At 52.3% G+C, this 576716-nt stretch overlaps 6 protein-coding genes across 13 annotated transcripts; 4 read left to right on the top strand and 2 right to left on the bottom strand.

Annotated features, from left to right (window-relative positions):
* Positions 1 to 211715: 211715 nt before the first annotated feature.
* LOC140390587 (uncharacterized) lies at positions 211716 to 304737 on the bottom strand. 3 transcript variants are annotated; one of them, XM_072475790.1, is made up of 11 exons: positions 304469 to 304737; positions 285788 to 285934; positions 280932 to 281264; positions 274131 to 274397; positions 269747 to 269860; positions 269550 to 269651; positions 267977 to 268105; positions 253857 to 253937; positions 253446 to 253553; positions 245651 to 245743; positions 211716 to 212003 (listed from the first exon to the last, which is right to left on the bottom strand). In XM_072475790.1, the coding sequence occupies exons 1-10, from the start codon at positions 304650 to 304652 to the stop codon at positions 245670 to 245672; spliced, it is 1539 nt and encodes a 512-aa protein (XP_072331891.1). In that variant the 5' UTR covers positions 304653 to 304737; the 3' UTR covers positions 211716 to 212003; positions 245651 to 245669. The 3 variants fall into 3 exon arrangements, with proteins under 3 accessions (XP_072331891.1, XP_072331892.1, XP_072331893.1); XM_072475791.1 differs by lacking the exon at positions 253446 to 253553; XM_072475792.1 differs by lacking the exon at positions 269747 to 269860.
* LOC140390588 (heme-binding protein 2-like) lies at positions 281030 to 349339 on the top strand. 2 transcript variants are annotated; one of them, XM_072475795.1, is made up of 7 exons: positions 281030 to 281178; positions 328850 to 328955; positions 333731 to 333809; positions 337098 to 337209; positions 338471 to 338604; positions 340986 to 341143; positions 346813 to 349339. In XM_072475795.1, exons 2-7 carry the CDS (start codon positions 328897 to 328899, stop codon positions 346955 to 346957), a joined length of 687 nt encoding a protein of 228 aa, XP_072331896.1. In that variant the 5' UTR covers positions 281030 to 281178; positions 328850 to 328896; the 3' UTR covers positions 346958 to 349339. The 2 variants fall into 2 exon arrangements, with proteins under 2 accessions (XP_072331896.1, XP_072331894.1); XM_072475793.1 differs by lacking the exon at positions 281030 to 281178 and adding an exon at positions 326654 to 326819.
* Positions 349340 to 352041: 2702 nt separating this feature from the next.
* Positions 352042 to 395284, top strand: LOC140390585 (tapasin-like). Its single transcript, XM_072475789.1, has 9 exons — positions 352042 to 352298; positions 357202 to 357414; positions 367514 to 367786; positions 370026 to 370367; positions 371976 to 372302; positions 373108 to 373209; positions 383607 to 383644; positions 384849 to 384900; positions 393551 to 395284. The coding sequence occupies exons 1-8, from the start codon at positions 352238 to 352240 to the stop codon at positions 384861 to 384863; spliced, it is 1371 nt and encodes a 456-aa protein (XP_072331890.1). The 5' UTR covers positions 352042 to 352237; the 3' UTR covers positions 384864 to 384900; positions 393551 to 395284.
* Positions 395285 to 398414: 3130 nt separating this feature from the next.
* On the bottom strand, positions 398415 to 407734 carry gpank1 (G patch domain and ankyrin repeats 1). 2 transcript variants are annotated; one of them, XM_072475787.1, is made up of 3 exons: positions 407604 to 407734; positions 402775 to 403432; positions 398415 to 401327 (listed from the first exon to the last, which is right to left on the bottom strand). In XM_072475787.1, exons 2-3 carry the CDS (start codon positions 403350 to 403352, stop codon positions 400874 to 400876), a joined length of 1032 nt encoding a protein of 343 aa, XP_072331888.1. In that variant the 5' UTR covers positions 403353 to 403432; positions 407604 to 407734; the 3' UTR covers positions 398415 to 400873. The 2 variants fall into 2 exon arrangements, with proteins under 2 accessions (XP_072331888.1, XP_072331889.1); XM_072475788.1 differs by having other exon boundaries at positions 407609 to 407671.
* Positions 407734 to 455275, top strand: vps52 (VPS52 subunit of GARP complex). 2 transcript variants are annotated; one of them, XM_072475784.1, is made up of 20 exons: positions 407734 to 407831; positions 409488 to 409575; positions 413149 to 413201; positions 414615 to 414690; positions 415763 to 415830; positions 417648 to 417823; positions 423892 to 424042; positions 429153 to 429253; positions 430882 to 431014; positions 431252 to 431309; positions 433331 to 433464; positions 440196 to 440351; positions 443012 to 443130; positions 444107 to 444230; positions 444958 to 445053; positions 445533 to 445640; positions 447562 to 447627; positions 447762 to 447873; positions 449823 to 449941; positions 454709 to 455275. In XM_072475784.1, the coding sequence occupies exons 1-20, from the start codon at positions 407787 to 407789 to the stop codon at positions 454853 to 454855; spliced, it is 2130 nt and encodes a 709-aa protein (XP_072331885.1). In that variant the 5' UTR covers positions 407734 to 407786; the 3' UTR covers positions 454856 to 455275. The 2 variants fall into 2 exon arrangements, with proteins under 2 accessions (XP_072331885.1, XP_072331887.1); XM_072475786.1 differs by lacking the exons at positions 407734 to 407831; positions 409488 to 409575; positions 413149 to 413201; positions 414615 to 414690; positions 415763 to 415830 and adding an exon at positions 414709 to 414768.
* A 27622-nt stretch (positions 455276 to 482897) lies between these two features.
* LOC140390582 (uncharacterized) lies at positions 482898 to 572958 on the top strand. Of its 3 annotated transcripts, XM_072475781.1 has the most exons (11): positions 482898 to 483166; positions 497419 to 497565; positions 508990 to 509319; positions 514974 to 515240; positions 519566 to 519679; positions 519775 to 519876; positions 524304 to 524432; positions 534859 to 534939; positions 535243 to 535350; positions 566300 to 566392; positions 572572 to 572958. In XM_072475781.1, the coding sequence occupies exons 1-10, from the start codon at positions 482983 to 482985 to the stop codon at positions 566371 to 566373; spliced, it is 1536 nt and encodes a 511-aa protein (XP_072331882.1). In that variant the 5' UTR covers positions 482898 to 482982; the 3' UTR covers positions 566374 to 566392; positions 572572 to 572958. The 3 variants fall into 3 exon arrangements, with proteins under 3 accessions (XP_072331882.1, XP_072331884.1, XP_072331883.1); XM_072475783.1 differs by lacking the exon at positions 519566 to 519679; XM_072475782.1 differs by lacking the exon at positions 535243 to 535350.
* The last annotated feature ends 3758 nt before the right edge of the window (positions 572959 to 576716 follow it).

The raw sequence follows: 576716 nt of genomic DNA, 5'->3' as shown, positions 1-576716 counted from the left end.
ATCTACAACTTTCCCACTGCCCCTCCCTCCTCATTGCCCTGTGTTAATCTACAACTTTCCCACTGCCCCTCTCTCTCCTCATTGCCCTGTGTCAATCTACAACTTTCCCACTGCCCTCTCCTCTCCCCATTGCCCTGTGTCAATCCCAAAACTTTCCCACTGCCCCCTCTCTCCTCATTGCCCTGTGTCAATCTACAACTTTCCCACTGCCCCTCTCTCCTCATTGCCCTGTGTTAATCTACAACTTTCCCACTGCCCCTCTCTCTCCCCATTGCCCCGTGTCAATCTACAACTTTCCCGCTGCCCTCTCTCTCCCCATTGCCCTGACTCAATCTACAACTTTCCCACTGCCCCCCTCTCTCCTCATTGCCCTGTGTCAATCTACAACTTTCCCACTGCCCCTCTCTCTCCCCATTGCCCTGTGTCAATCCACCAACTTTCCCACTGCCCTCTCTCTCCTCATTGCCCTGTGTCAATCCCACAACTTTCCCACTGCCCCTCTCTCTCCCCATTGCCCCGTGTCAATCTACAACTTTCCCATGCCCCTCTCTCTCCCCATTGCCCCGTGTCAATCTACAACTTTCCCACTGCCCCTCTCTCTCTTCATTGCCCTGTGTCAATCTACAACTTTCCCACTGCCCCCTCTCTCTCCCCATTGCCCTGTGTCAATCCCACAACTTTTCCACTGCCCTCTCTCGCCTCATTGCCCTGTGTCAATCTACAACTTTCCCACTGCCCCTCTCTCTCCTCATTGCCCTGTGTCAATCCCACAACTTTCCCACTGCCCTCTCTCTCTCCCCATTGCCCTGTGTCAATCTACAACTTTCCCACTGCCCCTCTCTCTCCTCATTGCCCTGTGTCAATCTACAACTTTCCCACTGCCCCTCTCTCTCCTCATTGCCCTGTGTCAATCTACAACTTTCCCACTGCCCCTCTCTCTCCTCATTGCCCTGTGTCAATCCCACAACTTTCCCACTGCCCTCTCTCTCCTCATTGCCCTGTGTCAATCTACAACTTTCCCACTGCCCCTCTCTCTCCTCATTGCCCTGTGTCAATCCCACAACTTTCCCACTGCCCTCTCTCTCTCCCCATTGCCCTGTGTCAATCCCACAACTTTCCCACTGCCCCCCTCGCTCCTCATTGCCCTGTGTCAATCTACAACTTTCCCACTGCCCCTCTCCCTCCTCATTGCCCTGTGTCAATCTACAACTTTCCCACTGCCCCTCTCACTCCTCATTGCCCTGTGTCAATCTACAACTTTCCCACTGCCCCCCTCTCTCCCCATTGCCCTGTGTCAATCCCACAACTTTCCCACTGCCCCTCTCTCTCCCCATTGCCCTGTGTCAATCTACAACTTTCCCACTGCCTCTCTCTCCTCATTGCCCTGTGTCAATCTACAACTTTCCCACTGCCCCCCTCTCTCCTCATTGCCCTGTGTCAATCTACAACTTTCCCACTGCCCCCTCTCTCCTCATTGCCCTGTGTCAATCCCACAACTTTCCCACTGCCCCCTCTCTCCTCATTGCACTGTGTCAATCTACAACTTTCCCAGTGCCCCTCCCTCCTCATTGCCCTGTGTTAATCTACAACTTTCCCACTGCCCCTCTCTCTCCTCATTGCCCTGTGTCAATCTACAACTTTCCCACTGCCCCCTCTCTCCTCATTGCCCTGTGTCAATCCCACAACTTTCCCACTGCCCCCTCTCTCTCCTCATTGCCCTGTGTCAATCTACAACTTTCCCACTGCCCCCCTCTCTCCTCATTGCCCTGTGTCAATCTACAACTTTCCCACTGCCCCCTCTCTCCTCATTGCCCTGTGTCAATCCCACAACTTTCCCACTGCCCCCTCTCTCCTCATTGCCCTGTGTCAATCTACAACTTTCCCACTGCCCCTCCCTCCTCATTGCCCTGTGTTAATCTACAACTTTCCCACTGCCCCTCTCTCTCCTCATTGCCCTGTGTCAATCTACAACTTTCCCACTGCCCTCTCCTCTCCCCATTGCCCTGTGTCAATCCCACAACTTTCCCACTGCCCCCTCTCTCCTCATTGCCCTGTGTCAATCTACAACTTTCCCACTGCCCCTCTCTCCTCATTGCCCTGTGTTAATCTACAACTTTCCCACTGCCCCTCTCTCTCCCCATTGCCCCGTGTCAATCTACAACTTTCCCGCTGCCCTCTCTCTCCCCATTGCCCTGACTCAATCTACAACTTTCCCACTGCCCCCCTCTCTCCTCATTGCCCTGTGTCAATCTACAACTTTCCCACTGCCCCTCTCTCTCCCCATTGCCCTGTGTCAATCCCATAACTTTCCCACTGCCCTCTCTCTCCTCATTGCCCTGTGTCAATCCCACAACTTTCCCACTGCCCCTCTCTCTCCCCATTGCCCCGTGTCAATCTACAACTTTCCCACTGCCCCTCTCTCTCCCCATTGCCCCGTGTCAATCTACAACTTTCCCAATGCCCTCTCCTCATTGCCCCGTGTCAATCTACAACTTTCCCACTGCCCCTCTCTCTCTTCATTGCCCTGTGTCAATCTACAACTTTCCCACTGCCCCCCTCTCTCCTCATTGCCCTGTGTCAATCCCACAACTTTCCCACTGCCCTCTCTCTCTCCTCATTGCCCCCTGTCAATTCCACAACTTTCCCACTGCCCTCTCTCCTCATTGCCCTGTGTCAATCCCACAACTTACCCACTGCCCCCTCTCTCTCCTCATTGCCCTGAGTCAATCTACAACTTTCCCACTGCCCCTCTCTCTCCTCATTGCCCTGTGTCAATCCCACAACTTTCCCACTGCCCCCTCTCTCTCCTCATTGCCCTGTGTCAATCTACAACTTTCCCACTGCCCCCCTCTCTCCTCATTGCCCTGTGTCAATCTACAACTTTCCCACTGCCCCTCTCTCTCCTCATTGCCCTGTGTCAATCCCACACCTTTCCCACTGCCCCTCTCTCTCCTCATTGCCCTGTGTCAATCTACAACTTTCCCACTGCCCCTCCCTCCTCATTGCCCTGTGTTATTCTACAACTTTCCCACTGCCCCTCTCTCTCCTCATTGCCCTGTGTCAATCTACAACTTTCCCACTGCCCTCTCCTCTCCCCATTGCCCTGTGTCAATCCCACAACTTTCCCACTGCCCCCTCTCTCCTCATTGCCCTGTGTCAATCTACAACTTTCCCACTGCCCCTCTCTCCTCATTGCCCTGTGTTAATCTACAACTTTCCCACTGCCCCTCTCTCTCCCCATTGCCCCGTGTCAATCTACAACTTTCCCGCTGCCCTCTCTCTCCCCATTGCCCTGACTCAATCTACAACTTTCCCACTGCCCCCCTCTCTCCTCATTGCCCTGTGTCAATCTACAACTTTCCCACTGCCCCTCTCTCTCCCCATTGCCCTGTGTCAATCCCACAACTTTCCCACTGCCCTCTCTCTCCTCATTGCCCTGTGTCAATCCCACAACTTTCCCACTGCCCCTCTCTCTCCCCATTGCCCCGTGTCAATCTACAACTTTCCCACTGCCCCTCTCTCTCCCCATTGCCCCGTGTCAATCTACAACTTTCCCACTGCCCTCTCCTCATTGCCCCGTGTCAATTTACAACTTTCCCACTGCCCCTCTCTCTCTTCATTGCCCTGTGTCAATCTACAACTTTCCCACTGCCCCCTCTCTCTCCCCATTGCCCTGTGTCAATCCCACAACTTTTCCCCTGCCCTCTCTCGCCTCATTGCCCTGTGTCAATCTACAACTTTCCCACTGCCCCTCTCTCTCCTCATTGCCCTGTGTCAATCCCACAACTTTCCCACTGCCCTCTCTCTCTCCCCATTGCCCTGTGTCAATCCCACAACTTTTCCACTGCCCTCTCTCTCTCCTCATTGCCCTGTGTCAATCTACAACTTTCCCACTGCCCCTCTCTCTCCTCATTGCCCTGTGTCAATCTACAACTTTCCCACTGCCCCTCTCTCTCCTCATTGCCCTGTGTCAATCTACAACTTTCCCACTGCCCCTCTCTCTCCTCATTGCCCTGTGTCAATCCCACAACTTTCCCACTGCCCTCTCTCTCCTCATTGCCCTGTGTCAATCTACAACTTTCCCACTGCCCCTCTCTCTCCTCATTGCCCTGTGTCAATCCCACAACTTTCCCACTGCCCTCTCTCTCTCCCCATTGCCCTGTGTCAATCCCACAACTTTCCCACTGCCCCCCTCGCTCCTCATTGCCCTGTGTCAATCTACAACTTTCCCACTGCCCCTCTCTCTCCTCATTGCCCTGTGTCAATCTAAAACTTTCCCACTGCCCCTCTCTCTCCTCATTGCCCTGTGTCAATCTACAACTTTCCCACTGCCCCCCTCTCTCCCCATTGCCCTGTGTCAATCCCACAACTTTCCCACTGCCCCTCTCTCTCCCCATTGCCCTGTGTCAATCTACAACTTTCCCACTGCCTCTCTCTCCTCATTGCCCTGTGTCAATCTACAACTTTCCCACTGCCCCCCTCTCTCCTCATTGCCCTGTGTCAATCTACAACTTTCCCACTGCCCCCTCTCTCCTCATTGCCCTGTGTCAATCCCACAACTTTCCCACTGCCCCCTCTCTCCTCATTGCCCTGTGTCAATCTACAACTTTCCCACTGCCCCTCCCTCCTCATTGCCCTGTGTTAATCTACAACTTTCCCACTGCCCCTCTCTCTCCTCATTGCCCTGTGTCAATCTACAACTTTCCCACTGCCCCCTCTCTCCTCATTGCCCTGTGTCAATCCCACAACTTTCCCACTGCCCCCTCTCTCTCCTCATTGCCCTGTGTCAATCTACAACTTTCCCACTGCCCCCCTCTCTCCTCATTGCCCTGTGTCAATCTACAACTTTCCCACTGCCCCCTCTTTCCTCATTGCCCTGTGTCAATCCCACAACTTTCCCACTGCCGCCCTCTCTCCTCATTGCCCTGTGTCAATCTACAACTTTCCCACTGCCCCTCTCTCTCCTCATTGCCCTGTGTCAATCTACAACTTTCCCACTGCCCCTCTCTCTCCTCATTGCCCTGTGTCAATCTACAACTTTCCCACTGCCCCCCTCTCTCCCCATTGCCCTGTGTCAATCCCACAACTTTCCCACTGCCCCTCTCTCTCCCCATTGCCCTGTGTCAATCTACAACTTTCCCACTGCTTCTCTCTCCTCATTGCCCTGTGTCAATCTACAACTTTCCCACTGCCCCCCTCTCTCCTCATTGCCCTGTGTCAATCTACAACTTTCCCACTGCCCCCTCTCTCCTCATTGCCCTGTGTCAATCCCACAACTTTCCCACTGCCCCCTCTCTCCTCATTGCCCTGTGTCAATCTACAACTTTCCCAGTGCCCCTCCCTCCTCATTGCCCTGTGTTAATCTACAACTTTCCCACTGCCCCTCTCTCTCCTCATTGCCCTGTGTCAATCTACAACTTTCCCACTGCCCCCTCTCTCCTCATTGCCCTGTGTCAATCCCACAACTTTCCCACTGCCCCCTCTCTCTCCTCATTGCCCTGTGTCAATCTACAACTTTCCCACTGCCCCCCTCTCTCCTCATTGCCCTGTGTCAATCTACAACTTTCCCACTGCCCCCTCTCTCCTCATTGCCCTGTGTCAATCCCACAATTTTCCCACTGCCCCCTCTCTCCTCATTGCCCTGTGTCAATCTACAACTTTCCCACTGCCCCTCCCTCCTCATTGCCCTGTGTTAATCTACAACTTTCCCACTGCCCCTCTCTCTCCTCATTGCCCTGTGTCAATCTACAACTTTCCCACTGCCCTCTCCTCTCCCCATTGCCCTGTGTCAATCCCACAACTTTCCCACTGCCCCCTCTCTCCTCATTGCCCTGTGTCAATCTACAACTTTCCCACTGCCCCTCTCTCCTCATTGCCCTGTGTTAATCTACAACTTTCCCACAGCCCCTCTCTCTCCCCATTGCCCCGTGTCAATCTACAACTTTCCCGCTGCCCTCTCCTCTCCCCATTGCCCTGTGTCAATCCCACAACTTTCCCACTGCCCCCTCTCTCCTCATTGCCCTGTGTCAATCTACAACTTTCCCACTGCCCCTCTCTCCTCATTGCCCTGTGTTAATCTACAACTTTCCCACAGCCCCTCTCTCTCCCCATTGCCCCGTGTCAATCTACAACTTTCCCACTGCCCCTCTCTCCTCATTGCCCTGTGTTAATCTACAACTTTCCCACTGCTTCTCTCTCCTCATTGCCCTGTGTCAATCTACAACTTTCCCACTGCCCCCCTCTCTCCTCATTGCCCTGTGTCAATCTACAACTTTCCCACTGCCCCCTCTCTCCTCATTGCCCTGTGTCAATCCCACAACTTTCCCACTGCCCCCTCTCTCCTCATTGCCCTGTGTCAATCTACAACTTTCCCAGTGCCCCTCCCTCCTCATTGCCCTGTGTTAATCTACAACTTTCCCACTGCCCCTCTCTCTCCTCATTGCCCTGTGTCAATCTACAACTTTCCCACTGCCCCCTCTCTCCTCATTGCCCTGTGTCAATCCCACAACTTTCCCACTGCCCCCTCTCTCTCCTCATTGCCCTGTGTCAATCTACAACTTTCCCACTGCCCCCCTCTCTCCTCATTGCCCTGTGTCAATCTACAACTTTCCAACTGCCACCTCTCTCCTCATTGCCCTGTGTCAATCCCACAATTTTCCCACTGCCCCCTCTCTCCTCATTGCCCTGTGTCAATCTACAACTTTCCCACTGCCCCTCCCTCCTCATTGCCCTGTGTTAATCTACAACTTTCCCACTGCCCCTCTCTCTCCTCATTGCCCTGTGTCAATCTACAACTTTCCCACTGCCCTCTCCTCTCCCCATTGCCCTGTGTCAATCCCACAACTTTCCCACTGCCCCCTCTCTCCTCATTGCCCTGTGTCAATCTACAACTTTCCCACTGCCCCTCTCTCCTCATTGCCCTGTGTTAATCTACAACTTTCCCACAGCCCCTCTCTCTCCCCATTGCCCCGTGTCAATCTACAACTTTCCCGCTGCCCTCTCTCTCCCCATTGCCCTGACTCAATCTACAACTTTCCCACTGCCCCCCTCTCTCCTCATTGCCCTGTGTCAATCTACAACTTTCCCACTGCCCCTCTCTCTCCCCATTGCCCTGTGTCAATCCCATAACTTTCCCCCTGCCCTCTCTCTCCTCATTGCCCTGTGTCAATCCCACAACTTTCCCACTGCCCCTCTCTCTCCCCATTGCCCCGTGTCAATCTACAACTTTCCCACTGCCCCTCTCTCTCCCCATTGCCCCGTGTCAATCTACAACTTTCCCACTGCCCTCTCCTCATTGCCCCGTGTCAATCTACAACTTTCCCACTGCCCCTCTCTCTCTTCATTGCCCTGTGTCAATCTACAACTTTCCCACTGCCCCCCTCTCTCCTCATTGCCCTGTGTCAATCCCACAACTTTCCCACTGCCCTCTCTCTCTCCTCATTGCCCCCTGTCAATCCCACAACTTTCCCACTGCCCTCTCTCCTCATTGCCCTGTGTCAATCCCACAACTTACCCACTGCCCCCTCTCTCTCCTCATTGCCCTGAGTCAATCTACAACTTTCCCACTGCCCCTCTCTCTCCTCATTGCCCTGTGTCAATCCCACAACTTTCCCACTGCCCCCTCTCTCTCCTCATTGCCCTGTGTCAATCTACAACTTTCCCTCTGCCCCCCTCTCTCCTCATTGCCCTGTGTCAATCTACAACTTTCCCACTGCCCCTCTCTCTCCTCATTGCCCTGTGTCAATCCCACACCTTTCCCACTGCCCCTCTCTCTCCTCATTGCCCTGTGTCAATCTACAACTTTCCCGCTGCCCCTCCCTCCTCATTGCCCTGTGTTATTCTACAACTTTCCCACTGCCCCTCTCTCTCCTCATTGCCCTGTGTCAATCTACAACTTTCCCACTGCCCTCTCCTCTCCCCATTGCCCTGTGTCAATCCCACAACTTTCCCACTGCCCCCTCTCTCCTCATTGCCCTGTGTCAATCTACAACTTTCCCACTGCCCCTCTCTCCTCATTGCCCTGTGTTAATCTACAACTTTCCCACTGCCCCTCTCTCTCCCCATTGCCCCGTGTCAATCTACAACTTTCCCGCTGCCCTCTCTCTCCCCATTGCCCTGACTCAATCTACAACTTTCCCACTGCCCCCCTCTCTCCTCATTGCCCTGTGTCAATCTACAACTTTCCCACTGCCCCTCTCTCTCCCCATTGCCCTGTGTCAATCCCACAACTTTCCCACTGCCCTCTCTCTCCTCATTGCCCTGTGTCAATCCCACAACTTTCCCACTGCCCCTCTCTCTCCCCATTGCCCCGTGTCAATCTACAACTTTCCCACTGCCCCTCTCTCTCCCCATTGCCCCGTGTCAATCTACAACTTTCCCACTGCCCTCTCCTCATTGCCCCGTGTCAATTTACAACTTTCCCACTGCCCCTCTCTCTCTTCATTGCCCTGTGTCAATCTACAACTTTCCCACTGCCCCCTCTCTCTCCCCATTGCCCTGTGTCAATCCCACAACTTTTCCCCTGCCCTCTCTCGCCTCATTGCCCTGTGTCAATCTACAACTTTCCCACTGCCCCTCTCTCTCCTCATTGCCCTGTGTCAATCCCACAACTTTCCCACTGCCCTCTCTCTCTCCCCATTGCCCTGTGTCAATCCCACAACTTTTCCACTGCCCTCTCTCTCTCCTCATTGCCCTGTGTCAATCTACAACTTTCCCACTGCCCCTCTCTCTCCTCATTGCCCTGTGTCAATCTACAACTTTCCCACTGCCCCTCTCTCTCCTCATTGCCCTGTGTCAATCTACAACTTTCCCACTGCCCCTCTCTCTCCTCATTGCCCTGTGTCAATCCCACAACTTTCCCACTGCCCTCTCTCTCCTCATTGCCCTGTGTCAATCTACAACTTTCCCACTGCCCCTCTCTCTCCTCATTGCCCTGTGTCAATCCCACAACTTTCCCACTGCCCTCTCTCTCTCCCCATTGCCCTGTGTCAATCCCACAACTTTCCCACTGCCCCCCTCTCTCCTCATTGCCCTGTGTCAATCTCCAACTTTCCCACTGCCCCTCTCTCTCCTCATTGCCCTGTGTCAATCTACAACTTTCCCACTGCCCCTCTCTCTCCTCATTGCCCTGTGTCAATCTACAACTTTCCCACTGCCCCCCTCTCTCCCCATTGCCCTGTGTCAATCCCACAACTTTCCCACTGCCCCTCTCTCTCCCCATTGCCCTGTGTCAATCTACAACTTTCCCACTGCCTCTCTCTCCTCATTGCCCTGTGTCAATCTACAACTTTCCCACTGCCCCCTCTCTCCTCATTGCCCTGTGTCAATCCCACAACTTTCCCACTGCCCCCTCTCTCCTCATTGCCCTGTGTCAATCTACAACTTTCCCACTGCCCCTCTCTCCTCATTGCCCTGTGTTAATCTACAACTTTCCCACTGCCCCTCTCTCTCCTCATTGCCCTGTGTCAATCTACAACTTTCCCACTGCCCCCTCTCTCCTCATTGCCCTGTGTCAATTCCACAACTTTCCCACTGCCCCCTCTCTCTCCTCATTGCCCTGTGTCAATCTACAACTTTCCCACTGCCCCCTCTCTCCTCATTGCCCTGTGTCAATCCCACAACTTTCCCACTGCCCCCTCTCTCCTCATTGCCCTGTGTCAATCTACAACTTTCCCACTGCCCCTCTCTCCTCATTGCCCTGTGTTAATCTACAACTTTCCCACTGCCCCTCTCTCTCCTCATTGCCCTGTGTCAATCTACAACTTTCCCACTGCCCCCTCTCTCCTCATTGCCCTGTGTCAATCCCACAACTTTCCCACTGCCCCCTCTCTCTCCTCATTGCCCTGTGTCAATCTACAACTTTCCCACTGCCCCCTCTCTCTCCTCATTGCCCTGTGTCAATCTACAACTTTCCCACTGCCCCCCTCTCTCCTCATTGCCCTGTGTCAATCTACAACTTTCCCACTGCCCCCTCTCTCCTCATTGCCTGTGTCAATCCCACAACTTTCCCACTGCCCCCTCTCTCCTCATTGCCCTGTGTCAATCTACAACTTTCCCACTGCCCCTCCCTCCTCATTGCCCTGTGTTAATCTACAACTTTCCCACTGCCCCTCTCTCTCCTCATTGCCCTGTGTCAATCTACAACTTTCACACTGCCCTCTCCTCTCCCCATTGCCCTGTGTCAATCCCACAACTTTCCCACTGCCCCCTCTCTCCTCATTGCCCTGTGTCAATCTACAACTTTCCCACTGCCCCTCTCTCCTCATTGCCCTGTGTTAATCTACAACTTTCCCACTGCCCCTCTCTCTCCCCATTGCCCCGTGTCAATCTACAACTTTCCCGCTGCCCTCTCTCTCCCCATTGCCCTGACTCAATCTACAACTTTCCCACTGCCCCCCTCTCTCCTCATTGCCCTGTGTCAATCTACAACTTTCCCACTGCCCCCTCTCTCTCCCCATTGCCCTGACTCAATCTACAACTTTCCCACTGCCCCCCTCTCTCCTCATTGCCCTGTGTCAATCTACAACTTTCCCACTGCCCCCTCTCTCTCCTCATTGCCCCGTGTCAATCTACAACTTTCCCGCTGCCCTCTCTCTCCCCATTGCCCTGACTCAATCTACAACTTTCCCACTGCCCCCCTCTCTCCTCATTGCCCTGTGTCAATCTACAACTTTCCCACTGCCCCTCTCTCTCCTCATTGCCCTGTGTCAATCTACAACTTTCCCACTGCCCCTCTCTCTCCTCATTGCCCTGTGTCAATCCCACAACTTTCCCACTGCCCTCTCTCTCCTCATTGCCCTGTGTCAATCTACAACTTTCCCACTGCCCCTCTCTCTCCTCATTGCCCTGTGTCAATCCCACAACTTTCCCACTGCCCTCTCTCTCTCCCCATTGCCCTGTGTCAATCCCACAACTTTCCCACTGCCCCCCTCTCTCCTCATTGCCCTGTGTCAATCTCCAACTTTCCCACTGCCCCTCTCTCTCCTCATTGCCCTGTGTCAATCTACAACTTTCCCACTGCCCCTCTCTCTCCTCATTGCCCTGTGTCAATCTACAACTTTCCCACTGCCCCCCTCTCTCCCCATTGCCCTGTGTCAATCCCACAACTTTCCCACTGCCCCTCTCTCTCCCCATTGCCCTGTGTCAATCTACAACTTTCCCACTGCCTCTCTCTCCTCATTGCCCTGTGTCAATCTACAACTTTCCCACTGCCCCCTCTCTCCTCATTGCCCTGTGTCAATCCCACAACTTTCCCACTGCCCCCTCTCTCCTCATTGCCCTGTGTCAATCTACAACTTTCCCACTGCCCCTCTCTCCTCATTGCCCTGTGTTAATCTACAACTTTCCCACTGCCCCTCTCTCTCCTCATTGCCCTGTGTCAATCTACAACTTTCCCACTGCCCCCTCTCTCCTCATTGCCCTGTGTCAATTCCACAACTTTCCCACTGCCCCCTCTCTCTCCTCATTGCCCTGTGTCAATCTACAACTTTCCCACTGCCCCCTCTCTCCTCATTGCCCTGTGTCAATCCCACAACTTTCCCACTGCCCCCTCTCTCCTCATTGCCCTGTGTCAATCTACAACTTTCCCACTGCCCCTCTCTCCTCATTGCCCTGTGTTAATCTACAACTTTCCCACTGCCCCTCTCTCTCCTCATTGCCCTGTGTCAATCTACAACTTTCCCACTGCCCCCTCTCTCCTCATTGCCCTGTGTCAATCCCACAACTTTCCCACTGCCCCCTCTCTCTCCTCATTGCCCTGTGTCAATCTACAACTTTCCCACTGCCCCCTCTCTCTCCTCATTGCCCTGTGTCAATCTACAACTTTCCCACTGCCCCCCTCTCTCCTCATTGCCCTGTGTCAATCTACAACTTTCCCACTGCCCCCTCTCTCCTCATTGCCTGTGTCAATCCCACAACTTTCCCACTGCCCCCTCTCTCCTCATTGCCCTGTGTCAATCTACAACTTTCCCACTGCCCCTCCCTCCTCATTGCCCTGTGTTAATCTACAACTTTCCCACTGCCCCTCTCTCTCCTCATTGCCCTGTGTCAATCTACAACTTTCACACTGCCCTCTCCTCTCCCCATTGCCCTGTGTCAATCCCACAACTTTCCCACTGCCCCCTCTCTCCTCATTGCCCTGTGTCAATCTACAACTTTCCCACTGCCCCTCTCTCCTCATTGCCCTGTGTTAATCTACAACTTTCCCACTGCCCCTCTCTCTCCCCATTGCCCCGTGTCAATCTACAACTTTCCCGCTGCCCTCTCTCTCCCCATTGCCCTGACTCAATCTACAACTTTCCCACTGCCCCCCTCTCTCCTCATTGCCCTGTGTCAATCTACAACTTTCCCACTGCCCCCTCTCTCTCCCCATTGCCCTGACTCAATCTACAACTTTCCCACTGCCCCCCTCTCTCCTCATTGCCCTGTGTCAATCTACAACTTTCCCACTGCCCCCTCTCTCTCCTCATTGCCCCGTGTCAATCTACAACTTTCCCGCTGCCCTCTCTCTCCCCATTGCCCTGACTCAATCTACAACTTTCCCACTGCCCCCCTCTCTCCTCATTGCCCTGTGTCAATCTACAACTTTCCCACTGCCCCTCTCTCTCCCCATTGCCCTGTGTCAATCCCACAACTTTCCCACTGCCCTCTCTCTCCTCATTGCCCTGTGTCAATCCCACAACTTTCCCACTGCCCCTCTCTCTCCCCATTGCCTCGTGTCAATCTACAACTTTCCCACTGCCCCTCTCTCTCCCCATTGCCCCGTGTCAATCTACAACTTTCCCACTGCCCTCTCCTCATTGCCCCGTGTCAATCTACAACTTTCCCACTGCCCCTCTCTCTCTTCATTGCCCTGTGTCAATCTAGAACTTTCCCACTGCCCCCTCTCTCTCCCCATTGCCCTGTGTCAATCCCACAACTTTTCCACTGCCCTCTCTCTCCTCATTGCCCTGTGTCAATCTACAACTTTCCCACTGCCCCTCTCTCTCCTCATTGCCCTGTGTCAATCCCACAACTTTCCCACTGCCCTCTCTCTCTCCCCATTGCCCTGTGTCAATCCCACAACTTTTCCACTGCCCCCCTCTCTCCTCATTGCCCTGTGTCAATCTACAACTTTCCCACTGCCCCTCTCTCTCCTCATTGCCCTGTGTCAATCTACAACTTTCCCACTGCCCCTCTCTCTCCTCATTGCCCTGTGTCAATCCCACAACTTTCCCACTGCCCTCTCTCTCCTCATTGCCCTGTGTCAATCTACAACTTTCCCACTGCCCCTCTCTCTCCTCATTGCCCTGTGTCAATCCCACAACTTTCCCACTGCCCTCTCTCTCTCCCCATTGCCCTGTGTCAATCCCACAACTTTCCCACTGCCCCTCTCTCTCATTGCCCTGTGTCAATCTACAACTTTCCCACTGCCCCTCTCTCTCATTGCCCTGTGTCAATCCCACAACTTTCCCACTGCCCCCTCTCTCTCCCCATTGCCCTGTGTCAGTCCCACAACTTTCCCACTGCCCTCTCTCTCCTCATTGCCCTGTGTCAATCTACAACTTTCCCACTGCCCCCTCTCTCCTCATTGCCCTGTGTCAATCCCACAACTTTCCCACTGCCCCCCTCTCTCCTCATTGCCCCGTGTCAATCCCACAACTTTCCCACTGCCCTCTCTCTCCTCATTGCCCTGTGTCAATCCCACAACTTTCCCACTGCCCCTCTCTCTCCTCATTGCCCTGTGTCAATCCCACAACTTTCCCACTGCCCTCTCTCTCTCCCCATTGCCCTGTGTCAATCCCACAACTTTCCCACTGCCCCTCTCTCTCATTGCCCTGTGTCAATCTACAACTTTCCCACTGCCCTCTCTCTCCTCATTGCCCTGTGTCAATCTACAACTTTCCCACTGCCCCCTCTCTCCTCATTGCCCTGTGTCAATCCCACAACTTTCCCACTGCCCCCCTCTCTCCTCATTGCCCCGTGTCAATCCCACAACTTTCCCACTGCCCTCTCTCTCCTCATTGCCCTGTGTCAATCCCACAACTTTCCCACTGCCCCTCTCTCTCCTCATTGCCCTGTGTCAATCCCACAACTTTCCCACTGCCCTCTCTCTCTCCCCATTGCCCTGTGTCAATCCCACAACTTTCCCACTGCCCCTCTCTCTCATTGCCCTGTGTCAATCTACAACTTTCCCACTGCCCCTCTCTCTCTCATTGCCCTGTGTCAATCCCACAACTTTCCCACTGCCCCCTCTCTCTCCCCATTGCCCTGTGTCAGTCCCACAACTTTCCCACTGCCCTCTCTCTCCTCATTGCCCTGTGTCAATCTACAACTTTCCCACTGCCCCCTCTCTCCTCATTGCCCTGTGTCAATCCCACAACTTTCCCACTGCCCCCCTCTCTCCTCATTGCCCCGTGTCAATCCCACAACTTTCCCACTGCCCTCTCTCTCCTCATTGCCCTGTGTCAATCCCACAACTTTCCCACTGCCCTCTCTCTCCTCATTGCCCTGTGTCAATCCCACAACTTTCCCACTGCCCCCCTCTCTCCTCATTGCCCTGTGTCAATCTACAACTTTCCCACTGTCCCCCTCTCTCCTCATTGCCCTGTGTCAATCTACAACTTTCCCACTGCCCTCTCTCTCCCCATTGCCCTGTGTCAATCTACAACTTACCCACTGCCCCTCTCTCTCTCATTGCCCTGTGTCAATCTACAACTTTCCCACTGCCCCTCTCTCCTCATTGCCCTGTGTCAATCCCACAACTTTCCCACTGCCCTCTCTCTCTCCCCATTGCCCTGTGTCAATCCCACAACTTTCCCACTGCCCCTCTCTCTCATTGCCCTGTGTCAATCTACAACTTTCCCACTGCCCTCTCTCTCCTCATTGCCCTGTGTCAATCTACAACTTTCCCACTGCCCCCTCTCTCCTCATTGCCCTGTGTCAATCCCACAACTTTCCCACTGCCCCCCTCTCTCCTCATTGCCCCGTGTCAATCCCACAACTTTCCCACTGCCCTCTCTCTCCTCATTGCCCTGTGTCAATCCCACAACTTTCCCACTGCCCCTCTCTCTCCTCATTGCCCTGTGTCAATCCCACAACTTTCCCACTGCCCTCTCTCTCTCCCCATTGCCCTGTGTCAATCCCACAACTTTCCCACTGCCCCTCTCTCTCATTGCCCTGTGTCAATCTACAACTTTCCCACTGCCCCTCTCTCTCTCATTGCCCTGTGTCAATCCCACAACTTTCCCACTGCCCCCTCTCTCTCCCCATTGCCCTGTGTCAGTCCCACAACTTTCCCACTGCCCTCTCTCTCCTCATTGCCCTGTGTCAATCTACAACTTTCCCACTGCCCCCTCTCTCCTCATTGCCCTGTGTCAATCCCACAACTTTCCCACTGCCCCTCTCTCTCCCCATTGCCCTGTGTCAATCCCACAACTTACCCACTGCCCCTCTCTCTCCTCATTGCCCTGTGTCAATCTACAACTTTCCCACTGCCCCTCTCTCTCCTCATTGCCCTGTGTCAATCCCACAACTTTCCCACTGCCCCCTCTCTCTCCTCATTGCCCTGTGTCAATCTACAACTTTCCCACTGCCCCCCTCTCTCCTCATTGCCCTGTGTCAATCTACAACTTTCCCACTGCCCCCTCTCTCCTCATTGCCCTGTGTCAATCCCACAACTTTCCCACTGCCCCCTCTCTCCTCATTGCCCTGTGTCAATCTACAACTTTCCCACTGCCCCTCCCTCCTCATTGCCCTGTGTTAATCTACAACTTTCCCACTGCCCCTCTCTCTCCTCATTGCCCTGTGTCAATCTACAACTTTCCCACTGCCCTCTCCTCTCCCCATTGCCCTGTGTCAATCCCACAACTTTCCCACTGCCCCCTCTCTCCTCATTGCCCTGTGTCAATCTACAACTTTCCCACTGCCCCTCTCTCCTCATTGCCCTGTGTTAATCTACAACTTTCCCACTGCCCCTCTCTCTCCCCATTGCCCCGTGTCAATCTACAACTTTCCCGCTGCCCTCTCTCTCCCCATTGCCCTGACTCAATCTACAACTTTCCCACTGCCCCCCTCTCTCCTCATTGCCCTGTGTCAATCTACAACTTTCCCACTGCCCCTCTCTCTCCCCATTGCCCCGTGTCAATCTACAACTTTCCCGCTGCCCTCTCTCTCCCCATTGCCCTGACTCAATCTACAACTTTCCCACTGCCCCCCTCTCTCCTCATTGCCCTGTGTCAATCTACAACTTTCACACTGCCCCCTCTCTCTCCCCATTGCCCTGACTCAATCTACAACTTTCCCACTGCCCCCCTCTCTCCTCATTGCCCTGTGTCAATCTACAACTTTCCCACTGCCCCCTCTCTCTCCTCATTGCCCCGTGTCAATCTACAACTTTCCCGCTGCCCTCTCTCTCCCCATTGCCCTGACTCAATCTACAACTTTCCCACTGCCCCCCTCTCTCCTCATTGCCCTGTGTCAATCTACAACTTTCCCACTGCCCCTCTCTCTCCCCATTGCCCTGTGTCAATCCCACAACTTTCCCACTGCCCTCTCTCTCCTCATTGCCCTGTGTCAATCCCACAACTTTCCCACTGCCCCTCTCTCTCCCCATTGCCCCGTGTCAATCTACAACTTTCCCACTGCCCCTCTCTCTCCCCATTGCCCCGTGTCAATCTACAACTTTCCCACTGCCCTCTCCTCATTGCCCCGTGTCAATCTACAACTTTCCCACTGCCCCTCTCTCTCTTCATTGCCCTGTGTCAATCTACAACTTTCCCACTGCCCCCTCTCTCTCCCCATTGCCCTGTGTCAATCCCACAACTTTTCCACTGCCCTCTCTCTCCTCATTGCCCTGTGTCAATCTACAACTTTCCCACTGCCCCTCTCTCTCCTCATTGCCCTGTGTCAATCCCACAACTTTCCCACTGCCCTCTCTCTCTCCCCATTGCCCTGTGTCAATCCCACAACTTTTCCACTGCCCCCCTCTCTCCTCATTGCCCTGTGTCAATCTACAACTTTCCCACTGCCCCTCTCTCTCCTCATTGCCCTGTGTCAATCTACAACTTTCCCACTGCCCCTCTCTCTCCTCATTGCCCTGTGTCAATCCCACAACTTTCCCACTGCCCTCTCTCTCCTCATTGCCCTGTGTCAATCTACAACTTTCCCACTGCCCCTCTCTCTCCTCATTGCCCTGTGTCAATCCCACAACTTTCCCACTGCCCTCTCTCTCTCCCCATTGCCCTGTGTCAATCCCACAACTTTCCCACTGCCCCTCTCTCTCATTGCCCTGTGTCAATCTACAACTTTCCCACTGCCCCTCTCTCTCTCATTGCCCTGTGTCAATCCCACAACTTTCCCACTGCCCCCTCTCTCTCCCCATTGCCCTGTGTCAGTCCCACAACTTTCCCACTGCCCTCTCTCTCCTCATTGCCCTGTGTCAATCTACAACTTTCCCACTGCCCCCTCTCTCCTCATTGCCCTGTGTCAATCCCACAACTTTCCCACTGCCCCCCTCTCTCCTCATTGCCCCGTGTCAATCCCACAACTTTCCCACTGCCCTCTCTCTCCTCATTGCCCTGTGTCAATCCCACAACTTTCCCACTGCCCCTCTCTCTCCTCATTGCCCTGTGTCAATCCCACAACTTTCCCACTGCCCTCTCTCTCTCCCCATTGCCCTGTGTCAATCCCACAACTTTCCCACTGCCCCTCTCTCTCATTGCCCTGTGTCAATCTACAACTTTCCCACTGCCCTCTCTCTCCTCATTGCCCTGTGTCAATCTACAACTTTCCCACTGCCCCCTCTCTCCTCATTGCCCTGTGTCAATCCCACAACTTTCCCACTGCCCCCCTCTCTCCTCATTGCCCCGTGTCAATCCCACAACTTTCCCACTGCCCTCTCTCTCCTCATTGCCCTGTGTCAATCCCACAACTTTCCCACTGCCCCTCTCTCTCCTCATTGCCCTGTGTCAATCCCACAACTTTCCCACTGCCCTCTCTCTCTCCCCATTGCCCTGTGTCAATCCCACAACTTTCCCACTGCCCCTCTCTCTCATTGCCCTGTGTCAATCTACAACTTTCCCACTGCCCCTCTCTCTCTCATTGCCCTGTGTCAATCCCACAACTTTCCCACTGCCCCCTCTCTCTCCCCATTGCCCTGTGTCAGTCCCACAACTTTCCCACTGCCCTCTCTCTCCTCATTGCCCTGTGTCAATCTACAACTTTCCCACTGCCCCCTCTCTCCTCATTGCCCTGTGTCAATCCCACAACTTTCCCACTGCCCCCCTCTCTCCTCATTGCCCCGTGTCAATCCCACAACTTTCCCACTGCCCTCTCTCTCCTCATTGCCCTGTGTCAATCCCACAACTTTCCCACTGCCCTCTCTCTCCTCATTGCCCTGTGTCAATCTACAACTTACCCACTGCCCCTCTCTCTCTCATTGCCCTGTGTCAATCTACAACTTTCCCACTGCCCCTCTCTCCTCATTGCCCTGTGTCAATCCCACAACTTTCCCACTGCCCTCTCTCTCTCCCCATTGCCCTGTGTCAATCCCACAACTTTCCCACTGCCCCTCTCTCTCATTGCCCTGTGTCAATCTACAACTTTCCCACTGCCCTCTCTCTCCCCATTGCCCTGTGTCAATCTACAACTTTCCCACTGCCCCCCTCTCTCCTCATTGCCCCGTGTCAATCCCACAACTTTCCCACTGCCCTCTCTCTCCTCATTGCCCTGTGTCAATCCCACAACTTTCCCACTGCCCCTCTCTCTCCTCATTGCCCTGTGTCAATCCCACAACTTTCCCACTGCCCTCTCTCTCTCCCCATTGCCCTGTGTCAATCCCACAACTTTCCCACTGCCCCTCTCTCTCATTGCCCTGTGTCAATCTACAACTTTCCCACTGCCCCTCTCTCTCTCATTGCCCTGTGTCAATCCCACAACTTTCCCACTGCCCCCTCTCTCTCCCCATTGCCCTGTGTCAGTCCCACAACTTTCCCACTGCCCTCTCTCTCCTCATTGCCCTGTGTCAATCTACAACTTTCCCACTGCCCCTCTCTCTCCTCATTGCCCTGTGTCAATCCCACAACTTTCCCACTGCCCCTCTCTCTCCTCATTGCCCTGTGTCAATCTACAACTTACCCACTGCCCCTCTCTCTCTCATTGCCCTGTGTCAATCGCACAACTTACCCACTGCCCCTCTCTCTCTCATTGCCCTGTGTCAATCTCACAAATGTTTCCACGGAAACCACCACAAATCCCCCGCACGTCGCCTCAGAAATGGAGAGTCTGCCCTCTCATTTCTGGAGTCGGCATTATCCTAAGGTTCACTCCAAAGCCTTGTGCAGAGCTTGGCCTATGAGGGAGCACTTACACGCAGCCTGGGCTCTGTACTAAACCTATCAGGCAGATTAAAGATTTTTAGACAGTAATCAGGAAAAACCAATGTGTAAAAAGAGACCAACATGAAACAGGGCGCAGTCTGATGAAACAATGAACAACCAAAAATGTGCTGAACAAAATGAGAGACTTGACATTTGAACAGAGCTGTAAGATACGGAATGGTGTGCCAGGTAAACAACAACAAAATGTGAATGGAAGATGGAAAGATTTGAAGGAAGGAGAATGGTGTAAGGGAGGAAATTGGAATAGGAATTGGAATAGGACAAGCCCAAATAAAACAATTGACACTTGTGTATCTGGGATCGAACACTGCCCATATTACCCCAGCTGGAGTAATTTGGGAAACAATTTGGTACGTGTAGGCTTAAAAATGAAAACAGCAATTAAAATTGTGATCAGTCCGTTTCAATGGTCTTGCACCAGTTTAACCTGGATTCTGAACAATTGCTACTTATTTGTGTCAGTTGCAGGAGAAACGAAAGCAGCTGCGTTGCTCTGAAAATTGGGAATTTTTAAATGACGTCAAAACTTATGTTGCAATAAAATCGCTCAACGGAAAGAAATAAAATGGATCCAAATTGGCTACATATTTGAGAAAATTAAATGACAGAGCCCGGAGAAACAAATCAAAATACCAAATTATTACCGAGCAGTGAGACCTTCGGTCACACATCTCTGACTGGACATGGGTCACTGATGTCAGCATATGGATGATCCATGGTCTCCATGGGACAAATACTACAAGATAGAACATAGAACATTACAGCGCAGTACAGGCCCTTTGGCCCTCGATGTTGCGCCGACCTGTGAAACCACTCTAAAGCCCATCTACACTATTCCCTTATCGTCCATATGTCTATCCAATGACCATTTGAATGCCCTTAGTGTTGGCGAGTCCACTACTGTTGTAGGCAGGGCATTCCACGCCCTTACTACTCTCTGAGTAAAGAACCTACCTCTGACATCTGTCCTATATCGATCTCCCCTCAATTTAAAGCTATGTCCCCTCGTGCTAGACATCACCATCCGAGGAAAAAGGCTCTCACTGTCCACCCTATCCAATCCTCTGATCATCTTGTATGCCTCAATTAAGTCACCTCTTAACCTTCTTCTCTCTAATGGAAACAGCCTCAAGTCCCTCAGCCTTTCCTCATAAGATCTTTCCTCCATACCAGGCAACATTCTGGTAAATCTCCTCTGCACCCGCTCCAAAGCCTCCACATCCTTCCTATAATGCGGTGACCAGAACTGTACGCAATACTCCAAATGCGGCCGCACCTGAGTTTTGTACAGCTGCAACATGACCTCATGGCTCCGAAACTCAATCCCTCTACCAATAAAAGCTCACACACCGTACGCCTTCTTAAGGTGGATTTGTTAAGGGTCTCGAAAGACAGCAGCGCCCAACGAGGAACCCATTACATGCTGAATGACGATAGCTTAAATCTTTTTTTCATAGCAGCTTGATTTTTATGACAAACAATACAGCAAACAATTGTGCATTGGAAATCGATAATTGTCATGTACGATATTAACAACTGTAATGTATATGTATGAGACAAGGACCTCAGGAAAACTTAGCGTTAAAGGCGGTCCAATTAAGATGGGGAGTATGTTAGATTTCTGTAGTTTATTTGTTACGAAGGACGTCTGTGATGCTGACTTGCACAGTGGCTGATTGAGGGGCAATAAAACCATTCGAGTAAGGACAGCAGTGGATGCTGTCAAACCATGAATTATTCTAAAGAACAAGTGACATCTATGAATATCATTGATAAGCTTACAACAGCACAGAATTTGTTAAGAGTTAATTAGGGCTTGAGAAAAGAACTGGACATGTCACATCACAGCACAGACCAGTGTTGCCAATCGCCATCGGAGTCGCCAATAATGTTGCCAATTAATAATGATGCTCTTGAGAGTCGCCAGGTATCAAATGATACCACCACAAGGCTTTCCCGGATATCGATCAAAGGACCAGACAACCAGTTAGTCAGTTCAAGTTCAAAGATGGTTTATTTGCACACAAGGATTATTTCGACATGCAACACAAAACACTACAAGTTGAACTACACCTAACAACTACAATAACCTGTACTTAACTTCAGGGCAACCGGCCCTATGCAGATGGGCAAGGCCTTTGTCCGGATCTCGCGTGGCTCGGTGGAAGACGTGGCTCTGTTTCTGCACAGTTTCTGCTAGGCCTTTTCTCATTAGAGCGGAGAAGGATGAGGGGCGACTTGATAGAGGTTTATAAGATGATCAGGGGAATAGATAGAGTAGACAGTCAGAGACTTTTTCCCCGGGTGGAACAAACCATTACAAGGGGACATAAATTTAAGGTGAAAGGTGGAAGATATAGGAGGGATATCAGAGGTAGGTTCTTTACCCAGAGAGTAGTGGGGGCATGGAATGCACTGCCTGTGGAAGTAGTTGAGTCGGAAACATTAGGGACCTTCAAGCAGCTATTGGATAGGTACATGGATTACGGTCAAATGATATAGTGTAGATTTATTTGTTCTTAAGGGCAGCACGGTAGCCTTGTGGATAGCACAATTGCTTCACAGCTCCAGGGTCCCAGGTTCGATTCCGGCTTGGGTCACTGTCTGTGCGGAGTCTGCACATCCTCCCTGTGTCTGCGTGGGTTTCCTCCGGGTGCTCCAGTTTCCTCCCACAGTCCAAAGATGTGCAGGGTAGGTGGATTGGCCATGATAAATTGCCCTTAGTGTCCAAAATTGCCCTTAGTGTTGGGTGGAGGTGTTGACTTTGGGTAGGGTGCTCTTTCCAAGAGCTGGTGCAGACTCAATGGGCCGAATGGCCTCCTTCTGCACTGTAAATTCAATGATAATCTATGATTAATCTAGGACAAAGGTTCGGCACAACATCGTGGGCCGAAGGGCCTGTTCTGTGCTGTATTTTCTATGTATTCGATGTGCCGCTCCTTGTAATAGAAACAGCGTTTCAAGTACTATTGCCTGGATATGTGGTAAATGTTATAAGGGGAAATATACGCTTCATGTTTTACTGGCGATGTTAACAGAAGAAAGGGATCGGGGGAAACTTGGAAGTCAGTTACAATCGCATGTACATCAAGGTGGTCCAGGCATACATGGTTCAGAGACCTGTTAGTCATCTATGAGAGAAAGGACTAGAAGCGGGGTCGATGACACCTTTTAAACTGATGAAGCAAGGGAATCAGTATCTGTACATGATATAGTAATTTACGATTCCAATGAGAAACGGAAAGCAATTTGGATGCAGACGGAATGGGACACTCGACTGCCAGTTACAGACAAACAATCTTTTTGGTTACTGATGGATTGAGTGACTTACTGATCCTGAGGGACATGAGGAAGCGTCTACGGTGCTTCTGCCACAAGGAGGCAAAATGGTTTGGAGGTGGTGGGACACACAGATACAGCTATTGTGTTACCTTTCTGGACAGCTGCCGCTATAGTTCACGGTGAGTGGAATTAGGAATTAAAACGTCTGTCGGCACTGGTACGGGAAATAGATGAATTTACACATTGATTGCGGGGTGCGTGCAGCAGGGCAGCGCAGTGGGTTAGCACTGCTGCCTCACGGCGTCGAGGTCCCAGGTTCGATCCCGGCTCTGGGTCACTGTCCGTGAGGAGTTTGCACATTCTCCCCGTGTCTGCGTGGGTTTCGCCCCCACAACCCAAAGATGTGCAGGGCAGGTGGATTGGCCACGCTAAATTGCCCCTTAATTGGGAAAAATGAATTGGGTACTCTAAATTTATTTTTTTAAAATTCGGGGTGCAACTTAAAATCAGGACATTTACATGCAGACAACAAAATTAGGGATATAAGATAGTACAAAAGGATTGGAGGGAAAATAATTAAAAGAATTAGGCCATGTTTCAAAATGCCAAGATGGGGTGTAAAGGAATGTGGGGAAATATGAGATTTGAACCATGGAAGTCTGGTAAAACCTGAGATTTTAAATGTAAAGGGAAAATCCCATGAAGGGTTACCAGCAAGACAAGAAGGGTGAAATACAAAAAGCGTGGTCCGCTTAAACCAGCTTGAGACAACATCTTTCCAGTTAAAGAAATTGTAGCAAATTTTAAGTTTTAGTCACATATATAGTTGTGGTTACAAATGTAACAAAGGTTTTTAGTTACAAATATAATAAGTTTATACTTTATTTTACACTTAATAGTTTACACTTTTTTAGAAGTTAAAACCAACTTTAGAAATTAAAACCTTTTAGCAAGTGCAAAGAACAAAGAAATGTACAGCACAGGAACAGGCCCTTCGGCCCTCCAAGCCCGTGCCGACCATGCTGCCCGACTAAACTACAATCTTCTACACTTCCTGGGTCCGTATCCCTCTATTCCCATCCTATTCATGTATTTGTCAAGATGCCCCTTAAACGTCACTATCGTCTCTGCTTCCACCACCTCCTCCGGCACCCACTACCCTCTGTGTAAAAGAACTTGCCTCGTACATCTCCTCTAAATCTTGCCCCTTGCACCTTAAACCTATGCCCCCTAGTAATTGACCCCTCTACCCTGGGGAAAAGCCTCTGACTATCCACTCTGTCTATGCCCCTCATAATTTTGTCGACCTCTATCAGGTCGCCCCTCAACCTCCGTCGTTCCAGTGAGAACAAACCGAATTTATTCAACCTCTCGTCGAATAAGAAGGGTCAAGATTTATGTCCCAATTAGGTAACAATAAAGTGCATGTGTGAAATATTGACACCAGTTGAATGCAGAGATTCAGAGGGAACTGCTTCACTGAACACAAGTTATCGTCAAACATTGGGGCTGGGATGATAAGGCTGGGGTTTGCTGTCAAAACATTTGCTGATGAGGCAGGAACCAAATATATTACCTGTCAATCAATTTTAGATAGTACAAGGGCTAAAGATAATTAGGGTCCGGCAAATTTAAAAAATTGTGTCAGGCATAATTAGAACTAGATGCACTCTGGTCCCTAAAGTCACTTTCCAGCAAATGAACGTCTTGGTTGCTAGAAGGGCAATATATATCAAATATATATCGCTTGTCAGGGAAAGGAGTTACTTTCAATAATGTCACGTCACCAGTTTGGTTGCTGGAAGGGCAATATAAAATGAAATGAAAATCGCTTATTGTCACAAGTCGGCTTCAAATGAAGTTACTGTGAAAAGCCCCTAGTCGCCACATTCCGGCGCCTGTTCGGGGAGGCTGGTACGGGAATATATACCCTGAATCGCGAGCAGCCAACACACTCAGCTTGCATGGGAATGAAAGCAACACAAAAATCGAGCAGAACAGCAAATGAACCAGGAGAAAACCAACAACTGGGGAAGAGAGATTGTCAAGGAAGATCCGGAGGGTCTGATCAGGGGGAATCCAGAAGCGAGGGGCGCGATGCTCCACCCCCGCGCCGAAGTGGCCGCGCCGTCGTGAACGCCGTCGAGGTTCACGACGGCGCGAAACGGCCCCGGTCCCGACCGATTCAGGCCCTGAGAATGGGCCAGTATCGGGGCCGCGCCATCTACCCGCGCCAGGCCTTGTCGCCCGTGTAAAAGCGGCGCCGCATAGATGACGCAGCCGGCGCCGCATAACGGACGTCATCCGCGCATGCGCGGTTGCCGTCCTGTCCAAATCCGCCCCGCAAGAAGATGGGGGACGGATCTTGCGGGGCCGCGGAAGGAAGGAGGTCCTCCTTCAGAGAGGACGGCCCGACGATCGGTGGGCACCGATCGCGGGCCACGCCACATTCCAGGTGAAGCCCGGTGCAGGATGCCCCCTCGCCCCCCCACAGGCCGCCCCCCCCCCAGCGTTCACGCACCACCCACGACGGCAGCGACCAGGTGTGGACGGCGCCGGGGGGAACCCGCCGTTTTGGCCTGGCCACTCGGCCCATCCGGGCCTCAGAATCGCGAGGGTGCCGGAGAATCGCCATTTTGGGTGTCTCCGGCGATTCTCCGGCCCGCGGACCGCGGAACTCGACCGGGCCGTTCCCGCCGCTTGGGAGAATCGCGGGAGGGCGTCGGACCGGCGTCCCCGGAAATTTTGGCGGCCCAGGCGATTCTCCCAACCGGCGTGGGAGTGGAGAATCGCGCCCATGGTCTTTTTTACTTTTGTAAAGACAGTGATGTTATCTTTTTCAAGCAAAATAAAGTAAAGCTAAAAATTAACAGTAACCTGAACCAGTGGTTATTGCAAAGTCTACTTTACTTTCGCAGCAAAGCAGGACCCAGATATAGGTTATACCGGGAATAACTTGAAACACTATTTTGACCTGAATGGCACCTACTTAAGTCTGCATAGGAGTCAGGGAGTGAGAATCCCTGTTCACCATTTAGAATTCTTATTGACCCTCTTTGGAAAAGGAGGAATTCTAAGAATAGTGGTGATTTAACATCACCTGTTAGCTTTTTTTAAAATTTAGAGTACCCAATTATATTTTTTCCAATTAAGGACCAATTTAGCGAGTCCAATCCACTTACCTTGTGTATCTTTTGGGTTGTGGGGGTGAAACCCCCACAAGTGTTGGGCACAGTGGATAAGTGGGGCTTGTTCAAGGATCAGCTACTGCGTGTTCTTGATAAGTATGTACCGGTCAGACAGGGAGGAAGGCGTCGAGCGAGGGAACCGTGGTTTACCAGGGAAGTGGAATCTCTTGTTAAGAGGAAGAAGGAGGCCTATGTGAAGATGAAGTGTGAAGTTTCGGTTGGGGCGATGGATAGTTACAAGGTAGCGAGGAAGGATCTAAAGAGAGAGCTAAGACGAGCAAGGAGGGGACATGAGAAGTATTTGGCAGGAAGGATCAAGGAAAACCCAAAAGCTTTCTATAGGTATGTCAGGAATAAGCGAATGACTAGGGAAAGAGTAGGACCAGTCAAGGACAGGGATGGGAAATTGTGTGTGGAGTCTGAAGAGATAGGCGAGATACTAAATGAATATTTTTCGTCAGTATTCACTCAGGAAAAAGATAATGTTGTGGAGGAGAATGCTGAGCCCCAGGCTAATAGAATAGATGGCATTGAGGTACGTAGGGAAGAGGTGTTGGCAATTCTGGACAGGCTGAAAATAGATAAGTCCCTGGGACCTGATGGGATTTATCCTAGGATTCTATGGGAGGCCAGGGAAGAGATTGCTGGACCTTTGGCTTTGATTTTTATGTCATCATTGGCTACAGGAATAGTGCCAGAGGACTGGAGGACAGCAAATGTGGTCCCTTTGTTCAAAAAGGGGAGCAGAGACAACCCCGGCAACTATAGACCGGTGAGCCTCACGTCTGTAGTGGGTAAAGTCTTGGAGAGGATTATAAGGGACAAGATTTATAATCATCTAGATAGGAATAATATGATCAGGGATAGTCAGCATGGCTTTGTGAAGGGTAGGTCATGCCTCACAAACCTTATTGAGTTCTTTGAGAAGGTGACTGAACAGGTAGACGAGGGTAGAGCAGTTGATGTGGTGTATATGGATTTCAGCAAAGCGTTTGATAAGGTTCCCCACGGTAGGCTATTGCAAAAAATACGGAGGCTGGGGATTGAGGGTGATTTAGAGATGTGGATCAGAAATTGGCTAGCTGAAAGAAGACAGAGGGTGGTGGTTGATGGGAAATGTTCAGAATGGAGTACAGTCACAAGTGGAGTACCACAAGGATCTGTTCTGGGGCCGTTGCTGTTTGTCATTTTTATCAATGACCTAGAGGAAGGCGCAGAAGGGTGGGTGAGTAAATTTGCAGACGATACTAAAGTTGGTGGTGTTGTCGATAGTGTGGAAGGATGTAGCAGGTTACAGAGGGATATAGATAAGCTGCAGAGCTGGGCTGAGAGGTGGCAAATGGAGTTTAATGTAGAGAAGTGTGAGGTGATTCACTTTGGAAGGAATAACAGGAATGCGGAATATTTGGCTAATGGTAAAGTTCTTGAAAGTGTGGCTGAGCAGAGGGATCTAGGTGTCCATGTACATAGATCCCTGAAAGTTGCCACCCAGGTTGATAGGGTTGTGAAGAAGGCCTATGGAGTGTTGGCCTTTATTGGTAGAGGGATTGAGTTCCGGAGTCGGGAGGTCATGTTGCAGCTGTACAGAACTCTGGTCCGGCCGCATTTGGAGTATTGCGTACAGTTCTGGTCACCGCATTATAGGAAGGACGTGGAGGCTTTGGAGCGGGTGCAGAGGAGATTTACCAGGATGTTGCCTGGTATGGAGGGAAAATCTTATGAGGAAAGGCTGACGGACTTGAGGTTGTTTTCGTTGGAGAGAAGAAGGTTAAGAGGAGACTTAATAGAGGCATACAAAATGATCAGGGGGTTGGATAGGGTGGACAGTGAGAGCCTTCTCCCGCGGATGGATATGGCTGGCACGAGGGGACATAACTTTAAACTGAGGGGTAATAGATATAGGACAGAGGTCAGAGGTAGGTTCTTTACGCAAAGAGTAGTGAGGCCGTGGAATGCCCTACCTGCTACAGTAGTGAACTCGCCAACATTGCGGGCATTTAAAAGTTTATTGGATAAACATATGGATGATAATGGCATAGTGTAGGTTAGATGGCTTTTGTTTCGGTGCAACATCGTGGGCCGAAGGGCCTGTACTGCGCTGTATTGTTCTATGTTCTATGTTCTATGGCACGAGGAGAATGTGCAAACTCCACATGGACAGTGACCCGGGACCGGGATTGAACCTGGGTCCTCGGCACCATGAGGCAGCAGTGCTAACCACTGCGCCACTGGCGCCTTGTGCTTCCTCTTAGATAACCAATCATCTTTCCATGCAATGTCCCCCCTACACTATGAAATCTTATTTTATGGAGCAACCTTTGACGTGGCACGTTAGTGAAGGCCTTTAGGAAATCTCAGTACAGCCCATCTACAGATTCCCCTCCATCCACATCGTTTCTTACTTTCTCAAAGAACTTCAATTAAATTTGTCAAGCCCTGTTTCCCTTTCAGGAGACCATGTGACTCTGCCTGATCGGGTTATGATTCTCTAACTATTTTGCTATAACCTGCTTAATAATGGATTCTAGCGTGTTCCTTATTACCGATGTTATGCCAAGTGGCCTATTGATTCCTGCTATCTGTTCCCCCCTCCCCCTCTTGAACAGAGGTGTCACATTAGCTGTTTTCCAATCTCCTCCAATCTCGGAAGATTACACCCAATCTTCCAACTCTGCAGCCATTTATTTTAGACCTTATTATGCAGGCCATCTGGTCTAGTCGACACAAACAACCAGGAAAGTACCTTGAATCAGGGCAATATCAATTGCTGCAAACAATCCCTTCCATGGAAACACGATTGCGGTTAGTCTGGTTAACATGACCCCAACTGAGGAGCCAGAAACCCATCAGAGCTTATCAGGCCTGAGCTGAGAGAGCAAGGAGCTGTCGGCCAGTTTAACGGGTCGATAACGTTGCAGAATCAATCCCCTGCTTGCTGAGGCCTGCTGAAATATTCGGCCACGTAATCTTTCAGCCGCCTCGCCTCCCCAGCGTTTGGATCCGCTTCCCAGTCCCGCTTTAAATCCTGGAATACGAAGATCCCCGAGCAGCATTGGCATAAAGTGGGCTGTTCCCACTTTACAGATTGTTCAACCGCTTGGGCGTCGTCCACACCGTCGATTATAGCAATGAGGTTTGGTCGTCCTGTGAACATTAAGTCAGACGTTAGAATCCCCTCAGCATCCCCCCCCCCCCTGGCGCAGCACATCTGTTTTCAGACTCGTGTTAGCCGGCAGTCATTTCTGTGGATACCTGAGGTTATTCATGGAGGCCCCGCCTTCTCAACCTTGTCCCTCGCCTGAGGTGTGGTGACCCTCAGGTTAAACCATCACCAGTCAGCTCCCCCCCCCCCCCCCCCCCCGTCAAAGGGGAAAGCAGCCTCTGATCACCTGGGACTGTGGCGACGTTACCTGTGGACAGATATCTGCTTGTCCGTTACTCTGACAGAGAATGTTAACCCATCTGAAAACAAACGGGACAAAACCTAGGACCTGACTCCTCCCTCTGCAACTGGATCCTCGACTTTCTGACCCATCGACCCCAATCAGTAAGAATAAACAACTGCACCTCCCCACGATAGTCCTCAATACCGGCGCCCCGCAAGGCTGCGTACTTAGCCCCCTACTCTACTCCCTGTACACACACGACTGCGTGGCAAAACTTGGCTCCAACCCCATCGACAGGTTTGCTGACGACACGACCGTAGTCTCGATCTCGAATAACGATGAGTCAGAATACAGGCGGGAGATAGAGAACCTAGTGGAGTGGTAGAACGATACAGCGCAGTACAGGCCCTTCGGCCCACGATGTTGCACCGAAACAAAAGCCATCTAACCTACACTATGCCATTATCATCCATATGTTTATCCAATAAACTTTTAAATGCCCTCAATGTTGGCGAGTTCACTACTGTTGCAGGTAGGGCATTCCACGACCTCACCACTCTTTGCGTAAAGAACCTACCTCTGACCTCTGTCCTATATCTATTACCCCTCAGTTTAAGGCTATGTCCCCTCGTGCCACCCATTTCCATCCGCGGGAGAAGACTCTCACTGTCCACCCTATCTAACCCCCTGATCATTTTGTATGGCTCTATTAAGTTTCCTCTTAACCTTCTTCTCTCTAACGAAAACAACCTCAAGTCCATCAGCCTTTCCTCATAAGATTTTCCCTCCATACCAGGCAACATTCTGGTAAATCTCCTCTGCACCCGCTCCAAAGCTTCCATGTCCTTCCTATAATGCGGTGACCAGAACTGTACGCAATACTCCAAATGCGGCCGTACCAGAGTTCTGTACAGCTGCAACATGACCTCCCGACTCCGGAACTCAATCCCTCTACCAATAAAGGCCAACACTCCATAGGCCTTCTTCACAACCCTATCAACCTGGGTGGCAACTTTCAGGGATCTATGTACATGGACACCTAGATCCCTCTGCTCATCCACACTTTCAAGAACTTTACCATTAGCCAAATATTCCGCATTCCTGTTATTCCTTCCAAAGTGAATCACCTCACACTTCTCTACATTAAACTCCATTTGCCACCTCTCAGGCCAGCTCTGCAGCTTGTCTATGTCCCTCTGTAACCTGCAACATTTTTCCGCACTGTCGACAACATCTCTGACTTTAGTGTCGCCTGCAAATTTACTCACCCACCCTTCTGCGCCTTCCTCTAGGTCATTGATAAAAATGATAAACAGCAACGGCCCCAGAACAGATCCTTGTGGTACGCCACTTGTAACTGAACTCCATTCTGAATATTTCCCATCAACCACCACCCTCTGTCTTCTTTCAGCTAGCCAATTTCTGATCCACATCTCTAAATCACCCTCAATCCCCAGCCTCCGTATTTTCTGCAATAGCCTACCGTGGGGAACCTTATCAAACGCTTTACTGAAATCCATATACACCACATCAACTGCTCTACCCTCGTCTACCTGTTCAGTCACCTTCTCAAAGAACTCGATAAGGTTTGTGAGGCATGACCTACCCTTCACAAAGCCATGCTGACTATCCCTGATCATATTATTCCCATCTAGATGATTATAAATCTTGTCTCTTATAATCCCCTCCAAGACTTTACCCACAACAGGCGTGAGGCTCACCGGTCTATAGTTGCCGGGGTTGTCTCTGCTCCCCTTTTTGAACAAAGGGACCACATTTGCTATCCTCCAGTCCTCTGGCACTAATCCTGTAGCCAATGATGACATAAAAATCAAAGCCAAAGGTCCAGCAATCTCTTCCCTGGCCTCCCAGAGAATCCTAGGATAAATCCCATCAGGTCCCGGGGACTTATCTATTTTCAGCCTGTCCAGAATTGCCAACACCTCTTCCCTACGTACCTCAATGCCATCTATTCTATTAGCCTTGGTCTCAGCATTCTCCTCCACAACATTATCTTTTTCCTGAGTGAATACTGACGAAAAATATTCATTTAGTATCTCGCCTATCTCTTCAGACTCCACACACAACTTCCCATCCCAGTCCTTGACTGGCCCGACTCTTACCCTAGTCATTCTTTTATTCCTGACATACCTATAGAAAGCTTTTGGGTTTTCCTTGATCCTACCTGCCAAATACTTCTCATGTCCCCTCCTTGCTCGTCTTAGCTCTCTCCTTAGATCCTTCCTCGCTACCTTGTAACTATCAAGCGCCCCAACTGAAACTTCACACCTCATCTTCACATAGGCCTCCCTCTTCCTCTTAACAAGAGATTCCACTTCTTTGGTAAACCACGGTTCCCTCGCTCGACGCCTTCCTCCCTGCCTGACCGGTACATACTTATCAAGAACACGCAGTAGCTGTTCCTTGAACAAACTCCACTTATCCAGTGTGCCCAACACTTGCAGTCTACTTCTCCAACCTATCCCCCCCCAAGTCATGTCTAATGGCATCATAATTGCCCTTCCCCCAGCTATAACTCTTGCCCTGCGGGGTATACTTATCCCTTTCCATCATTAACGTAAACGTCACCGAATTGTGGTCACTGTCCCCAAAGTGCTCTCCTACCTCCAAATCCAACACCTGGCCTGGTTCATTACCCAAAACCAAATCCAACGTGGCCTCGCCTCTTGTTGGCCTGTCAACATATTGTGTCAGGAAACCCTCCTGCACACACTGTACAAAAAACAACCCATCTAATGTACTCAAACGATATCTTTTCCAGTCAATATTTGGAAAGTTAAAGTCTCCCATAATAACTACCCTGTTACTTTCGCTCTTATCCAGAATCACCTTCGCCATCCTTTCCTCTACATCCCTAGAACTATTTGGAGGCCTATAGAAAACTCCCAACAGGGTGACCTCTCCTTTCCTGTTTCTAACCTCAGCCCATACTACCTCGGAAGAAGAGTCCCCATCTAGCATCCTCTCCGCCACCGTAATACTGTTCTTGACTAGCAGCGCCACACCTCCCCCTCTTTTGCCTCCTTCTCTGAGCTTACTAAAACACCTAAACCCCGGAACCTGCAACATCCATTCCTGTCCCTGCTCTATCCATGTCTCCGAAATGGCCACAACATCGAAGTCCCAGGTACCAACCCATGCTGCCAGTTCCCCTACCTTGTTTCGTATACACCTGGCATTGAAGTAGACACACTTCAAACCACCTACCTGAACACTGGCCCCCTCCTGCGAAGTCAAATCTGTGCTCCTGACCTCTATACTCTCATTCTCCCGTACCCTAAAACTACAATCCAGGGTCCCATGCCCCTGCTGCATTAGCTTAAACCCCCCCAAAGAGCACTAACAAATCTCCCCCCCAGGATATTTGTGCCCCTCAGGTTCAGATGTAGACCATCCTGTCTGTAGAGGTCCCACCTTCCCCAGAAAGAGCCCCAGTTATCCAGAAATCTGAATCCCTCCCGCCTGCACCATCCCTGTAGCCACGTGTTTAATTGCTCTCTCTCCCTATTCCTCATCTCATTATCACGTGGCACGGGCAACAACCCAGAGATAACAACTCTGTTTCTTCTCGTTCTGAGCTTCCATCCTAGTTCCCTGAAAGCCTGCCTGACATCCTTGTCCCCTTTCCTACCTATGTCATTAGTGCCAATGTGGACCACGACTTGGGGCTGCTCCCCCTCCCCCTTAAGGACCCGGAAAACACGATCCGAGACATCACGTACCCTTGCACCTGGGAGGCAACATACCAAACGTGAGTCTCTCTCGCGCCCACAAAATCTCCTATCTGTGCCCCTGACTATCGAGTCCCCAATTACTAATGCTCTGCCCCTCTCCCCCCTTCCCTTCTGAGCAACAGGGACAGACTCCGTGCCAGAGGCCCGTACCCCATGGCTTACCCCTGGTAGTGACAACAATCTCTCCCTCAATGCCAGCAAAACTAAAGAGCTGGTAATTGACTTCAGGAAGCAAAGTACTGTCCACACCCCTGTCAGCATCAACGGGGCCGAGGTGGAGATGGTTCGCAGTTTCAAATTCCTAGGGGTGCACATGTCCAAAAATCTGTCCTGGTCCACCCACGTCGACGCTACCACCAAGAAAGCACAACAGCGCCTATACTTCCTCAGGAAACTAAGGAAATTCGGCATGTCCACATTGACACTTACCAACTTTTACAGATGCACCACAGAAAGCATCCTATCGGGCTGCATCACAGCCTGGTATGGCAACTGCTCGGCCCAGGACCGCAAGAAACTTCAGAGAGTCGTGAACACCGCCCAGTCCATCGCACGAACCTGCCTCCCATCCATTGACTCCATCTACACCTCCCGCTGCCTGGGGAAAGCGGGCAGCATAATCAAAGATCCCTCCCACCCGGCTTACTCACTCTTCCAACTTCTTCCATCGGGCAGGAGATACAGAAGTCTGAGAACACGCACGAACAGACTCAAAAACAGCTTCTTCCCCACTGTCACCAGACTCCTAAACGACCCTCTTGTGGACTGACCTGACCTCTCCACACATCTTCTCTACGGAGTAGCACCACACTCCTGGAAGCTTCACCCGATGCCTGTGTCTCTGTATTTACAATGTGTATTTATCATACTCCGAGGTTTTTTATGTATGGAGCGATCAGTCTGAGCTGTACACAGAACAATACTTTTCACTGCACCTCGGTACACGTGACAATAAGCAAATCTCAAGCTGCATTGAAATGGACTCCGAGCGGCAGGCGTCTTCTCCACATTCTCCTGACATTGAGTTTACACTTTCTGCAATCGAGGCCAGATATTTGTTTATTTTCAATTGCGATTAGGAGCAAATCCCACCTACCGACTTTCGATGTCATGTATTGCAGATAAAGGTGGTGGAGAGAGTCAGGCGTGTCGGTCCGCTTGAACTTGTCCAGGGTGCTGCTGTGGTAAAGGACGTACAAGGTGTCGGCCTTCCGAATGCAGAGGCACCACAGATAATAGAGGCAGGGGAGAAGCCAGAGGCAGGGCAGGCACCACAGGCAGTGCGGGCACAGCGGGCAGGGCTGTGACCCTGAGGCGACCAGGCCCACCAGGCACCAGAGGCAGCAGAGCCAGGGCACGGCGCACAGAAGGAAGAGCCCGGCCTCTTGGGCACAGCGCATCAGCAGCCTGCTGGAGTCTCCGCTGTCCGGAGCATCCCGCTGGAAACGGTAGGATTGGAAACGCTGGCACAGCGCTCCGCTCAGGCACAGGGCCCACCGCCCGAGGGCCCAGCCCCACAGCCTGCTGCGGGTGAAGTAAGTCTGCTCATAATGCAACTGCAGACCCCCGTCCGTTTGCAAATACGTCAAACGCTCCTCAACCTGCCACCTGTCTGCCAGGGATCTGACCCGCAGCCAGCCCCGGACTGCCGGCTGGGACTCCACACTCGACCCCATCCGGCTGCCTGGTGCCGGGAAACTGAGCTGGCAAGTCCAATTCTGGATTTATAGAGTAAACTGGGGAGGGCCCTCCCACCCTCCCTCCCTCCCTCCCTCCCAGGTAACACCCACCTGGCAACACCCACCTGGCAACACCCACCCTCGCCACTCAGTGGCGGCTCAAATCCCAGCCCAGCGGGTCAGTGCTTTCACCTGCATCGATTTCAGCCTGAAATTACACCTCTCGTGTGTGTATATTACAGCTATTGTGTGTGCAAATTACAGCCCCTGTGTGTGTATATTACAGCCCCTGTGTGTATATTACAGCCCCTGTGTGTGTATATTACAGCTATTGTGTGTGGTATATGACAGTCCTTGAATGTGGTACATTACAGCCCCTGTGTGCAGTATATTAGAGCCCCTGTGTGCAGTATATTACAGCCCCTGCGTGCAGTATATTAGAGCCCCTGTGTGCAGTATATTAGAGCCCCTGTGTGCAGTATATTACAGCCCCTGTGTGCAGTATATTAGAGCCCCTGTGTGTGGTATATTACATATAATTTAGAGTACCTAATTCATTTATTCCAATTAAGGGGCAATTTAGCGTGGCCAATCCACCTACCCTGCACATCTTTGGGTTGTGGGGGTGAAACCCACGCAGACACGGGGAGAATGTGCAAACTCCACACGGACAGTGACCCAGAGCCGGGATCGAACCTGGGACCTCGGCGCCGTGAGGCAGCAGTGCTAACCCACTGCGCCACCGTGCTGCCCTAACAGTGCAGGGTACTAAGAAGGTTTAAAAGAGTTGGAGAGAAGTAGAGATATCCTGTGGATTGTGGAAGAAAGCAAGACTGTGGCTATTTAAGTTGCAGCAATGACATTGATCGGACAGGAGGCGGAGCACATTTGTCACGAAAATAGGGGCAATGATGGAGAGAGAATGATCGACGTTTCAGAGGTTGAATTGTTATTAACCTTCCTTATCACGTTCTGCCAATAAGGTGTGACGCCTTTCAGCGAGTCTCGTCAGAGGTGACTATGCGATTGCTAATCTAATGCCCCAGGTTCATTGTTTAACTTACCACGAGGTTCCTATCAACAGGAATGTGACCTGTGCTGTTCTAAGTGTAGGTGGAACAAGGTTAACAGTCCTTGTGGTTAAATACCTCCCAGTAACTTCTTATTGGGCTGGGATGTGTCAGAGGAAACACAATTGTGAGAAACATCGCTCACTTCTCACACAATCGACTTGAGTACAATGGGAATTTTCTTTCAGGCTTATATTAACTCCATTTTGCCGGGCCTTGTACTTATCCCGATATTGAAGCGAAAATAACCCATATATTATTGAGCGTATATTTATCTCTGTATTGATCTCATACTTACCTTATAGAGTCCACAATTATGTTTATAATAAACTTATATTGATGCTGAATACTTAAGTCTTACATCGATTGTACATTTATGCCACATTGTCCCATTGCCCGTCAAATGCGCATTAGATATATTTTTTAAGGTATTGGAGTGTATGTGAAGTTGTGCACTTTGGTAGGAAGAATAAAGGAGCTGAATATTATTATAAATGGAGAGAGATTGCAGAAAGCTGCAGCACTGAGGGATTGGGGGGGTCCTCGTGTATAAATCACAAAAGGCTAGCACGCAGGTTCAGCAGGTCATCGGGAAGGTAAATGGAACGTTGGTCTTTATTTCAATGGGAATGGAGAACAAAAATAGGGTTGTCCTGCTCAAACTATACAAGGCACGAGTTAGACCTCACCCAGAATACGGTGACCAGTTTGGGTCCCCTTATCTAAACTGCCCTTACTGGCATTGGAGGCAAGTCTCGAGAAGGTTCACTTGGTTGATCCCGGGTGTAGACGTGAAAATATTCACACACAGGCCTTTGAATGAGTAAAGAAGCAGTTTATTATATCAGAGCCCTGGGACAAAGACCTGCGGCTCCGCAGCCTCAGGCAGCATTCTTTCTCACTTGAGCTAAGGTTCACATTGTGTTAATATACAGATTCAAAGGGCAGAGTTAGCCCGTACTCGTATTTACATAGAGCCAACTTTACTTGCATCGCAATTCATTCCATGCAACTAGTCACGTCTCCAGTCTCTCAGTCCATGCCATAAACGGTTATTAGTTCGTAACCTGGGAGCCTCTTCCTGTTGTTGCTAATTTCTCAGCTTGTAGCTTGCCGGGCAGTTACAGATGATTTAAGACATGCAGACCTTGGGCAAAGTTTGTCCATGGTCCATTGTCCTGAAGTATGTACCTGGTGGCGAGTCATTTGTTTTGCACAGAGGGCTGCTATTTTCAGTAGAAGACACAGAGAATACCTCGAGCGGCAGGGTTAGATATCTTTTTGCAACGTAGTTAAAAATTAGCTATTATTGTAAAAAGCAGAATTTCCCACAACCATATAATGTGAAACACAGACGGCAGCACGGTAGCACAGTAGGTTAGCACTGTTGCTTCACAGCTCCAGGGTCCCAGGTTCGATTCTCCGCTGGGTCACTGTCTGTGCGGAGTCTGCACATCCTCCCCGTGTGTGCGTGGGTTTCCTCCGGGTGCTCCGGTTTCCTCCCACAGCCCAAAGATGTACAGGTTAGGTGGATTGGCCGTGATAAATTGTCCCTTAGTATCCAGGGATGTACAGGTTAGGTGGATTGGCCGTGATAAATTGTCCCTTAGTGTCCAGGGATGTACAGGTTAGGTGGATTGGCCACGTTAAATTGTCCCTTAGTATCCAGGGATGTACAGGTTAGGTGGATTGGCCGTGATAAATTGTCCCTTAGTGTCCAGGGATGTGCAGGTTAGGTGGATTGGCCGTGTTAAATTGTCCCTTAGTGTCCAGGGATGTACAGGTTAGGTGGATTGGCCGTGGTAAATTGTCCCTTAGTGTCCAGGGATGTACAGGTTAGGTGGATTGGCCGTGGTAAATTGTCCCTTAGTGTCCAGGGATGTGCAGGTTAGGTGGATTGGCTGTGATAAATTGTCCCTTAGTGTCCAGGGATGTACAGGTTAGGTGGATTGACCGTGATAAATTGTCCCTTACTGTCCAGGGGTGTACAGGTTAGGTGGATTGGCCGTGTTAAATTGTCCCTTAGTGTCCAGGGATGTACAGGTTAGGTGGATTGGCCGTGTTAAATTGTCCCTTAGTGTCCAGGGATGTACAGGTTAGGTGGATTGACCATGATAAATTGTCCCTTAGTGTCCAGGGATGTACAGGTTAGGTGGATTGGCTGTGATAAATTGTCCCTTAGTGTCCAGGGATGTGCAGGTTAGGTGGATTGGCCATGTTAATTGTCCCTTAGTGTCCAGGGATGTACAGGTTAGGTGGATTGGCCGTGTTAAATTGTCCCTTAGTGTCCAGGGATGTACAGGTTAGGTGGATTGGCCGTGATAAATTGTCCCTTAGTGTCCAGGGATGTACAGTTTAGGTGGATTGGCCGTGTTAAATTGTCCCTTAGTGTCCAGGGGTGTACAGGTGAGGTGGATTGGCCATGTTAAATTGTCCCTTAGTGTCCAGGGATGTACAGGTTAGGTGGATTGGCCGTGTTAAATTGTCCCTTAGTGTCCAGGGATGTACAGGTTAGGTGGATTGACCGTGATAAATTGTCCCTTAGTGTCCAGGGATGTACAGGTTAGGTGGATTGGCTGTGATAAATTGTCCCTTAGTGTCCAGGGATGTGCAGGTTAGGTGGATTGGCCGTGATAAATTGTCCCTTAGTGTCCAGGGATGTACAGGTTAGGTGGATTGGCCGTGATAAATTGTCCCTTAGTGTCCAGGGATGTGCAGGTTAGGTGGATTGGCCGTGTTAAATTGTCTCCTTAGTGTCCAGGGATGTACAGGTTGGGTGGATTGACCGTGTTAAATTGTCCCTTAGTGTCCAGGGATGTACAGGTTAGGTGGATTGGCCGTGATAAATTGTCCCTTAGTGTCCAGGGATGTGCAGGTTAGGTGGATTGGCCGTGATAAATTGTCCCTTAGTGTCCAGGGATGTACAGGTTAGGTGGATTGGCCGTGTTAAATTGTCCCTTAGTGTCCAGGGATGTACAGGTTAGGTGGATTGACCGTGATAAATTGTCCCTTAGTGTCCAGGGATGTACAGGTCAGGTGGATTGGCTGTGATAAATTGTCCCTTAGTGTCCAGGGATGTACAGGTTAGGTGGATTGGTCGTGATAAATTGTCCCTTAGTGTCCAGGGATGTACAGGTTAGGTGGATTGGCCGTGATAAATTATCCCTTAGTGTCCAGGGATGTACAGGTTAGGTGGATTGGCCGTGATAAATTATCCCTTAGTGTCCAGGGATGTACAGGTTAGGTGGATTGGCCGTGATAAATTGTCCCTTAGTGTCCAGGGATGTACAGGTTAGGTGGATTGGCCGTGATAAATTGTCCCTTAGTGTCCAGGGATGTACAGGTTAGGTGGATTGGCCGTGATAAATTGTCCCTTAGTGTCCAGGGATGTGCAGGTTAGGTGGATTGGACAAGCTAAATTGCCCTTAGTGTCCAAAATTGCCCTTAGTGTTGGGTGGGGTTACTGGGTTATGGGGATAGGGTGGGGGTGTGGACCTTGGGTAGGGTGCTCTTTCCAAGAGCCGGTGCAGACTCGATGGGCCGAATGGCCTCCTTGTGCAATGTAAATTCTATGATTCTATGACAGACGTTTCCCACCTATGCCGGGAATGGAGGGAGTCTATGAGGTGAGGTTGAGTAGGTTGGGTCTGTACTCATTGGAGTTTAGAAGAATGCGAGGGGACCTTATTGAGACATATCGGTTTCTCAGGGGGTTTGACAGGGGAGACACTGAGAGGATTTCCTCTTGTGGGAGGGTCTAGGACCAGAGGGCACAATCTCAGAGTCAGGGGGTCGTCCATTTGAGACGGAGATGAGGAGGAATTTCCTCTCTCAGAGGGGAGTGAATGTGTGGAATTCTTTCCCGCAGAGAGCTGTCGAGGCCGGGTCGTTAGGTATGTTCAAGGCCGAGAGAGACAGATTGTTAATCAGTCAGGGAATCGAGGGTGATGGGGAGAAGCCGGGAAAGTGGAGTTGAGGATTATCACATCAGATCGGTCACGATCTCACTGACTGGCGGAGCAGACTCGATGGGCCGAATGGCTGAATTCTGCTCCTACTTCTTTTTAAAAAATATTTTTATTGAGGCAATATGTACATCAAACACAACCATACCAAAAAGCAAGCAAACAGGGAAACAAATAACAAAAGAAAATAAATATCTTGGCAAAGGCCAAGACATCGGCCTCTCTCACCCCCAGGACTCCCACATCTTCTGACGCTCCAAAGATCGCCACCTCTGGATTCGGCACCGCCGTCACCTTCAGGACCTCCGACATAATGGCGCCAAACCTCCACCAGAATTCCCCCAGCTTCGGTCAGGCCCAAAACATGAGGACATGGTCCGCGGGCCGAGCCACTCATCGCTCACACCCATCCTCCACTCCTTCGAAAAAACTTGCTCATCCTGGCCACGATCAAGTGCGCCCTGTGGACCACCTTACACTGTCGCCACGTTACACTGTCGCCACCTTACACTGTGGACCACCTTACACTGTGTACCACCTTACACTGTGGACCACCTTACACTGTGGACCACCTTACACTGTGGACCACCTTACACTGTGGACCACCTTACACTGTCGCCACGTTACACTGTCGCCACCTTACACTGTGGACCACCTTACACTGTGTACCACCTTACACTGTGGACCACCTTACACTGTGGACCACCTTACACTGTGGACCACCTTACACTGTCGCCACCTTACACTGTCGCCACCTTACACTGTCGCCACCTTACACTGTGGACCACCTTACACTGTGGGCCACCTTACACTGTCGCCACCTTACACTGTGGACCACCTTACACTGTGGGCCACCTTACACTGTCGCCACCTTACACTGTGGACCACCTTACACTGTGGATCACCTTACACTGTGGACCACCTTACACTGTCGCCACCTTACACTGTGGATCACCTTACACTGTCGCCACGTTACACTGTCGCCACCTTACACTGTGGACCACCTTACACTGTCGCCACCTTACACTGTGGACCACCTTACACTGTCGCCACCTTACACTGTGGACCACCTTACACTGTGGACCACTTTACACTGTCGCCACCTTACATTGTGGACCACCTTACACTGTGTACCACCTTACACTGTGGGCCACCTTACACTGTGCATCACCTTACACTGTGGACCACCTTACACTGTCGCCACCTTACACTGTGGACCACCTTACACTGTCGCCACGTTACACTGTGGACCACCTTACACTGTGGACCACCTTACACTGTGGACCACCTTACACTGTCGCCACCTTACACTGTGGACCACCTTACACTGTGGATCACCTTACACTGTGGACCACCTTACACTGTCGCCACCTTACACTGTGGACCACCTTACACTGTCGCCACCTTACACTGTGGACCACCTTACACTGTGGACCACCTTACACTGTGGACCACCTTACACTGTGGATCACCTTACACTGTCGCCACCTTACACTGTCGCCACCTTAGACTGTGGACCACCTTACACTGTGGGCCACCTTACACTGTGGACCACCTTACACTGTGGGCCACCTTACACTGTCGCCACCTTACACTGTGGACCACCTTACACTGTGGACCACCTTACACTGTGGACCACCTTACACTGTGGGCCACCTTACACTGTGGACTACCTTACACTGTGGACCACCTTACACTGTCGCCACCTTACACTGTGGACCACCTTACACTGTCGCCACCTTACACTGTGGACCACCTTACACTGTCGCCACCTTACACTGTCGCCACCTTACACTGTGGACCACCTTACACTGTGGATCACCTTACACTGTGGACCACCTTACACTGTCGCCACCTTACACTGTGGACCACCTTACACTGTCGCCACCTTACACTGTGGACCACCTTACACTGTGGACCACCTTACACTGTGGACCACCTTACACTGTGGACCACCTTACACTGTCGCCACCTTACACTGTGGGCCACCTTACACTGTGGATCACCTTACACTGTGGACCACCTTACACTGTCGCCACCTTACACTGTGGACCACCTTACACTGTCGCCACCTTACACTGTGGACCACCTTACACTGTGGGCCACCTTACACTGTCGCCACCTTACACTGTGGGCCACCTTACACTGTGGATCACCTTACACTGTGGACCACCTTACACTGTCGCCACCTTACACTGTGGGCCACCTTACACTGTGGGCCACCTTACACTGTGGACCACCTTACACTGTGGGCCACCTTACACTGTCGCCACCTTACACTGTGGACCACCTTACACTGTGGACCACCTTACACTGTGGACCACCTTACACTGTGGGCCACCTTACACTGTCGCCACCTTACACTGTGGACCACCTTACACTGTGGACCACCTTACACTGTGGACCACCTTACACTGTGGATCACCTTACACTGTGGGCCACCTTACACTGTGGACCACCTTACACTGTGGGCCACCTTACACTGTCGCCACCTTACACTGTGGGCCACCTTACACTGTGGACCACCTTACACTGTGGACCACCTTACACTGTGGACCACCTTACACTGTCGCCACCTTACACTTTCGCCACCTTACACTGTGGACCACCTTACACTGTCGCCACCTTACACTGTGGACCACCTTACACTGTCGCCACCCTACACTGTCGCCACCTTACACTGTGGACCACCTTACACTGTGGATCACCTTACACTGTGGACCACCTTACACTGTCGCCACCTTACACTGTGGACCACCTTACACTGTCGCCACCTTAAACTGTGGACCACCTTACACTGTCGCCACCTTACACTGTGGACCACCTTACACTGTGGGCCACCTTACACTGTCGCCACCTTACACTGTGGACCACCTTACACTGTGGACCACCTTACACTGTGGACCACCTTACACTGTCGCCACCTTACACTGTGGACCACCTTACACTGTGGACCACCTTACACTGTGGGCCACCTTACACTGTGGACCACCTTACACTGTGGACCACCTTACACTGTGGGCCACCTTACACTGTCGCCACCTTACACTGTGGACCACCTTACACTGTGGACCACCTTACACTGTGGGCCACCTTACACTGTCGCCACCTTACACTGTGGACCACCTTACACTGTGGACCACCTTACACTGTGGGCCACCTTACACTGTGGACCACCTTACACTGTGGACCACCTTACACTGTGGACCACCTTACACTGTGGACCACCTTACACTGTCGCCACCTTACACTGTGGACCACCTTACACTGTGGACCACCTTACACTGTGGACCACCTTACACTGTCGCCACCATACACTGTGGACCACCTTACACTGTGGACCACCTTACACTGTGGACCACCTTACACTGTGGATCACCTTACACTGTGGACCACCTTACACTGTGGGCCACCTTACACTGTGGATCACCTTACACTGTCGCCACCTTACACTGTGGACCACCTTACACTGTCGCCACCTTACACTGTGGACCACCTTACACTGTCGCCACCTTACACTGTGGACCACCTTACACTGTCGCCACCTTACACTGTCGCCACCTTACACTGTCGCCACCTTACACTGTGGACCACCTTACACTGTGGGCCACCTTACACTGTGGACCACCTTACACTGTGGACCACCTTACACTGTGGACCCCCTTACACTGTCGCCACCTTACACTGCGGACCACCTTACACTGTCGCCACCTTACACTGTGGACCACCTTACACTGTGGACCACCTTACACTGTGGACCACCTTACACTGTGGACCACCTTACACTGTCGCCACCTTACACTGTCGCCACCTTACACTGTGGACCACCTTACACTGTGGACCACCTTACACTGTGGACCACCTTACACTGTCGCCACCATACACTGTGGACCACCTTACACTGTGGACCACCTTACACTGTGGATCACCTTACACTGTGGACCACCTTACACTGTGGGCCACCTTACACTGTGGACCACCTTACACTGTGGACCACCTTACACTGTCGCCACCTTACACTGTCGCCACCTTACACTGTCGCCACCTTACACTGTGGACCACCTTACACTGTGGGCCACCTTACACTGTGGACCACCTTACACTGTGGACGACCTTACACTGTGGACCACGTTACACTGTGGACCACCTTACACTGTGGACCACCTTACACTGTGGGCCACCTTACAGTGTGGGCCACCTTACACTGTGGATCACCTTACACTGTGGATCACCTTACACTGTGGGCCACCTTACACTGTGGACCACCTTACACTGTGGACCACCTTACACTGTGGACCACCTTACACTGTGGACCACCTTACACTGTGGACCACGTTACACTGTCGCCACCTTACACTGTGGACCACTTTACACTGTGGACCACCTTACACTGTGGACCACGTTACACTGTCGCCACCTTACACTGTCGCCACCTTTCACTGTGGATCACCTTACACTGTGGGCCACCTTACACTGTCGCCACCTTACACTGTCGCCACCTTACACTGTGGACCACCTTACACTGTGGACCACCTAACACTGTGGGCCACCTTACACTGTGGACCACCTTACACTGTGGATCACCTTACACTGTGGACCACCTTACACTGTGGGCCACCTTACACTGTGGGCCACCTTACACTGTGGATCACCTTACACTGTGGACCACCTTACACTGTGGGCCACCTTACACTGTGGGCCACCTTACACTGTGGATCACCTTACACTGTGGACCACCTTACACTGTGGACCACGTTACACTGTGGACCACCTTACACTGTGGACCACCTTACACTGTGGACCACCTTACACTGTGGATCACCTTACACTGTGGACCACCTTACACTGTGGACCACCTTACACTGTGGACCACCTTACACTGTCGCCACCTTACACTGTGGACCACCTTACACTGTGGACCACCTTACACTGTGGATCACCTTACACTGTGGACCACCTTACACTGTGGACCACGTTACACTGTGGACCACCTTACACTGTGGACCACGTTACACTGTGGACCACCTTACACTGTGGACCACCTTACACTGTGGACCACCTTACACTGTGGACCACCTTAAACTGTGGACCACCTTACACTGTGGACCACCTTACACTGTGGATCACCTTACACTGTGGATCACCTTACACTGTGGACCACCTTACACTGTGGACCACCTTACACTGTGGACCACCTTACACTGTGGACCACCTTACACTGTGGACCACCTTACACTGTGGACCACCTTACATTGTGGGCCACCTTACACTGTGGACCACCTTAAACTGTGGACCACCTTACACTGTGGACCACCTTACACTGTGGACCACCTTACACTGTCGCCACGTTACACTGTGGATCACCTTACACTGTGGATCACCTTACACTGTGGACCACCTTACACTGTGGACCACCTTACACTGTGGATCACCTTACACTGTGGACCACCTTACACTGTGGACCACTTTACACTGTCGCCACGTTACACTGTGGATCACCTTACACTGTGGATCACCTTACACTGTGGACCACCTTACACTGTGGACCACCTTACACTGTGGATCACCTTACACTGTGGATCACCTTACACTGTGGACCACCTTACACTGTGGACCACCTTACACTGTGGATCACCTTACACTGTGGACCACCTTACACTGTCGCCACCTTACACTGTGGACCACCTTACACTGTGGATCACCTGTGGACCACCTTACACTGTCGCCACGTTACACTGTGGACCACCTTACACTGTGGATCACCTTACACTGTGGACCACCTTACACTGTGGACCACCTTACACTGTGGACCACCTTACGCTGTGGACCACCTTACACTGTGGATCACCTTACACTGTGGACCACCTTACACTGTCGCCACCTTACACTGTGGACCACCTTACACTGTGGATCACCTGTGGACCACCTTACACTGTCGCCACGTTACACTGTGGACCACCTTACACTGTGGACCACCTTACACTGTGGACCACCTTACGCTGTGGACCACCTTACACTGTGGATCACCTGTGGACCACCTTACACTGTCGCCACGTTACACTGTGGACCACCTTACACTGTGGATCACCTTACACTGTGGACCACCTTACACTGTCGCCACCTTACACTGTGGACCACCTTACACTGTCGCCACCTTACACAGTGGACCACCTTACACTGTCGCCACCTTACACTGTGGATCACCTTACACTGTGGACCACCTTACACTGTCGCCACCTTACACTGTGGACCACCTTACACTGTCGCCACCTTACACTGTGGATCACCTTACACTGTGGACCACCTTACACTGTGGACCACCTTACACTGTCGCCACCTGACACTGTGGGCCACCTTACGCTGTCGCCACCTTACAATGTGGACCACCTTACACTGTGGATCACCTTACACTGTCGCCACCTTACACTGTGGGCCACCTTACACTGTGGACCACCTTACACTGTCGCCACCTTACACTGTGGACCACCTTACACTGTGGATCACCTTACACTGTGGACCACCTTACACTGTCGCCACCTTACACTGTGGACCACCTTACACTGTGGACCAACTTACACTGTGGATCACCTTACACTGTGGACCACGTTACACTGTGGACCACCTTACACTGTGGATCACCTTACACTGTGGACCACGTTACACTGTCGCCACCTTACACTGTGGACCACCTTACACTGTGGACCAACTTACACTGTGGATCACCTTACACTGTGGACCACGTTACACTGTGGACCACCTTACACTGTGGATCACCTTACACTGTGGACCACCTTACACTGTCGCCACCTTACACTGTGGACCACCTTACACTGTGGACCAACTTACACTGTGGATCACCTTACACTGTGGACCACGTTACACTGTGGACCACCTTACACTGTGGACCACCTTACACTGTCGCCACCTTACACTGTGGATCACCTTACACTGTCGCCACCTTACACTGTGGACCACCTTACACTGTCGCCACGTTACACTGTGGACCACGTTACACTGTGGACCTACTTACACTGTCGCCACCTTACACTGTGGATCACCTTACACTGTGGACCACCTTACACTGTGGACCACCTTACACTGTCGCCACCTTACACTGTGGACCACCTTACACTGTGGACCACCTTACACTGTCGCCACCTTACACTGTGGACCACCTGACACTGTGGACCGCCTTACACTGTCGCCACCTTACACTGTGGACCACCTTACACTGTGGACCACCTTACATTGTGGACCACCTTACACTGTGGACCACCTTACATTGTGGACCACCTTACACTGTGGACCACCTTACACTGTGGACCACGTTACACTGTGGACCACCTTACACTGTCGCCACCTTACACTATCGCCACCTTACACTGTGGACCACCTTACGCTGTGGACCACCTTACATTGTGGACCACGTTACACTGTGGACCACCTTACACTGTGGACCACCTTACACTGTCGCCACCTTACACTGTGGACCACGTTACACTGTGGACCACCTTACACTGTGGACCAGCTTACACTGTGGACCACCTTACACTGTGGACCACCTTACACTGTGGACCACCTTACACGGTGGACCACCTTACACTGTGGACCACCTTACATTGTGGACCACGTTACACTGTGGACCACCTTACACTGTGGACCACCTTACACTGTGGATCACGTTACACTGTCGCCACTTACACTGTGGATCACCTTACACTGTGGACCACCTTACACTGTGGACCACCTTACACTGTCGCCACCTTACACTGTGGACCACCTTACACTGTCGCCACCTTACACTGTGGATCACCTTACACTGTGGACCACCTTACGCTGTGGATCACCTTACACTGTGGACCACCTTACACTGTCGCCACCTTACACTGTGGATCACCTTACACTGTGGATCACCTTACACTGTGGACCACCTTACACTGTTGCCACCTGACACTGTGGACCACCTTACACTGTCGCCACCTTACACTGTGGACCACCTTACACTGTGGACCACGTTACACTGTGGACCACCTTACGCTGTCGCCACCTTACACTGTCGCCACCTTACACTGTGGATCACCTTACACTGTGGACCACCTTACACTGTCGCCACCTTACACTGTGGACCACCTTACACTGTGGACCACGTTACACTGTGGACCACCTTACACTGTCGCCACCTTACACTGTGGATCACCTTACACTGTGGACCACCTTACACTGTGGACCACCTTACACTGTGGACCACGTTACACTGTGGACCACCTTACACTGTGGACCACCTTACACTGTCGCCACCTTACACTGTGGACCACCTTACACTGTGGACCACCTTACACTGTGGACCACGTTACACTGTGGACCACCTTACACTGTGGACCACCTTACACTGTCGCCACCTTACACTGTGGGCCACCTTACACTGTGGACCACCTTACACTGTGGACCACCTTACACTGTCGCCACCTTACACTGTCGCCACCTTACACTGTGGACCACCTTACACTGTGGACCACGTTACACTGTGGACCACCTTACGCTGTCGCCACCTTACACTGTCGCCACCTTACACTGTGGATCACCTTACACTGTGGACCACCTTACACTGTCGCCACCTTACACTGTGGACCACCTTACACTGTGGACCACGTTACACTGTGGACCACCTTACACTGTCGCCACCTTACACTGTGGATCACCTTACACTGTGGACCACCTTACACTGTGGACCACCTTACACTGTGGACCACGTTACACTGTGGACCACCTTACACTGTGGACCACCTTACACTGTCGCCACCTTACACTGTGGACCACCTTACACTGTGGACCACCTTACACTGTGGACCACGTTACACTGTGGACCACCTTACACTGTGGACCACCTTACACTGTCGCTACCTTACACTGTGGGCCACCTTACACTGTGGACCACCTTACACTGTGGACCACCTTACACTGTGGACCACGTTACACTGTGGACCACCTTACACTGTGGACCACCTTACACTGTCGCCACCTTACACTGTGGGCCACCTTACACTGTGGATCACCTTACACTGTGGACCACCTTACGCTGTGGACCACCTTACACTGTCGCCACCTTACACTGTGGATCACCTTACACTGTGGACCACCTTACGCTGTGGATCACCTTACACTGTGGACCACCTTACACTGTGGATCACCTTACACTGTGGACCACCTTACACTGTGGATCACCTTACACTGTGGACCACCTTACACTGTCGCCACCTTACACTGTGGACCACCTTACACTGTGGACCACCTTACACTGTCGCCACCTTACACTGTCGCCACCTTACACTGTGGATCACCTTACACTGTGGACCACCTTACACTGTGGACCACCTTACGCTGTCGCCATCTTACACTGTCGCCACCTTACACTGTGGATCACCTTACACTGTGGACCACCTTACGCTGTGGACCACCTTACACTGTGGACCACCTTACACTGTCGCCACCTTACACTGTCGCCACCTTACACTGTCGCCACCTTACACTGTGGACCACCTTACACTGTCGCCACCTTACACTGTGGACCACCTTACACTGTCGCCACGTTACACTGTCGCCATCTTACACTGTCGCCACCTTACACTGTGGATCACCTTACACTGTGGACCACCTTACACTGTGGACCACCTTACACTGTGGACCACCTTACACTGTCGCCACCTTACACTGTCGCCACCTTACCCTGTCACCACCTTACACTGTGGATCACCTTACACTGTGGGCCACCTTACACTGTGGACCACCTTACACTGTGGACCACCTTACACTGTGGACCACCTTACACTGTCGCCACCTTACACTGTGGACCTCCTTACACTGTGGACCACCTTACACTGTGGATCACCTTACACTGTGGACCACCTTACACTGTGGATCACCTTACACTGTGGACCACCTTACACTGTGGACCACCTTACACTGTGGACCACCTTACACTGTGGATCACCTTACACTGTGGGCCACCTTACACTGTCGCCACCTTACACTGTGGGCCACCTTAAACTGTGGGCCACCTTACACTGTGGGCCACCTTACACTGTGGACCACCTTACACTGTGGACCACCTTACACTGTCGCCACCTTACACTGTGGACCACCTTACACTGTCGCCACCTTACACTGTCGCCACCTTACACTGTGGACCACCTTACACTGTGGACCACCTTACACTGTCGCCACGTTACACTGTGGACCACCTTACACTGTGGACCACCTTACACTGTGGGCCACCTTACACTGTGGACCACCTTACACTGTCGCCACCTTACACTGTGGATCACCTTACACTGTGGACCACCTTACACTGTCGCCACCTTACACTGTGGACCACCTTACACTGTGGACCACCTTACACTGTGGACCACGTTACACTGTGGACCACCTTACACTGTGGACCACCTTACACTGTGGGCCACCTTACACTGTGGACCACCTTACACTGTGGACCACCTTACACTGTGGACCACGTTACACTGTGGACCACCTTACACTGTGGACCACCTTACACTGTCGCCACCTTACACTGTGGGCCACCTTACACTGTGGATCACCTTACACTGTGGACCACCTTACGCTGTGGACCACCTTACACTGTCGCCACCTTACACTGTGGATCACCTTACACTGTGGACCACCTTACGCTGTGGATCACCTTACACTGTGGACCACCTTACACTGTGGATCACCTTACACTGTCGCCACCTTACACTGTGGACCACCTTACAGTGTCGCCACCTTACACTGTGGATCACCTTACACTGTGGACCACCTTACACTGTGGATCACCTTACACTGTGGACCACCTTACACTGTGGACCACCTTACACTGTGGGCCACCTTACACTGTCGCCACCTTACACTGTGGGCCACCTTAAACTGTGGGCCACCTTACACTGTGGACCACCTTACACTGTGGATCACCTTACACTGTGGACCACCTTACACTGTCGCCACCTTACACTGTGGGCCACCTTAAACTGTGGGCCACCTTACACTGTGGACCACCTTACACTGTGGACCACCTTACACTGTCGCCACCTTACACTGTGGACCACCTTACACTGTCGCCACCTTACACTGTGGACCACCTTACACTGTGGACCACCTTACACTGTGGACCACCTTACACTGTGGACCACCTTACACTGTGGATCACCTTACACTGTGGGCCACCTTACACTGTCGCCACCTTACACTGTGGGCCACCTTAAACTGTGGGCCACCTTACACTGTGGGCCACCTTACACTGTGGACCACCTTACACTGTGGACCACCTTACACTGTCGCCACCTTACACTGTGGACCACCTTACACTGTCGCCACCTTACACTGTCGCCACCTTACACTGTGGACCACCTTACACTGTGGACCACCTTACACTGTCGCCACGTTACACTGTGGACCACCTTACACTGTGGACCACCTTACACTGTGGGCCACCTTACACTGTGGACCACCTTACACTGTCGCCACCTTACACTGTGGATCACCTTACACTGTGGACCACCTTACACTGTCGCCACCTTACACTGTGGACCACCTTACACTGTGGACCACCTTACACTGTGGACCACCTTACACTGTGGACCACCTTACATTGTCGCCACGTTACACGGTGGACCACCTTACACTGTGGACCACCTTACACTGTGGATCACTTTACATTTTGGATCACCTTACACTGTGGACCACCTTACACTGTGGACCACCTTACACTGTGGATCACTTTACACTGTGGACCACCTTACACAGTGGACCACCTTACACTGTCGCCACCTTACACTGTGGATCACCTTACACTGTGGACCACCTTACACTGTGGATCACCTTACACTGTGGACCACCTTACACTGTGGACCACCTTACACTGTCGCCACCTTACACTGTGGGCCACCTTACACTGTGGGCCACCTTACACTGTGGGCCACCTTACACTGTGGATCACCTTACACTGTGGACCACCTTACACTGTGGACCACGTTACACTGTGGACCACCTTACACTGTGGATCACCTTACACTGTGGACCACCTTACACTGTGGACCACCTTACACTGTGGATCACCTTACACTGTCGCCACGTTACACGGTGGACCACCTTACACTGTGGACCACCTTACGCTGTGGACCACCTTACACTGTGGATCACCTGTGGACCACCTTACACTGTCGCCACGTTACACTGTGGACCACCTTACACTGTGGATCACCTTACACTGTGGACCACCTTACACTGTCGCCACCTTACACTGTGGACCACCTTACACTGTCGCCACCTTACACAGTAGACCACCATACACTGTCGCCACCTTACACTGTGGATCACCTTACACTGTCGCCACGTTACACGGTGGACCACCTTACACTGTGGACCACCTTACGCTGTGGACCACCTTACACTGTGGATCACCTGTGGACCACCTGACACTGTCGCCACGTTACACTGTGGACCACCTTACACTGTGGATCACCTTACACTGTGGACCACCTTACACTGTCGCCACCTTACACTGTGGACCACCTTACACTGTCGCCACCTTACACAGTGGACCACCTTACACTGTCGCCACCTTACACTGTGGACCACCTTACACTGTCGCCACCTTACACTGTGGATCACCTTACACTGTGGACCACCTTACACTGTCGCCACCATACACTGTGGACCACCTTACACTGTGGATCACCTTACACTGTCGCCACCATACACTGTGGACCACCTTACACTGTGGACCACCTTACACTGTGGACCACCTGTGGACCACCTTACACTGTGGACCACCTTACACTGTGGATCACCTTACACTGTGGGCCACCTTACACTGTCGCCACCATACACTGTGGACCACCTTACACTGTGGACCGCCTTACACTGTGGACCACCTTACACTGTGGGCCACCTTACACTGTGGACCACCTTACACTGTGGACCACCTTACACTGTGGACCACCTTACACTGTCGCCACCTTACACTGTGGACCACCTTACACTGTGGATCACCTTACACTGTCGCCACCTTACACTGTGGACCACCTTACACTGTGGACCACCTAACACTGTGGGCCACCTTACACTGTGGACCACCTTACACTGTCGCCACCTTACACTGTCGCCACCTTACACTGTCGCCACCTTACACTGTGGACCACCTTACACTGTGGACCACCTTACACTGTGGATCACCTTACACTGTCGCCACCTTACACTGTGGATCACCTTACACTGTGGACCACCTTACACTGTGGATCACCTTACACTGTGGACCACCTTACACTGTGGACCACCTTACACTGTCGCCACCTTACACTGTGGACCACCTTACACTGTGGACCACCTTACACTGTGGATCACCTTACACTGTCGCCACCTTACACTGTGGATCACCTTACACTGTGGACCACCTTACACTGTGGATCACCTTACACTGTGGACCACCTTACACTGTGGACCACCTTACACTGTCGCCACCTTACACTGTGGACCACCTTACACTGTGGACCACCTTACACTGTGGACCACCTTACGCTGTGGATCACCTTACACTGTGGACCACCTTACACTGTGGATCACCTTACACTGTGGACCACCTTACACTGTGGACCACCTTACACTGTCGCCACCTTACACTGTGGACCACCTTACACTGTGGACCACCTTACACTGTGGACCACCTTACGCTGTGGATCACCTTACACTGTGGACCACCTTACACTGTCGCCACCTTACACTGTGGATCACCTTACACTGTGGATCACCTTACACTGTCGCCACCTTACACTGTGGACCACCTTACACTGTCGCCACCTTACACTGTGGATCACCTTACACTGTGGACCACCTTACACTGTGGATCACCTTACACTGTGGATCACCTTACACTGTGGGCCACCTTACACTGTGGATCACCTTACACTGTGGACCACCTTACGCTGTGGATCACCTTACACTGTGGACCACCTTACACTGTCGCCACCTTACACTGTCGCCACCTTACACTGTGGATCACCTTACACTGTCGCCACCTTACACTGTCGCCACCTTACACTGTGGACCACCTTACACTGTCGCCACCTTACACTGTGGACCACCTTACACTGTGGACCACGTTACACTGTGGACCACCTTACGCTGTCGCCACCTTACACTGTCGCCACCTTACACTGTGGACCACCTTACACTGTCGCCACCTTACACTGTGGACCACCTTACACTGTGGACCACGTTACACTGTGGACCACCTTACACTGTCGCCACCTTACACTGTGGATCACCTTACACTGTGGACCACCTTACACTGTGGACCACCTTACACTGTGGACCACGTTACACTGTGGACCACCTTACACTGTGGACCACCTTACACTGTCGCCACCTTACACTGTGGACCACCTTACACTGTGGACCACCTTACACTGTGGACCACCTTACACTGTGGACCACGTTACACTGTGGACCACCTTACACTGTCGCCACCTTACACTGTGGGCCACCTTACACTGTGGACCACCTTACACTGTGGACCACCTTACACTGTGGACCACGTTACACTGTGGACCACCTTACACTGTCGCCACCTTACACTGTGGGCCACCTTACACTGTGGATCACCTTACACTGTGGACCACCTTACGCTGTGGACCACCTTACACTGTCGCCACCTTACACTGTGGATCACCTTACACTGTGGACCACGTTACACTGTGGACCACCTTACACTGTCGCCACCTTACACTGTGGACCACCTTACACTGTGGATCACCTTACACTGTGGACCACCTTACACTGTGGATCACCTTACACTGTGGACCACCTTACACTGTCGCCACCTTACACTGTGGACCACCTTACACTGTGGACTACCTTACACTGTCGCCACCTTACACTGTCGCCACCTTACACTGTCGCCACCTTACACTGTGGATCACCTTACACTGTGGACCACCTTACGCTGTGGACCACCTTACACTGTCGCCACCTTACACTGTGGATCACCTTACACTGTGGACCACCTTACACTGTGGACCACCTTACACTGTGGACCACCTTACACTGTCGCCACCTTACACTGTCGCCACCTTACCCTGTCACCACCTTACACTGTGGATCACCTTACACTGTGGACCACCTTACACTGTCGCCACCTTACACTGTGGACCACCTTACACTGTGGGCCACCTTACACTGTGGACCACCTTACACTGTGGACCACCTTACACTGTGGACCACCTTACACTGTGGATCACCTTACACTGTGGACCACCTTACACTGTGGGCCACCTTACACTGTGGAACACCTTACACTGTGGGCCACCTTACACTGTGGACCACCTTACACTGTGGACCACCTTACACTGTCGCCACCTTACACTGTGGACCTCCTTACACTGTGGACCACCTTACACTGTGGATCACCTTACACTGTGGACCACCTTACACTGTGGATCATCTTACACTGTGGACCACCTTACACAGTGGACCACCTTACACTGTCGCCACCTTACACTGTGGATCACCTTACACTGTGGACCACCTTACACTGTGGACCACCTTACGCTGTGGATCACCTTACACTGTGGACCACCTTACACTGTCGCCACCTTACACTGTGGATCACCTTACACTGTGGATCACCTTACACTGTGGACCACCTTACACTGTCGCCACCTTACACTGTGGACCACCTTACACTGTCGCCACCTTACACTGTGGACCACCTTACACTGTGGACCACGTTACACTGTGGACCACCTTACGCTGTCGCCACCTTACACTGTCGCCACCTTACACTGTGGATCACCTTACACTGTGGACCACCTTACACTGTCGCCACCTTACACTGTGGACCACCTTACACTGTGGACCACGTTACACTGTGGACCACCTTACACTGTCGCCACCTTACACTGTGGATCACCTTACACTGTGGACCACCTTACACTGTGGACCACCTTACACTGTGGACCACGTTACACTGTGGACCACCTTACACTGTGGACCACCTTACACTGTCGCCACCTTACACTGTGGACCACCTTACACTGTGGACCACCTTACACTGTGGACCACCTTACACTGTGGACCACGTTACACTGTGGACCACCTTACACTGTCGCCACCTTACACTGTGGGCCACCTTACACTGTGGACCACCTTACACTGTGGACCACCTTACACTGTGGACCACGTTACACTGTGGACCACCTTACACTGTGGACCACCTTACACTGTCGCCACCTTACACTGTGGATCACCTTACACTGTGGACCACCTTACGCTGTGGACCACCTTACACTGTCGCCACCTTACACTGTGGATCACCTTACACTGTGGACCACCTTACGCTGTGGATCACCTTACACTGTGGACCACCTTACACTGTGGACCACCTTACACTGTGGACCACCTTACACTGTGGATCACCTTACACTGTGGACCACCTTACACTGTGGATCACCTTACACTGTGGACCACCTTACACTGTGGATCACCTTACACTGTCGCCACCTTACACTGTGGATCACCTTACACTGTGGACTACCTTACACTGTCGCCACCTTACACTGTCGCCACCTTACACTGTCGCCACCTTACACTGTGGATCACCTTACACTGTGGACCACCTTACGCTGTGGACCACCTTACACTGTCGCCACCTTACACTGTGGATCACCTTACACTGTGGACCACCTTACACTGTGGACCACCTTACACTGTGGACCACCTTACACTGTCGCCACCTTACACTGTCGCCACCTTACCCTGTCACCACCTTACACTGTGGATCACCTTACACTGTGGACCACCTTACACTGTCGCCACCTTACACTGTGGACCACCTTACACTGTGGGCCACCTTACACTGTGGACCACCTTACACTGTGGACCACCTTACACTGTGGACCACCTTACACTGTCGCCACCTTACACTGTGGACCTCCTTACACTGTGGACCACCTTACACTGTGGATCACCTTACACTGTGGACCACCTTACACTGTGGATCACCTTACACTGTGGACCACCTTACACTGTGGACCACCTTACACTGTGGACCACCTTACACTGTGGATCACCTTACACTGTGGGCCACCTTACACTGTCGCCACCTTACACTGTGGGCCACCTTAAACTGTGGGCCACCTTACACTGTGGGCCACCTTACACTGTGGACCACCTTACACTGTGGACCACCTTACACTGTCGCCACCTTACACTGTGGACCACCTTACACTGTCGCCACCTTACACTGTCGCCACCTTACACTGTGGACCACCTTACACTGTGGACCACCTTACACTGTCGCCACGTTACACTGTGGACCACCTTACACTGTGGACCACCTTACACTGTGGGCCACCTTACACTGTGGACCACCTTACACTGTCGCCACCTTACACTGTGGATCACCTTACACTGTGGACCACGTTACACTGTCGCCACCTTACACTGTGGACCACCTTACACTGTGGACCACCTTACACTGTGGACCACCTTACACTGTGGACCACCTTACACTGTGGACCACCTTACATTGTCGCCACGTTACACGGTGGACCACCTTACACTGTGGACCACCTTACACTGTGGATCACTTTACATTTTGGATCACCTTACACTGTGGACCACCTTACACTGTGGACCACCTTACACTGTGGATCACTTTACATTGTGGATCACCTTACACTGTGGACCACCTTACACTGTGGATCACTTTACACTGTCGCCACCTTACACTGTCGCCACCTTACCCTGTCACCACCTTACACTGTGGGCCACCTTACACTGTGGACCACCTTACACTGTGGACCACCTTACACTGTCGCCACCTTACACTGTGGACCACCTTACACTGTCGCCACCTTACACTGTGGACCTCCTTACACTGTGGAACACCTTACACTGTGGGCCACCTTACACTGTGGACCACCTTACACTGTGGACCACCTTACACTGTCGCCACCTTACACTGTGGACCTCCTTACACTGTGGACCACCTTACACTGTGGATCACCTTACACTGTGGACCACCTTACACTGTGGATCATCTTACACTGTGGACCACCTTACACAGTGGACCACCTTACACTGTCGCCACCTTACACTGTGGATCACCTTACACTGTGGACCACCTTACACTGTGGATCACCTTACACTGTGGACCACCTTACACTGTGGACCACCTTACACTGTCGCCACCTTACACTGTGGGCCACCTTACACTGTGGGCCACCTTACACTGTGGATCACCTTACACTGTGGACCACCTTACACTGTGGACCACGTTACACTGTGGACCACCTTACACTGTGGATCACCTTACACTGTGGACCACCTTACACTGTGGACCACCTTACACTGTGGATCACCTTACACTGTCGCCACGTTACACGGTGGACCACCTTACACTGTGGACCACCTTACGCTGTGGACCACCTTACACTGTGGATCACCTGTGGACCACCTTACACTGTCGCCACGTTACACTGTGGACCACCTTACACTGTGGATCACCTTACACTGTGGACCACCTTACACTGCCGCCACCTTACACTGTGGACCACCTTACACTGTCGCCACCTTACACAGTGGACCACCTTACACTGTCGCCACCTTACACTGTGGACCACCTTACACTGTGGACCACCTTACGCTGTGGACCACCTTACACTGTGGATCACCTGTGGACCACCTTACACTGTCGCCACGTTACACTGTGGACCACCTTACACTGTGGATCACCTTACACTGTGGACCACCTTACACTGTCGCCACCTTACACTGTGGACCACCTTACACTGTCGCCACCTTACACAGTGGACCACCTTACACTGTCGCCACCTTACACTGTGGACCACCTTACACTGTCGCCACCTTACACTGTGGATCACCTTACACTGTGGACCACCTTACACTGTCGCCACCATACACTGTGGACCACCTTACACTGTGGATCACCTTACACTGTCGCCACCATACACTGTGGACCACCTTACACTGTGGACCACCTTACACTGTGGACCACCTGTGGACCACCTTACACTGTGGACCACCTTACACTGTGGATCACCTTACACTGTGGGCCACCTTACACTGTCGCCACCATACACTGTGGACCACCTTACACTGTGGACCGCCTTACACTGTGGACCACCTTACACTGTGGGCCACCTTACACTGTGGACCACCTTACACTGTGGACCACCTTACACTGTGGACCACCTTACACTGTGGACCACCTTACACTGTCGCCACCTTACACTGTGGACCACCTTACACTGTGGATCACCTTACACTGTCGCCACCTTACACTGTGGACCACCTTACACTGTGGACCACCTTACACTGTGGGCCACCTTACACTGTGGACCACCTTACACTGTGGATCACCTTACACCGACGACACCTTACACTGTCGCCACCTTACACTGTGGACCACCTTACACTGTCGCCACCATACACTGTGGACCACCTTACACTGTGGACCACCTTACACTGTGGACCACCTTACACTGTGGACCACCTTACACTGTCGCCACCTTACACTGTGGATCACCTTACACTGTGGACGACCTTACACTGTGGATCACCTTACACTGTGGACCACCTTACACTGTGGACCACCTTACACTGTCGCCACCTTACACTGTGGATCACCTTACACTGTGGACGACCTTACACTGTGGATCACCTTACACGGTCGCCACCTTACACTGTGGACCACCTTACACTGTCGCCACCTTACACTGTGGATCACCTTACACTGTCGCCACCTTACACTGTCGCCACCTTACACTGTCGCCACCTTACACTGTGGACCACCTTACACTGTGGACCACCTTACGCTGTGGATCACCTTACACTGTGGACCACCTTACACTGTGGATCACCTTACACTGTGGACCACCTTACACTGTCGCCACCTTACACTGTGGACCATCTTACACTGTCGCCACGTTACACTGTGGACCACCTTACACTGTGGACCACCTTACACTGTGGATCACCTTACACTGTCGCCACCTTACACTGTGGACCACCTTACACTGTGGACCACCTTACACTGTCGCCACCATACACTGTGGACCACCTTACACTGTGGACCACCGTACACTGTGGATCACCTTACACTGTCGCCACCATACACTGTGGACCACCTTACACTGTGGACCGCCTTACACTGTGGACCACCTTACACTGTCGCCACCTTACACTGTCGCCACCTTACACTGTGGACCACCTTACACTGTGGACCACCTTACACTGTGGATCACCTTACACTGTGGACCACCTTACACTGTGGATCACCTTACACTGTGGACCACCTTACACTGTCGCCACCTTACACTGTGGACCACCTTACACTGTCGCCACCTTACACAGTGGACCACCTTACACTGTCGCCACCTTACACTGTGGATCACCTTACACTGTGGACCACCTTACACTGTCGCCACCTTACACTGTGGACCACCTTACACTGTCGCCACCTTACACTGTGGATCACCTTACACTGTGGACCACCTTACACTGTGGACCACCTTACACTGTCGCCACCTTACACTGTGGGCCACCTTACACTGTCGCCACCTTACAATGTGGACCACCTTACACTGTGGATCACCTTACACTGTGGACCACCTTACACTGTCGCCACCTTACACTGTGGACCACCTTACACTGTGGACCAACTTACACTGTGGATCACCTTACACTGTGGACCACGTTACACTGTGGACCACCTTACACTGTGGATCACCTTACACTGTGGACCACGTTACACTGTGGACCACCTTACACTGTCGCCACGTTACACTGTCGCCACCTTACACTGTGGACCACGTTACACTGTGGACCTACTTACACTGTCGCCACCTTACACTGTGGATCACCTTACACTGTGGACCACCTTACACTGTGGACCACCTTACACTGTCGCCACCTTACACTGTGGACCACCTGACACTGTGGACCACCTTACACTGTCGCCACCTTACACTGTGGACCACCTTACACTGTGGACCACCTTACATTGTGGACCACCTTACACTGTGGACCACCTTACACTGTGGACCACGTTACACTGTGGACCACCTTACACTGTCGCCACCTTACACTGTCGCCACCTTACACTGTGGACCACCTTACGCTGTGGACCACCTTACATTGTGGACCACGTTACACTGTGGACCACCTTACACTGTGGACCACCTTACACTGTCGCCACCTTACACTGTGGACCACGTTACACTGTGGACCACCTTACACTGTGGACCACCTTACACTGTGGACCACCTTACACGGTGGACCACCTTACACTGTGGACCACCTTACACTGTGGACCACGTTACACTGTGGACCACCTTACACTGTGGACCACCTTACACTGTGGATCACGTTACACTGTCGCCACCTTACACTGTGGATCACCTTACACTGTGGACCACCTTACACTGTGGACCACCTTACACTGTCGCCACCTTACACTGTGGACCACCTTACACTGTCGCCACCTTACACTGTGGATCACCTTACACTGTGGACCACCTTACGCTGTGGATCACCTTACACTGTGGACCACCTTACACTGTCGCCACCTTACACTGTGGATCACCTTACACTGTGGATCACCTTACACTGTGGACCACCTTACACTGTCGCCACCTTACACTGTGGACCACCTTACACTGTCGCCACCTTACACTGTGGACCACCTTACACTGTGGACCACGTTACACTGTGGACCACCTTACGCTGTCGCCACCTTACACTGTCGCCACCTTACACTGTGGATCACCTTACACTGTGGACCACCTTACACTGTCGCCACCTTACACTGTGGACCACCTTACACTGTGGACCACGTTACACTGTGGACCACCTTACACTGTCGCCACCTTACACTGTGGACCACCTTACACTGTGGACCACCTTACACTGTGGACCACGTTACACTGTGGACCACCTTACACTGTGGACCACCTTACACTGTCGCCACCTTACACTGTGGACCACCTTACACTGTGGACCACCTTACACTGTGGACCACCTTACACTGTGGACCACGTTACACTGTGGACCACCTTACACTGTGGACCACCTTACACTGTCGCCACCTTACACTGTGGGCCACCTTACACTGTGGACCACCTTACACTGTGGACCACCTTACACTGTGGACCACCTTACACTGTGGACCACGTTACACTGTGGACCACCTTACACTGTGGACCACCTTACACTGTCGCCACCTTACACTGTGGGCCACCTTACACTGTGGACCACCTTACACTGTGGACCACCTTACACTGTGGACCACCTTACACTGTCGCCACCTTACACTGTGGGCCACCTTACACTGTGGATCACCTTACACTGTGGACCACCTTACGCTGTGGATCACCTTACACTGTGGACCACCTTACACTGTGGATCACCTTACACTGTGGACCACCTTACACTGTGGATCACCTTACACTGTGGACCACCTTACACTGTCGCTACCTTACACTGTGGACCACCTTACACTGTGGACCACCTTACACTGTCGCCACCTTACACTGTGGATCACCTTACACTGTGGACCACCTTACACTGTGGACCACCTTACGCTGTCGCCACCTTACACTGTCGCCACCTTACACTGTGGATCACCTTACACTGTGGACCACCTTACGCTGTGGACCACCTTACACTGTCGCCACCTTACACTGTGGATCACCTTACACTGTGGACCACCTTACACTGTGGACCACCTTACACTGTGGACCACCTTACACTGTCGCCACCTTACACTGTCGCCACCTTACCCTGTCACCACCTTACACTGTGGATCACCTTACACTGTGGACCACCTTACACTGTCGCCACCTTACACTGTGGACCACCTTACACTGTGGGCCACCTTACACTGTGGACCACCTTACACTGTGGACCACCTTACACTGTGGACCACCTTACACTGTGGACCACCTTACACTGTCGCCACCTTACACTGTGGACCTCCTTACACTGTGGACCACCTTACACTGTGGACCACCTTACACTGTGGGCCACCTTACACTGTGGACCACCTTACACTGTGGACCACCTTACACTGTGGACCACCTTACACTGTCGCCACCTTACACTGTGGACCACCTTACACTGTGGATCACCTTACACTGTCGCCACCTTACACTGTGGACCACCTTACACTGTGGACCACCTTACACTGTGGGCCACCTTACACTGTGGACCACCTTACACTGTGGATCACCTTACACTGTCGCCACCTTACACTGTCGCCACCTTACACTGTGGACCACCTTACACTGTCGCCACCATACACTGTGGACCACCTTACACTGTGGACCACCTTACACTGTGGATCACCTTACACTGTCGCCACCATACACTGTGGACCACCTTACACTGTGGACCACCTTACACTGTGGCCACCTTACACTGTGGATCACCTTACACTGTGGACCACCTTACACTGTGGATCACCTTACACTGTGGACCACCTTACACTGTGGATCACCTTACACTGTCGCCACCTTACACTGTCGCCACGTTACACTGTGGACCACCTTACACTGTGGACCACCTTACACTGTGGATCACCTTACACTGTCGCCACCTTACACTGTGGACCACCTTACACTGTGGACCACCTTACACTGTCGCCACCATACACTGTGGACCACCTTACACTGTGGACCACCTTACACTGTGGATCACCTTACACTGTCGCCACCATACACTGTGGACCACCTTACACTGTGGACCGCCTTACACTGTGGACCACCTTACACTGTCGCCACCTTACACTGTCGCCACCTTACACTGTGGACCACCTTACACTGTGGACCACCTTACACTGTGGACCACCTTACACTGTCGCCACCTTACACTGTCGCCACCTTACACTGTGGACCACCTTACACTGTGGACCACCTTACACTGTGGATCACCTTACACTGTGGACCACCTTACACTGTCGCCACCTTACACTGTCGCCACCTTACACTGTGGACCACCTTACACTGTGGATCACCTTACACTGTGGACCACCTTACACTGTGGACCACCTTACACTGTCGCCACCTTACACTGTCGCCACCTTACACTGTGGACCACCTTACACTGTGGACCACCTTACACTGTGGATCACCTTACACTGTGGACCACCTTACACTGTCGCCACCTTACACTGTCGCCACCTTACACTGTGGACCACCTTACACTGTGGATCACCTTACACTGTGGACCACCTTACACTGTCGCCACCTTACACTGTCGCCACCTTACACTGTGGACCACCTTACACTGTCGCCACCTTACACTGTGGACCACCTTACACTGTGGACCGCCTTACACTGTGGATCACCTTACACTGTGGACCACCTTACACTGTGGACCACCTTACACTGTCGCCACGTTACACTGTGGATCACCTTACACTGTGGACCACCTTACACTGTCGCCACGTTACACTGTGGATCACCTTACACTGTGGATCACCTTACACTGTGGACTACCTTACACTGTGGATCACCTTACACTGTGGACCACCTTACACTGTGGACCACCTTACACTGTGGACCACCTTACACTGTGGATCACCTTACACTGTGGACCACCTTACACTGTGGACCGCCTTACACTGTGGATCACCTTACACTGTGGACCACCTTACACTGTCGCCACCTTACACTGTGGACCACCTTACACTGTCGCCACCTTACACTGTCGCCACGTTACACTGTGGACCACCTTACACTGTGGACCACCTTACACTGTCGCCCCCTTACACTGTCGCCACCTTACACTGTGGGCCACCTTACACTGTGGACCACCTTACACTGTGGACCACCTTACACTGTGGACCACCTTACACTGTGGATCACCTTACAATGTGGACCACCTTACACTGTGGATCACCTTACACTGTGGACCACCTTACACTGTGGATCACCTTACACTGTGGATCACCATACACTGTGGACCACCTTACACTGTGGGCCACCTTACACTGTGGGCCACCTTACACTGTGGACCACCTTACACTGTGGGCCACCTTACACTGTGGACCACCTTACGCTGTGGACCACCTTACACTGTGGGCCACGTTACACTGTGGACCACCTTACACTGTGGACCACCTTACACTGTCGCCACCTTACACTGTGGACCACCTTACACTGTGGATCACCTTACACTGTCGCCACCTTACACTGTGGACCACCTTACACTGTGGACCACCTTACACTGTGGGCCACCTTACACTGTGGACCACCTTACACTGTGGACCACCTTACACTGTCGCCACCTTACACTGTGGACCACCTTACACTGTGGATCACCTTACACTGTCGCCACCTTACACTGTGGACCACCTTACACTGTGGACCACCTTACACTGTGGGCCACCTTACACTGTGGACCACCTTACACTGTGGGCCACCTTACACTGTGGACCACCTTACACTGTGGACCACCTTACACTGTCGCCACCTTACACTGTGGACCACCTTACACTGTGGATCACCTTACACTGTGGATCACCTTACACTGTGGATCACCTTACACTGTCGCCACCTTACACTGTGGACCACCTTACACTGTGGGCCACCTTACACTGTGGACCACCTTACACTGTGGACCACCTTACACTGTGGATCACCTTACACTGTGGACCACCTTACACTGTCGCCACCTTACACTGTGGGCCACCTTACACTGTGGACCACCTTACACTGTCGCCACCTTACACTGTGGGCCACCTTACACTGTGGATCACCTTACACTGTGGACCACCTTACACTGTGGACCACCTTACACTGTGGATCACCTTACAATGTGGACCACCTTACACTGTGGATCACCTTACACTGTGGACCACCTTACACTGTGGATCACCTTACACTGTGGATCACCTTACACTGTGGGCCACCTTACACTGTGGACCACCTTACACTGTGGACCACCTTACACTGTGGGCCACGTTACACTGTGGGCCACCTTACACTGTGGACCACCTTACACTGTGGGCCACCTTACACTGTGGGCCACCTTACACTGTGGATCACCTTACACTGTGGACCACCTTACACTGTGGACCACCTTACACTGTGGGCCACGTTACACTGTGGGCCACCTTACACTGTGGACCACCTTACACTGTGGGCCACCTTACACTGTGGGCCACCTTACACTGTGGACCACCTTACACTGTGGGCCACCTTACACTGTGGATCACCTTACACTGTGGGCCACCTTACACTGTGGGCCACCTTACACTGTGGACCACCTTACACTGTGGACCACCTTACACTGTGGGCCACCTTACACTGTGGGCCACCTTACACTGTGGGCCACCTTACACTGTGGGCCACCTTACACTGTGGACCACCTTACACTGTGGACCACCTTACACTGTGGGCCACGTTACACTGTGGACCACCTTACACTGTCGCCACCTTACACTGTGGGCCACCTTACACTGTCGCCACCTTACACTGTGGACCACCTTACACTGTGGTTCACCTTACACTGTGGACCACCTTACACTGTCGCCACCTTACACTGTGGATCTCCTTACACTGTGGACCACCTTACACTGTGGACCACCTTACACTGTCGCCACCTTACACTGTGGACCACCTTACACTGTGGATCACCTTACACTGTCGCCACCTTACACTGTGGACCACCTTACACTGTCGCCACCTTACACTGTGGACCACCTTACACTGTCGCCACCATACACTGTGGACCACCTTACACTGTGGACCACCTTACACTGTGGACCACCTTACACTGTGGACCACCTTACACTGTGGACCACCTTACACTGTCGCCACCTTACACTGTGGACCACCTTACACTGTGGATCACCTTACACTGTCGCCACCTTACACTGTGGACCACCTTACACTGTCGCCACCTTACACTGTGGACCACCTTACACTGTCGCCACCATACACTGTGGACCACCTTACACTGTGGACCACCTTACACTGTGGACCACCTTACACTGTGGATCACCTTACACTGTCGCCACCTTACACTGTGGATCACCTTACACTGTCGCCACCTTACACTGTGGACCACCTTACACTGTGGATCACCTTACACTGTCGCCACCTTACACTGTGGACCACCTTACACTGTCGCCACCTTACACTGTGGACCACCTTACACTGTCGCCACCATACACTGTGGACCACCTTACACTGTGGACCACCTTACACTGTGGACCACCTTACACTGTGGATCACCTTACACTGTCGCCACCTTACACTGTGGACCACCTTACACTGTCGCCACCATACACTGTGGACCACCTTACACTGTCGCCACCTTACACTGTGGACCACCTTACACTGTGGACCACCTTACACTGTGGATCACCTTACACTGTGGACCACCTTACACTGTCGCCACCTTACACTGTGGACCACCTTACACTGTCGCCACCTTACACTGTGGATCACCTTACACTGTCGCCACCTTACACTGTGGACCACCTTACACTGTGGACCACCTTACACTGTCGCCACCATACACTGTGGACCACCTTACACTGTGGACCACCTTACACTGTGGACCACCTTACACTGTGGACCACCTTACACTGTCGCCACCTTACACTGTGGATCACCTTACACTGTCGCCACCTTACACTGTGGACCACCTTACACTGTCGCCACCATACACTGTGGACCACCTTACACTGTCGCCACCTTACACTGTGGACCACCTTACACTGTGGACCACCTTACACTGTGGATCACCTTACACTGTGGACCACCTTACACTGTCGCCACCTTACACTGTGGACCACCTTACACTGTGGACCACCTTACACTGTGGATCACCTTACACTGTCGCCACCATACACTGTGGACCACCTTACATTGTGGACCACCTTACACTGTCGCCACCTTACACTGTGGATCACCTTACACTGTGGACCACCTTACACTGTGGATCACCTTACACTGTGGACCACCTTACACTGTCGCCACCTTACACTGTCGCCACGTTACACTGTGGACCACCTTACACTGTGGACCACCTTACACTGTGGATCACCTTACACTGTCGCCACCTTACACTGTGGACCACCTTACACTGTGGACCACCTTACACTGTCGCCACCATACACTGTGGACCACCTTACACTGTGGACCACCTTACACTGTGGATCACCTTACACTGTCGCCACCATACACTGTGGACCACCTTACACTGTGGACCGCCTTACACTGTGGACCACCTTACACTGTCGCCACCTTACACTGTCGCCACCTTACACTGTGGACCACCTTACACTGTGGACCACGTTACACTGTGGATCACCTTACACTGTGGACCACCTTACACTGTGGATCACCTTACACTGTGGACCACCTTACACTGTGGACCGCCTTACACTGTGGACCACCTTACAGTGTGGACCACCTTACACTGTGGATCACCTTACACTGTGGACCACCTTACACTGTGGATCACCTTACACTGTGGACCACCTTACACTGTGGACCACCTTACACTGTCGCCACCTTACACTGTCGCCACGTTACACTGTGGACCACCTTACACTGTGGACCACCTTACACTGTCGCCACCTTACACTGTGGATCACCTTACACTGTCGCCACCTTACACTGTGGACCACCTTACACTGTGGGCCACCTTACACTGTGGACCACCTTACACTGTGGACCACCTTACACTGTCGCCACCTTACACTGTGGACCACCTTACACTGTGGACCACCTTACGCTGTGGATCACCTTACACTGTGGATCACCTTACACTGTGGATCACCTTACACTGTGGATCACCTTATACTGTCGCCACCTTACACTGTGGACCACCTTACACTGTGGACCACCTTACACTGTGGATCACCTTACACTGTGGATCACCTTACACTGTGGATCACCTTACACTGTGGATCACCATACACTGTGGACCACCTTACACTGTGGATCACCTTACACTGTGGATCACCTTACACTGTGGACCACCTTACACTGTGGATCACCTTACACTGTGGATCACCATACACTGTGGACCACCCTACACTGTGGGCCACCTTACACTGTGGGCCACCTTACACTGTGGGCCACCTTACACTGTGGACCACCTTACACTGTCGCCACCTTACACTGTGGACCACCTTACACTGTGGGCCACCTTACACTGTGGACCACCCTACACTGTGGGCCACCTTACACTGTGGGCCACCTTACACTGTGGACCACCTTACGCTGTGGACCACCTTACACTGTGGGCCACCTTACACTGTGGGCCACCTTACACTGTGGACCACCTTACACTGTGGATCAACTTACACTGTGGACCACCTTACACTGTGGACCACCTTACACTGTGGATCACCTTACACTGTCGCCACCTTACACTGTGGACCACCTTACACTGTCGCCACCTTACACTGTGGGCCACCTTACACTGTGGGCCACCTTACACTGTGGACCACCCTACACTGTGGGCCACCTTACACTGTGGGCCACCTTACACTGTGGACCACCTTATGCTGTGGACCACCTTACACTGTGGGCCACCTTACACTGTGGGCCACCTTACACTGTGGACCACCTTACACTGTGGATCAACTTACACTGTGGACCACCTTACACTGTGGACCACCTTACACTGTGGATCACCTTACACTGTCGCCACCTTACACTGTGGACCACCTTACACTGTCGCCACCTTACACTGTGGATCACCTTACACTGTGGATCACCTTACACTGTGGATCACCTTACACTGTGGACCACCTTACACTGTGGACCACCTTACACTGTGGATCACCTTACACTGTGGATCACCTTACACTGTGGATCACCTTACACTGTCGCCACCTTACACTGTGGGCCACCTTACACTGTGGATCACCTTACACTGTGGATCACCTTACACTGTGGACCACGTTACACTGTGGACCACCTTACACTGTGGATCACCTTACACTGTGGACCACCTTACACTGTGGATCACCTTACACTGTCGCCACCTTACACTGTGGATCACCTTACACTGTGGACCACCTTACACTGTGGACCACCTTACACTGTGGACCACCTTACACTGAGGATCACCTTACACTGTCGCCACCTTACACTGTGGATCACCTTACACTGTGGACCACCTTACACTGTGGATCACCTTACACTGTCGCCACCTTACACTGTGGATCACCTTACACTGTGGACCACCTTACACTGTGGACCGCCTTACACTGTGGACCACCTTACACTGTGGATCACCTTACACTATGGATCACCTTACACTGTCGCCACCTTACACTGTGGGCCACCTTACACTGTGGATCACCTTACACTGTGGATCACCTTACACTGTGGATCACCTTACACTGTCGCCACCTTACACTGTGGACCACCTTACACGGTGGACCGCCTTACACTGTGGACCACCTTACACTGTGGATCACCTTACACTGTCGCCACCTTACACTGTGGACCACCTTACACTGTGGACCACCTTACACTGTGGACCACCTTACACGGTGGACCGCCTTACACTGTGGACCACCTTACACTGTGGATCACCTTACACTGTCGCCACCTTACACTGTGGACCACCTTACACTGTGGATCACCTTACACTGTCGCCACCTTACACTGTGGATCACCTTACACTGTGGACCACCTTACACTGTGGATCACCTTACACTGTGGATCACCTTACACTGTCGCCACCTTACACTGTGGGCCACCTTACACTGTGGACCACCTTACACTGTGGACCGCCTTACACTGTGGACCGCCTTACACTGTGGACCACCTTACACTGTGGATCACCTTACACTGTCGCCACCTTACACTGTGGACCACCTTACACTGTGGACCACCTTACACTGTGGACCGCCTTACACTGTGGATCACCTTACACTGTGGACCACCTTACACTGTGGACCACCTTACACTGTTGGCCACCTTACACTGTCGCCACGTTACACTGTGGACCACCTTACACTGTGGACCGCCTTACACTGTGGATCACCTTACACTGTGGACCACCTTACACTGTGGACCACCTTACACTGTGGATCACCTTACACTGTGGACCACCTTACACTGTGGATCACCTTACACTGTGGATCACCTTACGCTGTGTACCACGTTACACTGTCGCCACCTTACACTGTGGGCCACCTTACACTGTGGACCACCTTACACTGTGGATCACCTTACACTGTGGACCACCTTATACTGTGCGCCACCTTACACTGTGGACCACCTTACACTGTGGATCACCTTACACTGTGGACCACCTTACACTGTGGACCACCTTACACTGTGGATCACCTTACACTGTGGACCACCTTACACTGTGGATCACCTTACACTGTGGACCACCTTACACTGTGGACCACCTTACACTGTGGATCACCTTACACTGTGGACCACCTTACACTGTGGACTACCTTACACTGTGGATCACCTTACACTGTGGACCACCTTACACTGTGGATCACCTTACACTGTGGATCACCTTACACTGTCGCCACCTTACACTGTGGATCACCTTACACTGTGGACCACCTTACACTGTGGACCACGTTACACTGTGGGCCACCTTACACTGTGGACCACCTTACACAGTCGCCACCTTACACTGTGGACCACCATACACTGTGGACCACGTTACACTGTGGACCACCTTACACTGTGGACCACCTTACACTGTGGACCACGTTACACTGTGGATCACCTTACACTGTGGACCACCTTACACTGTGGATCACCTTACACTGTGGACCACCTTACACTGTGGACCACCTTACACTGTCGCCACCTTACACTTTCGCCACCTTACACTGTGGACCACCTTACACTGTGGACCACCTTACACTGTCGCCACCTTACACTGTGGACCACCTTACACTGTGGATCACCTTTCACTGTGGACCACCTTACACTGTCGCCACCTTACACTGTGGACCACCTTACACTGTGGACCACCTTACACTGTCGCCACCATACACTGTGGACCACCTTACACTGTGGACCACCTTACACTGTGGATCACCTTACGCTGTGGACCACCTTACACTGTGGATCACCTTACACTGTGGATCACCTTACACTGTGGACCACCTTACACTGTGGACCACCTTACACTGTCGCCACCTTACACTTTCGCCACCTTACACTGTGGACCACCTTACACTGTCGCCACCTTACACTGTGGACCACCTTACACTGTGGATCACCTTACACTGTCGCCACCTTACACTGTGGACCACCTTACACTGTGGACCACCTTACACTGTGGGCCACCTTACACTGTGGACCACCTTACACTGTGGATCACCTTACACTGTCGCCACCTTACACTGTCGCCACCTTACACTGTGGACCACCTTACACTGTCGCCACCATACACTGTGGACCACCTTACACTGTGGACCACCTTACACTGTGGATCACCTTACACTGTCGCCACCATACACTGTGGACCACCTTACACTGTGGACCACCTTACACTGTCGCCACCTTACACTGTGGATCACCTTACACTGTGGACCACCTTACACTGTGGATCACCTTACACTGTGGACCACCTTACACTGTCGCCACCTTACACTGTCGCCACGTTACACTGTGGACCACCTTACACTGTGGACCACCTTACACTGTGGATCACCTTACACTGTCGCCACCTTACACTGTGGACCACCTTACACTGTGGACCACCTTACACTGTCGCCACCATACACTGTGGACCACCTTACACTGTGGACCACCTTACACTGTGGATCACCTTACACTGTCGCCACCATACACTGTGGACCACCTTACACTGTGGACCGCCTTACACTGTGGACCACCTTACACTGTCGCCACCTTACACTGTCGCCACCTTACACTGTGGACCACCTTACACTGTGGACCACCTTACACTGTGGATCACCTTACACTGTGGACCACCTTACACTGTGGACCACCTTACACTGTGGACCACCTTACACTGTCGCCATCTTACACTGTCGCCACGTTACACTGTGGACCACCTTACACTGTGGACCACCTTACACTGTCGCCACCTTACACTGTGGATCACCTTACACTGTCGCCACCTTACACTGTCGCCACCTTACACTGTGGACCACCTTACACTGTGGACCACCTTACACTGTGGACCGCCTTACACTGTGGATCACCTTACACTGTGGACCACCTTACACTGTGGACCACCTTACACTGTCGCCACCTTACACTGTCGCCACGTTACACTGTGGACCACCTTACACTGTGGACCACCTTACACTGTCGCCACCTTACACTGTGGATCACCTTACACTGTCGCCCCCTTACACTGTCGCCACCTTACACTGTGGACCACCTTACACTGTGGGCCACCTTACACTGTGGACCACCTTACACTGTGGACCACCTTACACTGTGGACCACCTACAACTGTGGATCACCTTACACTGTGGACCACCTTACACTGTGGATCACCTTACACTGTGGACCACCTTACACTGTGGATCACCTTACACTGTGGGCCACCTTACACTGTGGATCACCTTACACTGTGGACCACCTTACACTGTGGATCACCATACACTGTGGACCACCTTACACTGTGGGCCACCTTACACTGTGGGCCACCTTACACTGTGGGCCACCTTACACTGTGGACCACCTTACACTGTGGATCACCTTACACTGTGGGCCACCTTACACTGTGGACCACCTTACACTGTGGGCCACCTTACACTGTGGACCACCTTACGCTGTGGACCACCTTACACTGTGGACCACCTTACACTGTGGACCACCTTACACTGTGGATCACCTTACACTGTCGCCACCTTACACTGTGGACCACCTTACACTGTGGATCACCTTACACTGTGGACCACCTTACACTGTCGCCACCTTACACTGTGGATCACCTTACACTGTGGATCACCTTACACTGTCGCCACCTTACACTGTGGGCCACCTTACACTGTGGACCACCTTACACTGTGGATCACCTTACACTGTCGCCACCTTACACTGTGGATCACCTTACACTGTGGACCACCTTACGCTGTCGCCACCTTACACTGTCGCCACCTTACACTGTGGACCACCTTACACTGTGGATCACCTTACACTGTGGACCACCTTACACTGTGGACCACCTTACACTGTCGACCACCTTACACTGTGGATCACCTTACACTGTGGACCACCTTACACTGTGGACCACCTTACACTGTCGCCACCTTACACTGTGGATCACCTTACACTGTGGATCACCTTACACTGTGGATCACCTTACACTGTCGCCACCTTACACTGTGGGCCACCTTACACTGTGGATCACATTACACTGTGGATCACATTACACTGTCGCCACCTTACACTGTCGCCACCTTACACTGTCGCCACCTTACACTGTCGCCACCTTACACTGTGGACCACCTTACACTGTCGCCACCTTACGCTGTCGCCACCTTACACTGTGGACCACCTTACACTGTGGACCACCTTACACTGTGGATCACCTTACACTGTGGCCCACCTTACACTGTCGCCACCTTACACTGTGGACCACCTTACACTGTCGCCACCTTACGCTGTCGCCACCTTACACTGTGGATCACCTTACACTGTGGATCACCTTACACTGTGGATCACCTTACACTGTGGATCACATTACACTGTCGCCACCTTACACTGTCGCCACCTTACACTGTGGATCACCTTACACTGTGGATCACATTACACTGTCGCCACCTTACACTGTCGCCACCTTACACTGTCGCCACCTTACACTGTCGCCACCTTACACTGTGGACCACCTTACACTGTCGCCACCTTACGCTGTCGCCACCTTACACTGTGGACCACCTTACACTGTGGATCACCTTACACTGTGGATCACCTTACACTGTGGATCACCTTACACTGTCGCCACCTTACACTGTGGGCCACCTTACACTGTGGACCACCTTACACTGTGGACCGCCTTACACTGTGGACCACCTTACACTGTGGACCACCTTACACTGTGGATCACCTTACACTGTGGATCACCTTACACTGTGGATCACCTTACACTGTCGCCACCTTACACTGTGGGCCACCTTACACTGTCGCCACCTTACACTGTGGATCACCTTACACTGTGGATCACCTTACACTGTGGATCACCTTACACTGTGGATCACCTTACACTGTGGACCACCTTACACTGTGGACCACCTTACACTGTGGATCACCTTACACTGTGGACCACGTTACACTGTGGGCCACCTTACACTGTGGATCACCTTACACTGTGGATCACCTTACACTGTCGCCACCTTACACTGTGGGCCACCTTACACTGTGGACCACCTTACACTGTGGACCACCTTACACTGTGGATCACCTTACACTGTCGCCACCTTACACTGTGGATCACCTTACACTGTGGATCACCTTACACTGTGGATCACCTTACACTGTCGCCACCTTACACTGTCGCCACCTTACACTGTGGACCACCTTACACTGTGGACCGCCTTACACTGTGGACCACCTTACACTGTGGATCACCTTACACTGTCGCCACCTTACACTGTGGATCACCTTACACTGTGGACCACCTTACACTGTGGATCACCTTACACTGTCGCCACCTTACACTGTGGATCACCTTACACTGTTGACCACCTTACACTGTGGATCACCTTACACTGTGGATCACCTTACACTGTGGATCACATTACACTGTCGCCACCTTACACTGTGGACCACCTTACACTGTGGACCACCTTACACTGTGGACCACCTTACACTGTGGACCGCCTTACACTGTGGACCACCTTACACTGTGGATCACCTTACACTGTCGCCACCTTACACTGTGGACCACCTTACACTGTGGACCACCTTACACTGTGGACCGCCTTACACTGTGGATCACCTTACACTGTGGACCACCTTACACTGTGGACCACCTTACACTGTTGGCCACCTTACACTGTCGCCACGTTACACTGTGGACCACCTTACACTGTGGACCGCCTTACACTGTGGATCACCTTACACTGTGGACCACCTTACACTGTGGACCACCTTACACTGTGGATCACCTTACACTGTCGCCACCTTACACTGTGGACCACCTTACACTGTCGCCACCTTACACTGTGGGCCACCTTACACTGTGGACCACCTTACACTGTGGATCACCTTACACTGTGGACCACCTTACACTGGGGACCACCTTACACTGTGGATCACCTTACACTGTGGATCACCTTACACTGTGGACCACCTTACACTGTGGACCACCTTACACTGTGGACCACCTTACACTGTGGACCACCTTACACTGTGGACCACCTTACACTGTGGATCACCTTACACTGTGGACCACCTTACACTGTGGATCACCTTACACTGTGGACCACCTTACACTGTGGACCACCTTACACTGTGGACCACCTTACACTGTGGACCACCTTACACTGTGGACCACCTTACACTGTGGATCACCTTACACTGTGGATCACCTTACACTGTGGGCCACCTTACACTGTGGGCCACCTTACACTGTGGACCACCTTACACTGTGGATCACCTTACACTGTGGACCACCTTACACTGTGGACCACCTTACACTGTGGACCACCTTACACTGTGGACCACCTTACACTGTGGACCACCTTACACTGTGGATCACCTTACACTGTGGACCACCTTACACTGTGGATCACCTTACACTGTCGCCACCTTACACTGTGGGCCACCTTACACTGTGGACCACCTTACACTGTGGATCACCTTACACTGTCGCCACCTTACACTGTGGACCACCTTACACTGTGGACCACCTTACACTGTGGACCGCCTTACACTGTGGATCACCTTACACTGTGGACCACCTTACACTGTGGACCACCTTACACTGTTGGCCACCTTACACTGTCGCCACGTTACACTGTGGACCACCTTACACTGTGGACCGCCTTACACTGTGGATCACCTTACACTGTGGACCACCTTACACTGTGGACCACCTTACACTGTGGATCACCTTACACTGTCGCCACCTTACACTGTGGACCACCTTACACTGTCGCCACCTTACACTGTGGTTCACCTTACGCTGTGTACCACCTTACACTGTGGGCCACCTTACACTGTGGACCACCTTACACTGTGGATCACCTTACACTGTGGACCACCTTACACTGTGGACCACCTTACACTGTGGACCACCTTACACTGTGGACCACCTTACACTGTGGATCACCTTACACTGTGGACCACCTTACACTGTGGGCCACCTTACACTGTGGACCACCTTACACTGTGGATCACCTTACACTGTGGACCACCTTACACTGTGGACCACCTTATACTGTGGACCACCTTACACTGTCGCCACCTTACACTGTGCGCCACCTTACACTGTGGATCACCTTACACTGTGGACCACCTTACACTGTGGACCACCTTACACTGTGGATCACCTTACACTGTGGACCACCTTACACTGTGGACCACCTTACACTGTGGATCACCTTACACTGTGGATCACCTTACACTGTGGACCACCTTACACTGTGGATCACCTTACACTGTGGACCACCTTACACTGTGGATCACCTTACACTGTGGACCACCTTACACTGTGGATCACCTTACACTGTGGACCACCTTACACTGTGGATCACCTTACACTGTGGATCACCTTACACTGTGGATCACATTACACTGTGGACCACCTTAAACTGTGGACCACCTTACACTGTGGATCACCTTACACTGTGGATCACCTTACACTGTGGACCACCTTACACTGTGGATCACCTTACACTGTGGACCACCTTAAACTGTGGACCACCTTACACTGTGGATCACCTTACACTGTGGATCACCTTACACTGTGGACCACCTTACGCTGTGGATCACCTTACACTGTGGACCACCTTACACTGTGGATCACCTTACACTGTGGATCACCTTACACTGTGGACCACCTTACACTGTGGACTACCTTACACTGTGGATCACCTTACACTGTGGACCACCTTACACTGTGGATCACCTTACACTGTGGATCACCTTACACTGTGGATCACCTTACATTGTGGACCACCTTACACTGTCGCCACCTTACACTGTGGATCACCTTACATTGTGGACCACCTTACACTGTGGACCACCTTACACTGTGGACCACCTTACACTGTGGACCACCTTACACTGTGGACCACCTTACACTGTGGATCACCTTACACTGTCGCCACCTTACACTGTGGATCACCTTACATTGTGGACCACCTTACACTGTGGACCACCTTACACTGTGGACCGCCTTACACTGTGGATCACCTTACACTGTGGATCACCTTACACTGTCGCCACCTTACACTGTGGATCACCTTACACTGTGGATCACCTTACACTGTCGCCACCTTACACTGTGGACCACCTTACACTGTGGATCACCTTACACTGTGGACCACCTTACACTGTGGACCACCTTACACTGTGGACTACCTTACACTGTGGATCACCTTACACTGTGGACTACCTTACACTGTGGATCACCTTACACTGTGGACCACGTTACACTGTGGGCCACCTTACACTGTGGATCACCTTACACTGTGGATCACCTTACGCTGTGGACCACCTTACACTGTGGATCACCTGTGGACCACCTTACACTGTGGACCACCTTACACTGTCGCCACCTTACACTGTGGATCACCTTACACTGTGGACCACCTTACACTGTCGCCACCTTACACTGTGGACCACCTTACACTGTCGCCACCTTACACTGTGGATCACCTTACACTGTGGACCACCTTACACTGTGGACCACCTTACACTGTGGACCACCTTACACTGTCGCCACCTTACACTGTGGATCACCTTACACTGTGGACCACCTTACACTGTCGCCACCTTACACTGTGGACCACCTTACACTGTCGCCACCTTACACTGTGGACCACCTTACACTGTGGACCACCTTACACTGTGGACCACGTTACACTGTGGACCACCTTACACTGTGGATCACCTTACACTGTGGACCATCTTACACTGTCGCCACCTTACACTGTGGACCACCTTACACTGTCGCCACCTTACACTGTCGCCACCTTACACTGTGGACCACCTTACACTGTGGACCACCTTACACTGTGGACCACGTTACACTGTGGACCACCTTACACTGTGGACCACGTTACACTGTGGACCACCTTACACTGTGGACCACCTTACACTGTGGACCACCTTACACTGTCGCCACCTTACACTGTCGCCACCTTACACTGTGGACCACCTTACACTGTCGCCACCTTATACTGTCGCCACCTTACACTGTGGACCACCTTACACTGTGGATCACCTTACACTGTCGCCACCTTACACTGTCGCCACCTTACACTGTCGCCACCTTACACTGTGGACCACCTTACACTGTGGACCACCTTACACTGTGGATCACCTTACACTGTCGCCACCTTACACTGTCGCCCCCTTACACTGTCGCCACCTTACACTGTGGACCACCTTACACTGTGGACCACCTGACACTGTGGATCACCTTACACTGTGGGCCACCTTACACTGTCGCCACCTTACACTGTGGACCACCTTACACTGTGGATCACCTTACACTGTGGACCACCTTACACTGTCGCCACCTTACACTGTGGACCACCTTACACTGTGGACCACCTTACACTGTGGATCACCTTACACTGTCGCCACCTTACACTGTGGGCCACCTTACACTGTGGATCACCTTACACTGTGGACCACGTTACACTGTGGACCACCTTACACTGTGGACCACCTTACACTGTGGACCACCTTACACTGTCGCCACCTTACACTGTGGACCACCTGACACTGTCGCCACCTTACACTGTGGGCCACCTTACACTGTGGACCACCTTACACTGTCGCCACCTTACACTGTGGACCACCTTACACTGTGGACCTACTTACACTGTCGCCACCTTACACTGTGGATCACCTTACACTGTGGACCACGTTACACTGTGGACCACCTTACACTGTCGCCACCTTACACTGTGGACCACCTGACACTGTGGACCACCTTACACTGTCGCCACCTTACACTGTGGACCACCTTACACTGTGGACCACCTTACATTGTGGACCACCTTACACTGTGGACCACCTTACACTGTGGACCACGTTACACTGTGGACCACCTTACACTGTCGCCACCTTACACTGTCGCCACCTTACACTGTGGACCACCTTACGCTGTGGACCACCTTACATTGTGGACCACGTTACACTGTGGACCACCTTACACTGTGGACCACCTTACACTGTCGCCACCTTACACTGTGGACCACGTTACACTGTGGACCACCTTACACTGTGGACCACCTTACACTGTGGACCACCTTACATTGTGGACCACCTTACATTGTGGACCACGTTACACTGTGGACCACCTTACACTGTGGACCACCTTACACTGTGGATCACGTTACACTGTCGCCACCTTACACTGTGGACCAGCTTACACTGTGGACCACCTTACACTGTGGACCACCTTACACTGTGGACCACCTTACACTGTGGACCACCTTACACTGTGGACCACCTTACATTGTGGACCACGTTACACTGTGGACCACCTTACACTGTGGACCACCTTACACTGTGGATCACGTTACACTGTCGCCACCTTACACTGTGGACCACCTTACACTGTGGACCACCTTACACTGTCGCCACCTTACACTGTGGACCACCTTACACTGTCGCCACCTTACACTGTGGATCACCTTACACTGTGGACCACCTTACGCTGTGGACCACCTTACACTGTCGCCACCTTACACTGTGGACCACCTTACACTGTCGCCACCTTACACTGTGGACCACCTTACACTGTGGACCACGTTACACTGTGGACCACCTTACGCTGTCGCCACCTTACACTGTCGCCACCTTACACTGTGGATCACCTTACACTGTGGACCACCTTACACTGTCGCCACCTTACACTGTGGACCACCTTACACTGTGGACCACGTTACACTGTGGACCACCTTACGCTGTCGCCACCTTACACTGTCGCCACCTTACACTGTGGACCACCTTACACTGTGGACCACCTTACACTGTGGACCACGTTACACTGTGGACCACCTTACACTGTCGCCACCTTACACTGTGGGCCACCTTACACTGTGGATCACCTTACACTGTGGACCACCTTACGCTGTGGACCACCTTACACTGTCGCCACCTTACACTGTGGATCACCTTACACTGTGGACCACCTTACACTGTGGACCACCTTACACTGTGGATCACCTTACACTGTCGCCACCTTACACTGTGGACCACCTTACACTGTGGATCACCTTACACTGTGGACCACCTTACACTGTGGATCACCTTACACTGTGGACCACCTTACACTGTCGCCACCTTACACTGTGGATCACCTTACACTGTGGATCACCTTACACTGTGGGCCACCTTACACTGTGGACCACCTTACACTGTGGATCACCTTACACTGTGGATCACCTTACACTGTCGCCACCTTACACTGTCGCCACCTTACACTGTGGATCACCTTACACTGTGGACCACCTTACACTGTGGATCACCTTACACTGTCGCCACCTTACACTGTGGATCACCTTACACTGTGGACCACCTTACACTGTGGATCACCTTACACTGTGGATCACCTTACACTGTCGCCACCTTACACTGTCGCCACCTTACACTGTGGATCACCTTACACTGTGGACCACCTTACACTGTCGCCACCTTACACTGTGGATCACCTTACACTGTGGACCACCTTACACTGTCGCCACCTTACACTGTGGATCACCTTACACTGTGGACCACCTTACACTGTGGACCACCTTACACTGTGGACCACCTTACACTGTGGACCACCTTACACTGTGGATCACCTTACACTGTCGCCACCTTACACTGTCGCCACCTTACACTGTGGATCACCTTACACTGTGGACCACCTTACACTGTGGATCACCTTACACTGTCGCCACCTTACACTGTGGATCACCTTACACTGTGGACCACCTTACACTGTGGATCACCTTACACTGTGGATCACCTTACACTGTCGCCACCTTACACTGTGGGCCACCTTACACTGTGGACCACCTTACACTGTGGACCGCCTTACACTGTGGACCACCTTACACTGTGGATCACCTTACACTGTGGGCCACCTTACACTGTGGACCACCTTACACTGTGGGCCACCTTACACTGTGGATCACCTTACACTGTCGCCACCTTACACTGTGGGCCACCTTACACTGTGGACCACCTTACACTGTGGACCACCTTACACTGTGGACCACCTTACACTGTGCGCCACCTTACACTGTGGATCACCTTACACTGTCGCCACCTTACACTGTGGACCACCTTACACTGTGGACCACCTTACACTGTGGACCACCTTACACTGTGGACCACCTTACACTGTGGACCACCTTACACTGTGCGCCACCTTACACTGTGGATCACCTTACACTGTCGCCACCTTACACTGTGGACCACCTTACACTGTGGACCACCTTACACTGTGGGCCACCTTACACTGTGGATCACCTTACACTGTCGCCACCTTACACTGTGGACCACCTTACACTGTGGACCACCTTACACTGTGGACCACCTTACACTGTGGACCACCTTACACTGTCGCCACCTTACACTGTGGATCACCTTACACTGTGGACCACCTTACACTGTGGATCACCTTACACTGTGGATCACCTTACACTGTGGATCACCTTACACTGTCGCCACCTTACACTGTGGGCCACCTTACACTGTGGACCACCTTACACTGTGGATCACCTTACACTGTCGCCACCTTACACTGTGGATCACCTTACACTGTGGACCACCTTACACTGTGGATCACCTTACACTGTCGCCACCTTACACTGTGGACCACCTTACACTGTGGATCACGTTACACTGTCGCCACCTTACACTGTGGACCACCTTACACTGTGGACCACCTTACACTGTCGCCACCTTACACTGTGGACCACCTTACACTGTCGCCACCTTACACTGTGGATCACCTTACACTGTGGACCACCTTACGCTGTGGACCACCTCACACTGTCGCCACCTTACACTGTGGACCACCTTACACTGTGGACCACCTTACGCTGTGGACCACCTCACACTGTCGCCACCTTACACTGTGGACCACCTTACACTGTGGACCACCTTACACTGTGGACCGCCTTACACTGTGGATCACCTTACACTGTCGCCACCTTACACTGTGGACCACCTTACACTGTGGATCACGTTACACTGTCGCCACCTTACACTGTGGACCACCTTACACTGTGGACCACCTTACACTGTCGCCACCTTACACTGTGGACCACCTTACACTGTCGCCACCTTACACTGTGGATCACCTTACACTGTGGACCACCTTACGCTGTGGACCACCTCACACTGTCGCCACCTTACACTGTGGACCACCTTACACTGTCGCCACCTTACACTGTGGACCACCTTACACTGTGGACCACGTTACACTGTGGACCACCTTACGCTGTCGCCACCTTACACTGTCGCCACCTTACACTGTGGATCACCTTACACTGTGGACCACCTTACACTGTCGCCACCTTACACTGTGGACCACCTTACACTGTGGACCACGTTACACTGTGGACCACCTTACGCTGTCGCCACCTTACACTGTCGCCACCTTACACTGTGGATCACCTTACACTGTGGACCACCTTACACTGTGGACCACCTTACACTGTGGACCACGTTACACTGTGGACCACCTTACACTGTCGCCACCTTACACTGTGGGCCACCTTACACTGTGGATCACCTTACACTGTGGACCACCTTACGCTGTGGACCACCTTACACTGTCGCCACCTTACACTGTGGATCACCTTACACTGTGGACCACCTTACGCTGTGGATCACCTTACACTGTGGACCACCTTACACTGTCGCCACCTTACACTGTGGACCACCTTACACAGTGGACCACCTTACACTGTCGCCACCTTACACTGTCGCCACCTTACACTGTGGATCACCTTACACTGTCGCCACCTTACACTGTGGACCACCTTATACTGTGGACCACCTTACGCTGTGGACCACCTTACACTGTGGACCACCTTACACTGTGGACCACCTTACACTGTGGACCACCTTACGCTGTCGCCACCTTACACTGTCGCCACCTTACACTGTGGATCACCTTACACTGTGGACCACCTTACGCTGTGGACCACCTTACACTGTCGCCACCTTACACTGTGGATCACCTTACACTGTGGACCACCTTACACTGTGGACCACCTTACACTGTGGACCACCTTACACTGTCGCCACCTTACACTGTCGCCACCTTACACTGTGGATCACCTTACACTGTGGACCACCTTACACTGTGGACCACCTTACGCTGTCGCCACCTTACACTGTCGCCACCTTACACTGTGGATCACCTTACACTGTGGACCACCTTACGCTGTGGACCACCTTACACTGTGGACCACCTTACACTGTCGCCACCTTACACTGTGGATCACCTTACACTGTGGACCACCTTACGCTGTGGACCACCTTAAACTGTGGACCACCTTACACTGTCGCCACCTTACACTGTCGCCACCTTACACTGTGGATCACCTTACACTGTGGACCACCTTACACTGTGGACCACCTTACACTGTCGCCACCTTACACTGTGGACCACCTTACACTGTCGCCACCTTACACTGTGGACCACCTTACACTGTGGACCACCTTACACTGTGGACCACCTTACACTGTCGCCACCTTACACTGTGGGCCACCTTACACTGTGGACCACCTTACGCTGTGGACCACCTTACACTGTGGACCACCTTACACTGTGGACCACCTTACACTGTGGACCACCTTACACTGTCGCCACCTTACACTGTCGCCACCTTACACTGTGGACCACCTTACACTGTGGACCACCTTACACTGTCGCCACCTTACACTGTCGCCACCTTACACTGTGGACCACCTTACACTGTGGACCACCTTACACTGTGGACCACCTTACACTGTCGCCACCTTACACTGTGGATCACCTTACACTGTGGGCCACCTTACACTGTCGCCACCTTACACTGTGGACCACCTTACACTGTGGACCACCTTACACTGTGGACCACCTTACACTGTCGCCACCTTACACTGTAGATCACCTTACACTGTGGACCACCTTACGCTGTGGACCACCTTACACTGTCGCCACCTTACACTGTGGATCACCTTACACTGTGGACCACCTTACACTGTGGACCACCTTACACTGTCGCCACCTTACACTGTCGCCACGTTACACTGTCGCCACCTTACACTGTCGCCACCTTACACTGTGGACCACGTTACACTGTGGACCACCTTACGCTGTCGCCACCTTACACTGTCGCCACCTTACACTGTGGACCACCTTACACTGTGGACCACCTTACACTGTGGACCACCTTACACTGTCGCCACCTTACACTGTGGATCACCTTACACTGTGGACCACCTTACACTGTCGCCACCTTACACTGTGGACCACCTTACACTGTGGACCACGTTACACTGTGGACCACCTTACACTGCGGATCACCTTACACTGTCGCCACCTTACACTGTGGACCACCTTACACTGTGGACCACCTTACGCTGTCGCCACCTTACACTGTCGCCACCTTACACTGTGGATCACCTTACACTGTGGACCACCTTACACTGTGGACCACCTTACACTGTGGACCACGTTACACTGTGGACCACCTTACACTGTCGCCACCTTACACTGTGGGCCACCTTACACTGTGGATCACCTTACACTGTGGACCACCTTACGCTGTGGACCACCTTACACTGTGGACCACCTTACACTGTCGCCACCTTACACTGTGGACCACCTTACGCTGTGGATCACCTTACACTGTGGACCACCTTACACTGTGGATCACCTTACACTGTGGACCACCTTACACTGTCGCCACCTTACACTGTGGACCACCTTACACTGTGGACCACCTTACACTGTCGCCACCTTACACTGTCGCCACCTTACACTGTGGATCACCTTACACTGTCGCCACCTTACACTGTGGACCACCTTACACTGTGGACCACCTTACGCTGTGGACCACCTTACACTGTGGACCACCTTACACTGTCGCCACCTTACACTGAGGATCACCTTACACTGTGGATCACCTTACGCTGTGGACCACCTTACACTGTCGCCACCTTACACTGTGGATCACCTTACACTGTGGACCACCTTACACTGTGGACCACCTTACACTGTGGACCACCTTACACTGTCGCCACCTTACACTGTCGCCACCTTACACTGTGGATCACCTTACACTGTGGACCACCTTACACTGTGGACCACCTTACGCTGTCGCCACCTTACACTGTCGCCACCTTACACTGTGGATCACCTTACACTGTGGACCACCTTACGCTGTGGACCACCTTACACTGTGGACCACCTTACACTGTGGACCACCTTACACTGTCGCCACCTTACACTGTGGATCACCTTACACTGTGGACCACCTTACACTGTCGCCACCTTACACTGTCGCCACCTTACACTGTGGATCACCTTACACTGTGGACCACCTTACACTGTGGACCACCTTACGCTGTGGACCACCTTAAACTGTGGACCACCTTACACTGTCGCCACCTTACACTGTGGATCACCTTACACTGTGGACCACCTTACACTGTGGACCACCTTACGCTGTGGACCACCTTACACTGTGGGCCACCTTACACTGTCGCCACCTTACACTGTCGCCACCTTACACTGTGGATCACCTTACACTGTGGACCACCTTACACTGTGGACCACCTTACACTGTCGCCACCTTACACTGTGGACCACCTTACACTGTGGACCACCTTACACTGTGGACCACCTTACACTGTGGACCACCTTACACTGTCGCCACCTTACACTGTGGGCCACCTTACACTGTGGACCACCTTACGCTGTGGACCACCTTACACTGTGGACCGCCTTACACTGTGGACCACCTTACACTGTGGACCACCTTACACTGTCGCCACCTTACACTGTCGCCACCTTACACTGTGGACCACCTTACACTGTGGACCACCTTACACTGTCGCCACCTTACACTGTCGCCACCTTACACTGTGGACCACCTTACACTGTGGACCACCTTACACTGTGGATCACCTTACACTGTGGACCACCTTACACTGTGGACCACCTTACACTGTCGCCACCTTACACTGTCGCCACGTTACACTGTCGCCACCTTACACTGTCGCCACCTTACACTGTGGACCACGTTACACTGTGGACCACCTTACGCTGTCGCCACCTTACACTGTCGCCACCTTACACTGTGGATCACCTTACACTGTGGACCACCTTACACTGTCGCCAGCTTACACTGTGGACCACCTTACACTGTGGACCACGTTACACTGTGGACCACCTTACGCTGTCGCCACCTTACACTGTCGCCACCTTACACTGTGGACCACCTTACACTGTGGACCACCTTACACTGTCGCCACCTTACACTGTGGATCACCTTACACTGTGGACCACCTTACACTGTGGACCACCTTACACTGTGGACCACGTTACACTGTGGACCACCTTACACTGTCGCCACCTTACACTGTGGGCCACCTTACACTGTGGATCACCTTACACTGTGGATCACCTTACACTGTGGACCACCTTACACTGTCGCCACCTTACGCTGTGGGCCACCTTACACTGTGGATCACCTTACACTGTGGACCACGTTACACTGTGGACCACCTTACACTGTCGCCACCTTACACTGTGGGCCACCTTACACTGTGGATCACCTTACACTGTGGATCACCTTACACTGTGGACCACCTTACACTGTCGCCACCTTACACTGTGGGCCACCTTACACTGTGGATCACCTTACACTGTGGATCACCTTACACTGTGGGCCACCTTACGCTGTCGCCACCTTACACTGTCGCCACCTTACACTGTGGATCACCTTACACTGTGGATCACCTTACACTGTGGACCACCTTACACTGTCGCCACCTTACACTGTGGATCACCTTACACTGTGGATCACCTTACACTGTGGACCACCTTACACTGTCGCCACCTTACGCTGTGGACCACCTTACACTGTCGCCACCTTACACTGTGGACCACCTTACACTGTGGACCACCTTACACTGTGGACCACCTTACACTGTCGCCACCTTACACTGTGGACCACCTTACACTGTGGACCACCTTACACTGTGGACCACCTTACACTGTGGACCACCTTACACTGTCGCCACCTTACACTGTGGACCACCTTACACTGTGGATCACCTTACACTGTGGACCACCTTACACTGTCGCCACCTTACACTGTCGCCACCTTACACTGTGGATCACCTTACACTGTGGATCACCTTACACTGTGGACCACCTTACACTGTCGCCACCTTACACTGTGGACCACCTTACACTGTGGACCACCTTACACTGTCGCCACCTTACACTGTCGCCACCTTACACTGTGGATCACCTTACACTGTCGCCACCTTACACTGTGGACCACCTTACACTGTGGACCACCTTACGCTGTGGACCACCTTACACTGTGGACCACCTTACACTGTGGCCCACCTTACACTGTGGACCACCTTACACTGTGGACCACCTTACGCTGTCGCCACCTTACACTGTCGCCACCTTACACTGTGGATCACCTTACACTGTGGACCACCTTACACTGTGGACCACCTTACACTGTGGACCACCTTACACTGTCGCCACCTTACACTGTGGATCACCTTACACTGTGGACCACCTTACACTGTGGACCACCTTACACTGTGGACCACCTTACACTGTCGCCACCTTACACTGTGGATCACCTTACACTGTGGACCACCTTACACTGTGGACCACCTTACGCTGTCGCCACCTTACACTGTCGCCACCTTACACTGTGGATCACCTTACACTGTGGACCACCTTACGCTGTGGACCACCTTACACTGTGGACCACCTTACACTGTGGACCACCTTACACTGTCGCCACCTTACACTGTGGATCACCTTACACTGTGGACCACCTTACGCTGTGGACCACCTTAAACTGTGGACCACCTTACACTGTCGCCACCTTACACTGTCGCCACCTTACACTGTGGATCACCTTACACTGTGGACCACCTTACACTGTGGACCACCTTACACTGTCGCCACCTTACACTGTGGACCACCTTACACTGTGGACCACCTTACACTGTCGCCACCTTACACTGTGGGCCACCTTACACTGTGGACCACCTTACGCTGTGGACCACCTTACACTGTGGACCACCTTACACTGTGGACCACCTTACACTGTGGACCACCTTACACTGTCGCCACCTTACACTGTCGCCACCTTACACTGTGGACCACCTTACACTGTGGACCACCTTACACTGTCGCCACCTTACACTGTCGCCACCTTACACTGTGGACCACCTTACACTGTGGACCACCTTACACTGTGGACCACCTTACACTGTCGCCACCTTACACTGTGGATCACCTTACACTGTGGGCCACCTTACACTGTCGCCACCTTACACTGTGGACCACCTTACACTGTGGACCACCTTACACTGTGGACCACCTTACACTGTGGACCACCTTACACTGTCGCCACCTTACACTGTGGATCACCTTACACTGTGGACCACCTTACGCTGTGGACCACCTTACACTGTCGCCACCTTACACTGTGGATCACCTTACACTGTGGACCACCTTACACTGTGGACCACCTTACACTGTCGCCACCTTACACTGTCGCCACGTTACACTGTCGCCACCTTACACTGTCGCCACCTTACACTGTGGACCACCTTACGCTGTGGACCACCTTACACTGTCGCCACCTTACACTGTGGATCACCTTACACTGTGGACCACCTTACACTGTGGACCACCTTACACTGTCGCCACCTTACACTGTCGCCACGTTACACTGTCGCCACCTTACACTGTCGCCACCTTACACTGTCGCCACCTTACACTGTCGCCACCTTACACTGTGGATCACCTTACAATGTGGACCACCTTACACTGTGGATCACTTTACGCTGTGGACCACCTTACACTGTCGCCACCTTACACTGTGGATCACCTTACACTGTGGACCACCTTACGCTGTGGACCACCTTACACTGTGGACCACCTTACACTGTGGACCACCTTACACTGTCGCCACCTTACACTGTCGCCACCTTACACTGTGGACCACCTTACACTGTGGACCACATTACACTGTCGCCACCTTACACTGTGGACCTCCTTACACTGTGGACCACCTTACACTGTCGCCACCTTACACTGTCGCCACCTTACACTGTCGCCACCTTACACTGTGGATCACCTTACACTGTGGACCACCTTACGCTGTGGACCACCTTACGCTGTGGACCACCTTACACTGTCGCCACCTTACACTGTGGATCACCTTACGCTGTGGACCACCTTACACTGTCGCCACCTTACACTGTGGATCACCTTACACTGTGGACCACCTTACACTGTGTACCACCTTACACTGTGGATCACTTTACACTGTGGATCACCTTACACTCTGGACCACCTTACACTGTGGATCACTTTACACTGTGGACCACCTTACACTGTCGCCACCTTACACTGTCGCCACCTTACACTGTGGACCATCTTACACTGTCGCCACCTTACACTGTGGACCACCTTACACTGTCGCCACCTTACACTGTGGACCACCTTACACTGTGGACCACCTTACAGTGTGGACCACCTTACACTGTCGCCACCTTACACTGTGGACCACCTTACACTGTGGACCACCTTACACTGTCGCCACCTTACACTGTGGACCACCTTACACTGTGGACCACCTTACACTGTGGACCACCTTACACTGTCGCCACCTTACACTGTGGACCACCTTACACTGTGGACCACCTTACACTGTGGACCACCTTACACTGTCGCCACCTTACACTGTCGCCACCTTACACTGTGGACCACCTTACACTGTGGACCACATTACACTGTCGCCACCTTACACTGTGGACCTCCTTACACTGTCGCCACGTTACACTGTCGCCACCTTACACTGTCGCCACCTTACACTGTGGACCACCTTACACTGTGGACCACCTTACACTGTGGACCACCTTACACTGTCGCCACCTTACACTGTGGGCCACCTTACACTGTCGCCACCTTACACTCTGGATCACCTTACACTGTGGGCCACCTTACACTGTGGACCACCTTACACTGTGGACCACCTTACACTGTCGCCACGTTACACTGTGGACCACCTTACACTGTGGACCACCTTACACTGTGGACCACCTTACACTGTCGCCACCTTACACTGTCGCCACCTTACACTGTCGCCACCTTACACTGTGGATCACCTTACACTGTGGACCACCTTACGCTGTGGACCACCTTACGCTGTGGACCACCTTACACTGTCGCCACCTTACACTGTGGATCACCTTACACTGTGGACCACCTTACGCTGTGGACCACCTTACACTGTGGACCACCTTACACTGTCGCCACCTTACACTGTGGATCACCTTACACTGTGGACCACCTTACACTGTGCACCACCTTACACTGTCGCCACCTGACACTGTGGGCCACCTTACACTGTGGACCACCTTACACTGTCGCCACCTTACACTGTGGATCACCTTACACTGTGGACCACCTTACACTGTCGCCACCTTACACTGTCGCCACCTTACACTGTGGATCACCTTACACTGTGGACCACCTTACGCTGTGGACCACCTTACACTGTCGCCACCTTACACTGTGGATCACCTTACACTGTGGACCACCTTACACTGTGGACCACCTTACACTGTGGACCACCTTACACTGTCGCCACCTTACACTGTCGCCACCTTACACTGTGGATCACCTTACACTGTGGACCACCTTACACTGTGGACCACCTTACGCTGTCGCCACCTTACACTGTCGCCACCTTACACTGTGGATCACCTTACACTGTGGACCACCTTACGCTGTGGACCACCTTACACTGTGGACCACCTTACACTGTGGACCACCTTACACTGTCGCCACCTTACACTGTGGATCACCTTACACTGTGGACCACCTTACGCTGTGGACCACCTTAAACTGTGGACCACCTTACACTGTCGCCACCTTACACTGTCGCCACCTTACACTGTGGATCACCTTACACTGTGGACCACCTTACACTGTGGACCACCTTACACTGTCGCCACCTTACACTGTGGACCACCTTACACTGTCGCCACCTTACACTGTGGACCACCTTACACTGTGGACCACCTTACACTGTGGACCACCGTACACTGTCGCCACCTTACACTGTGGGCCACCTTACACTGTGGACCACCTTACGCTGTGGACCACCTTACACTGTGGACCACCTTACACTGTGGACCACCTTACACTGTGGACCACCTTACACTGTCGCCACCTTACACTGTCGCCACCTTCCACTGTGGACCACCTTACACTGTGGACCACCTTACACTGTCGCCACCTTACACTGTCGCCACCTTACACTGTGGACCACCTTACACTGTGGACCACCTTACACTGTGGACCACCTTACACTGTCGCCACCTTACACTGTGGATCACCTTACACTGTGGGCCACCTTACACTGTCGCCACCTTACACTGTGGACCACCTTACACTGTGGACCACCTTACACTGTGGACCACCTTACACTGTCGCCACCTTACACTGTAGATCACCTTACACTGTGGACCACCTTACGCTGTGGACCACCTTACACTGTCGCCACCTTACACTGTGGATCACCTTACACTGTGGACCACCTTACACTGTGGACCACCTTACACTGTCGCCACCTTACACTGTCGCCACGTTACACTGTCGCCACCTTACACTGTCGCCACCTTACACTGTGGACCACGTTACACTGTGGACCACCTTACGCTGTCGCCACCTTACACTGTCGCCACCTTACACTGTGGATCACCTTCCACTGTGGACCACCTTACACTGTCGCCACCTTACACTGTGGACCACCTTACACTGTGGACCACGTTACACTGTGGACCACCTTACGCTGTCGCCACCTTACACTGTCGCCACCTTACACTGTGGATCACCTTACACTGTGGACCACCTTACACTGTGGACCACCTTACACTGTGGACCACGTTACACTGTGGACCACCTTACACTGTCGCCACCTTACACTGTGGGCCACCTTACACTGTGGATCACCTTACACTGTGGACCACCTTACGCTGTGGACCACCTTACACTGTCGCCACCTTACACTGTCGCCACCTTACACTGTGGGCCACCTTACACTGTGGATCACCTTACACTGTGGGCCACCTTACACTGTGGACCACCTTACACTGTGGATCACCTTACACTGTGGACCACCTTACGCTGTGGATCACCTTACACTGTGGACCACCTTACACTGTGGACCACCTTACACTGTCGCCACCTTACACTGTGGACCACCTTACACTGTGGACCACCTTACACTGTCGCCACCTTACACTGTCGCCACCTTACACTGTGGATCACCTTACACTGTCGCCACCTTACACTGTGGACCACCTTACACTGTGGACCACCTTACACTGTGGGCCACCTTACACTGTGGACCACCTTACACAGTGGACCACCTTACGCTGTCGCCACCTTACACTGTCGCCACCTTACACTGTGGATCACCTTACACTGTGGATCACCTTACGCTGTGGACCACCTTACACTGTCGCCACCTTACACTGTGGATCACCTTACACTGTGGACCACCTTACACTGTGGACCACCTTACACTGTGGACCACCTTACACTGTCGCCACCTTACACTGTGGATCACCTTACACTGTGGACCACCTTACACTGTGGACCACCTTACGCTGTCGCCACCTTACACTGTCGCCACCTTACACTGTGGATCACCTTACACTGTGGACCACCTTACGCTGTGGACCACCTTACACTGTGGACCACCTTACACTGTGGACCACCTTACACTGTCGCCACCTTACACTGTGGATCACCTTACACTGTGGACCACCTTACGCTGTGGACCACCTTAAACTGTGGACCACCTTACACTGTCGCCACCTTACACTGTGGATCACCTTACACTGTGGACCACCTTACACTGTGGACCACCTTACACTGTCGCCACCTTACACTGTGGACCACCTTACACTGTGGACCACCTTACACTGTGGACCACCTTACACTGTGGACCACCTTACACTGTCGCCACCTTACACTGTGGGCCACCTTACACTGTGGACCACCTTACGCTGTGGACCACCTTACACTGTGGACCGCCTTACACTGTGGACCACCTTACACTGTGGACCACCTTACACTGTCGCCACCTTACACTGTCGCCACCTTACACTGTGGACCACCTTACACTGTGGACCACCTTACACTGTCGCCACCTTACACTGTCGCCACCTTACACTGTGGACCACCTTACACTGTGGACCACCTTACACTGTGGACCACCTTACACTGTGGATCACCTTACACTGTGGACCACCTTACACTGTGGACCACCTTACACTGTCGCCACCTTACACTGTCGCCACGTTACACTGTCGCCACCTTACACTGTCGCCACCTTACACTGTGGACCACGTTACACTGTGGACCACCTTACGCTGTCGCCACCTTACACTGTCGCCACCTTACACTGTGGATCACCTTACACTGTGGACCACCTTACACTGTCGCCACCTTACACTGTGGACCACCTTACACTGTGGACCACGTTACACTGTGGACCACCTTACGCTGTCGCCACCTTACACTGTCGCCACCTTACACTGTGGATCACCTTACACTGTGGACCACCTTACACTGTGGACCACCTTACACTGTGGACCACGTTACACTGTGGACCACCTTACACTGTCGCCACCTTACACTGTGGGCCACCTTACACTGTGGATCACCTTACACTGTGGACCACCTTACGCTGTGGACCACCTTACACTGTGGACCACCTTACGCTGTGGATCACCTTACACTGTGGACCACCTTACACTGTGGACCACCTTACACTGTCGCCACCTTACACTGTGGACCACCTTACACTGTGGACCACCTTACACTGTCGCCACCTTACACTGTCGCCACCTTACACTGTGGATCACCTTACACTGTCGCCACCTTACACTGTGGACCACCTTACACTGTGGACCACCTTACACTGTGGACCACCTTACACTGTGGACCACCTTACACTGTGGACCACCTTACGCTGTCGCCACCTTACACTGTCGCCACCTTACACTGTGGATCACCTTACACTGTGGACCACCTTACGCTGTGGACCACCTTACACTGTGGACCACCTTACACTGTGGCCCACCTTACACTGTGGACCACCTTACACTGTGGACCACCTTACGCTGTCGCCACCTTACACTGTCTTCACCTTACACTGTGGATCACCTTACACTGTGGACCACCTTACACTGTGGACCACCTTACACTGTGGACCACCTTACACTGTCGCCACCTTACACTGTCGCCACCTTACACTGTGGATCACCTTACACTGTGGACCACCTTACACTGTGGACCACCTTACGCTGTCGCCACCTTACACTGTCGCCACCTTACACTGTGGATCACCTTACACTGTGGACCACCTTACGCTGTGGACCACCTTACACTGTGGACCACCTTACACTGTGGACCACCTTACACTGTCGCCACCTTACACTGTGGATCACCTTACACTGTGGACCACCTTACGCTGTGGACCACCTTAAACTGTGGACCACCTTACACTGTCGCCACCTTACACTGTCGCCACCTTACACTGTGGATCACCTTACACTGTGGACCACCTTACACTGTGGACCACCTTACACTGTCGCCACCTTACACTGTGGACCACCTTACACTGTGGACCACCTTACACTGTGGACCACCTTACACTGTGGACCACCTTACACTGTCACCACCTTACACTGTGGGCCACCTTACACTGTGGACCACCTTACGCTGTGGACCACCTTACACTGTGGACCACCTTACACTGTGGACCACCTTACACTGTGGACCACCTTACACTGTCGCCACCTTACACTGTCGCCACCTTACACTGTGGACCACCTTACACTGTGGACCACCTTACACTGTCGCCACCTTACACTGTCGCCACCTTACACTGTGGACCACCTTACACTGTGGACCACCTTACACTGTGGACCACCTTACACTGTCGCCACCTTACACTGTGGATCACCTTACACTGTGGGCCACCTTACACTGTCGCCACCTTACACTGTGGACCACCTTACACTGTGGACCACCTTACACTGTGGACCACCTTACACTGTGGACCACCTTACACTGTCGCCACCTTACACTGTGGATCACCTTACACTGTGGACCACCTTACGCTGTGGACCACCTTACACTGTCGCCACCTTACACTGTGGATCACCTTACACTGTGGACCACCTTACACTGTGGACCACCTTACACTGTCGCCACCTTACACTGTCGCCACGTTACACTGTCGCCACCTTACACTGTCGCCACCTTACACTGTGGACCACCTTACGCTGTGGACCACCTTACACTGTCGCCACCTTACACTGTGGATCACCTTACACTGTGGACCACCTTACACTGTGGACCACCTTACACTGTCGCCACCTTACACTGTCGCCACGTTACACTGTCGCCACCTTACACTGTCGCCACCTTACACTGTCGCCACCTTACACTGTCGCCACCTTACACTGTGGATCACCTTACAATGTGGACCACCTTACACTGTGGATCACTTTACGCTGTGGACCACCTTACACTGTCGCCACCTTACACTGTGGATCACCTTACACTGTGGACCACCTTACGCTGTGGACCACCTTACACTGTGCGCCACCTTACACTGTGGATCACCTTACACTGTGGACCACCTTACACTGTCGCCACCTTACTTTGTGGATCACCTTACATTGTGGACCACGTTACACTGTGGACCACCTTACACTGTGGACCACCTTACACTGTGGACCACCTTACACTGTGGACCACCTTACACTGTGGATCACTTTACACTGTGGATCACCTTACACTGTGGACCACCTTACACTGTGGATCACTTTACACACTGGACCACCTTACACTGTCGCCACCTTACACTGTCGCCACCTTACACTGTGGACCATCTTACACTGTCGCCACCTTACACTGTGGACCACCTTACACTGTCGCCACCTTACACTGTGGACCACCTTACACTGTGGACCACCTTACAGTGTGGACCACCTTACACTGTCGCCACCTTACACTGTGGACCACCTTACACTGTGGACCACCTTACACTGTCGCCACCTTACACTGTGGACCACCTTACACTGTGGACCACCTTACACTGTGGACCACCTTACACTGTCGCCACCTTACACTGTGGACCACCTTACACTGTGGACCACCTTACACTGTGGACCACCTTACACTGTCGCCACCTTACACTGTCGCCACCTTACACTGTGGACCACCTTACACTGTGGACCACATTACACTGTCGCCACCTTACACTGTGGACCTCCTTACACTGTCGCCACGTTACACTGTCGCCACCTTACACTGTCGCCACCTTACACTGTGGACCACCTTACACTCTGGATCACCTTACACTGTGGACCACCTTACACTGTCGCCACCTTACACTGTGGACCACCTTACACTGTCGCCACGTTACACTGTGGACCACCTTACACTGTGGACCACCTTACACTGTGGACCACCTTACACTGTCGCCACCTTACACTGTCGCCACCTTACACTGTCGCCACCTTACACTGTGGATCACCTTACACTGTGGACCACCTTACGCTGTGGACCACCTTACGCTGTGGACCACCTTACACTGTCGCCACCTTACACTGTGGATCACCTTACACTGTGGACCACCTTACGCTGTGGACCACCTTACACTGTGGACCACCTTACACTGTCGCCACCTTACACTGTCGCCACCTTACACTGTGGATCACCTTACACTGTGGACCACCTTACACTGTGCACCACCTTACACTGTCGCCACCTTACACTGTCGCCACCTTACACTGTCGCCACCTTACACTGTGGACCTCCTTACACTGTGGATCACCTTACGCTGTGGATCACCTTACACTGTCGCCACCTTACACTGTGGACCACCTTACACTGTGGACCACCTTACACTGTCGCCACCTTACACTGTCGCCACCTTACACTGTGGACCACCTTACACTGTCGCCACCTTACACTGTGGATCACCTTACGCTGTGGACCACCTTACACTGTCGCCACCTTACACTGTGGACCACCTTACACTGTGGACCACCTTACACTGTGGATCACCTTACACTGTCGCCACCTTACACTGTGGACCACCTTACACTGTCGCCACCTTACACTGTGGACCACGTTACACTGTGGATCACCTTACACTGTGGACCACCTTACGCTGTGGACCACCTTACACTGTGGACCACCTTACACTGTGGATCAGCTTACACTGTGGACCACGTTACACTGTGGATCACCTTACACTGTCGCCACCTTACGCTGTGGACCACCTTACGCTGTGGACCACCTTACACTGTGCGCCACCTTACACTGTGGATCACCTTACACTGTGGACCACCTTACACTGTCGCCACCTTACACTGTGGATCACCTTACATTGTGGACCACCTTACACTGTGGACCACCTTACACTGTGGACCACCTTACACTGTGGACCACCTTACACTGTGGATCACTTTACACTGTGGATCACCTTACACTGTGGACCACCTTACACTGTGGATCACTTTACACTGTGGACCGCCTTACACTGTCGCCACCTTACACTGTCGCCACCTTACACTGTCGCCACCTTACCCTGTCACCACCTTACACTGTGGATCACCTTACACTGTGGACCACCTTACACTGTCGCCACCTTACACTGTGGACCACCTTACACTGTGGATCACCTTACACTGTGGACCACCTTACGCTGTGGACCACCTTACACTGTCGCCACCTTACACTGTGGACCATCTTACACTGTCGCCACCTTACACTGTGGACCACCTTACACTGTCGCCACCTTACACTGTGGACCACCTTACACTGTGGACCACCTTACACTGTCGCCACCTTACACTGTGGACCATCTTACACTGTCGCCACCTTACACTGTGGACCACCTTACACTGTGGACCACCTTACACTGTCGCCACCTTACACTGTGGACCACCTTACACTGTGGACCACCTTACACTGTCGCCACCTTACACTGTGGACCACCTTACACTGTGGACCACCTTACACTGTGGACCACCTTACACTGTCGCCACCTTACACTGTGGACCACCTTACACTGTGGACCACCTTACACTGTGGATCACCTTACACTGTCGCCACCTTACACTGTGGACCACCTTACACTGTGGACCACCTTACACTGTGGACCACCTTACACTGTCGCCACCTTACACTGTCGCCACCTTACACTGAGGACCACGTTACACTGTGGGCCACCTTACACTGTCGCCACCTTACACTGTGGACCACCTTACACTGTCGCCACCTTACACTGTGGACCACCTTACACTGTCGCCACGTTACACTGTGGACCACCTTACACTGTGGGCCACCTTACACTGTGGACCACCTTACACTGTCGCCACCTTACACTGTGGACCACCTTACACTGTGGATCACCTTACGCTGTGGACCACCTTACACTGTCGCCACCTTACACTGTGGACCACCTTACACTGTCGCCACCTTACACTGTGGACCACCTTACACTGTGGACCACCTTACACTGTGGACCACCTTACACTGTCGCCACCTTACACTGTGGACCACCTTACACTGTGGACCACCTTACACTGTCGCCACCTTACACTGTGGACCACCTTACACTGTGGACCACCTTACACTGTGGACCACCTTACACTGTCGCCACCTTACACTGTGGACCACCTTACACTGTGGACCACCTTACACTGTGGATCACCTTACACTGTCGCCACCTTACACTGTGGACCACCTTACACTGTGGATCACCTTACACTGTCGCCACCTTACACTGTGGGCCACCTTACACTGTGGACCACCTTACACTGTGGACCACATTACACTGTCGCCACCTTACACTGTGGGCCACCTTCCACTGTCGCCACCTTACACTGTGGACCACCTTACACTGTCGCCACCTTACACTGTGGACCACCTTACACTGTCGCCACGTTACACTGTGGACCACCTTACACTGTGGACCACCTTACACTGTGGACCACCTTACACTGTCGCCACCTTACACTGTGGGCCACCTTACACTGTCGCCACCTTACACTGTGGACCACCTTACACTGTCGCCACCTTACACTGTGGATCACCTTACACTGTGGGCCACCTTACACTGTGGACCACCTTACACTGTGGACCACCTTACACTGTCGCCACGTTACACTGTGGACCACCTTACACTGTGGACCACTTTACACTGTGGACCACCTTACACTGTCGCCACCTTACACTGTGGGCCACCTTACACTGTCGCCACCTTACACTGTGGATCACCTTACACTGTGGGCCACCTTACACTGTGGACCACCTTACACTGTGGACCACCTTACACTGTGGACCACCTTACACTGTCGCCACCTTACACTGTGGATCACCTTACACTGTGGACCACCTTACACTGTGGGCCACCTGTGGGCCACCTTACACTGTGGACCACCTTACACTGTGGACCACCTTACACTGTGGACCACCTTACACTGTCGCCACCTTACACTGTGGACCACCTTACACTGTGGGCCACCTTACACTGTGGACCACCTTACACTGTGGACCACCTTACACTGTGGGCCACCTTACACTGTGGACCACCTTACACTGTGGACCACCTTACAGTGTCGCCACCTTACACTGTGGACCTCCTTACACTGTGGACCACCTTACAGTGTCGCCACCTTACACTGTGGACCACCTTACACTGTGGACCACCTTACACTGTGGACCACCTTACACTGTGGACCACCTTACACTGTCGCCACCTTACACTGTCGCCACCTTACACTGTCGCCACCTTACACTGTGGATCACCTTACACTGTGGATCACCTTACACTGTGGATCACATTACACTGTCGCCACCTTACACTGTGGACCACCTTACACTGTCGCCACCTTACACTGTGGACCACCTTACACTGTGGACCACCTTACACTGTGGACCACCTTACACTGTCGCCACCTTACACTGTGGACCACCTTACACTGTGGACCACCTTACACTGTGGACCACCTTACACTGTGGATCACCTTACACTGTGGGCCACCTTACACTGTCGCCACCTTACACTGTCGCCACCTTACACTGTGGACCACCTTACACTGTCGCCACCTTACACTGTGGACCACCTTACACTGTGGGCCACCTTACACTGTCGCCACCTTACACTGTGGATCACCTTACACTGTCGCCACCTTACACTGTGGGCCACCTTACACTGTGGCCCACCTTACACTGTGGACCACCTTACACTGTCGCCACCTTACACTGTCGCCACCTTACACTGTGGACCACCTTACACTGTCGCCACCTTACACTGTGGATCACCTTACACTGTGGGCCACCTTACACTGTGGGCCACCTTACACTGTGGACCACCTTACATTGTGGACCACCTTACACTGTGGACCACCTTACACTGTCGCCACCTTACACTGTGGACCACCTTACACTGTGGCCCACCTTACACTGTGGACCACCTTACACTGTCGCCACCTTACACTGTGGATCACCATACACTGTGGACCACGTTACACTGTGGGCCACCTTACACTGTCGCCACCTTACACTGTCGCCACCTTACACTGTCGCCACCTTACACTGTGGACCACCTTACACTGTGGACCACGTTACACTGTGGGCCACCTTACACTGTCGCCACCTTACACTGTCGCCACCTTACACTGTGGACCACCTTACACTGTCGCCACCTTACACTGTCGCCACCTTACACTGTGGACCACCTTACACTGTCGCCACCTTACACTGTGGACCACCTTACACTGTCGCCACCTTACACTGTGGACCACCTTACACTGTCGCCACCTTACACTGTGGATCACATTACACTGTCGCCACCTTACACTGTGGACCACCTTACACTGTGGACCACCTTACACTGTGGACCACCTTACACTGTGGACCACCTTACACTGTCGCCACCTTACACTGTCGCCACCTTACACTGTGGACCACCTTACACTGTGGACCACCTTACACTGTGGACCACCTTACACTGTGGACCACCTTACACTGTCGCCACCTTACACTGTCGCCACCTTACACTGTGGACCACCTTACACTGTCGCCACCTTACACTGTGGACCACCTTACACTGTCGCCACCTTACACTGTGGCCCACCTTACACTGTGGACCACCTTACACTGTGGATCACCTTACACTGTCGCCACCTTACACTGTGGACCACCTTACACTGTGGACCACCTTACACTGTCGCCACCTTACACTGTCGCCACCTTACACTGTGGACCACCTTACACTGTCGCCACCTTACACTGTGGACCACCTTACACTGTCGCCACCTTACACTGTCGCCACCTTACACTGTGGACCACCTTACACTGTGGATCACCTTACACTGTCGCCACCTTACACTGTGGACCACCTTACACTGTGGACCACCTTACACTGTCGCCACCTTACACTGTCGCCACCTTACACTGTGGACCACCTTACACTGTGGATCACCTTACACTGTCGCCACCTTACACTGTGGACCACCGTACACTGTGGACCACCTTACACTGTGGACCACCTTACACTGTGGACCACCTTACACTGTGGACCACCTTACACTGTCGCCACCTTACACTGTCGCCACCTTACACTGTGGACCACCTTACACTGTGGCCCACCTTACACTGTCGCCACCTTACACTGTGGACCACCTTACACTGTGGATCACCTTACACTGTCGCCACCTTACACTGTGGACCTCCTTACACTGTCGCCACCTTACACTGTCGCCACCTTACACTGTGGACCACCTTACACTGTGGACCACCTTACACTGTGCACCACCTTACACTGTGGACCACCTTACACTGTGCACCACCTTACACTGTCGCCACCTTACACTGTGGACCACCTTACACTGTCGCCACCTTACACTGTGGCCCACCTTACACTGTCGCCACCTTACACTGTGGATCACCTTACACTGTGGACCACCTTACACTGTGGACCACCTTACACTGTCGCCACCTTACACTGTGGACCACCTTACACTGTGGACCACCTTACACTGTGGACCACCTTACACTGTCGCCACCTTACACTGTGGCCCACCTTACACTGTGGACCACCTTACACTGTCGCCACCTTACACTGTGGACCACCTTACACTGAGGACCACCTTACACTGTCGCCACCTTACACTGTGGACCACCTTACACTGTCGCCACCTTACACTGTGGACCACCTTACACTGTGGACCACCTTACACTGTCGCCACCTTACACTGTGGACCACCTTACACTGTGGACCACCTTACACTGTGGACCACCTTACACTGTCGCCACGTTACACTGTCGCCACCTTACACTGTGGACCACATTACACTGTGGACCACCTTACACTGTGGGCCACCTTACACTGTCGCCACCTTACACTGTGGACCACCTTACACTGTGGACCACCTTACACTGTCGCCACCTTACACTGTGGACCACCTTACACTGTGGACCACCTTACACTGTCGCCACCTTACACTGTCGCCACCTTACACTGAGGACCACGTTACACTGTGGGCCACCTTACACTGTCGCCACCTTACACTGTGGACCACCTTACACTGTCGCCACCTTACACTGTGGACCACCTAACACTGTCGCCACGTTACACTGTGGACCACCTTACACTGTGGGCCACCTTACACTGTGGACCACCTTACACTGTCGCCACCTTACACTGTGGACCACCTTACACTGTGGATCACCTTACGCTGTGGACCACCTTACACTGTCGCCACCTTACACTGTGGACCACCTTACACTGTCGCCACCTTACACTGTGGACCACCTTACACTGTGGACCACCTTACACTGTGGACCACCTTACACTGTCGCCACCTTACACTGTGGACCACCTTACACTGTGGACCACCTTACACTGTCGCCACCTTACACTGTGGACCACCTTACACTGTGGACCACCTTACACTGTGGACCACCTTACACTGTGGATCACCTTACACTGTCGCCACCTTACACTGTGGACCACCTTACACTGTGGATCACCTTACACTGTCGCCACCTTACACTGTGGGCCACCTTTCACTGTGGACCACCTTACACTGTGGACCACATTACACTGTCGCCACCTTACACTGTGGGCCACCTTACACTGTCGCCACCTTACACTGTGGACCACCTTACACTGTCGCCACCTTACACTGTGGACCACCTTACACTGTCGCCACGTTACACTGTGGACCACCTTACACTGTGGACCACCTTACACTGTGGACCACCTTACACTGTCGCCACCTTACACTGTGGGCCACCTTACACTGTCGCCACCTTACACTGTGGATCACCTTACACTGTGGGCCACCTTACACTGTGGACCACCTTACACTGTGGACCACCTTACACTGTCGCCACGTTACACTGTGGACCACCTTACACTGTGGACCACTTTACACTGTGGACCACCTTACACTGTCGCCACCTTACACTGTGGGCCACCTTACACTGTCGCCACCTTACACTGTGGGCCACCTTACACTGTGGACCACCTTACACTGTGGACCACCTTACACTGTCGCCACCTTACACTGTGGACCACCTTACACTGTCGCCACCTTACACTGTGGACCACCTTACACTGTGGGCCACCTGTGGGCCACCTTACACTGTGGACCACCTTACACTGTGGACCACCTTACACTGTGGACCACCTTACACTGTCGCCACCTTACACTGTGGACCACCTTACACTGTGGACCACCTTACACTGTGGACCACCTTACACTGTCGCCACCTTACACTGTGGACCACCTTACACTGTGGGCCACCTTACACTGTGGACCACCTTACACTGTGGACCACCTTACACTGTGGGCCACCTTACACTGTGGACCACCTTACACTGTGGACCACCTTACAGTGTCGCCACCTTACACTGTGGACCTCCTTACACTGTGGACCACCTTACAGTGTCGCCACCTTACACTGTGGACCACCTTACACTGTGGACCACCTTACACTGTGGACCACCTTACACTGTGGACCACCTTCCACTGTCGCCACCTTACACTGTCGCCACCTTACACTGTCGCCACCTTACACTGTGGATCACCTTACACTGTGGATCACCTTACACTGTGGATCACCTTACACTGTCGCCACCTTACACTGTGGACCACCTTACACTGTCGCCACCTTACACTGTGGCCCACCTTACACTGTGGACCACCTTACACTGTGGACCACCTTACACTGTGGACCACCTTACACTGTGGACCACCTTACACTGTGGATCACCTTACACTGTGGGCCACCTTACACTGTCGCCACCTTACACTGTCGCCACCTTACACTGTGGACCACCTTACACTGTCGCCACCTTACACTGTGGACCACCTTACACTGTGGGCCACCTTACACTGTCGCCACCTTACACTGTGGACCACCTTACACTGTCGCCACCTTACACTGTGGGCCACCTTACACTGTGGCCCACCTTACACTGTGGACCACCTTACACTGTCGCCACCTTACACTGTCGCCACCTTACACTGTGGACCACCTTACACTGTCGCCACCTTACACTGTGGATCACCTTACACTGTGGGCCACCTTACACTGTGGGCCACCTTACACTGTGGACCACCTTACATTGTGGACCACCTTACACTGTGGACCACCTTACACTGTCGCCACCTTACACTGTGGACCACCTTACACTGTGGCCCACCTTACACTGTGGACCACCTTACACTGTCGCCACCTTACACTGTGGATCACCATACACTGTGGACCACGTTACACTGTGGGCCACCTTACACTGTCGCCACCTTACACTGTCGCCACCTTACACTGTCGCCACCTTACACTGTGGACCACCTTACACTGTGGACCACGTTACACTGTGGGCCACCTTACACTGTCGCCACCTTACACTGTCGCCACCTTACACTGTGGACCACCTTACACTGTCGCCACCTTACACTGTCGCCACCTTACACTGTGGACCACCTTACACTGTCGCCACCTTACACTGTGGACCACCTTACACTGTCGCCACCTTACACTGTGGACCACCTTACACTGTCGCCACCTTACACTGTGGATCACATTACACTGTCGCCACCTTACACTGTGGACCACCTTACACTGTGGACCACCTTACACTGTGGACCACCTTACACTGTGGACCACCTTACACTGTCGCCACCTTACACTGTCGCCACCTTACACTGTGGACCACCTTACACTGTGGACCACCTTACACTGTGGACCACCTTACACTGTGGACCACCTTACACTGTCGCCACCTTACACTGTCGCCACCTTACACTGTGGACCACCTTACACTGTCGCCACCTTACACTGTGGACCACCTTACACTGTCGCCACCTTACACTGTGGCCCACCTTACACTGTGGACCACCTTACACTGTGGATCACCTTACACTGTCGCCACCTTACACTGTGGACCACCTTACACTGTGGACCACCTTACACTGTCGCCACCTTACACTGTCGCCACCTTACACTGTGGACCACCTTACACTGTCGCCACCTTACACTGTGGACCACCTTACACTGTCGCCACCTTACACTGTCGCCACCTTACACTGTGGACCACCTTACACTGTGGATCACCTTACACTGTCGCCACCTTACACTGTGGACCACCTTACACTGTGGACCACCTTACACTGTCGCCACCTTACACTGTCGCCACCTTACACTGTGGACCACCTTACACTGTGGATCACCTTACACTGTCGCCACCTTACACTGTGGACCACCTTACACTGTGGACCACCTTACACTGTGGACCACCTTACACTGTGGACCACCTTACACTGTCGCCACCTTACACTGTCGCCACCTTACACTGTGGACCACCTTACACTGTGGCCCACCTTACACTGTCGCCACCTTACACTGTGGACCACCTTACACTGTGGATCACCTTACACTGTCGCCACCTTACACTGTGGACCTCCTTACACTGTCGCCACCTTACACTGTCGCCACCTTACACTGTGGACCACCTTACACTGTGGACCACCTTACACTGTGCACCACCTTACACTGTGGACCACCTTACACTGTGCACCACCTTACACTGTCGCCACCTTACACTGTGGACCACCTTACACTGTCGCCACCTTACACTGTGGCCCACCTTACACTGTCGCCACCTTACACTGTGGATCACCTTACACTGTGGACCACCTTACACTGTGGACCACCTTACACTGTCGCCACCTTACACTGTGGACCACCTTACACTGTGGACCACCTTACACTGTGGACCACCTTACACTGTCGCCACCTTACACTGTGGCCCACCTTACACTGTGGACCACCTTACACTGTCGCCACCTTACACTGTGGACCACCTTACACTGAGGACCACCTTACACTGTCGCCACCTTACACTGTGGACCACCTTACACTGTCGCCACCTTACACTGTGGACCACCTTACACTGTGGACCACCTTACACTGTCGCCACCTTACACTGTGGACCACCTTACACTGTGGACCACCTTACACTGTGGACCACCTTACACTGTCGCCACGTTACACTGTCGCCACCTTACACTGTGGACCACATGACACTGTGGACCACCTTACACTGTGGGCCACCTTACACTGTGGACCACCTTACACTGTGGGCCACCTTACACTGTGGACCACCTTACACTGTGGACCACCTTACAGTGTCGCCACCTTACACTGTGGACCTCCTTACACTGTGGACCACCTTACAGTGTCGCCACCTTACACTGTGGACCACCTTACACTGTGGACCACCTTACACTGTGGACCACCTTACACTGTGGACCACCTTCCACTGTCGCCACCTTACACTGTCGCCACCTTACACTGTCGCCACCTTACACTGTGGATCACCTTACACTGTGGATCACCTTACACTGTGGATCACCTTACACTGTCGCCACCTTACACTGTGGACCACCTTACACTGTCGCCACCTTACACTGTGGCCCACCTTACACTGTGGACCACCTTACACTGTGGACCACCTTACACTGTGGACCACCTTACACTGTGGACCACCTTACACTGTGGACCACCTTACACTGTGGATCACCTTACACTGTGGGCCACCTTACACTGTCGCCACCTTACACTGTCGCCACCTTACACTGTGGACCACCTTACACTGTCGCCACCTTACACTGTGGACCACCTTACACTGTGGGCCACCTTACACTGTCGCCACCTTACACTGTGGACCACCTTACACTGTCGCCACCTTACACTGTGGGCCACCTTACACTGTGGCCCACCTTACACTGTGGACCACCTTACACTGTCGCCACCTTACACTGTCGCCACCTTACACTGTGGACCACCTTACACTGTCGCCACCTTACACTGTGGATCACCTTACACTGTGGGCCACCTTACACTGTGGGCCACCTTACACTGTGGACCACCTTACATTGTGGACCACCTTACACTGTGGACCACCTTACACTGTCGCCACCTTACACTGTGGACCACCTTACACTGTGGCCCACCTTACACTGTGGACCACCTTACACTGTCGCCACCTTACACTGTGGATCACCATACACTGTGGACCACGTTACACTGTGGGCCACCTTACACTGTCGCCACATTACACTGTCGCCACCTTACACTGTCGCCACCTTACACTGTGGACCACCTTACACTGTGGACCACGTTACACTGTGGGCCACCTTACACTGTCGCCACCTTACACTGTCGCCACCTTACACTGTGGACCACCTTACACTGTCGCCACCTTACACTGTCGCCACCTTACACTGTGGACCACCTTACACTGTCGCCACCTTACACTGTGGACCACCTTACACTGTCGCCACCTTACACTGTGGACCACCTTACACTGTCGCCACCTTACACTGTGGATCACATTACACTGTCGCCACCTTACACTGTGGACCACCTTACACTGTGGACCACCTTACACTGTGGACCACCTTACACTGTGGACCACCTTACACTGTCGCCACCTTACACTGTCGCCACCTTACACTGTGGACCACCTTACACTGTGGACCACCTTACACTGTGGACCACCTTACACTGTGGACCACCTTACACTGTCGCCACCTTACACTGTCGCCACCTTACACTGTGGACCACCTTACACTGTCGCCACCTTACACTGTGGACCACCTTACACTGTCGCCACCTTACACTGTGGCCCACCTTACACTGTGGACCACCTTACACTGTGGATCACCTTACACTGTCGCCACCTTACACTGTGGACCACCTTACACTGTGGACCACCTTACACTGTCGCCACCTTACACTGTCGCCACCTTACACTGTGGACCACCTTACACTGTCGCCACCTTACACTGTGGACCACCTTACACTGTCGCCACCTTACACTGTCGCCACCTTACACTGTGGACCACCTTACACTGTGGATCACCTTACACTGTCGCCACCTTACACTGTGGACCACCTTACACTGTGGACCACCTTACACTGTCGCCACCTTACACTGTCGCCACCTTACACTGTGGACCACCTTACACTGTGGATCACCTTACACTGTCGCCACCTTACACTGTGGACCACCTTACACTGTGGACCACCTTACACTGTGGACCACCTTACACTGTGGACCACCTTACACTGTCGCCACCTTACACTGTCGCCACCTTACACTGTGGACCACCTTACACTGTGGCCCACCTTACACTGTCGCCACCTTACACTGTGGACCACCTTACACTGTGGATCACCTTACACTGTCGCCACCTTACACTGTGGACCTCCTTACACTGTCGCCACCTTACACTGTCGCCACCTTACACTGTGGACCACCTTACACTGTGGACCACCTTACACTGTGCACCACCTTACACTGTGGACCACCTTACACTGTGCACCACCTTACACTGTCGCCACCTTACACTGTGGACCACCTTACACTGTCGCCACCTTACACTGTGGCCCACCTTACACTGTCGCCACCTTACACTGTGGATCACCTTACACTGTGGACCACCTTACACTGTGGACCACCTTACACTGTCGCCACCTTACACTGTGGACCACCTTACACTGTGGACCACCTTACACTGTGGACCACCTTACACTGTCGCCACCTTACACTGTGGCCCACCTTACACTGTGGACCACCTTACACTGTCGCCACCTTACACTGTGGACCACCTTACACTGAGGACCACCTTACACTGTCGCCACCTTACACTGTGGACCACCTTACACTGTCGCCACCTTACACTGTGGACCACCTTACACTGTGGACCACCTTACACTGTCGCCACCTTACACTGTGGACCACCTTACACTGTGGACCACCTTACACTGTGGACCACCTTACACTGTCGCCACGTTACACTGTCGCCACCTTACACTGTGGACCACATGACACTGTGGACCACCTTACACTGTGGGCCACCTTACACTGTGGACCACCTTACACTGTGGGCCACCTTACACTGTCGCCACCTTACACTGTGGATCACCTTACACTGTCGCCACCTTACACTGTGGACCACCTTACACTGTGGACCACCTTACACTGTGGACCACCTTACACTGTGGACCACGTTACACTGTGGACCACCTTACACTGTGGACCAGCTTACACTGTGGACCACCTTACACTGTGGACCACCTTACACTGTGGGCCACCTTACACTGTCGCCACCTTACACTGTGGACCACCTTACACTGTCGCCACCTTACACTGTGGACCACCTTACACTGTCGCCACCTTACACTGTGGACCACGTTACACTGTGGACCACCTTACACTGTGGACCAGCTTACACTGTGGACCACCTTACACTGTGGACCACCTTACACTGTGGACCAGCTTACACTGTGGACCACCTTACACTGTGGATCACCTTACACTGTGGACCACCTTACACTGTCGCCACCTTACACTGTGGACCACCTTACACTGTCGCCACCTTACACTGTGGACCACCTTACACTGGGGACCACCTTACACTTTGGACCACCTTACACTGTGGATCACCTTACACTGTGGGCCACCTTACACTGTGGACCACCTTACACTGTGGACCACCTTACACTGTGGATCACCTTACACTGTGGACCACCTTACACTGTCGCCACCTTACACTGTGGACCACCTTACACTGTCGCCACCTTACACTGTGGACCACCTTACACTGGGGACCACCTTACACTGTGGACCACCTTACACTGGGGACCACCTTACACTGTGGATCACCTTACACTGTCGCCACCTTACACTGTGGACCACCTTACACTGTGGATCACCTTACACTGTGGATCACCTTACACTGTGGACCACCTTACACTGTCGCCACCTTACACTGTCGCCACCTTACACTGTGGACCACCTTACACTGTCGCCACCTTACACTGTCGCCACCTTACACTGTGGACCACGTTACACTGTGGACCACCTTACACTAGCGCCACCTTACACTGTGGATCACCTTACACTGTCGCCACCTTACACTGTGGATCACCTTACACTGTGGGCCACCTTACAGTGTGGATCACCTTACACTGTGGACCACCTTACACTGTGGACCACCTTACACTGTGGACCACCTTACACTGTGGACCACCTTACACTGTCGCCACCTTACACTGTGGACCACCTTACACTGTGGACCACCTTACACTGTCGCCACCTTACACTGTGGACCACCTTACACTGTCGCCACCTTACACTGTGGACCACCTTACACTGTCGCCACCTTACACTGTGGACCACCTTACACTGTCGCCACCTGACACTGTGGGCCACCTTACACTGTGGACCACCTTACACTGTGGGCCACCTTACACTGTGGACCACCTTACACTGTCGCCACCTTACACTGTCGCCACCTTACACTGTCGCCACCTTACACTGTGGGCCACCATACACTGTGGACCACCTTACACTGTCGCCACCTTACACTGTCGCCACCTTACACTGTCGCCACCTTACACTGTGGATCACCTTACACTGTGGGCCACCTTACACTGTGGATCACCTTACACTGTGGGCCACCTTACACTGTGGATCACCTTACAGTGTCGCCACCTTACACTGTGGACCTCCTTACACTGTGGACCACCTTACAGTGTCGCCACCTTACACTGTGGACCACCTTACACTGTGGACCACCTTACACTGTGGACCACATTACACTGTGGACCACCTTCCACTGTCGCCACCTTACACTGTCGCCACCTTACACTGTCGCCACCTTACACTGTGGATCACCTTACACTGTGGATCACCTTACACTGTGGATCACCTTACACTGTCGCCACCTTACACTGTGGACCACCTTACACTGTCGCCACCTTACACTGTGGCCCACCTTACACTGTGGACCACCTTACACTGTGGACCACCTTACACTGTGGACCACCTTACACTGTGGACCACCTTACACTGTGGACCACCTTACACTGTGGACCACCTTACACTGTGGATCACCTTACACTGTGGGCCACCTTACACTGTCGCCACCTTACACTGTCGCCACCTTACACTGTGGACCACCTTACACTGTCGCCACCTTACACTGTGGACCACCTTACACTGTGGGCCACCTTTCACTGTCGCCACCTTACACTGTGGACCACCTTACACTGTCGCCACCTTACACTGTGGGCCACCTTACACTGTGGCCCACCTTACACTGTGGACCACCTTACACTGTCGCCACCTTACACTGTCGCCACCTTACACTGTGGACCACCTTACACTGTCGCCACCTTACACTGTGGATCACCTTACACTGTGGGCCACCTTACACTGTGGGCCACCTTACACTGTGGACCACCTTACATTGTGGACCACCTTACACTGTGGACCACCTTACACTGTCGCCACCTTACACTGTGGACCACCTTACACTGTGGCCCACCTTACACTGTGGACCACCTTACACTGTCGCCACCTTACACTGTGGATCACCATACACTGTGGACCACGTTACACTGTGGGCCACCTTACACTGTCGCCACCTTACACTGTCGCCACCTTACACTGTCGCCACCTTACACTGTGGACCACCTTACACTGTGGACCACGTTACACTGTGGGCCACCTTACACTGTCGCCACCTTACACTGTCGCCACCTTACACTGTGGACCACCTTACACTGTCGCCACCTTACACTGTCGCCACCTTACACTGTGGACCACCTTACACTGTCGCCACCTTACACTGTGGACCACCTTACACTGTCGCCACCTTACACTGTGGACCACCTTACACTGTCGCCACCTTACACTGTGGATCACATTACACTGTCGCCACCTTACACTGTGGACCACCTTACACTGTGGACCACCTTACACTGTGGACCACCTTACACTGTGGACCACCTTACACTGTCGCCACCTTACACTGTCGCCACCTTACACTGTGGACCACCTTACACTGTGGACCACCTTACACTGTGGACCACCTTACACTGTGGACCACCTTACACTGTCGCCACCTTACACTGTCGCCACCTTACACTGTGGACCACCTTACACTGTCGCCACCTTACACTGTGGACCACCTTACACTGTCGCCACCTTACACTGTGGCCCACCTTACACTGTGGACCACCTTACACTGTGGATCACCTTACACTGTCGCCACCTTACACTGTGGACCACCTTACACTGTGGACCACCTTACACTGTCGCCACCTTACACTGTCGCCACCTTACACTGTGGACCACCTTACACTGTCGCCACCTTACACTGTGGACCACCTTACACTGTCGCCACCTTACACTGTCGCCACCTTACACTGTGGACCACCTTACACTGTGGATCACCTTACACTGTCGCCACCTTACACTGTGGACCACCTTACACTGTGGACCACCTTACACTGTCGCCACCTTACACTGTCGCCACCTTACACTGTGGACCACCTTACACTGTGGATCACCTTACACTGTCGCCACCTTACACTGTGGACCACCTTACACTGTGGACCACCTTACACTGTGGACCACCTTACACTGTGGACCACCTTACACTGTCGCCACCTTACACTGTCGCCACCTTACACTGTGGACCACCTTACACTGTGGCCCACCTTACACTGTCGCCACCTTACACTGTGGACCACCTTACACTGTGGATCACCTTACACTGTCGCCACCTTACACTGTGGACCTCCTTACACTGTCGCCACCTTACACTGTCGCCACCTTACACTGTGGACCACCTTACACTGTGGACCACCTTACACTGTGCACCACCTTACACTGTGGACCACCTTACACTGTGCACCACCTTACACTGTCGCCACCTTACACTGTGGACCACCTTACACTGTCGCCACCTTACACTGTGGCCCACCTTACACTGTCGCCACCTTACACTGTGGATCACCTTACACTGTGGACCACCTTACACTGTGGACCACCTTACACTGTCGCCACCTTACACTGTGGACCACCTTACACTGTGGACCACCTTACACTGTGGACCACCTTACACTGTCGCCACCTTACACTGTGGCCCACCTTACACTGTGGACCACCTTACACTGTCGCCACCTTACACTGTGGACCACCTTACACTGAGGACCACCTTACACTGTCGCCACCTTACACTGTGGACCACCTTACACTGTCGCCACCTTACACTGTGGACCACCTTACACTGTGGACCACCTTACACTGTCGCCACCTTACACTGTGGACCACCTTACACTGTGGACCACCTTACACTGTGGACCACCTTACACTGTCGCCACGTTACACTGTCGCCACCTTACACTGTGGACCACATGACACTGTGGACCACCTTACACTGTGGGCCACCTTACACTGTGGACCACCTTACACTGTGGGCCACCTTACACTGTCGCCACCTTACACTGTGGATCACCTTACACTGTCGCCACCTTACACTGTGGACCACCTTACACTGTGGACCACCTTACACTGTGGACCACCTTACACTGTGGACCACGTTACACTGTGGACCACCTTACACTGTGGACCAGCTTACACTGTGGACCACCTTACACTGTGGACCACCTTACACTGTGGGCCACCTTACACTGTCGCCACCTTACACTGTGGACCACCTTACACTGTCGCCACCTTACACTGTGGACCACCTTACACTGTCGCCACCTTACACTGTGGACCACGTTACACTGTGGACCACCTTACACTGTGGACCAGCTTACACTGTGGACCACCTTACACTGTGGACCACCTTACACTGTGGACCAGCTTACACTGTGGACCACCTTACACTGTGGATCACCTTACACTGTGGACCACCTTACACTGTCGCCACCTTACACTGTGGACCACCTTACACTGTCGCCACCTTACACTGTGGACCACCTTACACTGGGGACCACCTTACACTTTGGACCACCTTACACTGTGGATCACCTTACACTGTGGGCCACCTTACACTGTGGACCACCTTACACTGTGGACCACCTTACACTGTGGATCACCTTACACTGTGGACCACCTTACACTGTCGCCACCTTACACTGTGGACCACCTTACACTGTCGCCACCTTACACTGTGGACCACCTTACACTGGGGACCACCTTACACTGTGGACCACCTTACACTGGGGACCACCTTACACTGTGGATCACCTTACACTGTCGCCACCTTACACTGTGGACCACCTTACACTGTGGATCACCTTACACTGTGGATCACCTTACACTGTGGACCACCTTACACTGTCGCCACCTTACACTGTCGCCACCTTACACTGTGGACCACCTTACACTGTCGCCACCTTACACTGTCGCCACCTTACACTGTGGACCACGTTACACTGTGGACCACCTTACACTAGCGCCACCTTACACTGTGGATCACCTTACACTGTCGCCACCTTACACTGTGGATCACCTTACACTGTGGGCCACCTTACAGTGTGGATCACCTTACACTGTGGACCACCTTACACTGTGGACCACCTTACACTGTGGACCACCTTACACTGTGGACCACCTTACACTGTCGCCACCTTACACTGTGGACCACCTTACACTGTGGACCACCTTACACTGTCGCCACCTTACACTGTGGACCACCTTACACTGTCGCCACCTTACACTGTGGACCACCTTACACTGTCGCCACCTTACACTGTGGACCACCTTACACTGTCGCCACCTGACACTGTGGGCCACCTTACACTGTGGACCACCTTACACTGTGGGCCACCTTACACTGTGGACCACCTTACACTGTCGCCACCTTACACTGTCGCCACCTTACACTGTCGCCACCTTACACTGTGGGCCACCATACACTGTGGACCACCTTACACTGTCGCCACCTTACACTGTCGCCACCTTACACTGTCGCCACCTTACACTGTGGATCACCTTACACTGTGGGCCACCTTACACTGTGGATCACCTTACACTGTGGGCCACCTTACACTGTGGATCACCTTACACTGTCGCCACCTTACACTGTGGACCACCTTACACTGTGGACCACCTTACACTGTCGCCACCTTACACTGTCGCCACCTTACACTGTGGGCCACCTTACACTGTCGCCACCTTACACTGTCGCCACCTTACACTGTGGATCACCTTACACTGTGGACCACCTTACACTGTGGACCACCTTACACTGTGGACCACCTTACACTGTCGCCACCTTACACTGTCGCCACCTTACGCTGTGGATCACCTTACACTGTCGCCACCTTACACTGTCGCCACCTTACACTGTGGGCCACCTTACAGTGTGGATCACCTTACACTGTGGACCACCTTACACTGTGGACCACCTTACACTGTCGCCACCTTACACTGTGGATCACCTTACACTGTGGACCACCTTACACTGTGGACCACCTTACACTGTCGCCACCTTACACTGTGGACCACCTTACACTGTGGACCACCTTACACTGTCGCCACCTTACACTGAGGATCACCTTACACTGTGGACCACCTTACACTGTGGACCACCTTACACTGTGGATCACCTTACACTGTGGACCACCTTACACTGTGGACCACCTTACACTGTCGCCACCTTACACTGAGGATCACCTTACACTGTGGACCACCTTACACTGTGGACCACCTTACACTGTCGCCACCTTACACTGTGGACCACCTTACACTGTGGACCACCTTACACTGTCGCCACCTTACACTGTGGACCACCTTACACTGTCGCCACCTTACACTGTGGACCACCTTACACTGTCGCCACATTACACTGTGGACCACCTTACACTGTCGCCACCTTACACTGTGGGCCACCTTACACTGTGGACCACCTTACACTGTGGGCCACCTTACACTGTGGACCACCTTACACTGTCGCCACCTTACACTGTCGCCACCTTACACTGTCGCCACCTTACACTGTGGGCCACCATACACTGTGGACCACCTTACACTGTCGCCACCTTACACTGTCGCCACCTTACACTGTCGCCACCTTACACTGTGGATCACCTTACACTGTGGGCCACCTTACACTGTGGATCACCTTACACTGTGGACCACCTTACACTGTGGATCACCTTACACTGTCGCCACCTTACACTGTGGACCACCTTACACTGTGGACCACCTTACACTGTCGCCACCTTACACTGTCGCCACCTTACACTGTGGACCACCTTACACTGTCGCCACCTTACACTGTGGATCACCTTACACTGTGGACCACCTTACGCTGTGGACCACCTTACACTGTGGACCACCTTACACTGTGGATCACCTTACACTGTGGACCACCTTACACTGTCGCCACCTTACACTGTGGCCCACCTTACACCGTGGACCACCTTACACTGTGGATCACCTTACACTGTCGCCACCTTACACTGTGGACCACCTTACACTGTGGACCACCTTACACTGTCGCCACCTTACACTGTCGCCACCTTACACTGTGGACCACCTTACACTGTCGCCACCTTACACTGTGGACCACCTTACACTGTCGCCACCTTACACTGTCGCCACCTTACACTGTGGACCACCTTACACTGTGGATCACCTTACACTGTCGCCACCTTACACTGTGGACCACCTTACACTGTGGACCACCTTACACTGTCGCCACCTTACACTGTCGCCACCTTACACTGTGGACCACCTTACACTGTGGATCACCTTACACTGTCGCCACCTTACACTGTGGACCACCTTACACTGTGGACCACCTTACACTGTGGACCACCTTACACTGTGGACCACCTTACACTGTCGCCACCTTACACTGTCGCCACCTTACACTGTGGCCCACCTTACACTGTCGCCACCTTACACTGTGGACCACCTTACACTGTGGATCACCTTACACTGTCGCCACCTTACACTGTGGACATCCTTACACTGTCGCCACCTTACACTGTCGCCACCTTACACTGTGGACCACCTTACACTGTGGACCACCTTACACTGTGCACCACCTTACACTGTGGACCACCTTACACTGTGCACCACCTTACACTGTCGCCACCTTACACTGTGGACCACCTTACACTGTCGCCACCTTACACTGTGGCCCACCTTACACTGTCGCCACCTTACACTGTGGATCACCTTACACTGTGGACCACCTTACACTGTGGACCACCTTACACTGTGGACCACCTTACACTGTGGACCACCTTACACTGTGGACCACCTTACACTGTCGCCACCTTACACTGTGGCCCACCTTACACTGTGGACCACCTTACACTGTCGCCACCTTACACTGTGGACCACCTTACACTGAGGACCACCTTACACTGTCGCCACCTTACACTGTGGACCACCTTACACTGTCGCCACCTTACACTGTGGACCACCTTACACTGTGGACCACCTTACACTGTCGCCACCTTACACTGTGGACCACCTTACACTGTCGCCACCTTACACTGTGGACCACCTTACACTGTGGACCACCTTACACTGTCGCCACGTTACACTGTCGCCACCTTACACTGTGGACCACATTACACTGTGGACCACCTTACACTGTGGGCCACCTTACACTGTGGACCACCTTACACTGTGGGCCACCTTACACTGTCGCCACCTTACACTGTGGATCACCTTACACTGTCGCCACCTTACACTGTGGACCACCTTACACTGTGGACCACCTTACACTGTGGACCACCTTACACTGTGGACCACGTTACACTGTGGACCACCTTACACTGTGGACCAGCTTACACTGTGGACCACCTTACACTGTGGACCACCTTACACTGTGGGCCACCTTACACTGTCGCCACCTTACACTGTGGACCAACTTACACTGTCGCCACCTTACACTGTGGACCACCTTACACTGTCGCCACCTTACACTGTGGACCACGTTACACTGTGGACCACCTTACACTGTGGACCAGCTTACACTGTGGACCACCTTACACTGTGGACCACCTTACACTGTGGACCAGCTTACACTGTGGACCACCTTACACTGTGGATCACCTTACACTGTGGACCACCTTACACTGTCGCCACCTTACACTGTGGACCACCTTACACTGTCGCCACCTTACACTGTCGCCACCTTACACTGTGGACCACCTTACACTGTCGCCACCTTACACTGTGGACCACCTTACACTGTCGCCACCTTACACTGTGGACCACCTTACACTGGGGACCACCTTACACTGTGGACCACCTTACACTGTGGATCACCTTACACTGTCGCCACCTTACACTGTGGACCACCTTACACTGTGGATCACCTTACACTGTCGCCACCTTACACTGTGGATCACCTTACACTGTGGATCACCTTACACTGTGGACCACCTTACACTGTCGCCACCTTACACTGTCGCCACCTTACACTGTGGACCACCTTACACTGTCGCCACCTTACACTGTCGCCACCTTACACTGTGGACCACGTTACACTGTGGACCACCTTACACTGTCGCCACCTTACACTGTGGATCACCTTACACTGTCGCCACCTTACACTGTGGATCACCTTACACTGTCGCCACCTTACACTGTCGCCACCTTACACTGTGGGCCACCTTACAGTGTGGATCACCTTACACTGTGGACCACCTTACACTGTGGACCACCTTACACTGTGGACCACCTTACACTGTCGCCACCTTACACTGTGGACCACCTTACACTGTGGACCACCTTACACTGTCGCCACCTTACACTGTGGACCACCTTACACTGTCGCCACCTTACACTGTGGACCACCTTACACTGTCGCCACCTTACACTGTGGGCCACCTTACACTGTGGACCACCTTACACTGTGGGCCACCTTACACTGTGGACCACCTTACACTGTCGCCACCTTACACTGTCGCCACCTTACACTGTCGCCACCTTACACTGTGGGCCACCATACACTGTGGACCACCTTACACTGTCGCCACCTTACACTGTCGCCACCTTACACTGTCGCCACCTTACACTGTGGATCACCTTACACTGTGGGCCACCTTACACTGTGGATCACCTTACACTGTGGGCCACCTTACACTGTGGATCACCTTACACTGTCGCCACCTTACACTGTGGACCACCTTACACTGTGGATCACCTTACACTGTGGACCACCTTACACTGTGGATCACCTTACACTGTCGCCACCTTACACTGTGGACCACCTTACACTGTGGACCACCTTACACTGTCGCCACCTTACACTGTCGCCACCTTACACTGTGGGCCACCTTACACTGTCGCCACCTTACACTGTCGCCACCTTACACTGAGGATCACCTTACACTGTGGACCACCTTACACTGTGGACCACCTTACACTGTGGATCACCTTACACTGTCGCCACCTTACACTGTCGCCACCTTACACTGTGGGCCACCTTACAGTGTGGATCACCTTACACTGTGGACCACCTTACACTGTGGACCACCTTACACTGTGGACCACCTTACACTGTGGACCACCTTACACTGTCGCCACCTTACACTGTGGACCACCTTACACTGTGGACCACCTTACACTGTCGCCACCTTACACTGTGGACCACCTTACACTGTCGCCACCTTACACTGTGGACCACCTTACACTGTCGCCACATTACACTGTGGACCACCTTACACTGTCGCCACCTTACACTGTGGGCCACCTTACACTGTGGACCACCTTACACTGTGGGCCACCTTACACTGTGGACCACCTTACACTGTCGCCACCTTACACTGTCGCCACCTTACACTGTCGCCACCTTACACTGTGGGCCACCATACACTGTGGACCACCTTACACTGTCGCCACCTTACACTGTCGCCACCTTACACTGTCGCCACCTTACACTGTGGATCACCTTACACTGTGGGCCACCTTACACTGTGGATCACCTTACACTGTGGACCACCTTACACTGTGGATCACCTTACACTGTCGCCACCTTAAACTGTGGACCACCTTACACTGTGGACCACCTTACACTGTCGCCACCTTACACTGTCGCCACCTTACACTGTGGACCACCTTACACTGTCGCCACCTTACACTGTGGACCACCTTACACTGTCGCCACCTTACACTGTGGCCCACCTTACACCGTGGACCACCTTACACTGTGGATCACCTTACACTGTCGCCACCTTACACTGTGGACCACCTTACACTGTGGACCACCTTACACTGTCGCCACCTTACACTGTCGCCACCTTACACTGTGGACCACCTTACACTGTCGCCACCTTACACTGTGGACCACCTTACACTGTCGCCACCTTACACTGTCGCCACCTTACACTGTGGACCACCTTACACTGTGGATCACCTTACACTGTCGCCACCTTACACTGTGGACCACCTTACACTGTGGACCACCTTACACTGTCGCCACCTTCCACTGTCGCCACCTTACACTGTGGACCACCTTACACTGTGGATCACCTTACACTGTCGCCACCTTACACTGTGGACCACCTTACACTGTGGACCACCTTACACTGTGGACCACCTTACACTGTGGACCACCTTACACTGTCGCCACCTTACACTGTCGCCACCTTACACTGTGGCCCACCTTACACTGTCGCCACCTTACACTGTGGACCACCTTACACTGTGGATCACCTTACACTGTCGCCACCTTACACTGTGGACATCCTTACACTGTCGCCACCTTACACTGTCGCCACCTTACACTGTGGACCACCTTACACTGTGGACCACCTTACACTGTGCACCACCTTACACTGTGGACCACCTTACACTGTGCACCACCTTACACTGTCGCCACCTTACACTGTGGACCACCTTACACTGTCGCCACCTTACACTGTGGCCCACCTTACACTGTCGCCACCTTACACTGTGGATCACCTTACACTGTGGACCACCTTACACTGTGGACCACCTTACACTGTCGCCACCTTACACTGTGGACCACCTTACACTGTGGACCACCTTACACTGTCGCCACCTTACACTGTGGACCACCTTACACTGAGGACCACCTTACACTGTCGCCACCTTACACTGTGGACCACCTTACACTGTCGCCACCTTACACTGTGGACCACCTTACACTGTGGACCACCTTACACTGTCGCCACCTTACACTGTGGACCACCTTACACTGTGGACCACCTTACACTGTGGACCACCTTACACTGTCGCCACGTTACACTGTCGCCACCTTACACTGTGGACCACATTACACTGTGGACCACCTTACACTGTGGGCCACCTTACACTGTGGACCACCTTACACTGTGGGCCACCTTACACTGTCGCCACCTTACACTGTGGATCACCTTACACTGTCGCCACCTTACACTGTGGACCACCTTACACTGTGGACCACCTTACACTGTGGACCACCTTACACTGTGGACCACGTTACACTGTGGACCACCTTACACTGTGGACCAGCTTACACTGTGGACCACCTTACACTGTGGACCACCTTACACTGTGGGCCACCTTACACTGTCGCCACCTTACACTGTGGACCAACTTACACTGTCGCCACCTTACACTGTGGACCACCTTACACTGTCGCCACCTTACACTGTGGACCACGTTACACTGTGGACCACCTTACACTGTGGACCAGCTTACACTGTGGACCACCTTACACTGTGGACCACCTTACACTGTGGACCAGCTTACACTGTGGACCACCTTACACTGTGGATCACCTTACACTGTGGACCACCTTACACTGTCGCCACCTTACACTGTGGACCACCTTACACTGTCGCCACCTTACACTGTGGACCACCTTACACTGGGGACCACCTTACACTGTGGACCACCTTACACTGTGGATCACCTTACACTGTGGGCCGCCTTACACTGTGGACCACCTTACACTGTGGACCACCTTACACTGTGGATCACCTTACACTGTGGACCACCTTACACTGTCGCCACCTTACACTGTGGACCACCTTACACTGTCGCCACCTTACACTGTGGACCACCTTACACTGGGGACCACCTTACACTGTGGACCACCTTACACTGTGGATCACCTTACACTGTCGCCACCTTACACTGTGGACCACCTTACACTGTGGATCACCTTACACTGTGGATCACCTTACACTGTGGACCACCTTACACTGTCGCCACCTTACACTGTCGCCACCTTACACTGTGGACCACCTTACACTGTCGCCACCTTACACTGTCGCCACCTTACACTGTGGACCACGTTACACTGTGGACCACCTTACACTGTCGCCACCTTACACTGTGGATCACCTTACACTGTCGCCACCTTACACTGTGGATCACCTTACACTGTCGCCACCTTACACTGTCGCCACCTTACACTGTGGGCCACCTTACAGTGTGGATCACCTTACACTGTGGACCACCTTACACTGTGGACCACCTTACACTGTGGACCACCTTACACTGTGGACCACCTTACACTGTCGCCACCTTACACTGTGGACCACCTTACACTGTGGACCACCTTACACTGTCGCCACCTTACACTGTGGACCACCTTACACTGTCGCCACCTTACACTGTGGACCACCTTACACTGTCGCCACCTTACACTGTGGACCACCTTACACTGTCGCCACCTTACACTGTGGGCCACCTTACACTGTGGACCACCTTACACTGTGGGCCACCTTACACTGTGGACCACCTTACACTGTCGCCACCTTACACTGTCGCCACCTTACACTGTCGCCACCTTACACTGTGGGCCACCATACACTGTGGACCACCTTACACTGTCGCCACCTTACACTGTCGCCACCTTACACTGTCGCCACCTTACACTGTGGATCACCTTACACTGTGGGCCACCTTACACTGTGGATCACCTTACACTGTGGGCCACCTTACACTGTGGATCACCTGACACTGTCGCCACCTTACACTGTGGACCACCTTACACTGTGGACCACCTTACACTGTCGCCACCTTACACTGTCGCCACCTTACACTGTGGGCCACCTTACACTGTCGCCACCTTACACTGTCGCCACCTTACACTGTGGATCACCTTACACTGTGGACCACCTTACACTGTGGACCACCTTACACTGTGGACCACCTTACACTGTCGCCACCTTACACTGTCGCCACCTTACACTGTGGATCACCTTACACTGTGGATCACCTTACACTGTCGCCACCTTACACTGTCACCACCTTACACTGTGGGCCACCTTACAGTGTGGATCACCTTACACTGTGGACCACCTTACACTGTGGACCACCTTACACTGTGGACCACCTTACACTGTGGACCACCTTACACTGTCGCCACCTTACACTGTGGACCACCTTACACTGTGGACCACCTTACACTGTCGCCACCTTACACTGTGGACCACCTTACACTGTCGCCACCTTACACTGTGGACCACCTTACACTGTCGCCACCTTACACTGTGGACCACCTTACACTGTCGCCACCTTACACTGTGGGCCACCTTACACTGTGGACCACCTTACACTGTGGGCCACCTTACACTGTGGACCACCTTACACTGTCGCCACCTTACACTGTCGCCACCTTACACTGTCGCCACCTTACACTGTGGGCCACCATACACTGTGGACCACCTTACACTGTCGCCACCTTACACTGTCGCCACCTTACACTGTCGCCACCTTACACTGTGGATCACCTTACACTGTGGGCCACCTTACACTGTGGATCACCTTACACTGTCGCCACCTTACACTGTGGACCACCTTACACTGTGGATCACCTTACACTGTGGACCACCTTACACTGTGGACCACCTTACACTGTGGACCACCTTACACTGTGGACCACCTTACACTGTCGCCACCTTACACTGTCGCCACCTTACACTGTGGGCCACCTTACACTGTCGCCACCTTACACTGTCGCCACCTTACACTGTGGATCACCTTACACTGTGGACCACCTTACACTGTGGACCACCTTACACTGTGCGACACCTTACACTGTGGACCACCTTACACTGTCGCCACCTTACACTGTGGGCCACCTTACACTGTGGATCACCTTACACTGTGGATCACCTTACACTGTCGCCACCTTACACTGTGGACCACCTTACACTGTCGCCACCTTACACTGTCGCCACCTTACACTGTCGTCACCTTACACTGTCGCCACCTTACACTGTGGACCACCTTACACTGTGGACCACCTTACACTGTGGGCCACCTTACACTGTGGGCCACCTTACACTGTCGCCACCTTACACTGTGGATCACCTTACACTGTGGGCCACCTTACACTGTGGGCCACCTTACACTGTGGACCACCTTACACTGTGGGCCACCTTACACTGTCGCCACCTTACACTGTGGACCACCTTACACTGTCGCCACCTTACACTGTGGATCACCTTACACTGTGGATCACCTTACGCTGTGGACCACCTTACAATGTGGACCACGTTACACTGTGGATCACCTTACACTGTGGGCCACCTTACACTGTCGCCACCTTACACTGTCGCCACCTTACACTGTGGGCCACCTTACACTGTGGACCACCTTACACTGTGGACCACCTGACACTGTGGACCACCTTACACTGTCGCCACCTTACACTGTGGACCACCTTACACTGTGGACCACCTTACACTGTCGCCACCTTACACTGTGGACCACCTTACACTGTGGGCCACCTTACACTGTCGCCACCTTACACTGTGGACCACCTTACACTGTGGACCACCTTACACTGTGGACCACCTTACACTGTGGACCACCTTACACTGTGGATCACCTTACACTGTGGACCACCTTACACTGTGGATCACCTTACACTGTGGACCACCATACACTGTCGCCACCTTACACTGTCGCCACCTTACACTGTGGACCACCTTACACTGTCGCCACCTTACACTGTGGATCACCTTACACTGTGGACCACCTTACAGTGTGGATCACCTTACACTGTGGACCACCTTACACTGTGGATCACCTTACACTGTGGACCACCTTACACTGTCGCCACCTTACACTGTGGATAACCTTACACTGTGGGCCACCTTACACTGTGGGCCACCTTACACTGTCGCCACCTTACACTGTGGATCACCTTACACTGTGGGCCACCTTACACTGTGGATCACCTTACACTGTGGATCACCTTACACTGTCGCCACCTTACACTGTGGACCACCTTACACTGTGGACCACCTTACACTGTGGGCCACCTTACACTGTGGACCACCTTACACTGTGGACCACCTTACACTGTGGACCACCTTACACTGTCGCCACCTTACACTGTGGACCACCTTACACTGTGGACCACCTTACACTGTCGCCACCTTACACTGTGGACCACCTTACACTGTCGCCACCTTACACTGTGGACCACCTTACACTGTCGCCACCTTACACTGTGGACCACCTTACACTGTCGCCACCTTACACTGTGGGCCACCTTACACTGTGGACCACCTTACACTGTGGGCCACCTTACACTGTGGACCACCTTACACTGTCGCCACCTTACACTGTCGCCACCTTACACTGTCGCCACCTTACACTGTGGGCCACCATACACTGTGGACCACCTTACACTGTCGCCACCTTACACTGTCGCCACCTTACACTGTCGCCACCTTACACTGTGGATCACCTTACACTGTGGGCCACCTTACACTGTGGATCACCTTACACTGTCGCCACCTTACACTGTGGACCACCTTACACTGTGGACCACCTTACACTGTCGCCACCTTACACTGTCGCCACCTTACACTGTGGGCCACCTTACACTGTCGCCACCTTACACTGTCGCCACCTTACACTGTGGATCACCTTACACTGTGGACCACCTTACACTGTGGACCACCTTACACTGTGGACCACCTTACACTGTCGCCACCTTACACTGTCGCCACCTTACACTGTGGATCACCTTACACTGTGGACCACCTTACACTGTGGACCACCTTACACTGTCGCCACCTTACACTGTGGACCACCTTACACTGTCGCCACCTTACACTGTGGATCACCTTACACTGTGGACCACCTTACACTGTGGACCACCTTACACTGTCGCCACCTTACACTGTGGACCACCTTACACTGTCGCCACCTTACACTGTCGCCACCTTACACTGTGGACCACCTTACACTGTGGACCACCTTACACTGTCGCCACCTTACACTGTGGATCACCTTACACTGTGGGCCACCTTACACTGTCGCCACCTTACACTGTGGACCACCTTACACTGTCGCCACCTTACACTGTCGCCACCTTACACTGTGGATCACCTTACACTGTGGACCACCTTACACTGTGGACCACCTTACACTGTGGACCGCCTTACACTGTGGATCACCTTACACTGTGGACCACCTTACACTGTCGCCACCTTACACTGTGGATCACCTTACACTGTGGGCCACCTTACACTGTGGGCCACCTTACACTGTCGCCACCTTACACTGTGGACCACCTTACACTGTGGACCACCTTACACTGTGGGCCACCTTACACTGTCGCCACCTTACACTGTGGACCACCTTACACTGTGGGCCACCTTACACTGTCGCCACCTTACACTGTGGACCACCTTACACTGTCGCCACCTTACACTGTGGACCACCTTACACTGTCGCCACCTTACACTGTGGACCACCTTACACTGTGGACCACCTTACACTGTCGCCACCTTACACTGTGGATCACCTTACACAGTCGCCACCTTACACTGTGGACCACCTTACACTGTGGATCACCTTACACTGTGGATCACCTTACACTGTGGGCCACCTTACACTGTCGCCACCTTACACTGTCGCCACCTTACACTGTGGGCCACCTTACACTGTGGATCACCTTACACTGTGGACCACCTTACACTGTGGACCACCTTACACTGTGGACCACCTTACACTGTGGACCACCTTACACTGTGGACCACCTTACACTGTGGACCACCTTACACTGTGGGCCACCTTACACTGTGGACCACCTTACACTGTCGCCACCTTACACTGAGGATCACCTTACACTGTGGACCACCTTACACTGTGGACCACCTTACACTGTCGCCACCTTACACTGTGGGCCACCTTACACTGTCGCCACCTTACACTGTGGACCACCTTACACTGTGGACCACCTTACACTGTGGACCACCTTACACTGTCGCCACCTTACACTGTGGGCCACCTTACACTGTCGCCACCTTACACTGTGGACCACCTTACACTGTGGACCACCTTACACTGTGGACCACCTTACACTGTCGCCACCTTACACTGTGGACCACCTTACACTGTGGATCACCTTACACTGTGGACCACCTTACACTGTCGCCACCTTACACTGTGGATCACCTTACACTGTGGATCACCTTACACTGTCGCCACCTTACACTGTCGCCACCTTACACTGTCGCCACCTTACACTGTGGATCACCTTACACTGTGGACCACCTTACACTGTGGACCACCTTACACTGTGGATCACCTTACACTGTGGATCACCTTACACTGTGGACCACCTTACACTGTGGATCACCTTACACTGTGGATCACCTTACACTGTGGACCACCTTACGCTGTGGACCACCTTACACTGTGGATCACCTTACACTGTGGACCACCTTACACTGTGGACCACCTTCCACTGTGGACCACCTTACACTGTGGATCACCTTACACTGTGGACCACCTTACACTGTGGATCACCTTACACTGTGGATCACCTTACACTGTGGACCACCTTACACTGTGGACCACGTTACACTGTGGACCACCTTACACTGTGGACCACCTTACGCTGTGGACCACCTTACACTGTCGCCACCTTACACTGTGGACCACCTTACACTGTGGACCACCTTACACTGTCGCCACCTTACACTGTGGACCACCTTACACTGTGGACCACCTTACACTGTGGACCACCTTACACTGTGGACCACCTTACACTGTCGCCACCTTACACTGTCGCCACCTTACACTGTGGATAACCTTACACTGTGGGCCACCTTACACTGTGGATCACCTTACACTGTGGACCACCTTACACTGTGGATAACCTTACACTGTGGGCCACCTTACACTGTGGACCACCTTACACTGTGGACCACCTTACACTGTCGCCACCTTACACTGTGGGCCACCTTACACTGTCGCCACCTTACACTGTGGACCACCTTACACTGTCGCCACCTTACACTGTGGGCCACCTTACACTGTGGACCACCTTACACTGTCGCCACCTTACACTGTGGACCACCTTACACTGTGGACCACCTTACACTGTCGCCACCTTACACTGTGGACCACCTTACACTGTCGCCACCTTACACTGTGGGCCACCTTACACTGTCGCCACCTTACACTGTGGACCACCTTACACTGTCGCCACCTTACACTGTGGGCCACCTTACACTGTCGCCACCTTACACTGTGGATCACCTTACACTGTGGTCCACCTTACACTGTGGATCACCTTACACTGTGGATCACCTTACACTGTCGCCACCTTACACTGTGGACCACCTTACACTGTGGACCACCTTACACTGTCGCCACCTTACACTGTGGACCACCTTACACTGTCGCCACCTTACACTGTGGGCCACCTTACACTGTCGCCACCTTACACTGTGGATCACCTTACACTGTGGATCACCTTACACTGTGGACCACGTTACACTGTCGCCACCTTACACTGTGGATCACCTTACACTGTGGACCACCTTACACTGTGGGCCACCTTACACTGTGGACCACCTTACACTGTGGACCACCTTACACTGTCGCCACCTTACACTGTCGCCACCTTACATTGTGGACCACCTTACACTGTGGATCACCTTACACTGTGGACCACCTTACACTGTCGCCACCTTACACTGTGGACCACCTTACGCTGTGGACCACCTTACACTGTGGACCACCTTACGCTGTGGACCACCTTACACTGTGGACCACCTTACACTGTCGCCACCGTACACTGTCGCCACCTTACATTGTGGACCACCTTACACTGTGGATCACCTTACACTGTGGACCACCTTACACTGTCGCCACCTTACACTGTGGACCACCTTACACTGTCGCCACCTTACACTGTCGCCACCTTACACTGTGGACCACCTTACACTGTGGATCACCTTACACTGTCGCCACCTTACTGTAAGGTTTTCGGGCAATTCGGCCTTTTTGGACTGCCCAAGGATAAAACCCAGAGACTGTAAACTGACTTTTCAGCCAAGAGAACGTAACCAGATTTCCCAGCAGGCTTGATCCGCTGAGCTGAGTAGGGGCATAGGTATTTACAAACCCCCCCCTAGGAGCTACAAGGAAGAAGGAGCCAGACAACGAGATAAGATTAAAACACAGACAAAGGGGCACGGGAATACACAGGGGGCCTGCCTGCAAGCAGGACAATGGGATGGTCATAGCCCCATGCAGATGTAAATGACTTTGCCTCCACCAGAGCAGAATCCAATCAACACCCCATCAACATAGCAGCTATCTCCGGAGCAGATGGAAGACTTTGAAAATCTTCAAGGGAGCTCAACCTCGTTATATCAAAAAAACAGACTGGAGGCGGACCTAGGGGAGGTACTCCCATCTCGACAGGTCTGACCGGCTCAAAGGGGGCAGGACCAGCGGGAACTTTAAACCTTATGGATTCAATGCAAAAGGGGCTGGCCGAACACAGGAAAAAGCCAGGTAAAACAATATAAAAGGGGCTGTGTTTCGATTGAGGCTCTCTTGGCTCGACCTCTCCACCTTTGACTTGACCTCTGCAGCCTGTGACTGTAAGTACCCTGCAGCAGCTTGCGAAACTCCCTTGACTTTGATAGTGGTTGAGGCTTTGGGGAAGGGGACTTGATTTGTGTTCTGTGTCATTGCTAAAACTGTGTAACAATAAGATTTTTCGTTGTGTCCGTTATAGTACTTTCTGAATAGACTTAGTTTGTGTTAGAGTTTAAGATTTTATTATAATTTCTTCTGTTTGATGATTTTGACCTGGGTTTTGCAATAAACCTTGATTTGCTGATAATTGGAGTCGTTTAAATTATTCAATCCCTCACCAGCGATCTCTGACCAAGTCATTGTTAAGATATTCCTCACCTTAATTCCGGGTTCAAGAATCTAGGGTCATCTTGAGCGATTCACTCAGGACAGGCTGCTGGTTAGGTAATAAACAGCAGTGTCCTATTCTCTCTCTTGGGAAAGCTACTCCAGCGAAGTAGGAACCGGGTGGGTGTTGCACCACCGGCAAGAGAGAGAATCACCTGGGCATTGGTGGGGGTCTGGATATCTGTGTGATATAAGCCTCAGGCTTCCGGTTAGGGATAAACGGCAGGCTTGATTCAGTGCTCTCTCCCGCGGAGGTGTCCCAGTGCGGCATCCCCTGGCCTCTGAAGTTTCAGTGCCAGCTGGAGAGAGACACACACAGATACTCAAACCCCAGATATCGGCCCAGTAGTGGAGTAGCAGAGATGGCACCCTCTACAATACACTGTGGACCACCTTACACTGTGGACCACCTTACACTGTGGATCACCTTACACTGTGGACCACCTTACACTGTGGATCACCTTACGCTGTGGACCACCTTACACTGTGGACCACCTTACACTGTGGGCCACCTTACACTGTGGACCACCTTACACTGTGGACCACCTTACACTGTCGCCACCTTACACTGTCGCCACCTTACACTGTCGCCACCTTACACTGTGGACCACCTTACACTGTGGACCACCTTACACTGTCGCCACCTTACACTGTGGATCACCTTACACTGTGGACCACCTTACACTGTGGACCACCTTACACTGTGGATCACCTTACGCTGTGGACCACCTTACACTGTGGATCACCTTACACTGTGGACCACCTTACACTGTGGATCACCTTACACTGTGGACCACCTTACACTGTGGATCACCTTACACTGTGGACCACCTTACACTGTCGCCACCTTACACTGTCGCCACCTTACACTGTCGCCACCTTACACTGTCGCCACCTTACACTGTGGACCACCTTACACTGTGGACCACCTTACACTGTGGATCACCTTACACTGTCGCCACCTTACACTGTCGCCACCTTACACTGTGGATCACCTTACACTGTGGACCACCTTACACTGTGGATCACCTTACGCTGTGGACCACCTTACACTGTGGATCACCTTACACTGTCGCCACCTTACACTGTGGACCACGTTACGCTGTCGCCACCTTACACTGTGGACCACCTTACACTGTGGACCACCTTACACTGTGGACCACCTTACACTGTGGACCACCTTACACTGTCGCCACCTTACACTGTCGCCACCTTACACTGTGGACCACCTTACACTGTGGACCACCTTACACTGTCGCCACCATACACTGTGGACCACCTTACACTGTGGACCACCTTACACTGTGGACCACCTTACGCTGTTGCCACCTTACACTGTGGATCACCTTACACTGTGGACCACCTTACACTGTGGACCACCTTACACTGTGGACCACCTTACACTGTGGACCACCTTACGCTGTGGACCACCTTACACTGTGGATCACCTTACACTGTGGACCACCTTACACTGTGGACCACCTTACACTGTTGCCACCTTACACTGTGGACCACCTTACACTGTGGACCACCTTACGCTGTTGCCACCTTACACTGTGGACCACCGTACACTGTCGCCACCTTACACTGTGGATCACCTTACACTGTGGACCACCTTACACTGTGGATCACCTTACACTGTCGCCACCTTACACTGTGGATCACCTTACACTGTGGACCACCTTACGCTGTGGACCACCTTACACTGTGGATCACCTTACACTGTGGACCACCTTACACTGTGGACCACCTTACACTGTGGACCACCTTACACTGTGGACCACCTTACACTGTGGACCACCTTACACTGTGGACCACCTTACACTGTGGACCACCTTACACTGTGGACCACCTTACACTGTGGATCACCTTACGCTGTGGACCACCTTACACTGTGGACCACCTTACACTGTGGACCACCTTACACTGTGGACCACCTTACACTGTGGACCACCTTACACTGTGGACCACCTTACACTGTGGACCACCTTACACTGTGGACCACCTTACACTGTCGCCACCTTACACTGTGGACCACCTTACACTGTGGACCACCTTACACTGTGGACCACCTTACACTGTCGCCACCTTACACTGTCGCCACCTTACACTGTGGACCACCTTACACTGTGGACCACCTTACACTGTGGACCACCTTACACTGTCGCCACCTTACACTGTGGACCACCTTACACTGTGGACCACCTTACACTGTGGATCACCTTACACTGTGGACCACCTTACACTGTCGCCACCTTACACTGTGGACCACCTTACACTGTGGATCACCTTACACTGTGGATCACCTTACACTGTGGATCACCTTACACTGTCGCCACCTTACACTGAGGATCACCTTACACTGTGGATCACCTTACACTGTCGCCACCTTACACTGTGGATCACCTTACACTGTGGGCCACCTTACACTGTGGACCACCTTACACTGTGGGCCACCTTACACTGTGGACCACCTTACACTTTGGACCACCTTACACTTTGGACCACCTTACACTGTGGACCACCTTACACTGTGGACCACCTTACACTGTGGGCCACCTGTGGACCACCTTACACTGTGGATCACCTTACACTGTGGACCACCTTACACTGTGGACCACCTTACACTGTCGCCACCTTACACTGTCGCCACCTTACACTGTGGACCACCTTACACTGTGGACCACCTTACACTGTGGACCACCTGTGGATCACCTTACACTGTGGGCCACCTGTGGACCACCTTACACTGTCGCCACCTTACACTGTGGACCACCTTACACTGTGGACCACCTTACACTGTGGACCACCTGTGGATCACCTTACACTGTGGGCCACCTGTGGACCACCTTACACTGTGGACCACCTTACACTGTGGACCACCTTACACTGTCGACCACCTGTGGGCCACCTTACACTGTCGACCACCTGTGGGCCACCTTACACTGTGGGCCACCTTACACCATGGGCCACCTGTGGACCACCTTACACTGTGGACCACCTTACACTGTGGACCACCTTACACTGTGGACCACCTGTGGGCCACCTTACACTGTGGACCACCTTACACTGTGGACCACCTTACACTGTGGACCACCTTACACCGTGGACCACCTTACACTGTGGGCCACCTGTGGACCACCTTACACTGTGGACCACCTTACACTGTGGACCACCTTACACTGTGGACCACCTTACACTGTGGACCACCTTACACTGTCGACCACCTGTGGGCCACCTTACACTGTGGGCCACCTTACACCATGGGCCACCTGTGGACCACCTTACACTGTGGACCACCTTACACTGTGGACCACCTTACACTGTGGACCACCTTACCCTGTGGACCACCTTACACTGTGGACCACCTGTGGGCCACCTTACACTGTGGACCACCTTACACTGTGGACCACCTTACACTGTGGACCACCTTACACTGTGGACCACCTTACACTGTGGACCACCTGTGGGCCACCTTACACTGTGGACCACCTTACACTGTGGACCATCTTACACTGTGGACCACCTTACACCGTGGACCACCTTACACTGTGGGCCACCTTACACTGTGGACCACCTTACACTGTGGACCACCTTACACTGTGGACCACCTTACACTGTGGACCACCTGTGGACCACCTTACACTGTGGACCACCTTACACTGTGGACCACCTTACACTGTCGCCACCTTACACTGTGGACCTCCTTACACTGTGGACCACCTGTGGGCCACCTTACACTGTGGACCACCTGTGGGCCACCTTACACTGTGGACCACCTGTGGGCCACCTTACACTGTGGGCCACCTTACACTGTGGGCCACCTGTGGACCACCTTACACTGTGGACCACCTGTGGACCACCTTACACTGTGGACCACCTGTGGGCCACCTTACACTGTGGACCACCTTACACTGTGGACCACCTTACACTGTGGACCACCTGTGGGCCACCTTACACTGCGGGCCACCTTACACTGTGGACCACCTTACACTGTCGCCACCTTACACTGTGGACCACCTTACACTGTGGACCACCTTACACTGTCGCCACCTTACACTGTCGCCACCTTACACTGTGGATCACCTTACACTGTGGACCACCTGTGGACCACCTTACACTGTGGACCACCTTGCACTGTGGACCTCCTTACACTGTCGCCACCTTACACTGTCGCCACCTTACACTGTGGATCACCTTACACTGTGGACCACCTTACACTGTGGACCACCTTACACTGTGGACCACCTGTGGGCCACCTTACACTGTGGGCCACCTTACACCATGGGCCACCTGTGGACCACCTTACACTGTGGACCACCTTACACTGTGGACCACCTTACACTGTGGACCACCTTACACCGTGGACCACCTGTGGGCCACCTTACACTGTGGACCACCTGTGGGCCACCTTACACTGTGGACCACCTTACACCGTGGACCACCTGTGGGCCACCTTACACTGTGGACCACCTTACACTGTGGACCACCTTACACTGTGGACCACATGTGGGCCACCTTACACTGTGCACCACCTTACACTGTGGACCTCCTTACACTGTGGGCCACCTTACACTGTGGACCACCTTACACTGTGGACCACCTTACACTGTGGACCACCTGTGGGCCACCTTACACTGTGGGCCACCTTACACTGTGGGCCACCTGTGGACCACCTTACACTGTGGACCACCTTACACTGTGGACCACCTTACACTGTGGACCACCTGTGGACCACCTTACACTGTGGACCACCTTACACTGTGGACCTCCTTACACTGTGGACCACCTGTGGGCCACCTTACACTGTGGACCACCTTACACTGTGGACCACCTGTGGGCCACCTTACACTGTGGGCCACCTTACACTGTGGACCACCTGTGGACCACCTTACACTGTGGACCTCCTTACACTGTGGACCACCTGTGGGCCACCTTACACTGTGGACCACCTTACACTGTGGACCACCTTACACTGTGGACCACCTTACACTGTGGGCCACCTTACACTGTGGGCCAACTGTGGACCACCTTACACTGTGGACCACCTTACACTGTGGACCACTGTATCCATCTGGGATGGCCACTTCCAGAATACAAAATGGACGTTTGCAAAGATTGCAGGGAACAATGGACAACGCTAAGAAAGCAGGCACAGAGTCTGTACGTGTATTGGACCGCAGCTCCCAGACGAGACTGAAACTGTAGGTCCATTAGCATATTGATGGCCCATCTCCGGGAACAAAGATACTCAATAACCGGTCTGGCCCCAGAGCTCGCGGCGCCAGTTCCCCAAACCGAAAGCACAAACAAAGCCAGGCCAACGGCCACCGGGGACACGCCTCTCACCGAGGAGAGACCCGTCCACCAGCTGCACCACAAACAAGTCCAAGGTCAACGCTCGCTACCAGACAGACGACCTTAGCTGTTTCCCCTTCACCACTTCGACCCCAGCAGCCTCAGAACCGAACAACGGCCATTGTTCCTCTGACTGAGTGGGCGCCCGAAGCTAAGTATAGGCTTTAGCAGTAGTGATAGTTTAGTCTGTAGTATTTCGTGCATGAGTAGATATTGCTGTGTGTGTAAATAAATAGTATTGACTTTGAACGGTATAGAGAGATACCTGGCGACTCTAAAGCAAACGTAATTGGAATTAAGGAAGGCGACCATATTGACCGCCATGTTCATAACCAAATAAAGAGCAACACCCCCTTACACTGATTAAGGCGAAGCCTAGCGCACGACGAGGATGCATTTACCCTCCTCAGAGCCTCCACACACAGCACAGCCTCCAATTAGCTCGCCAACTCTTCCTCTCACTTACCCTTACACTGTGCAGAGTGACCCCACTGTAATTGACTGTGCAGTGACCCCACTGTAATTCACTGTGCAGAGTGACCCCACTGTAATTCACTGTGCAGAGTGACCCCACTGTAATTCACTGTGCAGAGTGACCCCGCTGTAATTCACTGTGCGGAGTGACCCCGCTGTAATTCACTGTGCAGAGTGACCCCACTGTAATTCACTGTGCAGAGTGACCCCGCTGTAATTCACTGTGCGGTGACCCCACTGTAATTCACTGTGCAGAGTGACCCCACTGTAATTCACTGTGCAGAGTGACCCCACTGTAATTCACTATGCAGAGTGACCCCGCTGTAATTCACTGTGCAGTGACCCCACTGTAATTCACTGTGCAGTGACCCCACTGTAATTCACTGCGCGGAGTGACCCCGCTGTAATTCACTGTGCAGTGATCCCACTGTAATTCACAGTGCAGTGACCCACTGTAATTCACTGTGTAGAGCGACCCCACTGTAATTCACTGTGTAGAGTGACCCCACTGTAATTCACTGTGCAGAGTGACCCCACTGTAATTCACCATGCTGAGTGACCCCACTGTAATTCACTGTGCCGAGTGACCCCACTGTAATTCACGGTGCAGAGTGACTCCACTGTAATTCACTGTGCAGTGACCCCACTGTAATTCACTGTACAGAGTGACCCCACTGTAATTCACTGTGCAGAGTGACCCCACTGTAATTCACTGTGCAGAGTGATCCCACTGTAATTCACTGTGCAGGGTGACCCCACTGTAATTCACTGTGCAGAATGACCCCACTGTATTTCACTGTGCAGGGTGACCCCACTGTAATTCACTGTGCAGTGACCCACTGTAATTCACTGTGCAGTGACCCCACTGTAATTCACTGTACAGAGTGACCCCGCTGTAATTCACTGTGCAGAGTGACCCCGCTGTAATTCACTGTGCAGTGACCACACTGTAATTCACTGTACAGAGTAACCCCACTGTAATTCACCGTGCAGTGACCACACTGTAATTCACTGTGCAGAGTGACCCCACTGTAATTCACTGTGCAGAGCGACCCCACTGTAATTCACTGTGTAGAGTGACCCCACTGTAATTCACTGTGCAGAGTGACCCCACTGTAATTCACTGTGAGAGTGACCCCACTGTAATTCACTGTGCAGTGACCCCACTGTAATTGACTGTGCAGTGACCCCACTGTAATTCACTGTGCAGAGTGACCCCACTGTAATTCACTGTGCAGAGTGACCCCACTGTAATTCACTGTGCAGAGTGACCCCGCTGTAATTCATTGTGCGGTGACCCCACTGTAATTCACTGTGCAGAGTGACCCCACTGTAATTCACTGTGCAGAGTGAACCCACTGTAATTCACTATGCAGAGTGACCCCGCTGTAATTCACTGTGCAGTGACCCCACTGTAATTCACTGTGCAGTGACCCCACTGTAATTCACTGCGCGGAGTAACCCTCTGTAATTCACTGTGCAGTGATCCCACTGTAATTCACAGTGCAGTGACCCACTGTAATTCACTGTGTAGAGCGACCCCACTGTAATTCACTGTGTAGAGTGACCCCACTGTAATTCACTGTGCAGAGTGACCCCACTGTAATTCACCATGCTGAGTGACCCCACTGTAATTCACTGTGCCGAGTGACCCCACTGTAATTCACTGTGCAGAGTGACTCCACTGTAATTCACTGTGCAGTGACCCCACTGTAATTCACTGTACAGAGTGACCCCACTGTAATTCACTGTGCAGAGTGACCCCACTGTAATTCACTGTGCAGAGTGATCCCACTGTAATTCACTGTGCAGAATGACCCCACTGTATTTCACTGTGCAGGGTGACCCCACTGTAATTCACTGTGCAGTGACCCACTGTAATTCACTGTGCAGTGACCCCACTGTAATTCACTGTACAGAGTGACCCCGCTGTAATTCACTGTGCAGAGTGACCCCACTGTAATTCACCGTGCAGTGACCACACTGTAATTCACTGTGCAGAGTGACCCCACTGTAATTCACTGTGCAGAGCGACCCCACTGTAATTCACTGTGTAGAGTGACCCCACTGTAATTCACTGTGCAGAGTGACCCCACTGTAATTCACTGTGAGAGTGACCCCACTGTAATTCACTGTGCAGTGACCCCACTGTAATTCACTGTGCAGAGTGATCCCACTGTAATTCACTGCGCAGAGTGAAACCACTGTAATTCGCTCTGCAGAGTGATCCCACTGTAATTCACTGTGCAGAGTGACCCCACTGTAATTCACCGTGCAGAGAGACCCCACTGTAATTCACTGTGCTGAGTGACCCCACTGTAATTCGCTGTGCAGAGTGACCTCACTGTAATTCACTGTGCAGTGACCCCACTGTAATTCGCTCTGCAGTGACCCCACTGTAATTCACTGTGCAGAGTGACCCCACTGTAATTCACTGTTCAGAGTGATCCCACTGTAATTCACTGTGCAGTGACCCCACTGTAATTCACTGTGTAGAGCGACCCCACTGTAATTCACTGTGTAGAGTGACCCCACTGTAATTCACTGTGCAGAGTGACCCCACTGTAATTCACCGTGCAGAGTGACCACACTGTAATTCACTGTGCAGGGTGACCCCACTGTAACTCACTGTGCAGTGACCCCACTGTAATTCACTGTGCAGTGACCCCACTGTAATTCATTGTACAGAGTGACCCCACTGTAATTCACTGTGCAGAGTGACCCCACTGCAATTCACTGTGCAGAGTGACCCCACTGTAATTCACCGTGCAGAGTGACCCCACTGTAATTCACTGTGTAGAGTGACCCCACTGTAATTCACTGTGCAGAGCGACCCCACTGTAATTCACTGTGTAGAGGGACCCCACTGTAATTCACTGTGCAGAGTGACCCCACTGTAATTCACTGTGTAGAGTGACCCCACTGTAATTCACTGTGCAGAGAGACCCCACTGTAATTCACTGTGCAGAGTGACCCCACTGTAATTAACTGTGCAGTGACCCCACTGTAATTCACTGTGCAGAGTGACCCCACTGTAATTTACTGTGCAGAGTGACCCCACTGTAATTCACTGTGCAGTGACCCCACTGTAATTCACTGTACAGAGTGACCCCACTGTAATTCACTGTGCAGAGTGACCCCACTGTAATTCACTGTGCAGAGTGACCCCACTGTAATTCAACGTGCAGTGACCACACTGTAATTCACTGTGCAGTGACCCCACTGTAATTCACTGTGCAGAGCGACCCCACTGTAATTCACTGTGTAGAGTGACCCCACTGTAATTCACTGTGCAGAGAGACCCCACTGTAATTCACTGTGCAGAGTGACCCCACTGTAATTAACTGTGCAGTGACCCCACTGTAATTCACTGTGCAGAGTGATCCCACTGTAATTCACTGCGCAGAGTGACCCCACTGTAATTCACTATGCAGAGTGATCCCACTGTAATTCACTGTGCAGCGTGACCCCACTGTAATTCACTGTGCAGTGACCCCGCTGTAATTCACTGTGCAGAGTGACCCCGCTGTAATTCACTGTGCAGAGTGACCCCGCTGTAATTCACTGTGTAGAGTGACCCCACTGTAATTCACTGTGCAGAGAGACCCCACTGTAATTCACTGTGCAGAGTGACCCCACTGTAATTAACTGTGCAGTGACCCCACTGTAATTCACTGTGCAGAGAGACCCCACTGTAATTCACTGTGCAGAGTGACCCCACTGTAATTAACTGTGCAGTGACCCCACTGTAATTCACTGTGCAGAGTGATCCCACTGTAATTCACTGCGCAGAGTGACCCCACTGTAATTCACTATGCAGAGTGATCCCACTGTAATTCACTGTGCAGCGTGACCCCACTGTAATTCACTGTGCAGTGACCCCGCTGTAATTCACTGTGCAGTGACCCCACTGTAATTCACTGTGCAGAGTGACCCCGCTGTAATTCACTGTGCCGAGTGGCCTCACTGTAATTCATTGTGCAGAGTGACCCCGCTGTAATTCACTGTGCCGAGTGACCCCACTGTCATTCACTGTGCAGAGTGACCCCACTGTAATTCACTGTGCGGTGACCCCACTGTAATTCACTGTGCGGTGACCCCACTGTAATTCACTGTGCAGAGCGACCCCACTGTAATTCACTGTGCGGTGACCCCACTGTAATTCACTGTGCAGTGACCCCACTGTAATTCACTGTGCAAAGTGACCCCACTGTAATTCACAGTGCAGAGTGATCCCACTGTAATTCACAGTGCAGTGACACCACTGTAATTCACTGTGCAGTGACCCCACTGTAATTCACTGTGCAGAGTGACCCCACTGTAATTCACAGTGCAGAGTGATCCCACTGTAATTCACAGTGCAGTGACCCACTGTAATTCACTGTGTAGAGCGACCCCACTGTAATTCACTGTGTATAGGGACCCCACTGTAATTCACTGTGCAGAGTGACCCCACTGTAATTCACTGTGTAGAGTGACCCCACTGTAATTCACCGTGCAGAGTGACCCCACTGTAATTCACTGTGCCGAGTGACCCCACTGTAATTCACTGTGCAGAGTGACCCCACTGTAATCCACTGTGCAGTGACCCCACTGTAATATGCTCTGCAGTGACCCCACTGTAATTCACTCTGCAGAGTGACCCCACTGTAATTCACTGTGCAGAGTGATCCCACTGTAATTCACTGTGCAGTGACCCCACTGTAATTCACTGTGTAGAGTGACCACACTGTAATTCACTGCGCAGAGTGACCCCACTGCAATTCGCTCTGCAGAGTGATCCCACTGTAATTCACTGTGCAGAGTGACCCCACTGTAATTCACTGTACAGAGTGACCCCACTGTAATTCACTGTGCACAGTGACCCCACTTGTAATTCACTGTGCAGAGCGACCCCACTGAAATTCACTGTGCAGTGACCCCACTGTAATTTACTGTGCCGAGTGACCCCACTGTAATTCACTGTGCAGAGTGACCCCACTGTAATTCACTGTGCAGTGACCCCACTGTAATTCATTGTGCAGTGACCACACTGTAATTCACTGTGCAGTGACCCCACTGTAATTCACTGTGCAGTGACCCCGCTGTAATTCACTGTGCAGTAACCCCGCTGTAATTCTCTGTGCAGGGTGATCCCACTGTAATTGACTGTGCAATGACCCCACTGTAATTCACTGTACAGAGTGACCCCACTGTAATTCACTGTGCAGTGACCCCGCTGTAATTCACTGTGCAGTGACCCCGCTGTAATTCACTGTGCAGAGTGACCCCACTGAAATGCACTGTGCAGGGTGACCCCACTCTAATTCACTGTACAGAGTGACCCCACTGTAATTCACTGTGCAGTGACCCCGCTGTAATTCACTGTGCAGTGACCCCGCTGTAATTCACTGTGCAGGGTGATCCCACTGTAATTCACTTTGCAGTGACCCCACTGTAATTCACTGTACAGAGTGACTCCACTGTAATTCACTGTGCAGAGTGACACCACAGTAATTCACTGTGCAGAGTGACCCCACTGTAATTCACTGTGCAGAGTGACACCACTGTAATTGACTGTGCATAGTGACCCCGCTGTAATTCGCCATGCAGTGACCACACTGTAATTCAATGTGCAGAGTGACCCCACTGTAATTCACTGTGCAGAGCCACCCCACTGTAATTCACTGTGTAGAGGGACCCCACTGTAATTCACTGTGCAGAGTGACCCCACTGTAATTCACTGTGCAGCGTGACCCCACTGTAATTCACTGTGCAGTGACCCCGCTGTAATTCACCGTGCAGAGTGACCCCACTGTAATTCACTGTGCCGAGTGGCCCCACTGTAATTCACTGTGCAGAGTGACCCCGCTGTAATTCACTGTGCAGTGACCCCACTGTAATTCGCTCTGCAGTGACCCCACTGTAATTCACTGTGCAGAGTGACCCCACTGTAATTCACTGTGCAGAGTGACCCCACTGTAATTCACTGTGCAGTGACCCCACTGTAATTCGCTCTGCAGTGACCCCACTGTAATTCACTGTGCAGAGTGACCCCACTGTAATTCACTGTGCAGAGTGATCCCACTGTAATTCACTGTGCAGTGACCCCTCTGTAATTCACTGTGCTGAGTGACCCCACTGTAATTCACTGTGCAGAGTGACCCCACTGTAATTCACTGTGCAGTGACCCACTGTAATTCACTGTGTAGAGCGACCCCACTGTAATTCACTGTGTAGAGGGACCCCACTGTAATTCACTGTGCATAGTGACCCCACTGTAATTCACTGTGCAGAGTGACCCCACTGTAATTCACCGTGCAGAGTGACCCCACTGTAATTCACTGTGCCGAGTGACCCCACTGTAATTCACTGTGCAGAGTGACCCCACTGTATTCCACTGTGCAGTGACCCCACTGTAATATGCTCTGCAGTGACCCCACTGTAATTCACTCTGCAGAGTGACCCCACTGTAATTCACTGTGCAGAGTGATCCCACTGTAATTCACTGTGCAGTGACCCCAATGTAATTCACTGTGTAGAGTGACCCCACTGTAATTCACTGCGCAGAGTGACCCCACTGTAATTCGCTCTGCAGAGTGATCCCACTGCAATTCACTGTGCAGAGTGACCCCACTGTAAATCACTGTGCAGAGTGACCCCACTGTAATTCACTGTGCACAGTGACCCCACTTGTAATTCACAGTGCAGAGTGACCCCACTGTAATTCACTGTGCAGTGACCCCACTGTAATTCACTGTGCCGAGTGATCCTACTGAAAGTCACTGTGCAGAGTGACCCCACTCTAATTCACTGTGCAGAGTGAATCCACTGTAATTTACTGTGCAGAGTGACCCCACTGTAATTCACTGTGCAGAGTGACCCCACTGTAATTCACTGTGCAGTGACCCCACTGTAATTCACTGTGCAGTGACCACACTGTAATTCACTGTGCAGTGACCCCACTGTAATTCACTGTGCAGTGACCCCGCTGTAATTCACTGTGCAGTGACCCCGCTGTAATTCACTGTGCAGGGTGATCCCACTGTAATTCACTGTGCAGTGACCCCACTGTAATTCACTGTACAGAGTGACCCCACTGTAATTCACTGTGCAGTGACCCCGCTGTAATTCACTGTGCAGTGACCCCGCTGTAATTCACTGTGCAGAGTGACCCCACTGAAATGCACTGTGCAGGGTGACCCCACTGTAATTCACTGCACAGAGTGACCCCACTGTAATTCACTGTGCAGTGACCCCGCTGTAATTCACTGTGCAGTGACCCCGCTGTAATTCACTGTGCAGGGTTATCCCACTGTAATTCACTGTGCAGTGACTCCACTGTAATTCAATGTACAGAGTGACTCCACTGTAATTCACTGTGCAGAGTGACACCACAGTAATTCACTGTGCAGTGTGACCCCACTGTAATTCACTGTGCAGAGTGACACCACTGTAATTGACTGTGCATATTGACCCCGCTGTAATTCACCATGCAGTGACCACACTGTAATTCAATGTGCAGAGTGACCCTACTGTAATTCACTGTGCAGAGCGACCCACTGTAATTCACTGTGTAGAGGGACCCAACTGTAATTCACTGTGCACAGTGACCCCACTGTAATTCACTGTGCAGAGTGATCCCACTGTAATTCACTGTGCAGTGACCCCACTGTAATTAACTGTGCAGAGTGATCCCACTGTAATTCACTGCGCAGAGTGACCCCACTGTAATTCGCTCTGCAGAGTGATCCCACTGTAATTCACTGTGCAGAGTGATCCCACTGTAATTCACTGTGCAGAGTGACCCCACTGTAATTCGCTGTGCAGTGACCCCACTGTAATTCGCTCTGCAGTGACCCCACTGTAATTCACTGTGCAGAGTGATCCCACTGTAACTCACTGAGCAGTGATCCCACTGTAATTCACTGTGTAGAGTGACCCCACTGTAATTCGCTGCGCAGAGTGACCCCACTGTAATTCGCTCTGCAGAGTGATCCCACTGTAATTCACTGTGCAGAGCGACCCCACTGTAATTCACTGTGTAGAGTGACCCCACTGTAATTCACTGTGCAGAGAGACCCCACTGTAATTCACTGTGTAGAGTGACCCCACTGTAATTCACTGTGCAGAGTGACCCCACTGTAATTCACTGTGCAGAGTGACCCCACTGTAATTAACTGTGCAGTGACCCCACTGTAATTCACTGTGCAGAGTGATCCCACTGTAATACACTGCGCAGAGTGACCCCACTTTAATTCACTCTGCAGAGTGATCCCACTGTAATTCACTGTGCAGCGTGACCCCACTGTAATTCACTGTGCAGTGACCCACTGTAATTCACTGTGTAGATCGACCCCACTGTAATTCACTGTGTAGAGGGACCCCACTGTAATTCACTGTGCAGAGTGACCCCACTGTAATTCACTGTGCAGAGTGACCCCACTGTAATTCACCGTGCAGAGTGACCCCACTGTAATTCACTGTGCCGAGTGACCGCACTGTAATTCACTGTGCAGAGTGACCCCACTGTAATCCACTGTGCAGTGACCCCACTGTAATATGCTCTGCAGTGACCCCACTGTAATTCACTCTGCAGAGTGACCCCACTGTAATTCACTTAGCAGAGTGATCCCACTGTAATTCACTGTGCAGTGACCCCACTGTAATTCACTGTGTAGAGTGACCACACTGTAATTCCCTGCGCAGACTGACACCACTGTAAATCACTGTACAGAGTGACCCCACTGTAATTCACTGTGCAGAGTGACCCCACTGTAATTTACTGTGCAGAGTGACCCCACTGTAATTCACTGTGCAGAGTGACCCCACTGTAATTCACTGTGCAGTGACCCCACTGTAATTCACTGTGCAGTGACCACACTGTAATTCACTGTGAAGTGACCCCACTGTAATTCACTGTGCAGTGACCCCGCTGTAATTCACTGTGCAGTGACCCCGCTGTAATTCACTGTGCAGGGTGATCCCACTGTAATTCACTGTGCAGTGACCCCACTGTAATTCACTGTACAGAGTGACCCCACTGTAATTCACTGTGCAGTGACCCCGCTGTAATTCACTGTGCAGTGACCCCGCTGTAATTCACTGTGCAGAGTGACCCCACTGAAATGCACTGTGCAGGGTGACCCCACTGTAATTCACTGTACAGAGTGACCCCACTGTAATTCACTGTGCAGTGACCCCGCTGTAATTCACTGTGCAGTGACCCCGCTGTAATTCACTGTGCAGGGTGATCCCATTGTAATTCACTGTGCAGTGACCCCACTGTAATTCACTGTACAGAGTGACTCCACTGTAATTCACGGTGCAGAGTGACACCACAGTAATTCACTGTGCAGAGTGACCCCACTGTAATTCACTCTGCAGAGTGACACCACTGTAATTGACTGTGCATAGTGACCCCGCTGTAATTCACCATGCAGTGACCACACTGTAATTCAATGTGCAGAGCGACCCCACTGTAATTCACTGTGCAGAGCGACCCCACTGTAATTCACTGTGCAGAGTGACCCCACTGTAATTCGCTCTGCAGAGTGATCCCACTGTAATTCACTGTGCAGAGTGACCCCACTGTAATTCACTGTGCAGAGTGACCCCACTGTAATTCACTGTGCCGAGTGACCCCACTGTAATTCACTGTGCAGAGTGACCCCACTGTAATTCGCTCTGCAGTGACCCCACTGTAATTCACTGTGCAGAGTGATCCCACTGTAACTCACTGAGCAGTGACCCCACTGTAATTCACTGTGTAGAGTGACCCCACTGTAATTCGCTGCGCAGAGTGACCCCACTGTAATTCGCTCTGCAGAGTGATCCCACTGTAATTCACTGTGCAGAGCGAGCCCACTGTAATTCACTGTGTAGAGTGACCCCACTGTAATTCACTGTGCAGAGAGACCCCACTGTAATTCACTGTGCAGCGTGACCCCACTGTAATTAACTGTGCAGTGACCCCACTGTAATTCACTGTGCAGAGTGATCCCACTGTAATACACTGCGCAGAGTGACCCCACTGTAATTCACTGTGCAGTGACCCCACTGTAATTCACTGTGTAGAGTGACCCCACTGTAATTCACTGCGCAGAGTGACCCCACTGTAATTCACTGTGCAGAGTGACCCCACTGTAATTCACTGTGTAGTGACCCCACTGTAATTCACTGTGCAGAGTGACCCCGCTGTAATTCACTGTGCAGAGTGACCCCACTGTAATTCACTGCGCAGAGTGACCCCACTGTAATTCACTGTGCAGAGTGACCCCACTGTAATTCACTGTGTAGTGACCCCACTGTAATTCACTGTGCAGAGTGACCCCGCTGTAATTCACTGTGCAGAGTGACCCCACTGTAATTCACTGTGTAGAGTGACCCCACTGTAATTCACTGTGTAGAGTGACCCCACTGTAATTCACTGTGCAGAGTGACCCCACTGTAATTCACTGTGCAGAGTGACCCCACTGTAATTCAATGCTCCCGCTGGTCAGTTTCAGCGGGAGCATTGCGGAAGGAGGTTGCTGGGAGGTAAGTCTGTCCTTTAAAAGCACTTGTCTTTGCAGGGGCAGGCCAGTCGATTTCGGCGGGAGTGGAGCTGGCTGGTTAGTCAATTTCAGCAGGAGCTGAGAATTTTTCTTTTTATTTTAAATTAGTTTTTTAGGCAGGAACAGGAAGTCGACCCGCGGACGTCTGGGAAGACCCTCCCCAATAAATTCTGGTGGAGAGGAAACCCGAGACACTACACGTGTAGTGTCTCCCACCCGCCCTCCTCCTCTAACCTAATAATAAAACCCATTGGACCATATTTTATTATATTATTATTATTTTTTAGCCAGATCTTGGTAGAAAGTTGGAGGAATGGCAGGGAAGGGAGTGCAGTGTTCCTCCTGCAGGATGTTTGAGGTGAGGGATGCAGTTAGTGTCCCTGCTGATTTTACCTGCAGGAAGTGCTGCCATCTCCAGCTCCTCCAAGACCGAGGGCGTCATTCTCCGACCCCCCGCCGGGTCGGAGAATGGCCATTGGCCGCCGTGAATCCCGCCCCCGCCGGTTGCCGAAGTCTCCGAAGGGAGAAAAGTCGGCGGGGCGTTAATGTCGCCGCTGCCGCGGAGAATGTCACGGGTCTGCGCAAGGCAGCCGATTTTCGGCCTGCCGATATTCTCCCTTCCGGATGGGCCGAAGTCCTGTCGACGTGATGACCGTTCACGTCGACGTGAATCAAACCTCCTTTTCATCGGCGTGACCCGGTGCTCCAGGCTCACGCCGACCAGCGAGGAGGTGAGTGACGGCCTGGGGGGTTGGCTCTGGGCAGGCAATGGCGTGGCCGCAGACTGATTGCCTGAGGAGAGGTGTGTCTCGGCTTGCGTGTGTGTGTGTGCGGCGGGGGGGGGGGGGGGGGTGGTTAGAGTAGGCTGGGCTCCGGGGGAGTGCCGGGAGGGGGTCCGTGCCGGGGTGGAGGTTGGGGGTTGGGGAGGGGGTCCGTGCCGGGGTGGAGGTTGGGGGTTGGGGAGGGGGTCCGTGCCGGGGTGGAGGTTGGGGGGGGGTCCGTGCCGGGGTGGAGGTTGGGGAGGGGGTCCGTGCCGGGGTGGAGGTTGGGGGTTGTGGAGGGGGTCCGTGCCGGGGTGGAGGTTGGGGGGGGGGTCCGTGCCGGGGTGGAGGTTGGGGGTTGGGGAGGGGTTCCGTGCCGGGGTGGAGGTTGGGGGGGGGTCCGTGCCGGGGTGGAGGTTGGGGGTTGGGGAGGGGTTCCGTGCCGGGGTGGAGGTTGGGGGGGGGTCCGTGCTGGGGTGGAGGTTGGGGGTTGGGGAGGGGGTCCGTGCCGGGGTGGAGGTTGGGGGTTGGGGAGGGGGTCCATGCCGGGGTGGAGGTTGGGGGGGGGGTCCGTGCCGGGGTGGAGGTTGGGGAGGGGGTCCGTGCCGGGGTGGAGGTTGGGGAGGGGGTCCGTGCCGGGGTGGAGGTTGGGGGTTGTGGAGGGGGTCCGTGCCGGGGTGGAGGTTGGGGGGGGGGTCCGTGCCGGGGTGGAGGTTGGGGGGGGGGTCCGTGCTGGGGTGGAGGTTGGGGGTTGGGGAGGGGTTCCGTGCCGGGGTGGAGGTTGGGGGGGGGTCCGTGCCGGGGTGGAGGTTGGGGGGGGGGGTCCGTGCTGGGGTGGAGGTTGGGGGTTGGGGAGGGGTTCCGTGCCGGGGTGGAGGTTGGGGGGGGGTCCGTGCTGGGGTGGAGGTTGGGGGTTGGGGAGGGGGTCCGTGCCGGGGTGGAGGTTGGGGGGGGGGGTCCGTGCCGGGGTGGAGGTTGGGGAGGGGGTCCGTGCCGGGGTGGAGGTTGGGGAGGGGGTCCGTGCCGGGGTGGAGGTTGGGGGTTGTGGAGGGGGTCCGTGCCGGGGTGGAGGTTGGGGGGGGGTCCGTGCTGGGGTGGAGGTTGGGGGTTGGGGAGGGGGTCCGTGCCGGGGTGGAGGTTGGGGGGAGGGGGTCCGTGCCGGGGTGGAGGTTGGGGGTTGGGGAGGGGGTCCGTGCCGGGGTGGGTGATGGGAGGGCAAATGAGTTGGTCCACCTGGCCAGGTGCCAGCCTCCAACAGTTGGACCCATGCGGTCCATGCCACCTGGCTGGGGGGAGGAGGGGATATGGGCAATGATGACATGTCGTCGTTCCCCTCCCCCCCACCAGGCCGTCATGTTTTCCGATCATCCAGCGATGTTGGCCGCCGTGGTGGCAGCCGCTCATGTCTATGTTGCCCTGGATGAGGAGGAGGAGGAGGAGGAGGAGGAGGAGGAGCGTGCCAGAGAGGCGGCGCAGGCTGCCGCAGAGGGGCAGGCGGCAGCCGCCCAGGCTGGAGGGACACCTGACCGACAGGACGAGGAGGGGGAGGAGGACGTCGCGGCCCCACGGCAACGGAGGCACCCGAGGGCGCCCCGTGTGTACCGGCCCCGGCAGTCATACCAGGACCTCACGGACCGGGAATGCAGGAGGAGACTCCGGATGAGCCGGGAAACCGTGGCACACATCTGCCACCTGCTGGCACACCTGTCACCGCGTGGCACTGGCGGGGGACACCCTCTCCCCGTGTCCGTCAAGGTTACGGTGGCCCTGAACTTTTATGCAACGGGGTCATTCCAGGCACCGAGTGGGGACCTGTCCGGCATCTCGCAGACATCGGTGCACCGGTGCATCCGGGCAGTGACAGATGCCCTATATGCCATGGCGCACCGCTACATCCGCTTCCCCCTGGACCAGGCCAGCCAAGATGCCCGGGCCGTGGGCTTCTCTGCCGTGGCCGGGTTCCCCATGGTCCAGGGCGCGATCGATGGGATGCACGTCGCCGTGCGGCCACCTGCAGATAACAGGGCCGTGTTCACTAATAGGAAGGGGACCTATTCGATGAACGTACAGGTGGTCTGCGACCACCGCATGATGATCCTGCACGTCTGCGCCCGTTACCCAGGCAGTGTACACGACTCATTCGTGTTGTCGCGGTCATCCATCCCCGGCATGTACGAGGGACGCCATCCCCGGCTGAGGGGCTGGTTGCTGGGCGACAGGGGCTACCCATTGCGATCGTGGCTGATGACGCCTATACGGAGGCCACGCAATGAGGCGGAGAACCGCTACAATGATGCCCATGTAGCGACAAGGGGAGTGATCGAGAGGTGCTTTGGCATGCTGAAGATGCGTTTCAGGTGCCTGGACCTCTCTGGGGGCGCCCTCCAGTATCGGTCAGATAGGGTCGGCCGCATCATTGTGGTGTGCTGCGTCCTGCACAACATAGCCCAGCAGAGGGGCGATGTGCCGCAGGCAGAGGAGGGCGGAGTGGAGGAGCAGCAGGAAGAGGCCCAGTCCTCCCCAGATGAGGGGGATGGGGGCAATGGTCAGGGCAGACGGGGTAGACACAGACGGGTGGCTGTCCACCGTTACCGGCTGGCCCAGCGGGCACGGGACAGACTGATAGACGCCCGCTTCACTGACTAGATGGGCGTGGGAATCGGGTAGTATGGCCACAGACCGCACACCATGACAACAGCCGACCACCCACACCCCCCACCCATCCATCCACCCAGCACCATCACCCCCCTCCCCAACCCCACACACCCCACCCGCATGCACACCACCCCCCCACTCCCAATTGCCGATCCACCGGCGGCACAACGGGCCGGGCTCACCCAGTTGCGGGTGGACGCGTGTCTATCGCAGGCCATGGAGAATGATGACAACCCGCCTCCGATGAGCTCCTGGCTCTACATCGTTGGACTATGTCTGACCCATGGCCACAGTACCACCATCCACCCGGACCATCCCTGCATGCGGCTGTGACACTGCAGCGCACGGTCCCGTCCTCTGCCCGGGGGATGTTGATGGCGGCCCAGGGGGAAGGGGGCAGACTCACCTGGGGCTGAGGTAAGACCACCCCTCACACACACACTTGCGCTCAACGTACATGACACCCCCGCACACTTTGGACAGAGCACAAAGGCAGCTTCGGTAGGTGTAACATTGACTTTAATAACCAAAGGAGTTCATGCACGTGCCCTAGCGCCTAAAACTCATCTGTGCCCTGCACCCGTGCCAACTTACTCAGTGTCTAATTGTTTGGCCTTACGGGCCCTTTGACTACGTCTACGTGGTTCCCCAGACGGTACAGCAGAACTGGAGGTGGACTCCTGTGATTCCTGCCCTCTGACACTGGATCCCTTTGGCGGCCGTTTCCTGGGGCGTCCTGGCCTAGATGGGCCAGGCTGCGGCCCGGGCGACTGGGATGGCGAGCTGCCAGCCTGTCCTGCCCGTTGCCCACCCGATGCACCTGGGACGGAAGGGGGGGAGTCCGAGGTGTCGCGGTGTACCGGGACCTCCCCTACAGAGGGAGCCGGGACGGACCACACCACCTCCTCCTCCCTCGGGGTGCCCGATGGCCCCCAGGCCTCTACATGGGTGGGGGATGCGAACGGACTGGCCATCCGACGCGCCCCCGACATCTGGCGCTGCCAGTCCTGGAGGCCCGTGCTGGTATCGACAGGGGTCTGCAGGTTTGCAGCCATGGAGCCCAGGGGGTTGTCGAACCCTGTCTGCGACAGTGCGACGCCAGCTCGCACATGGCCACTGGCGCCGATGCCCTCAGCGATGGTCTGCAGAGACTGGGCCATGGCCTGCAGAGACTGGGCTATGGCCTGCTGAGACTGGGCCATGGCCTGCTGAGACTGGGCCATGGCCTGCTGAGACTGGGCCATGGCCTGCTGAGACTGGGCTATGGCGTTGAGCGCCTCTGCCATCTGGCGCTGGCACTGGCTCATGGCCTCCTGTGAGAGGGCAGCCATTTCCTGGGCCACAGACGCCGCCTGCACGGAAGGCCCCAGGCCTCGCAAACCGTTCCCCATGTCTGACACCGTCGCACCCATTGCCTCCACCGCGGACGCCACCCGTGCGGTGTCAGCCTGGGTGGCACGCATGACCGGGACCACTCCCAGCTCCTGGACGCGGGTGGACTCCTCCACCTGCGACCGCAGCCGCCGCAAGCCACCCGTCACCCTATTCGCTCGTCTCCGTGTCGGTGGTTGCATCGGATCTATGTGTGGGTGTGGTAACTGCAGGAACCCGGGATCCATCTGGGCGGCAGATGTTCGCTTGGCCTGGGCTGCCCTCCGACCGCCCGGTCCCTCTGCTGCTCCTACCTCCACCTGCTGTACCGGGACGGCTGTGTTGTGCGCACCAGTGAGTGTACCAGACGCCTCATCACTAAAGTGCCCAACCGTGGTGAGTGTTTCTGCGATGGTGGAGGGTGTTGGTGACAGCAGTGGCGTTGTGTCGTGCTCTTCGTCCCACTCTGAGTCCATGGCACTTTGGGGTGGAGGTTCGCCTCCACCCATCCACTCTGAGTCACTGTCCGGTATTTCGTCCTCCCGGGTAGGGGTGTCCTGGGTAGTGCTGTCCCGGGTAGGGGTGTCCCGGGTAGGGGTGTCCTGGGTAGTGCTGTCCCGGGTAGTGCTGTCCCGGGTAGTGCTGTCCCGGGTAGGGGTGTCCTGGGTAGTGGTGTCCCGGGTAGTGGTGTCCCGGGTAGGGGTGTCCTGGATAGTGGTGTCCTGGGTAGTGGTGTCCTGGCTCGGATGTGACGGGGGCCTGTGGCTGCCCCCCTCATCGCTGGGTGGTCGCTCCCGCACGTGACGGGGGTGTCGTCTCCCTGTTGCTCCAGGTCTCTCCGTCTCCCGTGGTCTCCGAGGGGCATCCTGCGGGCGTCGCATGCTGGAGGGTCCGGGTCTCTCCGTCTCCCGTGGTCTCCGAGGGGCATCCTGCGGGCGTCGCATGCTGGAGGGTTCGGGGCTCTCCGTCTCCCGTGGTCTCCGAGGGGCATCCTGCGGGCGTCGCATGCTGGAGGGTGCGGGTCTCTCCGTCTCCTGTGGTCTCCGAGGGGCATCCTGCGGGCGTCGCATGCTGGAGGGTTCGGGTCTCTCCGTCTCCCGTGGTCTCCGAGGGGCATCCTGCGGGCGGTGTGCATCTGCGGGGATGGGTGCCTGGACGTTTGGTCCTGCGATACACAATGAAGCATGCATGGTTAGACATCAGGCAGTGATCAGGTGATACGGGAGAGGGGGATATAGGGGAGGGGGGATATGGGGACGGGCTGTTGGTGGCTCACTTGCTCGTGGGGCCCCGACCTCTGCATCAGCAACCTCCCGGTCCTCAGGTCCGCCAGCCAGTTCCAGGGCCCTTTCCTCGTGTACGGTCAGTGGCCTCTCATCAGCGGGCCCTCCTCCAGTCCTCACATGCTCCCTATTGTTGTGTGCGCGCTTCTCCTGTGGGGGGGGGGGTGGCAGGGGTAAAAGGCAACAGTGTTAGGCAGGTATATGAATGCACGCCATCGGTTGCGCGTGCATTGCAGAGGTTAAGGTTAGGGCTGGATTCACTTGGGGATATGGGGGATATGGGGGAGGGGGGATATGGGGGAGGGGGATATGGGGGATATGGGGGAGGGGGGATATGGGGGAGGGGGGATATGGGGGAGGGGGGATATGGGGGATATGGGGGAGGGGGGATATGGGGGATGGGGGGATATGGGGAAGGGGGATATGGGGGAGATGGGGGAGGGGGGATATGGGGGAGGGGGGGATATGGGGGAGGGGGGATATGGGGGATATGGGGGAGGGGGGATATGGGGGATATGGGGGATATGGGGAGGGGGGATATGGGGGAGGGGGGATATGGGGAATATGGGGGAGGGGGGATATGGGGGAGGGGGGATATGGGGGAGGGGGGATATGGGGGAGGGGGGATATGGGGGATATGGGGGAGGGGGGATATGGGGGATGGGGGGATATGGGGGAGGGGGGATATGGGGGATATGGGGGAGGGGGGATATGGGGAGGGGGGATATGGGGGAGGGGGGATATGGGGGATATGGGGGAGGGGGGATATGGGGGAGGGGGGAATATGGGGGAGGGGGGAATATGGGGGAGGGGGATATGGGGGATATGGGGGAGGGGGGATATGGGGGATATGGGGGAGGGGGGATATGGGGGATATGGGGGAGGGGGGAATATGGGGGATATGGGGGAGGGGGGATATGGGGGATATGGGGGATATGGGGGAGGGGGGAATATGGGGGATATGGGGGAGGGGGGATATGGGGGATATGGGGGAGGGGGGATATGGGGGAGGGGGGATATGGGGGATATGGGGGAGGGGGAATATGGGGGAGGGGGGATATGGGGGAGGGGGGATATGGGGGAGGGGGGATATGGGGGATATGGGGGAGGGGGATATGGGGGATATGGGGAGGGGGGATATGGGGGATATGGGGGAGGGGGGAATATGGGGGATATGGGGGAGGGGAGATATGGGGGATATGGGGGAGGGGGGGGATATGGGGGAGGGTGATATGGGGGAGGGGGGATATGGGGGAGGGGGGATATGGGGGAGGGGGGATATGGGGGAGGGGGGATATGGGGGAGGGGGGATATGGGGGAGGGGGGATATGGGGGATATGGGGGAGGGGGGATATGGGGGATATGGGGGAGGGGGGATATGGGGGATATGGGGGAGGGGGGATATGGGGGAGGGGGGATATGGGGAATATGGGGGAGGGGGGATATGGGGATATGGGGGAGGGGGGATATGGGGGAGGGGGGATATGGGGGAGGGGGGATATGGGGGAGGGGGGATATGGCGGATGGGGGGATATGGGGGAGGGGGGATATGGGGGATATGGGGGATATGGGGGAGGGGGGATATGGGGGAGGGGGGATATGGGGGAGGGGGGATATGGGGGATATGGGGGAGGGGGGATATGGGGGAGGGGGGAATATGGGGGAGGGGGGATATGGGGGATATGGGGGAGGGGGGATATGGGGGATATGGGGGAGGGGGGATATGGGGGATATGGGGAGGGGGGAATATGGGGGATATGGGGGAGGGGGGATATGGGGGATATGGGGGAGGGGGGGATATGGGGGAGGGGGGATATGGGGGATATGGGGGAGGGGGGATATGGGGGGTGGGGGATATGGGGGAGGGGGATATGGGGGATATGGGGGAGGGGGGATATGGGGGATATGGGGGATATGGGGGAGGGGGGATATGGGGGATATGGGGGAGGGGGGAATATGGGGGATATGGGGGAGGGGGGATATGGGGGATATGGGGGAGGGGGGGATATGGGGAGGGGGGATATGGGGGATATGGGGGAGGGGGGATATGGGGGAGGGGGGATATGGGGGAGGGGGATATGGGGGATATGGGGGAGGGGGGAATATGGGGGATATGGGGAGGGGGGATATGGGGGAGGGGGGGATATGGGGGAGGGGGGATATGGGGGATATGGGGGAGGGGGATATGGGGGAGGGGGGATATGGGGGAGGGGGGATATGGGGGAGGGGGATATGGGGGATATGGGGGAGGGGGGATATGGGGGATATGGGGGAGGGGGGATATGGGGGATATGGGGGAGGGGGGAATATGGGGGATATGGGGGAGGGGGGATATGGGGGATATGGGGGAGGGGGGATATGGGGGAGGGGGGATATGGGGGATATGGGGGAGGGGGGATATGGGGGAGGGGGGGATATGGGGGAGGGGGGATATGGGGGAGGGGGGATATGGGGGATATGGGGGATATGGGGAGGGGGGGATACGGGGGAGGGGGGGATATGGGGGAGGGGGGATATGGGGGAGGGGGGATATGGGGGAGGGGGGATATGGGGAGGCTCACCCTGCCTGCTCTGACGAGGTCGTTCACCTTCTTGTGGCACTGGGTGCCTGTCCGTGGTGTCAGGGACGCAGCGGTGACGGCCTCTGCCACTTCCCTCCACAGACGCCGGCTGTGGCGTGGGGCAACTCTGCGGCCGTGCCCGGGATACAGGGCGTCCCTCCTCTGCTCCACCGCATCCAGGAGCGCCTCCACATCGCGTGACTCGAACCTCGGGGCTGAGCGACGGCCAGCCATCAAGTCGGGTGTTGCGGTCGGCTGTTCCGGTCGGGTGGGGGGGAGCTGCGCGGCCTTATGAGCCGTCACCTTGTGCAGCGCGTATGACGCTGCACGGCGTGAACCACTGCGCAAGCGCGGATCCTGTTACGTCGCTGCTAGCCCATTTCGGGCCGCAGACTATCGGCCCATTTTTATGACGTGACGCAAGTGGGATTTGCGCCGTTTTTTGCGCCGATCGGCGGAGTTTCCGCCGATAACGTAGAATTTCGCCCCGAGTTAGGGAACTGGAGCTGGAGTTGGAAGAACTTCGGATCATTCGGGAGGCAGAGGGGGTCATAGATAGCAGCTTCAGGGAATTAGTTACACCAAAGATTGGAGATAGATTGGTAACTGTAAGAGGGGCTGGGAAAAAGCAGTCAGTGCAGGGATCCCCTGCGGCCGTTCCCCTGAGAAACAAGTATACCGCTTTGGATACTTGTGGGGGGGGGGGACTTACCAGGGGTAAGCCATGGGGTACGGGCCTCTGGCACGGAGTCTGTCCCTGTTGCTCAGAAGGGAAGGGGGGAGAGGAGCAGAGCATTAGTAATTGGGGACTCTATAGTCAGGGGCACAGATAGGAGATTTTGTGGGAGCGTGAGAGACTCACGTTTGGTATGTTGCCTCCCAGGTGCAAGGGTACATGATGTCTCGGATCGTGTTTTCCGGGTCCTTAGGGGGAGGGGGAGCAGCCCCAAGTCGTGGTCCACATTGGCACTAACGACATAGGTAGGAAAGGGGACAAGGATGTCAGGCAGGCTTTCAGGGAGCTAGGATGGAAGCTCAGAACTAGAACAAACAGAGTTGTTATCTCTGGGTTGTTGCCCGTGCCACGTGATAGTGAGATGAGGAATAGGGAGAGAGAGCAATTAAACACGTGGCTACAGGGATGGTGCAGGCGGGAGGGATTCAGATTTCTGGATAACTGGGGCTCTTTCTGGGGAAGGTGGGACCTCTACGGACAGGATGGTCTACATCTGAACCTGAGGGGCACAAATATCCTGGGGGGGAGATTTGTTGGTGCTCTTTGGGGGGGGTTTAAACTAATGCAGCAGGGGCACGGGAACCTGGATTGTAGTTTTAGGGTAAGGGAGAATGAGAGTATAGAGGTCAGGAGCACAGATTTGACGTCGCAGGAGGGGGCCAGTGTTCAGGTAGGTGGTTTGAAGTGTGTCTACTTCAATGCCAGGAGTATACGAAACAAGGTAGGGGAACTGGCAGCGTGGGTTGGTACCTGGGACTTCGATGTTGTGGCCATTTCGGAGACATGGATAGAGCAGGGACAGGAATGGATGTTGCAGGTTCCGGGGTTTAGGTGTTTTAGTAAGCTCAGAGAAGGAGGCAAAAGAGGGGGAGGTGTGGCGCTGCTAGTCAAGAGCAGTATTACGGTGGCGGAGAGGATGCTAGATGGGGACTCTTCTTCCGAGGTAGTATGGGCTGAAGTTAGAAACAGGAAAGGAGAGGTCACCCTGTTGGGAGTTTTTTATAGGCCTCCTAATAGTTCTAGGGATGTAGAGGAAAGGATGGCGAAGATGATTCTGGATATGAGCGAAAGTAACAGGGTAGTTATTATGGGAGACTTTAACTTTCCAAATATTGACTGGAAAAGATATAGTTCGAGTACAATAGATGGGTCGTTTTTTGTACAGTGTGTGCAGGAGGGTTTCCTGACACAATATGTTGACAGGCCAACAAGAGGCGAGGCCACGTTGGATTTGGTTTTGGGTAATGAACCAGGCCAGGTGTTGGATTTGGAGGTAGGAGAGCACTTTGGGGACAGTGACCACAATTCGGTGACGTTTACGTTAATGATGGAAAGGGATAAGTATACACCGCAGGGCAAGAGTTATAGCTGGGGGAAGGGCAATTATGATGCCATTAGACGTGACTTGGGGGGGATAAGGTGGAGAAGTAGGCTGCAAGTGTTGGGCACACTGGATAAGTGGGGCTTGTTCAAGGATCAGCTACTGCGTGTTCTTGATAAGTATGTACCGGTCAGACAGGGAGGAAGGCGTCGAGCGAGGGAACCGTGGTTTACCAAGGAAGTGGAATCTCTTGTTAAGAGGAAGAAGGAGGCCTATGTGAAGATGAAGTGTGAAGTTTCGGTTGGGGCGATGGATAGTTACAAGGTAGCGAGGAAGGATCTAAAGAGAGAGCTACGACGAGCAAGGAGGGGACATGAGAAGTATTTGGCAGGAAGGATCAAGGAAAACCCAAAAGCTTTCTATAGGTATGTCAGGAATAAGCGAATGACTAGGGAAAGAGTAGGACCAGTCAAGGACAGGGATGGGAAATTGTGTGTGGAGTCTGAAGAGATAGGCGAGATACTAAATGAATACTTTTCGTCAGTATTCACTCAGGAAAAAGAGAATGTTGTGGAGGAGAATGCTGAGCCCCAGGCTAATAGAATAGATGGCATTGAGGTACGTAGGGAAGAGGTGTTGGCAATTCTGGACAGGCTGAAAATAGATAAGTCCCCGGGTCCTGATGGGATTTATCCTAGGATTCTATGGGAGGCCAGGGAAGAGATTGCTGGACCTTTGGCTTTGATTTTTATGTCATCATTGGCTACAGGAATAGTGCCAGAGGACTGGAGGATAGCAAATGTGGTCCCTTTGTTCAAAAAGGGGAGCAGAGACAACCCCGGCAACTATAGACCGGTGAGCCTCACGTCTGTAGTGGGTAAAGTCTTGGAGGGGATTATAAGAGACAAGATTTATAATCATCTAGATAGGAATAATATGATCAGGGATAGTCAGCATGGCTTTGTGAAGGGTAGGTCATGCCTCACAAACCTTATCGAGTTCTTTGAGAAGGTGACTGAACAGGTAGATGAGGGTAGAGCAGTTGATGTGGTGTATATGGATTTCAGCAAAGCGTTTGATAAGGTTCCCCACGGTAGGCTATTGCAAAAAATACGGAGGCTGGGGATTGAGGGTGATTTCGAGATGTGGATCAGAAATTGGCTAGCTGAAAGAAGACAGAGGGTGGTGGTTGATGGGAAATGTTCAGAATGGAGTACAGTCACAAGTGGAGTACCACAAGGATCTGTTCTGGTGCCGTTGCTGTTTGTCATTTTTATCAATGACCGAGAGGAAGGCGCAGAAGGGTGGGTGAGTAAATTTGCAGACGATACTAAAGTCGGTGGTGTTGTCGATAGTGTGGAAGGATGTAGCAGTTTACAGAAGGATATAGATAAGCTGCAGAGCTGGGCTGAGAGGTGGCAAATGGAGTTTAATGTAGAGAAGTGTGAGGTGATTCACTTTGGAAGGAATAACAGGAATGCGGAATATTTGGCTAATGGTAAAGTTTTGAAAGTGTGGATGAGCAGAGGGATCTAGGTGTCCATGTGCATAGATCCCTGAAAGTTGCCACCCAGGTTGATAGGGTTGTGAAGAAGGCCTATGGAGTGTTGGCCTTTATTGGTAGAGGGATTGAGTTCCGGAGTCGGGAGGTCATGTTGCAGCTGTACAGAACTCTGGTACGGCCGCATTTGGAGTATTGCGTACAGTTCTGGTCACCGCATTATAGGAAGGACGTGGAGGCTTTGGAGCGGGTGCAGAGGAGATTTACCAGGATGTTGCCTGGTATGGAGGGAAAATCTTATGAGGAAAGGCTGATGGACTTGAGGTTGTTTTCGTTGGAGAGAAGAAGGTTAAGAGGAGACTTAATAGAGGCATACAAAATGATCAGGGGGTTGGATAGGGTGGACAGTGAGAGCATTCTCCCGCGGATGGATATGGCTGGCACGAGGGGACATAACTTTAAACTGAGGGGTAATAGATATAGGACAGAGGTCAGAGGTAGGTTCTTTACGCAAAGAGTAGTGAGACCGTGGAATGCCCTACCTGCTACAGTAGTGAACTCGCCAACATTGAGGGCATTTAAAAGTTTATTGGATAAACATATGGATGATAATGGCATAGTGTAGGTTAGATGGCTTTTGTTTCGGTGCAACATCGTGGGCCGAAGGGCCTGTACTGCGCTGTATTGTTCTATGTTCTATGTTCTAATTCACTGTGCAGAGTGACCCCACTGTAATTCACTGTGCCGAGTGACCCCACTGTAATTCACTGTGCAGAGTGACTCCACTGTAATTCACTGTGCAGAGTGACACACTGTAATTCACTGTGCAGAGTGACCCAACTGTAATTCACTGTGCAGAGTGACCCCACTGTAATTCACTGTGCAGTGACCCCACTGTAATTCACTGTGCAGAGTGACCCCACTGTAATTCACTGTGCAGTGACCCCACTGTAATTCACTGTGCAGTGACCCCACTGTAATTCACTGTGCAGAGTGACCGCACTGTAATTCGCTCTGCAGAGTGATCCCACTGTAATTCACTGTGCAGAGTGACCCCACTGTAATTCACTGTACAGAGTGACCCCACTGTAATTCACTGTGCACAGTGACCCCACTGTAATTCGCTCTGCAGAGTGATCCCACTGTAATTCACTGTGCAGAGTGACCCAACTGTAATTCACTGTGCAGAGTGACCCCACTGTAATTCACTGTGCAGAGTGACCCCACTGTAATTCACTGTGTAGAGTGACCCCACTGTAATTCACTGTGCAGAGTGACCCCACTGTAATTCACCGTGCAGAGTGACCCCACTGTAATTCACTGTGCAGAGTGACCCCACTGTAATTCACTGTGCAGAGTGATTCCACTGTAACTCACTGTGCAGTGACCCCACTGTAATTCACTGTGTAGAGTGAGCCCACTGTAATCAACTGCGCAGAGTGACTCCACTGTAATTCGCTCTGCAGAGTGATCCCCACTGTAATTCACTGTACAGAGTGTCCCCACTGTAATTCACTGTGCAGAGTGACCCCACTGTAATTCACTGTGCAGAGTGACCCCACTGTAATTCACTGTGCAGTGACCCCACTGTAATTCACTGTGCCGAGTGACCCCACTGTAATTCACTGTGCAGAGTGACCCCACTGTAATTCACTGTGCAGAGTGACCCCACTGTGATTCACTGTGCAGAGTGACCCAACTGTAATTCACTGTGCAGGGTGACCCCACTGTAATTCACTGTGCAGTGAACCCACTGTAATTCACTGTGCAGTGACCCCACTGTAATTCACTGTGCAGTGACCCCACTGTAATTCACTGTGCAGAGTGACCCCACTGTCATTCGCTCTGCAGAGTGATCCCACTGTAATTCACTGTGCCGAGTGACCCCACTGTAATTCACTGTACAGAGTGACCCCACTGTAATTCACTGTGCACAGTGACCCCACTGTAATTTGCTCTGCAGAGTGATCCCACTGTAATTCACTGTGCAGAGTGACCCCACTGTAATTCACTGTACAGAGTGACCCCACTGTAATTCACTGTGCAGAGTGACCCACTGTAATTCACTCTGCAGTGACCCCACTGTAATTCACTGTGCCGAGTGACCCCACTGTAATTCACTGTGCAGAGTGACCCCACTGTAATTCACTGTGCAGAGTGAATCCACTGTAATTGACTGTGCAGAGTGACCCCACTGTAATTCACTGTGCAGGGTGACCCCACTGTAATTCACTGTGCAGTGACCCCACTGTAATTCACTGTGCAGTGACCACACTGTAATTCACTGTGGAGTGACCCCGCTGTAATTCACTGTGCAGTGACCCCACTGTAATTCACTGTGCAGAGTGACCCCACTGTAATTCACTGTGCAGAGTGACCCCACTGTAATTCACTGTGCAGTGACCCCACTGTAATTCACTGTGCAGTGACCACACTGTAATTCACTGTGCAGTGACCCCACTGTAATTCACTGTGCAGTGACACCACTGTAATTCACTGTGGAGTGACCCCGCTGTAATTCACTGTGCAGTGACCCCGCTGTAATTCACTGTGCAGGGTGATCCCACAGTAGTTCACTGTGCAGTGACCCCACTGTAATTCACTGTACAGAGTGACCCCACTGTAATTCACTGTGCAGTGACCCCACTGTAATTCACTGTGCAGAGTGACCCCACTGAAATACACTGTGCAGGGTGACCCCACTGTAATTCACTGTGCAGAGTGACCCCACTGTAATTCACTGTGCAGTCACCCCACTGTAATTCACTGTGCAGTGACCCCGCTGTAATTCACTGTGCAGGGTGATCCCACTGTAATTCACTATGCAGTGACCCCACTGTAATTCACTGTACAGAGTGACTCCACTGTAATTCACTGTGCAGAGTGACACCACTATAATTCACTGTGCCGAGTGACCCCACTGTAATTCACTGTGCAGAGTGACACCACTGTAATTCACTGTGTAGAGTGACCTCACTGTAATTCACTGTGCAGAGTCACGCCACTGTAATTCACTGTGAAGTGACCCCACTGTAATTCACTATGCAGTGACCCCACTTTATTCACTGTGCAGAGTGACCCCACTGTAATTCACTGTGCAGAGTGGCCCGCTGTAATTCACCATGCAGTGACCACACTGTAATTCACTGTGCAGAGTGACCCCACTGTAATTCACTGTGCAGACTGACCCCACTGTAATTCACTGTGTAGAGCGACCCCACTGTAATTCACTGTGTAGAGTGACCCCACTGTAATTCACTGTGCAGAGTGACCCCACTGTAATTCACCGTGCAGAGTGACCCCACTGTAATTCACTGTGCAGTGACCCCACTGTAATTCACTGTGCAGTGACCCCACTGTAATTCACTGTACAGAGTGTCCCCACTGTAATTCACTGTGAAGTGACCCCACTGTAATTAGCTGTGCTCAGTGACCCCACTGTAATTCACTGTGCAGAGTGACCCCACTGTAATTCACTGTGCAGAGTGAGCCCACTGAAATGCACTGTGCAGGGTGACCTCATTGTTATTCACTGTGCAGAGTGACCCCACTGTAATTCACTGTGCAGTGACCCCGCTGTAATTCACTGTGCAGTGACCCTGCTGTTAATCACTGTGCAGGGTGATCCCACTGTAATTCACGGTGCAGTGACCCCACTGTAATTCACTGTACAGAGAGACTCCACTGTAATTCACTGTGCATAGCGACCCCACGGTAATTGACTGTGCAGAGTGACACCACTGTAATTCACTGTGCAGAGTGACCTCACTGTAATTCACTGTGCAGTGTCACGCCACTGTAATTCACTGTGCAGTGACCCCACTGTAATTCACTGTGCAGAGTGACCCCACTGTAATTCACTGTGCAGAGTGACCCCACTGTAATGCACTGTGCAGGGTGACCCCACTGTAATTCACTGTGCAGAGTGACCCCACTGTAATTCACTGTGCAGTGACACCGCTGTAATTCACTGTGCAGTGATCCCGCTGTAATACACTGTGCAGGGTGATCCCACTGTAATTCACTGTTCAGTGACCACACTGTTATTCACTGTACAGAGTGACTCCACTGTAATTCGCTGTGCAGTGACACCACTGTAATTCACTGTGCAGAGAGACCCCACTGTAATTCACTGTGCATAGTGACACCACTATAATTCACTGTGCAGAGTGACCTCACTGTAATTCACTGTGCAGTGTCACGCTACTGTAATTCACTGTGCAGTGACCCCACTGTAATTCACTGTGCAGTGACCCCACTGTATTCACTGTGCAGAGTGACCCCACTGTAATTCACTGTGCAGAGTGACCCCGCTGTAATTCACTGTGTAGAGTGACCCCACTGTAATTCACTGTGCAGAGTGACCCCACTGTAATTCACTGTGCAGAGTGACCCCACTGTAATTCACTGTGCAGTGACCCCACTGTAATTCACTGTGCAGAGTGATCCCACTGTAATTCACTGCGCAGAGTGACCCCACTGTAATTCGCTCTGCAGAGAGATCACACTGTAATTCACTGTGCAGAGTGACCCCACTGCAATTCAATGTGCAGAGTGACCCCACTGTAATTCACTGTGCCGAGTGACCCCACTGTAATTCACTGTGCAGAGTGACCCCACTTTAATTCACTGTGCCGTGACCCCACTGTAATTCACTGTACAGAGTGACTCCACTGTAATTCACTGTGAAGAGTGACACTACTATGATTCACTGTGCAGAGTGACACCACTGTAATTCACTGTGCAGAGTGACACCACGGTAATTCACTGTGTAGAGCGACCGCACTGTAATTCACTGTGCAGTGTCACGCCACTGTAATTCACTGTGCAGTGACCCCACTGTAATTCACTGTGCAGTGACCCCACTGTAATTCACTGTGCAGAGTGACCCCACTGTAATTCACTGTGCAGTGACCCCACTGTAATTCACTGTGCAGAGTGACCCCACTGTAATGCACTGTGCAGGGTGACCCCACTGTAATTCACTGTGCAGAGTGACCCCACTGTAATTCACTGTGCTGTGACCCCGCTGTAATTCACTGTGCAGTGATCCCGCTGTAATTCACTGTGCAGGGTGATCACACTGTAATTCACTGTGCAGTGACTCCACTGTTATTCACTGTACAGAGTGACTCGACTGTAATTCGCTGTGCAGAGTGACACCACTGTAATTCACTGTGCAGAGAGACCCCACTGTAATTCACTGTGCATAGTGACACCAGTATAATTCTCTGTGCAGAGTGACCTCACTGAAATTCACTGTGCAGTGTCACACCACTGTAATTCACTGTGAGTGACCCCACTGTAATTCACTGTGCAGTGACCCCACTGTATTCACTGTGCAGAGTGACCCCACTGTAATTCACTGTGCAGAGTGACCCCGCTGTAATTCATCATGCAGTGACCACACTGTAATTCCCTGTGCAGAGTGACCCCACTGTAATTAACTGTGCAGAGCGACCCCATTGTAATTCACTGTGTAGAGTGACCCCACTGTAATTCACTGTGCAGAGTGACCACACTGTAATTCACTGTGCAGAGTGACCCCACTGTAATTCACTGGGCAGTGACTCCACTGTAATTCACTGTGCAGAGTGACACCACTGTAATTCACTGTGCAGTGACCCCACTGTATTCACTGTGCAGAGTGACCCCACTGTAATTCACTATGCAGTGTGACCCCGCTGTAATTCACCATGCAGTGACCACACTGTAATTCACTGTGCAGAGTGACCGCACTGTAATTCACTGTGCAGAGTGACCCCACTGTAATTCACTGTGCAGAGTGACCCCACTGTAATTCACTGTGCAGTGACCCCACTGTAATTCACTGTGCAGAGTCATCCCACTGTAATTCACTGCGCAGAGTGACCCCACTGTAATTTGCTCTGCAGAATGATCCCACTGTAATTCACTGTGCAGAGTGACCCCACTGTAATTCACTGTGCAGAGTGACCCCACTGTAATTCGTTGTGCCGAGTGACCCCACTGTAATTCACTGTGCAGAGTGCCCCACTGTAATTCGCTGTGCAGTGACCCCACTGTAATTCGCTCTGCAGTGACCCCACTGTAATTCACTGTGCAAAGTGACCCCACTGTAATTCACTGTGCAGTGACCCCACTGTAATTCACTGTGCAGTGACCCCACTGTAATTCACTGTGCAGTGACCCCATTGTAATTCACTGTGCAGAGTGACCCCACTGTAATTCACTGTGCAGAGTGATCCCAATGTAACTCACTGTGCAGTGACCCCACTGTAATTCACTGTGTAGAGTGACCCCTCTGTAATTCACTGTGTAGAGTGACCCCGCTGTAATTCACTGTGCAGTGATCCCGCTGTAATTCACTGTGCAGTGTGATCCCACTGTAATTCACTGTGCAGTGACCCCACTGTTATTCACTGTACAGAGTGACTCCACTGTAATTCACTGTGCAGAGTGACACCACTGTAATTCACTGAGCAGAGTGACCCCACTGTAATTCACTGTGCAGAGTGACACCACTGTAATTCACTGTGCAGTGACCCCACTGTAATTCACTGTGCAGTGACCCCACGGTATTCACTGTGCAGAGTGACCCCACTGTAATTCACTGTGCAGTGACCCCACTGTAATTCACAGTGCGGTGACCCCACTGTAATTCACTGTGCAGTGACCCCACTTTAATTCACTGTGCAGTGACCCCACTGTAATTCACTGTGCAGTGACCCCACTGTAATTCACTGTGCAGAGTGACTCCACTGTAATTCACTGTGCAGAGTGACACCACTGTATTTCACTGAGCAGAGTGACCCCACTGTAATTCACTGTGCAGTGACCCCTCTGTAATTCACTGTGCTGAGTGACCCCACTGTAATTCACTGTGCAGTGACCCCACTGTAATTCACTGCGCAGTGACCCCACTGTAATTCACTGGGCAGAGTGACCCCACTGTAATTCACTGTGCAGAGCGACCCCACTCTAATTCACTGTGCAGAGCGACCCCACTGTAATTCACTGTGCAGTGACCCCACTGTAATTCACTGTGCAGTGACCCCACTGTAATTCACTCTGCAGTGACCCCACTGTAATTCACTGTGCAGAGTGACTCCATTGTAATTCACTGTGCAGAGTGACCCCACTGTATTTCACTGTGCAGAGTGACCCCACTGTAATTCACTGTGCAGTGACCCCTCTGTAATTCACTGTGCTGAGTGACCCCACTGTAATTCGTTGTGCCGAGTGACCCCACTGTAATTCACTGTGCAGAGTGCCCCACTGTAATTCGCTGTGCAGTGACCCCACTGTAATTCGCTCTGCAGTGACCCCACTGTAATTCACTGTGCAAAGTGACCCCACTGTAATTCACTGTGCAGTGACCCCACTGTAATTCACTGTGCAGTGACCACACTGTAATTCACTGTGCAGTGACCCCACTGTAATTCACTGTGCAGTGACCCCATTGTAATTCACTGTGCAGAGTGACCCCACTGTAATTCACTGTGCAGAGTGATCCCACTGTAACTCACTGTGCAGTGACCCCACTGTAATTCACTGTGTAGAGTGACCCCTCTGTAATTCACTGTGCAGAGTGACCCCGCTGTAATTCACTGTGCAGTGATCCCGCTGTAATTCACTGTGCAGTGACCCCACTGTTATTCACTGTACAGAGTGACTCCACTGTAATTCACTGTGCAGAGTGACACCACTGTAATTCACTGAGCAGAGTGACCCCACTGTAATTCACTGTGCAGTGACCCCACTGTTATTCACTGTACAGAGTGACTCCACTGTAATTCACTGTGCAGAGTGACACCACTGTAATTCACTGAGCAGAGTGACCCCACTGTAATTCACTGAGCAGAGTGACCCCACTGTAATTCACTGTGCAGGGTGATCCCACTGTAATTCACTGTGCAGTGACCCCACTGTTATTCACTGTACAGAGTGACTCCACTGTAATTCACTGTGCAGAGTGACACCACTGTAATTCACTGAGCAGAGTGACCCCACTGTAATTCACTGTGCAGAGTGGCACCACTGTAATTCACTGTGCAGAGTGACCTCACTGTAATTCACTGTGCAGTGACCCCACTGTAATTCACTGTGCAGTGACCCCACGGTATTCACTGTGCAGAGTGACCCCACTGTAATTCACTGTGCAGTGACCCCACTGTAATTCACTGTGCGGTGACCCCACTGTAATTCACTGTGCAGTGACCCCACTGTAATTCACTGTGCAGTGACCCCACTGTAATTCACTGTGCAGTGACCCCACTGTAATTCACTGTGCAGAGTGACTCCACTGTAATTCACTGTGCAGAGTGACCCCACTGTATTTCACTGTGCAGAGTGACCCCACTGTAATTCACTGTGCAGTGACCCCTCTGTAATTCACTGTGCTGAGTGACCCCACTGTAATTCACTGTGCAGTGACCCCACTGTAATTCACTGTGCAGTGACCCCACTGTAATTCACTGGGCAGAGTGACCCCACTGTAATTCACTGTGCAGAGCGACCCCACTCTAATTCACTGTGCAGAGCGACCCACTGTAATTCACTGTGCAGTGACCCCACTGTAATTCACTGTGCAGTGACCCCACTGTAAGTCACTGTGCAGTGACCCCACTGAAATTCACTGTGCAGAGTGACTCCACTGTAATTCACTGTGCAGAGTGACCCCACTGTAATTCACTGTGCAGAGTGACCCCACTGTATTTCACTGTGCAGAGTGACCCCACTGTAATTCACTGTGCAGTGACCCCTCTGTAATTCACTGTGCTGAGTGACCCTACTGTAATTCACTGTGCAGTGACCCCACTGTAATTCACTGTGCAGTGACCCTACTGTAATTCACTGGGCAGAGTGACCCCACTGTAATTCACTGTGCAGAGCGACCCCACTCTAATTCACTGTGCAGAGCGACCCCACTGTAATTCACTGTGCAGTGACTCCACTGTAATTCACTGTGTAGAGCGACCCCACTGTAATTCACTGTGCCGAGTGACCCCACTGAAATGCACTGTGCAGGGTGACCCCACTGTAATTCACTGTGCAGAGTGACCCCACTGAAATTCACTGTGCAGTGACCCCGCTGTAATTCACTGTACAGTGACCCCGCTGTAATTCACTCTGCAGGGTGATCCCACTGTAATTCACTGTGCAGTGACCCCACTGTAATTCACTGTACAGAGTGACTCCACTGTAATTCACTGTGCAGAGTGAAACCACTGTAATTCACTGTGCAGAGTGACACCACTGTAATTCACTGTGCAGAGTGACCTCACTGTAATTCACTGTGCAGTGTCACGCCACTGTAATTCACTGTGCAGTGACCCCACTGTAATTCACTGTGCAGTGACCCCACTGTATTCACTGTGCAGAGTGACCCCACTGTAATTCACTGTGCAGAGTGACCCCGCTGTAATTCACCATGCAGTGACCACACTGTAATTCACTGTGCAGAGTGACCCCACTGTAATTCACTGTGCAGAGCGACCCCACTGTAATTCACTGTGTAGAGTGACCCCACTGTAATTCACTGTGCAGAGTGACCCAACTGTAATTCACTGTGCAGAGTGACCCCACTGTAATTCACAGTGCAGTGACCCCACTGTAATTCACTGTGCAGAGTGATCCCACTGTAATTCAGTGCGCAGAGTGACCCCACTGTAATTCGCTCTGCAGAGTGATCCCACTGTAATACACTGTGCAGAGTGACCCCACTGTAATTCACTGTGCAGAGTGACCCCACTGTAATTCACTGTGCCGAGTGACCCCACTGTAATTCACTGTGCAGAGTGACCCCACTGTAATTCACTGTGCAGTGACCCCACTGTAATTTGCTCTGCAGTGACCCCACTGTTATTCACTGTGCAGAGTGAACCCACTGTAATTCACTGTGCAGAGTGATCCCATTGCAATTCACTGTGCAGTGACCACACTGTAATTCACTGTGTAGAGTGGCCCCACTGTAATTCACTGTACAGAGTGACCCCACTGTAATTCACTGTGCAGAGTGACCCCACTGTAATTCACTGTGCTGAGTGACCCCACTGTAATTCACTGTGCAGAGTGACCCAACTCTAATTCACCGTGCAGAGTGACCCCACTGTAATTCACTGTGCAGAGTGACCCAACTGTAATTCGCTGTGCAAAGTGACCCCACTGTAATTCACTGTGCAGCGACCCCACTGTAATTCACTGTGCAGTGACCCCACTGTAATTCACTGTGCAGTGACCGCACTGTAATTCACTGTGCAGAGTGACCCCGCTGTAATTCACTGTGCAGAGTGACCCCGCTGTAATTCACTGTGCAGAGTGACCCCGCTGTAATAAACTGTGTAGATTGACTCCACTGTAATTCGCTGTGCAGAGCGACCCCACTGTAATTCACTGTGTAGAGTGACCCCACTGTAATTTACTGTGCAGAGTGACCCCACTGTATTTCACTGTGCAGAGTGACCCCACTGTAATTCACTGTGCAGTGACCCCTCTGTAATTCACTGTGCTGAGTGACCCCACTGTAATTCGTTGTGCCGAGTGACCCCACTGTAATTCACTGTGCAGAGTGCCCCACTGTAATTCGCTGTGCAGCGACCCCACTGTAATTCGCTCTGCAGTGACCCCACTGTAATTCACTGTGCAAAGTGACCCCACTGTAATTCACTGTGCAGTGACCCCACTGTAATTCACTGTGCAGTGACCCCACTGTAATTCACTGTGCAGTGACCCCACTGTAATTCACTGTGCAGTGACCCCATTGTAATTCACTGTGCAGAGTGACCCCACTGTAATTCACTGTGCAGAGTGATCCCACTGTAACTCACTGTGCAGTGACCCCACTGTAATTCACTGTGTAGAGTGACCCCTCTGTAATTCACTGTGTAGAGTGACCCCGCTGTAATTCACTGTGCAGTGATCCCGCTGTAATTCACTGTGCAGGGTGATCCCACTGTAATTCACTGTGCAGTGACCCCACTGTTATTCACTGTACAGAGTGACTCCACTGTAATTCACTGTGCAGAGTGACACCACTGTAATTCACTGAGCAGAGTGACCCCACTGTAATTCACTGTGCAGAGTGATACCACTGTAATTCACTGTGCAGAGTGACCTCACTGTAATTCACTGTGCAGTGACCCCACTGTAATTCACTGTGCAGTGACCCCACGGTATTCACTGTGCAGAGTGACCCCACTGTAATTCACTGTGCCGTGACCCCACTGTAATTCACTGTGCGGTGACCCCACTGTAATTCACTGTGCAGTGACCCCACTGTAATTCACTGTGCAGCGACCCCACTGTAATTCACTGTGCAGAGTGACCCCACTCTAATTCACTGTGCAGAGCGACCCACTGTAATTCACTGTGCAGTGACCCCACTGTAATTCACTGTGCAGTGACCCCACTGTAATTCACTGTGCAGTGACCCCACTGAAATTCACTGTGCAGAGTGACTCCACTGTAATTCACTGTGCAGAGTGACCCCACTGTATTTCACTGTGCAGAGTGACCCCACTGTAATTCACTGTGCAGTGACCCCTCTGTAATTCACTGTGCTGAGTGACCCCACTGTAATTCACTGTGCAGTGACCCCACTGTAATTCACTGTGCAGTGACCCCACTGTAATTCACTGGGCAGAGTGACCCCACTGTAATTCACTGTGCAGAGCGACCCCACTCTAATTCACTGTGCAGAGCGACCCCACTGTAATTCACTGTGCAGTGACTCCACTGTAATTCACTGTGTAGAGCGACCCCACTGTAATTCACTGTGCCGAGTGACCCCACTGAAATGCACTGTGCAGGGTGACCCCACTGTAATTCACTGTGCAGAGTGACCCCACTGAAATTCACTGTGCAGTGACCCCGCTGTAATTCACTGTACAGTGACCCCACTGTAATTCACTGTGCAGGGTGATCCCACTGTAATTCACTGTGCAGTGACCCCACTGTTATTCACTGTACAGAGTGACTCCACTGTAATTCACTGTGCAGAGTGACACCACTGTAATTCACTGAGCAGAGTGACCCCACTGTAATTCACTGTGCAGAGTGATACCACTGTAATTCACTGTGCAGAGTGACCTCACTGTAATTCACTGTGCAGTGACCCCACTGTAATTCACTGTGCAGTGACCCCACGGTATTCACTGTGCAGAGTGACCCCACTGTAATTCACTGTGCAGTGACCCCACTGTAATTCACTGTGCGGTGACCCCACTGTAATTCACTGTGCAGTGACCCCACTGTAATTCACTGTGCAGTGACGCCACTGTAATTCACTGTGCAGTGACCCCACTGTAATTCACAGTGCAGAGTGACTCCACTGTAATTGACTGTGCAGAGTGACCCCACTGTATTTCACTGTGCAGAGTGACCCCACTGTAATTCACTGTGCAGTGACCCCTCTGTAATTCACTGTGCTGAGTGACCCCACTGTAATTCACTGTGCAGTGACCCCACTGTAATTCACTGTGCAGTGACCCCACTGTAATTCACTGGGCAGAGTGACCCCACTGTAATTCACTGTGCAGAGCGACCCCACTCTAATTCACTGTGCAGAGCGACCCACTGTAATTCACTGTGCAGTGACCCCACTGTAATTCACTGTGCAGTGACCCCACTGTAATTCACTGTACAGAGTGACTCCACTGTAATTCACTGTGCAGAGTGAAACCACTGTAATTCACTGTGCAGAGTGACCCCACTGTAATTCACTGTGCAGAGTGACACCACTGTAATTCACTGTGCAGAGTGACCTCACTGTAATTCACTGTGCAGTGTCACGCCACTGTAATTCACTGTGCAGTGACCCCCCTGTAATTCACTGTGCAGTGACCCCACTGTATTCACTGTGCAGAGTGACCCCACTGTAATTCACTGTGCAGAGTGACCCCGCTGTAATTCACCATGCAGTGACCACACTGTAATTCACTGTGCAGAGTGACCCCACTGTAATTCACTGTGCAGAGCGACCCCACTGTAATTCACTGTGTAGAGTGACCCCACTGTAATTCACTGTGCAGAGTGACCCAACTGTAATTCACTGTGCAGAGTGACCCCACTGTAATTCACAGTGCAGTGAGCCCACTGTAATTCACTGTGCAGAGTGATCCCACTGTAATTCAGTGCGCAGAGTGACCCCACTGTAATTCGCTCTGCAGAGTGATCCCACTGTAATTCACTGTGCAGAGTGACCCCACTGTAATTCACTGTGCAGAGTGACCCCACTGTAATTCACTGTGCCGAGTGACCCCACTGTAATTCACTGTGCAGAGTGACCCCACTGTAATTCACTGTGCAGTGACCCCACTGTAATTTGCTCTGCAGTGACCCCACTGTAATTCACTGTGCAGAGTGACCCCACTGTAATTCACTGTGCAGAGTGATCCCATTGCAATTCACTGTGCAGTGACCACACTGTAATTCACTGTGTAGAGTGGCCCCACTGTAATTCACTGTACAGAGTGACCCCACTGTAATTCACTGTGCAGAGTGACCCCACTGTAATTCACTGTGCAGAGTGACCCCGCTGTAATTCACTGTGCAGAGTGACCCCGCTGTAATTCACTGTGTAGATTGACTCCACTGTAATTCGGTGTGCAGAGCGACCCCACTGTAATTCACTGTGTAGAGTGACCCCACTGTAATTTACTGTGCAGAGTGACCCCACTGTAATTAACTGTGCAGAGTGACCCCACTGTAATTCACTGTGCAGTGACCGCACTGTAATTCACTGTGCAGAGTGATCCCACTGTAATTCACTGCGCAGAGTGACCCCACTGTAAATCGCTCTGCAGAGTGATCCCACTGTAATTCACTGTGCAGAGTGACCCCACTGTAATTCACTGTGCAGTGACCCCACTGTAATTCACTGTGCAGTGACCCCACTGTAATTCACTTTGCAGTGACCCCACTGTAATTCACTGTGCATAGTGACCCCACTGTAATTCACTGTGCAGTGACCCCACTGTAATTCACTGTGCAGAGTGACCCCACTGTAATTCACTGTGCAGTGACCCCACTGTAATTCACTGTGCAGAGTGACCCCACTGTAATGCGCTGTGCAGTGTGACCCCACTGTGATTCACTGTGCAGAGTGACCCCACTGTAATTCACTGTGCAGTGACCCCTTTGCAATTCACTGTACAGTGATCCCGCTGTAATTCACTGTGCAGGGTGATCTCACTGTAATTCACTGTGCAGTGACCCCACTGTTATTCACTGTACAGAGTGACTCCACTGTAATTCACTGTGCAGAGTGACCCCACTGTAATTCACTGTGCAGAGTGACACCACTGTAATTCACTGTGCAGAGTGACCTCACTGTAATTCACTTTGCAGTGTCACGCCACTGTAATTCACTGTGCAGTGACCCCACTGTAATTCACTGTGCAGTGACCCCACTGTATTCACTGTGCAGAGTGACCCCACTGTAATGCACTGTGCAGTGACCCCACTGTAATTCACTGTGCAGTTACCCCACTGTAATTCACTGTGCAGAGTGACCCCACTGTAATTGACTGTGCAGTGACCCCACTGTAATTTACTGTGCAGTGACCCCACTGTAATTCACTGTGCAGTTACCCCACTGTAATTCACTGTGCAGAGTGACTCCACTGTAATTCAGTGTGCAGAGTGACCTCACTCTAATTCACTGTGCAGTGACCCCACTGTAATTCACTGTGCAGTGACCCCACTGTAATTCACTGTGCAGTGACCCCACTGTAATTCACTGTGCAGAGTGACCCCACTGTAATTCACTGTGCAGTGACCCCACTGTAATTCACTGTGCAGTGACCCCACTGTAATTCACAGTGCAGAGTGACCCCACTGTAATTCACTGTGCAGTGACCCCACTGTAATTCACTGTGCAGAGTTACCCCGCTGTAATTCACCATGCAGTGACAACACTGTAATTCACTGTGTAGAGTGACCCAACTGTAATTCACTGTGCAGAGCGACCCCACTATAATTCACTGTGTAGAGTGACCCCACTGTAATTCACTGTGCAGAGTGACCCCACTGTAATTCACTGTGCAGAGTGACCCCACTATAATTCACTGTGCAGTGACCCCACTGTAATTCGCTCTGCAGTGACCCCACTGTAATTCACTGTGCAGAGTGACCCCACTGTAATTCACTGTGCAGAGTGATCCCACTGTAATTCACTGTGCAGTGACCCCACTGTAATTCACTGTGTAGAGTAACCCCACTGTAATTCACTGCGCGGAGTGAACTCACTGTAATTCGCTCTGCAGTGATCCCACAGTAATTCACTGTGCTGGGTGACCCCACTGTAATTCACTGTACAGAGTGAACCCACTGTAATTCACTGTGCAGAGTGACGCCACTGTATTTCACTGTGCAGAGTGACCCCTCTGTATTTCACTGTGCAGTGACCCCACTGTAATTCACTGTGCCGAGTGAACCCACTGTAATTCACTGTGCAGAGTGACTCCACTGTAATTCACTGTGCAGTGACCCCACTGTAATTCACTGTGCAGAGTGACCCAACTGTAATTCACTGTGCAAAGTGACCCCACTGTAATTCACTGTGCAGTGACCCCACTGTAATTCACTGTGCAGTGACCCCACTGTAATTCACTGTGCAGTGACCCCACTGTAATTCACTGTGCAGTGACCCCATTGCAATTCACTGTGCAGCGTGACCACACTGTAATTCACTGTGCAGTGACCCCACTGTAATTCACTGTGCAGAGTGACCCCACTGAAATTCACTGTGCAGTGACCCCACTGTAACTCACTGTGCAGAGTGACCCCACTGTAATGCACTGTGCAGGGTGACCCCACTGTAATTCACTGTGCAGAGTGACCCCACTGTAATTCACTGTGCAGAGACCCCGCTGTAATTCACTGTGCTGTGATCCCGCTGTAATTCACTGTGCAGGGTGATCCCACTGTAATTCACTGTGCAGTGACACCACTGTTATTCACTGTACAGAGTGACTCCAGTGTAATTCGCTGTACAGAGTGACACCACTGTAATTCACTGTGCAGAGAGACTCCACTGTAATTCACTGTGCAGAGTGACCCCACTGTAATTCACTGTGCAGTGACCCCACTGTAATTCACTGTGCAGTGACCCCACTGTATTCACTGTGCAGAGTGATCCCACTGTAATTCACTGTGCAGAGTGCCCCCGCTGTAATTCACCATGCAGTGACCACACTGTAATTGACTGTGCAGAGTGACCCCACTGTAATTCACTGTGCAGAGTGACCCCATTGTATTTCACTGTGTAGAGTGACCTGACTGTAATTCACTGTGCAGAGTGACCCCACTGTAATTCACTGTGCAGTGACCCCGCTGTAATTCACTGTGCAGTGATTCCGCTGTAATTCACTGTGCAGGGTGATCCCACTGTAATTCACTGTGCAGTGACCCCACTGTTATTCACTGTGCAGTGACACCACTGTTATTCACTGTACAGAGTGACTCCAGTGTAATTCGCTGTGCAGAGTGACACCACTGTAATTCACTGTGCAGTTAGACTCCACTGTAATTCACTGTGCAGAGTGACCCCACTGTAATTCACTGTGCAGTGACCCCACTGTAATTCACCATGCAGTGACCACACTGTAATTGACTGTGCAGTGACCCCACTGCATTCACTGTGCAGAGTGATCCCACTGTAATTCACTGTGCAGAGTGACCCCGCTGTAATTCACCATGCAGTGACCACACTGTAATTGACTGTGCAGAGTGACCCCACTGTAATTCACTGTGCAGAGTGACCCCACTGTAATTCACTGTGCAGAGTGACCCGACTGTAATTCACTGTGCAGAGTGACCCCACTGTAATTCACTGTGCAGTGACCCCGCTGTAATTCACTGTGCAGTGATTCCGCTGTAATTCACTGTGCAGGGTGATCCCACTGTAATTCACTGTGCAGTGACCCCACTGTTATTCACTGTACAGAGTGACTCCACTGTAATTCGCTGTGCAGAGTGACACCACTGTAATTCACTGTGCAGAGAGACTCCACTGTAATTCACTGTGCATAGTGACACCAATATAATTCACTGTGCAGAGTGACCTCACTGTAATTCACTGTGCAGTGTCACACCACTGTAATTCACTGTGCAGTGACCCCACTGTAATTCACTGTGCAGTGACACCACTGTATTCACTGTGCAGAGTGACCCAACTGTAATTCATTGTGCATAGTGACCCCGCTGTAATTCACCATGCAGTGACCACACTGTAATTGACTGTGCAGAGTGACCCCACTGTAATTCACTGTGCAGAGTGACCCCACTGTAATTCACCGTGCAGAGTGACCCGACTGTAATTCACTGTGCAGAGTGACCCCACTGTAATTCACTGTGCAGTGACCCCGCTGTAATTCACTGTGCAGTGATTCCGCTGTAATTCACTGTGCAGGGTGATCCCACTGTAATTCACTGTGCAGTGACCCCACTGTTATTCACTGTACAGAGTGACTCCACTGTAATTCGCTGTGCAGAGTGACCCCACTGTAATTCACTGTGCAGAGAGACTCCACTGTAATTCACTGTGCATAGTGACACCACTATAATTCACTGTGCAGAGTGACCTCACTGTAATTCACTGTGCAGTGTAACACCACTGTAATTCGCTGTGCAGTGACCCCACTGTAATTCACTGTGCAGTGACACCACTGTATTCACTGTGCAGAGTGACCCAACTGTAATTCACTGTTCTGAGTGACCCCACTGTAATTCACCATGCAGTGACCACACTGTAATTCACTGTGCAGAGTGACCCCACTGTAATTCACTGTGCAGAGTGACCCCATTGTATATCACTGTGTAGAGTGACCCCACTGTAATTCACTGTGCAGAGTGACCGGACTGTAATTCACTGTGCAGAGTGACCCCACTGTAATTCACTGTGCAGTGACCCCACTGTAATTAACTGTGCAGAGTGATCCCACTCTAATTCACTGCGCAGAGTGACCCCACTGTAATTCACTGTGCAGAGTGATCCCACTCTAATTCACTGCGCAGAGTGACCCCACTGTAATTCGCTCTGCAGAGTGATCCCACTGTAATTCACTGTGCGGAGTGACCCCACTGTAATTCACTGTGCAGAGTGACCCCACTGTAATTCACTGTGCGGAGTGACTCCACTGTAATTCACTGTGCAGAGTGATCCCACTGTAATTCACTGTGCAGTGACCCCACTGTAATTCACTGAACAGAGTGACTCCACTGTAATTCACTGTGCAGAGTGACACCACTGTAATTCACTGTGCAGAGTGACCCCACTGTAATTCACTGTGCAGAGTGACACCACTGTAATTCACTGTGTAGAGTGACCTCACTGTAATTCACTGTGCAGTGTCACGCCACTGTAATTCACTGTGCAGTGAACCCACTGTAATTCACTGTGCAGTGACCCCACTGTATTCACTGTGCAGAGTGACCCCACTGTAATTCACTGTGCAGAGTGACCCCGCTGTAATTCACCATGCAGTGACCACACTGTAATTCACTGTGCAGAGTGACCCCACTGTAATTCACTGTGCAGAGCGACCCCACTGTAGTTCACTGTGTAGAGTGACCCCACTGTAATTCACTGTGCAGAGTGACCGCACTGTAATTCACTGTGCAGAGTGACCCCACTGTAATTCACTGTGCAGTGACCCCACTGTAATTCACTGTGCAGAGTGATCCCACTGTAATTCACTGCGCAGAGTGACCCCACTGTAATTCGCTCTGCCGAGTGACCCCACTGTAATTCACTGTGAAGAGTGACCCCACTGTAATTCACTGTACAGAGTGACCCCACTGTAATTCATGTGCCGAGTGACCCCACTGTAATTCACTGTGCAGAGTGACCCCACTGTAATTCGCTGTGCAGTGACCCCACTGTAATTCGCTCTGCAGTGACCCCACTGTAATTCACTGTGCAGAGTGACCCCACTGTAATGCACTGTGCAGAGTGATCCCACTGTAACTCACTGTGCAGTGACCCCACTGTAATTCACTGTGTAGAGTGACCCCACTGTAATTCACTGCGCAGAGTGACCCCACTGTAATTCGCTGTGCAGAGTCATCCCACTGTAATTCACTGTGCAGAGTGACCCCACTGTAATTCACTGTACAGAGTGACCCCACTGTAATTCACTGTGCAGAGTGACCCCACTGTAATTCACTGTGCAGAGTGACCCCACTGTAATTCATTGTAAAGAGTTGCCCCACTGAAATGCACTGTGCAGGGTGACCCCACTGTAATTCACTGTGCAGAGTGACCCCACTGAAATTCACTGTGCAGTGACCCCGCTGTAATTCACTGTACAGTGACACCGCTGTAATTCACTGTGCAGGGTGATCCCACTGTAATTCACTGTGCAGTGACCCCACTGTAATTCACTGTACAGAGTGACTCCACTGTAATTCACTGTGCAGAGTGAAACCACTGTAATTCACTGTGCCGAGTGACCCCACTGTAATTCACTGTGCAGAGTGACACCACTGTAATTCACTGTGCAGAGTGACCTCACTGTAATTCACTGTGCAGTATCACGCCACTGTAATTCACTGTGCAGTGACCCCACTGTAATTCACTGTGCAGTGACACCACTGTATTCACTGTGCAGAGTGACCCAACTGTAATTCACTGTGCAGAGCGACCCCGCTGTAATTCACCATGCAGTGACCACACTGTAATTGACTGTGCAGAGTGACCCCACTGTAATTCACTGTGCAGAGTGACCCCACTGTAATTCACTGTGCAGAGTGACCCGACTGTAATTCACTGTGCAGAGTGACCCCACTGTAATTCACTGTGCAGTGACCCCGCTGTAATTCACTGTGCAGTGATTCCGCTGTAATTCACTGTGCAGGGTGATCCCACTGTAATTCACTGTGCAGTGACCCCACTGTTATTCACTGTACAGAGTGACTCCACTGTAATTCGCTGTGCAGAGTGACCCCACTGTAATTCACTGTGCAGAGAGACTCCACTGTAATTCACTGTGCATAGTGACACCACTATAATTCACTGTGCAGAGTGACCTCACTGTAATTCACTGTGCAGTGTAACACCACTGTAATTCACTGTGCAGTGACCCCACTGTAATTCACTGTGCAGTGACACCACTGTATTCACTGTGCAGAGTGACCCAACTGTAATTCACTGTTCTGAGTGACCCCACTGTAATTCACCATGCAGTGACCACACTGTAATTCACTGTGCAGAGTGACCCCACTGTAATTCACTGTGCAGAGTGACCCCATTGTATATCACTGTGTAGAGTGACCCCACTGTAATTCACTGTGCAGAGTGACCGGACTGTAATTCACTGTGCAGAGTGACCCCACTGTAATTCACTGTGCAGTGACCCCACTGTAATTCACTGTGCAGAGTGATCCCACTCTAATTCACTGCGCAGAGTGACCCCACTGTAATTCGCTCTGCAGAGTGATCCCACTGTAATTCACTGTGCAGAGTGACCCCACTGTAATTCACTGTGCAGAGTGACCCCACTGTAATTCACTGTGCGGAGTGACTCCACTGTAATTCACTGTGCAGAGTGATCCCACTGTAATTCACTGTGCAGTGACCCCACTGTAATTCACTGAACAGAGTGACTCCACTGTAATTCACTGTGCAGAGTGACACCACTGTAATTCACTGTGCAGAGTGACCCCGCTGTAACTCACTGTGCAGAGTGACACCACTGTAATTCACTGTGTAGAGTGACCTCACTGTAATTCACTGTGCAGTGTCACGCCACTGTAATTCACTGTGCAGTGAACCCACTGTAATTCACTGTGCAGTGACCCCACTGTATTCACTGTGCAGAGTGACCCCACTGTAATTCACTGTGCAGAGTGACCCCGCTGTAATTCACCATGCAGTGACCACACTGTAATTCACTGTGCAGAGTGACCCCACTGTAATTCACTGTGCAGAGCGACCCCACTGTAATTCACTGTGTAGAGTGACCCCACTGTAATTCACTGTGCAGAGTGACCGCACTGTAATTCACTGTGCAGAGTGACCCCACTGTAATTCACTGTGCAGTGACCCCACTGTAATTCACTGTGCAGAGTGATCCCACTGTAATTCACTGCACAGAGTGACCCCACTGTAATTCGCTCTGCCGAGTGACCCCACTGTAATTCACTGTGAAGAGTGACCCCACTGTAATTCACTGTACAGAGTGACCCCACTGTAATTCATGTGCCGAGTGACCCCACTGTAATTCACTGTGCAGAGTGACCCCACTGTAATTCGCTGTGCAGTGACCCCACTGTAATTCGCTCTGCAGTGACCCCACTGTAATTCACTGTGCAGAGTGACCCCACTGTAATGCACTGTGCAGAGTGATCCCACTGTAACTCACTGTGCAGTGACCCCACTGTAATTCACTGTGTAGAGTGACCCCACTGTAATTCACTGCGCAGAGTGACCCCACTGTAATTCGCTGTGCAGAGTCATCCCACTGTAATTCACTGTGCGGAGTGACCCCACTGTAATTCACTGTACAGAGTGACCCCACTGTAATTCACTGTGCAGAGTGACCCCACTGTAATTCACTGTGCAGAGTGACCCCACTGTAATTCACTGTGCGGAGTGACTCCACTGTAATTCACTGTGCAGAGTGATCCCACTGTAATTCACTGTGCAGTGACCCCACTGTAATTCACTGAACAGAGTGACTCCACTGTAATTCACTGTGCAGAGTGACACCACTGTAATTCACTGTGCAGAGTGACCCCGCTGTAACTCACTGTGCAGAGTGACACCACTGTAATTCACTGTGTAGAGTGACCTCACTGTAATTCACTGTGCAGTGTCACGCCACTGTAATTCACTGTGCAGTGAACCCACTGTAATTCACTGTGCAGTGACCCCACTGTATTCACTGTGCAGAGTGACCCCACTGTAATTCACTGTGCAGAGTGACCCCGCTGTAATTCACCATGCAGTGACCACACTGTAATTCACTGTGCAGAGTGACCCCACTGTAATTCACTGTGCAGAGCGACCCCACTGTAATTCACTGTGTAGAGTGACCCCACTGTAATTCACTGTGCAGAGTGACCGCACTGTAATTCACTGTGCAGAGTGACCCCACTGTAATTCACTGTGCAGTGACCCCACTGTAATTCACTGTGCAGAGTGATCCCACTGTAATTCACTGCACAGAGTGACCCCACTGTAATTCGCTCTGCCGAGTGACCCCACTGTAATTCACTGTGAAGAGTGACCCCACTGTAATTCACTGTACAGAGTGACCCCACTGTAATTCATGTGCCGAGTGACCCCACTGTAATTCACTGTGCAGAGTGACCCCACTGTAATTCGCTGTGCAGTGACCCCACTGTAATTCGCTCTGCAGTGACCCCACTGTAATTCACTGTGAAGAGTGACCCCACTGTAATTCACTGTACAGAGTGACCCCACTGTAATTCATGTGCCGAGTGACCCCACTGTAATTCACTGTGCAGAGTGACCCCACTGTAATTCGCTGTGCAGTGACCCCACTGTAATTCACTGTGCAGAGTGACCCCACTGTAATGCACTGTGCAGAGTGATCCCACTGTAACTCACTGTGCAGTGACCCCACTGTAATTCACTGTGTAGAGTGACCCCACTGTAATTCACTGCGCAGAGTGACCCCACTGTAATTCGCTGTGCAGAGTCATCCCACTGTAATTCACTGTGCGGAGTGACCCCACTGTAATTCACTGTACAGAGTGACCCCACTGTAATTCACTGTGCAGAGTGACCCCACTGTAATTCACTGTGCAGAGTGACCCCACTGTAATTCACTGTAAAGAGTGGCCCCACTGAAATGCACTGTGCAGGGTGACCCCACTGTAATTCACTGTGCAGAGTGACCCCACTGAAATTCACTGTGCAGTGACCCCGCTGTAATTCACTGTACAGTGACCCCGCTGTAATTCACTGTGCAGGGTGATCCCACTGTAATTCACTGTGCAGTGACCCCACTGTAATTCACTGTACAGAGTGACTCCACTGTAATTCACTGTGCAGAGTGAAACCACTGTAATTCACTGTGCCGAGTGACCCCACTGTAATTCACTGTGCAGAGTGACACCACTGTAATTCACTGTGCAGAGTGACCTCACTGTAATTCACTGTGCAGTATCACGACACTGTAATTCACTGTGCAGTGACCCCACTGTAATTCACTGTGCAGTGACACCACTGTATTCACTGTGCAGAGTGACCCAACTGTAATTCACTGTGCAGAGTGACCCCGCTGTAATTCACCATGCAGTGACCACACTGTAATTGACTGTGCAGAGTGACCCCACTGTAATTCACTGTGCAGAGTGACCCCACTGTAATTCACTGTGCAGAGTGCCCCGACTGTAATTCACTGTGCAGAGTGACCCCACTGTAATTCACTGTGCAGTGACCCCGCTGTAATTCACTGTGCAGTGATTCCGCTGTAATTCACTGTGCAGGGTGATCCCACTGTAATTCACTGTGCAGTGACCCCACTGTTATTCACTGTACAGAGTGACTCCACTGTAATTTGCTGTGCAGAGTGACCCCACTGTAATTCACTGTGCAGAGAGACTCCACTGTAATTCACTGTGCATAGTGACACCACTATAATTCACTGTGCAGAGTGACCTCACTGTAATTCACTGTGCAGTGTAACACCACTGTAATTCACTGTGCAGTGACCCCACTGTAATTCACTGTGCAGTGACACCACTGTATTCACTGTGCAGAGTGACCCAACTGTAATTCACTGTTCTGAGTGACCCCACTGTAATTCACCATGCAGTGACCACACTGTAATTCACTATGCAGAGTGACCCCACTGTAATTCACTCTGCAGAGTGACCCCATTGTATATCACTGTGTAGAGTGACCCCACTGTAATTCACTGTGCAGAGTGACCGGACTGTAATTCACTGTGCAGAGTGACCCCACTGTAATTCACTGTGCAGTGACCCCACTGTAATTCACTGTGCAGAGTGATCCCACTCTAATTCACTGCGCAGAGTGACCCCACTGTAATTCGCTCTGCAGAGTGATCCCACTGTAATTCACTGTGCAGAGTGACCCCACTGTAATTCACTGTGCAGAGTGACCCCACTGTAATTCACTGTGCGGAGTGACTCCACTGTAATTCACTGTGCAGAGTGATCCCACTGTAATTCACTGTGCAGTGACCCCACTGTAATTCACTGAACAGAGTGACTCCACTGTAATTCACTGTGCAGAGTGACACCACTGTAATTCACTGTGCAGAGTGACCCCACTGTAATTCACTGTGCAGAGTGACACCACTGTAATTCACTGTGTAGAGTGACCTCACTGTAATTCACTGTGCAGTGTCACGCCACTGTAATTCACTGTGCAGTGAACCCACTGTAATTCACTGTGCAGAGTGATCCCACTGTAATTCACTGCGCAGAGTGACCCCACTGTAATTCGCTCTGCCGAGTGACCCCACTGTAATTCACTGTGAAGAGTGACCCCACTGTAATTCACTGTACAGAGTGACCCCACTGTAATTCATGTGCCGAGTGACCCCACTGTAATTCACTGTGCAGAGTGACCCCACTGTAATTCGCTGTGCAGTGACCCCACTGTAATTCGCTCTGCAGTGACCCCACTGTAATTCACTGTGCAGAGTGACCCCACTGTAATGCACTGTGCAGAGTGATCCCACTGTAACTCACTGTGCAGTGACCCCACTGTAATTCACTGTGTAGAGTGACCCCACTGTAATTCACTGCGCAGAGTGACCCCACTGTAATTCGCTGTGCAGAGTCATCCCACTGTAATTCACTGTGCGGAGTGACCCCACTGTAATTCACTGTACAGAGTGACCCCACTGTAATTCACTGTGCAGAGTGACCCCACTGTAATTCACTGTGCAGAGTGACCCCACTGTAATTCACTGTAAAGAGTGGCCCCGCTGAAATGCACTGTGCAGGGTGACCCCACTGTAATTCACTGTGCAGAGTGACCCCACTGAAATTCACTGTGCAGTGACCCCGCTGTAATTCACTGTACAGTGACCCCGCTGTAATTCACTGTGCAGGGTGATCCCACTGTAATTCACTGTGCAGTGACCCCACTGTAATTCACTGTACAGAGTGACTCCACTGCAATTCACTGTGCAGAGTGAAACCACTGTAATTCACTGTGCCGAGTGACCCCACTGTAATTCACTGTGCAGAGTGACACCACTGTAATTCACTGTGCAGAGTGACCTCACTGTAATTCACTGTGCAGTATCACGCCACTGTAATTCACTGTGCAGTGACCCCACTGTAATTCACTGTGCAGTGACCCCACTGTATTCACTGTGCAGAGTGACCCCACTGTAATTCACTGTGCAGAGTGACCCCGCTGTAATTCACCATGCAGTGACCACACTGTAATTCACTGTGCAGAGTGACCCCACTGTAATTCACTGTGCAGAGCTACCCCACTGTAATTCACTGTGTAGAGTGACCCCACTGTAATTCACTGTGCAGAGTGACCCAACTGAAATTCACTGTGCAGAGTGACCCCACTGTAATTCACAGTGCAGTGACCCCACTGTAATTCACTGTGCAGAGTGATCCCACTGTAATTCAGTGCGCAGAGTGAACCCACTGTAATTCGCTCTGCAGAGTGATCCCACTGTAATTCACTGTGCAGAGTGACCCCACTGTAATTCACTGTGCAGAGTGACCCCACTGTATTCACTGTGCCGAGTGACCCCACTGTAATTCACTGTGCAGAGTGACCCCACTGTAATTCACTGTGCAGTGACCCCACTGTAATTTGCTCTGCAGTGACACCACTGTAATTCACTGTGCAGAGTGACCCCACTGTAATTCACTGTCCAGAGTGACCCCACTGTAATTCACTGTGCAGAGTGACCCCACTGTAATTCACTGTGCAGTGACCCCACTGTAATTCACTGTGCAGTGACTCCACTGTAATTCACTGCGCAGAGTGACCCCGCTGTAATTCACGGTACAGAGTGACCCCACAGTAATTCACTGTGCAGAGTGACCCCACTGTAATTCACTGTGCCGAGTGACCCCACTGTAATTCACTGTGCAGAGTGACCCAACTCTAATTCACTGTGCAGAGTGACCCCACTGTAATTCACTGTGCAGAGTGACCCAACTGTAATTCACTGTGCAAAGTGACCCCACTGTAATTCACTGTGCAGTGACCCCACTGTAATTCACTGTGCAGTGACCCCACTGTAATTCACTGTGCAGTGACCGCGCTGTAATTCACTGTGCAGATTGACTCCACTGTAATTCGCTGTGCAGAGCGACCCCACTGTAATTCACTGTGTAGAGTGACCCCACTGTAATTTACTGTGCAGAGTGACCCCACTGTTATTCACTGTGCAGAGTGACGCCACTGTAATTCACTGTGCAGTGACCGGACTGTAATTCACTGTGCAGAGTGATCCCACTGTAATTCACTGCGCAGAGTGACCCCACTGTAATTCGCTCTGCAGAGTGATCCCACTGTAATTCACTGAGCAGAGTGACCCCACTGTAATTCACTGTGCAGTGACCCCACTGTAATTCACTTTGCAGTGACCCCACTGTAATTCACTGTGCAGAGTGACCCCACTGTAATTCACTGTGCAGTGACCCCACTGTAATTCACTGTGCAGAGTGACCCCACTGTAATTCACTGTGCAGTAACCCCACTGTAATTCAGTGTGCAGTGTGACCCCACTGTAATTCACTGTGCAGAGTGACCCCACTGTAATTCACTTTGCAGTGACCCCGCTGCAATTCACTGTGCAGTGATCACGCTGTAATTCACTGTGCAGGGTGATCTCACTGTAATTCACTGTGCAGTGACCCCACTGTTATTCACTGTACAGAGTGACTCCACTGTAATTCACTGTGCAGAGTGACCCCACTGTAATTCACTGTGCAGAGTGACACCACTGTAATTCACTGTGCAGAGTGACCTCACTGTAATTCACTTTGCAGTGTCACGCCACTGTAATTCACTGTGCAGTGACCCCACTGTAATTCACTGTGCAGTGACCCCACTGTATTCACTGTGCAGAGTGACCCCACTGTAATGCACTGTGCAGTGACCCTACTGTAATTCACTGTGCAGAGTTACCCCACTGTAATTCACTGTGCAGAGTGACCCCACTGTAATTGACTGTGCAGTGACCCCACTGTAATTTACTGTGCAGTGACCCCACTGTAATTCACTGTGCAGTGACCCCACTGTAATTCACTGTGCAGAGTGACTCCACTGTAATTCAGTGTGCATAGTGACACCACTCTAATTCACTGTGCAGTGACCCCACTGTAATTCACTTTGCAGTGACCCCACTGTAATTCACTGTGCAGTGACCCCACTGTAATTCACTGTACAGAGTGACCCCGCTGTAATTCACTGTGCAGTGACACCACTGTAATTCACTGTGCAGTGACCCCACTGTAATTCACTGTGCAGAGTGACCCCACTGTAATTCACTGTGCAGTGACCCCACTGTAATTCACTGTGCAGAGTTACCCCGCTGTAATTCACCATGCAGCGACCACACTGTAATTCACTGTGCAGAGTGACCGCACTGTAATTCACTGTGCAGAGCGACCCCAATGTAATTCACTGTCTAGAGTGACTCCACTGTAATTCACTGTGCAGAGTGACCCCACTGTAATTCACTGTGCAGAGTGACCCCACTATAATTCACTGTGCAGTGACCCCACTGTAATTCGCTCTGCAGTGACCCCACTGTAATTCACTGTGCAGAGTGACCCCACTGTAATTCACTGTGCAGAGTGATCCCACTGTAATTCACTGTGCAGTGACCCCACTGTAATTCACTGTGTAGAGTGACCCCACTGTAATTCACTGCGCGGAGTGACCTCACTGTAATTCGCTCTGCAGTGATCCCACTGTAATTCACTGTGCTGAGTGACCCCACTGTAATTCACTGTACAGAGTGACCCCACTGTAATTCACTGTGCAGAGTGACCCCACTGTAATTCACTGTGCAGAGTGACCCCTCTGTATTTCACTGTGCAGTGACCCCACTGTAATTCACTGTGCCGAGTGAACCCACTGTAATTCACTGTGCAGAGTGACTCCACTGTAATTCACTGTGCAGTGACCCCACTGTAATTCACTGTGCAGTGACCCCACTGTAATTCACTGTGCAGTGACCCCACTGTAATTCACTGTGCAGTGACCCCACTGTAATTCACTGTGCAGTGACCCCACTGTAATTCACTGTGCAGTGACCCCATTGCAATTCACTGTGCAGATTGACCCCACTTTAATTCACTGTGCAGTGACCCCACTGTAATTCACTGTGCAGAGTGACCCCACTGAAATTCACTGTGCAGTGACCCCACTGTAATTCACTGTGCAGTAACCCCACTGTAATTCAGTGTGCAGTGTGACCCCACTGTAATTCACTGTGCAGAGTGACCCCACTGTAATTCACTGTGCCGAGACCCCGCTGTAATTCACTGTGCTGTGATCCCGCTGTAATTCACTGTGCAGGGTGATCCCACTGTAATTCACTGTGCAGTGACACAACTGTTATTCACTGTACAGAGTGACTCCAGTGCAATTCGCTGTGCAGAGTGACACCACTGTAATTCACTGTGCAGAGAAACACCACTGTAATTCACTGTGCAGAGTGACCCCACTGTAATTCACTGTGCAGTGACCCCACTGTAATTCACTGTGCAGTGACCCCACTGTATTCACTGTGCAGAGTGACCCCACTGTAATTCACTGTGCAGAGAGACCCGACTGTAATTCACTGTGCAGAGTGACCCCACTGTATTTCACTGTGCAGTGACCCCGCTGTAATTCACTGTGCAGTGATCCCGCTGTAATTCACTGTGCAGGGTGATCCCACTGTAATTCACTGTGCAGTGACCCCACTGTTATTCACTGTACAGAGTGACTCCACTGTAATTCACTGTGCAGTGACCCCACTGTAATTCACTGTGCAGTGACCCCACTGTAATTCACTGTGCAGTGACCCCACTGTATTCACTGTGCAGAGTGACCCCACTGTAATTCACTGTGCAGAGAGACCCGACTGTAATTCAGTGTGCAGAGTGACCCCACTGTATTTCACTGTGCAGTGACCCCGCTGTAATTCACTGTGCAGTGATCCCGCTGTAATTCACTGTGCAGGGTGATCCCACTGTAATTCACTGTGCAGTGACCCCACTGTTATTCACTGTACAGAGTGACTCCACTGTAATTCACTGTGCAGTGACCCCACTGTATTCACTGTGCAGAGTGACCCAACTGTAATTCACTGTTCTGAGTGACCCCGCTGTAATTCACCATGCAGTGACCACACTGTATTTCACTGTGCAGAGTGACCCCACTGAAATTCACTGTGCAGAGTGACCCCATTGTATTTCACTGTGTAGAGTGACCCGACTGTAATTCACTGTGTAGAGTGACCCCACTGTAATTCACTGTGCAGTGACCCCACTGTAATTCACTGTGCAGAGTGATCCCACTCTAATTCACTGCGCAGAGTGACCCCACTGTAATTCGCTCTGCAGAGTGATCCCACGGTAATTCACTGTGCAGAGTGACCCCACTGTAATTCACTGTGCAGAGTGACCCCGCTGTAATTCACCATGCAGTGACCACACTGTAATTCACTGTGCAGAGTGACCCCACTGTAATTCACTGTGCAGAGTGACCCCACTGTAATTCACTGTGCAGTGACCCCACTGTAATTCACTGTACAGAGTGACTCCACTGTAATTCACTGTGCAGAGTGACACCACTGTAATTCACTGTGCAGAGTGACCCCACTGTAATTCACTGTGCAGAGTGACACCACTGTAATTCACTGTGTAGAGTGACCTCACTGTAATTCACTGTGCAGTGTCACGCCACTGTAATTCACTGTGCAGTGACCCCACTGTAATTCACTGTGCAGTGACCCCACTGTATTCACTGTGCAGAGTGACCCCACTGTAATTCACTGTGCAGAGTGACCCCGCTGTAATTCACCATGCAGTGACCACACTGTAATTCACTGTGCAGTGTCACGCCACTGTAATTCACTGTGCAGTGACCCCACTGTAATTCACTGTGCAGTGACCCCACTGTATTCACTGTGCAGAGTGACCCCACTGTAATTCACTGTGCAGAGTGACCCCGCTGTAATTCACCATGCAGTGACCACACTGTAATTCACTGTGCAGAGCGACCCCACTGTAATTCACTGTGCAGAGCGACCCCACTGTAATTCACTGTGTAGAGTGACCCCACTGTAATTCACTGTGCAGAGTGACCCCACTGTAATTCACTGTGCAGAGTGACCCCACTGTAATTCACTGTGCAGAGTGACCCCACTGTAATTCACTGTGCAGGGACCCCACTGTAATTCACTGTGCAGAGTGATCCCACTGTAATTCACTGCGCAGAGTGACCCCACTGTAATTCGCTCTGCAGAGTGATCCCACTGTAATTCACTGTGAAGAGTGACCCCACTGTAATTCACTGTACAGAGTGACCCCACTGTAATTCACTGTGCAGAGTGACCCCACTGTAATTCGCTGTGCAGTGACCCCACTGTAATTCGCTCTGCAGTGACCCCACTGTAATTCACTGTGCAGAGTGACCCCACTTTAATTCACTGTGCAGAGTGATCCCACTGTAACTCACTGTGCAGTGACCCCACTGTAATTCACTGCGTAGAGTGACCCCACTGTAATTCACTGCGCAGAGTGACCCCACTGTAATTCGCTGTGCAGAGTCATCCCACTGTAATTCACTGTCCGGAGTGACCCCACTGTAATTCACAGTACAGAGTGACCCCACTGTAATTCACTGTGCAGAGTGACCCCACTGTAATTCACTGTGCAGAGTGACCCCACTGTAATTCACTGTGCAGTGACCCTACTGTAATTCACTGTGCCGAATGACCCCACTGTAATTCACTGTGCAGAGTGACTCCACTGTAATTCACTGTGTAGAGTGACCCCACTGTAATTCAGTGTGCAGAGTGACCCCACTGCAATTCACTGTGCAGAGTGACCCCACTTTAACTCACTGTGCAGTGACCCCGCTGTAATTCACTGTGCAGTGATCCCGCTGTAATTCACTGTGCAGGGTGATCCCACTGTAATTCACTGTGCAGTGACCCCACTGTTATTCACTGTACAGAGTGACTCCACTGCAATTCACTGTGCAGAGTGACACCACTGTAATTCACTGTGCAGAGTGACCCCGCTGGAATTCACTGTGCAGAGTGACACCACTGTAATTCACCGTGCAGAGTGACCTCACTGTAATTCACTGTGCAGTGTCACACCACTGTAATTCAGGGTGCAGTGACCCCACTGTAATTCACTGTGCAGTGACCCCACTGTAATTCACTGTGCAGTGACCCCACTGTAATTCACTGTGCAGAGTGATCCCACTCTAATTCACTGCGCATAGTGACCCCACTGTAATTCGCTCTGCAGAGTGATCCCACTGTAATTCACTGTGCAGAGTGACCCCACTGTAATTCACTGTGCAGAGTGAACCCACTGTAATTCACTGTGCGGAGTGACTCCACTGTAATTCACTGTGCAGAGTGACCCCACTGTAATTCACTGTGCAGAGTGACACCACTGTAATTCACTGTGTAGAGTGACCTCACTGTAATCACTGTGCAGTGTCACGCCACTGTAATTCACTGTGCAGTGACCCCACTGTAATTCACTGTGCAGTGACCCCACTGTATTCACTGTGCAGAGTGACCCCACTCTAATTCACTGTGCAGAGTGACCCCGCTGTAATTCACCATGCAGTGACCACACTGTAATTCACTGTGTAGAGTGACCCCACTGTAATTCACTGTGCAGAGTGACCCTACTGTAATTCACTGTGGAGAGTGACCCTACTGTAATTCACTGTGCAGAGTGACCCCACTGTAATTCACTGTGCAGTGACCCCACTGTAATTCACTGTGCAGAGTGATCCCACTGTAATTCACTGCGCAGAGTGACCCCACTGTAATTCGCTCTGCAGAGTGATCCCACTGTAATTCACTGTGAAGAGTGACCCCACTGTAATTCACTGTACAGAGTGACCCCACTGTAATTCATTGTGCCGAGTGACCCCACTGTAATTCACTGTGCAGAGTGACCCCACTGTAATTCGCTGTGCAGTGACCCCACTGTAATTCGCTCTGCAGTGACCCCACTGTAATTCACTGTGCAGAGTGACCCCACTGTAATTCACTGTGCAGAGTGACCCCACTGTAATTGACTGTGCAGTGACCCCACTGTAATTTACTGTGCAGTGACCCCACTGTAATTCACTGTGCAGTGACCCCACTGTAATTCACTGTGCAGAGTGACTCCACTGTAATTCAGTGTGCATAGTGACCCCACTCTAATTCACTGTGCAGTGACCCCACTGTAATTCACTTTGCAGTGACCCCACTGTAATTCACTGTGCAGTGACCCCACTGTAATTCACTGTACAGAGTGACCCCGCTGTAATTCACTGAGCAGTGACCCCACTGTAATTCACTGTGCAGTGACCCCACTGTAATTCACTGTGCAGAGTGACCCCACTGTAATTCACTGTGCAGTGACCCCACTGTAATTCACTGTGCAGAGTTACCCCGCTGTAATTCACCATGCAGCGACCACACTGTAATTCACTGTGCAGAGTGACCGCACTGTAATTCACTGTGCAGAGCGACCCCAATGTAATTCACTGTGTAGAGTGACTCCACTGTAATTCACTGTGCAGAGTGACCCCACTGTAATTCACTGTGCAGAGTGACCCCACTATAATTCACTGTGCAGTGACCCCACTGTAATTCGCTCTGCAGTGACCCCACTGTAATTCACTGTGCAGAGTGACCCCACTGTAATTCACTGTGCAGAGTGATCCCACTGTAATTCACTGTGCAGTGACCCCACTGTAATTCACTGTGTAGAGTGACCCCACTGTAATTCACTGCGCGGAGTGACCTCACTGTAATTCGCTCTGCAGTGATCCCACTGTAATTCACTGTGCTGAGTGACCCCACTGTAATTCACTGTACAGAGTGACCCCACTGTAATTCACTGTGCAGAGTGACCCCACTGTAATTCACTGTGCAGAGTGACCCCTCTGTATTTCACTGTGCAGTGACCCCACTGTAATTCACTGTGCCGAGTGAACCCACTGTAATTCACTGTGCAGAGTGACTCCACTGTAATTCACTGTGCAGTGACCCCACTGTAATTCACTGTGCAGTGACCCCACTGTAATTCACTGTGCAGTGACCCCACTGTAATTCACTGTGCAGTGACCCCACTGTAATTCACTGTGCAGTGACCCCACTGTAATTCACTGTGCAGTGACCCCATTGCAATTCACTGTGCAGATTGACCCCACTTTAATTCACTGTGCAGTGACCCCACTGTAATTCACTGTGCAGAGTGACCCCACTGAAATTCACTGTGCAGTGACCCCACTGTAATTCACTGTGCAGTAACCCCACTGTAATTCAGTGTGCAGTGTGACCCCACTGTAATTCACTGTGCAGAGTGACCCCACTGTAATTCACTGTGCAGAGACCCCGCTGTAATTCACTGTGCTGTGATCCCGCTGTAATTCACTGTGCAGGGTGATCCCACTGTAATTCACTGTGCAGTGACACAACTGTTATTCACTGTACAGAGTGACTCCAGTGCAATTCGCTGTGCAGAGTGACACCACTGTAATTCACTGTGCAGAGAGACACCACTGTAATTCACTGTGCAGAGTGACCCCACTGTAATTCACTGTGCAGTGACCCCACTGTAATTCACTGTGCAGTGACCCCACTGTATTCACTGTGCAGAGTGACCCCACTGTAATTCACTGTGCAGAGAGACCCGACTGTAATTCACTGTGCAGAGTGACCCCACTGTATTTCACTGTGCAGTGACCCCGCTGTAATTCACTGTGCAGTGATCCCGCTGTAATTCACTGTGCAGGGTGATCCCACTGTAATTCACTGTGCAGTGACCCCACTGTTATTCACTGTACAGAGTGACTCCACTGTAATTCACTGTGCAGTGACCCCACTGTATTCACTGTGCAGAGTGACCCAACTGTAATTCACTGTTCTGAGTGACCCCGCTGTAATTCACCATGCAGTGACCACACTGTAATTCACTGTGCAGAGTGACCCCACTGAAATTCACTGTGCAGAGTGACCCCATTGTATTTCACTGTGTAGAGTGACCCGACTGTAATTCACTGTGTAGAGTGACCCCACTGTAATTCACTGTGCAGTGACCCCACTGTAATTCACTGTGCAGAGTGATCCCACTCTAATTCACTGCGCAGAGTGACCCCACTGTAATTCGCTCTGCAGAGTGATCCCACGGTAATTCACTGTGCAGAGTGACCCCACTGTAATTCACTGTGCAGAGTGACCCCGCTGTAATTCACCATGCAGTGACCACACTGTAATTCACTGTGCAGAGTGACCCCACTGTAATTCACTGTGCAGAGTGACCCCACTGTAATTCACTGTGCAGTGACCCCACTGTAATTCACTGTACAGAGTGACTCCACTGTAATTCACTGTGCAGAGTGACACCACTGTAATTCACTGTGCAGAGTGACCCCACTGTAATTCACTGTGCAGAGTGACACCACTGTAATTCACTGTGTAGAGTGACCTCACTGTAATTCACTGTGCAGTGTCACGCCACTGTAATTCACTGTGCAGTGACCCCACTGTAATTCACAGTGCAGTGACCCCACTGTATTCACTGTGCAGAGTGACCCCACTGTAATTCACTGTGCAGAGTGACCCCGCTGTAATTCACCATGCAGTGACCACACTGTAATTCACTGTGCAGAGCGACCCCACTGTAATTCACTGTGCAGAGCGACCCCACTGTAATTCACTGTGTAGAGTGACCCCACTGTAATTCACTGTGCAGAGTGACCCCACTGTAATTCACTGTGCAGAGTGACCCCACTGTAATTCACTGTGCAGAGTGACCCCACTGTAATTCACTGTGCAGGGACCCCACTGTAATTCACTGTGCAGAGTGATCCCACTGTAATTCACTGCGCAGAGTGACCCCACTGTAATTCGCTCTGCAGAGTGATCCCACTGTAATTCACTGTGAAGAGTGACCCCACTGTAATTCACTGTACAGAGTGACCCCACTGTAATTCACTGTGCAGAGTGACCCCACTGTAATTCGCTGTGCAGTGACCCCACTGTAATTCGCTCTGCAGTGACCCCACTGTAATTCACTGTGCAGAGTGACCCCACTTTAATTCACTGTGCAGAGTGATCCCACTGTAACTCACTGTGCAGTGACCCCACTGTAATTCACTGCGTAGAGTGACCCCACTGTAATTCACTGCGCAGAGTGACCCCACTGTAATTCGCTGTGCAGAGTCATCCCACTGTAATTCACTGTCCGGAGTGACCCCACTGTAATTCACAGTACAGAGTGACCCCACTGTAATTCACTGTGCAGAGTGACCCCACTGTAATTCACTGTGCAGAGTGACCCCACTGTAATTCACTGTGCAGTGACCCTACTGTAATTCACTGTGCCGAATGACCCCACTGTAATTCACTGTGCAGAGTGACTCCACTGTAATTCACTGTGTAGAGTGACCCCACTGTAATTCAGTGTGCAGAGTGACCCCACTGTAATTCACTGTGCAGAGTGACCCCACTTTAACTCACTGTGCAGTGACCCCGCTGTAATTCACTGTGCAGTGATCCCGCTGTAATTCACTGTGCAGGGTGGTCCCACTGTAATTCACTGTGCAGTGACCCCACTGTTATTCACTGTACAGAGTGACTCCACTGCAATTCACTGTGCAGAGTGACACCACTGTAATTCACTGTGCAGAGTGACCCCGCTGGAATTCACTGTGCAGAGTGACACCACTGTAATTCACCGTGCAGAGTGACCTCACTGTAATTCACTGTGCAGTGTCACGCCACTGTAATTCAGGGTGCAGTGACCCCACTGTAATTCACTGTGCAGTGAAGTCACTGTAATTCACTGTGCAGTGACCCCACTGTAATTCACTGTGCAGAGTGATCCCACTCTAATTCACTGCGCATAGTGACCCCACTGTAATTCGCTCTGCAGAGTGATCCCACTGTAATTCACTGTGCAGAGTGACCCCACTGTAATTCACTGTGCAGAGTGAACCCACTGTAATTCACTGTGCGGAGTGACTCCACTGTAATTCACTGTGCAGAGTGACCCCACTGTAATTCACTGTGCAGAGTGACACCACTGTAATTCACTGTGTAGAGTGACCTCAGTGTAATCACTGTGCAGTGTCACGCCACTGTAATTCACTGTGCAGTGACCCCACTGTAATTCACTGTGCAGTGACCCCACTGTATTCACTGTGCAGAGTGACCCCACTGTAATTCACTGTGCAGAGTGACCCCGCTGTAATTCACCATGCAGTGACCACACTGTAATTCACTGTGTAGAGTGACCCCACTGTAATTCACTGTGCAGAGTGACCCCACTGTAATTCACTGTGCAGAGTGACCCTACTGTAATTCACTGTGCAGAGTGACCCCACTGTAATTCACTGTGCAGTGACCCCACTGTAATTCACTGTGCAGAGTGATCCCACTGTAATTCACTGCGCAGAGTGACCCCACTGTAATTCGCTCTGCAGAGTGATCCCACTGTAATTCACTGTGAAGAGTGACCCCACTGTAATTCACTGTACAGAGTGACCCCACTGTAATTCATTGTGCCGAGTGACCCCACTGTAATTCACTGTGCAGAGTGACCCCACTGTAATTCGCTGTGCAGTGACCCCACTGTAATTCGCTCTGCAGTGACCCCACTGTAATTCACTGTGCAGAGTGACCCCACTGTAATTCACTGTGCAGAGTGATCCCACTGTAACTCACTGTGCAGTGACCCCACTGTAATTCACTGTGTAGAGTGACCCCACTGTAATTCACTGCGCAGAGTGACCCCACTGTAATTCGCTGTGCAGAGTCATCCCACTGTAATTCACTGTCCGGAGTGACCCCACTGTAATTCACTGTGCAGAGTGACCCCACTGTAATTCACTGTGCAGAGTGACCCCACTGTAATTCACTGTGCAGTGACCCGACTGTAATTCACTGTGCCGAGTGACCCCACTGTAATTCACTGCGCAGAGTGACTCCACTGTAATTCACTGTGTAGAGTGACCCCACTGTAATTCACTGTGCAGAGTGACCCCACTGTAATTCACTGTGCAGAGTGACCCCACTTTAACTCACTGTGCAGTGACCCCGCTGTAATTCACTGTGCAGTGATCCCGCTGTAATTCACTGTGAAGGGTGATCCCACTGTAATTCACTGTGCAGTGACCCCACTGTTATTCACTGTACAGAGTGACTCCACTGCAATTCACTGTGCAGAGTGACACCACTGTAATTCACTGTGCAGAGTGACCCCACTGGAATTCACTGTGCAGAGTGACACCACTGTAATTCACCGTGCAGAGTGACCTCACTGTAATTCACTGTGCAGTGTCACGCCACTGTAATTCACGGTGCAGTGACCCCACTGTAATTCACTGTGCAGTGACGCCACTGTATTCACTGTGCAGAGTGGCCCCACTGTAATTCACTGTGCAGAGTGACCCCACTGTAATTCACTGTCCAGTGACCCCACTGTAATTCACTGTGCAGTGACCCCACTGTAATTCACTGTGCAGTGACCCCACTGTAATTCACTGTGCAGTGACCCCACTGTAATTCACTGTGCAGAGTGACTCCACTGTAATTCACTGTGCAGAGTGACCCCACTGTAATTCACTGTGCAGAGTGACCGCACTGTAATTCACTGCGCAGTGACCCCACTGTAATTCACTGTGCAGAGTGACCCCACTGTAATTCACTGTGCTGAGTGACCCCACTGTAATTCACTGTGCAGTGACCCCACTGTAATTCACTGTGCAGTGACCCCACTGTAATTCACTGTGCAGAGCGACCCCACTGTAATTCACTGTGCAGAGCGACCCCACTAATTTACTGCGCAGAGCGACCCCACTGTAATTCACTGTGCAGTGACGCCACTGTAATTAACTGTGTAGAGCGGCCCCTCTGTAATTCACTGTGTAGAGTGACCCCACTGTAATTCACTGTGCAGAGTGACCCCACTGTAATTCACCGTGCAGAGTGACCCCACTGTAATTCACTGCGCAGGGTGACCCCACTGTAATTCACTGTGCAGTGACCCCACTGTAATTCACTGTGCAGTGACCCCACTGTAATTCCCTGTACAGAGTGATCCCGCTGTAATTCACTGTGAAGTGACCCCACTGTAATTCACTGTGCAGAGTGACACCACTGTAATTCACTGTGCAGAGTGACCCCACTGTAATTCACTGTGCAGAGTGACCACACTGAAATGCACTGTACAGAGTGACCCCACTGTATTTCACTGTGCAGAGTGACCCCACTGTAATTCACTGTGCAGAGTGACCCCACTGTAATTCACTGTGCAGTGACCCCACTGTAAATCACTGTGCCGAGTGACCCCACTGTAATTCACTGTGCAGAGTGACTCCACTGTAATTCACTGTGCAGAGTGACCCCACTGTAATTCACTGTGCAGAGAGACTCCACTGTAATTCACTGTGCATAGTGACACCACTATAATTCACTGTGCAGAGTGACCTCACTGTAATTCACTGCGCGGAGTGACCTCACTGTAATTCGCTCTGCAGTGATCCCACATTAATTCACTGTGCTGAGTGACCCCACTGTAATTCACTGTACAGATTGACCCCACTGTAATTCACTGTGCAGAGTGGCCCCACTGTAATTCACTGTGCAGAGTGACCCCTCTGTATTTCACTGTGCAGTGACCCCACTGTAATTCACTGTGCCGAGTGAACCCACTGTAATTCACTGTGCAGAGTGACTTCACTGTAATTCACTGTGCAGTGACCCCACTGTATTTCACTGTGCAGTGACCCCACTGTAATTCACTGAGGCCACTGTAATTCACTGTGCAGTGACCCCACTGTAATTCACTGTGCAGTGACCCCACTGTAATTCACTGTGCAGAGTGACCCCACTGTAATTCACTGTGCAGTGACCCCACTGTAATTCACTGTGCAGAGTGAACCCACTGTTATTCACTGTGCAGTGGCCCCACTGTAATTCACTGTGCAGAGTGACCCCACTGTAATGCACTGTGCAGGGTGACCCCACTGTAATTCACTGTGCAGAGTGACCCCACTGTAATTCACTGTGCAGTGACCCCGCTGTAATTCACTGTGCAGTGATCCCGCTGTAATTCACTGTGCAGGGTGATCCCACTGTACTTCACTGTGCAGTGACCCCACTGTTATTCACTGTACAGAGTGACTCCACTGTAATTCGCTGTGCAGAGTGACACCACTGTAATTCACTGTGCAGAGAGACCCCACTGTAATTCACTGTGCATAGTGACACCACTATAATTCACTGTGAAGAGTGACCTCACTGTAATTCACTGTGCAGTGTCACGCCACTGTAATTCACTGTGCAGTGACCCCACTGTAATTCACTGTGCAGTGACCCCACTGTATTCACTGTGCAGAGTGACCCCATTGTAATTCACTGTGCAGTGACCCCACTGTAATTCACTGTGCCGAGTGACCCCACTGTAATTCACTGTGCAGAGTGACACCACTGTAATTCACCGTGCAGTGACCACACTGTAATTCACTGTGCAGAGTGACCCCACTGTAATTCACTGTGCAGAGCGACCCCACTGTAATTCACTGTGTAGAGTGACCCCACTGTAATTCACTGTGCAGAGTGACCCCACTGTAATTCACTGTGCAGGGTGACACCACTGTAATTCACTGTGCAGAGTGACCCCACTGTAATTCACTGTGCAGTGACCCCGCTGTAATTCACTGTGCAGTGATCCTGCTGTAATTCACTGTGCAGTGTGATCCCACTGTACTTCACTGTGCAGTGACCCCACTGTTATTCACTGTACAGAGTGACTCCACTGTAATTCGCTGTGCAGAGTGACACCACTGTAATTCACTGTGCATACTGACACCACTATAATTCACTGTGAAGAGTGACCTCACTGTAATTCACTGTGCAGTGTCACGCCACTGTATTTCACTGTGCAGTGACCCCACTGTAATTCACTGTGCAGTGACCCCACTGTATTCACTGTGCAGAGTGACCCCACTGTAATTCACTGTGCAGTGACCCCACTGTAATTCACAGTGCCGAGTGACCCCACTGTAATTCACTGTGCAGATTGACCCCACTGTAATTCACTGTGCAGTGACCCCACTGTAATTCACTGTGTAGAGTAACCCCACTGTAATTCACTGTGCATAGTGACACCACTATAATTCACTGTGAAGAGTGACCTCACTGTAATTCACTGTGCAGTGTCACGCCACTGTAATTCACTGTGCAGTGACCCCACTGTAATTCACTGTGCAGTGACCCCACTGTATTCACTGTGCAGAGTGACCCCATTGTAATTCACTGTGCAGTGACCCCACTGTAATTCACTGTGCCGAGTGACCCCACTGTAATTCACTGTGCAGAGTGACACCACTGTAATTCACCGTGCAGTGACCACACTGTAATTCACTGTGCAGAGTGACCCCACTGTAATTCACTGTGCAGAGCGACCCCACTGTAATTCACTGTGTAGAGTGACCCCACTGTAATTCACTGTGCAGAGTGACCCCACTGTAATTCACTGTGCAGGGTGACACCACTGTAATTCACTGTGCAGAGTGACCCCACTGTAATTCACTGTGCAGTGACCCCGCTGTAATTCACTGTGCAGTGATCCTGCTGTAATTCACTGTGCAGTGTGATCCCACTGTAATTCACTGTGCAGTGACCCCACTGTTATTCACTGTACAGAGTGACTCCACTGTAATTCGCTGTGCAGAGTGACACCACTGTAATTCACTGTGCAGAGACCCCACTGTAATTCACTGTGCATACTGACACCACTATAATTCACTGTGAAGAGTGACCTCACTGTAATTCACTGTGCAGTGTCACGCCACTGTATTTCACTGTGCAGTGACCCCACTGTAATTCACTGTGCAGTGACCCCACTGTATTCACTGTGCAGAGTGACCCCACTGTAATTCACTGTGCAGTGACCCCACTGTAATTCACAGTGCCGAGTGACCCCACTGTAATTCACTGTGCAGATTGACCCCACTGTAATTCACTGTGCAGTGACCCCACTGTAATTCACTGTGCAGTGACCCCACTGTAATTCACTGTGCAGAGTGATCCCACTGTAATTCACTGCGCAGAGTGACCCCACTGTAACTCCGCTCTGCAGAGTGATCCCACTTTAATTCACTGTGCAGAGTGACCCCACTATAATTCACCGTGCAGAGTGACCACACTGTAATTCACTGTGCCGAGTGACCCCACTGTAATTCACTGTGCAGAATGACCCCACTGTAATTCACTGTGCAGTGATCGCACTGTAATTCTCTCTGCAGTGACCCCACTGTAATTCACTGTGCGGAGTGACCCCACTGTAATTCACTGTGCAGTGACCCCACTGTTATTCACTGTGCAGTGGCCCCACTGTAATTCACTGTGCCGAGTGACCCGACTGTAATTCACTGTGCAGTGACCCCACTGTAATTCACTGTGCAGAGTGACTCCACTGTAATTCACTGTGCAGAGTGACCCCACTGTAATTCACTGTGCAGAGTGACCCCACTGAAATTCACTGTGCAGTGACCCCACTGTAATTCACTGTGCCGTGACCCCACTGTAATTCACGGTGCAGAGTGTCCCCACTGTAATTCACTGTGCAGTGACCCCACTGTAATTCACTGTGCAGTGACCCCACTGTAATTCACTGTGCAGTGACCCCACTGTAATTCACGGTGCAGAGTGACCCCACTGTAATTCACTGTGCATAGTGACACCACTATAATTCACTGTGCAGAGTGACCTCACTGTAATTCACTGTGCAGTGACCCCACTGTAATTCACTGTGCAGAGTGAACCCACTGTTATTCACTGTGCAGTGGCCCCACTGTAATTCACTGTGCAGAGTGACCCCACTGTAATGCACTGTGCAGGGTGACCCCACTGTAATTCACTGTGCAGAGTGACCCCACTGTAATTCACTGTGCAGTGACCCCGCTGTAATTCACTGTGCAGTGATCCCGCTGTAATTCACTGTGCAGGGTGATCCCACTGTACTTCACTGTGCAGTGACCCCACTGTTATTCACTGTACAGAGTGACTCCACTGTAATTCGCTGTGCAGAGTGACACCACTGTAATTCACTGTGCAGAGAGACCCCACTGTAATTCACTGTGCATAGTGACACCACTATAATTCACTGTGAAGAGTGACCTCACTGTAATTCACTGTGCAGTGTCACGCCACTGTAATTCACTGTGCAGTGACCCCACTGTAATTCACTGTGCAGTGACCCCACTGTATTCACTGTGCAGAGTGACCCCATTGTAATTCACTGTGCAGTGACCCCACTGTAATTCACTGTGCCGACTGACCCCACTGTAATTCACTGTGCAGAGTGACACCACTGTAATTCACCGTGCAGTGACCACACTGTAATTCACTGTGCAGAGTGACCCCACTGTAATTCACTGTGCAGAGCGACCCCACTGTAATTCACTGTGTAGAGTGACCCCACTGTAATTCACTGTGCAGAGTGACCCCACTGTAATTCACTGTGCAGGGTGACACCACTGTAATTCACTGTGCAGAGTGACCCCACTGTAATTCACTGTGCAGTGACCCCGCTGTAATTCACTGTGCAGTGATCCTGCTGTAATTCACTGTGCAGTGTGATCCCACTGTACTTCACTGTGCAGTGACCCCACTGTAATTCACTGTGCAGAGTGACTCCACTGTAATTCACTGTGCAGAGTGACCCCACTGTAATTCACTGTGCAGAGTGACCCCACTGAAATTCACTGTGCAGTGACCCCACTGTAATTCACTGTGCCGTGACCCCACTGTAATTCACGGTGCAGAGTGACCCCACTGTAATTCACTGTGCAGTGACCCCACTGTAATTCACTGTGCAATGACCCCACTGTAATTCACTGTGCAGTGACCCCACTGTAATTCACGGTGCAGAGTGACCCCACTGTAATTCACTGTGCATAGTGACACCACTATAATTCACTGTGAAGAGTGACCTCACTGTAATTCACTGTGCAGTGTCACGCCACTGTAATTCACTGTGCAGTGACCCCACTGTAATTCACTGTGCAGAGTGACCCCACTGTAATTCACTGTGCAGTGACCCCACTGTAATTCACTGTGCAGTGACCCCACTGTAATTCACTGTGCAGTGACCCCACTGTAATTCACTGTGCAGAATGACCCCACTGTAATTCACTGTGCAGCGACCCCACTGTAATTCACTGTGCAGAGTGACCCCACTGTAATTCACTGTGCAGTGACCCCACTGTAATTCACTGTGCAGAGTGACCCCACTTTAACTCACTGTGCAGTGACGCCGCTGTAATTCACTGTGCAGTGATCCCGCTGTAATTCACTGTGCAGGGTGATCCCACTGTAATTCACTGTGCAGTGACCCCACTGTTATTCACTGTACAGAGTGACTCCACTGTAATTCACTGTGCAGAGTGACACCACTGTAATTCACTGTGCAGAGTGACCCCGCTGTAATTCACTGTGGAGAGTGACACCACTGTAATTCACTGTGCAGAGTGACCTCACTGTAATTCACTGTGCAGTGTCACGCCAGTGTAATTCACTGTGCAGTGACCCCACTGTAATTCACTGTGCAGTGACCCCACTGTATTCACTGTGCAGAGTGGCCCCACTGTAATTCACTGTGCAGAGTGACCCCACGGTAATTCACTGTGCAGTGACCCCACTGTAATTCACTGTGCAGTGACCCCACTGTAATTCACTGTGCAGTGACCCCACTGTAATTCACTGTGCAGTGACCCCACTGTAATTCACTGTGCAGAGTGACTCCACTGTAATTCACTGTGCAGAGTGACCCCATTGTAATTCACTGTGCAGAGTGACCCCACTGTAATTCACTGTGCAGTGACCCCACTGTAATTCACTGTGCAGAGTGACCCCACTGTAATTCACTGTGCAGAGTGACCCCACTGTAATTCACCGTGCAGAGCGGCCCCACTGTAATTCACTGTGCAGAGCGACCCCACTCTAATTTACTGTGCAGAGCGACCCCACTGTAATTCACTGTGCAGTGACCCCACTGTAATTAACTGTGTAGAGTGACCCCACTGTAATTCACTGTGTAGAGTGACCCCACTGTAATTCACTGTGCAGAGTGACCCCACTGTAATTCACCGTGCAGAGTGACCCCACTGTAATTCACTGTGCAGGGTGACCCCACTGTAATTCACTGTTCAGTGACCCCACTGTAATTCACTGTGCAGTGACCCCACTGTAATTCACTGTACAGAGTGACCCCACTGTAATTCACTGTGAAGTGACCCCACTGTAATTCAATGTGCAGAGTGACCCCACTGTAATTCACTGTGCAGAGTGACCCCACTGTAATTCACTGTGCAGAGTGACCCCACTGAAATGCACTGTGCAGGGTTACCCCACTGTAATTCACTGTGCAGAGTGACCCCACTGTAATTCACTGTGCAGTGACCCCATTGTAATTCACTGTACAGAGTGACTCCAGTGTAATTCATTGTGCAGAGTGACACCACTGTAATTCACTGTGCAGAGTGACCCCACTGTAATTCACTGTGCAGAGTGACACCACTGTAATTCACTGTGCAGAGTAACCTCACTATAATTCACTGTGCAGTGTCACGCCACTGTAATTCACTGTGCAGTGACCCCACTGTAATTCACTGTGCAGTGACCCCACTGTATTCACTGTGCAGAGTGACCCCACTGTAATTCACTGTGCAGTGACGCCGCTGTACTTCACCATGCAGTGACCACACTGTAATTCACTGTGCAGAGTGGCCCCACTGTAATTCACTGTGCAGAGCAACCCCACTGTAATTCACTGTGTAGAGTGACCCCACTGTAATGCACTGTGCAAAGTGACCCAACTCTAATTCACTGTTCAGAGTGACCCCACTGTAATTCACAGTACAGTGACCCCACTGTAATTCACTGTGCAGAGTGATCCCACTGTAATTCACTGCGCCGAGTGACCCCACTGTAATTCGCTCTGCAGAGTGATCCCACTGTAATTCACTGTGCAGAGTGACCCCACTGTGATTCACTGTGCAGAGTGACCCCACTGTAATTCACTGTGCCGAGTGACCCCACTGTAATTCACTGTGCAGAGTGACCCCACTGTAATTAACTGTGCAGTGACCCCACTGTAATTCGCTCTGCAGTGACCCCACTGTAATTCACTGTGCAGAGTGACCCTACTGTAATTCACTGTGTAGAGTGACCCCACTGTAATTCACTGCGCAGAGTGACCCCACTGTAATTCGCTCTGCAGAGTGATCCCACTGTAATCCACTGTGCAGAGTGACCCCACTGTAATTCACTGTACAGAGTGACACCACTGTAATTCACTGTGCAGAGTGACCCCACTGTAATTCACTGTGCAGAGTGACCCCACTGTAATTCACTGTGCAGTGACCCCACTGTAAATCACTGTGCCGAGTGACCCCACTGTAATTCACTGTGCAGAGTGACTCCACTGTAATTCACTGTGCCGAGTGACCCCACTGTAATTCACTGTGCAGAGTGACCCAACTGTAATTCACTGTGCAAAGTGACCCTACTGTAATTCACTGTGCAGTGACCCCACTGTATTTCACTGTGCAGTGACCCCACTGTAATTCACTGACCCCACTGTAATTCACTGTGCAGTGACCTCACTGTAATTCACTGTGCAGTGACCCCACTGTAATTCACTGTGCAGTGACCCCACTGTAATTCACTGTGCAGAGTGACCCCACTGTAATTCACTGTGCAGTGACCCCACTGTAATTCACTGTGCAGAGTGACCCCACTGTAATTCACTGTGCAGTGGCCCCACTGTAATTCACTGTGCAGAGTGACCCCACTGTAATGCACTGTGCAGGGTGACCCCACTGTAATTCACTGTGCAGAGTGACCCCACTGTAATTCACTGTGCAGTGACCCCGCTGTAATTCACTGTGCAGTGATCCCGCTGTAATTCACTGTGCAGGGTGATCCCACTGTACTTCACTGTGCAGTGACCCCACTGTTATTCACTGTACAGAGTGACTCCACAGTAATTCGCTGTGCAGAGTGAAACCACTGTAATTCACTGTGCTGAGAGACCCCACTGTAATTCACTGTGCATAGTGACACCACTATAATTCAATGTGAAGAGTGACCTCACTGTAATTCACTGTGCAGTGTCACGCCACTGTAATTCACTGTGCAGTGACCCCACTGTAATTCACTGTGCCGAGTGACCCCACTGTAATTCACTGTGCAGAGTGACCCCACTGTAATTCACTGTGCAGTGACCCCACTGTAATTCGCTCTGCAGTGACCCCACTGTAATTCACTGTGCAGAGTGACCCTACTGTAATTCACTGTGTAGAGTGACCCCACTGTAATTCACTGCGCAGAGTGACCCCACTGTAATTCGCTCTGCAGAGTGATCCCACTGTAATCCACTGTGCCGAGTGACCCCACTGTAATTCACTGTGCAGAGTGACCCCACTGTAATTCACTGTGCAGTGACCCCACTGTAATTCGCTCTGCAGTGACCCCACTGTAATTCACTGTGCAGAGTGACCCTACTGTAATTCACTGTGTAGAGTGACCCCACTGTAATTCACTGCGCAGAGTGACCCCACTGTAATTCGCTCTGCAGAGTGATCCCACTGTAATCCACTGTGCAGAGTGACCCCACTGTAATTCACTGTGCAGAGTGACCCCACTGTAATTCACTGTGCAGTGACCCCACTGTAAATCACTGTGCCGAGTGACACCACTGTAATTCACTGTGCAGAGTGACCCCACTGTAATTCACTGTGCAGAGTGACCCCACTGTAATTCACTGTGCAGTGACCCCACTGTAAATCACTGTGCCGAGTGACCCCACTGTAATTCACTGTGCAGAGTGACTCCACTGTAATTCACTGTGCCGAGTGACCCCACTGTAATTCACTGTGCAGAGTGACCCAACTGTAATTCACTGTGCAAAGTGACCCTACTGTAATTCACTGTGCAGTGACCCCACTGTATTTCACTGTGCAGTGACCCCACTGTAATTCACTGACCCCACTGTAATTCACTGTGCAGTGACCCCACTGTAATTCACTGTGCAGTGACCCCACTGTAATTCACTGTGCAGTGACCCCACTGGAATTCACTGTGCAGAGTGACCCCACTGTAATTCACTGTGCAGTGACCCCACTGTAATTCACTGTGCAGAGTGACCCCACTGTAATTCACTGTGCAGTGGCCCCACTGTAATTCACTGTGCAGAGTGACCCCACTGTAATGCACTGTGCAGGGTGACCCCACTGTAATTCACTGTGCAGAGTGACCCCACTGTAATTCACTGTGCAGTGACCCCGCTGTAATTCACTGTGCAGTGATCCCGCTGTAATTCACTGTGCAGGGTGATCCCACTGTACTTCACTGTGCAGTGACCCCACTGTTATTCACTGTACAGAGTGACTCCACAGTAATTCGCTGTGCAGAGTGAAACCACTGTAATTCACTGTGCTGAGAGACCCCACTGTAATTCACTGTGCATAGTGACACCACTATAATTCAATGTGAAGAGTGACCTCACTGTAATTCACTGTGCAGTGTCACGCCACTGTAATTCACTGTGCAGTGACCCCACTGTAATTCACTGTGCAGTGACCCCACTGTATTCACTGTGCAGAGTGACCCCATTGTAATTCACTGTGCAGTGACCCCACTGTAATTCACTGTGCCGAGTGACCCCACTGTAATTCACTGTGCAGAGTGAGCCCACTGTAATTCACCGTGCAGTGACCCCACTGTAATTCACTGTGCATAGTGACACCACTATAATTCAATGTGAAGAGTGACCTCACTGTAATTCACTGTGCAGTGTCACGCCAATGTAATTCACTGTGCAGTGACCCCACTGTAATTCACTGTGCAGTGACCCCACTGTATTCACTGTGCAGAGTGACCCCATTGTAATTCACTGTGCAGTGACCCCACTGTAATTCACTGTGCCGAGTGACCCCACTGTAATTCACTGTGCAGAGTGACCCCACTGTAATTCACCGTGCAGTGACCACACTGTAATTCACTGTGCAGAGTGACCCCACTGTAATTCACTGTGCAGAGTGACCCCACTGTAATTCACTGTGCAGAGTGACCCCACTGTAATTCACTGTGCAGTGACCCCACTGTAATTCACTGTGCAGTGACCCCACTGTAATTCACTGTGCAGAGTGATCCCACTGTAATTCACTGCGCAGAGTCACCCCACTGTAATTCGCTCTGCAGAGTGATCCCACTTTAATTCACTGTGCAGAGCGACCCCACTGTAATTCACTATGCAGTGACCCCACTGTAATTCACTGTGCAGAGTGACCCCACTTTAATTCACTGTGCAGTGGACCCACTGTAATTCACTGTGCAGAGTGACCCCACTGTAATTCACTGTGCAGTGACCCCACTGTATTCACTGTGCAGAGTGACCCCATTGTAATTCACTGTGCAGTGACCCCACTGTAATTCACTGTGCCGAGTGACCCCACTGTAATTCACTGTGGCGAGTGACCCCACTGTAATTCACCGTGCAGTGACCACACTGTAATTCTCTGTGCAGAGTGACCCCACTGTAATTCACTGTGCAGAGCGACCCCACTGTAATTCACTGTGTAGAGTGACCCCACTGTAGTTCACTGAGCAGAGTGACCCCACTGTAATTCACTGTGCAGTGACCCCACTGTAATTCTCTGTGCAGTGACCCCACTGTAATTCACTGTGCAGAGTGATCCCACTGTAATTCACTGCGCAGAGTCACCCCACTGTAATTCGCTCTGCAGAGTGATCCCACTTTAATTCACTGTGCAGAGTGACCCCACTCTAATTCACTGTGCAGAGTGACCCCACTGTAATTCACTGTGCAGTGACCCCACTGTAATTCACTGTGCAGAGTGACCCCACTGTAATTCACTGTGCAGTGGCCCCACTGTAATTCACTGTGCAGAGTGACCCCACTGTAATGCACTGTGCAGGGTGACACCACTGTAATTCACTGTGCAGAGTGACCCCACTGTAATTCACTGTGCAGTGACCCCGCTGTAATTCACTGTGCAGTGATCCCGCTGTAATTCACTGTGCAGGGTGATCCCACTGTACTTCACTGTGCAGTGACCCCACTGTTATTCACTGTACAGAGTGACTCCACTGTAATTCGCTGTGCAGAGTGACACCACTGTAATTCACTGTGCAGAGAGACCCCACTGTAATTCACTGTGCATAGTGACACCACTCCAATTCACTGTGAAGAGTGACCTTACTGTAATTCACTGTGCAGTGTCACGCCACTGTAATTCACTGTGCAGTGACCCCACTGTAATTCACTGTGCAGTGACCCCACTGTATTCACTGTGCAGAGTGACCCCACTGTAATTCACTGTGCAGTGACCCCACTGTAATTCACTGTGCCGAGTGACCCCACTGTAATTCACTGTGCAGAGTGACCCCACTGTAATTCACCGTGCAGTGACCACACTGTAATTCACTGTGCAGAGTGACCCCACTGTAATTCACTGTGCAGAGCGACCCCACTGTAATTCACTGTGCAGAGTGACCCCACTGTAATTCACTGTGCAGAGTGACCCCACTGTAATTCACTGTGCAGTGACCCCACTGTAATTCACTGTGCAGTGACCCCACTGTAATTCACTGTGCAGAGTGTTCCCACTGTAATTCACTTCGCAGAGTGACCCCACTGTAATATGCTCTGCAGAGTGATCCCACTTTAATTCACTGTGCAGAGTGACCCCACTATAATTCACCGTGCAGAGTGACCCCACTGTAATTCACTGTGCCAATTGACCCCACTGTAATTCACTGTGCAGTGTGACCCCACTGTAATTCACTGTGCAGTGACCCCACTGTAATTCGCTCTGCAGTTACCGCACTGTAATTCACTGTGCAGAATGACCCCACTGTAATTCACTGTGCAGAGTGACCCCACTGTAATTCACTGTGCAGAGTGACCCCGCTGTAATTCACTGTGCAGAGTGTCCCCACTGTAATTCACCGTGCAGAGCGACCCCACTGTAATTCACTGTGTAGAGTTACCCCACTGTAATTCACTGTGCAGAGTGACCCCACTGTAATTCACTGTGCAGAGTGACCCCCTGTAATTCACTGTGCAGAGTCACCCCACTGTAATTAACTTTGCAGAGTGATCCCACTGTAATTCACTGCGCAGAGTGACCCCACTGTAATTCACTGTGCAGGGTGACCCCACTGTAATTCACTGTGCAGTGACCCCACTGTAATTCACTGTGCAGTGACCCCACTGTAATTCACTGTACAGAGTGACCCCACTGTAATTCACAGTGAAGTGACCCCACTGTAATTCACTGTGCAGAGTGACCCCACTGTAATTCACTGTGCAGGGTGACCCTACTGTAATTCACCGTGCAGTGACCACACTGTAATTCACTGTGCAGAGTGACCCTGCTGTAATTCACTGTGCAGAGTGACCCCACTGTAATTCACTGTGCAGAGCGACCCTACTGTAATTCACTGTGTAGAGTGACCCCACTGTAATTCACTGTGCAGAGTGACCCCACTGTAATTCACTGTGCAGAGTGACCCCACTGTAATTCACTGTGCAGAGTGATCCCACTGTAATTCACTGTGCAGAGTGACCCCACTGTAATTCACTGTGCAGAGTGATCCCACTGTAATTCACTGTGCAGTGATACCACTGTAATTCACTGTGCAGAGTAACCCCACTGTAATTCACTGTGCGGAGTGACCCCGCTGTAATTCACTGTGCAGTGATACCACTGTAATTCACTGTGCAGAGTGACCCCGCTGTAATTCACTGTGCAGAGTGACCCCGCTGTAATTCACTGTGCGGAGTGACCCCGCTGTAATTCACTGTGCAGTGATACCACTGTAATTCACTGTGCAGAGTGACCCCAGTGTAATTCACTGTGCAGAGTGATCCCACTGTAATTCACTGTGCAGAGTGACCCCACTGTAATTCACTGTGCGGAGTGACCCCGCTGTAATTCACTGTGCAGTGATACCACTGTAATTCACTGTGCAGAGTGACCCCGCTGTAATTCACTGTGCAGAGTGACCCCGCTGTAATTCACTGTGCAGTGATACCACTGTAATTCACTGTGCAGAGTGATCCCACTGTAATTCACTGTGCAGTGACCCCACTGTTATTAGTTCCTTCACCATTTGTATTTTGTGGAAGTGATAGTTTAGTGATTTTGAATAAAGATTGAAGCTGCATTGATCCATTTCCAGGTTGTCTTCTGCAGGGATTCAGTTTGTCGATGTAGGTACGAGTGCTGCTTCGTAACAGGAGGAGGTTTTATCCAAGGCGGATGTTCTGTACAGTTTATTACAGCTCCTGGAATTAACCTTTGTTTAAATGCATCATTCTGTATCAAAGAAAGGTCTTACAGGAGAGAGATCGTCAGACACGAGGGCCGGGAGCTACTTCCAGCTCCGATTAAACTGTCTGTAAAACAAGACAAAGGCAGGGGTCAGTTACACATATAACATAACGCTCTGGTACCGCACTGTGTGATATAACATTACACTCTGGTACTGCACTGTGTGATATAACATTACACTCTGGTACTGCACTGTGTGATTTAACATTACACTCTGGTACCGCACTGTGTGATATAACATTACACTCTGGTACTGCACTGTGTGATATAACATTACACTCTGGTACCGCACTGTGTGATATAACATTACACTCTGGTACCGCACTGTGTGATATAACATTACACACTGGTACTGCACTGTGTAATATAACATTACACTCTGGTACCGCCCTGTGTGATATAACATTACACTCTGGTACCGCACTGTGTGATATAACATTACACTCTGGTACCGCACTGTGTGATATAACATTACACTCTGCTACCGCACTGTGTGATATAACATTACACTCTGGTACCGCACTGTGTGATATAACATTACACTCTGGTACCGCACTGTGTGATATAACATTACACTCTGGTACTGCACTGTGTGATATAACATTACACTCTGGTACTGCACTGTGTGATATAACATTACACTCTGGTACCGCACTGAGTGATATAACATTACACTCTGGTACTGCACTGTGTGATATAACATTACACTCTGGTACTGCACTGTGTGATATAACATTACACTCTGGTACTGCACTGTGTGATATAACATTACACTCTGGTACCGCAGTGTGTGATATAACATTACACTCTGGTACCGCACTGTGTGATATGACATTACACTCTGGTACTGCACTGTGTGATATAACATTACACTCTGGTACTGCACTGTGTGATATAACATTACACTCTGGTACTGCACTGTGTGAAATTACATTACACTCTGGTACCGCACTGTGTGATATAACATTACACTCTGGTACTGCACTGTGTGATATAACATTACACTCTGGTACTGCACTGAGTGATATAACATTACACTCTGGTACTGCACTGTGTGATATAACATTACACTCTGGTACCGCACTGAGTGATATAACATTACACTCTGGTACTGCACTGTGTGATATAACATTACACTCTGGTACTGCACTGTGTGATATAACATTACACTCTGGTACCGCAGTGTGTGATATAACATTACACTCTGGTACCGCACTGTGTGATATAACATTACACTCTGGTACTGCACTGTGTGATATAACATTACACTCTGGTACTGCACTGTGTGATATAACATTACACTCTGGTACCGCACTGTGTGAAATTACATTACACTCTGGTACCGCACTGTGTGATATAACATTACACTCTGGTACTGCACTGTGTGATATAACATTACACTCTGGTACCGCACTGTGTGATATAACATTACACTCTGGTACCGCACTGTGATATAACATTACACTCTGGTACCGCACTGTGTGATATAACATTACACTCTGGTACCGCACTGTGTGATATAACATTACACTCTGGTACCGCACTGTGTGATATAACATTACACTCTGGTACCGCACTGTGTGATATAACATTACACTCTGGTACCGCACTGTTTGATAGAACATTACACTCTGGTACCGCACTGTGTGATATAACATTACACTCTGGTACCGCACTGTGTGATATAACATTACACTCTGGTACCGCACTGTGTGATATAACATTACACTCTGGAACCGCACTGTGTGATATAACATTACACTCTGGTACCGCACTGTGTGATATAACATTAGACTCTGGTACCGCACTGTGTGATATAACATTACACTCTGGTACCGCACTGTGTGATATAACATTACACTCTGGTACTGCACTGTGTGAAGTAACATTACACTCTGGGACTGCACTGTGTGATATAACATTACACTCTGGTACTGCACTGTCTGATATAACATTACACTCTGGTACCGCACTGTGTGATATAACAATACACTATGGTACCGCACTGTGTGATATAACATTACACTCTGGTACCGCACTGTGTGATATAACATTACACTCTGGTACCGCACTGTGTGATGTAACATTACACTCTGGGACTGCACTGTGTGATATAACATTACACTCTGGTACTGCACTGTGTGATATAACATTACACTCTGGTACTGCACTGTGTAATATAACATTACACTCTGGTACTGCACTGTGTGATATAGCATTACACTCTGGTACCGCACTGTGTGATATAACATTACACTCTGGTACCGCACTGTGTGATATAACATTACACACTGGTACCGCACTGTGTGATATAACATTACACTTTGGTACCGCACTGTGTGATATAACATTACACTCTGGTACCGCACTGTGTGATATAACATTACACTCTGGTACCGCACTGTGTGATATAACATTACACTCTGGTACCGCACTGTGTGATATAACATTACACTCTGGTACCGCACTGTGTGATATAACATTACACTCTGGTACCGCACTGTGTGATATAACATTACACTTTGGTACCGCACTGTGTGATATAACATTACACTCTGGTACCGCACTGTGTGATATAACATTACACTCTGGTACCGCACTGTGTGATATAACATTACACTCTGGTACCGCACTGTGTGATATAACATTATACTTTGGTACCGCACTGTGTGATATAACATTACACTCTGGTACCGCACTGTGTGATATAACATTACACTCTGGTACCGCACTGTGTGATATAACATTACACTCTGGTACTGCACTGTGTGCTATAACATTACACTCTGGTACCGCACTGTGTGATATAACATTACACTCTGGTACTGCACTGTGTGCTGTAACATTACACTCTGGTACTGCACTGTGTGATATAACATTACACTCTGGTACCGCACTGTGTGATATAACATTACACTCTGGTACCGCACTGTGTGATATGACATTACATTGTGGTACCGCACTGTGTGATATAACATTACACTCTGGTACCGCACTGTGTGATATAACATTACACTCTGGTACCGCACTGTGTGATATAACATTACACTCTGGTACCGCACTGTGTGATATAACATTACATTGTGGTACCGCACTGTGTGATATAACATTACACTCTGGTACCGCACTGTGTGATATAACATTACATTGTGGTACCGCACTGTGTGATATAACATTACACTCTGGTACCGCACTGTGTGATATAACATTACACTCTGGTACCGCACTGTGTGATATAACATTACACTCTGGTACTGCACTGTGTGATATAACATTACACTCTGGTACCGCAGTGTGTGATATAACATTACACTCTGGTACCGCACTGTGTGATATAACATTACACTCTGGTACCGCACTGTGTGATATAACATTACACTCTGGTACTGCACTGTGTGATATAACATTACACTCTGGTACCGCACTGTGTGATATAACATTACACTCTGGTACCGCACTGTGTGATATAACATTACACTTTGGTACCACACTGTGTGATATAACATTACACTCTGGTACCGCACTGTGTGATATAACATTACACCATGGTACCGCACTGTGTGATATAACATTACACTCTGGTACAGCACTGTGTGATATAACATTACACTCTGGTACTGCACTGTGTGATATAACATTACACTCTGGTACCGCACTGTGTGATACAACATTACACTCTGGTACCGCACTGTGTGATATAACATTACACTCTGGTACCGAACTGTGTGATACAACATTACACCCTGGTACCGCACTGTGTGATATAACATTATACACTGGAACCGCACTGTGTGATATAACATTACACTCTGGTACCGCACTGTGTGATATAACATTACACTCTGGTACCGCGCTGTGTGATATTACATTACACTCTGGTTCCGCACTGTGTGATATAACATTACACTCTGGTACCGCAGTGTGTGATATAACATTACAGTCTGGTACCGCAGTGGGTGATATAACATTAAACTCTGGTACTGCAGTGTGTGATATAACATTACACTCTGGTACCGCACTGTGTGATATAACATTACACTCTGGCACCGCAGTGTGTGATATAACATTACACTCTGGTACTGCACTGTGTGATATAACATTACACTCTGGTACCGCACTGTGTGATATAACATTACACTCTGGTACTGCACTGTGTGATAAAACATTACACTCTGGTACCGCACTGTGTGATATAACATTACACTCTGGTACTGCACTGTGTGATATAACATTACACTCTGGTACTGCGCTGTGTGATATAACATTACACTCTGGTACCGCACTGTGTGATATAACATTACACTCTGGTACCGCACTGTGTGATATAACATTACACTCTGGTACCGCACTGTGTGATATAACATTACACTCTGGTACTGCACTGTGTGATAAAACATTACACTCTGGTACCGCACTGTGTGATATAACATTACACTCTGGTACTGCACTGTGTGATATAACATTACACTCTGGTACCGCACTGTGTGATATAACATTACACTCTGGTACTGCACTGTGTGATAAAACATTACACTCTGGTACCGCACTGTGTGATATAACATTACACTCTGGTACTGCACTGTGTGATCTAACATTACACTCTGGTACTGCGCTGTGTGATATAACATTACACTCTGGTACCGCACTGTGTGATATAACATTACACTCTGGTACCGCACTGTGTGATATAACATTACACTCTGGTACCGCGCTGTGTGATATAACATTACACTCTGGTACTGCACTGTGTGATATAACATTACACTCTGGTACCGCACTGTGTGATACAACATTTCACTCTGGTACCGCACTGTGTGATATAACATTATACACTGGTACCGCACTGTGTGATATAACATTACACTCTGGTACCGCACTGTGTGATATAACATTACACTCTGGTACCGCGCTGTGTGATATTACATTACACTCAGGTTCCGCACTGTGTGAAATAACATTACACTCTGGTACCGCAGTGTGTGATATAACATTACAGTCTGGTACCGCAGTGTGTGATATAACATTAAACTCTGGTACTGCAGTGTGTGATATAACATTACACTCTGGTACCGCACTGTGTGATATAACATTACACTCTGGCACCGCAGTGTGTGATATAACATTACACTCTGGTACTGCACTGTGTGATATAACATTACACTCTGGTACTGCACTGTGTGATATAACATTACACTCTGGTACCGCACTGTGTGATATAACATTACACTCTGGTACCGCACTGTGTGATATAACATTACACTCTGGTACTGCACTGTGTGATATAACATTACACTCTGGTACTGCACTGTGTGATGTAACATTACACTCTGGTACTGCACTGTGTGATGTAACATTACACTCTGGTACTGCACTGTGTGATATAACATTACAGTCTGGTACCGCACTGTGTGATATAACATTACACTCTGGTACTGCACTGTGTGATAAACATTACACTCTGGTACCGCACTGTGTGATATAACATTAAACTCTGGTACCGCATTGTGTGATATAACATTACACTCTGATACTGCACCGTGTGATATAACATTACACTCTGGTACTGCACTGTGTGATGTAACATTACACTCTGGTACTGCACTGTGTGATATAACATTACACTCTGGTACTGCACTGTGTGATGTAACATTACACTCTGGTACTGCACTGTGTGATGTAACATTACACTCTGGTACTGCACTGTGTGATATAACATTACAGTCTGGTACCGCACTGTGTGATATAACATTACACTCTGGTACTGCACTGTGTGATAAACATTACACTCTGGTACCGCACTGTGTGATATAACATTACACTCTGGTACCGCATTGTGTGATATAACATTACACTCTGATACTGCACCGTGTGATATAACATTACACTCTGGTACCGCACTGTGTGATATAACATTACACTCTGGTACCGCACTGTGTGATATAACATTACACTCTGGTACTGCACTGTGTGATATAACATTACACTCTGGTACCGCAGTGTGTGATGTAACATTACACTCCGATACTGCACTGTGTGATATAACATTACACTCTGGTACCGCACTGTGTGATATAACATTACACTCTGATACTGCGCCGTGTGATATAACATTACACTCTGGTACCGCACTGTGTGATATAACATTACACTCTGGCACTGCACTGTGTGATATAACATTACACTCTGGTACCGCACTGTGTGATATAACATTACACTCTGGTACCGCACTGTGTGATATAACATTACACTCTGGAACTACACTGTGTGATATAACATTACACTCTGTTACCGCACTGTGTGATATAACATTACACTCTGGTACCGCACTGTGTGATATAACATTACACTCTGGTACCGCACTGTGTGATATAACATTACACTCTTATACTGCACCGTGTGATATAACATTACACTCTGGTACTGAACTGTATGATATAACATTACTCTCTGGTACCGCACTGTGTGATATAACATTACACTCTGATACTGCAGGGTGTGATATAACATTACACTCTGGTACCGCACTGTGTGATATAACATTACACTCTGGTACCGCACTGTGTGATATAACATTACACTCTGGTACTGCACTGTGTGATATAACATTACACTCTGGTACCGCCCTGTGTGATATAACATTACACTCTGGTACCGCACTGTGTGATATAACATTACACTCTGGTACCGCACTGTGTGATATAACATTACACTCTGGTACCGCACTGTGTGATATAACATTACACTCTGGTACCGCACTGTGTGATATAACATTACACTCTGGTACCGCACTGTGTGATATAACATTACACTCTGGTACTGCACTGTGTGATATAACATTACACTCTGGTACTGCACTGTGTGATGTAACATTACACTCTGGTACTGCACTGTGTGATATAACATTACACTCTGGTACTGCACTGTGTGATGTAACATTACACTCTGGTACTGCACTGTGTGATGTAACATTACACTCTGGTACTGCACTGTGTGATATAACATTACAGTCTGGTACCGCACTGTGTGATATAACATTACACTCTGGTACTGCACTGTGTGATAAACATTACACTCTGGTACCGCACTGTGTGATATAACATTACACTCTGGTACTGCGCCGTGTGATATAACATTACACTCTGGTACCGCACTGTGTGATATAACATTACACTCTGGCACTGCACTGTGTGATATAACATTACACTCTGGTACCGCACTGTGTGATATAACATTACACTCTGGTACCGCACTGTGTGATATAACATTACACTCTGGTACCGCACTGTGTGATATAACATTACACTCTTATACTGCACCGTGTGATATAACATTACACTCTGGTACTGAACTGTATGATATAACATTACTCTCTGGTACCGCACTGTGTGATATAACATTACACTCTGATACTGCAGGGTGTGATATAACATTACACTCTGGTACCGCACTGTGTGATATAACATTACACTCTGGTACCGCACTGTGTGATATAACATTACACTCTGGTACTGCACTGTGTGATATAACATTACACTCTGGTACCGCCCTGTGTGATATAACATTACACTCTGGTACCGCACTGTGTGATATAACATTACACTCTGGTACCGCACTGTGTGATTTAACATTACACTCTGGTACCGCACTGTGTGATATAACATTACACTCTGGTACCGCACTGTGTGATATAACATTACACTCTGGTACCGCACTGTGTGATATAACATTACACTCTGGTACTGCACTGTGTGATATAACATTACACTCTGGTACTGCACTGTGTGATGTAACATTACACTCTGGTACTGCACTGTGTGATATTACATTACACTCTGGTACTGCACTGTGTGATGTAACATTACACTCTGGTACTGCACTGTGTGATGTAACATTACACTCTGGTACTGCACTGTGTGATATAACATTACAGTCTGGTACCGCACTGTGTGATATAACATTACACTCTGGTACTGCACTGTGTGATAAACATTACACTCTGGTACCGCACTGTGTGATATAACATTACACTCTGGTACCGCATTGTGTGATATAACATTACACTCTGATACTGCACCGTGTGATATAACATTACACTCTGGTACCGCACTGTGTGATATAACATTACACTCTGGTACCGCACTGTGTGATATAACATTACACTCTGGTACTGCACTGTGTGATATAACATTACACTCTGGTACCGCAGTGTGTGATGTAACATTACACTCCGATACTGCACTGTGTGATATAACATTACACTCTGGTACCGCACTGTGTGATATAACATTACACTCTGATACTGCGCCGTGTGATATAACATTACACTCTGGTACCGCACTGTGTGATATAACATTACACTCTGGCACTGCACTGTGTGATATAACATTACACTCTGGTACCGCACTGTGTGATATAACATTACACTCTGGTACCGCACTGTGTGATATAACATTACACTCTGGAACTACACTGTGTGATATAACATTACACTCTGTTACCGCACTGTGTGATATAACATTACACTCTGGTACCGCACTGTGTGATATAACATTACACTCTGGTACCGCACTGTGTGATATAACATTACACTCTTATACTGCACCGTGTGATATAACATTACACTCTGGTACTGAACTGTATGATATAACATTACTCTCTGGTACCGCACTGTGTGATATAACATTACACTCTGATACTGCAGGGTGTGATATAACATTACACTCTGGTACCGCACTGTGTGATATAACATTACACTCTGGTACCGCACTGTGTGATATAACATTACACTCTGGTACTGCACTGTGTGATATAACATTACACTCTGGTACCGCCCTGTGTGATATAACATTACACTCTGGTACCGCACTGTGTGATATAACATTACACTCTGGTACCGCACTGTGTGATATAACATTACACTCTGGTACCGCACTGTGTGATATAACATTACACTCTGGTACCGCACTGTGTGATATAACATTACACTCTGGTACCGCACTGTGTGATATAACATTACACTCTGGTACTGCACTGTGTGATATAACAGTACACTCTGGTACCGCACTGTGTGATATAACATTACACTCTGGTACCGCACTGTGTGATATAACATTACACTCTGGTACCGCACTGTGTGATATAACATTACACTCTGGTACTGCACTGTGTGATATAACATTACACTCTGGTACCGCACTGTGTGATATAACATTACACTCTGGTACCGCACTGTGTGATATAACATTACACTCTGGTACTGCACTGTGTGATATAACATTACACTCTGGTACTGCACTGTGTGATATAACATTACACTCTGGTACCGCACTGTGTGATATAACATTACACTCTGGTACCGCACTGTGTGATATAACATTACACTCTGGTACCGCACTGTGTGATATAACATTACACTCTGGTACTGCACTGTGTGATATAACATTACACTCTGGTACTGCACTGTGTGATATAACATTACACTCTGGTACTGCACTGTGTGATATAACATTACACTCTGGTACTGCACTGTGTGATATAACATTACACTCTGGTACCGCACTGAGTGATATAACATTACACTCTGGTACTGCACTGTGTGATATAACATTACACTCTGGTACCGCACTGTGTGATATAACATTACACTCTGGTACCGCACTGTGTGATATAACATTACACTCTGGTACTGCACTGTGTGATATAACATTACACTCTGGTACCGCCCTGTGTGATATAACATTACACTCTGGTACCGCACTGTGTGATATAACATTACACTCTGGTACCGCACTGTGTGATATAACATTACACTCTGGTACCGCACTGTGTGATATAACATTACACTCTGGTACCGCACTGTGTGATATAACATTACACTCTGGTACCGCACTGTGTGATATAACATTACACTCTGGTACTGCACTGTGTGATATAACATTACACTCTGGTACTGCACTGTGTGATGTAACATTACACTCTGGTACTGCACTGTGTGATATAACATTACACTCTGGTACTGCACTGTGTGATGTAACATTACACTCTGGTACTGCACTGTGTGATGTAACATTACACTCTGGTACTGCACTGTGTGATATAACATTACAGTCTGGTACCGCACTGTGTGATATAACATTACACTCTGGTACTGCACTGTGTGATAAACATTACACTCTGGTACCGCACTGTGTGATATAACATTACACTCTGGTACCGCATTGTGTGATATAACATTACACTCTGATACTGCACCGTGTGATATAACATTACACTCTGGTACCGCACTGTGTGATATAACATTACACTCTGGTACCGCACTGTGTGATATAACATTACACTCTGGTACTGCACTGTGTGATATAACATTACACTCTGGTACCGCAGTGTGTGATGTAACATTACACTCCGATACTGCACTGTGTGATATAACATTACACTCTGGTACCGCACTGTGTGATATAACATTACACTCTGATACTGCGCCGTGTGATATAACATTACACTCTGGTACCGCACTGTGTGATATAACATTACACTCTGGCACTGCACTGTGTGATATAACATTACACTCTGGTACCGCACTGTGTGATATAACATTACACTCTGGTACCGCACTGTGTGATATAACATTACACTCTGGAACTACACTGTGTGATATAACATTACACTCTGTTACCGCACTGTGTGATATAACATTACACTCTGGTACCGCACTGTGTGATATAACATTACACTCTGGTACCGCACTGTGTGATATAACATTACACTCTTATACTGCACCGTGTGATATAACATTACACTCTGGTACTGAACTGTATGATATAACATTACTCTCTGGTACCGCACTGTGTGATATAACATTACACTCTGATACTGCAGGGTGTGATATAACATTACACTCTGGTACCGCACTGTGTGATATAACATTACACTCTGGTACCGCACTGTGTGATATAACATTACACTCTGGTACTGCACTGTGTGATATAACATTACACTCTGGTACCGCCCTGTGTGATATAACATTACACTCTGGTACCGCACTGTGTGATATAACATTACACTCTGGTACCGCACTGTGTGATATAACATTACACTCTGGTACCGCACTGTGTGATATAACATTACACTCTGGTACCGCACTGTGTGATATAACATTACACTCTGGTACCGCACTGTGTGATATAACATTACACTCTGGTACTGCACTGTGTGATATAACAGTACACTCTGGTACCGCACTGTGTGATATAACATTACACTCTGGTACCGCACTGTGTGATATAACATTACACTCTGGTACCGCACTGTGTGATATAACATTACACTCTGGTACTGCACTGTGTGATATAACATTACACTCTGGTACCGCACTGTGTCATATAACATTACACTCTGGTACCGCACTGTGTGATATAACATTACACTCTGGTACTGCACTGTGTGATATAACATTACACTCTGGTACTGCACTGTGTGATATAACATTACACTCTGGTACCGCACTGTGTGATATAACATTACACTCTGGTACCGCACTGTGTGATATAACATTACACTCTGGTACCGCACTGTGTGATATAACATTACACTCTGGTACTGCACTGTGTGATATAACATTACACTCTGGTACTGCACTGTGTGATATAACATTACACTCTGGTACTGCACTGTGTGATATAACATTACACTCTGGTACTGCACTGTGTGATATAACATTACACTCTGGTACCGCACTGAGTGATATAACATTACACTCTGGTACTGCACTGTGTGATATAACATTACACTCTGGTACCGCACTGAGTGATATAACATTACACTCTGGTACTGCACTGTGTGATATAACATTACACTCTGGTACCGCACTGAGTGATATAACATTACACTCTGGTACTGCACTGTGTGATATAACATTACACTCTGGTACTGCACTGTGTGATATAACATTACACTCTGGTACCGCAGTGTGTGATATAACATTACACTCTGGTACCGCACTGTGTGATATAACATTACACTCTGGTACTGCACTGTGTGATATAACATTACACTCTGGTACTGCACTGTGTGATATAACATTACACTCTGGTACTGCACTGTGTGATATAACATTACACTCTGGTACCGCACTGTGTCATATAACATTACACTCTGGTACCGCACTGTGTGATATAACATTACACTCTGGTACTGCACTGTGTGATATAACATTACACTCTGGTACTGCACTGTGTGATATAACATTACACTCTGGTACCGCACTGTGTGATATAACATTACACTCTGGTACCGCACTGTGTGATATAACATTACACTCTGGTACCGCACTGTGTGATATAACATTACACTCTGGTACTGCACTGTGTGATATAACATTACACTCTGGTACTGCACTGTGTGATATAACATTACACTCTGGTACTGCACTGTGTGATATAACATTACACTCTGGTACTGCACTGTGTGATATAACATTACACTCTGGTACCGCACTGAGTGATATAACATTACACTCTGGTACTGCACTGTGTGATATAACATTACACTCTGGTACCGCACTGAGTGATATAACATTACACTCTGGTACTGCACTGTGTGATATAACATTACACTCTGGTACCGCACTGAGTGATATAACATTACACTCTGGTACTGCACTGTGTGATATAACATTACACTCTGGTACTGCACTGTGTGATATAACATTACACTCTGGTACCGCAGTGTGTGATATAACATTACACTCTGGTACCGCACTGTGTGATATAACATTACACTCTGGTACTGCACTGTGTGATATAACATTACACTCTGGTACTGCACTGTGTGATATAACATTACACTCTGGTACTGCACTGTGTGATATTACATTACACTCTGGTACCGCACTGTGTGATATAACATTACACTCTGGTACCGCACTGTGTGATATAACATTACACTCTGGTACCGCACTGTGATATAACATTACACTCTGGTACCGCAGTGTGTGATGTAACATTACACTCCGAAACTGCACTGTGTGATATAACATTACAGTCTGGTACCGCACTGTGTGATATAACATTACACTCTGATACTGCGCCGTGTGATATAACATTACACTCTGGTACCGCACTGTGTGATATAACATTACACTCTGGCACTGCACTGTGTGATATAACATTACACTCTGGTACCGCACTGTGTGATATAACATTACACTCTGGTACCACACTGTGTGATATAACATTACACTCTGGAACTACACTGTGTGATATAACATTACACTCTGTTACCGCACTGTGTGATATAACATTACACTCTGGTACCGCACTGTGTGATATAACATTACACTCTGGTACCGCACTGTGTGATATAACATTACACTCTTATACTGCACCGTGTGATATAACATTACACTCTGGTACTGAACTGTATGATATAACATTACTCTCTGGTACCGCACTGTGTGATATAACATTACACTTTGATACTGCACCGTGTGATATAACATTACACTCTGGTACCGCACTGTGTGATATAACATTACACTCTGGTACCGCACTGTGTGATATAACATTACACTCTGGTACTGCACTGTGTGATATAACATTACACTCTGGTACCGCCCTGTGTGATATAACATTACACTCTGGTACCGCACTGTGTGATATAACATTACACTCTGGTACCGCACTGTGTGATATAACATTACACTCTGGTACCGCACTGTGTGATATAACATTACACTCTGGTACCGCACTGTGTGATATAACATTACACTCTGGTACCGCACTGTGTGATATAACATTACACTCTGGTACCGCACTGTGTGATATAACATTACACTCTGGTACCGCACTGTGTGATATAACATTACACTCTGGTACTGCACTGTGTGATATAACATTACACTCTGGTACCGCACTGAGTGATATAACATTACACTCTGGTACTGCACTGTGTGATATAACATTACACTCTGGTACCGCACTGAGTGATATAACATTACACTCTGGTACTGCACTGTGTGATATAACATTACACTCTGCTACCGCACTGAGTGATATAACATTACACTCTGGTACTGCACTGTGTGATATAACATTACACTCTGGTACTGCACTGTGTGATATAACATTACACTCTGGTACCGCAGTGTGTGATATAACATTACACTCTGGTACCGCACTGTGTGATATAACATTACACTCTGGTACTACACTGTGTGATATAACATTACACTCTGGTACTGCACTGTGTGATATAACATTACACTCTGGTACTGCACTGTGTGATATTACATTACACTCTGGTACCGCACTGTGTGATATAACATTACACTCTGGTACCGCACTGTGTGATATAACATTACACTCTGGTACCGCACTGTGTGATATAACATTACACTCTGGTACCGCACTGTGATATAACATTACACTCTGGTACCGCACTGTGTGATATAACATTACACTCTGGTACCGCACTGTGTGATATAACATTACACTCTGGTACCGCACTGTGTGATATAACATTACACTCTGGTACTGAACTGTATGATATAACATTACTCTCTGGTACCGCACTGTGTGATATAACATTACACTTTGATACTGCACCGTGTGATATAACATTACACTCTGGTACCGCACTGTGTGATATAACATTACACTCTGGTACCGCACTGTGTGATATAACATTACACTCTGGTACTGCACTGTGTGATATAACATTACACTCTGGTACCGCCCTGTGTGATATAACATTACACTCTGGTACCGCACTGTGTGATATAACATTACACTCTGGTACCGCACTGTGTGATATAACATTACACTCTGGTACCGCACTGTGTGATATAACATTACACTCTGGTACCGCACTGTGTGATATAACATTACACTCTGGTACCGCACTGTGTGATATAACATTACACGCTGGTACCGCACTGTGTGATGTAACATTACACTCTGGTACCGCACTGTGTGATATAACATTACACTCTGGTACTGCACTGTGTGATATAACATTACACTCTGGTACCGCACTGAGTGATATAACATTACACTCTGGTACTGCACTGTGTGATATAACATTACACTCTGGTACCGCACTGAGTGATATAACATTACCCTCTGGTACTGCACTGTGTGATATAACATTACACTCTGCTACCGCACTGAGTGATATAACATTACACTCTGGTACTGCACTGTGTGATATAACATTACACTCTGGTACTGCACTGTGTGATATAACATTACACTCTGGTACTGCACTGTGTGATATTACATTACACTCTGGTACCGCACTGTGTGATATAACATTACACTCTGGTACCGCACTGTGTGATATAACATTACACTCTGGTACCGCACTGTGTGATATAACATTACACTCTGGTACCGCACTGTGATATAACATTACACTCTGGTACCGCACTGTGTGATATAACATTACACTCTGGTACCGCACTGTGTGATATAACATTACACTCTGGTACCGCACTGTGTGATATAACATTACACTCTGGTACTGCACTGTGTGATATAACATTACACTCTGGTACCGCACTGTGTGATATAACATTACTCTCTGGTACTGCACTGTGTGATATAACATTACACTCTGGTACTGCCCTGTGTGATATAACATTACTCTCTGGTACCGCACTGTGTGATATAACATTACACTCTGGAACCGCACTGTGTGATATTAAATTACACTCTGGTACTGCACTGTGTGATATAACATTACACTCTGGTACCGCACTGTGTGATATTACATTACACTCTGGTACTGCACTGTGTGATTTAACATTACACTCTGGTACTGCACTGTGTGATATAACATTACACTCTAGTACCGCACTGTGTGATATAACATTACACTCTGGTACTGCACTGTGTGATATAACATTACACTCTGGTACAGCACTGTGTGATATAACAATACACTCTGGTACCGCACTGTGTGATATAACATTACACTCTGGTACCGCACTGTGTGATATAACATTACACTCTGGTACCGCACTGTGTGATATAACATTACTCTCTGGTACTGCACTTTGTGATATAACATTACACTCTGGTACCGCACTGTGTGATATATCACCAGACTCTGGTACTGTACTGTGTGTTATAACATTACACTCTGGTACCGCACTGTGTGATATAACATTACACTCTGGTACCGCATTGTGTGATATAACATTACACTCTGGTACCGCACTGTGTGATATAACATTACACTCTGGTACCGCACTGTGTGATATAACATTACACTCTGGTACCGCACTGTGTGATATAACATTACACTCTGGTACCGCACTGTGTGATATAACATTAGACTCTGGTACCGCACTGTGTGATATAACATTACACTCTGGTACCGCACTGTGTGATATAACATTACACTCTGGTACTGCACTGTGTGAAGTAACATTACACTCTGGGACTGCACTGTGTGATATAACATTACACTCTGGTACTGCCATGTCTGATATAACATTACACTCTGGTACCGTACTGTGTGATATAACAATACACTATGGTACCGCACTGTGTGATATAACATTACACTCTGGTACCGCACTGTGTGATATAACATTACACTCTGGTACCGCACTGTGTGATGTAACATTACACTCTGGGACTGCACTGTGTGATATAACATTACACTCTGGTACTGCACTGTGTGATATAACATTACACTCTGGTACTGCACTGTGTAATATAACATTACACTCTGGTACTGCACTGTGTGATATAGCATTACACTCTGGTACCGCACTGTGTGATATAACATTACACTCTGGTACTGCACTGTGTGATATAACATTACACTCTGGTACCGCACTGTGTGATATAACATCACACTCTGGTACCGCACTGTGTGATATAACATTACATCTGGTACCGCACTGTGTGATATAACATTACACTCTGGTACCGCACTGTGTGATATAACATTACACTCTGGTACCGCACTGTGTGATATAACATTACACTCTGGTACCGCACTGTGTGATATAACATTACACTCTGGTACTGCACTGTGTGATATAACATTACACTCTGGTACCGCACTGTGTGATATAATATTACACTCTGGTACCGCACTGTGTGATATGACATTACATTGTGGTACCGCACTGTGTGTTATAACATTACACTCTGGTACCGCACTGTGTGATATAACATTACACTCTGGTACCGCACTGTGTGATATAACATTACACTCTGGTACCGCACTGTGTGATATAACATTACATTGTGGTACCGCACTGTGTGATATAACATTACACTCTGGTACCGCACTGTGTGATATAACATTACATTGTGGTACCGCACTGTGTGATATAACATTACACTCTGGTACCGCACTGTGTGATATAACATTACACTCTGGTACCGCACTGTGTGATATAACATTACACTCTGGTACTGCACTGTGTGATATAACATTACACTCTGGTACTGCACTGTGTGATATAACATTACACTCTGGTACCGCAGTGTGTGATATAACATTACACTCTGGTACTGCACTGTGTGATATAACATTGCACTCTGGTACCGCACTGTGTGATATAACATTACACTCTGGTACCGCACTGTGTGATATAACATTACCCTCTGGTACTGCACTGTGTGATATAACATTACACTCTGGTACCGCACTGTGTGATATAACATTACACTCTGGTACCGCACTGTGTGATATAACATTACACTCTGGTACTGCACTGTGTGATATAACATTACACTCTGGTACCGCACTGTGTCATATAACATTACACTCTGGTACCGCACTGTGTGATATAACATTACACTCTGGTACTGCACTGTGTGATATAACATTACACTCTGGTACTGCACTGTGTGATATAACATTACACTCTGGTACCGCACTGTGTGATATAACATTACACTCTGGTACCGCACTGTGTGATATAACATTACACTCTGGTACCGCACTGTGTGATATAACATTACACTCTGGTACTGCACTGTGTGATATAACATTACACTCTGGTACTGCACTGTGTGATATAACATTACACTCTGGTACTGCACTGTGTGATATAACATTACACTCTGGTACCGCACTGTGTGATATAATATTACACTCTGGTACCGCACTGTGTGATATGACATTACATTGTGGTACCGCACTGTGTGTTATAACATTACACTCTGGTACCGCACTGTGTGATATAACATTACACTCTGGTACCGCACTGTGTGATATAACATTACACTCTGGTACCGCACTGTGTGATATAACATTACATTGTGGTACCGCACTGTGTGATATAACATTACACTCTGGTACCGCACTGTGTGATATAACATTACATTGTGGTACCGCACTGTGTGATATAACATTACACTCTGGTACCGCACTGTGTGATATAACATTACACTCTGGTACCGCACTGTGTGATATAACATTACACTCTGGTACTGCACTGTGTGATATAACATTACACTCTGGTACTGCACTGTGTGATATAACATTACACTCTGGTACCGCAGTGTGTGATATAACATTACACTCTGGTACTGCACTGTGTGATATAACATTGCACTCTGGTACCGCACTGTGTGATATAACATTACACTCTGGTACCGCACTGTGTGATATAACATTACCCTCTGGTACTGCACTGTGTGATATAACATTACACTCTGGTACCGCACTGTGTGATATAACATTACACTCTGGTACCGCACTGTGTGATATAACATTACACTCTGGTACTGCACTGTGTGATATAACATTACACTCTGGTACCGCACTGTGTCATATAACATTACACTCTGGTACCGCACTGTGTGATATAACATTACACTCTGGTACTGCACTGTGTGATATAACATTACACTCTGGTACTGCACTGTGTGATATAACATTACACTCTGGTACCGCACTGTGTGATATAACATTACACTCTGGTACCGCACTGTGTGATATAACATTACACTCTGGTACCGCACTGTGTGATATAACATTACACTCTGGTACTGCACTGTGTGATATAACATTACACTCTGGTACTGCACTGTGTGATATAACATTACACTCTGGTACTGCACTGTGTGATATAACATTACACTCTGGTACTGCACTGTGTGATATAACATTACACTCTGGTACCGCACTGAGTGATATAACATTACACTCTGGTACTGCACTGTGTGATATAACATTACACTCTGGTACCGCACTGAGTGATATAACATTACACTCTGGTACTGCACTGTGTGATATAACATTACACTCTGGTACCGCACTGAGTGATATAACATTACACTCTGGTACTGCACTGTGTGATATAACATTACACTCTGGTACTGCACTGTGTGATATAACATTACACTCTGGTACCGCAGTGTGTGATATAACATTACACTCTGGTACCGCACTGTGTGATATAACATTACAGTCTGGTACTGCACTGTGTGATATAACATTACACTCTGGTACTGCACTGTGTGATATAACATTACACTCTGGTACTGCACTGTGTGATATTACATTACACTCTGGTACCGCACTGTGTGATATAACATTACACTCTGGTACCGCACTGTGTGATATAACATTACACTCTGGTACCGCACTGTGATATAACATTACACTCTGGTACCGCAGTGTGTGATGTAACATTACACTCCGAAACTGCACTGTGTGATATAACATTACAGTCTGGTACCGCACTGTGTGATATAACATTACACTCTGATACTGCGCCGTGTGATATAACATTACACTCTGGTACCGCACTGTGTGATATAACATTACACTCTGGCACTGCACTGTGTGATATAACATTACACTCTGGTACCGCACTGTGTGATATAACATTACACTCTGGTACCACACTGTGTGATATAACATTACACTCTGGAACTACACTGTGTGATATAACATTACACTCTGTTACCGCACTGTGTGATATAACATTACACTCTGGTACCGCACTGTGTGATATAACATTACACTCTGGTACCGCACTGTGTGATATAACATTACACTCTTATACTGCACCGTGTGATATAACATTACACTCTGGTACTGAACTGTATGATATAACATTACTCTCTGGTACCGCACTGTGTGATATAACATTACACTTTGATACTGCACCGTGTGATATAACATTACACTCTGGTACCGCACTGTGTGATATAACATTACACTCTGGTACCGCACTGTGTGATATAACATTACACTCTGGTACTGCACTGTGTGATATAACATTACACTCTGGTACCGCCCTGTGTGATATAACATTACACTCTGGTACCGCACTGTGTGATATAACATTACACTCTGGTACCGCACTGTGTGATATAACATTACACTCTGGTACCGCACTGTGTGATATAACATTACACTCTGGTACCGCACTGTGTGATATAACATTACACTCTGGTACCGCACTGTGTGATATAACATTACACTCTGGTACCGCACTGTGTGATATAACATTACACTCTGGTACCGCACTGTGTGATATAACATTACACTCTGGTACTGCACTGTGTGATATAACATTACACTCTGGTACCGCACTGAGTGATATAACATTACACTCTGGTACTGCACTGTGTGATATAACATTACACTCTGGTACCGCACTGAGTGATATAACATTACACTCTGGTACTGCACTGTGTGATATAACATTACACTCTGCTACCGCACTGAGTGATATAACATTACACTCTGGTACTGCACTGTGTGATATAACATTACACTCTGGTACTGCACTGTGTGATATAACATTACACTCTGGTACCGCAGTGTGTGATATAACATTACACTCTGGTACCGCACTGTGTGATATAACATTACACTCTGGTACTACACTGTGTGATATAACATTACACTCTGGTACTGCACTGTGTGATATAACATTACACTCTGGTACTGCACTGTGTGATATTACATTACACTCTGGTACCGCACTGTGTGATATAACATTACACTCTGGTACCGCACTGTGTGATATAACATTACACTCTGGTACCGCACTGTGTGATATAACATTACACTCTGGTACCGCACTGTGATATAACATTACACTCTGGTACCGCACTGTGTGATATAACATTACACTCTGGTACCGCACTGTGTGATATAACATTACACTCTGGTACCGCACTGTGTGATATAACATTACACTCTGGTACTGAACTGTATGATATAACATTACTCTCTGGTACCGCACTGTGTGATATAACATTACACTTTGATACTGCACCGTGTGATATAACATTACACTCTGGTACCGCACTGTGTGATATAACATTACACTCTGGTACCGCACTGTGTGATATAACATTACACTCTGGTACTGCACTGTGTGATATAACATTACACTCTGGTACCGCCCTGTGTGATATAACATTACACTCTGGTACCGCACTGTGTGATATAACATTACACTCTGGTACCGCACTGTGTGATATAACATTACACTCTGGTACCGCACTGTGTGATATAACATTACACTCTGGTACCGCACTGTGTGATATAACATTACACTCTGGTACCGCACTGTGTGATATAACATTACACGCTGGTACCGCACTGTGTGATGTAACATTACACTCTGGTACCGCACTGTGTGATATAACATTACACTCTGGTACTGCACTGTGTGATATAACATTACACTCTGGTACCGCACTGAGTGATATAACATTACACTCTGGTACTGCACTGTGTGATATAACATTACACTCTGGTACCGCACTGAGTGATATAACATTACCCTCTGGTACTGCACTGTGTGATATAACATTACACTCTGCTACCGCACTGAGTGATATAACATTACACTCTGGTACTGCACTGTGTGATATAACATTACACTCTGGTACTGCACTGTGTGATATAACATTACACTCTGGTACTGCACTGTGTGATATTACATTACACTCTGGTACCGCACTGTGTGATATAACATTACACTCTGGTACCGCACTGTGTGATATAACATTACACTCTGGTACCGCACTGTGTGATATAACATTACACTCTGGTACCGCACTGTGATATAACATTACACTCTGGTACCGCACTGTGTGATATAACATTACACTCTGGTACCGCACTGTGTGATATAACATTACACTCTGGTACCGCACTGTGTGATATAACATTACACTCTGGTACTGCACTGTGTGATATAACATTACACTCTGGTACCGCACTGTGTGATATAACATTACTCTCTGGTACTGCACTGTGTGATATAACATTACACTCTGGTACTGCCCTGTGTGATATAACATTACTCTCTGGTACCGCACTGTGTGATATAACATTACACTCTGGAACCGCACTGTGTGATATTAAATTACACTCTGGTACTGCACTGTGTGATATAACATTACACTCTGGTACCGCACTGTGTGATATTACATTACACTCTGGTACTGCACTGTGTGATTTAACATTACACTCTGGTACTGCACTGTGTGATATAACATTACACTCTAGTACCGCACTGTGTGATATAACATTACACTCTGGTACTGCACTGTGTGATATAACATTACACTCTGGTACAGCACTGTGTGATATAACAATACACTCTGGTACCGCACTGTGTGATATAACATTACACTCTGGTACCGCACTGTGTGATATAACATTACACTCTGGTACCGCACTGTGTGATATAACATTACTCTCTGGTACTGCACTTTGTGATATAACATTACACTCTGGTACCGCACTGTGTGATATATCACCAGACTCTGGTACTGTACTGTGTGTTATAACATTACACTCTGGTACCGCACTGTGTGATATAACATTACACTCTGGTACCGCATTGTGTGATATAACATTACACTCTGGTACCGCACTGTGTGATATAACATTACACTCTGGTACCGCACTGTGTGATATAACATTACACTCTGGTACCGCACTGTGTGATATAACATTACACTCTGGTACCGCACTGTGTGATATAACATTAGACTCTGGTACCGCACTGTGTGATATAACATTACACTCTGGTACCGCACTGTGTGATATAACATTACACTCTGGTACTGCACTGTGTGAAGTAACATTACACTCTGGGACTGCACTGTGTGATATAACATTACACTCTGGTACTGCCATGTCTGATATAACATTACACTCTGGTACCGTACTGTGTGATATAACAATACACTATGGTACCGCACTGTGTGATATAACATTACACTCTGGTACCGCACTGTGTGATATAACATTACACTCTGGTACCGCACTGTGTGATGTAACATTACACTCTGGGACTGCACTGTGTGATATAACATTACACTCTGGTACTGCACTGTGTGATATAACATTACACTCTGGTACTGCACTGTGTAATATAACATTACACTCTGGTACTGCACTGTGTGATATAGCATTACACTCTGGTACCGCACTGTGTGATATAACATTACACTCTGGTACTGCACTGTGTGATATAACATTACACTCTGGTACCGCACTGTGTGATATAACATCACACTCTGGTACCGCACTGTGTGATATAACATTACATCTGGTACCGCACTGTGTGATATAACATTACACTCTGGTACCGCACTGTGTGATATAACATTACACTCTGGTACCGCACTGTGTGATATAACATTACACTCTGGTACCGCACTGTGTGATATAACATTACACTCTGGTACTGCACTGTGTGATATAACATTACACTCTGGTACCGCACTGTGTGATATAATATTACACTCTGGTACCGCACTGTGTGATATGACATTACATTGTGGTACCGCACTGTGTGTTATAACATTACACTCTGGTACCGCACTGTGTGATATAACATTACACTCTGGTACCGCACTGTGTGATATAACATTACACTCTGGTACCGCACTGTGTGATATAACATTACATTGTGGTACCGCACTGTGTGATATAACATTACACTCTGGTACCGCACTGTGTGATATAACATTACATTGTGGTACCGCACTGTGTGATATAACATTACACTCTGGTACCGCACTGTGTGATATAACATTACACTCTGGTACCGCACTGTGTGATATAACATTACACTCTGGTACTGCACTGTGTGATATAACATTACACTCTGGTACTGCACTGTGTGATATAACATTACACTCTGGTACCGCAGTGTGTGATATAACATTACACTCTGGTACTGCACTGTGTGATATAACATTGCACTCTGGTACCGCACTGTGTGATATAACATTACACTCTGGTACCGCACTGTGTGATATAACATTACCCTCTGGTACTGCACTGTGTGATATAACATTACACTCTGGTACCGCACTGTGTGATATAACATTACACTCTGGTACCGCACTGTGTGATGTAACATTACACTCTGGTACTGCACTGTGTGATATAACATTACACTCTGGTACCGCACTGTGTGATATAACATTACACTCTGATACTGCACTGTGTGATATAACATTACACTCTGGTACCGCACTGTGTGATGTAACATTACACTCTGGTACTGCACTGTGTGATATAACATTACACTCTGGTACCGCACTGTGTGATGTAACATTACACTCTGGGACTGCACTGTGTGATATAACATTATACTCTGGTACCGCACTGTGTGATATAACATTACACTCTGGTACCGCACTGTGTGATATAACATTACACTCTGGTACCGCACTGTGTGATATAACATTACACTCTGGTACCGCACTGTGTGATATAACATTACACTCTGGTCCGGCACTGTGTGATATAACATTATACTCTGGTACCGCACTGTGTGATATAACATTACACTCTGGTACCGCACTGTGTGATATAACATTACACTCTGGTACCGCACTGTGTGATGTAACATTACACTCTGGTACTGCACTGAGTGATATAACATTAGACTCTGGTACCGCACTGTGTGATATAACATTATACTCTGGTACCGCACTGTGTGATATAACATTACACTCTGGTACTGCACTGTGTGATATAACATTACACTCTGGTACTGCACTGTGTGATATAACATTACACTCTGGTACCGCACTGTGTGATGTAACATTACACTCTGGTACTGCACTGAGTGATATAACATTACACTCTGGTACCGCCCTGTGTGATATAACATTATACTCTGGTACCGCACTGTGTGATATAACATTACACTCTGGTACCGCACTGTGTGATATAACATTACACTCTGGTACCGCAGTGTGTGATATAACATTACACTCTGGTACCGCACTGTGTGATATAACATTACACTCTGGTACTGCACTGTGTGATATAACATTACACTCTGGTACCGCACTGTGTGATATAACATTACACTCTGGTACCGCACTGTGTGATGTAACATTACACTCTGGTACTGCACTGAGTGATATAACATTACACTCTGGTACCGCACTGTGTGATATAACATTATACTCTGGTACCGCACTGTGTGATATAACATTACACTCTGGTACCGCACTGTGTGATATAACATTACACTCTGGTACCGCACTGTGTGATATAACATTACACTCTGGTACCGCACTGTGTGATATAACATTACACTCTGGTCCGGCACTGTGTGATATAACATTACACTCTGGTACCGCACTGTGTGATATAACATTACACTCTGGTACCGCACTGTGTGATATAACATTACACTCTGGTACTGCACTGTGTGATATAACATTACACTCTGGTACTGCGCTGTGTGATATAACATTACACTCTGGTACCGCACTGTGTGATATAACATTACACTCTGGTACCGCACTGTGTGATATAACATTACACTCTGGTACCGCACTGTGTGATATAACATTACACTCTGGAACTGCACTGTATGATATAACATTACACTCTGGTACTGCACTGTGTGAGATAACATTACACTCTGGTACCGCACTGTGTGATATAACATTACACTCTGGTACCGCACTGTGTGATATAACATTACACTCTGGTACTGCACTGTGTGAGATAACATTACACTCTGGTACCGCAGTGTGTGATATAACATTACACTCTGGTACTGCACTGTGTTATATAACATTACACTCTGGTACCGCACTGTGTGATATAACATTACACTCTGGTACCGCACTGTGTGATATAACATTGCACTCTGGTACCGCAGTGTGTGATATAACATTACACTCTGGTACTGCACTGTGTGATATAACATTACTCTCTGGTACCGCCCTGTGTGATATAACATTACACTCTGGTACCGCACTGTGTGATATATCATTACACTCTGGTACCGCACTGTGTGATATAACATTACACTCTGGCACTGCACTGTGTGATATAACATTACACTCTGGTACTGCACTGTGTGACATAACATTACACTCTGGTACCGCACTGTGTGATATAACATTACACTCTGGTACCGCACTGTGTGATATAACATTACACTCTGGTACCGCACTGTGTGATATAACATTACACTCTGGTACCGCACTGTGTGATATAACATTACACTCTGGTACCGCACTGTGTGATATAACATTACACTCTGGTACCGCACTGTGTGATATAACATTACACTCTGGTACCGCACTGTGTGATATAACATTACACTCTGATACTGCACTTTGTGATATAACATTACACTGTGATACTGCACTGTGTGATATAAAATTACACTCTGGTACTGCACTGTGTGATATAACATTACACTCTGGTACCGCACTGTGTGATATAACATTACACTCTGGTACCGCACTGTGTGATATAACATTACACTCTGGTACCGCACTGTGTGATATAACATTACACTCTGATACTGCACTTTGTGATATAACATTACACTCTGGTACCGCACTGTGTGATATAACATTACACTCTGGTACCGCACTGTGTGATATAACATTACACTCTGGTACCGCACTGTGTGATATAACATTACACTCTGGTACCGCACTGTGTGATATAACATTACACTCTGGTACCGCACTGTGTGATATAACATTACACTCTGGTACCGCACTGTGTGATATAACATTACACTCTGGTACTGCACTGTGTGATATAACATTACACTCTGGTACCGCACTGAGTGATATAACATTACACTCTGGTACTGCACTGTGTGATATAACATTACACTCTGGTACCGCACTGAGTGATATAACATTACACTCTGGTACTGCACTGTGTGATATAACATTACACTCTGCTACCGCACTGAGTGATATAACATTACACTCTGGTACTGCACTGTGTGATATAACATTACACTCTGGTACTGCACTGTGTGATATAACATTACACTCTGGTACCGCAGTGTGTGATATAACATTACACTCTGGTACCGCACTGTGTGATATAACATTACACTCTGGTACTACACTGTGTGATATAACATTACACTCTGGTACTGCACTGTGTGATATAACATTACACTCTGGTACTGCACTGTGTGATATTACATTACACTCTGGTACCGCACTGTGTGATATAACATTACACTCTGGTACCGCACTGTGTGATATAACATTACACTCTGGTACCGCACTGTGTGATATAACATTACACTCTGGTACCGCACTGTGATATAACATTACACTCTGGTACCGCACTGTGTGATATAACATTACACTCTGGTACCGCACTGTGTGATATAACATTACACTCTGGTACCGCACTGTGTGATATAACATTACACTCTGGTACTGAACTGTATGATATAACATTACTCTCTGGTACCGCACTGTGTGATATAACATTACACTTTGATACTGCACCGTGTGATATAACATTACACTCTGGTACCGCACTGTGTGATATAACATTACACTCTGGTACCGCACTGTGTGATATAACATTACACTCTGGTACTGCACTGTGTGATATAACATTACACTCTGGTACCGCCCTGTGTGATATAACATTACACTCTGGTACCGCACTGTGTGATATAACATTACACTCTGGTACCGCACTGTGTGATATAACATTACACTCTGGTACCGCACTGTGTGATATAACATTACACTCTGGTACCGCACTGTGTGATATAACATTACACTCTGGTACCGCACTGTGTGATATAACATTACACGCTGGTACCGCACTGTGTGATGTAACATTACACTCTGGTACCGCACTGTGTGATATAACATTACACTCTGGTACTGCACTGTGTGATATAACATTACACTCTGGTACCGCACTGAGTGATATAACATTACACTCTGGTACTGCACTGTGTGATATAACATTACACTCTGGTACCGCACTGAGTGATATAACATTACCCTCTGGTACTGCACTGTGTGATATAACATTACACTCTGCTACCGCACTGAGTGATATAACATTACACTCTGGTACTGCACTGTGTGATATAACATTACACTCTGGTACTGCACTGTGTGATATAACATTACACTCTGGTACTGCACTGTGTGATATTACATTACACTCTGGTACCGCACTGTGTGATATAACATTACACTCTGGTACCGCACTGTGTGATATAACATTACACTCTGGTACCGCACTGTGTGATATAACATTACACTCTGGTACCGCACTGTGATATAACATTACACTCTGGTACCGCACTGTGTGATATAACATTACACTCTGGTACCGCACTGTGTGATATAACATTACACTCTGGTACCGCACTGTGTGATATAACATTACACTCTGGTACTGCACTGTGTGATATAACATTACACTCTGGTACCGCACTGTGTGATATAACATTACTCTCTGGTACTGCACTGTGTGATATAACATTACACTCTGGTACTGCCCTGTGTGATATAACATTACTCTCTGGTACCGCACTGTGTGATATAACATTACACTCTGGAACCGCACTGTGTGATATTAAATTACACTCTGGTACTGCACTGTGTGATATAACATTACACTCTGGTACCGCACTGTGTGATATTACATTACACTCTGGTACTGCACTGTGTGATTTAACATTACACTCTGGTACTGCACTGTGTGATATAACATTACACTCTAGTACCGCACTGTGTGATATAACATTACACTCTGGTACTGCACTGTGTGATATAACATTACACTCTGGTACAGCACTGTGTGATATAACAATACACTCTGGTACCGCACTGTGTGATATAACATTACACTCTGGTACCGCACTGTGTGATATAACATTACACTCTGGTACCGCACTGTGTGATATAACATTACTCTCTGGTACTGCACTTTGTGATATAACATTACACTCTGGTACCGCACTGTGTGATATATCACCAGACTCTGGTACTGTACTGTGTGTTATAACATTACACTCTGGTACCGCACTGTGTGATATAACATTACACTCTGGTACCGCATTGTGTGATATAACATTACACTCTGGTACCGCACTGTGTGATATAACATTACACTCTGGTACCGCACTGTGTGATATAACATTACACTCTGGTACCGCACTGTGTGATATAACATTACACTCTGGTACCGCACTGTGTGATATAACATTAGACTCTGGTACCGCACTGTGTGATATAACATTACACTCTGGTACCGCACTGTGTGATATAACATTACACTCTGGTACTGCACTGTGTGAAGTAACATTACACTCTGGGACTGCACTGTGTGATATAACATTACACTCTGGTACTGCCATGTCTGATATAACATTACACTCTGGTACCGTACTGTGTGATATAACAATACACTATGGTACCGCACTGTGTGATATAACATTACACTCTGGTACCGCACTGTGTGATATAACATTACACTCTGGTACCGCACTGTGTGATGTAACATTACACTCTGGGACTGCACTGTGTGATATAACATTACACTCTGGTACTGCACTGTGTGATATAACATTACACTCTGGTACTGCACTGTGTAATATAACATTACACTCTGGTACTGCACTGTGTGATATAGCATTACACTCTGGTACCGCACTGTGTGATATAACATTACACTCTGGTACTGCACTGTGTGATATAACATTACACTCTGGTACCGCACTGTGTGATATAACATCACACTCTGGTACCGCACTGTGTGATATAACATTACATCTGGTACCGCACTGTGTGATATAACATTACACTCTGGTACCGCACTGTGTGATATAACATTACACTCTGGTACCGCACTGTGTGATATAACATTACACTCTGGTACCGCACTGTGTGATATAACATTACACTCTGGTACTGCACTGTGTGATATAACATTACACTCTGGTACCGCACTGTGTGATATAATATTACACTCTGGTACCGCACTGTGTGATATGACATTACATTGTGGTACCGCACTGTGTGTTATAACATTACACTCTGGTACCGCACTGTGTGATATAACATTACACTCTGGTACCGCACTGTGTGATATAACATTACACTCTGGTACCGCACTGTGTGATATAACATTACATTGTGGTACCGCACTGTGTGATATAACATTACACTCTGGTACCGCACTGTGTGATATAACATTACATTGTGGTACCGCACTGTGTGATATAACATTACACTCTGGTACCGCACTGTGTGATATAACATTACACTCTGGTACCGCACTGTGTGATATAACATTACACTCTGGTACTGCACTGTGTGATATAACATTACACTCTGGTACTGCACTGTGTGATATAACATTACACTCTGGTACCGCAGTGTGTGATATAACATTACACTCTGGTACTGCACTGTGTGATATAACATTGCACTCTGGTACCGCACTGTGTGATATAACATTACACTCTGGTACCGCACTGTGTGATATAACATTACCCTCTGGTACTGCACTGTGTGATATAACATTACACTCTGGTACCGCACTGTGTGATATAACATTACACTCTGGTACCGCACTGTGTGATGTAACATTACACTCTGGTACTGCACTGTGTGATATAACATTACACTCTGGTACCGCACTGTGTGATATAACATTACACTCTGATACTGCACTGTGTGATATAACATTACACTCTGGTACCGCACTGTGTGATGTAACATTACACTCTGGTACTGCACTGTGTGATATAACATTACACTCTGGTACCGCACTGTGTGATGTAACATTACACTCTGGGACTGCACTGTGTGATATAACATTATACTCTGGTACCGCACTGTGTGATATAACATTACACTCTGGTACCGCACTGTGTGATATAACATTACACTCTGGTACCGCACTGTGTGATATAACATTACACTCTGGTACCGCACTGTGTGATATAACATTACACTCTGGTCCGGCACTGTGTGATATAACATTATACTCTGGTACCGCACTGTGTGATATAACATTACACTCTGGTACCGCACTGTGTGATATAACATTACACTCTGGTACCGCACTGTGTGATGTAACATTACACTCTGGTACTGCACTGAGTGATATAACATTAGACTCTGGTACCGCACTGTGTGATATAACATTATACTCTGGTACCGCACTGTGTGATATAACATTACACTCTGGTACTGCACTGTGTGATATAACATTACACTCTGGTACTGCACTGTGTGATATAACATTACACTCTGGTACCGCACTGTGTGATGTAACATTACACTCTGGTACTGCACTGAGTGATATAACATTACACTCTGGTACCGCCCTGTGTGATATAACATTATACTCTGGTACCGCACTGTGTGATATAACATTACACTCTGGTACCGCACTGTGTGATATAACATTACACTCTGGTACCGCAGTGTGTGATATAACATTACACTCTGGTACCGCACTGTGTGATATAACATTACACTCTGGTACTGCACTGTGTGATATAACATTACACTCTGGTACCGCACTGTGTGATATAACATTACACTCTGGTACCGCACTGTGTGATGTAACATTACACTCTGGTACTGCACTGAGTGATATAACATTACACTCTGGTACCGCACTGTGTGATATAACATTATACTCTGGTACCGCACTGTGTGATATAACATTACACTCTGGTACCGCACTGTGTGATATAACATTACACTCTGGTACCGCACTGTGTGATATAACATTACACTCTGGTACCGCACTGTGTGATATAACATTACACTCTGGTCCGGCACTGTGTGATATAACATTACACTCTGGTACCGCACTGTGTGATATAACATTACACTCTGGTACCGCACTGTGTGATATAACATTACACTCTGGTACTGCACTGTGTGATATAACATTACACTCTGGTACTGCGCTGTGTGATATAACATTACACTCTGGTACCGCACTGTGTGATATAACATTACACTCTGGTACCGCACTGTGTGATATAACATTACACTCTGGTACCGCACTGTGTGATATAACATTACACTCTGGAACTGCACTGTATGATATAACATTACACTCTGGTACTGCACTGTGTGAGATAACATTACACTCTGGTACCGCACTGTGTGATATAACATTACACTCTGGTACCGCACTGTGTGATATAACATTACACTCTGGTACTGCACTGTGTGAGATAACATTACACTCTGGTACCGCAGTGTGTGATATAACATTACACTCTGGTACTGCACTGTGTTATATAACATTACACTCTGGTACCGCACTGTGTGATATAACATTACACTCTGGTACCGCACTGTGTGATATAACATTGCACTCTGGTACCGCAGTGTGTGATATAACATTACACTCTGGTACTGCACTGTGTGATATAACATTACTCTCTGGTACCGCCCTGTGTGATATAACATTACACTCTGGTACCGCACTGTGTGATATATCATTACACTCTGGTACCGCACTGTGTGATATAACATTACACTCTGGCACTGCACTGTGTGATATAACATTACACTCTGGTACTGCACTGTGTGACATAACATTACACTCTGGTACCGCACTGTGTGATATAACATTACACTCTGGTACCGCACTGTGTGATATAACATTACACTCTGGTACCGCACTGTGTGATATAACATTACACTCTGGTACCGCACTGTGTGATATAACATTACACTCTGGTACCGCACTGTGTGATATAACATTACACTCTGGTACCGCACTGTGTGATATAACATTACACTCTGGTACCGCACTGTGTGATATAACATTACACTCTGATACTGCACTTTGTGATATAACATTACACTGTGATACTGCACTGTGTGATATAAAATTACACTCTGGTACTGCACTGTGTGATATAACATTACACTCTGGTACCGCACTGTGTGATATAACATTACACTCTGGTACCGCACTGTGTGATATAACATTACACTCTGGTACCGCACTGTGTGATATAACATTACACTCTGATACTGCACTTTGTGATATAACATTACACTCTGGTACCGCACTGTGTGATATAACATTACACTCTGGTACCGCACTGTGTGATATAACATTACACTCTGGTACCGCACTGTGTGCTGTAACATTACACTCTGGTCCCGCACTGTGTGATATAACATTACACTCTGGTACCGCACTGTGTGATATAACATTACACTCTGGTACCGCACTGTGTGATATAACATTACACTCTGGTACCGCACTGTGTGCTGTAACATTACACTCTGGTACCGCACTGTGTGATATAACATTACACTCTGGTACCGCACTGTGTGCTGTAACATTACACTCTGGTACTGCACTGTGTGATATAACATTACTCTCTGGTACCGCACTGTGTAATTTTATATCAGACATGATTTAAATTTGTTCTCTAATACTGTACCTTGTAACAACACTCCGATCTAGATTGCCAGTAAGCGTTGTTGAGTTGCATGTCTGACTGTTTGCAGCTGCACATGCATATCATCTTCCTGGACTGTAAGAAGAGAGAGATGGGCAGGGAATGAAGACGATTCTGGCAGTGTATAAAGCATCAATATAACAGGTTCAAAATTCACCTGATTGAGCAACGAGCTTCTGCTGGTGAATGATTGAAATACTGAAAGGGAACTGGGAACATCTTGACACTCACAGCGCTCAGTCCAGTCTTTCCCAAGACCGATTCGTTAGACTAGTGCATTAGCTGCTCGTTGCTAACAATGGGGAGCTGCTCTCAAACCCTCCCTCAGCCCTTACTCCCAGTCAACCCCCCAGCACGCCAGCCGGCCTGTGTACGTTGATCCATTGCAGGCCTCCCCTTCAGGCCCACCCCTCAGTTTGCTGGGTGGCCACGCCTACAGTGTGTGCGGCGGCCCCTTGCACAAGCAGTGCCAGCTCTAGTTCGCAATGCCGTTCCTGCTGTCTCCGCCGCCTGCCAGACTTGGTTGCCACGGGCATGGTGGAGGGGGAGGGTGAACAGCCAGCTGTCGTGGGGCACATAGGCACCAACGATATAGGTAAAAAAACGGGACGAGGTCCTACAAGCTGAATTTAGTGAGCTAGGAGTTAAACTAAAAAGTAGGACCTCAAAGAGTAATCTCAGGATTGCTACCAGTGCCACGAGCTAGTCAGGGTAGGAATGACAGGATAGAGAGGATGAATACGTGGCTCGAGAGATGGTGCAAGAGGGCGAGATTCAAATTCCTGGGACATTGGAACCGGTTCTGGGGGAGGTGGGACCAGTACAAACCGGACGGTCTGCACCTGGGCAGGACTGGAACCGATGTCCTAGGGGGGGTGTTTGCTAGAGCTGTTGGGGAGGGTTTAAACTAATGTGGTAGGGGGATGGGAACCGATGCAGGAAGTTGGAAGACAGAGACAGAAATAAAAGGCAGTAAGGGGGAAAGTGTAAGGCAGAGAAGCCATAGTCAAAAATCAAAAAGGGCGACAGTACAAGGTACAGTGACTGAGGGGAGCTCAGTGAATAGGCCCAGTAATACTAAAAGGAATAAACCGGGAAGTAAAAACATTAACGGTAAGCGACGTGGCAGGTTGTTACAGGAAGATATGGGTTCAACGACAAGGAAAATTAGGAGAAAGGTTAAGAGGAAATATAACTTAGGAGAGGTTACTGATCGAGGTGTTAAGATTCAGAACAGAGGTAAAAAAGCCAACATAAGTGTACTTTACCTGAATGCTCGTAGTATTCGGAATAAGGTGAATGAGTTGATGGCGCAAATCATCGTGAATGACTATGATTTAGTGGCCATTACTGAAACATGGTTAAAGGATGGTCACGACTGGGAGTTAAATATCCGAGGGTATCAAACTATTCGGAAGGACAGAGTGGATGGTAAGGGAGGTGGTGTAGCTCTGTTATTTAAGGATGACATCCGGGCAACAGTAAGGGATGACATCGGTGCTATGGAGGATAAGGTTGAATCCATTTAGGTGGAAATCGGGAATAGTAAGGCGAAAAAGTCACTGATAGGAGTAATCTATAGGCCACCAAATAGTAACATTATGGTGGGGCAGGCAATAAACAAAGAGATAACTGATGCATGTAGAAATGGTACAGCAGTTATCATGGGGGATTTTAATCTACATGTTGATTGGTTTAACCAGGTCGGTCAAGGCAGCCTTGAGGAGGAGTTTATAGAATGTATCCGCGATAGTTTCCTCGAACAGTATGTAATGGAACCTATGAGGGAACAAGCGGTCCTAGATCTGGTCCTGTGTAATGAGACAGGATTGATTCAGGATCTCATAGTTAGGGATCCTCTCGGAAGGAGCGATCACAATATGGTGGAATTTAAAATACAGATGGAGGGTGAGAAGGTAAAATCAAGCACTAGTGTTTTGTGCTTAAACAAAGGCGATTACAATGGGATGAGAGAAGAACTAGCTAAGGTAGACTGGGAGCAAAGACTTTATGGTGAAACAGTTGAGGAACAGTGGAGAACCTTTCAAGTGATTTTTCACAGTGCCCAGCAAAGGTTTATACCAACAAAAAGGAAGGACGGTAAAAAGAGGGAAAATCGACAGTGGATATATAAGGAAATAAGGGAGAGTATCAAATTGAAGGAAAAAACATACAAAGTAGCAAAGATCAGTGGGAGACTAGAGGACTGGGAAATCTTTAGGGGACAACAGAAAGCTACTAAAAAAGCTATAAAGAAGAGTAAGATAGATTATGAGAGTAAACTTGCTCAGAATATAAAAACAGACAGTAAATGTTTCTACAAATACATAAAACAAAAAAGAGTGGTTAAGGTAAATATTGGCCCTTTAGAGGATGAGAAGGGAGATTTAATAATGGGAGATGAGGAAATGGCTGAGGAACTGAACAGGTTTTTTGGGTCGGTCTTCACAGTGGAAGACACAAATAACATGCCAGTGACTGATGGAAATGAGGCTATGACAGGTGAGGACCTTGAGAGGATTGATATCACCAAGGAGGTAGTGATGGGCAAGCTAATGGGGCTAAAGGTAGACAAGTCTCCTGGCCCTGATGGAATGCATCCCAGAGTTCTAAAAGAGATGGCTAGGGAAATTGCAAATGCACTAGTGATAATTTACCAAAATTCACTAGACTCTGGGGTGGTCCCGGCGGATTGGAAATTAGCAAACGTGACACCACTGTTTAAAAAAGGAGGTAGGCAGAAAGTGGGTAATTATAGGCCAGTGAGCTTAACTTCGGTAGTAGGGAAGATGCTGGAATCTATCATCAAGGAAGAAATAGCGAGGCATCTGGATGGAAATTGTCACATTGGACAGGCGCAGCATGGGTTCATAAAGGGCAGGTCGTGCCTAACTAATTTAGTGGATTTTTTTGAGGACATTAACAGTGCGGTAGATAACGGGGAGCCAATGGATGTGGTATATCTGGATTTCCAGAAAGCCTTTGACAAGGTGCCACACAAAAGGTTGTTGCAGAAGATAAAGATGCATGGCATTATGGGGAAAGTAGTAGCATGGATAGAGGATTGGTTAATTAATAGAAAGCAAAGAGTGGGGATTAATAGGTGTTTCTCTGGTTGGCAATCAGTAGCTAGTGGTGTCCCTCAGGGATCAGTGTTGGGCCCACAACTGTTCACAATTTACATAGATGATTTGGAGTTGGGGACCAAGGGCAATGTGTCCAAGTTTGCAGATGACACTAAGATAAGTGGTAAAGCAAAAAGTGCAGAGGATACTGGAAGTCTGCAGAGGGATTTGGATCGGCTAAGTGAATGGGCTAGGGTCTGGCAGATGGAATACAATGTTGACAAATGTGTGATTATCCATTTTGGTCGGAATAACAGCACAAGGGATTATTATTTAAATGATAAAATATTAAAACATGCTGCTGTGCAGAGAGACCTGGGTGTGCTAGTGCATGAGTCGCAGAAAGTTGGTTTTCAGGTGCAACAGGTGATTAAGAAGGCAAATGGAATTTTGTCCTTCATTGCTAGAGGGATGGAGTTTAAGACTAGGGAGGTTATGCTGCAATTGTATACGCTGTTAGTGAGGCCACACCTGGAGTATTGTGTTCAGTTTTGGTCTCCTTACTTGAGAAAGGACGTACTGGCACTGGAGGGTGTGCAGAGGAGATTCACTAGGTTAATCCCAGAGCTGAAGGGGTTGGATTACGAGGAGAGGTTGAGTAGACTGGGACTGTACTCGTTGGAATTTAGAAGGATGAGGGGGGATCTTATAGAAACATATAAGATTATGAAGGGAATAGATAGGATAGATGCGGGCAGGTTGTTTCCACTGGCGGGTGAAAGCAGAACTAGGGGGGCATAGCCTCAAAATAAGGGGAAGTAGATTTAGGACTGAGTTTAGGAGGAACTTCTTTACCCAAAGGGTTGTGAATCTATGGAATTCCTTGCCCAGTGAAGCAGTAGAGGCTCCTTCATTAAATGTTTTTAAGATAAAGATAGATAGTTTTTTGAAGAATAAAGGGATTAAGGGTTCTGGTGTTCGGGCCGGAAAGTGGAGCTGAGTCCACAAAAGATCAGCCATGGTCTCATTGAATGGCGGAGCAGGCTCGAGGGGCCAGATGGCCTACTCCTGCTCCTAGTTCTTATGTTCTTATGGTAAGAGCTGCCTCTGCGGGATCCCAAACCAGCGCTCCTCCGGCCGCGTCGCACCGGAATCTGGGCGGGATGCAGCCGGTAAATCCCGGGAGAAGCCTCGCCAGACCTAACCAGACCCAGACTGGCATGGGCGGGACCCAGACTGGCATGGGCAGGACCCATACTGGCATGGGCAGGACCCAGACTGGCATGGGTGGGACCCAGACTGGTATGGGCGGGACCCAGACTGGCCTGGGCGGGACGCAGGCTGGCATGGGTGGGAACCAGATTGGCATGGGCGCGACCCAGATTGGCGTGGGCGGGACGCAGACTGGCATGGGTGGGACGCAGACTGGCATGGGCGGGACCCAGATTGGCATGGGCGCGACCCAGACTGGCCTGGGCAGGACCCAGACTGGCGTGGGCGGGACCCAGACTGGCGTGGGCGGGACCCAGACTGGCATGGGCGGGACCCAGACTGGCATGGGCAGGACCCAGACTGGCGTGGGCGGGACCCAGACTGGCGTGGGCGGGACCCAGACTGGCGTGGGCGAGACCCAGACTGGCGTGGGCGCGACCCAGACTGGCATGGGCGCGACCCAGACTGGCACGGGCGTGACCCAGACTGGCATGGGCGGGACCCAGACTGGCATGGGCGGGACCCAGGCTGGCGTGGGCTGGACCCAGACTGGCATGGGCGAGACCCAGACTGGCGTGGGCGGGACCCAGACTGGCATGGGCGAGACCCAGACTGGCGTGGGCGGGACCCAGACTGGCATGGGTGGGACCCAGACTGGCATGGGCGGGACCCAGACTGGCATGGGCGGGACCCAGACTGGCGTGGGCAGGACCCAGACTGGCGTGGGCGAGACCCAGACTGGCGTGGGCGGGACCCAGACTGGCATGGGCGCGACCCAGACTGGCATGGGCGCGACCCAGACTGGCATGGGCGCGACCCAGACTGGCATGGGCGTGACCCAGACTGGCATGGGCGGGACCCAGATTGGCATGGGCGGGACCCAGACTGGCCTGGGCGGGTCCCAGACTGACGTGGGCGGGACCCAGACTGGCATGGGCGAGACCCAGACTGGCGTGGGCGGGACCCAGACTGGCATGGGCGCGTCCCAGACTGGTATGGGTGGGACCCAGATTGGCGTGGGCGGGACCCAGACTGGCGTGGGCGGGACCCAGACTGGCGTGGGCGGGACCCAGACTGGCATGGGTGGGACCCAGACTGGCATGGGCGGGACCCAGACTGGTATGGGCGGGACCCAGACTGGCATGGGCGGGACCCAGACTGGCATGGGCAGGACCCAGACTGGCATGGGCGGGACCCAGACTGGCGTGGGCGGGACCCAGACTGGCGTGGGCGGGACCCAGACTGGCATGGGCGGGACCCAGACTGGCATGGGCACGACCCAGACTGGCATGGGCGCGACCCAGACTGGCATGGGCGGGACCCAGACTGGCGTGGGCGGGACCCAGACTGGCATGGGCGAGACCCGGTATCGAGCAGCCTGTCTGTTGAGGCCCCAGCCGGGCACCATTCCCAGGTGGAAAGGCCCTTGGAGAGGGTCGCCCAGGTGATGTGAGGCCTGTGCCCGGGTGGGCTGCCTCTGGGCAGGGTCCCTGGCACTGCCATGGTGCCCAGGCGGTATTTTGCCTGTGCCAGGATGGAGCCCGGGGTGTCCTTTCCGTATGAAGTGGGATGTGTTGGGGCATTGCAGAGGTCCGGGGGTCACATCAGAGGTCAGGAGATCAGGGCGCCATTTAAAAATGGCGACTCAATCTCTTCGTGCGCAGAAGACGTCCGCTTGGAAATGACGTGACTGCGGCTCCACCGTTAGATAGGCGGGTCGTTTCCAGCGCTTATTTTCTGTTAATTGTGCCCAATGTATTATCTGGAAGGAATTGGCGCAGGGGAAAGGATAATAATCAGTTTGGCCTTCCATCCCGGGACCCCCAAATGCTGCAAGCCTCCCGCCACCCTTACCATGACTGGCCCACCTTCTCTCTGGAATGCCATCCGGTTCGTCAGTCGTGCTGCAAAGCCTCACTCTGCACACTCTCCTCGACCCCAGACCTCCGGTGGGCTCAGCTGCCCTCCGCTCATCCAGACACTTCATCCACGAGGCGCTCCTCTGTGGTGAAGCCCTGCTCTTCGGTATTAGATTGTCGGCAGACTATGGCACAGACGCTCCTCGGGTTCAGGCACCCAAGGTCGTTGGACGAGCAGCGCACTAATCGCCCTCTCAGACTCAGCACTTGGGCCTTCGAGGAGGCACGTGAGAGCTCAGGGGTGTGAAGTGCTCTCAGTAATCCCTCATTTGAAATAGCCTTCAGCTGTGAAGCTGGAGGCTGCTCACAGTCAAAGGGAGTGAAATTTTATTCCAGAAGAGAAGCATCAGCAGGGCTCTGTCCCGGGGAGTTTGGTGGGATAGACAGGCTGCAGAATGGCTCTGTCCCGGGGGAGTTTGGTCGGACAGACAGGCTGCAGAATGGCTCTGTCCCGGGGGAGTTTGGTGGGATAGACAGGCTGCAGAATGGCTCTGTCCCGGGGGAGTTTGGTCGGACAGACAGGCTGCAGAATGGCTCTGTCCTGGGGGAGTTTGGTGGGACAGACAGGCTGCAGAATGGCTCTGTCCCGGGGGAGTTTGGTCGGACAGACAGGCTGCAGAATGGCTCTGTCCGGGGGGAGTTTGGTCGGACAGACAGGCTGCAGAATGGCTCTGTCCTGGGGGAGTTTGGTGGGACAGACAGGCTGCAGAATGGCTCTGCCCTGGGGGAGTTTGGTCAGACACACGGGCTGCAGAATGGCTCTGTCCTGGGGGAGTTTGGTCGGACAGACAGGCTACGCAACACAGACAATAATCAGTGTGACCAGCCGTGACCCGATCGCTGATTTAGCCGTGTTGTCACGAGGGGTTTGATGGTCAGGGTTCTCAAAGTGGCTTTGGGGCGCAAGGTGTGGAAAGGGATATACACCCACCAGCGATAGGTAAACAGTCAAGCCGATTACAGGGTCTCTTAATGGTCTTTCCTGACGCCATCTTGAATATTCTGGTGGTCAGGCGGACTCAGCGATAAGGCCAAACCCAGGCCCAAGTATGGGAGTAGCCTTCCAGTGGCCAGAGCGCAGTGCTGTCTCCATGAACTCTTCTCCATTCCCAATCCCAGCAGTAGTGATTGACAGAGGGCTGTAGTTGCAGCCACAGGTCATCTGATGAAGGAGGCCCACAACCATGGGTTGAGAACTGCGGCTACTTATGTCTTCAGAGGACACCTACATCTTGAACACTTCTTCCTTCTCCCATCTAGACCGGCAACTGCCCACCTCTGACGGATGGCCACCTCATGGTCCAACCTGAAGTGGACTCCTGGAGCAGTCACTTAATCGGCTACCGCACTCTGGCTTCCGCTACCAAACCTCGTGGATTCCTCACTCACATCTCATTCAAAAGGTGGGAAAAGGTCCTGGCAACAAAACTTCAGACCCATGTCGCCGTGAAGCAGTCCAAGCTAACATTGCTGTGTGTGCTTCTTTCTTCCCGAGATAGTGGGGAACAAAATTACAATCAGATTGGAAAATTCTAACAAACTCTCCAAATCATAACCAGATCTCCGCAACTGATTACTTACGGTGCACGATGTAGAAGATGGTAAAGAGAAACACGGGGAATATGTAGACGAGCACAACCTCTAAACCCCTCACAATTAGAAGTTGGTGTGGATAACGGCACAATGTAACTGAGGAGAAATGAAATCTGAGTGATAGGCAGAGCAGACAGGACAGAGAAAAATTACAGCAGGATTTAACTTCCCTGAACTCCCGAAAATGGACCTTTTTCATCAACATCAGGAGAATCGGGGTCACATCTGGGTTATCGTGACATTGATGTTAAACAGACTCTATACAGAGACACGCAAACGTAGTTTGCAGGAGGTTCATGCGGTGAACCAACAGATTCCCCTCTCTTTCAAAGGGAAATGATAACGAGACCCCACAATATTGCCGCTTTATTGGGTAAATGATATTTCTCAATTACTCACCAGTTTTTATTGATTGTTGAATTAGAGAAACTGAAATTGCCACACAAAGAATTTCACATATCAAGATGATACAACGATGAACTGTCAGGAGAGAAACAATTTTAAATCAGCCTTCTGGATTCTAACCAGACCAATTAAAAGCCACAACCATTTATCAAATACATCGGGTTAAATGTTCCACAGACCAAAGAAACATTCTTTAAAAAGCTCGGGCTTCCATTCATTGAGAAGTTTTACAACACCAGGTTAAAGTCCAACATGTTTGTTTCGAATCCCTAGCTTTCGGAGCACAGCTCCTTCATTCACCTGAGGAAGGAGCAGCGCTCCGAAAGCTAGTGATTCCAAACAAACCTGTTGGACTTTAACCTGGTGTTGTAAGACTTCTTACTGTGCCCAACCCAGTCCAACGCCGGCATCTCCACATGAAGGCGACATTCTTTACATATCCTGCGGGGGAGAGTCTGCCCCCTGCAGACAGGAGGAATATATCAGGGGGAGTGGTTAACGGTGACACGGAGATCGGGGGAGTGGTTAACGGTGACACAGGGAGATCGGGGGAGTGGTTAACGGTGACACAGGGAGATCGGGGGGAGTGGTTAATGGTGACACAGGGAGATCAGGGGGAGTGGCTAACGGTGACACAGGGAGATCGGGGGAGTGGTTAACGGTGACACAGGAAGATCGGGGGAGTGGTTAACGGTGACACAGGGAGAGCGGGGGAGTGGTTAACGGTGACACAGGGAGATCGGGGGGAGTGGTTAACTGTGACACAGGGAGATCGGGGGGAGTGGTTAATGGTGACACAGGGAGATCAGGGGGTGAGGCTAACGGTGACACAGGGAGATCGGGGGAGTGGTTAACGGTGACACAGGGAGATCGGGGGGAGTGGTTAGCGGTGACACAGGGAGATCTGGGGGGAGTGGTTAACGGTGACACAGGGAGATCGGGGGGAGTGGTTAACGGTGACACAGGGAGATCGGGGGGAGTGGTTAACGGTGACACAGGGAGATCGGGGGGAGTGGTTAACAGTGACACAGGGAGATCGGGGGAGTGGTTAACGGTGACACAGGGAGAGCGGGGGAGTGGTTAACGGTGACACAGGGAGATCGGGGGAGTGGTTAACGGTGACACAGGGAGAGCGGGGGGAGTGGTTAACTGTGACACAGGGAGATCGGGGGAGTGGTTAACGGTGACACAGGGAGATCAGGGGGAGTGGTTAACTGTGACACAGGGAGATCGGGGGAGTGGTTAACGGTGACACAGGGAGATCGGGGGGAGTGGTTGACGGTGACACAGGGAGATCGGGGGAGTGGTTAACGGTGACACGGAGATCGGGGGGAGTGGTTAACGGTGACACAGGGAGATCGGGGGCAGTGGTTAACGGTGACACAGGGAGATCGGGGGGAGTGGTTAACGGTGACACAGGGAGATCGGGGGGAGTGGTTAACGGTGACACCGGGAGATCAGGGGGAGTGGCTAACGGTGACACACGGAGATCGGGGGGAGTGGTTAACGGTGACACAGGGAGATCAGGTGGAGTGGTTAACGGTGACACAGGGAGATCGGGGGGAGTGGTTAACGGTGACACCGGGAGATCGGGGGGAGTGGTTAACGGTGACACCGGGAGATCTGGGGAGTGGTTAACGGTGACACAGGGAGATCGGGGGGAGTGGTTAACGGTGACACAGGGAGATCGGGGGAGTGGTTAACGGTGACACCGGGAGATCAGGGGGAGTGGTTAACGGTGACACAGGGAGATCGGGGGGAGTGGTTAATGGTGACACAGGGAGATCGGGGGAGTGGTTAACGGTGACACTGGGAGATCGGGGAGTGGTTAAAGGTGACACAGGGAGATCGGGGGAGTGGTTAACGATGACACAGGGAGATCGGGGGATGGTTAACGGTGACACAGGGAGATCGGGGGAGTGGTTAACGGTGACACAGGGAGATCGGGGGAGTGGTTAACGGTGACACAGGGAGATCGGGGGAGTGGTTAACGGTGACACAGGGAGATCGGGGGGAGTGGTTAACGGTGACACTGGGAGATCGGGGAGTGGTTAACGGTGACACAGGGAGATCGGGGGGAGTGGTTAACGGTGACACAGGGAGATCGGGGGGAGTGGTTAACGGTGACACAGGGAGATCAGGGGGAGTGGTTAACGGTGACACAGGGAGAGCGGGGGAAGTGGTTAACGGTGACACAGGGAGATCGGGGAGTGGTTAACGGTGACACAGGGAGATCGGGGGAGTGGTTAACGGTGACACGGAGATCGGGGGAGTGGTTAACGGTGACACAGGGAGATCGGGGGAGTGGTTAACGGTGACACAGGGAGATCGGGGGGAGTGGTTAATGGTGACACAGGGAGATCAGGGGGAGTGGCTAACGGTGACACAGGGAGATCGGGGGAGTGGTTAACGGTGACACAGGGAGATCGGGGGAGTGGTTAACGGTGACACAGGGAGAGCGGGGGAGTGGTTAACGGTGACACAGGTAGATCGGGGGGAGTGGTTAACTGTGACACAGGGAGATCGGGGGAGTGGTTAATGGTGACACAGGGAGATCGGGGGAGTGGTTAACGGTGACACCGGGAGATCAGGGGGAGTGGTTAACGGTGACACAGGGAGATCGGGGGGAGTGGTTAACGGTGACACCGGGAGATCAGGGGGAGTGGTTAACGGTGACACAGGGAGATCGGGGGGAGTGGTTAATGGTGACACAGGGAGATCGGGGGAGTGGTTAACGGTGACACCGGGAGATCAGGGGGAGTGGTTAACGGTGACACAGGGAGATCGGGGGGAGTGGTTAACGGTGACACAGGGAGATCGGGGGGAGTGGTTAACGGTGACACAGGGAGATCGGGGGGAGTGGTTAACGGTGACACAGGGAGATCCGGGGGAGTGGTTAACGGTGACACAGGGAGATCAGGGGGAGTGGTTAACGGTGACACAGGGAGATCGGGGGAGTGGTTAACGGTGACACAGGGAGATCGGGGGATGGTTAACGGTGACACAGGGAGATCGGGGGAGTGGTTAACAGTGACACGGGGAGATCAGGGGGAGTGGCTAACGGTGACACAGGGAGATCGGGGGGAGTGGTTAACGGTGACACAGGGAGATCGGGGGGAGTGGTTAACGGTGACACAGGGAGATCAGGGGGAGTGGTTAACGGTGACACAGGGAGATCAGGGGGAGTGGTTAACGGTGACACAGGGAGATCGGGGGAGTGGTTAACGGTGACACAGGGAGATCGGGGGGAGTGGTTAACGGTGACACAGGGAGATCAGGGGGAGTGGTTAACGGTGACACAGGGAGATCGGGGGGAGTGGTTAACGGTGACACAGGGAGATCGGGGGGAGTGGTTAACGGTGACACAGGGAGATCAGGGGGAGTGGTTAACGGTGACACAGGGAGATCGGGGAGTGGTTAACGGTGACACAGGGAGATCGGGGGAGTGGTTAACGGTGACACAGGGAGATCGGGGGAGTGGTTAACGGTGACACAGGGAGATCGGGGGGAGTGGTTAGCGGTGACACAGGGAGATCTGGGGGGAGTGGTTAACGGTGACACAGGGAGATCGGGGGGAGTGGTTAACGGTGACACAGGGAGATCGGGGGGAGTGGTTAACGGTGACACAGGGAGATCGGGGGGAGTGGTTAACAGTGACACAGGGAGATCGGGGGAGTGGTTAACGGTGACACAGGGAGAGCGGGGGAGTGGTTAACGGTGACACAGGGAGATCGGGGGAGTGGTTAACGGTGACACAGGGAGAGCGGGGGGAGTGGTTAACTGTGACACAGGGAGATCGGGGGAGTGGTTAACGGTGACACAGGGAGATCAGGGGGAGTGGTTAACTGTGACACAGGGAGATCGGGGGAGTGGTTAACGGTGACACAGGGAGATCGGGGGGAGTGGTTGACGGTGACACAGGGAGATCGGGGGAGTGGTTAACGGTGACACGGAGATCGGGTGGAGTGGTTAACGGTGACACAGGGAGATCGGGGGGAGTGGTTAACGGTGACACAGGGAGATCGGGGGGAGTGGTTAACGGTGACACAGGGAGATCGGGGGAGTGGTTAACGGTGACACAGGGAGATCGGGGGGAGTGGTTAACGGTGACACAGGGAGATCGGGGGGAGTGGTTAACGGTGACACAGGGAGATCAGGGGGAGTGGTTAACGGTGACACAGGGAGAGCGGGGGAAGTGGTTAACGGTGACACAGGGAGATCGGGGAGTGGTTAACGGTGACACAGGGAGATCGGGGGAGTGGTTAACGGTGACACGGAGATCGGGGGAGTGGTTAACGGTGACACAGGGAGATCGGGGGAGTGGTTAACGGTGACACAGGGAGATCGGGGGGAGTGGTTAATGGTGACACAGGGAGATCAGTGGGAGTGGCTAACGGTGACACAGGGAGATCGGGGGAGTGGTTAACGGTGACACAGGGAGATCGGGGGAGTGGTTAACGGTGACACAGGGAGAGCGGGGGAGTGGTTAACGGTGACACAGGTAGATCGGGGGGAGTGGTTAACTGTGACACAGGGAGATCGGGGGAGTGGTTAATGGTGACACAGGGAGATCGGGGGAGTGGTTAACGGTGACACCGGGAGATCAGGGGGAGTGGTTAACGGTGACACAGGGAGATCGGGGGGAGTGGTTAACGGTGACACCGGGAGATCGGGGGAGTGGTTAACGGTGACACAGGGAGATCGGGGGGAGTGGTTAATGGTGACACAGGGAGATCGGGGGAGTGGTTAACGGTGACACCGGGAGATCAGGGGGAGTGGTTAACGGTGACACAGGGAGATCGGGGGGAGTGGTTAACGGTGACACAGGGAGATCGGGGGGAGTGGTTAACGGTGACACAGGGAGATCGGGGGGAGTGGTTAACGGTGACACAGGGAGATCCGGGGGAGTGGTTAACGGTGACACAGGGAGATCAGGGGGAGTGGTTAACGGTGACACAGGGAGATCGGGGGAGTGGTTAACGGTGACACAGGGAGATCGGGGGATGGTTAACGGTGACACAGGGAGATCGGGGGAGTGGTTAACAGTGACACGGGGAGATCAGGGGGAGTGGCTAACGGTGACACAGGGAGATCGGGGGGAGTGGTTAACGGTGACACAGGGAGATCGGGGGGAGTGGTTAACGGTGACACAGGGAGATCAGGGGGAGTGGTTAACGGTGACACAGGGAGATCAGGGGGAGTGGTTAACGGTGACACAGGGAGATCGGGGGAGTGGTTAACGGTGACACAGGGAGATCGGGGGGAGTGGTTAACGGTGACACAGGGAGATCAGGGGGAGTGGTTAACGGTGACACAGGGAGATCGGGGGGAGTGGTTGACGGTGACACAGGGAGATCGGGGGGAGTGGTTAACGGTGACACAGGGAGATCAGGGGGAGTGGTTAACGGTGACACAGGGAGATCGGGGAGTGGTTAACGGTGACACAGGGAGATCGGGGGAGTGGTTAACGGTGACACAGGGAGATCGGGGGAGTGGTTAACGGTGACACAGGGAGAGCGGGGGGAGTGGTTAACGGTGACACAGGGAGATCGGGGGGCGTGGTTAACGGTGACACAGGGAGATCGGGGGAGTGGTTAACTGTGACACAGGGAGATCGGGGGGAGTGGTTAACGGTGACACAGGGAGATCGGGGGGAGTGGTTAACGGTGACACAGGGAGATCGGGGGAGTGGTTAACGGTGACACGGAGATCGGGGGAGTGGTTAACGGTGACACAGGGAGATCGGGGGAGTGGTTAACGGTGACACAGGGAGATCGGGGGGAGTGGTTAATGGTGACACAGGGAGATCAGGGGGAGTGGCTAACGGTGACACAGGGAGATCGGGGGAGTGGTTAACGGTGACACAGGGAGATCGGGGGAGTGGTTAACGGTGACACAGGGAGAGCGGGGGAGTGGTTAACGGTGACACAGGTAGATCGGGGGGAGTGGTTAACTGTGACACAGGGAGATCGGGGGAGTGGTTAATGGTGACACAGGGAGATCGGGGGAGTGGTTAACGGTGACACCGGGAGATCAGGGGGAGTGGTTAACGGTGACACAGGGAGATCGGGGGGAGTGGTTAACGGTGACACCGGGAGATCAGGGGGAGTGGTTAACGGTGACACAGGGAGATCGGGGGGAGTGGTTAATGGTGACACAGGGAGATCGGGGGAGTGGTTAACGGTGACACCGGGAGATCAGGGGGAGTGGTTAACGGTGACACAGGGAGATCGGGGGGAGTGGTTAACGGTGACACAGGGAGATCGGGGGGAGTGGTTAACGGTGACACAGGGAGATCGGGGGGAGTGGTTAACGGTGACACAGGGAGATCCGGGGGAGTGGTTAACGGTGACACAGGGAGATCAGGGGGAGTGGTTAACGGTGACACAGGGAGATCGGGGGAGTGGTTAACGGTGACACAGGGAGATCGGGGGATGGTTAACGGTGACACAGGGAGATCGGGGGAGTGGTTAACAGTGACACGGGGAGATCAGGGGGAGTGGCTAACGGTGACACAGGGAGATCGGGGGGAGTGGTTAACGGTGACACAGGGAGATCGGGGGGAGTGGTTAACGGTGACACAGGGAGATCAGGGGGAGTGGTTAACGGTGACACAGGGAGATCAGGGGGAGTGGTTAACGGTGACACAGGGAGATCGGGGGAGTGGTTAACGGTGACACAGGGAGATCGGGGGGAGTGGTTAACGGTGACACAGGGAGATCAGGGGGAGTGGTTAACGGTGACACAGGGAGATCGGGGGGAGTGGTTAACGGTGACACAGGGAGATCGGGGGGAGTGGTTAACGGTGACACAGGGAGATCAGGGGGAGTGGTTAACGGTGACACAGGGAGATCGGGGAGTGGTTAACGGTGACACAGGGAGATCGGGGGAGTGGTTAACGGTGACACAGGGAGATCGGGGGAGTGGTTAACGGTGACACAGGGAGATCGGGGGGAGTGGTTAGCGGTGACACAGGGAGATCTGGGGGGAGTGGTTAACGGTGACACAGGGAGATCGGGGGGAGTGGTTAACGGTGACACAGGGAGATCGGGGGGAGTGGTTAACGGTGACACAGGGAGATCGGGGGGAGTGGTTAACAGTGACACAGGGAGATCGGGGGAGTGGTTAACGGTGACACAGGGAGAGCGGGGGAGTGGTTAACGGTGACACAGGGAGATCGGGGGAGTGGTTAACGGTGACACAGGGAGAGCGGGGGGAGTGGTTAACTGTGACACAGGGAGATCGGGGGAGTGGTTAACGGTGACACAGGGAGATCAGGGGGAGTGGTTAACTGTGACACAGGGAGATCGGGGGAGTGGTTAACGGTGACACAGGGAGATCGGGGGGAGTGGTTGACGGTGACACAGGGAGATCGGGGGAGTGGTTAACGGTGACACGGAGATCGGGTGGAGTGGTTAACGGTGACACAGGGAGATCGGGGGGAGTGGTTAACGGTGACACAGGGAGATCGGGGGGAGTGGTTAACGGTGACACAGGGAGATCGGGGGGAGTGGTTAACGGTGACACCGGGAGATCAGGGGGAGTGGCTAACGGTGACACACGGAGATCGGGGGGAGTGGTTAACGGTGACACAGGGAGATCAGGTGGAGTGGTTAACGGTGACACAGGGAGATCGGGGGGAGTGGTTAACGGTGACACCGGGAGATCGGGGGGAGTGGTTAACGGTGACACCGGGAGATCAGGGGAGTGGTTAACGGTGACACAGGGAGATCGGGGGGAGTGGTTAACGGTGACACAGGGAGATCGGGGGAGTGGTTAACGGTGACACCGGGAGATCAGGGGGAGTGGTTAACGGTGACACAGGGAGATCGGGGGGAGTGGTTAATGGTGACACAGGGAGATCGGGGGAGTGGTTAACGGTGACACTGGGAGATCGGGGAGTGGTTAAAGGTGACACAGGGAGATCGGGGGAGTGGTTAACGATGACACAGGGAGATCGGGGGATGGTTAACGGTGACACAGGGAGATCGGGGGAGTGGTTAACGGTGACACAGGGAGATCGGGGGGAGTGGTTAACGGTGACACAGGGAGATCGGGGGAGTGGTTAACGGTGACACAGGGAGATCGGGGGAGTGGTTAACGGTGACACAGGGAGATCGGGGGAGTGGTTAACGGTGACACAGGGAGATCGGGGGAGTGGTTAACGGTGACACAGGGAGATCGGGGGAGTGGTTAACGGTGACACAGGGAGATCGGGGGAGTGGTTAACGGTGACACAGGGAGATCGGGGGGAGTGGTTAACGGTGACACAGGGAGATCGGGGGGAGTGGTTAACGGTGACACAGGGAGATCAGGGGGAGTGGTTAACGGTGACACAGGGAGAGCGGGGGAAGTGGTTAACGGTGACACAGGGAGATCGGGGAGTGGTTAACGGTGACACAGGGAGATCGGGGGAGTGGTTAACGGTGACACAGGGAGATCGGGGGGAGTGGTTAACGGTGACACAGGGAGATCGGGGGAGTGGTTAACGGTGACACAGGGAGATCGGGGGAGTGGTTAACGGTGACACAGGGAGATCGGGGGAGTGGTTAACGGTGACACAGGGAGATCGGGGGAGTGGTTAACGGTGACACAGGGAGATCGGGGGAGTGGTTAACGGTGACACAGGGAGATCGGGGGGAGTGGTTAACGGTGACACAGGGAGATCGGGGGGAGTGGTTAACGGTGACACAGGGAGATCGGGGGAGTGGTTAACGGTGACACAGGGAGAGCGGGGGAAGTGGTTAACGGTGACACAGGGAGATCGGGGAGTGGTTAACGGTGACACAGGGAGATCGGGGGAGTGGTTAACGGTGACACGGAGATCGGGGGAGTGGTTAACGGTGACACAGGGAGATCGGGGGAGTGGTTAACGGTGACACAGGGAGATCGGGGGGAGTGGTTAATGGTGACACAGGGAGATCAGGGGGAGTGGCTAACGGTGACACAGGGAGATCGGGGGAGTGGTTAACGGTGACACAGGGAGATCGGGGGAGTGGTTAACGGTGACACAGGGAGAGCGGGGGAGTGGTTAACGGTGACACAGGTAGATCGGGGGGAGTGGTTAACTGTGACACAGGGAGATCGGGGGAGTGGTTAATGGTGACACAGGGAGATCGGGGGAGTGGTTAACGGTGACACCGGGAGATCAGGGGGAGTGGTTAACGGTGACACAGGGAGATCGGGGGGAGTGGTTAACGGTGACACCGGGAGATCGGGGGAGTGGTTAACGGTGACACAGGGAGATCGGGGGGAGTGGTTAATGGTGACACAGGGAGATCGGGGGAGTGGTTAACGGTGACACCGGGAGATCAGGGGGAGTGGTTAACGGTGACACAGGGAGATCGGGGGGAGTGGTTAACGGTGACACAGGGAGATCGGGGGGAGTGGTTAACGGTGACACAGGGAGATCGGGGGGAGTGGTTAACGGTGACACAGGGAGATCCGGGGGAGTGGTTAACGGTGACACAGGGAGATCAGGGGGAGTGGTTAACGGTGACACAGGGAGATCGGGGGAGTGGTTAACGGTGACACAGGGAGATCGGGGGATGGTTAACGGTGACACAGGGAGATCGGGGGAGTGGTTAACAGTGACACGGGGAGATCAGGGGGAGTGGCTAACGGTGACACAGGGAGATCGGGGGGAGTGGTTAACGGTGACACAGGGAGATCGGGGGGAGTGGTTAACGGTGACACAGGGAGATCAGGGGGAGTGGTTAACGGTGACACAGGGAGATCAGGGGGAGTGGTTAACGGTGACACAGGGAGATCGGGGGAGTGGTTAACGGTGACACAGGGAGATCGGGGGGAGTGGTTAACGGTGACACAGGGAGATCAGGGGGAGTGGTTAACGGTGACACAGGGAGATCGGGGGGAGTGGTTGACGGTGACACAGGGAGATCGGGGGGAGTGGTTAACGGTGACACAGGGAGATCAGGGGGAGTGGTTAACGGTGACACAGGGAGATCGGGGAGTGGTTAACGGTGACACAGGGAGATCGGGGGAGTGGTTAACGGTGACACAGGGAGATCGGGGGAGTGGTTAACGGTGACACAGGGAGAGCGGGGGGAGTGGTTAACGGTGACACAGGGAGATCGGGGGGCGTGGTTAACGGTGACACAGGGAGATCGGGGGAGTGGTTAACTGTGACACAGGGAGATCGGGGGGAGTGGTTAACGGTGACACAGGGAGATCCGGGGGAGTGGTTAACGGTGACACAGGGAGATCGGGGGAGTGGTTAACGGTGACACAGGGAGATCTGGGGAGTGGTTAACGGTGACACAGGGAGATCCTGGGGAGTGGTTAACGGTGACACAGGGAGATCGGGGGAGTGGTTAACGGTGACAGAGGGAGATCAGGGGGAGTGGTTAACGGTGACACGGAGATCAGGGGGAGTGGTTAACGGTGACACAGGGAGATCGGGGGAGTGGTTAACGGTGACACAGGGAGATCAGGGGGAGTGGTTAACGGTGACACAGGGAGATCGGGGGAGTGGTTAACGGTGACAGAGGGAGATCAGGGGGAGTGGTTAACGGTGACACAGGGAGATCCGGGGGAGTGGTTAACGGTGACACAGGGAGATCCGGGGGGAGTGGTTAACGGTGACACAGGGAGATCGGGGGAGTGGTTAACGGTGACACAGGGAGATCGGGGGACTGGTTAACGGTGACACAGGGAGATCGGGGGAGTGGTTAACGGTGACACAGGGAGATCGGGGGGAGTGGTTAACGGTGACACAGGGAGATCGGGGAGTGGTTAACGGTGACACAGGGAGATCAGGGGGAGTGGTTAACGGTGACACAGGGAGATCGGGGGAGTGGTTAACGGTGACACAGGGAGATCGGGGGACTGGTTAACGGTGACACAGGGAGATCGGGGGGAGTGGTTAACGGTGACACAGGGAGATTGGGGGAGTGGTTAACGGTGACACAGGGAGATTGGGGGAGTGGTTAACGGTGACACAGGGAGATCGGGGGAGTGGTTAACGGTGACACAGGGAGATCAGAGGGAGTGGTTAACGGTGACACAGGGAGATCAGGGGGAGTGGTTAACGGTGACACAGGGAGATCGGGGGGAGTGGTTAACGGTGACACAGGGAGATCAGGGGGAGTGGTTAACGGTGACACAGGGAGATCGGGGGGAGTGGTTAACGGTGACACAGGGAGATCAGGGGGAGTGGTTAACGGTGACACAGGGAGATCGGGGGGAGTGGTTAACGGTGACACAGGGAGATCAGGGGGAGTGGTTAACGGTGACACAGGGAGATCCGGGGGGAATGGTTAGCAGTGACACAGGGAGATCGGGGGGAGTGGTTAATGGTGACACAGGGAGATCAGGGGAGTGGTTAACGGTGACACAGGGAGATCGGGGGGAGTGGTTAACGGTGACACAGGGAGATCGGGGGGAGTGGTTAACGGTGACACAGGGAGATCGGGGGGAGTGGTTAACGGTGACACAGGGAGATCAGGGGGAGTGGTTAACGGTGACACAGGGAGATTGGGGGAGTGGTTAACGGTGACACAGGGAGATCAGGGGGAGTGGTTAACGGTGACACAGGGAGATCGGGGGGAGTGGTTAACGGTGACACAGGGAGATCAGGGGGAGTGGTTAACGGTGACACAGGGAGATTGGGGGAGTGGTTAACGGTGACACAGGGAGATCAGGGGGAGTGGTTAACGGTGACACAGGGAGATCAGGGGGAGTGGTTAACGGTGACACAGGGAGATCGGGGGAGTGGTTAACGGTGACACAGGGAGATCAGGGGGAGTGGTTAACGGTGACACAGGGAGATCAGGGGTGGGGAGATCGGGGGGAGTGGTTAACGGTGACACAGGGAGATCGGGGGAGTGGTTAACGGTGACACAGGGAGATCGGGGGGGGGAGAGATCGGGGTGGGGAGATCGGGGGGGGGAGAGATCGGGGGGAGATCGGGGGAGAGATCGGGGGGGAGAGATCGGGGGGAGATCGGGGTGGGGAGATCGGGGGGGAGAGATCGGGGGGGAGAGATCGGGGGGGAGATCGGGGGGGAGAGATCGGGGGGTAGATCGGGGGGGAGAGATCGGGGGGAGATCGGGGTGGGGAGATCGGGGGGGGGAGATCGGGGTGGGGAGATCGGGGTGGGGAGATCGGGGGGGAGAGATCGGGGGGGAGATCGGGGGGGAGAGATCGGGGGGGAGATCGGGGGGGAGAGATCGGGGGGAGATCGGGGGGGGAGATCGGGGGGGGGAGATCGGGGGGGAGAGATCGGGGGGGAGATCGGGGTGGGGAGATCGGGGGAGAGATCGGGGGGGAGAGATCGGGGGGAGAGATCGGGGGGGAGATCGGGGTGGGGAGATCGGGGTGGGGAGATCGGGGGGGAGAGATCTGGGGTGGGGAGATCGGGGGGGGAGATCGGGGGGGAGAGATCGTGGGGGGAGAGATCGGGGGGGGAGATCGGGGTGGGGAGATCGGGGGGGAGATCGTGGGTGGAGCGATCGGGGGGGAGAGATCGGGGGGGAGATCGGGGTGGGGAGATCGGGGGGGAGATCGTGGGGGGAGAGATCGGGGGTGGGGAGAGATCGGGGTGGGGAGATCGGGGTGGGGAGAGATCGGGGGGGAGATCGGGGGGAGAGATAGGGGGGAGAGGGGGAGGGGGAGATCGGGGGGGAGAGGGGAGATAGGGGGGAGATCGGGGGGGGGAGATCGGGATGGGGAGATCGGGGGGGAGATCGGGGGGGGGAGATCGGGGTGGGGAGATCGGGGGGGGGGAGATCGGGATGGGGAGATCGGGATGGGGAGATCGGGATGGGGAGATCGGGGTGGGGAGATCGGGGTGGGGAGAGATCGGGGGGGAGATCGGGGGGGAGAGATAGGGGGGAGAGGGGGGAGGGGGAGATCGGGGGGGAGAGGGGAGATAGGGGGGAGATCGGGGGGGGGGAGATCGGGATGGGGAGATCGGGGGGGAGATCGGGGGGGGGGAGATCGGGGTGGGGAGATCGGTGGGGGGGAGATCGGGATGGGGAGATCGGGATGGGGAGATCGGGGTGGGGAGATCGGGGGGGGGGAGATCGGGGGGGAGAGATCGGGGAGGGAGATCGGGGTGGGGAGATCGGGGGGGGGAGATTCGGGGGGGGAGATCGGGGGGGGGAGATCGGGGGGGAGAGATCGGGGAGGGAGATCGGGGTGGGGAGATCGGGGGGGGAGATCGGGGGGGAGATCGGGGGGGGAGATCGGGGGGACGGAGATCGGGATGGGGAGATCGGGGTGGGGAGATCGGTGGGGGGGGAGATCGGGGGGGAGATCGGGGGGGGGAGATCGGGGTGGGGAGATCGGGGGGGGGAGATCGGGGGGGAGAGATCGGGGAGGGAGATCGGGGTGGGGAGATCGGGGGGGGAGATCGGGGGGGCGGTGATCGGGATGGGGAGATCGGGGTGGGGAGATCGGGGGGGAGATCGGGGGGGAGATCGGGGGGGAGATCGGGGGGGGGAGATCGGGGGGAGAGATCGGGGGGAGATCGGGGGGGAGAGATCGGGGAGGGAGATCGGGGGGGGGGAGATCGGGGGGGGGGAGATCGGGGGGGAGAGATCGGGGGGGGGAGATCGGGGGGGAGAGATCGGGGAGGGAGATCGGGGTGGGGAGATCGGGGGGGGGATCGGGGGGGGGGGAGATCGGGGGGGCGGAGATCGGGATGGGGAGATCGGGGGGGGGGGGCAGCTCCCAATGACCTATTCCGAGCAGGTACAGGAAATGTGGGACATTCCCCTCCGTTCTGCCCTGTGTCTCCCCCCAATGCTGTTGGGAACAGCCCTCCTCAGGCTAACCGAGCTCACCGTAGCTTCCACCCGCTGTGTGGAGGGGCCTCCTCACCCCATAATTACCACTCAGCCTCATCTTAATGCAACGTCAGCATCCCTCACTCACCCTCCAGCCTCACTGAACATTTTGTTTCTGACACTCATACGAAAGGCAGCGAATTGAAGGTGGTCTGTCAGTCACCTCCGCTCTGCCTGTTTGTAACCCCGTCTTGTCAGGCCAGACAATCCCCTCTAACCCAGGAGGAGAGTGCGGACTCTAACAGTTTCCAGGCAGAGAATAGACACATGTGCCCAGGCAGAAATATCACTCTTTAAACTTACTCTTCCTTGATAAAAATGGTTGGAATTCATCAGTATTCAGACCGACATAGAGGATGGAAATGTAGATGATCACTGCTAAACTCAGGAAACATCCAAAGCCTGCGGTCGTTCGGCACCACAGGGAGAGGCCTGTGAAAGGGAGGGAAGAGAGATGTTAGTGAAATAAGGGTTTGGCCTCTCCGTCCCTAATCCACAATCCTGAAATCACCGATTCTCTTCTCGAAGACTGAACAATGAGGCGCAGGAGAAAGTCTTTCCCAGTCAAACACACATCTTATAATAAACCAATTGCAGTGTTAAAGGAACACGTCGATCAGAGAGTGCTAACGGAGGAGGGAGGAACTGAGGGAGGAAGGGGGTGGGAAGAAGGGGTTGGAGAGTTTGATGGGAGGAGGAGGAGGAGGTGACAGAAGAAGGGATGGGAGGAGGTGCTGAGTGAGGTGAGTGGGAGGAGGGGTTGATGAGGGAGTGGGTGAGGCAGGTGAATGGAGTGTGAGGGAGATGGGTGGGAGGAGGGGATGAGAGAGGACGGGGTGAGGGGGGGAGTAGGTGAGGGAAGAATGGGAGAGGAATGTTAATGACAGGAGGGGGTGAGGGAGGAGGGGCTGAGGAGGGAATGGGTCAGGGAAGAATAGGTGAGGGAGGTTAATGACAGGAGGGGGTGAGGGAGGATGGAGCAAGGGAGTTGAGTGGCGAAGGGGTGAGGAGATGGGGGTGGAGGGGGGTGAGTGAGCTGAGGAGGAGGGGAGTGGGAATAGAAATGAGGCGACCTGAGGAAAATGTTTTTCACACAGCGAGTTGGTCGGCGCTGACTGACTGGCTGGGGTGGTATTGAATTGCGACTTTGGAAAGAGAATTGGATCATTATCTGAAAGGAAAATATTTCCTGGGGAAAAGGCAAGGGTGTGCCTACATTGCTCGGACAGACTTGTGCAGGCAGATTGGCTGAATGGTCTCAGTCTGTGCTGAGCAGAGATCCTTAGAATCCCTGCAGTCCAGGAGGCCATTCGGTCCACCGGGTCTGCACCGACCCTCCGACCTCGGTCCACTCCCCTGCCCTGTCACCTCGCACAATGATCGTGGTCAATCCACCTGACCTGCACATCTTTGGACTGTGGGAGGAAACCGGAGCGCCCGGAGGAAACCCACACACACACAGGGAGAAGGTGCAGACTCCGCACAGACAGTCACCCGAGGCCGTAATCAAACCCGGGTCCCTGGCGCTGTGAGGCATCAGTGCTAACCACTGCACCACTCTATGCTGAATGAGATTTATTGGCTGAAGTAACACAGGTGAGAATTGTAATATATTTGGACAGTATTTACCCAAATTTCAGAGAACTGATGTGCACCTGCTCCTCACGTGAAGGCCCAGCACCATGCTTATCTGTTAAAGGGGCAACATCTTTCTTCCCCTCTCTGGTATGGACCCCCACAACCTATCCATGCAGCTTGAATGATGGTTCATCAATGTTGCAAATCGACTGGGTTTAATTTGATGACAGGAACCACAGGCGGGTATCTGACTGTAGCGAGTGTGTGCGTTCAGACATCAGTAAAACAGGCCACTTACCCGATTCAAATACAGACAGAACACAGGCAATCAACAGGCTGATGATGGACACAAGTTGAAAGACCATAAAAATGGTGGTTACTTCGTTCTGCCGGTCAGGATCTGTGAATCCCAAAATGGGAAAAGCAAATGTCAGCAAATGACGATTTGATCTAGGAATAGCCTGACAATTTAACCTGCTTATTATTCATAAATACCTTGGGTTTCCGTTAAGGTAATGATTATGACCACTGTTGCTATGAAGGTGGTCAAACCGCTGACCAAAGCAACGATGGATATCAACGCAACACAGATAAGAATGAAGAGAATCTCTGAAATGTGAAAATAACATCAATTTATTCCAGTGTACCAGACATAGAATCGCTGCAGTGCAGAAGGACTGGGCCCATCGAGTCTGCACGGACTCTCTGAAAGAGCACTTGGCCCAACTCCCGTCCCACCCACACAACCCCACCTAACCTTTGGACACTAAGGGCAATTTATCACGGCCAATCCACCTAACCCGCACATCGTTGGACTGTGGGAGGGAAACCGGAGCACCCGGAGGAAACCCACGCAGACACGGGGAGAACGGGCAGACTCCACACAGTGACCCGAGGTCGGAATTGAACTCAGGTCCCTGGCACTGTGAGGCAGTAGTGCTAACCACTGCGCCCCCCCTCACAATCCGATGTCTTCCTTCAGTCGACTGCTCTCTTCGTCATTATCAATTACACGGGCAATTTCGAATCATCTGTAAACCTCTTAATCAAATCCTCCAAGTTCAAGTCAAAACGACTGATATACCACAAGCAGCCAGGAACCAACATTCTGCCCTGCAGAAGTCTGCTTGTAGCTACAGAAACACCCATCGACCATTACCCATTGCTTCCATTCTCTGAGACAATATCAGACCTAACTTGCCCCTTTGACTTGGATACCGCGAGCTTTTACTGCTTTGACTAGAATGCCTTGCGGGACCTGATGAAAAACCATTCTCAAATCTACATTAACCACATGACATTCCCGACCCTCGGCAATCCCTACTCGGTATCTCCTCAAACAATTCAATTGTGTGAGGTCGACAGGGTTTTTCCCGCTATCTCGGTTTAATCCGAGTTTTCCCAAATGGAAATTTCTCTTTTTCCTGGAATATTTCCCAATAATTGTCCCACCAAATGCGGTTAGGGTATGTGGCCCGTCATTACTCAGTCTATACCGTTCCCCCTTTTTAAATATGGCACAATGGTCACTGCCCTCCCACACCGGGCCTCTAGCCGGGGAGGGTTGGAAAATGATGGTCAGAGCCTCGACCATTTCTTCCCTTGCTTCTCTCGACAGCCTGAGATACACTTCATCCGAGTCTGGGGATTTCTCAAAGTGGGGCTGGATTTTCCGTTTTTGAGACTCAGTCCCCACGCCGTCAGGAAAACTGTGGTCTTATACGGCAGGATACGGACCCCCGCACCTCCGGTTCGGAGTCCACCTCCAGCAGCCGCGCCGTGCTCCATGGATGCTCGGAAGCGGAGCCACACTGAAAAAAGTGGAACCCCCTCCCCGCCGATCAGCATGGCCAAGCCTCAGCCCTCGCACAGTTATGGTCTCCAATTCGCCTGCTCCCGACCAGGGCGGCCGTGGACTGAGCCCGCAGCCGCATCCTCACTGGCAAAAGGTGGTTAGTTCCACGCCGTTGGGAACTTGCCTTGTCGGGAGCGGAGGATTGCTGGGCGGGCCTGTGGCAACGGCGCCGCGGCCTACTCCGCGGTCAGACCGATTTCCGGGGCCTGGAGAATTCTTAAAGCAGGGTATCCAAAACATCTCTATTAAGCAGATATTCCTGGGGCTGAATACTGTATTTAAAAGTGGATTGTGACCAGAGATGGATGCTGTTTGAGTGAAGATAAAGATAGCAGTTAAGGGTGATTGTTTCATTGCATTGCTAATCATTGGTTAGCTCGTAATTGTAAGCTATTGTCTATTATATTAAAATTAGTGATACTGTGTTCGTAATAAAGTTTGTTTTCATACACCATATCCCTATTTGTGTGTGGATTCATTCCTAAAGTGAAGTATCCTTTCCTCACAGTGTTGCAAATTAAATTAAATAGTGGGGTTTCTGTCCGGTGTCCTCGGCATTGTTGGAGTCTGATCCAGGTTCTTAATAGATATCACACAAAAAGAAAATACAGATCTTTTTGTAATCCTACCCCTAAGCACATGGATAATCAAAGAGAGAGAGAGAACGCAGCCAAGGCTGTGGGGAGCAGAGAGAGGATGCTGATTAGAGCTGCCTCTCTGTTCAAAAAGATGGAACGATTGGACATTTAAGGAACAAGGAGTTAGTACAGTGGACCTTGAACAAAGAACGAAGAACAATACAGCACAGGAACAGGCCCTTCGGCCCTCCAAGCCTGCGCCGACCATGGTCCCTGTGTCATGTGAGAGTGCCTTTAAGAAATGGGTGGTAAGAAAATATTTGTAGTGGATGTTCCGTTAAGAAATGGGTGTTTATCTGTGATGTCAGAGTGGGTGGAACTGGGCTGTCTGTCTGCTTTTACCTTCGCTTTGGGCTGTCTGCTACAGGGTTTTAGTTTCATTTTAGATTTGGAGCAGCTGCAGTCACAGCAAGTTGTGTAGGAATCTCTGCAAGCTGAAGAATGTTCATTTGGTGATTTCAAAGAGGCAACTGCTCTCAGCGGAGAAGTTAAACCTGATGTCTTTCTGTAAAAAGGGTTCTTTTTGTCTTATGGATGTTGCAAGGAAAGATTAAGAGTTACTTATAGAGTACTGTATTCTTTGGGGGATTTATCGGTGTTGATAGTTGTTAAGATATTTCCTGTGGGTTTATAAAGTGTTAACTGGTCTCATAAATACACATTGTTTTAATTTAAAAGTACTGTAGCTCTCTGTTGCACCACACCTGCAGAGTGGGCCCGTGTGCTCCCCATAACCACAATCTATTAAAAGTTGTGGGTCAGGTGAACTCCATGATACACTTTGGGGTTCTCTAAACCCTGGTCCTTAACACCTGCTTAAACTAAAACCGTCTGCACTTACAGAGTCCGTATCCGTCCATTCCCACCCTATTCATATATTTGTCTAGATGCCCCTTAAATGCCGCTATCGTACCTGCTCCCACCACCTCCCCAGGCAGCACGTTCCATATATTTACCACCCTCTGTGTAAAAATTCTGCCTGGTACATCTGTTCTCAACTTTTCCCCACGTACTTTAAACCTATGTCCCCTCGTACTGGACTCTCCTACCCTAGGAAAGAGCATCTGACTATCCACTCTGTCCCTGCCACACAGAATCTTGTTCATGGAAGTCACTGCTGGTATACGCAGGCCGAGTGGGATATTTCTAAACAGACACTGGAAGATGTGACTTGGTGTAGCAGGAAGAAGAGAGCCTGTTAGAAAGCAGAGAGTAATTTGGGCCTTGCTTTTGTAATGTTGCTGATTAGGTCAATTGGGGAAGTACCTTTTCTTGGGTTTGATGTATTAGATGCTTGTTAAATCTATGTGATTTTAGTTCTTTCACAGCTTAAATCGTCAAACCTGAAATCTTTATTTCAGTGTCCACTGGGGCCATAACAAAACTCAGAATATAACACCACATCTCTTCCTGTATCAGACTGATTATTGACCGAGTCCAATCAGAATATACGGCCATGTGCCTCACACTGTATCAGCCTACACATAAAAACACAAGAGGCTGGAGAATTAGGCAATTCTGCCCATCAAGTCTGCTACACCATTCGGTGGGATAATTGCTAATCATAAAATCCTCAACTCCCCTTTCCCACCTTCTCCCCAGCACCCTCACTGATTAACAATGTCTCTCTCGGCCTTGAACATACCGAACCCAGCCTCGACAGCTCTCTGCGGTAAAGAATTCCACAGATTTACTCTCCTCTGAGAGAGGAAATTCCTCCTCATCTCCGTCTCAAATGGACGACCCCCTGACTCTGAGATTGTGCCCTCTGGTCCTAGACTCTCCCACAAGAGGAAACATCCTCTCAGTGTCTCTCCTGTCCAACCCCCTGAGAATCCGATATGTCTCAATAAGGTCCCCTCTCAATCTTCTAAACTCCAATGAGTACAGACCCAACCTACTCAACCTCTCCTCATAAGGAAATCCCTCCATTCCCCGGGATCGACCCAGTGAACCTTCTCTGGACTGCCTCCAATGCCGGGATATCTCTCCTTATTTTGTTTAAAATTGTTCCAATTAAGTGGCAATTTAGCGTGGCCAATCCCCCTACCCTGCACATCTTTGGGTTGTGGGGGTGAGACCCACGCAGACACGGGGAGAATGTGCAAACTTCACACAGGACAGTGACCCAGGGCCGGGATCGAACCTGGGACCTCGGCTGCCCTACCTATCCTTATAAGGCAACCAAAACTGTTCACAGTATTCCAGCATAGTACGAATATAATCCCATGTCCCTCACACTGTACCAGACTATGAAACCGTACACAATAGAGTCGGAAAATAATCCCATGTGCCCCTCATACTTCATCAGACTGTGACCATTTACACAGCACAGTCAGAATCTAATCCCTTGTCCTTTACAATGTATCAGGCGATGAATTCCTACCTTCTGCTGTGAGGAAATATGAGTTGCTGTTTGTGCTGACTTCGTTTTTCACGATGCAAGTATACATTCCGCAATGTTTGATTTCCATGTCTTTAATATAGACTGTGCTGGACTCGCCTTCCACCTGAAATTGCGGGCTCTTCAAAAGCATGTCATCTTTCAGCCACACAATGCTGCTCGCTATTCCTTTGTCCACAATGCACATCAGCTGCACATGACTCGCAGTGTAGATCGGCGTCTGAACAATCCGCGGGACTCGCAACTTTTCTGGAAAGAAGGGAAGTCACAAAGGTGTCACATCCACCCGACCGCCAATTGTCCAAATACCTCGGAGGCTCAGTGGTCCTTCACAGCGACCAGCGATAAATAATAAAAGGAAACGGCAGATTTGCAGAATAATTACTTTCTGTTAGTCTTAACGGTGGAGGATACCTCCCGGGGGCAGAGAAACGAAACAGTTCAGAAACTGAACTGGCAAAGGTTAAGATAAGCAAGAAAACTGTCTGGGAAGAGATACCGACGCTGATAACTGACAAAACGATTGGCAGCAGATTGACAAAAGTTCCCATTTTGGATGAAGGATACATCTGAGCATCGATTAAATGATTAAGAGTTAGGAACCGCGAAGGCCTGAAGAGATTTAGGAGTCCATTCACACAGATCTCAGCCCTGGTTCGACCACATCTGGGGGCACTGTGTACAGTCCTGGGAACGGAGGCCAAGTAACGAGTCACCAGAATGTTACTGGGGCACCAAGGGTGAGGATAGGAGGAACTATTGCACACACCAGGCGTTGATTTCCTGTAGTTATAGAAGATTAAAGGGTGATTCCATTGAGGTTTGGCGGATTAGAAAAGCAATTGATCAGATAGGAAGTTTGTTTCGCTGTTGGACGGGGCTGTAGGACAGAGAAGTTTGGAAATGCTATTTGTTGAAACCCGCACGGGTCTTATGGGCTGCGATGATTAACAACCCGTGCATCTTGCAGAATACGAGCTTCCCTGATAAAGGAGTGGGGGATCTTTAACTTGGCTTTGTATAAATCGAGTTGGCCAGTAAGGAACCACCTAGAGAAGACATAGACACAGAATTTACAGTGCAGAAGGAGGCCATTCGGCCCATCGAGTCTGCACCGGCTCTTGGAAAGAGGACCCCACTTAATCCCACACTCCGCTCCATACCCATAACCCAGCAACCCCACCCAACCCCTTGACACTAAGGGCAATTTAGCATGGCCAATCCACCTAACCTGCACGTCTTTGGACTATGGGAGGAAAGGTGAGATGGTGTCCTCTGCTTCTAGTTTTTCCTACAAGTGGAAACATCCTCTCCACGTCCACTCTATCCAGGCCTCGCAGTACCCTGTAAGTTTCAATGAGATCCCCCCTCATCCTTCTGAACTCCAACGAGTACAGACCCAGAGTCCTCAACCGTTCCTCATACGACAAGCTCTTCATTCCGGTGAACATTCTTGTGAACCTCCGCTGGACCCTTTCCAAGGCCAGCTCATCCTTCCTTAGAAACGGGGCCCAAAACTGCTCACAATTGTTGTGTTATGTACTCTGGGATAACACAGGCTGCAACTCAATGCAGCTTTGATCAAAAGATACTCCAGACGTTGAAGTAAGTTCAATGTGATTTACTGAACCATTAGCACAGTTCTCGATGGGTTCGGCTCTCCTGCTAATCTTGCTATAGTAACTCAGTCTAACTAACCAGTCTGCTCTAAGCCACGTACAAAGAACAAAGAAATGTACAGCACAGGAACAGGCCCTTCGGCCCTCCAAGCCCGTGCCGACCATGCTGCCTGACTAAACTACAATCTTCTACACTTCCGGGGTCCGTATCCCTCTATTCCCATCCTATTCATGTATTTGACAAGATGCCCCTTAAATGTCACTATCGTCCCTGCTTCCACCACCTCCTCCAGCAGCGAGTTCCAGGCACCCACTACCCTCTGTGTAAAAAAACTTGCCTCGTACATCTACTCTAAACCTTGCCCCTCGCACCTTAAACCTATGCCCCCTAGTAATTGACCCCTCTACCCTGGGGAAAAGCCTCTGACTATCCACTCTGTCTATGCCCCTCTTAATTTTGTAGAACTCTATCAGGTCGCCCCTCAACCTCCGTCGTTCCAGTGAGAACAAACTGAGTTTAGTCATAGCTAATGCCCTCCATACCAGGCAATATTCTGGTAAATCTCTTCTGCACCCTCTCTAAAGCCTCCACATCCTTCTGGTAGTGTGGCGACCAGAATTGAACACTATACTCCAAGTGTGGCCTAACTAAAGTTCTATACAGCTGCAACATGACTTGCCAATTCTTATACTCAATGCCATGGCCAATAAAGGCAAGCATGCCGTATGCCTTCTTGACTACCTTCTCCACCTGTGTTGCCCCTTTCAGTGACCTGTGGACCTGTACACCTAGATCTCTTTGACTTTCAATACTCTTGAGAGTTCTACCATTCACTGTATATTCCCTACCTGCATTAGACCTTCCAAAATGCATTACCTCACATTTGTCCGGATTAAACTCCATCTGCCATCTCTCCGCCCAAGTCTCCAAATAATCTAAGTCCTGCTGTATCCTCCGACAGTCCTCATCGCTATCCGCAATTCCACCAACCTTTGTGTCATCTGCAAACTTACTAATCAGACCAGTTACATTTTCCTCCAAATCATTTATATATACTACGAACAGCAAAGGTCCCAGCACTGATCTCTGTGGAACACCACTGGTCACAGCCCTCCATTGCTACTCTCTGCCTTCTATGACCTAGCCAGTTCTGTATCCACCTTGCCAGCTCACCCCTGATCCCGTGTGACTTCATCTTTTGTACTAGTCTACCATGACGGACCTTGTCAAAGGCCTTACTGAAGTCCATATAGACAACATCCACTACCCTACCTGCATCAATCATCTTAGTGACCTCCTCGAAAAACTCTATCAAGTTAGTGAGACACGACCTTTGTAGCCAGTTAAAATGGCTAACTCCCGACTTAGAATGGCCAACCCCGATTTAAAATGGCGAACGGAAACGGCTGATGGGAAAATCAGCCAACAGGAATCAAACAAGCAGCTGCAGGTAAAACTGTGGATTCGCCTCTGGGGAGGCCAGACAGAATCGATACCTGCAGCCATCAACATCACAAAACACCAGCCATCTGAATATTAATTAGCAATCCCCAGGAACAATGTGCAACAAATTAGACACACAAAGCCAACCCAGACTTTTCGGCGCCAGCAGGAGCCTACACAAAGAGAGGTGAACGACCACCCCAAAACCACCCCTCGATCAAGGAATCGCTCCAGCATTGGAGAATATCAAACCAATTGGGACAAAGTCCAATCACTTGGAACCAGGTACAGGGTCCGCCCCGAGAGGCGGGAAGCCCCTGGGGACTATAAGAATAGAGTCCAAGTTCAAATCGACCCTTCTTCATCCTTCCGCACCTTTCGAGACCCTTCTGCTGACCCTCTGCAACAACCGCTCAAATCATAAGTCTTACTTCAACGCTCGCTACGAGACAGGCACTCCTGACTATCGACCTGTACCAGCTTTGAATCCCGCAGGCTCAGAACCCATTCGAAAGGCCATTTGTTTCCCTGACCTGGCGGGCCATTTCCAAAGTTAAGTATTGGCCTGTTAGTTGTAGGAAGTAGCTTACAAGTTGAATTACTGTATAAGTATTGATTACTGTATATAATAAATGAGCGTTGATTTAACTCTTACTAAGCGGTGTGTTGGATTATTGATCATTACTCGGACTTGAACCATGTGGCGGTATCAGAAAGATACCTGGCGACTCAAGAGCAAAGGTGATAGAACAAGAGCAATTAAACTAAGGCTAAAACGAGCAACACCTTCCCTTCACAAAACCGTGCTGCCTCTCACTAATACGTCCATTTGCTTCCAAATGGAAGAATTCTCTCCAGTAATTTCCCTACCACTGACGTAAGGCTCACCGGCCTGTAGTTCCCTGGATTATCCTTGCTACCCTTCTTAAACAGAGGAACAACATTGGCTATTCTCCAGTCCTCCGTGACATCACCTGAAGACAGTGAGGATCCAAAGATTTCTGTCAAGGCCTCAGCAATTTCCTCTCTAGCCTCCTTCAGTATTCTGGGGTAGATCCCATCAGGCCCTGGGGACTTATCTACTGTAATATTTTTCAAGACGCCCAACACCTCGTCTTTTTGGATCTCAATGTGACCCAGGCTATCTACACACACTTCTCCAGACTCAACATCCACCAATTCCTTCTCTTTGGTGAATCCTGATGCAAAGTATTCATTTCGTACCTCGCCCATTTCCTCTGGCTCCACACATAGATTCCCTTGCCTGTCCTTCAGTGGGCCAACCCTTTCCCTGGCTACCCTCTTGCTTTTTATGTACGTGTAAAAAGCCTTGGGAGTTTCCTTAACCCTATTTGCCAATGACTTTTCGTGACCCCTTCTAGCCCTCCTGACTCCTTGCTTAAGTTCCTTCCTACTTTCCTTATATTCCACACAGGCTTTGTCTGTTCCCAGCCTTCTAGCCCTGACAAATGCCTCCTTTTTCTTTTTGACGAGGCCTACAATATCTCTCGTTATCCAAGGTTCCCGAAAATTGCCGTATTTATCCTTCTTCCTCACAGGAACATGCCGGTCCTGAATTCCTTTCAACTGACACTTGAAATCCACCCACATGTCAGATGTTGATTTACCCTCAAACATCCACCCCCAATCTAGGTTCTTCAGTTCCCGCCTAATATTGTTATAATTAGCCTTCTCCCAATTTAGCACATTCACCTTAGAACCACTCTTATCTTTGTCCACCAGCACTTTAAAACTTACTGAATTGTGGTCACTGTTCCCGAAATGCTCCCCTACTGAAACTTCTATCACCTGGCCGGGCTCATTCCCCAATACCAGGTCCAGTACAGCCCCTTCCCTAGTTGGACTGTCTACATATTGTTTTAAGAAGCCCTCCTGGATGCTCCTTACAAACTCTGCCCCGTCTAAGCCCCTGGCACTAAGTGAGTCCCAGTCAATATTGGGGAAGTTGAAGTCTCCCATCACCACAAACCTGTTGTTTTTACTCTTTTCCAAAATCTGCCTACCTATCTGCTCCTCTATCTCCCGCTGGCTGTTGGGAGGCCTGTAGTAAACCCCCAACATTGTGACTGCACCCTTCTTATTCCTGATCTCTACCCATATAGCCTCACTGCTCTCTGAGGTGTCATCCCGTAATACAGCTGTGATATCCTCCCTAACCAGTAGCGCAACTCCCCCACCCCTTTTACATCCCCCTCTATCCCGCCTGAAACATCTAAATCCTGGAACGTTTAGCTGCCAATCCTGCCCTTCCCTCAACCAGGTCTCTGTAATGGCAACAATATCATAGTTCCAAGTACTAATCCAAGCTTTTAAGTTCATTTGCCTTACCCGTAATACTTTTGGCATTAAAACATATGCACTTCAGGCCACCAGACCCGCTGTGTTCAGCAACTTCTCCCTGTCTGCTCTGCCTCAGAGCCACACTGTCCCTCTTCCCTAGTTCTCCCTCAATGCTCTCACCTTCTGACCTATTGCTCCCGTGCCCACCCCCCTGCCATACTAGTTTAAACCCTCCCGTGTGACACTAGCAAACCTCGCGGCCAGGATATTTATGCCTCTCCAGTTTAGATGCAACCCGTCCTTCTTATACAGGTCACACCTGCCCCGGAAGAGCTCCCAGTGGTCCAGATAACGGAAACCCTCCCTCCTACACCAGCTGTTTAGCCACGTGTTTAGCTGCTCTATCTTCCTATTTCTAGCCTCACTGGCACATGGCGCAGGGAGTAATCCCGAGATTACAACCCTCGAGGTCCTGTCTTTTAACTTTCTGCCTATCTCCCTGAACTCCTGCTGCAGGAGCTCTTGCCCCTTCCTGCCTATGTCGTTAGTACCAATATGTACAACGACGTGGTGGGTGTGATGCTTCCTGATCTGCCCCTGTCCTCTCTTGAGTGTCGCCTGTGGAAAGAGAAAGAGCATGTGTGCCCTGTCCTTTTATATGGGTAGCCCCCTTGTGGTAGTGTCACCTCTGGGTGTCTTGACTGCCCATTGGTCGTGTCCTATTCTATGTGTTCATTAGCTGTATGTCTGCGTGTCACAATGTCTCTGGTGCTCCCTCTAGTGTTTACTTAGTTGTAGTGTATTTACATTAACCCCTTGTGTATTTACAGTGATGCATATCACCACAACAATACTCCAAATGGGGTCTGACCAGAGTCTTATACAGCCTCAGAAGTACATCCCTGGTCTTGTATTCTAGCCCTCTTGACATGAATGCTAACATTGCATTTACCTTCCTCACTGCCGACTGAACCTGCACGTTAACCTTAAGGGAATCGTGATCAACATGGGGTTTGTTTATTTTGCCTTTCAGAGAGCTTGTTACCATCAACTGCTGGTGGGGGAGGGGGAGTTTTGGGGGAGGGGGGGGGGGCGGACGTCGCAGGGTTTATTGCATTTGAGGGTGTTTTATAAAATGTTAAAATGCTAAAATTTTGAATAAAAATACTTAAAAAGAAAATAAACTCTGGGACAACAGCAAGTGTATAAGTAAGAGTAATGAATAAGCTCTAAAGGTGAAAAATAGGACTAAGTAGAAAATACGAACAGTAAATGAGGTTAAATTACATTAAGGAAAATGATAGGATACAGAAATAAGAGGATAATTAACAGATGTAAGAGAGAATTGCAATGAATTTGGAGAAATAAAGCTGCTGTATCAGTGTTCTGAGAGTCAGCTAGCACATTAGTCTCACTCACCCTGGACGTTGAGAACAAAAGTGTGTATGAGGAATTTCACATCCAGCGGGGATCCATGGTGGACATAAATGCCTTGATACATGCCACTGTCTTGCACTCGCAGTTTCTTCATGGAGATCGATCCAGTCTTTCTGTGAAACGTCACTCTGGACTTGAAGTACACACCGACTTGTAGATTGCTCGGAGAAGATATAAACTTCAGAATCGAATGATCACGATCATCACTGTAGAATTGCCACATTGTCAGGTAGGATTTGTTGTTGGTGATGTTCAGCTGGACAGAGGAGCCTACAATGCTGTTTATTTTAACTGGTTCTGGCATGACGTCCTCATCTGAAAGAAAGTAAGTAGTGGAGAGCGACGTAAGAAAGTTGCACGATAATACGGGGCTGGATATTCTGTTTGGGAGACTGAATCCCCACTCTGGCGGTGTTTTACGGCAGGAGACATGGCCACCGATTCCCTGCTCCGGGGGGAGGGGGATAGCAGGGGGCCAGCGTAGAGCTCTCAGCTCTAGCTGCCGATAGACCTGCAGTGGCCGCGCCGTGCTTCATGGCGGACGTAGCCCCCGGACTGCAAAAATAGTACCCTGCCCCTACGGCCGGCTCACGCACCCTGGACCGCCACTCCACAGTGCCCCCCAGCCCCAAATATGTCCCCCCTCTGCCCGCGGATAGGCCCTCCTCCGACTGTGTCCGCAGCCGCCACCCTGGGTTCCCGACGGGTGAGACCACACGTGTCCCACGCCGTCGGGAACTCGGCTGGTCAGGGACGGAGCATCGCAGGGGGGGGGGCCTGAGGCAATGGTCTGAGGCCGTGGATACGGCGTGCGGTGTACTCCTAGAGCTCGCCGCTTTTCAGGGGGCAGAGCATCGCGAAGGCAGCGCCGGCCCCCTGATTCTGTCGTCATCGGGGATTCTCCGCCCCGTCACTGAACGCGAGTTCGGCGCCCGGGATCGGAGAATCAGCGCAAGATTTCCTTTTAGCGCAAGTAGTTTTAGAGGGAAAACTACTTGATATCTTTGTCTTCATTGAAAGGCCCAGCACACAACAATAAAATCAGGCATATTGAACAGCATATTGGGGATAAGTGGGATCCAAATCTATGAGAAATGACAAGTGTTGTTGGGAAAACCTCAGTCAGAAACAAACCCACGGCCATTTTCAGAGAACGTCTGAATCCGCACAATCAGGTTTTGGCCTCGGCCACAGCATCAAAGTGGCTCTTCTCAAATTCACAAATGGCATCCTTTTATAAGAACGAGACTTACCTCCTGCAGAGCGTAACAGGGAGCCAGACCTGTGGGATATATCCAGCCGGGAGCTGATAAACAAAAGCTGAGTGTGATGTTGTACGAATTAAGTAATGGCATGATGGGAAAACTGGTCAACTATTCGGTACAATGTAAGAAAAGCTGACCCAGCCATTTCAATGTACCAGACCCCTTTGTAAGACCAATAAGGCTGACTCCGCATAACCTAAAGCAGGAATAAGATCAGAGAAGGTCAAGCCATTCCAAAATGCCTGACCTCTGTAATTTCTGATAAGGCTAACTCGTCATAACCCAGGGCGGTATGAATAAGACAAGATAAGGAATGGATGAGTCTCCTCCGACCTTTTAATATTCTATCAAAGGACAAGATAATGGTATGAGGGGTGAGACAAAGGGTCCAAGAAGATCAACAGGTCAGCTGGTTTGTGACATTGCTTCAGTTTCTACTTCCGATCGAATTCCTGACTAAGCTGTAGTCACGCAATCTTGATAATGATAATGTATAAATACTGAACTGATTTACTGTAAAAGCGCAGACTTGAGTAGGAATCAGCAGTGGTAGTAACTGCTCTCCGACCTCAACTTTCAGCCAAAACTGCATGCGGTCGTTTCGTAAATAAAGCCTTGTTATTTTACCACAACAATCTATTGTTGAGTCTTTACCACAGTCAAAGGAACACGAAAATATTACCTTCTACAGAGGAGTGAGGAGAGAGTCACAGACAGACCAGCGGGAAATACACAGCCCGAGGAATGAGGGCGATTGCTCTTTCCCTCACGAGAGGCAGGCCTGCGAGGAGCTACGCAGCCCAAGGGGCCGAGGGCGAGAGCTCTTACCTTCAGGAGACAGGCACATCTGTGGGAGATATACAGCTGGGAGCGAATGGCATGAGCACTTGCCTGCAAGCAACAGCTCCAAGAGCTCTGGGTTTGAAATAAACTGAGTAAGCTTTATTAGTATTGGTAAAACTTTATTAGTATTGGTCTGGTTAATTACCAATTGTAAGGTTCATTAGCATTACAAAGCTTATTGATTAATAAAGAGAGAAAAGGCAGTCTGCTCCGACTTCGAGAGTGCACATCCTGTGCGACGTGGGAACCCCAGGACATTTCCGAGGTAACCATTTGAGCAGAATGTGCCACTAGTTGCAGCAGATTGAGCACCGGGTTTCAGAAATTGAACGGCAGCTGGTATCACTGTCCTGCGCCCGCCTGTGGGTGTTTTCCTTGGGTGGGCCGTGCGATATGCCGCCAGCAGGGTAGCTGCGGGTGGAGGCTGGTCACCGCGTGCCACTGACCGGCTTCAAGCTTGGTGGCCTGCATGCGGGCAGGGCCCACGGACGGTGCTGGGGAAGGAGGGGGGTGCGCACCATAACTGCGGTGTGCCGTGGGTCCTGGATGAGAAGCACAGGTTGTGCCTACCTGTCCTGGGGGCAGGATGGATGGGGGCAGGGGTGCAGCGGGCAGGCAGGACTTGGTGTTGGCCAGAGGTCCCGTGGGGTGCGCTAGCTGGTAGTGTCACCGGTCTGGCACCCTCCCTGAGAGGGGCAACGTGCCAGGTTTTCTTCAAAGGGCCAGGGTGCTTGCATCCGTTGTTCGGGGTGCGCTCTGCACTTCCCCTGCACTCCCTGCAGTGGGACAGCACCTCGGATGGGTGCACTGAGGAGTTCCAGCACCCTGGTGGGCCACTGGCTGGGGGTTCCTAAGGGTGTGAAATGCACTGTTGTCACTTCCACCTGCTGGGCAGGGAGAGGCTGGAGGCTACTGGGTTAAGCTTGTTAATGATACGTTAACGCAAGCTCCTGTATGTTTTGCATGCCCACACCAGCACGGGGCGTGTTCACGTCGCCAGCGAGGTACTGGAACGTGGCGGTCCACTGGGTGCCCAGAGCTGACCCAAACGTTTGGCTGCTGCCCAATTGCGATTCGTGATTCCGGCGTCTCTGGACGGGACATCCACCCCATGAGGTCCGTCCAGTTTTAAATCAGTCAGCACGTTTCCCGCCCCAGGTCGGAATGGAAAACTTACAAACCCGTACTGAAAAAAATCTGTGCTATTCTCTTCACTTGTGAATAAAAATGATGAAGAGTCCAGTCCCCAACGCAGATCCTTGTGGGACATCATTCGTCACAGGTTGCGACTCCCACAGTCCCGAAAGATGTGCTGTTAGGCGAATTGGACATTCTGAATTCTAAATAAACCTTTATTGTCACAAGTAGGTTTACATTAACGCTGCAATGAGGTTACTGTGGAAAGCCCCTAGTCGCCACATTCCGGTGCCTGTTCGGGTACACAGAGGGAGAATTCAGAATGTCCAATTCACCTAACAGCACGTCTTTCGGGACTTGTGGGAGGAAACCGGAGCACCCGGAGGAAACCCACGCAGGCATACATAAGAACTAGGAACAGGAGTCGGCCATCTGGCCCCTCGAGCCTGCTCCACCATTCAATGAGATCATGGCTGATCTTTTGTGGACTCAGCTCCACTTTCCGGCCTGAACACCATAACCCTTAATCCCTTTATTCTTCAAAAAACTATCTATCTTTATCTTAAAAACATTTAATGAAGGAGCCTCTACTGCTTCACTGGGCAAGGAATTCCATAGATTCACAACCCTTTGGGTGAAGAAGTTCTTCCTAAACTCAGTCCTAAATCTACTTCCCCTTATTTTGAGGCTATGCCCCCTAGTTGTGCTTTCACCCGCCAGTGGAAACAACCTGCCCGCATCTATCCTATCTATTCCCTTCATAATTTTATATGTTTCTATAAGATCCCCCCTTTTCCTTCTAAATTCCAACGAGTACAGTCCCAGTCTACTCAACCTCTCCTCATAATCCAACCCCTTCAACTGTGGGATTAACCTAGTGAATCTCCTCTGCACACCCTCCAGTGCCAGTACGTCCTTTCTCAAGTAAGGAGACCAAAACTGAACACAATACTCCAGGTGTGGCCTCACTAACAGCGTATACAATTGCAGCATAACCTCCCTAGTCTTAAACTCTATCCCTCCAGCAATGAAGGACAAAATTCCATTTGCCTGCTTAATCACCAACATTTTGCGACTCATGCACTAGCACACCCAGGTCTCTCTGCACAGCAGCATGTTTTAATATTTTATCATTTAAATAATAATCCCTTTTGCTGTTAGTCCTACCAAAATGGATAACCTTGCATTTGGGGAGAACGCGCAGACTCCGCATGGACAGTGACCCAAGCCGGGAATCGAACCCGAGTCCCTGGAGCTGTGAAGCAACAGTGCTAACCACGGTGCTACCGTGCTACCCATGGAATTCTCGCTTAGTGTACCCGAACATGCGCCGGAATGTGGCGACTGGGGGGGGGGGGCTTGTCACAGTAACTTCATTGCAGTGTTAATGTAAGCCTACTTGTGACACCAATAAAGATTATTGTTAAAAAATTTGGGAGGCATGACCGTTTATTCCTAATCGCAGTCTCCTCAGAGGAACTTTACCAAATGCTTCCTGAAAGTCCATCTAATTGACGGGACAGCCCCCCCCCCCCCCCCCCCCCCACGTCTCTCTACAAAGTGTTCAATCGAGCTCAATCAGGCATGACCTACCTATTAAATGTGGTCCGTTTTTGAAAGACTTTATTCCCATCAATCTGCTCAGTCCTGCTGAATGTCTGAATTGAGTTTGGTTCAATCCCTGTCCCGGATTCTCCGATAGCTTCCTCGGGCTCTCCAACATGCTGGTATCTTTCTTGACTGTAAATGTGGGAGCAAAATAATTATTCAACATGCCCACTGTCTGCTTATTTGCATCGACAGTATCAGTGTTTGCAGTTTTCAAAGTAGTACTCCTGACCACACTTCTTTTCTCTGAGGTAGTTGTAAAACAGAATTATATTGATTCGGGTGCCCCCCTTTTAACACTCTTTTCTCCAGCTCCTGCTCGTTGCTTTGCCACCCTGGTTGGCGTGACATTAAAATCTTCTTTGACCACTTTCGGGAGCTGCCGCCAACTTGCCGAGTGGACGCTCTCGGCCTCGTCAGATTGAAGTCTGCCTTCGTCACCTCCATAACCGGAAAAGCTGCTTTATGTTTCTCACTTTCAAACGTAGAAACTAGGAGCAGGAGGAGGCCATTCGGCCCCTCGGGTCTGCTCCGCCATTTGTTATGATCATGACTGATCATCCGACTCAATAGACTATCCCGCCTTCCCCCACATTTCCTTTTGATTCCCTTCGCCACAAGAGCGAGGTCGAATTCCTTCTTGAAAAGACTCACTGTTTTGGGAACGACTCTACTTTCTCAGAAGACTAAGGAAATTTGGCATGTTGCTATGGGCCAGGGTTTAGAGAACCCCAAAGTGTATCATGGAGCTCACCTGACCCACAACATTTACTAGATTGTGGTTAAGGGGAGCACACGGGCCAACTCTGCAGGTGTGGTACAACAGAGAGCTAAAGTACTTTTAAATTAAAACAATGTTTATTCATGAAACCAGTTAGCACTTTATAAACCCACAGTAAACATCTTAACAACTATCAACACCTATAAATCCCCCAAAGAATACAGTACTCTATAAATAACTCTTAATCTTTCCTTGCAACATCCATAAGACAAAAAGAACCCTTTTTACAGAAAGACATCAGGTTTAACTTCTCTACAGAAACAGGTATTCTTTTTAAATCACCAAAGGATCTGGAGACAATCTTTAGTTTGCAGAGAGAGATCCTTACACAGCTGCTTGCGTTGCCTGTAGCCATCTAGCTCTCAAACCGAAACTAAAACACAACCTGTAGCAAACAGCCTAAAACAAAAGTAAATCAGACAGACAGCCCAGTTCCACCCACTCTCTGACATAAGACCATAAACCATAAGAAATAGGAGCAGAATTAGGCCACTCGGCCCATCGAGTCTGCTCCGCCATTCAATCATGGCTGATATATTTCTCATCCCCATTCCCCTGCCTTCTCCCCATAACCCCTGATCCCCTTATTAATCAAGAACCTATCTATCTCTGTCGTAAAGACACTCAGTGATTTGGCCTCCACAGCCTTCTGCGGCAAAGAGTTCCACAGATTCCCCACCCTCTGGCTGAAGAAATTCCTCCTCATCTCTGTTTTAAAGGATCGTCCCTTTAGTCTGAGATTGTGTCCTCCGGTTCTAGTTTCTCCCACAAGTGGAAACATCCTCTCCATGTCCACTCTATCCAGGCCTCGCAGTATCCTGTAAGTTTCAATAAGATCCCCCCTCATCCTTCTAAACTCCAACGAGTACAGACCCAGAGTCCTCAACCGTTCCTCATACGACAAGCTCCTCATTCCAGGGATCATTCTTGTGAACCTCCTCTGGACCCTTTCCAAGGCCAGCACATCCTTCCTTAGATACGGGCCCAAAACCACTCACAATACTCCAAATGGGGTCTGACCAGAGCCTGATACAGTCTCAGAAGTACACCCCTGGTCTTGTATTCTCGCCCTCTCGACATGAATGCTAACATTGCATTTGCCTTCCTAACTGCCGACTGAACCTGCAGGTTAACCTTAAGAGAATCGTGAACAAGGACTCCCAAGTCCCTTTGTGCTTCTGATTTCCGAAGCATCTCCCCATTTAGAAAATAGTCTGTGCCTAAATTCCTCCTTCCAAAGTGCATAACCTCACACTTTTCCACATTGTATTCCATCTGCCACTTCATTGCCCACTCTCCTAGCCTGTCCGAGTCCTTCTGCAGCCCCCCTTGCTTCCTCAATACTACCTGCCCCTCTACAGATCTTTGTATCATCTGCAAACTTAGCAACAGAGCCTTCAGTTCCTTCTTCCAGATCATTAATGTACATTGTGAAAAGTTGTGGTCCCAGCACAGACCCCTGAGGCACACCACTAGTCACCGGCTGCCATCCTGAAAACCCTAGTTAGACCACACTTGGAATATTGTGTCCAGTTCTGATCTCCTCATTATAGGAAGGATGTGGATGCTTTGGAGAGGGTACAGAGAATATTTACCAGAATGCTGCCTGGACTGGAGGGCATGACGTATGGAGAAAGATTGAGGGAGCGAGGGCTTTTCTCACTGGAGTGAAGAAGGCAGAGAGGTGACTTGATAGAGGTGTACAAGGTGATGAGAGGCATGGATAGAGTGGATAGCCAGAGACTTTTCCCCAGGCGGAAATGGCTGTCATGAGGGGACATAATTTTAAGGTGATTGGAGGAAGGTATAGGGGAGATGTCAGAGGTTCTTTACACAGAGTGGTGGGTGTGTGGAATGCACTGTCAGCAGAGGTGGTGGAGTCAGAGTCATTCGGGACATTTAAGTGACTCTTGGACAGGCACATGGACAGCAGTGAATTGAAGGGGTGGAGGTTAGGTTGATCTTCGATTAGGATAAATGGTCGGCACAACATCGTGGGCCGAAGGGCCTGGACTGTGCTTAGGGCCTGGACTGTGCTGTACTGTTCGATGTTCTAATCCACGAGCAGCACTTCAATGTTATGTGCTTTCGGATTGTCCAGCAGATCTTTCTGGAAGGATCCATCAGAGTGGATGCGATCACCAACATAACAATTCTACCTTCTCCACAATCATAGAATCTACAGTGCAGGAGGCCATTCGGCCCCTCGAGTCTGCACCGACCCTTAAGCACCCCATTTAAGCCCAGACTTCCAACCTATCCCCGTTACCCAGTCAGCCCACCTAACCTTTTTGGCCGCTGAGGAACAATTCAGCAATGGCCAATCCACCTGCACATCTTTGGACTGTGGGAGGGGAACCGGAGCACCCGGAGGAATCCCACGCAGACCCGGGGAGAACGTGCAGACTCCGCACAGGCAGTGACCCAAGCCGGGAATCGAACCTGGAACCCTGGAGCTGTGAAGCATCGGTGCTAACCACTGTGCTGCCGCGCTGCCCCTTTCGAGACAGATCCTTTTCTCTCCATCTGCTGACAAAGTGGTCTCTGGATTCTGCTCCTGAAATGATATGAGCTGTCACCAATGAACACAGAAAGTCAGTCCGATCCGGGTCTACGTGGTCCATATCTTTTGGGGATTCTTTAGCACTTCTCCTGTTAATCCTGACGTGTCTAGCCGATGAAGATCTTCATTCCAACAGCTCGGTGAATTTTCATGGCTTGCTTGTCTGGTTCAGACACATCTGAATCAAGAAACCATAGCTCCGCACACTGTGGGTCGGCTACACCGCAACATCCTTCAAACTGGGGGATTTTATGGACATTTTCACAATATATCTTTTTTTTTAAGATGTATTTTATTACAAACATGTATCAAAACAGGTTACAGCGAATAAACATCCCGGGAAACATACTTCCCAGCAATTAACTATAGTCTGTACAGACTTTTCCCCTTTTTCACCCCCCCCCCTCTCCCGCGATGACCAGCTCCTCAAATACGGTCACAAACATCCCCCACCTTTCCTCAAACACCCCCCTGAAGAGCCCCTTAACTCATACTTTATCTTCTGTAACCGCAGGAAGTCGTACAGATCACCCAACCGAGCTGCTACCCCCCGGTGGCGATGCCGACCGCCACTCCAGCAAAATTCACCGCCGTGCAATCAGAGAGGCGAAGGCCACGACATCGGCCTCCCTCCTCTCCATGAGCTCCGGCTTCTCTGAGACCCCAAATATCACCACCAAAGGGTCCGGGTCCACTCCCTCCTCCACTATCCTGGATAAGATCGCGAACACTCCCGCCCAGAATCTTCCCAATTTTTCACAACCCCAAAACATGTGCGTGTGTTTCGCTGGCCCCCGCCCCCCCAACACCTCTCACACTCATCTGCTACCCCCCTGAAAGAACCCACTCATTCTCGCCCGAGTCACATGCACCCTGTGCACCACCTTAAACTGTATCAGGCTCATCCTTGGACAAGAGGAGATCCCGTTTACCCTTCGCAGTGCCTCACTCCATACTCCCCAATTGATCTCCATTCCCAACTCCGCTTCCCATTTCTCCTTGTTCTTCACCACCCGCTCACCTCCCTGCTCCCCCAGCCACTTGTATATATCCCCAATTCTTCCCTCCCCTTCCACATCTGGAAGCAGCAGTCACTCCAGCAGGGTGTATCCCGGAAATCTAGGGAACCCCTTCCAGACCTTTCGTGCTTCACAAAGTATCTTTGATCTTCCTTCTCCTGTAGTAATTGAGATGAGTGTTGCGGTAACTGCTTTTGGAGATTTGCCCGAAGCTCTGTCTGTTATTACGGAAACGTTCTCTGGCCCGATTTTCATTATGTTCCTTTTCGTTTGACTCCCTCACTCGCTATCGATCCAGGGCACACCCACGGCCACCAGCCTTTCCCGGCTGATCGTCCTGACGCACCGTGCCCCTCACTGAACAGGCGATGCACCACAATCTCAGCACGAGGTGGCTGCCTGCAGGCCAGTTCTTTACTGAAACACTGTGACTTCAGAGCCTTTCTGCAGTGTGCTGCATTCTCGACACTCTGCAATGTTTCACCTTTGTTCTGAGGGTCGTCTTATATCATGTAGTACAACCAAAGATTATTCGCAATGCCATGCCAGCATGTAATCGTGCTGCTATGCTTTTGCACCAGCACTGAACACGTCATGTTATTATAATGATAGAGCAGAAATCTGCCGTCCTTACCTGGTCTGGCCTACTTGTGAGCAACAAATGCTGGCCTTGCCAGTGACGCCTACATCCCATTGAAGTGAAATTAAGACTGGATGCCCTGACACACTTCCCTTCTCGTGATGCCATGATCCTACTGTCATGTGACTGTCCCTTTAAGAAAGGTTTGGTTTTACCACATGGCCTGTAGCACGGCTTCAGTGATGTCATTTGTGGGTGGAGCAGGGCTGTGGCTGTCAGGTGAGAGGGGTTCAGTGTTTCGGTTTGATTTTTGTATAGTTGGGTTGGACTGCAGCAAAAGCAGCAGTGTGTTAAGCTGCAGGAAGATTTCCTGGTTTTCTCTGTTCTATTTGAAAGCTGTTCTAGGGAACTGAGAGCATAATGGGTTTGGCAAACTGCCTTGGTAACCTCAAAGCTAGAGTTGCTGTCCTGAAGGAGATTTGAATCTGCTGGGAGAGGGCCAGTCCCATTCAAGTCCAAAGATGTACAGGTTAGGTGGATTGGCCGTATTAAATTGTCCCTTAGTGTCCAGGGATGTCCAGGTTAGGTGGATTGGCCATGATAAATTGTCCCTTAGTGTCCAGGGATGTACAGGTTAGGTGGATTGGCCGTGTTAAATTGTCCCTTAGTGTCCAGGGATGTCCAGGTTAGGTGGATTGGCCGTGATAAAGTGTCCCTTAGTGTCCAGGGATGTGCAGGTTAGGTGGATTGGCCGTGATAAATTGTCCCTTAGTGTCCAGGGATGTACAGGTTAGGTGGATTGGCCGTGATAAATTGTCCCTTAGTGTCCAGCGATGTGCATGTTAGGTGGATTGGCCGTGATAAATTGTCCCTTGGTGTCCAGCGATGTACAGGTTAGGTGGATTGGCCGTGTTAAATTGTCCCTTAGTGTCCAGGGATGTACAGGTTAGGTGGATTGACCGTGATAAATTGTCCCTTAGTGTCCAGCGATGTACAGGTGAGGTGGATTGGCCGTGATAAATTGTCCCTTAGTGTCCAGGGATGTACAGGTTAGGTGGATTGACCGTGATAAATTACCCCTAGTGTCCAGGGATGAACAGGTTAGGTGGATTGGCCGTGATAAATTGTCCCTTAGTGTCCAGGGATGTGCAGGTTAGGTGGATTGACCGTGATAAATTGTCCCTTAGTGTCCAGCGATGTACAGGTGAGGTGGATTGGCCGTGATAAATTGTCCCTCAGTGTCCAGGGATGTACAGGTTAGGAGGATTGACCGTGATAAATTACCCCTTAGTGTCCAGGGATGTACAGGTTAGGTGGATTGGCCGTGATAAATTGTCCCTTAGTGTCCAGGGATGTACAGGTTAGGTGGATTGGCCGTGATAAATTGTCCCTTAGTGTCCAGCGATGTGCAGGTTAGGTGGATTGGCCGTGATAAATTGTCCCTTAGTGTCCAGGGATGTGCAGGTTAGGTGGATTGGCCGTGATAAATTGTCCCTTAGTGTCCAGGGATGTACAGGTTAGGTGGATTGGCCGTGTTAAATTGTCCCTTAGTGTCCAGGGATGTGCAGGTTAGGTGGTTTGGCCGTGATGAATTGTGTTTTAGTGTCCAGGGATGTACAGGTTAGGTGGATTGGCCGTGATAAATTGTCCCTTAGTGTCCAGGGATGTACAGGTTAGGTGGATTGGCTGTGATAAATTGTCCCTTAGTGTCCAGGGATGTGCAGGTTAGGTGGATTGGCAGTGTTAAATTGTCCTTAGTGTCCAGGGATGTGCAGGTTAGGTGGATTGGCCGTGATAAATTGTCCCTTAGTGTCCAGGGATGTACAGGTTAGGTGGATTGGCCGTGTTAAATTGTCCCTTAGTGTCCAGGGATGTGCAGGTTAGGTGGATTGGCCGTGATGAATTGTGTCCTTAGTGTCCAGGGATGTGCAGGTTAGGTGGATTGGCCATGATAAATTGTCCCTTAGTGTCCAGGGATGTACAGGTTAGGTGGATTGGCCGTGATAAATTGTCCCTTAGTGTCCAGGGATGTACAGGTTAGGTGGATTGGCCGTGATAAATTGTTCCTTAGTGTCCCGGTGTGTACAGGTTAGGTGGATTGGCCGTGATAAATTGTCCCTTAGTGTCCAGGGATGTACAGGTTAGCTGGATTGGCCGTGATAAATTGTCCCCTTAGTGTCCAGGGATGTGCAGGTTAGGTGGATTGGCCGTGTTAAATTGTCCCTTAGTGTCCAGGGATGTGCAGGTTAGGTGGATTGGCCGTGATAAACTGTCCCTTAGTGTCCAGGGATGTGCAGGTTAGGTGGATTGACTGTGATAAATTGTCCCTTAGTGTCCAGGGATGTACAGGTTAGGTGGATTGGCCGTGATAAATTGTCCCTTAGTGTCCAGGGATGTACAGGTTAGGTGGATTGGCCGTGTTAAATTGTCCCTTAGTGTCCAGGGATGTGCAGGTTAGGTGGATTGGCCGTGTTAAATTGTCCCTTAGTGTCCAGGGATGTACAGGTTAGGTGGATTGGCCGTGATAAATTGTCCCTTAGTGTCCATGGATGTACAGGTTAGGTGGATTGGCCGTGATAAATTGTCCCTTAGTGTCCAGGGATGTACAGGTTAGGTGGATTGGCTGTGATAAATTGTCCCTTAGTGTCCAGGGATGTGCAGGTTAGGTGGATTGGCAGTGTTAAATTGTCCTTAGTGTCCAGGGATGTGCAGGTTAGGTGGATTGGCCGTGATAAATTGTCCCTTAGTGTCCAGGGATGTACAGGTTAGGTGGATTGGCCGTGTTAAATTGTCCCTTAGTGTCCAGGGATGTGCAGGTTAGGTGGATTGGCCGTGATGAATTGTGTCTTAGTGTCCAGGGATGTACAGGTTAGGTGGATTGGCCGTGATAAATTGTCCCTTAGTGTCCAGGGATGTACAGGTTAGGTGGATTGGCTGTGATAAATTGTCCCTTAGTGTCCAGGGATGTGCAGGTTAGGTGGATTGACCGTGTTAAATTGTCCCTTAGTGTCCAGGGATGTGCAGGTTAGGTGGATTGGCAGTGTTAAATTGTCATTAGTGTCCAGGGATGTGCAGGTTAGGTGGATTGGCCGTGATAAATTGTCCCTTAGTGTCCAGGGATGTACAGGTTAGGTGGATTGGCCGTGTTAAATTGTCCCTTAGTGTCCAGGGATGTACAGGTTAGGTGGATTGGCCGTGTTAAATTGTCCCTTAGTGTCCAGGGATGTGCAGGTTAGATGGATTGGCCGTGATGAATTGTGTCCTTAGTGTCCAGGGATGTGCAGGTTAGGTGGATTGGCCATGATAAATTGTCCCTTAGTGTCCAGGGATGTACAGGTTAGGTGGATTGGCCGTGATAAATTGTCCCTTAGTGTCCAGGGATGTACAGGTTAGGTGGATTGGCCGTGATAAATTGTCCCTTAGTGTCCCGGTGTGTACAGGTTAGGTGGATTGGCCGTGATAAATTGTCCCTTAGTGTCCAGGGATGTACAGGTTAGCTGGATTGGCCGTGATAAATTGTCCCTTAGTGTCCAGGGATGTGCAGGTTAGGTGGATTGGCTGTGATAAATTGTCCCTTAGTGTCCAGGGATGTACAGGTTAGGTGGATTGACCGTGATAAATTACCCCTTAGTGTCCAGGGATGTACAGGTTAGGTGGATTGGCCGTGATAAATTGTCCCTTAATGTCCAGGGATGTACAGATTAGGTGGATTGGCCGTGATAAATTATCCCTTAGTGTCCAGCGATGTGCAGGTTAGGTGGATTGGCCGTGATAAATTGTCCCTTAGTGTCCAGCGATGTACAGGTTAGGTGGATTGGCCGTGTTAAATTGTCCCTTAGTGTCCAGGGATGTACAGGTTAGGTGGATTGAGCGTGATAAATTGTCCCTTAGTGTCCAGGGATGTACAGGTTAGGTGGATTGGCCGTGATAAATTGTCCCTTAGTGTCCAGCGATGTGCAGGTTAGGTGGATTGGCCGTGTTAAATTGTCCCTTAGTGTCCAGGGATGTGCAGGTTAGGTGGATTGGCCGTGATAAATTGTCCCTTAGTGTCCAGGGATGTACAGGTTAGGTGGATTGGCCGTGATAAATTGTCCCTTAGTGTCCAGGGATGTACAGGTTAGGTGGATTGGCCGTGATAAATTGTCCCCTTAGTGTCCAGGGATGTACAGGTTAGGTGGATTGGCCGTGATAAATTGTCCCTTAGTGTCCAGTGATGTACAGGTTAGGTGGATTGGCCGTGATAAATTGTCCCTTAGTGTCCAGTGATGTGCAGGTTAGGTGGATTGGCCGTGATAAATTTGTCCCTTAGTGTCCAGGGATGTGCAGGTTAGGTGGATTGGCCGTGATAAATTGTCCCTTAGTGACCAGGGATGTGCAGGTTAGGTGGATTGGCCGTGATAAATTGTCCCTTAGTGTCCAGCGATGTACAGGTGAGGTGGATTGGCCGTGATAAATTGTGCCCTTAGTGTCCAGGGATGTACAGGTTAGGTGGAGTGACCGTGTTAAATTGTCCCTTAGTGTCCAGGGATGTGCAGGTTAGGTGGATTGGCCGTGTTAAATTGTCCCTTAGAGTCCAGGGATGTACAGGTCAGGTGGATTGACCGTGATAAATTGTCCCTTAGTGTCCAGGGATGTACAGGTTAGGTGGATTGGCCGTGTTAAATTGTCCCTTAGTGTCCAGGGATGTGCAGGTTAGGTGGATTGGCCGTGTTAAATTGTCCCTGAGTGTCCAGGGATGTACAGGTTAGGTGGATTGGCCGTGATAAATTGGCCCTTAGTGTCCAGGGATGTACAGGTGAGGTGGATTGACCGTGTTAAATTGTGCCTTAGTGTCCAGGGATGTACAGGTTAGGTGGATTGTCCATGATAAATTGTCCCTTAGTGTCCAGCGATGTACAGGGGAGGTGGATTGACCGTGATAAATTGTCCCCTTAGTGTCCAGGGATGTGCAGGTTAGGTGGATTGGCCGTGATAAATTGTCCCTTCGTGTCCAGGGATGTACAGATTAGGTGGATTGGCCGTTTTAAATTGTCCCTTAGTGTCCAGGGATGTACAGGTTAGGTGGATTAGCTGTGATAAATTGTCCCTTCGTGTCCAGGGATGTACAGGTTAGGTGGATTGGCCGTGATAAATTGTCCCTTAGTGTCCAGGGATGTACAGGTTAGGTGGATTGGCCGTGATAAATTGTCCCTTAGTGTCCAGGGATGTACAGGTTAGGTGGATTGGCCGGGTTAAATTGTCCCTTAGTGTCCAGGGATGTACAGGTTAGGTGGATTGGCCGTGATAAATTGTCCCTTAGTGTCCAGGGATGTACAGGTTAGGTGGATTGGCCGTGATAAATTGTCCCTTAGTGTCCAGGGATGTACAGGTTAGGTGGATTGACCGTGTTAAATTGTCCCTTAGTGTCCAGGGATGTACAGGTTAGGTGGATTGGCCGTGATAAATTGTCCCTTAGTGTCCAGGGATGTACAGGTTAGGTGGATTGGCCGTGATAAATTGTCCCTTAGTGTCCAGGGATGTACAGGTTAGGTGGATTGGCTGTGATAAATTGTCCCTTAGTGTCCAGGGATGTGCAGGTTAGGTGGATTGGCAGTGTTAAATTGTCCCTTAGTGTCCAGGGATGTACAGGTTAGGTGGATTGGCCGTGATAAATTGTCCCTTAGTGTCCATGGATGTACAGGTTAGGTGGATTGACCGTGTTAAATTGTCCCTTAGTGTCCAGGGATGTGCAGGTTATGTGGATTGGCCGTGATAAATTGTCCCTTAGTGTCCAGGGATGTACAGGTTAGGTGGATTGGCCGTGATAAATTGTCCCTTAGTGTCCAGGGATGTACAGGTTAGGTGGATTGGCCGTGTTAAATTGTCCCTTAGTGTCCAGGGATGTGCAGGTTAGGTGGATTGGCCTTGATAAATTGTCCCTTAGTGTCCAGGGATGTGCAGGTTAGGTAATTGGCCGCGATGAATTGTGTCCTTAGTGTCCAGGGATGTGCAGGTTAGGTGGATTGCCGTGATAAATTGTCCCTTAGTGTCGATGGATGTACAGGTTAGGTGGATTGGCCGTGTTAAATTGTCCCTTAGTGTCCAGGGATGTGCAGGTTAGGTGGATTGGCCATGATGATTTGTGTCCTTAGTGTCCAGGGATGTGCAGGTTAGGTGGATTGGCCGTGTTAAATTGTCCCTTAGTGTCCAGGGATGTACAGGTTAGGTGGATTGGCCGTGATAAATTGTCCCTTAGTGTCCATGGATGTACAGGTTAGGTGGATTGGCCGTGATAAATTGTCCCTTAGTGTCCAGGGATGTACAGGTTAGGTGGATTGGCTGTGATAAATTGTCCCTTAGTGTCCAGGGATGTGCAGGTTAGGTGAATTGGCAGTGTTAAATTGTCCTTAGTGTCCAGGGATGTGCAGGTTAGGTGGATTGGCCGTGATAAATTGTCCCTTAGTGTCCAGGGATGTACAGGTTAGGTGGATTGGCCGTGTTAAATTGTCCCTTAGTGTCCAGGGATGTGCAGGTTAGGTGGATTGGCCGTGATGAATTGTGTCTTAGTGTCCAGGGATGTACAGGTTAGGTGGATTGGCCGTGATAAATTGTCCCTTAGTGTCCAGGGATGTACAGGTTAGGTGGATTGGCTGTGATAAATTGTCCCTTAGTGTCCAGGGATGTGCAGGTTAGGTGGATTGACCGTGTTAAATTGTCCCTTAGTGTCCAGGGATGTGCAGGTTAGGTGGATTGGCAGTGTTAAATTGTCATTAGTGTCCAGGGATGTGCAGGTTAGGTGGATTGGCCGTGATAAATTGTCCCTTAGTGTCCAGGGATGTACAGGTTAGGTGGATTGGCCGTGTTAAATTGTCCCTTAGTGTCCAGGGATGTACAGGTTAGGTGGATTGGCCGTGTTAAATTGTCCCTTAGTGTCCAGGGATGTGCAGGTTAGATGGATTGGCCGTGATGAATTGTGTCCTTAGTGTCCAGGGATGTGCAGGTTAGGTGGATTGGCCATGATAAATTGTCCCTTAGTGTCCAGGGATGTACAGGTTAGGTGGATTGGCCGTGATAAATTGTCCCTTAGTGTCCAGGGATGTACAGGTTAGGTGGATTGGCCGTGATAAATTGTCCCTTAGTGTCCCGGTGTGTACAGGTTAGGTGGATTGGCCGTGATAAATTGTCCCTTAGTGTCCAGGGATGTACAGGTTAGCTGGATTGGCCGTGATAAATTGTCCCTTAGTGTCCAGGGATGTGCAGGTTAGGTGGATTGGCTGTGATAAATTGTCCCTTAGTGTCCAGGGATGTACAGGTTAGGTGGATTGACCGTGATAAATTACCCCTTAGTGTCCAGGGATGTACAGGTTAGGTGGATTGGCCGTGATAAATTGTCCCTTAATGTCCAGGGATGTACAGATTAGGTGGATTGGCCGTGATAAATTATCCCTTAGTGTCCAGCGATGTGCAGGTTAGGTGGATTGGCCGTGATAAATTGTCCCTTAGTGTCCAGCGATGTACAGGTTAGGTGGATTGGCCGTGTTAAATTGTCCCTTAGTGTCCAGGGATGTACAGGTTAGGTGGATTGAGCGTGATAAATTGTCCCTTAGTGTCCAGGGATGTACAGGTTAGGTGGATTAGCCGTGATAAATTGTCCCTTAGTGTCCAGCGATGTGCAGGTTAGGTGGATTGGCCGTGTTAAATTGTCCCTTAGTGTCCAGGGATGTGCAGGTTAGGTGGATTGGCCGTGATAAATTGTCCCTTAGTGTCCAGGGATGTACAGGTTAGGTGGATTGGCCGTGATAAATTGTCCCTTAGTGTCCAGGGATGTACAGGTTAGGTGGATTGGCCGTGATAAATTGTCCCCTTAGTGTCCAGGGATGTACAGGTTAGGTGGATTGGCCGTGATAAATTGTCCCTTAGTGTCCAGTGATGTACAGGTTAGGTGGATTGGCCGTGATAAATTGTCCCTTAGTGTCCAGTGATGTGCAGGTTAGGTGGATTGGCCGTGATAAATTTGTCCCTTAGTGTCCAGGGATGTGCAGGTTAGGTGGATTGGCCGTGATAAATTGTCCCTTAGTGACCAGGGATGTGCAGGTTAGGTGGATTGGCCGTGATAAATTGTCCCTTAGTGTCCAGCGATGTACAGGTGAGGTGGATTGGCCGTGATAAATTGTGCCCTTAGTGTCCAGGGATGTACAGGTTAGGTGGAGTGACCGTGTTAAATTGTCCCTTAGTGTCCAGGGATGTGCAGGTTAGGTGGATTGGCCGTGTTAAATTGTCCCTTAGAGTCCAGGGATGTACAGGTCAGGTGGATTGACCGTGATAAATTGTCCCTTAGTGTCCAGGGATGTACAGGTTAGGTGGATTGGCCGTGTTAAATTGTCCCTTAGTGTCCAGGGATGTGCAGGTTAGGTGGATTGGCCGTGTTAAATTGTCCCTGAGTGTCCAGGGATGTACAGGTTAGGTGGATTGGCCGTGATAAATTGGCCCTTAGTGTCCAGGGATGTACAGGTGAGGTGGATTGACCGTGTTAAATTGTGCCTTAGTGTCCAGGGATGTACAGGTTAGGTGGATTGTCCATGATAAATTGTCCCTTAGTGTCCAGCGATGTACAGGGGAGGTGGATTGACCGTGATAAATTGTCCCCTTAGTGTCCAGGGATGTGCAGGTTAGGTGGATTGGCCGTGATAAATTGTCCCTTCGTGTCCAGGGATGTACAGATTAGGTGGATTGGCCGTTTTAAATTGTCCCTTAGTGTCCAGGGATGTACAGGTTAGGTGGATTAGCTGTGATAAATTGTCCCTTCGTGTCCAGGGATGTACAGGTTAGGTGGATTGGCCGTGATAAATTGTCCCTTAGTGTCCAGGGATGTACAGGTTAGGTGGATTGGCCGTGATAAATTGTCCCTTAGTGTCCAGGGATGTACAGGTTAGGTGGATTGGCCGGGTTAAATTGTCCCTTAGTGTCCAGGGATGTACAGGTTAGGTGGATTGGCCGTGATAAATTGTCCCTTAGTGTCCAGGGATGTACAGGTTAGGTGGATTGGCCGTGATAAATTGTCCCTTAGTGTCCAGGGATGTACAGGTTAGGTGGATTGACCGTGTTAAATTGTCCCTTAGTGTCCAGGGATGTACAGGTTAGGTGGATTGGCCGTGATAAATTGTCCCTTAGTGTCCAGGGATGTACAGGTTAGGTGGATTGGCCGTGATAAATTGTCCCTTAGTGTCCAGGGATGTACAGGTTAGGTGGATTGGCTGTGATAAATTGTCCCTTAGTGTCCAGGGATGTGCAGGTTAGGTGGATTGGCAGTGTTAAATTGTCCCTTAGTGTCCAGGGATGTGCATGTTAGGTGGATTGGCCGTGATAAATTGTCCCTTAGTGTCCAGGGATGTACAGGTTAGGTGGATTGGCCGTGTTAAATTGTCCCTTAGTGTCCAGGGATGTGCAGGTTAGGTGGATTGGCCGTGATGAATTGTGTCCTTAGTGTCCAGGGATGTGCAGGTTAGGTGGATTGGCCGTGATAAATTGTCCCTTAGTGTCCAGGGATGTACAGGTTAGGTGGATTGGCCGTGATAAATTGTCCCTTAGTGTCCATGGATGTACAGGTTAGGTGGATTGACCGTGTTAAATTGTCCCTTAGTGTCCAGGGATGTGCAGGTTATGTGGATTGGCCGTGATAAATTGTCCCTTAGTGTCCAGGGATGTACAGGTTAGGTGGATTGGCCGTGATAAATTGTCCCTTAGTGTCCAGGGATGTACAGGTTAGGTGGATTGGCCGTGTTAAATTGTCCCTTAGTGTCCAGGGATGTGCAGGTTAGGTGGATTGGCCTTGATAAATTGTCCCTTAGTGTCCAGGGATGTGCAGGTTAGGTAATTGGCCACGATGAATTGTGTCCTTAGTGTCCAGGGATGTGCAGGTTAGGTGGATTGGCCGTGATAAATTGTCCCTTAGTGTCGATGGATGTACAGGTTAGGTGGATTGGCCGTGTTAAATTGTCCCTTAGTGTCCAGGGATGTGCAGGTTAGGTGGATTGGCCATGATGATTTGTGTCCTTAGTGTCCAGGGATGTGCAGGTTAGGTGGATTGGCCGTGCTAAATTGTCCCTTAGTGTCTAGGGATGTGCAGGTTAGGTGGATTGGCCGTGATGAATTGTGTCCTTAGTGTCCAGGCATGTGCAGGTTAGGTGGATTGGCAGTGATAAATTGTCCCTTAGTGTCCAGAGATGTACAGGTTAGGTGGGTTGGCCGTGTTAAATTGTCCCTTAGTGTCCAGGGATGTACAGGTTAGGTGGATCGGCCGTGTTAAATTGTCCCTTTGTGTCCAGGGATGTACAGGTTAGGTGGATTGGCCGTGATAAATTGTCCCTTAGTGTCCAGGGATGTGCAGGTTAGGTGGATTGGCCGTGATAAATTGTCCCTTAGTGTCCTGGGGTGTACAGGTTAGGTGGATTGGCCGTGATAAATTGTCCCGTAGTGTCCAGGGATGTACAGATTAGGTGGATTGGCCGTGTTAAATTGTCCCTTAGTATCCAGGGGTGTACAGGTTAGGTGGATTGGCCGTGATAAATTGTCCCTTAGTGTCCAGAGATGTGCAGGTTAGGTGGATTGGCCGTGTTAAATTGTCCCTTAGTGTCCAGGGATGTACAGGTTAGGTGGATTGGCCGTGATAAATTGTCCCTTAGTGTCCAGGGATGTACAGGTTAGGTGGATTGGCCGTGTTAAATTGTCCCTTAATGTCCAGGGATGTACAGGTTAGGTGGATTGGCCGTGTTAAATTGTCCCTTAGTGTCCAGGGATGTACAGGTTAGGTGGATTGACCGTGATAAATTGTCCCTTAGTGTCCAGGGATGTACAGGTTAGGTGGATTGGCCATGATACATTGTCCCTTAGTGTCCAGGGATGTACAGGTTAGGTGGATTGACCGTGTTAAATTGTCCCTTAGTCTGCAGGGATGTACAGGTTAGGTGGATTGGCCGTGTTAAATTGTCCCTTAGTGTCCAGGGATGTACAGGTTAGGTTGATTGGCCGTGATAAATTGTCCCTTCGTGTCCAGGGATGTACAGGTTAGGTGGATTGACCGTGTTAAATTGTCCCTTAGTGTCCAGGGATGTGCAGGTCAGGTGGATCGGCCGTGTTAAATTGTCCCTTCGTGTCCAGGGATGTACAGGTTAGGTGGATTGGCCGTGTTAAATTGTCGCTTAGTATCCAGGGACGTACAGGTTAGGTGGACTGACCGTGATAAATTGTCCCTTAGTGTCTAGGGATGTGCAGGTTAGGTGGATTGACCGTGATAAATTGTCCCTTAGTGTCCAGGGATGTACAGGTTAGGTGGATTGACCGTGATAAATTGTCCCTCAGTGTCCAGGGATGTACAGGTTAGGTGGATTGACCATGATAAATTGTCCCTTTGTGTCCAGGGATGTACAGGTTAGGTGGATTGGCCATGTTAAATTGTCCCTCAGTGTCCAGGGATGTACAGGTTAGGTGGATTGACCGTGATAAATTGTTCCCTTAGTGTCCAGGGATGTACAGGTTAGGTGGATTGACCAGGTTAAATTGTCCCTTAGTGTCCAGGGGTGTTCAGGTTAGGTGGAATGGCCGTGTTAAATTGTCCCTTAGTGTCCAGGGATTTACAGGTTAGGTGGATTGGCCGTGATAAATTGTCCCTTCGTGTCCAAAAAGGTTAGGAGGGGTTATTGTGTTATGGGGATAGGGTGGAAGTGAGGGCTTAAGTGGGTGGGTGCAGACTCGATGGGCCGAATGGTCTCCTTCTGCACTGTATGTTCTAGGTGAGATTACAGTGTGCTGGGCCACGCCTTTGAAAAAGGTTTCAGTTTATTGGATTTTGTTATTGAATTGGAACAGCTGAGGGGGGATTCATTAACAGTTATATCCATAGATTACTGTAGCTGCTGTGTTTTGTTCACAGAACAAATTCAACATTAAGGTTCTAGGTCAGGTGAGTTTCATAATACACTTTGGAGTTTCGAAGCCCGGGCCCACAACTTTTCAATGGGATCCTTCGCCTTATCGTCTGGTGTAAGTCCCAGTCTGGCAGGATCATACAGCACATCAGAAACCCTTGGCAGAGGAGATCCGTAAGCAGAGTGACCTCACCTCACCCGCTGGGTCACCCTATCTGCTGACTCCCCTGAAATCCTGCACTTGTTGAGAAGCCTGCGCGGGGGCTGAGGCGGGACTGACAGGTTTATATCCGAGTGCATGACCCTTTCCAGGTCGATGAACCAAAATGTCTTTCTTATCCAGAAGGTCCTGTGGGACCACCGTCTGGCCGGAATGATTGTGAAAATCACCCCTTATTTTTGCTGAAGGTTTTCACCTCCACTAACAGCTCCCGTTCCTGACGGCAGCTTGCGTTTCTTTAGCTGTTACTCCCCTGTTCACAGTTCAACCTACGAAAGCAGAACACGCCCAGCCGCTGACGGAGGGCCCGTGTTTAAAGTACTTGAGTAAGTTCAGTGTTTCCTCACGAATCTCACTCGCCCGGTCCAGACCTGGCCAGTGTCCTTCGGCACGGACCCACCCCCCCTTAGCTGTGCTACGAATGCTTCCCAAACTCCCCCCCTTTCTTTTGGCATCAAGTCAGCTGATGCAGAGTTGTAACTCTCTCACAGATTTGTCACGGGAGATAGAATGGGGCGAGACAGGGTGAAGCAAAGCGGCATGGTGGGAAAGAGGAAAACATCTTGTACAGCAGGCGGTAGCCGGGAAGTTGGGAATTTCTAAGTGACTGACGAGGCAAAGCAAAGCACATTGAGGTGTACAAGCAAATATCAAATCACCATTTGGTACTAGAGTTTGCTGAGAAAAAGAGACATGCTGTCAAAGCTTTTCATTATGCACTTATCAGGACAGATGCAACAACAGCAACAAATCTGAAGGGAACAATTTATACTGCATGAGAAAAGGGCTGCTGATTGGTTGGCAAGTTCGCACTGATTGGTCCAGACGTCGCCATGGTGATTGCACCAGGGAACAATCATCCTGGTTATTTTGTTTTTTCTAAAAGGTGCAATGTCTGGACATGTTCCTTTAGCCTGCAGAGGACAGGTCCCGGAGTGTGAATATATGGAGCATCGAGCAAGCTACATTGTGAACCCACTCGAATGGTTGTTCGTGTAAAGCTTAGCACACTCAGGCTTGTTCAGCCAGTGCTGCCGAAGAATCGAACGTTGGAATTATATTCTGAGGTTTACAATTGCGGACAATAACTCCCTTGTGCTGTATGGGGCGGCACGGTAGCACAATGGTTAGCACTGTTGCTTCACAGCGCCTGGGTCCCAGGTTCGATTCCCGGCTTGGGTCACTGTCTGTGCGGAGTCTGCACGTTCTCCCCGTGTCTGCGTGGGTTTCCTCCGGGTGCTCCGGTTTCCTCCCACAAGACGTGCTGTTAGGTGAATTGGACATTCTGAATTCTCCCTCCGTGTACCCGAACAGACGCCCGAGTGTGGCGACTAGTCGGGGATTTTCACAGTAACTTCATTGCAGTGTTAATGTGAGCCTACTTGTGACAATAAAGATGATTATTATAAATTGTTGTTCCTTTTGAAATTTGGCTATCCCGCGTCCATCCTGATGAGTGTAAGATGAAAAGCTTCAACAGGATGTCTCTTTTCCAGCAATACTCAAGGAAATATCACTGTTTGGCAGGACTATCTCATGCCATCAAGATATGAGTTCTCTCCACCTCTCAGTGTCGGACACGAACACCACTTCCACCTACTTATATCTCTTGTCAAACCGTGCGTGGTCGCCTCGCTTTTTACAGACTCCTGGTCAACATGACTTCCCTCCAGTTCTGATCCCTGGAATAGGACAGACCCATTCTTCCTGTGAGGGCCTGACGTCCCGCGATCGGATTGGAAAGCTGGTGTTTCGTTCCCTGCGGTCATGTACTCCCACAGCATCGCATCCTCACCGTGAACCCCTCCTCCGGGAAACCGGGAGAGCAGCAAAGGGGAATGTTCGTCAGCGAACGTGGATCCTCCTGTGCAACCTGTAACAACGACAGTGGTTGAGTTTCGCAGCAGGACAAGACGTGGCAGCCTTAACAATATTTTATCAACCAGAGGCCTTGGTAAAGGGCAGAGTGGGACAGTAACAACATTGGAAAGACAGGAAGGAGCCAACTGGTGTCAATGGGAATTGTGGCAGATCAAAGGGAACAAGGCTGCTTCCTCGGGGAAGGGTCCTTTCTCTAGTCAGACTCCCCACATGGATATTAGTGAAGGGGAAAGCTTCAACACGCTGGCTACACGATTGTGACAAGGAGCTTTGATGATGCACAGAAAGGTATTGTCACGCAGGGAAAGCTGTGTGTGTCTAGCCTGCTCCGTGCCCTCCCACAGATAGATGGTGCGTTGTGTTCTAACTGTTGTGACTTGCCCTTTGCAGACTGTCTGACCTTACAGAGGGGGTGGGGGGTCATTTATTCACAGCAACCCTCGGTCTGCAGGGAACGCCAACCCTGCTCCAGATGTTGCTTGCAGGCCATGGTGCAGATGTGACTGTTTGCAGAAGCCAGGTCAGCAAAAAGGCTCCTGTCACATGCCCAGCTGCACAAGTTGTCCCTGTAGCAATTCCTTTGGCCTCGTCTCAATTGTACAGGTGGTCAGGGTTAAATCACAGAGCTCAGGAATTAAAATGCACAGCAGTAAATATTAACAGAACGGTAAAACTGCCCAGGAAAGTCACTGACTGCGTGGAGCAAAGTAAAACTCCGGAATTTAAGGGTTGTGGGAGGAGCAGTTTGGGATAGAAAACAACACGTGTGTGTGAGCTGAGAAATGAAATGAAAATCGCTGATTGTCACAAGTAGGCTTCAATGAAGTTACTGCGAAAAGCCCCTCGTCGCCACATTCCGGCGCCTGTTCGGGGAGGCTGGTACGGGAATTGAAATGTTCAGACAGTGAACCACTGGGGACTGAGCAGAACCCTGCATCATCGGCCTGCGCCTCGACTCTTCACCGCACTGTCCCTCCCCGGCCCCTCCCCCTCCCCGGCCCCTCCCCCTCCCCCGGTCCCTCCCCCTCCCCCGGCCCCTCCCCTCCCCCTCCCCCGGCCCCTCCCCCTCCCCCTGGACAGTGAACCACTGGGGACTGAGCAGAACCCTGCATCATCGGCCTGCGCCTCGACTCTTCACCGCACTGTCCCTCCCCGGCCCCTCCCCCTCCCCGGCCCCTCCCCTCCCCCGGCCCCTCCCCCTTCCCGGCCCCTCCCCCGGCCCCTCCCCTCCCCCTCCCCCGGCCCCTCCCCCTCCCCCTGGACAGTGAACCACTGGGGACTGAGCAGAACCCTGCATCATCGGCCTGCGCCTCGACTCTTCACCGCACTGTCCCTCCCCGGCCCCTCCCCCTCCCCCGGCCCCTCCCCCTCCCCCGGTCCCTCCCCCTCCCCCGGCCCCTCCCCTCCCCCTGGACAGTGAACCACTGGGGACTGAGCAAAACCCTGCATCATCGGCCTGCGCCTCGACTCTTCACCGCACTGTCCCTCCCCGGCCCCTCCCCCTCCCTCTGGACCCTCCCCCGGTCCCTCCTCTGGCCCCTCCCCCTCCCCGGCCCCTCCCCCTCCCCGGCCCCTCCCCCTGGACCCTCACCCGGCCCCTCCCCCTACCACTGGCCACTCCCACTCCCCCGGCCCCTCGCCTACCCCTGGCCCCTCCCCCGGTCCCTCCCCCTCCCCCGGTCCCTCCCCCTCCCTCCGGTCCCTCCCCCTCCCCCTCCCCCGGTCCCTCCCCCTCCCTCCGGTCCCTCCCCCTCCCCGGTCCCTCCCCCTCCCTCTGGCCCCTCCCCGGTCCCTCCCCCTCCCCCTCCCCCGGTCCCTCCCCCTCCCTCCGGTCCCTCCCCCTCCCCGGTCCCTCCCCCTCCCTCCGGTCCCTCCCCCTCCCCCGGTAACTGCCCCTCCCTCTGGACCCTCCCCCTCCCCTGGACCCTCCCCCGGTCCCTCCTCTGGCCCCTCCCCCTCCCCGGCCCCTCCCCCTGGACCCTCACCCGGCCCCTCCCCCTACCCCTGGCCCCTCCCGCTCCCTGGCCCCTCCCCCTACCCCTGGCCCCTCCCCCGGCCCCTCCCCCTCCCTCCGGTCCCTCCCCCTCCCCGGCCACTCCCCCTCCCTCCGGCCCCCTCCCCCTCCCTCCGGCCCCTCCCCCTCCCTGGTCCCTCCCCCTCCCTCCGGTCCCACCTCCTCCCCTGGCCCCTCCCCCTCCCTCTGGACCCTCCCCCTCCCCCTGGACCCTCCCCCTCCCCCTCCCTCTGGACCCTCCCCCTCCCCCTGGACCATCCCCCAGTCCCTCCTCTGGCCCCTCCCCCTCCCCGGCCCCTCCCCTGGACCCTCACCCGGCCCCTCCCCCTACCACTGGCCACTCCCACTCCCCCGGCCCCTCCCCTACCCCTGGCCCCTCCCCCAGTCCCTCCCCCTCCCCCGGTCCCTCCCCCTGCCCCTGGCCCCTCCCCCTCCCCGGCCCCTCCCCCTCCCTCTGGACCCTCCCTCTGGACCCTCCCCCTCCCCCGGTCCCTCCCCTGGCCACTCCCCCTCCCTCTGGACCCTCCCCTGGACCCTCCCCCGGTCCCTCCCCTGGCCCCTCCCCCTCCCTCTGGACCCTCCCCCCCTGGACCCTCCCCCGGTCCCTCCTCTGGCCCCTCCCCCTCCCTCTGGACCCTCCCCCTCCCCCTGGACCCTCCCCCGGTCCCTCCTCTGGCCCCTCCCCCTCCCCCTCCCCAGCCCCTCCCGCTGGACCCTCACCCAGTCCCTCCCCCTCCCCCTGCCCCTCCCCCTCCCCCGGTCCCTCCCCCTCCCTCTGGTCCCTCCCCCTCCCCGGTCCATCCCCCTCCCTCCGGTCCCTCCCCCTCCCCCGGTCCCTCCCCCTCCCCCAGTCCCTCCCCCTCCCTCCGGTCCCTCCCCGGTCCATCCCCCTCCCTCCGGTCCCTCCCCCTCCCCCGGTCACTCCCCCTCCCTCTGGACCCTCCCCCTCCCCATGACCCTCCCCCGGTCCCACCTCTGGCCCCGCCCCCTCCCCGGGCCCTCCCCTACCCCAGGCCCCTCCCCCGGTCCCTCCCCCTCCCCCGGCCCCTCCCCCCCCGGCCCCTCCCCCTACCCCGGTCCCTCCCCCTCCCTCTGGTCCCTCCCCCTCCCCGGTCACTCCCCCTCCCTCTGGCCCCTAACCCTCCCCTCCCCCGGTCCCTCCCCCTCCCTCTGGTCCCTCCCCCTCCACCCGGTCCCTCCCCCTCCCCCCGGTCCCTCCCCCTCCCCCTCTCCCCCTCCCTCCCCCCTCCCTCCCCCCTCCCTCTCCCTCTCCCCCTCTCCCTCCCACCCTCTCTCTCTCCCTCTCTCCCCCTCCCCCTCTCCCCCTCTCCCTCCCCCTCTCCCCCTCCCTACCTCTCCCCCTCTCCCACTCCCTCACTTCCTCTCTCCCTCTCCCTCTCCCTCCCTCCCCCTCCTCCTCTCCCTCCCTCCCCCTCCTCCTCTCCCTCCCTCCTCCCCTCCCCCTCCCTTCTCCCCTCCCCCTCCCCTCCCCCTCCTCCCCTCCCCCTGCCCCTCCGCCCTCCTCCCTCCCCCCTCCCCCTCCCCCTCCCCACTCCCCCTCCCCCTCTCACCCTCCCCCTTCCCCACCTCCCCTCCCCCTTCCTCCCCCTCCCCCCTCCCCTCCCCCATTACCCCACCCCCTCTCCCCCTCCCCCTCCCCCCTCCCCTCCCCCATTACCCCACCCCCTCTCCCCCTCCCCCTCCCCCACTCCCCCTCCCCCGCCCCCTACCCCTCCCCCCCCACCCCCCTCCTCCCCCACCCCCTCTCCTCCTCCCCCTCCTTCCCCTCCCCCTCCCCTCCCCCTCCCTCACCTCCTCCCCATTCCCAGGCCAGGATCAGGAGGAAATTTTGCGCCATCATTGTCCCCGCGCGCAGCCCAACGACCCGGATTCAAACCGGCCCCGCCCCCTTGCAACGCCTCCTGGCAACGCCCCCGGCAACGTCCAGGCCCGCCCCCTGACACAGCCCCACCCCTGGCAACGCCCTCGACAACGCCCAGGCCCAACCCCTGACCCAGCCCCCTGGTTGGACCACGCCCCTGCCCCACCCTCGGCTGTGGTCCTTGCTCAGTTCCGCCCCCTCATCTGACCCCTCCCTCACACAGCCCCACCCCTAGACCCTCTGACAGTGCGGCACTCCCTCAGTACTGACCCTCTGACAGTGCGGCACTCCCTCAGTACTGACCCTCTGACAGTGCAGCACTCCCTCAGTACTGACCCTCTGACAGTGCGGCACTCCCTCAGTACTGACCCTCTGACAGTGCGGCACTCCATCAGTACTGACCCTCTGACAGTGCGGCGCTCCCTCAGTACTGACCCTCTGACAGTGCGGCGCTCCCTCAGTACTGACCCTCTGACAGTGCGGCGCTCCCTCAGTACTGACCCTCTGACAGTGCGGCGCTCCCTCAGTACCGACCCTCTGACAGTGCAGCACTCCCTCAGTACTGACCCTCTGACAGTGCAGCACTCCCTCAGTACCGACCCTCTGACAGTGCGGCACTCCCTCAGTACTGACCCTCTGACAGTGCGGCGCTCCCTCAGTACTGACCCTCTGACAATGCAGCACTCCCTCAGTACTGACCCTCTGACAGTGCGGCACTCCCTCAGTACTGACCCTCTGACAGTGCAGCACTCCCTCAGTACCGACCCTCTGACAGTGCGGCACTCCCTCAGTACTGACCCTCTGACAGTGCGGCGCTCCCTCAGTACTGACCCTCTGACAATGCAGCACTCCCTCAGTACTGACCCTCTGACAGTGCGGCACTCCCTCAGTACTGACCCTCTGATAGTGCGGCACTCCCTCAGTACTGACCCTCTGACAGTGCAGCACTCCCTCAGTACTGACACTCTGACAGTGCAGCACTGCCTCAGTACTGACCCTCTGACAGTGCGGCACTCCCTCAGTACTGACCCTCTGACAGTGCGGCACTCCCTCAGTACTGACCCTCTGACAGTGCGGCGCTCCCTCAGTACTGACCCTCTGACAGTGCGGCACTCCCTCAGTACTGACCCTCTGACAGTGCGGCGCTCCCTCAGTACTGACCCTCTGACAGTGCGGCACTCCCTCAGTACTGACCCTCTGACAGCGCAGCACTCCCTCAGTACTGACCCTCTGACAGTGCGGCACTCCCTCAGTACTGACCCTCTGACAGCGCAGCACTCCCTCAGTACTGACCCTCTGACAGTACAGCACTGCCTCAGTACTGACCCTCTGACAGTGCAGCACTCCCTCAGTACTGACCCTCTGACAGTGCAGCACTCCCTCAGTACTGACCCTCTGACAGTGCAGCACTCCCTCAGCACTGACCCTCTGACAGTGCGGCATTCCCTCAGTACTGACCCTCTGACAGTGCAGCACTCCCTCAGTACTGACCCTCTGACAGTACAGCACTGCCTCAGTACTGACCCTCTGACAGTGCAGCACTCTCTCAGTACTGACCCTCTGACAGAGCAGCACTCCCTCAGTACTGACCCTCTGACAGTGCGGCACTCCCTCAGTACTGACCCTCTGACAGTGCGGCACTCCCTCAGTACTGACCCTCTGACAGTGCGGCACTCCCTCAGTACTGACCCTCTGACAGTGCGGCACTCCCTCAGTACTGACCCTCTGACAGTGCGGCACTCGCTCAGTACTGACCCTCTGACAGTGCAGCACTCCCTCAGTACTGACCCTCTGACAGTGCCGCACTCCCTCAGTACTGACCCTCTGACAGTGCAGCACTCGCTCAGTACTGACCCTCTGACAGTGCAGCACTCCCTCAGTACTGACCCTCTGACAGTGCGGCACTCCCTCAGTACTGACCCTCTGACAGTGCGGCACTCGCTCAGTACTGACCCTCTGACAGTGCAGCACTCCCTCAGTACTGACCCTCTGACAGTGCCGCACTCCCTCAGTACTGACCCTCTGACAGTGCAGCACTCGCTCAGTACTGACCCTCTGACAGTGCAGCACTCCCTCAGTACTGACCCTCTGACAGTGCGGCACTCCCTCAGTACTGACCCTCTGACAGTGCAGCACTCCCTCAGCACTGACCCTCTGACAGTGCGGCACTCCCTCAGTACTGACCCTCTGACAGTGCAGCACTCCCTCAGCACTGACCCTCTGACAGTGCGGCACTCCCTCAGTACTGACCCTCTGACAGTGCGGCACTCCCTCAGTACTGACCCTCTGACAGTGCGGCACTCCCTCAGTACTGACCTTCTGACAGTGCGGCACTCCCTCAGTACTGACCCTCTGACAGTGCAGCACTCGCTCAGTACTGACCCTCTGACAGTGCAGCACTCCCTCAGTACTGACCCTCTGACAGTGCCACACTCCCTCAGTACTGACCCTCTGACAGTGCAGCACTCGCTCAGTACTGACCCTCTGACAGTGCAGCACTCCCTCAGTACTGACCCTCTGACAGTGCGGCACTCCCTCAGTACTGACCCTCTGACAGTGCAGCACTCCCTCAGTACTGACCCTCTGACAGTGCAGCACTCCCTCAGTACTGACCCTCTGACAGTGCAGCACTCCCTCAGTACTGACCCTCTGACAGTGCAGCTCTCCCTCAGTACTGACCCTCTGACAGTGCAGCACTCCCTCAGTACTGACCCTCTGACGGTGCGGCACTCCCTCAGTACTGACCCTCTGACAATGCGGCACTCCCTCAGTACTGACCCTCTGACAGTGCGGCACTCCCTCAGTACTGACCCTCTGACAGTACGGCACTCCCTCAGTACTGACCCTCTGACAGTGCGGCACTCCCTCAGTACTGCCCCTCTGACAGTACGGCACTCCCTCAGTACTGACCCTCTGACAGTGCGGCACTCCCTCAGTACTGACCCTCTGACAGTGCAGCACTCCCTCAGTACTGACCCTCTGACAGTGCGGCACTCCCTCAGTACTGACCCTCTGACAGTACGGCACTCCCTCAGTACTGACCCTCTGGCAGTGCGGCACTCCCTCAGTACTGACCCTCTGACAGTGCGGCACTCCCTCTGTACTGACCCTCTGACAGTGCGGCACTCCCTCAGTACTGACCCTCTGACAGTGCGGCACTCCCTCAGTACTGACGCTCTGACAGTGCGGCACTCCCTCAGTACTGACCCTCTGACAGTGCGGCACTCCCTCAGTACTGACCCTCTGACAGTGCGGCACTCCCTCAGTACTGACCCTCTGACAGTGCGGCACTCCCTCAGTACTGACCGTCTGACAGTGCGGCACTCCCTCAGTACTGACCCTCTGACAGTGCGGAACTCCCTCAGTACTGACCCTCTGACAGTGCGGCACTCCCTCAGTACTGACCCTCTGACAGTGCGGCACTCCCTCAGTACTGACCCTCTGACAGTGCGGCACTCCCTCAGTACTGACCCTCTGACAGTGCGGCACTCCCTCAGTACTGACCCTCTGACAGTGCAGCACTCCCTCAATACTGACCCTCTGACAGTGCGGCACTCCCTCAGTACGGACCCTCTGACAGTGCAGCACTCCCTCAGTACTGACCCTCTGACAGTGCGGCACTCCCTCAGTACTGACCCTCTGACAGTGCAGTACTCCCTCAGTACTGACCCTCTGACAGTGCGGCACTCCCTCAGTACTGACCCTCTGACAGTGCAGCACTCCCTCAGTACTGACCCTCTGACAGTGCGGCACTCCCTCAGTACTGACACTCTGACAGTGCGGCGCTCCCTCAGTACTGACCCTCTGACAGTGCAGCACTCCCTCAGTACTGTCCCTCTGACAGTGCGGGGCTCCCTCAGTACTGACCCTCTGACAGTGCAGCACTCCCTCAGTACTGACCCTCTGACAGTGCAGCACTCCCTCAGTACTGACCCTCTGACAGTGCGGGGCTCCCTCAGTACTGACCCTCTGACAGTGCGGCACTCCGTCAGTACTGACCCTCTGACAGTGCTGCACTCCGTCAGTACTGACCCTCTGACAGTGCAGCACTCCCTCAGTAGTGACCCTCTGACAGTGCAGCACTCCCTCAGTACTGACCCTCTGACAGTGCGGGGCTCCCTCAGTACTGACCCTCTGACAGTGCGGCATCCCCTCAGTACTGACCCTCTGACAGTGCAGCACTCCCTCAGTACTGACTCTCTGACAGTGCGGCACTCCCTCAGTACTGACCCTCTGACAGTGCAGCACTCCCTCAGTACTGACCCTCTGACAGTGCGGCACTCCCTCAGTACTGACCCTCTGACAGTGCAGCGCTCCCTCAGTACTGACCCTCTGACAGTGCGGCACTCCCTCAGTACTGACCCTCTGACAGTGCGGCACTCCCTCAGTACTGACCCTCTGACAGTGCGGCACTCCCTCAGTACTGACCCTCTGACAGTGCGGCACTCCCTCAGTACTGACCCTCTGACAGTGCAGCACTCCCTCAGTACTGACCCTCTGACAGTGCGGCATTCCCTCAGTACTGACCCTCTGACAGTGCGGCACTCCCTCAGTACTGACCCTCTGACAGTGCGGCACTCCCTCAGTACTGACCCTCTGACAGTGCGGCATTCCCTCAGTACTGACCCTCTGACAGTGCAGCACTCCCTCAGTACTGACCCTCTGACAGTGCGGCATTCCCTCAGTACTGACCCTCTGACAGTGCAGCACTCCCTCAGTACTGACCCTCTGACAGTGCGGCACTCCCTCAATACTGACCCTCTGACAGTGCGGCACTCCCTCAGTACTCAATCACAAGTATAACTTTTCCTTGTTGCTACTTGATATAACGTTTTGTTATCACTCCATTTCTCTCTCTCTTCCATTTAAATCTCCTTTCCACTGTGTAATTCAGTGATGTTGTCAAACACCCTGAGGTTATCGCTGTTACGGACCCACCCATCTCCAAGTGGAGGCTGCACCGTGCAATGTCAGCGTCTGACAGACTGCCTATCTCGCCGGCAATGCCTCAGAATGTCTGAACCGTGGACAGCAGTGTCTCTGCCTTGAACAGCATTTAGTTTTTCAATCAGCTTTGAATGTCGGGGCTGGCGAAGCTGTTATTTAGTGCTGAACGCAGGGCCCCGCTTCCCACATCGATAGGCCGAATCCCTGACCTAAAGGGACCTTTGCGTACATTGGATGTCTACTGAAGGTGTCTCCGGGTTGACGGTGGGAACCAAAACCTCGTTTTTAATTCCATGGCCGCCATTAAACTTCAAATTGGGCTTTTCTTTTCGATAGGCCACAGAACAGGAGGATCTCTGGTCAAAGGGCGGAGAGGTTTTGGACGAGGAATGTACGGTGGGGTAGACGGAGGGGCAAAGGTTAAAAACATGGAAACATAGAAAATTGGAGCAGGAGGAGGCCTTTTGGCCCTTCGAGCCTGCTCCGCCATTCATCACCATCATGGCTGATCATCCAACTCAATAGCCTAATCCTGCTTTCTCCCCATAGCCTTTTCCCCCTTCTCCCTCAGTGCTATATCTAATTGCTTCTTGTAAACATACAATGTTTTGGCCTCAACTACTTCCAGTGGGAATGAATTCCACAGGCCGACCACTCTCTGGGTGAAGAAAGTTCTCTTCATCTCTATCCTGAGTGGTCTACCCCGTATCCTCAGACTGTGACCCCTGGTTCTGGACACCCCCCACCATCGGGAACATCCTTCCTGCATCGACCCTGTCCAGTCCTGTTAGAATTTTATAGTTTCTATGAGATCCCCCCCCTCATTCTTCTGAGCCCCAGCGAGAACAATCCCAACCTCGTCAATCTCTCCTCATACGTCAGTCCCGCCATCCCTGGAATCAGTCTGGTAAACCCTCGCTGCTCTCCCTCGAGAGAAAGAACATCCTTCCTCAGAGAGGGAGACCAAAACTGCCCACAATATTATTATGGCTAACGGAAGGAGGGGCGAAGTTTGGAAATCTTTTGCAGATATTTGGACATAAAGTCCCTGCGGCACAGAAGGAGAGCGTTTGGCCTCTTCAAATCCATTTTATTGATCATGGCGTGTTCAACCAGAAACATTGCAGCCGGGAGAATCTGTCGGGGCTTTTCGTGGATAAATATCAGGCGGATGAAACATTTTTTTGAAAAGTAGATGGGGTAGTGGGGTAATGACGCCTCTCTACGTCTTTCAGGGGGCTAGTGTGAGCAGAAAGGCATCTTGGCCTCTATAATCCTGGCTGCAGAGGTAAACGTGACATTCGGCCTACATTGATAACAATAATCTTTATTGTCACAAGTCGGCTTACATTAACACTGCGATGAATCGCTGGCTTTGAAAGCAGACCAAGGCAGGCCAGCAGCACGGTTCAATTCCCGTACCGGCCTCCCCGAACAGGCGCCGGAATGAGGCGACTAGGGGCTTTTCACAGTAACTTCATTGAAGCCTACTTGTGACAATAAGCGATTTTCATTTTTCAAAAGCCCCTAGTCGCCACACTCCGGCGCCTGTTTGGGTCACAGAGGGAGAATTCAGAATGTCCAATTCACCTAACCTGCACAGGAAACCGGAGCTCCCGGAGGAAACCCACGCAGACGCGGGGGGAGAACGTGCAGACTCCGCACAGACAGTGACCCAAGCCGGGATTCGAACCCGGGACCCCGGCGCTGTGAAGCAGCGGTGCTAACCACTGTGCTACCGTGCTGGATGCACGACCGTTTAATTTCTGTTCCAGGTATAGCGCAGATTGAATGAATGGCGGATATTTCAGAGCGGGGAATCCCCCCGTCTGCGTTCGACTGGGGGGAGGGGGGGCGGGGGAGGATCTGGAGTAAAATACTCCACTCCCCTCGTCTGTCAGCTCAGCCAGCACAAACATTCCAGCGGCCCCTTTGGTTGGTGTCTCAGTTTGGCAGGATTGCACAGAATGGAATGAATCATGTCTGAGCGCCTCCTGTTATTACCTCGGGCCCCACGAGGAGGGGCCGTCGCTGGCTGCTTTCCCCACCCCCAGCAGACAATAAAAAAACATCCCAGGTCCTCTCCACCGCCCCACCCTCAATGTCACAACTCTGCTGCTTTCGACGGCGAACTGACCACGGTGTGCGAGATATTTTCCCTTCTCCAGGTACGCCACGTGAGCTGTGAATCACCGTCTGACAATGTCGCACTGTTTACACTGGGCCTCGCTACCCGGCAACTCGAAAGAAATGTCGCCGCTGCAGCAATTGCGTGAATGCTGTTGTCACACTCAAATGCTCAGGGGAATGAATTAACCCTTCAAAAACAGAAACACCTTCGCTACATTTTAAGAAACTGGCCCCCTACCGGGAATACATCGTGAGAGCAATGCGTGTGTTGCAAAGAAGATGCTTTCTATCAAGGGGACATGCGTTATCAGAGTTTAACATTATGCACCAGGGTTTGTTGGATGAGACAGGGCGATAATCGGATATCCTCGCGAATTGGAAACCATCGTCGGGTTCACTAATGTCCCTTCAGGGAAGGAAATATGCCGTCCTCGCCCAGCCTGGCCCTCCCACACGTGGCTCCATAAGAACTAGGAGCAGGAGTCGGCCCTCTGGCCCCTCGAGCCTGCTCCGCCTTTCAATGAGGTCATGGCTGATGTTTTGTGGACTCAGCTCCACTTTCCGGCCCGAACACCATGGCCGGGAATATCCCTTCTGGGGACTAAGGGCGGGATTCTCCGACCCCCCCGCCGCCGGCTGCCGGATTCTCCGCCGCCGGTTATTTGGCAGGGGCGGGAAGCGCACCGTGCCGGTCGGGGGCCGTTGGCAGCGCCACCCACCCACCGGCGATTCTCCGCTCCGTGATGGGCCGAGTGGCCGCCCGTTTCCGGCCAGTCCCGCCGCCGTAAATTACACAAGGTTCTTACCGGCGGGACCTGGCTCTGCGGGCGGCCTGCGGAGTCCTCGGGGGGGGGGGCGCGGGGCGATCTGACCCGGGGGGTGCCCCCACGGTGGCCTGGCCTGCGATCGGGGCCCACTGATCTGCGGGCGGGCCCGTGCCGCGGGGACACTCTTTCCCTCCGCGCCGGCCACTGTAGGGCTCCGCTATGGCCGGCGCGGAGAAGAAACCAACTGCGCGTGCGCAGGAATCACGCCGGCGGTTCCGGGAACACTCGCCAACTCCCGCCGAAGGGCGGAGGCCAATCACTCCAGCGCCGGCCTAGCCCCCGAACATGTGGAGAATTCAATAAAAGGTTATTATTATTATTGAGTATGCACCTAAAAGGCAACAGCTTGTTTTGGGAGAGCTCAGCTTCCAGTGGGTGTGGCTGTTACTTGATCATCACTCAGCTATTGTCCTCCATTACAAGACTATCTCTGTCACTGATGCACCCTTTATTCGCTTTGATGCCGTCTTATCTGAACAACTTGTCTTAGAAGCCCCCTTTTCTGCTTTCAGGTGCGACACCCATTATTATTTCTCCCTTTGAACTTCGACCCTCTGCACCTTTAACTCCGGAAATTCTATGCCCTATTGTTCCCCACTTCATTGAAGTAAATATCTGTCCCTCCCACTGTTACTGGGCTAATCTGCATATCAGCTGGGGCGGGATTATCTGACCCCCCGCCGGGTCGGAGAATTGCCAGGGGCTGGCGTGAATCCTGCCCCTGCCGGTTCCCGAATTCTCCGGCACCGGATATTCGGCGGGGGCGGGAGTCGCGCCGCGCCGGTTGGCCCCCCCCCGGCGTTTCTCCGGCCCGGATGGGCCGAAGTCCCGCTGCTGGAATGCCTGTCCCGCCGGAGTGGATTAAACCACCTCTCTTACCGGCGGGACAAGGCAGCGCGAGCGGGCTCCGGGGTCCTGGGGGGGGGGGGCGCAGGGTGATCTGGCCCCGGGGGGGGGGCCCCCATGGTGGCCTGGCCCGCGATCGGGGCCCACCGATCCGCGGGCGGGCCTGTGCCGTGGGGGCACTCTTTCCCTTCCGCCTCCGCCACGGTCTCCACCATGGCGGAGGCGGAAGAGACTCCCTCCACTGCGCATGCGCGGGAATGCCATCAGCGGCCGCTGACGCTCCCGCGCATGCGCCGCCCGGAGATGTCATTTCCGCGCCAGCTGGCGGGGCACCAAAGGCCTTTCCTGCCAGCTGGCGGGGCGGAAATCAGTCCGGCGCGGGCCTAGCCTCTCAAGGTGAGGGCTCGGCCCCTCAAGGTGCGGAGAATTCCGCACTGATGCCGGACTGATTCGCGCCGTTTTTGGCGCCGGTCGGCGGCCATCGCGCCGATTGCGGAGAATCCCGCCCCAGAAGTCCTCAGTGTCGCTGAATCCTTATCAATTCCCTTTCATAAATTCTTTCATCCCAGCTTCTTGATGTTTCGAATACATTTAGTTTCTTTCTCTAACTTGGACTCGAGTCAGGATCAAACTGCGCCGGTGAACTTGAGCTCCCGATTTCTATGATGGGCAGGAGGAGGATTTATTTAAACAGAGCTGGTTTCTTCTCTCACAACCCAGCTACAAACAGAAAGGTGTTTTTCATTTCTCCCGTGTACGAGGCGGTGTTTTTATCATTAACCCTTCAGTGTGTCATGATCCAATCCTCTATCACCAACACCACGGCAAACTCGAGAAGGTTGGTTTTTTTACATTTACAGTCTATTTATTCAAAAGAAGCCAAACCATGCACGGCGATGATATATTGGTAGAGACCAGCAATTATTAAATATAAATTTAGCGTACCCAATTATTTTCTTTCCAATTAAGGGGCAATTTTAGCGTGGCCAATCCATCGAACAGAAGCAAAGATATTATTGATGTGTAAGTTAGCAAGGGTTTTGACTCCTCTCCACCAGATGGGAAAGGCTGAATTTCCCAATAAAGATGGAAGTAGATAATATTTAGGCTGAATAAAGAGACTGTAGCTCAAAGTGTGTTCTGAACTGGGTCCAAATCCTAATTGACTGTCGAATGATGGGCTTGATGAAAAGTGACTTGTTGAGAAAGGAGTGGAGGGAACACAACACAGCCGGCAGCTGTAGCGATCTCTGTAGGAACAGCAACAGCAACAACAAAAACAACTCGAAGCACAAAAAGATAACAACAAGCACAACAAGAAAAACAACAACAAGAAGCGCGACAAAGACAGGAACAGAAACAACAAACACGACAAAAACATCAACGAAACCAACGAAAGCAGGCACAGCAGGAGCAACAACGATGAAGCAGCGACCTGTACAGAATGGTTCAACTCTGCACATGGGGGAGCACGGTTCAGAGCAATGGCAAGAGTACAGACATAACCATGCATGGCATGACAACGAATCTCGCGAATTCATATCTGCCCCACCACAAACAAGCAAACCAGCTTTCAAGGCAGATGACATCCAGATTCAATACCGCAAGCACAGGAAAAAGTCCAGGTCAGACAACAAAGATGACATCCAGAGTTAATAATGCAAGCACAGGAAAAAGTTCAGGTCAGACAAGGCAGATGGAACACGGAATCGCTACGACAAGCAGAGAGAAAAAGAGTCTAAATCAGACAACGAAAGTGATTCAACCATTTGAACACCTCATGATGACTTGTTGGCACTGAACCACAAGCAAACGGGAAAAAGAAACCCAAAGAGACTAAATGTATTAACATTTGACGGATTAACTCATTGATTTTATGTGATGCATTTGCAAACTGCATCCATTAAGTTTGTTCAATTTTCTTTACAACATACAGAAAATATGTAACACAAGAAAAAAAGGGGGATGTAGTGATCTCTGTATGTGCATGTACATAAGGGGTTAATGTGTAATCAGTAGCACCAGATGATCACTAGAGGGCTGGACCAACAGGGGTATAAAAGCAGGGGTATCAATGTTAAAGTAAAGAACTCACGTAATTATTGTTATAGTTACTCAATAAACCTTTTGTTACTACTGGACGAGTTCGAGTCTTCTTCATCGAGATTCAGAAGACCTCAACAGTAACCAAGGTTTGAGCAACACACATTACACTCCGCAGTATATCAAAACACACAGAGAAGTGTAATCAAAGATGATCCAGGAGTGTAATAAAAGAGCAGCAACCGTGGATTGAGAGACTGTCTCCAAATGCACCCATGCTAAACTAACCGAGACCAAGTGAAGACAAAAAGAGATATTACGGATATTTGCAGACGACTGATACAACTGGAAATTCGGCAGCACCGAACCACTTAGAGGTTTCCAAGGGATTGAGTAATTAAAATTCCTAAATGTATAAAACTGAGACTTTGAAGGGGGGGAGGGGAGAACAAAGAACATACAGTGCAGAAGGAGGCCATTCGGCCCATCGAGTCTGCACCGACCCATTTAAACCCTCACTTCCACCCTACCCCGTAACCCAATAACCCCATCTAACCTTTTTGGACACTAAGGGGCAATTTAGCACGGCCAATCCACCTAACCCACACGTCTTTGGACTGTGGGAGGAAGCCGGAGCACCCGGAGGAAACCCACGCACACACGGGGAGGACGTGCAGACTCCGCACAGACAGTGACCCAGCGGGGAATTGAACCTGGGACTGTGAAGCCACAGTGCTAACCACTTGTGCTACCGTGCTGCCCAAAGAAAGAAGGAATCTCTTGGCCATAAAGTTAATATTAGAAAGTTTCATTCATTCGTAAATTAATTTAAAAATGGGAACTATGAACAAATCGCTCAGGATTAGAGGCAGCGGGGGGCGATTTTAAATCCTGTCACTCCGTCCGTGGAAAACCCGGAACGGGATCAAAATCCGGGGAGAATCGAAAGACGTGATTCTCCGGTTTCCAGGCTATGTCCGGAGGCTCCGTGGCGTGTTGCGTCACAAACATCGGCGCCGTCCCGTCACCGCTCCTCCGACCGGTGAGGGGGGAGTAGCCGTGCCACTAAAAATGACCAGCGTCCACGAGAAAAACGGCCGGAGAATTGGCGGGTGCGTGGCCCCGCGCGTGCGCAGGGCGACGATCTGCAGCGGTCGCGCCGTGCAACACAGCTACGGTCGCACGCGGACCCGACCTGGCAGATAGTGCCCCCCTGGACACCCCCCCCCCCCTCACCACCAGTCCCCCCCCCCCCCCTCACCACCAGTCCCCCCCCCTCCGACACCAATGCTCCCTCCAGCTGCCACTCCGGGTTCCCGACCGCTGAGACCGCACGTTCCCTCGGGCGGTCGGGAACTCGGCCCATCGGGGGCGGAGCCTCGGGGGAGGGCCTTCAGGTGACGTCCCGACTCCATCGGGAAAAGGGATTCTCCGGGCGAACGCTGATCACGGAGTCGGCGTCGGGGAGCGGAGAATCCCGCCCCTGATTCTCTCTGCTGTGATTGGCTGGCAGAATCATTCTCCCCACTCCCCTACCCCCCACCTCTCTGGTGAATTAGTGCGAATCGCACAACGAGAGTCCAGGGTCCTTATATTAATACATCAGCGCGACACCAGCGAGATCTCTCTCCGGACCGCTGCCCCCTCCCCCTCACAGTGTGACGTCAGGACGCCGTCACTTCCAACAGGCCTACAATATCTTGAACCTTGGTGGTCCCATGGGAAGGCAGGCTGATGGGGCAAAGTGAGCAGCGGGTTACTTCCCTGCCTCATGAGTAATGAAGACCTTCTCACTCGGGGAAGCACGAGTGAACTGCCCTATTGAACATCAGTCGCACTTGCCTGGAAGGTCTGTCTCTCCGGTATAGGTGTGTCGGGCTGTGAAATGGGAGAGCGAGGGGGCCCTTTCGATGTGTGCTTGCCGTGCTCATTGCAGGCCTCACTCCAATCAGCTGGGCCTTGTCTGTCACAGGAGGCACTCAATTGATTTGAATGAAATGTCACCTTTCGTTGGCAACTCAACAGTGCCAATGAGATCTGGAAAAGCGAAAGAGAACTACCACTGATCCAAGCATTGAATCCCAATCAAGAGTTTAAATCTCACAGGATGAAGAGCCTGTCGTATGAGGAACGGTTGAGGACTCTGGGTCTGTACTCGTTGGAGTTTAGAAGGATGAGGGGGGATCTTATTGAAACTTACAGGATACTGCAAGGCCTGGATAGAGTGGACGTGGAGAGGATGTTTCCACTAGTAGGAGAAACTAGAACCAGAGGACACTATCTCAGACTAAAGGGACGATCCTTTAAAACAGCGATGAGGAGGAATTTCTTCAGCCAGAGGGGGGTGAATCTGTGGAACTCTTTCCCGCAGAAGGCTGTGGAGGCCAAATCTTTCAGACAGAGATAGAGAGGTTCTTGATTAATAAGGGGGTCGGGGGTTATGGGGAGAAGGCAGGAGAATGGGGATGAGAAAATATCAGCCATGATTGAATGGCAGAGCAGACTCGATGGGCCGAGTGGCCTAATTCTGCTCCTATGTCTTGTGGTCTTAGGATACACTGATGTGACCCCCCCCCCCCCCCAATAAAGCAAGGCTTCATGATAAAGTCTATCATTCCTCACCCTGTTAGAGTTCATGGGGGCTTCTTTGAGGCTCCCGTACATCCACACCATAGTCCTGCCTCACAGTGCGGGGGGGGGGGGGGGGGGGGGGGGCATGTGCCAGTCAGACGATTGAGTGGCCAGGCAGGTAATCCTGGTGGGGTTGAGATGGACAAGGCTGGTGAAGGAGCAGCAGCACAGAGAGTTCAGGCCCGTTCGGGTCTGTACCGGTCCCGGGCCTTCCAACGTCGGACAGCCCACCTACAGATGTGGGAGCCACAGTACCGGACAAGGCCGCCCGGGGGGAGGTGGCCCACCTTTGCCATGTCCTGCGAGACCTGGCACTACATGGAATGGGACGAGAAATGGGAGGTAATGCATTTTGGAAGGCCGAACACAGGTGGGAAATATACAGTGAATGGCAGAACCCTCCAGAGTATTGACAGGCAGAGAGATCTCGGTGTACAGGTCCACAGGTCACTGAAAAAGGGCGACACAGGTGGAGAAGGTAGTCAAGAAGGCATACGGCATGCTTGCCTTCATTGGCCGGGGCATTGAGTATAAGAATTGGCAAGTCATGTTGCAGCTGTATAGAACCTTAGTTAGGCCACACTTGGAGTATAGTGTTCAATTCTGGTCGCCACACTACCAGAAGGATGTGGAGGCTTTAGAGAGGGTGCAGAAGAGATTTACCAGAATGTTGCCTGGTATGGAGGGCATTAGCTATGAGGAGCGGTTGAATAAACTCGGTTTGTTCTCACTGGAACGAAGGAGGTTGAGGGGAGACCTGATAGAGGTCTACAAAATTATGATGGGCATAGACAGAGTGGATAGTCAGAGGCTTTTCCCCAGGGTAGAGGGGTCAATTACTAGGGGGCATAGGTTTAAGGTGAGAAGGGCAAGGTTTAGAGGAGATGTACGAGGCAAGTTTTTTACGCAGAGGGTAGTGGGTGCCTGGAACTCGCTGCTGGAGGAGGTGGTGGAAGCAGGGACGATAGTGACATTTAAGGGGCATCTTGACAAATACATGAATAGGATGGGAATAGAGGGATACGGACCCAGGAAGTGTAGAAGATTGTAGTTTAGTCGGGCAGCATGGTCTGCACGGGCTTGGAGGGCCGAAGGGCCTGTTCCTGTGCTGTACTTTTCTTTGTTCTTTGTTCTTCGACACCCACTGCCCACGGCCCTTAAAGCCACCACCGCTCTGAGGTTCTGTGTGATTAGTTTGTCTCTGGGTAGCACTGGTGATTTGTGGCAGCTCGCAGTCGGCTGCACACAAATGCATAATGGAGGTGACAGATGCCCTTAATGCCAGGGCCCACTCGGGCTGGGCAAGGAGAGCCAGGACACGAGGCCCATCCCCTTTCGCAGGCATTCCGAGATGCAGGGTGCGGTAAACGTCACCCTGCGGCCGGTCTCCATGGCCTCATGCGGCGCCATTCATGAACCGCGAGGGATTCAATTCCATCAACGTCCAGATTGTCTGTGACCACACGATGTGTGCCTGTTTCCCGGGCGACGTCCATGACAGTTACACCTTGGGGCACTGGCAGATGCCGGGTGTCTTTGAGGGTGAGTAGCGGCTGGAGGAACGGCTCCTCGGGGATAAGGGGGACCCAATAAGGAGGTGGAATGACGACGACAGTGCAGGGGTCACAAGCTGAGGCGGAGACAGGCGATTGGGCAGCTGAAGATGCGGTTGCGGTGCCTGCATAGGTCGGGGTGTGCCCTCCAGTACACCCCCCTCCCCCAGAGTGACTCCCGCATTATTGCGGTCGGCTCCGCTTTGCCCAACTTGGCACTGCGAAGGGGAGGCCGCTTGGAACAGGAGGAGATGGAGAAGCGCCTCATCTCCTTGGATGAGGAGGCGATCAAGGAGGAAGAATGCAGAGGAGGAGGAAGAACGACCTTGGGCCATGGCCTAGGGCCCGCATGGGCCTTCAGTCTCCGGGACGCCCTCATAGCCTGTGGTTTTGGGGATGGGGAGCAGGACTAGGGGTGAGGAGACCTTCTATCGTGGGGAAAGTCACCTCAGCATTAGGGTGGTGCCAGCGGTAGGTCTCTGCGATGGTGCCCGACACCCTGGGGAGGGTGCTAAATCTATTGGCCAGCCTCTGCAGGAGACTTGTACTGAGGTCGTTCATCTTCTTCCAGCTCTGCTACCCCGCCCTCGCCTGGAGAGCGCGGGTACTCGCCGAGGCAGCTAGTGCCTCCCAGGCAGGGGGTGTAAACCCTCCTGGTGGGCCAGCTCCCAGAGTGAGGGGTACAGTACCTCCCCTGTACACTCTGCCTCTGCTGCACACCCTCCAGGGGCCTGGTCGAGGCTCCCTCCCGGAAACAAGCCTCAGTGTTGCCGTCCCCTCTCACTGTTCTGGAACACGGGGTGGGGAAGCATCTATGCGGAGCTCCCCATTGGTTGCAGTGATTAGGTTTCCCCGGGGGTGGGCGAATCAGCAAGAGGACGCCAAGAGGATGGCGTGATACACGATGGGGAGAATCTTTCTTCGAAGGGCGTGAAATCCCACCAGTCGCCCAAGGCGGTGGGCTGCCTGTGGGGAAACACGATGCGGGGCGACCTCGATGGCGGTCACAGCGGCTGTGTCAGTGTAGCACCGTCAATATGACGCGAGGCAGGTTGAGGGAATGTCAATTGAAGGTTTTATTAAGCAGAACTGTATCCCCAGCAGCGTGGTTACAGAATGCAGCTGCTGAGGGAAATGGAGGGAAAAACTGGGTTCTTACACCGGCATTTCTGGAGTCCAGTAGGTGGGGGATCCTATCAGGAGCCGGCATCCCTCCACCAATAGCCTGTCGACACGTGGTGTACCGTATTACCCCTAATACATACCACCACAGTCAGTCAATGTGTTTAATTCACTCGCACCCACACACACTCACACAGACACACACTCTCACACACACACTCACACACACACACACACACACTCACACACACACACAGAAACACACACTCACACACACAGAAACACACTCACACACACACACACAGACATACAACACGCACCCACACACACACACACACACACACAACACGCACACACACAAATCCTGGAGCTCCCTCCCTAACAGCACCGTGGGTGCACCTACACCTCCGGGACTGCAGCGGCTTCAAGACGGCAGCTCAGCACCACCTTGTCAAGGGGCAATTAGGGATGGACAATAACTGCTGGGATAGCCAGCGAGGCCCACATTCCGTTAATGAATTTTTAAAAAGGACGGCCTTGGCAGCAAAGATTCACCTCAACCTTTATTAATACCTGTTATTTTTGAACCTTTCCCACCCCCTCCGCTGTGTGCCTGTCTTGTGTGTGTCTGGGTGGAGGGTGGGATGGTATTTGGGGTATAGTTAGATCAGTGGACCACTGTTCAATTGTTTCCATTGCAAGTTTGTCCCCTGTTTTTTTAAAATGTTTTACTTACAAATCCTGTGGTTAATTGGAGCAGTGGAGGGTCAGTGATCCGAGGGAAACATACGCATTAATTCAATGTTGGGGTTCTGGGGTCTGTGGGACTGGAATTGATCACACACAAGCCAGGGTGTCCTAATATTCTTGAAAACATACAGGCCGGAATACATCGTTCCCCAAGGCCGAGTTTGTAATCGGGGATCAGGCGGGCAATCCCCTCTGAATCGGAGGGTGGCGCCAGTTCAACGCCGGCTTTCTATCCTCCACGGACCGTGTCCAGCGCCGTCACAGTCGGGCGGGAGCTGTGCTGCCGACCGGGGGGAGGGGGGCCGGGGGGGGTCCTCGAGGGCTGCGAGGACTAGTGGGGGGAGGTCAGGGGGTGTGGCCAGGGGGCACTATTTGGCAGGTTGGCCGTCGCCATGTTTACGGGGCGATCACTGCAGCTCGTCGCCGTGCCCGTGCGGAGCCGCCCTTTCTCCAGCCGTTTATATCGTGGGTGCCGGGGAGTTTCACCTGGCACGACAGCCAGCCCCTCGCCGGTCGCAGGATCGGCGAGGGGTCGGCCCCGATTTTGCCGTCGTAAAACGCCAGAGTTCCCATGCCAGCTTGGGCACTTAGCCTGAGAAACGGTGAATCGAGCCCAGTGTTTTGGGCCTGTTTCCTGTGGTAACGGGTTCCACAGGCCCACCGCTCTCTGGGTAAAGACATTTCTCCGCATCTCTGTCCTAAGTGGTCTACCCCGAATCCTCAGACTGTGACCCTGGTTCTGGACACCCCCCCACCATCGGGAACATCCTTCCTGCATCGACCCTGTCCGCTCCTGCTAGAATTTTATAGGTTTCCATCAGTTCCCTCCAAAACGTTCCCCCCAAAATCCACCAGCCTCGATTCCGCAGCTCTCCAGACAGGGCAGGACAAATTCGATAAAGAGAGAGAGAGAGTCTGGTGGAGCTGTGATCACATTCAGCAACTGCCCACATTGATAGACAGGGGAGACAGTAAGTGCTGAGAAGTCACTCGGGGCCAGCAATCAGACAGGTTGCAGAGAATCTGGCCACACCCTGGTGCGGCTGTGCCAATTTCCTGACTCACTAAACGTGAGGAAAGGAGGGGCGGGGGGTTGATTTTGAGTTGATATAAACAGGCAGCCAGCTACATTGGCTGGATTACCCCAGCACCGAGGGATTTTGTGCTGTGCCAGTGACTTGGCGCTGAGCTGATTGAGGGACTGCTCAATAGACTCTCCGGTTGGCTTCAGTTGGGGCGAGGTAGGGACTGAAGGAGCCGGCGAGCTTGACCGGACACCCAGTCGCTGGGAGGGTTTTACTTGCTTCCCACCCCCCCGTACACAGGTGAGTTTTACCTGCGCTGTTGGATGAATGGGGAGCTAGCACGGTGGGGGTAAGGCCCACGTTACAACTGTTTAACCACTCGGTTCGGCAGGGGGACGATGAGGGGGGGGCGGGGGTTAATTGCAGCGAATAAGCTTCGGACTCCGAAACGAGCTTTTGCAACGGTGAAGAGATGATATGGGGCCCGGCAGCCTCTGAGAGTGGGGAGGCTCGTGGTGGGAGGCGCGAAGTGGACATTCTCCCAGCAGCCTTCAGGCCGCGATGCCTCCGTGTTGTACGTTGCCGGCAATGTGATTCGAGAGCTGGGGGTGAAGGGAATCTCCTCAATGTTGAAAATCCGGGGATTGGGAAGGAAAACCGCGGAGGTGGGGGGGCGGCGGATGGGAGAGTGGGGGGGGGGGCGGCGGATTGGATATGACGAGGCTGTAACATTGTTAAAATGGTGAAGTATTCCCTGCACCGTTATTCTCATGATCCTGTTTATTTTGTCGCTTTTCTTGAGCCAGGGGTAATATCTCCTTTGATTGGGAGTCACTTACACCAGAGCCGGGGATCCATTTTTACCAAACGTGACCCACGCCGGCCGACCTTCGTGACCCTCGCCAGCCGACCTGCGCGACCCTCGCCGGCCGACCTTCGTGACCCTCGCCGGCCGACCTTCGTGACCCTCGCCGGCCGACCTTCGTGACCCTCGCCGGCCGACCTTCGCGACCCTTGCTGGCCGACCTGCGTGACCCACGCCGGCCGACCTTCGCGACGCTTGCTGGCCGACCTGCGTGACCCCCACCGGCCAACCTTCGCGACCCTTGCTGGCCGACCTGCGTGACCCCCACCGGCCGACCTGCGTGACCCCCACCGGCCAACCTTCGCGACCCTTGCTGGCCGACCTGCGTGACCCCCACCGGCCGACCTTCGCGACCCTTGCTGGCCGACCTGCGTGACCCCCACCGGCCGACCTTCGCGACCCTTGCTGGCCGACCTGCGTGACCCCCACCGGCCGACCTTCGCGACCCTCTCCGGCCGACCTTCGTGACCCTCGCCGGCCGACCTTCGCAACCCCCACCGGCCGACCTTCGCGACCCTTGCTGGCCGACCTGCGTGACCCCCACCGGCCGACCTTCGCGACCCTCTCCGGCCGACCTTCGTGACCCCCACCGGCCGACATTCGCGACCCTCGCCAGCCGACCTTCGTGGTCTGTTAATCTGTTCCTGGCCATTTGGAACGCCCGTCTCGGCCGGCATTATTAAATTTGCACGATCGGGAGCGCCGCGACGGACGGTTCCGCGACCCTCCCGACACCCGGTGGGTCGCGCCCCTGAGTTGGACAAGGCCTGATTTAGACAACCAGAACCCAGGAGTGATTGGGGGGGGGTCAGGGCGCGGGACACTGGGCACAGCGAGGGGGCTGGTGCCCCGGCAGGATTATTCCACAGCGGGTTTCTCCGCTGCGCCGGCAGCGCTCCCTCGCCCGCGGGTTTCCCTTCAGGTGACGTCCTAAGCCCGTCCCAATGGCGTGTAACGTACTCGCCGATGATGCTCACCGAGGGGGCCGTGCATCCAAAATCAGGCGCTACCCCGATTTCGGCGTCAAAACGGATTCTCCGCCCGATCGCCAAATGCGATTTCAGCGTCGGCCAACGGAGAATCCTGCGTAAAGGGTCGAAGGGCCGAGTTTAATCCGGACAAATGTGAGGTAATGCATTTTGGAAGGTCTAATGCAGGTAGGGAATATACAGTGAATGGTAGAACCCTCAAGAGGTGTGGAAGCAGGGACGATAGTGACATTTAAGGGGCATCTTGACAAATACATGAATAGGATGGGAATAGAGGGATACGGACCCAGGATGTGTAGAAGATTGTAGTTTAGTCGGGCAGCATGGGGCTTGGAGGGCCGAAGGGCCTGTTCCTGTGCTGTACTTTTCTTTGTTCTTTGAAAGGGAGGTGGGGGGGGGGGTAAATGGTAAAGATGCCAATAAACTAACCAGTATAGATTTGGTGTTAATCTATTGGATCTTTCTCTGTCATCTAGGACACACACACACGTGGTTACACCTTGGACACAGCCTTGCTGATAAGATGCTTCCAGTCCTCCTGGTGACTCTACACCTGCTGACTCAGGGCATTTGGGCTCAACGGTAATCGGCCATTTTGTTTTCTGAATATTAATGTTAAACACACAAAGGATGATGGTCACATCATGGGATTGTTGACTAGTGATAGTAATTACTCTTTATTAATTACTTCACAACTAGGGAGCTCCCCATTAGTATTGTGGTTCACGGGGGAGAGTAGAGTTCAATTCTCCATTGGGGCGAAGTCACCATCGCGATACTTGCCACTGATGTGGTACAGTGTCTGCATGAGTACTCCAGACGCCCAGGACAACGGTGTGGGGACATGGGTTCAAATCCCACCCGTGACTCCAGACCCACACAGCAATGTGGTTGACCCTTAACCTCCCCCCCCCCCCTCTGAAATGGCCGAGCGAGACACTCGGTTTCAAGGGACAATTAGGGACGGACAACAACTGCTGGCCTGGCCGGCGAAGGCCCCACGTCCCCAAGGCCGAATAAAGTAAGAAAAAAACAGACCAGGCCTTTGGGCGGCACAGTGGTTAGCACTGCTGCCTCACAGCTCCAGGGTCCCGGGTTCGATTCCCGGCTTGGGTGACTGTCTGTGCGGAGTCTGCACGTTCTCCCCGCGCCTGCGTGGGTTTCCTCCGGGCGCTCCGGTTTCCTCCCACAGTCCAAAGACGCGCCAGTGTGGTGGATTGGCTGTGAGACGGGGCTACGGGGGTAGGGCGAGGGAGTGGGCCTAGGGGGGGGAGCTCTTTCAGAGGGCCGGTGCATTCCCGATGGGCCGAGTGGTCTCCTTCCGCACTGTACGAATTCAATGGATTCGTTTTTTTAAAAATTCCCAATTCATTTTTTCCAATTAAGGGGCAGTTTATCGTGGCCAATCCACCTACCCGGCACATCTTTGGGTTGTGGGTGTGAGACCCACGCAGACACGGGGAGAATGTGCAAACTCCACATGGACAGTGACCCAGAGCCGGGATCGAACCTGAGACCTCGGCGCCCTGAGGCAGCAGGGCTAACCACTGTGCCACCGTGCCGCCCTGAATTATACGGATCAGTGTTCGCAATTCTTTTCCCCGGCGAGGACGTTGAATAGATTCAAGGCTGAGTTCGGCCAGACGTTTGATCGACGAGGGTGTTAGGGGTTACAGGGCGGGCGGTCAGGAAAGTGAGGTGAAGGCCACAAACCGCAAAGCTTTACTCCCGCTCAATATTCCTTATAAATGGATTTTCTGGACCTTGTAGCCCAGCGGGATCTTCCGATCCCATGCGGCAGGTAGCCGAGCAGAAGCTGGCCATTCAGCCCATCGGGTCTGCTCCGCCATCAAATACATCACGACTGATCTGGTGTGATAATCCTCAACTCCACTTTCCCACCTTATCCCCATCACCCTCGATTCCCTGACTGATTAACAATCTGTCTCTCTCGGCCTTGAACATACCTAACGGCCCGGCCTCGACAGCTCTCTGCGGTAAAGAATTCCACAGATTCACTCTCCTCTGAGAGAGGAAATTCCTCCTCATCTCCGTCTCAAATGGACGACCCCCTGACTCTGAGATTCCGCCCTCTGGTCCTAGACTCTCCCACAAGAGGAAACATCCTCTCAGTGTCTCTCCTGTCAAACCCCCTGAGAATCCGATATGTCTCAATAAGGTCCCCTCTCATTCTTCTAAACTCCAATGAGTACAGACCCAACCTACTCAACCTCTCCTCATAAAGAAATCCCTCCATTCCCCGGGTTCGACCGAGTGAACCTTCTCTGGACTGCCTCCATGGCCAGTATATCTCTCCTTAGATAAGGGGACTAAAACTGGTCACCGTATTCTGGGTGAGGTCTAACTAGAGCCTTGTATAGTTTGAGCAGGACTTCCCTCTTTTTATTCTCCATTCCCATTGAAATAAAGACCAACGTTCCATTTACCTTCCCGATGACCTGCTGAACCTGCGTGCTAGCTTTTTGTGAAAGCACAGCGGTTAGCACTGTTGCTTCACAGCAGCAGGGTCCCGGGTTCGATTCCCGGCTCGGGTCACTGTCTGTGCGGAGTCTGCACGTTCTCCCCGTGTCTGCGTGGGTTTCCTCCGGGTGCTACGGTTTCCTCCCACAACTCCCGGAAGACGCGCTGTCAGATGAATTGGACATTCTGAATTCTCCCTCTGTGTACCCGCACAGGCGCTGGAGTGTGGCGACTAGGGGCTTTTCACAGTAACTTCATTGCAGGGTTAATGTAAGCCTACTTGTGACAATAAAGATTAGTATTATTCCTCTGTGCTGCACTTTCTGCAATCTCTCTCCATTTAAATAATATTCAGCTTCTTTATTCTTCCTACCAAAGTGCACGACTTCACATTTTCCTCCATTATATTCCATCTGCCAAGGTTTGCCCGAAGCCTAACCTCCCGATATCCCTCTGTAGACTCTTTGTGACATCCTCACCACTCGCCTTCCCACCTATTTTTGTGTCATCCGCAAACTTGGCAACAGTCCACTTACTTCCCTCGCGTCCAAGTCATTAATATCTGTGGGGAATATTTGTGGGTCCTAGCACTGATCCCTGTGACACTCCACTAGTTACAGGCTGCCATTCTGAAACCACCCCTCTTATCCCAACTCTCTATCTCCTACCAGTTCCTACCAGTCTCCTACCGGTAATGGCTGGTTTAGCACACTGGGCTAAATCGCTGGCTTTGAAAGCAGGCCAAGGCAGGCCAGCAGCGCGGGGTTCAATTCCCGTACCAGCCTCCCCGAACAGGCGCCGGAATGTGGCGACTAGGGGCTTTTCACAGTAACTTTATTTGAAGCCTACTTGTGACAATAAGCGATTTTTATTACTACCAGTACATCCATTATCTCTGCAGTTACTTCCGTTAATATCCTAGGATTCAACCCATCAGGTCGAGGGAGCTTTCGTCCCTTAACTTTCTCTCGTCCTTTTTCTCTTGTGATCGTGCATTTATTCCCTCCCCCTTCTTCCTATTGGTTATTTAGCATTTGGGGAATGCCTTCCACTGTGAAGACTGACACAAAGCATTTGTCCAAGTGCTTTGGTTCCCCATCATTTGCCCAGTCTCATTCTCCGGGGGGCCGATGTCCACTTCGACCTCTCTCTCTTCCTTTTTACATATTTAAGGGAGCTCTTGTCTGCTTTTACATTACTTGCTAATTTACCCTCATAATTTATCTTCTCCCTCTTTAATTTTATTTTTTTTGGTCATCCTTTGCTGGTTTTTAAAACGTTCCCAAGCCTCTGGCTTACCCCTAATCTTTGCCACATTGTATGATTTTGCATTTAGTTTAAAGCTCTCCCTAACTTCCTTGGTTGACATTGGGTTGATTTAACCCCTTGCTGCAATCCTTCTTCCTCATTGGGGCCTTTGTCGAGAGTCATCATCTATCTGCACGCAAAATGCCGTGGACATCGGCAGGAATGGTACTTCCCGGAGGTGGTCAATGACAAGCCGCCTCCTCTGTCGGCAAACACACCACGGTGGGTGCAGGGTGTCCTGTCCTATGATCTTATATAGGCCCAAAAGTAACTTATTCCTCATGCATATGCACTCACTACGTGTGGTGTCTAAAGTTGCTGTTGTACTCTATCTCGACACATCAGTTTCTGAAAGTCATCTGGTTTATATTTGAATGAATTGATACTGCTACCACAGACTCCCTCGGGAATCCTTGGGAGCGAAGCCAAAGGGAGGTTGTGGAGGGTTGTTTTTCAGACTGGAGGCCTGTGACCAGCGGTGTGCCTCAGGGATCGGGGCTGGGTCCACTGTTATTTGTGATGTATATTAATGATTTGGATGAGAATGTAGGAGGCATGGTCAGTTTGCAGATGACACCAAGATTGGTGGCATAGTGGATAGTGAAGAAGGTTAAATAAGATTGCGACAGGATCCTGACCAATTGGGCCAGTGGGCCGACAAATGGCAGATGGAGTTTAATTTGGATAAATGTGAGGTGATGCATTTTGGGAGATCAAATCGGGGCAGGACCTACTCAGTTAATGGTACGGAGTTGGGGAGAGGTACAGAACAAAGATCTAGGGGTACAGGTTCACAGCTCCTTGAAGGTGGAGTCGCAGGTGGACAGGGTGGTGAAGAAGGCATTCAGCATGCGAGGTTTCATTGGTCAGAATATTGAATACAGGAGTTGGGACGTCTTGTTGAAGTTGTACAAGACATTGGTACGGCCACACTTGGAACACTGTGTACAGTTCTGGTCACCCTATTATAGGAAGGATATTGTTAAACCAGAAAGAGTGCAGAAAAGATTTACGAGGATGCTCCCGGGACTTGATGGTCTGAGTTATAAGGAGAGGCTGGATAGGCTGGGACTTTTTTCCCTGGTGCGGAGGAGGCTTAGGGGTGATCTTATAGAGGTCTATAAAATAATGAGGGGCATCGATAAGGTAGATAGTCAACATCTTTTCCCAAAGGTAGAGGAGTCTAGAACTAGAGGGCAGAGGTTTAAGGTGAGAGGGGAGAGATACAAGAGAGACCAGAGGGGAAATTGTTTCACACAGAGGGTGGTGAGTGTCTGGAACGGGCTGCCAGGGGCAGTGTTAGAGGCGGGCACAATTTTGTCCTTTAAAAAGCAGTTAGACAGTTACATGGGCAGGGTGGGTATAGAGGGATATGGGACAAATGCGGAAAAGTGGGTCTAGCTTAGGGATAGAAACTGGGCAGCATGGACAAGCTGGGCCGAAGGGCCTGTTTCCCTGCTGTAAACACTGATGACTATGACGATGACTCTACGACTATAATGAAGGGGTTTCACTGACTCGTGATTCAATGCGATCTCAGGATTAAATGTCGCTGTTGTGTTTTGCAGGGATTTCAAGCCGTACTTCTGTTCTGAAGTGGAAGAATGTTACTCCTCCGTAACAGTGTGCAGGGATTCAGAGTACGAGGTAATCTCGGGCAATCACTCCATGGTCAACCAAGCTGATCTGAGGTCACGAACACATTCTGAAATCGCACAGGAAGAGCTGTCCCGCTCTCCACGAAAGCAATTCGGCCAGTCCCGTTCTTTCATACATACATAGAGGATAGGAGCAGGAGGAGGCCTTTTGCCCCTTCGAGCCTGCTCCGCCATTCATCACCATCATGGCTGATGAAATGAATGAATGAAATGAAAATCGCTTATTGTCACAAGTAGGCTTCAAATGAAGTTACTGTGAGAAGCCCCTAGTCGCCACATTCCGGCGCCTGTTCGGGGAGGTTGTTACGGGGTCACAGGCTGTTACGGGAATCGAACCGTGCTGCTGGCCTGCCTTGGTCTGCTTTCAAAGCCAGCGATTTAGCCATCCAACTCAATACCTTGATCCCGCCTTCCCCCCATTCCTTTAGCCCCAAGGGCTTTGTCTAACTCTTCCTTCGAAACAGAAAACGTTTTGGCCTCAGCCACTTCCTGTGGTGCAGAATTCCACAGGCCGCCCACTCCCTGGGTGAAGAAACTTCTCATCTATGTCCTTAATGATCTACCCAGTAGATCCTCAGACTGTGGCCCCTGGTTCTGGACACCCGCCCCACCCCCCCCCCCCCCCCCCCCCCACCATCGGGAACATCCTTCCCGCATCGACCCTGTCCAGTCCTGTTAGAATTTTATAGTTTCTATGAGATCCCCCCTCATTCTTCTGAGCTCCAGCGAGAACAATCCCAACCTCGTCAATCTCTCCTCATACGTCAGTCCCGCCATCCCTGGAATCTTCGCTGCACTCCCTCGAGAGCAAGAACATCCTTCCTCAGAGAAGGAGACCAAAACTGCCCACAATACTCCAGGTGTGGCCTCACCAAGGTCCTGTACAATTGCAGCAACACATCCCAGCTCCTGTACTCAAACTATCCTCTCACGATGAAGGCCAACATACCATTAGCCTTCTTTACCGCCTGCTGTACCTGCCTGCTTACCTTCAGCGACTGGTGCACAAGGACACCCAGGTCCCGCTGCATATTCCCCTCTCCTAATTTATGGCCATTCAGATAATAATCTACCTTCCCGTCTTAAATACCAAATTGGATAGCCTCACATTTATCCACATTATAGTTTCCCTCAATAACTTGGCAGCTCATTTCCCTTCACAGAATCATAGAATTTACAGTGCAGAAGGAGGCCATTCGGCCCATCGAGTCTGCACCGGCCCTTGGGAAGAGCACCCTACTTAAGCCCACACCTCCACCCTATCCGCGTAACCCAGTGACCCCATCTAACCTTTTTTGGACACCAGGGGAAATTGATCGCGGCCAATCCACCTAACCTGCACGTCTGTGGACTGTGGGAGGAAACCGGAGCACCCGGAGGACACCCACGCACACACTCCGGGTTAGTTGGGCTACGGGGCGAGGGAGGGACTGCGAGCCCAGGCAGGCTGTTCTTTCAGAGGGTTGGTGCAGGCTTGATGGATTCCGTCTGCACTGTAGGGATTCTACCATTCTATAAGGTGGTTAAGAAGGCATCTGGGATACTTGCCTTTATTAGCCAAGGCATAGAACAGGGTGGTCATGCTGGGACTGTACAAAATACTGCTTAGACCACAACTGGAGTAATGCATCTCTGAATGCCAATGGCGGAGTGGACCAACTCCATCCTGGCTGACCGGCCTAACCGTAGTACACTACTTTGTCATGGCTTGGCGAATAATTGCCAAGGGGGCATGTTCAGAGCTGATTAGGGGCAGTTGAGAAAAGGGACCATTCCTGGCAAGAACATAAGAACTAGGAGCAGGATTGGCCATCTGGCCCCTCGAGCCTGCTCCACCATTCAATGAGATCATGGCTGATCTTTTGTGGACTCAGCTCCACTTTCCGGCCCGAACACCATAACCCTTAATCCCTTTATTCTTCAAAAAACTATCTATCTGTATCTTAAAAACATTTAATGAAGGAGCCTCCACTGCTTCACTGGGCATGAATTCCATAGATTCACAACCCTTTGGGTGAAGAAGTTCCTCCTAAACTCAGTCCTAAATCTACTTCCCCTTATTTTGAGGCTATGCCCCCTCGTTCTGCTTTCACCCGCCAGTGGAAACAACCTGCCCGCATCTATCCTATCTATTACCTTCATAATCTTATATGTTTCTATAAGATCACCCCTCATCCTCACAGCGCCTGGGTCCCAGGTTCGATTCCCGGCTTGGGTCACTGTCTGTGTGGAGTCTGCACGTTCTCCCCGTGTCTGCGTGGGTTTCCTCCGGGTGCTCCGGTTTCCTCCCACAGTCCAAAGACGTGCAGGTTAGGTGGATTGGCCATGATAAATTGGTCCGAGGTGGGATTGCGGGGATGGGGCAGGGGAGTGGGCCTATTTACGACAAGCTCTTCATTCCAGGGATCATTCTTGTGAACCTCCTCTGGACCCTTTCCAAGGCCAGCACATCCTTCCTTAGATACGGGGCCCAAAACTGCTCACAATGCTCCAAATGGGGTCAGAGCCTCTTACAGCCTCAGATGTACATCCCTGGTCTTGTATTCTAGCCCTCTCATCATGAATGCTAACATTGCATTTGCCTTCCTAACTGCCGACTGAACCTGCACGTTAACCTTAAGAGAATCGTGAACAAGGGCTCCCAAGTCCCTTTGTGCTTCTGATTTCCGAAGCATCTCCCCATTTAGAAAATAGTCTATGGCTCCATTCCTCCTTCCAAAGTGCATAACCTCTCACTTTTCCACATTGTATTCCACCTGCCACTTCATTGCCCACTCTCCTAGCTTGTCCAAATCCTTCTGCAGCCCCCTTGCTTCCTCAATACTACCTGCCCCTCTACAGATCTTTGTATCATCTGGAAACTTAGCAACAGAGCCTTCAGTTCCTTTCTCCAGATCATTAATGTACATTGTGAAATGTTGTGGTCCCAGCACAGACCTGAAAAAGACCCCTTTATCCCCACTCTCTGCCTTCTGCCAGTCTGCCAATCCTCTATCCCTGCCAGGATCTTACCCTGAACACTATGGGCTCTTAACTTATTCAACAGCCCCCTTCGGGGCTTGGTACCTGAAGATTGGAGAAGACAGAAATACAGTTTTGTTCTCTCGGGAGCAGAAAAGCAAATTAATCCAGCATTTGCATTTGGTGAGCATTGAGAATGATGTAAATATGGAATGAACCTGTCTATGAAAATAGAGAGGCGTGCCTCTGATGTCTAGACTAATTATGTGCGAACTGGGCAAGTGGGCTCACCTTCAGGCTGTGCTTCTCCCAACAGACACGCACCTACAAATCCAGTGTGTGGGTGGGGTCCGCTGTTTTGCTGACAGAGGGAAGATACCGGGCTGTCAACCGCCTCAAGGATTATTTCAACAAGAACAATAGGCCAGGTAGACGATGCCTGAACACGCGAGTAAAGTTGAGCAAGAGACTGTGAGTCACTTTTGCCACAGACCGTTGTCGGGAATGGAGGGAAAATTAGTGCCACGAAGGGAAGGCAAGTCAACCAAAGACCAGTGGTTAGCACGGCTGCCTCACAGCGCCAGGGTCCCAGGTTCGATTCCCCGCTGGGACACTGTCTGTGCGGAGTCTGCACGTTCTCCCCGTGTCTGCGTGGGTTTCCTCCGGGTGCTCCGGTTTCCTCCCACAGTCCAAAGACGTGCAGGTTATTAGCCGTGCTAAATTAGTGCCCCCCCCCCACTTTTAGACCCCCACCCTTCACCCCCATCAAATTTTATGAGGCCCCTTCATACCCGCCCTTCATCCCCCCCCCCCCCCCCCCCCCACCCCCCACCACCCTTCATACCCCCCATCCCTCCTTTTTGGGGCAAAGCCCCACTCAGGCCCTGTACCTAGCAGTACCACCCTGGCTCCCAGGCACATTGGCACTGCCAGGGTGGCAGGGCCAAGGTTCCCAGCTGGCTGGGGGAGTGCCAGCGTACCACCCTGCCCTTTCCCCGACCACCCAGGAGACTCCAATGGCCTGGGAACCCCCGCCACCCCCCCATGCCACTACGCCTGGTCCACATTTGTACTGGACAAGTACTAAACGGTGCCCACTCGAGGCCTCGCTGGGGGGGCCATTAGTTCCCGGGAGCCCAGGGAATCCGCCACACACATATTTAAATGAGATAATGGCTCAGTTGGATCTGACGAGACGTCTCGAGCGTCATGAATCTCGTGAGAGGCCTCTTGTGAGATTTAACGGTCAAGTTGGAGGTGACGAGGCCGTTAAATTGCGCCCTATATTTTATTTCATAGAACATACAGTGCAGAAGGAGGCCATTCGGCCCATCAAGTCGGCACCGACCCACTTAAACCCTCACTTCCCCCCCTGTCCCCTTAACCCAATCACCCCTCCCGGCCTTTTTTGGTCACTAAGGGACAATTTATCACGGCCAATTCACCTAACAGCACATCTTTGATCCATAGGAGGAAACCGGAGCACCCGGAGGAAACCCACGCAGACACGGGGAGGACGTGCAGACTCCGCACAGACAGTGACCCAGCCGGGAATCGGACCCCGGCGCTGTGAAGCCACAGTGCTAACCACTGTGCTACCGTGCTGCCCCTCAATTTAGGACGGATTATCACCGCGTGTCTAACTTGGTGAACGGTGATCCAATAGTGTGTTGTCTTCCCTTTCCGCAGGGATACAGATTGAGAGGACTGCGCCACTCCTCACCACGTACCTGGACATCCATGGGCGCCTCACAGCAACGCATGTCTATTATATGCTGCCCAGAAGGTTTTACACCAATCCCCCATATCCCAGAGATGACACGGTGAGTACATAACTGATCCCGTTCTGTATCCCATCGGTACTGACTGGGAATTATAGATACTCTGGGCTGGATTCTGCGGCTGACGGCGCGAAATCGGGGCGGCGGCGCTTTTGCGATGCTCCGCCCCTTCGAGTACGCCGCGCCACGTATTGAACGACCCCCCCCCCCCGACCGGCCGAGTACCCGACACGTCAGGCCTCACCCGTCGGGAGCTCGGCGTGGCGTCTGCGGACTCAGTCCAGTGCCCCCACAGTCGGGGGAGGGACGATCCGCGGGCGGGCAGGGGGGTGGGACATTATTCGGGGATGCGGGGGGGGGGGGGGCCCAGGGCACGCGAGCTGGCCGAAGGGGAGGAATATTTTGCGGGGCGGTTCCGCGAGCGGCCTTCGCCCGACCCCACAGGACGTGCTCTGTCCCCTCACCCCCGAGCCTCAGACACCCCAGGGAGTGCTGTCTGGCTCCACACTAACCACCCACTGACCCCACAAACAGTCTGTGAGTGTATTCCAGCTCCAGCTTTCCGTCTCCCATTCCCTCTCTTTCCCCCTCTCCACCTACATCGCTCTCTCTCTCTCTCTCTATCTCTCCCCATCTCCTTATCCCACTGTCAACATTTCCCATTGCCATTGGTTCCCGATGTGACCGGGATTAAAATAATCCCACACCCTCTCCCCTAGCAGGGACATTCCCCCCGCCCCCCCGGCCAACCCAGTCCCCTGCGGTATTTCCACAATGGTCATGTGCTGTCTGTCTGAGGCACTGTGACCTGTAAGACCATTAGACATAGGAGCAGAATTAGGCCACTCGGCCCATCGAGTCTGCTCCGCCATTCAATCACAGCTGATATTTTCTCATCCCCATTCTCCTACCTTCTCCCCATAACCCCTGATCCCCTTATTAATCAAGAACCTATCTATCTCTGTCTTAAAGACACTCAGTGATTTGGCCTCCACAGCCTTCTGCGGCAAAGAGTTCCACAGATTCGCCACCCTCTGGCTGAAGAAATTCCTCCTCCTCTCTGTTTTAAAGGATCGTCCCTTTAGTCTGAGATTGTGTCCTCTGCTTCTAGTTTTTCCCACAAGTGGAAACATCCTCTCCACGTCCACTCTATCCAGGCCTCGCAGTATCCTGTAAGTTTCAATAAGATCCCCCCTCATCCTTCTAAACTCCAACGAGTACAGACCCAGAGTCCTCAACCGTTCCTCATACGACAAGTTCTTAATTCCAGGGATCATTCTTGTGAACCTCCTCTGGACCCTTTCCAAGGCCAGCACATCCTTCCTTAGATATGGGCCCCAAAACCACTCACAATACTCCAAATGGGGTCTGACCAGAGCCTGATACAGCCTCAGAAGTACATCCCTGGTCTTGTATTCTCGCCCTCTCGACATGAATGCTCACATTGCATTTGCCTTCCTAACTGCCGACTGAACCTGCAGGTTAACCTTTAGAGAATCGTGAACAAGGACTCCCAAGTCCCTTTGTGCTTCTGATTTCCGAAGCATTTCCCCATTTAGAAAATAGTCTGTGCCTAAATTCCTCCTTCCAAAGTGCATAACCTCACACTTTTCCACATTGTATTCCATCTGCCACTTCATTGCCCACTCTCCCAGCCTGTCCAAGTCCTTCTGCAGCCCCCCTGCTTCCTCAATACTACCTGTCCCTCTACAGATCTTTGTATCATCTGCAAACTTAGCAACAGAGCCTTCAGTTCCTTCTTCCAGATCATTAATGTACATTGTGAAAAGTTGTGGTCCCAGCACAGACCCCTGAGGTCACCGGCTGCCATCCTGAAAAGGACCCCTTTAGCCCCACTCTCTGCCTTCTGCCAGTCAGCCAATCCTCGATCCATGCCAGGATCTTACCCTGAGCACCATGGGCTCTTAACTTATTTAACAGTCTCCGATGCGGCACCTTGTCAAAGGCCTTCTGGAAATCTAAATAAATCACATCCACTGGTTCTCCTTTGTCTCACTTCCTTGTTGCCTCCTCAAAGAACTCTAACAGATTTGTCAGACACGACCTCCCTTTGACAAAGCCGTGCTGACTCAGTCCTATTTTACCGTGCACTGCCAAGTACTCCGTGATCTCATCTTTAATAACAGACTCTAAAATCTTACCAATGACCGAAGTCAGGCTAACCGGCCTATAATTTCCCGTCTTCTGCCTCCCTCCCTTCTTAAACAGCGGTGTTACATTAGCCACTTTCCTGTCCTCTGGGACCCTTCCTGCCTCCAGTGACTCCTGAAAGACCAGAAGAAGAAGGGGAATATTTGATGAGTAAAGATTTTCACCCTCCAGTCAGGAGAGCTGTACAAGCAAAGGATCACATTGTCCTGGGACAGAAAACATCATGGAGGCCCCTGTGTTTTCTGTTGCAGTTATTCTTAAAAGTATTCCCGCCAATGGTTGTGCACACCAAGATGTTTGGGGGCTGGCTGACCTCCCTACGGCAGAAATCACAAGATATGTTTGAGGACCTGCTTCGCCGAAGGGAAGCCTTTCTGAGGGACCGGTTCTACACCGCCGAATACAACGGGTATGGAGTCACGAGTCTGGGTACGGGGCACATACAACACCTCCAGTGCAGAAGGAGGCCATTCGGCCCATTGGGTCTGACTATTCGAGAGTGCACTCTACCTAGGTCCACTCTCCGTAACCTAACCTGTACATCCCTGGACACTAAGAGACAATTTAACACGGTCGATCCACCAAACCTGTACATCCCTGGACACTAAGGGACAATTTAACACGGCCAATCCACCTAACCTGTACATCCCTGGACACTAAGAGACAATTTATCACGGCCAATCCACCTAACCTGTACATCCTTGGACACTAAGGGACAATTTAACACGGCCAATCCACCTAACCTGTACATCCCTGGACACTAAGAGACAATTTATCACGGCCAATCCACCTAACCTGTACATCCCTGGACACTAAGGGGCAATTTAACACGGCCAATCCACCTAACCTGTACATCCCTGGACACTAAGAGACAATTTAACACGGTTGATCCACCAAACCTGTACATCCCTGGACACTAAGAGACAATTTAACACGGCCAATCCACCTAACCTGTACATCCCTGGACACTAAGGGACAATTTAACACTGCCAAACCACCTAACCTGTACATCCCTGGACACTAAGAGACAATTTATCACGGCCAATCCACCTAACCTGTACATCCCTGGACACTAAGAGACAATTTAACACGGCCAATCCACCTAAACTGCACATCCCTGGACACTAAGGGACAATTTAACACGGCCAATCCACCTAACCTGTACATCCCTGGACACTAAGAGACAATTTAACACGGCCAATCCACCTAACCTGTACATCCCTGGACACTAAGAGACAATTTAACACGGCCAATCCACCTAAACTGCACATCCCTGGACACTAAGGGACAATTTAACACGGCCAATCCACCTAACCTGTACATCCCTGGACACTAAGAGACAATTTAACACGGCCAATCCACCTAACCTGTACATCCCTGGACACTAAGGGACAATTTAACACGGTCGATCCACCAAACCTTCACATCCCTGGACACTAAGGGACAATTTATCACGGCCAATCCACCTAACCTGCACATCTGTGGACACTAAGGGACAATTTATCACGGCCAATCCACCTAACCTGTACATCCCTGGATACTAAGGGACAATTTATCACGGCCAATCCACCTAACCTGCACATCCCTGGACACTAAGCGACAATTTATCACGGCCAATCCACCTAACCTGTACATCCCTGGACACTAAGGGACAATTTAACACGGCCAATCCACCTAACCTGTACATCTCTGGACACTAAGGGACAATTTAACACGGTCAATCCACCTCACCTGTACATCCCTGGACACTAAGGGGCAATTTATCACAGTCAATCCACCTAACCTGTACATCCCTGGACACTGAGGGACAATTTAACACGGCCAATCCAACTAACCTGTACATCCCTGGACACTAAGGGACAATTTAACACGGCGAATTCACCTAACCTGTACATCCCTGGACACTAAGGGACAATTTATCATGGTCAATCCACCTAACCTGCACATCCCTGGACACGAAGGGACAATTTATCACGGCCACTCCACCTAACCTGCACATCCCTGGACACAGGGTATGGGGTACAGGGTACGCGGTATGGGGTACAGGGTACACGGTATGGGGTACAGGGTATGGGGTACAGGGTACGCGGTATGGGGTACAGGGTACGCGGTATGGGGTACAGGGTATGCGGTATGGGGTACAGGGTACACGGTATGGGGCACAGGGTATGGGGTACAGGGTACGCGGTATGGGGTACATGGTATGGGGTACGCGGTATGCGGTACAGGGTACACGGTATGGGGTACAGGGTACGGGGTATGCGGTATGGGGTACAGGGTATTGGGTACATGGTATGGGGTATGCGGTATGGGGTACAGGGAACGCGGTATGGGGTACAGGGTACAGGGTTCGCGGTATGGGGTACAGGGTATGGGGTACGGGGTATGGGGTACAGGGTACGCGGTATGGGGTACAGGGTATGCGGTATGGGGTACTGGGTACAAGGTTCGCGGTATGGGGTACAGGGTATGGGGTACGGGGTACAGGGTATGGGGTACAGGGTACGCGGTATGGGGTACAGGGCATGCGGTATGGGGTACTGGGTACAGGGTTCGCGGTATGGGGTACAGGGTATGGGGTACAGGGTACGGGGTACAGTGTATGGGGAACAGGGTACGCGGTATGGGGTACAGGGTACGGGGTACGCAGTATGGGGTACGCGGTACAGGGTATGGGGTACAGGGTACGCGGTATGGGGTACAGGGTACGGGGTACGCGGTATGGGGTACAGGGTACGCGGTATGGGGTACAGGGTACGCGCTATGGGCTACAGGGTACGGGGTACGCGGTATGGGGTACAGCGTATGGGGTACAGGGTACGCGGTATGGGGTACAGGGTATGGGGTACAGGGTAAGCGGTATGGGGTACAGGGTACGGGGTACAGGGTACGCGGTATGGGGTACAGGGTATGGGGTACAGGGTACGCGTTATGGGGTACAGGGTACGCGGTATGGGGTACGCGGTACAGGTTATGGGGTTCAGGGTACACGGTATGGGGTACAGGGTATGGGGTACAGGGTACGCGGTATGGGGTACAGGGTACAGGGTACGCGGTATGGGGCACAGGGTACGGGGTACAGGGTATGGGTTACAGGGTACGCGGTATGGGGTACAGGGTACGGGGTACAGGGTACGCGGTATGGGGTACAGGGTACGGGGTACAGGGTACGCGGTATGGGGCACAGGGTACGGGGTACAGGGTACGCGGTATGGGGTACAGGGTACGCGGTATGGGGTACAGGGTATGGGGTACAGGGTATGGGGAACAGGGTACGTGGTATGGGGTACAGGGTATGGGGTACAGGGTACGCGGTATGGGGTACAGCATATGGGGTACAGGGTACGCGGTATGGGGTACAGGGTATGGGGTACAGGGTACGCGGTATGGGGTACAGCGTATGGGGTACAGGGTACGCGGTATGGGGTACAGGGTATGGGGTACAGGGTATGGGGTACAGGGTACGCGGTATGGGGTACAGGGTACGCGGTATGGGGTACAGGGTACACGGTATGGGGTACAGGGTATGGGGTACAGGGTAAGCGGTATGGGGTACAGGGTATGGGGTACGCGGTATGGGGTACAGGGTACACGGTATGGGGTACAGGGTATTGGGTACATGGTACGGGGTATGGGGTACAGGGTACGCGGTATGGGGTACAGGGTACGCGGTATGGGGTACAGGGTACACGGTATGGGGTACAGGGTATGGGGTACAGGGTACGCGGTATGGGGTACAGGGTATGGGGTACAGGGTACGCGGTATGGGGTACAGGGTATGGGGTACAGGGTACGCGGTATGGGGTACAGGGTACGCGGTATGGGGTACAGGGTACGTGGTATGGGGTACAGGGTATGGGGTACAGGGTACGCGGTATGGGGTACAGGGTATGGGGTACAGGGTACGCGGTATGGGGTACACGGTATGGGGTACAGGGTATTGGGTACATGGTACGGGGTATGGGGTACAGGGTACGCGGTATGGGGTACAGGGTACGCGGTATGGGGTACACGGTATGGGGTACAGGGTATTGGGTACATGGTACGGGGTATGGGGTACAGGGTACGCGGTATGGGGTACAGGGTACACGGTATGGGGTACAGGGAACGCGGTATGGGGTACAGGGTATGCGGTATGGGGTACAGGGTACGCGGTATGGGGTACGGGGTACACGGTATGGGGTACAGGGTATTGGGTACATGGTACGGGGTATGGGGTACAGGGTATGCGGTATGGGGTACAGGGTACGCGGTATGGGGTACAGGGTACACGGTATGGGGTACAGGGTATGGGGTACAGGGTACGCGGTATGGGGTACAGGGTACGGGGTACAGGGTATGGGGTACAGGGTACGCGGTATGGGGTACAGGGTACGCGGTATGGGGTACAGGGTACACGGTATGGGGTACAGGGTACGGGGTACAGGGTACGGGGTACAGGGTACGCGGTATGGGGTACAGGGTATGGGGTACAGGGTACAGGGTATGGGGTACAGGGTACGCGGTATGGGGTACAGGGTACGCGGTATGGGGTACAGGGTACGCGGTATGGGGTACAGGGTACACGGTATGGGGTACAGGGTATGGGGTACAGGGTACACGGTATGGGGTACAGGGTACGGGGTACAGGGTACGGGGTACAGGGTACGCGGTATGGGGTACAGGGTATGGGGTACAGGGTACAGGGTATGGGGTACAGGGTACGCGGTATGGGGTACAGGGTACGCGGTATGGGGTACAGGGTACGCGGTATGGGGTACAGGGTACACGGTATGGGGTACAGGGTATGGGGTACAGGGTACGCGGTATGGGGTACAGGGTATGGGGTACGCAGTATGGGGTACAGGGTATGGGGTACAGGGTACGGGGTACACGGTATGGGGTACAGGGTACGCGGTATGGGGTACAGGGTATGGGGTACAGGGTACGGGATACGCGGTATGGGGTACAGGGTACGCGGTATGGGGTACGCGGTATGGGGTACGCGGTACAGGGTATGGGGTACAGGGTACACGGTATGGGGTACAGGGTATGGGGTACAGGGTACGCGGTATGGGGTACAGGGTACGGGATACGCGGTATGGGGTACAGGGTACGCGGTATGGAGTACGCGGTATGGGGTACGCGGTATGGGGTACGCAGTATGGGGTACGCGGTACAGGGTATGGGGTACAGGGTACGGGGTACACGGTATGGGGTACAGGGTATGGGGTACAGGGTACGCGGTATGGGGTACAGGGTACGGGATACGCGGTATGGGGTACAGGGTACGCGGTATGGGGTACGGGGTACACGGTATGGGGTACAGGGTATGGGGTACAGGGTACGCGGTATGGGGTACAGGGTACGCGGTATGGGGTACGCGGTACAGGGTATGGGGTACAGGGTACGGGGTACACGGTATGGGGTACATGGTATGGGGTACAGGGTATGGGGTACGCGGTATGGGTACGCGGTACAGGGTATGGGGTACAGGGTACGGGGTACGCGGTATGGGGTACGCGGTACAGGGTACGGGGTACGCGGTATGGGGTACAGGGACACAGCCGGCACATGGATACTAAATGAGTGCGGTCCGTGTCCCTCTCTGTCCCTGTGTCTCTGGATAATCCGGGTGTGTATTCTCTCACTGCCCACTCCTCCAGCCCTCCCGGAATTGACCAGTCCGGAGCAGTGGAGAATTCCGGAGTCTCAGCGTCACTCCGATCACAGGCCGTGTGGCGGAATCTCCGGCCTGCCCGCCGTGTGTTTCTCAGTGGAGCGCCGCTCAGCGGGAGCGGGATTCTCCGCGCGCGCCACCTTGATTGGGGTTCCCCATTGAAGCCGCCACCCGCCACGGCGGGGGTGGGGGCCCGCGTTCAGAGCGTGGGGCGGGGGGGGGGCTGTGGGATCCGCTCTGTACCAGAGCATCCCACCGCCAGGGACCGCTTACTGAACTCCCGCCCATTTGTTTTATTATTCTTTCCCGGGATGGGGCTCCTTCGCGACATGTTGAGGAAACCGCGGAGCGTTTCTGTTGACTAACACTTGTGTTTGGTCTTTATTCTGGATTCGTCGCCGGTGGTGTCCTCGCTGCAGCCCTCTGACATTCTTAAATCGGCACAACGAAATCTGGTTCATCAGCACCGGCCTCCCAAGGTGTTCTTCCTCCAGGTCCAGGTATTCACTCCAGCAACGCTATACCCCTGCGTCACGTCAACTCGGCCCAGGACACCAGCGATAGGGGAGGCACCGGCAACATCAACAGCTACCCGTCTGATTGCTTGATGCTCTTTCAAACCCTCCCTCTCTCTTTCTCTCATTCTGTCTCTCTCACTGCCTATTTCAGTTGTGCAATTTCTTCCTCTGTGTCCCATGGTCGCCATCCATGTACCACACATGAGAATCATAGAATCCCGCCGGGACAGAAGGAGGCCATTCGGCCCATCTCGAGTCTGCACCGATCCTCTGAATCCTACCCCCAGCCTATCCCGTAACCCAATAACCCCATCTAACCTTTTTGGACACTAAGGGGCAATTTAGCACGGCCAATCCACCTAACCCACACGTCTTTGGACTGTGGGAGGAAACCGGAGCACCCGGAGGAAACCCACGCAGACACGGGGAGAACGTGCAGACTCCGCACATACCCAAGGCCAGAATCGAACCCGGGTCCCTGGCGCAGTGAGGCGGCAGTGGGAACCATTATGATCAAAGCGTATTCCGAAACTCTGACAACATTGGAAATACTCTGTCGGGGTCGAGTGTGTAGAGAGCTGGAGGCAGTGACTGAGGTCGAAGCCACTGAAAGGTGAAAGGCAAAGTTGTACTCGACCCTCTGAGCGTTTCCAACACTTCCTGGTTTCACAGAGGGGAATGTTTTACTCCTGTGTGAGGCTCGATAGTGAGTGACGGCAGCTTATTTCAGCACAAACTCACCACAGCCTACTCCCGGGATTCTCGCACTCCCTCGGGCGTTGGGCAGGAATCGGAACTGATTATCATTCTCTTTTCACCGCTTCCCCAAAGCACTGAGGCCAACTGGAGATACCAGTTCCCTCGCTGGGAGCTGCTAATTCATTATAGATCAATCCAGGGTATCTCCCACCTGACCATTTTATCCCATGTTAAAATACAAGAGCAGGCCAGAGGCTGGGAACCCTGCAGTGAGTAACTCACCTCCCCACTCCCCAAAGTCTGTCCACCATCTACAAGGCACAAGTCAGGAGTGTGATGAGCGCAGCACCAACCCTCAAGAAGCTCGACACCATCCAGGACAAAGCAGCCCCGCTTGATTGGCGTCCCTTCCACAAACATTCACTCCCTCCCCCTCCGATGGACAGTGTCAGCCGTGTGCACCATCGACAAGGTTCACTGCGGGAACTCACCGAGGTTCCTCAGGCAGCACCTTCCAAACCCCACCACCACCATCTAGAAGGACAAGAGCAGCAAATACCTGGGATCACCCCCACCTGGAGGTTCCCCTCCAAGTCACTCCCCATCCTGACTGGGAAATATATCGGCTGTTCCTTCAGTGTCGCCGGGTCCAAATCCTGGAGCTCCCTCCCTAACAGCACGGTAGGTGTATGATAGAAACCTACTTTATTGTAGGTAATAAAGGTTTAAGGGAAGTATTGATTTAGTGACATTATACTATTAAAAATCATATATTAAGCGATGACAGCAGAAAATGCTGAGAGCGTGGAATAGCTCTGATCAGGAAGTCAGTATTCAAACTGACTCTCCACATTGTAGAATAGACTCATTGTTGTCATTACTGAGCAAACATCCCAGTTCTGTAAAACATAGTTATCATAGATTTTACAGTGCAGAAGGAGGCCATTCGGCCCATCGAGTCTGCACCGGCTCTTGGAAAGAGCACCCTGCCCAAGGTCCACACCTCCACCCTATCCTCATAACCCAGTAACCCCACCTAACCCCCATAATCCAGCAACCCCACCCAACACCAAGGGCAATTCTGGACACTAAGGGCAATTTATCATGGCCAATCCACCTAACCCGCACATCTTTGGACTGTGGGAGGAAACCGGAGCACCCGGAGGAAACCCACGCAGACACGGGGAGAACGTGCAGACTCCGCACAGGCAGTGACCCAAGCCGGGAATCGATCCTGGGACCCTGGCGCTGTGAAGCAATTGTGCTGTTCACAATGCTACCGTGCTGCCCCGTGGTGGGAAACAGGCGGTTTGAACCATATAGAAGTTTTCCCATGCCACATTATCTCTTAAAACTTGACAGACAGACATTTCATCGAATTAACTGAAATATCATTATTTTAATCACAGTTAGAAAGGGGATAGAATCTAAAAAAGTTAATGATTTCCTTATCAGACAGGGACTCTGTCTGAAATCATCTTTAACCCAACCTTTGAAACCTATTCCTACTTTGCTTTGCAAGCAGCTATTTCCTTTCGTTTCATTTTTGCAATGTGCATTTTGATGTGAAGGAATTACCACGAGCCGAATTGTATTTTGACTTCAACTCAACCATCTGTATTTGCGTTGGACAAACAATTCTCTAGATTCTGTATTCGCATAAAATTTGACTTGATCAATAGACTTTGAAACTGACATAAATAAAGAGATACTTGACTTCACGCAAGAAGCTCAGTCTGGAGATTCTGTTAGATTGATATATAGTGCGGCGACACATCAATATATGAACCATCAGTGTACCTAAACCTCAGGGATTCCAGCGGGTTAACAGTTCGTAAGGTCAAGGCGCAGGTCGGAGACCAAGCCCGACTCTGTACCTGCAGTGCGAGTCCTGCACAGTTGGAGGCGCTGTCCTTTGGCATCAGCCCCAGCTGCCCATCAAATGGATCACAGGATTGTTAGGGTGCAGAAGGAAGCCATTGGGCCAATCGTGTTCTGCCCCAACTCTCCAAACGAGCATCAAGACTGAGTGCCGTTCCCCTGCCTTTTCCCCGCCAACCCATCCCCCATTTAGCGGCTATTGTTGGACGATTGTGTGCCCTGGCCAACGCGGACCCTTCAGCCAACACCTGGCACAGAGTCGCAGCTCTTTGATCACATGGCTATTTGTGGGATCCTTCTGTGCGTGAACCGATGGCCCCGTTTCCCCGAATTGCGACAGCCGCGTCCGTTCAAAAGGTGTTTCATTGGCGCTGAAGTTGCTCTGGGACATCCTGAGGCCTTGCAAGGCTCTACATAAATGTAACTCTGGTCTCGAAGACCCCAGCGGTCTGAGGCAGCCACACTCTGAATTGACCCAACGACTGTGATCTCCAACTACCCACGGCCACCAGAAATGGAGATTTCGGGCTGCTACACAGGAGAGAGAGAGGTTTTACATACAGATTATCCAGTGTCCAATCACCTCCCTGGGATTGGTTTATAAATGAGGGACTGAGGGACCTTAAGAGATACCCAAGTATCTTCATATATCTGAAAAAGAGAAAGCATGTTCCTTTGATCGTTTGTGACAGGCAGAGTGCAGGCCGCACCCGGCAGCCCACGATCGCAAAACCCAAACCAAAATCTCCGCAGTTACGTGTTTTTCGACGATTGGGCAGCACTTGCTGAACGACCCTGAGTGTATTCGTCGCTACACTAACAACCAATTTAATACGACCAGCCGTGATCGCGGCGTAACTCATGTACGCTTGCCAGGAGCGACGTATGATCCACATGCAGGGATCCATTCCTCTGCAAGCCAAAGAAATACGTTCAAGCTGTGAGCTTGTGTTCGAAGTCGCCAAGAGCTTGGGGAGCCAATAGCCCCCCCCCCCCCCCCGTTGCTTTCCACATGGCAACACCCCCCTCGGCCAATCATGAGTCGACTCGCCGACCAATCAGCACCCTTTTCACTGCGTGAACTGTGCGAGAGTATGTGGGCAGCACGGTAGCATTGTGGTTCGCACAATTGCTTCACAGCGCCAGGGTCCCAGGTTCGATTCCGGCTTGGGTCACTGTCTGTGTGGAGTCTGCACATCCTCCCCGTGTCTGCGTGGGTTTCCTCCGGGTGCTCCGGTTTCCTCCCACAGTCCAAAGATGTGCAGGTTAGGTGGATTGGCCATGATAAGTTGCCCTTAGTGTCCAAAATTGCCCTTAGTGTTGGGTGGGGTTACTGGGTTATGGGGATAGGGTGGAGGGGTTGACATTGGGTGGCGTGCTCTTTCCAAAGAGCCGGTGCAGACTCGATGTGCCGAATGGCCTCCTTCTGCACTGTAAATTCTATGATAATCTATTACCGCACGACTCCCTGCTTCAGTAAATTGACAAAACAAACCCAGGCAGCGGCTGCCAGTACTGAAGGAGCGTCTGCACCTGAAGGTTGATTTAGGTGGGGTAGGTGTCCAGATCGGACGAGGAGGAGGAGAGGTAGGATTGGACCGCACGGCCCCTCGAGCCGGCGCCCGCCAATCACAGAGCATTTGCAAACTCTCTACCGCCGAGAATCCCAAAGGTTCACGGCCCCTCGAGCCCAAAATCTCTCCTCGTCTCAGTGTGAAATGATCGGTCCTTTGTCCCGAGACTGCGCCCCTTTCCCCCCCCCCCACCCCACCGTCCCCGACCAGGGGGGGGGACAATCGATTTGGGAGCGTCCACCCTACGCAGGGTGCACAGCGGTTAGCACTGCTGCCTCCCAGTGCCAGGGACCCGGGTTCGATTCCAGCCTCGGGTGACCGCCTGTGTGTGGGAGTTTGCACCTTCTCCCCCCCCCGTGTCTGCGGTGGCTTGAATGAAGTTACTGTGAAAAGCCCCTAGTCGCCACATTCCGGCGCCTGTTCGGGGAGGCTGGTACGGGATGTTCGCCTCCTTTTCAACTTCTTTGTCAGTTAATAAAACAAAACATGTGCGAAAGCTCCCCGTGGTCTGACTTCTGTAACCAGTGGCAGGCCGTGCACAGCCACTCGGCCCCTCTACAAGTGTGCCGGCCCCACTCACGTTCCCTGACACCCTTTCGATTGCGGGAGGGTGGAGGGGGTGGGGGTTATTCAGCACCATTCTTTCCGTGGCTACACCCCGGCTTACTCTGCCTGAACAGGACTGCGTGTTGTCAGCGTGTTGTGCTGTGGGCTGTGTGTGTGTGAAAACACGCAGAGATCCCGGCGGTCGGCTGGCGGGGATTTCCACAGGAAAGTCCCCCGGGTGCGGCAGGGATCTGGCAGCAGCCTCACGTGGAGCTGGTCACTTCAGCAAAGGGGGAGGGTAGCTTTGACTGTGTGTGGCCTGGAGCCGCTTCACAACGCTCGGTGCTGGAGGAGTGGGCGGGGAGGAGGAGGGGGGAGGTGAGGCTGCACGGAGATAATGTCAGAACGGGGGGGGGGTCGTTCCTTTTGAAGAGGGTCTGCGGTTTGCCGGTTACCGTGTCTGACCTGCTGCCTCTCAACCCCCTCTGCTGCCTCGACTTGGTACATGACAGCCTGTTCCAGGAAACCGAAATTGAAAGCAAAAGTGACAATCGGGCTTCGTGAGCTCCAGGCTTTTGGAGACTGGACTGGGGTGAAGGGCGCTTGTTTCCGGGGCTCTGTCGGACATGGGGGCATTTCGCCGCATCCACACGCTGTCTGTTCTCCTCAGCCTCTGCTCGCACCCTGGTAAGCGCCTCGGACTTTACTGTTCACTCGGCAGGTTGGGCTGCCAGAGAGCCTCTGTGCAGTCTGCTGGTTTCTTTGTGTAAAGTGAGGGAAGTCGTCCTAGTCCCAGACAAACAGAGGCTGCTTCCCCCTTTGAGGGCGGAGAGGGGTGGGGGGTGGGGGGTTTGGGGGCTGACTGCTGGTGATTTAACCCGAGGGTCACTGCACCTCAGACGAGGGGCGAGGTTGAGAAGGCGGAGGCCTTCGAGCGTAACCTCAGCCGATACGGGGATTGAACCCGCGCCTCTGGCCTGGGCTGTGCATCGCGAGCCGGCTGCCCGGCCAACTGAGCACAACAGCCCCCCCCCCCCCTCTCCTCCCCACCCAGTGTGCACACCACTGCGGTTGACAACGCCACCGCCGCCACCAATACGACCCGAGCTTGCGTCAGCAACGGGCTTGTCGAATGGCGACCACGAAACCGCCGTTGTTTGTGATTCAAAAAAAACCCTGGTCTGATTCACTGACGCCCCCTTTTGGGGTGGGCGGGGGGGTTAGGGGGCAGGAAATCTGCCGTCCTTACCCGGCTCTGGCCCCTTACCGTACCCCCGGGCCCTGAGCCAACTCTTAACTGCGCCCCCCCCCCAGCCCCTGCCCCGAAATGTCGCTGCGACCCACTCTGTTCCAAATCAATTGGATTTCGACGATAAATGCTGGGCCCTGAGCCAGCACCTCCCATATCTCAGACATTAATAATTAGGAATGGGTAATCAATGGGACGCACACACACACATTTTTTAATGCCCCAGGCCTCTCCGTTTAGCAAAGAGGCTCCCCCCCCCACCCACCACCCGCCACACATTTGCCCCTGTGTAGAGATGTGGATTTAATCAGTGACCTGATACTTCAGATTGATTTCAGTCAGGCGACGGGACACGCGGAGACAGTCCGTACGGACTGTTTGGACAGAACGGCTCCTCGTTATTTCTCGGCTGCGTAATTTTAAATCTGAGCCGGGTGGATTTTTTGTCACTTATTTCATTCAATTAAAACTGACTTAAAACTCTGTGAGGGCCGCAGGGGACGGGGGTAACCATTCAGCCCATTCAGTTAGAAAATGGCCGCTCTGTATCTTAACTCCATTTTGGTCGCCTTGGATTCACAGCCCTTCAAATGAGAGGGTTCACAGAATCCCTGCGGTGCAGAACGCCTGCGGCCCATCGGTTCTGCACTGTCCCTCTGAAAGAGGCCCCACCTAGGCCCAATCCCCCACTCTCTCCCCGAAACCCTGTAACCTTTTTGGTCACTAAGGGCAATTGATCACGGCCAATCCCACCTATCCTGCACGTCTTTGGACTGTGGGAGGAAACCGGAGCACCCGGAGGAAACCCACTATTATGGGTCCTTGTTTACAGAACCCCAAAGTGTCTCATGGAGTTCAACCGACCCACAACCTTTACTAGATTGTGGTGTGGGGAGCGCACGGCCCACTCTCCAGGTGTGGGACAGCAGAAATGGACAAGTGGTTTTTAAAACAAAACAATGTTTATTCTATAAACTCAAGTTAACCTTTTAAAAACAAACATTGAATATCTTAACACCCATTACTTCAAACATTCCCCGCTGGGTCACGGAGTCTGCACCTTCTCCCCGTGTGTGCGTGGGTTTCCTCCGGGTGCTCCGGTTTCCTCCCACAATCCAAAGATGTGCAGGTTGGGTGGATTGGCCGTGATAAATTGCCCTTAGTGTCCAAAATTGCCCTTAGTGTTGGGTGGGGTTACTGGGTTATGGGGATAGGGTGGAGGTGTGGGCTTGGGTAGGGTGCTCTTTCCAAGAGCCAGTGCAGACTTGATGGGCCGAATGGCCTCCTTCTGCACTGTAAATTCTATGTAATGATAACCCCAAAAGACTACAACACTAAATAATCCTTCAAACTGTTCCTTTAAACATCAAAAGACTTCAAACCTTCAAAAATAGGAGCACATTAGGTTACATTCAATATATTTAGTCTTTGGATTGCAGAAACCAACAGACCAGCTCGGTGTTTCTTCCTGCAGCTCTCAGCAAAACACACAGACACTCCCAGCTGCCTCCTCAAACTGAAACTCAAAAAAACAGAAGTGAGCTCAGCTCCCCCCCACCCTCTGGCATCACTTCAGTAATATGATCAGCTCCATTTCTTAAAGGTACATTGCTTAAACATCCATTTCTTAAAGGTACTCTCACATGACACCACGCAGACACCGGGGAGGACGTGCAGACTCCGCACAGACAGTGGCCCAAGCCGGGAATCGAACCTGGGACCCTGGAGTTGTGAGGCAACAGTGTCACTCATCCAGGACTGCCCTGAAAACTCCGGGGATCAAATCCCAGGGAGAAAAATAATCGGGACGTTAAAATAAAACGACAAAACAATCGTTCAATTGTTTTTGTTTTTGTTTGTTATAAATATTCTTTGGCAGGAAGGAAAATGCTGTTTGACCGACAGTCATGTGCCGTCCTATCAGCGTTCCAATTGGTCCCAGTAGGGCGTCATGATGACTGACATGGTGTGTGACCAATGGCAGCAGTGGGGGAAGAGGGGGATGGGGCTATCGGAGGGCGGAGGACTGGCGATAATCCCTCCAGGAATCCATGGAGCCAGACTTGGCAACTTGCTGCGTTTCTTCTGGATTCCCCGTCAAATTTTCCAACCCCGTCAAAGCTTCCGAAACAACCACAGGTAGATCACACGGACCTCACCCGTGGCAAACTCTCCTCGTGACTTAACCCATTGCGCGCTGGCCTCGTTGAGGCGAATCGGTCACCAGGATTAAACAGTCCGGGCCGGGATAGCTCCCAGTTTTTCTCGCTGTCCCAATTTAAGGGATGTAAGAGCAGCTTGGATCATAGAATCCCTACAGTGCCATTCAGCCCATCGTTGTCTGCGCCAACCCTCTTGAAAGAGCACCCTACCTAGCCCCAACCCCCACCCTATCCCTGCAACTCCATAATCCCACCTCACCTGCACATCTTTGGACTGTGGGAGGAAACCGGAGCACCCGGAGGAAACCCACGCAGACACGGGGAGGACGTGCAGACTCCACACAGACAGTGACCCAAGCCGGGAATCGAACCTGGGACCCTGGCTCTGTGAGGCACTGTGCCTCCCTGCTGCCCCTAACCATCCCTATTTCCCGGTTTTTACTGGTGCACCATTTTACAGGATGCAAAACCAGCTCGGGTCACAGGCACAGAAAAGGCCTTCCGGACCCTCAAAATCTCCTGCCTCTTTCCTTAAATCAACGACGCCTGTTTATTGATCCCCTACTAAGAGGAAAGGTTGCTTCCCTATCCACCCCCTGTCCCTCATAATTCTCTCCACCTCAATCGGGTCCCTCTCCGTCTTCTCTGCTCTGAGGAAAACAGCCCCAGCCTAATCCGCCTCTCTTCACAGCTGGAACGCCCGGCCCAGGCAGCATCCTGCTGAATCTCCTCTGTAGCCTCTCTAGCGTTTCAAACAACAAAGTTCCCAGGAAGTTTCGTAAATACTGACACATTCCCGAACCCCTGTAAATACTGACACACTCCCCGGGGACCCCCTGTAAATACTGACACACTCCCCGTGGACCCCCTGTAAATACTGACACACTCCCCCGGGGACCCACTGTAAATACTGACACACTCCCCGGGGACCCCCTGTAAATACTGACACACTCCCCGGGGACCCCCTGTAAATACTGACACACTCCCCGGGGACCCCCTGTAAATACTGACACACTCCCCCGGGGTCCCCCTGTAAATACTGACACACTCCCCGGGGACCCCCTGTAAATACTGACACACTCCCCGGGGACCCCCTGTAAATACTGACACACTCCCCGGGGACCCCCTGTAAATACTGACGCACTCCCCGGGGACCCCCTGTAAATACTGACACACTCCCCGGGGACCCCCTGTAAATACTGACACACTCCTCGGGGCCCCCCTGTAAATACTGACACACTCTCCGGGGACCCCCTGTAAATACTGACACACTCCCCCGGGGACCCACTGTAAATACTGACACATTCCCCGGGGTCTCTCTGTAAATACTGACACACTCCCCGGGGACCCACTGTAAATACTGACACACTCCCCGGGGACCCACTGTAAATACTGACACACTCCCCGGGGACCCCCTGTAAATACTGACACACTCCCCCGGGGACCCACTGTAAATACTGACACACTCCCCGGGGACCCCCTGTAAATACTGACACACTCCCGGGGAACCCCCTGTAAATACTGACACACTCCCCGGGGACCCCCTGTAAATACTGACACACTCCCCGGGGCCCCCCTGTAAATACTGACACACTCTCCGGGGACCCCCTGTAAATACTGACACACTCCCCCGGGGACCCACTGTAAATACTGACACATTCCCCGGGGTCTCTCTGTAAATACTGACACACTCCCCGGGGACCCACTGTAAATACTGACACACTCCCTGGGGACCCACTGTAAATACTGACACACTCCCCGGGGACCCCCTGTAAATACTGACACACTCCCCCGGGGACCCACTGTAAATACTGACACACTCCCCGGGGACCCCCTGTAAATACTGACACACTCCCCGGGGACCCCCTGTAAATACTGACACACTCCCCCGGGGACCCCCTGTAAATACTGACACACTCCCGGGGAACCCCCTGTAAATACTGACACACTCCCCGGGGACCCCCTGTAAATACTGACACACTCCCCGGGGACCCCCTGTAAATACTGACGCACTCCCTGGGGACCCCCTGTAAATACTGACACATTTCCGAATCGGCCTGGTTAACCTTCTGTGAAGTGCATCCTTAAGTAAAGAGATGAAAATACTCCGCTGGGCTCCGCTTGGCAGCATGTTCAGTCTTGGTGATCAGTGTCCCACGAAAGTCTTTTCTCTTTGCAGTGCTAAGCCTTCATGGTCTGTCAGAGTTTGGGTTGCTGGTGGACTGCTGGTTTGTGGAGGAAGGTGGTGGAAAGGGCAGCTTCCCCAACTCCATCATCCAGGACCCGGCCCTCATGCTCTTCCGTACAATCCCCTACCGAAACGGCGAGGAGGAGGAACTACCCTCGGACCTGGACCTGACCTTGAAGCCCGGCATGTTCTTCGATGTGAGAGGTGAGACTGCAGATGGCTAAACGGCACGTGCTAACCAGCTACGTGTCAGCAGGTGGACAAAGTAACTGTATGTGCAACGCTTAATTTGTACAGAAAGGCATCCTCTGTCTCGCGTGCCATGACGCTGGATTGAGCGAGCTGACGATGATCAAAGGTGGCACCAGTTGGACCGCGTCCAGCCTTGGCAGGAGATTTAAGCCCTCTCGTCCCAGGGCACTTGAGTGCTTGCTGCCTCCCTTGGCACATACTGCCCTTCATGACTTGGACGAGGGAAGTAAATGCACTATTACCAAGTTTGTGGATGACACAAGAATAGTTGGGAAGACAAGCAGTGAGGATGACACAAGAAATCTACAGAGGGATATCGACAGGTTAGGCGAGTGGGCAAAAAGTTGGCAGATGACATTTAATGTTGGAAAATGTGAAGTACCTTTGGTAGGAAGAATAAAGGAGCTGAATATTATTTAAATGGAGCGAGATTGCAGAAAGCTGCAGCACTGAGGGATTGGAGGGTCCGCGTGTATAAATCACAAAAAGCTAGCACGCAGGTTCAGCAGGTCATCGGGAAGGTAAATGGAACGTTGGTCTTTATTTCAATGGGAATGGAGAACAAAAATAGAGAAGTCCTGCTCAAACTATACAAGGCTCTAGTTAGACCTCACCCAGAATACTGTGAACAGTTTTAGTCCCCTTATCTAAGGAGAGATATACTGGCCATGGAGGCAGTCCAGAGACGGTTCACTCGGTCGATCCAGGGGAATGGAGGGATTTCCTTATGAGGTGAGGTTGAGTAGGTTGGGTCTGTACTCATTGGAGTTTAGAAGATTGAGAGGGGACCTTATTGAGACATATCGGATTCTCAGGGGGTTTGACAGGGGAGACACTGAGAGGATGTTTCCTCTTGTGGGAGAGTCTAGGACCAGAGGGCACAATCTCAGAGTCAGGGGGTCGTCCATTTGAGACGGAGATGAGGAGGAATTTCCTCTCTCAGAGGAGAGTGAATGTGTGGAATTCTTTCCCGCAGAGAGCTGTCGAGGCCGGGCCGTTAGGTATGTTCAAGGCCGAGAGAGACAGATTGTTAATCAGTCAGGGAATCGAGGCTGATGGGGGTAAGGCGGGAAAGTGGAGTTGAGGATTATCACTTCAGATCAGTCGTGATCTCATGGAATGGTTTAGCAGCTGCGATGGGCCGAATGGCCTACTTTTGCCCAACACCTTAAGACCAGGCATTGTCAAACTCAGGGGCGTGACCCGTGGGTGGGTCGCGGGCAGGTGTCGGGAGGGTCACGGAGTCGTCCGTCGCGGCGCTCCCGATCGCGCAAATCCACGCGCAACAGCCGCAGCTTTTAATAATGCCGGCCGCAAAATGGCCAGGAACAGATTTTTAAAATTTGGCCGCACTGCACCCGATGATCGGGCACGCATACGCAGTGCGGCCGCATCTTTTTTAATATGGTCGCAGCCTTTTTTTTTCCACGTTCAGGGGGCCAAAGGGACCCAAAACCATTTCCTCCATTTTTGTCAGCTACAAACAAGGTAAGAGAAAATGGTGTGTCGCGAAGGTCGGCCGGCGTGTGTCGCGAAGGTCGGCCGGCGCGGGTCGGGAAGGTCGGCCGGCGTGGGTCGCGAAGGTCGGCCGGCGTGGGTCGCGAAGGTCGGCCGGTGTGGGTCGGGAAGGTCGGCCGGCGTGGGTCGGGAAGGTCGGCCAGCGTGGGTCGCGAAGGTCGGCCGGTGTGGGTCGGGAAGGTCGGCCAGCGTGGGTCGCGAAGGTCGGCCAGCGTGGGTCGCGAAGGTCGGCCGGTGTGGGTCGGGAAGGTCGGCCGGCGTGGGTCGGGAAGGTCGGCCAGCGTGGGTCGCGAAGGTCGGCCGGCGCGGGTCGGGAAGGTCGGCCGGCGTGGGTCGCGAAGGTCGGCCGTCGTGAAGATCAGCCGGTGTGGGTCGCGAATGTCGGCCGGCGTGGGTCGCGAAGATCAGCCGGTGTGGCACACACACTCATGCACACAGACACCCATGCACACAGACATCCATGCACACACACACTCATGCACAGACACCCATGCACACACACACCCATGCACACAGACACCCATGCACACAGACACCCATGCACAGACACCCATGCACACAGACACCCATGCACACACACACTCATGCACAGACACCCATGCACACACACACCCATGCACAGACACCCATGCACACACACACTCATGCACACAGACACCCGTGCACACAGACACTCATGCACACAGACACCCATGCACACAGACACCCATGCACACAGACACCCGTGCACACAGACACCCGTGCACACAGACACCCGTGCACACACACACCCATGCACACAGACACCCATGCACACAGACACCCGTGCACACAGACACCCGTGCACACAGACACCCGTGCACACAGACACCCGTGCACACAGACACCCGTGCACACAGACACCCGTGCACACAGACACCCGTGCACACAGACACCCGTGCACACAGACACCCGTGCACACAGACACCCCTGCACACAGACACCCCTGCACACAGACACCCCTGCACACAGACACCCATGCACACAGACACCCATGCACACAGACACCCATGCACACAGACACCCATGCACACAGACACCCATGCACACAGACACCCATGCACACAGACACCCATGCACACAGACACCCATGCACACAGACACCCATGCACACAGACACCCATGCACACAGACACCCGTGCAAACAGACACCCGTGCACACAGACACCCATGCACACAGACACCCATGCACACAGACACCCGTGCACACAGACACCCATGCACACACACACCCATGCACACAGACACCCATGCACACAGACACCCATGCACACAGACACCCATGCACACAGACACCCATGCACACAGACACTCATGCACACAGACACCCATGCACACAGACACTCATGCACACAGACACCCATGCACACAGACACCCATGCACACAGAAACCCATGCACACAGACACCCACACACAGACACCCATGCACACAGACACCCATGCACACAGACACCCATGCACACAGACACTCATGCACACAGACACTCATGCACACAGACACTCATGCACAGACACCCGTGCACACAGACACCCATGCACACACACACCCATGCACAGACACCCATGCACACACACACCCATGCACACACACACCCATGCACACAGACACCCATGCACACACACACTCATGCACACAGACACTCATGCACACAGACACCCATGCACAGGCACCCGTGCACACAGACACCCATGCACACACACACCCATGCACACACACACCCATGCACAGACACCCATGCACACACACACCCATGCACACACACACCCATGCACACAGACACCCATGCACACACTCATGCACACAGACACCCATGCACACAGACACCCATGCACACAGACACCCATGCACACAGACACCCATGCACAGACACCCATGCACACAGACACCCATGCACAGACACCCATGCACAGACACCCATGCACACAGACACCCATGCACACAGACACCCATGCACACAGACACTCATGCACACAGACACTCATGCACACAGACACCCATGCACAGACACCCGTGCACACAGACACCCGTGCACACAGACACCCATGCACAGACACCCATGCACACAGACACCCATGCACACAAACACCCATGCACACAGACACCCATGCACACAAACACCCATGCACAGACACCCGTGCGCACAGACACCCATGCACACAGACACCCATGCACACAGACACCCATGCACACAAACACCCATGCACACAGACACCCGTGCACACAGACACCCATGCACACAGACACCCATGCACACAGACACCCATGCACACAGACACTCATGCACACAGACACCCATGCACAGACACCCATGCACACAGACACTCATGCACACAGACACTCATGCACACAGACACTCATGCACACAGACACTCATGCACAGACACTCATGCACACAGAAACCCATGCACACAGACACCCATGCACAGACACCCATGCACACAGACACCCATGCACACAGACACCCATGCACACAGATACTCATGCACACAGACACTCATGCACAGACACTCATGCACAGACACCCGTGCACACAGACACCCATGCACACACACACCCATGCACAGACACCCATGCACACACACACCCATGCACACACACACCCATGCACACAGACACCCATGCACACACACACTCATGCACACAGACACTCATGCACACAGACACCCATGCACAGGCACCCGTGCACACAGACACCCATGCACACACACACCCATGCACAGACACCCATGTACACACACACCCATGCACACACACACCCATGCACACAGACACCCATGCACACAGACACCCATGCACACAGACACCCATGCACACAGACACTCATGCACACAGACACCCATGCACAGACACCCATGCACACAGACACTCATGCACACAGACACTCATGCACACAGACACTCATGCACACAGACACTTATGCACAGACACCCATGCACACAGACACTCATGCACACAGACACTCATGCACAGACACCCATGCACAGACACCCATGCACACAGTCACTCATGCACACAGACACCCATGCACACAAACACCCATGCACAGACACCCATGCACACAGACACCCATGCACACAGACACCCATGCACACAGACACCCATGCACAGACACCCATGCACAGACACTCATGCACAGACACTCATGCACACACACACTCATGCACAGACACCCATGCAAACAGACACTCATGCACACAGACACCCATGCACACAGACACTCATGCACACAGACACCCATGCACACACACACCCATGCACACAGACACCCATGCACAGACACCCATGCACACAGACACTCATGCACACACACTCATGCACAGACACCCATGCAGACACCCATGCACAGACACCCATGCACACAGACACCAATGCACACACACACCCATGCACACAGACACTCATGCACACAGACACCCATGCACACAGACACCCATGCACACACACTCATGCACACACACACTTATGCACAGACACCCATGCAGACACCCATGCACACAGACACCCATGCACACACATACCCATGCACACAGATACTCATGCACACAGACACCCATGCACACACACACCCATGCACAGGCACCCATGCACACAGACACCCATGCACAGACACCCATGCACACACACACACCCATGCACAGACACCCATGCACACAGACACCCGTGCACACAGACACCCGTGCACACAGACACCCGTGCACACAGACACCCGTGCACACAGACACCCGTGCACACAGACACCCGTGCACACAGACACCCGTGCACACAGACACCCGTGCACACAGACACCCGTGCGCACAGACACCCGTGCGCACAGACACCCCTGCACACAGACACCCCTGCACACAGACACCCATGCACACAGACACCCATGCACACAGACACCCATGCACACAGACACCCATGCACACAGACACCCATGCACACAGACACCCATGCACACAGACACCCATGCACACAGACACCCATGCATACAGACACCCATGCACACAGACACCCATGCACACAGACACCCGTGCAAACAGACACCCGTGCACACAGACACCCATGCACACAGACACCCATGCACACAGACACCCGTGCACACAGACACCCATGCACACACACACCCATGCACACAGACACCCATGCACACAGACACCCATGCACACAGACACCCATGCACACAGACACCCATGCACACAGACACTCATGCACACAGACACCCATGCACACAGACACTCATGCACACAGACACCCATGCACACAGACACCCATGCACACAGAAACCCATGCACACAGACACCCACACACAGACACCCATGCACACAGACACCCATGCACACAGACACCCATGCACACAGACACTCATGCACACAGACACTCATGCACACAGACACTCATGCACAGACACCCGTGCACACAGACACCCATGCACACACACACCCATGCACAGACACCCATGCACACACACACCCATGCACACACACACCCATGCACACAGACACCCATGCACACACACACTCATGCACACAGACACTCATGCACACAGACACCCATGCACAGGCACCCGTGCACACAGACACACATGCACACACACACCCATGCACACACACACCCATGCACAGACACCCATGCACACACACACCCATGCACACACACACCCATGCACACAGACACCCATGCACACACTCATGCACACAGACACCCATGCACACAGACACCCATGCACACAGACACCCATGCACACAGACACCCATGCACAGACACCCATGCACACAGACACCCATGCACAGACACCCATGCACAGACACCCATGCACACAGACACCCATGCACACAGACACCCATGCACACAGACACTCATGCACACAGACACTCATGCACACAGACACTCATGCACACAGACACCCATGCACAGACACCCGTGCACACAGACACCCGTGCACACAGACACCCATGCACAGACACCCATGCACACAGACACCCATGCACACAAACACCCATGCACACAGACACCCATGCACACAAACACCCATGCACAGACACCCGTGCGCACAGACACCCATGCACACAGACACCCATGCACACAGACACCCATGCACACAAACACCCATGCACACAGACACCCGTGCACACAGACACCCATGCACACAGACACCCATGCACACAGACACCCATGCACACAGACACCCATGCACAGACACCCATGCACACAGACACTCATGCACACAGACACTCATGCACACAGACACTCATGCACACAGACACTCATGCACAGACACTCATGCACACAGAAACCCATGCACACAGACACCCATGCACAGACACCCATGCACACAGACACCCATGCACACAGACACCCATGCACACAGATACTCATGCACACAGACACGCATGCACACAGACACTCATGCACAGACACCCGTGCACACAGACACCCATGCACACACACACCCATGCACAGACACCCATGCACACACACACCCATGCACACACACACACCCATGCACACAGACACCCATGCACACACACACTCATGCACACAGACACTCATGCACACAGACACCCATGCACAGGCACCCGTGCACACAGACACCCATGCACACACACACCCATGCACAGACACCCATGTACACACACACCCATGCACACACACACCCATGCACACAGACACCCATGCACACAGACACCCATGCACACAGACACCCATGCACAGACACCCATGCACACAGACACCCATGCACAGACACCCATGCACAGACACCCATGCACACAGACACCCATGCACACAGACACCCATGCACACAGACACTCATGCACACAGACACTCATGCACACAGACACCCATGCACAGACACCCGTGCACACAGACACCCGTGCACACAGACACCCATGCACAGACACCCATGCACACAGACACCCATGCACACAAACACCCATGCACACAGACACCCATGCACACAAACACCCATGCACAGGCACCCATGCACACAAACACCCATGCACACAGACACCCGTGCACACAGACACCCATGCACACAGACACCCATGCACACAGACACCCATGCACACAGACACTCATGCACACAGACACCCATGCACAGACACCCATGCACACAGACACTCATGCACACAGACACTCATGCACACAGACACTCATGCACACAGACACTTATGCACAGACACCCATGCACACAGACACTCATGCACACAGACACTCATGCACAGACACCCATGCACAGACACCCATGCACACAGTCACTCATGCACACAGACACCCATGCACACAAACACCCATGCACAGACACCCATGCACACAGACACCCATGCACACAGACACCCATGCACACAGACACCCATGCACAGACACCCATGCACAGACACTCATGCACAGACACTCATGCACACACACACTCATGCACAGACACCCATGCAAACAGACACTCATGCACACAGACACCCATGCACACAGACACTCATGCACACAGACACCCATGCACACACACACCCATGCACACAGACACCCATGCACAGACACCCATGCACACAGACACTCATGCACACACACTCATGCACAGACACCCATGCAGACACCCATGCACAGACACCCATGCACACAGACACCAATGCACACACACACCCATGCACACAGACACTCATGCACACAGACACCCATGCACACAGACACCCATGCACACACACTCATGCACACACACACTCATGCACAGACACCCATGCAGACACCCATGCACACAGACACCCATGCACACACATACCCATGCACACAGATACTCATGCACACAGACACCCATGCACACACACACCCATGCACAGGCACCCATGCACACAGACACCCATGCACAGACACCCATGCACACACACACACCCATGCACAGACACCCATGCACACAGACACCCATGCAGACACACCCATGCACAGACACCCATGCACACAGACACCCATGCACACACACACTCATGCACAGACACCCAAAGAACAAAGAACATAGAAATGTACAGCACAGGAACAGGCCCTTCGGCCCTCCAAGCCCGTGCCATACTGCCCGACTAGACTACAATCTTCTACACTTCTAGGGTCCGTATCCCTCTATTCCCATCCTATTCATGTATTTGTCAAGATGCCCCTTAAATGTCACTATCGTCCCTGCTTCCACCACCTCCTCCGGTAGCGAGTTCCAGGCACCCACTACCCTCTGCGTAAAAAACTTGCCTCGTACATCTACTCTAAACCTTGCCCCTCTCACTTTAAACCTATGCACAGACACCCATGCACACACACCCATGCACACAGACACCCATGCACAGACACCCATGCACAGACACCCATGCACAGACACTCATGCACAGACACCCATGCACACACACACCCATGCACACAGACACCCATGCACACAGACACCCATGCACACAGACACCCATGCACAGACACCCATGCACACTCATGCACAGACACCCATGCACAGACACTCATGCACACAGACACCCATGCACACAGACACTCATGCACACAGACTCATGCACACACACACCCATGCACAGACACTCATGCACAGACAGTCATGCACAGACACCCATGCACAGACACCCATGCACACAGACACTCATGCACACAGACACTCATGCACACACACCCATGCAGACACTCATGCACAGACACCCATGCACAGACACTCATGCACAGACACTCATGCACACAGACACTCATGCACACACACACCCATGCACAGACACTCATGCACACAGACACCCATGCACACACACCCATGCACACAGACACCCATGCACAGACACTCATGCACAGACACCCATGCACACACACACCCATGCACACAGACACCCATGCACACAGACACCCATGCACAGACACCCATGCACACTCATGCACAGACACCCATGCACACACTCATGCACACAGACACTCATGCACACACACACCCATGCACAGACACTCATGCACAGACAGTCATGCACAGACACCCATGCACACAGACACTCATGCACACAGACACTCATGCACACACACACCCATGCACAGACACTCATGTACAGACACCCATGCACAGACACTCATGCACAGACACTCATGCACACAGACACTCATGCACACACACACCCATGCACAGACACTCATGCACACAGACACCCATGCACACACACCCATGCACACAGACACCCATGCACAGACACCCATGCACAGACACCCATGCACAGACACTCATGCACAGACACCCATGCACACAGACACCCATGCACACAGACACTCATGCACACACACACCCATGCACAGACACTCATGCACAGACACCCATGCACACAGACACCCATGCACACAAACACACACAAACACAGACACACACAAACACAGACACACACACAGTCAGTGTAATTCCTGACCTGATGAGAATGCCTCCATGCAGCAAAGTGACACCAATCTGACAATGGCTCTGTGTTGTGGTGAAATTTCTAATCACAGTCTCTTCATCTTTGTGTTTTTCTCTTTTATTTATTGAACAGATTATTTGAGAATCACCGCTCACTCCGGTTTGAAACCGCCCAGGGATCCGAGTGAAAAGCCGCAGTGTGAGATCAACAAATATTCTCCGCAGGAGTCCAGTGTCCGTTGGGCCTCTGAGCTGACGGAGGACGAGAGGACGCCGGCCTACCGCTCCAGCACCTGGTTCTGCAGCCACCTCCAGACATTCGACCATTCGTTCAGCGTGGCCAGTGTCCACCGGGTCACCTCGGGCCCCAGAGGGGTGGAGGACACCTCCCCGCAACAGACATCAGGTATCACTGATAGAGAAGCCCCCCGCTCCCCCCCCCCCCCCACTGAGTGAGCCCTCCCCCCAATACTGAACACCGCTCCAACCCCACGGAACGTCCTGGTCTGTACATCGTGACCAGGAGGAGCGGTGGGCGGGATTCTCTAATCCCGCGGCAGAGTGACCATGCCGTCGTAAACGCCGTCGTAAACCCGGTGACTAATTCTGGCCCCTACAGGGGGCCAGCACGGCGCTGGAGCGGCTCCAGCTGCCGATCCCTGCGCGAACTGGGCGCCGCGGGCTCCGGGCATGCGCAGTGGCCTCCTTCAACGCACCGGCCCCGGGCTGGGAGAATCCCGCCCACAGACTCTGTCTGGAGCCTGTTATGGACTCATTGATAGAGATCAATCATTATGATGAGTTAACGCCTCCATTATCATTGTAACATGAGACTAAGCGGCTGGAAGAAAGTGAACGCGATGAACCTTCGGGCTCAATTTTCCAGCCCTTCCCTCCCGCGGGGTCTTCCCATCCAGTGGCTGGAAAACATGCCACAGTGTTGGTGTGTGTAGAGGGGGGGGTTAGAAAATTCCACCCTCAGTCTTTTTTATCCAAACATTGCTACATTCCAAAGTAACTTGATTCTACGCGATTCCTTTATTAAGATACAGGTCTTATAGGGAGTTGTTATTTCCAGTGACACGGGGCGGGGGTGGGGGGGGGGAAACTTATATTGAGTGAGAGCACAGCTTTAAGATAATTAGCAAGACAAAATGAACAGACTGCTTCTAATGTATATAAAAAGGAAGAGAGTAGCTAAAGTGAGTATTGGTTCCTTAGAGCACATGACGTAACAATTTGTTTACGGGATGTGGGCGTCGCTGGGTAGGCCCGCATTTATTTCCCATCCCGAGTTGCCCTTGAGGACGTTGTGAGCTGCCTTCTTTCATCACCACAGTCCCTGAGGTGTAGGTACACCCACCATGGGGGGGGGGGGGGGATCTTCATGGGCCATATCCGGCCACAGGCAGGCATGCTTCGGACGAGCCTGGTCAGGGCCCCAACTGAGAGGTTGGTTAGGGCCTGAATCCTTTTGTGACCAGGCCCCTCCAACACTGCAGCACTCCAGCACTACGAGACGCGATTGACATGCTCAAGTCCCAGAGCAGGATTTGAAATACAACCTTCTGACTGGAAGGAGAGAATGGGCTGGATTCTCCAGCACTGGGACTCTGCCCCCACACCGGCATCGAAACGGTGGAGTTTTACGCCAGAAAACCTTGGATCAAAGGGACACAAGTGCCCAGCCCTGCGGGGGGCTAGCAGGGAGCCGGAGTAGATCTCACAGCTTTTGCTGCAGATACGGGCCCCCGCACGTCCATACATACAACATACAGTGCAGAAGGCCATTCGGCCCATCCAGTCTGCACCGACCCACTTAAGCCCTCACTTCCACCCTATCCCCGTAACCCAGTAACCCCTCCTAACCTTTTGGACACTAAGGGGCAATTTAACATGGCCAATCCACCTAACCCGAACGTCTTTGGACTGTGGGAGGAAACCGGAGCACCCGGAGGACACCCACGCAGACACGGGGAGACTCCGCATAGACAGTGACCCAGCGGGGAATCGAACCTTTCACCCTGGAGCTGGGAAGCATCATGCTATCCACTTGTGCTTCCGTGCTGCCCTCCCGCGACCGCGCTGTGCTCCATGGCGGACTCGGACTGCTGAGCTGGACTGTAAATATAACTCCCCCCCCCCCCCCCCCCCCCCGATCGGCTGCGCGCCCGACCCTCAACCCCGACACAAGCACTCCCCGGCCGCCTGCAAGGCTCCCCCGGCCTCCGATTGGCCCGTCCCCGACCAGGGAGGCCGCGGACCGAGACCGAGCTGCCACGCGAGTATCCCGACCGACTGGGGCACATTAGATCCATGCCGTCGGGACTCCGGCCGGTCAGGGGTGAAGGATGGCTGAGCGGGCCGCCAGCAATGGCTGCAGGTAGGCCCCAGGCCTACCCCCCGAGTATGCTGCTTTTTGGGGCCCGCAGAACCGGGGAACTGGCGGCGGTCCCGATTTCCTGCGGGAACGTCGATCCTCCTCCGCCCCCCCGCGCCGGCCGCGATTCTGGCGCGAGTGTGCGGAGCATCCAGCCCAATGTCTTTCACTGATCCAGCAGTGTCGCTACTTTCCAACGACTCCAGTTGCTGTAAAATTGCTGCACCGTCTAAATGCGCGTCTTTCTCTCGTTCTCTGATTCCAGTTGTCCTGAATGTTTTCACCAGCACCCCGTCGGTGAAGACGGAACTCAGACGGGACATCCTGCTGGACTGCGGCTTTGCCATGGATCGGAAGACCGGCTTTGCGGTGGAGTGGCGATACCAGTTCAAGGGCAGCGGGCATTTGGTGTACGCCTACAACGGGGCCAAAGACCGGGTGGACGCGGCGGAGGAGGGCACCGAAATGTTCTTCTACGAGCTTCACAGTCACGGCAACGCCTCGCTCCTGATTCGCAACGTCCACATGGGGCACGAAGGCAGCTACATCTGTACCGTTTACATGCCCAACCTGCACGCGCAGCAAACCATCGACCTGGAGGTCTCAGGTATGGGTCAGCGTCGGGAATAGGACACAGGGTGGATCAGGAGGAACTGTTCCCACTGGTTCCCTGGTCGGGGGTGGGCGGTTCGGAGGCCGGGGGTGGGGGGGGTGCCTTATAGGCGGTCAGGGTGTGCCTGTGCCTGGGTTGAGGGTCGGGTGCGCGGCCGATTGGAGGGTTTAAGAGGGACACAAATTCTAACGGATTTGCAAATGCGATGTGTGGGAAAAAAAGAAAACTCTCCCAGCGAGTGGTCTGGGGTCAGGAATGTGCGGCCTGGAGGTGAGGTGGAGGCAGGTTCAATCGAGGCATTGAAGAGGTCGCTGGGTGATTATTTGAACAGAAACAATGTGCAGGGGTTGGGGGAAAAGGCAGGGGAACGCCACTGAGTCACGATGCTCGTTTGGAGGGCTAGTACAGACACGATGGGCTGATTGGCGTCCTCCTGCACCGTAAGAATTCAGTGATTCAGTTAGATCTCCAGTAGTGAAGGGGTATCGTGAATAATAGGGGGACCGTCGGCCAGAAATCAGTAACAATGACGAGGGCCGCGTAACAGAGAGTGGAGCGAACGCTGCTCGCGGCACAGGTGAAGGCCTTGGGGCCTACTCTGTTTAGGGCGTGCCTTTTCCGACAGTGGACCAAATGGGAGAAACTGAGATACTTCTGAAGAAACAGTGGTGCTGCTGTGGTCTGTTTGCTGGCCCCAGTTTTACGAAGGTGCCAGCCTGCGTTGGGGCATCACCCCGTCTGCGTTCCTTACCTCCCAGTCCCTCACCCTCACCGACACGCTTCTGACAATGGGCGAACCACATCCGTACAATGGTCGAGCGGTAGCAACACAAGAGGCCAGCTGGGTCATTCTGTCCGTACTAGACCACCAACACTAAGGGAGTCCATTCTGCCCATTCCGCCTGTTCTGGCCTTGGGCAAGAATATCCACCTGCGCCCTTTTGCAGACTGCTGTATGGCCTTGCGTAATATATATATTACTCTTTTGAACCAGCCGAGTTGTTGAAATGAGCTGAAGTGAGATTTCCAATCACTGGCTGGGTAATGGAGAGGTGGGCAGCCAGCTGCCCAAACAGGGGGCAGGGGGGTACCCTTATCGGCAACGTGGGCAGACACCCTGCTGGCAAATTATTCAGACGCTCGACACTGCATTGTTCAAATCCAGCGGCGGCACGGCGGTTAGCACTGTTGCCTCACAGCGCCAGGGTCCCGGGTTCGATTCCCCGCCGGGTCACTGTCTGTGCGGAGTCTGCACGTTCTCCCCGTGTCTGCGTGGGTTTCCTCCGGGTGCTCCGGTTTCCTCCCACAAGTCCCGAAAGACGTGCTTGTTAGGTGAATTGGACATTCTGAATTCTCCGTCTGTGTACCCGAACAGGCGCCGGAATGTGGCGACTAGGGGCTTTTCACACTAACCTCATCGCAGTGTTAATGTAAGACTACTTGTGACAATAAAGATTATTGTAACCATATTGTGCTGGGATCCCGAGGGGGGGGGCACGATCTTCAACGTCGAGGGTGCGCCCCCCAATAGCTGCAGCGGGAGGGGTGGGGGTGATCGGCTATCGAGTGGCCACTTATTGTTTCTTCCACGTGTGTTGGCAGAAACTCCGAAACTGGTGCTGAGTCCGGATCCTTTGTACCTGGCCCCGTGGCAGGAACACACCGTGCAGTGTGAGGTCAGCTGCTACTACCCCCTGGACGTGAGTGTCAGCTGGGTGAGGAAGAAGGCTGGCGGCAATGGCAGTGCCGAGCCCGTGGCCGAGAGCTGGCTGAGCGGCCACCGCAATAACCCCGACGGCACGTACAACGTGACCAGCTTCATCGCCGTCAATCCCGCCTGGGGCGACCACGACACTGTCTACACCTGCTACGTCGACCACGTGTCTGTCAAGTCCGCAGTCCGCAGGAGCATAACCCTCAAGGTCGCAGGTAACGGAAACACATACATAGATACATCGAAGATAGGAGCAGGGGGAGGCCATTCGGCCCTTCGAGCCCGCTCCGCCATTCATCACCATCATGGCTGATCATCCAACTCAATAGCCTAATCCTGCTTTCTTTGTGTGAAGAAATGTCTCCTTATCTCTGTCTGAAATGTCTCCTTATCCCTGAATCCTCAGACTGCGACCCCTGGTTCTGGACACACCCATCATTGGTAACATCTTCCCTGCATCTACCCTGTCCAGTCCTGTTACAATTTTATAAGTCTCTGTGAGATCCCCCCTCATTCTTCTGAACTCCAGCAAGAACAATCCCAATCTAATCTCTCCTCAGACAGTCCCGCCACCCCTGGAACCTGGTAAACCTTCACTGCACTCCGTCTTATGACAAGAATACCACCCGCCGGGTCGGAGAATCCCCGGGGGGAGGCGCGAATCCTGCCCAGCCGCCCTATTCACCTCCGCCGCTTTTCCCGCCACGCTGGTCGGGGGCCGTCGACAGCGCCCCCCCCCCCCCCCCCCACCCGGCGATTCTCTGGGCCCCCAAGGGCCGAGCGGCCGTCCAGTTATGGCCAGTCTCACCGGCGTGAATTACTCACCTCACGCACGGCGGAACCTGGCAGGTAAGTGCGCGGGGGCGGTCCGGGGGGGGGGGGGGGGTCTGATCCCGGGGCGGGGGGTCCCCACGGTGGCCTGGCCCGCGATCGGGGCTTACCGATCTGCGGGCAGGCTTGTTCCGTGGGGGGGGGGGGTCTGCCATGGACTGAACATCTTTTCTCTTCACCTCTTTGAAGGAGCAGTTGGCCCCTCCATAGACAACGCGATTGGGATGTTCATTTGTGCCTTCATTCTGTACGGGACGTTGAAGTTTTTCTACTGGTTATTCACTGAAAAAGGTAAGTGCCTCAAAGACCGCATTTTAAATTGTCCGTCGTCCACAAGGCTCGGTGCAGGCCAGAGCCTGGACTGGGCCTGGGAACCCCAGTCATTGTGACCACATGATCGCAGGGTGGTGATCACGTGATGTCTCCACAGTGGATTCCATTGGTTGGCGAACTTAGAGCAGAGAACACATCAATGCATCTCTGGTCGCATTCCTCCCTATCTCTGTAACCTCCTCCTGCCCCCTCAACCCTCCCTATCTCTGTAACCTCCTCCATCCCCCTCAACCCTCCCTATCTCTGTAACCTCCTCCTGCCCCCTCAACCCTCCCTATCTCTGTAACCTCCTCCTGCCCCCTCAACCCTCCCTATCTCTGTAACCTCCTCCTGCCCCCTCAACCCTCCCTATCTCTGTAACCTCCTCCTGCCCCCTCAACCCTCCCTATCTCTGTAACCTCCTCCTGCCCCCACAGCCCTCCCTATCTCTGTAACCTCCTCCTGCCCCCACAACCCTCCCTATCTCTGTAACCTCCTCCTGCCCCCACAACCCTCCCTATCTCTGTAACCTCCTCCTGCCCCCTCAACCCTCCCTATCTCTGTAACCTCCTCCTGCCCCCACAACCCTCCCTATCACTGTAACCTCCTCCTGCCCCCACAACCCTCCCTATCTCTGTAACCTCCTCCTGCCCCCACAACCCTCCCTATCTCTGTAACCTCCTCCAGCCCCCACAACTCACCCTATTTCTGTAACCTCCTCCTGCCCCCACAACCCTTCCTATTTCGGTAACTTCCTCCAGCCCCTACACCACTCCCTATCTCTGTAACCGCCTCCAGCCCCTACAACCCTCCCTATCTCTGTAACCTCCTCCAGCCCCTACAACTCTCCCTATCTCTATAACCTCCTCCAGCCGCCACAACTCTCCCCATCTCTGTAACCTCCTCCTGCCCCCACACACCTCCCGATCTCTGTAACGTCCTCCTGCCCCCTGCAAAACTCCCAATCTCTGTAACCTCCTCCAGCCCCCTACAACTCTCCCTATCTCTGTAACCTCCTCCAGCCCCCATAACCCTCCCTATCTCTGTAACCTCCTCCAGCCCCTACACCACTCCCTATCTCTGGAACCGCCTCCAGCACCTACAACCCTCCCTATCTCTGTAACCTCCTCCAGCCCCTACAACCCTCCCTATCTCTGTAACCGCCTCCAGCACCTACAACCCTCCCTATCTCTGTAACCTCCTCCAGCCCCTACAACCCTCCCTATCTCTGTAACCTCCTCCAGCCCCTACAACCCTCCCTATCTCTGTAACCTCCTCCAGCCCCCACAACCCTCCCTATCTCTGTAACCTCCTCCAGCCCCTACACCACTCCCTATCTCTGTAACCGCCTCCAGCACCTACAACCCTCCCTATCTCTGTAACCTCCTCCAGCCCCTACAACCCTCCCTATCTCTGTAACCTCCTCCAGCCCCTACAACCCTCCCTATCTCTGTAACCTCCTCCAGCCCCCACAACTCTCCCTATCTCTGTAACCTCCTCCAGCCCCTACAACCCTCCCTATCTCTGTAACCTTCTCCAGCCCCTACAACCCTCCCTATCACTGAAACCTCCTCCAGCCCCTACAACTCTCCCTATCTCTGTAACCTCGTCCAGCCCCCACAACCCTCCCTATCTCTGTAACCTCCTCCAGCCGCCACAACTCTCCCTATCTCTGTAACCGCCTCCAGCACCTACAACCCTCCCTATCTCTGTAACCTCCTCCAGCCGCCACAACTCTCCCTATCTCTGTAACCTCCTCCTGCCCCCACACCCCTCCCGATCTCGGTAACCTCCTCCTGCCCCCTGCAACACTCCCAATCTCTGTAACCTCCTCCAGCCCCCTACAACTCTCCTTATCTCTGTAACCTCCTCCAGCCCCCACAACCTTCCCTATCTCTGTAACCTCCTCCAGTCCCTACAACCCTCCCTATCTCTGTAACCTCCTCCAGCCCCCACAACCCTCCCTATCTCTGTAACCTCCTCCAGCCCCTACACCACTCCCTATCTCTGTAACCTCCTCCAGCCCCTACAACTTTCCCTACCTCTGTAACCTCCTCCAGCCCCTACAACACTCCCTATCTCTATAACCTCCTCCAGCCGCCACAACTCTCCCCATCTCTGTAACCTCCTCCTGCCCCCACACACCTCCTGATCTCTGTAACCTCCTCCTGCCCCATGCAGAACTCCCAATCTCTGTAACCTCCTCCTGCCCCCACACACCTCCCGATCTCTATAACCTCCTCCAGCTGCCACAACTCTCCCCATCTCTGTAACCTCCTCCTGCCCCTACACACCTCCCGATCTCTGTAACCTCCTCCTGCCCCCACAACCCTCCCTATGTCTGTAATCTGCTGCTGCCCCCACAACCCTCCCTATCTCTGTAACCTCCTCCTGCCCCCACAACCCTCCCTATCTCTGTAACCTCCTCCTGCCCCCACAACCCTCCCTATCTCTGTAACCTCCTCCTGCCCCCACAACCCTCCCTATCTCTGTAACCTCCTCCAGCCCCCACAACTCTCCCCATCTCTGTAACCTCCTCCTGCCCCCACACACCTCCCGATCTCTATAACCTCCTCCAGCCGCCACAACTCTCCCCATCTCTGTAACCTCCTCCTGCCCCCACACACCTCCCGATCTCTGTAACCTCCTCCTGCCCCCACAACCCTCCCTATCTCTGTAATCTGCTGCTGCCCCCACAACCCTCCCTATCTCTGTAACCTCCTCCTGCCCCCACAACCCTCCCTATCTCTGTAACCTCCTCCTGCCCCCACAACCCTCCCTATCTCTGTAACCTCCTCCTGCCCCCACAACCCTCCCTATCTCTGTAACCTCCTCCAGCCCCCACAACCCTCCCTACCTCTGTAACCTCCTCCTGCCCCCACAACCCTCCCTATCTCTGTAACCTCCTCTTGCCCCCACAACCCTCCCTATCTCTGTAACCTCCTCCTGCCCCCACAACCCTCCCTATCTCTGTAACCTCCTCCTGCCCCCACACCCCTCCCTATCTCTGTAACCTCCTCCTGCCCCCACAACCCTCCCTATCTCTGTAACCTCCTCCAGCCCCTACAACCCTCCCTATCTCTGTAACCTCCTCCAGCCCCCACAACTCACCCTATTTCTGTAACCTGCTGCAGCTCCCACAACTCTCCCTATCTCTGTAACCTCCTCCTGCCCCCTCAACCCTCCCTATCTCTGTAACCTCCTCCAGCCCCCACAACCCTTCCTATCTCGGTAACCTCCTCCAGCCCCTACACCACTCCCTATCTCTGTAACCGCCTCCAGCCGCCACAACTCTCCCCATCTCTGTAACCTCCTCCAGCCCCTACAACCCTCCCTATCTCTGTAACCTCCTCCAGCCCCTACAACCCTCCCTATCTCTGTAACCTCCTCCAGCCCCTACACCCCTCCCTATCTCTGTAACCTCCTCCAGCCCCTACAACCCTCCCTATCTCTGTAACCTCCTCCAGCCCCCACAACACTCCCTATCTCTGTAACCTCCTCCAGCCCCTACAACCCTCCCTATCTCTGTAACCTCCTCCAGCCCCCACAACCCTCCCTATCTCTGTAACCTCCTCCAGCCCCCACAACCCTCCCTATCTCTGTAACCTCCTCCTGCCCCCTGCAACACTCCCTATCTCTGTAACCTCCTCCATCCCCCTACACCCCTCCCTATCTCTGTAATCTCCTCCAGCCCCTACACCCCTACCTATCTCTGTAACCTCCTCCAGCCCCCTACAACTCTCCCTATCTCTGTAACCTCCTCCTGCCCCCTACAACTCTCCCTATCTGTGTAACCTCCTCCAGTCCCTACAAACCTCCCTATCTCTGTAACCTCCTCCAGCCCCCTACAACTCTCCCTATCTCTGTAACCTCCTCCAGCCCCCACAACCTTCCCTATCTCTGTAACATCCTCCAGCCCCTACACCCCTCCCTATCTCTGTAACCTCCTCCAGCCCACACAACCCTCCCTATCTCTGTAACCTCCTCCAGCCCCCACAACCCTCCCTATCTCTGTAACCTCCTCCAGCCCCTACACCACTCCCTATCTCTGTAACCTCCTCCAGCCCCTACAACTCTCCCTACCTCTGTAACCTTCTCCAGCCCCTACAACACTCCCTATCTCTATAACCTCCTCCAGCCGCCACAACTCTCCCCATCTCTGTAACCTCCTCCTGCCCCATGCAAAACTCCCAATCTCTGTAACCTCCTCCTGCCCCCACACACCTCCCGATCTCTATAACCTCCTCCAGCTGCCACAACTCTCCCCATCTCTGTAACCTCCTCCTGCCCCCACACACCTCCCGATCTCTGTAACCTCCTCCTGCCCCCACAACCCTCCCTATGTCTGTAATCTGCTGCTGCCCCCACAACCCTCCCTATCTCTGTAACCTCCTCCTGCCCCCACAACCCTCCCTATCTCTGTAACCTCCTCCTGCCCCCACAACCCTCCCTATCTCTGTAACCTCCTCCTGCCCCCACAACCCTCCCTACCTCTGTAACCTCCTCCAGCCCCCACAACTCTCCCCATCTCTGTAACCTCTTCCTGCCCCCACACACCTCCCGATCTCTATAACCTCCTCCAGCCGCCACAACTCTCCCCATCTCTGTAACCTCCTCCTGCCCCCACACACCTCCCGATCTCTGTAACCTCCTCCTGCCCCCACAACCCTCCCTATCTCTGTAATCTGCTGCTGCCCCCACAACCCTCCCTATCTCTGTAACCTCCTCCTGCCCCCACAACCCTCCCTATCTCTGTAACCTCCTCCTGCCCCCACAACCCTCCCTATCTCTGTAACCTCCTCCTGCCCCCACAACCCTCCCTATCTCTGTAACCTCCTCCAGCCCCCACAACCCTCCCTATCTCTGTAACCTCCTCCTGCCCCCACAACCCTCCCTATCTCTGTAACCTCCTCTTGCCCCCACAACCCTCCCTATCTCTGTAACCTCCTCCTGCCCCCACAACCCTCCCTATCTCTGTAACCTCCTCCTGCCCCCACACCCCTCCCTATCTCTGTAACCTCCTCCTGCCCCCACAACCCTCCCTATCTCTGTAACCTCCTCCAGCCCCTACAACCCTCCCTATCTCTGTAACCTCCTCCAGCCCCCACAACTCACCCTATTTCTGTAACCTGCTGCAGCTCCCACAACTCTCCCTATCTCTGTAACCTCCTCCTGCCCCCTCAACCCTCCCTATCTCTGTAACCTCCTCCTGCCCCCACAACCCTCCCTATCTCTGTAACCTCCTCCAGCCCCTACAACCCTCCCTATCTCTGTAACCTCCTCCAGCCCCCACAACTCACCCTATTTCTGTAACCTGCTGCAGCTCCCACAACTCTCCCTATCTCTGTAACCTCCTCCTGCCCCCACAACTCTCCCTATCTCTGTAACCTCCTCCTGCCCCCTCAACCCTCCCTATCTCTGTAACCTCCTCCAGCCCCCACAACCCTTCCTATCTCGGTAACCTCCTCCAGCCCCTACACCACTCCCTATCTCTGTAACCGCCTCCAGCCGCCACAACTCTCCCCATCTCTGTAACCTCCTCCAGCCCCTACAACCCTCCCTATCTCTGTAACCTCCTCCAGCCCCTACAACCCTCCCTATCTCTGTAACCTCCTCCAGCCCCTACACCCCTCCCTATCTCTGTAACCTCCTCCAGCCCCTACAACCCTCCCTATCTCTGTAACCTCCTCCAGCCCCCACAACACTCCCTATCTCTGTAACCTCCTCCAGCCCCTACAACCCTCCCTATCTCTGTAACCTCCTCCAGCCCCCACAACCCTCCCTATCTCTGTAACCTCCTCCAGCCCCCACAACCCTCCCCATCTCTGTAACCTCCTCCAGCCCCTACACCACTCCCTATCTCTGTAACCGCCTCCAGCACCTACAACCCTCCCTATCTCTGTAACCTCCTCCAGCCCCTACAACCCTCCCTATATCTGTAACCTCCTCCAGCCCCCACAACTCTCCCTATCACTGTAACCTCCTCCAGCCCCTACAACCCTCCCTATCTCTGTAACCTTCTCCAGCCCCTACAACCCTCCCTATCTCTGTAACTTCCTCCAGCCCCTACAACCCTCCCTATATCTGTAACCTCCTCCAGCCGCCACAACTCTCCCTATCTCTGTAACCTCCTCCTGCCTCCACACCCCTCCCGATCTCTGTAACCTCCTCCTGCCCCCTGCAACACTCCCTATCTCTGTAACCTCCTCCATCCCCCTACACCCCTCCCTATCTCTGTAATCTCCTCCAGCCCCTACACCCCTACCTATCTCTGTAACCTCCTCCAGCCCCCTACAACTCTCCCTATCTGTGTAACCTCCTCCAGTCCCTACAAACCTCCCTATCTCTGTAACCTCCTCCAGCCCCCTACAACTCTCCCTATCTCTGTAACCTCCTCCAGCCCCCACAACCTTCCCTATCTCTGTAACATCCTCCAGCCCCTACACCCCTCCCTATCTCTGTAACCTCCTCCAGCCCACACAACCCTCCCTATCTCTGTAACCTCCTCCAGCCTCCACAACTCTCCCCATCTCTGTAACCTCCTCCTGCCCCCACACACCTCCCGATCTCTGTAACCTCCTCCTGCTCCCTGCAACACTCCCAATCTCTGTAACCTCCTCCAGCCCCCACAACCCTCCCTATCTCTGTAACCTCCTCCAGCCCCTACACCACTCCCTATCTCTGTAACCTCCTCCAGCCCCTACAACTCTCCCTACCTCTGTAACCTCCTCCAGCCCCTACAACACTCCCTATCTCTATAACCTCCTCCAGCCGCCACAACTCTCCCCATCTCTGTAACCTCCTCCTGCCCCATGCAAAACTCCCAATCTCTGTAACCTCCTCCTGCCCCCACACACCTCCCGATCTCTATAACCTCCTCCAGCTGCCACAACTCTCCCCATCTCTGTAACCTCCTCCTGCCCCCACACACCTCCCGATCTCTGTAACCTCCTCCTGCCCCCACAACCCTCCCTATGTCTGTAATCTGCTGCTGCCCCCACAACCCTCCCTATCTCTGTAACCTCCTCCTGCCCCCACAACCCTCCCTATCTCTGTAACCTCCTCCTGCCCCCACAACCCTCCCTATCTCTGTAACCTCCTCCTGCCCCCACAACCCTCCCTACCTCTGTAACCTCCTCCAGCCCCCACAACTCTCCCCATCTCTGTAACCTCTTCCTGCCCCCACACACCTCCCGATCTCTATAACCTCCTCCAGCCGCCACAACTCTCCCCATCTCTGTAACCTCCTCCTGCCCCCACACACCTCCCGATCTCTGTAACCTCCTCCTGCCCCCACAACCCTCCCTATCTCTGTAATCTGCTGCTGCCCCCACAACCCTCCCTATCTCTGTAACCTCCTCCTGCCCCCACAACCCTCCCTATCTCTGTAACCTCCTCCTGCCCCCACAACCCTCCCTATCTCTGTAACCTCCTCCTGCCCCCACAACCCTCCCTATCTCTGTAACCTCCTCCAGCCCCCACAACCCTCCCTATCTCTGTAACCTCCTCCTGCCCCCACAACCCTCCCTATCTCTGTAACCTCCTCTTGCCCCCACAACCCTCCCTATCTGTAACCTCCTCCTGCCCCCACAACCCTCCCTATCTCTGTAACCTCCTCCTGCCCCCACACCCCTCCCTATCTCTGTAACCTCCTCCTGCCCCCACAACCCTCCCTATCTCTGTAACCTCCTCCAGCCCCTACAACCCTCCCTCTCTCTGTAACCTCCTCCAGCCCCCACAACTCACCCTATTTCTGTAACCTGCTGCAGCTCCCACAACTCTCCCTATCTCTGTAACCTCCTCCTGCCCCCTCAACCCTCCCTATCTCTGTAACCTCCTCCTGCCCCCACAACCCTCCCTATCTCTGTAACCTCCTCCAGCCCCTACAACCCTCCCTATCTCTGTAACCTCCTCCAGCCCCCACAACTCACCCTATTTCTGTAACCTGCTGCAGCTCCCACAACTCTCCCTATCTCTGTAACCTCCTCCTGCCCCCACAACTCTCCCTATCTCTGTAACCTCCTCCTGCCCCCTCAACCCTCCCTATCTCTGTAACCTCCTCCAGCCCCCACAACCCTTCCTATCTCGGTAACCTCCTCCAGCCCCTACACCACTCCCTATCTCTGTAACCGCCTCCAGCCGCCACAACTCTCCCCATCTCTGTAACCTCCTCCAGCCCCTACAACCCTCCCTATCTCTGTAACCTCCTCCAGCCCCTACAACCCTCCCTATCTCTGTAACCTCCTCCAGCCCCTACACCCCTCCCTATCTCTGTAACCTCCTCCAGCCCCTACAACCCTCCCTATCTCTGTAACCTCCTCCAGCCCCCACAACACTCCCTATCTCTGTAACCTCCTCCAGCCCCTACAACCCTCCCTATCTCTGTAACCTCCTCCAGCCCCCACAACCCTCCCTATCTCTGTAACCTCCTCCAGCCCCCACAACCCTCCCCATCTCTGTAACCTCCTCCAGCCCCTACACCACTCCCTATCTCTGTAACCGCCTCCAGCACCTACAACCCTCCCTATCTCTGTAACCTCCTCCAGCCCCTACAACCCTCCCTATATCTGTAACCTCCTCCAGCCCCCACAACTCTCCCTATCACTGTAACCTCCTCCAGCCCCTACAACCCTCCCTATCTCTGTAACCTTCTCCAGCCCCTACAACCCTCCCTATCTCTGTAACTTCCTCCAGCCCCTACAACCCTCCCTATATCTGTAACCTCCTCCAGCCGCCACAACTCTCCCTATCTCTGTAACCTCCTCCTGCCTCCACACCCCTCCCGATCTCTGTAACCTCCTCCTGCCCCCTGCAACACTCCCTATCTCTGTAACCTCCTCCATCCCCCTACACCCCTCCCTATCTCTGTAATCTCCTCCAGCCCCTACACCCCTACCTATCTCTGTAACCTCCTCCAGCCCCCTACAACTCTCCCTATCTGTGTAACCTCCTCCAGTCCCTACAAACCTCCCTATCTCTGTAACCTCCTCCAGCCCCCTACAACTCTCCCTATCTCTGTAACCTCCTCCAGCCCCCACAACCTTCCCTATCTCTGTAACATCCTCCAGCCCCTACACCCCTCCCTATCTCTGTAACCTCCTCCAGCCCACACAACCCTCCCTATCTCTGTAACCTCCTCCAGCCTCCACAACTCTCCCCATCTCTGTAACCTCCTCCTGCCCCCACACACCTCCCGATCTCTGTAACCTCCTCCTGCTCCCTGCAACACTCCCAATCTCTGTAACCTCCTCCAGCCCTCACAACCCTCCCTACCTCTGTAACCTCCTCCAGCCCTCACAACCCTCCCTATCCCTGTAACCTCCTCCAGCCCCCTACAACTCTCCCTAACTCTGTAACCTCCTCCAGCCCCCACAACCCTCCCTATCTCTGTAACCTCCTCCAGCCCCTACACCCCTCCCTATCTCTGTAACCTCCTCCAGCCCCTACAACCCTCCCTATCTCTGTAACCTCCTCCAGCCCCCACAACTCTCCCTATCTCTGTAACCTCCTCCTGCCCCCACACCCCTCCCTATCTCTGGAACCTTCTCCTGGCCACTGCAACACTCCCAATCTCTGTAACCTCCTCCAGCACCCTACAACTCTCCCTATCTCTGCAAACTCCTCCAGCCCCTACGCCCCTCCCTATATCTGTAACCTCCTCCAGCCCCCACAACTCTCCCTATCTCTGTAACCTCCTCCAGCCCCTACAACCCTCCCTATCTCTGTAACCTTCTCCAGCCCCTACAACCCTACCTATCACTGTAACGTCCTCCAGCCCCCACAACCCTCCCTATCTCTGTAACCTTCTCCAGCCGCTACAACCCTCCCTATCACTGTAACGTCCTCCAGCCCCCACAACCCACCCTATCTCTGTAACCTCCTCCAGCACCCTACAACCCTCCCTATCTCTGTAACCTTCTCCAGCCCCTACAACTCTCCCTATCTCTGTAACCTCCTCCAGCCCCCACAACCCTCCCTATCTCTGTAACCTCCTCCAGTCCCCTGCAACCCTCCCTATCTCTGTAACCTCCTCAAGCCCCTGCAACCCTCCCTATCTCTGTAACCTCCTCCAGTCTCCACAACTTTCCCTATCTCTGTAACCTCCTCCAGCCCCCACAACCCTCCCTATCTCTGTAACGTCCTCCAGCCCCTACAACCCTCCCTATCTCTGGAACCTCCTCCAGTCTCTCTTCTCTGTGGACCTTCTGTAACTGGTCACCTGCCTTAATATGTGCGAAATTCCTGCTGCTTTCCTCTCCCGTGGAAAGCGTTTGGAGTGTATATCATTTTAAAATGCCTGCTTTGAAATATAGTTGTTGTAGTTGTTGATAGAGCGCTCAAAGGTCACACACCGACTGTGTTTTATTGTATTTCAGTTTATCCTCTCATCGTTAACTCAGTGGATGAAGCCAAGGTGAGCAACAGGAGTATTTACATTAACCAAGGCCATGTCACAGGCATTCACGGCCAATATCTGTCCTCCAGAGGGAGTTGCAGCTGACCTGGTCATTCCTGCTGCTCGGGGCAGCTCCTGACCTGCTTCCAGCAATCGCAGAGACAGGACACAAGGGTGGGGCACCCTAGGGTGTTAGGAGTACCTCAGGAGATTCGCGCACAACACGACAGGCAAAAGATGATCTAACCTTCGTCCCTTGACATTCAATGACATTACCATCGCTGAATCCCCCACCATTAACATCCTGGGGGTTACCATTGATCAGAAACTGAACTGGACCCGGCCACATAAACACTGGGGCCAAATGAGGTCAGAGGCTGGGAATCCAGCGGAGAGAAACTCACCTCCTGACCCCCCAAAGCCTGTCCACCATCTACAAGGCACAAGTCAGGAGTGTGATGGAAAACTCTCCACTTGCCTGGATGAGCTCAGTTCCAACAACACTCAGGAAGCTCCACACCATCCCGGACAAAGCAGCCCCGCTTGATTGGCGTCCCTTCCACAAACATTCACTCCCTCCCCCTCCGATGGACAGTGTCAGCCGTGTGCACCATCGACAAGATTCACTGCGGGAACTCACCGAGGTTCCTCAGGCAGCACCTTCCAAACCCACGGCCACCACCATCTAGAAGGACAAGAGCAGCAGATACCTGGGATCACCCCCACCTGGAGGTTCCCCTCCAAGTCACTCCCCATCCCGACGGGGAAATATATCGGCCGTTCCTTCAGTGTCGCCGGCTCCAAATCCCGGAGCTCCCTCCCTAACAGCACGGTGGGTGTACCTACACCTCGGGGACTGCAGCGGCTTCAAGACAGCAGCTCAGCACCACCTTGTCAAGGGGCAATTAGGGATGGACAATAAATGCTGGCCTGGCCAGCGGGGCCCACATTCCTTAAAGATATAAAAACAATAAACGATGGTGGACTCTGTGACACTGCGGCACAGGACTGAAGGAATACCACCCATTCCCCTCTCCACTTGCACCATTTCTCCATCCCATCCCACCCAGAAATGGGAAACTCTGACTCTGTGCAGGGAGGACAGGGGAACAGGCCTCCAGCTGCTGATGGTGACACAGTGCCCTCCTCTGCCACACTCTGATCGCAAATCTGAGACAATCCCACAAACGATGTTACGTTCTCGACAATCTTTTTCTTACAGGAGAAAAGAAGCTGAAGATATCGGGTTTTGCCAGCTTCCGAGTTGTGTGTCGGTAGGTTTAAATTGGAATTCTACCTCTTGCTGGGTTACATTCCCTGTTCCCATCAGTCACAGATTTGCACCGACACTGAACACACCAAAGCTGAACAGGAAGATACCACAAAGTGACGATTCAAATTGGCTCACTTTCCAAGCCAATGGATGATGTGGATAACCACATAAACTTTCAAGATTTACAAAGATACACAGCAGAACAAACACAGTTCCACCCGTCTGGACTATTCTATACGAGACAGACTCACAGTGAACCAGTCTCTATACTAGACACAGACTCACAGTGAACCAGTCTCTATACTAGACACAGACTCACTGTGAACCAGTCTCTATACTAGACACAGACTCACTGTGAACCAGTCTCTATACTAGACACAGACTCACAGTGAACCAGTCTCTATACTAGACACTGACTCACTGTGAACCAGTCTCTATACTAGACACTGACTCACTGTGAACCAGTCTCTATACTAGACACTGACTCACTGTGAACCAGTCTCTATACTAGACACAGACTCACTGTGAACCAGTCTCTATACTAGACACAGACTCACTGTGAACCAGTCTCTATACTAGACACAGACTCACAGTGAACCAGTCTCTATACTAGACACAGACTCACAGTGAACCAGTCTCTATACTAGACACAGACTCAGTGTGAACCAGTCTCTATACTAGACACAGACTCACTGTGAACCAGTCTCTATACTAGACACAGACTCACTGTGAACCAGTCTCTATACTAGACACTGACTCACTGTGAACCAGTCTCTATACTAGACACTGACTCACTGTGAACCAGTCTCTATACTAGACACTGACTCACTGTGAACCAGTCTCTATACTAGACACAGACTCACTGTGAACCAGTCTCTATACTAGACACAGACTCACTGTGAACCAGTCTCTATACTAGACACAGACTCACAGTGAACCAGTCTCTATACTAGACACAGACTCAGTGTGAACCAGTCTCTATACTAGACACAGACTCACAGTGAACCAGTCTCTATACTAGACACAGACTCACAGTGAACCAGTCTCTATACTAGACACAGACTCAGTGTGAACCAGTCTCTATACTAGACACAGACTCACTGTGAACCAGTCTCTATACTAGACACAGACTCACTGTGAACCAGTCTCTATACTAGACACTGACTCACTGTGAACCAGTCTCTATACTAGACACTGACTCACTGTGAACCAGTCTCTATACTAGACACTGACTCACTGTGAACCAGTCTCTATACTAGACACAGACTCACTGTGAACCAGTCTCTATACTAGACACAGACTCACTGTGAACCAGTCTCTATACTAGACACAGACTCACAGTGAACCAGTCTCTATACTAGACACAGACTCAGTGTGAACCAGTCTCTATACTAGACACAGACTCACAGTGAACCAGTCTCTATACTAGACACAGACTCACAGTGAACCAGTCTCTATACTAGACACAGACTCAGTGTGAACCAGTCTCTATACTAGACACTGACTCACTGTGAACCAGTCTCTATACTAGACACAGACTCACTGTGAACCAGTCTCTATACTAGACACAGACTCACTGTGAACCAGTCTCTATACTAGACACAGACTCACTGTGAACCAGTCTCTATACTAGACACAGACTCACTGTGAACCAGTCTCTACACTAGACACTGACTCACTGTGAACCAGTCTCTATACTAGACACAGACTCACTGTGAACCAGTCTCTATACTAGACACAGACTCACTGTGAACCAGTCTCTATACTAGACACAGACTCAGTGTGAACCAGTCTCTATAACTAGACACTGACTCACTGTGAACCAGTCTCTATACTAGACACAGACTCACTGTGAACCAGTCTCTATACTAGACACAGACTCACTGTGAACCAGTCTCTATACTAGACACTGACTCACTGTGAACCAGTCTCTATACTAGACACAGACTCACTGTGAAGCAGTCTCTACACTAGACACTGACTCACTGTGAACCAGTCTCTATACTAGACACTGACTCACTGTGAACCAGTCTCTATACTAGACACAGACTCACTGTGAAGCAGTCTCTACACTAGACACTGACTCACTGTGAACCAGTCTCTATGCTAGACACAGACTCACAGTGAACCAGTCTCTATACTAGACACAGACTCAGTGTGAACCAGTCTCTATACTAGACACAGACTCACTGTGAACCAGTCTCTATACCAGACACAGACTCACTGTGAACCAGTCTCTATACTAGACACAGACTCACTGTGAACCAGTCTCTATACTAGACACAGACTCACTGTGAACCAGTCTCTATACTAGACACAGACTCACTGTGAACCAGTCTCTATACTAGACACAGACTCACTGTGCACCAGTCTCTATACCAGACAGACTCACTGTGAACCAGTCTCTATACTAGACACTGACTCACTGTGAACCAGTCTCTATACTAGACACAGACTCACTGTGAACCAGTCTCTATACTAGACACAGACTCACTGTGAACCAGTCTCTATACTAGACACTGACTCACTGTGAACCAGTCTCTATACTAGACACAGACTCACTGTGAACCAGTCTCTATACTAGACACAGACTCAGTGTGAACCAGTCTCTATACTAGACACTGACTCACTGTGAACCAGTCTCTATACTAGACACAGACTCACTGTGAACCAGTCTCTATACTAGACACAGACTCACTGTGAACCAGTCTCTATACTAGACACTGACTCACTGTGAACCAGTCTCTATACTAGACACAGACTCACTGTGAAGCAGTCTCTACACTAGACACTGACTCACTGTGAACCAGTCTCTATACTAGACACTGACTCACTGTGAACCAGTCTCTATACTAGACACAGACTCACTGTGAACCAGTCTCTACACTAGACACTGACTCACTGTGAACCAGTCTCTATGCTAGACACAGACTCACAGTGAACCAGTCTCTATACTAGACACAGACTCAGTGTGAACCAGTCTCTATACTAGACACAGACTCACTGTGAACCAGTCTCTATACCAGACACAGACTCACTGTGAACCAGTCTCTATACTAGACACAGACTCACTGTGAACCAGTCTCTATACTAGACACAGACTCACTGTGAACCAGTCTCTATACTAGACACAGACTCACTGTGAACCAGTCTCTATACTAGACACAGACTCACTGTGAACCAGTCTCTATACCAGACAGACTCACTGTGAACCAGTCTCTATACTAGACACTGACTCACTGTGAACCAGTCTCTATACTAGACACAGACTCACTGTGAACCAGTCTCTATACTAGACACTGACTCACTGTGAACCAGTCTCTATACTAGACACAGACTCACTGTGAACCAGTCTCTATACTAGACACAGACTCACTGTGAACCAGTCTCTATACTAGACACAGACTCACTGTGAACCAGTCTCTATACTAGACAGTGACTCAGTGTGAACCAGTCTCTATACTAGACACTGACTCACTGTGAACCAGTCTCTATACTAGACACAGACTCACTGTGAACCAGTCTCTATACTAGACACAGACTCACTGTGAACCAGTCTCTATACTAGACACAGACTCACTGTGAACCAGTCTCTATACTAGACACAGACTCACTGTGAACCAGTCTCTATACTAGACACAGACTCACTGTGAACCAGTCTCTATACTAGACACAGACTCACTGTGAACCAGTCTCTGTACTAGACACTGACTCACTGTGAACCAGTCTCTATACTAGACACAGACTCACTGTGAACCAGTCTCTGTACTAGACACAGACTCACTGTGAACCAGTCTCTATACTAGACACAGACTCACTGTGAACCAGTCTCTATACTAGACACAGACTCACTGTGAACCAGTCTCTATACTAGACACAGACTCACTGTGAACCAGTCTCTATACTAGACACAGACTCACTGTGAACCAGTCTCTATACTAGACACAGACTCACTGTGAACCAGTCTCTATACTAGACACAGACTCACTGTGAACCAGTCTCTATACTAGACACAGACTCACTGTGAACCAGTCTCTATACTAGACACAGACTCACTGTGAACCAGTCTCTATACTAGACACAGACTCACTGTGAACCAGTCTCTATACTAGACACAGACTCACTGTGAACCAGTCTCTATACTAGACACAGACTCACTGTGAACCAGTCTCTATACTAGACACAGACTCACTGTGAACCAGTCTCTATACTAGACACAGACTCACTGTGAACCAGTCTCTATACTAGACACAGACTCACTGTGAACCAGTCTCTATACTAGACACAGACTCACTGTGAACCAGTCTCTATACTAGACACAGACTCACTGTGAACCAGTCTCTATACTAGACACAGACTCACTGTGAACCAGTCTCTATACTAGACACAGACTCACTGTGAACCAGTCTCTATACTAGACACAGACTCACTGTGAACCAGTCTCTATACTAGACACAGACTCACTGTGAACCAGTCTCTATCTGGACCCGGACTCACTGTTGAAGGATCAGTAAACTGTTTGATTTTGGACCGGTCTTTATGTTAGAAGTGGCCGCGGTGGCCACTGGGCGAGGTTGCTGATAGCAGTGAACGCTACTTAGCTGTGACGGTTTTACATATGTTCACTGTCACTGTCACAATCTAAAGGTGTGATCATTGGTATTTCTCATCATTGTTAGGATCACGGACCAAACCCAAACATTTGTTCGGATATCGGACAAGAACCCCAAACGCTTTCTTTAATTTTTATAACTCTGAGGAAAGGATATTTCGCTCCAAAGTTATTCGACTCACCAATCGGTATATTTTATATTGAAACAGACTTTATTCTGAACATTGGATTAAACAACATTTAGATCGCAGAAAATATCTTTTCAATTCACAGTTAAACAATTCTTAAAATGAAAAGAAACCCTTTTTGCTAATAACTTATACCTTCTCTATACCGTTTAAGCAAAGCCCATTTCAGGTTAAAAATAAAACTTGTAAATAGAAGTTAGCAAAGACAGGGGTACTTGCTGTACACTTGTATAGATACTGGAAAGCTTGGAAAGACTACTCGAAGAAAGAGAGAGGTTTTGAGGAACGCAGCCTGTACATTCCTTCTGTCTGTGTCAGGCAACTGCTTAACCTGACGCCATTTGGCAAACACCTAGCAAATTCTAAAGCCTATATCACACTCCAAAAAAATACAGTCAGACCTGGCTCCTTCCATTACATCACCTTTATCAGATCCCATGGCCTGCTTACCTAAACCTCAGTGTCGTAAATTACCTACTCTCTGGGGAATCTCCAGCAATCATAACAAAGTCCTGGCCGCGAGGTTTGCTAGTGTCACACGGGAGGGTTTAAACTAGTATGGCAGGGGGGTGGGCACGGGAGCAATAGGTCAGAAGGTGAGAGCATTGAGGGAGAACTAGGGAATAGGGACAGTGTGGCTCTGAGGCAGAGCAGACGGGGAGAAGTTGCTGAACACAGCGGGTCTGCTGGCCTGAAGTGCATATGTTTTAATGCAAGGAGCATTACGGGTAAGGCAGATGAACTTAGAGCTTGGATTACTACTTGGAACTATGATGTTGTTGCCATTACAGAGACCTGGTTGAGGGAAGGGCAGGTTTGGCAGCTAAACGTTCCAGGATTTAGATGTTTCAGGCGGGATAGAGGGGGATGTAAAAGGGGAAGTGGAGTTGCGCTACTTGTTCGGGAGAATATCACAGCTATACTGCGAGAGGACACCTCAGAGGGCAGTGAGGCTATATGGGTAGAGATCAGGAATAAGAAGGGTGCAGTCACAATGTTGGGGGTATACTACAGGCCTCCCAACAGCCAGCGGGAGATAGAGGAGCAGATAGGTAGACAGATTTTGGAAAAGAGTAAAAACAACAGGGTTGTGGTGATGGGAGACTTCAACTTCCCCAATATTGACTGGGACTCACTTAGTGCCAGGGGCTTAGGCGGGGCGGAGTTTGTAAGGAGCATCCAGGAGGGCTTCTTAAAACAATATGTAAACAGTCCAACTAGGGAAGGGGTGGTACTGGACCTGGTATTGGGGAATGAGCCCGGCCAGGTGGTAGATGTTTCAGTAGGGGAGCATTTCGGTAACAGTGACCACAATTCAGTAAGTTTTAAAGTACTGGTGGACAAGGATAAGAGTGGTCCGAGGATGAATGTGCTAAATTGGGGGAAGGCTAATTATAACAATATTAGGCGGGAACTGAAGAACATAGATTGGGGGCGGATGTTTGAGGGCAAATCAACATCTGACATGTGGGAGGCTTTCAAGTGTCAGTTGAAAGGAATACAGGACCGGCATGTTCCTGTGAGGAAGAAAGATAAATACGGCAATTTTCGGGAACCTTGGATGACGAGTGATATTGTAGGCCTCGTCAAAAAGAAAAAGGAGGCATTTGTCAGGGCTAAGAGGCTGGGAACAGACGAAGCCTGTGTGGCATATAAGGAAAGTAGGAAGGAACTTAAGCAAGGAGTCAGGAGGGCTAGAAGGGGTCACGAAAAGTCATTAGCAAATAGGGTTAAGGAAAATCCCAAGGCTTTTTACACGTACATAAAAAGCAAGAGGGTAGCCAGGGAAAGGGTTGGCCCACTGAAGGATAGGCAAGGGAATCTATGTGTGGAGCCAGAGGAAATGGGCGAGGTACTAAATGAATACTTTGCATCAGTATTCACCAAAGAGAAGGAATTGGTAGATGTTGAGTCTGGAGAAGGGGGTGTAGATAGCCTGGGTCACATTGTGATCCAAAAAGACGAGGTGTTGGGTGTCTTAAAAAATATTAAGGTAGATAAGTCCCCAGGGCCTGATGGGATCTACCCCAGAATACTGAAGGAGGCTGGAGAGGAAATTGCTGAGGCCTTGACAGAAATCTTTGGATCCTCGCTGTCTTCAGGGGATGTCCCGGAGGACTGGAGAATAGCCAATGTTGTTCCTCTGTTTAAGAAGGGTAGCAAGGATAATCCCGGGAACTACAGGCCGGTGAGCCTTACTTCAGTGGTAGGGAAATTACTGGAGAGAATTCTTAGAGACAGGATCTACTCCCATTTGGAAGCAAATGGGCGTATTAGTGAGAGGCAGCACGGTTTTGTGAAGGGGAGGTCGTGTCTCACTAACTTGATAGAGTTTTTCGAGGAGGTCACTAAGATGATTGATGCAGGTAGGGCAGTAGATGTTGTCTATATGGACTTCAGTAAGGCCTTTGACAAGGTCCCTCATGGTAGACTAGTACAAAAGGTGAAGTCACACGGGATCAGGGGTGAACTGGCAAGGTGGATACAGAACTGGCTAGGCCATAGAAGGCAGAGGGTAGCAATGGAGGGATGCTTTTCTCATTGGAGGGCTGTGACCAGTGGTGTTCCACAGGGATCAGTGCTGGGACCTTTGCTCTTTGTAGTATATATAAATGATTTGGAGGAAAATGTAACTGGTCTGATTAGTAAGTTTGCAGATGACACAAAGGTTGGTGGAATTGCGGATAGCGATGAGGACTGTCTGAGGATACAGCAGGATTTAGATTGTCTGGAGACTTGGGCGGAGAGATGGCAGATGGAGTTTAATCCGGACAAATGTGAGGTAATGCATTTTGGAAGGTCTAATGCAGGTAGGGAATATACAGTGAATGGTAGAACCCTCAAGAGTATTGAAAGTCAAAGAGATCTAGGAGTACAGGTCCACAGGTCACTGAAAGGGGCAACACAGGTGGAGAAGGTAGTCAAGAAGGCATACGGCATGCTTGCCTTCATTGGCCGGGGCATTGAGTATAAGAATTGGCAAGTCATGTTGCAGCTGTATAGAACCTTAGTTAGGCCACACTTGGAGTATAGTGTTCAATTCTGGTCGCCACACTACCAGAAGGATGTGGAGGCTTTAGAGAGGGTGCAGAAGAGATTTACCAGAATGTTGCCTGGTATGGAGGGCATAAGCTATGAGGAGCGATTGAATAAACTCGGTTTGTTTTCACTGGAACGAAGGAGATTGAGGGGCGACCTGATAGAGGTATACAAAATTATGAGGGGCATAGACAGAGTGGATAGTCAGAGGCTTTTCCCCAGGGTAGAGGGGTCAATTACTAGGGGGCATAGGTTTAAGGTGAGAGGGGCAAGGTTTAGAGTAGATGTACGAGGCAAGTTTTTTACGCAGAGGGTAGTGGGTGCCTTGAACTCACTACCGGAGGAGGTAGTGGAAGCAGGGACGATAGGGACATTTAAGGGGCATCTTGACAAATATATGAATAGGATGGGAATAGAAGGATACGGACCCAGGAAGTGTAGAAGATTGTAGTTTAGTTGGGCAGTATGGTCGGCACGGGCTTGGAGGGCCGAAGGGCCTGTTCCTGTGCTGTACATTTCTTTGTTCTTTAAAACAAACACCCGGTTGGAATGAACGATGATCTCACTTTTATGACATCTCAATTGCGCCTTTTTGCAGACGCACCTACCGCCTGTAGCTGAACCCAGGGGTTTGAGAACATTACTGCAGCAGATATAAAAATTCAATCGACATAAAAGTTAGGAAAATCATATCATGTCCCGTCCGACGATGTGAACGCCACATGAATTGCAGTGTCCAGTTGCCCTTGAGAAGGTGATGGTGCAGCCTGCCCCGTTCCCGCTGTATTAAGATCTATTTGCTTCTCTTACAGGTTACGCTGAAGCCCCGAATCCGCCTCTCAGCTTCTCTTGGTCTTGATTCCGAATGCCCCCAACTTCTCCCTGTTTTATTCTTCCACATGCTTTTTGGTGCGGCTCATTTAGATATTCCAGTTACACCGTTTCTGGATGGATGATGTAAATAATGCTATTGAACGCTCAAGCTCATTACGAACCGAATCGCTCGCCCCGTGTTTCGTTGGCTTATTTATTGAACGTTCAGAATGTCGAGAAGGGTAATCCCCCATTTTACTATGTGCACAGTGACATGTGATCACAGTGGGGGGGGGGGGGGGGGGGGGGGGGGGGGGACAGCATTAATCAGGAGCCAGGTGGGAAGCATTCTAATTAGGAGCAGGAGTCAGGCCACTCGGCCCCTTGTGTCTGTTCCCCCATTCAATGAGATTGGGGCTGATCGGATTGTGACCTCAACCCCAGCTTCCTGCCCCCCCCCCTTTGTTAATCAAGAATCTATCCAGCTTGGCCTTAAAAGTATTCTGCTTCCACTGACCCTTTGAGGAAGAGAGTTCCAGAGACTCACCACCCTCTGAGAAAAAAATCTCTTCATCGCCGTCTTAAACGGACGACCCGTTATTTGTAAACAGTGACCCCCCTCGTTCTGGATTCTCCCACAAGAGGAAACGCCCTCTCCACACCCACCCCGTCAGCACCCCCTCAGGGTCTTCGATCAAGTCTCCTCTCTCCTCTGAACTCCAGCGGACACATTCCTCGTATTAGTCTCTGGGGCAACAGGTGGAAACGTGGAATGCGGGAATGGGAAGGCGAATGCGGGAATAAGATGATGAGAGGAATAGAGTGGACGTTCAGCGACTTTTTCCTCGGGTGGGCAGCACGGTAGCATTGTGGATAGCACAATTGCTTCACAGCTCCAGGGTCCCAGGTTCGATTCCCCGCTGGGTCACTATCTGTGCGGAGTCTGCACATCCTCCCCATGTGTGCATGGGTTTCCTCCGGGTGCTCCGGTTTCCTCCCACAGTCCAAAGATGTGCAGGTTAGGTGGATTGGCCGTGATAAATTGCCCTTAGTGTCCAAAATTGCCCTTAGTGTTGGGTGGGATTACTGGGCTATGGGGATAGGGTGGAGGTGTTGACCTTGGGTAGGGTGCTCTTTCCAAGAGCCGGTGCAGACTCGATGGGCCGAATGGCCTCCTTCTGCACTGTAAATTCTATGATAATCTATGGATGTAGCTGTTACACGGGGCATTACTATAAGGTTCATGGTGGAAGATATAGGAGGGATGTCAGAGGTAGGTTCTTTACTCAGAGAGTGGTTGGGGCGTGGAACGCACTCCCAGCTATGGTAGTGGAGTCGGACACTTTAGGAACTTTCAAGCGGATATTGGATAGGCACATGGAGGGCACGAGAACGATTGGGAGGAGGTTGATTTGATCTTAGTTTCAGACTAGTTGGGCACAACATTGTGGGCCGAAGGGCCTGTACTGCGCTGTCCAGTTCTATGATGCCACATTGCTTACCTCCCCCTTTGCTCTGTATCCCTCTCTCCAGTCTTATGAAGGGATATCATGATTTTTGACTTCCTGATGAACAGTTGATTAGACTGACTTGCTACGGATGTTGACATTTTCTTTTCCAATTAATTTTCTCCTCTGTTTAGCTCCAAAATGTTTAAATTGCTTGTGAAGAAATTTCAATCGAGTAAACCAACAATTTTCAAAAAAAATAAATAAAGGTTTTAGTTTTCTTTCCACCCGCTCCTGCCTCTTGATTGGTTGCTAACCAGCTGCTAACTCGAGGAGCTCCACACCATCCCGGACAAAGCAGCCCCGCTTGATTGGCGTCCCTTCCACAAACATTCACTCCCTCCCCCTCCGATGGACAGTGTCAGCCGTGTGCACCATCGACAAGGTTCACTGCAGGAACTCACCGAGGTTCCTCAGGCAGCACCTTCCAAACCCACGGCCACCACCATCTAGAAGGACAAGAGCAGCAGATACCTGGGATCACCCCCACCTGGAGGTTCCCCTCCAAGTCACTCCCCATCCCGACTGGGAAATATATCGGCCGTTCCTTCAGTGTCGCCGAGTCCAAATCCTGGATCTCCCACCCTAACAGCACGGTGGGTGTACCTTTTCTTTTATTCATTTACGGGGATGTGGACGAAGATGGTGGTGAGCTGCCTTCTTCAACCGCTGCAGTCCATGTGGTGTAGGTACACCCACTGTGCTGTTAGGGAGGGAGGGAGTTCCAAGATGCAGAAGTAGACCAATAGCATTAACCACTGGAAGTTTGTTCTGGAACTGTCCTTGGGTACAAGGATTTAAGTAACAGTTGTGACAGGATTCATAGTTTCAGGTTTTAAATGGGAGGCACGGTAGCACAGTGGTTAGCACTGTTGCTTCACAGCGCCAGGGTCCCGGGTTCGATTCCCGGCTTGGGTCACTGTCTGTGCGGAGTCTGCACCTTCTCCCCGTGTCTGCGTGGGTTTCCTCCGGGTACTCCGGTTTCCTCCCACAAGTCCCGGAAGATGTGCTGTTAGGTGAATTGGACATTCTGAATTCTCCCTCCCGTGTACACGAACAGGCACCGGAGTGTGGCGACTAGGGGCTTTTCACAGTAACTTCACTGCAGTGTTAATGTAAGCCTATTGCGACAATAAAGATTATCATATTAACTTTAGTGACAGACCAAAGCACATACAACTAAGACCATCAGACGAGGGGCAGAAGTCGGACATTCGGCCCATCGAGTCTGCTACACCAGACCATGAGATCATGACCGATCTGATGTGCTAATCCTCAACTCCACTTTCCCGCCTCATCCCCGTAACCCTCGACTCCCTCACAGATTAAAAATCTGTCTCTCTGAGACATTTCCAAATATATTCTTCACTGTAGACACCTACCTGGGATAGATAAACACGAGGCTCCTCCCAGGATGCATTTCTCTCCGGGGTCCTGAGATCACTGATGATGTAACAATAATAAGCTATTGGGGGGGTGATTCTGGCCCGCACTGTTCGTGGTGCACCTCTCACTATTCCCGGAGAATAGCGGGAGAGCTCCGAAATGCAGTTCGCCGCAGGTGCCGGACAGGCTGCGATGCTCCTGGTCAGGGTCATATCCTCGCTGGGTGGGAACCAGACTCACGAGCTGAAATGAGTCTGGAAACTCATTTAAATCGGCGCAGCCCCTCCGAGGTCGGAGTCTCCTGGCTTCCGGGAGGGTCTCCATCGGCACAGCGGGGAGGGCGGCGTGAATCCGGTCTCCGTCAACGGAGACGAGGCACGATGATCACGTCGGGGAGCTCGGACTCCATTGGATCCCCTGGGTGGTCGGGGAGAGGGGGCCTGGTACCTCACTGCAGGGCTGACAAGTTGGCATTGGAGAGGTGCCAGAAGCAGTGCCATGGGGTGGGGGGGGGGGCCATGGCCAAGAAAGGTGGGGGAACGAAAGGGGTTTGCGATGGATGGAGGTGTATGAAGGGTGGGGGAGAGGGGCTGAAAGGTGGCAGGGGCTTTCAGCGACTCCTTAGCGGGTATGTTCACTGGGGGAGGGGGGGGGGCAGAACGTGGATGAAATGAAAATCGCTTATTGTCACAAACAGGCTTCAAATGAAGTTACTGTGAAAAGCCCCTAGTCGCCACATTCCGGCGCCTGTTCGGGGAGGCCGGTACGGGAATTGAACCCGCGCAAGCCAGCTGCTTAGCCCACTGTGCTAAACCAGGCCCTTAGTGCCCTGATGCCAATGAGGATGGACGGGGCGGGGGGGGGGGGGGGGGGGGGTAGATCCTGCATGGTGGAGGAGTTTGTGGGGGGGGGGGGGCGGGATGTGACGCGGACATTTAGTGATGGGCGGGGCTGGGGTGGGGGGGAGGTTGCCCCTCCTGGGTCCAGAATTGGGGGTGTTGCCCATGTCTGCGGGGGGAGGGGGGGTGGGGGTTGAATTGGAGATCGGGCCATGCGGATCTGGCAGCAGCCGGTCTTGCTGATGTCTGACTGCAAGTCATTCATTCACTTCTCTTTGATACTGATTTTACTAGGCTGTGATTGACAGTTTACCCTCTTCTATCTCTTACCTTAAATCTGTGCGCCCTGGTTACTGACCCTTCTACTGATGGAAAAAGTGCCTTCACATCCACCCGATCGATGCCCCTCATAATCTTATTGACTTTGATCAGGTCCCCTCTCAACCTTCGCTGCTCCAAGGAAAACAGCCCTATCCCATTCCTATCTCCTCGTAACTCAGCCCAGACAGCATCCTGGTGAATCTCCTCCGCACCCTCTCCAGCGCAATCACATCCTTCCTATAGTGTGGCGACGAGGACTGCACAGGGTACTCTAGCTGTGTCCTAACCAGTGTTTTATACAGCTCCATCATAACCTCACTGCTCTTGGATTAATTGCCTTGGCGAATAGACGCAAACGTCCCGTATGCCTTCCTAACTACCTTATCTAGCTGTCCTTGCACCTTCGGCGATGTGTGGGTGGATACGCACTTCAAAATCTTTCTGATCTTCGGTATTCCAGGATCCTGCATTCATAGTGTAATTCCTTTGCCTTGTGAGCCCTCCCCACGTGCACTACCGCACACTTCTCCAGGTTGAATTCCATTTGCCCACCTGACCAGTCCACGACTAGCCTCCTGGGACCTACGGTTATCCTCCTATTAGCCACCCCACCAGTTTCATGTCGTCCGCAAACATCTTCAGCATGCCCTCTACATTTTAGTTCAGATCGTTAATGAACACTGTAAACAGCAAGGGCCCCAGCACCGAAGCCCTGGGGTCTTACTTGAGTCTGCCATGAGGGACCTTATCAAAAGTCTTGCTGAAGTCCATATATACCACATCAAATGCATTACCCTGATCAACACTCCTTTTTTTTAAAAAAGATGTATTTTATTACAAACATGTGTCAAAACAGGTTACAGCGAATAAACATCCCGGGAAACATACTTCCCAGCAATTAACTATAGTCTGTACAGACTTTTCCCCTTTTTCACCCCCCCCCCCCTCGCCTGCGACGAACAGCCCCTCAAACACGGTCACAAACATCAAACCCCCTGCAGAGCCCCATAACTCATACTTTATCTTCTCTAACCGCAGGAAGTCGTACAGGTCACCCAACCAAGCTGCTACCCCCCGGTGGCGATGCCGACCGCCACTCCAGCAAAATTCGCCGCCGTGCAATCAGAGAGGCGAAGGCCACGACATCGGCCTCCCTCCTCTCCATGAGCTCCGGCTTCTCTGAGACCCCAAATATCACCACCAAAGGGTCCGGGTCCACTCCCTCCTCCACTATCCTGGATAAGACCCCGAACACTCCCGCCCAGAATCTTCCCAATTTTTCACAGCCCCAAAACATGTGCGTGTGATTCGCTGACCCCCGCCCACACCTCTCACACTCATCTGCTACCCCCTGAAAGAACCCACTCATTCTCGCCCGAGTCACATGCACCCTGTGCACCACCTTAAACAGTATCAGGCTCATCCTTGGACAAGAGGAGGTCCCGTTTACCCTTCGCAATGCCTCACTCCGTACTCCCCCAATTGATCTCCATTCCCAACTCCGCCTCCCATTTCTCCTTGATCTTCACCACCCGCTCGCCTCCCTGCTCCCCCAGCCACTTGTATATATCCCCAATTCCCACCCACCCTATCCCTGACCACTTTACAAATCAGAAGACCCTATCCGAAGGGGTGTGAGCACTTCCTGAAACAAAGGGTTCGGGTAACTCCCTCGCTCCCTGGAGCCACCATGTCCGAAGCTCAACCTCCAGCCCAATGACTCACAAATTTCCTGGAGCCGCAAACACGTTGTGCAGACCCTGGAGCAGTGCCCAGGAGCTGCCTCTTGTTGCAGCCACAACACATCACCTGCCCAGCCATCCTTGATGTCTTTTTAAATATTAACTTGCAATGATATCTCTAGCAGCTCAAACAACCTCTCACCAAAGCTCGGCCCCCTCTTATCTCTCATCCGCATTCTGCCCATCGGTGATACCATCCAGGAGCTCGGCAGTAAATTACACATATACACCAAACTCTACCTCCCCACCACTTTTTTTGATTCCTCCACAGTTGTTAAGTTTCAGACTCCTTACCCGGCATCCAGTACAATGTGAACAAAGAATTTAGTCCAATTAAACAACAGTAATCTTTATTATTGTCACAAGTAGGCTTACAGTAACGGTGCAATGAAGTTACTGTGAATATCCCCTAGTCGCCACATTCCGGCGCCTGTTCGGGGACACAGAGGGAGAATTCAGAATGTCCAATCCACCTAACAGCACGTCTTTCGGGACTTGTGGGATTACAGTGGTTAAGAATGAGGGAAACAATCCTGCGGGATGTGAGAACATTGAGGAAAAGGAACATGGGAATGTGTTGTGCAGATGGGAGTGGAGGACAGTCCCGTCACATCCTGGGTCGAGGTTGCAGCTAAAGTGTTAAGTCCGCCTGGCTCTCCCCTGCCTCGGCAGCAGACGGGCTTTGTTCAATTGGCCCTCCCCTGATGGACTAAATTGCCATCCTGATCGCCGGTGGGCACGGGTCCCACTCTCACTCGCTCTCCAAACTATTACCCGATTGCGCGATGATGTCGGGGCCCACGGCCAACACCATCTCACGCGGGTTCACGCGCTTGCACGACGGCTCGAGCAAGGTAAAACTCTGGGCCAATAAGCTGATTGGGCTGTAACAATACTTCCATCCTGAACGGTTTCAGCCAAGTATTACGGAGGCTGCGATAGCGGATCACTGATCACAAAGTCACGCTTTTCTTGACTGAGGCGCGAATAACTGCGGCTGTCGGATGTCTCAAATTTCTCTTGTTTTTATTTCACATTTTCAGCATCCGCACAACGGCGCAGGTCGCTGGCCTTTCATTTGCTCAGCACAATTAGCACATTTCTCTTCAGGCTTTAGTCACGTTTCCCCCCCCCCCCCCCCCCGCCCCTCCCCCCATGCACAGAAAGATCTGGCAAACAACAACAACAACAACAACAGGAATATTGGCCAGTTCACTTCAAACGTCTGATCGAGGAAACCCAGGAAACGGCGAACTCCCTGCTCATCGAAAAGCTGCGGATCTTTTACAGGCTTTGGTTTCACGATGGAGACAGCAGCAGCGCACCGCTTCCTCGCGACGTCGCCACGGTTATCAGGCTGGACTCCCTCGCGACGTTGCCACGGTTATCAGGCTGGGCTATAACCTCAAGTGTTGAAATGAGACTTCACGGTTCTGATTCAGGAATAGCAGCTCCGCCGGAGACCAAAACAGTTTTGCAACGAACACGAAAGCACTTTAGAAGCCGACGCCTCTCAAAATCAGGCCTTAAAGATTCATGTAAGTCCTCAGATCTTTCTCCCACGCCTTCTCCTTTGCCTCTCTCCTGCGCTCCTCTTTCCTGCTGACGGTCGCAGCCTTCTGCACTCGGCAGACGCGGTCTCTCGGCCGCTCCACCGCTCCGGAATCATTGGCGCTGAAGTGAGTGACCTTCGGCCTCAGGTCCGTCTGGAACCCCAGGCCCTTCTGATCTCTCTTGAGTACCGTCTTCACCGGAAACCTTTGCCCCTTCCCATCGGGTCCAAGGCCCCCTTCCTTGTCCCAACCTTCCTTCAACATCATTTTGAAGCCCACGTTTGTCTCTGGAATGAAGAAGTAGGTTGGCGCTGGCTTCTCGTTCTTGTTGAACAAGTGCACGGTCGACCGCTCGTGCTGTTCAACGCTGTCCGCCTGGTATTCCACGTCACAAATCTGGCAGAATTTCCTCAGCTGTGGCCTCTCCCTGCAAGTGTTAAGGGCAGTCCATTGTTATTTTCAAATGATTATACTGAACACCGTCCATTCGGGAGACAGGACAACATTGCATTTTATCCTAAAGATCGGCCTCACTGACTGCAGCAGGGTAACACAAATAAAGTGACCTCTGGCTCAGAGGTATTGTTCCTGGAATAATAACCCCGAGAGCCAGCGCAAGGCGGGTTCAAATCCACCACAGCAGACGGTGACATTTGAATTCAATAAAAATCGAGAATTGAAATTTGATGACTGAATCATTGCCGATTATCGTTAAAAAACCCAGTGTCCCTTTAGGAAATCTGCCATCCTTACCCGGTCTATCCTCCGTCACCTCAAGAGAAGTGTAAAAGGAATCGGGGATTTCAACTTCACCAATATTAGTTGGGCTAGACAGAGTGTGAAAGGCTGAGAGGGGGTGGGATTCCTAAAGTGCACACAGGAGAGCTTTTTTGCTTTAAGCCCGTGCGTAGAAAGTCCTACAAGAGAGGGGGGCGGTGCTTGACCTAATTCTGGGGAACGAAGCCGGGCAGGTGGTAGAAGTGTCAATGGGGGAGCACTTTGGTAATAGCCACAGAAACCAAGGGAACAGAGTGCTAATAGCCACAGAAACCAAGGGAACAGAGTGTTAACAGCCACAGAAACCAGGGAAACAGAGTGCTAATAGCCACAGAAACCAAGGAACAGAGTGCTAATAGCCACAGAAACCCAGGGAACAGAGTGCTAATAGCCACAGAAACCCAGGGAAGAGAGTGCTAATAGCCACAGAAACCAAGGGAACAGAGTGCTAATAGCCACAGAAACCAAGAGAACAGAGTGCTAATAGCCACAGAAACCCAGGGAACAGAGTGCTAACAGCCACAGAAACCAAAGGAACAGAGTGCTAATGACAGTCTCCAGGGAGAATAAAAGGTGCGAAAGACCAAACAGCAGAGAAACTATCAGAGGGTAAACTGTGACAGATGTAGATGTGGGGGGAGGGGAAGGGGGATGCAAAGGGGAGAAAAGGTAAGGAAAGGGGGATACCTTGGCGGGGGGGGGGGGGGGGGGGGAATAAATATAACGAAAGACAAGAACGAAATAAATGGTAAAAGACAGTTAAAATGGAATGGGATGAAAACAAATGGGTCGAGGTGGGGTAGAGCTGATCATCTGAAGTTGTTGAATTTGATGTCGAGACCGGAAGGCTGTAACGTGCCTAATTGGCTCTGGTTTGTTTCCGAACACTCACTGGGGGCGACAGAGAGGGGGAAGTACCAGTGGCGATATGGCCCAGCGTGACTGGCAGCTTTCAGGCGAGGAGCTGGCTGCAGGGGCTGGTGGCAAAACGAATACGCCACATCCACATCCTGGGATGTCACAGACGCTGGCTCACGCCTTACTCTGTTGATATCGGATCGCAAAGTGCAAAACCGCCAGTTGGATTAAACGCTTACCTCGGACCTTGCTGCTCCTCCCGATAAGTATGGAATTCTTCGAGAGCCGCGACGATCTCCGCATGCCCAGCTTGTCTGGCCAAATCCAACGCATCCCGACCGGTGGAGTCGCACACACCAACCCAGGCGGCCCCCCGCTGCAGTAGGTATCGCACCACCTCCACCTGACCACTGTATGCCGCACACATCATTGCAGTCCAGTAGTAGCTGTCCCGGAAGTCAATATCGCACATTACTGTCTCCACCAAGCTGCGAAGCATTTTCAGGTCTCCATTTTGAGCACACTTCAGCATCAGGTGACCATTCCTCTCCGCTGCCGCGGGAAGGCTCCTCGGATCTCGTTGCCCGTCGGCAGTCTCGGGCCTCGGCTTCCGCCAAATGACTCTCCTTCTCCGAACTGAGCTCGCACCCGCCTCACTCCTCGTCGCCAGAAGGCCCTCATAGAAACTCTTCGCCTCGTCTCCGTTCAAAGCCCCGTCTCTGCTGCGGGACGAGGGGGATCTCCGACGCTGCCCATTTTCCCATCCGTCCGCTTTCTCTTTAGCTCGGGTAAAAGTGATCAGCTGCGTGTGGTTCATCCCGCGGAACCTTCTCCGGCTACAGTTCGGAAAAACAACTTTTCTGTCGCAGCTGGTCTCACAACTTGCCAAAGATCCGACTTGGAAAAAAAAAGGAAAACCAGGTTAGGAACTGCCGACGATTTTTAACAGTTACAAAGCAATGAGTAGCAAGTTTCAATGGGGAAGAGTGACCACAAACAGCAAGAGATAATTTTAAAAAACAGAAGTTAGGTCCATCTAGCCTGTTCTGCCGTTCAATAAGATCAAGGATGATCCAATTGCAGCCTCGACCCCACTTCTATTGCTCGCCCCTCCCCATTTCCCTTTATTCCTGTGTCAAAGAAAAGCCATGATGTGGAGATGTCGGCGTTGGACTGCGGGGGTGGGGGGGGGGGGTCTGACAACACCAGGTTAAAGTCTGACAGGTTTGTTTCGAATCACTAGCTTTCGGAGCACTGCTCATTGTTATGGGCCAGGGTTTAGAGAACCCCAGAGTGTATCATGGAGTTCACCTGACCCACAACTGGTATGGGGAGCACACGGCCCACTCTACAGGTGTGGGACAGCAGGAATGGAAAAGTATTTTTTTAAAGCAAAACAATGTTTATTCTATGAACTCAAGTTAACCTTTTTAAAACATACAGTGAACATCTTAGCAACCATCAATTCAAATACAACCCCCAAAGAATACAACACTAAGTAATCCTTAAGCTGTCCTTTTGACATCCATAAGACTTAAAACACCTTTTACCAGAAGCACATCAGGTTAAAGTCACTACTGTTATTAGCTTTAAATCACCAGGATCGATTTTCAGTCTTTCGATCACAGAGAGAGATTCATACACCTTCTGGCTGTGACTGCAGCTATCCAGCTCTGAAAACGAAACTAAAACCCACCCTGCAGCAAACAGCCTAAAACGAAAGTATAAAGCTGACAGACAGCTCAGCTCCACCCACTCTCTGACATCACTGCAGTAGTAAACACCCATTACTTAAAGGTACTCTCACATGACAATATACAGATTATAAATATACAAGCATATAGATTATACACACACATATAGATTATGCCCAAGGGGCAGCATGGTAGCACAATGGTTAGCACTGTGGCTTCACAGCGCCAGGGTCCCAGGTTCGATTCCCGGCTTGGGTCACTGTCTGTGCGGAGTCTGTACATCCTCCCCGTGTGTGCGTGGGTTTCCTCCGGGTGCTCCGGTTTCCTCCCACAGTCCAAAGACGTGCAGGTTAGGTGGATCGGCCGTGCTAAATTGCCCTTAGGTTAGATGGGGTTGCTGGGTTACGGAGATGGGGTGGAGGTGTGGGCTTGGGTAGGGTGCTCTTTCCAAGGGCCGGTGCAGATTCGATGGGCCGAATGGCCTCCTTCTGAACTGTAAATTCTATGAAATTCTATGATTATACAGTAACTTCATTGCAGTATTAATGTAAGCCTACTTGTGACACTAATAAAGATTATTCAGTAACATCATTCATATATAGATTATATATGCACATAGATTGTATACATACAGATTATACACTATATAGATTATGCATACACATATGGATTATACAGTAACTTCATTGCAGTATTAATGCAAACCTACTTGTGACACTAATAAAGATTATTCTGTAACGTTATTCACAGAACATCGAACAGTACAGCACAGTACAGGCCCTTCGGCCCACAATGTTGGCCGACCATTTATCCTAATCTAAGATCAACCTCACCTACACCCCTTCAATTTACTGCTGACCTTGTGCCTGTCCAAGAGTCGCTTAAATGTCCATAATGACCCTGACTCCCCCACCTCTGCTGGCAGTGCATTCCACACACCCACCACTCTCTGTGTAAAGAACCTCTGACATCTCCCCTATACCTTCCTCCAATCACCTTAAAATTATGTCCCCTTGTGACAGCCATTTCCACCCTGGGGAAAAGTCTCTGGCTATCCGCTCTATCCATGCCTCTCATCACCTTGTACATCTCTATCAAGTCACCTCTCTGCCTTTTTCGCTCCAGTGAGAAAAGCCCTCGCTCCCCCTCAACTTTTCTTCATAAGACATGCCCTCCAGTCCAGGCAGCATCCTGGTAAATCTCCTCAGTACCCTCGCCAAAGCATCCACATCCTTCCTATAATGAGGCGACCAGAACTGGACACAATATTCTGAATGTGGTCTAACCAGGGTTTTATAAAGCTGCAGCAAAACCTCACAGCTCTTAAACTCAATCCCCCTGTTAATGAAAGCCACCACACCATACACCTTCTTAACAATCCTATCAACCTGGGTGGCAACTTTGAGGGATCTATGTACGTGGACCCCAAGATCCCTCTGTTCCTCCACACTTCCAAGAATCCTGTCTTTAACCCTGTATTCAGCATTCAGATTCGACCTTCCAAAATGAATCACTTCACATTTATCTAGGTTGAACTCCACCTGCCACCTCTCAGCCCAGCTCTGCTTCCTGTCAATGTCTTGTTGTAACCTGTAACAGCCCTCAACACTATTTACAACTCCACCAACCTTCGTGTCATCGGCAAACTTACTAACCCACCCTTCCACTTCCTCATTCAAGTCATTTATAAAAACCACAAAGAGCAGAGGTCCCAGAACAGATCCCTGAGGGACACCACTGGTCACCGACCTTCAGGCGGAATACTTTCCATCCGCTATCACTCGCTGTCTTCTTTCAGCCAGCCAATTCTATATGTAGACAGCCAGATTTCCCTGTATCCCATGCCCCCTAACTTTCTGAATGAGCTTACCATGGGGAACTTTATCAAATGCCTTACTGAAATGCATATACACCACATCCACTGCCCGACCTTCATCAATGTGTCTCGTCACATCCTCAAAGAATTCAATGGGGCTTGTGAGGCATGACCTGCCCCTCACAAAGCCATGCTGACTATCTTTAATCAAACTGATGTTTTTCTAAATAATCATAAATCCTATCTCTCAGAATCCTTTCCAATATTTTGCTCACCACAGGCATAAGACTGATGGGGCTGTAATTCCCAGGGATTTCCCTATTCCCTTTCTTTAACAGGGGAACAGCATTCGCCTCCCTCCAATCATCCGGTGCTACTCCAGTGGAGAGTGAGGAGGCAAAGATCATCGCCAACGGCGCAGCAATCTCCTCCCTCGCTTCCCGTAGTAACCTTGGGTATATCCCGTCAGGCCCAGGGGACTTATCTATCCTGATGCTTTTCAAAATTTCCAGCACATCCCCTTCTTAATATCAACCTGTTTGAGTCTATTAACCTGGTTCACACTGTTTCCATTAGCAACAAAGGTCCCTCTCTCTAGTGAATACTCAGATTATAGATTATATATAAATACAAATTATGCACACATATATACGCACATATAGATTATACATACACATATAGATTATCCAGTAACGTATTGAAGATAATGTAAACCTGCTTGTGACACTATTAAAGGTTATTCAGTAACTTTATTCATATATAGATTATATATACAGATTATACATTCACATATAGATTACATATCTGCACATATTCTACATTCATATATAGATTATATATACATACAGCTTCTACATTAATATATAGATTACATATACATACAGATTCTACTGTGCGGAGTTTGCACATCCTCCCCGTGTCTGCGTGGGTTTCCTCCGGGTGCTCCGGTTTCCTCCCACAGTCCAAAGATGGGCGGGTTAGGTGGATTGGCCAAGCTAAATTGCCCTTAGTGTCCAAAATTGCCCTTAGTGTTGGGTGGGGTTGCTGGGTTAGGGGGATAGGGTGGAGGTGTGGACTTTGGGTAGGGTGCTCTTTCCAAGAGCCGGTGCTGACTCGATGGGCCGAATGGCCTCCTTCTGCACTGTAAATTCTATGATAATCTATGATATACATACAGATTCTACATTCATATATAGATTATATATACATACAGATTCTACATTCATATATAGATTATATATACATACAGATTCTACATTCATATATAGATTATACATACACATATAGATTATCCAGTAACTTCATTGCAGATTAATGTAAACCTACTTGTGACACTATTAAAGATTATTCAGTAACTTTATTCATAGATTATATATACATAGATTATACATTCACATATAGATTAGATATATGGACATAGATTATACATTCACATATAGATTATATATATATGCACATAGATTCTACATTCATATATAGATTAAATATACAAAGAGATTATGCATTAATATATGGATGATACATTTACTATATAGATTATATAGTTTCTATACATTACCATACAGATTGCTGTGCTGATCACCTGACAGCCTCTTCCTTCCCCGCCGCCATCTTGGAGTCAGGATGCTCGCGGGGGCCGCCGGGAGCCATCGACCTCTGACCCCCGCCGGGTCCCCCCCTTTCCTCCCGTTTCCGGTTCCGGCGGTGAGAGGTCAGCGCCGGGTCCCCGGATGCGGTCGCTATGGCGGCGGCGGCCCTCAGCTCCATGTACAGCAGCCCGCAGCTGGTGAGACCGTCCGCACCCCCCTCCCTGGAATTTAGCACAGTGTCCAGCAACAATAAGGACATTATATTATTATTAATTATCTTGTCATCACTGTCAGCATCTTGGGGGCGGGGTTACCATTGACCTGGACCAGCACCGTCCAGCCCACAGGACAAGAGCAGCAGATACCTGGGATCACCCCCACCTGGAGGTTCCCCTCCAAGTCACTCCCCATCCCGACTGGGAAATATATCGGCCGTTCCTGCAGTGTCGCCAAATCCTGGAGCTCCCTCCCTAACAGCACGGTGGGTGTACCTACACCGCAGGGACGGCAGCGGCTTCAAGAAGGTGGGGCAGTGGTTAGCGCTGCTGCCTCACAGCGCCGAGGACCCGGCTTCGATTTCCCCCCCCGGGGTGGGGTTTGCACATTCTCCCCGTGTCTTATCTTCCAGGAACGATGACGGTCAGAAGTCTCACAACACCAGGTTAATGTCCCAACAGGGTTGTTTCGAATCACTAGCTTTCGGAGCGCTGCTCCTTCCTCGGGTGAATGAAGGTCGGTGCATTCACCTGAGGAAGGAGCAGCGCTCCGAAAGCTAGTGTTTGAAACAAACCTGTTGGACTTTAACCTGGTGTCGGACTTCTTACTGTGCCCACCCCAGTCCAACGCCGGCATCTCCACATCATGGCTACCCCGATGAAGTACTGCTCTCCTCTCTTGACAGGATTTCCATCTGGCCCTCCCCCCACGCTATCCACCCTCACTGCTTTCCATTTCTCTCTTGGTGTTGGACCAAGACTCGCTTCCACAGCCATATTTCCTTCTCTCTGGGGACTGCCATTCACACTCTCTCCTTGGTTTCTGTGGCCATTAGACCCCCCATTTCCCTGGGTTTCTGTGGCTATGACTCCTCTTTCATTCTAAAATGAAAATGGCATAGTGTCACAAGTAGGCTTCAAATTAAGTTACTGTGAAAAGCCCCTAGTCGCCATATTCCGGTGCCTGTTTGGGGAGGCCGGTACAGGAATTGAACCCACGCTGCTGGCCTGCCTTGGTCTGCTTTAAAAGTCAGCTATTTAGCCCACTGTGCTAAACCAGCCCCTACCAACTCCACTGTATAAATATTTCCCACTTTCTATATCTTTTAGCTTTGACAAAGAGTCATCTGGACTCGAAACGTTAGCTCTTTTCTCTCCCTACAGATGCTGCCAGACCTGCTGGGATTTTCCAGCATTTTCTCAGAGATGAGGAGGAATTTCTTCAGCCAGAGGGTGGTGAATCTGTGGAACACTTTGCCGCAGAAGGCTGTGGAGGCCAAATCACTGAGTGTCTTTAAGACAGAGATAGATAGGTTCTTGATTAATAAGGGGATCAGGGGTTATGGGGAGAAGGCAGGAGAATGGGGATGAGAAAAATATCAGCCATGATTGAATGGCGGAGCAGACTCGATGGGCCGCGTGGCCTAATTCTGCTCCTATATCTTATGGTCTTATGGTATCCTTTTCTCATGGTTTACAATTGATGCGTCTCGTCCAGTATCTGAATGTAAAAGTGACCTGGGACGGGTGCTGTCGCAACTTGATCTTTCTTATCGCTTGGGCCGCAATTTGGGGTCCAGATCATTGAATTGCTGTTGGATTAAATGAAATAACATCACCGTCTCCCTCTCTGTACAGGTCAGAAGTAACCAGGATGAGGTGCCCGAGCTCAATCTGGGTGAACTGGACCTAACGTCTGATGAGTTTATCCTGGATGAAGTCGACAGTGAGCATTATGTTTATCGTACCTAACTGGCGACGTGGGAATTCTCTTTCACAGCCTGTACACGGCTTCAGCGTCTTGTTGGTTTAGGATCCTTGTGCGTTGTCAATGGAAATGCAAAGCTGGATGATAAAAGATGTTTTGATAGGCGGGGGGCCAAAAGGAAACAGAGCTTCTTTTCTCCTCCGCCCGCTCAACAACATCTTGTACTTCTGGAACAACACCGTCCCAACATCATGAAATGTGACACCAAGACAATGTGAATGGAAGTTTCCAGTTCATAGAATCATAGAATTTACAGTGCAGAAGGAGGCCAGTCAGCCCATCGAGCCTGCACCGGCCCTTACAAAGAGCACCCTAGTCAAGTCCACATCTCTACCCTATCCCTGTAACCCCCACTTAACCTTTTTGGACACTAAGGGCAATTTAGCCCTTGTGGCCAATCCACCTAACCTGCACATCTTTGGACTGTGGGAGGAAACCGGAGCACCCGGAGGAAACCCACGCAGACACGGGGAGAACGTGCAGACTCCGCACAGACAGTGACCCAAGCCGGGAATCGAACCTGGGACCCTGGAGCTGTGCTAACCACTGTGCTGCCGTGCTGCCCCGAGGACCACAGGTTGCTTTCCCCCTTTGAGGGGTGGGGGGAGAGCTGACTGGCAGTGATTTAACTTGAGGGTCACCACACCTCGGGCGAGGGGGTGCGGTTGAGAAGGTGGGGCCTTCATGAATAACCTCAGCTGGTACGGGAATTGAACCGGTGCTGTTGGCATTGCTCCACGTTACGTACCAGCCGTCCAGCTGACTGAGCTAAACCGGCCCACCACCCCCGAGCCAAAGTTAGCGCGTAAGGAATGAGCCAAAACTTGGCCAAACAGGTGTTTTCTAACGAGTGTCTTCAAAGACGTGGAAAGGTTTAGCGAGGGAATTCCAATGGTGGAGACATTAATATCGGGGATGCTCAAGAGGCCAGAATTAACTGAGTGCAGACATCTCGACGTGTGGTAGGACTGGAGGGAGATTATACCGACAATGAGGGACGAGGTAATGGAGGGATTTGAAATCTCCGAAGACGCACTTGGTCACGTTTAGAAGGATGAGGGGGGATGTTATATGAAACTTACAGGATACTGCGAGGCCTGGATAGAGTGGACGTGGAGAGGATGTTTCCACTTGTAGCAGAGGACACCATCTCAGACTAAAGGGACGATCCTTTAAAACAGAGATAAGGAGGAATTTCTTCAGCCAGAGGGTGGTGAATCTGTGGAACTCTTTGCCGCAGAAGGCTGTGGAGGCCAAATCACTGAGTGTCTTTAAGACAGAGATAGATAGGTTCCTGATCAATAAGGGGATCAGGGGTTATGGGGAGAAGGCAGGAGAATGGGGATGAGAAACATAATCAGGGTGCAGCTCGGAAGGTTAGCTCACATCGCAGCGAGGTGGGAGCAGGGGAATAGAAGGGTTGGCCTCATGCAGCTGAAGTGCTGTCACTGACTCAATGCTGCTGAGAGGAGAGGACTGGGGCTCCGAGAAACCCCCGGAGCCATTGGTAGCTCTGTAGCTACTGAGAGCGAGGGCTCGGGAAAGCCCAGGAGCTGGATTTTCTTGGAGCTGGAGAACCCCAGGGGGACACGCCAACACCAGCGAGATTGGCTGCTGAGGCAATGGGTATCCCAGGAGCAGTGAAGGTCTGTTCAGCACAGCTAGATAGCTGGGACCGTGCCAGTGGTTAGATACTGCGGTTGTAGCCTGGTGAGTCCAGTGGGGCACTGTCTCGTGGGAAGAGGTTCAATAACTGAGGTGAGCACTCCTGGAGTAGGCTGAGTTGGAGCATCGAGGCCTAGATTACAAAAGCAGGGCGGTTATGTTGGAGTTGTCTAGAACTTTGGTGAGGAGGCAGCTGGAGTAATGTGTACAGTTCTGGTCACCATATTCGAAAAGCACTGTTGCTGTAGTCCCAGCTGACCATAGGCTGCTTTCCCCCTTTGAGGGGGGAAGCTGACTGGTGGTGATTTAACCTGTGGGTCACCACACCTCAGGTGAGGGCAAGGTTGAGAAGGCAGTGCGTCAAGTATAAAAACTGGCAAGTCATGCTGCTGTTGTATAGAACCTTGGTAAGGCCGCACTTGGAATATTGCACACAATTCTAGTCGCCACAGTACCAGAAGGATTTGGAGGCTTTAGAGAGGGTGCAGAGGAGGTTAACCAGGATGTTGCCTGGTCTGGAGGGTGTCAGCAATGCGGAGAGGCTGAATAGACTCGGACTGTTTTCATTTGAAAGACGGAGGTTGAGGGGTGGCCTGATAGAGGTCTACAAGATTGTGAGGGGCATGGATAGAGTGGATGGGCAGGCACTCTTTCCCAGGGTGGAGGGGTCAGTCACCAGGGGGCCGAGGTTTCATGTCCGTGGGGCAATGTTTCGAGGAGATGTGCGAGGCAGGTTTTTTACACAGAGGGTGGAAAGTGCCTGGAACGCGTTGCCAGGGGAGGTTGTGGAAACAGATACATTAACGTCGTTCAAAAGGCATCTTGACAAACACATGGATAGGATGGGTATAGAGGGATACGGCACAAGGAAGTGCTGAGGGTTTTGGCCAAGGTTGGCATCATGACCAGTATAGGCTTGGAGGGCCGAAGGGCCTGTTCCTGTGCTGTATCGTTCTTTGTTCATGAATGAACTCAGCCGGTACATTATAGGAAGGATGTGATTGCCCTGGAGGGGGGGGGGGCAGAGGAGATTCACCAGGATGTTGCCTGGGATGGAACATTTCAGTTATGAAGAGAGGTTGGATCGGCTGGGGTTGTTTTCACTGGAGGAGAGAAGACTGAGGGGCGACCTGATCGAGGTGCACAAGATTCTGAGGGGCGTGGACAGGGTGGATAGGGAACAGCAGTTCCCCTTTAGTTGAAGGGTCAGTCACAAGGGGGGCACAAGTTCACGGTGAGGGGCAGGAGGTTCAGAGGGGGACTTGAGGAAAACCATTTTCACCCAAGCCACATTCCCCCCCCCCCCCCATGGGGAAATCTAGAACTAGGGGGACACAGTTTTAAAAATACGGCGTCTCCCATTTGAGACCGAGTTGAGGAGGAATTCCTTCTCCGTGAGGGGCCGGCCCCCTGGAATTCTCTTCCGTAGAGAGCAGCAGAGGGCTCGGCCATTGAGTTCATCCGAGGCTGGGGGAGCGGGACAGATTTTCGGTTGACAAAGGAGTCGGAGGTTGTGGGGACGGGCAGGAAAGTGGCGTTAAGGCCAGGGTATTGTGAGGAGAAATGTTCTGAAATAAAATGCTGTTACAAACTGGGTTGTCGAAAGCAGTGTTTCCAGGCAGATCTCTGCTTCTATTAATGAAGAAACATTTGAAAGAGAAAGATTCAAGTGGTGTGAAATTGGTATTGAGTACAAAACGTTAACGTTCCAAATAGGTGTTCGTTTGAATAGCTTTGTGTTTGCTACTGTGCCTGAGGGGCTAAGCTCTCGTACTGCGTAAGCCAGGTTAAACTTGTGGGCCTGTCTTCAGCTGGTCTCAAACTACGTGTGAAGTAACTATTCTAAATTTAGTTTCTATGTCACAGCGCACATCCAAGCCAACCTCGAAGATGAACTGGTGAAGGAGGCGTTGAAAACGGTAAGTTTTATGTCCGAAATAGCCAAGGAAAGGTTGGTGCTGTTTTTGTAAAAATGTCGGCGTGGGAAGTTAGCAGCATTTACAATTTGTATGTCAGTAGCAAGCCACGGAGATTTCCCAGTTGAGCGTCAAGTCTGTATCGCGATGGAAGTCCTGGCAAGGACTGACTGGGTTGTGTTCTGAGTCCCAGTGTCACACAGAGAGTTTGCTCAGCTCAGCAAGTCAATGCGGCCTCCTATGGAGCAATCCGGTCAATCCCATTCTCTTTCCCAAAGCAACTTTATTTTCCTCCAGCGCCGATCCAGATTCGGTTGGAATCGTTCCCGTTGGGAAAACCCTTTTCGCCCAGAGGGTGGCGGCCATTTTGAATTTGTTGCCTGAATTGGTGGTTGAGGCGAAAGCACTCAAATTGTTTAAAAGGGACCAGGACCTGCATCTGGCGTCCTGGGATCTTTGCGACGCTACGGACCAGGTGTTGGTGAATGGGATGGGCTGAATGGCCTCTCTCTCGCTGCACTCTACCTTTCCTCAGCTTCAATTTCCTACAGCCCCACCCTATGCCCGTAACTCCATCTAACCCGCACATCTTTGGACACTAAGGGGCAATTGATCACGGCCAATCCACCTAACCTGCACATCTTTGGACTGTGGGAGGAAACCGGAGCACCCGGAGGAAACCCACACACACACGGGGAGAACGGGCAGACTCCGCACAGACTGAGCCAAGCCGGGAATCGAACCTGGGCCCCTTGCGCTGTGAAGCAACAGTGCTAACCACTGTGCCGTTTTTTGAGGAAGAGATGGCTTCGAAGTATACTTGGAAACGGCAATGGCTGTCTAAGGTTCCAGAAACCAGCTGCATCTGTGTAATGTTCTTTGATTAGGCTGACGTGAACAAAGAACATTAGACTTTGTTTCATAAACAAAGCTATTTATTACTAACACTACATTAACAAATAACTAAAATGTCCAATAGAATACAGTTGGAAATAAATCTCTAGCACTAACTTACACTAAGATACAAGGGAGCTGCTCTATTCTGCGACTGCTATCAACTCCTTGCCAACACTTTCTGAAGGAACACTTGGTGCGTCCGGGTCCCGGGACTCCGTACTCGCCCCACCATCTGGCCGGATGGTTGAACTACAACAGTAAAACATAACTTATTACACACATGCAGCTCATAGAATTTGCAGTGATGGTGATCTGCTCACATTCGACACAGATGATAGTCTGCCCATCATCACACACTGTTTAAGATGAGAGATTTCAGCATTGCTTCTTCCAGTTCTCCATTGGTAATGAGCGCGGTTGAACGTCCACGGGGATTACCCCGCGGGAACTCCTCTTTTGATTAACTTTAGGGACCCGCTTGAAAAGTAACCTGAATTTTAAAATCTCTTTCCTCCACAGGGGGTGGATTTGAGGCACTACTCCAAACAAGTGGAGACGGAGTTACAGCACATCGAACATGCCTCCATTAAGGACTGTATCCTTTGAGATAAATGACCTCTCCCCACCCATTCCTTGCCCCGCCGTCCTGTCTCTCTCTACCCTTCTTTCCGAGGTAAAGCGCGTTCGTGGGAATTTTTATTTCAAGTTGCTCCTGTTAATATCAAATGCATTTTTCAAAGTGTTCTTGCATGGGATGCGGCTGGACCAGCATTGGGTTGCCACGCGCTCCATTCACTGTTGACACTTGGCTACAGCTGGTTCCTGCCGATGAAACCTGAGGTGTTCACTCCTTCCCGGATGCTTTCCCTCCACTTCGGGCTGCCTTGGGTCAGAGATTCCCAGACATCCCTACTTGTCCTTGAACTGAGGGGCTTGATGGGTCGTATCGGAGGTCAGTCGAGGACCAAGCGTCTTGCGATAAATCCCGGCTCACGTGTATATTACCAGATCGGGGTAAGGACTGGAGGTTTGCTTCCCTAAAGTTTAGTGGTCCAGATGGTCACGGTTTAAAAATAAGGGGGTCGCCCATTTAAGACGGAGATGAAGAGAATTATTTCCTCTCTGAGGGCGGTGAGTCTCTGAAACTCTTCCTCAAAGGAAGCAGAATCTATGGATATTTTTAACACCGAGCTGGATAGATCCTCGATTAACAAGGGGAGGTGAAAGGTTATGGGGGGGTCGGCTGGGATGTGGGGTTGAGGTTACAATCAGATCAGCCAATGGTCTTACTGAATGGGGGAGGGGCCGAGTGGCCTGACTCCTCCTCATTCGTATGTTTAATAATAAAGAAAGGTTGGCTTGGCAGGCCATCAGTACTCTCCCAACCAGCCTGGCATATTAAACGCAGGCGACCTTTGTTGGGACTCTTTTTGAAGGAGGGCTGTGCAGTCCCCAGGGGGGTCGTTAGTGGCTCCTCCGAGATAACTAGTTTTCCTGAAATTGCCAAGTGGCTTCCTGCGTGCGGGGCCAGAGGCCGACGTGTTGGACCGTTGTTCCGTTTGAGAAATAGCGATGAGCACGCCTATTGATTTATTTCTAACTGCACAGTGTGAGGCCGCAGTCCTTCCCACCCGGCTGCCGCTGCTTTCCTTAGCAGCTGGTTCCAGACATTAAGGAAAGTCAGAATATTGCCAGCCTTCACAATCAGATCACCGTCTGTGACACCATCCTGGAGGTAGGGAGATGGATGCTAATGGATTTCTGTTGTCTTCTCGCCTGCTTGTGGAATCAATCATTTGTTCGTGGCCAGGAGACCTTGGGAGCACAGAGTCTTTCTGAGCCATGACAAAACGGTACTGTCTCTGCCCTAATGTGCTGGCATAATACCGTGAGATTCAAAATGAGTTAACCCAGCTGAGATCTTGCAGAGGCGACGTGTTCTAAACTGCTAAAATCATCATTGGCTTGGGCCTCTTAATGGCTCTGGTGTGTGTGCAATATTTTGATGACGATTGAGATATTGCCGGATTTACAAAGCAAAGACTTTCGGACGAGAGAAGCTTTGACGAATCTTGCGCCCCTCAGGAAAAAAACCACAAGAATGCCAAATTTTAAATCCTCACAGGAACTGCAGGAGAAAAGGCTGATTGGTTGACAAGTCGGGCCCCGATTAGCCGAGGCGTCGCTATGGAGAAAGCGAGGGGGGAAACCCTCGTTCCCCCCCCCCTCAAGCTCCCTTTCCACCTGTAGCATAAATTGCTGAGAGTGTTTGAAATTTGGCATTCTTCCATTTGACTTGACAAGTGCGAGACAAAAAGCGGCAACAATGTGGCTCTCTGGGGGAAGCAGTTCCCTGACGTGCAATGCCAGCGTGCTCCAGGAACCCAGTGGCTAAAACTTTCCGGTTGTTTACCAGGGAATTACTTCTTCCTGACGTTCGATAATGCGTGCTTTGGATTCTGGGGGACCCATTTGTGGTCCAGCTCCTTTTATTTACGCGTTTAACGTTGGAACACATCCCCAAGCCGCTTCAGAGGAAAGTATTAAAAGACGAACCAAGGAAAGGGAATTTTGAACGACTGAAAGCTTGTGGCTGTAGAAGCGCGAGCGTTACTGAGGATCCTGAGGACCGGGAACAAGATAGGAGAGGTTTAGAGAGCGTCACGGCCCCTGAACTTTGCAAGACCGTCCTGTTTTAGAATGCCCCCTTAACCCCGAGTGGAAAGGATTGCAGAACTAGAATTCCTGGTAAACCCCTCGGTTCTGAGAAAGGTCCACGTGAACCTGGGTCCCTTGTGCGTGAGAAACTTACATGGGCAGATTTCGGACCTCCGATGGAATCTCCGAGCAGATGAAAAATTGCTGCTGAGGTGCAGCCAGGTAAAGACCTGGAGTTCTTCCAGGGATAGGACTGTGCTGTTCTGTGGGACGTACTGAGGAGCATTAGTAAAACTCTCCACAGGGAAACTAGTTTTACCAGAGCTAAGTAAGCCGTTTAAAGGGGGTCAGATAGAGGAATCTCTGGAATTCTGGATCCCTGTGCTGCCTTGACCCGAAGAGGAGGGGGAGACTCATTGAGTGCCCCTTGCTGCTGATAATCGAGTTCAGAAAACCCCGGCAGAGTGGAACGATTGTTGAAAGACGCTGGAAGTTACAAACTGGCGTGGTGTGAAGTGATGAACCTCCGTTAGAGAGTGGCAGCAACCCTTTAATGCAACATCTCTGCCGCCGGAGTGTGGTTCAAAGTGAAAGCTTTTTGTCAGGAAAATCTCAATTGCCTTTGTTAGTTGATGCCTTTTTCTTTAATTTGTATCGTTTTCTGTTTGTTTGATGTTGGATGCTGATTGCAGTTGTTTTATTACAGTAAAAGGCTTTTTTCCGGTAGCATCGTTGGGGGTTCCTTTCTTTTTAACGAAACAAAAATCACTCTCCGTCTCTGCGGGGATTGTAACGCGAGAGAATTTCATTCTGCGGTTTGTTTAAGCAGCCGTTTAGCTTCTGTCCCTCTTCGCATTCCTGCTCCCTCCTGAAGTGTGTCTGCTTCCCCCGTAGCGGATGGAGCAGATGCTGAGCACGTTCCAGTGCGACCTCAGCAGCATCAGCTCGGAGATTCAAACCCTGCAGGAGCAGTCCATTGCCATGAACATCAAGCTGAAGAATCGTCAGTCGGTGCGCAGTGAGCTGAGCCAGCTGGTGGATGAGCTCGTGGTACCCAACTCCATGATCACGTGAGTGTTCCTTACCCTGTAACGACACCCGGGGCCTGTGTGCCGTAGATCCCGCCCCACTCGATCCGGAGTCACAACGCAGATAAAATTAACTATTCATTTTTAAAACACCCGCATTTTGTCTTTGGCTGTCCAATAATTAGTCACCAGGTTTGTAAATTGAAACACAATTAATTTTTATTAATAGCAATAACTATAATTAAATAGGTAACAATTAGAACTGGTTAACTATTATCTAATTTCTAGCCCTTCTACTTTAACTCGTGCCACTCTCTATATCAGCGTTTCTCAAACATTTTTTCCTGGGACCCATTTTTACCAACCGGCCGACCTTTGCGACCCACGCCGGCCGACCTTTGCGTCCCACGCCGGCCGACCTTCGCGACCCACGCCGGCCGACCTTTGTGACCCACGTCGGCCGACCTTTGCGACCCACGCCGGCCGACCTTTGCGACCCACGCCGGCCGACCTTTGCGACCCACGCCGGCCGACCTTTGCGACCCACGCCGGCCGACCTTTGCGACCCACGCCGGCCGACCTTTGCGACCCACGCCGGCCGACCTTTGTGACCCACGTCGGCCGACCTTTGCGACCCACGTCGGCCGACCTTTGCGACCCACGTCGGTCGACCTTTGTGACCCACGTCGGCCGACCTTTGCGACCCACGTCGGCCGACCTTTGCCTCCCACGTCGGCCGACCTTTGCGACCCACGTCGGCCGACCTTTGCGACCCACGCCGGCCGACCTTTGTGACCCACGTCGGCCGACCTTTGTGACCCACGTCGGCCGACCTTTGCGTCCCACGCCGGCCGACCTTTGCGACCCACGCCGGCCGACCTTTGTGACCCACGTCGGCCGACCTTTGCGACCCACGTCAGCCGACCTTTGTGACCCACGCCGGCCGCCCTTTGCGTCCCATGTCAGCCGACCTTTGCGACCCACGTCAGCCGACCTTTGTGACCCACGTCGGCCGACCTTTGCGACCCACGTCAGCCGACCTTTGTGACCCACGTCGGCCGACCTTTGCGTCCCACGCCGGCCGACCTTTGCGACCCACGCCAGCCGACCTTTACGACCCACGCCGGCCGACCTTTGCGACCCACGCCGGCCGACCTTTGCGATCCACGTCGGCCGACCTTTGCGACCCACGCCGGCCGACCTTTGCGTCCCACGCCGGCCGACCTTTGCGACCCACGCCGGCCGACCTTTGCGATCCACGCCGGCCGACCTTTGCGTCCCACGCCGGCCGACCTTTGCGTCCCACGCCGGCCGACCTTTGCGACCCACGTCGGCCGACCTTTGCGTCCCACGCCGGCCGACCTTCGCGACCCACGCCGTCCGACCTTTGCGTCCCACGCCGGCCGACCTTTGCGTCCCACGCCGGCCGACCTTTGCGACCCACGTCGGCCGACCTTTGCGTCCCACGCCGGCCGACCTTTGCGTCCCACGCCGGCCGACCTTTGCGTCCCACGCCGGCCGACCTTTGCGTCCCACGCCGGCCGACCTTTGCGACCCACGCCGGCCGACCTTTGCGTCCCACGCCGGCCGACCTTTGCGACCCACGCCGGCCGACCTTTGCGACCCACGCCGGCCGACCTTTGCGACCCACGCCGGCCGACCTTTGCGTCCCACGCCGGCCGACCTTTGCGACCCAAATTTTTAAAAATCTGTTCCGGCCGTTTTGAAGGCCGCTCGCAGCAGGCATTATTAAAAGCCGGATGCTGTGGCTGTTGCACGTGGATTTGCGCGATCGGGAGCACCGCGATGGACGGCTCTGCGATTCTCCCGGCATCCGCCCGCGGGTCGCACCCCTGAGTTTATACACCCACATACAAGACAGACAATCACAGAGGACAAAGGGGGGTGTAAAACAATACGAAAAGTAAAAGGATAAGAGTGTCAGTTTCCAATGGACGTCTCCTAGCTGGGTTATTTCAATCCAGGACTCCAGTTGGATGAGGTCTTTTGCTTTCAGTCGGTAATGGTTTTCACTGTAGACTCGCCGAGTCTCGCGACTTCTCTGCAGACTCCGATAGATCAACCGGGAAACGTTTGGGGGAGAGAGAGCATCTTGCCGCTTCTCCTTTCCGCATCCAGGAGCTTTCTCTCATTTCCTGGGGGGGCGGGGGCGGGGGGTCACACCTGGCAGGACCCAATCGCTGTCTGTTGCCGGGCAGGATACGGCCCTTGACCAATCCATTGGCCGCCAGCCAACCAATCCGACAGAATCCCTCCAATCTCTCGGGTGCCATAAAGTCTGAGTTCTTCTGTTCAAAATCTAAATCTACTGTTTTGCAAGTTTTGAGTTCTTCACTTGACTTAAAGGCACGTGTCCATTAAAGATCCATGGAAAATGATAACGACAAAATAAAAGAAATAGGAAATAAGGCAGTTAAACGTTCTTTCCAGCCTTTTTTGTGTATTTTTCTTCCTCTGTTCTTTGTCAGTGTCGGCTCACTAGCTAGACTCTCACCTTCAAGTCGATGGTTGTGGGTTCACACTCCACGCCTGAGAATTGAGTGCACAATCCAGTCTGACGCTCACACTGTGCAGTAGTACGGAGGGAGGTCTGTATTTCTGGGCGGTATTGTCCTTTGGGTAGAGACATTAAATTCTGGCCCAATCTGCCAGCAAAGTTCTGATAGTGTGGACCACGGCTCTCCCGGCTCCACTCACCTTGCGCCCATTGGAAAGGAGCGGCGGCGGGTTTTGAAGCAAGTTCCTGTCGGGGAGTAAACCAGTTACCGTGTGAAATATTGTCTCCGTACCAACCGGAGACACCAATTGGCGAAGTCCAGTCGCCGCGGGAACTGCAGTGGTTCACAAAGGGTACCCACCATCAGCAGCTTGGGGCAACTCTCGATGGGCAATAACGTGGCAGTGCCAATGCTGCCCGATCCTCAGAATGGAAACAAAAATGAAAAAGTGAGAGGTGTTGCATTTTGGGAGGATTAACGAGGCACAGGAATACACATTGAACGGTCGGACACTGGGAAGTACAGAGGACCAGAGGGGACCTCGGGGTTCATGTCCATGGACCCCTGAGGACAGCGGGACAGGTAGATAGGTGGGTAAGAGGGTACATGGGATACTTGCCTTTATTAGCCGAGGTATAGAATATAAGAGCAGGGAGGTTATGATGGAGCTGTATAAAACACTGGTTAGGGCACAGCTAGAGTACTGTGTTGCTGCATAAGATAACGATGCATGGCATTAAGGGTAAAGTAGTAGCACGGATAGAGGATTGGTTAATTAATAGAAAGCAAAGAGTGGGGATTAATGGGTGTTTCTCTGGTTGGCAATCAGTCGCTAGTGGTGTCCCTCAGGGATCAGTGTTGGGCCCACAATTGTTCACAATTTACATAGATGATTTGGAGTTGGGGACCAAGGGCAATGTGTCCAAGTTTGCAGACGACACTAAGATAAGTGGTAAAGCAAAAAGTGCAGAGGATACTGGAAGTCTGCAGAGGGATTTGGATAGGTTAAGTGAATGGGCTAGGGTCTGGCAGATGGAATACAATGTTGACAAATGTGAGGTTATCCATTTTGGTAGGAATAACAGCAAAAGGGATTATTATTTAAATGATAAAATATTAAAACATGCTGCTATGCAGAGAGACCTGGGTGTGCTAGTGCATGAGCCGCAAAAAGTTGGTTTACAGGTGCAACAGGTGATTAAGAAGGCGAATGGAGTTTTGTCCTTCATTGCTAGAGGGATGGAGTTTAAGACTAGGGAGGTTATGCTGCAATTGTATAAGGTGTTAGTGAGGCCACACCTAGAGTATTGTCCTTCCCTGAGAAAGGACGTACTGGCACTGGAGGGTGTGTAGAGGAGATTCACTAGGTTAATCCCAGAGCTAAAGGGGTTGGATTACAAGGAGAGATTGAGTAGACTGGGACTGTACTCGTTGGAATTTAGAAGGATGTGGGGAGATCTTATAGAAACATATAAAATTATGAAGGGAATAGATAGGATAGATGCGGGCAGGTTGTTTCCACTGGTGGGTGAAAGCAGAACTAGGGGGCATAGCCTCAAAATAAGGGGAAGTAGATTTAGGACTGAGTTTAGGAGGAACTTCTTCACCCAAAGGGTTGTGAATCTATGGAATTCCTTGCCCAGTGAAGCAGTTGAGGCTCCTTCATTCAATGTTTTTAAGATAAAGATAGTTTTTTGAAGAATAAAGGGATTAAGGGTTATGGTGTTCGGGCCGGAAAGTGGAGCTGAGTCCACAAAAGATCAGCCATGATCTCATTGAATGGCGGAGCAGGCTCGAGGGGCCAGATGGCCTACTCCTGCTCCTAGTTCTTATGTTCAGTCCTCGTCGCCACACTATAGGAAGGATGTGATTGCGCTGGAGAGGGTGCGGAGGAGATTCACCAGGATGCTGTCTGGGCCGGAGCGTTCCAGCTGTGAAGAGAGGCTGGTTAGGCCGGGGCTGTTTTCCTCGGAGCAGGGAAGGCTGAGGGGGGACCTGATCGAGGTGGACAAAATTGAGGAAAATGGGTTTAGAATCAATAGGTGATTGATAGCCGGGCGGATGCTATGGGCTAATCTTTCCTTGCTGCAAAAAACTGACTATGACTTGGTCAAAGCAAGTCGGAACAAATAAGAACTCCTGAGAATGTAGTTTATGGTATTCTGTGTAGGACTGAAAGCCGCGAGGTTGGGGCCACAACGTCAGAACAGTACTTGAGCATACTCCCTGTGCAAGGCTTAGTTCCCGAACATAGATTCTAGACACAAGCTTTGGGGTGGTGAATATTGGACTTGTTTCCCGGTACCTGTCATAGTGTGGAGCTGGATTTCCTTTGGCTTGTTGTCCCCAGTCACTGTCTGGGTCAGTATCTCGCTTGACGACGGCAATCCCCACTCTTGGGATACCCGTCGACAGTGCAGCGGTGGGCCAAGGGTTTGGGTCTTCAGGTGGCAGGCGGACCGTATTGTCACTTGAGGAACTCTCAAAGTGGAAGTCGGGGATTTTCTACCCCAAAAAAGGACAGGAATGGACCAAAATATTCAATTAGCTGGTCCAAGAACGAGGAAAAGTACAGCACAGGAACAGGCCCTTCGGCCCTCCAAGCCCGTGCCGACCATGCTGCCCGTCTAAACTACAATCTTCTACACTTCCTGGGTCCGTATCCCTCTATTCCCATCCTATTCATGTATTTGTCAAGATGCCCCTTAAATGTCACTATCGTCCCTGCTTCCACCACCTCCTCCGGTAGAGAGTTCCAGGCACCCACTACCCGCTGCGTAAAAAACTTGCCTCGTACATCTACTCTAAACCTTGCCCCTCTCACCTTAAACCTATGCCCCCTAGTAATTGACCCCTCCACCCTGGGAAAATTGACTCTGGTGGGATTCAAACCCACAACTTTTGAATGTCGCATCATGACAATGACTAGAAATCCCTTTGTCTTTAATCCATCCCTTTCTGGCTCACCTTATTTTCCAGAGGATGTGGGGTGCCACTGGTAAGGCCGGCACTTGTAGGTGGGCTCACATTAACCCTGCAATGACGTTACTGTGAAAAGCCCCCAGTCGCCACATGTTTGGGTACACAGAGGGAGAATTCAGAATGTCCAATTCACCTAACAAGCACGTCTTTCGGGACTTGTGGGAGGAAACCGGAGCGCCCGGAGGAAACCCACGCAGACACGGGGAGAACGTGCAGACTCCGCACAGACAGTGACCCGAGCCGGGAATCAAACCCGGGACCCTGGCGCTGTGAAGCAACAGTGCTAACCACTGTGCTACCGTGCCGCCCCTTGTTGTCCGTCCCTAATTACCCTGGCGAAGGTTGCGGTGAGTCATATTCTTGAGTCACTGCAAGCCACCTGACGACAGCGCCCGGGGGGGAAAATTAGGCGAAGAGGACGAGAGCTGTACCAAATCCCACTTCTGCCTGCTTTCCACCGGCGAAGACCCAGAATCCCTTGGGGCCTCCACTCTGCCCAGACCCACACTGACCGGGAACGTCCGCCAGAAATCACCTTGGGCGACGGTGAGAACTGGTTGAATCACTTTCCTTCAGAAAGCCACATTCTCTCGCTCTGTTCTATTGCAGGATCGTTCTGGATTCTCCTGTGACGGAGCAGCAATTTCTGGAGCAGCTCCATGAGCTCAATAACAAGATTAATTACGTGAAGGAGCAGTCCTTCAAGGAAACCTTTGCCTGTTCAGATGTGCAGGATACCCTTGACCGGCTCAAGCTGAAGGTACAAACACCTGAGGATTGCGAGCAGTCAGCTGTACTGATAAATATTTTGCGTTTAGAGAAGCACACTATCGCCTGAATGGACAACCTTCTCCTGAGTGTATTTCCCTCGCCGCTGGCTGTTCCTTCGCAGCTTGCCTTTCCAGTGTGGTGTTGCAGGGGGGAATCAGACAATGGCTACAGCCCATCGTGTCTGTCCTGGCTCTCCGAAGGAGCAATGCATCCACTGGTGCTCCTCCCACCTTTCCCCACACGGCCCGGCACATTTCACACACAGCTCCCATTCTCTTCTCAGACCCTCGATTGAACCCGGGCCTCCTCCACCCTCTCAGACAGCACATTCCAGACCCTCGATTGAACCCGGCCTCCTCCACCCTCTCAGACAGCACATTCCAGACCCTCGATTGAACCCGGCCCCCTCCACCCTCTCAGACAGCACATTCCAGACCCTCGATTGAACCCGGCCTCCTCCACCCTCTCAGACAGCACATTACAGACCCTCGATTGAACCCGGCCCCCTCCACCCTCTCAGACAGCACATTCCAGACCCTCGATTGAACCCGGCCCCCTCCACCCTCTCAGACAGCACATTCCAGACCCTCGATTGAACCCGGCCCCCTCCACCCTCTCAGACAGCACATTCCAGACCCTCGATTGAACCCGGCCTCCTCCACCCTCTCAGACAGCACATTCCAGACCCTCGATTGAACCCGGCCCCCTCCACCCTCTCAGACAGCACATTCCAGACCCTCGATTAAACCCGGCCCCCTCCACTCTCTCAGACAGCACATTCCAGACCCTCGATTGAACCCGGCCTCCTCCACCCTCTCAGACAGCACATTCCAGACCCTCGGTTGAACCCGGCCTCCTCCACCCTCTCAGACAGCACATTCCAGACCCTCGATTGAACCCGGCCTCCTCCACCCTCTCAGACAGCACATTCCAGACCCTCGATTGAACCCGGCCTCCTCCACCCACTCGGGCAGCACATTCCAGACCCTCGATTGAACCCGGCCTCCTCCACACTCTCAGACAGCACATTCCAGACCCTCGATTGAACCCGGCCTCCTCCACCCTCTCAGACAGCACATTCCAGACCCTCGATTGAACCCGGCCTCCTCCACCCTCTCAGACAGCACATTCCAGACCCTCGATTGAACCCGGGCCTCCTCCACCCTCTCAGACAGCACATTCCAGACCCTCGATTGAACCCGGCCTCCTCCACCCTCTCAGACAGCACATTCCAGACCCTCGATTGAACCCGGCCCCCTCCACCCTCTCAGACAGCACATTCCAGACCCTCGATTGAACCCGGCCTCCTCCACCCTCTCAGACAGCACATTACAGACCCTCGATTGAACCCGGCCCCCTCCACCCTCTCAGACAGCACATTCCAGACCCTCGATTGAACCCGGCCCCCTCCACCCTCTCAGACAGCACATTCCAGACCCTCGATTGAACCCGGCCCCCTCCACCCTCTCAGACAGCACATTCCAGACCCTCGATTGAACCCGGCCTCCTCCACCCTCTCAGACAGCACATTCCAGACCCTCGATTGAACCCGGCCCCCTCCACCCTCTCAGACAGCACATTCCAGACCCTCGATTAAACCCGGCCCCCTCCACTCTCTCAGACAGCACATTCCAGACCCTCGATTGAACCCGGCCTCCTCCACCCTCTCAGACAGCACATTCCAGACCCTCGGTTGAACCCGGCCTCCTCCACCCTCTCAGACAGCACATTCCAGACCCTCGATTGAACCCGGCCTCCTCCACCCTCTCAGACAGCACATTCCAGACCCTCGATTGAACCCGGCCTCCTCCACCCACTCGGGCAGCACATTCCAGACCCTCGATTGAACCCGGCCTCCTCCACACTCTCAGACAGCACATTCCAGACCCTCGATTGAACCCGGCCTCCTCCACCCTCTCAGACAGCACATTCCAGACCCTCGATTGAACCCGGCCTCCTCCACCCTCTCAGACAGCACATTCCAGACCCTCGATTGAACCCGGCCTCCTCCACCCTCTCGGGAAGCACATTCCAGACCCTCGATTGAACCCGGCTCCCTCCACCCTCTCAGACAGCACATTCCAGACCCTCGATTGAACCCGGCCTCCTCCACCCTCTCGGGCAGCACATTCCAGACCCTCGATTGAACCCGGCCTCCTCCACCCTCTCAGACAGCACATTCCAGACCCTCGACTGAACCCGGCCTCCTCCACCCTCTCGGGAAGCACATTCCAGACCCTCGATTGAACCCGGCTCCCTCCACCCTCTCAGACAGCACATTCCAGACCCTCGATTGAACCCGGCCTCCTCCACCCTCTCGGGCAGCACATTCCAGACCCTCGATTGAACCCGGCCTCCTCCACCCTCTCAGGCAGCACATTCCAGACGCTCGATTGAACCCGGCACCCTCCACCCTCTCAGACAGCACATTCCAGACCCTCGATTGAACCCGGCCTCCTCCACCCTCTCAGACAGCACATTCCAGACCCTCGATTGAACCCGGCCCCCTCCACCCTCTCGGGCAGCACATTCCAGACCCTCGATTGAACCCGGCCTCCTCCACCCTCTCAGGCAGCACATTCCAGACCCTCGATTGAACCCGGCCTCCTCCGCCCTCTCGGACAGCACATTCCAGACCCTCGATTGAACCCGGCCTCCTCCACCCTCTCGGGCAGCACATTCCAGACCCTCGATTGAACCCGGCCTCCACCCCCTCGGGCAGCACATTCCAGACCCTCGATTGAACCCGGCCCCCTCCACCCTCTCAGACAGCACATTCCAGACCCTCGATTGAACCCGGCCTCCTCCACCCTCTCGGGCAGCACATTCCAGACCCTCGATTGTACCCGGCCTCCACCCTCTCGGGCAGCACATTCCAGACCCTCGATTGAACCCGGCCTCAAACAAACGAAGTACCCAACAAGGGGCTGCTGACTGAGGTGGGAGTGAAAATGGACCATAGAAAGAAAGCATCCTATCGGGCTGCATCACAGCCTGGTATGGCAACTGCTCGGCCCAAGACCACAAGAAACTTCAGAGAGTCGTGAACACCGCCCAGTCCATCACACGAACCTGCCTCCCATCCATTGACTCCATCTACACCTCCCGCTGCCTGGGGAAAGCGGGCAGTATAATCAAAGACCCCTCCCACCCGGCTTACTCACTCTTCCAACTTCTTCCATCGGGCAGGAGATACAGAAGTCTGAGAACACGCACGAACAGACTCAAAAACAGCTTCTTCCCCACTGTCACCAGACTCCTAAACGACCCTCTTATGGACTTAGCTGATTAAAAAAAAAATTTAGAGTAACCAATTCAGTTTTTCCAATTAAGGGGCAATTTAGCGTGGCCAATCCACCTACCCTGCACACCTTGGGTAGTGAGGGCGAAACCCACGCAGACACGGGGAGAATGTGCAAACTCCACACGGACAGTGACCCAGAGCCGGGATCGAATTTGGGACCAAAGCGCGTGAGGCAGCAGTGCTAACCACTGCGCCACCGTGCTGCCCTTACTGACCTGATTAACAAGCCACCTCTGTGTGCTTCACCCGATGCCGGTGTTACGTAGTTACATTGTGTACCTTATGTTGCCCTATTGTGTATTTTCTTTCTATTTTCTTTTCTTTCATGTACTTAATGATCTGTTGAGCTGCTCGCAGGAAAATACTTTTCACTGTACCTCGGTACACGTGACAATAAACAAATGCAATCCAATCTTTGGAATATGGCTCCCTGGGTGGCTCAGAGCCGAGTACTATATGGGCTATATTCGATGGAAGGCCCGAGGTTTGCTCCTTTATTCCGTGCTACATTAACTGATCTGTGCCGAAACAACCATTAGCTTCAGGTCTTGGACTGAAGAGGGTAAAAAACCAAACCCCAGAGCTCTCAATTCTTGCCTGGACCCCTTCTCCCGCCTTCAACTTTGTTGCCCGTCAGCATTTCACACGGTCATAGAACATAGAAAATACAGCACAGAACAGGCCCTTCGGCCCACGATGTTGTGCCGAACTTCTGTCCTAGATTAAGAACAAATTCATCTACACCCCAGCATTCTGCCGTAATCCATGTACCTATCCAATAGCTGCTTGAAGGTCCCTAATGTTTCCGACTCAACTACTTCCACAGGCAGTGCATTCCATGCCCCCACTACTCTCTGGGTAATGAACCTACCTCTGACATCCCCCCTGTATCTTCCACCTTTCACCTGAAATTTATGTCCCCTTGTAATGGTTTGTTCCACCCGGGGAAAAAGTCTCTGACTGTCTACTCTATCTATTCCCCTGATCATCTTATAAACCTCTATCAAGTCGCCCCTCATCCTTCTCCGTTCTAATGAGAAAAGGCCTAGCACCCTCAACCTTTCCTCGTAAGACCTACTCTCCATTCCAGGCGACATCCTGGTAAATCTCCTTTGCACCTTTCCCAAAGCTTCCACATCCTTCCTAAAATCCTTTGATAAAAAATACATACAGATAGGGGCTGTTTAGCACAGGGCTAAATCGCTGGCTTTGAAAGCAGACCAAGGCAGGCCAGCAGCACGGTTCAATTCCCGTACCAGCCTCCCCGAACAGGCGCCGGAATGTGGCGACTAGGGGCTTTTCACAGTAACTTCATTGAAGCCGACTTGTGACAATAAGCGATTCTCATTTTCATTTTTCAGATTGAGAGAGGAGATCAGGTCGGGACTGATCCTGAGGGGTGCTGACGGGGTGGGTGTGGAGAGGGCGTTTCCTCTTGTGGGAGAATCTAGAACGAGGGGGTCACTGTATGAAAGGGGTCGCCCATTTAAGACGGAGATGAGAATTATTTCCTCTCCGAGGCCGGTGAGTCTCTGGCCCTCGCTTCCTCAAGGGGCAGTGGAAGCAGAATCTCGGAATATTTTTACGGCTGAGCTGGATAGGTTCCTGATTCATCGCGGGGTCGGCAGGAATGTGAGGTCGAGGTGATAATCGTACCTTTTTGAACGGCGGAGCAGGCTCGAGTGGTCTACTCCTGCCCCTAATTCGTACGTTCGTACAACAGCATTCAGGGGAGGGGGAGGAAGGATTCTACAATCTGGACTAAAAGACAAATTGTTTTGATTGTTTTTTTCAGGCCGTTTCAAAGATTCGAGAGTATATTCTCCAGAAGATCTACTCATTCAGGAAGCCGATGACCAACTACCAGGTTCCTCAGAACGCTCTTCTCAAGCACAGGTCAGACATCCGCATGCAGCACACTCCTGTCCCCTCTACAGGACTGACTGGCAAGGCACACGGTCAACCACACCTGGGAAACTGTATCAGCTTCCGTCCCCTTAACTCAGAAAAGACAGGCTGGAGGCTGTCCATTGAATGTTCACTCGGTTGAAGCCGGGAACGGAGGGAGTTTCTTATGAGGAGAGGTTGAGTAGGTTGGGTCTGTGCTCATTGGAGTTTAGAAGAATGAGAGGCGGCCTTATTGAGACATATCGGATTCTCGGGGGGTTTGACAGGGTAGATGTTGAGAGGCTGTTTCCCCTTGTGGGAGACTCTAGGATCAGAGGGTGGAATCTCAGAGTCAGGGGGTCCTCCATTTGAGACAGAGATGAGGAGGAATTCCTTCTCTCAGAGGGTAGTCAATCTGTGGAATTCTTTACCGCAGAGAGGATTGGCGAACTGGCAAAAAAGAGTAGGAATAAATGTGTGTTTTTCGTATTGGCAAGCTTGTGGTATCACAAGGATCAGCACTTAGGGCGCCAGCTGTTCACTATATATTTATCACTGATTTGGACGTGGGGACCAAATGTAATATTCCTAAGTTTGCAGGTGATATAAAACTAGGCAGGAATGTGCGTTGTGAGGAAGATGCAAAGTAGCTGCAGGAGGATTTGGACAGACTTCGCAAGAACATGGCAGATGGAATCCAATGTGGTGAAATGTGAGGTAATCCACTTTGGCAGAAGGAACAGATGTGGAGAGTATTTCCTGACCGGTAATGGGAATGTACAGAGGGACCTGGGTGCCCTAGTCAATAAGTCACTGAAGGCTAACGTGCAGATGCAGCAAGCCATTCGGGAGGCTAATGGAGTTTAGGGCAAGAGGATTTGAGTACGGGAATAGTGAGGTCTTGATTCAGTTGTGTCGAAGCTTGGTTAGACTGCACCTGGAGCACTGTGTGCAGTTGTGGTCCCCTTAATCCCAGAAAGGATATTATTTCCATAGAGGGAGATTGGGCAAATCGAGCCTGTATTCGCTGGAGTCTTGAAGAACGAGAGGTGATCTCATTGAAACCCATAGAGCAGCACAGTAGCACAAGTGGTTAGCACTGTGGCTTCACAGCGCCAGGGTCCCAGGTTCGATTCCCCGCTGGGTCACTGTCTGTGCGGAGTCTGCACATCCTCCCGGTGTCTGCGTGGGTTTCCTCCGGGTGCTCCGGTTTCCTCCCACAGTCCAAAGTTGTGCAGGTTTGGTGGATTGGTCAGGCTAAATTGCCCTTAGTGTCCAAAAAAGGTTAGGAGGGGTTATTGGGTTATGGGGAGAGGGTGGAAGTGAGGGCTTAAGTGGGTGGGTGCAGACTCGATGGGCCGAATGGCCTCCATCTGTACTGTATGTTCTAATACTTAAAGGAGCAGACAGGGTAGACGCAGGTGAGATGTTTCCCTTGATTGGGGAGTCTAGAACCCGGGGACACAAAGACATTTCTGCTTAACAATAATGTAAAGGGTTACGGCGATAGTGGGTGCAAATGGCAATGAAACGTCCGATCAGTATTGAATGGCGGAGCAGGCTCGATGGGCTGAATGGCCTCCCCCACTTCCTAGGGCTGCTGATTGAAGTCATTGTCTTTTACGGTCGCTGTTCAGGTTTTTCTACCAGTTTCTTCTGGCGAATGAGCGGCACGTGGCAAAGGAAATCCGGGACGAGTACGTAGACACGATGAGTAAAATCTACTTCTCGTACTTCAAGTCGTACACCAGCAGATTGATGAAAGTGCAGGTCAGACAGCCGCTGCCTTGCGTCCGGTATCGCGCAGCTCGCGACTTGAGTTTAAATTGCTCCCCGCAAAACGAAAAGCGCGGTTGACTTTGGCGTCCGATCGTGCGTCGCGGGAGGCCTAGGGCGGGGGCGGGTTGGGCAAGGGCCGTGTTCGGCAGCTGAAAGTGGGGACGTCGGGTGGAAAGCCATGTGAGGTGAATTGACATCGTCCTCCTCTTGCTCTGTCAAACTCTTTAGTATGAAGAAGTGGCTGACAAGGACGACCTGATGGGCGTGGAAGACACCGCAAAGAAAGATATCCTTTGCTGAAGTTGAGACCGCCGCACTCTTGCAATTAGTTTAATGATCGTTTTGCGTTGATGAGCAAAAGGCCTGCTGCGTTTCACGTTGCGACGACGTTTAATGCATTGCTTTGGAACTAAAGCAATAGGGCGGATTGATGAGGGTGCTGACAGCACGCAAGGCCGCCACTCGGCCCATTCTGTCTGTGCCGGCTCTCGGAAAGAGCGACTTGGCCGCTGTCTTTGCCCAGCCGTCCTGCCAATCATTTCTCCTTGAGATTGTCGATTGGAGCCCCCCCCCAAAATCAGGCCGATCCTCACCACTCGCTGCATGAATCTTCGAATCTTCTACCATTTGCCTTCAGCCGGTGCCCTCTGACCCTTGATCCTTCCACCCATAAGGAACAGTTTCTCCCCGTCGATCCTTTCCAGACCCTTGCTTTCAACACCTCGATCAAATCTCTTAACCTTCTCTTCTCCAGGGTTACAACCCCAACTTCTCCAATCTAACCACAGGGCGGCAAGGGGGTTAGCACTGCTGCCTCACAGCGCCAGGGACTCGGGTTCGATTCCGGCCTCGGGTGACCGTGCGGAGTCTGCACGTTCTCCCCGTGTTTGCGTGGGTTTCCTCCGGGTGCTCCGGTTTCCTCCCACAGTCCGAACAGGTGCAGGTTAGGCGGATTGGACGTGATAAATTGCCCTTAGTGTCCAAAATTGCCCTTAGTGTTGGGTGGGGTTACTTGGTTATGGGGATAGGGTGGAGGTGTGGACCTTGGGTAGGGTGCTCTTTCCAAGAGCCGGTGCAGTCTCGATGGGCCGAATGGCCTCCTTCTGCACTGTAAATTCTATGATCTATGACCCCTCTGAAAGAGCACACTACCTCTGCAACCCCCACCCCCATCCCAGTAACGGACACATTAGCGTGGCCAATCCACCTAACCTGCGCATCTTTGGACGGTGTTGGGTGGGGTTGCTGGGTTATGGGGATAAGGTGGAGGTGTTGACCTTGGGTAGGGTGCTCTTTCCAAGAGCCGGTGCAGTCTCGATGGGCCTCCCTCTGCACCGTCAATTCTATGATCTATGATTATTCAGCCTCAGAAGTACATCCCTGGTCTTGTATTCTCGCCCTCTCGACATGAATGCTAACATTGCATTTGCCTTCCTAACTGCCGACTGAACCTGCACGTTAACCTTAAGAGAATCGTGAACAAGGACTCCCAAGTCCCTTTGTGCTTCTGATTTCCGAAGCATCTCCTCATTTAGAAAATAGTCTGTGCCTAAATTCCTCCTTCCAAAGTGCATAACCTCACACTTTTCCACATTGTATTTCATCTGCCACTTCATTGCCCGCTCTCCTAGCCTGTCCAAATCCTTCTGCAGCCCCCTTGCTTCCTCAATACTACCTGCCCCTCTACAGATCTTTGTATCATCTGCAAACTTAGCAACAGAGCCTTCAGTTCCTTCTTCCAGATCATTAATGTATATTGTGAAAAGTTGCCTGAATGGTCTGCCCAGTGCCTTGTCTACCCAGCTACAAGTCGACAATGGCCAAGATGTATCCCACAATCAATATCACAAGCAAATAGGTTATCCAGCCGTGATGGTCATTGCGTTTGAAGGAGCTCGCTGTGCATCTGTTAGTGGCACCGTGGTTAGCACGACTGCTACACAGCTCCAGGGTCCCAGGTTCGATTCCGGCCTTGGGTGATCAATTGCCCTTAGTGTCCAAAAAGGTTAGGTGGGGTCATGGGGAATAGGGTGGAGGTGTGGGCGTGGGGTGCTCTTTCTAAGGGCCGGTGCAGACTCGATGGGCCGAATGGCCTCTCTCTGCACTGTAAATTCTCTGATTCTTTGCTACGTGCCCCACTTTGCAACAGTGACCACACTTCAAAAGGACTCCATTGGCTGTCAAGCACTTTGAGACATCTAGCGGTCAGGAAAGGTGCCGTGTAAATATAAATTTGTTGACTTTTTTTAGCTTTTAAGTGAATGGAGCGCAGCTGCTTCAAGTGTTTCAGCCCTTAACAGCCGCCACGATTTTTCTCCAAACCGTCGTTGAAAAATAGGAACACCATTTTTACGTTGGGGAACCGCGGGAACGTCATCTCTTCAGCAGAACTGGAGGCACCAATTATTGTCCCTCATGCAGCCCAGAAGAATGACACCCGGGTAAGCACGGGGAGGGATTTGTCCGGGTAAGCATGGGGAGGGATTTGTCCGGGTAAGCACGGGGAGGGATTTGTCCGGGTAAGCATGGGGAGGGATTTGTCCGGGTAAGCACGGGGAGGGATTTGTCCGGGTAAGCATGGGGAGGGATTTGTCCGGGTAAGCACGGGGAGGGATTTGTCCGGGTAAGCATGGGGAGGGATTTGTCCGGGTAAGCACGGGGAGGGATTTGTCCGGGTAAGCACGGGGAGGGATTTGTCCGGGTAAGCAGGGACAGGGATTTGTCCGGGTAAGCATGGGGAGGGATTTGTCCGGGTAAGCAGGGACAGGGATTTGTCCGGGTAAGCAGGGACAGGGATTTGTCCGGGTAAGCAGGGACAGGGATTTGTCCGGGTAAGCAGGGACAGGGATTTGTCCGGGTAAGCAGGGACAGGGATTTGTCCGGGTAAGCACGGGGAGGGATTTGTCTGGGTAAGCAGGGACAGGGATTTGTCCGGGTAAGCAGGGACAGGGATTTGTCCGGGTAAGCATGGGGAGGGATTTGTCCGGGTAAGCAGGGACAGGGATTTGTCCGGGTAAGCATGGGGAGGGATTTGTCCGGGTAAGCAGGGACAGGGATTTGTCCGGGTAAGCAGGGACAGGGATTTGTCCGGGTAAGCAGGGACAGGGATTTGTCCGGGTAAGCAGGGACAGGTATTTGTCCGGGTAAGCAGGGACAGGGATTTGTCCGGGTAAGCATGGGGAGGGATTTGTCCGGATAAGCAGGGACAGGGATTTGTCCGGGTAAGCATGGGGAGGGATTTGTCCGGGTAAGCAGGGACAGGGATTTGTCCGGGTAAGCATGGGGAGGGATTTGTCTGGGTAAGCAGGGGACAGGGATTTGTCCGGGTAAGCATGGGGAGGGATTTGTCCGGGTAAGCAGGGACAGGGATTTGTCCGGGTAAGCAGGGACAGGGATTTGTCCGGGTAAGCATGGGGAGGGATTTGTCCGGGTAAGCAGGGGGAGGGATTTGTCCGGGTAAGCAGGGACAGGGATTTGACCGGGTAAGCAGGGACAGGGATTTGTCCGGGTAAGCACGGGGAGGGATTTGTCCGGGTAAGCAGGGACAGGGATTTGTCCGGGTAAGCACGGGGAGGGATTTGTCCGGCTAAGCAGGGACAGGGATTTGTCTGGGTAAGCAGGGACAGGGATTTGTCCGGGTAAGCATGGGGAGGGATTTGTCCGGGTAAGCAGGGACAGGGATTTGTCCGGGTAAGCAGGGACAGGGATTTGTCCGGGTAAGCAGGGACAGGGATTTGTCCGGGTAAGCAGGGACAGGGATTTGTCCGGGTAAGCACGGGGAGCGATTTGTCCGGGTAAGGAGGACAGGGATTTGTCCGGGTAAGCATGGGGAGGGATTTGTCCGGGTAAGCATGGGGAGCGATTTGTCCGGGTAAGCAGGACAGGGATTTGTCCGGGTAAGCAGGGACAGGGATTTGTCCGGGTAAGCAGGGACAGGGATTTCTCCGGGTAAGCAGGGACAGGGATTTGTCCGGGTAAGCAGGGACAGGGATTTGTCCGGGTAAGCAGGGACAGGGATTTGTCCGGGTAAGCAGGGACAGGGATTTGTCCGGGTAAGCACGGACTGGGATTTGTCCGGGTAAGCAGGGACAGGGATTTGTCCGGGTAAGCAGGGACAGGGATTTGTCCGGGTAAGCAGGGGGAGGGATTTGTCCGGGTAAGCAGGGACAGGGATTTGACCGGGTAAGCAGGGACAGGGATTTGTCCGGGTAAGCACGGAGAGGGATTTGTCCGGGTAAGCAGGGACAGGGATTTGTCCGGGTAAGCAGGGACAGGGATTTGTCCGGGTAAGCAGGGACAGGGATTTGTCCGGGTAAGCAGGGACAGGGATTTGTCCTGGTAAGCAGGGACAGGGATTTGTCCGGGTAAGCAGGACAGGGATTTGTCCGGGTAAGCACGGACTGGGATTTGTCCGGGTAAGCAGGGACAGGGATTTGTCCGGGTAAGCAGGGACAGGGATTTGTCCGGGTAAGCAGGGGGAGGGATTTGTCCGGGTAAGCAGGGACAGGGATTTGTCCGGGTAAGCAGGGACAGGGATTTGTCCGGGTAAGCAGGGACAGGGATTTGTCCTGGTAAGCAGGGACAGGGATTTGTCCGGGTAAGCAGGACAGGGATTTGTCCGGGTAAGCAGGGACAGGGATTTGTCCGGGTAAGCAGGGACAGGGATTTGTCCGGGTAAGCAGGGACAGGGATTTGTCCGGGTAAGCAGGGACAGGGATTTGTCCGGGTAAGCAGGGACAGGGATTTGTCCGGGTAAGCACGGACAGGGATTTGTCCGGGTAAGCAGGGACAGGGATTTGTCCGGGTAAGCAGGGACAGGGATTTGTCCGGGTAAGCAGGGACAGGGATTTGTCCGGGTAAGCAGGGACAGGGATTTGTCCGGGTAAGCTGGGACAGGGATTTGTCCGGGTAAGCACGGGGAGGGATTTGTCCGGGTAAGCACGGACAGGGATTTGTCCGGGTAAGCATGGGGAGGGATTTGTCCGGGTAAGCAGGGACAGGGATTTGTCCGGGTAAGCATGGGGAGGGATTTGTCCGGGTAAGCAGGGACAGGGATTTGTCCGGGTAAGCAGGGACAGGGATTTGTCCGGGTAAGCATGGGGAGGGATTTGTCCGGGTAAGCAGGGACAGGGATTTGTCCGGGTAAGCATGGGGAGGGATTTGTCCGGGTAAGCATGGGGAGGGATTTGTCCGGGTAAGCAGGGACAGGGATTTGTCCGGGAAAGCAGGGACAGGGATTTGTCCGGGTAAGCATGGGGAGGGATTTGTCCGGGTAAGCAGGGACAGGGATTTGTCCGGGAATGCAGGGACAGGGATTTGTCCGGGTAAGCATGGGGAGGGATTTGTCCGGGTAAGCATGGGGAGGGATTTGTCCGGGTAAGCAGGGACAGGGATTTGTCCGGGTAAGCAGGGACAGGGATTTGTCCGGGTAAGCAGGGACAGGGATTTGTCCGGGCAAGCAGGGACAGGGATTTGTCCGGGTAAGCAGGGACAGGGATTTGTCCAGGTAAGCATGGACAGGGATTTGTCCGGGTAAGCAGGGGCAGGGATTTGTCCGGGTAAGCATGGGGAGGGATTTGTCCGGGTAAGCAGGGACAGGGATTTGTCCGGGTAAGCATGGGGAGGGATTTGTCCGGGTAAGCAGGGACAGGGATTTGTCCGGGTAAGCATGGGGAGGGATTTGTCCGGGTAAGCAGGGACAGGGATTTGTCCGGGTAAGCAGGGACAGGGATTTGTCCGGGTAAGCAGGGACAGGGATTTGTCCGGGTAAGCAGGGACAGGGATTTGTCCGGGTAAGCATGGGGAGGGATTTGTCCGGGTAAGCAGGGACAGGGATTTGTCCGGGTAAGCAGGGACAGGGATTTGTCCGGGTAAGCAGGGACAGGGATTTGTCCGGGTAAGCACGGACAGGGATTTGTCCGGGTAAGCAGGGAGAGGGATTTGTCCGGGTAAGCAGGGACAGGGATTTATAGTGAATGACAAGGCCCCAGTTTATTTGAGGCCGGTACCTTTGTTAACAATTACTCTCCTTTGATTAAACAGGCTGATGGTTCAACCTCCTCCTCTACTATTTGTAGGAAATTGGGATTAACGAGCGGGCTTTTTTTGGTGGAAGTTGAATGTTTTGGCTGCTATGTTAAATAGGGCAGCACGGTAGCACAGTGGGTTGCACTGTTGCTTCACAGCTCCAGGGTCCCAGGTTCGATTCCCGGCTGGGTCACTGTCTGGGCGGAGTCTGCACGTTCTCCCCGTGTGTGCGTGGGTTTCCTCCGGGTGCTCCGGTTTCTCCCACAGTCCAAAGATGTGCAGGTTTGGTGGATTGGCCACGATAAATTGCCCTTAGTGACCAAAAAGGTTAGTTTGGGTTACTGGGTTATGGGGATAGGGTGGATAATGTGGGCTTAGATTGGGTGATCTCTCCCAAGGGCCGGTGCAGACTTGATGGGCTGAATGGCTTCCTTCTGCTCTGTAAATTCTTTGATTCTATCACGGCCTCAACTCCACTTTTCCCCCCCGTTCCCCATAACTTCAACCCATTACCAATGAAACATCTGTCCAACCTCTCCTCAAATGTACTGACTGTCTCAGCATGCACCACACTCTGGAGTGAATTCCACAGATTCACGACCCTTTGCGATAACTCCTTTTCTTCAGCAGGAATGAGAACGCTACTTGGGGAAGTGGAATCCATTATTTTTAAAATTTCGTTTGAGGCAAACGGGAACACTTCCTATTTCTCACCCCCAGACTCAAGAGTCAAGCACTTGGATACTGGGGCAAAGATCCCAGTGCAGTGTTCCAACAACGTATTTCAGCTCTAAAACCAGAAGGGCCCCTCCGGCTCTCCTCCCATTGCCCATCGTCTGTTCACCCGACTCAAATTAGTTTGTCGAGGAGTGAGGCTGGAATTGAGGGCCAGCGATAGGTGGAGATTGACAAAGATGTCGTGGACAGAACGACAAGGGGGATGTAAACGGGCCTGATTAAGGCTAAGAAGGGAGCTGATAGTGGCGCAGAAAGAGATTAGAATGTGTGAATGGGAGAACAAAGGTGAGCAGGTCGAAGGGCAACAGGGGGCCAGGTGGGGGAGGGGGACAATGGTGAGGGAAAAAGTTATTGATGGAAGGAATGAATTGATAGAAATAATGAATGGGGTGAAGGTGGAGGAAAGAGTTCACAATGTGAAGCTGGAGAACTCGATGTGCCACTACCAACTCTACCTGTGGGGACGCCGGCGTTGGACTGGGCCCAGCGAGAAGTCTGACAACACCAGGTTAAAGTCCAACAGGTTTGTTTCGAATCACTGGCTTTCGGAGCACTGCTCCTTCTTCATTCGCCTGAGGAAGGAGCAGTGCTCCGAAAGCTAGTGTTTGAAACAAACCTGTTGGACTTTAACCTGGTGTCGGACTTCTTACTGTGCCCACCCCAGTCCAACGCCGGCATCTCCCCACCTTGATCACACCCATTGACAGACCTGCTGAGGTTGTCCAGCGGTTCCTGTGTTTCCGATTCCAGCACCCGCGGTGATTTGCTTTTAACTTCACACTGACCTCGTGTAGCTAATACGCGGCTGGAACTCTAATCCCAGCAGCCTGGATTGGCTCTACAGCCCATTCTCCTGGGGCGAGAGGTTTCAATCCACCCACCTACATCAGTTTAAAATTTGGAAGAAAATCAGGGGCGGGATTCTCCCTTACCCGGCGGGGCGGGGGGTCCCGGCGGGATGGAGTGGCGGGACCACTCCAGCGTCGGGCCGCCCCTCTCCGCACCTTTAGGGGCCAAGCCCTCACCTTGAGGGGCTAGGCCCGTGCCGGAGTTGTTTCCACTCCGCCGGCTGGCGGGAAAGGCCTTTGGCGCCACGCCAGCCGGCGCCAAAAGGTCTTCGCCGGGCGATGCATGCGCGGGAGCGTCAGCGGCCGCTCACGGCATCCCCGCGCATGCGCAGGGAAGGGGGTCTCTTCCGCCTCCGCCATAGTGAAGACCGTGGCGAAGGCTGGAGAAAAAGAGTGCCCCCTCGGCACAGGCCCGCCCGCGGATCGGTGGGCCCCGATTGCGGGCCAGGCCACCGTGGGGACACCCCCCGGGGCCAGATCCCCCCCCAGGTCCCCGGACCCTGCCCGCGCCGCCTTGCCCCGCCGGTAAGGTAGGCGATTTAATCCACGCCGGCGGGCGAGGGTTGACAGCGGCGGGACTTCGGCCCATCGCGGGCCGGGGAATCGCCGGGGGTGGGCCCGCCGACCGCCGCGATTCCCGCCCCCGCCAAATCTCTGGTGGCGGAGAATTCGGGACACGGCGGGGGCGGGATTCACGCCAGCCCCCAGCGATTCTCCGACCCGGTGCAATCAGGGGCCTTTGTAAAGTCCGACCCAATTTTTCCAACTTAGTTGATATATTTAGAAACATGCCAAAAAATGTTGAAATTGAATAATAATTTTTGAAAACCGAGTGGGATATTGGGTGTACCCTGTGGGCGGATAGGGGGTCTAGAACTAGGAGCACAGTTTTGAAAGAAGGGGGCACCTATTTGCGATGGTGATGAGGGGGGATTTATTCTCTCGGGGGGGCTGTTAGTGTTTGGATTCTCTTTCCTCGAAAGCAGTGGCGGCTGGGTGGTGGTTGAATGTTTTTAAGGGCGAGAGAGACAGATTTTTGATTGACGAGGGATTCTGGCAAGAAAGTGGAGTTGAACCTCGAACATACAGTGCAGAAGGAGGCCATTCGGCCCATCGAGTCTGCACCCACACACTTCAGCACTCACTTCCACCCTATCCCCGTAACCCAATAACCCCTCCTAACCTCTTTTGGTCACTAAGGGCAGTTTATCATGGCCAATCCACCTAACCCGCACATCTTTGGACCGTGGGAGGAAACCGGAGCACCCGGAGGAAACCCACCCAGACACGGGGAGAACGTGCAGACTCCGCGCAGACAGTGACCCGAGCTGTAATTCGAACCCAGGACCCTGGCGCTGTGAAGCCGCAGTGCTAACCACTGTGCTGTCATGCAGATTGAGTTCACAATCTGACCACTGCGATCTCATTGAGTGGCAGAGCAGACTCGAGGGGCCGAATGGCCAACTCTTTCTATCCCGTATGTTGGTACTGTGCATTGATAACCGTCCGTTTGTATAATCAGCTTCTCCGTGTCCTCAAAATGACCTTTCTTCCCTCAGTATCCGTTCGAGAGCCTCTTCCGCAGTCAGCACTATGCTCTTCTTGACAACAGCTGCCGCGAGTATCTCTTCCTCTGCGACTTCTTCATGGTGACTGGTAGCTCGGCACAGGACCTCTTCAACGCCATCATGGGGAAGACCCTCACTATGTTCTTGGTACGCTCAAGTTGTTTGATCGGCCTGCTTTGCCTGGGGTCCCGGAGGAGCCATTTTCCTGCCGTCCTCCAAAGCGCTTTCGCCTCGTTGAGTGTCCCGTCAGTGGAGTTGTCGTATTTTACAGAAACGGGGAGGCCATTCGGCCCCTCGTTCCCGCGTTTGCTCTCTTGACGAGGAACCGATGCGTCCGATTCCCTTTTCCCACCCACTTCCCAATTTTTATTTCCCCCGGTTACCTTTTCAAATCCTGTTACGGATTGTGCACCCGCCAGTGTTGCTGTTAAGTATTCCACATTCTAGCGGTTCACTAACAAAGAACAATGCAGCACAGGAACAGGCCCTTCGGCCCTCCAAGCCTGCACCGATCTATCTAGACCAACCGCCTGTGTCCTTCTATACCCCGTCTGTTCATGTGCCTATCAGATAAGTCTTAAAGGTCGCTAACATATCTGCCTCACCCACCTCACTGGGCCGTGCATTCCAGGCCACCACCACCCTCTGTGTAAAAACCTCCCCCGCACATCTCCACTGGACCTTTCCCCCCTCACCTTGAACCTGTGCCCCCTTATAATTGTCATTTCCACCCTGGGAAAAAGCCTCCATTAATACAGGAGCCTCCTATCTATACCCCTCATAATTTTATAAACTTCTATCAGCCTCCGTCTCTCTCGAGGGAGAAGAATCCCAGTTTATTCAATCTCTCCTCACAGCTAACACCCTCCATCCCAGACAACATCCTGGTAACCCTTTTCTGTACTCTCTCCAGAGCCTCCACGTCCTTCTGGTAGTGCGGTGAGCAGAATTGGACCCAGTATTCCAAATGTGGCCGAACCAACGTTCCGTATAATTGTGATATAATTTTCGAGCTTTTACACTCGATACCCCGTCCGATGAAGGCAAGCATGCCGTATGCTTTCTTTACCACCATTTCCACCTGTGCCATGTTTAAGGCTCTGTGGACCTGCTCGCCCAGATCTCTCTGTGTCTCTGCTCCTGATGGTTCTGCCGTTTATTTTATAGCTCCCAACCGAATTGGATCGACTAAAGCTCATCACCTCGCATTTGTCCGGGTTAAATTCCATCTGCCATTTCTCTGCCCAATTTTGCAGCCTATCTATATCCTGCTGTATTATCTGACAATAAATAATAATCTCTCCCCCCCCCCCCCATTGTTCTTTTGCCGACGACCCTTTATTTATGCTCCCACTCCATCCCCTCTCCATCACCTCCTGACCCATCAATAGAAACGGGGCCTTTGCTCGTTCAGCTTGCCAAAAGCCCTCATCGTTTTGAATGATCATACCTTGCCCCAGTGAAACCAGCCTCAGTTTCTCGAACCTCTCTTCATAACTCGGATCACGATCCCATTTTAATGCACCCTCTCCGTGTCCCGGACAACATTCCTGAACGTCGAACGGGGCTGGTTCAGCACACTGGGCTAAATCGCTGGCTTTTATAGCAGGCCAAGTCGAGCCAGCAGCACGGTTCAACTCCCGTCCCAGCCTCGCCGAACAGGCGCCGGAATGTGGCGACTAGGGGCTTTTCACAGTAACTTCATTGAAGTCGACTTGTGACAATAAGCGATTTTCATTTTCATTTTTTTTCAACTGATGTAAATTACTGTGTAATTGTGAACGTCGCAAATTGAGAGTGTTCCTGTGAAGGAAGATGTGACCATCTCTCGCATTAATACAGGAGCAATATTTTCGTATTGAGTTGCAGTCGGCGGCCTGTCGAAGGCATTGCAGTTTTTGAAACCATATTCAGGGCAAAGATTAACAGGCACTCGGAGAGCGTAGAGTTAATTAAGGAGAGTCGGCACTGATTTGTAGAAGGCAAACAAACCATGCTTGACTAATCTGATTAACCGAGAACTGTTTCAAATTTATTTATGGGATGTGGTGTCGCTGGCTCGACCAACATTTATTGTCCATCCCTAATTGCCTCTTGACAAGGTGGTGCTGAGCTGCCGTCTTGAAGCCGCTGCAGTCCCGGCGGTGTAGGTACACCCACCGTGCTGTTAGGGAGGGAGCTCCAGGATTTGGACCCGGCGACACTGAAGGAACGGCCGATATATTTCCCAGTCGGGATGGGGAGTGACTTGGAGGGGAACCTCCAGGTGGGGGTGATCCCAGGTATCTGCTGCTCTTGTCCTTCTAGATGGTGGTGGCCGTGGGTTTGGAAGGTGCTGCCTGAGGAACCTCGGTGTGTTCCTGCAGTGAATCTTGTCGATGGTGCACACGGCTGACACTGTCCATCGGGGGGGGAGGGGGTGAATGTTTGTGGAAGGGACGCCAATCAAGCGGGGCTGCTTTGTCCTGGATGGTGTCGAGCATGTTAAGCGTTAGTGTCATAAATGCAGTGGATGTTTTCTACCTGGATTTTATGATGTTGACAAAGTATCGGCTTAAAGGCTGGTCACCAGAATTGATGCTGAGCGAATAAGAAGGTAACAACTGATTGAAGGGGAAAGAGTCGTGCTAAATGTTCAGCTTCCGACTGGAGGGTGGTGGACGGATCTGCATTGACAGCAGTTAAGAGCCTTCAGCGACCAGCAAGTGGGAGATTTTTGCCTCCCTAATTCAGCAGTTGCAGACCAATACAGATGCCTGATTATTGGGAATCGGGTTAAAATAAGTCTCTGGCCTTTCTCCCTTTAGAAACACATGGATACCTACGTTGCAGACTGCTTTGACAGCATTGCGGTGTTCCTCTCCATCCACATCATTCTCCGCTTCAAGACCATCATGGCCAAGAGAAATGTCCCAGCTGTGGATAAGTAAGTAAACTGAAGAGTTTGGGCTCCAGACGGAATCCCTCTGGTTGTAAAGAGATTGCCCTGTCTAAATCTACAAGAATTTACCCGTCAGGTTTGAAACATTCCTTACCCTTTTCCGTGCATCTTACACCTTTCTTCCTCGTCATTTCTCTTTAAGAAGGACGGGATTTTCCGCTTCCGGAGGAACGGCTGGGAAATTTGGGTCAAAACCCCCCCCAAACAAGGTTTTAGCCATGATCTCCTCAGGCTCCTGATAAACATTTTGTGTGTGCCCTGAGACCTTCATTGCGTTAAACTTAACTCACTCTTACTCTTGTGCATTGCATATAATAATAATCGTTATTGTCACAAGTAGGCTGACATTAACACCGCAATGAAGTTACTGTGAAAAGCCCCTAGTCTCCACACTCCGGCGCCTGTTCGGGTCACAGAGGGAGAATTCAGAATGTCCAATTCATCTAACAGTACGTCTTTCGGGACTTGTGGGAGGAAACCGGAGCACCCGGAGGAAACCCACGCAGACACGGGGAGAACGTGCAGACTCCGCACAGACAATGACCCAAACCGGGAATCGAACCTGGGACCCTGGTGCTGTGAAGCCACAGTGCTAACCACTGTACTACCCTGCCGCCCAATAAATTCGTAGTGTAGTGAGGCACCTCAGAGTGGAACCTACTGTCCAAGAGGAGAGTTGAATCCTCCTGGACTTCCTGTAACATTCAGTTTAAAATAAAGTATATTTTGCGGGGGGGGGGAAACAGGTTAAATCCGGGATGTTCAGGAGGCCAGAGTTAGAAGAACGCAGATGTTTCCGGGGGGGAGGAGGGGGGGGGGGGGAGGGGAGTTGGTGGGGGGTGGGGTGAGGTAGGAGTTGTTGGGGGAGTGGGGGGGTGGGTGGGGGGGTGGGGGTGGGAGAGTGGGGTGAGGGGGTGGGGTGCCGATAGACGGTGATTAATGGTGTGTGTGATTTTCTCAGGTACTGGGATACCCTGCTGGAAATTCTCTGGCCAAGGTTCGAACACATCCTGGAGTTAAACATTCAGAGCATCGGAAACACCGACCCCCAGAAACTGGGCGCGCTCGACACCCGTCCACACTATGTAAGCTAGCCCCAGCATTGTGGGGCTTTTTCAACCAATAACCCCAACCCGTCAAATTGGTGGTCTTGCAAAATATCAACGTCAAGACTGCAGTTCTGAGAGACCGACAAAATAAGCCGCCACCTTACACTGCATTTCAAAGCCAATGATAACCTCGCTTGCATTCCAGCCATTTTTCGTTTTTAATTTGTTTTTTGGGGGGAATGTGGGCGTCGTTGACTAGGCCAGCAGTTATTGCCCGTCCCTAATTGCCCCTTGACAAGGTGGTGCTGAGCTGCCGTCTTGAAGCCGCTGCAGTCTCTGAGGTGTAGGTACACCCACCATGCTGTTAGGGAGGGAGCTCCAGGATTTGGCGACACTGAAGGAACGGCCGATATATTTCCCAGTCAGGATGGGGAGCGACTTGGAGGGGAACCTCCAGGTGGGGGGTGATCACAGGTATCTGCTGCTCTTGTCCTTCTAGATGGTGGTGGCCGTGGGTTTGGAAGGTGCTGTCTGAGGAACCTCGGTGAGCTCCTGCAGTGAATCTTGTCGATGGTGCACACGGCTGACACTGTCCATCGGAGGGGGAGGGAGTGAATGTTTGTGGAAGGGACGCCAATCAAGCGGGGCTGCTTTGTCCTGGATGGTGTTGAGCTTCTTGAGTGTTGTTGGAGCTGAGCTCATCCAGGCAAGTGGAGAGCGTGCCGTCCTTTTTCGTTGCAATAAATTTATTTCATTGGTGCAGGTTACAAGAAGATATGCCGAGTTTTCTTCAGCGATCGTCAGCATCAATGATACTTATCCCAATGAGAAGACACACTCCTTACTTGGGCAACTGCAGGTTCGTTGTAGATCTGGGATAGCTTCATCCTCCAAACGAGTCGAGAAAGATTCTCCACTCTGTGACAAGATTGTGATTGAGAAAATCAGTGTGTTCACCATTGCTTTGAAATAGGGAGGGAAAGAAGCCCTTTCTCAATACGGTCATGATTTTCCCCTGGAAACAAAATTGCATTCGCCCAAGCTTTTTATAATGGTTAATTGCAACCTCTGGCTCCTAAAAGCTTTGTCGCCTATCAAACCAAGATTATTTTTAAAACGTGACCGCAGCAGTCGAACACACTCTTTGTAACCCTTACTTCACCAAATACTTCTCGTCTAATATATTTAAAATGCTACATTCATCACGATCTGCCCCCCCCCCCCGCCCTATCGTCTTGGCTGCGTTCGATTCGGGTTGAGTTTCTCAGCTGCGTGCTTTGCCTGCTGTGCGCTGCAGCAGAAGCCCGCTCTTGTTAACGGGGAATGTTTCTTTCCCAGGTAGAGGTGGAGAACTTTGTGCTGCGGATGGCGGCGGAGTTTGCCTCCCGGCGGGAACAGCTCATATTCCTGATCAACAACTACGACATGATGTTGGGGGTGTTAATGGTGAGACTTACTCTCTTCTCTCTCTGTTTTGACCTTGCTAGGGACGCCGGTTTGTTTGCTAGTGATTCACTTCTTCTCTTGCAAGAGGGGACCGCCCTTACTCGGAGACGCAAATGCAGAAGAGGCTTGTTACGGTTAACGAGCGGGGCATTGACACGGATAGCCGGGAGACGGTGACCTCTGGGAGCGAACTCCTTGGAAGGGCCGTTGGAAGAGGCGGAAACGAAAACTCAGCTGGCCCAGAGAGGGAACTGGGGCCTGGGAACCGTGCCCCTTCTCGGCCCGCGCCTTCCTCGGCAGTGAATGTGGCCGCGGACTGCGCCGGGGCCAGAGTGAGGGGTTCCTGAGACACACGGGCAACCCTTACCCGAGCTGAGCACCGCGGCACAGATCATCGCCTTACAAACGGCCACCGCATTTTCCACACTTCACCAGTTTGGGGCAGCTGGGGGGTGACCTGCAGTTACCGCCGGGACAGGGCGAGGACCAGTAGGTGAAATAAAAACCGGGCAGCATCAGCACTGAAGGGCATGCAGAAACCGCTCGAGCCGTGAGGAAACCTGAGCGGCACCGAAGCGATCACGGTGGAGAGTTTCTGCTCTTCTTTTTTTCAATAAATTTAGAGTACCCAATTCTTTTTTCTCCAATTAAGGGGCAGTTTAGCGTGGCCAATCCACCTGCCCTGCACATCTTTGGGTTGTGGGGGCGAAACCCACGCAAACACGGGGAGAATGTGCAAACTCCACACGGACAGTGACCCAGAGCCAGGATCGAACCTGGGACCTCGGCGCCGTGAGGCAGCAGCACTAACCCACTGCACCACTGTGCGGCCCTAAGTTTCTGCTCTTAAGCAAAGTGAGACCCGGAGCTGATGCCCGTTTGTAACCTAACCTGTGCGGTTTGGGTGCAGGTTTAAGCAGGTGGGCATTGTAATTGATTTCCGGGGATCAGAAGCCCCATTGCGAGGGACAATCCGAATCCAGTCAAGGAGCAGGAGGAGGCCACCTTGGCCTCTTAAACCTGCTCTGCCATTTAATAAAATCATGGCTGGTCTGGTTAGAACCTCAAATCTGTATCTCGCCTACTCCCGTCAAGCATCACCCCCCCCTCGTTAATCAGGAGTCGATCCAGCTCAACCTTAAAAATATTCCGAGATTCTGCTTCCACTGCCTTTTGGGGAAGAGAGTTCCAGAGAGTCTCCGCCCTCCGAGAGAAATATTCTCCCCATCTCCGTCTTCACTGGGCGACCCCCTTATTTTCATACAGTGACCCCCTCGTTCTAGATTCCCCCACAAGAGGAAACGCCCTCTCCACACCCACCCTGTCAAGGGGAGGCGGTGGAGCAGTGGTATCGTTACTGGACTGGTAATTGAGTGACCCGGGGTGATCTGGAGGACCCGGGTTCGAATCCCACCACGGCAGTTGACTCAATTTAAAAAATATATATATATATATATCTGGAATTAAAAGATGGCCGTGAGACCGTGTCGATTATCGGGGAAACCCACCTGGTTCACGAATGTCCTTCAGGGGAAGGAAATCTGCCGTCCTTACCTGGTCTGGCCTACACGTGACTCCAGACCCACAGCAATGTGGATGACTCTTAACAGCCCCCCTCAAGGGCAATTAGGGATGGGCGATCCGGTTTCCTCCCACAGTCGAAAGATGTGCAGGTCAGGTGGGGTTACGGGGATAGAGCGGGGAGTGGGCCCTCTTTCAGAGGGCCGGCGCAGACGCGACTGGCCGAATAGCCGCCTCCTACGCTGCAGGGATTCCATGGATGGGCGAGGGCGGGTTCGAGAAGCCTGCAGCATCAGCTCCTTCTCATTCGAACCTGGATTCCCGTCTGTCGCCGAGCTTGTGTTTGTTCGGTAAAGCGACGGGCTCTCTATTTCTCATTTCAAAACTGATGTCTCCTCAGGAGAGAGCGACCGACGACAGCAAGGAAGTGGAGAGCTTCCAGCAACTTCTCGGAGCCCGGACACAGGTGGGTGCTTTCTCCACCCCCCCCCCCCCCTCGTGAACTTCATCGTCGGGTTTGAGGAGTCGGAACAAATCTGCAAAATTTTTAAGAAGAGGCTAAATTGTGATTCTCTTTAATCTCCCTCCGTTCCCGTCCAGGAGTTTATTGAAGAAATCTTGTCCCCGCCATTTGGTGGGATGATTGCGTTTGTGAAGGAGACCGAGGTGCTGATAGAAAAGGGTCAAATCGAGAAACTTAAGGCAGAAGAAGGTAAGATTATCATTGCTGCTTCTCAAATCTGTCTGTCTATGTAGAGGCTCGATAAGGTCCTTGCTGATAATTAGATCAAAGACGAGGAATCCTGCGATGAGTAACTCACCTCCTGATCCCCTCAAAGCCCATCCACCATCTACAAGACACAAGTCAGGAGTGTGATGGGAAACTCTCCACTTGCCTGGATGAGCTCAGCTCCAACAACACTCAGGAAGCTCGACACCATCCAGGACAAAGCAGCCCCGCTTGATTGGCGTCCCTTTCACAAACATTCACTCCCTCCCCCTCCGATGGAGTGTCAGCCGTGTGCACCATCGACAAGATTCACTGCGGGAACTCACCGAGGTTCCTCAAGCAGCACCTTCCAAACCCACGGCCACCACCATCTAGAAGGACAAGAGCAGCAGATACCTGGGATCACCCCCACCCACCTGGAGGTTCCCCTCCAAGTCACTCCCCATCCCGACTGGGAAATATATCGGCCGTTCCTTCAGTGTCGCCGGGTCCAAATCCTGGAGCTCCCTCCCTAACAGCATGGTGGGTGTACCTACACCTCAGGGACTGCAGCGGCTTCAAGACGGCGGCTGAGCACCAATTGGGCAATAACGACCCAGCCAGAGATGTCCACATCCGGTAAACTAATTTTAAGCAAAAGTCTCACTTATCATAGAATTCCCACTGTGCTGAAGGAGACCATTCAGCCCATCAAGTCTACACTGACACTCTTAGCATCCTAGCTAGGCCCACTCCCCGCCCTATCCCTGGAACCTGATCTAACCTTTTGGACGCTAAGCGCAATTTAGCGCGGCCAATCCACCTAACCTGCACGTCTTTAGAGTGTGGGAGGAAACCGGAGCACCCGGAGGAAACCCACGCACACACGGGGAGGACGTGCAGACTCCACACAGACACCCGAGGCCGGAATCGAACCGGGGACCCTGGCTCTGTAGGGCAGCGGTGCTAACCGCTATGCCGCCCCGAATGCTATAGAGGCTCCATAAGGTTGTTCCTAACGTCTGAATCTCTTGGGTCTTATCACCCGGAAGCGAGGGAAGAGCCATCGTAGGCGTCTAAACATTTGAACTTGGGAGGTTACCAATTTTGATGTGAGCCTGCGGGAGCAGAGGCAGCCAGCTCCACGTCACCACGGCAATGCCAGTGATGTGGAAACTGGTTGCAAGGAGAGACTGGGACCACTTCCACAGGGGCAGAGGGGGTTTTAATTGAGGCTTACACAGCCGTGAAGGGCTGAGTGAGGAAATATGCACCAGGTTAGGAAGTTATTGGTGACACGTTATCAATTTTAAATTGCCTCTGAGAGCAAGGATGGGTTTCTATTTGTAATGGGTTCCATAGGGCTGGACCCCAGTTTCTTGCCCATCCCGAAGTGCCTTTGAGTGACATCTCGCGGCCATTTCAGAGGGACAGTTTAAAGTCGACCACATCGCTGTGTGGGGTCTGGAGTCACGTGGAGGCCGGACCGGGTGAGGACCGCAGACTTCCTTTACCCTGGAGGAAAACATTTTCCGACTGATCTCGTGGTCACGACTAAATTTGAATTTCGCCATCTGCCGTGGGTGGGATTTGAAGCCGGGTCCCCGGAGCGTTTCCCTGGTATTATCTCTGGATTACTCGTCCAGTGACAATACCACTACCCCACCGCCTTCCACAGGGGGTTCTCAGGATGTGGAATTCTTTGCGACAAGGAGTGTGGGGGACATGGGAAACCTTCCACCAGGAGATTCGCAGAATCCGGGAGACCGAGAAACGTCCAACATTCCTGAAGAGGCTGGGCAGTAGGACTTGGATCGCTGTAGCAAACAGCCTGGGGCCTAGCGGCTGCCTCCAGCTCCGTAAGCTCTTCTGATGTTGTACGTATGCGTGTGACAGGCGCAGTACTTTCTGATTTCTTTCTTCCCACTCTTCCCCCCCCCCCCCCACATTAGGCCGGGTGGTACAGCTTGTGCGAGGATTCGCTACCACGTGGAAACAATCTGTTGAAAACCTCAGCCAAGATGTCATGAGGTCGTTCACCAACTTCAAGAATGGCACAGGAATCATACAGGTACGGTTCAAAACGCACTGTGTGCTCCCGGCAGCCAGGGCTTGTAGGCCAGGGTTGACTTTGGTATTACTTTACATGACCTTCGGAGAGCTCTGCGCGCGGAAATCAGACTGTCGCGTGCGGTGACCATCCGTTCATCTCCCTATCCAAAACTGAAAGTCGGCCATCTTGTTGTGCATCTAGCTCGTCGACAATCAACTGTTTCCTCTGTTAAAAGATTCCACGATAATGGCCATTCCACCAAACCTGCTCTTCTTTGGACTGTGGGAGGAAACCGGAGCACCCGGAGGAAACCCACGCAGACAGTGTGCTATTGGGGGAAGGGGGAGTCAAGAAGGAAGGAGGGCTGAAGGCCACAATCCAATAAGCCATGATTGAATTGAAAGGACCGGGGGGCTAAATGTAGGCCAAGTGCAACCCGCTCGTACCAGCTCCCATTGCGCCTGTCGTCCAGTGTAAGAAACGTGGGTGAAAAGCTCTCAGAGCCGCCCCCACCCTGCCAATGAAAGGGCCGTGAACCTAATCGATGGCGGATTGGAAAATTTCGAATGGATCCTTGTGGGGAAGGTGGCCCAAACGTTGCTCACGGGAGAGGTTAGCATTCGTGTCAGATTGAAGGAGAAGGCTTATAATGTCCCCAATTTTAGAAGGCCGAGGATTGGGTGAGCATAGAGATCAGTCAGGGTGTCCCAAGAGCTTGGATAATGACTTTACTAGATTGTGGTTAAGGGGAGCACAAGGGCCTACTTTAAGGTGTGACGCAACAGAGAGCTACAGTACTTTTAAATTAAAACAATGTTTATTTATGAGACCAGTTAACACTTTATGAACCCACAGTAAACATCTTAACTATCAACACCAATCCTCCCCACAGATACAATATTCCATAAGTAACTCTTAACTTTCCTAACAACAGCCATAAGACCAAAAGACCCTTTTTACAGAAAGACAGCAGGTTTACATTCTCCACAGAAACAGGTATTACTTTGCAATCACCCAAATGAACATTGTTTAGCTTGTAGAGGTATCCATACACATCTGCTGGCTTTCACTGCAGCTCTTCACTCTGAAAACGAAACTAAAACACGCAGGCACAACACCAGCATTTTTTGCTCAAAGCGAAAGTAAAAGCAAAGTCACAGCTCAGCTCCACCCACACTCTGACATCACTGCAGCTATTTGATAAACACCCATTTCTTAAAGGTACATCACTACAGCTATTTGATAAACATCCATTTCTTAAAGGTACACTCAGGACAATGGTGCGGACTAAGCGAATGACAATGTTAGATAAATGCGTGGAGTCTGTCCTCACGGTAGTAGATGGAAGGAATCATTCTGGAAATTTTGAACAAATGTTCAAAAAGTGATGACTGATGGGATATTATTACCACTAAAGTAGTCACTGTGGAACTTAATGGACTTGTGCTTGATCAACTTGCACTTGGCCAACATTTAGCCCCCCGGTCCTTTCAATTCAATCATGGCTTATTGGATTGTGGCCTTCAGCCCTCCTTCCTTCTTGACTCCCCCTTCCCCCAATAGCACAGTGTCTGCGTGGGTTTCCTCCGGGTGCTCCGGTTTCCTCCCACAGTCCAGTGATGTGCAGGTTTGGTGGAATGGTCATGATCAATTGCACCTTAATTGGGGGGGAAAAAAAGAATTGAGTATTTTAAATTTATTTTTAAAAAATCAATTTGGGGGCTGAGAATTGTCCTATGAGGAAGATTATGTGAAATGAAATGAAATGAAAAACGAAATGAAATGAAAATCGCTTATTGTCACAAGTAGGCTTCAAATGAAGTTACTGTGAAAAGCCCCTAGTCGCCACATTCCGGCGCCTGTTCGGGGAGGCTGGTACGGGAATTGAACCGTGCTGCTGGCCTGCCTTGGTCTGCTTTCAAAGCCAGCGATTTAGCCCTGTGCTAAACAGCCCCTAAAATCGCTTTTTGTCACAAGTAGGCTTCAATGAAGTTACTGTGAAAAGCCCCTAGTCGCCACATTCCGGCGCCTGTTCGGGGAGGCTGTACAATATATATATATATACCTTAGAAGTTCAAACAAAAAAAGAGGGGATCCAATTGAATTTTGTGAACCTTTTAATGGCCTTGACGAGGTCGATGTGGGTAGAATGTTTTCCTCTGGCTGAGGAGAACTCGAGGGCACAGTCTCGGCACAGGGAGCCGGCCATTTTGGATTAAGAAGGAGGGAGAAGATTTTTTCATGAAGGGAATGGTCTTTGGAATTCCCAGTTGTGGGAGTTCCACATGCTCTGCCATTTGCACAGGAACTTCATTGCAGTGTTAATGGAAGCCCGCTTGTGACACGAAAGATTATTAAATTAAGTGTGTTCGAGTCAGCGGGTTTGGTGATAGCGCAGGAAGGTGGAGAGATGGAAGGATTGGCCATGGCCTTATTGGCGCTCGCGGGCGGTGGATTGGCGTGCTCCTCCTGTTACTGACCATTCTTCCACCCTTTGCTGTTCATTGGCGAATTGTCCGAGGAGGCCCCCCCCCCCCAATTTTCTCAGACACCAACCAAGGGTGTTGAGTGCATTCCCTTCTCCCAAGCGGTGGTTTTGTCGAACTACAGATTGGCGTGTCTATCAGGTCGACGGCCAGGTTGGGTAACAGCTCACCAAGCCTCCTCCGTGCCGAGTCTTTGCAAACCGCAACTGACTAAATGAATACACACGGGCGGGCATCTGGGCCATGTTTAAGTGATCAGCTCACTGTTGGCAAGTGCACTTTGGAAAGACTGTTCTGTAACAGAACATAAAAATCAGTGATTTACTGTCGCCCAATGGAGAATTGTTAGCGGTTTAGCTCAGTTTGGCTGCACAGCTGGTTCCTGACCCAGAGCGAGGCGAACAGCGAGGGCTCAATTCCCGAGGCCCCGCCAACCTTGCCCCTCGCCTGAGGTGTGGTGACCCTCGGGTTAAACCACCACCACAACAGAGAAAATGCTGGAAAATGTCAGCAGGTCTGGCAGCATCGGGAGAGAAGGCGCCGGAGTGTGGCGACTAGGGGCTTTTCACAGTAACTTCATCGCGGTGTTAATGTAAGCCTACTTGTGACAGTAGAGATTATTATTATCACTAAATCTGTCTTCCTTCCTAAATAAATGATTTATGATGTGTAAACCAAAATGTACATTATTGAGAGTTATTGAGGAAGTAATGTTTCCCCAACCTCTCCATGTTCTGTCCGGGCTCCCAACTGTTCGAACTATTGATGGGGTTGGGTTCGAATCCCGGCTCTGGGTCGCTGTCCGTGTGGAGTTTGCACATTCTCCCCGTGTCTGCGTGGGTTTCACCCCCACAACCCAAAGATGTGCAGGGTGGGTGGATTGGCCGCGCTAAATTGCCCCTGAATTGGAAAAGAAAAATAATTGGCTACTCTAAATTTATTTTTAAAAATAACTTTTTTTTTGTTGAATTTAGTCCACCCAAATCATTTTTTTTCCAATTTAGCGCGGCCAATCCACCTGCCCTGCACATCTTTGGGTTGTGGGGGTGAAACCCACGCAGACACGGGGAGAACGTGCAAACTCCACACGGACAGTGACCCAGAGCCGGGATCAAAACCGGGACCTCGGCGCCGTGAGGCAGCAGTGCTAACCACTGCGCCACCGTGCTGCCCTAACGATTGACGGGTTCAGAATGCATGGCAATAGCGAACTTGAATTCGAGTAAGCAAGCTGCCCTCCTCGAGGGCAATTGGAAATGGGCAATGAATGTAGGCTTCTCCAGCGACACCCATATCCCCGTGAATGAATTTGAAAAAGCAATGTCCAACACAGAAGATCTGTGTGAAATAGCTGGACTTTCATTCAACAGCTAGACCCTGAGATATTGGTGATTTCCCCCAATAAGTTTCTTTGGCCCCACTCCATGTGGGAGCAAAGGATTAGGAAAGGGATGGGAAAATGGAAGGTAAGGATTTAAAAATATATATACATTCATTGAGTCAAATATTGGGGGAATTATGATTTAACAATCCACCTTTTTTGTATTTCTATGTTCTTGGCACTAATAGTTAGGTGAATTGGACATTCTGAATTCTCCCTCTGTGGACCCAAACAGGCGCTGGAATGTGGAGACTAGGGGCTTTTCACAGTAACGTCATTGCAGCGTTAATGGGTTGGTTTTGTTTATTGTCACGTGTACCGAGGTACAGTGAAAAGTATTTTTCTGCGAGCAGCTCAAACAGATCATTAAGTACGTGAAAAGAAAAGAAAATACATAATAGGGCAACAGAAGGTCCACAATGTAGCTAGACAACACCGGTATCGGATGAAGCATACAGGGGTGTAGTGTTAATCAGGTCAGTCCATGAGAGGGCCATTTAGGAGTCTGGTAACAGCGGGGAAGAAGCTGTTTTTGAGTCTGTTCGTGCGTGTTCTCAGACTTCTGTATCTCCTGCCTGATGGAAGAAGTTGGAAGAGTGAGCAAGCCGTGTGGGAGGGGTCTTTGATTATGCTGCCCGCTTTCCCCAGGCAGCGGGAGGTGTAGATGGAGTCAATGGATGGGAGGCAGGTTCGTGTGATGGACTGGGCGGTGTTCACGACTCTCTGAAGTTTCTTGCGGTCCTGGGCCGAGCAGTTGCCATACCAGGCTGTGATGCAGCCCGATAGGATGCTTTCTATGGTGCATCGGTAAAAGTTGGTAAGAGTTCATGTGGTCTACTGTAAAGTCAGCCTACTGGTGACAATAAAGATTATCATGATCAGTACAATGATATCTGACTCTGTGTTGGAACCTTTCAGGGAGCACTGACCCAACTGATTCAATACTATCATCGGTTCCACAAGGTCCTCTCTCAACCTCCATTCAAGAACCTCTCGGTGCGGTCGGACCTTATCAACATCCATCATCTCATGGTCGAAGTGAAGAAACACAAGCCCAACTTCTAGCCCTCTCTCTCTCTCTCTCTGTAGTTTACACTACACTAGGGGCCCACGGTGTGTGAGGGTTTAAATACACTTGGCCGAACGGTGGTGGTGGTGTTATTCTTACGTTGTCGGTGCGGCCACGCTGAGGAATTGGGGCAATCAAACCGGCCACAACTGTTGAGCTTCAGTTAAGATATTTAAAATGGATATACGGGCCTCTCTCTGGTCGCTGGAAGTTAATGAGACTTGAATCTAGATTCATGCGGGGCGGGTGTGTGAATAATAAGATGGGTGAGTGGCACAAATTTGGGGTGGGGGGGGGGAACATGTGGGATTGGTTCCGAACACTGTACGGGCGGGAAAGGGGAGACAAAAGCTCTTTGTATTCTTCCGGTGAATGTGGCATTTAAGCTGACGCACGATTAAAGCAATGGAACCATGTCTCGGGTTTGACTTGTGACTGTAAAGCGTTTTGGGACATTCTGCAGACTTGACGGGTGGCTTATTAAATGCAATTATTTACTTTGTGCCAGCTTGCTTTCAGGGACATCCCAGGGTGGGTGTTGCAGTGCAGGAAGGAATGCCATTTGTTGTTACATTATTGTTACAACCCAGAAACCTGGGGCGGGGGGACACTCTGGTGACCCCGGTTCAAACCCTGCCAGGGCAGATGGTGAAATTTGAATTCACTAAAAATCTGGAATTAAAAGTGTGAACGGCGACCATGAAACCGTTATCGACCGTCGTTAAAAAACCCACCTGGCTCACGGATGTCCCTTCAGGGAAGGAAATCTGCCGTCCTTACCCGGTCTGGCCTACAGGCGACTCCAGACCCACACAGCCATGTGGTTGACTCAAATGCCTTCTGGGATGAGCAATGGAAGCTGAGCCAGCCAGCACGATCCAGATCCCATGAACGAATAAAGAAAGACAAAAGGTGATTTGGGTGTGGGCAGCAGCCGCTATCCAAGTGGGGTGTATCGAACTGTTAACCCTGTTGACGTCCACCTCTGGTGTGAGCCAGGGCAAGAGCAGCAATCCACCAAAAGGGCACGGCGGAGGAACAGGGAGCAACATTACAGATTTCTCACGATTTACAGTGCACGAGGAGGCCATTCAGCCCATCGACTGCACCGGCCCTGGGAAAGAGCACCCTACCCAGGCCCACACCTCCACCCTATCCCCGCACTCTAACCTGTAACCCCGCCTTATTTTTTTTTGGGGGGGGTCACTAAGGGCAATTTATCATGGCCAATCCGCCTAACCTGCACATCTTTGGACTGTGGGAGGAAACCGGAGCACCCGGAGGAAACCCACGCACACACGGGGAGGACGTGCAGACTCCGCACAGACAGTGACCCAGCGGGGAATCGAACCCGGGACCCTTGCGCTGTGAAGCCACAGTGCTAACCACTGTGCTGCCATTCAGCCCCTCAAGCTTGCTCCGAAATCCAATAAGATCGTGACTGATCTGATTGTAACCTCGACCCCGCCTTCCTGCCGACCCCCGATGACCTATCACCCCTCCCCCTTGTTACTCAAGAATCTATCCAGCTCGGCCTTAAACATATTCTGCCCTTTGAGGAAGAGAGTTCCAGAGAATCGCCGCCCTCCGAGAAAAATATTCCTCCTCATCTCTGTCTTAAACAGGCAACTCCTTATTTGTAAACAGTGACCCCCTTCCCCAGTTCCAGATTCTCCCACAAGAGGAAACATCCTCTCCACATTCACCCTGTCAACACCCGCTCAGGGTCTTAAAGGTTTCGATCAAACCTCTTCTAAACCAGGCATTGTCAAACTCGGGGGCGCGACCCGCAGGTGGGAGTCGGGAGGGTCGTGAAGCCGTCCATCGCGAGCGGCCTTGAAAATGGCCAGGAACAGATTTAAAACATTTGGCCGCACTGCACATGCGCACCGATGATCGGGCACGCATGCGCAGTGCGGGAGGGAGGGTCGTGGAGCCGTCTGTCACGGCGCTCCCGATCGTGCAAATCTGCGCACAACAGCAGCAGCATCCGGCTTTCAATAATGCCGGCTGCGAGCGGCCTTCAAAATGGCCAGGAACAGATGAAAACAAGTTGACCTGTAGGTCGCGCAGGTCGGCCGGCGTGGGTCGCGCAGGTCGGCCGGCGTGGGTCGCGCAGGTCGGCCGGCGTGGGTCGCGCAGGTCAGCCGGCGTGGTAAAAATGGGTCCCCGGAAAAAAAGTTTGAGAAACACTGTTCTAAACTCCAGCAGATACAAACCTAACCTCTCATAAGATAAGCTGCTCATTCTTGGTTTCAGTCTGGTAAACCTCTGAACTGCTTCCAATGCTTTTACATTTTTCCTTCAATAAGGAGACCAATACTGGTGCACAATATGCCAGACGTGGTCTCACCAATGTCCTGTGCAACCGAAGCATAACCTCCCTACTTTTGTATTTAACTCCCCCCCCCCCCCCCCAGTAGACGATAATATTCGAGGCGGCACAATGGTTAGCACAGCGCCCGAGACCTGGGTTCAATTCTGACTTCAGGTGACTGCGGAGTCTGCACGTTCTCCCCGTGTCTGCGTGGGTTTCCTCCGGGTGCTCCGGTTTCCTCCCACAGTCCAAAGATGTGCGGGTTAAGCAGGGTTATGGGGGTTGGACCGAGGTAGGGTGCTCTCTCGGGGGGGGGGGCCGGTGCAGACTCGATGGGCCGAATGGAAAGTGTTGGGATAACCGGATCTTTTTACTTTGTGTTCTGCATTTGTTGGTTTTAGTGAGTGTATCAGAGCATCAGTTTGAACTTATTCTGGTCAATACAGCACACATTGGAAAACTGTACAGAATACCGTACAGCACTTCAGTGTGTGAGCAACACACTGACCCCACAAAGGGAACACAAACCTTCCCACACTCCCATTCAACTCTTCTTCGTTCCAGGTGGATTAACCGTGATCAATGCGCGGGGGATAGGGAGAGGAAGTGGGCTTTCACGGGGTCGGTGCGGACTCGATGGGCCGAATGGCCTTCTTCTGCACTGGAGGGATTCTATGGGATGTGGGGCATCTCTGGCTGTGCCAGCATTTATTGCCCATCTCCAATTGCCCTCGAACTGAGAGCATTTGAGAGGCTGTGTGGAGTCTGGAGTCACGTGTAGGCCAGACCAGGTAAAGGTGGCAGATTTCTTTCCCTAATGGAGCAGCAGTGAGCCAGGAGTGTTTGTTCGGTCATACAGAGAAGATACATTCAAAAGTCACCACCTTCAACTCAAGGACCCCTGTCTCCATCCCACCTTCCCGATTCCAGGAATGCAGGCGAATGAACAGGAAGCGTATTGAAGGCAGTAGGTAGAGTGGCTGAGAGGGTGAACGCCTGACACTGCACAAGTTCCAGTTCACACGGGGTTGGATGGACCTCCACTCTCTCTCTCTCTCAGACTCTCAAAGCTCTCAGCCGCGTTTCTCACAATGTCTACAACTAAACAGATGGGTGGCACAGTGGTTAGCACTGTTGCTTCACAGCGCCAGGGTCCCAGGTTCGATTCCCGGCTTGGGTCACTGTCTGTGCGGAGTCTGCACGTTCTCCCTGTGCCTGCGTGGGTTTCCTCCGGGCGCTCCGGTTTCCTCCCACAAGTCCCGAAAGACATGTTAGGTGAATTGGACATTCTGAATTCTCCCTCTGTGACCCGCACAGGCGCCGGAATGTGGCGACTAATAATAAAGCAATAATAAAGATTATTATTATACAAAAGAGACATTTTCAGCAATTAAATTAATATCGGCAGGTGGCCCAGGAGAGATTGAATTCTTTATTTCGGATGTCTGGGGGCGTGGGACACACTGGGAGACTGGTGAGGGTCTCCTGCAGATGGATTGTACTGCGATCGGCTACGGGCCAGGCGCTGGAAAACAGGATTTCGAGGAGCGGCACGTTTCTTTATCCACTTTATTTTGGGGGTGGGGGGGCCGGCTCAGACACGATGGGCTGAATGGCCAATTTATCTGCGACAATTGATTGTCGTCCTGCTTTCTGAGGGAGTCCTTTCCAGATTGGGCGCAGTCCAACTACAAACGGCTTGAGGGCCCACCCTGGGAAAGCCCAAGGATGATTGTAGGGCTGATCACAAACTGAAATGTGTCACTTGACAATTCATCTCTCATCTGTTCATCCACTCCGCCAACCTGTGATGTTTCAGCAATTTAATTGTTACCATTCTCACAGGTCACATTACTTCTACATTTTGTGTTATCTGCAAATTTATAAAACTGTGCCCTGCTGTGTTAGGATCCCGGAGCAGACCCCGATTTCTGTCAGGATCCCGGAGCAGACCCCGATTTCTGTCAGGATACCGGAGCAGACCCCGATTTCTGTTAGGATCCCGGAGCAGACCCCGATTTCTGTCAGGGAACCGGAGCAGACCCCGATTTCTGTCAGGATACCGGAGCAGACCCCGATTTCTGTCAGGATACCGGAGCAGACCCCGATTTCTGTTAGGATACCGGAGCAGATCCCGATTTCTGTCAGGATACCGGAGCAGACCCCGATTTCTGTCAGGATACCGGAGCAGACCCCGATTTCTGTCAGGATACCGGAGCAGACCCCGATTTCTGTTAGGATCCCGGAGCAGACCCCGATTTCTGTCAGGGAACCGGAGCAGACCCCGATTTCTGTCAGGATACCGGAGCAGACCCCGATTTCTGTCAGGATACCGGAGCAGACCCCGATTTCTGTTAGGATACCGGAGCAGACCCCGATTTCTGTCAGGATACCGGAGCAGACCCCGATTTCTGTTAGGCTCCCGGAGCAGACCCCGATTTCTGTCAGGGTACCGGAGCAGACCCCGATTTCTGTCAGGATACCGGAGCAGACCCCGATTTCTGTCAGGATACCGGAGCAGACCCCGATTTCTGTTAGGATCCCGGAGCAGACCCCGATTTCTGTCAGGATACCGGAGCAGACCCCGATTTCTGTCAGGATCCCGGAGCAGACCCCGATTTCTGTCAGGATACCGGAGCAGACCCCGATTTCTGTCAGGATACCGGAGCAGACCCTGATTTCTGTCAGGATCCCGGAGCAGACCCCGATTTCTGTCAGGATACCGGAGCAGACCCCGATTTCTGTCAGGATCCCGGAGCAGACATCGATTTCTGTCAGGATACCGGAGCAGACCCCGATTTCTGTCAGGATACCGGAGCAGACCCCGATTTCTGTCAGGATCCCGGAGCAGACCCCGATTTCTGTCAGGATACCGGAGCAGACCCCGATTTCTGTCAGGATAGCGGAGCAGACCCTGATTTCTGTCAGGATCCCGGAGCAGACCCCGATTTCTGTCAGGATCCCGGAGCAGACCCCGATTTCTGTTAGGATACCGGAGCAGACCCCGATTTCTGTTAGGCTCCCGGAGCAGACCCCGATTTCTGTTAGGATCCCGGAGCAGACCCCGATTTCAGTCAGGATACCGGAGCAGACCCCGATTTCTGTCAGGATACCGGAGCAGACCCCGATTTCTGTCAGGATACCGGAGCAGACCCCGATTTCTGTCAGGATACCGGAGCAGACCCCGATTTCTGTCAGGGTACCGGAGCAGACCCCTTCAACTCCCTCATCCAAGTCATTAATGAAAATCACAAACAGCAGAGGACCCAGAACTGATCCCTGCGGTACGCCACTGGTAACTGGGATCCAGGCTGAATATTTGCCATCCACCACCACTCTCTGACTTCTATCGGTTAGCCAGTTCGTTATCCAACTGGCCAAATTTCCCACTATCCCATGCCTCCTTACTTTCTGCATAAGCCTACCATGGGGAACTTTATCAAATGCCTTACTAAAATCCATGTACACTACATCCACTGCTTTACCTTCATCCACATGCTTGGTCACCTCCTCAAAGAATTCAATAAGATTTGTAAGGCAAGACCTACCCCTCACAAATCCGTGCTGACTATCCCTAATCAAGCAGTGTCTTTCCAGATGCTCAGAAATCCTATCCTTCAGTACCCTTTCCATTACTTTGCCTACCACCGAAGTAAGACTAACTGGCCTGTAATTCCCAGGGTTATCCCTTTTTTGAACAGGGGCACGGCATTCGCCACTCTCCAATCCCTTGGTACCACCCCTGTTGACAGTGAGGACGAAAAGATAATTGCCAACGGCTCTGCAATTTCATCTCTTGCTTCCCATAGAATCCTTGGATATATCCCGTCAGGCCCGGGGGACTTGTCTATCCTCAAGTTTTTCAAAATGCCCAACACATCTTCCTTCCTAACAAGTATTTCCTCGAGCTTACCAATCTGTTTCACACTGTCCTCTCCAACAATATCGCCCCTCTCATTTGTAAATACAGAAGAGAAGTACTCATTCAAGACCTCTCCTATCTCTTCAGACTCAATACGCAATCTCCCGCTACTGTCCTTGATCGGACCTACCCTCGCTCTAGTCATTCTCATATTTCTCACATATGTGTAAAAGGCCTTGGGGTTTTCCTTGATCCTACCCGCCAAAGATTGTTCATGCCCTCTCTTAGCTCTCCTAATCCCTTTCTTCAGTTCCCTCCTGGCTATCTTGTATCCCTCCAATGCCCTGTCTGAACCTTGTTTCCTCAGCCTTACATAAGTCACCTTTTTTCTCTTAACAAGACATTCAACCTCTCTTGTCAACCATGGTTCCCTCACTCGACCATCTCTTCCCTGCCTGACAGGGACATACATATCAAGGACACGTAGCATCTGTTCCTTGAACAAGTTCCACATTTCACTTGTGTCCTTCCCTGCCAGCCTATGTTCCCAACTTATGCACTTCAATTCTTGTCTGACAACATCGGATTTACCCTTCCCCCAATTGTAAACCTTGTCCTGTTGCACGTACCTATCCCTCTCCATTACTAAAGTGAAAGTCACAGAATTGTGGTCACTATCTCCAAAATGCTCCCCCACTAACAAATCTATCACTTGCCCTGGTTCATTACCCAGTACTAAATCCAATATTGCCCCTCCTCTGGTCGGACAATCTACATACTGTGTTAGAAAAGCTTCCTGGACACACTGCACAAACACCACCCCATCCAAACTATTTGATCTAAAGAGTTTCCACTCAATATTTGGGAAGTTAAAGTCGCCCATGACAATACCCTGTGACTTCTGCACCTTTCCAAAATCTGTTTCCCAATCTGTTCCTCCACATCTCTGCTACTATTGGGGGGCCTATAGAAAACTCCTAACAAGGTGACTGCTCCTTTCCTATTTCTGACTTCAACCCATACTACCTCAATAGGGTGATACTCCTCGAACTGCCTTTCTGCAGCTGTTATACTATCTCTAATTAATAATGCCACCCCCCCACCTCTTTTACCACCCTCCCTAATCTTATTGAAACATCTATAACCAGGGACCTCCAACAACCATTTCTGCCCCTCTTCTATCCAAGTTTCCGTGATGGCCACCACATCGTAGTCCCAAGTACCGATCCATGCCTTAAGTTCACCCACCTTATTCCTGATGCTTCTTGCGTTGAAGTATACACACTTCAACCCATCTCCGTGCCTGCAAATACTCTCCTTTGTCAGTGCTCCCTTCCCCACTGCCTCATTACATGCTTTGGCGTCCTGAATATCGGCTACCTTAGTTGCTGGACTACAAATCCGGTTCCCATTCCCCTGCCAAATTAGTTTAAACCCTCCCGAAGAGTACTAGCAAACCTCCCTCCCAGGATATTGGTGCCCCTCTGGTTCAGATGCAACCCGTCCTGCTTGTACAGGTCCCACCTTCCCCAGAATGCGCTCCAATTATCCAAATACCTGAAGCCCTCCCTCCTACACCATTCCTGCAGCCACGTGTTCAACTGCACTCTCTCCCTATTCCTAGCCTCGCTATCACGTGGCACCGGCAACAAACCAGAGATGACAACTCTGTCTGTCCTGGCTTTCAACTTCCAGCCTAACTCCCTAAACTTGTTTATTACCTCCACACCCCTTTTCCTACCTATGTCGTTGGTACCAATGTGCACCACGACTTCTGGCTGCTCCCCCTCCCCCTTAAGGATCCTGAAGACACGATCCGAGACATCCCTGGCCCTGGCACCCGGGAGGCAACATACCTTCCGGGAGTCTCGCTCGCGACCACAGAATCTCCTATCTATTCCCCTAACCATTGAATCTCCTACAACTATTGCTTTTCTATTCTCCCCCCTTCCCTTCTGAGCCCCAGAGCCAGACTCAGTGCCAGAGACCTGACCGCTAGGGCCTTCCCCCGGTAGGTCATCCCCCCCAACAGCATCCAAAACGGTATACTTGTTTTGAAGGGGAACGGCCACGAGGGATCCCTGCACTGTCTGCCTGTTTGTTTTTTTCCCCCTGACTGTAACCCAGCTACTCTTGTCCTGTACCTTGGGTGTGGTTACCTCCCTGCAACTCTTCTCAATCACCCCCTCTGCCTCCCGGATGATCCGAAGTTCATCCAGCTTCAGCTCCAGTTCCCTAACACGGTCTTTGAGGAGCTGGAGTTGGGTGCACTTCCCGCAGGTATAGTCAGCGGGGACACCGGTGGTATCCCTCACCACCCACATCCTATAGGAGGAGCATGCAACTGGCCTAGCCTCCATCCCCTCTTACCTTACAGAATATAGCTGCTCTGTGGACTAACTCGATCTCCGCCCTCCGACTCTGCTCCCAGTCAGCTACACTTCCTGTAAACTCCTGACTCTCTTCGCACTCTTTGCGGAAATGTCGGAAACAAAATGAAAGGAGCACCTTACTCCCTCCTCACCTAACTCCCTCGGTCACCAAACTCTCACTATCGCATTCAAAGAGCACCAAATTCAGCACTCCCTCGGTCACCAAACTCTCACTATCGCACTCAAAAAGCACCAAATTCAGCACTCAGTGTGAAAACTGTCAGGATCCCGGAGCAGACCCCGATTTCAGTCAGGATACCGGAGCAGACCCCGATTTCTGTCAGGATACCGGAGCAGACCCCGATTTCTGTCAGGATACCGGAGCAGACCCCGATTTCTGTTAGGATACCAGAGCAGACGCCGATTTCTGTCAGGATACCGGAGCAGACCCCGATTTCTGTCAGGATACCGGAGCAGACCCCGATTTCTGTCAGGATCCCGGAGCAGACCCCGATTTCAGTCAGGATCCCAGAGCAGACCCCGATTTCTGTTAGGGTACCGGAGCAGACCCCGATTTCTGTTAGGATCCCGGAGCAGACCCCGATTTCTGTCAGGGTACCGGAGCAGACCCCGATTTCTGTTAGGATACCGGAGCAGACCCCGATTTCTGTTAGGATCCCGGAGCAGACCCCGATTTCTGTCAGGATACCGGAGCAGACCCCGATTTCTGTCAGGGTACCGGAGCAGACCCCGATTTCTGTTAGGATACCGGAGCAGACCCCGATTTCTGTCAGGATACCGGAGCAGACCCCGATTTCTGTTAGGATCCCGGAGCAGACCCCGATTTCTGTCAGGATACCGGAGCAGACCCCGATTTCTGTTAGGATCCCGGAGCAGACCCCGATTTCTGTCAGGATACCGGAGCAGACCCCGATTTCTGTTAGGATCCCGGAGCAGACCCCGATTTCTGTCAGGATACCGGAGCAGACCCCGATTTCTGTCAGGATACCGGAGCAGACCCCGATTTCTGTCAGGGTACCGGAGCAGACCCCGATTTCTGTCAGGATACCGGAGCAGACCCCGATTTCTGTTAGGCTCCCGGAGCAGACCCCGATTTCTGTCAGGATCCCGGAGCAGACCCCGATTTCTGTTAGGCTCCCGGAGCAGACCCCGATTTCTGTCAGGATACCGGAGCAGTCCCCGATTTCTGTTAGGCTCCCGGAGCCGACCCCGATTTCTGTCAGGGTCCCGGAGCAGACCCCGATTTCTGTTAGGATACCGGAGCAGACCCCGATTTCTGTTAGGATACCGGAGCAGACCCCGATTTCTGTCAGGGTCCCGGAGCAGACCCCGATTTCTGTCAGGATACCGGAGCAGACCCCGATTTCTGTTAGGATACTGGAGCAGACCCCGATTTCTGTTAGGATCCCGGAGCAGACCCCGATTACTGTCAGGATACCGGAGCAGACCCTGATTTCTGTTAGGATACCGGAGCAGACCCCGATTTCTGTCAGGATCCCGGAGCAGACCCCGATTTCAGTCAGGATACCGGAGCAGACCCCGGTTTCTGTCAGGATCCCGGAGCAAACCCCGATTTCTGTCACGACCCCGGAGCAGACCCTGATTTCTGTCAGGATACCGGAGCAGACCCCGATTTCTGTCAGGATACCGGAGCAGACCCCGATTTCTGTTAGGATCCCGGAGCAGACCCCGATTTCTGTCACGATCCCGGAGCAGACCCCGATTTCTGTCAGGATACCGGAGCAGACCCTGATTTCTGTCAGGATATCGGAGCAGACCCCGATTTCTGTCAGGATCCCGGAGCAGACCCCGATTTCTGTCAGGATCCCGGAGCAGACCCCGATTTCTGTCAGTGAACCGGAGCAGACCCCGATTTCTGTCAGGATCCCGGAGCAGACCCCGATTTCTGTCAGGATACCGGAGCAGACCCCGATTTCTGTCAGGATCCCGGAGCAGAACCCGATTTCTGTCAGGATACCGGAGCAGACCCCGATTTCTGTCAGGATCCCGGAGCAGACTCCGATTTCTGTTAGGATACCGGAGCAGACCCCGATTTCTGTCAGGATCCCGGAGCAGACCCCGATTTCTGTTAGGATACCGGAGCAGACCCCGATTTCTGTCAGTGAACCGGAGCAGACCCCGATTTCTGTCAGGGTACCGGAGCAGACCCCGATTTCTGTCAGGATCCCGGAGCAGACCCCGATTTCTGTCAGGATACCGGAGCAGACCCCGATTTCTGTCAGTGAACCGGAGCAGACCCCGATTTCTGTCAGGGTACCGGAGCAGACCCCGATTTCTGTCAGGATCCCGGAGCAGACCCCGATTTCTGTCAGGATACCGGAGCAGACCCCGATTTCTGTCAGGATCCCGGAGCAGGCCCCGATTTCTGTTAGGATCCCGGAGCAGACCCCGATTTCTGTTAGGATATCGGAGCAGACCCCGATTTCTGTTAGGATATCGGAGCAGACCCCGATTTCTGTTAGGATATCGGAGCAGACCCCGATTTCTGTCAGGATACCGGAGCAGACCCCGATTTCTGTTAGGATATCGGAGCAGACCCCGATTTCTGTCAGGATACCGGAGCAGACCCCGATTTCTGTCAGGATCCCGGAGCAGGCCCCGATTTCTGTTAGGATCCCGGAGCAGACCCCGATTTCTGTTAGGATATCGGAGCAGACCCCGATTTCTGTTAGGATATCGGAGCAGACCCCGATTTCTGTTAGGATATCGGAGCAGACCCCGATTTCTGTCAGGATCCCGGAGCAGACCCCGATTTCTGTTAGGATATCGGAGCAGACCCCGATTTCTGTTAGGATATCGGAGCAGACCCCGATTTCTGTCAGGGTACCGGAGCAGACCCCGATTTCTGTCAGGATACCGGAGCAGACCCCGATTTCTGTTAGGCTCCCGGAGCAGACCCCGATTTCTGTCAGGATCCCGGAGCAGACCCCGATTTCTGTTAGGCTCCCGGAGCAGACCCCGATTTCTGTCAGGATACCGGAGCAGTCCCCGATTTCTGTTAGGCTCCCGGAGCCGACCCCGATTTCTGTCAGGGTCCCGGAGCAGACCCCGATTTCTGTTAGGATACCGGAGCAGACCCCGATTTCTGTTAGGATACCGGAGCAGACCCCGATTTCTGTCAGGGTCCCGGAGCAGACCCCGATTTCTGTCAGGATACCGGAGCAGACCCCGATTTCTGTTAGGATACCGGAGCAGACCCTGATTTCTGTTAGGATACCGGAGCAGACCCCGATTTCTGTCAGGATCCCGGAGCAGACCCCGATTTCAGTCAGGATACCGGAGCAGACCCCGGTTTCTGTTAGGATCCCGGAGCAGACCCCGATTACTGTCAGGATACCGGAGCAGACCCTGATTTCTGTTAGGATACCGGAGCAGACCCCGATTTCTGTCAGGATCCCGGAGCAGACCCCGATTTCAGTCAGGATACCGGAGCAGACCCCGGTTTCTGTCAGGATCCCGGAGCAAACCCCGATTTCTGTCACGACCCCGGAGCAGACCCTGATTTCTGTCAGGATACCGGAGCAGACCCCGATTTCTGTCAGGATACCGGAGCAGACCCCGATTTCTGTTAGGATCCCGGAGCAGACCCCGATTTCTGTCACGATCCCGGAGCAGACCCCGATTTCTGTCAGGATACCGGAGCAGACCCTGATTTCTGTCAGGATATCGGAGCAGACCCCGATTTCTGTCAGGATCCCGGAGCAGACCCCGATTTCTGTCAGGATCCCGGAGCAGACCCCGATTTCTGTCAGTGAACCGGAGCAGACCCCGATTTCTGTCAGGATCCCGGAGCAGACCCCGATTTCTGTCAGGATACCGGAGCAGACCCCGATTTCTGTCAGGATCCCGGAGCAGAACCCGATTTCTGTCAGGATACCGGAGCAGACCCCGATTTCTGTCAGGATCCCGGAGCAGACTCCGATTTCTGTTAGGATACCGGAGCAGACCCCGATTTCTGTCAGGATCCCGGAGCAGACCCCGATTTCTGTTAGGACACCGGAGCAGACCCCGATTTCTGTCAGTGAACCGGAGCAGACCCCGATTTCTGTCAGGGTACCGGAGCAGACCCCGATTTCTGTCAGGATCCCGGAGCAGACCCCGATTTCTGTCAGGATACCGGAGCAGACCCCGATTTCTGTTAGGATACCGGAGCAGACCCCGATTTCTGTCAGTGAACCGGAGCAGACCCCGATTTCTGTCAGGGTACCGGAGCAGACCCCGATTTCTGTCAGGATCCCGGAGCAGACCCCGATTTCTGTCAGGATACCGGAGCAGACCCCGATTTCTGTCAGGATCCCGGAGCAGGCCCCGATTTCTGTTAGGATCCCGGAGCAGACCCCGATTTCTGTTAGGATATCGGAGCAGACCCCGATTTCTGTTAGGATATCGGAGCAGACCCCGATTTCTGTTAGGATATCGGAGCAGACCCCGATTTCTGTCAGGATACCGGAGCAGACCCCGATTTCTGTTAGGATATCGGAGCAGACCCCGATTTCTGTCAGGATACCGGAGCAGACCCCGATTTCTGTCAGGATCCCGGAGCAGGCCCCGATTTCTGTTAGGATCCCGGAGCAGACCCCGATTTCTGTTAGGATATCGGAGCAGACCCCGATTTCTGTTAGGATATCGGAGCAGACCCCGATTTCTGTTAGGATATCGGAGCAGACCCCGATTTCTGTCAGGATCCCGGAGCAGACCCCGATTTCTGTTAGGATATCGGAGCAGACCCCGATTTCTGTTAGGATATCGGAGCAGACCCCGATTTCTGTCAGGATACCGGAGCAGACACCGATTTCTGTCAGGATACCGGAGCAGACCCCGATTTCTGTTAGGATCCCGGAGCAGACCCCGATTTCTGTCAGGATACCGGAGCAGACCCCGATTTCTGTCAGGATACCGGAGCAGACCCCGATTTCTGTCAGGATACCGGAGCAGACCCCGATTTCTGTCAGGATACCGGAGCAGACCCCGATTTCTGTCAGTGAACCGGAGCAGACCCCGATTTCTGTCAGTGAACCGGAGCAGACCCCGATTTCTGTCAGGATCCCGGAGCAGGCCCCGATTTCTGTTAGGATCCCGGAGCAGACCCCGATTTCTGTTAGGATCCCGGAGCAGACCCCGATTTCTGTTAGGATACCGGAGAAGACCCCGGTTTCTGTCAGGGTACCGGAGCAGACCCCGATTTCTGTCACGATCCCAGAGCAGACCCCGATTTCTGTCAGTGAACCGGAGCAGACCCCGATTTCTGTCAGTGAACCGGAGCAGACCCCGATTTCTGTCAGGATACCGGAGCAGACCCCGATTTCTGTCAGGATCCCGGAGCAGACCCCGATTTCTGTTGGGATACCGGAGCAGACCCCGATTTCTGTCAGGATACCGGAGCAGACCCCGATTTCTGTCAGGGTACCGGAGAAGACCCCGATTTCTGTCAGGATCCCGGAGCAGACCCCGATTTCTATCAGGATCCCGGAGCAAACCCCGATTTCTGTCAGGATCCCGGAGCAGACCCCGATTTCTGTCAAGATACCGGAGCAGACCCCGATTTCTGTCAGGATCCCGGAGCAGACCCCGATTTCTGTCAGGATCCCGGAGCAGACCCCGATTTCTGTCAGGATACCGGAGCAGACCCCGATTTCTGTTAGGATCCCGGAGCAGACCCCGATTTCTGTTAGGATACCGGAGCAGACCCCGATTTCTGTCAGGATACCGGAGCAGACCCCGATTTCTGTCAGGATACCGGAGCAGTCCCCGATTTCTGTTAGGCTCCCGGAGCAGACCCCGATTTCTGTCAGGGTCACGGAGCAGACCCCGATTTCTGTCAGGATACCGGAGCAGACCCCGATTTCTGTCAGGATCCCAGAGCAGACCCCGATTTCTGTCAGGATCCCGGAGCAGACCCCGATTTCTGTTAGGCTCCCGGAGCAGACCCCGATTTCTGTTAGGGTCCCGGAGCAGACCCCGATTTCTGTCAGGATACCGGAGCAGTCCCCGATTTCTGTTAGGATCCCGGAGCAGACCCCGATTTCTGTTAGGATCCCGGAGCAGACCCCGATTTCTGTTAGGATCCCGGAGCAGACCCCGATTTCTGTTAGGATACCGGAGCAGTCCCCGATTTCTGTTAGGATCCCGGAGCAGACCCCGATTTCTGCCAGGGTACCGGAGCAGACCCCGATTTCTGTCAGGATACCGGAGCAGACCCCGATTTCTGTCAGGATACCGGAGCAAACCCCGATTTCTGTCAAGATCCCGGAGCAGACCCCGATTTCTGTTAGGATCCCGGAGCAAACCCCAATTACAGTCAGGATCCCGGAGCTGACCCCGATTTCTGTCAGGATACCGGAGCAGACCCGGATTTCTGTCAGGATCCCGGAGCAGACCCCGATTTCTGTCAGGATACCGGAGCAGACCCCGATTTCTGTCAGGATACCGGAGCAGACCCCGATTTCTGTTAGGCTCCCGGAGCAGACCCCGATTTCTGTTAGGATCCTGGAGCAGACCCCGATTTCTGTTAGGATACCGGAGCAGACCCCGATTTCTGTCAGGATACCGGAGCAGACCCCGATTTCTGTTAGGATCCCGGAGCAGACCCCGATTTCTGTCAGGATCCCGGAGCAGACCCCGATTTCTGTCAGGATACCGGAGCAGACCCCGATTTCTGTCAGGATCCCGGAGCAGACCCCGATTTCTGTCAGGATCCCGGAGCAGACCCCGATTTCTGTTAGGATATCGGAGCAGACCCCAATTTCTGTCAGGATACCGGAGCAGACCCCGATTTCTGTCAGGATCCCGGAGCAGACCCCGATTTCTGTTAGGATATCGGAGCAGACCCCGATTTCTGTCAGGATCCCGGAGCAGACCCCGATTTCTGTCAGGATACCGGAGCAGACCCCGATTTCTGTCAGGATCCCGGAGCAGACCCCGATTTCTGTCAGGATACCGGAGCAGACCCCGATTTCTGTCAGGATACCGGAGCAGACCCCGATTTCTGTTAGGCTCCCGGAGCAGACCCCGATTTCTGTTAGGATCCCGGAGCAGACCCCGATTTCTGTTAGGATATCGGAGCAGACCCCGATTTCTGTCAGGATATCGGAGCAGACCCCGATTTCTGTCAGGATACCGGAGCAGACCCCGATTTCTGTCAGGATCCCGGAGCAGACCCCGATTTCTGTTAGGATATCGGAGCAAACCCCGATTTCTGTCAGGATCCCGGAGCAGACCCCGATTTCTGTCAGGATCCCGGAGCAGACCCCGATTTCTGTCTGGATCCCGGAGCAGACCCCGATTTCTGTCAGGATACCGGAGGAGACCCCGATTTCTGTCAGGATCCCGGAGCAGACCCCGATTTCTGTCAGGATCCCGGAGCAGACCCCGATTTCTGTCAGGATACCGGAGCAGACCCCGATTTCTGTCAGGATACCGGAGCAGACACCGATTTCTGTCAGGATCCCGGAGCAGACCCTGATTTCTGTTAGGATCCCGGAGCAGACCCCGATTTCTGTCAGGGTACCGGAGCAGACCCCGTTTTCTGTTAGGATCCTGGAGCAGACCCTGATTTCTGTTAGGATCCCGGAGCAGACCCCGATTTCTGGTCAGGATACCGGAGCAGACCCCGATTTCTGTTAGGATCACGGAGCAGACCCCGATTTCTGTCAGGATACCGGAGCAGACCCGGATTTCTGTCAGGATCCCGGAGCAGACCCCGATTTCTGTCAGGATACCGGAGCAGACCCCGATTTCTGTCAGGATACCGGAGCAGACCCCGATTTCTGTTAGGCTCCCGGAGCAGACCCCGATTTCTGTCAGGATCCCGGAGCAGACCCCGATTTCTGTCAGGATCCCGGAGCAGACCCCGATTTCTGTCAGGATCCCGGAGCAGACCCCGATTTCTGTCAAGATACCGGAGCAGACCCCGATTTCTGTCAGGATCCCGGAGCAGACCCCGATTTCTGTCAGGATCCCGGAGCAGACTCCGATTTCTGTCAGGATCCCGGAGCAGACCCCGATTTCTGTCAGGATCCCGGAGCAGACCCCGATTTCTGTCAGGATACCGGAGCAGACCCCGATTTCTGTCAGGATACCGGAGCAGACCCCGATTTCTGTCAGGATACCGGAGCAGAACCCGATTTCTGTCAGGATCCCGGAGCAGACCCCGATTTCTGTCAGGATAACGGAGCAGACCCCGATTTCTGTCAGGATCCCGGAGCAGACCCCGATTTCTGTTAGGATACCGGAGCAGACCCCGATTTCTGTCAGGATCCCGGAGCAGACCCCGATTTCTGTTAGGATCCCGGAGCAGACCCCGATTTCTGTTAGGATCCCGGAGCACACCCCGATTTCTGTCAGGATAACGGAGCAGACCCCGATTTCTGTCAGGATCCCGGAGCAGACCCCGATTTCTGTTAGGATACCGGAGCAGACCCCGATTTCTGTCAGTATCCCGGAGCAGACCCCGATTTCTGTCAGGATCCCGGAGCAGACCCCGATTTCTGTTAGGATACCGGAGCAGACCCTGATTTCTGTCAGGATACCGGAGCAGACCCCGATTTCTGTCAGGATCCCGGAGCAGACCCCGATTTCTGTCAGGATACCGGAGCAGACCCCGATTTCTGTCAGGATCCCGGAGCAGACCCCGATTTCTGTTAGGATCCCGGAGCAGACCCCGATTTCTGTCAGGATACCGGAGCAGACCCCGATTTCTGTCAGGATCCCGGAGCAGACCCCGATTTCTGTTAGGATACCGGAGCAGACCCCGATTTCTGTCAGGATACCGGAGCAGACCCCGATTTCTGTCAGGATCCTGGAGCAGACCCCGATTTCTGTCAGGATCCCGGAGCAGACCCCGATTTCTGTCAGGATACCGGAGCAGACCCCGATTTCTGTCAGGATACCGGAGCAGACCCCGATTTCTGTCAGGATTCCGGAGCAGACCCCGATTTCTGTTAGGCTCCCGGAGCAGACCCCGATTTCAGTTAGGATCCCGGAGCAGACCCCGATTTCTGTTAGGATATCGGAGCAGACCCCGATTTCTGTCAGGATACCGGAGCAGACCCCGATTTCTGTCAGGATCCCGGAGCAGACCCCGATTTCTGTCAGGATCCCGGAGCAGACCCCGATTTCTGTCTGGATCCCGGAGCAGACCCCGATTTCTGTCAGGATACCGGAGGAGACCCCGATTTCTGTCAGGATCCCGGAGCAGACCCCGATTTCTGTCAGGATCCCGGAGCAGACCCCGATTTCTGTCAGGATCCCGGAGCAGACCCGGATTTCTGTTAGGATCCCGGAGCAGACCCCGATTTCTGTCAGGATACCGGAGCAGACCCCGATTTCTGTCAGGATACCGGAGCCGACCCCGATTTCTGTTAGGATACCGGAGGAGACCCCGATTTCTGTCAGGGTACCGGAGCAGACCCCGATTTCTGTCAGGATACCGGAGCAGACCCCGATTTCTGTCAGGGTACCGGAGCAGACCCCGATTTCTGTCAGGGTACCGGAGCAGACCCCGATTTCTGTCAGGATACCGGAGCAGACCCCGATTTCTGTCAGGATCCCGGAGCAGACCCCGATTTCTGTCAGGATACCGGAGCAGACCCCGATTTCTGTCAGGATACCGGAGCAGACCCCGATTTCTGTCAGGATACCGGAGCAGACCCCGATTTCTGTCAGGGTACCGGAGCCGACCCCGATTTCTGTCAGGATCCCGGAGCAGACCCCGATTTCTGTCAGGGTACCGGAGCCGACCCCGATTTCTGTCAGGATCCCGGAGCAGACCCCGATTTCTGTCAGGGTACCGGAGCCGACCCCGATTTCTGTCAGGATACCGGAGCAGACCCCGATTTCTGTCAGGGTACCGGAGCAGACCCCGATTTCTGTCAGGATCCTGGAGCAGACCCCGATTTCTGTCAGGATCCCGGAGCAGACCCCGATTTCTGTCAGGATACCGGAGCAGACCCCGATTTCTGTCAGGATCCCGGAGCAGACCCCGATTTCTGTTAGGATCCTGGGCGAGAATCACAAACAATGTATAAAACGTTCAGGAAAGGATCTTTCTGCCCAGGAGTGATGACTCTGACATTATGTAAAAACAAACTTTTATTTTAAAACAGAATCAACCACATTAATGTTTTAGAGGTAGCTTCACTTTATCAGTTAAATAGTTCTTGAATTAAAGGAAAACCTTTTACTTCTGCCTGACACTTTCATTATAAATATTCCAACCAAGCAAATCCAACGCAGTTCAAATGCCAGTTCTAAATAAAGTTAGCAGGTGTACTTGCTGTCCTCTGTAGAGGAACCTTTCTAAGAGCAGATACAGTGCCCAATCAGATCTTTCTGAACCTAACTGCATTTGGCAAAAACTGTACACTACAGATAGACCTGGCTTCTCCCATTATTACATCCCTATCTGTATCCCTATAATATCTCCCATGACCTGCTTTGCTAGGGCTAACCACAATAAGGCAGCACGTCAGCACAACGGTTAGCACTGTGGCTTCACAGCTCCAGGGTCCCAGGTTCGATTCCCGGCTTGGGTCACTGTCTGTGCGGAGTCTGCACGTTCTCCCCGTGTCTGCGTGGGTTTCCTCCGGGTGCTCCGGTTTCCTCCCACAGTCCAAAGACGTGCTGTTCGGTGAATTGGACGTTCGGAATTCTCACTCTGTGTACCCGAACAGGCGCCGGAATGTGGCGACTAGGGGCTTTTCACAGTAACTTCATTGCAGTGTTACTGTAAGCCTACTTGTGACAATAATAAAGATTATTAAAAAAAAAAAAAATTATCCACAGTAAGAAATCTTACAACACCAGGTTGAAGTCCAACAGGTTTATTTGAAATCACCTGCTCATTAGGTGAAGGAACAGCGCTCAGAACGCTTGTGATTTTAAATAAACCTGTTGGACTTTAACCTGGCATTGTGAGACTTCTTACTCTGCTCAACCCTGTACAGTGCTGGCATCGCCACATCAAATTATCTACGCCAGGGAATCTCCAACAAGCAAAACAAAAAATACCATTAGCCACCTCTCTGTAACCAAGAAAATGTTTTGAAACCATGATTACCCCACTTTTACTGCATCTTAATTACAGCTTTAATAGCACACTCCTGTTGTGATGAATGTAGGAATTTCAGATGTGTGATAGGTATTTGGTGGTTGTAAAGATGAAAAGCCTGGGTTAGTGTTTGCGACTGCTGTGGTCACGTTTGATAATAAATCTTGGTTTGAAAGGTTGGGAGACAGGGGCGAAATTAAAACATAGCAGAAGCTTGGGCTAACGGAATGTTGTTTGGATTACCTGTTGAGTTAATTAGATTTCAGCGTGTTAAGATGATGTCGGTACTGGGTGGAGCTAAGTTTTCAGGCAATTTTCTAAAAACAGATCAGTGGAGCTCTATATAAAATTGAGAACAGAAGTCAAGCAGTTAGCTCTCTACACATCAGTCAGCACGGGCAGCACGGTAGCACAGTGGTTAGCACTGTTGCTTCACAGCTCCAGGGTCCCAGGTTCGATTCCCCGCTGGGTCACTGTCTGTGCGGGATCTGCACGTTCTCCCCGTGTCTGCGTGGGTTTCCTCCGGGTGCTCCGGTTTCCTCCCACAGTCCAAAGATGTGCTTGTTAGGGGGGGTGGGGCTGTGTGAGGGGGCGGGGCTGTGTGAGGGGCCAGGGCTGTGTGAGGGGGCGGCTCTGTGTGAGGGGGCGGGGCTGTGTGAGGGGGCGGGGCTGTGTGAGGGGGCGGGGCTGTGTGAGGGGCAGGATTTTGTGAGGGGGTGGCATTGTGTAAGGGGGTGGGGCTGAGTGAGGGGGCGGGGATGTGTGAGGGGGCGGGGTGTGAGAAGGGCGGGACTGTGTGAGGGGGCGGTGCTGTGTGGGGGCGGGGCTGTGTGAGGGGGCGGGGCTGTGTGAGGGGGCGGGGCTGTGTGACGGGGCTGGGCTGTGAGGGTGGCGCTGTGTGAAGGGGCGGGGCTGTGTGATGGGGCGGGGCTTTGAGAGGGTGGCGCTGTGTGATGTGGCGGGGCAGTGTGATGTGGCGGGGCAGTGTGATGTGGCGGGGCAGTGTGATGTGGCGGGGCAGTGTGATGTGAGGGGGCAATGTGAGGGGGCGGGGCAGTGTGTGGGGGCGGGGCAGTGTGAGGGGGTGGGGCAGTGTGAGGGGGCGGGGCTGTGTGAGGGGGCGGGGCTGTGTGAGGGGGCAGAGCTGTGTGAGGGGGCGGGGCTGTGTGAGGGGGTGGGGGTTCTGTGTGAGGGGGCGGGGCTGTGTGAGGAGGCGGGGCTGTGTGAGGGGGCGGGGCTGTGTGAGGGGACGGGGCTGTGTGAGGGGACGGGGCTGTGTGAGGGGCGGGGCTGTGTGAGGGGCGGGGCTGTGTGAGGGGCGGGGCTGTGTGAGGGGGCGGGGCTGTGTGAGGGGGCGGGTGTGTGTGAGGGGGCGGGTGTGTGTGAAGGGGCGGGTGTGTGTGAAGGGGCGGGGCTGTGTGAGGGGGCGGGTGTGTGTGAAGGGGCGGGTGTGTGTGAGGGGGCGGGTGTGTGTGAGGGGGCGGGTGTGTGAGGGGGCGGGTGTTTGTGTGTGGGGGCGTGTGTGTGTGTGGGGACGGGTGTGTGTGTGTGTGTGTGGGGGTGTGTGTGGGGGTGGGTGTGTGTGTGTGTGTGGGGGCGGGTGTTTGTGAGGGGGCGGGTGTGTGTGAGGGGGCGGGTGTTTGTGTGGGGGCGGGTGTGTGTGTGGGGGCGGGTGTTTGTGTGTGGGGGCGGGTGTGTGTGTGGGGGCGGGTGTGTGTGTGTGTGTGGGGGCGGGTGTGTGTGAGGGGGCGGGTGTGTGTGTGTGTGGGGGCGGGTGTGTGTGAGGGGGCGGGTGTGTGTGTGAAGGGGCGTGTGTGTGTGTGGGGGCGGGTGTGTGTGAGGGGGCGGGTGTGTGTGTGGGGGCGGGTGTGTGTGTGGGGGCGGGTGTGTGGGGCGGGTGTGGGGGCGGGTGTGTGTGTGGGGGCGGGTGTGTGGGGGCGGGTGTGTGTGTGGGGGCGGGTGTGTGTGTGGGGGCGTGTGTGTGTGTGGGGGCGGGTGTGTGGGGCGGGTGTGTGTGTGGGGGCGGGCGTGTGTGTGGGGGCTGGTGTGTGGGGCGGGTGTGTGTGAGGGGGCGGGTGTGTGAGGGGGTGGGGCTGTGTGATGGGGTGGGGCAGTGAGAGGGGGTGGCGCTGTGTGAGGGGGCGGGGCTGTGAGAGGGGGTGGCGCTGTGTGAGGGGGCGGGGCTGTGTGATGGGGTGGCGCTTTGTGAGGGGGCGGGGCTGTGTGATGGGGCGGGGCAGTGTGAGGGGGTGGCGCTGTGTGAGGGGGTGGCGCTGTGTGAGGGGGCGGGGCTGTGTGACGCTGTGAGAGGGGGTGGGGCTGTGTGAGGGGGTGGGGCTGTGAGGGGGTGGGGCTGTGTGAGGGGGTAGGGCTGTGTGAGGGGGTGGGGCTGTGTGAGGGGGTGGGGCTGTGTGAGGGGGTAGGGCTGTGTGAGGGGGTGGGGCTGTGTGAGGGGGTGGGGCTGTGTGAGGGGGTGGGGCTGTGTGAGGGGGTGGGGCTGTGTGAGGGGGTGGGGCTGTGTGAGGGGGTGGGGCTGTGTGAGGGGGTGGGGCTGTGTGAGGGGGTGGGTCTGTGAGGGGGTGGGGCTGTGTGAGGGGGTGGGGCTGTGTGAGGGGGTGGGGCTGTGTGAGGGGGTGGGGCTGTGTGAGGGGGTGGGGCTGTGTGAGGGGGTGGGGCTGTGTGAGGGGGTGGGGCTGTGTGAGGGGGTGGGGCTGTGTGAGGGGGTGGGGCTGTGTGAGGGGGTGGGGCTGTGTGAGGGGGTGGGGCTGTGTGAGGGGGTGGGGCTGTGTGAGGGGGTGGGGCTGTGTGAGGGGGTGGGGCTGTGTGAGGGGGTGGGGCTGTGTGAGGGGGTGGGGCTGTGTGAGGGGGTGGGGCTGTGTGAGGGGGTGGGGCTGTGAGGGGGTGGGGCTGTGAGGGGGTGGGGCTGTGAGGGGGTGGGGCTGTGTGAGGGGGTGGGGCTGTGTGAGGGGGTGGGGCTGTGTGAGGGGGTGGGGCTGTGAGGGGGTGGGGCTGTGTGAGGGGGTGGGGCTGTGAGGGGGTGGGGCTGTGAGGGGGTGGGGCTGTGAGGGGGTGGGGCTGTGAGGGGGTGGGGCTGTGAGAGGGGGTGGGGCTGTGAGAGGGGGTGGGGCTGTGAGAGGGGGTGGGGCTGTGTGAGGTGGTGGGGCTGTGTGAGGGGGTGGGGCTGTGAGGGGGTGGGGCTGTGCGAGGGGGTGGGGCTGTGCGAGGGGGTGGGGCTGTGCGAGGGGGTGGGGCTGTGCGAGGGGCGGGGCTGTGCGAGGGGCGGGGCTGTGCGAAATGGCGGGGCTGTGCGAGGGGGCGGGGCTGTGCGAGGGGGCGGGGCTGTGCGAAATGGCGGGGCTGTGCGAGGGGGCGGGGCTGTGCGAGGGGGCGGGGCTGTGCGAGGGTGCGGGGCTGTGCGAGGGGGCGGGGCTGTGCGAGGGGGCGGGGCTGTGTGAGGGGGCGGGGCTGTGTGAGGGGGCGGGGCTGTGTGAGGGGGCGGGGCTGTGTGAGGGGGCGGGGCTGTGAGGCGGGCGGGGCTGTGAGGCGGGCAGGGCTGGGTGAGGGGGGCGGGGCTGGGTGAGGGGGCGGGGCTGGGTGAGGGGGCGGGGCTGGGTGAGGGGGCGGGGCTGTGTGAGGGGGCGGGGCTGTGTGAGGGGGCGGGGCTGTGTGAGGGGGCGGGGCTGTGTGAGGGGGCGGGGCTGTGTGAGGGGGCGGGGCTGTGTGAGGGGGCGGGGCTGTGTGAGGGGGCGGGGCTGTGTGAGGGGGCGGGGCTGTGTGAGGGGGCGGGGCTGTGTGAGGGGGCGGGGCTGTGTGAGGGGGCGGGGCTGTGTGAGGGGGCGGGGCTGTGTGAGGGGGCGGGGCTGTGTGAGGGGGCGGGGCTGTGTGAGGGGGCGGGGCTGTGTGAGGGGGCGGGGCTGTGTGAGGGGGCGGGGCTGTGTGAGGGGGCGGGGCTGTGTGAGGGGGCGGGGCTGTGTGAGGGGGCGGGGCTGTGTGAGGGGGCGGGGCTGTGTGAGGGGGCGGGGCTGTGTGAGGGGGCGGGGCTGTGTGAGGGGGCGGGGCTGTGTGAGGGGGCGGGGCTGTGAGGGGGAGGGACTGTGTGAGGGGGAGGGACTGTGTGAGGGGGCGGGACTGTGTGAGGGGGCGGGACTGTGTGAGGGGGCGGGACTGTGTGCGGGGGCGGGGCTGTGTGAGGGGGCGGCGCTGTGTGAGGGGGTGGGGCTGTGAGGAGGTGGGGCTGTGAGGAGGTGGGGCTGTGAGGAGGTGGGGCTGTGAGGAGGTGGGGCTGTGAGGGGGTGGGGCTGTGAGGGGGTGGGGCTGTGAGGGGGTGGGGCTGTGAGGGGGTGGGGCTGTGGGGTGGTGGGGCTGTGAGGGGGTGTGGCTGTGAGGGGGTGTGGCTGTGAGGGGGTGGGGCTGTGAGGGGGTGGGGCTGTGAGGGGGTGGGGCTGTGGGGTGGTGGGGCTGTGAGGGGGTGTGGCTGTGAGGGGGTGTGGCTGTGAGGGGGTGGGGCTGTGAGGGGGTGGGGCTGTGAGGGGGTGGGGCTGTGGGGTGGTGTGGCTGTGAGGGGGTGTGGCTGTGAGGGGGAGGGGCTGTGAGGGGGTGGGGCTGTGAGGGGGAGGGGCTGTGAGGGGGCCGGACCTGTGTGAGGGGGCGGACCTGTGTGAGGGGGCGGGTCTGTGTGAGGGGGCGGGTCTGTGTGAGGGGGCGGTTCTGTGTGAGGGGGCGGGGCTGTGTGAGGGGGCGGGGCTGTGTGAGGGGGCGGGGCTGTGTGAGTGGGCGGGGCTGTGTGAGGGGGCGGGGCTGTGAGGGGGAGGGACTGTGTGAGGGGGAGGGACTGTGTGAGGGGGAGGGACTGTGAGGGGGCGGGACTGTGTGCGGGGGCGGGGCTATGTGAGGGGGCGGGGCTGTGTGAGGGGGTGGGGCTGTGAGGAGGTGGGGCTGTGAGGAGGTGGGGCTGTGAGGGGGTGGGGCTGTGAGGGGGTGGGGCTGTGAGGGGGTGGGGCTGTGAGGGGGTGGGGCTGTGAGGGGGCGGGGCTCCGTGAGGGGGCGGGGCTGCGTGAGAGGGCGAGGCTGCGTGAGAGGGCGGGGCTGCGTGAGGGGGCGGGGCTGCGTGAGAGGGCGGGGCTGCGTGAGGGGGCGGGGCTGCGTGAGGGGGCGGGTGTGCGTGAAGGGGCGGGTGTGCGTGAAGGGGCGGGTGTGTGTGAGGGGGCGGGACTGTGAGGGGGCGGGGCTGTGTGAGGGTGGGAGGTCTGTGAGGGTGGGGGGTCTGTGAGGGGGGGTCTGTGAGGGGGTGGGGCTGTGTGAGGGGGTGGTGGGGCTGTGTGAGGGGGTGGGGCTGTGTGAGGGGGTGGGGGGTCTGTGTGAGGGGGTGGGGGGTCTGTGTGAGGGGGTGGGGGGTCTGTGTGAGGGGGTGGGGCTGTGTGAGGGGGTGGGGCTGTGTGAGGGGGTGGGGCTGTGATGGGGTGGGGCTGTGTGAGGGGTTGCGGCTGTGTGAGGGGGTGGGGGGTCTGTGAGGGTGGGGGGTCTGTGAGGGTGGGGGGTCTGTGAGGGGGGTCTGAGGGGGTGGGGCTGTGTGAGGGGGTGGGGGGTCTGTGAGGGTGGGGGGTCTGTGAGGGTGGGGGGTCTGTGAGGGGGGTCTGAGGGGGTGGGGCTGTGTGAGGGGGTGGGGGGTCTGTGTGAGGGGGTGGGGCTGTGTGAGGGGGTGGGGGGTCTGTGTGAGGGGGTGGGGCCGTGTGAGGGGGTGGGGCCGTGTGAGGGGGCGGGGGGTCTGTGAGTGTGAGGGGGTGGGGGGTCTGTGTGAGGGGGTGGGGTGGGGCCGTGTGAGGGGTCAGGGCTGTGTGAGGGGGCGGGGGGTCTGTGAGTGTGAGGGGGCGGGGGGTCTGTGAGGGTGGGGGGTCTGTGAGGGTGGGGGGTCTGTGAGGAGGGTCTGTGAGGGGGTGGGGCTGTGTGAGGGGGTGGGGGGTCTGTGTGAGGGGGCGGGACTGTGCGAGGGGGCGGGACTGTGCGAGGGGGTGGGGCCGTGTGAGGGGTTGCGGCTGTGTGTGGGGGTGGGGGGTCTGTGTGAGGGGGCGGGACTGTGTGAGGGGGCGGGACTGTGTGAGGGGGTGGGGCCGTGTGAGGGGGTGGGGCCGTGTGAGGGGGTGGGGCCGTGTGAGGGGGTGGGGCCGTGTGAGGGGGTGGGGCCGTGTGAGGGGGCGGGGCCGTGTGAGGGGGCGGGGCTGTGTGAGGGGGCGGGACTGTGCGAGGGGGCGGGACTGTGCGAGGGGGCAGGGCTGTGTGAGGGGGCGGGGCCTGGGGCGGGGGCGGGGCCAGTTTGAATCCGGGCCGTTGGGCTGCGCACGGGGACAATGTTGGCGCCGAATTTCCTCCTGATCCTGGCCTGGGAATGGGGAGGAGGTGAGGGAGGGGGAGGGGAGGAGGTGAGGGAGGGGGAGGGGAGGTGGGGGAGGGGGAGGGGAAAGAGGAGGAGGGGAGGAGGAGGGGGGGGGGGGGAGGCGGTGGCAGGAAGGGCGGGAGGAGGGGAGGGAGGGGGAGAGGGAGGTGAGGGAGGGGGAGAGGGAGGGAGGGAGGGGGAGAGGGAGGGGGAGAGGTGAGGGAGGGGGAGAGGGAGGGAGGGGAGGGGGAGATGGAGGGAGGGGCGGGAGAGGGAGGGAGGGAGGAGAGGGGGTAGGGGAGATGGAGGGAGGGGCGGGTGAGGGAGGGAGGGGAGGGGGAGATGGAGGGAAGGGCGGGAGACGGAGGGAGGGAGGGAGGAGAGGGGGTAGGGGGAGATGGAGGGAGGGGCGGGTGAGGGAGGGAGGGGGGAGAGGGGGAGGGGGAGATGGAGGGAGGGGAGGGAGGGAGGAGAGGGGGTAGGGGAGATGGAGGGAGGGGCGGGAGGGGGTAGGGGGAGATGGAGGGAGGGGCGGGAGGGGCGGGAGAGGGAGGGAGGGGGGGAGAGGGGGGAGGGGGAGATGGAGGGAGGGGCGGGAGAGGGGGAGAGGGAGGAGGGGGGAGAGGGGGGAGGGGGAGATGGAGGGAGGGGCGGGAGAGGAGGAGGGGGGGAGAGGGAGGAGGGGGGGAGAGGGGGGAGGGGGAGATGGAGGGAGGGGCGGGAGAGGAGGAGGGGGGAGGCGGGGGCAGGAGAGGGGGAGGCGGGGGCAGGAGAGGGGGAGGTGGGGGGGGAGGAGGGGGAGGCGGGGGCAGGAAGGGGGGGAGGGGGGGAGGAGGGGGAGGGAACGGGGGAGGGACCGGATAGAGGGGGATGGTCCGGATGGAGGGGGAGAGACTGGGGGGAGCATCCGGGTGAGGGACTGGGGGGAGGGAGGGGGGGGAACCAGAGGGAGGAGGAGGAACCAGAGGGAGGAGGAGGGGGAACCAGAGGGAGGAGGAGGGGCCGGGGGGAGGGGGAGGGGCCGGGGGAGGGGGAGGGACCAGAGGGAGGGGGAGGGGAGGGGGAGGGGGAGGGGCCAGATGGAGGGGGAGAGATTGGGGGGACGGGGGTGGTGGGGGGAGAGGGACCGGAGGGTGGGGGAAGGACCAGAGGGAGGGGGAGGGACCGGGGGGATGTGCAGGGACCGGGGGAGGGGGAGGGACTGGGGAGGGGGAGGGGCCAGAGGGAGGGGGAGGGACCGGGGGAGGGGGACGGACCAGAGGGATGGGGAGGGACCAGAGGGAGGGGGAGGGACTGGGGGGATGTGCAGGGACCGGGGGAGGGGGAGGGACTGGGAGGGGGAGGGGGAGGGGCCAGAGGGAGGGGGAGGGACCGGGGGAGGGGGACGGACCAGAGGGATGGGGAGGGACCAGAGGGAGGGGGAGGGACCAGAGGAAGGGGAGGGACCGGGGGACAACTAGTGCAGCTGGGCATGTGACAGGAGCCTTTTTGCTGACCTGGCTTCTGCAAACAGTCACATCTGCACCATGGCCTGCAAGCAACATCTGGAGCAGGGTTGGCGTTCCCTGCAGACCGAGGGTTGCTGTGAATAAATGACCCCCCACCCCCTCTGTAAGGTCAGACAGTCTGCAAAGGGCAAGTCACTACAGTTAGAACACAACGCACCATCTATCTGTGGGAGGGCACGGAGCAGGCTAGACACACACAGCTTTCCCTGCGTGACAATACCTTTCTGTGCATCATCAAAGCTCCTTGTCACAATCGTGTAGCCAGCGTGTTGAAGCTTTCCCCTTCACTAATATCCATGTGGGGGGTCTGACTAGAGAAAGGACCCTTCCCCGAGGAAGCAGCCTTGTTCCCTTTGATCTGCCACAATTCCCATTGACACCAGTTGGCCCCTTCCTGTCTTTCCAATGTTGTTACTGTCCCACTCTGCCCTTTACCAAGGCCTCTGGTTGATAAAATATTGTTAAGGCTGCCACGTCTTGTCCTGCTGCGAAACTCAACCACTGTCGTTGTTACAGGTTGCACAGGAGGATCCACGTTCGCTGACGAACATTCCCCTTTGCTGCTCTCCCGGTTTCCCGGAGGAGGGGTTCACGGTGAGGATGCGATGCTGTGGGAGTACATGACCGCAGGGAACGAAACACCAGCTTTCCAATCCGATCGCGGGACGTCAGGCCCTCACAGGAAGAATGGGTCTGTCCTATTCCAGGGATCAGAACTGGAGGGAAGTCATGTTGACCAGGAGTCTGTAAAAAGCGAGGCGACCACGCACGGTTTGACAAGAGATATAAGTAGGTGGAAGTGGTGTTCGTGTCCGACACTGAGAGGTGGAGAGAACTCATATCTTGATATTGTTATGGGCGAGGCGTTTTCCGAACCCCAAAATGTATAATGGAGTTCAAGCAACATCTCCCTTTAATGGATTTGTTGCTTTTCCGAACACACGGCTTTTTCCCTAGGTGTGGGATTGCAATTATGGACACGTGGGTTTTTAAACACAAAACACTGTTTATTCCATGAACTCAACTTAACATCTTAAATAAACCTTGGATCTCTTAACACCCCTTACTTCAAAGATAACTCAGAAAATATTGCAACAGTAAATAACTCCTTCAACTGTTCCTTCAAACTTCCAAGAGACTTAACACCTTTAAACAGTATCACATCAGGTTAAAGGCTTCACTATTATAAGTTTGAATCACCCAAATGATCCAGAGGTGGTCTTTTATGGCAGAGATCACAGCAAATCCAGCTCACTGCAAAACACAGACACACACCCAGCTCTTTTCAAAACTGAAACTAAAAACTAAACTGCAAAATGGCTGACCTGACCTCAGCTCCACCCACTCTCTGACATCACTGTTTTCTTAAAGGTACATTGCTTAAACATCCATGTCTAAAAAGTACTCTCACATGACACCTCCCCTCAAGAAAAAAAAACTTCAAGATGGTTTCATTTTTCACTTTTGCACCATCCACTAAGAAATGTACACAGTAAATATACCTTTTCATTAAAAAAAAACAACACACGCAAATAGGTATAATAATATAGTCCATTTTTCTTTGTTCTTCTTCCTCCAACCGAAACCCTTCTCGATTGACAGTCTCTTTGAACAAAGTCTCTGCACGATCCATCCATTCCTCTACTCCTCGGCATTTCTCTTTAGAATCAGATACTTTAGTTCAATCTGACCACAGAGCCCCTTGCAATTCTCCAATACAGGAGCATTGGTTACCACAGCTTTCAGGCAGTAAAATGCCTGTTGAAAGTTCGCTGTCCATTGAATTTTTTAACATTTCTTCAGCAATTCCATCAGTGGAGTAATCAAACCACAAAACGTTTGCACAGCTGTTCGATCAAATTCATTCATGCTAAGAAATCGCATTATTTCCCTTCGTCTTGAGGATAACGGAAACTCCGCAAGGAAATTGATTTGGGCTTCTCCAAATTCACTTTCGGCTAGGTTCATCACCAAACCCGCTGCCTGAAGTCGATCGAAGAACTCCATACGATGTTTAAAATGTTCTTTCCATGTCTGGAAGTTGGAAATAAAAGCAGATTGTCCCAATTTCTCAATGCAATCTCTCAAACGTGGGATAGGATAAGAGTCCGTTCTTGTAACTGCATTCACCTTTCGATAGTCCACACACAACCGTTGGGTACCGTCTGGTTTAGGTACCATCACTATGGGTGAGCTCCATTGGCTGCAACCCACTTCAATTATGCCATTTTTAAGCATACTTTCAATCTCTTTGTTATCCTGTGACAATTTTAAAGGATTAAGTCTATATGGATGTTGTTTGATAGGAACAGCATTTCCCACATCTACATCATGTATAGCCATTTTAGTACTTCCCAATTTATCTCCACAAACTTGCCCCTGTGATATCAATAACTCTTTCAGGTCAGTTTGTTTTTCCTCTGGAAGGTAATTCAACAATTCATCCTAATTTTTAAGAACATCCTCATTTTCCAATTTAATTTGAGGTATGTCAAATTCACAGTCATCTGGATTTGGTTCGTCACTTTGAGTTAGAATCATTAATACCTCCTTTTTCTCTCCTTCCCTTTCAAAGTACCTTTTAAGCATATTCACATGACACACTTGGTGAGTTTTCCTTCTATCTGGTATTTTTACCACATAATTCACCTCACTTAATTTCCTTTCAATCTGATACGGTCCACAAAACCTAGCTTTTAAAGGCTCCCCTACCACTGGTAACAACACTAAAACTTTATCCCCACTGGCAAAACTACGAACTTTAGATTTCTTGTCCGCTACCCGTTTCATCACATTTTGTGCAACTTTTAAATGTTGTCTAGCCAATTCACCTGCTCTATTTAATCGTTCCCTAAAATTTGACACGTAATCCAATAGTGTAATTTCCGATTTCTCACCCACCAATTTTTCCTGAATCAATTTAAGTGGTCCTCTTACCTCATGACCAAAAATTAGTTCAAAAGGACTAAATTTGGTAGCCTCATTAGGTGCATCTCTAATTGCAAACAATACGAATGTAATTCCTTTATCCCAATCCTCTGGATAATCTTGACAATACGCCCTAAACATTGTCTTTAATGTCTGATGCCACCTTTCTAACGCTCCCTGCGATTCTGGATGGTACGCAGTTGATTTAAATTGTTTTATTCCTAAGCTATCCATAACTTCTTTGAATAACTTTGAAGTAAAATTTATTCCTTGATCCGACTGAATTTCTGTGGGTAGTCCATATCTAGTAAAGAATTTAAGTAACTCCTCCACAATCCTTTTAGCTGTAATATTACATACTGGAATGGCCTCTGGAAACCTCGTAGACACATCCATTACAGTCAAAAGATATTGATTCCCACTTTTTGCTTTAGGAAGTGGTCCTACACAATCGATTAGGACCCTTGTAAAAGGTTCCTCAAATGCTGGAATGGGTATTAAGGGCACTGGTTTTATCACTGCTTGAGGTTTCCCTATCACTTGACATGTGTGACATGATTGACAAAATTTAACTACATCTTTATGTAGTCCAGGCCAATAAAAATGTTTCTGGATTTTAGCTTGAGTTTTCCTTATTCCCAAATGACCTCCCACTGGTACCTCATGTCCAACTCTCAACACCTCCTTTCTATACCCTACCGGCAATACTACTTGATGAACTTCTGCCCACTTTTCATCCACCTGCATATGTACAGATCTCCATTTTCTCATCAAAACATCAGTTTTACGGTAATAACACTCTGGTATACTCTCAGATTCCTCTTCCGTATATGCTTTCTGATATATCCATTTTATTTCTACATCGTTCTGTTGTAACTCCGCCAATTTTCCTGAACTAAAAATATCCGCCTCATCCTCCACCTGTTCTTGTTCTTTTTCAACCATCTGATCAAAAATTGTTTCTGATAATTGCACTTCAACTTCATCTTCACTCTTTGATTTCCCCTCTTGTCTTAACCTGTGACTTTGCGAACTTGTTACTACACAATCCAGAAAAGTCCCAGGATATTCGTCCTTCAACTCTTCAGTTGTCTAATTTTCCACTGGCTTATCAACCACAGTAGGCATCACTCCCACCTGCGATCCAGCTATATCATTACCCAAGATAAACTGTATTCCTTAGGCATCACTCCCACCTGCGATCCAGCTCTATCATTACCCAAGATAAACTGTATTCCTGGACAATATAGTTTATCTATTACTCCTACTACCACTTTACCACTCTTCACTGGACTTTCCAACCTTACCTTATATAATGGAATGCTACTCCTCTCGCCCTGAATTCCACATATCACCACCTTTTCCGGCAACAGTCTTCCTAAACTACATAATTCCTCATCTCTTACCATTAAAGATTGACTAGCCCCTGTATCTCTTAAAATTGTGACTTCTTTACCTGCTCCTCCTGATACACATGAGTAAACTTTACCCACACAAGTAAATTCTTTAACGACATCTGGCACCTTCTTAACAATTACTTCTTGAAGATGCTGTACAATTGTTTGCACCTCCTTCGCTTCCCTTGGGCTTTCCTTTACCACTCTAACAAACCCCACTGTCTTATCCTGTTTTACCACATCAGCCTTCCCAGTGCTTTTCTTCAACCACCAACACTGTGACTTTACATGGCCTAGTTTATTACAGTGAAAACATCTGAAACTTTTCATTTCTTTTCCACCTACCTGGATTTCTTTTTTAATCTGAGGTACACTCTCCTTATTGTCTCCCATCAGATCACCTTTACCTTTACCACTTGAGTATTTCTCATGTCCCCAGTTTCTATCCCTCACCGGCTGAAACTGATGTCCTAAACCAAACTTTGATTTCTGAACTAATTCATAATCATCTGCCATTTCTGCTGCTAATCTCGCAGTTTTAACCCTCTGTTCTTCCACGTGAGTTCTCACTGCATCAGGAATTGAATTTTCAAACTCCTCCAAAAGTATAATTTCTCTGAGGGCTTCATACGTTTGGTCTATTTTCAAAGCCCTTATCCACCTATCAAAATTACCCTGTTTGAGCCTTTCAAACTCCATGTATGTTTGACTAAATTCTTTCCTTAACTTTCTAAACCTTTGTAAGCTTCAGGCACTAGCTCTTATGCACTTAAGATGGATTTCTTCACCGCCTCGTACGTCCTAGATACCTCCTCCGGTAGTGATGCAAACACTTCACTAGCCCTACCTACCAGCTTTGTTCGAATCAGTAATACCCACATGTCCTGTGGCCATTTCATTTGTTTAGCTACCTTCTCAAATGAAATGAAAAAGGCTTCTACCTCCTTCTCATCAAACATTGGCAATGCTTGGACATATTTAAATAGATTCCCACCAAGTCTTCGACTGTGACGTTCTTTCTCACTATCCTCATCACTGTCCTCCAACTGTACGTTTCCCTTTACCTCTGCCAATTTTAACTGACTGTCATGTTTCATGGCCATTTTCTGAAGTTCAAACTCCCTCTCTTTATCTTTTTCCCTGATCTGTATCTCCCTTTCTTTTTCTTTTTGTTCTGCTAGGGCTATTCTTTCTTTTCTCCTTTCTTCTCCCTCCTTTTCTTTATCCTCTCTCTCTTTTTCCTCTTTCCCACCATGCCGCTTTGCTTCACCCTGTCTCGCCCCATTCTATCTCCCGTGACAAATCTGTGAGAGAGTTACAACTCTGCATCAGCTGACTTGATGCCAAAAGAAAGGGGGGGAGTTTGGGAAGCATTCGTAGCACAGCTAGGGGGGGTGGGTCCGTGCCGAAGGACACTGTCCAGGTCTGGACCGGGCGAGTGAGATTCGTGAGGAAACACTGAACTTACTCAAGTACTTTAAACACGGGACCTCCGTCAACGGCTGGGCGTGTTCTGCTTTCGTAGGTTGAACTGTGAACAGGGGAGTAACAGCTAAAGAAACGCAAGCTGCCGTCCGGAACGGGAGCTGTTAGTGGAGGTGAAAACCTTCAGCAAAAATAAGGGGTGATTTTCACAATCATTCCGGCCAGACGGTGGAAAGGATCCCACAGGACCTTCTGGATAAGAAAGATCAGTGGCAGCACGGTGACGCAATGGTTAGCACAGCGGCCTCACGGCGCCGGGGTCCCAGGTTCGATCCAGCTCTGGGTCACTGTCCGTGTGGAGTTTGCACATTCTCCCCGTGTCTGCGTGGGTCTCGCCCCCACAACCCAAAGATGTGCAGGCTAGGTGGATTGGCCACACTAAATTGCCCCTTAATTGGAAAAAATGAATTGGGTACTCTAAATTATAAAGAGAAAAGAAAAAAGAACGATCTTTCGGTTCATCCACCTGCAAAGGATGATGCACTCGGAGAGGAAATGAAATGAAAATCGCTTATTGTCACAAGTCAGCTTCAATGAAGTTACTGTGAAAAGCCCCTAGTTGCCACATTCCGGCGCCTGTTCGGGGAGGCTGGCACGGGAATTGAACCCGCACTGCTGGCCTCCCTTGGTCTTCTTTAAAAACCAGCTATTTAGCCCTGTGCCAAACCAGCCCCATAGCAGATAAATCTGTCAATCTCGCCTCAGCCACTACGCAGGCTTTTCAATCTGTAACAACTCTCACGACCCACAGGGGCACCCCAATTGGTCGCCCCTGGGGCACGTGGAATACGGGCTCCCCTGTTAGTGGGCAGAGGCCCATTAGCAGGAGCCCGTGGACATCAACTTATAAAATCTGGACCGGACTGGGGCAGCCTTGAAATGTAGACATGTTCGGCATCTATGAGAGTAAGCCTTCCGGCCTTTACTGTTGTTGCCGAATTAAACCTCTTTTGAATTTACCATCTGGGGGTGTCCTGAGGTTTTATATTGGGGACGAGGAAAACAATGGCAGCGATCCTGGACGTCCCCAGCACAAGAACGTGGTTGGTGAAAGGTTAAAAATGCCACTTTAGTGAAGGCTGGTGGCCTTCGATGCGGGTGTCGAAGACTGGGCCCAGTATGCCGAACAAATGCGGTATTTCTCCCAGGCAGATGGTATTATTGGAGCTGACCGGCAAAAGGTAATACCCCTGACTGGCTCTGAGGCTACGCCTTTCAGCGTAATTAAGAGCCTTCACTACCCAACGGCTCCGGGCTCGATAATCTATTAACGAACTTGCGGAACTTGTTACGAATGATTCTGATCCCAGCCGTCTGTGATCATGCAGGGATACCGCGTTAACCCAGTCCCCTGTTCGCAGGTTAGCTGAGCACTATGACTATCCCTCCCTGAGATGTTGAGAGATCGGTTGGTGTGCGGCATAAACATCGTGGCGACTTAGAGGAAGCTGTTAGCGGAACCGTCCGTGGATCTGAAATGGGCCATAGAGTTGTCGCTCACCCGCATGAAGGTGGGAAATGGGGTTCAGGAACTCCAGGGGTCCACGGATTAAAATGCCCACCGTGTTGGCCAGCCCCCATTCCGACGAATGATTGCTCCCAAGGATAGGACTCACATTACTCCAAAACAGCGCCGTGATCAGGCGCACTCTCCAAGGGCCGTCATAGCCCGACAGGATATCTTCCCAGAAGATACACATACATACATCATACAACATACAGTGCAGAAGAAGGCCATTTGGCCCATCGAGTCTGCACTGACCCACTTAAGCCCTCACTTCCACCCTATCCCCGTAACCCAATAACACCTCCTAAACTTTTTGGTCACTAAGGGCAACTTAGCGTGGCCAATCCACCTAACCTGCACGTCTTTGGACTGAGGAAACCGGAGGAAACCCATGCAGACACGGGGAGAAGGTGCAGACTCCGCACAGACAGTGACCCAGCGGGGAATCGAACCTGGGACCCTGGCGGTTGAGGTCACTAGATTCGCTCGCGAGCACGCTGCCCTGACCAGAGGACACAAACACCCCGAACCAGGATGGTGCACATTGCCCCACCCGAGGAAAACAACTTCATGCGGTTAAAACACCATCAGTAGCCTCGATAGCAACAACGCTCCAAGTTAACGCTCAGCCCTTGGAAGTGGAATTTGATAAAGGAGCTGCTGTTTCCGTTATTGGAGAACAGACATTCCATGAGCTCTGTCTGGGGATCCAGCAGCTGGGCTTGAAGGAGACCGAGGCGCAGCAGGGGAACCATTGACTTGTGTCCACTGGGGCCTCAGTTACCCATGGACAGCAATCGGTCCGGCTTCCACTGATGGTGGGTCATAGATCCGGACCCAGCCTCCTTAGCCGTGACTGGTTAAAATAACTCCACTTGGACTGGCAACAAATCTTCCGGATGGGTAATGGCGGTTTGCACAAAGTCCTCGGAAACTGGTCGGCCATTTTCCAGGAGGGCCTGTGAGATAAATCGGGCCTATGACTAAAATCTACTTCGACCCAGAGGTCCAGCCCAAATATTTCGGGCCGTCCAGTCCTATACGCTCGTCTGTCGAAGGCGGGCGATGAGCTGGGCCGGCTGGGGAACCTCTGCATCGTGCGCCCGGTCGGGTTCGCAGAGTGGGCAACGCCAGTGGTCCCCGTGCTGAAGTCTGTTCGCCTGTGTGGCGACTACAAGGTGGCTGTCAACAGGGCCTCCCGCCTGGGCAGGTACCCCATGCCACGTGTAGAGGACCAGTACGCAAATTTAGCGGGGGGGGGGGGCACACCTTCACGAAGGTAGACTTGAATCTGCGCCAACCTCCAGCTGGAGTTAGACACAGTGTCTAGAAAATACGTCACCATCAACACTCTTTCCCCCCCCCCCCCCCCCCCCCCACACACACACACACCATCCCCGATGCTAGCGAACAAAGTTGTGCACACGGACCCAAAAGTCTCTGACATTGGCCAAACCTGCGCCATGTCATGGTTTGCGGGGGAAGCTCCCGGAGCTCCAACACGACAAAGCAGCAGTAACTGAGCATGGAGGACGGTATCATCCCGTGGGGAGCCGGTCAGCGGCCAGGGTCAGCGGACCACCTTGCAGGACTTGCATAGCGTACACCCGGAAGTTGCTAAAATGAAGGTGCTCCCCAGGAGTTACGTGCGGCGGCCTGGGCTCGACGGCGACGTTGAGCGGCTGGTACAGCCGTGCGCGGCTTGTCAGGAGCACCAGAAACTCCCTCCCTCAGCCTCGCTCCACCCATGGGCGTGGCCAGGATGCCCCTGGGTGCGGTCGCACGCCGACTTCGCTGGGCCCTTCTGCTCTCGACCGACGCCCACTCAAACTGGACGGACGTGCGCAGGATGTCCCCCGCGTGCCGCCGGAGAGACGTTCCACCAGTACAAAGCACCCGCGGGATTCCAGAGGCGGTTCTCCCCAAGCAGTGGGGAATTTCAAGGATTTATGCGCATTAATAGGGTAAAAATCATCTGAATTGCCCCATATCACCCATCTTCCAGGGACCACAGTGAAGAGAAGAGGGGCCAGTCTCTGACTGGGCCGAGACTGGAGATCGAACGGTGCGAAAGCCTGTAGATCGTCTCAAAAACCAGGGAGCCTGCCCCAGAGAAAATCACGCCTAACCCGCTGCCCGCCATTCCCAAACCAAGGAGCTCTTCCCACCTGTGCTTAGGCCAGCTGGAAGCGGACAACTCAGCATCTGATATGGACAGGAAATCCTCAAATCCGGACATCCGGCTGGACTCCGGCAGCGTGAAAAACGGGACCCACGGGGACACCCAAATTGATCCCCCCACCCCGGGACCCGTGGAATACGAGCTCCCTCATTAGAGGGCAAGAGGCTCATCACCTGGGACTCGTGCAAATCAACTACTAAAGCTGGCCGGGGCTGCGATCGGCGAGAATGGTGATCCTATTGGGAGCTGTAGGCCTTCTTTCCTTTGGGTGCCGAATGAAATCTCTTTTGAATTTACCTGGTCGGCTGCCCTGAGCGCAGTCAGCAGATAGGGTGGCCTAGTGGGTGAGGCAAGGGTCTGCTTCTGATCTCCTCCGCCAATGACCCCGTCTTCTGAGGCAGAGTTCCAAACTCGCAGGACCCCTTGAGCAAAAATGTTTTGCCTCCTCTCAGTCCGGAAAAGCCCGACCCCTAATTTTAATACAGTGCCCCTGAGACTCACCTACACGGCGCACATTCAGCTAAAGAGCCTTTAGTCCTGACTTTTTGTCACCTTCGTGGCATCTCGGGTGGAATTCTGAGCCCGCGTTAGCCATCTACGAGAATCGGGAAAAGCGATTATCGCCGGTGCGATCGTGTTTCCCAATGACCATCATCAATGGCGTTTAGACCTGCAAAGGCCGAGAGTCCCGGTGTAATCAGGTAAATAAATCTGAACACCGTTCACAGCCCAAAATGTTTGCAAGATTCAAATGATCTGCCCTCAGAAAGTTGGTGACCACTAGTGATTGATCAAGATTTACACTTGGAAAGCTTCTTAAATTCTAAATGACGTATCCACAGATGTGGACGGTCGCGGCGAAACCTACTACTGTGCAATTTTCAGAGGAGGTAACGGTTTATTATCCCCAAGTTCCATAGTCCTGGACTGCAGGTTCAATCAATCCTCCTCGGTGCTACAGACGGGTTGCATGCGCGAGGCCCGGCGATTACAGATGTGTTCTGAACTCACAGTTGTGACAATCCATGGAATCAGTCATACCACAAATGGCAGATCGACCTCAGGAACAGAATCACAGGTTAAGGGAGTGCAGAAGAGGCCCTTTAACTCATCCCGTCTGCATGACATACACCTGACCTTGCCACTTGGCCCAGAGCCTGGAATGTTGTGACGTGCCCAGCGCTCACCCAGGTGCCTTTTAAAGGATGTGAGGCAACCCCCCTCTGTCCCCCTCGTAACTGACCCTTCAACAAAGGGGACCAGCTGCTCCCTCTCCACCCTGTCCATGTCCCTCAGACCTTGTTCACCTCGATCAGGTCGTCCCTCAGTCTTCTCTCCTCCAGTGAAAACAACCCAAGTCTATCCAACCTCTCTTCATAACTGAAATGTTCCATCCCAGGCACCATCCTGGTGAATCTCCCCTGCACCCCCTCCAGCGCAATCACATCCTTCCTATAATGTGGCGACCAGAACTGCACACAGTGCTCCCGCTGTGGCCCCACCAATGTTCTATACAACTCCACCATGACCCCCTGCTGTTGTAATCTCTGCCACGATTGATAAAAGCGAGTGTCCGATGTGCCTTTTTCACCCCCCTATTAGCCTGGGGCTGGTTTAGCACACTGGGCTAAATCGCTGGCTTTGAAAGCAGACCAAGGCAGGCCAGCAGCACGGTTCGATCCCCGTACCAGCCTCCCTGAACAGGCACCGGAATATGGCGACTAGGGGCTTTTCACAGTAACTTCATTTGAAGCCTACTCGTGACAATAAGCGAATTTCATTTTCATTTTCATTTCATTTCATTTCATTAACCTGCCCTTCTGCCTTCAGAGATCTGTGGACAAACTCGCCAAGGTCCCTTTGTTCCTGCAAACTTCCCAGTGTCAGGCCGTTCATTGAATATTCCCTTGTCAAATTGCTCCTTCCAGAGTGATCACCTCGCACGTTTCAGGGTTAAATTCCATCTGCCACTTATCCACCCATTTAACCATCCCGTCAATATCTTCCTGTAACAAGGCTCTCAGCCTCACTGTTAACCACCCGGACAATCTTTGTGTCATCCGCAGACTTACTGATCCGACCCCCACACAGTCATCTGTGTCATTTATATAAATGACGAATAATAGGTAACCCAGCACAGATCCCTGTGGTACGCCCCTGGATACTGGCTTCCAGTCACTAACGCAGCCGTCGGTCATCGCCCTCTGTCTCACACAGCTAAGCCAATTTTGAATCCACCTTATCAAGTTACCCTGCATCCCATGCACATTTGCCTTCTTTATAAGTCTCCCATGTGGCACATTGTCAAAGGCTTTGCTGAAATCCATATAAACTACATCAACCGCACTACCCTCATCTACACACCTGGTCACCGCCTCAAAAAATTCAATCAGATTTGTTCGGCGTGACCTCCCTCTGACAAAGCCACGCTGACTATTCCTGATCAAACCTCGTCTCTCCAAGTGGAGATTGATTCTCTCCTTCAGAATTTTATCCATTCGTTTCCTTACCACCGATGTGAGACTCATTGATCTGTAGTTCTTGTCTCTACAACCTTTCTTAAATAGTAAGACCACATTAGCTGAGACCACATTAGCTGTTCTCCAGTCCTCTGGCACCTCATCTGTGGCCAGAGAGGAATTAGAAATATGTATCAAAGCCTCTACAATCTCCTATCTCACCTCCCACAGCAGCCTGGGACGCAATTCAACCAGACCCTGGGATATGTCTACTTTTAAGCCTGTCAACACCTCCAATCCCTTGTCACTCCCTTTGACAATCTGCTTAAGAACCTCACAGTCTCTCTCTTTCTCTCTCTCTCTCTCTGAGTTCCATACCTACATCCTCATTCTCTTGCGGGAAGACAGAGGTGACGTATTCGTTCCACATCCTCCCAAAGTCCTCTGGCTCCACTCACCGGTTTCCCCGTTGGTCCCTCATGGACCCTACTCGTTCCCTGTTCATCCTCTTCCCATTGATACACTTGTACAAGATCTACTTTTTCCAGCCAGAGCTTTCTCATATCCCCTCTTTGTTCTCTTAATTGCTTTCTTAAGCTCGACCCTGCACTTTCTGTACTCCACTAATGCCACTGTTGATTTGCTCCCCTTGTACTTGCTAAAAGTCTCTCTTTTTCTTATCGTATCCTGAATATCTCTGGTCATCCAAGGTTCTCTGAGCTTGTTACTCCTTCCTATTAACCTCGAGGGAACAAGTTGTGCCTGTACCCTCCCTATTTCCTTTTTGAATGCCCCCCACTCCTCTTCTGTAGACTTCCCCACAAGTAACAGTTTCCACTCGACATTGGCCAGACCCTGCCTTATTTTATTAAAATCCGCTCTCCCACAATCCACACCCTTTTCTTGCAACTTGTCCATTTCTTTTTCCACAACAAACTTAAATAGTACCGTGTTTTGGTCGCTGTCACCGAAATGCTCCCCCACCAACACATCAACAACCTGCCTGGCTACATTCCCCAGAATAAGGTCCAGCACTGTACCTTCCCTTGTTGGACTCTCTACATATTGAGGGAGAAAGTTCTCCTGTATGCATTTTAGAAACTCCACTCCATCTAAGCCTTTAACACAATGACTATCCCAGTTAATGTTGGGAACGTTGAAACCACCCACGATAATTACTCTATTATTATTTTTACACCCCTCTGGGAATTGCGCACATATTTGCTCCTCAATTTCCTGCTGATGATCTGGGGGTCTATAATAAACACCTAGCAACGTGACTGCCCCTTTCTTATTCCTAAGCTCTACCCACAAAAGCTTCATTTGGTGCCCTCTCCACGATATTCTCTCAGGGTATGGTTAGTTTCGTTTTGAGAGCTGGATACCTGCAGGCAAAGCAAGCAGCTGTGTAAGGATCTCTCTCTGCAAACTAAAGATTGTCTCCAGATCAATTGGGTGATTTCAAAGTGCTGACTGCTCTCAGTAGTGAATTTAAACCTGATCTCTGTGTAAAAGGTTTCTTGTCTTATGGATGTTGTAAGGAAAGATGAAGGTTTACTTTTGGAATAGTGTATCTGTGGGGATGATTGGTGTTGATAGTTGTTAAGATGTTTACTGTGGGTTTATAAAGTGTTAACTAGTTTCATAAATAAACATTGTTTTAATTTAAAAGTACTTTAGCTCTCTGTTGCACCACACCTGCAGAGTGGGCCGTGTGCTCCCCATAACCACAATCTATTCAAAGTTGTGGGTCAGGTGAACTCCATGATTGGGGTTCTCTAAACCCTGGCCCATAACACCAATAAACTCTCTCTTGCGGGTTTTCTCGTCCAAACTATGCCCGCGGATGAACGATGAAGGTGTTGAAGAATATCAGATCGCAAAAGAATGTGAAACTCGACGGAAACCGATCAGCCTTGACCTTATTGAATGGCGGAATAAATCGGAGTACCGAATGGCCTACCTCTGCTCCTATTTTGTATCTTTGTTGTCGAGCATAACTGTCTCACACACACTCTAAATCCTATTTTCAGTTTATTTGGTAGACCGAGAGAGTTATTGATCGTGGGAAATTGATCGTGGCCAATCCACCTAACCCGCACATCTTTGGACTGTGGGAGGAAACCGGAGCGCCCGGAGGAAACCCACGCACACACATAAGAAGTCGGAGCAGGAGTAGGCCATCTGGCCCCTCGAGTCTGCTCCACCATTCAATGAGATCATGGCTGATCTTTTGTGGACTCAGCTCCACTTTCCGGCCCGAACACCATAACCCTTAATCCCTTTATTCTTCAAAAAACTATCTATCTTTATCTTAAAAACATTTAACGAAGGAGCCTCAACTGCTCCACTGAGCAAGGAATTCCATAGATTCACAACCCTTTGGGTGAAGAAGTTCCTCCTAAACTCAGTCCTAAATCTACTTCCCCTTATTTTGAGGCTATGCCCCCTAGTTCTGCTTTCACCCGCCAGTGGAAACAACCTGCCCGCATCTATCCTATCTATTCCCTTCATAATTTTATATGTTTCTATAAGATCCTCCCCACATCCTTCTAAATTCCAACGAGTACAATCCCAGTCTGCTCAATCTCTCCTCGTAATCCAACCCCTTCAGCTCTGGGATTAACCTAGTGAATCTCCTCTGCACACCCTCCAGTGCCAGTACGTCCTTTCTCAGGTAAGGAGACCAAAACTGAACACAATACTCCAGGTGTGGCCTCACTAACACCTTATACAATTGCAGCATAACCTCCCTAGTCTTAAACTCCATCCCTCTAGCAATGAAGGACAAAATTCCATTCGCCTTCTTAATCACCTGTTGCACCTGAAAACCAACTTTCTGCGACTCATGCACCAGCACACCCAGGTCTCTCTGCACAGCAGCATGTTTTAATATTTTAGCTTTTAAATAATAAGCCCTTTTTCTGATATTCCGACCACTACACGGGGGAGAATGTGCAAACTCCTCACAGACAGTCACCAGGTCTGGAATTGAACCCAGGTCTCTGGCGCTGTGGGGCAGCAGTGCTAACCCCTGTGCCGCCCAATTGTTTTGAATAATTATTTTGCTCCCACATTTACAGTCAAGAAAGATACCAGCATGTTGGAGAGCGTGGGGAAGCTATCGGAGAATCCGGGACAGGGATTGAACCAAAATCAATTCAGACATTCAGCAGGACTGAGCAGATTGATGGGAATAAACTCGCCCACAAACAGAAGACTTATAATTGGTAGGCCATGCCTGAATGAGCTCGATTGAACACTTTGTAGAGGGACGGGGGACTGACAATGCGTGTGATTTATAAGACTTTCAGGAAGCATTTGGTTAAGTACCCCCTAAGAAACTTAGCTAAGGTCAAAACTCATGGACTTGAAGGGCAATGATTGACCCGGTTAGGTGGTTGGGGAGCAGCCGGAGAAGATGGGCCCAATGGGCTCTTCTGTCTTGTCTGACTCTGTGACTGCGAGTAGGGATGAATGGCCAGGACTCCCATTCGCAATGTGCGACGAGTGATGTCCCACAAGGATCTGTGTTGGGGCCTGAGCTATTCACCATCATTTTTAGTTATTGAATTCCGACTGAAGGAGGCTATTCAGCTCATCGAGTCTTCACCAACTATCTGAAATAGCACACTACCTTGGCCCATTCCCCTGTCCTATCCCCGTAACCCCACCTAACCTGCACATCTTTGCGACTGTGGGAGGAAACCCGCGCCGACACGGGGGAGAACGTGCAGACTCCGCACAGTCACCCAAGGCTGGAATTGAATCCGGGTCCCTGGCGTTGTGAGGCAGCAGTGCTAGCCACTGTGCTACCGTGCCGCCAAAAACATACCATGGGATCGAAGACCACCGATTTCTTTGAATTTGGGTTAATAAGTTGTCTATTCCTTCAGATTTGGGGTAGAGAATTCTGATCTGGGCTGATCTCGTGGGTGGGACTCCCCGTTGTCCGGACGGCGAAATCGCGAAACGCGATTGGGCGGACAATCGGTCCCGAGGCTAAAATCGTGGCGGGCGCTAGTTTGACGGCAAACCGCTATTCTCCATCACCTCGGCAATGGCGTCAATGCGGTATTGTAAAAACCGTTTGCATGGCATTAGCGGGCCTCCCCGGTGCTCCGTCTCCGATAGGCCGAGTTCCCGACGGCGCGGACTCATGGCTGCGGAGGGAGACAGAGGGGGGACAGAAGGTGTCCAGCAGCGCTGCATGTTTGCTGACAATGTGCCGCTGACCGGGGGCTTCTGCCAGGGCTGGGGGGAGCAGTGGGTGGGTGGGGGGGGCGGGGGAGGGGGGGGGGTCGCTAGGAGATGGGCTGTGGGGTCGGGGGGTGGATGGGCAGGGAACACTGGTGCCGCAGTGGGCAAGGCAGCCAGGCCGCTGCCCACGCCACCAACAGCCCACTGTGAACTGACCCCCCCAGGAGCCCTCCGGCCTCAGCCGACCCATCACCGGGATGGGCGCGCTCCAGCATAACCAGTGCCATCTTGTAATGTGTGTGTGCGGGTGGGATGAGTGTGTGTGGGGAGTGTAATGTGTGTGTGTGGCTGGGATGAGTGTGCGTGGGGAGTGTAATGTGTGTGTGCGGCTGGGATGAGTGTGTGTGGGGAGTGTAATGTGTGTGTGCGGCTGGGATGAGTGTGTGTGGGGAGTGTAATGTGTGTGTGCGGCTGGGATGAGTGTGCGTGGGGAGTGTAATGTGTGTGTGCGGCTGGGATGAGTGTGTGTGGGGAGTGTAATGTGGGTGTGCGGCTGCGATGAGTGTGTGTGGGGAGTGTAATGTGTGTGTGCGGCTGGGATGAGTGTGCGTGGGGAGTGTAATGTGTGTGTGCGGCTGGGATGAGTGTGTGTGGGGAGTGTAATGTGTGTGTACGGCTGGGATGAGTGTGTGTGGGGAGTGTAATGTGTGTGTGTGGCTGGGATGAGTGTGTGTGGGGAGTGTAATGTGTGTGTGTGGCTGGGATGAGTGTGTGCGGGGAGTGTAATGTGTATGTGCGGCTGGGATGAGTGTGTGTGGGGAGTGTAATGTGTGTGTGCGGCTGGGATGAGTGTGTGTGGGGAGTGTAATGTGTGTGTGCGGCTGGGATGAGTGTGTGTGGGGAGTATAATGTGTGTGTGCGGCTGGGATGAGTGTGTGTGGGGAGTGTAATGTGTGTGTGCGGCTGCGATGAGTGTGTGTGGGGAGTGGAATGTGTGTGTGCGGCTGGGATGAGTGTGTGTGGGGTGTGTAATGTGTGTGTGCGGCTGGGATGAGTGTGTGTGGGGTGTGTAATGTGTGTGTGCGGCTGCGATGAGTGTGTGTGGGGAGTGGAATGTGTGTGTGTGGCTGGGATGAGTGTGTGTGGGGTGTGTAATGTGTGTGTGCGGCTGGGATGAGTGTGTGTGGGGTGTGTAATGTGTGTGTGCGGCTGGGTTGAGTGTGTGTGGGAAGTGTAATGTGTGTGTGCGGCTGCGATGAGTGTGTGTGTGGGGAGTGGAATGTGTGTGTGTGGCTGGGATGAGTGTGTGTGGGGTGTGTAATGTGTGTGTGCGGCTGGGATGAGTGTGTGTGGGGAGTGTAATGTGTGTGCACGGCTGGGATGAGTGTGTGTGGAGAGTGTAATGTGTGTGTGCGGCTGGGATAAGTGTGTGTGCGGCTGGGATGAGTGTGTGTGGGGAGTGTAATGTGTGTGTGCGGCTGGGATGAGCGTGTGTGGGGAGTGTAATGTGTGTGTACGGCTGGGATGAGTGTGTGTGGGGAGTGTAATGTGCCTGTGCGGCTGGGATGAGTGTGTGTGGGGAGTGTAATGTGTGTGTGCGGCTGGGATGAGTGTGTGTGGGGAGTGTAATGTGTGTGTGCGGCTGGGATGAGTGTGTGTGGGGAGTGTAATGTGTGTGTGGCTGGGATGAGTGTGTGTGGGGAGTGTAATGTGTGTGTGCGGCTGGGATGAGTGTGTGTGGGGAGTGTAATGTGTGTGTGCGACTGGGATGAGTGTGTGTGCGGCTGGGATGAGTGTGTGTGGGGAGTGTAATGTGTGTGTGCGGCTGGGATGAGTGTGTGTGGGGAGTGTAATGTGTGTGTGGCTGGGATGAGTGTGTGTGGGGAGTGTAGTGTGTGTGCGGCTGGGATGAGTGTGTGTGGGGAGTGTAATGTGTGTGTGCGGCTGGGATGAGTGTGTGTGGGGAGTGTAATGTGTGTGTGCAGCTGGGATGAGTGTGTGTGGGGAGTGTAGTGTGTGTGCGGCTGGGATAAGTGTGTGTGGGGAGTGTAATGTGTGTGAGCGGCTGGGATGAGTGTGTGTGGGGAGTGTAATGTGTGTGTGCGGCTGGGATGAGTGTGTGTGGGGAGTGTAATGTGTGTGTGCGGCTGGGATGAGTGTGTGTGGGGTGTGTAATGTGTGTGTGCGGCTGCGATGAGTGTGTGTGGGGAGTGGAATGTGTGTGTGTGGCTGGGATGAGTGTGTGTGGGGTGTGTAATGTGTGTGTGCGGCTGGGATGAGTGTGTGTGGGGTGTGTAATGTGTGTGTGCGGCTGGGATGAGTGTGTGTGGGAAGTGTAATGTGTGTGTGCGGCTGCGATGAGTGTGTGTGGGGAGTGGAATGTGTGTGTGTGGCTGGGATGAGTGTGTGTGGGGTGTGTAATGTGTGTGTGCGGCTGGGATGAGTGTGTGTGGGGAGTGTAATGTGTGTGCACGGCTGGGATGAGTGTGTGTGGAGAGTGTAATGTGTGTGTGCGGCTGGGATAAGTGTGTGTGCGGCTGGGATGGTGTGTGTGGGGAGTGTAATGAGTTTGTGCGGCTGGGGTGAGTGTGTGTGGGGAGTGTAATGTGTGTGTGTGGCTGGGATGAGTGTGTGTGGGGAGTGTAATGTGTGTGTGGCTGGGATGAGTGTGTGTGGGGAGTGTAATGTGTGTGTGCGGCTGGGATGGTGTGTGTGGGGAGTGTAATGAGTTTGTGCGGCTGGGGTGAGTGTGTGTGGGGAGTGTAATGTGTGTGTGCGGCTGGGATGAGTGTGTGTGGGGAGTGTAATGTGTGTGTGCGGCTGGGATGAGTGTGTATGGGGAGTGTAATGTGTGTGTGCGGCTGGGATGGTGTGTGTGGGGAGTGTAATGTGTGTGTGAGGCTGGGATGAGTGTGTGCGTGGGGAGTGTAATGTGTGTGCGGCTGGGATGAGTGTGTGTGGGGAGTGTAATGTGTGTGTGCGGCTGGAATGAGTGTGTGTGGGGAGTGTAATGTGTGTGGGCGGCTGGAATGAGTGTGTGTGGGGAGTGTAATATGTGTGTGCGGCTGGGATGAGTGTGTGTGGGGAGTGTAATGTGTGTGTGCGGCTGGGATGAGTGTGTGTGGGGAGTGTAATGTGTGTGTGGCTGCGATGAGTGTGTGTGGGGAGTGTAATGTGTGTGTGCGGCTGGGATGGTGTGTGTGGGGAGTGTAATGAGTTTGTGTGGCTGGGGTGAGTGTGTGTGGGGAGTGTAATGTGTGTGCGCGGCTGGGATGAGTGTGTGTGGGGAGTGTAATGTGTGTGCGGCTGGGATGAGTGTGCGTGGGGAGTGTAATGTGTGTGTGCGGCTGGAATGAGTGTGTGTGGGGAGTGCAATGTGTGTGTGCGGCTGGGATGAGTGTGTGTGGGGAGTGTAATGTGTTTGTGCGGCTGGGATGAGTGTGTGTGGGGAGTGTAATGTGTGTGTGTGGCTGGGATGAGTGTGTGCGTGGGGAGTGTAATGTGTGTGTGGCTGGGGTGAGTGTGTGTGGGGAGTGTAATGTGTTTGTGCGGCTGGGATGAGTGTGTGTGGGGAGTGTAATGTGTGTGTGCGGCTGGGATGAGTGTGTGCGTGGGGAGTGTAATGTGTGTGCGGCTGGGATGAGTGTGTGTGGGGAGTGTAATGTGTGTGTGCGGCTGGAATGAGTGTGTGTGGGGAGTGTAATGTGTGTGGGCGGCTGGAATGAGTGTGTGTGGGGAGTGTAATATGTGTGTGCGGCTGGGATGAGTGTGTGTGGGGAGTGTAATGTGTGTGTGCGGCTGGGATGAGTGTGTGTGGGGAGTGTAATGTGTGTGTGGCTGGGATGAGTGTGTGTGGGGAGTGTAATGTGTGTGTGCGGCTGGGATGGTGTGTGTGGGGAGTGTAATGAGTTTGTGTGGCTGGGGTGAGTGTGTGTGGGGAGTGTAATGTGTGTGCGCGGCTGGGATGAGTGTGTGTGGGGAGTGTAATGTATGTGTGAGGCTGGGATGAGTGTGTGTGGGGAGTGTAATGTGTGTGTGCGGCTGGGATGAGTGTGTGTGGGGAGTGTAATGTGTGTGTGCGGCTGGGATGAGTGTGTGTGGGGAGTGTAATGTGTGTGTGCGGCTGGGATGGTGTGTGTGGGGAGTGTAATGTGTGTGCGGCTGGGATGAGTGTGTGTGGGGAGTGTTATGTGTGTGTGTGGCTGGGATGAGTGTGTGTGGACAGTGGAATGTGTGTGTGCGGCTGGGATGAGTGTGTATGAGGAGTGTAATGTGTGTGTGCGGCTGGGATGGTGTATGTGGGGTGTGTAATGTGTGCGTGAGGCTGGGATGAGTGTGTATGGGGAGTGTAATGTGTTTGTGCGGCTGGGATGAGTGTGTGTGGGGAGTGTAATGTGTGTGTGTGGGGAGTGTAATGTGTGTGTGCGGCTGGGATGAGTGAGTGTGGGGAGTGTAATGTGTGTGTGCGGCTGGGATGAGTGTGTGTGGGGAGTGTAATGTGTGTGTGCGGCTGGGATGGTGTGTGTGGGGAGTGTAATGTGTGTGTTGGCTGGGATGAGTGTGTGTGGGGAGTGTAATGTGTGTGTGGGGAGTGTAATGTGTGTGTTGGCTGGGATGAGTGTGTGTGGGGAGTGTAATGTGTGTGTGCGGCTGGGATGAGTGTGTTTGGGGAGTGTAATGTGGGTGTGCGGCTGGGATGAGTGTGTGTGGGGAGTGTAATGTGTGTGTGCGGCTGGGATGAGTGTGTGCGGGGAGTGTAATGTGTATGTGCGGCTGGGATGAGTGTGTGTGGGGAGTGTAATGTGTGTGTGCGGCTGGGATGAGTGTGTGTGGGGAGTGTAATGTGTATGTGCGGCTGGGATGAGTGTGTGTGGGGAGTGTAATGTGTGTGCGCGGCTGGGATGAGTGTGTGTGGGGAGTGTAATGTGTGTGTTGGCTGGGATGACTGTGTGTGGGGAGTGTAATGTGTGTGTGCGGCTGGGATGAGTGTGTGTGGGGAGTGTAATGTGGGTGTGCGGCTGGGATGAGTGTGTGTGGGGAGTGTAATGTGTGTGTGCGGCTGGGATGAGTGTGTGCGGGGTGTGTAATGTGTATGTGCGGCTGGGATGAGTGTGTGTGGGGAGTGTAATGTGTGTGTGCGGCTGGGATGAGTGTGTGTGGGGAGTGTAATGTGTGTGTGCGGCTGGGATGAGTGTGTGTGGGGAGTGTAATGTGTGTGCGCGGCTGGGATGAGTGTGTGTGGGGAGTGTAATGTGTGTGTGCGGCTGGGATGAGTGTGTGTGGGGAGTGTAATGTGTGTGGCGGCTGGGATGAGTGTGTGTGGGGAGTGTAATGTGTGTGTGCGGCTGGGATGAGTGTGTGTGGGGAGTGTAATGTGTGTGTGCGGCTGGGATGAGTGTGTGTGGGGAGTGTAATGTGTGTGCGCGGCTGGGATGAGTGTGTGTGGGGAGTGTAATGTGTGTGCGCGGCTGGGATGAGTGTGTGTGGGGAGTGTAATGTGTGTGCGCGGCTGGGATGAGTGTGTGTGGGGAGTGTAATGTATGTGTGAGGCTGGGATGACTTTGTGTGGGGAGTGTAATGTGTGTGTGCGGCTGGGATGAGTGTGTGTGGGGAGTGTAATGTGTGTGGCGGCTGGGATGAGTGTGTGTGGGGAGTGTAATGTGTGTGTGCGGCTGGGATGAGTGTGTGTGGGGAATGTAATGTGTGTGTGCGGCTGGGTTGAGTGTGTGTGGTGAGTGTAATGTGTGTGCGCGGCTGGGATGAGTGTGTGTGGGGAGTGGAATGTGTGTGTGGGGCTGGGATGAGTGTGTGTGGGGAGTGTAATGTGTGTGTTGGCTGGGATGAGTGTGTGTGGGGAGTGTAATGTGTGTGTGCGGCTGGGATGGTGTGTGTGGGGAGTGTAATGAGTTTGTGTGGCTGGGGTGAGTGTGTGTGGGGAGTGTAATGTGTGTGCGCGGCTGGGATGAGTGTGTGTGGGGAGTGTAATGTGTGTGTTGGCTGGGATGAGTGTGTGTGGGGAGTGTAATGTGTGTGTGCGGCTGGGATGAGTGTGTGTGGGGAGTGTAATGTGTGTGTGCGGCTGGGATGGTGTGTGTGGGGAGTGTAATGAGTTTGTGTGGCTGGGGTGAGTGTGTGTGGGGAGTGTAATGTGTGTGCGCGGCTGGGATGAGTGTGTGTGGGGAGTGTAATGTATGTGTGAGGCTGGGATGAGTGTGTGTGGGGAGTGTAATGTGTGTGTGCGGCTGGGATGAGTGTGTGTGGGGAGTGTAATGTGTGTGTGCGGCTGGGATGAGTGTGTGTGGGGAGTGTAATGTGTGTGTGCGGCTGGGATGGTGTGTGTGGGGAGTGTAATGTGTGTGTGTGGGGAGTGTAATGTGTGTGTGCGGCTGGGATGAGTGAGTGTGGGGAGTGTAATGTGTGTGTGCGGCTGGGATGAGTGTGTGTGGGGAGTGTAATGTGTGTGTGCGACTGGGATGGTGTGTGTGGGGAGTGTAATGTGTGTGTTGGCTGGGATGAGTGTGTGTGGGGAGTGTAATGTGTGTGTGGGGAGTGTAATCTGTGTGTTGGCTGGGATGAGTGTGTGTGGGGAGTGTAATGTGGGTGTGCGGCTGGGATGAGTGTGTGTGGGGAGTGTAATGTGTGTGTGCGGCTGGGATGAGTGTGTGCGGGGAGTGTAATGTGTATGTGCGGCTGGGATGAGTGTGTGTGGGGAGTGTAATGTGTGTGTGCGGCTGGGATGAGTGTGTGTGGGGAGTGTAATGTGTATGTGCGGCTGAGATGAGTGTGTGTGGGGAGTGTAATGTGTGTGCGTGGCTGAGATGAGTGTGTGTGGGGAGTGTAATGTGTGTGTTGGCTGGGATGACTGTGTGTGGGGAGTGTAATGTGTGTGCGGCTGGGATGAGTGTGTGTGGGGAGTGTAATGTGGGTGTGCGGCTGGGATGAGTGTGTGTGGGGAGTGTAATGTGTCTGTGCGGCTGGGATGAGTGTGTGCGGGGTGTGTAATGTGTATGTGCGGCTGGGATGAGTGTGTGTGGGGAGTGTAATGTGTGTGTGCGGCTGGGATGAGTGTGTGTGGGGAGTGTAATGTGTGTGTGCGGCTGGGATGAGTGTGTGTGGGGAGTGTAATGTGTGTGCGCGGCTGGGATGAGTGTGTGTGGGGAGTGTAATGTGTGTGTGCGGCTGGGATGAGTGTGTGTGGGGAGTGTAATGTGTGTGGCGGCTGGGATGAGTGTGTGTGGGGAGTGTAATGTGTGTGTGCGGCTGGGATGAGTGTGTGTGGGGAGTGTAATGTGTGTGTGCGGCTGGGATGAGTGTGTGTGGGGAGTGTAATGTGTGTGCGCGGCTGGGATGAGTGTGTGTGGGGAGTGTAATGTGTGTGCGCGGCTGGGATGAGTGTGTGTGGGGAGTGTAATGTGTGTGCACGGCTGGGATGAGTGTGTGTGGGGAGTGTAATGTATGTGTGAGGCTGGGATGACTTTGTGTGGGGAGTGTAATGTGTGTGTGCGGCTGGGATGAGTGTGTGTGGGGAGTGTAATGTGGGTGTGCGACTGGGATGAGTGTGTGTGGGGAGTGTAATGTGTGTGTGCGGCTGGGATGAGTGTGTGCGGGGTGTGTAATGTGTATGTGCGGCTGGGATGAGTGTGTGTGGGGAGTGTAATGTGTGTGTGCGGCTGGGATGAGTGTGTGTGGGGAGTGTAATGTGTGTGTGCGGCTGGGATGAGTGTGTGTGGGGAGTGTAATGTGTGTGCGCGGCTGGGATGAGTGTGTGTGGGGAGTGTAATGTGTGTGTGCGGCTGGGATGAGTGTGTGTGGGGAGTGTAATGTGGGTGTGCGGCTGGGATGAGTGTGTGTGGGGAGTGTAATGAGTTTGTGCGGCTGGGATGAGTGTGTGTGGGGAGTGTAATGTGTGTGTGCGGCTGGGATGAGTGTGTGTGGGGAGTGTAATGTGTGTGTGCGGCTGGGATGAGTGTGAGTGGGGAGTGTAATGTGTGTGGCGGCTGGGATGAGTGTGTGTGGGGAATGTAATGTGTGTGTGCGGCTGGGATGAGTGTGTGTGGTGAGTGTAATGTGTGTGCGCGGCTGGGATGAGTGTGTGTGGGGAGTGTAATGTGTGTGCGCGGCTGGGATGAGTGTGTGTGGGGAGTGTAATGTGTGTGTGGGGAGTGGAATGTGTGTGTGGGGCTGGGATGAGTGTGTGTGGGGAGTGTAATGTGTGTGTTGGCTGGGATGAGTGTGTGTGTGGAGTGTAATGTGTGTGTGGGGAGTGTAATGTGTGTGTTGGCTGGGATGAGTGTGTGTGGGGAGTGTAATGTGTGAGTGCGGCTGGGATGAGTGTGTGTGGGGAGTGTAATGTGTGAGTGCGGCTGGGATGAGTGTGTGTGTGGAGTGTAATGTGTGTGTGCGGCTGGGATGAGTGTGTGTGGGGAGTGTAATGTGTGTGTGCGGCTGGGATGAGTGTGTGTGGGGAGTGTAATGTGTGAGTGCGGCTGGGATGAGTGTGTGTGTGGAGTGTAATGTGTGTGTGCTGCTGGGATGAGTGTGTGTGGGGAGTGTAATGTGTGTGTGGCTGGGATGAGTGTGTGTGGGGAGTGTAATGTGTGTGTGGCTGGGATGAGTGTGTGTGGGGAGTGTAATGTGTATGTGCGGCTGGGATGAGTGTGTGTGGGGAGTGTAATGTGTGTGTGCGGCTGGGATGAGTGTGTGTGGGGAGTGTAATGTGTGTGTGCGGCTGGGATGAGTGTGTGTGGGGAGTGTAATGTGTGTGTGTGGCTGGGATGAGTGTGTGTGGGGAGTGTAATGTGTGTGTGCGGCTGGGATGAGTGTGTGTGGGGAGTGTAATGTGTGTGTGGCTGGGATGAGTGTGTGTGGGGAGTGTAATGTGTGTGTGGCTGGGATGAGTGTGTGTGGGGAGTGTAATGTGTATGTGCGGCTGGGATGAGTGTGTGTGGGGAGTGTAATGTGTGTGTGCGGCTGGGATGAGTGTGTGTGGGGAGTGTAATGTGTGTGTGCGGCTGGGATGAGTGTGTGTGGGGAGTGTAATGTGTGTGTGTGGCTGGGATGAGTGTGTGTGGGGAGTGTAATGTGTGTGTGCGGCTGGGATGAGTGTGTGTGGGGAGTGTAATGTGTGTGTGCGGCTGGGATGAGTGTGTGTGGGGAGTGTAATGTGTGTGTGCGGCTGGGATGAGTGTGTGTGGGGAGTGTAATGTGTGTGTGCGGCTGGGATGAGTGTGTGTGGGGAGTGTAATGTGTGTGGCGGCTGCAGCTTGTCAGCCTCCCGAGTGTCAATCACGGACTCGGCGAATCCAGCGCCGTTTCTCATTGGAATCAAATGTGTTCCACGTGGCTCCTGGTGCGGCCCCTCCACAGTCACTGAATCGATCCAGATACGGCGTCAGTTTTGCTGTCGTGAAAGTCCACAAATTCTGCATCGCCGTCAAGACATGGTCTCAGCAACGGAGAATGCTGCCCCATATCTTCCGCGTCGCATTCGGAATATCCTAGTTCTTTGCAACGAGAGGAGAATAAATCATACTTTTAGATCTGCGATAGGGGCCGTTAGCTCCATGTAAGGAACAAGGACTTCCTTTGGGACAGGTACGGGGAATGAATCTTTCCTTTACGGTGTTCGTTGCCTTTAATACGCAGAAATGTCCCTGGACATGTTCATAGAGTCGAATCAGAAAAGTTAATATCAGGAGGGGGGGACCAGAAGAGGGAGAATTTCTGGAGTTGAAGGAGGGTTTAGAAAGGAACGTTCCAGAAAGTGGGACCCATCAGGCCAGCCCTGGTGGAGCACAGGTACTGGAGGATGAGAAACCAATCATCCTGGGAGGATTGGGAAGCCTGGGGGAATGTTAACACAGGTCAGGAGGGCTTGAGAGGGAATTAAGCGCAAGGACAATTTTCATAAATAACAACTGTTGGGGTCTGGGATAACGAGTGAGCGGGATGGCCCCAGGATAGATATGGCCAGGTCCAATAGGCTGGCCCCGGTTGGCACTGCGGGCTCTGCCCCGCGTGGCCCCTCCCCATCCCCATCCCCTCACCGCCGGAACCGTCTGTAGCCAGCACCGTCGTGTCCTCTGGCTCTGTACCCGTCCCTGTTTCCAGGGGTACCATCGGCAGGCATTAACCTCGCCAGCGGTACGCTCTGCGGCCCCCGTAGGGCATTGCCCTGGGTGGGCCGATGGGGGACCACATTGACGCCGTTGTCGAGGTGGCGAATTGCCGTCAAATGGGGCCCGCCTCGATTTTGGCATCGGAACCTATTCGCCGGCCAATCGCGATTTTGGCTAACGGAGAATGTGGTCCATCTTCCCCCAGAGGGTTGTGAATGTGTGGAATTCGCCACCCCAGAGAGCGGTGGGTGCTGGGATAGTGAGTAAATTGAAGGAGGACTTAGACAGATTTTAAATTCCTAATGGATTGGCTCACAACAAATTACTTTCTTTCAGAACCTGACACCGTCCTGCAAGCGAAGGTACTAAATATTATTGTTGGTTCCACTACCCTGCTCCAAGTCAATAGGAATCATTCCCATTTCACAATCTGGAGATACTACAGCAGTGCCAAAGATTTTATCATTCTGAAGTATGTCACTGATCGTCACGTTCTAGAGGTCAATGTGTATTTCGATTCCCGAGTGAAGTTTAACACGAAGACTGGTTCACTTACATTGATGAATTTAAAAATGGCGCACAGTGGCCTTTATGAAGTGGTTTTCTTGCACAGATCTCTCAGGGATACTATAGTCAACAAAGACTATTTTCTTATCCAAGTCCAGGGTAAGTGTGACGAGAAACATAGAATTTGTTGTGCAGAATGCGGCCATTAGGGCGGCACAGTAGCTAGCACAACCGCTTCACAGCTCCAGGGTCCCGGGTTCGATTCCCGGCTCGGGTCACTGTCTGTGCGGAGTCTGCACGTTCTCCCCGTGTCTGTGTGGGTTTCCTCCGGGTGCTCCGGTTTCCTCCCACAGTCCAAAGACAGTGACCCAAGCCGGGAATCGAACCTGGAACCCTGGAGCTGTGAGGCAGCAGTGCTAACCACTGTGCCGCCATGCTGACCACGTGTGGTACCCGACTCTCACAGTACATGCCTTTGACAATGGGACAGCAGCTTTATTTCCTGAAATCCGTTCCTATTCCCTATCGCATCTATTAATTATTCTCTTATCTCGGCACCCTTTTTACTTAATGCAATTTAGACTCATTTACTGTTGGTATTTTGTACTTGGTCAACTCTAATATTTCACCTTTAGAGCTCATTCATCAGCCTGATTACTCATACACTTGCTATTGTCCCGGAGTGTAAATTATATGGAATCTCTTTCCTCTCTACACTCAAATCTCTACCTGTACTAAATCCTCATCGCCTCTCGTGTGGTAGGTTCACTTACCTCTGTGCTTGAGATATTCCCCCTGCTTAAACGTTCCGTAAATGAACTTTAGTCAAATCGCAAACACAATAACAAACCCCTAGTTAGGAGTCCCTTCACACTGATGTTAACGGCCCCCGCCAGGGAGAGCTGGGTTCGAGTACACGTTTCTGCGCACCTACTATGTACAAAGAGCAAAGAACGATACAGCACAGGAACAGGCCCTTCGGCCCTCCAAGCCTGTACCGGTCATGATACCAACCTTGGCCAAAACCCTCGGCCCTTCCTTGTGCCGTATCCCTCTATACCCATCCTATCCATGTGTTTGTCGAGATGCCTTTTGAACGACGTTAATGTATCTGTTTCCACAACCTCCCCTGGCCACGCGTTCCAGACACTCACCACCCTCAAAGTAACGAATGTAAGGGTGAATTTCCACCCTCGTCACATTCCTGTCGCACTCCGCGTATTTATCCCTTTCAACTCTGCCTTCACTGAGAGATGAAAGGTCATGTACCAGGAACATTCGATGGCATCCTCTGGTCCAGAGGGGAAGTGAGCGACGGGCGGGGAAGGCAGTGATTGTTCTTGCCACTGGATTGTATGGCAGGTTTCTGCGCTCGATCATCCCAACTTATCACTTTGTTTCATTGTACCGGCACGAATCTGAAACGCGGATCCCGTGGGAGAGAAATCTGCCGTTCGCCCGCCCCACTGTTACCTCATTGGCCCGTCTTTCCAGGGGCCATATTCAAACTTCACCCAGGATTGGTCGCGGCAATTACCAGAATGGCCCCAAAACAAAAGAAGCAAAACAGCCCCAAAGTTCAGCGACAAGGCTCCTGCCGGGAGATACTATTCCCCCGTAAAAGGAGCTGGAGGTCCGCCCAATTCATTTGATTTTATTTTATTATCAGATGTCCCGAAGTACAGTGCAAAGTATTTTTCTGCGGCCGAGGGCACATACACAGTACGTACATAGTAGAGAAAAGAATAATCGACAGAGAACATTGACAAATGGTACATTGACAAACAGTGATTGGTTACAGTGCGGAACAAGGGGCCAAGCAAAGCAAATACATGAGCCAGAGCAGCATAGGGCGTCGTGAATAGTGTTCATACAGGGAACAGATCAGTCCGAGGGGGAGTGGTTGAGGAGTCTAGTAGCTGTGGGGAAGAAGCTGTTCCTATGTCTGGATGTAGAACATAGAACATCGAACATTACAGCGCAGTACAGGCCCTTCGACCCTCGATGTTGCGCCAACCTGTGAAACCACTCTAAAGCCCATCTACACTATTCCCTTATCGTCCATATGTCTATCCGATGACCATTTGAATGCCCTTAATGTTGGTGAGTCCACCACTGTTGCAGGCAGGGCATTCCACACCCTTACTACTCTGAGTAAAGAGGGTCTCCAGACTTCTGTACCTTCTGCCTGACGGAGGGTCTGGAAGAAGGCAATGCCTGGGTGGGAGGGGTCTCTGATAATGCTGCCTGCCTTCCTGAGGCAGCGGGAGGTGTAGACAGAATCAATGTGGGGGTGGCAAGCTTGTGTGATGCGTTGGGCTGAGTTCACCACACTCTGCAGCTTCTTGCGATCTTGGACCGAGCAGTTGCCATACCTGGCTGTGATGCAGCCGGATAGGATGCTCTCTGTCGCACATCTGTAGAAGTTTGTGAGAGTCGATGCAGACATGCCGAATTTCTTTAGCTTCCGTAGGAAGTAGAGACGTTGTTGGGCTTTTGTGACTGTTGCATCAATACTTTGCTGGGTAGATGCCAGTGTTGTATCTGTACTGGAACAGCTTGGCTAGGGACGTGACGAGTTCTGGAGCACAAGTCTTCAGTACTATTGGTGAGATGTTGCCAGAGCCCGTAGCCTTTGCAGTATCCAGTGCCTTCAACTGGTTTCTTGATATCGCGTCTGGCCGGTTTCATCGTCGCAGCAACGTGACAAAAGCCTCGGCCTAGAAGAACATCGTGGTTGGGCAATGCACCTCTGTGACCAAGATTCTAACCATGAGGCCTCGTGAGCTGCCCTCGGGTTTAGTCTCCGGATGCTTCTGCACTGAGCAGTGTCCAAGGCGGATCTTTGACGATCAAATGGTGACCTGCATTGCAGCCAACCTCAGTCTGTGCGTCACTCCATGTCCTTAAGTGTGGGTTACATATCCACCAAACGCTCCTGGCAGCCTGGAGCGTCGCGCCATGTCCACGTGTCCATCGAGCAACCCCCACTCTCGACGTACTCATCTTTCCACATGCATGACGCAGTTCGGCGGGCCTGGCTAACAAGTGGCGAGCCTTGAGATTCCCGTAAGAGGGCAACAACCTTATGAGATCAGAGGTGAGACGTCAGGGCCTCACAGGGGGGATTGAGGGTGCCACTCTGCACCTGGAGGTGTTGCTAGCATGTCTCGACAGTCACCCTGTGCCAGCTCTCTACTGGGCAGGCGGCTGGCATGCTTATGTGAGCGTTATCATGCCCTCGGTGTGCCTGAGACTGCTGGAATGAAAATGTGGAGGTCTCATATGCAATCAGAACAAAGCTTCACAACACCTGGGGCTGGATTCTCTGCTCCCCGACACCCAAACCGCGCTCAGCGACGGGGCGGAGAATCCGTTTCGACGCCAATATCGGGGGCGGTGCCGGTTTCCGGATATTCCGTCCCCTCTAAAGCGGCGTAGTCGCGCGCCGAGTATCCACGGCCTCAGGCCATTGCCTCAGGCCCCCCCCCCCCCCGATGCTCCGTTCCCGACCGGCCGAGTTCCCGACGGCGTGGGACACGTGCGGTCTCCCCAGTCGTGGACTCAGCGTGGCGGCTGCGGACTCCGTCCGGCGCCGCCACAGTCGGGATCAGGGCCTATCCGCGGGCGGGGGGGCTTTGTTCGGGGCTGGGGGCACTGTGGGCAGGCGGTCAGCAGGCACGTGAGCGGCCGTATCGGCAGCTGGAGCTGGGAGCTCCACGCTGGCCCCCAGCAAAACGGCGAATTGGTGGCCGTTTGGCGCCAGTTATCCTGGTGTAAAAGACCATTGATTTCATGCCGGCGTGGGGGCGTGGTCTCCAAAGCAGAGAGTCCAGCCGCTGACGTGGGCTGAGTGGCAGCCGCGTATGTCATTGTTCCAGATGCCTGGAGAAGAATGTGATGCTGGGTCTCAGTATGAGGATGAGGCCGGAACCCTGGTCTTGAATGAACGATTGCCTCTGGAGCGACACCGCAGTGTGGATTCAGAATAATCTGCATTCAGGCACGAAGCACCGAATGATGACTGTTCCCCTGAAGGTACCGTGTAGCACAGGAGGCACATTCCACTCGTGCGAGTTGCAGCGCTTCCCCTACCTGTGGAAGGCAACCGTAGGCAGTAGAATATCAGCAAGATTCTGCAAGAGGTTCGTCTGCTCACAGTGTGCGATGGTGGAGTTTTTAATCCCGTAACAGAATGGCCACATGCCCTCGGGTCTGCCTGTACCCTTCCAAGGGTGACGCAAGAGTGTAATTACTCATTCTGGATCACAACAGAGTTGTGAAGGTCTCTCTGGGCAGAGGGGCAGAATCCTCCAACTGGACGGTTTAGACATCGGAAACACACCTTCAACATGCCGATGCTCCGTTTAATCAGGGAGCTGCATTGTCCCCCACCTCTGAACAACCTAGCTGGCGTCGCCAGCCAGGAGGTTTGCGGATAGCCTTCGCAATTGAGGAGCTGGCCCTGAATGCATTGAGGACGCCTGAAGATTTGTGGTGCCTGTGAGTTACTCGAGGCGTGACGGGATCTCCGTTGCACATACCTGCGTAATCTGCATTGGTGGTTTCAGACCAGTTGCACTTTGAGGGATTCTGGAAGCCATTTTTGTTGACGGATCCTTGTGGCTAATGCCAGGCAGCTCTCAATGCCGGGTGTGCGGTGCAGGTGGTGACATCCTGCCCCTGCGGCAATCCGGAGATCGCTGCAAATCCCACTCCTCTGGCAGCCTGGCTGGCTTCATCCGGGGAGCACCGGGTGTGATTGCGTGCGCCTTATTAAATAGGACACCAGTAACCTCTCGGATTCATGTATCAGTAGATGCTGGAGATATTTGGCAGGGTTTCCCGGTGGAACTCTGGACCCAGCCATTTGAGAAGCATTTCAGTGGGCCAGTCACTGGCAATGAATGGGTTTCCCAGTCTCCACAGCAGCAGTTCTCGATGAATATGGCAGATGTAAGCGGGGGGGGGGGGGGGGGGGGGGTTGGTGTTGCCAAACTTGCTTCATTTTATTGGGCAGCGAATGTGGACAAGGTGCGGCGGTGGTGGGAAGGAGAAGGGGTAGAGTGTGTTAGGATGGGGGAGGAATCTTGTAAGGGGTCTAGTTTCAGGGCTATGGTGACGGCAGCATTGCCAATGGCTCCGAGTAGGTATTCAAGGAGCCCCCCTGTGGTGAAAAAGGAGGAAAATCTGTCCAGACTATAGTTGATTGCTGGGAAGTATGTTTCCCGGGATGTTTGTTCGCTGTAACCTGTTTCGAAACATGTTTGTAATAAAATACATTATAAAAAAAAACAAAAAGGCAGATGTGACACACCGAATCCCTTGATCCTCAACTGCAGGAACGTGACGGAACCCCTGATCATGGAAAAATCCTCGGGGGAATGGACTCATTGACTGACGCAGCACTGACATAGCATTGACTCACTGCTAAATCTCTTCAGGCCTTCGCGGTTCCTAACTCTTAATCATTTAATCGATGCTCAGATGTATCCTTCATCCAAAATGGGAACTTTTGTCAATCTGCTGCCAATCGTTTTGTCAGTTATCAGCGTCGGTATCTCTTCCCAGACAGTTTTCTTGCTTATCTTAACCTTTGCCAGTTCAGTTTCTGAACTGTTTCGTTTCTCTGCCCCCGGGAGGTATCCTCTTCCTCCACCGTTAAGACTAACAGAAAGTAATTATTCTGCAAATCTGCCGTTTCCTTTTATTATTTATCGCTGGTCGCTGTGAAGGACCACTGAGCCTCCGAGGTATTTGGACAATTGGCGGTCGGGTGGATGTGACACCTTTGTGACTTCCCTTCTTTCCAGAAAAGTTGCGAGTCCCGCGGATTGTTCAGACGCCGATCTACACTGCGAGTCATGTGCAGCTGATGTGCATTGTGGACAAAGGAATAGCGAGCAGCATTGTGTGGCTGAAAGATGACACGCTTTTGAAGAGCCCGCAATTTCAGGTGGAAGGCGAGTCCAGCACAGTCTATATTAAAGACATGGAAATCAAACATTGCGGAATGTATACTTGCATCGTGAAAAACGAAGTCAGCACAAACAGCAACTCATATTTCCTCACAGCAGAAGGTAGGAATTCGTTGCCTGATACAGCATGAGGGATACTGCCTGTCCTGGGTAGATGGTCATAATTTGGTACAGTATGAGAGACATGAGATTATATTCTGACTGTACTGTGTCAGTTCATGTTTAATTTTAACCATTCACTTGTTTTCAGGGAGATGGCTAATGAAAAAGTATTTTGATTGCCGAAGATTCTCTGGAGGATAGATCATTTATTTTAAAATATGTTTTTTTGTATTTATTTAAAGCACCCAATTCATCCCCCCCCCCAATTAAGGGGCAATTTAGCGTGGCCAATTCACCTACCCTCGTTGGGCTATGGGGGTGAGACCCACACAGACACAGGGAGAATGCAAAACTCCAGATGGGCAATGACTCGGGGCCGGGATGGAACCCGAGTCCGTGGTGCTGTGAGGCAGCAGTGCTAACCACGTGCCGCCTGAGGGTAGATAATTTACGAGGGAGTGTGTTTAGTCCTGGCTAAGCAGCTGATGGAACATCTTAGTGGGATACAGGTGATGTCATTAATGGGAGGAGCCAGGTCTGTGTGTAGTTTGCAGTTTTGCCAAACGCTGTGAGGTTGAGCAGAAAGGTCAGACAAGACTGTAATTAAGAATGATTTTAATCTGTATATAGATTGCACAAATCTAATTAACCACAATACCAGAGGAGGCATTCCTGGAGTGTAAACGGGATGGTTTTCTGGACACACATTGAGGAACCAACTAGAGAACAGGCCATCATCGACTGTGTAATGAGAACAGAATCATTGGAAATCTAGTTGTGTGAGATGAGCGAATATATTATGCCAGAAATTTTCATCAAGTTGGAGAGTGAAGGAATTGATTTGGAGACTTGGGTCCTGAATCTTCCTCAAGAAAACGATATGAAGCGTGAGTTGGCTTTGATGGATTGGGGAATGGCTGTGGATAGGCAGTGGCAGACATTCAAAGCATGGTGTCTTGCTGCAATTATACAGGGTCCTGGTGAAGCCACACCTGGAGGATTGTGAGCAGTTTTGGTGTCCTTATCTGAGGAAGGATGTTCTTGCTCTGGAGGGAGTGCAGCTGCGGAGTCGGGCTGGACAGTGCGAGCCCCTCCACCGTCGCTGAATCGGTACGGGTGCGACTCCGGTTTCACTGCCGTGAAAGTCCATGAATCCTGTCCCCGACGTCAACTCTTAGTCTCAGGAGCGGAGAATCGCGCCGAGTATGGTTTCAAGAAGCAGTTAGATATCGCGAAGGGGATCAAAGGATGTGGGGGAAAAGCGGGATTACGCTATTGAGTTGGATGATCAGCCATAATCATAACGAATGGCAGAGCAGGCTCGAAGGGCCGAATGGCCTCCTCCTGCTGCTATTTTCTATGTTAGAAAGATTTTCAGGTTATTCCTGAAAGGGTCGCTCTCTCTCCAAACGTCTACACAGAGAGGCAAGTAACCCTGATTGTTAACTTTATTTAGAAGTGGCATTTGAACTGCATTGGGTTGCTTATTTGGAAATACTGTTCGGTGTAGATAGGAGGTTAAAGGGCTGGATTCTCTGCCCCACCGCCTCTCACGATCCAATGCCTTTTAATCTGCGGCGTTACTGAACAGTAGTCTGTTCTAGTTCCCAGTTTTCACCCTTCTGTTAACTACAGACTTCTTGGAAACCCTTCTTCATTTCTCTAGTTACCGAGACTAGCTGAACTTTAGATTTCTGCCATCTGGTTTCTTAGCTATTACTCCGAAGAACAACTTTTCTTCGAGCAAAGCTGAGAGAGATGTTCCGTCTTTAGCTTACTAAAACCAATTGCTTCTGGAGGAGTTGTGAGAGCTGCTTTTTCTCTCACTACCTATCTCCAACTGCAATCAAATTAGCTAAATTAAGACTCTACCTTACAGGGCCCCACTTGCTGAGCGATCACTGTTGGTTTATTTACTCTTCACGCTGTAGCCCTCTCTAAGCACAATATAATCACAGTTGAAATTGAAACAGCCCCCCCCCCCCCCCCCCCCCGGGGTCTGGCCAAAAATGCTTGGCCGCTCGGTTCATCGGGGCCCGGAGAATCGCCGGGGGGGGGGGGGGGGGGGGGGTGGTGGGGGGGCGCTGTCAATGGCCCCCGACCGGCATGGCGGGAATCCCACCGCCGCCCGGACATGATGCTGAAAAACGATCCCCAATACCTCCACCTTCGGGCAGGACCAGACAGGGACACGGTTGGCTGGCCCCCTCCCTCTCCGCTCGCAGCTATCCCCCACCCCCTCAAACAGCCGGCTCATCCTCGCCGTATACACCACTTTGAACCCAATCAACCCCAGCCTTGCACTCAGGATCAAAGCCTTAATCCTTTGCAACGCTTTGCACCACAATCGATCTTCCAGCCCCATCCCCAGATCTTCCTCCTATTTGGCCTTAATCCCTTCCATAGACTCCTTGTCCTCCGTAATGCGACTATAAATCGCTCCTCCAAACTTGCCCCCTCCAGAAACACACCCTCCATCTCTTTTACCCCGTTCTCCTCCCATCCCCGGAACCTCGCATCCACCCTCCCCAACTCAAACCATGATTCCCTCTGATCGGCGTCACCCTCGACCCTGCCCTCAACGTGAAGCGCTGTCGGGACTGCCCCCAAATCTTCAGCGTGGCTACCACTGCCGGATTCCCGTTAGACTTCCAGAGCGGGCCTGCAGGTCTGGCAGCGCAAAGGGAGCCTCCGGGGTTAGCTCCACCCGTAACCCCCGCTTCATTACCTGAGGAGTCGCGAATGGTGCTGAACATTGTGCAGTCATCAGCGTACATACAACATACAGTGCAGAAGGAGGCCATTCGGCCCATCGAGTCTGCACCAACCCACTTCAGCCCTCACTTCCACCCTATCCCCGTAACCCAATAACCCCTCCGAACCTTTTTGGACACTAAGGGCAATTTATCATGGCCAATCCACCTAACCTGGATTTGTGGGAGGAAGCCGGAGCACCTGGAGGAAACCCACGCACACACGGGGAGAACGTGCCGACTCCGCACAGACAGTGACCCAAGCCGGGAATCGAACCTGGAACCCTGGCGCTGTGAAGCCACAGTGCTAACCACTGTGCTACCGTGCTGCCCAACTCTTGACCTTCTGATAGAAGGGAGGTGATTGATGGGGCAGCTGAAGATGGTTGGGCCGAGGACACCCCCCTGAGGAACTCCTGCAGTGATGCATTGCTGCTGCTTGTTTCAGCATTGCCAGAACCTACGTGGCTGTTTAAAGGGGTCAGAGAAGAGAGTCCCTGGGTGATTCTGTGCCATCAGGACTGTGATGACCCAAGCAAAGGGTCACCGGCATCAGTCAGCGGGTGGAATACGACTGCTGAATGTGAATGTGCGTGAAGGACTGAAAGACCTGAGTGGGAAATGAGAGATCCTATATTTCACATGCTGAGTTGGAAAGACTGAGATTGCCACATTCCATAAGACCATAAGACATAGGAGCAGAATTAGGCCACTCGGCCCATCGAGTCTGCTCCGCCATTCAATCACGGCTGATATGTTTCTCAGCCCCATTCTCCTGCCTTCTCCCCATGACCCCTGATCCCCTTATTGATCAAGAACCTATCTATCTCTGTCTTAAAGACACTCAGTGATTTGTCCTCCACAGCCTTCTGCGGCAAAGAGTTCCACAGATTCACCCCCCTCTGGCTGAAGAAATTCCTCCTCATCTCTGTTTTAAAGGATCGTCCCTTTAGTCTGAGATGGTGTCCTCTGCTTCTAGTTTTTCCTACAAGTGGAAACATCCTCTCCATGTCCACTCTATCCAGGCCTCGCAGTATCCCCCCTCATCCTTCTAAACTCCGACAAGTACAGACCCAGAGTCCTCAGTAATATGGTATATCAGTAATTTTGACATGAACTTGGAAGATTTGATTAAGAGGTTTACAGATGATTCGAAATTGCCCGTGTAATTGATAATGACGAAGAGAGCAGTCGACTGAAGGAAGACATCGGATTGTGAGGGGGAGCGCAGTGGTTAGCACTACTGCCTCACAGTGCCAGGGACCTGAGTTCAATTCCGGCTTGGGTCACTGTCTGTGCGGAGTCTGCCCGTTCTCCCCGTGTCTGCGTGGGTTTCCTCGGGGTGCTCCGGTTTCCCTCCCACAGTCCAAAGATGTGCGGGTTAGGTGGATTGGCCGTGATAAATTGCCCCTTAGTGTCCAAAGGTTAGGTGGGGTTGTGTGGGTGGGACGGGAGTTGGGCCAAGTGCTCTTTCAGAGAGTCCGTGCAGACTCGATGGGCCCAGTCCTTCTGCACTGCAGCGATTCTATGTCTGGTACACTGGAATAAATTGATGTTATTTTCACATTTCAGAGGTTCTCTTCATTCTTATCTGTGTTGCGTTGATATCCATCGTTGCTTTGGTCAGCGGTTTGACCACCTTCATAGCAACAGTGGTCATAATCATTACCTTAACGGAAACCCAAGGTATTTATGAATAATAAGCAGGTTAAATTGTCAGGCTATTCCTAGATCAAATCGTCATTTGCTGACATTTGCTTTTCCCATTTTGGGATTCACAGATCCTGACCGGCAGAACGAAGTAACCACCATTTTTATGGTCTTTCAACTTGTGTCCATCATCAGCCTGTTGATTGCCTGTGTTCTGTCTGTATTTGAATCGGGTAAGTGGCCTGTTTTACTGATGTCTGAACGCACACACTCGCTACAGTCAGACACCCGCCTGTGGTTCCTGTCATCAAATTAACCACAATTGAATCCACAGATGTGCAGGTTAGATGGATTGGCCACGTGGTACAACTGCCCGGACAATTGGTTACCCCATGGTTTATTTTAGGGTCCAATCAAAACAATATACCAAAGAAAACTAACTTGAGGGACAAGTTAAAAGTGTCTCCTGGTCGGGACACTGCCCAGTAGCAACAAAGAGGAATGGAAACTTCTCAACATCAATTCGTAATGTGAAAAGAGGGGTCACTAAAGCAATCCAACCCCTGCGGTACCCACTGGGCGTGGACACCGCGTGCCCCCATCTTCAGGGACACTCGGCCAAGAATGAAGCCGCAGAAGAGGACCAGACAGTCAGGCCGGACGACCCCCTCGGTCGCCCACTGCCTGGGCCTGTTTATGGCAAGTTTCGCCAGGCCCAAGAGCAGGTTCGCAAGGAGGTCCTCCGCCTTCCCCACAGCGTTGTCAGAAAACTAAATTGGGTGCGCGGCCTCGAACATTCAACAAAGACATGGCTCACGGACTATCAGACCCCAAAATGCCAGGGTTCCTGAGTATCCGTGAACCGGTGCAGACGGTGATTGCACGGTACTGCTGCGTGCGTCACCCTTCACCCTCGGCCCCAAGATTTACTGCGAGGCACCTCCGTAGAGGGACCTCCAGCGGGGACCTCCGCCGCTGGACGGCAACGAGGCACGCCAAGGTGTGTTCGGACGGCGGGCGAGGACTAGGAGGTGGAAGGTGTGCAGAAGCAGGACGTACAAGAAACCTCTCCACGCAGCGCAAAAAGGCACGGAGGGTATTTCCGTGAGGCAGCTAGAATTGTGGGCACCGCCGCCCGGGGGGGGGGGGGGGGGGGTGGTTCTGGGGCCAATGTGGACTTCCTTCTGAGCAGGGGTTCGCTCAGACGGGACGCCACTGCACACCTGGGCCGCCTCGAGACCGAAGGTCCGAGCATGACCATCTTGAGGCCTTGGATGGCACCGTCTGCGAGCCGGAAGGACACCTCGGCGAGCTCGGAGAGCGTCATCCAACCCACTCCTCCGCCACCCAGCACGTCCCCGATCCTGGGCACCCTGGCAGCCACAGCCCTCCGCTCCACCAGCTGCCAGAATGGATATTGGCGGAGGTGCGGATTCCTGGGTAGCGGTTCCCTAACGATAGCCACTGCTCTTCCGGCGTGTGGTGACCATGCTCCAGACTTTGAGAAGGTCCTGGTACAAGACGGGGAGCACCCACAAGGAGTTTCGAAGACCGTGCGGGTCGACGAACAGGAGCTGCACGTCGTAGTTCAGACCGTGCACCTGGCGGGATAAACACGTCGCCAAGGCACGCCATCGTGGAGGGTGTTCGATGTACAGGTATCGTTGCAGAGCCTGAAGAACGAAAGTTGGCATCTGGGTGCGAAGGCACACCAGCGCCTGACCACCCTCCGCAATCGGGAGACGCAAGACCCCTGCACCGAGAACTGGCTAGGAGTTCTCTGGATGGGTGTGACAAAGTCATGGGGAGGGGTCAAAGTGACCAGCCGGTACGCAACATGAGGCGGCATGGTGGCACAGTGGTTAGCACTATTGCTTCACAGTGCCAGGGACCCAGGTTCGATTCCGGCTTGGGTCACTGTCTGTGCGGAGTCGGCACATCCTCCCCGTGTCTGCGTGGGTTTCCTCCGGGCGCTCCGGTTTCCTCCCACAGTCCAAAGATGTGCTTGTTAGGTGAATTGGACATTCTGAATTCTCCCTCTGTGTACCCGAACAGGCGCCGGAATGTGGCGACTAGGGGATTTTCACAGTAACTTCATTGCAGCGTTAATGTGAGCCCACTTGTGACGCTAATAAAGATTATTAGTTGGTTTCTGATGAGAACTCGACCCCTGTGGGACAGCACTCGGAGCAGTCCTGTCCAGCGTCCCAGGCGAATGGTGACCAGCTCCTGCCAGTTCGCCGGCCAGGCTTCCTCTGCCGGCCAAAGGTGGGCTCCCAAGTAGAGGATGTTGGTCCGGCTCCAGCTTCCCCGGGAGGGGGTTCATCTGCCACGGACCGACCAGGAGTCCGAAACATTTGGCCCAGTTGATCCTACCATGGGATCCGTGAATATCAGGCGCAAGTCACCAGCGTAAGCCGAAAGGACGACAGTGAGAGCCCAGTCTGCGCAGAACCAGACCCGATAATCTCCTCCGCAGGAGGCACAGGAAAGTTTCCGTGCACAGGGAATAAAGTTGGCCGGACAGCTGGCAGCCCTGACGCACCTTTGGCCCAAGGAAGAGGCACCGTCAGGGACCCGTTAACCTTAAACAGACATTCTGCGGCAGCGTACAGTAATCGGATCTGGTCCCGAATGTAAATACTCATGCCTCACCTTATCGAACGCCTTCTCCTGATCGAGCGACAGGAAGGCGGGTTCCCCATGGGTAATTGGTGAATATGATCTCCCCCAATGAGGGGGGCGGGACAATCACTAGTAATTGCAGCTGTATAAATAGAGCTGGCCAGTGTGGGCTAGAGGAGGGAGCTGTGATGATTGACTGCTGCTGTGTACAAATTGTTGTAAATAAAGTTCCTTTCTGTTTGACTCGACAAACTCGTGCTGGATTCTTCGTGGCCCTCGCAAAACTGGCGACGAGGGTTAAAATTGTCTAGCTGCTGAAGCCACCTCGTTGGACTGTGTGCTGGACACAGGTGGGAAGTTTTTTCCTGTTACACCACGCCTCATTATGGACGTTTGGCTGTCTTTGATGCTGTGCTGGAGAATTGGAACCAGAACACACAAAGTATGTGTTACTCCTTCCGGGCGAACAACATTGACGAAAACGAACGGTCATTTTGCTAACCGCCTGTGGCGCACATACGTTTGGGGTTATAAGAAGCCTTACGTACCCAGCCGCACCTGGCAGTAAAACGTTTGATGAACTTTTGACTTTGGTGAGGCAACATTTAAAACTTTTTTGTTTTTTAACTTTTCCAATTAAGGGGCAATTTAGCGCGGCCAATCCACCTACCCTGCACATCTTTGGGTTGTGGGGGCGAGACCCACGCAGACACGGGGAGAATGTGCAAACTCCACATGGACAGTGACCCAGAGCTGGGATTGCACCCGGGTCCTCGGCGCCGTGAGGTAGCAGTGCTGACGCCTGTATCACCATGCTGCCCCTACATTTTAACCTAACCCTGTCTGCGATAGTCCAATGTTACTGGTTTAACACTATAGAGAGGACCCCTGGAGAAACCCTTGCCGAGTTCTTATCCAGACTAAGTGGAGTACTGCGGACATGGTGACACTTTGTCAGAGATGTTCCGAGACCGTTTGGTTTGCGGCATCAACAACGTGGCCACCCTGAGGAAACGGCCAGGACCTGTGGGCGCCAACCCCAGCGCGGTCGCCGGTCCCGGCAGCGGCAGTGAACCGGCCATTCCAGCAGGAGCTGGGGCCAACCCAGGGCCCGTACTTTCCATTGGGATGAACCCGAGAGGTGATGCTCCCGAGGATGTGGAGGCCGAGGACGACTGCCTGCAGCTGCATTGTGTGGCAGCTCCCCGAGTGGCCCCCATTAAGGTGATGGGACAGGTAAATGGTCACCCACCTGAGATGGCGTTGGCCACTGGCGCAGCGGTCTCCGTGGTTGGACAGAAGACGTTTGACCACATTAAGCGGGTTACACAGGCCTTTGAGTTGACTGATTATTGGCCGCCTATGCAGGAGGAACACTGGACATTGCTGAGACGAGAATGACCCGTCACTTACAGGCGCCAGGTGGGGCGCTTCCCGCTCATCATGGTGCGAGGCTGCGGGCCCAGCCTGTTGGGTTGGGAAAGGCTGTACCATCTCTGGCTGCAATGACAGCACGTTCTTCAAATGGGTTCTGGTGGTTTGACTGAGGTACTGGGACGATACCCAGAAGTACCCCAGCCCGGTTTGGGGAAGAAATAAACAGCCGTAGCCCTGACTCGAGAAAGTGAAACAGAGCTCACTCATTTGGAGTCCCTGGGTATTATCAGGCCCGTACATTTCGCCGATTGGGCAGCGCGGGGATGTTGGGCGAACGCCGTTTGGTACTCATCCCCACAAATCGTGGGAGTCTCCGAGGAGATCGGAGGCCCCCAGCGGCATGACCTTTGGACAGGGTGGTGCCCTGGCACTGCTGAGCGCCAAGAAACGCCTGGCTAACCACATGTACTACAGGACCCTGCCCCCCCCCCCCCCCCCACCCAGATAGACTGCGCCAATGATGTGTGTTTGACTGGGGAAGACTGTCTTCTCATTGCTCAATCCACTGAAAACAAAAGGGTGTTTTCAGGATTGGGGATTAGGGACGGAGCAGCCAAACCCTTATTTCACTAACATCTCTCTTCCCTCCCTTTCACAGGCCTCTCCCTGTGGTGCCGAACGACCGCAGGCTTTGGATGTTTCCTGAGTTTAGCAGTGATCATCTACATTTCCATCCTCTATCTCGGTCTGAATACTGATGAATTCCAACCATTTTTATCAAGGAAGAGTAAGTTTAAAGAGTGATATTTCTGCCTGGGCACATGTGTCTATTCCCTGCCTGGAAACTGTTAGAGTCCGCACTCTCCTCCTGGGTTAGAGGGGATTGTTTGGCCTGACAAGACGGGGTTACAAACAGGCAGAGCGGAGGTGACTGACGGACCACCTTCAATTCGCTGCCTTTCGTATGAGTGTCAGAAACAAAATGTTCAGTGAGGCTGGAGGGTGAGTGAGGGATGCTGACGTTGCATTAAGATGAGGCTGAGTGGTAATTACGGGGTGAGGAGGCCCCTCCACACAGCGGGTGGAAGCTACGGTGAGCTCGGTTAGCCTGAGGAGGGCTGTTCCCAACAGCATTGGGGGGAGACACAGGGCAGAACGGAGGGGAATGTCCCACATTTCCTGTACCTGCTCGGAATAGGTCATTGGGAGCTGCCCCCCCCCCCGATCTCCCCATCCCGATCTCCCCCCCCGATCTCCCCCCCCCGATCTCCCCATCCCGATCTCCCCCCCCCCCCCCCGATCTCCCCTTCCCGATCTCCCCCCCGGATCTCCCCCCCCGGTCTCCCCCCCCCGATCTCCCCCCCGATCTCCCCACCCCGATCTCCCCCCCCCCGATCTCCCCCCCGATCTCCCCCCCCCGATCTCCCCCCCCCCGATCTCCCCCCCCCGATCTCCCCCCCCCCCGATCTCCCCCCCGATCTCCCCACCCCGATCTCCCCCCGATCTCCCCACCCCGATCTCCCCCCCCGATCTCCCCCCCCCGATCTCCCCCCCCCGATCTCCCCCCCCGATCTCCCCCCCCCGATCTCCCCCCCCGATCTCCCCCCCCGATCTCCCCCCCCGATCTCCCTCCCCGATCTCTCCCCCCCGATCTCCCCATCCCGATCTCCCCCCCCCGATCTCCCCCCCGGATCTCCCCCCCCCGATCTCCCCCCCGGATCTCCCCACCCCGATCTCCGCCCCCCGATCTCCCCCCCCCCCGATCTCCCCCCCCCGATCTCTCCCCCCCGAACTCCCCCCCCGATCTCCCCATCCCGATCTCCCCCCCCCGATCTCCCCCCCCCCCGATCTCCCCCCCCCGATCTCCCCACCCCGATCTCCCCCCCGATCTCCCCCCCCCGATCTCCCCCCCCCCGATCTCCCCCCCGGATCTCCCCACCCCGATCTCCCCCCCCCGATCTCCCCCCCCCGATCTCCCCCCCGGATCTCCCCCCCCCGATCTCCCCCCCGATCTCTCCCCCCCGAACTCCCCCCCCGATCTCCCCATCCCGATCTCCCCCCCCCGATCTCCCCCCCCCCCGATCTCCCCCCCCCCGATCTCCCCCCCCGATCTCCCCCCCGATCTCCCCCCCCCGATCTCCCCCCCGATCTCTCCCCCCACGATCTCCCCCCCGATCTCCCCCCCCCGATCTCCCCCCCCCGATCTCCCCCCCCCGATCTCCCCCCCCCCGATCTCCCCCCCCCCCGATCTCCCCCCCCCCGATCTCCCCCCCCGATCTCCCCCCCGATCTCCCCCCCCCGATCTCCCCACCCCGATCTCCCCCCCCCCCGATCTCCCCCCCCCCGATCTCCCCCCCCCCGATCTCCCCCCCCCCCGATCTCTCCCCCCCCCGATCTCCCCCCCCCGATCTCCCCACCCCGATCTCCCCCCCCCCCCGATCTCCCCCCCCCCGATCTCCCCCCCCCCCGATCTCTCCCCCCCCCGATCTCCCCACCTCGATCTCCCCCCCTCCGATCTCCCCCCCCCGATCTCCCTGTGTCACCGTTAACCACTCCCCTGATCTCCCTGTGTCACCGTTAACCACTCCCCCCCGATCTCCCTGTGTCACCGTTAACCACTCCCCTGATCTCCCTGTGTCACCGTTAACCACTCCCCCCCGATCTCCCTGTGTCACCGTTAACCACTCCCCCGATCTCCCTGTGTCACCGTTAACCACTCCCCCGATCTCCCTGTGTCACCGTTAACCACTCCCCCCGATCTCCCTGTGTCACCGTTAACCACTCCCCCCGATCTCCCTGTGTCACCGTTAACCACTCCCCCGATCTCCCTGTGTCACCGTTAACCACTCCCCCGATCTCCCTGTGTCACCGTTAACCACTCCCCCCGGATCTCCCTGTGTCACCGTTAACCACTCCCCGATCTCCCTGTGTCACCGTTAACCACTCCCCCGATCTCCCTGTGTCACCGTTAACCACTCCCCCTGATCTCCCTGTGTCACCGTTAACCACTCCCCCTGATCTCCCTGTGTCACCGTTAACCACTCCCCTGATCTCCCTGTGTCACCGTTAACCACTCCCCCGATCTCCCTGTGTCACCGTTAACCACTCCCCCTGATCTCCCGGTGTCACCGTTAACCACTCCCCCGATCTCCCTGTGTCACCGTTAACCACTCCCCCGATCTCCCTGTGTCACCGTTAACCACTCCCCCGCTCTCCCTGTGTCACCGTTAACCACTCCCCCGATCTCCCTGTGTCACCGTTAACCACTCCCCCTGATCTCCCGGTGTCACCGTTAACCACTCCCCCGATCTCCCTGTGTCACCGTTAACCACTCCCCGATCTCCCTCTGTCACCGTTAACCACTCCCCCGATCTCCCTGTGTCACCGTTAACCACTCCCCCCGATCTCCCTGTGTCACCGTTAACCACTCCCCCGATCTCCCTGTGTCACCGTTAACCACTCCCCCGATCTCCCTGTGTCACCGTTAACCACTCCCCTGATCTCCCTGTGTCACCGTTAACCACTCCCCCTGATCTCTCTGTGTCACCGTTAACCACTCCCCCTGATCTCCCTGTGTCACCATTAACCACTCCCCCCGATCTCCCTGTGTCACTGTTAACCACTCCCCCTGATCTCCCTGTGTCACCGTTAGCCACTCCCCCTGATCTCCCTGTGTCACCGTTAACCACTCCCCCGATCTCCCTGTGTCACCGTTAGCCACTCCCCCGATCTCCCTGTGTCACCGTTAACCACTACCCCCGATCTCCCTGTGTCACCGTTAACCACTCCCCCTGATCTCCCTGTGTCACCGTTAACCACTCCCCCGATCTCCCTGTGTCACCGTTAACCACTACCCCCGATCTCCCTGTGTCACCGTTAACCACTACCCCCGATCTCCCTGTGTCACCGTTAACCACTCCCCCTGATCTCCCTGTGTCACTGTTAACCACTCCCCCTGATCTCCCTGTGTCACCGTTAACCACTCCCCCGATCTCCCTGTGTCACCGTTAACCACTCCCCCGATCTCCCTGTGTCACCGTTAACCACTCCCCCCGATCTCCCTGTGTCACCGTTAACCACTCCCCCGATCTCCCTGTGTCACCGTTAACCACTCCCCCCGATCTCCCTGTGTCACCGTTAACCACTCCCCCGATCTCCCTGTGTCACCGTTAACCACTCCCCCGATCTCCCTGTGTCACCGTTAACCACTCCCCCTGATCTCTCTGTGTCACCGTTAACCACTCCCCCAGATCTCCCTGTGTCACCGTTAACCACTCCCCCGATCTCCCTGTGTCACCGTTAACCACTCCCCCCGCTCTCCCTGTGTCACCGTTAACCACTCCCCCGATCTCCCTGTGTCACCGTTAACCACTCCCCCGATCTCCCTGTGTCACCGTTAACCACTCCCCCTGATCTCCCTGTGTCACAGTTAACCACTCCCCCTGATCTCCCTGTGTCACCGTTAACCACTCCCCCGCTCTCCCTGTGTCACCGTTAACCACTCCCCCGCTCTCCCTGTGTCACCGTTAACCACCCCCCCGATCTCCCTGTGTCACCGTTAACCACTCCCCCTGATCTCCCTGTGTCACCGTTAACCACTCCCCCGCTCTCCCTGTGTCACCGTTAACCACTCCCCTGATCTCCCTGTGTCACCGTTAACCACTCCCCCCGCTCTCCCTGTGTCACCGTTAACCACTCCCCCCGATCTCCCCGTGTCACCGTTAACCACTCCCCCGATCTCCCTGTGTCACCGTTAACCACTCCCCCCGGATCTCCCTGTGTCACCGTTAACCACTTCCCCGATCTCCCTGTGTCACCGTTAACCACTCCCCCGATCTCCCTGTGTCACCGTTAACCACTCCCCCCGATCTCCCCGTGTCACCGTTAACCACTCCCCCCGATCTCCCTGTGTCACCGTTAACCACTCCCCCCGATCTCCCCGTGTCACCGTTAACCACTCCCCCCGGATCTCCCTGTGTCACCGTTAACCACTCCCCCCGATCTCCCCGTGTCACCGTTAACCACTCCCCCCGATCTCCCTGTGTCACCGTTAACCACTCCCCCCGATCTCCCCGTGTCACCGTTAACCACTCCCCCCGATCTCCCCGTGTCACCGTTAACCACTCCCCCCGATCTCCCCGTGTCACCGTTAACCACTCCCCCCGATCTCCCTGTGTCACCGTTAACCACTCCCCCCGATCTCCCCGTGTCACCGTTAACCACTCCCCCCGGATCTCCCTGTGTCACCGTTAACCACTCCCCCCGATCTCCCTGTGTCACCGTTAACCACTCCCCCGATCTCCCCCCCCCGATCTCCCCCCCCGATCTCCCCCCACTGATCTCCCTGTGTCACTGTTAAACACTCCCCCGATCTCCCTGTGTCACCGTTAACCACTCCCCCGATCTCCCTGTGTCACCGTTAAACACTCCCCCGATCTCCCTGTGTCACCGTTAACCACTCCCCCGATCTCCCTGTGTCACCGTTAACCACTCCCCCTGATCTCTCTGTGTCACCGTTAACCACTCCCCCGATCTCCCTGTGTCACCGTTAACCACTCCCCCTGATCTCTCTGTGTCACCGTTAACCACTCCCCCGATCTCCCTGTGTCACCGTTAACCACTCCCCCCGATCTCCCTGTGTCACCGTTAACCACTCCCCCGATCTCCCTGTGTCAGTTAACCACTCCCCCGATCTCCCTGTGTCACCGTTAACCACTCCCCCGATCTCCCTGTGTCACCGTTAACCACTCCCCCCGATCTCCCTGTGTCACCGTTAACCACTCCCCCGATCTCCCTGTGTCACCGTTAACCACTCCCCCCGATCTCCGTGTCACCGTTAACCACTCCCCCGATCTCCCTGTGTCACCGTTAACCACTCCCCCGATCTCCCTGTGTCACCGTTAACCACTCCCCCCGCTCTCCCTGTGTCACCGTTAACCACTCCCCCCGATCTCCCTGTGTCACCGTTAACCAGTCCCCCGATCTCCCTGTGTCATCGTTAACCACTCCCCCCGCTCTCCCTGTGTCACCGTTAACCACTCCCCCGCTCTCCCTGTGTCACCGTTAACCACCCCCCCGATCTCCCTGTGTCACCGTTAACCACTCCCCTGATCTCCCTGTGTCACCGTTAACCACTCCCCCCGCTCTCCCCGTGTCACCGTTAACCACTCCCCCGATCTCCCTGTGTCACCGTTAACCACTCCCCCCGGATCTCCCTGTGTCACCGTTAACCACTTCCCCGATCTCCCTGTGTCACCGTTAACCACTCCCCCGATCTCCCTGTGTCACCGTTAACCACTCCCCCCGATCTCCCCGTGTCACCGTTAACCACTCCCCCCGATCTCCCTGTGTCACCGTTAACCACTCCCCCCGATCTCCCCGTGTCACCGTTAACCACTCCCCCCGGATCTCCCTGTGTCACCGTTAACCACTCCCCCCGATCTCCCCGTGTCACCGTTAACCACTCCCCCCGATCTCCCTGTGTCACCGTTAACCACTCCCCCCGATCTCCCCGTGTCACCGTTAACCACTCCCCCCGATCTCCCCGTGTCACCGTTAACCACTCCCCCCGATCTCCCCGTGTCACCGTTAACCACTCCCCCCGATCTCCCTGTGTCACCGTTAACCACTCCCCCCGATCTCCCCGTGTCACCGTTAACCACTCCCCCCGGATCTCCCTGTGTCACCGTTAACCACTCCCCCCGATCTCCCTGTGTCACCGTTAACCACTCCCCCGATCTCCCCCCCCCGATCTCCCCCCCCGATCTCCCCCCACTGATCTCCCTGTGTCACTGTTAAACACTCCCCCGATCTCCCTGTGTCACCGTTAACCACTCCCCCGATCTCCCTGTGTCACCGTTAAACACTCCCCCGATCTCCCTGTGTCACCGTTAACCACTCCCCCGATCTCCCTGTGTCACCGTTAACCACTCCCCCTGATCTCTCTGTGTCACCGTTAACCACTCCCCCGATCTCCCTGTGTCACCGTTAACCACTCCCCCTGATCTCTCTGTGTCACCGTTAACCACTCCCCCGATCTCCCTGTGTCACCGTTAACCACTCCCCCCGATCTCCCTGTGTCACCGTTAACCACTCCCCCGATCTCCCTGTGTCAGTTAACCACTCCCCCGATCTCCCTGTGTCACCGTTAACCACTCCCCCGATCTCCCTGTGTCACCGTTAACCACTCCCCCCGATCTCCCTGTGTCACCGTTAACCACTCCCCCGATCTCCCTGTGTCACCGTTAACCACTCCCCCCGATCTCCGTGTCACCGTTAACCACTCCCCCGATCTCCCTGTGTCACCGTTAACCACTCCCCCGATCTCCCTGTGTCACCGTTAACCACTCCCCCCGCTCTCCCTGTGTCACCGTTAACCACTCCCCCCGATCTCCCTGTGTCACCGTTAACCAGTCCCCCGATCTCCCTGTGTCATCGTTAACCACTCCCCCCGCTCTCCCTGTGTCACCGTTAACCACTCCCCCGATCTCCCTGTGTCACCGCTAACCACTCCCCCGCTCTCCCTGTGTCACCGTTAACCAGTCCCCCGATCTCCCTGTGTCACCGTTAACCAGTCCCCCGATCTCCCTGTGTCACCGTTAACCACTCCCCTGATCTCCCTGTGTCACCGTTAACCACTCCCCCCGATCTCCCTGTGTCACCGTTAACCACTCCCCCGATCTCCCTGTGTCACCGTTAACCACTCCCCCTGATCTCCCTGTGTCACCGTTAACCACTCCCCCCGATCTCCCTGTGTCACCGTTAACCACTCCCCCTGATCTCCCCGTGTCACCGTTAACCACTCCCCCGATCTCCCTGTGTCACCGTTAACCACTCCCCCGATCTCCCTGTGTCACCGTTAACCACTCCCCCTGATCTCCCTGTGTCACCGTTAACCACTCCCCCCGGATCTCCCTGTGTCACCGTTAACCACTCCCCTGATCTCCCTGTGTCACCGTTAACCACTCCACCTGATCTCCCTGTGTCACCGTTAACCACTCCCCCTGATCTCCCCGTGTCACCGTTAACCACTCCCCCCGATCTCCCCGTGTCACAGTTAACCACTCCCCCGATCTCCCTGTGTCACAGTTAACCACTCCCCCTGATCTCCCTGTGTCATCGTTAACCACTCCCCCCGCTCTCCCTGTGTCACCGTTAACCACTCCCCCCGATCTCCCTGTGTCACCGTTAACCAGTCCCCCGATCTCCCTGTGTCATCGTTAACCACTCCCCCCGCTCTCCCTGTGTCACCGTTAACCACTCCCCCGATCTCCCTGTGTCACCGCTAACCACTCCCCCGCGTCACCGTTAACCAGTCCCCCGATCTCCCTGTGTCACCGTTAACCAGTCCCCCGATCTCCCTGTGTCACCGTTAACCACTCCCCTGATCTCCCTGTGTCACCGTTAACCACTCCCCCCGATCTCCGTGTGTCACCGTTAACCACTCCCCCGATCTCCCTGTGTCACCGTTAACCACTCCCCCCGGTCTCCCTGTGTCACCTTTAACCACTCCCCTGATCTCCCTGTGTCACCGTTAACCACTCCCCCGATCTCCCTGTGTCACCGTTAACCATTCCCCCCGGATCTCCCTGTGTCACCGTTAACCACTCCCCCGATCTCCCTGTGTCACCGTTAACCACTCCCCCGATCTCCCTGTGTCAGTTAACCACTCCCCCGATCTCCCTGTGTCACCGTTAACCACTCCCCCGATCTCCCTGTGTCACCGTTAACCACTCCCCCCGATCTCCCTGTGTCACCGTTAACCACTCCCCCCGCTCTCCCTGTGTCACCGCTAACCACTCCCCCGATCTCCCTGTGTCACCGTTAACCACTCCCCCGATCTCCCTGTGTCACCGTTAACCACTCCCCCCGATCTCCGTGTCACCGTTAACCACTCCCCCGATCTCCCTGTGTCACCGTTAACCACTCCCCCCGATCTCCCTGTGTCACCGTTAACCACTCCCCCGATCTCCCTGTGTCACCGTTAACCACTCCCCCGATCTCCCTGTGTCACCGTTAACCACTCCCCCTGATCTCCCTGTGTCACCGTTAACCACTCCACCTGATCTCCCTGTGTCACCGTTAACCACTCCCCCTGATCTCCCCGTGTCACCGTTAACCACTCCCCCCGATCTCCCTGTGTCACAGTTAACCACTCCCCCGATCTCCCTGTGTCACAGTTAACCACTCCCCCTGATCTCCCTGTGTCATCGTTAACCACTCCCCCGATCTCCCTGTGTCACCGTTAACCACTCCCCCTGATCTCTCTGTGTCACCGTTAACCACTCCCCCGATCTCCCTGTGTCACCGTTAACCACTCCCCCCGATCTCCCTGTGTCACCGTTAACCACTCCCCCGATCTCCCTGTGTCAGTTAACCACTCCCCCGATCTCCCTGTGTCACCGTTAACCACTCCCCCGATCTCCCTGTGTCACCGTTAACCACTCCCCCCGATCTCCCTGTGTCACCGTTAACCACTCCCCCCGCTCTCCCTGTGTCACCGCTAACCACTCCCCCGATCTCCCTGTGTCACCGTTAACCACTCCCCCGATCTCCCTGTGTCACCGTTAACCACTCCCCCCCATCTCCGTGTCACCGTTAACCACTCCCCCGATCTCCCTGTGTCACCGTTAACCACTCCCCCCGCTCTCCCTGTGTCACCGTTAACCACTCCCCCCGATCTCCCTGTGTCACCGTTAACCACTCCCCCGATCTCCCTGTGTCACCGTTAACCACTCCCCCGATCTCCCTGTGTCACCGTTAACCACTCCCCCTGATCTCCCTGTGTCACCGTTAACCACTCCACCTGATCTCCCTGTGTCACCGTTAACCACTCCCCCTGATCTCCCCGTGTCACCGTTAACCACTCCCCCCGATCTCCCTGTGTCACAGTTAACCACTCCCCCGATCTCCCTGTGTCACAGTTAACCACTCCCCCTGATCTCCCTGTGTCATCGTTAACCACTCCCCCCGCTCTCCCTGTGTCACCGTTAACCACTCCCCCCGATCTCCCTGTGTCACCGTTAACCAGTCCCCCGATCTCCCTGTGTCATCGTTAACCACTCCCCCCGCTCTCCCTGTGTCACCGTTAACCACTCCCCCGATCTCCCTGTGTCACCGCTAACCACTCCCCCGCGTCACCGTTAACCAGTCCCCCGATCTCCCTGTGTCACCGTTAACCAGTCCCCCGATCTCCCTGTGTCACCGTTAACCACTCCCCTGATCTCCCTGTGTCACCGTTAACCACTCCCCCCGATCTCCGTGTGTCACCGTTAACCACTCCCCCGATCTCCCTGTGTCACCGTTAACCACTCCCCCCGGTCTCCCTGTGTCACCGTTAACCACTCCCCTGATCTCCCTGTGTCACCGTTAACCACTCCCCCGATCTCCCTGTGTCACCGTTAACCACTCCCCCCGATCTCCCTGTGTCACCGTTAACCACTCCCCCTGATCTCCCTGTGTCACCGTTAACCACTCCCCCGCTCTCCCTGTGTCACCGTTAACCACTCCCCCTGATCTCCCTGTGTCACCGTTAACCACTCCCCCGATCTCCCTGTGTCACCGTTAACCACTCCCCCGCTCTTCCTGTGTCACCGTTAACCACTCCCCCTGATCTCCCTGCGTCACCATTAACCACTCCCCCGATCTCCCTGTGTCACCATTAACCACTCCCCCGATCTCCCTGTGTCACCGCTAACCACTCCCCCTGATCTCCCTGTGTCACCGTTAACCACTCCCCCGATCTCCCTGTGTCACCGTTAACCACTCCCCCGATCTCCCTGTGTCACCGTTAACCACTCCCCCTGATATATTCCTCCTGTCTGCAGGGGGCAGACTCTCCCCCGCAGGATATGTAAAGAATGTCGCCTTCATGTGTAGATGCCGGCGTTGGACTGGGTTGGGCACAGTAAGAAGTCTGACAACACCAGGTTAAAGTCCAACAGGTTTGTTTGGAATCACTGGCTTTCGGAGCGCTGCTCCTTCCTCAGGTGAATGAAGGAGCTGTGCTCCAAAAGCTAGGGATTCGAAACAAACATGTTGGACTTTAACCTGGGGTTGTAAAACTTCTCAATGAATGGAAGCCCGAGCTTTTTAAAGAATGTTTCTTTGGTCTGTGGAACGTTTAACCCGATGTATTTGATAAATGGTTGTGGCTTTTAATTGGTCTGGTTAGAATCCAGAAGGCTGATTTAAAATTGTTTCTCTCCTGACAGTTCATCGTTGTATCATCTTGATATGTGAAATTCTTTGTGTGGCAATTTCAGTTTCTCTAATTCAACAATCAATAAAAACTGGTGAGTAATTGAGAAATATCATTTACCCAATAAAGCGGCAATATTGTGGGGTCTCGTTATCATTTCCCTTTGAAAGAGAGGGGAATCTGTTGGTTCACCGCATGAACCTCCTGCAAACTACGTTTGCGTGTCTCTGTATAGACTCTGTTTAACATCAATGTCACGATAACCCAGATGTGACCCCGATTCTCCTGATGTTGATGAAAAAGGTCCATTTTCGGGAGTTCAGGGAAGTTAAATCCTGCTGTAATTTTTCTCTGTCCTGTCTGCTCTGCCTATCACTCAGATTTCATTTCTCCTCAGTTACATTGTGCCGTTATCCACACCAACTTCTAATTGTGAGGGGTTTAGAGGTTGTGCTCGTCTACATATGCCCCATGTTTCTCTTTACCCTCTTCTACATTTCACACTGTAAGTAATACATTGTCGAGAAACTGCTGATTTGGAGAGTTTTGCCTCATGTCTGTTCGAATTTTAGAATCTGATTGTAATTTTGTTTCCCTCGATCTCCTGAAGAAGGAAGCACACACAGCTATGTTAGCTTGGACTGCTTCACGGGGACATGGGGCTGAATTTTTATACCCGGCTCTTGTTCCAATCTTTTGCATCAGATGTGAGTGAGGAATCCACGAGGCGTGGTCGCAGGAACCGGGTTGGAATTTTGGAGCCCATTCTCCCATGGTCCCTCACATTAACCCCTGTCTGAGTCACTCTCCCATGGTCCCTCACATTAACCCCTGTCTGAGTCACTCTCCCCATGGTCCCTCACATTAACCCCTGTCTGAGTCACTCTCCCATGGCCCCTCACATTAACCCCTGTCTGAGTCACTCTCCCCATGGTCCCTCACATTAACCCCTGTCTGAGTCACTCTCCCATGGTCCCTCACATTAACCCCTGTCTGAGTCACACTCCCATGGTCCCCCACATTAACCCCTGTCTGAGTCACACTCCCCATGGTCCCCCACATTAACCCCTGTCTGAGTCACACTCCCATGGTCCCCCGCATTAACCCCTGTCTGAGTCACACTCCCATGGTCCGTCACATTAACCCCTGTCTGAGTCACTCTCCCATGGCCCCTCACATTAACCCCTGTCTGAGTCACTCTCCCATGGTCCCTCACATTAACCCCTGTCTGAGTCACTCTCCCATGGTCCCCCACATTAACCCCTGTCTGAGTCACACTCCCATGGTCCCCCACATTAACCCCTGTCTGAGTCACACTCCCCATGGTCCCCCACATTAACCCCTGTCTGAGTCACTCTCCCATGGTCACTCACATTAACCCCTGTCTGAGTCACTCTCCCATGGCCCCTCACATTAACCCCTGTCTGAGTCACACTCCCATGGTCCCCCACATTAACCCCTGTCTGAGTCACTCTCCCATGGTCCCCCACATTAACCCCTGTCTGAGTCACACTCCCATGGTCCCTCACATTAACCCCTGTCTGAGTCACTCTCCCATGGTCCCTCACATTAACCCCTGTCTGAGTCACACTCCCATGGTCCCCCACATTAACCCCTGTCTGAGTCACACTCCCATGGTCCCCCACATTAACCCCTGTCTGAGTCACTCTCCCATGGCCCCTCACATTAACCCCTGTCTGAGTCACTCTCCCATGGCCCCTAACATTAACCCCTGTCTGAGTCACTCTCCCATGGTCCCCCACATTAACCCCTGTCTGAGTCACACTCCCATGGCCCCTCACATTAACCCCTGTCTGAGCCACACTCCCATGGTCCCCCACATTAACCCCTGTCTGAGTCACTCTCCCATGGCCCCTCACATTAACCCCTGTCTGAGTCACTCTCCCATGGTCCCTCACATTAACCCCTGTCTGAGTCACTCTCCCATGGTCCCCCACATTAACCCCTGTCTGAGTCACTCTCCCATGGCCCCTCACATTAACCCCTGTCTGAGTCACACTCCCATGGTCACTCACATTAACCCCTGTCTGAGTCACACTCCCATGGTCCCCACATTAACCCCTGTCTGAGTCACACTCCCATGGTCACTCACATTAACCCCTGTCTGAGTCACACTCCCATGGTCCCCACATTAACCCCTGTCTGAGTCACTCTCCCATGGTCCCCACATTAACCCCTATCTGAGTCACTCTCCCATGGTCCCCCACATTAACCCCTGTCTGAGTCACACTCCCATGGTCCCCCACATTAACCCCTGTCTGAGTCACTCTCCCATGGTCCCTCACATTAACCCCTGTCTGAGTCACTCTCCCATGGCCCCTCACATTAACCCCTGTCTGAGTCACTCTCCCATGGTCCCCCACATTAACCCCTGTCTGAGTCACTCTCCCATGGCCCCTCACATTAACCCCTGTCTGAGTCACACTCCCATGGTCCCCCACATTAACCCCTGTCTGAGTCACACTCCCATGGTCCCTCACATTAACCCCTGTCTGAGTCACTCTCCCATGGTCCCCACATTAACCCCTTTCTGAGTCACTCTCCCATGGTCCCCCACATTAACCCCTGTCTGAGTCACACTCCCATGGTCCCCCACATTAACCCCTGTCTGAGTCACACTCCCATGGTCCCCCACATTAACCCCTGTCTGAGTCACTCTCCCATGGTCCCTCACATTAACCCCTGTCTGAGTCACTCTCCCCCTGGCCCCTCACATTAACCCCTGTCTGAGACACTCTCCCATGGTCCCTCACATTAACCCCTGTCTGAGTCACTCTCCCATGGCCCCTCACATTAACCCCTGTCTGAGTCACTCTCCCCCTGGCCCCTCACATTAACCCCTGTCTGAGACACACTCCCGTGGTCCCTCACATTAACCCCTGTCTGAGTCACTCTCCCATGGTCCCCCACATTAACCCCTGTCTGAGTCACTCTCCCATGGTCCCCCACATTAACCCCTGTCTGAGTCACTCTCCCATGGTCACTCACATTAACCCCTGTCTGAGTCACTCTCCCATGGTCACTCACATTAACCCCTGTCTGAGTCACTCTCCCATGGCCCCTCACATTAACCCCTGTCTGAGTCACTCTCCCATGGTCCCTCACATTAACCCCTGTCTGAGTCACTCTCCCATGGTCCCCCACATTAACCCCTGTCTGAGTCACACTCCCATGGTCCCCCACATTAACCCCTGTCTGAGTCACACTCCCCATGGTCCCTCACATTAACCCCTGTCTGAGTAACTCTCCCATGGTCCCCCACATTAACCCCTGTCTGAGTCACTCTCCCATGGCCCCTCACATTAACCCCTGTCTGAGTCACTCTCCCATGGCCCCTCACATTAACCCCTGTCTGAGTCACTCTCCCATGGTCCCCCACATTAACCCCTGTCTGAGTCACACTCCCATGGTCCCCCACATTAACCCCTGTCTGAGTCACACTCCCCATGGTCCCTCACATTAACCCCTGTCTGAGTCACACTCCCATGGTCCCCCACATTAACCCCTGTCTGAGTCACTCTCCCCATGGTCCCTCACATTAACCCCTGTCTGAGTCACACTCCCATGGTCCCCCACATTAACCCCTGTCTGAGTCACTCTCCCATGGTCCCCCACATTAACCCCTGTCTGAGTCACTCTCCCATGGCCCCCCACATTAACCCCTGTCTGAGTCACTCTCCCATGGTCCCTCACATTAACCCCTGTCTGAGTCACACTCCCATGGTCCCTCACATTAACCCCTGTCTGAGTCACACTCCCATGGTCCCCCACATTAACCCCTGTCTGAGTCACACTCGCATGGTCCGTCACATTAACCCCTGTCTGAGTCACTCTCCCATGGTCCCCCACATTAACCCCTGTCTGAGTCACTCTCCCATGGCCCCTCACATTAACCCCTGTCTGAGTCACTCTCCCATGGTCACTCACATTAACCCCTGTCTGAGTCACTCTCCCATGGCCCCCCACATTAACCCCTGTCTGAGTCACTCTCCCATGGCCCCCCACATTAACCCCTGTCTGAGTCACTCTCCCATGGTCCCTCACATTAACCCCTGTCTGAGTCACACTCCCATGGTCCCTCACATTAACCCCTGTCTGAGTCACACTCCCATGGTCCCCCACATTAACCCCTGTCTGAGTCACACTCGCATGGTCCCTCACATTAACCCCTGTCTGACTCACTCTCCCATGGTCACTCACATTAACCCCTGTCTGAGTCACTCTCCCATGGTCCCCCACATTAACCCCTGTCTGAGTCACTCTCCCATGGTCCCCCACATTAACCCCTGTCTGAGTCACTCTCCCATGGTCCCCCACATTAACCCCTGTCTGAGTCACTCTCCCCATGGCCCCTCACATTCACCCCTGTCTGAGTCACTCTCCCATGGTCCCCCACATTAACCCCTGTCTGAGTCACACTCCCATGGTCCCCCACATTAACCCCTGTCTGAGTCACTCTCCCCATGGCCCCTCACATTCACCCCTGTCTGAGTCACTCTCCCATGGTCCCCCACATTAACCCCTGTCTGAGTCACACTCCCATGGTCCCCCACATTAACCCCTGTCTGAGTCACACTCCCATGGTCCCCCACATTAACCCCTGTCTGAGTCACTCTCCCATGGTCCCCCACATTCACCCCTGTCTGAGTCACTCTCCCCATGGCCCCTCACATTAACCCCTGTCTGAGTCACACTCCCATGGTCCCTCACATTAACCCCTGTCTGAGTCACTCTCCCATGGTCACTCACATTAACCCCTGTCTGTGTCACACTCCCATGGTCCCCACATTAACCCCTGTCTGAGTCACACTCCCATGGTCCCTCACATTAACCCCTGTCTGGGTCACACTCCCATGGTCACTCACATTAACCCCTGTCTGAGTCACACTCCCATGGTCCCTCACATTAACCCCTGTCTGTGTCACACTCCCATGGTCCCCCACATTAACCCCTGTCTGAGTCACTCTCCCATGGCCCCTCACATTAACCCCTGTCTGAGATACTCTCCCATGGTCCCCCACATTAACCCCTGTCTGAGTCACACTCCCATGGTCCCCCACATTAACCCCTGTCTGAGTCACTCTCCCATGGTCCCTCACATTAACCCCTGTCTGAGTCACTCTCCCATGGTCCCTCACATTAACCCCTGTCTGAGTCACTCTCCCATGGTCCCCCACATTAACCCCTGCCTGAGTCACACTCCCATGGTCCCCCACATTAACCCCTGTCTGAGTCACACTCCCATGGTCCCCCACATTAACCCCTGTCTGAGTCACTCTCCCATGGTCCCTCACATTAACCCCTGTCTGAGTCACTCTCCCATGGTCCCCCACATTAACCCCTGTCTGAGTCACTCTCCCATGGCCCCTCACATTAACCCCTGTCTGGGTCACACTCCCATGGTCCCTCACATTAACCCCTGTCTGAGTCACTCTCCCATGGTTCCCCACATTAACCCCTGTCTGAGTCACTCTCCCATGGTCCCTCACATTAACCCCTGTCTGAGTCACTCTCCCATGGTCCCCCACATTAACCCCTGTCTGAGTCACACTCCCATGGTCCCCCACATTAACCCCTGTCTGAGTCACTCTCCCATGGTCCCCCACATTAACCCCTGTCTGAGTCACACTCCCATGGTCCCCCACATTAACCCCTCTCTGAGTCACACTCCCATGGTCCCTCACATTAACCCCTGTCTGAGTCACTCTCCCCCTGGCCCCTCACATTAACCCCTGTCTGAGTCACTCTCCCATGGTCCCCCACATTAACCCCTGTCTGAGTCACTCTCCCATGGTCCCCCACATTAACCCCTGTCTGAGTCACTCTCCCATGGTCCCCCACATTAACCCCTGTCTGAGTCACACTCCCATGGTCCCCCACATTAACCCCTGTCTGAGTCACTCTCCCATGGCCCCTCACATTAACCCCTGTCTGAGTCACACTCCCATGGTCCCCCACATTAACCCTTGTCTGAGTCACTCTCCCATGGTCCCTCACATTAACCCCTGTCTGAGTCACTCTCCCATGGTCCCCACATTAACCCCTGTCTGAGTCATACTCCCCATGGTCCCTCACATTAACCCCTGTCTGAGTCACACTCCCATGGCCCCTCACATTAATCCCTGTCTGAGTCACTCTCCCATGGTCCCTCACATTAACCCCTGTCTGAGTCACACTCCCATGGCCCCTCACATTAATCCCTGTCTGTGTCACACTCCCCATGGTCCCCCACATTAACCCCTGCCTGAGTCACTCTCCCATGGTCCCCCACATTAACCCCTGTCTGAGTCACACTCCCCATGGTCCCCCACATTAACCCCTGTCTGAGTCACTCTCCCATGGCCCCTCACATTAACCCCTGTCTGAGTCACTCTCCCCCTGGCCCCTCACATTAATCCCTGTCTGAGATACTCTCCCATGGTCCCCCACATTAACCCCTGTCTGAGTCACACTCCCATGGTCCCCCACATTAACCCCTGTCTGAGTCACTCTCCCATGGTCCCTCACATTAACCCCTGTCTGAGTCACTCTCCCATGGTCCCCCACATTAACCCCTGTCTGAGTCACACTCCCATGGTCCCCCACATTAACCCCTGTCTGAGTCACTCTCCCATGGCCCCTCACATTAACCCCTGTCTGAGTCACTCTCCCATGGTCACTCACATTAACCCCTGTCTGAGTCACACTCCCATGGTCCCCCACATTAACCCCTGTCCGAGTCACACTCCCATGGTCCCCACATTAACCCCTGTCTGAGTCACTCTCCCATGGTCCCCCACATTAACCCCTGTCTGAGATACTCTCCCATGGTCCCCCACATTAACCCCTGTCTGAGTCACACTCCCATGGTCCCCCACATTAACCCCTGTCTGAGTCACACTCCCATGGTCCCCCACATTAACCCCTGTCTGAGTCACACTCCCATGGTCCCCCACATTAACCCCTGTCTGAGTCACACTCCCATGGTCCCCCACATTAACCCCTGTCTGAGTCACTCTCCCATGGTCCCCCACATTAACCCCTGTCTGAGTCACACTCCCATGGTCCCCCACATTAACCCCTGTCTGAGTCACACTCCCCATGGTCCCTCACATTAACCCCTGTCTGAGTCACACTCCCATGGTCCCCCACATTAACCCCTGTCTGAGTCACACTCCCATGGTCCCCCACATTAACCCCTGTCTGAGTCACACTCCCATGGTCCCCCACATTAACCCCTGTCTGAGTCACTCTCCCATGGTCCCTCACATTAACCCCTGTCTGAGTCACCCTCCCATGGCCCCTCACATTAACCCCTGTCTGTGTCACACTCCCATGGCCCCCCACATTAACCCCTGTCTGAGTCACTCTCCCATGGTCCCTCACATTAACCCCTGTCTGAGTCACACTCCCATGGTCCCCCACATTAACCCCTGTCTGAGTCACTCTCCCATGGTCCCTCACATTAACCCCTGTCTGAGTCACTCTCCCATGGTCCGTCACATTAACCCCTGTCTGAGTCACTCTCCTATTGTCACTCACATTAACCCCTGTCTGAGTCACTCTCCCATGGTCCCTCACATTAACCCCTGTCTGAGTCACTCTCCCATGGTCCCTCACATTAACCCCTGTCTGAGTCACTCTCCCCATGGTCACTCACATTAACCCCTGTCTGAGTCACACTCCCATGGTCCCCACATTAACCCCTGTCTGAGTCACACTCCCATGGTCCGTCACATTAACCCCTGTCTGAGTCACACTCCCATGGTCACTCACATTAACCCCTGTCTGAGTCACTCTCCCCATGGTCCCTCACATTAACCCCTGTCTGAGTCACACTCCCATGGTCCCCCACATTAACCCCTGTCCGAGTCACTCTCCCATGGCCCCTCACATTAACCCCTGTCTGAGTCACTCTCCCATGGCCCCTCACATTAACCCCTGTCTGAGTCACACTCCCATGGTCCCCACATTAACCCCTGTCTGAGTCACTCTCCCATGGTCCCTCACATTAACCCCTGTCTGAGTCACTCTCCCATGGTCCCCCACATTAACCCCTGTCCGAGTCACTCTCCCATGGCCCCTCACATTAACCCCTGTCTGAGTCACTCTCCCATGGTCCCTCACATTAACCCCTGTCTGAGTCACTCTCCCATGGCCCCTCACATTAACCCCTGTCTGAGTCACACTCCCATGGTCCCCCACATTAACCCCTGTCTGAGTCACTCTCCCCATGGCCCCTCACATTAACCCCTGTCTGAGTCACCCTCCCATGGTCCCTCACATTAACCCCTGTCTGAGTCACACTCCCATGGTCCCTCACATTAACCCCTGTCTGAGTCACACTCCCATGGTCCCTCACATTAACCCCTGTCTGAGTCACACTCCCATGGTCCCCACATTAACCCCTGTCTGAGTCACTCTCCCATGGTCCCTCACATTAACCCCTGTCTGAGTCACTCTCCCATGGTCCCCCACATTAACCCCTGTCTGAGTCACTCTCCCATGGCCCCTCACATTAACCCCTGTCTGAGTCACTCTCCCATGGCCCCTCACATTAACCCCTGTCTGAGTCACTCTCCCATGGTCCCTCACATTAACCCCTGTCTGAGTCACTCTCCCATGGCCCCTCACATTAACCCCTGTCTGAGTCACACTCCCATGGTCCCCCACATTAACCCCTGTCTGAGTCACTCTCCCATGGTCCCCCACATTAACCCCTGTCTGAGTCACTCTCCCATGGTCCCTCACATTAACCCCTGTCTGAGTCACACTCCCATGGCCCCTCACATTAACCCCTGTCTGAGTCACTCTCCCATGGTCCCCCACATTAACCCCTGTCTGAGTCACTCTCCCATGGTCCCCCACATTAACCCCTGTCTGAGTCACACTCCCAAGGTCCCCCACATTAACCCCTGTCTGAGTCACTCTCCCATGGCCCCTCACATTAACCCCTGTGTGAGTCACTCTCCCCATGGCCCCTCACATTAACCCCTGTCTGAGTCACACTCCCATGGTCCCCCACATTAACCCCTGTCTGAGACACTCTCCCATGGTCCCTCACATTAACCCCTGTCTGAGTCACACTCCCATGGCCCCCCACATTAACCCCTGTCTGAGTCACTCTCCCCATGGCCCCTCACATTAACCCCTGTCTGAGTCACACTCCCATGGCCCCTCACATTAACCCCTGTCTGAGTCACTCTCCCATGGTCCCCCACATTAACCCCTGTCTGAGTCACTCTCCCATGGTCCCCCACATTAACCCCTGTCTGAGTCACTCTCCCATGGTCACTCACATTAACCCCTGTCTGAGTCACACTCCCATGGTCCCCCGCATTAACCCCTGTCTGAGTCACTCTCCCATGGTCCCTCACATTAACCCCTGTCTGAGTCACTCTCCCATGGTCCCTCACATTAACCCCTGTCTGAGTCACTCTCCCCCTGGCCCCTCACATTAATCCCTGTCTGTGTCACACTCCCCATGGTCACTCACATTAACCCCTGTCTGAGTCACTCTCCCATGGTCACTCACATTAACCCCTGTCTGAGTCACACTCCCATGGTCCCCCACATTAACCCCTGTCTGAGTCACTCTCCCGTGGTCCCTCACATTAACCCCTGTCTGTGTCACACTCCCATGGTCCCCCACATTAACCCCTGTCTGAGTCACTCTCCCCCTGGTCACTCACATTAACCCCTGTCTGTGTCACACTCCCATGGTCCCCACATTAACCCCTGTCTGAGTCACACTCCCATGGTCCCTCACATTAACCCCTGTCTGGGTCACACTCCCATGGTCACTCACATTAACCCCTGTCTGAGTCACACTCCCATGGTCCCTCACATTAACCCCTGTCTGTGTCACACTCCCATGGTCCCCCACATTAACCCCTGTCTGAGTCACTCTCCCATGGCCCCTCACATTAACCCCTGTCTGAGATACTCTCCCATGGTCCCCCACATTAACCCCTGTCTGAGTCACACTCCCATGGTCCCCCACATTAACCCCTGTCTGAGTCACTCTCCCATGGTCCCTCACATTAACCCCTGTCTGAGTCACTCTCCCATGGTCCCTCACATTAACCCCTGTCTGAGTCACTCTCCCATGGTCCCCCACATTAACCCCTGTCTGAGTCACACTCCCATGGTCCCCCACATTAACCCCTGTCTGAGTCACTCTCCCATGGTCCCTCACATTAACCCCTGTCTGAGTCACTCTCCCATGGTCCCCCACATTAACCCCTGTCTGAGTCACTCTCCCATGGCCCCTCACATTAACCCCTGTCTGGGTCACACTCCCATGGTCCCTCACATTAACCCCTGTCTGAGTCACTCTCCCATGGTTCCCCACATTAACCCCTGTCTGAGTCACTCTCCCATGGTCCCTCACATTAACCCCTGTCTGAGTCACTCTCCCATGGTCCCCCACATTAACCCCTGTCTGAGTCACACTCCCATGGTCCCCCACATTAACCCCTGTCTGAGTCACTCTCCCATGGTCCCCCACATTAACCCCTGTCTGAGTCACACTCCCATGGTCCCCCACATTAACCCCTCTCTGAGTCACACTCCCATGGTCCCTCACATTAACCCCTGTCTGAGTCACTCACCCCCTGGCCCCTCACATTAACCCCTGTCTGAGTCACTCTCCCATGGTCCCCCACATTAACCCCTGTCTGAGTCACTCTCCCATGGTCCCCCACATTAACCCCTGTCTGAGTCACTCTCCCATGGTCCCCCACATTAACCCCTGTCTGAGTCACACTCCCATGGTCCCCCACATTAACCCCTGTCTGAGTCACTCTCCCATGGCCCCTCACATTAACCCCTGTCTGAGTCACACTCCCATGGTCCCCCACATTAACCCTTGTCTGAGTCACTCTCCCATGGTCCCTCACATTAACCCCTGTCTGAGTCACTCTCCCATGGTCCCCACATTAACCCCTGTCTGAGTCATACTCCCCATGGTCCCTCACATTAACCCCTGTCTGAGTCACACTCCCATGGCCCCTCACATTAATCCCTGTCTGAGTCACTCTCCCATGGTCCCTCACATTAACCCCTGTCTGAGTCACACTCCCATGGCCCCTCACATTAATCCCTGTCTGTGTCACACTCCCCATGGTCCCCCACATTAACCCCTGCCTGAGTCACTCTCCCATGTTCCCCCACATTAACCCCTGTCTGAGTCACACTCCCCATGGTCCCCCACATTAACCCCTGTCTGAGTCACTCTCCCATGGCCCCTCACATTAACCCCTGTCTGAGTCACTCTCCCCCTGGCCCCTCACATTAATCCCTGTCTGAGATACTCTCCCATGGTCCCCCACATTAACCCCTGTCTGAGTCACACTCCCATGGTCCCCCACATTAACCCCTGTCTGAGTCACTCTCCCATGGTCCCTCACATTAACCCCTGTCTGAGTCACTCTCCCATGGTCCCCCACATTAACCCCTGTCTGAGTCACACTCCCATGGTCCCCCACATTAACCCCTGTCTGAGTCACTCTCCCATGGCCCCTCACATTAACCCCTGTCTGAGTCACTCTCCCATGGTCACTCACATTAACCCCTGTCTGAGTCACACTCCCATGGTCCCCCACATTAACCCCTGTCCGAGTCACACTCCCATGGTCCCCACATTAACCCCTGTCTGAGTCACTCTCCCATGGTCCCCCACATTAACCCCTGTCTGAGATACTCTCCCATGGTCCCCCACATTAACCCCTGTCTGAGTCACACTCCCATGGTCCCCCACATTAACCCCTGTCTGAGTCACACTCCCATGGTCCCCCACATTAACCCCTGTCTGAGTCACACTCCCATGGTCCCCCACATTAACCCCTGTCTGAGTCACATTCCCATGGTCCCCCACATTAACCCCTGTCTGAGTCACTCTCCCATGGTCCCCCACATTAACCCCTGTCTGAGTCACACTCCCATGGTCCCCCACATTAACCCCTGTCTGAGTCACACTCCCCATGGTCCCTCACATTAACCCCTGTCTGAGTCACACTCCCATGGTCCCCCACATTAACCCCTGTCTGAGTCACACTCCCATGGTCCCCCACATTAACCCCTGTCTGAGTCACACTCCCATGGTCCCCCACATTAACCCCTGTCTGAGTCACTCTCCCATGGTCCCTCACATTAACCCCTGTCTGAGTCACCCTCCCATGGCCCCTCACATTAACCCCTGTCTGTGTCACACTCCCATGGCCCCCCACATTAACCCCTGTCTGAGTCACTCTCCCATGGTCCCTCACATTAACCCCTGTCTGAGTCACACTCCCATGGTCCCCCACATTAACCCCTGTCTGAGTCACTCTCCCATGGTCCCTCACATTAACCCCTGTCTGAGTCACTCTCCCATGGTCCGTCACATTAACCCCTGTCTGAGTCACTCTCCTATGGTCACTCACATTAACCCCTGTCTGAGTCACTCTCCCATGGTCCCTCACATTAACCCCTGTCTGAGTCACTCTCCCATGGTCCCTCACATTAACCCCTGTCTGAGTCACTCTCCCCATGGTCACTCACATTAACCCCTGTCTGAGTCACACTCCCATGGTCCCCACATTAACCCCTGTCTGAGTCACACTCCCATGGTCCGTCACATTAACCCCTGTCTGAGTCACACTCCCATGGTCACTCACATTAACCCCTGTCTGAGTCACTCTCCCCATGGTCCCTCACATTAACCCCTGTCTGAGTCACACTCCCATGGTCCCCCACATTAACCCCTGTCCGAGTCACTCTCCCATGGCCCCTCACATTAACCCCTGTCTGAGTCACTCTCCCATGGCCCCTCACATTAACCCCTGTCTGAGTCACACTCCCATGGTCCCCACATTAACCCCTGTCTGAGTCACTCTCCCATGGTCCCTCACATTAACCCCTGTCTGAGTCACTCTCCCATGGTCCCCCACATTAACCCCTGTCCGAGTCACTCTCCCATGGCCCCTCACATTAACCCCTGTCTGAGTCACTCTCCCATGGTCCCTCACATTAACCCCTGTCTGAGTCACTCTCCCATGGCCCCTCACATTAACCCCTGTCTGAGTCACACTCCCATGGTCCCCCACATTAACCCCTGTCTGAGTCACTCTCCCCATGGCCCCTCACATTAACCCCTGTCTGAGTCACCCTCCCATGGTCCCTCACATTAACCCCTGTCTGAGTCACACTCCCATGGTCCCTCACATTAACCCCTGTCTGAGTCACACTCCCATGGTCCCTCACATTAACCCCTGTCTGAGTCACACTCCCATGGTCCCCACATTAACCCCTGTCTGAGTCACTCTCCCATGGTCCCTCACATTAACCCCTGTCTGAGTCACTCTCCCATGGTCCCCCACATTAACCCCTGTCTGAGTCACTCTCCCATGGCCCCTCACATTAACCCCTGTCTGAGTCACTCTCCCATGGCCCCTCACATTAACCCCTGTCTGAGTCACTCTCCCATGGTCCCTCACATTAACCCCTGTCTGAGTCACTCTCCCATGGCCCCTCACATTAACCCCTGTCTGAGTCACACTCCCATGGTCCCCCACATTAACCCCTGTCTGAGTCACTCTCCCATGGTCCCCCACATTAACCCCTGTCTGAGTCACTCTCCCATGGTCCCTCACATTAACCCCTGTCTGAGTCACACTCCCATGGCCCCTCACATTAACCCCTGTCTGAGTCACTCTCCCATGGTCCCCCACATTAACCCCTGTCTGAGTCACTCTCCCATGGTCCCCCACATTAACCCCTGTCTGAGTCACACTCCCAAGGTCCCCCACATTAACCCCTGTCTGAGTCACTCTCCCATGGCCCCTCACATTAACCCCTGTGTGAGTCACTCTCCCCATGGCCCCTCACATTAACCCCTGTCTGAGTCACACTCCCATGGTCCCCCACATTAACCCCTGTCTGAGACACTCTCCCATGGTCCCTCACATTAACCCCTGTCTGAGTCACACTCCCATGGCCCCCCACATTAACCCCTGTCTGAGTCACTCTCCCCATGGCCCCTCACATTAACCCCTGTCTGAGTCACACTCCCATGGCCCCTCACATTAACCCCTGTCTGAGTCACTCTCCCATGGTCCCCCACATTAACCCCTGTCTGAGTCACTCTCCCATGGTCCCCCACATTAACCCCTGTCTGAGTCACTCTCCCATGGTCACTCACATTAACCCCTGTCTGAGTCACACTCCCATGGTCCCCCGCATTAACCCCTGTCTGAGTCACTCTCCCATGGTCCGTCACATTAACCCCTGTCTGAGTCACTCTCCCATGGTCCCTCACATTAACCCCTGTCTGAGTCACTCTCCCATGGTCCCTCACATTAACCCCTGTCTGAGTCACTCTCCCCCTGGCCCCTCACATTAATCCCTGTCTGTGTCACACTCCCCATGGTCACTCACATTAACCCCTGTCTGAGTCACTCTCCCATGGTCACTCACATTAACCCCTGTCTGAGTCACACTCCCATGGTCCCCCACATTAACCCCTGTCTGAGTCACTCTCCCGTGGTCCCTCACATTAACCCCTGTCTGAGTCACTCTCCCATGGCCCCCCACATTAACCCCTGTCTGAGTCACTCTCCCATGGTCCCTCACATTAACCCCTGTCTGAGTCACACTCCCATGGTCACTCACATTAACCCCTGTCTGAGTCACACTCCCATGGTCCCTCACATTAACCCCTGTCTGAGTCACTCTCCCATGGTCCCCCACATTAACCCCTGTCTGAGTCACTCTCCCATGGCCCCTCACATTAACCCCTGTCTGAGTCACTCTCCCATGGCCCCTCACATTAACCCCTGTCTGAGTCACACTCCCATGGTCCCCCACATTAACCCCTGTCTGAGTCACTCTCCCATGGTCCCCCACATTAACCCCTGTCTGAGTCACTCTCCCATGGCCCCTCACATTAACCCCTGTCTGAGTCACTCTCCCATGGCCCCTCACATTAACCCCTGTCTGAGATACTCTCCCATGGTCCCCCACATTAACCCCTGTCTGAGTCACACTCCCATGGTCCCCCACATTAACCCCTGTCTGAGTCACTCTCCCATGGCCCCTCACATTAACCCCTGTCTGAGTCACTCTCCCATGGTCCCTCACATTAACCCCTGTCTGAGTCACACTCCCATGGTCCCCCACATTAACCCCTGTCTGAGTCACTCTCCCATGGTCCCCCACATTAACCCCTGTCTGAGTCACTCTCCCATGGTCCCCCACATTAACCCCTGTCTGAGATACTCTCCCATGGTCCCCCACATTAACCCCTGTCTGAGTCACACTCCCATGGTCCCCCACATTAACCCCTGTCTGAGTCACACTCCCATGGTCCCTCACATTAACCCCTGTCTGAGTCACTCTCCCATGGTCCCCCACATTAACCCCTGTCTGAGTCACTCTCCCCCTGGCCCCTCACATTAATCCCTGTCTGTGTCACACTCCCCATGGTCCCTCACATTAACCCCTGTCTGAGTCACACTCCCATGGTCCCCCACATTAACCCCTGTCTGAGTCACACTCCCATGGTCCCCCACATTAACCCCTGTCTGAGTCACACTCCCATGGTCCCCCACATTAACCCCTGTCTGAGTCACTCTCCCATGGTCTCTCACATTAACCCCTGTCTGAGTCACCCTCCCATGGCCCCTCACATTAACCCCTGTCTGTGTCACACTCCCATGGCCCCCCACATTAACCCCTGTCTGAGTCACTCTCCCATGGCCCCTCACATTAACCCCTGTCTGAGTCACTCTCCCATGGTCCCCCACATTAACCCCTGTCTGAGTCACACTCCCATGACCCCTCACATTAACCCCTGTCTGAGTCACACTCCCATGGTCCCTCACATTAACCCCTGTCTGAGTCACTCTCCCATGGTCCCTCACATTAACCCCTGTCTGAGTCACACTCCCATGGTCCCCCGCATTAACCCCTGTCTGAGTCACTCTCCCATGGTCCGTCACATTAACCCCTGTCTGAGTCACACTCCCATGGTCACTCACATTAACCCCTGTCTGAGTCACTCTCCCATGGTCCCCTCACATTAACCCCTGTCTGAGTCACACTCCCATGGTCCCCCACATTAACCCCTGTCTGAGTCACTCTCCCATGGCCCCTCACATTAACCCCTGTCTGAGTCACACTCCCCATGGTCCCTCACATTAACCCCTGTCTGAGTCACTCTCCTATGGTCACTCACATTAACCCCTGTCTGAGTCACACTCCCATGGTCACTCACATTAACCCCTGTCTGAGTCACTCTCCCATGGTCCCCTCACATTAACCCCTGTCTGAGTCACACTCCCATGGTCCCCCACATTAACCCCTGTCTGAGTCACACTCCCATGGTCCCCCACATTAACCCCTGTCTGAGTCACACTCCCATGGTCCCCCACATTAACCCCTGTCTGAGCCACACTCCCATGGTCCCCCACATTAACCCCTGTCTGAGTCACACTCCCATGGTCCCTCACATTAACCCCTGTCTGAGTCACTCTCCCATGGCCCCTCACATTAACCCCTGTCTGAGTCACACTCCCCATGGCCCCTCACATTAACCCCTGTCTGAGTCACACTCCCATGGTCCCTCACATTAACCCCTGTCTGAGTCACTCTCCAATGGTCCGTCACATTAACCCCTGTCTGAGTCACACTCCCCATGGCCCCTCACATTAACCCCTGTCTGAGTCACACTCCCCATGGCCCCTCACATTAACCCCTGTCTGAGTCACACTCCCATGGTCCGTCACATTAACCCCTGTCTGAGTCACTCTCCCATGGCCCCTCACATTAACCCCTGTCTGAGTCACACTCCCATGGTCACTCACATTAACCCCTGTCTGAGTCACACTCCCATGGTCCCTCACATTAACCCCTGTCTGAGTCACACTCCCATGGGCCCCCACATTAACCCCTGTCTGAGTCACTCTCCCATGGTCCCCCACATTAACCCCTGTCTGAGTCACTCTCCCATGGTCCCTCACATTAACCCCTGTCTGAGTCACACTGCCATGGTCACTCACATTAACCCCTGTCTGAGTCACACTCCCATGGTCACTCACATTAACCCCTGTCTGAATCACACTCCCATGGTCCCCCGCATTAACCCCTGTCTGAGTCACTCTCCCATGGTCCGTCACATTAATCCCTGTCTGAGTCACTCTCCCATGGTCCCTCACATTAACCCCTGTCTGAGTCACTCTCCCATGGTCCCTCACATTAACCCCTGTCTGAGTCACACTCCCATGGTCCCCCACATTAACCCCTGTCTGAGTCACACTCCCATGGTCCCTCACATTAACCCCTGTCTGAGTCACTCTCCCATGGTCCCTCACATTAACCCCTGTCTGAGTCACTCTCCCATGGTCCCCCACATTAACCCCTGTCTGAGTCACACTCCCATGGTCCCCCACATTAACCCCTGTCTGAGTCACACTCCCATGGTCCCCCACATTAACCCCTGTCTGAGTCACTCTCCCATGGTCCCTCACATTAACCCCTGTCTGAGTCACTCTCCCATGGTCCCCCACATTAATCCCTGTCTGTGTCACTCTCCCATGGTCCCTCACATTAACCCCTGTCTGAGTCACACTCCCATGGTCCCTCACATTAACCCCTGTCTGAGTCACTCTCCCATGGCCCCTCACATTAACCCCTGTCTGAGTCACTCTCCCATGGTCCCTCACATTAACCCCTGTCTGAGTCACTCTCCCATGGCCCCTCACATTAACCCCTGTCTGAGTCACTCTCCCATGGTCCCCCACATTAACCCCTGTCTGAGTCACACTCCCATGGTCCCCCACATTAACCCCTGTCTGAGTCACTCTCCCATGGCCCCTCACATTATCCCCTATCTGAGTCACTCTCCCATGGTCCCCCACATTAACCCCTGTCTGAGTCACACTCCCATGGTCCCCCACATTAACCCCTGTCTGAGTCACACTCCCCATGGTCCCCCACATTAACCCCTGTCTGAGTCACTCTCCCGTGGTCCCTCACATTAACCCCTGTCTGAGTCACTCTCCCATGGTCCCCCACATTAACCCCTGTCTGAGTCACACTCCCCATGGCCCCTCACATTATCCCCTGTCTGAGTCACTCTCCCATGGTCCCCCACATTAACCCCTGTCTGAGGCACTCTCCCATGGCCCCTCACATTAACCACCGTCTGAGTCACTCTCCCATGGTCCCCCACATTAACCCCTGTCTGAGGCACTCTCCCATGGCCCCTCACATTAACCACCGTCTGAGTCACACTCCCATGGTCCCCCACATTAACCCCTGTCTGAGTCACTCTCCCATGGTCCCCCACATTAACCCCTGTCTGAGTCACACTCCCATGGTCCCCCACATTAACCCCTGTCTGAGTCACTCTCCCATGGTCCCCCACATTAACCCCTGTCTGAGTCACTCTCCCATGGTCACTCACATTAACCCCTGTCTGAGTCACACTCCCATGGTCCCTCACATTAACCCCTGTCTGAGTCAATCTCCCATGGTCACTCACATTAACCCCTGTCTGAGTCACACTCCCATGGTCCCCCACATTAATCCCTGTCTGAGTCATCCTCCCCATGGCCCCCCACATATACCCCTGTCTGAGTCACTCTCCCATGGTCCCCCACATTAACCCCTGTCCGAGTCACTCTCCCATGGCCCCTCACATTAACCCCTGTCTGAGTCACACTCCCATGGTCCCCCACATTAACCCCTGTCTGAGTCACACTCCCATGGTCCCCCACATTAACCCCTGTCTGAGTCACTCTCCCCTGGTCCCCCACATTAACCCCTGTCTGAGTCACACTCCCATGGTCCCCCACATTAACCCCTGTCTGAGTCACACTCCCATGGTCCCTCACATTAACCCCTGTCTGAGTCACTCTCCCATGGTCCCTCACATTAACCCCTGTCTGAGTCACACTCCCATGGTCCCCCACATTAACCCCTGTCTGAGTCACACTCCCATGGTCCCTCACATTAACCCCTGTCTGAGACACTCTCCCATGGTCCGTCACATTAACCCCTGTCTGAGTCACTCTCCCATGGTCCCTCACATTAACCCCTGTCTGAGTCACACTCCCATGGTCCCCCACATTAACCCCTGTCTGAGTTTCTCTCCCATGGTCCCCCACATTAACCCCTGTCCGAGTCACTCTCCCATGGCCCCTCACATTAACCCCTGTCTGAGACACTCTCCCATGGTCCCCCACATTAACCCCTGTCTGAGTCACACTCCCATGGCCCCTCACATTAACCCCTGTCTGAGTCACACTCCCATGGTCCCCCACTTTAACCCCTGTCTGAGTCACTCTCCCATGGTCCCTCACATTAACCCCTGTCTGAGTCACTCTCCCATGGTCCCTCACATTAACCCCTGTCTGAGACACTCTCCCATGGTCCCCCACATTAACCCCTGTCTGAGTCACTCTCCCATGGTCACTCACATTAACCCCTGTCTGAGTCACTCTCCCATGGTCCCCCACATTAACCCCTGTCTGAGTCACTCTCCCATGGTCCCTCACATTAACCCCTGTCTGAGTCACACTCCCATGGTCCCCCACATTAACCCCTGTCTGAGTCACACTCCCCATGGCCCCCCACATTAACCCCTGTCTGAGTCACTCTCGCATGGTCCCTCACATTAACCCCTGTCTGAGTCACTCTCCCATGGTCCCTCACATTAACCCCTGTCTGAGTCACTCTCCCATGGCCCCCCACATTAACCATTGTCTGAGTCACACTCCCATGGCCCACCACATTAACCCCTGTCTGAGTCACACTCCCATGGTCCCTCACATTAACCCCTGTCTGAGTCACACTCCCATGGTCCCCCACATTAACCCCTGTCTGAGACACTCTTCCATTGTCCCTCACATTAACCCCTGTCTGAGTCACTCTCCCATGGTCCCTCACATTAACCCCTGTCTGAGTCACTCTCCCATGGCCCCTCACATTAACCCCTGTCTGAGTCACTCTCCCATGGTCCCCCACATTAACCCCTGTCCGAGTCACTCTCCCATGGCCCCTCACATTAACCCCTGTCTGAGTCACACTCCCATGGTCCCCCACATTAACCCCTGTCTGAGTCACTCTCCCATGGCCCCTCACATTAACCCCTGTCTGAGTCACTCTCCCATGGTCCCCCACATTAACCCCTGTCCGAGTCACTCTCCCATGGCCCCTCACATTAACCCCTGTCTGAGTCACACTCCCATGGTCACTCACATTAACCCCTGTCTGAGTCACACTCCCCATGGTCCCCCACATTAACCCCTGTCTGAGTTTCTCTCCCATGGTCTCTCACATTCAGACTAGAACCAAGGAACACAGGCTCAGATAAAGGGGAAGGGTATTATTTATCCATGGATGATTAATGTGTTTAAAACTAAGCAGCTGACCTTTAATTTAAAAACAGGACACTCCGGCAGGAGGCGCTGTTTGATCTAACTCAGTGTTTTTCAAACTTTTCTTTCGGGGACCCATTTTTACCAACCGGCCCAACCTTCGCGACCCACGCCAGCCAACATCTGTGACCGCCATTTCCTCTTATCTTTAATGCGTGAGGTGAACCAACTTGGTCCTCCCGATCTCACTCCAACCAGGTTAACAGGAGGAGAGGTCTATCAGCATATCGGGGGCAGGATTCAGACGGTTACTTTGTGCTTTTTTGCATCTTTTTGAGGATGAAAATCCAACCTCGCACATGTAGGGCAAAAGCAACAAAATGCTTGTTTTACTCAGCTCCGGATACTCCTCAGAAACGCTACTCCAGAATGCTGACAGCCTCATTGACTTGTGCTGTGTTTTTAATGTGTTGTCACAGCTGAGGCGCAGAACTTTAGTTTCTTCATTTGAAGTCAGCTGCAAGCTAACAACTGATAATAATAATAACCTTTATCAGTGTCACAAGAAGGCTTACATTACACTGCAATGAAGTTCCTGTGAAAATCCCCTCGTCGCCACATTCTGGCGCCTGTTTGGGGACACTGAGGGAGAATTCAGAATCCTCAGCTGGCCTTGCTCTGCATCACAAACCAGCTGTCTAGCCCACTGTGCTAAACCAGCCCCGCAATTCTGGGGTCTCTAATTCAAAGGGATGTTTCATCCACCTCTTCTTTCTCAAAATCTTACACTTCTCGTCTGGAAAGTAGCGAGCAAAGTTGTTGATCAGCACAGCCAGATGCAACGGAATTATAATAATCATCTTTATTATTGTCACAAGTAGGCTTACATTAACGCTGCAATGATGTTACTGTGAAAAGCCCCTAGTCGCCACACTCCGGCGCCTGTTCGGGTACACCGAGGGAGAATTCAGAATGTCCAATTCACCTAACAAGCACGTCTTTCGGGACTTGTGGGAGGAAACCGGAGCCCCCGGAGGAAACGCACGCAGACACGGGGAGAACGTGCAGACTCCGCACAGACAGTGACCCAAGCCGGGAATCGAACCTGGGACCCTGGCGCTGTGAAGCCAGTCCATTTACTAATGCTTCCTTACTAATGCTGTTTTTCTTCGATGTGTCACAGCAGTGTGGGGAACATGTATTAATTTTCACTTTACACTCGCAATTGCCAAACTGTCCGGGACTTTTGAAAAGCTTCGATTTCTGCATCATCATCCTTCCCTTGCAATTTGAGGTTCAGTTCATTTAGAATTGAAAAGATGTCTGCAAGGCAAGACATAGTTAGCATCCAAGTTTCACCAGCAAACGAATCAGCCAAAGGGGACAGTTTCTCGAGGAGGAAAGCGTGGATTTGGTACCTCAGTTCGTAAACTCTGAGTAGCTCCCGACCCTTTGACAGCCAACGTCCGTCTGTGTGGAACAATAAATGTGTCTGCTCGACCCCCATATCGGAACACAGAGTGTCAAAAAGTCTGGTACTGAGTGCGCTGCCTTTAATGAAATTCACAACTTTCACATATCCTTCCAACACCACTTCAAGATCGGATGGAATTCCTTTCGATGCCAGTGGCTCACGGTGAATAAAACAATGATTCCAAACAATGTCCTGACCAGCTGCCTCCTCAATTCTTACTCTAACTCCACTGTTTTTCCCAGTAATGTTGACTGCTCCATCGCTTGTGATTCCTCTGCCACGAACTCAATCAAGCACGCACTTTCCACCATAAAACTATTCAATGCTTCAAAAATCTCTGCGCCAGTGGTGTGGGTTGGTAAAGTCAGACAGCTCAGCAAATCCTCAACAACTTCATTGTGCCCAACATCCCACAGCAAGGTTGCACAGTCTGAAACGCTGTCGATACGGCGGCCGCCCCAAGAATGATCCCCCCACCAGGGCGGCCGCAGACTGAGTCCGCAGCCGCCACGCCGAATTCCCGACGGGTGGAACTATGAGAAAACCATGCCGGCGGGAACTCGGCCAGCTGCACTCGAAGAATTGCCGCGGGGGCCTCTTTCAATGGCCTCCGACCGGCGCCCCGTCAACCGCGCGCGCGTGATTGGCGGCGATTCTCCGGGGACCGGCGAATCGCGGGAGCGCCGTCGGACCCGATCTCGGGTTTGACGTCCAATCTTCACCCCGCGCCGATCGCGATTTCGGAGCGGAGGCTGGGAGAATCCCGCCCCTCTACTTTCATCCATATTGAGAACTCATGCGCTGATTTTAAACGAGAAATAAGCTGGGTGTCTAAATTCTCAGCAATATCACAAATTCAGCGAGCCACTGTGTTATCACTAAGTGGGATGCATTTCACTTTTTCAACGAGCCTCTCACCTGGGACCGTACAAACTATATCTAATGCTGCAGGCAGAATTAATCTCTCTGCTGCAGTGTGGGGCATTTTCGCTTTAGCTACACGGTAATGTAAGAGGCTAATTGCACTTTGTCCCTCAATGTTACATTTCTGCTCAGGACATCAGCTAGTCTGGAGAGTCACAGCTCTGATTTCTCCCTCACCTAATGGTCTGAGGTTAAAAACCTCTCTCTCTCTGCACAGCCAAGCTGAACCGTAAGGAAATCCAGCCACAAGCTGCAAGCAGGGTTCAGATGTGTAAAACACTTTAAAAAGCTCATGTGGGATTGTCCTTCTCTCAGTCATTCTGGTGGAATTGGAAACAAGGAAAGAATCAAACAGGGCTGAGGCTGCTCCTTTTGAGCGAAGGTCCAGGTTAGTAAAAGTGAAAGCGACTCTCCAGAGGGAACCCACTGACTGGGAGTACTGACTGAATGCTGCTCCATTGGCGACTTTGATCCCTAAGCATCCTGGGAGGACACCCTGCTGCAATGACACTCATATTTCATTTCATATTAATCTCCTTAAACTTTCCCTCCTTTTCCCTCCCCTCTGTGTGTGTGTGTCTTGTGTGTGTATAGGTAGAGGGGGGACGGTAACAGGGGGAAGTAGTATATTAGCTCAGAGTTATTCTGTTATAATTATCTCATATTTCGGGCGGGATTCTGTCCCTGAGGAGGGGGGGGGGCAATTATAGGGGTCCCAATGGGAGGGTTCCCTATTACAGGGGTCCCAATAGGAGGGTTCCCTATTACAGATGTCCCAATAGGAGGGTTCCCAATTACAGGGGTCCCAATGGGAGGGTTCCCTATTACAGGGGTCCCAATGGGAGGGTTCCCTATTACGGGGGTCCCAATAGGAGGGTTCCCGATTACAGGGGTCCCAATGGGAGGTTTCCCTATTACAGGGGTCCCTATGGGAGGTTCCCCTATTACAGGGGTCCCAATGGGAGGTTCCCCTATTACAGGGGTCCCAATAGGAGGGTTCCCTATTACAGGGGTCCCTATGGGAGGTTACCCTATTACAGGGGTCCCAATGGGAGGTTCCCCTATTACAGGGGTCCCTATGGGAGGTTACCCTATTACAGGGGTCCCAATGGGAGGTTTCCCTATTACAGGGGTCCCAATGGGAGGTTACCCTATTACAGGGGTCCCATTGGGAGGGTTCCCTATTACAGAGGTCCCTATGGGAGGTTACCCTATTACAGGGGTCCCAATGGGAGGTTCCCCTATTACAGGGGTACCTATGGGAGGTTACCCTATTACAGGGGTCCCAATGGGAGGTTACCCTATTACAGGGGTCCCAATGGGAGGTTCCCCTATTACAGGGGTCCCTATGGGAGGTTACCCTATTACAGGGGTCCCAATGGGAGGTTCCCCTATTACAGGGGTCCCAATAGGAGGGTTCCCTATTACAGGGGTCCCAATGGGAGGTTTCCCTATTACAGGGGTCCCAATGGGAGGTTACCCTATTACAGGGGTCCCATTGGGAGGTTCACCTATTACAGGGGTCCCAATGGAAGGGTTTCCCTATTACAGGGGTCCCAATGGGAGGTTCCCCTATTACAGGGGTCCCTGGGGGGAGGGAGCTTCCATATTACATGGATCCCTGGGGGGAATCCCCCTATTACAGTGTCCCTGTGGGGATGTCCCCCTATTACAGGGGCCCCGTGTACGCGGGCAGGGAGGGGGGAAGAATTGGGTCATGTCACCCCTGTATTTGGGGTGGGAGGGGTACCCAGGCAATCCGGGCGTGGGGAGCAGCTGCCGGCGCGGGGGGGGTGGGGTGTCGTGCCGACATTCGCGGGAGGGGTACCTGACCGCAGCACCTTCCTTATTGGGTCACCCACTCAAGATGGTGGCCCGATAGCGGGATTTCCTGTAAGTCCCTCAGATTCCACCCCTAAAGGGCTGGTTTAGCACCGTGGGCTAAACAGCTGGCTTGTAATGCTGAACAAGGCCAGCAGCACGGTTCAATTCCCGTACCAGCCTCCCTGAACAGGCGCCGGAATGTGGCGACTAGGGGCTTTTCACAGTAACTTCATTGAAGCCGACTTGTTACAATAAGCGATTATTATTATTTTAAAAAATAAATTTAGAGTACTGAATTCATTTTCACCAATTAAGGGGCAATTTAGCGCGGCCAACCCACCTACCCTGCACATCTTTGTGTTGTGGGGGCGAAACCCACGCAGACACGGGGAGAATGTGCAAACTCCACAGGGATAGTGACCCAGAGCCGGGATCGAACCTGGGTCCTCGGCGCCGTGAGGCAGCAGTGTTAACCCACTGTGCCACCGTGCTGCCCCTAATTCCACATTTTTTAATGCATTCCAGTTGCACCATCTGCCGTGGTGGGACTTGAACCCGCGTCCCCAGAGCGTTCCCCTGGGTCTCCGGATTGTCCCCTGACAATACCGCAAACAGCACCATCTGAAGAGCCCAGTCCAGGAAGGTGCATTCTTTGCCCAAGCCAAAGGGAGAGGTGGGAGTTATGTCATCTGAGCTTCCATCAAGCTGCTAGAACCTGTAATATTGCCTTGTGAAGCGAACGGAGAAAGTCTCCCGTCTTACATCAACGGCAGTAGCAGAAGCAGAGCTCTGTCCACGTTCACATCACCAAGCCCTCATCTGTATGAGAACGTTTGTACCAGTGCTCACTGCAAGACTAATCCTCTCTGCATGCTTCTCCTGTTGTGAAAGTCAGCAGTACGGAAGGGGTGGGCACGGGGGGATCCGGCCCCGGGGGGAGGCCCTCACAGTGGACTGGCCACCGATCTGCGGGCGGGCCTATGCCTGTGCCATCGGGGGCCATGGCCGGCGCGGAGAAAAAAACCCCCCTGCTGGCGGTTGGCCTGACACCAACCCTTCCAGCGCGGGCCTAGCCCCCGGAAGTGCGGAGAATTCCGTAGCTTCCAGGCAGCCCAGCGCCGGAGTAGTTCACGCCGCACTTTGGCACCGGTATGGGCCTCCAAAGCTGCATCCTAAGATGCACTCAGTGCCAAAGAGTCTGGTTGCTCCTCTCCAAAATACAGAACTTGGAACACAGTGTCCTGGCATGCAGGTTGTTTTAACTTCGACTTCTGTTTAAAGGCACATGGGTCCATGGACCCAAAATAATAAAACTTAATTTTTAAAAAAGGGACAGAAACACACAGGCAGGAGTCTTATAAACAATGCAGACAGTTTCTATAACGTTTCTTAACTGCCAGGCTCTTCTCATACACTCTGGCCTTCCTATTTCCTGTTTGACTTCTGCTTTGAAATTTCTACATTTGGCGAGACACTACTTCAGGACGGAACTGACAGTTCGGTGAAGCGCTGGGAAAAAACAATGATTTGACCTCGGCTGAAGTGTTCATCATAGAATTTACAGTGTGTGGTGAACCACTGTATTATGGGATGTAAGGTTGGACCTGCACTACAGGTTCGCCGGTAGCCCGGGAGAACTGTGTAAATATGCATGACCTCCAGTGCCCTGCCATTTCGCCAGCTGCAGCAGGAGGCCTCTGACTGCAATAAAGCCACAGTTGTACCCAATCTGCGTCTTTGTGCAATTGATTGCGCATCAATTTATTAGTCAGATTTTCCACAGAATGTTTATCCGAATCAAACCCGATCGCCTGCAGCTGGATCCGCACTCGCCCGACGCCAGGAAAGACTTTACTCACTGGCTAGCCTGTTTTGAGGCCTACATCAACGCTGCGGACCCCGCGCCAACGGAGGCTCAGAAGATAAACGTCCTGTACTCCAGACTGAGCTCCAGCGTGTTCCCGTTGATCCAAGACACCACGAATTACACAAAAGCAATGGAACTCCTCAAAGAACACTATGCGCAGAAGGCAAACACGCTCTTCGCCAGGCATGTACTCGCCACCCGCTCGCAACTACCTGGTGGGTTTATCGAAGACTTCTGGCGGGCCCTATTTCGACTCGTCCGGGACTGTGACTGTCAGGCCGTCACGGCCGCCGAACACGCGAATCTCTTCATGCGCGATGCCTTCGTGACAGGGATTGCGTCGGGCCGCATCCGAGAACGATTACTGGAAGGGACCACGCTCGAACTAGCGGAGACGAATGTACAGTCTTACCCCTCCCGCCGCGCTGCCCACCCTTCTACCCCTTCCTACCCCTCCTGGACCCCACCGACGACCTCCTCAGCTGGGGCCCTGCCTTCCCAATACGCCTGCGCCGCACGCCGATCCGCGCACCCCGGGGGTCCCCGCTGCTACTTCTGCGGTCGGCAGAAGCACCCCCGCCAACACTGCCCGGCCCGCACTGCAGTCTGTAAAGCCTGCAGTAAAAAGGGCCACTTCGCGGCTGTGTGCCAGGCCCGCGCAGTCGCTGCGATCGCGCCCGCTACCGCCCCCTCCCCCACGCCAAACCCACAATGAGAGCCGCTATCTCCTCCCGGGGCCATGTCCGACCAATGAGCGTCGCCATCTTGTCCCAACCCCGCAATGTGCGCACCATGGGCGTCGCCATCTTGTCCCAACCCCGCAATGTGCGCACCATGGGCGTCGCCATCTTGTCCCAACCCCGGAATGTGCGCACCATGGGGGCCGCCATCTTGTTCCCCACAGGGTCCCCGGACATCTCGACATCGGAACCGCACCCGCTCGGCACCCGAAGCACCTGATGGCTACCCGCAGCTCGCTTCGATGACGCTGGACCAATCTCACCCGCACAACCTGGCCACCGCGTTGACGACGGTTAAAATCAACGGCCACACGACCTCGTGCCTGCTGGACTCCGGGAGCACCAAAAGCTTTGTTCACCCAGATACGTTAAGGTGCTGCTCCCTTGCGGTACACCCTGCCAATCAAAGGATCTCCCTACCCTCTGGACCCCACTCCGTCCCGATCCGAGGCTTTTGTACAGTCACCCTCACGGTCCAGGGCGTAGAATTTAGTAACTTCCGCCTCTATGTCCTTCCTAATCTCTGCGCTGCACTCCTGTTGGGCCTGGACTTCCAGTGCAACCTCCAGAGCCTCACCCTCAAATTCGGCGGGCCCTTACCCCCCCCTTACCGTTTGCGGCCTCGCGACCCTCAAGGTCGATCCCCCCTCCCTTTTTGCAAATCTAACTGCGGATTGCAAGCCCGTTGCCACTAGGAGCAGACAGTACAGCACCCAGGACAAGACCTTCATCAGGTTCGAAGTCCAGCGGAAGGTATTATCGAGGCCAGCAACAGCCCCTGGTGAGCCCAAGTGATAGTGGTTAAAACTGGGGAGAAACACAGGATGGTCATGGACTACAGACAGACCATCAATTGGTACATGCAGCTCGACGCGTACCCCCTCCCACGCATATCTGATATGGTCAATCAGATTGCACAGTACCGGGTCTTCTCAACAATTGACCTGAAATCCGCCTACCACCAGCTCCCCATCCGGAAGTCGGACCGGCCATACACTGCCTTCGAGGTGGACGGTCGCCTCTACCACTTCCTTAGGGTCCCTTTCGGTGTCACAAATGGGGTCTCGGTCTTCCAAAGGGAAATGGACCGAATGGTCGACCACTACGGTTTGTGGGCCACCTTTCCGTGCTTAGATAATGTCACCATCTGCAGCCATGACCAGCAGGACCACGATGCTAACCTCGATAAATTGCTCCGCACTGCCACTCTTCTCAACCTGACCTACAACAAAGAGAAGTGTGTGTTCAGCATGAACACATTCTTAGCCATTCTCGGCTATATAGTCCAAAACGGACTTCTCGGGCCCGACCCCGACCGCATGCGCTCCCTCAGGGAACTTCCCCTCCCCCACTGCCCCAAGGCCCTCAAACGCTGCCTGGGGTTCTTTTCCTACTACGCTCAGTGGGTCCCAAACTATGCGGACAAGGCCCGCCCACTCATTCAGTCCACCCAATTCCCTCTCACGGCCGAGGCACAACATGCTTTCGCCAGCATCAGAGCAGACATGGCCAAGTCCGGGATGCGCGCAGTGGACGAGTCACTGCCTTTCGAAGTAGAAAGCGACGCTTCAGACGTCGCCCTTGCCGCCACTCTAAACCAGGCAGGCAGGCCCGTGGCATTCTTTTCCCGCACCCTTCATGCCTCTGAAATTCGACACTCATCCGTCGAGAAGGAGGCCCAAGCTATCGTTGAAGCGGTGCGGCATTGGAGGCATTACCTGGCCGGTAAGAGATTCACTCTCCTTACGGACCAACGGTCGGGAGCCTTCATGTTCAATAACACACTGCGGGGCAAGATCAAAAATGATAAAATCTTGCGGTGGGGAATCGAGCTCTCCACCTATAATTACGAGATTAAGTATCGCCCTGGTAAACTCAACGAGCCCCCAGACGCCCTCTCCCGAGGTACATGTGCCAGCGCACAAGTGGACCAACTCCGGGCCCTACACGACAGCCTTTGTCACCCGGGGGGTTACTCGATTTTACCATCTGGTCAAAGCTCGCAATCTGCCCGACTCCGTCGAGGAAGTAAGGACAGTCACCAGGGACTGCCAGGTCTGTGCAGAGTGCAAGCCGCACTTCTACCGGCCAGACCGCGCGCGCCTGGTGAAGGCTTCCCGCCCCTTTGAACGCCTCAGCGTGGATTTCAAAGGGCCCCTCCCCTCCACCGACCGCAACTCGTACATTCTTAATGTGGTCGATGAGTACTCCAGATTTCCCTTCGCCATCCCATGCCCCAATATGACGCCTGCCACCGTCATCAAGGCCCTCAGCACCATCTTCGCTCTGTTCGGTTTCCCTGCCTACATCCACAGTGACAGGGGATCCTCATTCATGAGCGATGAGCTGCGTCAGTTCCTGCTCAGCAGGGGTATAGCCTCCAGCAGGACGACCAGCTACAACCCCCGGGGAAACGGGCAAGTAGAACGGGAGAATGGGACGGTTTGGAGGGCCGTCCAGCTGGCCCTACGGTCCAGGAACCTCCCAGCCTCTTGCTGGCAGGAGGTCCTCCCTGACGCTCTGCACTTCATCCGGTCACTATTGTGCACCGCCACTAATAACACACCCCATGAACGTGTTTTTACCTTCCCCAGGAAGCCCACATCTGATGTGTCGCTCCCGACTTGGCTCGCTGCTCCAGGTCCGGTCCTTCTCCATAGGCATGTCCGACTCCACAAGGCTGACCCCTTGGTGGACAGGGTTCACCTGCTCCACGCCAACCCCCAGTATGCCTTCGTTGAGTTCCCCGACGGCCGCCAAGATACTGTCTCACTCAGGGACCTGGCACCGTCAGGTTCCACCCCAACACCCCCCCCCCCATCAATGCGCCCCCCCCCCCCACCTCCCACCGCGCCGCCAATATTGACCCCACCAGACCAACCCCTCCCCCCTTCCCGCACAAGAGGACGAAGAGGACTTCTGCACGCTCGCGGAGTTCCCCGATGACTGGCCAGCATCAGCACTGCCACCATCGGTGCCACCTCCACCACCGCCAGCACCGACTTCGCCGCCACCGTTACGCCGCTCCCAACGAAGCACCAAAGCACCGGACCGGCTGAACCTTTGACGGACTCCGGACTGTCAACATGGACTTTTCTTTCCCTACCATTGTACATAATTCCACTAATTGTATATAGTTTCACGTCACACCTGCCAAACTCATTTTTAACAGGGGGTGAATGTGGTGAACCACTGTAATAGGAGATGTAAGGTAGGACCTGCACTACAGGTTCGCCGGTAGCTCCTGCCGGCTGGCTTCGCCCAGGGAGAACTGTATAAATATGCACGACCTCCAGTGCCCTGCCATTTCGCCAGCTGCAGCAGGAGGCCACGCATCTGACTGTAATAAAGCCACAGCTGTACCAACTTTAGTCTTTGTGCAATTGATTGCACATCACAGTGCAGAAGGAGGCCATTCGGCCCATTGAGTCAGCACCAGCTCTTGGAAAGAGCACCCTACTCAAGCCCACACCTCCATCCTATCCCTGTAACCCAACCTAATCTTTTTGGACACCAGGGGCAATTTATCCTGGCCAATCCACCTAACCCGCACATCTTTGGACTGTGGGAGGAAACCGGAGCACCCGGAGGAAACCCACGCAGACACGGGGAGGACGTGCAGACTCCGCACAGACAGTGACCCGAGCCGGGCATCGAACCTGGGACCCCGGAGCTGTGAAGTAGCAGTGCTAGCCACTGTGCTACCGTGCTGCCTGTGCTATTGCTGAAGCACTTTGTGCCACAGCTTGGGAAGGATGTGAAGACACCACAGAGAATGCAGATTACTGAGAGGAGCTGAAGAAACAGAGAAAGGGTGGAGAGGGGGGTCAGCGTTTGAGAGGAGATTTGAGAGAGGAATTTAAAACCATGAGGAATCTGGACAGAGTAAAGGGGATAACGGGGGTGGGGGGGGGGGGGTCGGTGATTGGGGGGAAGCTGTATCCGGGTTGTGGGGGGGGGGTATCGCACTAGGAGAACCTCATTACTGGAGGGGCTGGTTTAGCACAGTGGGCTAAACAGCTGGCTTGCGATGCAGAACAAGGCCAGCAGCACAGTTCAATTCCCGTACCAGCCTCCCCGAACAGGCGGCGGAATGTGGCGACTAGGGGCTTTTCACAGCAACCTCATTTGAAGCCTACTTGTGACAATAAGCGATTTTTATTATTACTCAATGGGGAAGGTGGTGAGTTCCTCCCCTGACATATTCAGGCTTTTATACACCGACAGACTCTGTGTTCACTCTCTGTCCGTCTCTACCTTTACAGTTCAAGAGGTCGATATACGAATGAAGCTGAAAGCTGTAAGACATGCAACTCAACAGCGTTTACTGCAAATCTAGGCTTGTGCATTGTTACAAGGTACAGTATTAGACAGCACAGTTAAACCACGGAGGGCGCGATTCAACCAAAAACGATTCTCAGTCTGGGTTTTGGACATGTTTAGTGAGGTATGGGGCTGGCACAATGGTTAGCACTGCGTGTTAAGGAATGGGTTAAGAGACATTCCAATTAGTTGTCTCGTTTATGTTAAGTATCCAATAATTGACACTGATATGTAAAGGGGCTTCAGGTGGCCTTTGTGTCAGGTGATGTGATGATAGAGTTTTGATCAGAATCTGTGAAAGTGAAATAAAGGTGTTGGTGAAAAGGAGCAGAATTATACAACAGCAGCTAAACGTCTAACAAATGGTAGTTTATCAAGATCTCGGAACATGAGTAAGGCTACGAATACTAATAGGAGTAGAAGCCCACATGCACGTGAGATTTTGGTGGCTTCCAATAAATTAGATGAAAATGTTATCAAAGAAGCTAAACAGCAAGAACTGCATAGTTGGAGTGAATTTGGGGTATACACAGAAGTACCGGATAGGGGACAAAAAGCTCTATCCCACAGATGGATTTGCACAGAAAAGGTTCTTCCGGATGGAACTTATAAGGCAAAGGCCAGGCTCGTGGCAAGGGGATTTGAAGAAAACTTAGAAGATCAGGATTTAAGGGTAGATTCACCTACAGCAGGAAAGGTTATTTTAAAGATCTTCTTGGCTCTATTAGCCACAAAGGCATGGGAATGCAAATCTATAGATATAAAAGCTGCCTTTTTGCAGGGGCATGAGCTCCAGAGAGACATTTTTCTCCGTCCTCCTAAAGAAGGAGCTAACACAGACGGGGTACTCTGGAAGTGGAACAAGTGTGTATATGGATTAAATGAGTCTGGTATTTTTCGGTAAGGTCAGTTTGGTTAAAGTTAGGCTGTTGCCAGTTGAAAGCAGATCCTGCATTGTTTTACGGGCACTATAAAGGAAATCTTTCTGGCATTTTTGTGCTGCATGTGGATGATTTTTTCTGGGGTGGGACTAGTGGGGTGGGACTAGAGTGTAATGTTACAGCACACAGTCCGGTACCAGAGTGTAATGTTACAGCACACAGTCCGGTACCAGAGTGTAATGTTATATCACACAGTGCGGTACCAGAGTGTAATGTTATATCACTCAGTGCGGTACCAGAGTGTAATGTTATATCACACAGTGCGGTATCAGAGTGTAATGTTACATCACACAGTGCGGTACCAGAGTGTAATGTTATATCACACAGTGCGGTACCAGAGTGTAATGTTATATCACACAGTGCGGTACCAGAGTGTAATGTTACAGCACACAGTGCGGTACCAGAGTGTAATGTTATATCACACAGTGCGGTACCAGAGTGTAATGTTATATCACACAGTTCGGTACCAGAGTGTAATGTTATATCACGCAGTGCGGTACCAGAGTGTAATGTTACAGCACACAGTGCGGTACCAGAGTGTAATGTTATATCACACAGTGCGGTACCAGAGTGTAATGTTATATCACACAGTGCGGTACCAGAGTGTAATGTTATATCACACAGTGCGGTACCAGAGTGTAATGTTATATCACACACTGCGGTACCAGACTGTAATGTTATATCACACAGTGCGGTACCAGAGTGTAATGTTATATCACACAGTGCGGTACCAGAGTGTAATGTTATATCACACAGTGTGGTACCAGAGTGTAATGTTATATCACACAGTGCAGTACCAGAGTGTAATGTTATATCACACAGTGCAGTACCAGAGTGTAATGTTATATCACACAGTGCGGTACCAGAGTGTAATGTTATATCACACAGTGCGGTACCAGAGTGTAATGTTACAGCACACAGTCCGGTACCAGAGTGTAATGTTATATCACACACTGCGGTACCAGAGTGTAATGTTATATCACACAGTGCGGTACCAGAGTGTAATGTTATATCACTCAGTGCGGTACCAGAGTGTAATGTTATATCACACAGTGCGGTACCAGAGTGTAATGTTACATCACACAGTGCGGTACCAGAGTGTAAGGTTATATCACACAGTGCGGTACCAGAGTGTAATGTTATATCACACAGTGCAGTACCAGAGTGTAATGTTATATCACACAGTGCGGTACCAGAGTGTAATGTTATATCACTCAGTGCGGTACCAGAGTGTAATGTTATATCACACGGTGCGGTACCAGAGTGTAATGTTACATCACACAGTGCGGTACCAGAGTGTAATGTTATATCACACAGTGCGGTACCAGAGTGTAATGTTATATCACACAGTGCGGTACCAGAGTGTAATGTTATATCACACAGTGCGGTACAAGAGTGTAAGGTTATATCACACAGTGCGATACCAGAGTGTAATGTTATATCACACAGTGCGGTACCAGTGTGGAATGTTATATCACACAGTGCGGTACCAGAGTGTAATGTTATATCACACAGTGCTGTACCAGAGTGTAATGTTATATCACACAGTGCAGTACCAGAGTGTAATGTTATATCACACAGTGCGGTACCAGAGTGTAATGTTATATCACGCAGTGCGGTACCAGAGTGTAATGTTATATCACACAGTGCGGTACCAGAGTGTAATGTTATATCACACAGTGCAGTGCCAGAGTGTAATGTTATATCACTCAGTGCGGTACCAGAGTGTAATGTTATATCACACAGTGCGGTACCAGAGTGTAATGTTACATCACACAGTGCGGTACCAGAGTGTAATGTTACAGCACACAGTCCGGTACCAGAGTGTAATGTTATATCACACACTGCGGTACCAGAGTGTAATGTTATATCACACAGTGCGGTACCAGAGTGTAATGTTACATCACACAGTGCGGTACCAGAGTGTAATGTTATATCACACAGTGCGGTACCAGAGTGTAATGTTATATCACACAGTGCGGTACCAGAGTGTAATGTTACATCACACAGTGCGGTACCAGAGTGTAATGTTATATCACACAGTGCGGTACAAGAGTGTAAGGTTATATCACACAGTGCGGTACCAGAGTGTAATGTTATATCACACAGTGCGATACCAGAGTGTAATGTTATATCACACAGTGCGGTACCAGTGTGGAATGTTATATCACACAGTGCGGTACCAGAGTGTAATGTTATATCACACAGTGCGGTACCAGAGTGTAATGTTATATCACACAGTGCGGTACCAGAGTGTAATGTTATATCACACAGTGCGGTACCAGAGTGTAATGTTATATCACACAGTGTGGTACCAGTGTGTAATGTTACAGCACACAGTGCGGTACCAGAGTGTAATGTTATATCACATAGTGCGGTACCAGAGTGTAATGTTATATCACACAGCGCGGTACCAGAGTGTAATGTTATATCACACAGTGCGGTACCAGAGTGTAATGTTACATCACACAGTGCGGTACCAGAGTGTAATGTTATATCACACAGTGCGGTACAAGAGTGTAAGGTTATATCACACAGTGCGGTACCAGAGTGTAATGTTACAGCACACAGTGCGGTACCAGAGTGTAATGTTATATCACACAGTTCGGTACCAGAGTGTAATGTTATATCACGCAGTGCGGTACCAGAGTGTAATGTTACAGCACACAGTGCGGTACCAGAGTGTAATGTTATATCACACAGTGCGGTACCAGAGTGTAATGTTACAGCACACAGTGCGGTACCAGAGTGTAATGTTATATCACACAGTGCGGTACCAGTGTGTAATGTTATATCACACAGTGCGGTACCAGAGTGTAATGTTATATCACACAGTGCGGTACCAGAGTGTAATGTTATATCACACAGTGCGGTACCAGAGTGTAATGTTATATCACACAGTGCGGTACCAGTGTGTAATGTTATATCACACAGTGCGGTACCAGAGTGTAATGTTATATCACACAGGGCAGTACCAGAGTGTAATGTTATATCACTCAGTGCAGTACCAGAGTGTAATGTTATATCACACAGTTCGGTACCAGAGTGTAATGTTATATCACGCAGTGCGGTACCAGAGTGTAATGTTACAGCACACAGTGCGGTACCAGAGTGTAATGTTATATCACACAGTGCGGTACCAGAGTGTAATGTTACAGCACACAGTGCGGTACCAGAGAGTAATGTTATATCACACAGTGCGGTACCAGAGTGTAATGTTATATCACACAGTGCTGTACCAGAGTGTAATGTTATATCACACAGTGCAGTACCAGAGTGTAATGTTATATCACACAGTGCGGTACCAGAGTGTAATGTTATATCACGCAGTGCGGTACCAGAGTGTAATGTTATATCACACAGTGCGGTACCAGAGTGTAATGTTATATCACACAGTGCAGTGCCAGAGTGTAATGTTATATCACTCAGTGCGGTACCAGAGTGTAATGTTATATCACACAGTGCGGTACCAGAGTGTAATGTTACATCACACAGTGCGGTACCAGAGTGTAATGTTATATCACACAGTGCGGTACAAGAGTGTAAGGTTATATCACACAGTGCGGTACCAGAGTGTAATGTTACAGCACACAGTGCGGTACCAGAGTGTAATGTTATATCACACAGTGCGGTACCAGAGTGTAATGTTATATCACACAGTTCGGTACCAGAGTGTAATGTTATATCACGCAGTGCGGTACCAGAGTGTAATGTTACAGCAAATAGGGGGGGACCAGAGTGTAATGTTATATCACACAGTGCGGTACCAGAGTGTAATGTTACAGCACACAGTGCGGTACCAGAGTGTAATGTTATATCACACAGTGCGGTACCAGTGTGTAATGTTATATCACTCAGTGCAGTACCAGAGTGTAATGTTATATCACACAGTTCGGTACCAGAGTGTAATGTTATATCACACAGTGCGGTACCAGAGTGTAATGTTACAGCACACAGTGCGGTACCAGAGAGTAATGTTATATCACACAGTGCGGTACCAGTGTGTAATGTTATATCACTCAGTGCGGTACCAGAGTGTAATGTTACAGCACACAGTGCGGTACCAGAGTGTAATGTTATATCACACAGTGCTGTACCAGAGTGTAATGTTATATCACACAGTGCAGTACCAGAGTGTAATGTTATATCACACAGTGCGGTACCAGAGTGTAATGTTATATCACGCAGTGCGGTACCAGAGTGTAATGTTATATCACACAGTGCGGTGCCAGAGTGTAATGTTATATCACACAGTGCAGTACCAGAGTGTAATGTTATATCACATAGTGCGGTACCAGAGTGTAATGTTATATCACACAGTGTGGTACCAGAGTGTAATGTTATATCACACAGTGCAGTCCCAGAGTGTAATGTTATATCACATAGTGCGGTACCAGAGTGTAATGTTATATCACACAGTGCGGTACAGAGAGTGTAATGTTATATCACACAGTGCAGTACCAGAGTGTAATGTTATATCACACAGTGCGGTACCAGAGTGTAATGTTATATCACACAGTGCAGTGCCAGAGTGTAATGTTATATCACACAGTGCTGTACCAGAGTGTAATGTTATATCACACAGTGCGGTACCAGAGTGTAATGTTATATCACACAGTGCAGTATCAGAGTGTAATGTTATATCACACAGTGCGGTACCAGAGTGTAATGTTATATCACACAGTGCGGTACCAGAGTGTAATGTTATATCTCACAGTGCAGTACCAGAGTGTAATGTTATATCACGCAGTGCGGTACCAGAGTGTAATGTTATATCACACAGTGCGGTACCAGAGTGTAATGTTATATCACACAGTGCGGTACCAGAGTGTAATGTTACAGCACACAGTGCGGTACCAGAGTGTAATGTTATATCACACAGTGCAGTGCCAGAGTGTAATGTTATATCACACAGTGCGGTACCAGAGTGTAATGTTATATCACACAGTGCGGTACCAGAGTGTAATGTTATATCACACAGTGCAGTATCAGAGTGTAATGTTATATCACACAGTGCGGTACCAGAGTGTAATGTTATATCACACAGTGCGGTACCAGAGTGTAATGTTATATCACACAGTGCGGTACCAGAGTGTAATGTTATATCACACAGTGCGGTACCAGAGTGTAAGGTTATATCACACAGTGCAGTACCAGAGCGTTATGTTATATCACACAGTGCGGTACCAGAGTGTAATGTTATATCACACAGTGCAGTACCAGAGCGTTATGTTATATGTGTAACTGACCCCTGCCTTTGTCTTGTTTTACAGACAGTTTAATCGGAGCTGGAAGTAGCTCCCGGCCCTCGTGTCTGACGATCTCTCCCCTGTCAGAGCTTTCTTTGACACAGAATGATGCATTTAAACAAAGGTTAATTACAGGAGCTGTAATAAACTGTACAGAACATCCGCCTGTGGATAAAACCTCCTCCTGTAACAGTTTGAATCGAAAGTGAACTGATTGTTGAACATTCGGAACAATTATCCCTTGCCAATCGAGAGACCCCTATGGCCCTCGATGGATCGTTTCTGATTTAAAGGTAGGACTGTTTACCGAGGGACACCTCCCGATGCTGAGAATTGACAGGACTAATTGTGATTGGTCACATTCGCTCACTTTATTAATGTGGATTATAATAAAATGTAAAATTAACTCAGTCAGGCTGATAAGAATTAGAATTCCTTCACACCAATAGCAAGAGGGAATGATCCACATTTAGATAGCCCCATGCTGGCTCGGTGATGGAGGATCAGTATTCACCTTGCCATGCTGGCCCAGGCAACACGGTCCCGGCACAACACATTCTGGTCAAGGAAGCAGCACTCGTACCGGCATCGACAAACTGAATCCCTGCAGAAGACAACCTGGAAATGGATCAATGCAGCTTCAATCTTTATTCAAAATCACTAAACTATCACTTCCACAAAATACAAATGGTGAAGGAACTGATAACAGTGGGGTCACTGCACAGTGAATTACAGTGGGGTCACTGCACAGTGAATTACAGCGGGGTCACACTGCACAGTGAATTACAGCGGGGTCACTCTGCACAGTGAATTACAGTGGGGTCACTCTGCGCAGTGAATTACAGTGGGGTCACTCTGCACAGTGAATTACAGTGGGGTCACTCCGCACAGTGAATTACAGTGGGGTCACTCCGCACAGTGAATTACAGCGGGGTCACTCCGCACAGTGAATTACAGTGGGGTCACTCTGCACAGTGAATTACAGTGGGGTCACTGCACAGTGAATTACAGCGGGGTCACACTGCACAGTGAATTACAGCGGGGTCACTCTGGACAGTGAATTACAGTGGGGTCACTCTACACAGTGAATTACAGTGTGGTCACTCTGCACAGTGAATTACAGTGGGGTCACTCTGCACAGTGAATTACAGTGGGGTCACTCTGCACAGTGAATTACAGTGGGGTCACTCTGGACAGTGAATTACAGTGGGGTCACTCTACACAGTGAATTACAGCGGGGTCACTCTGCACAGTGAATTACAGTGGGGTCACTGCACAGTGAATTACAGCGGGGTCACTCTGCACAGTGAATTACAGTGGGGTCACTGCACAGTGAATTACAGTGGGGTCACTCTGCACAGTGAATTACAGTGGGGTCACTCTGGACAGTGAATTACAGTGGGGTCACTCTACACAGTGAATTACAGCGGGGTCACTCTGCACAGTGAATTACAGTGGGGTCACTGCACAGTGAATTACAGCGGGGTCACTCTGCACAGTGAATTACAGTGGGGTCACTGCACAGTGAATTACAGCGGGGTCACTCTGCACAGTGAATTACAGTGGGGTCACTGCACAGTGAATTACAGCGGGGTCACTCTGCACAGTGAATTACAGCGGGGTCACTCTGCACAGTGAATTACAGTGGGGTCACTGCACAGTGAATTACAGCGGGGTCACTCTGCACAGTGAATTACAGTGGGGTCACTGCACAGTGAATTACAGTGGGGTCACTCTGCACAGTGAATTACAGTGGGGTCACACTGCACAGTGAATTACAGTGGGGTCACTCTGCACAGTGAATTACAGTGGGGTCACTCTGCACAGAGAATTACAGTGGGGTCACTCTGCACAGTGAATTACAGTGGGGTCACTCTGCACAGTGAATTACAGTAGGGTCACTGCACAGTGAATTACAGTGGGGTCACTCTGCACAGTGAATTACAGTGGGGTCACTCTGCACAGTGAATTACAGTGGGGTCACTCTGCACAGTGAATTACAGTGGGGTCACTCTGCACAGTGAATTACAGTGGGGTCACTCTGCACAGAGAATTACAGTGGGGTCACTCTGCACAGTGACTTACAGTGGGGTCACTCTGCACAGAGAATTACAGTGGGGTCACTCTGCACAGTGACTTACAGTGGGGTCACTCTGCGCAGTGACTTACAGTGGGGTCACTCTGCGCAGTGAATTACAGCGGGGTCACTCTGCACAGTGAATTACAGTGGGGTCACTCTGCACAGTGAATTACAGTGGGGTCACTGCACAGTGAATTACAGCGGGGTCACTCCACACAGTGAATTACAGCGGGGTCACTCTGCACAGTGAATTACAGTGGGGTCACTCTGCACAGTGAATTACAGTGGGATCACTCTGCACAGTGAATTACAGTGGGGTCACTCTGCAAAGTGAATACAGTGGGGTCACTCTGCACAATGAATTACAGTGGGGTCACCCCACAGTGAAATACAGTGGGGTCACTCTGCACAGTGAATTACAGTGGGGTCACTGCACAGTGAATTACAGTGGGGTCACTGCACAGTGAATTACAGTGGGGTCAATCTGCAAAGTGATTTACAGTGAGGTCACTCTGCACAGTGAATTACAGTGATGTCACTGCACAGTGAATTACAGTGGGGTCACCGCACAGAGAATTACAGTGGGGTCACTCTGCACAGTGAATTACAGTGGGGTCAATCTGCACAGAGAATTACAGTGGGGTCACTCTGCACAGTGACTTACAGTGGGGTCACTCTGCACAGAGAATTACAGTGGGGTCACTCTGCACAGTGACTTACAGTGGGGTCACTCTACGCAGTGACTTACAGTGGGGTCACTCTGCGCAGTGAATTACAGCGGGGTCACTCTGCACAGTGAATTACAGTGGGGTCACTCTGCACAGTGAATTACAGTGGGGTCACTGCACAGTGAATTACAGCGGGGTCACTCCACACAGTGAATTACAGCGGGGTCACTCTGCACAGTGAATTACAGTGGGGTCACTCTGCACAGTGAATTACAGTGGGGTCACTGCACAGTGAATTACAGTGGGATCACTCTGCACAGTGAATTACAGTGGGGTCACTCTGCACAGTGAATACAGTGGGGTCACTCTGCACAATGAATTACAGTGGGGTCACCCCACAGTGAAATACAGTTGGGTCACTCTGCACAGTGAATTACAGTGGGGTCACTGCACAGTGAATTACAGTGGGGTCACTGCACAGTGAATTACAGTGGGGTCAATCTGCAAAGTGATTTACAGTGAGGTCACTCTGCACAGTGAATTACAGTGATGTCACTGCACAGTGAATTACAGTGGGGTCACCGCACAGAGAATTACAGTGGGGTCACTCTGCACAGTGAATTACAGTGGGGTCACCGCACAGTGAATTACAGTGGGGTCACTCTGCACAGTGAATTACAGTGGGGTCACTCTGCACAGTGAATTACAGTGGGGTCACTCTGCACAGTGAATTACAGTGGGGTCACTGCACAGTGAATTACAGTGGGGTCACTGCACAGTGAATTATAGTGGGGTCACTGCACAGTGAATTACAGTGGGGTCACTGCACAGTGAATTACAGTGGGGTCACTCTGCACAGTGAATTACAGTGGGGTCACACTGCACAGTGAATTACAGTGGGGTCACTCTGCACAGTGAAGCACAGTGTATTACAGTGGGGTCACTGCACAGTGAATTACAGTGGGGTCACTGCAGAGTGAATTACAGTGGGTTCACTCTGTACAGTGAATTACAGTGGGGTCACTCTGCACAGTGAATTACAGTGGGGTCACTGCACAGTGAATTATAGTGGGGTCACTCTGCGCAGTGAATTACAGTGGGGTCACTCTGCACAGTGAATTACAGTGGGGTCACTCAGCACAGTGAATTACAGTGGGGTCACTCTGCACAGTGATTTACAGTGGGGTGACTGCACAGTGAATTACAGTGGGGTCACTCTGCACAGTGAATTACAGTGGGGTCACTGCACAGTGAATTACAGTGGGGTCACTGCACATTGAATTACAGTGGGGTCACACTGCACAGTGAATTACAGTGGGGTCACACTGCACAGTGAATTACAGTGAGGTCACTGCACAGTGAATTACGGTGAGGTCACTCTGCACAGTGAATTACAGTGGGGTCACTGCACAGTGAATTAC

The sequence above is a fragment of the Scyliorhinus torazame genome, chromosome 14 (genome assembly GCF_047496885.1).
Source record: "Scyliorhinus torazame isolate Kashiwa2021f chromosome 14, sScyTor2.1, whole genome shotgun sequence".
Classification (NCBI taxonomy): Eukaryota; Metazoa; Chordata; class Chondrichthyes; order Carcharhiniformes; family Scyliorhinidae; genus Scyliorhinus; species Scyliorhinus torazame.
This window is presented reverse-complemented; position numbering and strand designations above follow the sequence as displayed.

What these genes read in the sequence shown, in the direction of transcription:
- LOC140390588 (XM_072475795.1), top strand. Translation starts at nt 328,897, where the DNA reads ATGCTTCCAGTCCTCCTGGTGACTCTACACCTGCTGACTCAGGGCATT. An exon ending in CATATCCCAGAGATGACACG is followed by an intron (nt 338,605 to 340,985) that starts GTGAGTACATAA and finishes TTTCTGTTGCAG; the next exon opens with TTATTCTTAAAAGTATTCCC. An exon ending in TACACCGCCGAATACAACGG is followed by an intron (nt 341,144 to 346,812) that starts GTATGGAGTCAC and finishes TCCTCGCTGCAG; the next exon opens with CCCTCTGACATTCTTAAATC.
- vps52 (XM_072475784.1), top strand. Translation starts at nt 407,787, where the DNA reads ATGGCGGCGGCGGCCCTCAGCTCCATGTACAGCAGCCCGCAGCTG. An exon ending in CCCAGAAGAATGACACCCGG is followed by an intron (nt 433,465 to 440,195) that starts GTAAGCACGGGG and finishes TTCTTCCCTCAG; the next exon opens with TATCCGTTCGAGAGCCTCTT. An exon ending in ATGGCACAGGAATCATACAG is followed by an intron (nt 449,942 to 454,708) that starts GTACGGTTCAAA and finishes GGAACCTTTCAG; the next exon opens with GGAGCACTGACCCAACTGAT.
- LOC140390582 (XM_072475781.1), top strand. Translation starts at nt 482,983, where the DNA reads ATGCTGTGGGAGTACATGACCGCAGGGAACGAAACACCAGCTTTCCAA. An exon ending in TCAACAATCAATAAAAACTG is followed by an intron (nt 534,940 to 535,242) that starts GTGAGTAATTGA and finishes ATTTCTCCTCAG; the next exon opens with TTACATTGTGCCGTTATCCA. An exon ending in CCTCTTCTACATTTCACACT is followed by an intron (nt 535,351 to 566,299) that starts GTAAGTAATACA and finishes CTACCTTTACAG; the next exon opens with TTCAAGAGGTCGATATACGA.
- LOC140390585 (XM_072475789.1), top strand. Translation starts at nt 352,238, where the DNA reads ATGGGGGCATTTCGCCGCATCCACACGCTGTCTGTTCTCCTCAGCCTC. An exon ending in CAGCCTCTGCTCGCACCCTG is followed by an intron (nt 352,299 to 357,201) that starts GTAAGCGCCTCG and finishes TTCTCTTTGCAG; the next exon opens with TGCTAAGCCTTCATGGTCTG. An exon ending in CATCGACCTGGAGGTCTCAG is followed by an intron (nt 370,368 to 371,975) that starts GTATGGGTCAGC and finishes GTGTGTTGGCAG; the next exon opens with AAACTCCGAAACTGGTGCTG.
- LOC140390587 (XM_072475790.1), bottom strand. Translation starts at nt 304,652, where the DNA reads ATGCTGTGGGAGTACATGACCGCAGGGAACGAAACACCAGCTTTCCAA. An exon ending in CGGTTTGACAAGAGATATAA is followed by an intron (nt 285,935 to 304,468) that starts GTAGGTGGAAGT and finishes CCACATTTACAG; the next exon opens with TCAAGAAAGATACCAGCATG. An exon ending in ATATTTCCTCACAGCAGAAG is followed by an intron (nt 269,861 to 274,130) that starts GTAGGAATTCAT and finishes TTCACATTTCAG; the next exon opens with AGATTCTCTTCATTCTTATC.
- gpank1 (XM_072475787.1), bottom strand. Translation starts at nt 403,352, where the DNA reads ATGAACCACACGCAGCTGATCACTTTTACCCGAGCTAAAGAGAAAGCG. An exon ending in GAGGAGCAGCAAGGTCCGAG is followed by an intron (nt 401,328 to 402,774) that starts GTAAGCGTTTAA and finishes TAACACTTGCAG; the next exon opens with GGAGAGGCCACAGCTGAGGA.